The sequence below is a fragment of the Acomys minous genome (assembly GCF_964271855.1).
Source record: "Acomys minous genome assembly, chromosome: 14".
NCBI lineage: Eukaryota > Metazoa > Chordata > Mammalia > Rodentia > Muridae > Acomys > Acomys minous.
Genome location: NC_140496.1, coordinates 106,029,460 through 106,606,175, shown reverse-complemented (window position 1 = coordinate 106,606,175; position 576,716 = coordinate 106,029,460). Strand labels below are relative to the sequence as shown.

Sequence of the window (576,716 nt, the reverse complement as noted above, 5' to 3'; positions counted from 1 at the left end):
CTGACAGATGCCAAACATGCTAGACTTGTAGAATCGGGCTTGTCCAGCAACACTCAAGATCACTTAAGGCTAATGAGGCTAATGAAAAGCTGCCTTCTTGTTATTCTAATGAGCACATAGGGTCTTCCTGCAGCCTCCGGGGAGAAATTGCTTGTGTGTGTGTGGGCTCCAGGGAAGACACGTGAGCTCCCAACCACTGTGCAAGCCCCTAGGGCAGAAGCAGGCTCTAGGATGTGACCCACCCTTCAAACCACCACACACATTCATGGAGAAAAAAGGAAAACCATCGATGGCTTACCAAGAAACTAAGGGACCAAGAGAGGAGTTAGTTACTTCTGGTACCTCCTGAACATCTGCTGTAAATTGTGTACCAAGCGAGCTGGGTGCAGTGGCTCACACCTGTAATCCCAGGACTCCGGAGGCAGAGACAGGTGAATCTCTGTGAGTTTGAGGCCAGCCTGGTCTACAAAGTGAGTCCAAGACAGCCAGGGCTACACAGATAAATCCCATCTTGAAAAAAACAAAAAAAGTTGTGCACCAAGCACCAAAGTGAAAAATTCAGTACTTCAGGCGTGTGATAAGGACCGTGAAGAAAATAAGCAGATCCCTGGCAGAGACTCCCAAGGAAGAAGGGTCGACCTGCACTCAGAGACTCAGTGTCAGAGGGTTGGATGCAGAGCTTTTTGGCAGAACACCACAGCAGCAGGAACCTGGGCCAGAGGGGCTTCTTTAGTGGCAGACAGAGGGCAGAACAAGGAAGCACGCCAACCCTCAGCCAGCCTTTTCCTTCCTATTTGATGTGCCACTCAGAGACAGAGCAAGTCTTCCCCATTCAGCTAACCTCTCCAGAAACACCCTCAGGCACCCTGGTGTGCCCCCTGCTGCTCTCTTAACCCAGTCAAGTTGACACTGAAGATCAACACTATGCTCAGGCTACACAGAAAAATAAATAAATAAATAATAAAATAAAATAAAATAAAGAGGACCCCAGTTGTCAAATAGGAAATGGGCAGGGCCTATAAAGTTACCTGAATGCGTCACCAGGCTTTGTACTGTACACCACTTAAGAGGTGGGGGCAAGATCAGAAGTTCAAAGTCATCTCTGGTTACATAGTGAGTTTGAGGCCAGCCTGTGCTACTTGAGACCCTATATCAAAAATGGTAATAAAATAAAATGGGTAAATTTTATGGCATACAAATTATATCTTAATAAGACCGAATGTTAAAAGCTCATTAAAAGGCAATTAAATTAAAAGGAAATTATGGGCTTTCCCAGGCCTCCCCTTGAAGTTAATTCAGTGCTAGTTATGGTTATGAAACACACACAAAATACAATGTTGCACTTTAGAAAAGAAAATCAACTTCCCAAGTCAGAAGCCTCTGGAACTGGCTTTCTGCTGAACAGTGATGCTCAAATGCAGCAAGCATCCATGTGTGTTGACACTTGGTTTTAAACTCGATTATATTTGGGGTGTTTATTGCTTCCCTTCCACCAATCCCTTCCAATACCCCAACACTAAGTATGAGAGAAGTAAGGTCAGCAGAGAAAGGAGATGTAGGCCTCTTCTCCTGGCTGTTTAGGGTCCACTGAAGTGTCAGTCAGTCAGTCTCTCTCTCTCTCTCTCTCTCTCTCTCTCTCTCTCTCTCTCTCTCTCTCCCTCTCCCTCCCTCCCTCACCCTCCTCTCTCTCCCTTTCTCCCTCCCTCCTCCCTCCCTCCCCTGTCTCTCTCTCCTTTTCCCTGTTTCTGTCTCTCTCCCTCCCTCTTCCCCACCCCATCCCTCTCTCTCCCCGCATGTCTCCCTGTCTGTCTTTCTCTCTCCCTGTCTCTCTTGCTCTCCCTCTCCCCAGCCCCTCTCTCAGAGCCACCTTTTCTCTCTCTGCCCATCCTCTCTAAAGCATCACACACACACACACACACACACACGCTCTGAGTTCTCCTACTTATATCCCTCAGAATTAAACTAACTGCAGCTGGCAAAGCCCACAGCGCCCTGGGGCTGGAGAGATGCCTCAGAGGTTAAGAACACTGACTATTCCTCCAGAGGGCCTGAGTTTAATTCCTAGCAACCATATGGTGGGTCACACCATCTATAACGTAATCTGATGCCCTCTTCTGGCCTGCAAGTATATGTGCAGGCAGAGCACTATATACATAATAATAAATTAAAAAAATTTTTTAAATGACCATACTTAGCCGGACGTGGTGGTGCACGTCTGTAATCCCAGCACTCAGGAGGCAGAGGCAGGCGGATCTCTGTGAGTTCGAGGCCAGCCTGTTCTACAAAGTGAGTCCAGGACAGCCAAGGTTACACAGAGAAACCCTGTCTGGAAAAACAAAACAAAACAAAACAAAAAAACGACCATACCCCTCTCTGTGATTCATGAGGCAGGCTGTGGCAGGCGGCTCCCAACTGGCAAAGACTACACCCCCGGTAAGCAATTATCAGCCTTAGACAAACTAAAAATTGCACACTTGGGATAAAACAAAAACATGTTTACATAACATAACTGAGTTTTAAAGAAACCAAAACTCCTATTACACATGTGGCATTCTCCATGCCACGCCCCATGCAAGTGCTGTGCATGCCTATTGTTCAAACACATGTGGTGGACACCTCTGTGTGGACACCTTTCGTGATGCTACAAAAACTGTGTAAGCAAGATGGTGTCTCCATTTTACATCCCAGAACATGGGAAAGACAGTAACCTGTTGGCACCCAAAACAATAATTAGGATTATCTTAGAGTGACACATGAATTTATAAAAATAAAATAAAGCCTGGGTCAAAGGAGAGTGACAAGAGGTGAGATGGAAAAGGTGGCCTGTGAAGTTTCTCCTGAAGGACTTGAAGGAGTGACACACGGGAAGAGAAAGAGCCGACACAGCACACATCAGACTGCCAGCCGTGGAGAGGTGGCAGCGTGACGGCTCTACAGAGGCTGCTGGAGGGGCGGGTGACGAGCATGCGGCAGGGGGTGGGGCCGAGGCAGAGCTTGAAGGAGTCTGGGGTTTCATTAGCTCAACAGACGCCACTGAGAGGCCCTGCAGATGCAGACGGAGATAGAGATGCGTGCTGAAGAGGACTCTGGGGACTTGTACAAGGCGGGCATACAGGTGAGGGAGTGAATGAGATGCCAGCTCAGAGCCAAGAGTACGGCTGGCACTAAGGTGAGATGGGGTAGCTTCTGGTGAGGCAGGAGGCAGGAGACGGAGGTGGGAGGTAGCAGACGGAGCCAACAGGACCACATGGCCTGTAGCATACAGGAGCCGCATCAGCAGTGAGCCCTGAGCTGGGAGATGAGTAGCTGGGGGCAAGCTGCACTGTAGACGGAGATGCCAAGCCTCCTGTTTGAGCTCAGCTTCCCCATGATCATGTTATGGGTGAAAAATGGACCTGAAAAAGCTATGTACCTCACTCAGTGATATTTACTCATCTGAGAAGTACAAGCAGGCTCGAGGCCAATGACAAGACACAGATTTTTGTTTTTGTTTTTGTTTTTCGAGACAGAGTTTCTCTGTGTAGCCTTGACTGTCCTGGACTCGCTTTGTAGACCAGGCTGGTCTTGAACTCAGATACACCTGCCTCTGCCTCCCGAGTGCTAGGAGTAAAGGTGTGCACCACCAACCCACCTCCAAACAGATTTTTTTTTTTTTTTGGTCAGGGCTCAGTCTTGCCTTCTGCCATGGATCGTGACTACCCTTGTGCAGATAAAGTGTGGAAACAATACAGGTAGCCGTAGGTGGAGAGAAACGCTGAGTGGAGAGACCGCTGGTGATCTGTGGCCACTGAGGCTGGTGGGCGGGCCTGTCACTGAACATCAGGGGAAGCAACTTCTTAGGAGAGTAACATTTTCCTGTCGACTCTCATTAAATAATCAGTGTGGCTTTCACCGGGGCACCTGAACTGAGATTGACAGCCAATAACAGCCTGGTAATTACAAGAAAACATCCGATTGCAAGGCCAGAGTGTCTCAAAATACCTGAAGCCATTTAATATATCTGTTTGCTCCAGACCAATGCGCTGCCCCCAGAGCAAGGCCAGTGTCATTACTGAGCTAATGGGCATCGCATTCCAAGGTATCTTTCTTCCTGCCAAATGAATCAGTGTTTTAAGATGTGAAGCCATGGTGTTGCCGGCTGCAGGTATGGACAAGGACACCAGCAGGCATTTTAGGTGTCAGCTTTAATTTGACTTGGCTTGGTCTGTTCTCTTAAGAAAGGCTCAGGAGGCATCAGCTGGGTCGGAGAGAATTCTGCCTTCTTCTTGCTCCTCCGGCTGTGACAAAAATCAGACCTTGATTTCTTACCTTGCTTCCTCAAATAAGAATTGCTCCTCTCACCACAGTGCGAAGGGGTTAGGCATGATGGAAGTTGTCAGGTTTCCCAGTGTGTGTGTGTGTGTGTGTGTGAGACCCACTGAAGGGTGCGTCGTGCCCTGCCCTGGGTTCTAGGATGGTGGAAAATGCTTGCAGATTGGCAAAGTGTAGGAGGGACAGCAGCAGCAGTAAAACTAGAGTCCCATGTGTAAGCACACATACACACACACACACACACACACACACACACACACATTCCTTTGGACCACTTCTGCCAGCCTGCCTTCCACAGGTCCTAAGCAGCTTGCTTATCCCTTGCATGGGGCAGGGGCTGGGGGTGGGGGGGAGGGGTGGCCTGCAGCTCCAGGCCTCCAAAGAGTCTCAGTCTGGGGAACGCTTCGTGGCTCCAATGTGCTGCAGGCTTTTTTCTGGGCATTTTTCACCTCATACCAGCTCTAATGACCTTGGCATCAAGCTCTTCCTGGGATTAATAACTGGTTGGGCTTAATGGGCCTTACTGTGTCCTGGGACATTTTCCCAGCCAGCCATTAATTTCAGGCAGTGCCCTGAGCTTCAGCCACGGTGCTTCCACTGCCCTCTCCTCTGAAGACAGGTGTCCACATTTACACCTTCTGCCCAGGTGTGCCCAGAAGACAGAGGAAATGGGCGGTGGGGGCTGGGTGTTGCTCACTTAGCCACTGCTCCCTCTAGTCAGCATTCAATGTTTAAAAAATAAAGTAGGGTCTCATACAGCCCAGGTTGACCTCGTCCTCACTATGTAGCCAAGGAGGACCTTGAACTTGTGACCCTGCAGAGTCTGCTTCCCATGAGATGACGTCACTGGCATGGGTGCTGGCGGTCACTTTACTATCTGGACTGCATTCCCAGACCAACTCAACCCTTTTCATAGATCAGGACAGAGGAGACTAACAAGACTGGAGTGACCAGTATGGGTGGCCATATTTTCTACCAAACCACAGAACTGCTGAGCAAGTGAGACTATAAAGAGAGAAAGAGTCTGGGAGGCTGAGTGCTATGAGGAAGAATCCAGCCAAGCCATCTTCCTAGGTAAAAACTCCCTTCGGTGCTACTTAGGCCACCTTCCTCCTCTGCAGCCACCTGCCACCCCCTCCCGCACCCCTCCTATCACTCAATGGAGGAGCACACAGATGCTGCACCAGGAACCAGCTTACCATCTGTGAATGCTCCTCCCAGGTCGTCAAGTGTGTGTGCCTGCGGGCGGGCGTGCATGCGTGCACGTGTGTGTGTTCCTTTTAAGATTCCATAACATTCCCTCTGCTGACTAGCCCTCTTAATGCCAGAAGGTGCAGGCCACCAGGGAGAATCGTCATCAATAGTCTTGGCTCAGCTCTAGCCCCCAGCACTCTCTTAGTGGCCATCCAGACAGGAAGTGCTAATGGTGTAGTAATGGCAGGACTGTTATGGGTAATAACCAACCACTTTCTGATCAGATTTGGGGTCCACACCAGAGGCAGGGGAGGATCAAGAGTGTTGTGGATCCCTGTCCACCATCCATGCTGTGGGGCTGTTGCACCTGTGAGCTAACAGAAGCTCTGACAAGATGAGCAGTCAATGAGCGAGAGGGTAGAGATGCCCACAAGGCCCCTGCTCTCTTGAGGAAACAGCGAGCTGGGAAAGTGCCCAGGACCCTGGAAGCAGCCCCAAAGAAACTCATTGCTGTCATTCTCTCTCTCCCCTCCCCTCCCTCCTTCTCTCTCTCCCCTCCCCTCCCTCTTTCTCTCTATCCTCTATCCCTCCCCCTCCTTCCCTCTCTCTCCCCTCCCCTCCCTCCCCTCCCCTCCCTCCTCTCTATCCTCTATCCCTCCCCCTCCCCTCCCTCCTCTCTATCCTCTATCCCTCCCCCTCCCCTCCCTCCTCTCTAACCTCTATCCCTCCCCCTCCCCTCCCTCCCCCTCCCTCCCCTCCCCTCCCCCCTCTCTATCCTCTATCCCTCCCCCTCCCCTCCCTCCTCTCTAACCTCTATCCCTCCCCCTCCCCTCCCTCCCCCTCCCTCCCCTCCCCTCCCCCCTCTCTATCCTCTATCCCTCCCCCTCCCTCCCCTCCCCCTCCCTCCCTCCCCCTCCCTCCCCTCCCCTCCCCCCTCTCTATCCTCTATCCCTCCCCCTCCTCCTCTCTCTCCCTCCCCCTCCCTCCCCTCCCCCTCCTCCTCTCTCTCCCTCCCCCTCCCTCCCCTCCCCCTCCCTCCCTCCCCCTCCCTCCCCTCCCCTCCCCCCTCTCTATCCTCTGTCCCTCCCCCTCCTCCTCTCTCTCCCTCCCACACCCCATCTCTCACACAAACACACACATAAGTAGAAAGAACATTCGTTAGGAAGAGTGAAAAAAATCAGTGGGCTAATTAGGGTTTTTTTTTTATTAAAAATATATTATATACATGTATGAAAATTTCATAATGAGGCCTACTATTACACATGATTAATACACACTAATAAAAAACATAAAAGTTTTTTTTAATAAGTAACTTAATGAAGAAAGTGTTCTTAGTTGTACGCTTCTATGATACCTCAGGGCATATTAATTATTCTGAAAGGTCTTCAAATGAAAGTGAGGATGAGTAAATGGTGAAGGAATGGGCATCAACGGCTGCCAGTATCTAGCCAGTCTCTTTTGTTTTAAAAAGGAAAGAGGGTAGGAGAACGTGCAGACCGGGTCTCCTGGCCCTCCATGTCTGAGCTCTGAGCAGCTGCCACTTGCAGAAGCTTCTCGTCATCACAAGACATTTTAGTGGACTTCCCCTGAGTGGCAGGCAATCCAGTGATGGAGGATACTTGTTCTCTCGGGACTGAAGGGTTCTCAGGAAGCAGGACTTTCAACCCTAACCAGACAACCTGATGCACTGCATCAGTCACTGAGGAACCTTTAGTCAGTTCTGAGAATCTTCCTTCTCCACTGTCAAGTGTCTATCAGCCCTTAGAAGTCCTTTTAAACATGAACTCTGGTGCCCCATATTTGACCACTTCCCCATGGTAGGGAGGCTCAGTGGCACTCAGAGAAAGAATAAGCAGGCTACCAAGATGAGACTTCATAGCCTGTGACTGTATAGTGGGGGAGGAGGCCCCCCTCAGTCAGAGACTAGGGGAGGGGAATGGGTGAAAGCGGGAGGGAGGGAGGAACCAGGAGGATACAAGTGATGGGATAACAATTGAGATGTAATCTGAATAAATTAATAAAAAAATTAATTAAAAAAGAAGTCCTTTTACATTTTTGTAGTCTTATTATTACGGAACAGACTGAAGACCTGCTGTAAGAGTGTAAGAGTGTAACACTTATAAAGGTTTGCATTAATGACAATCACACAGAAAACCTTTGTTAAGAATTTGTGTAGCTCTGGTAACTGGCAAATTTTTATGTTTCTAAATATTCTTAGAGAAGAGACCCATTTAAGAATGTTCACTTAAAAAAAAAAAGGAATGTTCACTTATAGGACCAAAATGCAAATAAAAACTTTCAAACATTTAAAAATTTGTATTAAAAAAAAAAATCCCGCTTCTCTGGCACTGCCCCAACCTCACCCCTATCCCCGCCCCCACGCCCCCATCCCACCGCCCCATCCCACCCCCCACCCCCCCGTCCCACCGCCCATCCCACCGCCCCCCATCCCAGCCTGCTGATGTCCTCTTTGTTCAATAGTCCTAGTTAGTCACCAACTGCAACTGTGTAACTTCCTCCTTCTAGAAGACCCTCCTCTGCTGGTTTCCACAGCACAATCCCTTGCTGACTGTCCCCCTGCCCTTCTGGCTTTCCCAGGCAAGCTCCACAGTCCCCTGTTTTGGGTCCCAGGGCCCTTGTGCACTTCCTGTGGATCCTTAGTTGTCCTGAAGGCACCTTCCCCGGACTCAAGCTCCTTTGGATGGAACAGCACTGTGTTCTATCTATACATAAAATGATGCTAAGTTGCCCATTAGCTGTAGACGGCGCCTTGGGAGGTGGGGTCTATCTGGAGGAGGTGGAGTTCCTGAGGGTTACAGCCCAGCCTGCTTCCTGATTGGCCCAGATTGGAACAAGCTGCTGCCTCGCTCCACTGCCACATCTGAATGGTCCTCACCGGAAGTAGGGTACTGGCTATCGTTTTACCACAGCCGTCCAGGTCAGAGTCCTAAGAGTTGGAACACTCAGGACTAAGAAATAGATGACTGGGTTGGGGTGGGGGGGGGGGGGGCAAGGGGAGGGAGCGGCCCAGGGAAGTGAATGAAGCTAAAACCCACGGCATGCTAGCTGCTGGCCTAAGGGCTATAGCCAATCCTGTCGGCTCCAGAGCCAGCTCTCCTACCTTCCTAGCCCAACTCTCCTTTCTTAACTGTATGGTCTTGGGTAAAATTACTTTATCTTTTTTTAATCCTTCAAACTTGTAATTTGTAAAGTAGCAACAATAACACTTTACAGGATTATTCGAAAGATAAACGTGATTTCACAGTAAGCGCAGAGCTATTCCTAACCATGCAGAGCACTCAATAAGCTGCTACTTGAGCACTCTTGTTTGTTTGTTTCGAGACAGGGTTTCTCTACGTAGCCTCGGCTGTCCTGGAATCACTCTGTAGACCAGGCTGGCCTCGAACTCATGGAGATTAAAGGCATGCACCACCACCACCTGGCTTGACCACTCTTTTTAATACCCCCAGCCTTGCAGTGGCCTAACTAATCCCCATCAGGTTCTGGCTCAGTCCTCCAAAAACCCTGCCAGACCTTGATGTATTTCTTGACCCACAGTCCCTCACCAAGGTGGCAAGCTTTGGAGAGCTCGGTTTCCCTCTTTTTTGCGTCTGAGTACCAACTCCATGTACTAGTTTGCTTTCTTTTGCTATGTTAAAACATACAGAGACATATACATACAAGTAACATTGCATGAACTCAGTTGTATCCATTTAGGAACACACACACACTTTTATGTAAAAGAGGCCATGAGTTTGAAAAAGAGCAAGGAGGCACATATGGGAAGACTTGGATGGAGGGGAGAGAAGAGTAAAATAATATATCATCATCTCAAAACAACAATTTAAAACCAACTCACCAGGGCTTACTTGACTTACAGGCCATACTCCACCTCCAAGGGAAGCCAGGGCAGGAGCCGGGGCTGAAACACAGAGTCAGGAAGTGAAGCAGAGACCCAGAGATGATCATCGACGTCTGCTCGGCCAGCTTCTGTAGATAACCCAGGACCACGTGGCCGGGAGAGGCACCGCCCACAGTGGGGTGGGCACCCTCATTAGTGTGCAATTACGAAAATGCCCCACAGACATGCCCTAGGGCCAATCTGATGGAGGCGTCTCCTCAGCTGTGCTCCCCTCTTCCCTGATGTGTCAAGTTGACAAGGACAGCCATCACACCCAGCTAGTGTCACCCAAGAACGAGCAAATATTGCCACTCACAGTGATAACTGAGAGTGGTCCAGCCTTTGCTCTCCCAAGCCAACGTGTCAGTCATTAGCTCAAAGGCCTCAGTCCTGAGTTCCTGGGAACTTACCAGATGCTCCATATTAAGTGATAATTGTTTTGGAAATACAATTTCCCTAGCTGGGCTTACACTGGCTATGTCAACATGCTGGCCTCAGAATCTCAGAGCTGCTACTTCAAAGTCCTTACAGGAGTGCACCACCACTTAGGTGATGGACTTGAGAGCACATGTCGTTTACTGGCTAATTCTTCTGCAGAGTCCCATGCCACAGCTGGGCTCAGCTACCTGCAATGACTATTTTCACAGGTCAGATAGTACTAATTTCAATGACTTATTCAAAACTACCCATATTTTAGGGTTCCACCCCCCACCCCCACTTCCACCAAGGTAGAAAGGGCTGTTTTCCTCTGTCAGAGTTGGAGAAACCAAGGCTTGTGGAAGCCGGTGTCTTAGAGAGTTTCTATAGCCGAACAGATGCTGCAGTCAAAGCTGGACTCACCCTGCATTGAGAAGAGGAGGTCATGGGGAACACTCGGTCAGGCCATGAGGGCACACCTATGGTTCAGGGAACTCTCCAGTAAATATAAGGCTGAGTGCTTCAGAGATAAGATGGATCCATTTCCTGAGACCAGGGAGCCAGATGCCTGATTCACAGTTGAGAGAAAGCGCTCCAGGGACATCACTGAGGCAACTGTCCTTCAGAGTGTTTTGTTTTTGTTTTTTTCAAAGATTTATGTGTTTATTATGTATACAATATTTTGCCTGAATGCACGCCTGCACACCAGAAGAGGGCATCAGATCACATTATAGATGGCTGTGAGCCACCATGTGGTTGCTGGGAATTGAACTCAGGACCTTTGGAAGAGCAGGCAGTGCTCTTAACCTTTGAGCCATCTCTCCAGCCCTTTCGGAGTGTTTTGTAAGGGCTGGCCTGTGGCTCAGTTGGCACAGCGCTTTCTGAGAATGCATGAGGCCTTGGTTTAATCTCCAGCACTGCTCAAACTGTGTGGTGGAGTGCACCTGGGATCCCAGCACTTGGAGGTGGAGGCACGAGGGTCAGGAGTTCAAAGTATCTCTTGGCTACATAGTGAATTTGAGGTCATCGGGGCTAAGTCAAACCCTGTCTCAAAACAAAACATTCCAGTTGTCTTTGTTTTTTTTTTTAAATCTTTTGAGCTTTCTGGCTTTGGCCTCAGGTTCTAATCTTAATATCTTCTCAGGACAAGGAAGAGATATTTCCCATTAAACATAAACAGAAGATGTTGACTTTGTTAGCTCTTAGGTGTTTGTTGGCTCAGGGTGCTGAACATGTTGACGGCATTGTCCCCTGTTGGCTTTCCAGGCAGGGCATCATGGGGACATGTTTTCAGGAAGGAGCCCAGGCACTCCAGTTCCAGACTCTGTGGCAGTGAGCTTGAGGCTTTCTTTACATTAATGAACACGGACTACTGCAGTTTCTGCCATACCCTACACCTTAAAATCAGAAAAACAGTCTTATTGCTTCATTTAAAAATCACACACACAAAAAAACCCACAGCATTGAATCTGCATGTAACTGCTCATGCACCTCTTGAATGGCTTTTGTTGAGGGTCAGTACACATCCCCAGCATCCAAGCGCCTTGACAAATGCTTAGCCTTTCAATAAGACACATACAAGCTCCAAAGCCAGAGTCACAGCAATCCGCAGAAGAGACTTTGCTTTGACTCTGGGCCAGCTTTGTATTCAGAAAGACCTAGTGTTGAAAGTAAGCCCTCATGACTGCCCACCGCTGAGCTAGCTAGGCATGACAATAGTGTCCACCTTGCTGGCTTCCCGTGCCCACACAGGTAAGGCCTAGCCAGTGGCAGACAGGTCAACACCAGCCCCTTCTCCCTAGTCTAACAGCCTCTGTCTGCACTGCAGAGGAAAAAACAAGGCTTCATGCAGTTGCACACATTGGCCGGTAGGGGGTGGGAGGCAGAGTGTGATAAAAGGAGAGAGGAGACACCCTTATCTGAAGGCAGGGGTGTGACTTGATGCCAAGGGAGGTCAATCCTGCCTGACACCATCTTTCTCCTCCCCTTGACTTGCAGCCCTTGAAAATGCATTGCAAAGACTGCGCCCTGGTGACCAGCTCAGGGCATCTGTTGCGTAGTCAGCAGGGCCCCCAGATTGACCGGACTGAGTGCGTTATCCGCATGAACGACGCCCCCACCCGAGGCTATGGGCTCGATGTGGGCAACCGCACGAGCCTGCGGGTCATCGCACATTCTAGCATCCAGAGGATTCTCCGCAACCGCCACGACCTGCTCAATGTGAGCCAGGGCACCGTGTTCATCTTCTGGGGCCCGAGCAGCTACATGCGGCGGGATGGCAAGGGCCAGGTGTACAACAACTTGCAGCTGCTCAGCCAGGTGCTGCCGCGGCTGAAGGCCTTCATGATCACGCGCCACAAGATGCTGCACTTTGATGAGCTCTTCAAGCAGGAGACTGGCAAAGACAGGTACCAGCTCGCGCCACCAACACCAATGCAGCTGACATGCTGGGTCGCCCTGGTAACAGACTGCTCAAGCTGAGTGTGTCAGACAAAGCGACAGGGAGCACAGCAACCATTACTGGAGTAGTTCGTGGCCACGTCCTCATTTTAGAAAACAGGGCTAAATGGTGACTTGGCCTACATTACGAAAAAGTGGGACACAGGAGCTTCAGTTCTAGAAGAAGGGTGTGAGGCAATGGCTCAGTTGACTAAGCGCTTGCTGCGCTAGGATGAGGAACTGTGTTACCCTTGGCTCCCATGAGGGAGAGTGTGCGTGGTGGTGCATACTTAGACACAGTGCTAGGGAAACAGACAGGCTGATGCCTGGGGCTTGCTGTCAGGAAGCACTGCCTACCTGATGAATTCCAGACCAGGGAGAGGCACTGTCTCAAAAGACACACACACACACACACACACACACACACACACACACACACACTCACACACTCACACAAGGTCCAGGGAGATTATTTTCCCTTTCTTTTTTTTTTTTTTTAAAGATTTACTTATTTTTTATTTATTGCATATGAGTGCTTTATCTGCAGAAGAGGGTATCAGATTACATTATAGATGGTTGTGAGCCACCATGTGGTTGCTCGGAATTGAACTCAGGACCCCTGGAAGAGTAGGCGGCGCTCTTAACCACTGAGCCATCTCTCCAGCCCCTATTTTCCCTTTCAAAGACACATCCAGTCATGCAGTCAACTGCTGTTCACTGAAAACCTACTACTTGCTCAGCTCTGTACCTTGCGTCTGCCTCTGGGGACAGTGAAAAGCGAGGGGCGACCCTCCAAAGCCTCCAGACACGTAGCCTTAGCCCCTCACCAAGTGATGATGGGAAGAAAATGGAGCTGTACCTTGTATGGCAGGAGACAAACAGTACTCTAGGGAGATGACTACGACGAGCTGGAGGGCTGGAAAGGCTGCTCCGTGGTCCAGAGCACCGGCTGCTCTTGCAGAGGGCCAGAGTTCAGTTTCCAGCATCCACACAGTGGCTTACAGCCATCTGTAACTCCAGTCTGAGGGGATCTAACGCTCTTTTCTGGGTCTTTGGGCTCCAGGTATGCATGTGGTATGCACAAATGCCTGTAAGCAAAGCACACATGCACATTAAACATCTTTAGAGACTTGTTAATTGTGCATGAAGTCAGTGTATTCAGGCCGATTGACTTAAGTGTTCTACATAAGTCATGGCACCTGTCTGAGAATAAGTCCAAATACCATGTCAGGACATTTCAGGGGCACATGATGACACTGGTGGATGCACGCATGTGTGGATGGCCCAATAGCTGGTGATTTTTGAGATACAAAAATGTTCTAAACTTAGTGGTGATCATTGCATCTGTGGATACACTAAAATTCATTCAATTGCATACTTTAAAAATGAAATGAAAACCAAACACATATATACCCACATCTAAATGTCCTTATAGTCCTGACGTCAAATGGGTTTCTCACTATAAGTTGTGCTTTTGTGAAAACTTAGGGTGATCAAAAGGCTTTCTAAAAAAAAAAAAAATGTGTGTGTGTGTGCGTGTGTGTGTGTGCGCGCGCGCGCGCGCGCGTGTGTGTATGCTTCAGGCTGAGACCCAGGGCAGTATTTCTACAAGTATGGAAAGATCTGGGCAGGGAGAGAAGTCTCCCCAAGGGACCATAGGACCAGGGCGAGAACGTGCAGGGGAGCCACAGGAAGGCCCCCCTGAGGATGCATCCAGAACATCTGGGCAAGTGGCACATGATAAGAGCAAAGGACAGAAGAGTCGTGAGCTGGACAGAGGCAGGGAGTGAGGAGTGCGGACACTGAGGGACACCTCACACGGGCGGCTGGACACACAGCTCTGGGCAGGAACTTCAGCCACCCACCTAGAGATACAGTGCCGTCACTTCCCTGAGAAAAAGGGACAGGGACAGCCAGTCCTCAGGCTGATTGAAGAGTCAACCTCTGTGGGTTCCCCCTAGTTCTAAAACACATACTGTTATCATTTCTGCTTGCTCAGTGGCCTAACACCCTTCTTATAAAAACTATTGCTCAGTCAGTTTTTCATCTTAAATCTAAAGAGATTTGTTAAGTAAAATAAAGACAGAAAGCACTGAATCCATTATTTGGCCAGCTTAAGATCACATGATGGAAAACAAAATCCAGGATTCCCAAATTCTTTGGACAAAAGAGCTGTATTTTTAAACCTCAGGCACTTTACAGCGGTGGTTCAGGGCTGGACCTATCAATAGTGGATCTGTGTGAGAGAGCATTAGTGCTGTCCACACTTGCAGCCTCCTTCCTGGCAAGACACAACAGACCTGTGTCTAGCCAGGCCAGACCCATGGCTAGCTTAACAGGTCTACAGCTTGACCAGGAGAGCTACAGTTAAGCTAACACACCTGTGACTAGTCCATCAGCCCCATGGCTAGCATTTACAGCTAGCTACCAGACGCAAGGCTAGCCCAGAGGCCCTACAGTATCTAGCAAAGTCCAGACCCGTGGCTAACCTCGTCAGCCTTTAAGCCACCCACAGATTACATGGATGCTCCTGATCAAGGATACGAGCTGATACAAATTCCCATCCCAATGGCTCCATGACACAGCAACAGGAGAGACCTCCCTGCATGTTAACAAGGTTTTCCACCAAGTACCCATTTTATAAGGAATGGACAAGCAAGGAAATATTTACAACTAAATGTTGCAGATTAGAAAATTCACAATAAGATGAAGTTGTCTCTGTCACAGAAAACACATTTTCTCTCTTTTTTCTTTAATAATTGTTCATTAAATGTAAGTCTCCCCAAAATCCCTGTCACAAAGACAACTGCACACTGCTGTGTCACTGTAAGGGATCACATGATGTAGGCAGCCTGGAGGCTTGCTCACCGCACCCTTTGGCCACTTGAGATCGCTAAGGAACAGTAGCATATGAAAGCACATCCTACCCCTCCCTGCAGCCTGACTGGTGCAAACCTGCTCAATGCATCTGCCTTTGTTAGTCCCAGCTGTAAGGAGGAGCCAAGTCTTCGGAGCTGAGTTCCCAGGCCTCTTCCTGCGGATCCACCTCACTTAGCACCCACACTGCCCTGCTTGGGGAGCCTCACCTATGACCTTGTAGCACACCAAGGCTTATCAATCCTTCCCCGGAAGCTTTGCGCCCCTTACCTTAGGGGATTGCCTTTAAAAACCTAGCATTAAAAAAAAAAACAAAAACAAAAAAACCTAGCATTATATTGACTCGCTGTTCATATTATCTTATCTTAGGGGACTGCCTTTAAAAAGCTAGCATTATATTGACTCGCTGTTCATATTATTTTATCTTAGGGGACTGCCTTTAAAAAGCTAGCATTATATTGACTCACTGTTCTTATATGTCCTTATTCTTAAGCTGAGAAACAGAAAGAACCTTCCAGAAAAGATTTCCATGACTGAGACCCTGGCACATCTGGGTTAAAACTGTTCCTTCTACAGAAGCAGAGAAATCCAATGAAACAAGACCCTGTGTTGAAGATACATAAGGAGTTTTGTCTCTAACCAAACCAAACTTGTAACTAGGACATTCTGTTCAGGCTAATTTTTTTTTTAAAGAAATGGTCCAAATCAGTAGATTTTGATGTATAGGAAATTTTACCCTAAAAAGTGGAGATGAAAATGGCTCATGAACAGTCTGCAATTAAGAAGCACGGCAGATGACAGAGATGGCCAAGTCATGTTCTTTGATATTAGAAAGTAACTATACTTGAAAATAACTTTATAATTGAATAAGGGCACATTAGGAAAATACGATTCAGAACCAATATTATAGTAATTACATAAAGGAAGCATAAATGAAATAACTGCAGGAAGAATATTCCATTGAGATTATAAATGAGAGTCTGGTGGAGCAGAAAGGCCTTTAATTGTAATTTAGTGTGCACTATAGCATTATCAGCTCAGTGTGTTACTTCATCATATAAAAGAATATCTGCTAATTTTCTCTAATAAGCACATGACAGCTCTTCATATTCTTTCATTACAGCTGATTAACTGTAAAAACAGTAGATATTCCTTTGTTGGAGGAAAAAAGAGTTCCGATCCTTTCAGGAACACAGTACAAAGCAGTTGCGTTTCTATGGTGCGTGATCCCACGCCTATTATTTCGGAAGTCTGGGGAATTTTAAGTGGCACTTAAAAGAACGCCTCACTTCAGTTCCTCTGGCCCCACTTTGTATTCTTCCCACTTGTACCCGCAGAGCCATCTCCCGGGGTGTTACATCCTCCTGGATGGTAGGCAGTGGCTGCTGCTCTGTCCTGTGTCACAGGAAAACTTCCAGAGTTTCTGCTCCTGGGAAAGCCCTGGCTGCGCTTGGCTGGGGATGGAAAAGCGGGAGATCGGGTGGGACCGTCTGGGTCCCAGATCTCTCAGGGATCTCTGGGAACATGAGTGAGGGCTGCTGTTCTCCTGGCTCCACATTTCCTGGTTCTGACTCCCTCAGGCTGGTCCAGGAAGAACAGCCCACTACGTTGCCACAGCCGGGATGTCTAAATGAAGGCGCTTCCTCCTCTTCCCGCCACTGCTCCTTCCCGACTCTCCGCCCTAGTGAGCGGCAAGGGCATGTTAATACCTACAGAAGCTGAGGGCTCCTGTCCTTTATACATACTGCCCTGGCTATGGAGTACCTCCACCCCTCCCCCCTCAGCCGACCCCAGCACCAGGGGTTGGCAGGGCTTTCTTCGTGGATACTAAACAGCACTGAAGAGACTGAATTATTTACCTTGTTCACTCAACCCCGCAGCCAGGAGAGAAGGGAGGGATCTCCATGTCAGCACACCCCTCTCAGACCCCTTAGTGGACATTTTCTAGTGTCCTCAAATGGCCCGAGGACCAAGTGTCTCGTACATGCTTTGTAGATAAGAGACTGTCAGACCAGCGGCAACCTGCCTCAGGTGGTCAAGCTGCCCATGACAGAAGCAGGAGAGAGTCAGGCTCACCTTACCCTCAGCTGTAGGGGCTTTGACAGGCTTGGTCAGGAAGCAGTGACGCAGAGGAAAACACGTTAAAGGCTTAAGAACTCAGAGTCAAGCCGGGCATGGTGGCGCACACTTTTAACTATTCCAGCACTGGGGAGGCCAAGGCAGGTGGATCATTGTGAGTTCGAGGCCAGCCTGGTCTACAAAACAAGTCAGGACAGCCAAGGCTACACAGAGAAACCTTGTCTTGAAAAACCAAAACCAAAAACAAACAAACAAACAAACAAACAAACCTCGGAATGGAAGCTGAAACCCTCCCATGTCTTGACTGAGCAAAAGGCTCCTTCAAGGTATTTTCCTATTCCAGCATAAAGGAAAACAAAGCGAAGGGTTAAACAGCCTTCCTCCTCCTCAAAGCGTGGAGCTCCACAGTGCAGCCAGCAAGTCTTTCGGCAGCTCTGTCATTCAGCTCACATACTGCTCTGAGCTGGGCAGACAGTCTGACCTTGGGGATAAGGTGTGTGGAGCTGGCTAATGAGCCATGCCATGGCACTGAGAAAAGAAAGGCAGCAATCCCAGAAGAACTGAAATTAACACCCAGCAGTGAGGCATGGAGGCCGGTGAGTCATTCTCAGGACTCAAATTAGACCTTGCTGCGGTGGCTCCACAGGTCTCCTGAGGCCCAGAGGCCCGGTGTGGCGTTCAGCCTCCACGCAGACGTCTGCACGGACATGTTAATTAATGGCGAATGCACAGATTTACTCCCTTACACTTGTCCGTTTGGGCCTTAGACACTTTCGAAGGCCCCCTCTGAGTGCCCTGAGGTGGAGTAGACGCAGTTGCTCCCTTAGATGTGAGCACCCTCTGGCTCTCTTCCTCTGCCCTTTCCCAAACGCACGTGATCCTCCTAAGACGAGACATCCAGTCACGACACTGGTGCTCTTACTGTGCCTGGGGACAACCACTCGCCTATGGAGGGATGGACGGACAGATACCTATATACATACATGATATGGGTGGATAGATGGATGATAGATGATAATGGACAGATGACAGACAGACAGACAGACAGACTGATGATAAGTAAGGAATAGATAATAGTGACAAATATAAGGTACATGTTGGATACATCCTGACACACGTGGATGATAAGCAATAAGTGGATGAACAGATAGCTGGAGAGAGAGGTAGCGAGACCTACGTGTTTCCTCAAATTTATATTGTTCACTATCCAGCTGGTTTAGGGGAACCGGGAGAGTTTCTAGCCAAGTGTTCTAATTAATAACAAAGTGCCACAAGAATATTGTCACCTTATAGTTGAGTTATGGCAGCACACACCTAGACATTCAAACAGTGATTATTATCTTTAATGATGCACAAATCCCTTAAGCATCAACATCAGTTATGATTGCACTATGAGAGATTTCAGTTCAGCAAAATGCTAGTGTTTATCAAATGGGGGGGGGGGCAGAGAGAGAGAGAGAGAGAGAGAGAGAGAGAGAGAGAGAGAGAGAGAGAGAGAGCGAGAGCGCATGTGTGTATGCACGTGTGTTGGGGTTGGAGCCTTTTTTATAGTCAGCCTTTCTCCAGAAAGGATGCAGCATGATTTAGACCTTGGGGCTCCTTGACCAGAGTGCAGACTTCGCCATTGTCCCTTCCAGGAAGATCTCCAACACTTGGCTGAGCACTGGCTGGTTCACCATGACAATCGCTCTGGAGCTGTGCGACAGGATCGATGTTTACGGCATGGTGCCCCCAGACTTCTGCAGGTAGGATTGATTCTGTGAGCGCGCTCCATCAGCAGAGCCGTGCAGGCCTTAGATATAATCTGATTCTGAACGTCAACCTCAAAACATGCCAGCCAGCACACCTTCTCAGAGCAGTTCATTAGCATGTCCCAAGCCCTGGTTCTCCAGACACCAGGCAGCATTTAATTATGCGATATAAAATATTGAAAGTTTTTGTTTGTACTCCTGGAGAATTAATCCATCGTGTGGGCTTCATTTATTCTCCGAATGTTTATCAGCAGCAGTGATGCAGTAATTGGCACAGTATTAATGATGTGCAGGCATTAAGAAACACGAGCTTCCTTTTCACTGGGAAGAAACGCAGTAATTCCTAGGTGAATTCATGAGGGGACTGCTCAGATGGAGAGACGTGATTTCTGAAATTAAAATATTGCTCCGAGTCTCTTTCTCCTACCACATTCTGGCCTTGGTTCTCATTGCTAGAGACAAACAGCACGGGCCCGGTTATTTGGCTCTGTCACTTTAAGGGCAGTGTGCACACTTTGCTGTGCCCAGGCAAAGTGTGTGTGCTGTGTATCCGCAAGAGGCTCTGAGCACCATCCAAGGGCTGGACGTGTGGAAGGCTTGAAAACACAGGTGCAGCGTGAGCGCTGCAGCCAATCGATTCTGAAAGCGCCTTGATTTTCAGCAATGCCCAGGGCCTCCTCACGATTTCACCCCTAATCTTCAAGCGGCCAAACCTGTGGCGGGAGTTATTTACATCTTGCTGGCTAAAATGTGTGCGTGTCTATCCTTTCACGCATTTCAAACCTAATGGTGCCTCAAAGGTCACCAGTTTCCAGGCACAGATTATGCTTTAAACACATCCAGCAAGAATGAGGAGTGCAGGAAAGGACTTCATCTCTCTGTCAGTCACCTGGGCGCTGCTAGCTGAAGGCCACATGCTGGGGAGCTCAGGCATCCAGAGGCTGGCCAGTACAAGGAGGAGGGGCCGTGGGGGGTGCTGGCCAGGGCATAACATGGTAGGAGGGTTAATCTCAGCCAGGTTGACCCAAGAGACTGAGGTGCATCTCTGAGTGTGTCTGGGGGTGTTTCCTTGTGAGGTCTGATGAGGAGGCAGTACAGTCCCATGGGCTGCAATCCAGGTAGATGAAAGGAAGTTTCGGGGGTCCGAGTGTGCTTTCTCTCTGCTTCCTGACCCCCAGGACATGAGCTGCCCTTCTCTGACACACCTTCCATACCATGATGGCTGAACCTTCTGTATCCAGGAGCCGAAATAAGTCTTTCCCCGTTTAAGTTGTTTCACTCAGGTGCTGTGGGCATGGTGACGCAAAACCAGTTAAGATACATTGTGACAGGGTGTAAACTAGGGATAGAAACTGGCTTTTGTAAAAGACTCCAGTCCCCTTCAAGACCATCCATGCACCCACAAACCCATTATTATGTTGTAAAGGACAGAGTCCTTATAACCAGACAGCCTCTTTTTTCCCCCCCAGACAGGGTTTCTCTGTGTAGCCTTGGCTATCCTGGACTCACTTTGTAGACCAGGCTGGCCTCGAACCCACAGCGATCTGCCTGCCTCTGCCTCCGGAGTGCCAGACAGCCTCTTTTAAAGGGCCTGCCTGGTTTTCCCTCTTGCTTTCCAAAAGAGGGTTCAGGGCCTTCCTATGTAGCCCACACTGGTCTCAACCCCACCATCCTCCTGCTTGACCTCCTGAGTGCTGGCATTATAGTTATGCACCCCCATGCCTGGCCGGCCTCCCCCTCGTCCCTTAAACATGAGGATTAAATTCCAAGGTTAACTCTGGCAGGTGACTGAAGCCACACCTACTGCCACTGTGTCACTGTGTGACCCAGCACAATGGGATTCCTGTTGCTATGTAAGATTCAGCCACAGAAGAGAAAGAAAAGCACAGAGGAAGCTGGCACATAAAGGTGTCCTGCACAGGTCCGAGCCCAGCATCCTAAAGCCGCATGATCTCGTGACCTCAGTTCTCCATCTCAGCCTCCTCATCTGTGAATGTGTTGATAATAGAACCCACCGCAGAGTGAGGTGGGTGGATTAAGTAAGCTAATGCAGGCGAGGTGTTTGGAACAGTGCCCTGTACGTAGCAAGCACAAGGCATGTTAGACTGGGTCCTTACCGAGTCCCAGATCGCTTCCGTCACTGGCATTGTTCCCTTGTTTAACAACTAAGGTAGAAGAAGTAGGTAGAATGACATTTAAAAAAAAAAAAAAGCGAGCTGCCTCCTCCAGTCAACAGTCTAACAAAAGATATGCAATGTGCCTCAGTCAAAGCTGATGGCTATGGAGCAGATGTAATTATGTAATATTGCCATTAGGATGCCACGAAGAAAAAAAGCATGAATAAATTGAAATGTTAATGGCTGCGAGTGTTCAAGGAAATATTCCATTTATTATGGAAAACATATGAAAGCCGAGTTAACCTGTCATTTCTCCTATTTGCAGTTAGTTCCTCACAACTTCATATATGGTAGAGTGGAGGCGATCTGTGGAGTGATGCTAACAAGGAAATTAGGATGATGTCAACATGCCATATGTTGCCTCCAGCTCTGGGGCTTCTCAGTTGCCACTGAAAAGGTTCAGCAGTTGCCCACCCAAGATGCTGCTAAGGTTGTACCTCACAAAGTGAGATGCCAGGAGCCACTAGAGGGAAGGCTTGGGGCTTCTGGGGGCATCTTCTCTAAGAAGTCATGGCTGCTCAGGGAAGGGTAGGAAGGTGTCTGTAAGCTTCTCATTGCTGAGGCAAAATATCCATCTTCAACAGCCTAAGGAAGGAAGGTTTATCTCAGCTCACAGTGTGAGGGTACAGTTCACAGGGGCAGGGGCAGAGAAGTCACTATGGAGTAGGCCCAGGCATCTGGTCACATTGTGTCCCATCAGGAAGCAGAGGAGCCCCTCCCCCACCCCCAGGCATCTGGTCACATTGTGTCCCATCAGGAAGCAGAGGTGGAGGAGCCCCTCCCCCACCCCAGGCATCTGGTCACATTGTGTCCAGTCAGGATGCAGGTGCTCAGTTCACTCCTTTTCTTGCAGTTCAAGGACCCAACCCATAGTGTGCGTCTTCCAACACAATTAAAGTCTCAAAATTCCCTCCTAGATGTGCCGGGAGGTTTGCCTCCTAGTCAGTCTAGTCCCTGTGAAGTTAATAATCGATGTTAACATTAATGACCACAGAGAGAAGACAAAGAGAGACCCAGGCCCGTACCTACACTCACCTCTTATTTCCAAGCTGTGTTGACTGAACTACAAGGAGGCAGTTTCCACCTACGCACATGACCTTGAGCCTGGTTTCCCCATCTGTAAAGTGGATAAAAATAAAAACAAGCTGTCTGTGGAGCGTATGAAGAGATAGTGAGTACAGTACTCGCTCTGCATACAGTGACAAGATGACTACAGCATGTCACTAATCTTACTGGTAAGATTATAATGTAAGATACACAAAGTAGCTACTATTCTCCCGTGTGGTTTTGCAGTTACCTTGAAAAGTGTCTGGATGCTTAGTGGCAGATTCAAAGAATAGGACTCAGCTCTGTCATATCAGACGACCACAACAAGCCTTGCCCATGTCAAACCACCAGTGACCGTGGAACCATCCCTCATCATGGAACTATTAAATACACTTTCTATAATCATTATCTAAGTAGCAAATGCCTTTTGACAGTAATACTCTCCTGAGAGAATGAAGAACAGGCATGTTAGTTTGTTCCTCTCCAACAGGACAAGGCGGCCTTCGGCTTCACTTTGAAAGCAGCTGAGTGGTAGTAGGGACCCCAATACCACACCTACACCCTAAGCTGTAGGAGTCAGGACATATGCTATTACAGGGGTCAGTAAGGGTTTGGCGTGGTTTCTGTGCTGGCGGCCCTGAGCTGGTTGAGTGTCCCAGAGCGTGACCTCTGTACGGGCAGTTTTGTATGTTTGATTGCATGATTGGAGCCCTAGGCACAGGCAGTGGGTACACACACTGCCCTTCATACAGCAGGTCCTGTTAAAGATCAGGGAGGTGGCTCTCCCTCACTGTCTTTTTAATGGTCAAAAAAAAAAGTTGTCTATGGATAAAACAAACCATTTCTGCCTGTAATAAAGTTGTGACCTTGAGAAAGTTCTTTGACCTTCACGGGTCCTTAGTGACCTTGGTCAGGCTACACAGTGACTGTACCTCAGAACCTCTGCTCTCAGGTCTGTAAAATATTAGTGGCATCAGCACAGGTCTTGAAAGTTTATGATAATCCTGCTAGACTGAAAATAGGGGATCTACCATGGGCACACTCTATAAAGATGCCCCAAGGGGCAGAGGGCAGCTGGGCCCTGGAGAGGAAGGACAGATGTGGTCTTCAGGATGAGGTGGGTCTCTCCTGCCCTGTTGAGAACTGGTCCCACGCGGCTGCCGGCTGCGTGAGGACTAACTATCACAAGGCGACCTTTGGAGCACCAGCCGTTCTTCGGCTTCTCCAGGTTTCCCAACTTCTCACTGGGGTACCAGACTTTAGCAGCTGCTCCAGGGTTCCCAGCTTCTCACTGGGGCACCAGACTTCAGCAGCTGCTCCAGGGTTCCCAGCTTCTCACTGGGGCACCGGACCTCAGCAGCTGCTCCAGGGTTCCCAGCTTCTCACTGGGGCACCGGACCTCAGCAGCTGCTCCAGGGTTCCCAGCTTCTCACTGAGGCACCAGACTTCAGCAGCTGCTCCAGGGTTCCCAGCTTCTCACTGGGGCACCAGACTTCAGCAGCTGCTCCAGGGTTCCCAGCTTCTCACTGGGGCACCAGACTTCAGCAGCTGCTCGTGTTCACAAATTGGTACCTTCAAAAGAAGCCAGTCTTTGCATTAATCATGGAGACCTTGTTCATTTCATAACCCATGTGGGGAGCTGGGGAGGTGATGGAAGATGAATGAGGCAGGCGCTGACTTCAGTTCCCAGAGTCCCCCTTGATCAGAGTTTAGTCACAAAGGCCAGGAGTTAGGAGAGTGGCGCCTTTGGGGGAAAATGCTCACTACTTTTATCAGAGCATCTGTCCCCCTGAGCTTTTCTGAAAGACCCATCCTTGGTTTTCAACTGAATTTAGGGGAGGCTTTGCAATCCCAGGTAAGAATGCTCGCTCCCCATGTGACCGAAGACAGACCCTCCCATTCCTGTGTGTCACTGCGCCCTTGCAACCAGAGAGCTCCTGGCAAATAAGAGCTTTGATGGCCTCTCAGCTCTGAGCCACAATCCTGCTGCTTTCTAGTCTAAACAGTGTCTGTCGGCTTTCAGGAGGGTGCAATTGTCATTTCCTTGTTGTCAGGAAAACTAACAGCAGAGTGACAAAGGATTGCACTGACTCCCATAGTTAGAAGAGCAGCCAGCATGGTTGTGGCTCTATGAGTGGATCACCCTTCAGCATGGTGACAGGGGGTTTGAGGGGCGGATTAAATTCTTTGAGAGGAAAACAGCTGAGCATCCCATGAATCCCCAAGCGCCAGGTGTAAAGTGGAGGACTACGTAGGGTAGCACCTTCCATCCAGCCTTCCTGGGAGTCTGGCTGTCCCATGGGCCTTGGTTACCTTGAATAGGAACAAGAAAATTCTGGTAGCCCCTAGATGTGTGGGGTGTGCAAGACCTGGGAGAATTAACACTGGAGCAGCAAGCAGCTCTCTCCTCCTGCGCCTGTTGAGGTGATGGCAGCATCACCTCAAACCACTCTTGCCAGCCCCAGTTGTTTCCCTGCACTGATAGATCTTGCTGGAGTCAGATCTTATCATTTGACACAGCTCAGGGCCTTCCCAAAGCTTTGAAAACAGAATCCGCTCTCCCTAGCGTCAGCCTCCCAGCCCTTCAGACTGTGCCGTTTGCACACTGTTCTGGTCCTGACTTCTGCATCCACACCGAATTTCTTCAGCCCCACTAAAAAATCTTGTCAGAGAACGAACCCTGCAGACACCCTTCCGGCCCTCAGCATGGAAGTCCTGTCTCTCTCATCCTGCATTTAACTGGACACCACTGGCTCTTTCATGACTAAATAATGGCTTCCACTCCCTACACACACACTGAAGCCGGCCCTGTGCTTAGAATAAACACATGGATTAGTTCATCAACTCTGGTGATAACAGGAAGTGTAATGCTGGCTCCATTGGTTTTACAAACGAGTCCACAGACCTGAAACGTATGGCTAGTCAATGTCTCAGAGCTGATAAGGGACAGCAATCTGCAAACCTGAAGGGCACATAGCCCTTCACCTTGCTGCTTTAGGCATCCCAGCCCCTTGCAGTCCTGAGGCAGCCTGGCGAGGGGAGGGGCGGGGCGGCAGGGCGGCTCCCTAGCTCTCTGTAACTCTCCTCTGCCGCAGCTCACTAAGGGCTAGAAGCTCCTTCATTTGCCCATCTGTTCCTTGAGAAGGGTGGTGATGTCTCAGTCCCCATTTGCATCTTCAGATCTTGGAGCCACACCCAGAACATGGTGCGTACTCAGTGTAAATCAGTTCACTGACAGGAGACTTCCTCTTGGGGGATTATAGTTTGATTTGCTGGCTCTGCAGGTGAGGGACTCACTTTGCTCTTTCAGAGGAGCTGAGTGTGGTTCCCAGCACCCACGTTAGGTGGCTCACACCCTCCTGTAACTCCAGCTCCGGGGCACCAACACCTCAGGCCTCCGTGGGCACCGTCACACACAAGGCACACATTCTGACACACATACACTTTAACAAATCTAGGGAACAAAAGGATTTGATCCAAAACCTACATTGCAAATCAAATAAAAGGGTATGAGTGAGTGGAAGGCATAATGAGCAAACGCTAAGCTCCTACTCTGTTTGGTTGTCAGTGGGGGCCAGCATTGGACCCGAGAGAGGAGCTGCCATGCCAGCCCCACCCTTCCTCCCTCACCGAACTTCATACCCATCAGCGTTCAGAAAGCTGAGAGAATTAATGGTGTGCTGCCCCGGTGACAGCATCAAAATGTATTATAGTAGATACGGTGGGCCCTTAAATCATGCCATCTCCAGATAGGGAGCCAAATTCATTCTTGGAATGGACTATAAATTGTAGGAAAGCTGTTATCATTGCTTTCTAAACTAAGTTATGGTGAGTATTCTTAATCTCGTTTTCCTTTGTAAATTATTTGCGATAATAATAGGGCAAGCATTTAAATTCTACCTAATAGTCTTATTTCCAGTCATACTTTGCACATTACCAAGTTTACAAGTCTCTGTTAGCCGTCATTTCTTATTAATTAGCGGAGTAATGATTCAGAGTGATTGCTGTCATGGAACTAAATTAATATCTCATCCATAATGTGAAGGACATCTCAAAGGTGTCGTGAGTGGCGGAGAGTTGGTTCTGCCGGAATTATTAGCTAGTGAACACTGATAAAGCTGCCATCAGCGGTGCCAGGGACAGCTCCTATTTGGCACCAGTCCGACACTCACAGCGGGCAGGGGTAGAGCGGTGACGGCACCTGTGCGGGACACTCACAGAGGGCAGGGGTAGAGTGATGACGGCACCTGTGCGGGACACTCACAGAGGGCTGGGGTAGAGTGGTGACGGCACCTGTGCGGGACACTCACAGAGGGCAGGGGTAGAGCAGTGACGGCACCTGTGTGGGACACTCACAGAGGGCAGGGGTAGAGCGGTGACAACACCCGTGTGGGACACTCACAGAGGGCAGGGGTAGAGCGGTGACGGCACCTGTGCGGGACACTCACAGCGGGCAGGGGTAGAGCGGTGACGGCACCTGTGCGGGACACTCACAGAGGGCAGGGGTAGAGTGGTGACGGCACCTGTGCGGGACACTCACAGAGGGCAGGGGTAGAGCGGTGACGGCACCTGTGCGGGACACTCACAGAGGGCTGGGGTAGAGTGGTGACGGCACCTGTGCGGGACACTCACAGAGGGCAGGGGTAGAGCGGTGATGGCACCTGTGCGGGACACTCACAGAGGGCAGGGGTAGAGCAGTGACAACACCCGTGTGGCTAACGTTCTCTGAAGCACGGGACTAGATTGTGCTCCTTCCTGCGAGCTCCTTTGCCACCGTTCAGCTAACTCTTCCCTGACACAGGCAGATTCCATGACCTGCTGGTTCTTAGGGGCCGGTCTTTCTGAAACATTATGGTGCCATCTGGGAGTGAGGGTGGAGGCTCAGGAGAGCACTGGGGCTCACTCTCCCATGAAGGAGAAGCGACTGGACTCTGGTGCTCCATAGTCCCCGGACACAGGCTTCTGAGGTAAGGAGCTAATTTCTTGCTAGAGGCTCCACAGAAAAGAAATCCTGGTGACAGCTCCCTGTGCCTCAGTGGGTCCCTCCCACAGGAAGAGGCAAGGCCAATGACAGGCCAATGGCAGAGTAACTCAGGCACATGGCCACTGCAAACTCCACTTCGTTCTTCAAATATTTCCTGAGTATCAGACACTCTGGCTACTACACCACACACAGAAGCATATACAGGGAAAGACACACAGCATTCCTTATAGGGCTATTGGGAAGATTAAATATGCTAGTATATGGAGGTTGGTGATGCCTCTGGACTGACGTGGTCAAGTCTGGCAACTTGGGTGGTCCCTGAGCAGATCTGTGTGCCTAAATCCAGGCACTGAGTCCACTTGGGGGCCACACACTTATCTGTTCAGTGGAAGCTTCAATATTACCTGAGAGAGCAGATAAAGATGGAAAGAGAGCATGTAAACTAGGAGCTGAGGTCCTCGCAATGTCAGTCCTCATAGGATGAGGTGGACAGCCAGCCAGTGTCCCCATGGGCTGAGGTGGACAGCCAGCCAGTGTCCCCGTGGGCTGAGGTGGACAGCCAGCCAGTGTCCCCATGGGCTGAGGTGGACAGCCAGCCAGTGTCCCCATGGGCTGAGGTGGACAGCCAGCCAGTGTCCCCGTGGGCTGAGGTGGATAGCCCAGCCAGTGTCCCCGTGGGCTGAGGTGGATAGCCCAGCCAGTGTCCCCAGGAGCTGAGGTTGGCAGCCCAGCCAGTAAAGAACTTACCTCGTAAGCTTAAGGATCTGTGTTGGAGCCTCAGAACCCATAGAGGAAAATTAGTCAGGTGTGCCAGCACCAGCTTAAAATCCCAGGACTGAGGAGGCAGAGACAGCAGGAGCCAGGTACATTAGTCCTCTGAGCCCGCAAAACATGGCTGCACTTGTGTGAGCATGAACATACACACCTGGACAGACAGACAAACACACACACACACACATATGCCTACATGTCTTCTCTATACTGACTGTATGGATAGAAGTTTTTGTTTGTTTTAAAGTACATAGATAATAAAATAAAACATATGTCTAAAGTGGTTTTAGATTTGCACAAATGGATGCATAAAGAGTCCATTGCTCTTCGTCTCACTATTTTGTGCTGAGATTTTTCACCCTGTAGGCTGGTTACTAAAATGGAGACATTAACGTCAGCATGGTCCTCAGTTAAGCCACGGACCTCACTGAACCCTTGTGTGGCTCTGCTAACAGCCTTCATCTGCCCCAAGGCCACTTCAGGATGCCAGTGCCCCTACCCACCGCACCCTCGGTCTCCTCAGATCGCTCTTGTCTTTTGCGACCTTGTCACCTTCGAAGAGCTCTGCTCTCTGCCCCGGCTCTGTGGAAGTTCCCACACATCTCATCTGTCTGGTATTTCCCTGTGATTAGACTGATGCTATTTTCCTAGGAAAGGGACCAGAGATGTGACAAGGTGAGCAACTCCTATCAAACTGTACATGATACCACTGTGCCTTTTTACTAGTGATGCTAAGGCAGGGTTCTCAGGGGAAATCCTAGGGACATGCGAAGGGGCAAGAAGTCTTCTGCCATGAAATCTGGTTGAAGATCGAAGCCTTGTCAGCATCTCGGAGCTGCCTCATCTAGAGAGAAGAGGGGAAACGGCTTCTTAACAACCCTTTGGGAGGTAACTTGAGAGCCACCGAATGGGATAAGTGGCTAATTCTGGGATAATTAATTGCTGCTCTCCCTTGAGATGCCTGTATCCATGCTTGGCTATGCCTTACTCTTTCTCTGTGCTCTCTTGTCGAGCACAGACCCTTCTTGAGCATGTTGCTTTCTTCCGAGTGCCTCTCTTTCCTTTAATCCTCCTGCTGAAGATAAAAATACCATTAATAACATCACCAATTTTACTGTCCTAAACTGATCGTTCCTAAAACTACTTTCAGCATCACAGCCACAAATCCTGATTTGGCCTGACCTAAGGTGTCTATTAGTTACCAGGGAAACTCCTCAAGCTAGAGAGGGTGGAATGCGGATGTGTGTTTCTGTCCTTTCACTGCCGGCAATCATTGGAGTGATTGCTGCTGAACTGGTCCATTGTACAGGGACTATTTTTTCATGTGGTCATCAACACATATCGTGAGGGAGATGCATGAAGACCATGCAAATAGCATATTTCTCCCATCTCTTTCCCACCCATGGTTTGCTGGCACATCTTGCTTCCAACAGTTACTGCACTGTCCTAAGGGTGACTTTATATCTCCTCACTTTTTCATATTTATTCATTGGAATTCTTTCGCAATGGCACGCCACTCCTCCGTTTGTTAACTATTTATTCAGCTCGTTATTGAAATCCTCACAGGACTGTAGATGTTTATTTCACCTCATGAGTTTGATTATCCAATCCTGCTGCTGTTTGTTTTGATGCTCAACTTAAAGGCACTTCAAAAGCCACTTGAGCGGGGACCTCTCCATATGACTTAACCAGAACCCACGGGAGCAGTGTGCTAGCAGCAAGATTTCCTCAGAGCACCTGTGTACATTAAATGCTAATTCCTCTCTCTCCTCACCTGAGTTCTTTAAGAAGAAAGAGCAAATCAGCCCTCCTTCAGTTGTTATGCAGAACTCACTGTTGGCTTTGGGGAGTCCAGGCTGCCAGGGAGAACTTGCTGGCCCAGCCCAGCCCCTTTCTGCTTCCCTGGACCCAGACATCCTTTTGAGTGCAGCCTTTGCATTGGGAATTCAGACATGGATGGTTTTCATGGGGAGGAAACATAGGAGGAAAGAGCGCATAGACTTTCGAAAGGCAGGTTGCAGAGGCAACACAAGGGTGAGGCAAGAAGCGGGTGGTGCTTCTGCAGCTGAGAGCGGACTCCCATCCTACAGGCAGTTCCCACCTTGCCTCAGTTCTGCATTTCCTGTCCCAGCAAAGGGCTCGTTAATTCTCTGGACAAAGTATTAAAAGACAAAAACAATGTTCACTTCCATAAATGGCCACTTGGACAGCTCTGAAACCGTGGCACCCAAATACATAAATCTAGTCTCCCTGTAGGTGATCAATACCGAGCCCAATAAGCTTTCATTCAAAGAGATGGTCCTCTTGGATGAGGAAATTGATCCCGAGCATCCTGGAGCTGACTTCCAATTACCTTCTACTCCTAGGTGCTGCATCAATCGCACGATATTTTTAGAAACCTAATTGTTTCTTTAGTAGATTGATGTCAATAAGATGCCTAAAACCTAGGTGAATCACATTTAAAACCTGAATTGATATGAAGGAAAAGGTCAACCCCTGTAATCGCATTGCAGAGTGAATTTGGCAGCCTTCCCCAAATCTCGCTCTATGAACCTACAGAAATGGATTTCACACATGCCTACTCCTTGGTTTTTGTTTATTTATTTGAGTTACAATTTACTGCTGTTGTTGCCTTATGTTTTGATATTTGTTTCCTTTAGACAAAGTCGCACTCAAGAACCCAGGCTAGCCCGGGAACTCACGGTGATCCTCCTGCTTCAGCCTCTTTAAGTGCCGGGATGACAAGCCTGATTTATTCTGACAGTTCTTCCATCTTTCCGTTTGATGTTTATAAGGAGTGGACATGATTGTTCTGTATTGGGAATGCTTTCTGCTCACTTTACCCGATTTCCAGGCTGGGATAGGCAGAAATGCAAGAAGACGGACAGGGTAGGTGAGCGGCCCCTGATCTGAGACAGACTCATTAGAGATCCGAAGGATGAGCTCAGCATAGCATGCAGGCAGCCACGACAAAAATAAATCTCTCTTCCTGGAACAACTTTAGCCTAAGAGGAGAAGGTGCCAGGGGTTTATTGTTGTCGGACCCACAGGCTTGACACCTTTCCTGATAAAAGACTTCGATCTCTGACCCTGGGAAGGCTGCTACTTTAAAACTCATTTGAGTATTGATCTCTTCCAAAGAGAAAGAATAGGAGAGCTGCTAGCAGGAGGAACATCTTGGGGACAGCAGCTCCTGCTCCTAGAGGAGGCCCCGAGGCATCAGCTTTGAAAGGCAAGATGCTCAGCATCTTGGGCCTTTGTGAGTCTCTAGCAGGAGTGTCCGAACCCTTGGCCTTGTGATGTGACATTGTGGCCTACATACGTGTTAGGCTGCATTCATAGCTATCTTGGGATACATATGGCAGCAGACCAGACATGCCTCATGGCTCACAACAGTCAAGGTTGTTGGTTGAAAGCCTTGATGGAGCTTATTGTCCACTGTTCAAGCCCAGAACAAACAGGAACACTATTCTAGAGTGGAGTCTAGCCTGATGTCAGAGCACATTTGGGGTCCCCTCCCCCACATATGATAGAACTGGGTCTACCACCCTGGAGAAGTTGATCGAGTATTTTTATCTGAGGCATAAATGGGGGATATAGTTTTAAAAAATCCCAGGATTGTCGGTCTCCCACAAGGGACTGGAGAGTTGCGAGTTTCTACAACAATGGGAATACAACACCAGCTGTCCACTCTCTTTCTTCCTTTTTACCTCATGAAATCAGACTTAGAATCATTGGGGAAGAAAATGTCTGTAGAGGCATGGTGTTCAGCTGCTCCCTCCGAGGACAGAAATTCAAACACTGTTTATTGCCTCTGTACTAGGCACAGTCCCAGATACGAGATAAATCCCTGTCTTCTGGCAGACATTAAGTAGGAAAACAACAGCAGTGTCAAGGAGATTAATGTTGTAAGGAAGCTGACAGGTGGGAGGGAGGGACGGTCCTCAAGAACTGTCTTGTCCCTGTTCTGCTGCTGTAATGAGACACCATGACCAAAGCCACTTATGACAGCAAGCCTTTAATTGGGGCTTGCTCACAGTTTCGGAGGCTAGTCCTGATCGTCATGGTGGATAGACATGGTGCTGGAGCAGTGGCTAAGAGCTCACATCCTGATCCACAAACAGGAAGCAGTGAGAGAAAACCAGGCCTGTTATGGGCTTTAGCCGCCCCCCCCCCCTCCTCCACCAAGTAAACCACTTTCTCCAACAAGATCACACTTCCTAATCCTTCCCGAACAGTCTACCAACCGAAATCTATGAGCCCAAGTACCACAAGAGGATCTGATTGTAATCTGGAGCAGGAAGACTCCACGAGGTGGTCATCCTTAAGGGCAGAGCCTCTGAGGAACGGTCAGGGCTGACCACAGCTGACAATCAGAAAGTTCCAGGTGGCTGAAACAGAGTGAGAAAGGTTGCAGGGCCTGAGGGCAGGACTCCAGAGAGGACCCATGCCTCACCGTGGCAGGCCCCGAGGGAACAGAGAGCTGCATCAAGGAAGCGGGGAGTAAGGGGGGGAAACAAACAAACAAACAACAACAACAACAGTTTCATTTTGCTTTTGGAAGTGTAGTAACGGGTGGCAGCTAGAGCTATGGGTGTGGCTATGCGGATGTTGTGCCCAGAACCTGGACACTGACAGCGCACGCCTGAGCTCTCTGTGTGACACTGTACTCCATGTTACTGAACACTGACAGCGCACGCCTGAGCTCTCCGTGTGACACTGTACTCCATGTTACTGACCCCTGACAGCGCATGCCTAAGCTCTCCGTGTGACGCTGCACTCCAGGTTACTGAACACTGACAGCGCACGCCTGAGCCCTCTGTGTGACACTACACTCCATGTTACTGAACACTGACAGTGCACGCCTGAACCCTCTGTGTGACACTGCACTCCATGTTACTGACCCCTGACAGCGCACGCCTGAGCCCTCTGTGTGACACTGCACTCCATGTTACTGAACACTGACAGTGCACGCCTAAGCTCTCCGTGTGACGCTGCACTCCATGTTACTGAACACTGACAGTGCACGCCTGAACCCTCTGTGTGACACTGCACTCCATGTTACTGAACACTGACAGTGCACGCCTGAGCCCTCTGTGTGACACTGCACTCCATGTTACTGAACACTGACAGTGCACGCCTAAGCTCTCCGTGTGACACTGCACTCCATGTTACTGACCCCTGACAGCGCACGCCTAAGCTCTCCGTGTGACACTGCACTCCATGTTACTGAACACTGACAGTGCACGCCTGAACCCTCTGTGTGACACTGCACTCCATGTTACTGAACACTGACAGCGCACGCCTGAGCCCTCTGTGTGTGTGACGCTGCACTCCATGTTACTGAACACTGACAGCACACGCCTGAGCCCTCTGTGTGTGTGACGCTGCAATCCATGAACCTGGACACTGACAGCGCACGCCTAAGCTCCTTGTGTGACGCTGCACTCCATGTTAAGGCCCCAAACCTTGTTCATGTTGCTTCAGTCCCAGAAAAACCATCTGCTGAAGCTCTTTTGATGAGAAAATATGATTTGTGTTTATTGGCTTTTTACAATGACAATAAAAAAGCACATTTGATGCTGTGTGTGGTTTGGGTGTTGGTGTTGTTTTGCTCTGTTCTCCTTTAACGGTTGCCCTCTTTCGTCCCACAGGGACCCCCAGCACCCTTCGGTACCTTATCATTACTACGAGCCTTCTGGACCCGATGAATGTACAATGTATCTCTCTCACGAGCGAGGACGCAAGGGCAGTCACCACCGTTTTATTACAGAGAAAAGGGTGTTTAAGAACTGGGCACGGACATTCAACATTCACTTTTTTCAACCAGACTGGAAACCAGAATCGCCTGCCGTGAATCATGCTGAAGACAAGCCTGCGTTCTGAGGGCTGACCATGCCAGAGAGTAAGGCGTGGGGTGTCCCTGCCCTCTGGCTGGTGAGGAAGGACTTGACCTGTAGGTCGGCAGGGAAATGGGAACTGAAAGGTGGCTGAGAGCTGTGGCAGCCTTCAGCACCATGGACAGAACCCAAAGGCCAGAGAACATTCCAGAATGCATCCATTCTAATGAGTACTGTCTCTTTGAAAGAGACACTGAACCCTTGATTCCGTGACACTGCCGTGGCTAGGAACACTCCAGGTCTCTGGAGCTATTGCCTTCAAAACATTAACAGGAGCAGCCCAACACCTTGACTTGCATTTCTTTACTGACATCCACGTCAAAAGACTTTTCTATTAGGCTCTAGCCTAACTGACCTATAATCTTTGTCATTTGTCAGACTCTGTGATTTGTAAGAAGCCTGAAAAAAAAATGGACATGTTTCTGAAGAGCACATTGCCAATGATTTTCATAAAGCAAATGTCTGCCATTTATTTATTGAGAGTTTTTTAGTGTACTCTAGGCAGTATTTTTATAGATTATGATTATGTGGCAATTTATCCTTTCTGACTCTTTAATCCTGAATGGTGATGGGAACGGCCTAGAATCGGGCTGATGAGTTACTGCATTCACAGTGCTCATTATTAGCTCGAAATCAGTAGTTGATGTGGAAATGTGTGGCATTGTTTGAACCCCTCAGCTTCAGGCAAATTGCTCTTTCATAACAAAAACAGCTATAACACTTTCTAATGTACATAAATGTTCAAAAGAACAAAATTGAAAACAAAAATCTGTGTTATTAAAACAAAAAGATGCTAATGAGAGAAATTTAAAGTTACAATAGCTTTTTTTTTTGTAGCAACTGATAATACAGGCATTTCCCTTTCACTTCCCTCTTCTTTTGAATGTTCCAGAAGAACTCTTGAGTTCTTCTTGCAACTAACATCATGTGAGCCTCTCTGACTTGTATGAGGATGAGACACTTGATGAGGTCCTGACAATAGCAAGGACTTCAAGTCAGGGTGGAGATGTCCAGGCCCTCTGGGTAGAAATCATGTTTCCTGGGTCTCTGCTGTCTAACATCTATCCCTTGCTTCTCTAAGAAGGGGAGAGAGGGAGAGAGGGAGAGAGGGAGAGAGGGAGGAATAGAGGCAGCACCCAGAGCTGCCCTTTTGTAAGACCACAGAACTATTCTGACCCACTGGCTGCAAGTCTTAGAAGTCCTGTGAAGGGCTCCTCCCTCAATTCAAACCCACAATCACACAGTATTATAGACTTTCATTTAAAAAAGTTATATTGCTCAGAAAAATAAGAATATATTAGACTCCTCTTTACGTACTGTTGGAAGAGCATTAGTGTCTGTGATGACACACTTGAAGGCAGCAGCTAATGTCGTGAGAGAGCAGCCATGGCTCTACCAACAGGGCAGGGCTTGTGACTAAAGGTGTCTCATGCCACCATTTCTTTCCCCTCTTCTTAATTAGTGATAATTTCCCATCCCCTTTCATTAAGCAGAGCTATTAATTATGCAGAGTAACATTGTGGAGATGCAAATGTGTTCCAAGTATTTGGTAAGTGAAAACAACGTGTTACTGTGGTATAGCTTTAGTTATTAAAGTCAGTAAAAAAAAAAAAATTGAAATTGCTATCCAAGACTTAATGGAATTCATCCTTCAAGTGTCTTCTGAGATTTTTGCGGGAAAGTGAGTTTTATCAGACCTCAGCATGGCCACTGAACACAGGAAGAGGGGTGTGAATAGCACACAATTGATTGACAGGTCATCTTCACAGTCCCTTGAAGAGATTATTTGTTAAAATGTAAGTGGTTCCTTTGACAATTACTATACTTAAGAGGGTTTGGAAAACATAGCTGCCAGGCTATAACTTTGCCACCTGACCTTCTGTCTCAAAAGCCTGAGTATCTTTAGGTTTGTGTTGTTGTTGTTGTTGTTTTCATTTTTTTTTAAAGGGAAAAAAAGCCCACAAAGAATATCAAGATAAGCTCCTAGGGTTTTTGTTTCGTTTTGTAATTTTCTCCTCTCAAATACTCAAAAGAATGAAAAGTAAGCAAATGCCCAACATTTTGGCTCTTTCACAGGAAAATATCTTAAATTCAAGTGTAGCTATTATATGTGACTTCACATTCCCCCCGCCAAAACATGAAGTAGCTAAGTGTAAGAAATTATCACTTGGGCCACAGTTTTAGTGCAGCACTAAAGAAAGCGCCGGGAGCTCTGGTGACTTGTGCTGATGGACCTGGTTGTGGGCAATTGAACCCATGTCTTACCACAATCATTCCACAGCTGCCAGACTTAATGCCATTCAACACCATTAACCACAAACCCTGATATAAAAGACGCAAAACCCTGCTTACAGACATCAGTGATTTCAGGATATTGAAGCCTCAGTCATACTTGGTATGTTACATACCTTTTTCTTCTCTCCCCAGTGATATCGCCAGCCTCCTCCTAGCTTTTAAGACCACAGTAATACGATGCCACAGCTGGCCGATCCATGGCTTCTGTTATTTCAACACAGGAACATTTGGCAGAGGCCATTACAATAGATAGCCATTATGGGCAAAGATACAGGAATTCACAAACAAAATCAATCACTTCAAATGGCCCATAAAAAGAGGAATCTCACATTTAATATTCCACAGTAAATATTCACCCAAGAAAGCGCACATTAAAAGAACATTAGGAGGTAAATATTCAGCGTGCTGCGCGGGGACTTGGCCCTGTGAGCCCCATTCCCATAAGTGTGTGTTAGGGAGCTCAGGCCTTGTGCTTTGCTCAGCCTGTTCTGCACACCCCAGGGCTAGGCACAGAGACTGACTGAGTCAGGGGCACAGGTCCCAAGAGCACAGAGCACAGGGCTTCATAAAACCAAATGAAAGCAAATGGCAAAGTCTTGTGCCTAAAGGGCAAGATTGTGTGGCGTCTTGGATTCTCTAGGTCACTACCAGATTCGTGTGACAAAGGCAGGGCACCTCTGAACCACCTGAGCCACATTAGAGTGGAGACACATAATCGCACATTGATACAAACACTAGAGTTTACATTTCAAAGAACTTTCAGAAGGTGAGTGAGTGGTAGGAAGTGAAAGAAAAAGTAGATTCTGTTAGGGCAGAGTGCTGTTTAATACCATGTGCCCATGCTGCACCTCCCCAGATGTTCAGTACCATGTGCCCACGCTGCACCTCCCCAGATGTTCAGTACCATGTGCCCACGCTGCACCTCCCCAGATGTTCAGTACCATGTACCCACGCTGCACCTCCCCAGATGTTCAGTACCATGTGCCCACGCTGCACCTCCCCAGATGTTCAGTACCATGTGCCCACGCTGCACCTCCCCAGATGTTTGCCATGGGTCAGTGGCCCTGGGTCTCCCCGAGGGAGTCCTACCCTGACAGAAGGTCTGAGCTTCACTCGGGTCTGAACATTTCACCCCGACTAGTCTTCTTCTTTCTTCTCCGGCTTCTCTTGAACCCCCACATCTTTGCCATCTTCAGACCCTTCTGTCTTCAGTGTTCTAAAGCCCCCAGTGCTGGGTTGGTCAGGTCTCCCTGGTGGGCTGTTACCTTGAGACCTGTCTAGGGAACGGGTTTGGTGTAGGGCCTCCTGGCACAGTGGCGCAGTGCCTCCAGAAGTCCTTCCTACTCTATGACCCAGGACTGTAGACATGGCTGCCGGCCAGCCTAGACTGGGGGAAGACTGGTCTACATCCTAAAAGTAAGGCTGCCTTGGATAAAGCAGGACAAAACTAAACTAAAATGCAAAGCCTGAGGAGGTGGGGCCAGAGGAGAGTCACAGACAGCCTGGGTTTTAGCACAGACCTGAACACATGCTGAGGTGGAAAGAGGAGAAACTATCCGGAAGGCTTAGAGCCCCATGGAGTAACTTGGTTATAGCTTGGTTGCAGCTCACTCCCCCACTTACTCAGGGCATTGAAATGTAAATGCAAAAAAGGCTGAGATCCTGTTTTCTACTTGTGCCCCAATATGACATGCTACCTTGGATTGTCCTGTGTCTTTCTGTGTATGAGTCTGTTAGACTAGACTGTAAGCCCCTGGAGGGCAGGGGCTGTCTCCCCTTGTCTTTGTAGCCCCATACCTAGTACAGTGCCTTGCACACAATAGGCGCTCAATAAATGTCTGTTGTTGATGTTCACCTCTTTAACGTTGACCTGTTGGATTGATGCTTGGACGCAAACACATTCTACTGTAAAAGAAGGAGCGATTCATTGGGTTGTGGGTAGATAAATTTCAAGTGGGTTTTACAGGGTCACTTTCTAAACGCACACGGTGTTCAGTCAACAGGACCGGCTTACATTCGGGCAGGACAACCTTGTAGAGTTCATTAGGTTTGCTAATGCTGGCTGGACCGAACACACAGGAAAGGTAAAGTTCAGTGAGCTTTGTGTTTTCACCGTTAGTGAAGTGCGCTGAGCACAAATTAAATTTAATATTGACAAATGCTACAGCATGTACAGACAGGGGGGAAAAATCAAGGACTCTGACTCCAGTAGCCAGAATACAAAAGAAAGGCTAAAAAGAGGCAAGAAGCAGATCACCTCCAGCTTAGCTGAAAGGCTTGTAAAGGTACTAGGGAAAGCCATATCAAAATTAAGGATGCATTTACTTTAAAATAAAAATGAAAAAAAAAAAGTAAAAAAGGCAACACAGAGGCACTTTGGTTTCCATGACCCAGATCCAGAGTTTTATCCCTACCAGGAAGAGAGCACGAAGGGTGCCTCAGCCTCTGTGGCCACTTCTGCCAGCTGTGGTGTCTGGTACCCTAGGCAGCAGTGCAGACAGTAAAGGTCAGCTAGCTGCCACAGGGCTTCTCTCAGAGGGACAGTGGCATCTTCCTGAGCTCTGGGGCGTTCCTCACTCTCGGTGGCTGCCCCGCCCCTTCAGTGGTCTCAATTTCGTCCACTGGAGCTGAGGAGGAGGCCTGGAGACTGCATGGAAGGAGACAGTGCCTGTTCCTGGACACGACTGGTACACAGCATGCAAACGAAGTCATGCTAACAGGACTTCAGTCTCAACAGGGCTGGTATGCGTCTCTCTGTCCTAGGAAGCATGCCTGCTCGCCAGGAAGCAATTTTTGCATTTCTGGTTCTTTACCATGAAATTAGTTCTCTTCAGTTTCCAAATTAGGAAATCCATGAAGAAAATCTATTTATGATTTTAGGACATAGGAAATAAATTTAGGAAATCCATAGCCTCCTAAAATTAAAATGTTACATTATACTATTAAATGTCCAGTGTGCTTTACATATAATTTACAACACATACCCTGTTCTGCCACAATCCCAGCTTTCTCCACTGTTTTGGATATGAGAAACCTGAGACTAAGAGGTGGTAAGTTCCGGGCCCTGCAAGCTGCTGTCATTGTAAGCTGGTCCTCTGCAAGGCTCGTCATGCAGCTTTGCTATGAGCTTTTCCTCTATAAGTGCATTTAGCAATCAAAATAACAGCTATATTACTGTTCCCATCTTACAGATGTAAATACCGAGGTACAAGACACTTAGGTACCTTCCCAAAGCCATAATACCGCTCACTGGGGAAAGCAGATTAGCAGCCAGACAGCCTGTTTCTGGAGTTTCTGCCCATTTTCATCAATTGTTCTTGACAAAAATTTAATATAGATAAAAATTTATATCAGAATATTCTATGTGTAATATTTGATACTCACCAAATATGCGAGGTTTCGAGCAGGCAAACCACCCTGGAAGTCACCCACACTCCCCTTGATGTCACAGGTTTTCTGCTCACCACTGTTGCTTTCTAACTCATCTTATTAGGCATAGATGCATCTATGAATACTATGCTGCTTGGCTTTGCATATTCATAAATATGACACAAGTGCTATGATACTTCATATAGTTTTCTGAAATTCACTTTTTTTCCCTAGGCGTATTTATTTCTTTTCATGTAACTGGTTTATTTTCCCTGTTGGGCAATCCCGCTCTGTGGCACACTCAGATATTGGGGAGATAGAGCTCTGGGTACACAGAGATAGAGAGATAAAGGGAGCCCGGCTGTGACTGAGCCAGTGACCAGAACCTTTCTGAGGTAGGAGCATGGAAACTGACTCCCTCCACCCTCCAGGTGGTGAGACAGGCTCCCTTCCCAACACCAGCTGTGGGAGCAGAGCTGTCAAGCTGCCTGAGCAGCTTCTCAGTTCCCAGCCCTCTCCTGATTGGTCTTTACCTCTCACCTAATTTGCATATACCAACCCAATCCGAGCCCACCTAAGTCTATAAACCTCAAGGGGCAGCCTCTTTGTCAGCTGTTGGGTCCCCTCTCTGCTACCAAGAGCTTCCTCTATCACTTAGTAAACACTTGTCACTTCCTCCTCTCTCCAAAGTCACTGCACCTCATTCTTGATGGTCACAACTCAGCAACCACACAGAGAAGAGAGTTGGCAGCCCACTACATAGCTTCCTTTCACCTGCTCTTTCCAGTTATCAGTTGTTACTAATATCTACAATTTATACTGTTCATGGCATTATGCAAATCCTTGAAAGTTCTAACCATATGTATAATAATTTCTTAGAGTATATACCTAGGAATGAAAACGCTGGGCTATACATGAGGCAAAGCTCTTCCCAGTGGTGGCTGGGCTCTGTATGTGAGGCAAAGCTCTTCCCAGTAGTGGCTGGGCTCTGTATGTGAGGCAAAGCTCTTCCCAGTAGTGGCTGGGCTCTGTATGTGAGGCAAAGCTCTTCCCAGTGGTGGCTGGGCTCTGTATGTGAGGCAAAGCTCTTCCCAGTAGTGGCTGGGCTCTGTATGTGAGGCAAAGCTCTTCCCAGTGGTGGCTGGGCTCTGTATGTGAGGCAAAGCTCTTCCCAGTGGTGGCTGGGCTCTGTATGTGAGGCAAAGCTCTTCCTTGCAGTGGCTGGGCTCTGTATGTGAGGCAAAGCTCTTCCCAGTAGTGGCTGGGCTCTGTATGTGAGGCAAAGCTGTTCCCAGTGGTGGCTGGGCTCTGTATGTGAGGCAAAGCTCTTCCCAGTGGTGGCTGGGCTCTGTATGTGAGGCAAAGCTGTTCCCTGCAGTGGCTGGGCTTTGTATGTGAGGCAAAGCTCTTCCCTGCAGTGGCTGGGCTCTGTCCTCACAGCAGTCTTGCGCACATTCTTACCAACACTTAGTATTTGCAGCTAAGTTTCTCCCCAACCAGTGGGTACAAATCCTATCTCACCATGAGATTTGCCCATGCCCAGTTCCTTGCAAGGGTTTTTCTGTCCCCTTTCAGTAGTTCAAGCCATGTGCCAAAGACTGTCACCACTGACCACTTTTCCACTCATCTCCTGCATTTCCTTTTGCTTTTTAAAGAATTCTTTCTTCTTGTGCAGCCTAACTGAAACGCTCCATCCTGGAGCAAAGTGAGAGGTTCCAGGGACCCAGGAAACAGGCAAAAAAACATACAAGGTGCAAGTAAAGAAACTTACAAGGTTCAGAAAATCCTGAAAGCTACAGGATTCAAAACCTCTCTGCCCTAGGTTACATAAGCAGTTACAATGGCAGGAGAGAGAGACTGTCCCTTGACCAAGCTGCCTTCAAGCCCTGCAGGGAGGTCAGTGAGTCACCTGAGCTGAGGGGGAGGGGCTTTCTGGTGACAGGGCTACCCCGGAGAGACCTGGACTGATGTAGTAACCATAGTAAACTTGACTCACTGAGCTAGACTTGGCTGGAATTGTTTCCCTGGAAGTGTCTTTTCTGGGGTGAATGTCTCTCCAACAGTATACCCCCTGCCCTTGGCCTATAATCTTGCTGATTATATGTGTTGCCAGTATCTTCCAGGGGGTGGCTTCTCTTCTCCTCTGTGGTGTCTCTTGAAAAGCCTGTCTTCCATCTTATGTGGCTAGCACCATCCCCTCTTTTGATAAGCCCCACTTCCCTGCTCCTGATTAGTATTTTCCTGCATTTTTATCATGAGCCTTTCAGAATTTCTGCCATTCACACGGTGGCCCAGGATTTCGTTTTTGTATAATGTGACAAACTTTTTATACAGACACTGACTGCCTGGAAGTTTCATCCTCCCCCATGACCTGTGATCACATGTCCATAAACATGGGTGTTCATTTCTGCTCTCTGTCTTATGGTCAAGGCCAACCCAGCTGTCTGTCCCTGTACAGATGTTACCCAGCCTTACTGCAGCTTAGTCATAAGTCTTGAGTCTTTAGGGCACTTACCCAAACTGCTTTCCTTCTTTCTGAGAAACATCCTGCTTGCTCCTTAAAAAAAAAAAAAGTCCTTTTTAAAAGGGCTGCTAAAGCTTACACTTATCAATCAGTAGGCTCACAAATGCATGCAAACTGGTGAGCATTACAGACCCAAGGCCAAGCACAGTGCGCCCGAGGGCACCGCCACGTCACTGCTTCTCTGCAGCGAGCCTCCTCATCCAGGGTGACCACTTTGTCACAAAGTTTTGTTTTGACCATTTTAAAATTACATCCAAATGTAATCCAATGCCACATTCATTTTAATATCTAGATTATTTTCATCCAAATTATGTTCATAAGATTTATCCCTGGGGCTGAGGGTGTAGCTCAGTGATGGGGGTTTACCTGGGACACACGAGGGCTTGGCCTCAGTACTCGATGTCTCATCCCCAAAAGATCTATCTCCACCACTGCACGTGGTAACAGCACTTTGTCTCACTTCCGCGCAGTGCTACATTGCTTCAGGATTAGCGATTCTAAGCTGGGTGTTTCCCACTTGGTATAAGTGCAATTGTTAGGAGCATTTGATGAACTATGTCCACTTGGGTGGCTGTAACAAAATACCATGAGGTGGGCGGCTCACAAATAATGTGAATGTGTCTCTCATGCGTCTGCAAGTAGGAGATCCGAGATGAGTGCGGCCGCAGCATCAAATTCTGGTGGGGACCCCCCTTTTGCTTTGTGGATGCTCTCTTATTCCCAGGTGAAAAGAAGGCAAGCGAGTCCTTTAGGGGCCACTTTTATGTATGTAATAATCCCACTCACTAGAGCTCCAGCCTTCAGCTAAAGATTCCCCAAAGCTTCCAACTCTCCCAGGACCACCTTGCAGTTAGGACTTCAGCATGTGCCATATTCCATTTATAGCAGCGGACACACATTTACTCTTAATGGACGCATTGCTGCCACAGGACACACTTTAGGTCTCAACATAGGACGCCGAACAATTTTCCAGAGAGGTTGGACCAATTTACACTCCCACCAGCGATAACCAAGAGCTCTGGCTGCTTCACTTACTAACATTTCAAACTGTCATTCCCATACATTTAACCCTTCCAAGGCTGTGTGGAGCTGTCTTACTGTGACAAGCTTTTCAGACTTGTCTCTTTGATGCACAACTGAATTGAGCATCCTTTAGTGCCTTCACTGAGCCATTTGCACAGCATTTTCTGTGGCATTCCTATTCAAGGCTATTGTCTAAACTTTTACTAAGAGGTCATGCATTTTTCACCTTATTTATAGGAGTTTTTTGTTTGTTTGTTTTGTTTTGTTTGTTTGTTTGTTTGTTTGTTTTGGTTTTTCGAGACAGGGTCTCTCTGTGTTAGCCTTGGCTGTCCTGGACTCACTTTGTAGACCAGGCTGGCCTTGAACTCACAGCGATCCGCCCGCCTCTGCCTCCCAAGTGCTGGGATTAAAAGCGTGCACCACCACGCCCAGCTTTTTGTTTGTTTGTTTGTTTTTTGTTTTTAGGTTTTTCGAGACAGGGTCTCTCTGTGTAGCCTTGGCTGTCCTGGAGTCGCTTTGTAGACCAGGCTGGCCTCGAACTCGCAGCGATCTGCCTACCTCTGCCTCCCAAGTGCTGGGATTAAAGGCATGTGCCACCACGCCCGGCTTTATAGGAGTTGTTTATGAGGCATTGACTCATGTCTTTGATTAGACAGGCTTGACAGTGTGTTGCTTGCTTATTTTTTGTTTTAATAGAGTATTTTGTGATTAAAAGTTCTTAATTTGAATAAAGTCTGTTACCTAATTTTATATACAATATAATTTGTGTCCTGCTTAAGGACACTAAGACTGGTCCAAGGTCATAAAGCTAATCTTTGTTTCTTCTAGAAGTGTTATTTCTTTTCCCTTTTCAAATTTGATTTAAGAGCCATCTCAAATTGACTTGAGGCTCAGGGTGAAGAGTAGGTCAAGTTGTTTTGTTTCCTCACTTGGGTCCTCCACCAGACATAGCCATTCGCCGTGTCACACTTTGTCCGCTGACTTGGGATGTCACTGTGGTGGTAAGACATTAGACATGTGTTGGATAATCTCTTGATTCTGAAATGTGCCCATTGTTTTAGCCTTTCCACGTGGCGCAGAGGTATGATATAACTATAGGTCTCAGCATCTGGAAGAAATACGTTAGCTTATTATTGCTAATACTGTTTTAGCCTTTCCACGTGGCGCAGAGGTATGCTGTAACTATAGGTCTCAGCATCTAGAAGAAATACATTAGCTTATTATTGCTAATACTGCTTTAGCTATTCTCTTTTGTTTGTTTGTCTGTTTTCAAGACAGCATTTCTCTGTGTAGCCTGGATGTCCTGGACTTGCTTTGTAGACCAGGCTGGAACTCACAGAGATCCACCTGCCTCTGCCTCCTGAGTGCTGGGATTAAAGATGTGTGCGCCACCATGCCTGCTTTGGCTATTCTTGTCACACCTTATTTCCACATATGATTTTACAAGGAGAAAAGCTTTGGTGTTTAGTGAAACTACATAGATTTTTCATTGGGGCTACATTGATTATATGGATCTGTTTGAGGGCAACTTATACCTGTTGATATCAGGTCTTTTAAATTTGGATGCTTTCTTTCTCTTTCTTTCCTCCTCCTCCTCCTTCTTCTTCTTTTTTGAGACAAGATTTCTCTGTGTAGCCTTGGCTGCCCTGGCCTCACCTTGTAGACTAGGCTGGCCTTGGATGCACAGCGATCTGCCAGCTTCTGCCACCTAAGTGCTGGGATTAAAGGCATGCCCCACCATGCCTGGCTAATTTGGAAGTTTTCTATAGAGAAGGTGTAATAGTTTGAATGAGAAATGTTCCCCCGAGGGTTCGGGTATTGAACATTCGGTCCTCAGTTCATGATGCTGTTTTAAAAAGCTATGGAGTCTTCAGGTGGCATCTCGCTAGAGGAAGTAGGTCATTAAGGGCAGACTTGAGCCTTGAGCCACTTCAAGTTCACTCTCTGCTTCTTATGTGAGGAGAGATGTGCTCTCTCAGCCCCTGGTGCAGACACTTGTGCCAGGTCTCCCAGCTCTCTCACAGTCATGGTATTTATCACATACCACAGAAAAGTAACTAATACAGAGCCTACCACATCTTTATCACACACCACAGAAAAGTAACTAATCCAGAGGCCAACCACATCTTTTGTCTGTCTTTTCCTATGACTTTTTTGGTCATTCTGCATTATAATATTTATTTCTGACTTCTAATCTTCCTATGACTAATATATCAATACTTTGAAGAAACTGTGAAAATATCAGAGCAGCAACTTTATTATTAACTCCTTCACAGTGCTGTGTTGCTATTAGTCATTTTACCTTTCTGTAGTGACAGCTCCAAGCGTTATTCTCCATTGATGCTGCACATCTCTCTCTGCCCCCCGCCCCCCTGTCTATTTCCAAAGTTTGCTCCTCTGAGATGGAGTCCAGAGATTCCGCTTGTCACTCACATCTTTATTTCCATTTCTGAGTGACATCTTCTCCTGAACACTGCAGTAGTTCCCTACTGCCCTGTTGCATTAGTTTGCTTCTGGCCCATTTTTGAGGTGTCGTTGTTCTGCCTTGAATGGCACAAGTTTCAGAGATTTCTGTGTGCTTCTTGTGCGGTCCTCGTGGGCTTTGTAAGGACTGGACTCTGCTCCCCACCGACGTTATTCAATGTCAGATTTCATTAATTTTTTTTAAATAGGCTTAAAAAAACTAATTGATTGTGCATTTTGTTTTCAACTTGATTAAATGTGTTCCTTGTCATTCTGTTTCTTTCTTTCTTTTTATTTGAATTCTGTTTTTTGTTTTCTGATTGCTTACCTTAAATACATCCTGGTAGTGATTACTTTTTAACCTCTTTTCTACTGAGAATCTCATGGTTCTGTTATATTCTCATTCATCCTTTCTCTTCTTCACATGCTGGCTTGGTTTTTCTGGAAGGCCCTGGCTACAAGACCTGTGTGAGGTCTTTTCTCTGTAAAGTTATAATTATTGAGATTCCTCCATGGTGGTGTTTTGAGAACATGCAAATATCCTTGCTGATTATTTCCTATCAGTCCTGGCATCCACTAATAACTCTTATTAGAGTGATTATGACTATTCTGTTTGTTAAATATTGACTTTTTGCTATTTTCATCACTTAGTCTATATTTCCGCCATTTTGGGAAGTATGCTGTAAAAAACAACCGTCTCTTTCCTCAACTTATTCACATGGTTTGGATCTCCTAATGCATCAGGCATGTAGGCCCCATGTCCCTCCCTGGGACCAAGTCACCTCCCAGAGGCCTGCTTCCTCACCAGGAAGCAAGCCTCAGCATGGGGGGAGGGGTGGAGCAAAGGCTGAGTACCTAGCAGCTGGCTCTCCTATGATCCTTTACACAGCACCCCAGGGAGAGACTCTAGAGAACGCACAGTTAGACAGACAGAAAGCTTGACACTAACCTCTGTTCCGTGTGTCCTGTTGGTCTCAGTCTGTCAACACAGAGGCCTGTCATCTCAGGTGAGCAGAGCATCACTGGAGATGGTGCTTGGGCAGGAGCATCCCTTAGACTATGGAGCGCTGACAGCTCACCTGCGCCTGAGCCACCAGGCATTTGCTGCCTGATCCCCAGTACTCTTTAAGGGATGCCACGAGGATGCCACAGACACCTCAAATACAAACCATGACCAAAGCTGGGCTAAAAGGAGAAAGGCATTCTCCTTCTTTTGGTTTTTGTTTGAAACACATTGTTTACAAAGCCCTTAGTGGGCTTATTCACAGCATGGCTGTCTCAGTTTGGGTTTTATTGCTGTGAAGAGGCACCATGGTCAAGGCAATTCTTTGTTTGCTTGCTTGTTTGTTTGTTTGTTTGTTTGTTTTTTGAGACAGAGTTTCTCTGAGTAATAGCCCTGACTGTCCTTGAACTCTTTGTAGACCAGGCTGACCTCGAACTCACATGGATCTGCCTGCCTCTACCTCCTGAGAGCTGGTATTACAGGAGTGCGCCACCACACCTGGCCTGATGGAGGCAATTCTTATAAACGACATTTAACTGGAGCTGGCTTATATTTTCAGAGGCTCAGTCCATTATCATCATGGCAGGAAGCAAGGAAGCATCCAGGCCGACAAGGTGGCAGCCAGGAAGAGACTGTTCCACATTGGGCAGAGCTTGAGTATTAGGAGATCTCAAAGCCCACTCCCACAGTGACGCACTTCCTCCAACAAGGCCACACCTAGCCCAATAAGGCACACCTCCTAATATTGCTCCTCCCTGTGGGCCAAGCATTCAAACACAGGAGTGCACGGGGGCCAAACCTATTCAAACCACCACAGTGGCCCTTCGCTGTCACATTCTGCCATGATTATCATCTTCCCCCTCACCCTCTTAACCACCATGACCTTCCCCTTGGGGACATACAGATGTCACCTCATTCCTGGACTTCGAGAGATATTGAATACTCTGGCACTTTTAGTAAGGGTAAGTTCAGACAAAGTGCTTGCGTGGCGTCCTGATTTGTTTTGTGTCTTCCCTGTGCGCTTCCAGCAGGTGCAGGTTTGATTGTTGCCCTGGTCTATTGGCTAAGAGGCCTCTTGTGAGAGCGAGGCAGTGGCTCAGCCTCCCTAGTGCTGCAACCCTTAACCAGCTCCTCATGTTGTGGTGACCCCCACCATAGAATTAGTCCATTGCTACCCATAACTGCAAGTTTGATACTGTCATGAGCTACAACACAAATATACAAAATGACTCCAAAGGGGTCACCACCCAAAAAAGTAGAGCTATCTTTCCACACCAGAGTAAAAGTCTGGGTGGAAGTGAGATTCTCAGGGCGAGAGAAGACCACGGACGTCTGTCTTACCAGGAAAACATTCTCAATCGTGATGTGCCAACGTGGAGATTTGGTCCTCAGAATTTCTGCCAGTGTCCTTTTGTTTGTTTGGTTGGTTTTGCTTTGTGGGCCTAAACAAACTGTGGAGGAGAGCTGTAGGTTCCACTGGAGTCAGTCAGGGCTTAGCTGAGTGTTAGCGGTGCACTTGGAGAGAGACTGGAGGAAGCGCCAGGTGAGAGTCCCACAGCTAGTCAAAGACAAGCAGACAAGAGAGTGGGCGGTAGAAAAGGCATTGAAAAGGGGTTCTCTCAAGGGGTGTGGGCAGCATGGGGGGGGTGCTAGAGCAATGCTGACCCTGTGGCTCTCTGCTGACTAGGCATCTGCAGGACAGGCTAAGGAACTCTGATTTGGAGGGTGTGGCCCTGAGGATGTTGGTGGCTTCACGGAAGCCCAGGTATGGAAGTCACAAGGATAAAGCAAATCTCTGTGAGATTCTAAGACTACTAACACCTTCTCTCTGTCATGGAGATGGTGTCAAAGCCGCACTGAGACTAACGCTTCCATTTCTACCAGAGATTTTCCTCCATTGTGACTATAAACTAATGCAGAGAAACAACCCTCACTTGATTTCCTTTCATAAAAATAAACCCTCACTGGGTGTGGTAGTACACATCTTTAATCCCAGCCAGGAGGCAGAGATGGGCAGATCTCTGTGAGTTCAAGGCCAGTCTGACCTACAAAAAGAGTCTAGGACAGTTAAGGCTACACAGAGAAACCCTGTCTCGAAAAACCAAACCAAACCAACCAAACAAACAAAAAACCACCCCCAAACAAAAAACCCTCCTTAAACGAGCCACCACGTGTGCATGTGTGTCTACATATGTACATAATGTGTGCCCACATTCTGTCTCTCCACAATGGGCCTCCTCATTAAACAGTTGTCAAAGCTGCTAGGCTGATTCTGACATATAAAACAGGCATAGCTGAGGGTGTGAGTGTCACCCCAGGTCTCCTGTAACCTGATTCAGCCCCAAACACAGCAACTGCCCACAGAAGCATGGCAGCAGCTGCATCCCACAGAGGAGCCACAGGCCTGTGAGCTGCTGCCCTCCAAACTCGGCCCGTCTCCCCTGCCTCTCTGGCTATGGGTTATGTGTATCTAGGGCTCCAGCTATCACAAGACATCGGCATGCAGCCCAGGAAAGCCTGGAACTCACTGTGTGGTCTAGGCTGGCCTTGAGCTTGTGGAGATCTTCCTGGTTCAGCTTCCTGGGTGCTGTGATCACGGACCCCAGGATCCGTGGATCCTTTATGCTGTTCAGCATGACAGTGAGAATGCACTAGAAGCACACGAGAGGCTTCTGTGAGCTATGGATTTGAGTATGCTTCTCCTCGGTCACTGAGCTCCATCATGGACAGAGACAGAGTCAGCTGTGTTAAGCCTCAGTGCGCCCTCTCATGGTGATGCCTAGTCAGCAGCCGGCCACGGGGTCAGCATTGCTCTAGCCCTCCCACACTCCCCACACCCCTGCAGAGAACCCCCTTTCAATGCCTTGTCTACTACCGCCCACTCTCTCTTGTCTACTTGTCCTTAAGACTACCTTTGAAGTGTCACCTCCTCCAGTGACGTTCCCTGTGCCCACCCACTGTTGTGCATCGATGCCTTGCTCCACACTGACTGAAATCTCAACCGACCACCAGACCAAAGCCAGCCCCAGCTGGGTGCACACTGCAGCTCCAGGGCGTGCTACAAGTGCTTGAGACATGAAGGGGGGACGTGCCACTCATCCCGATCCCACCCCCACCTCCCACAAAGCACTCATATGAAATCTTAAAGCATTTCAGTTGGGACTAGGGTCCTAGGGTCGGGGGAGTGCAGACGCTCTGACCACAGGGGCCTGTACAGTGGCTTGGAAACGGCTGCGGCATCTCATTTGCTGCGAGTAGTGTAGCCACCTACCTGATGGAACAGACCTGTGGGGTAAGCAACACAATCACTAGTTAACTTGTGGATGGCATCTTTCTTCAGAAAGGAAAGCTTTCAGGAATTATTTATCTTTGTGTGAAGCCAACTAACTAGTAAAGAACCTCTCCCTCCCGTGCTACGTCCTGGGGTTATGAGCTAAAGAGGCCCAGAGGACCTAAGCCCCCAGTCTCCAGGTGCTCTCCTTGGCTCCCATCTTAAGGCCTGCCCAGCCTACCGTGGACTCCCAGACTGGTTTTCTCCTGCCACTCGCCACAGCCACCCTAAGTCTCCTCGTCAGTTTTGACTGGCAGCTGCACTGACCATCATCCTTGGGGTTCAGGTGGCTTCATCTGCTGCCTCAGCCTCACTGCTCCCAAGTCGTCACGAAGTTTCAGTCCTACCAAAGATGGCTTGGGTGGCCCTATGCTTGGCACCCCCTGGTCACCCCCACCCCCTTGTCCCTTCCAACTGGAGAGCCCCTCCCATGCCCCGGCCAGCCAACAGAACTCAGCAGCGCCTCCCTGTCTCCACCCAGAAGGCACCAGCTGTCCATCCTCTAGTCTGTAGACCACAGCTCCCATAGTTTCCTTGGAAAACCTGTGTAGAGTGATGTGTGGCGCATCACTCTATACACAGCCATCGGCATAGTCTCTGACAGGCTGAGACCCGCTGCCACATCCCTTTCCCCCAGACACAGTGGCTGACCCTCTGGAACTCTTTGTTCCAGCTTATAATGCCTTAGGGTCAAGTGTGTTACAGTTGCTAGCACAGAGGGCCAGGATCAGGACAGGACAGAAGCACCTCAAGGGCAGCTGGGCTCAGAGATGGAGTCTATGGCTCCAAGTGAGTGCCAGGTGGGGCTGGGCTCAGAGATAGATTTCTCCTGGACATTCACAAGTAACAATACAATCTATATCATGTTTAATGTATTGGTACTGGGTTTTCTCAGTTTAAAAGAACATCACGCCAAAAGATACTTCCAGCTCAGTGAATCTTCTAGAGCCTCTCCTAGAGCCCTCTGCCCCAGGCCCCAGTTCCCTGCCTCCTACTGTGAGCACCTTCGACACAGCCTGTGTCCCTCACCTAAGAGGTGCTGGCTCTTCACCATCATGGGGAAGCAGTGTCTGTAGATGTGCTGTACCTGAGGCCCTTGGCAGCTCTTTCCCTGGCTGTGCTTCTCCAAGCTCTCGCTGATTCGACTCCACAGGAAGTCTGACAATAACAGTAAGAAGTTGCTGGGAAGTCAGACACACAATCACGATTACTGTGCCGGGAGAGAGACAGCAGCGTTTTTCTTATTTTCCTTCAGCTATACATATGCATATGTGTATATACCTATGTATATGTACACACACACACACACACACACACACACACACACACACACACACACACACAGGTTTTGGTTGTAAGCCTAGCCTTTAATGGCTGAGCTATGTCTCCAGCCCCATACATAGGTTTTGGAATACAGCAAAAGTATATTTCAAAATATTTTTAGAAACGATTGCTCTTCCTCCCATCAGAGATAATTTTCACATAGAATACAGAACAGGAAATAACATGGCATTAAAGACAGTCTTATTTTATACAACTTCCTCTGTCGTTATATAGATGTATACACACACACATACACACACACACAGGTTGAGTCACAACATATAACACATTTTTACTGTGGTGATAGCCAGAGTGTGGAAAACACCAGCCTGTCTACCTGGGGCTGGATGTACTGCAAACACAACAGAGATGATGTCTGAGCTGTGGATGAAGGAGAAAGACAGTCCCAAAGAACTGACCGCGAGGTCACATGAGTGGGTGGGATGCTACCCCTGGATGTCAGGGCACCAGTGAGGCAAGTGACTGCCCAGCCAGGCAGGCCCTCCAGAGGCAATAAACACCAAGCACACACACAGGAGACACAGCCTTTGGGGAACTGCTCGCCACCTTTGCCTTTGACTGGAAGGAATTGTGAGGGGTGCTTGGCAGAGAACCTGAACTAGGAAATGAAAGGCGCAGACGGAATCTTCTAGAATTCCCACTACCTTGAGAACAGTAGTAATAGAAGCCAGATGACCTGACTTAAAAGATGCTTGCACTCACCCCTTCGTCTCTTATCTTCTGTATTTATTTTGCATGCATGTACGTATGTATGTATGTATGCATGTATGTATGTATTCTGTATTCAGTTTGTTTTGCTCCTTAATGTTTAGCTTATAGAGAATGTTATATTCCTGGAGTTCACATTGAAATTTTTCCTTCAAGTTCTTTCAGCTACCTGGCTTGCTCTTTCCATTTCACTTCATTTTCCTTCTACTGTTCTCTTTCATTTAGTTCTCTTCACAACCACGTCCTTGCGATTCCTAGGCTCAGATGGTAACCTCTACCCATTTAATGCCTTGGTCGCACTTGCTAGTGAGGCCCTTTTATTTCTGAGTTGTGGTTTTGCTTTCGACCTGTTGCAAATGCTATTTTTATTCCTTTCGACTGTTTTCTTATGTGGCCTTCACTTTTCTCCCCCCACCTTCACTTTTATTAGTTTTTCAGCATTATTTCTTTAGCTGTGATTTAATTACGCTGTTCCCATATAGGGTACATTCATCAGGCTGCCAAACCCAGAAGTGAAATCGCAGGCTGTCACCCTGTGCCCTCCTCAAATACCCACATCAGTAGGCAGACAACTGAACAAGACTGTCACTATACTGAGGAGTTGCTCTTACTACCTCAAGATTCTTAGCAGATGTGGAGGTATATTTGTGATGCAAATCTATCAGTTTCCTTCTACTCAGAGGGAGAAATGTGGCGCTGTGAAGAGCCAGGGGGAGATGCAGGGTTTCAAAAGCCCATGAGCTCTCAATGGTTGGCCTCTTTCTGAATTCAAAGGAGGTAGTGAGGGATAGTCTCCAGTGTTTGCGTTCTCTCTCTCTCTCTCCTTTATCTCTTAAAGGAGCAAGATTTTTCCTGGAACCACTGGAACCCCAAGACTGAGGGTTGAGAATCTCACCACTTCATGACACGGGGTTTCTGAGAGGCTGTGCATGTACCTAGGTCCAACCTGGCGCAATACCTACGCTGTCAGTGAGCAAAGACCTCATGAGTAAGGAGGACACATCTGCTGGCAAGAGATTAAGAGTCAAGGGCTCGCAGGGCATGGTGGCCTTTAATCCCAGCAGTTTGGAGGCAGAGGCAGGTGGATCACTGTGAGTTGAGTCCAGATAGACTAGGCTACACAGAGAATCCGTCTTGAAAAACCAAAAAAACCAAAAAAAAAAAAAAAAAGGATAAAGGGCTCAGAAGAAAAGAAGGCATCAAGAACAGCCCAGAGCTCTAGGACTGCCAAGGAAGAGGCTACCTCCTCTGAAGTCTGAGACTGTCACAAGGCTGGAGAAGACATAGCATGGCAGGATGGATGGCAGCAAAGGGCACTGCAGCCTCCTGTTAGGAACTTGCTTTCCAAGAAGTCCTGGAGTGCTAGGGAAAGCCATCCCCTAGAATGGACCACATCTCACGCAGTCCGGAACAGTGCCTCACGGAATGTGCTATTCACAGACACACTTCCTGGTGGAGCTGCGCAGGTCAGCTCGCCTGACCAAGCCATTTACAGGTGTTTTGCAGCACAGCTGCTCACTGGAAGGTGCTCTGTGCTGTCTGCCACTGGCCACTGCAGAAAACACACTCATCTGCACACACTGTACAGTGGACCTCAAACACCAGAAACGAGAACACAAGCAGTGTTCCTGAGCAACTATCCCAACAAGGCTTAATGAGCACTCCCTGGAAGAGAGAGACGGAAAGAGACACTTGAAGGGACCGCTCCATCACCACTGACCGATGAATGGGATCCAGAGGGGAGAAGACGGAAGCTGGTAACCGCAGCAACGCAGCTCTGACTGTGTGGCTCCCGCTGTCACCCTTCTTCAGACACCTGCATTCAGTACAGCAGCACTTCAGATCTTCACTCTGAAGGGGGAACTCCTCACCTGGCCCGACCGTCTTTGCCTCGTTGGTTTGGGATAGCTTTTCGCAAACCATTACTGTTCATCATGGGACTACATGAGGCTTCCGGAGAGACTGCCCAGTGTGCAGGAGTGACTCAATTTCCGTTTGGTGGTTTCCAATCACTTCAGCCTGTAGAATAAGTCTTTATTTGGGGCCTGTAGGTTCAGCAATAATAACACACTCATGTGACCAGGTGGCAAGCTCTGAAAACCCAGTGACAGTGACTCATGCCTGCGGTCCCCAGAGAGCATGCTCCTTTTGTCAAGGTCACACATAGTCTCACCCCTGCCACCATAACTGCTGTTTTCACAAGCCCATGGAGCAAGCACCAGGACAACTGGGATGTAAAATAAACTCACGACGCATGCCACTGTCATCTGGTAATGCCCTCACACAGGGCCTGAATCCTCACAAGCCAAGGCCGTCCAGGAGCACTGGAAGGGAAAATAAAGAGGGCCGGGTAATGAGAGAAAAGATGGTGGGTTCAGTTAGGGATGCACTGAGGGAGGCAGGGGGCCAAGTAGAAAGGGACACTTCACCTGGCACTTAAGAAAGATACCTAGACACAGACATCCTGCTGCCAACGAGGCAGAGAAAGCCTGAAGCACAGATGGGAATGTGCACATATGGGGACAGTAAGCAGCACGTGGTTTAAGAGAGATGTGCAGCTCCTCTGGAGCATGTGGCCAGGGAGAAGCGCTGAGAAAAGACATGAAGGAACAGCGGAGAGCAGGAATTCCTTGAAGGGACAGTGCCATGAAGGCAGGGGAGACATTCCTAAGCGTGGTTATAAAGGAGATGGTAAAGAGGTCACACACGTGTGTGCACACACATGCACACACTCACACACACTCACATGTGCGCATGTGCACACACGCATACATGGAGCAGACCACTGTGGGAAGCCAGATGAGACAGCGTGATGAAGCATTTACAGGAGAGCATATTGGGTTGCGAACTTTAAGGTGTTGAAGGCATGAACACACTATAAGGAAAGGAATTTACAAGAAAGGAAATGGGATGGACGAGAGATGACGATGTTGGCAAACAGGAGCTCCACGAAGGGATGCGACCAACACCAGGGGCAGGGACACAGGCCTCAGCATCAGGGGCAGGGACAAAGGCCTCAGCCTCAGGGGCAGGGACACAGACCTCAGCCTCAGGGGCAGGGACACAGACCTCAGCCTCAGGGGCAGGGACACAGGCCTCAGCCTCAGGGGCAGGGACACAGGCCTCAGCCTCAGGGGCAGGGACACAGACCTCAGCCTCAGGGGCAGGGACACAGGCCTCAGCCTCAGGGGCAGGGACAAAGGCCTCAGCGTCAGGGGCAGGGACAAAGGCCTCAGCCTCAGGGGCAGGGACACAGGCCTCAGCGTCAGGGGCAGGGACACAGGCCTCAGCCTCAGGGGCAGGGACACAGGCCTCAGCCTCAGGGGCAGGGACACAGACCTCAGCCTCAGGGGCAGGGACACAGGCCTCAGCCTCAGGGGCAGGGACACAGACCTCAGCCTCAGGGGCAGGGACACAGGCCTCAGCCTCAGGGGCAGGGACACAGGCCTCAGCCTCAGGGGCAGGGACACAGGCCTCAGCCTCAGGGGCAGGGACACAGGCCTCAGCATCAGGGGCAGGGACACAGGCCTCAGCCTCAGGTGCAGGGACACAGGCCTCAGCCTCAGGGGCAGGGACACAGGCCTCAGCCTCAGGGGCAGGGACACAGGCCTCAGCACCAGGGGCAGGGACACAGACCTCAGCCTCAGGTGCAGGGACACAGGCCTCAGCGTCAGGGGCAGGGACACAGGCCTCAGCCTCAGGGGCAGGGACAAAGGCCTCAGCGTCAGGGGCAGGGACACAGGCCTCAGCGTCAGGGGCAGGGACACAGGCCTCAGCCTCAGGGGCAGGGACACAGGCCTCAGCGTCAGGGGCAGGGACACAGGCCTCAGCATCAGGGGCAGGGACACAGGCCTCAGCCTCAGGGGCAGGGACACAGGCCTCAGCCTCAGGGGCAGGGACACAGGCCTCAGCGTCAGGGGCAGGGACACAGGCCTCAGCGTCAGGGGCAGGGACACAGGCCTCAGCGTCAGGGGCAGGGACACAGGCCTCAGCCTCAGGGGCAGGGACACAGGCCTCAGCATCAGGGGCAGGGACACAGGCCTCAGCCTCAGGGGTAGGGACACAGGCCTCAGCGTCAGGGGCAGGGACACAGACCTCAGCATCAGGGGCAGGGACACAGGCCTCAGCCTCAGGGGCAGGGACACAGGCCTCAGCATCAGGGGCAGGGACACAGGCCTCAGCCTCAGGGGCAGGGACACAGGCCTCAGCACCAGGGGCAGGGACACAGGCCTCAGCCTCAGGGGCAGGGACACAGGCCTCAGCCTCAGAGGCAGGGACACAGGCCTCAGCCTCAGGGGCAGGGACACAGGCCTCAGCCTCAGGGGCAGGGACACAGGCCTCAGCCTCAGGGGCAGGGACACAGGCCTCAGCCTCAGGGGCAGGGACACAGGCCTCAGCATCAGGGGCAGGGACACAGGCCTCAGCCTCAGGGGCAGGGACACAGGCCTCAGCATCAGGGGCAGGGACACAGGCCTCAGCCTCAGGGGCAGGGACACAGGCCTCAGCATCAGGGGCAGGGACACAGGCCTCAGCCTCAGGGGCAGGGACACAGGCCTCAGCATCAGGGGCAGGGACACAGGCCTCAGCCTCAGGGGCAGGGACACAGGCCTCAGCCTCAGGGGCAGGGACACAGGCCTCAGCCTCAGGGGCAGGGACACAGGCCTCAGCATCAGGGGCAGGGACACAGGCCTCAGCCTCAGGGGCAGGGACACAGACCTCAGCATCAGGGGCAGGGACACAGGCCTCAGCCTCAGGGGCAGGGACACAGGCCTCAGCATCAGGGGCAGGGACACAGGCCTCAGCCTCAGGGGCAGGGACACAGGCCTCAGCATCAGGGGCAGGGACACAGGCCTCAGCCTCAGGGGCAGGGACACAGGCCTCAGCATCAGGGGCAGGGACACAGGCCTCAGCATCAGAGGCAGGGACACAGGCCTCAGCACCAGGGGCAGGGACACAGGCCTCAGCATCAGGGGCAGGGACACAGGCCTCAGCCTCAGGGGCAGGGACACAGGCCTCAGCCTCAGGGGCAGGGACACAGGCCTCAGCCTCAGGGGCAGGGACACAGGCCTCAGCATCAGGGGCAGGGACACAGGCCTCAGCCTCAGGGGCAGGGACACAGGCCTCAGCATCAGGGGCAGGGACACAGGCCTCAGCCTCAGGGGCAGGGACACAGGCCTCAGCATCAGGGGCAGGGACACAGGCCTCAGCCTCAGGGGCAGGGACACAGGCCTCAGCATCAGGGGCAGGGACACAGGCCTCAGCCTCAGGGGCAGGGACACAGGCCTCAGCCTCAGGGGCAGGGACACAGGCCTCAGCCTCAGGGGCAGGGACACAGGCCTCAGCCTCAGGGGCAGGGACACAGGCCTCAGTGTCAGGGGCAGGGACACAGACCTCAGCATCAGGGGCAGGGACACAGGCCTCAGCCTCAGGGGCAGGGACACAGGCCTCAGCATCAGGGGCAGGGACACAGGCCTCAGCCTCAGGGGCAGGGACACAGGCCTCAGCACCAGGGGCAGGGACACAGGCCTCAGCCTCAGGGGCAGGGACACAGGCCTCAGCCTCAGGGGCAGGGACAAAGGCCTCAGCCTCAGGGGCAGGGACACAGGCCTCAGCGTCAGGGGCAGGGACACAGGCCTCAGCGTCAGGGGCAGGGACACAGGCCTCAGCGTCAGGGGCAGGGACACAGGCCTCAGCGTCAGGGGCAGGGACACAGGCCTCAGCATCAGGGGCAGGGACACAGACCTCAGCGTCAGGGGCAGGGACACAGGCCTCAGCGTCAGGGGCAGGGACACAGGCCTCAGCCTCAGGGGCAGGGACACAGGCCTCAGCGTCAGGGGCAGGGACACAGGCCTCAGCGTCAGGGGCAGGGACACAGGCCTCAGCGTCAGGGGCAGGGACACAGGCCTCAGCGTCAGGGGCAGGGACACAGGCCTCAGCGCCAGGGGCAGGGACACAGGCCTCAGCGTCAGGGGCAGGGACACAGGCCTCAGCCTCAGGGGCAGGGACACAGGCCTCAGCCTCAGGGGCAGGGACACAGGCCTCAGCACCAGGGGCAGGGACACAGGCCTCAGCGTCAGGGGCAGGGACACAGGCCTCAGCCTCAGGGGCAGGGACACAGGCCTCAGCCTCAGGGGCAGGGACACAGGCCTCAGCCTCAGGGGCAGGGACACAGGCCTCAGCCTCAGGGGCAGGGACACAGGCCTCAGCACCAGGGGCAGGGACACAGGCCTCAGCCTCAGGGGTAGGGACACAGGCCTCAGCGTCAGGGGCAGGGACACAGGCCTCAGCCTCAGGGGCAGGGACACAGGCCTCAGCCTCAGGGGCAGGGACACAGGCCTCAGCACCAGGGGCAGGGACACAGGCCTCAGCCTCAGGGGTAGGGACACAGGCCTCAGCATCAGGGGCAGGGACACAGGCCTCAGCATCAGGGGCAGGGACACAGGCCTCAGCCTCAGGGGCAGGGACACAGGCCTCAGCCTCAGGGGCAGGGACACAGGCCTCAGCCTCAGGGGCAGGGACACAGGCCTCAGCACCAGGGGCAGGGACACAGGCCTCAGCGTCAGGGGCAGGGACACAGGCCTCAGCCTCAGGGGCAGGGACACAGGCCTCAGCCTCAGGGGCAGGGACACAGGCCTCAGCCTCAGGGGCAGGGACACAGGCCTCAGCCTCAGGGGCAGGGACACAGGACTCAGCACCAGGGGCAGGGACACAGGCCTCAGCCTCAGGGGTAGGGACACAGGCCTCAGTGTCAGGGGCAGGGACACAGGCCTCAGCCTCAGGGGCAGGGACACAGGCCTCAGCCTCAGGGGCAGGGACACAGGCCTCAGCCTCAGGGGCAGGGACACAGGCCTCAGCCTCAGGGGCAGGGACACAGGCCTCAGCACCAGGGGCAGGGACACAGGCCTCAGCCTCAGGGGTAGGGACACAGGCCTCAGCGTCAGGGGCAGGGACACAGGCCTCAGCCTCAGGGGCAGGGACACAGGCCTCAGCCTCAGGGGCAGGGACACAGGCCTCAGCACCAGGGGCAGGGACACAGGCCTCAGCCTCAGGGGTAGGGACACAGGCCTCAGCATCAGGGGCAGGGACACAGGCCTCAGCCTCAGGGGCAGGGACACAGGCCTCAGCCTCAGGGGCAGGGACACAGGCCTCAGCACCAGGGGCAGGGACACAGGCCTCAGCCTCAGGGGCAGGGACACAGGCCTCAGCCTCAGGGGCAGGGACACAGGCCTCAGCCTCAGGGGCAGGGACACAGGCCTCAGCCTCAGGGGCAGGGACACAGGCCTCAGCCTCAGGGGCAGGGACACAGGCCTCAGCACCAGGGGCAGGGACACAGGCCTCAGCCTCAGGGGTAGGGACACAGGCCTCAGCGTCAGGGGCAGGGACACAGGCCTCAGCCTCAGGGGCAGGGACACAGGCCTCAGCCTCAGGGGCAGGGACACAGGCCTCAGCGTCAGGGGCAGGGACACAGGCCTCAGCCTCAGGGGCAGGGACACAGGCCTCAGCCTCAGGGGCAGGGACACAGGCCTCAGCCTCAGGGGCAGGGACACAGGCCTCAGCCTCAGGGGCAGGGACACAGGCCTCAGCACCAGGGGCAGGGACACAGGCCTCAGCCTCAGGGGCAGGGACACAGGCCTCAGCGTCAGGGGCAGGGACACAGGCCTCAGCCTCAGGGGCAGGGACACAGGCCTCAGCCTCAGGGGCAGGGACACAGGCCTCAGCACCAGGGGTAGGGACACAGGCCTCAGTGTCAGGGGCAGGGACACAGGCCTCAGCCTCAGGGGCAGGGACACAGGCCTCAGCATCAGGGGCAGGGACACAGGCCTCAGCCTCAGGGGCAGGGACACAGGCCTCAGCCTCAGGGGCAGGGACACAGGCCTCAGCCTCAGGGGCAGGGACACAGGCCTCAGCACCAGGGGCAGGGACACAGGCCTCAGCGTCAGGGGCAGGGACACAGGCCTCAGCCTCAGGGGCAGGGACACAGGCCTCAGCCTCAGGGGCAGGGACACAGGCCTCAGCCTCAGGGGCAGGGACACAGGCCTCAGCCTCAGGGGCAGGGACACAGGACTCAGCACCAGGGGCAGGGACACAGGCCTCAGCCTCAGGGGTAGGGACACAGGCCTCAGCGTCAGGGGCAGGGACACAGGCCTCAGCCTCAGGGGCAGGGACACAGGCCTCAGCCTCAGGGGCAGGGACACAGGCCTCAGCCTCAGGGGCAGGGACACAGGCCTCAGCCTCAGGGGCAGGGACACAGGCCTCAGCACCAGGGGCAGGGACACAGGCCTCAGCCTCAGGGGTAGGGACACAGGCCTCAGCGTCAGGGGCAGGGACACAGGCCTCAGCCTCAGGGGCAGGGACACAGGCCTCAGCCTCAGGGGCAGGGACACAGGCCTCAGCACCAGGGGCAGGGACACAGGCCTCAGCCTCAGGGGTAGGGACACAGGCCTCAGCATCAGGGGCAGGGACACAGGCCTCAGCCTCAGGGGCAGGGACACAGGCCTCAGCCTCAGGGGCAGGGACACAGGCCTCAGCACCAGGGGCAGGGACACAGGCCTCAGCGTCAGGGGCAGGGACACAGGCCTCAGCCTCAGGGGCAGGGACACAGGCCTCAGCCTCAGGGGCAGGGACACAGGCCTCAGCCTCAGGGGCAGGGACACAGGCCTCAGCCTCAGGGGCAGGGACACAGGCCTCAGCACCAGGGGCAGGGACACAGGCCTCAGCCTCAGGGGTAGGGACACAGGCCTCAGCGTCAGGGGCAGGGACACAGGCCTCAGCCTCAGGGGCAGGGACACAGGCCTCAGCCTCAGGGGCAGGGACACAGGCCTCAGCACCAGGGGCAGGGACACAGGCCTCAGCCTCAGGGGTAGGGACACAGGCCTCAGTGTCAGGGGCAGGGACACAGGCCTCAGCCTCAGGGGCAGGGACACAGGCCTCAGCCTCAGGGGCAGGGACACAGACCTCAGCACCAGGGGCAGGGACACAGGCCTCAGCCTCAGGGGCAGGGACACAGACCTCAGCGTCAGGGGCAGGGACACAGACCTCAGCGTCAGGGGCAGGGACACAGGCCTCAGCGTCAGGGGCAGGGACACAGGCCTCAGCACCAGGGGCAGGGACACAGGCCTCAGCCTCAGGGGCAGGGACACAGGCCTCAGCACCAGGGGCAGGGACACAGGCCTCAGCGTCAGGGGCAGGGACACAGGCCTCAGCCTCAGGGGCAGGGACACAGGCCTCAGCGTCAGGGGCAGGGACACAGGCCTCAGCCTCAGGGGCAGGGACACAGGCCTCAGCGTCAGGGGCAGGGACACAGGCCTCAGCCTCAGGGGCAGGGACACAGGCCTCAGCCTCAGGGGCAGGGACACAGGCCTCAGCACCAGGGGCAGGGACACAGGCCTCAGCCTCAGGGGCAGGGACACAGGCCTCAGCCTCAGGGGCAGGGACACAGGCCTCAGCCTCAGGGGCAGGGACACAGGCCTCAGCACCAGGGGCAGGGACACAGGCCTCAGCCTCAGGGGCAGGGACACAGGCCTCAGCCTCAGGGGCAGGGACACAGGCCTCAGCCTCAGGGGCAGGGACACAGGCCTCAGCCTCAGGGGCAGGGACACAGGCCTCAGCACCAGGGGCAGGGACACAGGCCTCAGCCTCAGGGGCAGGGACACAGGCCTCAGCACCAGGGGCAGGGACACAGGCCTCAGCACCAGGGGCAGGGACACAGGCCTCAGCATCAGGGGCAGGGACACAGGCCTCAGCATCAGGGGCAGGGACACAGGCCTCAGCCTCAGGGGCAGGGACACAGGCCTCAGCGTCAGGGGCAGGGACACAGGCCTCAGCACCAGGGGCAGGGACACAGGCCTCAGCGTCAGGGGCAGGGACACAGGCCTCAGTGTCAGGGGCAGGGACACAGGCCTCAGCCTCAGGGGCAGGGACACAGGCCTCAGCATCAGGGGCAGGGACACAGGCCTCAGCGTCAGGGGCAGGGACACAGGCCTCAGCGTCAGGGGCAGGGACACAGGCCTCAGCACCAGGGGCAGGGACACAGGCCTCAGCACCAGGGGCAGGGACACAGGCCTCAGCACCAGGGGCAGGGACACAGGCCTCAGCCTCAGGTGCAGGGACACAGGCCTCAGCACCAGGGGCAGGGACACAGGCCTCAGCACCAGGGGCAGGGACACAGGCCTCAGCATCAGGGGTAGGGACACAGGCCTCAGCACCAGGGGCAGGGACACAGGCCTCAGCACCAGGGGCAGGGACACAGGCCTCAGCACCAGGGGCAGGGACACAGGCCTCAGCCTCAGGTGCAGGGACACAGGCCTCAGCACCAGGGGCAGGGACACAGGCTTCAGCACCAGGGGCAGGGACACAGGCCTCAGCATCAGGGGTAGGGACACAGACCTCAGCATCAGGGGCAGGGACACAGGCCTCAGTGTCAGGGGCAGGGACACAGGCCTCAGCACCAGGGGCAGGGACACAGGCCTCAGCACCAGGGGCAGGGACACAGGCCTCAGCATCGGGTACAGGGACACAGACCTCAGCATCAGGGGCAGGGACACAGACCTCAGCATCAGGGGCAGGGACACAGGCCTCAGCGTCAGGGGCAGGGACACAGGCCTCAGCATCAGGGGCAGGGACACAGGCCTCAGCATCAGGGGCAGGGACACAGACCTCAGCGTCAGGGGCAGGGACACAGGCCTCAGCGTCAGGGGCAGGGACACAGGCCTCAGCGTCAGGGGCAGGGACACAGGCCTCAGCGTCAGGGGCAGGGACACAGGCCTCAGCGTCAGGGGCAGGGACACAGGCCTCAGTGTCAGGGGCAGGGACACAGGCCTCAGCGCCAGGGGCAGGGACACAGGCCTCAGCGTCAGGGGCAGGGACACAGGCCTCAGCATCAGGGGCAGGGACACAGGCCTCAGCGTCAGGGGCAGGGACACAGGCCTCAGCGTCAGGGGCAGGGACACAGGCCTCAGTGTCAGGGGCAGGGACACAGGCCTCAGCCTGGGCCTAGAGGGGTGAAAGGCAAAAGCCGGCAAGTGACAGGAGGTAAAGCAGCAAGGTGCAGGAGCTCCAGAGCCTGTTTCACTACCAGACCACAAAGCCAACTCCTAAGGAAACAGAGGGGAACTGGCAGACAAATAAATGGAAGAAAATGTACAGTTCTCACAGAAGAGCAGACTCTCTTCAAATCTTGGCTTCATTGTGTGCACCCTCCTCTTAGGAGTGCTCTCCTTGCTTTTAGCTGCTAGCAAACAAAAGATTTAGGTCTCATTTATGTAGTAACTAAAAACAAACATTTCTGTGTAAAGTTGGTATCATTGCTCTTTTTTTATTTGGTTTTTTTTCGAGACAGAGTCTCTCTGTGTAGCCTTGGCTGTCCTGGACTCACTTTGTAGACCAGGCTGGCCTCGAACTCACAGCGATCTGCCTGCTTCTGCCTCCCGAGTGCTGGGATTAAAGGCATGCGCCACCATACCCAGCCCGGTATCATTGCTCTTAAGTGGGACTCGCTCTGTTCTTCCCTGGTAGAAGTCACTCTGAGTAGGAAGTCTGTCACTGCACTCCCAGGAGCCCCTCCAGGGGTGGCGCGTGAAGGTTCTCTTAGCCACTGTTCTAAAGCAACAGTCTTTCTCTAACCCTGGTACTCCCCTGGGTCTGGGCAGTGATGGGGTGGTGTCACTTGGGAACCTGCTCCCTGCACTTCTGAAAGTGATGCTAGGGATGGCAGGTCCCAGACTGGAGGTCCAGAACACATATACACAGCTTCTCTATAGGGGTCGGGTTTCCTCAGGGCATGGTGGCTTAGGTCTGGAGGCCCTGAGACAACAAGTCATAAATACTGTCACCTTTCACAGCCTCTCTGGAATGGGCAGCACTATTCTTCTGAGTAGAACTAAGTGTCTGTCTAGTCCAGATGCAGGGGGGTGGGGAGGGCGAAGGGGGTGGGGAGGGCGAAGGGGGCTGGGGAGGGAGAAGGGGGTGGGGAGGGAGAAGGGGGTGGGGAGGGAGAAGGGGGTGGGGAGGGAGAAGGGGGTGGGGAGGGAGAAAGAGGGTGCGGAGGGAGGGGGGGTGGGGAGGGAGAAGGGGGTGGGGAGGGAGAGGGGGGTGGGGAGGGAGAAGGGGGTGGGGAGGGAGAGGGGGGTGGGGAGGGAGAAGGGGGTGGGGAGGGAGAAGGGGGTGGGGAGGGAGAGGGGGTGGGGAGGGAGAGGGGGGTGGGGAGGGAGAAGGCGGGGTGGTATCATAGACTCCACCTCCTGATGAGAACAGCTCAGAGAACTTACAGCATCGCCCAAAGTAAACACCCCAGAGATGTCTATTTCTAGCACTTATATGTTGTAAAAGCAAAGAAAAAAGAGAGTGGTGTGCAGTCTTAAAAGGTCTAAAGGAAGTCAGAAATAATGCTGTTAAGTTGATCAACCTATAAAATACACTCCCCAGAGCTGAGAAAAAGAAATGGTGCTCATCCTGTTCTCTCTATAGGGGATGAACTGCACTCACGTTTACTGTAGCAGACCCACGTGATCTTGTTCTCTCTATAGGGGATGAACTGCGCTCACGTCTACTGTAACAGACACACGTGATCTTGTTCTCTCTATAGGGGATGAACTGCACTCATGTTTACTGTAGCAGACCCACGTGATCTTGTTCTCTCTATAGGGGATGAACTGCGCTCACGTCTACTATAGCAGACACACGTGATCTTGTTCTCTCTATAGGGGATGAACTGCACTCACGTTTACTGTAGCAGACCCACGTGATCTTGTTCTCTCTATAGAGGATGAACTGCACTCACGTTTACTGTAGCAGACCCACGTGATCTTGTTCTCTCTATAGGGGATGAACTGCGCTCACGTCTACTGTAGCAGACCCACGTGATCGTGTTCACTCTATAGGGGATGAACTGCACTCACGTTTACTATAGCAGACCCACGTGATCTTGTTCTCTCTATAGGGGATGAACTGCGCTCACGTCTACTCTAGCAGACACACGTGATCTTGTTCTCTCTATAGGGGATGAACTGCACTCACGTTTACTGTAGCAGACCCACGTGATCTTGTTCTTTCTACAGAGGATGAACTGCGCTCACGTTTACTGTAGCAGACCCACGTGATCTTGTTCTTTCTACAGAGGATGAACTGCGCTCACGTTTACTGTAGCAGACCCACGTGATCTTGTTCTCTCTATAGGGGATGAACTGCACTCACGTTTACTGTAGCAGACCCACATGATCTTGTTCACTCTATAGGGGATGAACTGCGCTCACGTTTACTGTAGCAGACCCACGTGATCTTGTTCACTCTATAGGGGATGAACTGCACTCACGTTTACTATAGCAGACCCACGTGATCTTGTTCTCTCTATAGAGGATGAACTGCGCTCACGTTTACTGTAGCAGACCCACGTGATCTTGTTCTCTCTATAGGGGATGAACTGCGCTCACGTTTACTGTAGCAGACCCACGTGATCTTGTTCTCTCTATAGAGGATGAACTGCGCTCACGTTTACTGTAGCAGACCCACGTGATCTTGTTCTCTCTATAGGGGATGAACTGCACTCACGTTTACTGTAGCAGACCCACGTGATCTTGTTCTCTCTATAGAGGATGAACTGCGCTCACGTTTACTGTAGCAGACCCACGTGATCTTGTTCTCTCTATAGGGGATGAACTGCACTCACGTTTACTGTAGCAGACCCACGTGATCTTGTTCTCTCTATAGGGGACGAACTGCACTCACGTTTACTGTAGCCGACCCATGACAGCCAAGATACAGCGCCAGTGAATGGACACAGAAACTATGCTGCTGGGTGCAAATGAACCTGACCCTGGCTGTAATGAAGCAAACTACACTGTCTGAAGGGAAAGGAATAGAATTGGAGACCCACACAGAAAGCCAAAGACTACACTTTCTCTCATATGCGGATTATAAACTTAAATATATAAACAAAAATATATGGGTGACAGCAAAGTAGGAATATGAGGGAGAGAAGATGTCTGGCTGGGACACACTGTGCAAAGACAAAGAGTTAAATGTTTTCTCATATTTAGAATTAGACGTACCTGTATGTACATATCTCCTCCACATATGTAGCCTGTTAGCCAAGGCCACACCATTTTGGTAAGGCTCCTCCATTTTGCTTGAATTCTGATGATTCCAGAATCCAAGGGAATCTGGCCAAGGTAACTTTGTCTCCAGAACCAGAGACCTGTTTCTCTATAGACTTGTCTCCTCATCACCAGCCGCAGCAATGGCCGGCCAGGAGCGATGTCTACCGATGACCTAACACGCTTTGACTGACTACTGGTTACCCTAGTGACAGCCAAGAGGGGCCAAAATGGCTAACCTGTCCATTTAGTTCCTCCCTCTAACATGCATGAAGGACTTACTCCTCTGCCATGTCGGCCTGAACTCTCCTTGGAGCTCCTGTAGGTTACTGTCGGTCTGTCTGTCTGCGGCTTTGGTCTCTTTTCTAGTACATAAATATATATAATATAAAGGTGTAAGTATAAATAAATATATATACACATGTATATAATATACAAGCCAACCGGCCTCAGTGTCACCTGGAATCCCAAACCTGAAACCCTGTCAAGTGTATGTATGTGGCACAGAGTGAGGCTGTCTGGGGTGAGGAGAGGAGCCACAGGGAAGCAATGACGTCACAGGAGGAGTGACGCACAGTAGCATGTACTCATGCACATAACTAAACAAAGCCAGGTGTTTTACAGCGCACTTTTTGTACCAAAGGGAAGGACCTGGTTAGCTCCAAGTGTGCTGCCCAGCAGCCGGCGTGCAGGCAGCACACAGCAGCAAAGGCCCAGAGGCTTACAGTGAAACAACAGCAACGAGGCTGGGGCCATAAAGCCGAGCTGGACACCCATCTCACTGTTCTACAGTGGTCTCTTACAGTACATTTACAAAATATTTCTTTCACAAGTTAAAACAGCGTCTACCACCAACGGGCTTAATTTTGGTAAAAAGAAATGGAAAAGGATAATATGTTAATTCAACGTTTGTTGTAGAGATTCCAGGAATCCATGCATCAAAATTTTGGGTGATGATTCCCATAGTAACTGTAGCTCTGCTACACAACATACATAATGGAGGAGCTGTCAGCGGCTGGCACCAGGCGGGAGAGCCCTGGGAGCGTAGGGAGTGGCTGAGTTATGCTTGCCCTGGGGCACATCACTTTCAAGCAGTGGAGAATATATACAGATTGAAGCCATAAATGCATGCATTGTTTTGGGGTTTACTTCTAATTTTTGATTCAATTTTATCACCTTTGCATCCAAACCACACTTTCCTTTTATAAGCTGTAAATAACTGCCTTGTGAGGCAGAATCACAACATTCGGTCTGGGTCTCCGTTTCTCACTCAGGCTGCCTTCCGGGGACTGCATCACTATGCCCTGCACTCTCCGAAATGTCAGGACATGTCTATGGGGATCCATTTGTCTACCTCCCTTTTCTCCCTCAAGGACACCATGGGGGAGGACAGAAAAACCCCAGCAAACCCAGGACTATCACAGAGCAGCGTAAAAAGGCGCTGAAGTGCAGCACAGGAAGGGCCCTGTCACCGTCCCCTAAGCAGAAATGAGAACAACAGTACTGCTTATTTACAACTTCCGAAATGTTTAGTCACGCCATGATCTCATCTGTCCTCAGCACACTGAGAAAGGCGAACACTTCTGTTCAGCTCTTCAGGACTCTGAGAATGTATTTCAGGATAAGCATTATTTCCTGCCTATACACACACACACACACACACACACACACACACACACACACACACACACAATGATTTACTTACTGAAGGCAGAACAGTTTTATGTAAGAAGATTATGGCTGTGAGCAGACTTTTAAAGTTTTTTACTTCAACTGTATGCGGAAAATTGAAGAAGCGAAAGAGAAACAAACCAAACCAAACAACAACAACAACAAGACCACGTGCCCTCTGAAAGCGTGCCTGGGTCAAATCCCCCGTGTGCTACTCTCAGCCTCACTTAGGAAAGGCCCCTTCCCCAAGCTCCGAGGCCGAGTTCTGCTTCCCAGGGGCCTCCACATCAGGACATGTTTCATTACATTCCAAGTAAATGACTTTGGCTCAAGAGCAGTCCTCAGCCCTTCCCTCCTCTAACTTCCCCCCACCACGCTCTCCCTCCGTGACCTTGGGTGTGTGACGCAGGAGGAGACATGGTCAGACTGTCTCTTCCTACTACTACATCTGGCAGGGCCATTGCTCCTGCTCTAATGGCCCTGGGACCAGCTCTCCTGACTGCCTCAGGTGTTGAAGGGTGAAGGGGCGGAGGCACCTCCCCTCTGCCTAGACCCGCTCTCCCCCACTCACATCCTTGGGGCGGCTCACCTGTGCCTTTGCTACCATGGGCGGCTTTACGTGCTGCTTAGGCAAGGCGCAGGGCCCACTCTCTGGAGTTGTAACGCTGGGGAGGGGCAGGGATAGCTCTCTCACACTCACGACCCTGTGGGCTGCTTTCCTGACTGTCAAATGTGGTGAGGGACAAGTGAGAGGGCATCACCTCTGCACGCATGCCACCCCATGGCAGGCAGATGAGTGGCAGGGTCAGCTTTCCTACACTCACATCCTTGCCACCTGGCTCACCCACAAGCTGGCCACCAGGGCCACCTCCACTGCGCTGTTGGGTGATGTCAGGGCCGGCTCTCCTAAGTGCTGCCACCAGTGAGTGGCACTTTCCAATGCTGGCCACTTTCCAGAGTGCTGCAGCCACAAGCCACAAGCTCAGCCCCCTTCCATCATACAAAAGATGCAGAGGTGAGTGGCATTCTAGAAGAGTCGGTGTTACATCTTGTAGAACACAAAGCAATGTGCAGTGTCTTACGGTTCCATCAGACATGAAGGTAAGGCCACTGGGGTGTGCTCCATGAATGCCATCAATTTATGGGACTCTCCGCAGGGAAAGTATAGGTCCAGCTGGTCCACAATCTCTTTCTTTCAGGACAAAAACTGAAGAGATAGAATCACTTCTAGAAGTTCACAGAATACTTAAAAATAAAAAATACTAGAGCATGTTTTTCTGAGCAGTTAACACAAGAAACTCTCAAAGGCATACATTTCCTATATAGACAACTACCACAGTCTTTGTTTTCATCTTCACCTGCAATCAAAACCGCAGAATCTCAAGAATGACTGAGAGTCATTAATACAGAACAAGGTCAGGATGCAGCAGAGGACCGCCATGTGACATCACACACGCACAGGAGGCCGCCATGTGACACCACACATGCACAGGAGGCCGCCATGTGACCCCACACACGCACAGGAGACCGTCATGTGACCCCACACACGCACAGGAGGCCGACATGTGACCCCACACACGCACAGGAGACCGACATGTGACCCCACACACGCACAGGAGGCCGACATGTGACACCACACAGGCACAGGAGACCGACATGTGACACCACACAGGCACAGGAGGCCGCCATGTGACACCACACAGGCACAGGAGGCCGCCATGTGACACCACACACGCACAGGAGGCCGCCATGTGATACCACACAGGCACAGGAGGCCGTCATGTGACACCACACACGCACAGGAGACCGTCATGTGATACCACAAAGGCACAGGAGGCCGCCATGTGATACCACACAGGCACAGGAGGCCGCCATGTGACACCACACACGCACAGGAGGCCGCCATGTGATACCACACAGGCACAGGAGGCCGTCATGTGACACCACACACGCACAGGAGACCGTCATGTGACACCACACACGCACAGGAGACTGACATGTGACACCACACAGGCACAGGAGACCATCATGTGACACCACACACGCACAGGAGGCCGCCATGTGACACCACACAGGCACAGGAGGCCGCCATGTGAATACCACACACGCACAGGAGGCCGACATGTGACACCACACACGCACAGGAGGCCGCCATGTGACACCACACACGCACAGGAGGCCGCCATGTGACCCCACACACGCACAGGAGACCGTCATGTGACACCACACACGCACAGGAGGCCGCCATGTGACACCACACACGCACAGGAGGCAGACCATGGTGTTTCTCTGTTGCCCAGGCTGATCCTCAACCCCCAGGGCTCAAGTGGGCTTCTCTCAGTTTCCCGACCATCTTGGACTTGGACTTCAGGTAAGCATAGGACGTTGAATATCCAAGGAGGGGGAAAGGTTAATAATATGTTGTACACACAATGATTATGAGATAGCATATTCTGTATGACCTGGGCTTTGGGAACATATGCACACAGATAAACAGACCAAGAGAACACACACAAAACTAATAATGGGAGTTAGCTCTTTTAGTGGGAATTAACACCTTCAAATTCATATCTTTACAATGCAAGCAGAATAAATGTTCCAATGTCATTTCCCCCAGCTTCTATAACACACACATACACAAGCTCAATGAAAGACACACTTTGTGGCCAATAAACAATTGCATTAAAAATATTAAGTTATAAATTCAAAGTTCATTAAAATTCAATTTTCCTCCCAAATTTACACAAAAGCAACATATTTAAAAACATATAAAAACCTAAGCTTTTATCAAGGTTGCAATCTTCCTTCCCTCTTCTTCATCCACCCTCGAGTCTAGAAAACATGCTTCATGTGCTTAATTCCGTAGGTCTTGAAGAACACCATGATGATGAGCGCCCACAGCCCCAGGATGAAGCCGCCAGGAGGGTGCCAGTCTTTCGGCTTTGGTTTCTGAAAAACAAGGAAACATGGCCAACTTCACAGCAGGTGAAACATTCAGCAGAGGATGACGTAAACGCTGATGGGAGAGGACGGCTCGTGGTGGTGTTCTGAGAGGGCATCGCTGGGGCAGCGTCGTGGGAAGGACTTCAGTCGGGGCGGCTGTCCCCTTCAACGCCCATCACTGCCTCAGAGCGCCCGCCCTGGCCACCAGTGCCCCCACTTGCCCTCGTTCACCTTACTCAGCAGGGGAGGATTCCTGCTGCTGTTTCCTGAACTCAGTTCTGTATGCCTCATCTGTCCTATGAAGCTATGGCTTATGAGGGTCCTGCTGCGGACCCTCACACATCACTCTAGAGGTTGAAGACTTGGTACCCATCTCCAGCCGGCCTGCAGGCACAGGCACTTGGTGCGGTTCCCTGGTGTGCCTCTTCAAAACTCACTGACTCAAATGATGCTAGCTCCCAGACCGTTCCCAGCTGAAACACTCTTTTCTTTGAATTGGCAAAAAGCCGGCTCCTCCTTCCACCGTTCCTCCTACCCACTCCTCAGCTGCCCTCACTGCTGCTCTCCACACCAGCATGCTGAGGTCCAAGCCTGTCTTGGTGTCATGTGGGCCTCGCCTAGGGAAGACCACGCTCTCACCTTGCTGTGTCCTCAGCGGTTGCACTATGGCGCTGTAACTGGAGGTGTGTGACTACTGCTTCTGTATGTGTCAACTTCCTGTAGTGTCCACCAGGATGGTAACAGTTACTAAATGAGAGCCAACTGCTATTAGTTCAAAATTAATTAATCAAACTGAAATAGCAAAAGCCCTAGTAATTTAACTTGGACCATAGTAAGTTCTAAGCACTGTAATCACATCTATAGTATGAAGTAAACTGATCACTGAGTGGTACTCTCCTATTCTCTTCCAGAATGGTCCCCAAGATCTGACTCAAGATTTAAATCCAAAGTTTGCAGTAGTGGCAAATAGCTGTCCTAGCACTCGGGAAGCAAAGGCGGGGATCTGAGGCTGACCTGGCCTACATAGCAAATTCCAGAGAGACCCGGGCTGCATATTAAGATCTTGCCTCAGAAACAAATGTACAGAATAAATGAGACTAAAAATTTTCAAAAGGCAACTTTCCCAGTGAATTTCTACTCAAAGTCTGCAATGGGGTTTTGAGTGGTAGCAGTGTTTAAAGCCCTGCCTGATGAGGACAAGGCCCTGGGCTCAGTCCCCGCCACACATACATGCATGTGGCCTTGTGTGCACATGCCTACACCTGCACGCACTGGTGCACAGATCCTTTGATGGATCTGACCGTCCATATGATGATGGTGATGACAACAGTCCCTCTAGTATCACATGAAACTCTAAGTGCAGCAGTTTTCAGATCATTCAAAGGTTAGAATTCTTAGAAGTCATGGTCTCTTTACACCATGGAAAATTATTTTTTTTTCTGTCAAAAATCTAGAATGATTAATATAAAGCAGCTATGTTAAACCTGGGTAATATCAATGTCACAGAAAACCTAGCTTGTTAAGTAGGCATGATGGTTGCTCGCCCGTCATATCCCTTCACTTCCAGTCAAACACTTGGTAAGGCCAATGACCCCCGGCAAGGCTGGGGAACAGCATACTCTGCCACACCCGGAGCAGGTTACAGCTCCCGGGACAGCAGAACACCTCACACAGGCTGGGGTGAGCTGGAGCCTGGCGTGAGAGCTAATTGGGAAGACCAGAGTCTGCTTTTCCTAACTAGGCGTCTCTGAATCCACACGGCATTTGAAAGCACATGCACGTACACACATACATATTACTCTTCTAAAAAAGTAAACTAGGGGGCAACAGGGCCCAGAGAACCCTTCTGTAACTCAGATGCCAGCTCTGGTGCTGAAAGGGTCCAGGTGTTTGCAGCAGGCAGTTAAGTTCCACCTGAGCCTAGAGAAGCAGCAGCAGTTCCCGGCGAGCTACGTCTGCCACCGCATGCTGCTTCCCCATGACACGCTTTCCCGGCCCCCAGCTCACCATGACAAGCTTTCCCGGCCCCCAGCTCACCATGACAAGCTTTCCTGGCCCCCAGCTCACCATGACATGCTTTCCCGGCCCCCAGCTCACTATGACATGCTTTCCCGGCCCCCAGCTCACCATGACATGCTTTCCCGGCCCCCAGCTCACCACCAAACCTTAAGCTCCGAGGGAGGCCAAGACAGCTGCCAAAGCTAAGCCAATTTATGAGAAAGCAGCATCTTTGCATGTAACTATCATTTTTCCAAAGACTCAACAACTAGCCCTGACAGTGGCTGTGACATGAGCCCAGACGGCTGCAGTGCCCAAGAGGAAGCTTTGGAAGTCACAACAAAAGACGGAGGAGGGGGGAGGATTTGTGTGTGGCCGCACTTATATAAGAATCATAAAACACTGCACAAATCAACAAAAGCAGCAGATCTCAGCTTTCAAACACCACCATTTGTAATGACTTTTTATTTTTTTAAACTTAGTATGCATTCAGTACATCTCTTTGATAAAAAGTGGAAAATGTGTTCCTTAAATGCCCCTTGGCTGAGTTGAAGTCAGGCTTTCTTGCCTCCTCACAGCAACCCTATACAAAGGCACAAAACAATACACATCCTACCAAAAATCCAGTTAACTTCTCCAAGAAACCTAGATACCATCACTGTCTGCGAGTCTTAAATACCAGGCCTGGAAGGGGATGGTGGTCCCAGTTTTCAAACTGCTGAACTCTCAGCTAAAGACTGCTTGGCAGTGAGAGGGCGCAACTGCTGAGAAGGGTGAAGTCTGCTGTCTGCCTGCTCTTTCTGTGGTGGAGAGATGGGGCTATGAGGCAGCTCCCGTTGGCACTGCACCCCGGCCTCCCTGGGGGCGCTGCCATATTTGCATTTACACACAATCCCCCAGAATCCATCCGAACTGCAAAGAGCACTGAAATGGGTCACCACATCCTGGACTACTGAGAATGTCTACTTTATCTAGACAGAAGAGTAGACATCCGTGTGATATGCTATCACACAGGGGAAATTCAGAGTGAGCCCTGTCAGGAGTACATGCTAGGAAATGGGGTTTTTCTATATGCTTCATCTTCTTTAAGGGACTCAAACCAGGCATAAGTGGCAATACAGCATATGGTTTAGGTTTGCTGCTACCTGTCAGACCCTGAGAACAGCAAACAGCCCATTGGGTAGATATAAGAGGACATCTATACACAGGGCACAGGGAACATGCACACGCTGCTGAAGGCCAGAACATGAGCACCAGCTGCAAGTGGAGACAGGAGCACCAACTGCAAGTCTGCGGGCTAGTTACCCTGGATTGTGCACACAGCAACAGAAACAATAGAAGGGACACATACCAGACAAGGCAGAGGAGGAGAATGGAACCTTGAAAGTTGTCCTCAGAGCTCAACATGTCACACACACACACACACACACACACACACACACACACACACACACACACATCATTATCACCACCACCATCATCATCATCACCATCATCATCAAAAAGAAAACCAGGAAGAAAAATGCTCCCGCCACTGAAAAAAGATGCATCTTAAGGATGCAGGAAAGATACTTCTAAATAAAAATTAACAAGGAACAATAGGAAAATATAAGAATTATCTAAAACAGCAGTTCTCAAGCTTTTTTTTAATGGGTTGCAACCCTTCAGGGGTCTAATGACCCTTTCATAGATGTCACCCAAGACCATCGCAAAACAGACACATCTGCATTACAATTCATAGGAGTTAGCACAATTAGTTATGAAGCAGCAACAAAAATAATTTTTTGTTTGTTTTTTGAGACAGGGTCTCTCTGTGTAGCCTTGGCTGTTCTAGACTCCCTCTGTAGACCAGGCGGGCCTCGAACTCACAGAGATCCACCTGCCTCTGCCTCCCGAGTGCTGGGATTAGAGGTGTATGGCACCACCACGCCTGGCTAACAGAAATATCTGTATGGTTGGGGGCCACCACAACATGAGGTCATATCATTAGGAAGGTTGAGAGCCACAGCTCTAGGGGAAAAAGAAAACCTCAAAACAAAAACCAAAAACAATGGCCTGAGATGAAAAGGAAGCTGGCAGCATGGTTTTGGAATATCTACAAGGGTTAGGGAGGAATGCTGCGTTTATCTGGGTCCTTCACTCACTGCCTGTGTTAGCATCAGAAAGAATCTGTGGGGATGTAGGTCGCTGGTAGAACACTGGCCCACATGTAAGGAAGGCCTCGGGTTTGACTGTCAGGCTGTGGGCAGTGGTGATGTTTCTACACCCCGCTTCTAGAATCAGCTGATCTAGAGACTGCTTTGGCTAAAGGCAGGTAGCCTGAGTATAAGCTCAGGAGAGCCTGCGTGCATCTGCTCTGTCTCAGACACTTGCTCCGTCATGAGAAAGCCTGAGCCTTTGGAAAGAAGTTGAGAACCAACACCTTTCCAGCCAGGCCTTGCTCACCACAATACCCCAGGGAGAGCAAAGGAACTACCCAGCTACAGTCACCCCACACGGCCAACCTGCACAACCATCAACCCACAGAGGTTTGAAGTCACTAGTTTGTGGAGTGGCTTATTATACATCAGAAGCTATGAAATATAACCACTGAGTTGCCAGGTAATGGAAAATCTTGATTCTTGACATCACAATAAAAAGACTCCTACTGATCCACTTATAGCATCAGGTTTCTGCAATGATGCATATGTAACAGAGACCTGAGGGAACTGGCTGGCTTCACTCCACCATGATTTCACTGGGATGGGTGAGGTCACAAAGCCAAGACCTCAGTGTGTCCTGCCGCACAGTGTTTACTTCAGTCCTAGAATGGCATAAAATACCTGTTCTGCTGTCTTCTGGGTACCCTTCCTAAAGCTTCCCTAAGGCGGCTAAAGGCAAGGGGACCCATTAGTGATGGTCGGATGCTGCCCCCTGCTGGACAGAGAAATACCTCACAGACCTCTGCTCACAGGACCCTCAGTGGTTAATCTAATCAGATAATTATGGATGGCTGTTCTCCACTGTCACTTCCATTTTGATAGAGCACTAATTATAGTTTTTCCTTACGACGAATCTACTTTTATGTGATGAGAATACCTACTGTTACAGACTTTATAGTACACTCTGGTCTCACTGGCCAATCCAGAGACAACTCTTGGGAAAGAAAACTACATTTTCATTTGAGGCTATTATACAAAGAACAAAGTATGTAAGCTAATCTGTAGTGACGCTTGAGAAGAGTCCACACTTGAAATAAGTATCCTTTTAAAAACCAGTAGTCATCAATCATGTCACTAAAAGTAAGAGAAGAGATTTTTCTCTTTCATTTACAATAGCAATTAAAAACATAAGTAGGGATGGATATAGCATAAGATGTCAGGCAAATGATTGTATTAGTCTACAGAGAGGGATAAGCCCTGAAAAGAGAGAGAGAGAGAAAGGCTAATGCTAGCCAATAATGCGGTACCAATACAAAAAAGAAAGATGAGCATAAGAGAATAAGAAAGGCAAGCAGGAATTTATAGGTGAGTTGGGAGGATGGCGTAGCAGGTGGCTATAATCTAGATGCATTGTATTTATGCATGAAATACCAAGTAATAAATTTTACAAATCTCAATGGCTTACAATAATAAAGTTTACTATAGTTCCATCACTCCTAGCTATGAAAGGCAAGCTCCAAGAATCCAACAGCCACCTGAGACCATAGACAGTACTGACCTCATGTTTCTACACGCACATTCTTAGCAAAAAGTTAGCTTATAAACTGTACAGTAAAAGATTACTGATTTAATAGGATATGGTAATATTATAACAACTTCCTATCGTAAATGCTATATGACTGTAAAGGAGAGGACTTATAGAGGACAGTACCCTCCGAGACCATTGGCAAGGGGGCACTGTTTCCACACACTCAGCACTGGGTTGTGTCAAAGCCAGCTTCACCTCAACCCTGGGAACAGCAAAGTATACTTTATGTGAGGAAAAGTTAGATACAAAGTTCAAAAGAGACACAATGTAGGAGACATGCACAGTAAAAGGATTTATAAGCGCACATGCAAGGAATGAAAACAAGAAAGCAAAGGTGGAGAATGGGGATAAATGTCTCAAGTACGCACATTTTAATAAGCATAGAAATAAATTTAAAAAGACAATGTGACAAACAGCATTAAATTCACCAAGCTTTCCTCCAAATTCACATGTTTTAATCTCTATCTCATTTATCAATAAAATTTACTATAGTTCATTTCTCAATAACTGAGATGGGGATAAAATGTTCACAAATCTATAAAGGGCTAATTTACATTTGAAAACTGTCCCTGTCATAAAAACAATATGTAAACGTAAAATTTAACTAACAAGGTCAAGTCTAGTTTTAGGTCTTTAAAACTCCATGTAATATTCTTCCTCCAGGCCCCACAGTAAAGGAACTCAGAAGGGCTGACAAAGGTTACACAGTTTCCACTTTCACCCCCCAAGACACATCAGGAAGAAGCTAAGCAGATGCATGCACGTTGTACACAGTTGCCAACATGCTTGTAAACAGCTGTAAGGATCTGAGAGCGCCCGACCCCGTGATAAGGAAGTTAAAACAAAATGAGCATATGAGTTATGGCTTAATCATTCTATAAGAAAATATTGAAAGGAGAGAAATATACTAGTCCCTCGGCTGTGTTTCTCTGGAGGAAGTAGAATGGACACAGCTCGCCTCGTGCTTGTCTGTAGCGTACAAAAGTAGATGTACGATGCATGCGGGTTTTATGGAGGGGTGGTAAGAGGAATACACAGAAGAAAAAAACCTGCATTAAAAGATTCTCTTGGCTGGGCAAAGGGCTCAGTGTTAAAACACCTGATATCCAACTGTGAGGCCTGGAGGCTAGGTCCCCAGACACCCACGAGACGCTGGGCGTGCCGCCTACAATTCCACCTCTGAAGGTGCAGACAGGAAGGCTCAGCGCAAGCCGGTTGGCTAGACTTGCCCTGCCTGGGGCTCTGGACTTGACCGAGACAGCTGCCTTAATACATAAGGTAGAAAAGCGATAGAGGCTGCTTCCTGCATCAGCCTTCAACGTCCACCCACACACATACGAAAGTGTACACACACGAAAAGGGTACAAAGGAAAACAGAAGGTCCACCGAGGAGAAGCTCCGTGTCCTCTTTTCCACAGCACCCACATGAGATATGCTATGTAAGTAACATGGGTACCACGACAGCAGCATGCGTGCTCTGAGAACACACGTATTCCAGTGTGTGTTCAATGCTATTCCTGCCATTACAACATTGCTATTTTAATACAGCTCCATGTAATATTTTAGACACCCTCCAATGATTTTGTTCCTTACAGACAATTGACAAATCAGTATAATTATTGCATTTTGTAGTATAGCTGTATTTGAAACAAGCTCATAATATAAAAGAAGTATTTTTTATAATTCCATTCGTGTCCATTAAAGCATTTCCTAAAATGACTGATTTTATATAGTTAAGGTACTCCACAGACTGCTGTTAGATACACTTCTCTTTTATTTAACCTCTCACAAAAACATCTACAATACAAAGGTGAATAGCTTACATAAAACCAGTATGTCAGGAACCAATCCAGAAGCTTAAGGGCTACCAATTACCAAAATGCCTAATATTTCAAATTAAAGGGCTTGGTAGCTAAGCAACACTACACTTAGAATTGTGAACAGCCTTCACTCCCCCTTTCACGTTGCTAGAAAATTACCATATAACTTCAAAACACTCAAGAGTACAAATCTAAGTATTAAATTTATGTAAAGAAGAAACAGAATTTTTGAAATTATACATATTTATTGCTAAGCAAAGGAAAAGTTACCAAATTTTCACCGAGATTCTTTTCTGAGAATGAAAGTTAATTATACTATACTCTAGAGAAACAAAATTATAAAACAATCTACAAAGATTACAGTTACAATTACTTCAGAAAATAACTGGTTTCCACTATGTATTTAATATAGTTCATCAGTATTCCAACCTCTACATAAAACAACATATTTTTACATGAGTGCTCTGCCTGCCGCTATCTCGGCACAGCACGTACAGACAGTGCCCACGGGGCAGAAGAGGCTGTTGGATCCCCTGGGACTGACTTCCAGACGTCTGTGAGTCACTATGAGGGTCCTAGGAACAGAACCAGAATCCTCCATAGAAGCAGCCTGTGCTCTTAACTTCTGAGCTATCTCTCCACAGCCATGATGTAAAGGCTTCGGATTATATAAGTAAGAAAAACCTGGGTGGGCAGTCTTGCAAGGCAAGGCCATGATTCCTACTCCATGTAGAGCAGTTGCTCCTAGGGCTGGGTGGGCCTGTGGCTGGGATCCTGGGAGCAGCTGCACTACAAGGCAAGGCAGGATGCCCAGGGTGCACTAGTCACAAGGAGGGTCACTGGGACAGAGCCAAGCCAATGGGAGGGATGGGCCCACATAGAAGTCAAAGATAGCTTTATGTTGGAAGCAGCCAAGATGACTCCTGGGAACTGGAGAATCACAGCTATGATGCAGAGTGCACAGAACAGGGGCAGCAGAAAAAGCAGACAACCTCCAGATACCGAGCAAGGCCTGAGTCCTACACCACGGACAACTATTTCGTCAGCAGGGGAGAGGAGCCAGGCTCTCGGCACATCACTGGTTTCTGTCCTGACTGAAGCTTCTGAGACCTGAGCAGAAGACTCAGTTAAGCCATGACCAGACCCCTGGCAAATGTGAGGTAATGATCATTTTAAATCACAAAATTAAATGAACATATTTGGGAGAAGAAATTATATTGACAGGCAATACAAACATCAAATTTGATATCTGTTCCAAGACAATAATTCATAATAACTACTCTGTTTTTAAAAATTACGTAACAATACGATAAAATACTCCATTGTGACTCTTTGTATTTTCCATACCTTTATACTCTCTGAGACCTTGCTCAAATACCATGTTCAAGTGTCCTGGTCGGTGTTCGTTATGAAGAGCTATCATGACCATAGCAACTCTTACAAAGGAAAGCATTTAACTGGGGCTGGCTTAGTTTTAGAGGTTAGCCCATTATCCTCGTGGTGAGGGGCATGGTGGCACAGAGGCAGACATGGTAGCTGAAAGTTCTACATCCAGATCCACTGGCAGCAGGAAGCCCAGCCCCAATGACGCAGTTCCTTCAACAAGGCCACACCTACTCCCAAGGCCACACCTCCTAATCCCTCCCAGCAGATGCTTCCTGATGATGAAGCATTTAAATACAGCCTCTGGGGCTACTGTTACTCAAACCACCATACCAAGAGAAGCAAAGGTGTACATGAAGAAAGGAGGGATTTAGTGGTATACAGGATGACATGAACATCTGGGGGGAAAAAACAGAATACACACATAAGACCCAAGCATGATTTTCTAAGGTTAAAAATCGGATCTATGGCACCGTGGCCCGGGAAGCAGCCTCACTCCAGCCAGCACTCCCTGGGAACCCACAGGCCACGCCAAGCAGGGAAGCACATCAGCGCCTTGCTCAGTCATCATCAGAGAAGCTTCCTCCTGCAGCAGATGGGAAGGAATACAGAACACATACAGCCAGACAGTGCGCACAAGAGTGAGAGACCTTAGACACCCAGACTTAAATGGGATGTCTCCATTACATGCCTCAGGGATCAGGGGATCTGCAGAAGTGGAAGTGGAAAGAGTGTGAGAGCCAGAGGGGATGTAGAACAAGGCCCTCGAAATCAACGGGACCTACGCACACATGAGCTCACAGAGACCGAGGCAGCACATGTGAGGCAGCATGCACAGGCCTGCAGAGGCCTGCACCAGACGGGACGCCTCAGCTGAACTGAGTGCACCAAATAAAAATAGTTCCCTTGTTTTAATTACTTAAAATACATAGCTGACTATTTAGAAGCAAAAGTCATGAAATGTTGTGGACTCAGAACAGCACGAAGAACAAGGAGGTGGGCACACAGGCTTCCCGTGGCACATGTGAACAGTGTTATTTAAGATAGACTGTGGGGCCGGGGGCAGGGCAGTGGGTGACGTGCTTGTCTTGCCAGTGCATGAACCTCAGTCCAAGATCCAGAAAGCAGGTCTGCTGTGACTCATATGGAGCTACTATGTATTCAGGTGTGAACTGCCTGTCCCCCAAAATCTTTACAAAGGAATGCTCACATGCACCAAGCAATGCTGTGTAACCTTGCCTTCCAAATTATCCCTGATTGGCCAATAAACGCTATTCCTGGGCTGAGCCGAAGAGAGGTAGGCAGAGCTAAGGTTCGTGGGCTTGGAAGGGCAGAAGGACCAGGAGGAGAGGGAGGAGGCTGCCATCAGTGAGCATGAGCAAGAAGCACATGGCCAGGAGGAGCCTGCTGAGGATGGGCGTGATGGAGAGCAGCGGCCCAAATGGAGCATGTGCAAGTTCTTCAGGGACTTTTGGAGGGGATGTGTGGCTCGGACAACAAGGTAGCTTAGGGGATTAAGATCTGCCCAGCCCCACTGTTTTAAGAGATATTAAAAGTACAACAGATTTCTATATCATTTATTCAATAATAGTGGGTTAAATAATAACTGCTGCATTTAGTAACCATGTGAATCAATGTTAAATAATAAGTATTTTTACAACACAGATCACAAAGCTTCTGTTTACAAGCCAGCACTGGCTCACGGCTGGCCAGCCTAGCCTAATCAGTAAGATCCAGCAAATGAGAAAGCCTGTCCAGAGGAGGTGGATGGCTTAGCTGAAGATGCCATCTGAGGCTGTCCTCTGGTCTCCAGCCTCCACCGCCCGCCCCATCTCTCTCTCTCTCACACACAAAGAAAATAAAGTAGATTGTGGTAAAATCAAGGTGTACAGCATAGTCCCCAGAGCAACGGGGTGGATTCACTGATAAAGCACTAGTGGAGATTCAGTGGAATTTTGCAAATTGTACAATCCAAAATAATGTACAAAAATAAGAGTAAATGGGGCAAATAGAGAATACACAGCAATCTGGCAAGTTCACATCCAGACATAGTAACTGACTGAAAGGGTCTAAAAAGTGACTAAAATGCATAAAACTCGGGGGGTAGAGAGATGGCTCAGAGGTTAAGAGCACTGACTGCTCTTCCAGAGGTCCTGAGTTCAATTCCCAGCATCCACATGCTGGCTCACAACCATCTATAATGTGATCTGACACCCTCTTCAGACCTGCAGGTATACATGCAGGTAAGGCACTGTGTGTGTGTGTGTGTGTGTGTGTGTGTGTGTGTGTGTGTGTGTGTGTGTACACATATATATGTATATATATGTATATATATGCATAAAACTTGATATTGTAGATATAAGACTTGTGCTCTGAGGCACAGGGAAGCAGATAAGTGAGTACACATGACAACACATTCTCTTTATGCATTTTGTGAGATGAATGTAATTACACCCAGTTTAGCAATCAGATACATAGACCAATGGCTTATTATTTCAACCATCCATTCGCTACATCTGGTCAGGTACCTACCACACACCAGGTGTTGGTTAGGCACCAGGCATAACCATGGGGAAGGACAGACAGGATCCATGAAGCTACCAATGCATGGAACAGACAAGTAGTAAACGCAGGCATGCAAAAACGCCTGCAGGCAGAAGGGGCAGTCCCTAGCAGAGACCACAGCTACCTGAGCAGCGCTGTGCTCCCCCAGCACTCTGCAGAATGCCCTCCTCCCTCCCTCTGAGCTCTAGCAGGCATAGCAACTTCCTGCCTGTCACAATGGGCTCAGGGCTCAGAGCTGGCCTAGGCTGGCCACTCAGTAACTAGCAGTTGCTCCATGTGCTGAGAGCGCCCTCCTGTGCTCAGCATGCAGCCTAGCAGTAGAGCGCTCTGTAAGAGTCAGGTCAGTCCAGACGGTGCTGCTGCGTGGGGTGTGCAAGGTGCTCCCCTGCTCCAGTTCTCAAGTCAGGAATGCATTTTACAGATGGAAGTCACTCAACGTGACAACATGATCCATCAGCACATTGTCATTTGCACCTAGGCCTGGCTCACTCCAAAGGCCATGTTCCTTGAACACCACAGCTGTGCTTCCCCCTAGAAGGGATTGTCCATGAGCTGAGGGCGGCGACCCGTCAAAGCGCTGCAGACAGGACGGAGCCAGGCTTGGCCCCTGTGCTACACCTAAAGTGAAGGACAGAAAGTACGAGAGGCAATTTCTGACTAAATAGAAGAATGCTTTCCCAACAAGGCCAGAACAGACGACAACTGAAGAGCAGGCTGCTTGAGGGAAGGAGAGGACAGTCCAAGGCAGTCATGGAGGGGCGGGCCTTAACAGATGGGAGTGGCCAACAGGGATGAACGACCCTGCAGGAGAGTGAGAGCCAGTGTGGTGACATGTTCTCACGTGGTTACCTAAGTCATTCCCCTGAATTAAAACAAGAACTTTATGTATACCCAACAACACCCAGCACCCAGCACAAGTAAGGAAGCCTGCTGCTAGCGGGAGCTCTTCTGAGGCTTCAACTACTTGAGTTATTCTAGATATAAGACGCTGTGACAGCTTCTGCTACTTTCTTGTTTAAATACAGTTGAGTTCTAACTTCTTAGTTTTGGGCAGAATTTTTATAACTTATTCACTATGGGTTTCCCAGGAGAATCCTTGCAAAGCTTTTAAGTTTTAATGTCTGAATCCTGGTGTATTGTCTTTTGAGATACACCGTCTGAAGAACAAATCACAAAGCCTCCCTCTGTGCTTAAATGAATGCATTCATGGGAGAAACAATTTAATTTCAGTCAAATTAATTTTTTGGAACTCTATTTTCTTGCATCAAAAAATGGTCAGAGACTAAATGTGTTTTCAAATAAAGTTCAACAGAGCATTTTTAATAAAAGTGGTAACTGTTAGTCACAGCAGTCATTATGGAAGTGTTTAGCATATCTTCACAATAAAAACAAATATTATAATTATTTTACCATATACAAGATGATTCTTCCCATGGACCAAGATCTTCTGTGTGGGTAATAATCTGTGACAATGCTCTTGGGCAGTCCTTCCTACTTTAGCAGTAGCTGAACACACAGGATAAGACTCACAGCAGACCACAGCTATTAATTTATTATACGTCAGACAAAGCGAGCAGGAAAGACATAAACTACAAAGCCTGCGAGTTCTAATATCTCAACTGCTCCACCACAAGCTTTATAAGCTTTCATTACGGTACATGGGTGCTATTTAGCAGAAAAGGAAAAAGTAATTAGTACCTAGCCTATTCATCTATAATTACGACATATCTTTAGCAGTGTTATAGACTGAATAACTACCTAAAACCAGATGTATTTCATAAGATTAATATGTCTGTAGTCACATCTTAAACCATAAACCCACCAGTTACATGAAACGAAACAACGTGGGCATAATTTTGTCTTAATAAACTTAGCGCACTCACAGATTTAAAAACACAGATACACAAAATGGGAAAATTAAAAAACCCTGATCAGATAAAGCATTGGAATGTAATGCTGAATGGTCCTATGAGTGAGTGAGCGAGTGAGCGAGTGAGTGAGTAGGGCTTCCAATATAGTGACATGCTAACCCAAAATGTGGTTGGTACAGTGAAATGTAAGTAAACACTGACGGCAAAATCTGTAACTAAAGACACTAATGCTTTCCCTAGAAAACGGGACTTCTCTGGCAGCACGTGTCAGTTTTACTGTAAGTGATAACCTCAGGTCTTATTCCATCTCAGGTGCTCATTCTGTCTCAGGCCATCTAGGGGACAGAGAAATGCTCCAGCTACACTCCCTCAGTATGTGGCAAGTCAGTGACACCGCCAACACAGGGCATGGAGCTAAGGGAACTACCTGTATCTTACTGTACCTAAGGACTTAGGTCCCGCACACACAAGAGGGGAGGCTTGGTGACTTAGTGGCCTCTTTTCTAATACTTCAGGAACAAATTTTGGTGAAGTTGGTGGGTGTCAATTTCCTTGAGATCAGCGTGTAACAATGAAAGTAACTACTAAAAGCAGCAGTGTATGCGTGTGTCGTTGGTGACGATGTAAACTTCCTAATTGGACTGCAGATTCACATCTTCCCCTGGAAACACAAGACGGAGGGAAGCTGTGCTTTGTGTCCATTTTCTCTACATTTCTCTCCAGGTCCATTTCTCTGTACCTGGAGAAGCACCAAGAGAGCGCCATCTCTGCATCTGCTCAGGTAGAGAACAGTCCTCTCTGTGCTGTGCACACAGAGAGCCGAGCCCTCTGCCATATCACACATGCACCTCAGCACTGGATTTCTGTGCTAAAAAGAAGACATTCCTTCTACTTGGCATATTTATAAGCTTATAATGACTGATAAAAAAAAAATAGAAAGTCACGCCAAGCACCGTGTTGCACGCCTTTAATCTCAGCACCCAGGAGGCAGAGGCAGGTACATCGCTGGGAGTTTGAGGCCAGCCTGGTCTACAAAGTGAGTCTAGGACAGCCAAGGCTACACAGAGAAACCCTGTCTTGAAAAAACAAAAAGAAAGACAAAGAAAAAAAGTTGGGGCTGGAGAGATGGCTCAGAGGTTAAGACCACTGGCTGCTCTTCCAAAGGACCTGAGTTCAATTCCCAGAAACCACATGGTGGCTCACAACCATCTATAATGAGATCTGGTGCCCTCTTCTGGCCTGTAGGCATACATACAGGCAGAACACTAAAAAATAAATCCTAAAAAAAAAAAAAAAAAAAAAAATCAAAAGTCAATGTACAACTACCATCATGATTGCACCATGGTTTCTATTAATTAATAAAAATGCATTATGGAACATTTTAATAAGCCTTTAGTATATCTGAATGTGTTCTAAAATTATACTCTCTGAGAAATAGCAGAAAAAATTATGAGAGCCTTTTGTCTTGTGACTATGATGGAACCATAACATAAACGAGTGAAGTAATTATGACTGAGTGGATCATATCTGAAGCAATGCATAGGGTCAAGGAGCTGATGCTCATTAAAGATGTTTCCTTTCTAAATGTGACAAACGTTAAGTGACCTGTGGGAAAACGTGCATGTCTCTAGATGTTTTTCCTTACTTAATGTTTCAGCTGTGTGTTGCTAATTCTCAAATATCTAAGGCCCACTTAAGCAGGCTAATGACGCAAGCTCTTTGACATTCATTTTTCTGACAACTTGCCATGAACCTGACCCACAGTAGGAACAGACAGTCAGTACAGGTCCTCTGTAGTGAGCCGTGGAGTCACACCTTAAACATTCTCCTTATGGTCAGCTGTGTGGAAAGAGACTGGGTGTTCTAGGAAAACAGGATATGCACAGTAGGTGCATTGCCTTCATGGCTCACAAAAGCCCATGAAATCCTGATAACCACTCAACTAACTACCGTAACTGAGCAATGGTTCTTGGATCAGGGGATAAATAACCCAGACATCCATCACCTAAAACTAAGCCCTGAATAAGCAGGGCTCTTCTAGTACCACCCCTTGTCAGCGCCATGACGCCTTCCTCTGTTTCCACCACACTCTTCAGATTCTATTTGTCTCCGCTTCTCTGGAGAAAACTGCCATTAAGATAAACATGGAAGTCAGGCATAGATAGGTCTTCTACAGCAACTCTGTTCAAATCCTCATCTGCTGCAGAATACAGGGCGAAGTCTAAGAGTTAGTTCTTCCAAAACATGCCTTCAGTTAACCAGCATAGGAATTACCTGCGTACAGTTCACAATTGCCAACTTTTCTAAGGTAAAAACTTCTTGGAAAGCAATCGTAAGTGTTGACAGGTAGAGAGCACTGAATGGTAGTCAAGAATATTGACTCTGGAGCCAAATGACCCAGACCCAAGCTCCCACTTTTGTCAAGCAGCTTTCCACATGACGCTGGCCTCAGCTCATTTGTGCAAAGGACATTTCTGCAGCAGGAATTTCTGATGGCGATGGTGACAAGAAGGAAGAAGAGAAGAAGGGGCAGCGGGAGGGGGAAGAGGGTGAGAAGCAGGAGGGCGAGGAACAAGACAAGGAACAGGAGAAGGAGTGAAGAATGAGAGCCCGGAGGAGGAGCAGAGGAAGGAAGGCAGGAGGAGCAGGAGCATCAGGAGGAGGAGGAGGAGCAGAGGAAGGAAGGCAGGAAGAGCAGGAGCAGGACCATCAGAAGGAGGAGGAGGAGGAGCAGGAGGAGGAGCAGAAGGAGGAGGAGCAGGAGGAGGAGCAGGAGGAGGAGGAGGAGGAGGAGCAGGAGGAGGAGGAGCAGGAGGAGGTGATGTGGTCGTCCGTCATACTCATCTATTACACAAAAGGCAGAAGATGTAAATGAGACATTTCCAGGCAGAATAAGGGGGAATTAAAAACTAATTGTAGATGAATGTGGGAGGAAGAGAAAAGGGTGGTAGGGGAAGAAAAAAAAAGAAACCTACTCTTTTTTTCATTAATATAAACTATTTTTACTTTTTAAATCTTTACAAATTGAGTGAAAACAGGAAACAGGAATATCTTTTGCTCTAGAAAACTTATAAGTAGGTGAGGCTCCAAATTTTAATTTTCATTAAAAAAACATATCAAATAGATATGACAAATTCATATATGAACTAAGAATTTTTAAAAACTTCACCAGGCTGATTAGACACCACCATTGAAATTGAATTACTATTTCCCAAATTGTCTAGGGTCTATTCATTCCTGGGGAAGTGATACTGCTTAAAGTGAGCCTCAAGCTCTGACATAAAAGCGTCGGCTTTTCACCTAAAAACTCCAGCTTGGCATCCAAGACCAGCACATGCTCATCACGTCTGTAACTTCATCCCTCTCCTTACAGTTTCAATGAGAACAAATGGCTAGTGTATGACTCTGCACTCTACTTCAGTGTGTAGGCTGCTATGGCTGGGAAGAGCCTGAAAGATCACAGAGCAATCCACACCCGTCCCAGACGGCATCGGTGATATAGACTCAGATCCCTTTCGATGAGGAGATTCTAGATGCCAATAACTCAACAGACACACTTTAAAAGAAGGCGAGAGTGGCCTGTGATTGGGAAGCATTTCAGTCAATCTTTAGCAGAATTAGTTACAGTGTGGGAGGCCTCACTGGATAGAAGAAAACAGTAAAATGCCAAGAGAGCTGTAGCAGAATAAAATAAGGGACAAACATGAAGAGGAAATCTGAAATTTTGCCCTTATCTATGTCATGTAATGGCAGGAGCTGGAACTGCAGAGTTCATCGTATTGCACAATACAGACAGAGAAGAGATTTTTAACTACACATTTAAAAATTTAAACTTTATTTATTATTTCTGTGTGCGTGTGTTTATATACATGTATGTGTACATGCATGTGCATGCATGCGCACACACGCGCACATGCGCGGGCACACACACACACACAGCAGAGATCACACAGCAGAGATCAGAGAATAACTTTTGCAAGCTAGTTCTCTCTTTCTCCCATGGGCCTGGGAAGGAAACAGATCACCAAACTTCGGTGGCAGTAGCTTTTGTCTACTGAGCCCCCTGCTGACCATATTTTAGAATCATAAGATTGAGAAGCTAGATTATACAAATCAAAGGTTCTTGGCAGACACTGCAAAGGATTCCCTGCAGCAGCCCTAGACCTTCAGTGGCTCTGCCCTCTGCTGAGCAGCGCCATTTGGAGAAGTGGAGGGGGGGGCGAGGGGGGCGGCATTCTTGGTGTCCAAACTTAGCAGTGCTACCAACAGCCAGTGTTAAACACCCTGTGGCGTCAGGAGCAGTTCTATTCATAAAAGAGCAAAGTGCTTCCCACAGGCTGACGGCAGGTGTTCAGGATACTATCTGAGGCCCCCAGAGTGTCACTGCGGTTCACAGGGACATTACCTGAGTGGGTGCTCTGGAGAGAAACCCTAGTCTGAGGAGGACTAACATACACTAATCTTACCAAAGCACAACACTTGTAAAAGGCCTGTGATTACGACAGAGGGCCTGGAGGAAGCCTGGAGTTTTCCACAACAGGAGAGGGTCCCCTGACATATAGCAGTTGGATGTGCTGACGTTCTTTAAACTTCCGCACGGTCCTCGATCACTGCAGCACAGAAGTACAGGAGGACTCGCCTGTGTACTGTATGGATGGAACATATGACAATTAAACCCTACGGCCTACGGCTGAGGCAAAAAATGGGTGGGGCATCCGGCCGGCAGGAGGATTCTAGAGCCAGTGCATGAGATTCAGCCTGCACAATGTGAGGAAGAGCGATGCATGGTGCCCGAGCGCAGGTCACCAGCCACATGTAAAATGTCAGTTAGTATAGCGGGTTATTTTAACTTATAAGCTAGACAGAGGAAGGCTTAGCTGTATGGCCTGGATATTTGTATAATATTTAGGGAGTCTCATGAGACATTCCTCCAGGAGCTTAGGGACAGGAGGAAGAAACCTCATACAACATATGGTGCTCCATATGTGGAGCGTAGGATCCAAACTCACCTGAGAAAAGTCCTGAGTAGAGGCACAAAGCCTGCCCCAAAACAGAACAGCTTCAAAGCTCTGTCTCTTTACACTAAATCTGACAGAAGAGAAAGTGGGGAAGAGCCTTGAGCTCATCGGCACAGGGGACAACTTCCTGAACCGAACACCAACAGCTCAGACTCTAAGGTCAACAATTAATAAGTGGGGCCTCATGAAACTGAAAAGCTTCTGTAAGCCAAAGGACATTGTCAACAGAACAAAACGACAGACTACAGACTGGGAAAAGATTGTCACCAACCCTATATCCAACAAAGAGCTAATATTCAAAATATATAAGGAACTTAAAAAATTAAACATCATAGGGGAGAGGAGTAAGGGGAAAACATGAGGTAGGGAGGAATGGGAGGATACAAGGGATGGGATAACCACTGAGTTGTAATATGAATAAATTAATAATATATATAAAAAAGAAATTAAACACCAACAAAACATATAACCCAATTAAAAATGGAGTACAGAGTGAAACAGAGAATTCTCAATAGAAGAATATCAAATGGCTGAGAAGCACTTAAAGAATAGTCATCGGGGAAACGCAGATTCCATCTTACATCAGTCAGAATGGTTAAGATCGAAAACTCAAGGGACAGCACATGCTGTGGAGGATGTGGAGAAAGGAGAACACTCCTCCATTGCTGGTGGGAGTGCAAACTTGTACAACCACTTTGGAAATGAATCTGGCGCGTTCTCAGAAAGTTTGGGAATAGTTCTACCTCAAGCCCCAGGCATACCACTCTTGTGTATATACCCGAAAGATGCTCCACCATACAGCAAGGACATTTGCTCAACCATGTTCATAGCAGCGTTATTTTAATAGCCAGAATCTGGAAACAACCTAGATGTTCCTCAACTATAGAATGGATAAAGAAACTACATTTACACAACAGAATACTACTCAATTTTTAAAGACAAGGAAACCTTGAAATTTGCAGGCAAATGGATGGAACTAGAAAAGATCATCCTGAGTGAGGTAACCCAGATCCAGAAAGACAGTCATGGCATGTACTCACTTATAAGCAGATATTAGTACAGGAGATAGTACAAGCCATACAGTACAGGACAGCCATACTACAATTCATAGACCCAACGAAGCTAAGTAACAAGGAGGGCCCAAGGGAGGACGGATGAATCTCACTCTGAAGGGGAAGCAGAATAGACAGTGGGAGTGGTGGACAGGAGAAGGAGTGCTGAGAGCAATGCGGGTGGGGTCACATGTGAGGAGAGGTGTGGTGGGGTCGAAGGACAGAGGGCTTGCAGAGAGAAGAGAAACTGAAGGCAGGGGCACCTCTGAGATAACAGGGTAGGCTCCTGGGCGGATACAGGGGTGACTCTGGCTGAGACTCCTAGTAGCACTTAAAGAATAGTCATCAAGGATGACATCTTACACCAGTCAGAATGGCTAAGATAGAAAATCAAGCGACAGCACACGCTGGTGAGGATGTGGAGACTGAAGAGGACGCCTTCCAACCAGACAGGACTCCTGGGTGAGAGAGGGAGACACCAACCTGCCAACGAAAACTCTGACCCAGGCTTTACCCTGCCTCCACGATGTGCAGAGATAAGCACAGCAGAGACTGAGGGAATGTCCAACTAGTGCTTGGCCGTACCATGTAAGGGAGCCAGCCCCTGACACTGTTAAGACACTCTGCTATGCTTGCAGATGGGAGCCTAGCACAGCTGTCCTCCGAGAGGCTCCACACAGCAGCAGATTTAAACAGATGCTGAAACTCACAAACACTGGGCAGAGCACAGGGAACCTCGTGGAAAAGTCGGGGGAAGGACAGAAGGACCTGGAGGGGACCAGGACTCCACAAGGAGACAAACAGAGCCAACTAGGGGCTTATGGAGACTGAAGCACTAACCACGGACCATGCATGGACTGGACCTGGGCCACCTACACAGATGTACCCAATGGGCAGACTGGTCTTCATGTGGGTCCCTAGTAAGGGAGCAGGGGCTGTCTCTGACAAGGACTCTGTTGCATCCTTTTTGATCACTTCCCTCTGGGCTGCCTCGCCAGGACCCAGAGGAAGAGAATGCTTTCAGTCCTGATGAGACTTGATGTGCTGGGCGGGTTGGCTGCAGAGCTCTCCTTTTCTGAGGGGTAGGGGCAGGGGAAGGGGGAAGGGGGAGGAGGGAGGAGGGAGGGGTCTACGACTGGGATGTGAAGTAAATAAATAAATTAATTAATTAATTAATTAAAAAGAAGAGGAGCAGGGAAGCAGTGTTTTAAAATCACTACTTTACAAAAACATTAGCTGTGGCTCTGTCAAGCACTGCACGGTTCCATGGAGTCAAAGCACTAGCTGGGATTCAGCTGCAGCAGGAGCAGGGTGCACGCTACCTTGCTGAGTCTGCCCAGAGAGGAACCAGTGGGTGGTGGGAACACCCTAGGGAGACAGAGCGGTGGCAAGGGGATGGGAGGGGTCAGGCATCCAGTGAGTACAGCCCCAGGACCAGGCAAACTCAAGGCTGGTGGGGACCATAGATGCCAAGTCAGAGGCCTGGCTTGACCTGGTGAGCAATGGCCCAACCCAGGTTGGCACTGGGGTCCGGGCAAACCATGAAAACACGGCCAGCGCAAGGCAGCCTAGACACCTCTCCCTACGGGTTTCCATGTCTCCTGAAGGGACTGGGGCATGCCCAAGCAGCACAGCACAGGAAGCAGGAACCAAAGAAACAGAGAATAAATCCAAACTCAGTCAAACTTCTAATCAAGTAAAACTGCTTAAAAAAATCATAAATGTTTTAAGTTAATAAATAAATAAACTGAACTTAAACAGTCAAAAATACAGTTCAAATAATAATTAATAGATTAATAAAATATTTTCCATGTTAAAAAAAAGAAAAATCCTGTAGAGGAGGCAATTTGGACCCCATATAGGTTTGTTTTGACTGTAAACATACAAATAAGTATAATAATATGGATTGCTGGGTTGGAAACCATAGAATAAAGATTAGAAAAAATAGTTCCAGATGAGAAAACTTCACAGGGCTTGAGGAATTAGAACGGCATCCCATAGACATACAATACATTGAATTAAAAATTCAGATTTTACTTATAGTCACATATTCAGGATTTTAATGGGCACCTGCTCTAAGTTCTGAAATGGCTGATAAATTACACATTTACTAGCAGTTATGCCAATTATGGATATACTTATATAAATTAAGACTGACAATGCTCCAGTATGTCTCTAATAAAATGAAACAAATTTTTGCATATTACAATATAAAACATATTACAGGTATACCACAAATCTTACAGCACAAGCAGTCAATTAAAGACCCAACCATACTTTAAAAGAGATACTTAGCAAACAGAAAGGGGTATCAAAGACCCCCAAAGATAGATTATATAATATTTTATTGACTTTAAATTTCTTAAATACTAATGAACAAAAAATAATGACAGCCGAGAGACATTGGTTTATAGAAAAAAAATGCTGAATTATACAGCCTGCCTACTTGAAAGACATCCAAACCTAAGAATGGAGAAAAAAAATGTGTTATGCTGGGGAAAGGGTTTTGTGTATGTTCATACAGGAGAAGAAAAATTATGGATTTCATCCAAAGTGATAAAAATCAGAGAGAAGGGAGAACCCTCCCCCAACCCCGAAGATCTTGGCCACCCACAAGAAGAAACAAGTCAAGACAAAGCAGGCCATGCATACGCTGGCCCCTCTACGGGAACAACTCTAAGACTGGCTGAGATGCAAGTGTCTATGTAGCCAAAAGAATACTGCTGGCCACATTTCCCTCGGGACTTCTCATGTCATTCTTTTAAATGGCACAGATTTTTTAAAAAATGGTATTACAGTTTGGAATACCATCCAGACTGGCTTAAAGAAAGATGGATGTCTTTTTTCTGTTTGAACAGCAAAAATAAATAAAGTAAAATCTTTAATTCATTCATGCAACTTGCACATCCCATGCAAATGTAATTACAGAACTGTACATTACTTGTAAAAGTTTATATGTTTACAGAACGAAAGGACCAAACACGAATGTAATGAAGACTGTCTTGACAAGACGCATCCTCAGGGATGCTGAGATGCTTTGTCCCAGCATCCTGACGACAGTGCCTCAGGCTGCTGAGTTGCTATATCATTAAAATAGCTTCCAGGACAACTTCAAAGCAGCCAGCTCAGACCATCCAGAATCATAGACTGTTCTAAACAGGACTTCATTTAAGCCTGCATTTTTACAGCATTCAGAGACTGTACATCAAATGTTACTGCCAGCTTGCTTAACTATTTTTCCCAATTTCTTTTGGGCCCCCCAAAATTTACCCTGTGCTCCAAATCTGCAAAAAGCAATTCAAAGAACAACAACGTCCCATTGTCTTAGGTTGGGGTAGGTAGGGTTTGGTTGTTCTACTGGGTAATGGGCACTTGTTGTTAAAAGGGGTTGGTTACAAGTTATTAATAGTCCTGATCAGGAAAAAAAAACAACAAGGTACAGGGTGGATTTCAGGGAATTTCTCTCTCCTTTCCTCTATCCTCATATCTTTCTTAGGTAAGGGGAAAGGGATTGAGAAGGGGGAATACAGGAATATATAGAAATAATTGGGGGAAAAAGAGTAGATTGAATCAACTCTTAAACCAAAGAACACTTTTATTAAACAATTATGTCACATTGATATAGAATTTTGTGTATTGACACACATTTAAGGTTTTTACTGATATAAAAACCTTTGCATATTGATACCAAAAGTATGGTTATTGTTGTTAAAACATAATTATGTTCTAACTCTTGTATAAGGCATTGGACCTTTGCAACTCATTTAAAAATGCAATGTTTACTTCCAGTTCTTTTTATAGCTGCTATTACAAATATAAGTTAATAGTCAATCAAACTCATGGTCATGTCAAATACTAGTTTAGTTTATCACAAAAATATGTTTCCTAGGTTAAACAGATAGTGAATAGCTAGAAACAAGCAATGTCTACTTATTCATATTGACTATATTTGGGTAGATGATGATTAAATACAATATAAATGTTGATAGATAAATAGATAGATAGATAGATAGATAGATAGATAGATAGACAGACAGACAGACAGATAGACAGACTGCCTTCTAAAACCTCAGAGACACACAGAACACGGCATTTAAATTAAAAATGTTTTTATTATGTAAGGCTTTTCTGGCAATGAGACATGTCACCTCCTGGTACCACCCCATTTTAACTTGAAAGAAGATGATGAGCCTCCAAGAATCTCCATTAGGAGATAGCTTCAAATGTGGCAAGCTAGCCACTGCTTCTGCCTCCACCCCCACCAATGCCCTCACTGCACTGCAGACAGAATCCTATCCAAATGGGCAAACCATGAATGTAGGGAGGTCGATTGCCAAGCTCTGACAAGACAGGGTAAGCAAGTCCTTTAAAGTTCCAGCTTCACAAATATGTCTGTCAGTTACACTGGGCCAGAAGACTGAAGATGATGATGCTCCAATGTTATAGAGGAGTATGGGGGCCTGTCCAGGCAGCCAGATGTCTGTCAATTCTTAGTATTGGAAGCTGCTTGTCTGTACTTCCTACATATTTAGGTAATATTTATTTCCTTCTCAAGTCTTTGATGGGGTTGAAGACTAGTCTTAGAATTAAGCATAAGTTGTTTAGGATTTAAGATTTTTAAGTCTAAGAAGATGTTTTTAGACTGGTAATAAGTATAGAAAATTATGTAGGTACAGAACTCTGAACTCATCAAGATAACATAAATAGCAGAATACTTTCTAAGTTTCCAAATGCATATGAACTAGACATTCACAGTGTAAATCTTACCTAATAGTTTTTACAACTGTTTCGTAATTGTTATTGTATGCTAGTTTATTATTAAAAGAAAAAGAGCCTTTTATTGGACTAAAAGGGGGAATTGTAGAAGCAATCTCTTGTGTATTATATGGATGCAACACTTGCTAATTAAAAAACCTATGTCCTATGGCTAAGGCAGAAAACAGGTGGGACATTTGGCAGGCAGAAGAGATTTTGGGATGGAACCAGGCACATAAGACTCAGCCAGCAAGATGTGAGGAAGACGGATGCATGGTGCCTGAGCTCAGGTAGCCAACCACATGGCAAAATACACATTAGTATAATAGGTTAATTTAAGTAATGATCTAGTCAGAGAAGAGCCTAATGATAACTAGGTATTTGTATTATATTTAATGAGTCTCATGAGTCATTATTCCAGGAGCTAACGGATGGGAAGAAAAATCTTATATAGCACAGAACCCAATACTTTGGTAATAGGACCCGAATCAAAGGGAATGCCACCTCAACACTTCGAGTCTTAGCCTAAGCTCTTGTACAACAACCCTGTTACAGAAGCATCGGACTTTTAATCAGGCTGCTGCAACCATGTGGGGCACATGCTTGGTTAATACAGGGCATGCTGGGTAGAAACAGTGAGCTACAGCTCTCAAGTGGAATGAACAATCCCCAGGACCAAGGTTTTAACCCAGTACTCAGCAGTTACTGATTTACACCATGCCTTTTCAGCATTTACAGCACAATGTACCAAGTCACTGCCACGGACTTAGATCATAGACATTTGTTAAACAAGCAACTGAAACATTACTACTACAGCTCTGTAACTATTACATGAACTGAACTGCAAAATAAACTTTGATGAAGATTTTACTCCTGAAATCATTACTTACTATCCTGTTAGCAGAATTTCCCATGTAGAGAGAAGACAATTTATTGTTGACAAAATCATTCGATAACTATCATCCCACAGGTCTTGGCCTCTTGCATGTGACCTCTAGTTTATAGGGTCATCTGTGTCAGCAGGTAACTGACCCATTCCAGCCACATGTGTTCTGCTCATAAGGGCACCAGAGTCCATCTCTAGAGAACACTGGGCTAAGTACCTTAGCATGAGTGAGGAGTAATTACAGCTGTTCTTAGTACAACTAAAAGGGCAACCCTCACTGGGTGGAGGAGAAGCTCTCCTGAGAGAAGGTTTGCACGCCCACTAAGCATGGACTTGTCATTTCTGGAACATTTTACTCCAAAGAAGTTTAAGAAAAGGTTGCATTTGAGATGAGGAGATTTTCCTAATTACATAGATGGCTCTCTTTTTAAAAGACTTTTGTGTCTGATTAATTTTCAAATCACTAATTATCATTATTTAACAATTAATAAGCTCTACACAGTGCTAATCAACTTTTATGCTCACAAATTAAAGTGAAATGAACCTATTAATTGACCAAAATGTTACCTAACTCATTTGTAAGTGATTGCATTTACAAAGAAAACTGCATTAGCTTTCAATAAAAATATCATATTATATTCACAAATTTTACATATTTTTTGTTTGTTTGTTTTTCAAGACAGGGTTTCTCTATGTAACAGTTCTGGCTGTCCTGGTTGGCCTCAAACTCAGAGATCCTCCTGCCTCTGTCTCCCAAGTGCTGGGATTAAAGGCGTGTGCTACCACCACCCGGCCCAAATTTTACATCTTAATTCAAAATCCACACTTTGTTTTTAAAAATGGTTTGATTTTCAGGTCAGCACCTGTGGGGTAACTATGAAGTTTACTCTCACATGAGAAAGCACGCATTTCTCCCTCTAGTGTCCCGACAGTAGACCGCACTGCTGTATACAGAACAGAGACTATGGACACGCGACGCAGGGTCGCAGACCGCGTTCTCTGTATGCACCTTTCTGCTATTTCTCTTAATGTCCTACAGGCCCTTACAGAGCAAAGTCCCCACACTCTTAGCACATGAGTGCTACCACTTGCAAGCCCTCTTACAAACCTTGGTAAACACCACCACTGTTGGCTGGTACCACAAGTTTGGCAGTAAGGCCCTTGGAGGCCTTGAGAGATGCCTGCACTCCTCAGGCAGCGGGAAGAAGTCTCAAGCCAACAAGCACTGGGGACCATGTGCACGCAGCCTTACTATGCACTAGACACAGTTTAGTTCATTCTTCAACAAAACTACTCACAGAACTTGCCAACATTTAGAAGAAAGGACAGCGTGTTAGGGGCTCAAACAGAGGGAAATGTAGGAGAGGAAAGAAAAGGAAGAGAGAAACCCTGAGGACAGGGCGGCCATACAGACCAACGGCGGCAAAGGCACTCTTCTCTCCCTGTCGCCACTGCTTTTCTCAAAAGCAGCTGCAGGAAGGAGGGCATCGTGCTGGCTCAGAGTTCCAAGTGGCAAGTGTCACTGTGGAGAGGTCACAGCCGGGGAGCTGCGGGCAGCTGGTCACATGGCATCTACAGTAGGGTTTCTACTCTTTCTCATTTCTCTACGATAGAGCCTAGGATCCCACCTAGAGAATGCCAGTGAGGTGACCCACAGACACGCCAGAAGCCCAGCTCCCACGTGATTCCTGAACCCACTGTGACACCCCAATTACCTGCACTGCTCACTGCCAGCTAGGCAACCACAGACAGAGGAATGACAAGTATTTCCAGACCTGCTGTGCACCTGCATCTGTGCATTTCAGCAGGAGTGACAGTGAGCGTCACATGCTATGAACCCATGTCAGCCACACTTTATTACCTACACTATGACCTGTCATCCTAGAGAGAGCAAAAAACAGACAGAGAAGATTCTGGGTTTGAGTGTCTTTATCTGCAATCAGGTAGATTAAATTTTCTGCTGTTAGGCAGAGACAGGGAGAAAGAAAAGAGCATTTAACTGATAAAATAAAATTCAATTATTTAAAATAAAGAGAGGAGAAAAACACATTTGTTCTACTGAGTTCTGGATGTCAAAGTACTGCTTCCCGTGTCTGCTATTGCGTGTTAGTGCGTGTTCCCAGTGTGCTACGGAAGCTGTGCGTGTTAGTGCATGTTCCCAGTGTGCTACGGACACTGTGCGTGTTAGTGCGTGTTCCCAGTGTGCTACGGACACTGTGCGTGTTAGTGTGTGTTCCCAGTGTGCTGTGGACACTGTGCATGTTAGTGTGTGTTTCCAGTGTGCTGTGGACACTGTGCGTGTTAGTGTGTGTTCCCAGTGTGCTGCGGACACTGTGCGTGTTAGTGTGTGTTCCCAGTGTGCTACGGACACTGTGCGTGTTAGTGTGTGTTCCCAGTGCGCTACAGACACTGTTAGTGTTAGTGCATGTTCCTAGTGTACCGTGGACATAGTGAGTGTGGTAGTGTATGTTCCCAGTGTGCTACAGACATGATGAGGTAGTGTGTGTCCCCAGTGTGCTATGGACACAGTGAGTGTTGTAGTGTTTGTTCCCACTGTGCTACAGACATGGTGAGTGTTCTAATCTGTGTCCCCAGTGTGCTACGGACATGGTGAGTGTTGTAGTGTGTGTTCCCAGTGTGCTACGGACATGGCGAGTGTTGTAATGTGTGTCCTCAGTGTGCTACAGACACTGTGAGTGTTGTAATCTAAGTGTTCCCAGTGTGCCATGGACACAGTGAATGTTGTAGTGTGTGTTCCCAGTGTGCCGTGGAAACTGTGAGTGTTGTATTGTGTGTTCCCAGTGTGCCATGGACACTGTGAGGGTTGTATTGTGTGTTCCCAGTGTGCGGTGGACACTGTGAGGGTTGTAGTGTGTGTTCCCAGTGTGCCACTGTAGTGTGTGTTCCCAGTGTGCCATGGACACTGTGAGTGTTGTATTGTGTGTTCCCAGTGTGCCGTGGACACTGTAAGTGTTGTATTGTGTGTTCCCAGTGTGCCGTGGACACTGTGAGTGTTGTATTGTGTGTTCCCAGTGTGCCGTGGACACTGTGAGTGTTGTATTGTGTGTTCCCAGTGTGCCGTGGACACTGTGAGTGTTGTATTGTGTGTTCCCAGTGTGCCGTGGACACTGTGAGTGTTGTATTGTGTGTTCCCAGTGTGCCGTGGACACTGTGAGTGTTGTATTGTGTGTTCCCAGTGTGCCGTGGACACTGTGAGTGTTGTATTGTGTGTTCCCAGTGTGCCGTGGACACTGTGAGTGTTGTATTGTGTGTTCCCAGTGTGCCGTGGACACTGTGAGTGTTGTATTGTGTGTTCCCAGTGTGCCGTGGACACTGTGAGTGTTGTAGTGTGTGTTCCCAGTGTGCCGTGGACACAGTGAGTGTTGTAGTGTGTGTTCCCAGTGTGCCGTGGACACAGTGAGTGTTGTAGTGTGTGTTCCCAGTGTGCCGTGGACACAGTGAGTGTTGTAGTGTGTGTTCCCAGTGTGCCGTGGACACAGTGAGTGTTGTAGTGTGTGTTCCCAGTGTGCCGTGGACTTGGTGAGTGTTGTGTGTGTTCCCAGTGTGCCGTGGACTTGGTGAGTGTTGTGTGTGTTCTCAGTGTGCTGTGGACTTGGTGAGTGTTGTGTGTGTTCTCAGTGTGCCGTGGACTTGGTGAGTGTTGTGTGTGTTCTCAGTGTGCCGTGGACTTGGTGAGTGTTGTGTGTGTTCTCAGTGTGCCGTGGACTTGGTGAGTCTGCCACATGTCATTGCACTGGCTCTCATAGGCTTCTTCATTCTTTAGCTGGGCTCCCTTGAGTACAGCCACTGTCCACTACACCACGTGCAAGGCTACCCTGTGGCATTCAAGAAGGGCGGCAGAGGGTCATAGGCCTTGTTTCCTGGCTCTCTTCTCGAAATAGGTGCTTTTAAGTTCCCAAACATCTTTATTAAATACTGGCACACCATAGCATATACCTTTTTAAGTTCAGTGCTTGCAGAGCTGTGCAATAATCATCATTACGTTTAGAATATTTCTATTACTAAACAAACAAACAAACAAACAAAGACCCTGTGTCCTTGGCAGGGGACATTGTATCCCCTTTCCTTCAGATCTGGCCAACCTTAATCTACAGATGTGGTACTATACTTGCATTTTATGTCTGACCTCGCTCACAGTACAAGGCTTACAGCTGATGAGGCGGATCCATGCATCAGGTGATATGCACCTTCGCCCTTTTGCTCAGTACTACTGTGCTGTCTGGATGTACTTGCTGTCTCCTGCTTACCTGCTACCAGCGGGTCAGTGTTGGGCAGCGTCCACTTGTCCATAGGCTGCCGCAGTGAGCATCTGTCTTTAGATCTCTTGGGCATACAACCATGTTGGCATGACTGGGTCAGGTGAGAACTCTGTTTAACCTTCTCAGAGACTCCCAAACTAAGTTCAAAACTGTAGTTTTACTTTATTTTATTTGTATATGTGTGTGTGTGGGGGGGGGCTGTGCTCATGGGACATTCACAGAGGCCAGAAGAGGACACCATGTGTCTTGCTCCCTGCAGCTATGCTATGCAAACCCCTGTAGTGCCCGCTCCTCACAGCTACAGCACTGAGAACTGAAATTGGATCCTCGTGCTTGTGCAGAGCGCAACTCTGCAGCCCTCCTCCCGAGACAGAGTTCACCTGGCAGCTTGATAGGCAGTAACTAATCTCAATGAATGTATAAAGTGAACTCCCTGCCCACCTGCGCTCAATGCATCCAGCCTCTGAGAAACTCTCAGAGTTCCTGTATACTGCTCAACTGACTCTCCTCCCTCTCCATAGCTGCGGGTGGGGTGCGTGCATGCAGCGCAGCCATCCCTCTCTACGGCATTGCATCCCCTCAGCTCTCTGAGACCCTCCTACAAGCACCTGTCCTCTAAGCTGGTGGTTGCTATGACATGGAAAATATTCTCCCTTTATGGCTCAGGGTTGCTGGACACTAGAGGTCTGTTCCACCCTAGTGTTTCCTCATAGTCACAGGCTGGTAGATCAGACACACACAGGCAATGAATGGCTAGGAAGGGAGCCAAAGGCAGCCACGGTAACCTGACTCCAGCTCCACAACATTCCAACCTTCCCGCAATCACCTCAGTCCTAGCCAGTCAAGAGGCTTTGCAGAACATTCCATGTAGGGTGCAAGTTCTTCAGCACAGGTGACCACTAGCTCATAAGGTCATCTGGCTCACCAGGTAACTGACCTATTCTGGCCACATGTGTTCTGCTCATAAAGGCACCCTCACCCTTGCATTTCTGCCACCTTTCCTATCTACACTAGCTCCAAGGGATCTGACACCCTCTTCTCGCCTCTGGGGACACCCATACTTATGTGCACATACTTACACAGACATGCAGGGACATAGATAATATATATGAACCTGCTGGGAGAGGGCAAAGGCAGCCATGTCTATCACAGACTGCCACAAAGGAGAACAACCGAGGAGGGATGACACACCTGCTGTTAAAGGTGGTGTTTCCTGCCTATGTCTTAATTTTGTTTAATAAAAATAAGTTCCTACCACGTAGAATTTCTTAAAGATTGGGATTTTTAAAAAATGATTGATCATTCAGTTTTTGTTTTTGTTTTTGGTTTGTTTGTATTTTTGAGACAAGATTTCTCTGTGTAGCCTTTGTAGACCAGGCTGGCCTCGAACTCACATCTGTCTCTGCCTCCCTGAGTGCAGAGATTAAAGGCGCACACTACCATGCCCAACTGATCATTCAGAATTTTAATTATATTTTTTATAATTTCGTGTTAAATTAATACCATTTCTTATACTAGGAAAAAAACCCAAATCTAACACTTTTACCAGGGTCAAATGTTTTACCTTGAATTGTTAGGGAAAGAGGCAGTTGGCTGGCCCCTGTGCATCACAGCAGCGTTCCTGACACCTCCTGTGGTCAGCTGTCTTAGAGGTTAACTCCTGCTCTGTGCCCAGGTCTTATGCTAGGTGCCAGCTCTGGGCAGATCCCACTTACCTATTCTGAGCAAAGCACTGTCTCAGTGCTCTCTCGCTGTTAAGAGCATATTGACTTGCCGCCTGCTCTGCTGTTTAATTCATTTATGCTGAGAGTCAGGCATGAAGACAGAATTTTAAATGTGACATTTGCAGACTGTTAGGTCATTTAGGCTCCGACAACCTAGGAATTCCTGACATATAAACTGGCCTTGATTACCATACACAGATGAGCCCCCAGAGGGGCAGGTTTCCAACCACTTTTAAAATTTGTGCAGAATTTTAAAATTGAATTTTTATCTATATAGTGAAATGTTCAATTAAAGCCTCTTTCTTTTAATAAATGTGAACTAGCACTACTAACAAACCACAGATGTTAAACCAAAATTCTTCTGACTAAAACAAAACAAAAAAACAAAGAAAAACACAGGAAAAATTCTAGTACTAATATCAACACCAACTCTGCGGTGTTTGGACACATGAAGATGCTTAATGTTTCCAACGTCTGAGAAGCTGAAGATGCTTCTAGGCCCACGGGCCAGCCAACAAGCTGAAGAGATTTGATTCCTGCTGAGCAGGGCAGAACGTCCGTGCTGTGGCAGTCACAGCACAGAATCCATGTTCAGTGCTCACAGCACAGCTGTTCTCAGAGGATCACTGCACAGAAGGGTGACAGAGTCCTCATAACTGAAAATGAACAAAGCGCCCAGTGACCTTAGAGTGATGCTCCATAGCAGCTGACGATGAGGAAGGTGGAGAGGAGCCACAGGATGGCTTCCTCTCCTCAGCTACTCTAAAAAGCGACACTGATGATTCATTTTCAGCCTCCTCAGCGGGAACCACATACAGTGGTTAAAACTAAACTTTTCTGATATGCAATAATGCACAAGAGGTTTTATTACCTGGCGTTTCACTGGGAGTTCTAACGCTACACTGCAAACTGCCTTCAACACTGAGCTGCCAATGGGAATGCTCACCTAAGGGGAACAGGCAAGTAGGAAGAATGTGCGAGCCCACAGCACCGTTAGCCAGAAAACCCTGATTCTGAAAAGCCTAACTAAAGCAATTACCTTCTGTGATTAAAAATTCGTTTCTTTCAAAAGAATCAAATGGGAAGCAAACCTGGTGTATTATTTGAGCCACCGGCAGCTGCTCGGCATACTTGAGAGGTTCCGTGAGCTCCTCAGCCGTCACGTCTTCCTTAAGACTGGAAAGCAGTAAGAAGACACATTCAGGTAAAGGCCACTGGCACACGGCAGGCATCACACACGCAGCGCTGGCATGTGCTTACCATGTATCTAATGCAACTGTCAGAAATAATGTTTATTGGTAAAAAGCTGCCAAGTGAAATGACAAGGATTTAAATGACACCACCAGAAAAGTGAAGTGCTCAGACTACATGTGATCCTGTGATGAAATTAGCTGGTGCCACCTACTGTCCTGCCCACCCAGGCCCACCCTGTTTACTAGAGACTTTTAGCACTTTAGAGCCCGGTGCTCCTGAAGGGCTGGTTTCTCAGCAAGTGTAAAGCCAGCTTTAAGGTCTAAACTTAAAATGATAAGCAAAATTCACATAATGCATACTAAAGCGATATGAAATACAAGGTGCAATCGAGTGGACCCTTTACCTTTCAGCTTGTTTTACTGGGGTCTTTTGTTAGCATACAAAGTACTGGCCTTTCCTGTGACATCTTCACATGCGCATCGTCATTTTGCTGCTGTTTTCACTCCTTACTGCACTCACCCACACCCCTCCTTGTCCGCCCCTCTCTCCTACGTAGCCCTTTTGCTTTTGGTTGTATATTCCACCGCTCTCCCTTGTCACTTCCTGAAAATAAAAAATTAAAAACCTCCATGTATGTTTAAAAAAAAAATTACTGACCATCTTAAAAAGAAAGAAACCCTGGATATAGTGAGACCTAACTGCACTGAAACATTCTTTGACCCCTTTTCCTACGCATCTGTGTAACAATATTACATTTTAAAAGCCTAAACTTTGACTTTTCCTGAAAAATCATACAGAATAAGCTTGGCCTAAGACTCAAGACCTGCAATCACAAAGACCATGAAGTCTCTCCTAAAAGGGGAGATTGTGCAAACCAACACACATGTCTGTCCAAGACCGAAAAGTCCCTGGAGTCATGAGACCCCTCCAGAGCTCGGGGAACACTGAGGAAGATGGAGCAGAAAGAAGGGAAGAGTCAGAGGAAGTGGGATAGAGTGTGGGAAGCTGACTTCCACCATGACACAGCCACTGCATCCCAACCGCAAGGCTGCGCTGTCAGCACCCTGCCTGGGAAAAGCCAGGCACTCGTGGAGCCCCACCCTCACTAGGCCGCATGGGGAGCTAGAATTTGATGGGGAAGTTGTCTACAGTTGTGTAGCTGTAAGGTGCACACACTCTGTAAACAAATCCCCACTCATGTTCAGCAAACTTCCATGAGGAAACCCACTAGATCACCAGAACAAACAAACAACAAAGGTGACACCATGCACGTGTATAAACTGCCATAATGCAACCTTGCTGCGTACAATTACTATACCAACAACGCTAATTAAGACATTTAGTCCCAACACTTGGGAAATGATGTCAGGAGGATCAGGGTTCAAGGCCAATCTCGGGGACACAGAGAACTTCTAATGCATGAGAACCTGTCAAACAGAGAAATGTTTTAAAAGAAAAGAAGCTTGTACAAGATTTTAGTAATTTCCTAATTTTTAATTTTTTGTTGAACTATTTGAAAGTTGAGACATCATGACAGCCCACGTTTAAATATCCCAGCACTTATCCATCAATTATATATTTGAATCCTTCTTTCTCAGTGTCACCACCTTTCCAAGGACAGTGCGTAGTTCACGCTGGAGCTCAGTAGCACAGGACAGGAACTTCCTATCAGCGGTCTCACAGCCGCTCTTGGGTTCCCCGGACAGACCTGTCCTCTTCCACATGTGGCACACTGCTTCCAGGAGCTGAGCTGGAGCCTCGGCCCAGCTGGACAGCTTTCACTGTAACGCACCTTTAACTTCTATTGCTTCTGTATTATCATGTCTTACTCGGCGGCGCAGGCCATTTCCGCCCTCTTTACGCTGAGGTGGAGGCCGAGGAGGTGTGGCGAGGGCTGCGGTCTCCACCAGTTCTCTCAGCACTCTCAACGCAGAGATTCCGTCTGAGCTCTGAGGAGAGCTCCACGGTGGTTTTAATGCTATTTCTGTTTATTTTCCATTTGCTTTTCTAGTCTCAGCATTGAGCTGGACATAATGGGCCTTCTCCACATTGCCTCTCTGGTCTTTTTCCTCCCTCTTATTCCAGTGTTATTTTCCTGACTCTTTCTAGTCTCTATTCCTTTCAGCTAACTTTTGGTAATGCGTACCTCCCTTGGCTGCCTTGTAATTTAGCTTTTGCTTCTGAGTTGATTTTGTGTCAGTTTCTTTCCTGAGTCCAGTCGGGTTCTACCTCAGACGTCCCTGTTGCTCATCTCTCAGTCGTGACTTTCCAGCGGGCTGGCCAGGGTGTTCTCGCATAGGACAGATGCTCCTTTAATACACTGCTCATATTCCATCCATCCTCACCCCCCAAGAGTCCACTGTGTCTGCCTCCCCAGGGCTGGATTCCAGCTTCGTTATGAGGGTCCTGGGGATTGAACTCGGTTCCTTACACTTGCATAACTTTAGTGACTAAGTCATCTCCTCAACTCTTCTATTTTTGCTTTCATTCACTGAAGGTGTCTGTTTTATTCGCGTATTAACTCTGTACGTTGGCTGGAGTCTTTTTCTGTTGAGGATTATTTATGTTGGCTTTCCTGGGATTAGCAGTGGCCATTTATCTGGAGTTGGAGGACAGAGGAGACAAACTAGCTAGCTTGCAAGGGAACGCTCTCAGCTCACGGGCACCCTCTGCTGTAGCTACAATGAACTGCAGCGTATTTAATAACGTACAGCATGTAGCAGCAGAGGGGCACAGTGGTATTTTAAATACTCCCTTGCTTTCATAAAGCCCCTCATTGTCGTCATCTACTTTCCTGTTTTCCTCCACGTCCTCAAGGGCACCACCTCCTCCTCATCATGGTTTCTGTTCTCACAGAATCACTGCTTTTGATGTCACCAAACTCTCTAATCACTAGTTTAACTCTGAGAAAACTGGTACTCATTTCAACTTACACATGGCTGAAACCCCCAAAAGAACTAAATTTTGTCTCTTACAAATCATTTAAGTTCGCTTTCTTAAAGTCATTCCTTTTACTTAACGTTCTGGGAGCTCTCATACACTCATGGCCTCCAAAGGTGATGCCTTCCATTTTCACTTTCCCAGACCCTCCACTAAGATCTGCTGACACGATTTCAGGAGCAGTTCTGACGGAGGGCCATGCAGTTCTTATGTCACTCTGTCGTAGACATCACGTTTCACAGATACAAGTCAAGCCTGTTTACTGTGAAAGGATCTTGAATCCAACACAGCAATGCTACAACCTGTGACGAAGCTGATTAAAATACTGAGCAAACCCTCTGTGTAGATAGAGAAAACAGAGCAGGAGAAGCTCACAGAATCACTTTATAATCCCCTTCTTCTGTGTCCCCATTTTCTCCTTCATACATGCCTAGTCACCTCAAACATTTTCCTTACAGTGCTACTCAAGCCCTCCTAAAGCAACACTCAAAAATCACTCACAGTGCCCGCACCTGAGGCCGTCTCTGACAAGAGTGCACTTCCTCCCATAAGGCCGTGCTGAACTCAGATCATTCCTGTATAAAATGGCATAGCTTACTGGGGACTAAAGGCCAAAGCATTCTTCTAAGAATTGAAAATAACTGTAGGAACAGGAAAGATGAGATGTGGTTCCCTGCTGCTAAAAATGAAATCAATAAATAATTCAAAACACTTTATCTAGGACAGTAGGAAGAAATTCCATAAGCAGTTCCTAACCCAACATTTGGTACAACTATTAAACAAGACCACACAAAATAATTACTTGAAACTAAAATATGTATTAGAGAAGCAAAGTAAGGTATATATAGTAAATTAATTAAATTATATATGAGTAATATATGTTAAAGGCACAGAAAATTTTCTATCCCATCCTCTACTGTATTTTCAACATATTCAAGTAATTACAACTGGATGGGAAACACTTTTAAAGGTGTGCAGCATCCTCAGCCACTAGGGAAATGCAGATTAAAACCACTTTAAGAATCCATTTCATGTCCAGGACGGCCAAGGCTACACAGAGAGACCCTGTCTCGAAAAACCAAAAAAAAAAAAAAAAAAAAAAAAAAAGAATCCATTTCATGGGCTGGAGAGATGGCTCAGAAGTTAAGAGCACTGAGCCGGGCGTGATGGCGCACGCCTTTAATCCCAGCACTCGGGAGGCAGAGGCGGGCGGATCGCTGTGAGTTCGAGGCCAGCCTGGTCTACAAAGTGAGTCCAGGACAGCCAAGGCTACACAGAGAAACCTTGTCTCGAAAAACCAAACAAACAAACAAACAAACAAACAAACAAACAAAAAAAGAAGTTAAGAGCACTGTATACTCTTCCAAAGGTCCTGAGTTCAATTCCCAGCAACCACATGGTGGCTCACAACCATCTATAATGAGATCTAGTGCTCTCTTTTGGTGTGCAGGTGTACATGCAGGCAAAAACACTGTATGCATAATAATAAATAAATAAAATAAAATAAAAGAGAATCCATTTCACAACAGTCAAAATGGCCATTGTCAAGAAGAATTCAAGTGAGAAAAATGCTGGCATGATGTGGGGAAAGAGGACCACTTCTACATTGTTGGTGGATGTGTAAACTACAGTCGCCATTTGCAAATGCCTGAAGGTTTCACCCCCTGGAAACCAGAAAGAGAACCGTGAGAAGACTCAGTTATCCTGCTCACAGCTCTAGACCCAAAGGACCCGAAATCCTACTGTAAGACACTTGCACACCTCTCTCCACTGCTCAATGCCCATCAATAAATGCACACACAAGGAAACCGTGTGCAGGGCGGAAGCACTGAGTCGGTGGTAAGAGCATATATTGCTCTTGCATAGGAACCAAGTTCACAGCGATCTGAAACTCCAGCTCCAGGGACCCTGATGGCCTCTCCTCAACTCTGTGGGCACCTACACTCATGCGCACACGCACACACGCGCGTGTGCACACACACAGATACACACAACAAATAACAACAAATTAAATCTTTTAAAAACTGTGGTACATATATGTCGTGTATGGAAAAAGAAATCATGAACTCTTCCAGTAAATGGAGTGAGGCCCTCAGGTGTGGAAAGACAAACTCTACACGCTCACACGAACATGGTGATTCAGCCTGAAGTGAGCTTAACTTTAGCACAAGTAGAAGCCAGGAGTCTAGAAAGGAGCCTCTAGGAGGGGACATGTTAAGGAGGGGACATGGTAGATTGTACATAAAGTGGAGAGGCAGAACACCGGGCGTGGAAAGACTTTAGTGGGAAGGATACAGAGTCCAGGGAACATCTGGGAGGATGCTAAGCCAAAGGAAGGGGGGCATACATGAAAGTCTATGAGACCCTGCTAGCTAGTAAGCTAATTTCAAAATATAATTTAAAAACAAAGAGTTTATGTGGAACTACCGTGCCTGGGTGGACAAGGTGTAGGACACCTTCCTCAAGTTACTGGTCACAGAGCTGCACGTGTCTCCAACACAGAGAAGCTGTTGTCATTGCCCGTGGTTGACAGGAAGACCCTGCTGCTGAAGGCAATACATACATGTCCAAAGGACAGAGAGGATGAACCTCAAGGTGACTGGGATAGCTTTCACACTCAGAAGGTGCCACACAGGCTGCTGGGGAAGAGCTGATGCCGCATGCCACAGGAGCAACCTGAGGGGCAGGATGCTCCGCAGAGGCAGCAGTGGCATGACAGTTGTAGGGGAACCAAGTGCTCTCTGACTGGTGTGAGGCCTGCTCCACAGGAGGGATTTCATGCCTGACACTATAAGCTAGGGAGGTCAAGGGCCCTAGGGGAGAGCCCCTATTGTCATTTATTAAGTGGTCCTGATGTCAACCTGCCTTTTGAATACTAGGCTTCTACCCATACACAGGGGCTGCTCCCAGCCCTGAGCAGAGAAGTTTCTTTTTGCAGAGGTGGAGAGACAGACAGCTGATCAGACTGCTGAGTAAAAGACTGAGTGCTCAGTCCTAAGTGAGCATCCATATCCACCCAGCACCATCACGGCTCAGAGAGTAACACACACTGTACTGAGTGTGCATCTGTATCCACCCAGCACCATCACGGCTCAGAGAGTAACACACACTGTCCTAAGTGTGCATCTGTATCCACCCAGCACCACCACGGCTCAGAGAGTAACACACACTGTCCTAAGTGTGCATCCGTATCCACCCAGCACCACCACGGCTCAGAGAGTAACACACACTGTCCTAAGTGTGCATCCGTATCCACCCAGCACCACCACGGCTCAGAGAGTAACACACACTGTCCTAAGTGTGCATCTGTATCCACCTAGCACCATCACGGCTCAGGAAATAACATGAAAGTGAAGGTGGCAACAATAAAAGGGATGGAGAATAAGATGCTGCGAAATGCTGTCTTCTGGACATGACATGGCCACCTCACTCATGACCGTAGGGCAGCTGTGCTAGCTGCACAAGAGCAAGCCAGCCAAAGTTCCAGCATAGAGGGGGTGCTCTCCAGCCGCACCTCTCACTGAGGAGGTACTGGGAGGATTACCCCAAACCAGCAAGTTGGGAGGGGGACGTGTTGTTACGGACAATGTGAGGGAGCAGGAAGGGTAAATTGAGGTAGATGTGGTTATGTTTATTGTATAAATGTAGGAAATCCTTAAGAATAGAGACAAAGTTGTTTCTAAGAGTCAACAGAAGTTATCTCCATGATCTAGAGAGAGATGCCTAGGCATGCACGCTCAAGTCCTTGGCCCTGACACTCTCCTAGGATTTTGTTTGTTTGTTTGTTTGGGGTTTTTTTGTTTTGACTATATATATTTAAAGTTGTTTGGGTAAGCCAGCATTTTTTTCCCTTGTTAGCTATGCTTTAGGTAGAAGTGATGTCTTTTCCTTCTAAATCAGAAAGGCATTCTCTAGCTTGCTGATGTTTTTGTTTTTGTTTTTGTTTTTGGTTTTTTTTTTTTTAGACAGGGTTCCTTTGCGTAGCCCTGGGTGTCCTACACTCACTTTGTAGACCAGGCTGGCTTCGAACTCACAGAGATCCACCTGCCTCTGCCTCCTGAGTGCTGGGATTAAAGGTGTGCGCCACCACCGTGCAGTGTACATTCACATCTTTATTCCGTACTTTCAAGAGCAGTGTGATGAAAAGTTCCATCTTACTACTTTGCTGAGCAAAGCAGCTGCTTGCTTCAGCCTTTTGACATCTTTGTTCCCTGCGCTGTTTTCCCGAGTCCCACCTACCACCACTGTTACTCATGGATCTCCTCACAGCTGACAACTGCCTCTTATTTCTTCAGTGAACTCAGGGAACGTCTCATTATTTGCACCACCACAGCCTTGATGGAGAACATCTCAGCATGAGACACAGTATCTTTCTTCTACCTCCACTGCTTCCCATGGTCCTCAGTCCACTCAACGGCCTTGGCTATTGCTGCGCCTATACCAATCCATGGAATGTGACCGCAAGCTCCATGGTGTCCTAGAAGGACAGAGCACAGTCATGGCTAAGAGCTGAGAGCTAGTGCCTCCCGTTACTAACCCTTCACTGGAGTGCCCGTAAAACACCTCCAAACCCTGCAGCCGTCCTGAGGATTAAACAAGAGGATGGTTTCAGAGCTCCCGGAACAGTGCTGGGCATTTACTAAACACCAGGAATCTGAGAGAAGTTATATATACAACAGGCTACGTTATGTGACTTTAGCACATGCGTGTCTCTGAACACGACCCACCCTCCATGACTTGCATGGCTCTATGTTCTACAAGTAATCTTATAGTAGTTAATAATCTCCATAAAGATGATGGACATCTTTGAAGATATATCCAGGTGGATAACAGCTAATGTTGCCTATGCTTTCTAGTAAATAACACTATATGTAATATATAAAACATACTCAAGAAGAGACTCGACATTCTAAGAGCATATATAGGGGAGGAGGTCTCCCTCAATCACAGACGCCGGGGAGGGGAGAAGGGGGGAAGTGGGATGGAGGGAAGAATGGGAGGAAACAGGGGAAGGGCTAACAATTGAGATGTAATATGAATAAATTAATTTTAAAAATTTAAAAAACCATACTCCCTGGCCCTCATATGGAATCATTCTGCCGTAGTCCTGCAGTGACACTACTTAGACGCTTTCACAGAACACTCCTTAGCTATCTTCCAGGGAGGTGAGGATCTCTGATGGCTTCTCTTCAAAGCTACTTTTAAGCAATTGGTTCGTGCAGATATTTTCTGTCCACAAATGCGCCAAGAGCAGGATGAGGGACGAGGACTCCCCTGGAGGCACATGTGGATAAAGTGCATTTGGACACAGCAAGAGTTGGACCAAGAAGGAAATGGCACTCTGGAAGCTCCTCTGCCATCTGGAGACAGCCTTGCCCACTGATGCCCTCTCTCAAAGAAATCCAAAAAGCTTTACAAAAACAGACTGAAGTTGAGTTTTGTGTCAATATCATGACGGAGAACTGGAGGAAGCCACGCTCCTTCCATTAAAGGGAGGCAGAACAGAAAGGCCTGCCATGTTCTCCACGGAGCATGTGCTTTCTTGGCAGTTCAACTTTGTAAAAAATAAAAAATAAATAAAGGACATGTTTACTAGTTGCATCTCTAAGTATTTTACATGAATTCAAAAACATCTGGTCAGCAAAAGCCCTGATGGCAAGCCAGCGGAGTAGTCGTCACATTAACTCAAACAGCCTTTCGACCTCACCTACAGTAGCAGAGTCCTCTCACTGGGAAATGTTCCCTTCAGAGGGAACTGGAAGCTCAATGCCAAAAGCTCGGAGAGTTGGCTGTGCTTTCATATCTGAGGTAAAGTGGGATGACTTATAGAAACTCACTGGTGGCGTTCATGCACTCATAACCAAAAGGCACCTGATTTCTGGGATGTCATGGTTTTACTATGGCTAATTTTCAAAGAAAAAAAAAACTTTAATAGCAAAGCTATACAAGATGAATTCCAGTCATTTTCTGTAGCTTAGAAAATCTGTATTACAGTGTGGACTTCACTTACTTTTAGCATAAGTTAGAACTCTCCCTTTAGGTAAATGTGACTTGAAATCTATACATCATGTTTACGCAAAGCAGCTATAGCAGTTACAACTCCATGTATCCCACACTCATGCCTGAAGCATGCATCAGCAGCCGCTCAGAGACACACAGTAGGTGACAGACCGACACATGCTGGGTTCCCATGACACTCTAATGGGACACACTCTGAATGCACACAGTTTTGGTATGAGGAAAGAAAACTTTTAAACTTTACAAGAGTTGCAGGTAATGTGCCAAATTAAAAACTGCCTGTCCATTATATGGTTAAGGAAAGTCCCTGTAAGATCAGACTATTCTAGGGAGACAAAGAACTTAAGAAACCAAGGAAGGTGGTAAGAGAACAGGGAACAAATGCTAAGAATGCAGGCAACAGACAGAACAGCCAGGCTCGGCCCTCCTGGTCCCCAGGTGAGCGGGGAGGGGCAGGAAGGGGACAGAAGCTCTGCTCAGAAGGTAAGTCCAGCGGGCCTTGTGATAAGGGAGAGCCACCTCAGCAGGCCAAACCACAGCCGATACACCCACAGACCAGCTGCCGATCTTGGTGAGATATCAGTTCCAATGGGAGCTGAGCCAACTTAGACAAGATTCCATTTTGTTACTATGTATGAGGGTGGTGTCCAGACATGACTGTCACTCCACATGAGGACAGTGTCCAGACATGACTGTCACTCCACATGAGGACAGTGTCCAGACATGACTGTCACTCTACATGAGGGCAGTGTCCAGACATGACTGTCACTCTCCATGAGGGCAGTGTCCAGACATGACTGTCACTCTCGAGTACAGTGTCCAGACATGACTGTCACTCTCCATGAGGGCAGTGTCCAGACATGACTGTCACTCTCCATGAAGGCAGTGTCCAGACATGATTGTCACTGTCGAGGACAGTGTCCAGACATGACTGTCACTGTCGAGGACAGTGTCCAGACATGACTGTCACTCCCCATGAGGACAGCGTCCAGACATGACTGTCACTCCACATGAGGACAGTGTCCAGACATGACTGTCACTCCACATGAGGACAGTGTCCAGACATGACTGTCACTCCACATGAGGACAGTGTCCAGACATGACTGTCACTCCACATGAGGACAGTGTCCAGACATGACTGTCACTCCCCATGAGGACAGTGTTCAGACATGACTGTCACTCTACATGAGGGCAGTGTGCAGACATGACTGTCACTCTCCATGAGGGCAGTGTCCAGACATGATTGTCATTGTCGAGGACAGTGTCCAGACATGACTGTCACTGTCGAGGACAGTGTCCAGACATGACTGTCACTCTCCATGAGGGCAGTGTCCAGACATGACTGTCACTCTTGAGGACAGTGTCCAGACATGACTGTCACTCTCCATGAGGACAGTGTCCAGACATGACTGTCACTCTCCATGAGGACAGTGTCCAGACATGACTGTCACTCTCCATGAGGACAGTGTCCAGACATGACTGTCACTCCACATGAGGGCAGTGTCCAGACATGACTGTCACTCCCCATGAGGACAGTGTCCAGACATGACTGTCACTCTCGAGGACAGTGTCCAGACATGACTGTCACTCTACATGAGGACAGTGTCCAGACATGACTGTCACTCTTGAGGACAGTGTCCAGACATGACTGTCACTCTCCATGAGGACAGTGTCCAGACATGACTGTCACTCTCCATGAGGGCAGTGTCCAGACATGACTGTCACTCTTGAGGACAGTGTCCAGACATGACTGTCACTCTCCATGAGGACAGTGTCCAGACATGACTGTCACTCTCCATGAGGACAGTGTCCAGACATGACTGTCACTCCACATGAGGGCAGTGTCCAGACATGACTGTCACTCCCCATGAGGACAGTGTCCAGACATGACTGTCACTCTCGAGGACAGTGTCCAGACATGACTGTCACTCTACATGAGGACAGTGTCCAGACATGACTGTCACTCTCCATGAGGACAGTGTGCAGGTGCAGTTGTCACTCTACATAAGGGCATTATGTAGGCGCCGTTGTCACTCTGTGTGTCCAGGCACTGTCTTGGGAGGATTTTACTGCATCCACTAAACATTCCTAAAATTTAAATGGAAACCAAAAGCCCCCGAGTAGCCCAAGCCATCCTGAGGAGAATGAACTATGCTAGAGGTGTCTCAACAGCTGGCCTCAAATTGTTCTAGAGGGACAACGCACGGACCAGCAGGAAAGCAGACATACATCGGTGGAGCAGAATGGAGTACCCAGAAATACACCGACACAGGCATGGTCACCAGGCTATGACAAAGGTGTCAAAACACTGGGGAAAGCAGCTGGAGAGATGACTCACTAGTTAAGAGCACTGGCGCTCTTCCAGAGGACCTGGGTTCAATTCCCAGCATCTACATGGCAGCTCAAACTTGCCTGTAACTCCAGTTACAGGGAATCTGACACCTTCACACCCACACACAGATATGCAGGGAGGCAAACACCAACACACATTAAAAACAAACAAACAAAACCCCCACCAACAACACCACCGGAAAAAGGGTAGTCCCCAGAAAAGTCCTGGGGAAATAGACCATCTACCTGTGGGAAAATGAAACAGGAACCATCATTCTCAACCTTGCACAATTCTTTACTCAAAATGGAACAAAGGCCTTGGTGTAGGATCTGTAGGATCTGAGACTCTGAAACCAACAGAAGAAAGTACAAAGAAAACACATCAAGATGCAGGCAGAGATAACAACATGAGGAGAGCTCCAAACAGCGCAAGCACCGGTGCCAGAGTCAGACTCATTGACTTTCCTGACTTTAAAATAAAAGCTCCCCCTGGCCCCCATAAGCTTGATATACTAATTTAATAAAACCCAGTTTAAACTGCTCACAACTCACTCTCAGCCTCTGGTTGGCAACACAGTTTAAGCAAGTAAATGAGGCCCATCACTGCAGGCAGTGCAGAAGCATCATCAGCCTCACTCCTACTTAGTCCCCATGCGGCCACAGCTGGCCTGGGACCACAGCCTGCATTAGCTGGGTTTGCTGTTCACCTCTTGAGAAAGCAGAGTAGAACATATAAACATCAGAAGCTGAGGCTGTTGGATTTCAGAGGTTAGAACAAAGCCAATCGGCCTGTTTTAAAGCACTCCCTAACAATGTTCCCTGAGGTGAAGTCTCAACGGATTAGGTCCTCACTTCATCCAGCTAAACAGGTACATTAGGTGCTGTGACGGATGCCATGACTAAGGCAGTTTAAAGAAAGAAGGGCTTATTAGAGTTCAGGGTCCCACAGAGACAAGAGTCCATCAAGGCAGAGAAACGTGGCAGTAAGAAGTGGGTGTGGTGTTAGGGCCAAGAAGAATACCACCCCTGTGGCCAGGCGCCTTCTTTCTTCCACAATGCAGCTTGCAGGCAGTTAGTCATGACTATTACAACCAACACTCTCAACAGCTGACAATGCTCTAAACTGTGACTTGGATGAAGTAAAACAGATGCAGGCAAAACCCTGATGAGAAACTGCTCTGCTCCTGCTTTCTGTGCTGTGGACAGCACTGTGCACACTGGACCTGTGTGTGTGTGCGTTGTACACATGTGTGCAGGCGTGGGGGTGTGCACCCCTTAGGAGACATGGGGTCTCCTGCTGTGTAACTCTCTGCAGTATCCTCTTGAGATAGTCTCTCACTGAATGTGGAGTGAGTGTTGTTGGTTTGTTTGCTTGCTGTTAGGGTGGCTGACCAACAAGCGCCAGCAATGCTCCTGTCTCCAGCCCCACACTCCCCAAGCACCGGGGTACAGCTATGCTCAGCCACGTGTGCCTTTTACTAGTGCTGGGCATGTAAGCTCAGGGCCGCATGCTTGCACAGTGAGCACTCACCACTAAGCCCTCGCTCCTAAGATAGCTTTACCCATCGTCCACCGTGTATAAGAGCACACTAGCAGGGACTCCTGTTGGGCAGTAAGAGGCATGGCTGATGGAAATGCACATGACGCTATAGAGTCACTGTTTGAGGGGCCACAGAACGCAGCTACCCTCACACTGCCCCCACACTGAAGGAAGAGCGGCCAGGGCAGCAGAGTGTTAGACTGCAAGTATGTTCACTGTACGCGTTCCCTTCAGTCCTCATGATACTGAACAGGCACAAAGTAAACCACCATTTCCCAGATAAAACACCCAAGTTTAAGGAAGACTAAAGAATGTGTCTGAAGATGGAAAGCAAACAAGTGTAAAAATGCTTCAAGTCAATTCCTGCCATGACTTTCCTACTGTGCCATGCTGCCTTGGGTGGCTTCTAGGAGACTTGGCAGTCACCAGCCTGGAGAACAGCTGAGACCCAGGCGAAGGCATACTATGGTCTCAATTTCTAAACTGGGTTTACAGACTGATATTACTATTATCAATTATATATTCTGCCTCTTGTATCACCTAAAAACTGCACTCCTAGTGTTTATTTAATAAAGTGAATCTTTAAAAAACCCAATCTACTTTCCCCCATTAAGTTAAAGATTGTACATTATTAAATAATAACAAATAGTCCTCAAACAAACATGATTTTTGACCTTCAATTTCTTGTTTAAGCAATTACCAAACTAATATGAAAACTAACATATTAAAAGATTCTAAAGTGTGGTGATTGCAATATACCCTATAGCTTTAGCTTTCTTACAAGTAAAATTACGTATTGTTTTTTATTGCAAAAAATTATACACAGAGAAATCCCTACCACTCTTTACTGAACTGACAACTCAGTATTAAAGGTCCCAGCAGGGTGGAGACAGGAGCATCACGGTGTATTTAAAGCCTACCTCATCACTTGCATTTGAGAAAGGTCTGCTGCACATGTACAAACATGAAATACTGCTGCCATCTTCTGGTGCAAAGAGCCCAGTTCTACAAAGAGGGACCCTGCAAACATGAAATGACTAGTTGGTGTTAGTAACAGCAGAACAGATAATTAAGCAAACTGTGGAGTGGGGAACAGGCAGCGTTCTGTCAATGCCTGTGACCAGCTTTCTCCGTGCCCACATGACCAAGCCCTTAGCTGCATGTGAAGCATGGAGTCTTGCTTTTTACTTGATAAGCCCAGGCAAAGCTAATTCCTTAGGACCCCATGAGACAGGGCCACTGAGCCTGGGAAAAGCAAGTGGTCTTCCCTGCTTGTGCGGCTGGTGAATGCACAGGGTTTGAATCCAGGGACTTGGGGTGGCTACTACACTGTAATACTCCCCACATAATGAAGCAGTGCCACACTTAATATGACAACCAGGGGTGTGGGGGGCAGAGGCAAATAGCTGAGGGAAGCCTTAGAGACTAGTGATGAAACCCAGCACTTCCCTGAGAGCCTCCCCAGGGACAGACGCCAGAGAATCACACCATTTCTATACTGAACACAATTTCAACTTTTAAATTCTAACATTTAGTGTTTTAAGAAAAGCCAGCTTGCTCTGATATGTTCTGCAACGTGAGCAAACGTTAGCTGGAGTCTGTAATGCTGGCATACAGGATATCTGCCACGCCTCTTGAGCATGCTGAATTTCCATGACGAGAAGCAGCAACTTAGAGCTGCACTGATCACACACTGCCTTCTCAGAAGTCCCAAAGCAATGTCATGTATGCTAACGGTCTCCATAGGTGGCAAAATAAATTACTATAACATTTATGAAATGATAAGTGCATTTTGAAGCTATAATAAGAATTTTATGTTTGCACAATAACAAAATTGTTCACTTCCTTATTAGTTCTGTGTCTTTGTAAATCAAATGAATCACCTAATTTCCCCAGTTTCATTTTAATAGAATCTGAGATAACAAGAGTGACAGACTGTCATACGATGATAAACAGATGGCCAAGGACGATGCTGAGGGAAATATAGGGACACAGGGATGCAGATCTATTACCCTCTTTGCAATACAGTAGTGCGCAGAGGTCAGAGAGACACCTTCTATGACAGCATCCCCTCGCTCACCCTGTGACGGCATCCCCTCGCTCACCCTGTGGCGGCATCCCCTCGCTCACCCTGTGAAAGCACCCCCTCGCTCACCCTGTGGCGGCATCCCCTCGCTCACCCTGTGAAAGCATCCCCTCGCTCACCCTGTGGCGGCATCCCCTCGCTCACCCTGTGAAAGCATCCCCTCGCTCACCCTGTGGCGGCATCCCCACGCTCACCCTGTGACGGCATCCCCACGCTCACCCTGTGATAGCATCCCCTCACTCACCCTGTGATAGCATCCCCTCGCTCACTCAGTGGTCAAGCTACACTCAGATATGTTCCATGAAACACATACCTAACTTCTGATTTAATTCATAGTAGATACACATTTGTTGGAATGCATATAGTAATTTATGTGGAACCAAGCTGTCAGTGCCTGGTCAAAGGAGACTCTGCTGGCGTTTCTAATAGGGTTTGGTTCAGTAACACCAAGCCAATACGATTCCCCTAGAAAGGGATAGTTAGAAAAATAAACTGTAAACACACAGATGATAATTACCCAAATAACTGTTGGGAAGTGTGCACAGACTGTAAAAGCCATTGTTGCTAGCCATTTTTCCCAAACTAACAGAGTCAAGCAAATCTCAATCAAAATCCCAGTGGGATTTCCTTAAGAAACTAGCGAGCTGACTCATAAGCAAAATGAATTTCAGCCACAACCTCACATCATACTCAAAAATCAACTGAAAGTGGATCAGATGCTCAATTATTGAAGCTATAAAGTTCTAGAGTCTCTGTGACTCCCAGAAGGCACTAAACATAGAGCAAGTTGATAAGCCAACCAACAGTGAGCCTCTAAAATGAACCATGAGCCAAAGGCTGAAGACAGCCCTTTGTGACTCAAGTATCTGAAAAAGAGCTTGTGTCCAGAACACAAGGAGAACTGTCATCATTTAATGGTGGAGACAAACCAATATTTTTGAAAATGAGCAAACGACTTCAAAAGATTTTTTTATGAAAGATGTATGGATGACCAGTAAATAAAATTATGCCCAGTACTTTTAGTCATTAAATATTCAAATTAAACCACTATGGGCTATTTATTACTCCTCAGAATTGCTAAAAGAAAACAAGAGAGAAAGGATATGGAGTGATTATCTGTGGGATACAAAGTAACAATCACATTGAAAAACAGTTGGATCCTGTAATCCCAGCAGCAGGGAGGCAGAGGCAGGCAGGTATCTGTGAGTTTGAGGCCAGCCTGTCTGAAAAGGCAAAAACAAAAAACAAAAACAAAAACAAAAAAGAAAAGAAAAATAGTTTACAAGTTTCATACCAGGTTAAACCTGCACTTCCACTCAGATATTTACTCATCTTAAAAGAAATCTTAACATTTGTATGTAAATGCTTACAGCATTTTTTTTCCAAATAATTTCCAAAATCTGGGATGGGAAGAAAAGGCCTTTAGTTAGTAAATGGACAATTTGTGGGACAACCATCAAGTCTACTTCTAAGGTGTAAAAGGCATTAGTGACACAACACACACACAGAATATTACACTCAGGACAGAGGCCAGATTCAGCACTATGTGGCTTCGTGTGCATGGTGCACGGAAGGTAAACCACAGGCTCTGGACACAAGCAGGTGTCTCTGAGCACCGGCGAGAGGTCAGTCACAAAGTGCCCAGCATGACAGACAGAAAGGCTGTACATATCAGTGTTCAGGTGGCTAAGTGGGAGTGAATAGGCTTTCACAGACCTGAAGTCAAGAGAAATTATAAAACTAATCTGGTAAGAGATATAAATTGTGTGTGTGTGTATGTGTGTGTGTGTATTTGTCAGAATTTTGAAATGTACATTAATTTCTTTAGGTAAATTATCCTTTGTTTAAAAATATTTTCATTTTTCATACAATGTATCCTTGTATTTTTTTGTGTTATCTTTGTTCTTGTTTTTTCAAGACAGGGTTTCTCTGTATAGGCCTTGCTGCCCTGGCACTCACTCCATAGACCTGGCTGACCTTACACAGATATTTTCTTGCTCCGTCTCCTGAGTGCTGGGGTTAAAGGCGTGTGCCACCACTGCCCAGCTACAATGTGTCTTTTTAAATGAAAAACTATAGCTATGGTCAACATACATGAATTTCACAAATAAAATACTAGCACAGGCAAAACACAATTATCTGAAGGAAATACACTAAGTCAAAGAGCAATCTGTACTCTTCCGCTCACTGAAGCTCTAGGCATGCCTAAATTTCAGAAAGCACATAAGAAATCTTTTTCAGAGCTGGAGAGATGGCTCAGCAGTTGAGAGCTCTGTCTGCTCTTCCAGAGGTCCTGAGTTCAAATCCTGGCAAGCACATGGTGGCTCACAGCCATCTGTACTGGGATCTGACTGTCCTCTTCCGGAATGCAGGTGTACATGCAGACAAAGCACTCATATACATAAAAGAAATAAATCTTTAAAATTAGAGCTGTTTATTACAGCTATTCCAGTTAGCTTGACACAGCAATGGGCTTGTTCTACACGACTGAGGGTGTGTGCTAAGGTATGTGCTGCATTGTTCCCATCACCTGGGAATGGCTTTAAAATGGCGCTAGCACCTCAGCACCACTGCATTACTATTGCTGGTCTCAAAGTTGAAAACGTAAGTAACTGTGTGACCCAAAATTTTCTTCACCAAATGGGTTTTTGGGATATCTACTTTCTGGTGGATGGACTTTTCTCTACATAAACTGTCCTTCATACCTGCGTGTGAACAGCACCTGCACACATGAGATAACACCTGTTCACGTGTAAAAGTTCCTGGAGCGAAACGAGAAGGGAAGTCTCACGTTAGCTAAAGAAGCGAGCAAGGTTTTGGAGAGAGTCTCACTGTGCTGCACAGAATATCTAATTCCTGGGTGTGGCCTTCCTGGCTGGGCCTGTTCACAGGTGGAGGACACCAGGGCACCCCATTATATTCTGTTTACACTAGTTACTATAAAATCTCCAGGTAAACAGCACCTCCTTAAATAAAATGTATTTGCAAACACTAGAGGGCACCCTAAAACAACAGACCTTGGTGTGCGGCTGTACAATTTAATTCTAGCCTCAAATGTAACTGAGAGACAGTTGTCAGCACTAAGAAGTCGGCTTTCAAACAAATACACAGAGAAAAACTGAAGAGGAAAAAAATCCATCCTCCCAGAATATATAATAGAACTTATTACAGTGGCACCGCAACCCTCTTCAGTGTCCAGGTATAATACATATAGCCAGGTTGGGAGAAAAGAAGTAAAGTATAAAGACGCCCTTGTCTCTAAGGAGATTACACCAGGGTTCAGGTGGCTAAATGGGAGTAAATAGCCTCTCACAGACCTGAAGCCAAGGGAAGTTATAAAACTAATCTGCTAAGAGATATGATACTAAATGTATTAAATTATAATATAGTTTGTTAAAGTATTAAAGTGTAGCTTGGCAATTTTTACAAAGGTAATTTTAAGGCAATTATTTTGTTTATTTGGGGTTTTTTTGTTTGTTTGTTTTTTCAAGACAGTTTCTCTGTGTAGTCTTGCCTGTCCTGGACTCACTTTGTAGACCAGGCTCGCTTCAGATTCACAGAGATCTGCCTGCCTCTGCCTTCCCGAGTGTTATAAGGACATTATTTTAAAAAGAAATGAAACTGTTATTTCTGTTGCTCTTATCTGCTGCCTTTACAGTTTTATAGGCCAACAGCCATGAGAAATTGGAAAAGGAAAAAAAAAAATTCAGGCTTTGAATTCTAGAACAAGAATGAGATCCTGCCTAAATATTCACAGGAAAAATCTTCTCTAGCATTTTAATTTATTTCTATTACATTCAGTACTGCAGCTATAAATCCCCAAAATAGCCCATGCTGCCATTGGGGACCCAGGAGGATACTCTAGGGTATGAGCTGCCCAGGCTTCAGGCAGCTCTGGACAAGGCAGCGCTGCGGGTCCATATTAATTCTGTTAAGTAAACCATCATTTAATCTGAATGAAGCACTTCGCCTTTCAAAATAATCACAGAAAAAAAAAATGAGCATTATAAATATTTCAAACCCCCCAACTTCAGCAAGGTTTTGGAGTGAGTCTCACTGTGCTGCACAGAATATCTAATTCTTGGGTGTGGCCTTCCTGGCTGAGCCTGTTAACAGATGGAGGACACCAGGGCACACCATAATATTCTGTTTACACTAGTTACTATAAAATCTCCAGGTAAACAGCACCTCCCTCCCTCTCTCTCTCTCTCTCTCTCTCTCTCTCTCTCTCTCTCTGTCTCTCTCTCTCTCTCTCTCTCTCTGTCTCTCTCTCTGTCTCTCTCTCTCTCTCTCTCTCTCTCTCTCTCACACACACACACACACACACACACACACGCACGCACGCACACACACACGCACACACACACCACGGCGGCCTCTGGCTTATGACTCTCTCCCACTGTCCTTAATCTTCGAAAGCTTCAACTGCAGAAGATGACTGAGTGAGAGACTGTTGTGGGGAGTGACATCTTACTACATCTCAAATTGCAGCACAACCAATACTATATTTTAAAAAACATTAAAATCCAATCAGGACCACAGTTTCTAAGCCATGTTTATAGCTTCTACTCATGACCTGAAAAGCATACTGCTTGTGAAGACTGAAGACTGCAGAGAAACTCGAAATTCCTTACGAACAGCACCTTCATCCCTTAGTGCATTTTAGACAAATTCACAAAGCTCCCTACCCAAATAATAACAAAGACGGTACCTGCTCTCCAGGACTCGTGGATCCCGCTGCAAACTGATAGTCTCTGTTGTGATTTCCACTTTCCTCACACTTCCGAAGAAATCAGTTATCAGAACATTTTTAGGATCTCGCTGAAAAAGGTCAGTGCGATGTCCAGGGGTAGACACACAGAGACTCTTGGGACATACTTGAAACTGAAAATGACAACAACAATAGCAGTAATAGTGACAAACTCATATGCAAGCAACTTTATTAAATCAGGCAAAACAATGCCATAGACTATAGTGTATTTTAAAGCCTGTCAACCTAAAAATAAGGCACTGGTTCTGGAGACTAGCATTTCATTTCCTGTTGTTGTATCTGACACCCCGAGAAAGCCACACAGACATTAGAAGTGTGATATAAGGAAAGTGGCCAGACCCCATCACAGTAGAGCTTGACTCTAACTTGACAGTCAAGTAAGATGTGCCACAGCAGCCCGATATGTAAAAGAGGCCAGCTGGACTCCAGGGAGGGGAAGCATGGCTGTCTGCAACACACCTCCTGCTATTTCTGTGAAACTACCTGAGTTTAACCACAGTGGAAATGAACCCAGGGGACCTCCAAGGCATGCTAGTGTCCCAAGATGGAGCTGAAAGCCATGACTTCTGCACTCAAAGATGTCACAGTAAGTTCTGCGTCAGTCTTACCTGTGACATTGCGCATTAGTGAATTACCAAGGACAGACAAACTCTGATTCACTGTGAAAGCAAAAGGAATGCTCACTAGAGTTCATGCAGTCACCTTCTAAAGGTGACCTGAGGCACAGAGACTTTTGTAAAACAGGAAGCAACTGTCACCAGTGGCACAGTGTACATCTAGGGGGACAGATCTTCTAACTCTGCCCCTACAGCACCCGACACAGGCCTATTCAGCAAACTTTACTCTAATCTCTAGCCAATAAAAAACAAGTATATAATGACTTAGAGATACATCAAATGGCTATCCTACACTTATTGATCATTTTACAGCCATTTTTTCCCTGTTTTGGTGTTATTTAAATGCCTTTCTATATAGCCCTGGCTGTCCTGGCACTCACTATGTAGACCAGGCTGATTTCAAACTCCTAGTGATCCATCCACCTCTGTTTCACTAGACCTGGAATTAAAGACATGTTCTACCATGCACATATAGATTATTCTTAGTGAAAGACATTAAGATAATCATCAATGAATTGTCAAATGGAAGCAAGAAACCAGGGTAAGATATCAGTAAGACATGTAAATAGGTAGATAAATAGATAGATAGATAGATAGATAGATAGATAGATAGATAGATAGATAAACAGATGATAGATATGTAGATCAGGTGTTAAATAGATACTTGATGGATAGATTATATATATACATATAGTGTAATCAATTAAAATCTCATTACTTCTCATATAATTTCAATGGGAAAAGTACTTTTAAATTCACTAGACATAAAAGAACAATTCATATTTTAAACTTTTGAGGTGGCATGCCATGAATTCCAAAAACTGAGAATCAACTTTGAAAATTAAGCACTGTAACCCAGGTGATGCACTTGATTCTCAGAGTCACCGTGTGCCACATTCCCATGAGATAAACAGCACAGGCCAAACACCCTGCCTCCCTCTCCAGCTCTGTGATCGCTCAGGTTCTGAGGGAAAAACATGTTTTCATAAGAGAGAAAATAAGGTGGTGTCTTTGTCTACTGAAAAAATAAAATTAGCATTATAAAAAGCTTGTTTTAATATTCAAGTCCCTATCAGGATTTAACAGACATCAAAATACATAATCTTCAGGTTGGTGTTAGTGAGCACTCCTGGTGAGCACTTGAAGCCAACAGAAGCAGCTTTCAGAATTTGGCAGGACTCCTTCCACACTGAAAACCCACTCAGGAAGGCTCTGCTCAGTTACAGCCTGCAGAGCTGCTGAGGTGAAGGGAACAGACAGAGCCAGCTGCCGGTCACTCTCCACTCCTAACCCTAGGTGTTGGGCACACACGGACACTGACGGACTGCCCTGAGCCAGCCGTCACAGTGCAAGCAGCACACTGGCACTGGGAGGGTAGGACAAGAGGACCAGCCAGCGTGTGTGGATGAATGAACACAGTGTAAACCGGTGGCAAGAGTGACGTCATCACACAACCACCGTCTGCTGGTCCTCGCTGTGCCAACTAAAGCAACTTCAAGCTGCTGTGACTGAAATGACACAATCAGCAAAAGAAAAACAGGAACTTTTAATTAAATTCAAGTTATACCAAGAAATTATAAGCCATACAAACTATGTAATGTAAGGTCCCTCTCTTCTGAGAGCTTCACATTAAATGACTTCACTCAACACCTGAGGTCAACAAAAGACCAACTGTGGTAAATGTTAACAAAGGAGAAATTAAGTTCTGTGGAAGCTCTGAAAAGGTAAAATAAATGCCAAGAGAAACAACTCAGGCGGCTTTTCCTGGAAGAGCAGCACCTGACTTAACCCACTCAGAGTGGGCAGAACTTCAAACTGTGAAGAGATCACTCCAAAAAGATACCTAGTAGGTAAAAGAGAGTAAGCAAGTGAAAAGAAACAGTCAAGTACCTCAGGGAGAGGCTGACGGGGCTAAAGCCTGTGCCCTGTGTGCTAGGTGGCCCAGCAGGCAGCGGACACGCCACACCAAACCTGACACCGTGACTTCCGTTCCCAGGCCGCACGGCAGGACACAGCCTACTGACTCCCACCTCTGCCCATCCACCCACACAACCACATAAGAGTAATTCTGAAGTTTGTTTTTAAAAAGAAGATACTAATAAAAAGGTGAGTTCAAAGCAATTTAAAAGGCCACACCATGATGCCAAGGGAATCCTGGGAAGAACAGACCTCATGCATCCCATTAAAGCTCACTCACCCATCTGCTGTAATCAAATCAGTAGATACTTACAAGGTCATTCATGTTAGTTTGGCTAGCTGGATTAATCTCTTCCAAAAATTCCAAGACATAAAATGTGTACCTGTCCATAAGATGTACACCAATCGCAGGGTCTGGTTGATGCTATCAAAATGGGAGAAAGTAGGTGTCAAATAGGATCAGCTTGACAAACTGTTAAAACAGCAACATCTCCTGGTTACAAAGCCCAAGAATAGCACATATATTCATAAAACATACCAAGTGATTGGAGAAGCAGCAAAGGGAAAACACTTACTGACAGTGAGTCTTCTCCCACTTGGCTACTGGCCAAGGCCATGATGTTAGGAGAATAAAACCGCTCATACATGGATGCGCCTTGGCAGGTATCAATAATAAATAGCAGTTCATTGTAGCTGAAAGAAAAGTGACAAGACCTGACATGAGCACGCTGTTGACTGTACATTGATACCTTCCAATAGTCCAGTGATGCAAGTCTGAGCCTTCTCACTAGCTAAACCTTGAAAGAAGACTGCTCATGAAAACACTTCAAAAGGGAACAGTCGTGGCTCCACTGGTTCTCCATCTGCTCTTCGCCACATGACTCAGAACTCACAGACATTCACACAGGTTTTCTGGTATATTTCACACATCCGCGCACAGAGATGTACGTCACAAGCATGTCTGTGTATGTCTTCTGTTGATGGTCATATACCATACATACGCATGTGTGCTCAGCCACCATACTCAAACAATGTAAAGCACAACTGGCAGGAAAACAAACAAATAACTCGAGGAACGAGGCAAGAACTGCAGGTTGGGACAGGCCTGGTGCCGTGCTACTGCTGCCACCAGGGACAGAGCGCCCAACAGAAACAACTTACAGTGTCTGTTCTGACTCGGTGCACAGTCCACCAGAGGGGAAAGCACAGCAGCTGACCAGCTCCATCCACGGTGGCAGGAGTGGGTGACATAGTCACAGCTCTGTGCTTCAGAATCTGAAAGCTCTGGCCAAATCAAAATCCTGCCATTACAGTCACAGTCTGCCCCAGAGAGCTGTTTGTTAGCTCGGCCATAGTCCAAAGGGCGCCATAGCCTCTCAATACCAGTTAGAACCAAGTGTTTCAACAAATGAGCCTTGAGGTGACATTTCACCCTCACAGGCCTATGGCTCTGGCTTCCTGGCTCTGCTTTTTCATCCTCCAAGATGTGAACAAGTCAACCTCAAGGTCCTCCCACTAACAGCAGAATCGCCCCAGCTACTGTGCCTACCTTACAAAGATGGACTGGCTCTTCCAGAACTGCAGGCCAAAGTCAGTCTCCCCTCCCCAGGTATGCTTGGCAAGCAGCTGTATCCGAGCAACAAGAAAACCACCTAAAGCAGAGACTGTCACTGAGAGGTGGAGTCACTGCTAAACTACACCTGGCCTGGAACAGCGGAAGAGTTTGGAGCTGCGGGCCAGAGAAGTCCCACAGCGCTGTGGGCAGAGCTTAGTAGGTTGACAGACACATGAGCAGGAAAGTCTGCACTCATCAGGTCTCAGAGGAGAACTCCAGGCACTAGTCTAGAGACATTCCATTCGTATTCTGGCAGAGAATTCAGCTACATTTTGCCTGTGCTCTGAAATTTAGCATAAAGCTGAATTCAGACATAACGAAGTAATTCAGTGCCACACATCTGCAACTCCTGCACTCGGGCTGAAGGAGGAAAATCATGAATTTAAGGGCAGCCTGGGTCACACAGTGAGTCTCGGTTTCAAGCACATGTGCACTGGGAAGTGGGAGTGGCAGCAACACAGCTACATGACATGAGATGCGACCTTAAAAGTCAGTCCAGAGCCACTGGAGGGCCCATGGGAAAAGGCTCGAAAGAGCAGGATGAACAACCTGAGTTCAGTGCCACGACCCATGTGGTAGAAGGACGGACGCACATCCCACAAGCTTTCCTCTGAGCTCTGCATGTGCAATATGGTGTGTACACACACACACACACACACACACACACACACACACACACACACGCACGCACGCACACGTGCATAAATGCACATAAGACGCACAGATGCACACAACACTAAATAAATTAAAAAATGGTTCAGGTCAACTAACTTATGCTAATAATCAGATTTTCCTTTCATAAAACTCTGTTCAATGAAATAAAAAATATACATTTCAGAAAGTACAAAAATGATCAGGGTAAGTTAAAATCATATAAAATAACTATAAATCTCCCACAGGAAATTTGATATTAGTTTATCTTGCAAAGAGAAGTCCTCTGTTTGGGGCTAGTGTGTATCCCATGGTAGAGCATGCCCAGCGTGCGCACGTCCTGGATCAACCCTCACACAGCTGGAGAAGTAAAGGGTGAAGGTTAAAGACAAAGTGAAGTGTTAGTTGGTAGTTACCGTCTTTTCTGCCACATCTGTTCAAAAGCATCTGCAAGCTCTATGTTGGTGATTTCCTCAGAATCCTGGAATTTCAAGAAACCATTTCCCCCGTGACCTTAGAGAAAGCCAAAAAGACAACACTGACATGTTTCCTAATGCACACAGTAACAAACACGCCCAGATATTCACACTTACACTATTTGCTGCAATACTTTAATATTACTTTCTTACCTAAGATATGGACTGGAAAACAAATTTAATTTTCATATCAACTGAAAAAAAGAATACTAGCCTGCATAAAAACAGTACATATAATTTCTTTAAGAGTTTTTCTATATAAATATAGTTTAACAGCAATTTCTAAGCTTATAGTAGAAACACAGAAACTATTCTGAAGATTTGATGTCAAACAATCAATAAATGTTTTATTATTTACTGGGAAAAAGAAGAGTCTTTCTATCATTTAATTGCATAAATCCACTGACCCCACTAGTATGTCTGAAATTAATTTTACTCATAAAAAATGTTTCACATTTTGGTGAGAAAGAAACTAAAACGGCAACTAGTCCCTGGTGCTCCTCATTCAGTGTACACTCTGAATGCTATTATTACTATTATTACTGGGAAGTGTGGCTCTCACTAAAGGCTGATGTTTTCATCCCTGACCACTGAACACAATCCATTAGAGCTGGCCAGGGGGTGGTGACATGAAAGAGCCAGTCTGTCTGGCCTTAGACACTAGCTGTGCCACTTAGAGGCTGTGCTATTTTAGGTCAATAACTTAATCTCTGCCTCATTTTCCTCAGCCATAAAGTGAGACCATTACCAGCTCGCGCAGCTGCTTTGTGCAGATTTAAAAGGCAGCCTCCTCTGGGCGACGAAGGAAGCAAAGGCCTATTTTAGTTCCAGCCCTGTGATATAAGAGTGGTTGGTGACTAAGCCTTTGTGGGGAAAGAGTATTTCTCCTACTCATGAGACATGCCTGCAACACGGCACACAAGTTTCTCAAAACACACTAGCCTTCAGCCCACTTAACACCAGGCCAAGTGCTCCCTGCACTCTAAGACCCTCAGAAGCAACACCAAAATCGCCAGGCTGCCTAAGGCTCAAACGTGTTGGCAGAGGCCTCAACTTAAGACAGTTGATGGTGCACAAAAGCCTCAAAATATCAGCTCACCATTTTATTATCACAACTGTCAGCTGTTCCACTCGGCTGCAGACCTGAGCAACGTTTCCCTGCAAAGAACTGGACAGAAAGCCAGACGTGGTGATGCACGCCAGTAATCCCAGCACTCGGCGAGGTAGAAGCAGGTGGACCTCTGTGAGTTCGAGGCCAGCCTGCTCTACAAATGTCCAGGATAGCCAGGGCTACACAGAGAAATCTTGTCTCAGAAAACCAAAAAAAAAAAAAAAAGTTTTAGGCTGTGAGCTGGCTTACCCCTGCCACAACTACTAGACTCTGCCATTGTAGCAGAAAGCAGGTAGAGTAAGCTGCCAGACTCAGTGTTAGAACTATTGTAATTTCCTTCATGTCTGGAGCCTTTTTCAAGGAATGGCAACAAATTAAAAAAAAAAAGAAATGTAAAATACATAAATCCTGTAGTTTAGTATATTAACTGGAGCTAAGCTTCAAATCATAACATCTGAGAAATAAGCTCACTGTGCAGTACCATGAGTCCCACCCCAGACCAAAACAAAGACTTCTAGCCTACATCTGAGGTCACCTACAGCAGTGAAGTCTGGGGCGTGAAGTGTTCGGCAGAAGGGACAGGTTTGCAGCTCCTATTTAGTGCTGGAGTAGGACGAGCAGCAGGGGAGTAAGAGCAAAAGCAGCACAGCAGCAGCACTCGGGCAAGGTGCAAACCCGGAGAGCTTTGTGAGGAGCAAGGGAGGGACCAGGAGGGCTGCACACTGTGCGTTACCCTTTCCACACAGACTCTGTGTGACTAGGACCCAGGGTAAACATAACATCAATGTATGGTTCTTATTCAGAGTGTGAAAGCCTGCTGTATTTTGACTACCACCTGTCACGTGGGCTCAGATGGAACTGTACCCACGTGTGAGGTCTGCACAGGCTGGCACACCCTCAGCTGTGCCCCTCAGCCACACCCCTGCGAACTATCACAAGAATGAACAACTGCACAGCGTCTCCTTTAACCAAAGGCCGTCGTGGCACTGCAGCACTGTGCACAGGGTTCCGTGTGTCACCACAGCCTATTCAGACTCACTGAAGTCTCAAGTACCTGTCATGTAAATGAGGATGTTGCTTCTGTCATCAGAAAGAAGACGCTTTGACCGAGGGGTGCTGGGTGGAACCCTCCCGGTTAATGTCCTTAAAAAGTTCTCCACGGTTACCTGAAAAATAATTTAAAAAAAAAAGAATCAGATGAAATTGAACCTGAAGAAACTCAAAACATTCTTCCTATCTATATATTATTCAGGATAAACTGGAAATAAGACAAAAAACAAATTTTGGTGCAGTTAAAAGTAGATCATTAAAGCTAAACATGCACCTCCGAGTGACTCCACCTAATGTAGGAGTGTGTGCCTGTGACCCTGGAGTGGGTGTGTGTGCCTGTGACCCTGGAGTGGGTGTGTGTGCCTGTGACCCTGGAGTGGGTGTGTGTGCCTGTGACCCTGGAGTGGGAGTGTGTGCCTGTGACCCTGGAGTGGGAGTGTGTGTCTGTGACCCTGGAGTGGGAGTGTGTGTCTGTGACCCTGGAGTGGGAGTGTGTGCCTGTGACCCTGGAGTGGGAGTGTGTGCCTGTGACCCTGGAGTGGGTGTGTGTGCCTGTGACCCTGGAGTAGGTGTGTGTGCCTGTGACCCTGGAGTGGGAGTGTGTGTCTGTGACCCTGGAGTGGGTGTGTGTGCCTGTGACCCTGGAGTAGGTGTGTGTGCCTGTGACCCTGGAGTGGGTGTGTGTGCCTGTGACCCTGGAGTAGGTGTGTGTGCCTGTGACTCTGATGGGGGAGGGTGTCTGTGACCCTGGAGTGGGTGTGTGTGCCTGTGACCCTGGAGTGGGAGTGTGTGCCTGTGACCCTGGAGTGGGTGTGTGTGCCTGTGACCCTGGAGTGGGTGTGTGTGCCTGTGACCCTGGAGTGGGTGTGTGTGCCTGTGACCCTGGAGTGGGAGTGTGTGCCTGTGACCCTGGAGTGGGAGTGTGTGCCTGTGACCCTGGAGTGGGTGTGTGTGCCTGTGACCCTGGAGTGGGTGTGTGTGTCTGTGACCCTGGAGTAGGTGTGTGTGCCTGTGACCCTGGAGTAGGTGTGTGCCTGTGACCCTGGAGTGGGTGTGTGTGCCTGTGACCCTGGAGTGGGTGTGTGTGCCTGTGACCCTGGAGTGGGTGTGTGTGCCTGTGACCCTGGAGTAGGTGTGTGCCTGTGACCCTGGAGTGGGAGTGTGTGCCTGTGACCCTGGAGTGGGTGTGTGTGCCTGTGACCCTGGAGTGGGTGTGTGTGCCTGTGACCCTGGAGTGGGAGTGTGTGCCTGTGACCCTGGAGTAGGTGTGTGTGCCTGTGACCCTGGAGTGGGTGTGTGTGCCTGTGACCCTGGAGTGGGTGTGTGTGCCTGTGACCCTGGAGTGGGTGTGTGTGCCTGTGACCCTGGAGTGGGAGTGTGTGCCTGTGACCCTGGAGTGGGTGTGTGTGCCTGTGACCCTGGAGTGGGTGTGTGTGCCTGTGACCCTGGAGTGGGTGTGTGTGCCTGTGACCCTGGAGTAGGTGTGTGTGCCTGTGACTCTGATGGGGGAGGGTGTCTGTGACCTGGCATGGGGGAGGGGACTTGAGGCAAGAGATGTGTAACTTCAAGGCCAGACTGGGTTACACAGCAAAACACAAGCTAAATAAAAGCCTTAGAGCGGGTGGTATTGGCACATGCCTTTAATTCCAGCAGTTGGGTGGCAGAGGCAGGTGGATCACTGTGAGTTCAAAGCCAGCCTGGTCAACAAAGTGAGTCAAAGATAGTCAAGGCTACACAGAGAAACCCTGTCACGAAAAAACAAAAACAAAACAACAACAACAACAACAAAAAAAGAAAAGGCTTAGAACTAAAAACAAGGAAAAGCTATGTTGGAGCAAAAGAATTTAATTCTCAATTTAGAATTTTAAATAATATGTGTTTAAAATTGACCCCAAAGTTTACTAACTTATTTATACAAGCAATTCATTGGTAGGACACAAGGTACAATCATTTGTAAATAACTAGTCACATCATGCAGATAATTTGTGCCTATACTCAGTCAACTGCAAGTTAATAACAGAAGAGGACAGTGCCACAACCACCACCTCCCCTCCCCCACATTCTGTGTCTTTCACTGTGGATGCACTGTGTCACCTCGATCTCTATCAGCTGAACAGCACACTTTAACAGGTCTGCCCAATTCGGAATTCCTCAGCTTCTGGAATTCTTCAAAGGCATGCTTAAAGTTGTAGGGAAAAATATTAATTTAAAGTTAACAGCTGAGCCATACATCATCCACAACGAATTTAAAAGGCAGAAAATCCACTCGGCTTTTTCAAGGGACTTCCACCTAGATCATGAGTGGGAAACATGTATGAACATATGTGCACAAGCTGTTTAGCTTACAACTGCTCCCAATACACCAAAATGCTCATGGTTTTGATAGCATCTCTTACTGGCTCACAAGGTGGGGAATGTTTTTCCATTTTCAAATGGCCAAATAAATGAGAAGTCAAACACTGATGCATGAACCTTTCTGAGCTGCGAGATGTAAGCCACACAGACTTATACGCTGTATGTGTTGAACTTCGGGCTTTAAGTAAAGATTGGTTTTCTGGAATTCTCTTGCTAGTCACATGTCCTTAAGGGGCTCACAGCTTGGGACAGGTATGCTCTAACAAGTGAGGTGAGGGAGCTCTGCAGACAGGAGAGGGTCTCCCCCTCTCCGTGGGCTTGGAGCAAAGGAAGGACTGTCTAGAAGGGCTTCAATTTTCAAACAGTCTTGAACTGTTAAAAACTAAGTTTCTAAGAAGGAGACATAGCTAATGCCACTCTTAGCCTGCATGTTACTTCTAATTGGAAGGGTGTAGAACAGTGGAAGCTTATTCAAGGTGGCTTCGTGTCAAACAGCTGTGCCTAACCTCTGCCCACGGCACAGCTTGTCATCTACAAATGCCTGAGGATCATGCAACTGAGTTAAAAAATATCACAAAAGAAAAAAGTCTCATGATGCTTCACTAAGGCTAGTCTTGTGTCGCGCCATATCCCTGCCTGCCCTGGGCACACAAGGCCCACAGCCCCTGACTGGACAATGTCTAGGTGCGGGCTGAGGAGGAGTCCTTGTTAGCCATGGCATTTATCCACAGCTAATATAACCTAATAAAACACTGAACCTGAAACGTTAGATCAAGTATGAAAAGCAAAGATTTCCTGTTAAGAAATCCACACAACTGTCAAGATTTATACACGAAGTGCTGTGAACTCCAAAAGCAGATTAAATCCCACCAAAGCTCAGTGCCAACTGATTAGAGCTTGAAGATGGCTACCGCATTTCCGAAGCTTCTGGCAACAAACCTCGTAGCTTCTGTAGTCCACCTCCACGTCATCCCCGTACACGTTGAGCTCCATGTTCTTGTGGCTGAACACAGTGGCTGGCTTGGGGTTCCGAGCATTGCACGCCATATCATCAGCAAGCATCAGGACAATGTGACTAGCAAGAGAATTCCAGAAAACCAATCTTTACTTAAAGCCCGAAGTTCAATACATACAGCATACAAGAAAAAAAAAGTGTGTAAGAAGTACTTAAAAAGTGTATGAAAGCAGCAATTCTATCCAACCGTTTCCTCACTGAGGAAATGCTGACTTTTCGCTGACGCAGTCACGAGCATTGACTAGTTCTTATAGTGAGACATATTAGTGTTCGGCTAATTGGTGCAGGCTCGCCCGGCACACGCTGGGCAACCCCATCCACCTGGGGAGCCTCCAAGCCTAAGTGCTCTTGGCCATCTTTGGGCTTATGGCTGAGAGGTCATCACCCTTCACCTACAGTCTATAAAATCTCCCTCTCCTGCGCCTCAATCGCCCTGCCTCCTTCCTTGGGTCAAGTAAACTCACATAACAGCAGCGCCTAAGAAACCTGCATTTATCTGCTTTGAATCTGGTCTCATATGGCCTATATTTGAGTGGGGGTGGGGAGGGAGCAACCTGACATGAACTCACCCACAGAATTTGGAGTAAGTTACCATTTTTCATATAACTAAGCGAAGCTAACCCAGATAAACATTTTAACTTTTTGGGATATCTAACATCCTCGAGACTGGAAGAGTCCACAGTAATCTATGATCTTCCAACGAACTTAAGTTACGTGTAAGCATGAAGCGTGCAATCCGTGAGCCTGTGCGAGCAGTGTGGTCAGGCACAGAGCGCACTCAAACTGCATCACAGCAGGCCACGCCCCTCCAGAATGCTCGCCAGCAGCGCAACTGCACAGATGCTGCGCCATGTCTGGGGCTCTGCCTTCCTGGCTCCTGCAGAACTCTGGGCCTGTTCTGCTCTCCAGCTCCCACTTAAAAACTCCTAGCTGTGGTTACAGTGGAGGCTCTTCATAAGGCACAGGATCCACTCATGACACTGGCCTGACCTCCCACGCCACTGGCCAGTCTGACTTCAAAGTGTCCTGGTCATCACCACGATCGGGCCTGGAATTACAGTTGGTACTTTATAATTTGAATGAGTCAAGAATTTTCATTTTTGAAAACCTGAAGAGGAAATTGGTCCCATGGAGACTTGGGGCCATGAGTCGGGAGAATTCTCTTTTCTACATATACTTGAGCTCCCCAGCACAGGAGAAACCAACATGGTGGTGGTGTACGTAATTAAGTTAGCAGGAGACGGCAGTAAGAAAATGTTCTGCTGCATATGTTCCAAATCCATTGAGGTTCAAGACTGGAACATTGTGATTTTTCTTGAAAATTGGCTGGGTTTCTACTGTGGAAGTGGCCCAACCCTGCACACTCAACTACCAGATCCTTAGCGGTTATTCCTCTAAAATGGAGACCATGTTCTCTCATTACAGTTTAGGGAGGTCATTAGTTTCTGACTGAAATAACAGATGAGCTAATTGCAAGACGAACTTCTATATAAACACAGGTTTATTGGAAGCAGCAGGGAAGGGGGACGGGGAGAGAGGGCAGTGAGAGAAGAGAGGAGGGAGAGGAGAGAGGAACCATAGTGAAGAGCCTCTGGGAGCCTCTGGGAGCAGGGAAGCCCCGCCCCTGGGCTAGGGAATTCAGAGAGGAGGGTGGGGCCTGCCAGCCACAGCCTGCCAAGTAGGGACCTAACAATTCACTTTGCTATTAGTAAGTCATATAATTTTTGTTAAACAAGACAGAATTGGCACACAAATGTATAAAAGTGGGTCTACCTTTATGCCATGCTTTGTTTAGAGTTAATGTCTACGAACCAAAATGCTTACCATATCAATCACAGTATATGTAACCCACGTTTTTCTTAGAGGTAATTTGGAGCCTTAGTGTAAGTACTATGACCTTTGATTAAATATCATCAATATATCATAAAATAATTTTACCATTAAACAATTTTACTAGTAATAATGTGGATACATGAGTAACAAGTTGAAAAACAATGAATTACATAGGTTTAGGAGTATAAGGACACATTCTAATTCACTGTTTCCTAGAGCCTAGAAAATGTTCAAATTGGTTTTCTGATGAAATAAAAATCCTCCTTGGTCCAGGTGTTTAATCTTTTGAATAACAATACTTAAATACAGATGCACAAATAGACTACTGGGATTTACAATTCTTATAAAATGGCAGGCAAAAGATGGGAATTGTAAACTAAATCCCAACAAATGAGCAAGCTAACACTGCTGTAAAACTATTAATCCCATTTGGAGGCTGAGGATGACACTACTTTGCTAAAACAAAATGGCTGCTGACCTGTACAGCAGAGGTGTTTCAGCTCCAGCTCCACAGTTAATGTTTTCTCTATTCTGACAGCTACTCTGCAACATAACGGTGAGATAGACAATGTTCTCCATACGATTATGTTGTACAATATGTGATCAATATAGCCCTCCACGCCTGTAGTTCAGGACAGTCAATTGTGAGCTTAGACAAGTTTGCCCATCAGAGTCCTTGAGTGACAGCTGTAACCCTCACAGTATTTGTTGGCTCCTTTCAGTGTCTTCCCTGGGACACTGCATCACAGCAGGAATTTAAACTTGCAATTACTGGATCAATAAGATCAACCACTGTGGGTCCAAGAGACAACAGGTATTTACACTGAAGACCAGCTTCTGTGAAGAGCTAGGCACTTTATGTCTTATTAAAATGAATACAAGACCCATCGAATGCGAGCAACCTCCAGGAGAACGCACCTCACAGCTTGGAAGCCCTGCTGCCACACGTGACAACTCAGCTGCCACACGTGGTTCTGTCCAAGCCCCAGCAAACACTTCCTCACAAAACAAAGCCTATGTGATGTGCACGATGTCAAGAGCAGGTGAACGCTCAAACTGGGGGCAGTCAGCTACACAGAGATTACTTAGGGAAAGAGCTGTCCTGCGGTTACAGCCATGTTCTCTAGTCAGTAAAATCAGAATTATGAGAGACCTTCATAAAACCTGGTGACCTGAGGATGTTCTGACTGCTTTACATGGCCAACACTCACCCAGCAAGACTTTGGTTATTCAGATAAATATGGAAACTGCTGAGGCTTTTTATCTGGCCATATTTGGTCTCAGCTAAACTGAATAGCCTGATTGAAACTATGTAGACTTTTTAGTAGTCAGGATCAATATAAAAATTAACTTTAAAATTTTTTTTTAAAAAGGAGAGATTCAACTTTAGAAATACGTCTGGTGGGATGATGAGCTGACATAACGGCTTTCCCAGCTCTTATACTGGCAAACCCTGAGACCCACTGCAGCTGCTGCCGTGGGTGCCTATTCCTCGGCCCCAGTGGAACCAGTAACTAATGGGTATAAATGACGTTTTAAATACATGAATCTCTCAAAATCCTGGAATATGAGTATGAAATTTCAAAAAACAAAATTTTATTTACAATGGACTGGTATTGCCTTATTAAAATGTTTTCGTTGAATGAAACAAATAATTGATGCTGTATAAAATATTTTTTAAGTTTTTGTTTAAAATGTTTTAACTTTTATAGGCATGGTACAATCAAGTGATCCTTCATTGAAGAGAATCTGTACCCACTGGTTCTAGTCAACACCACCATGTGAAGCTGCAGTAGCAGCTGAAATGAGCTCGTGGGTCCTTAGATCCTTCTTTTCTGCCCCCAAGAGGATGTCTTTTCCCCACAGGCAAACCACTCAGGCTCTCTGCTTCAGCTCTAGGTAAACACAGTGAGACCAATAAAGCAGCATCCCAGTAGCCTGAAACCAAGGGACCTATTTGTATGCTTCCTCTTCCTCATCTATACTTACCACCAGACGAATAGCCCCGCCCCCAGTGTGACACGGCACTAAACACAGCAAGGCCGCTAACAACAGAGGGCATGCATTCCGAGGACTTGCCTTCCTAGACTACAGAATGCCAGTTATTGTGCACTTACAGTAGGAGAAGCAAAAATGTAAAGCCAGAAATGGGAGCACATGCAAATATCAGCACTTGGGAGGCAGAGGCCAATCAAGAATCAGTGTTATCCTCAGATACATATATCAAGTTAGCGGACAATCTGAAGTACAAGAGACACTGTGGAAGAAAAAGTAAGAGGAACAGAGAGAATGAGAGGGGAAGGAAGGAAAGGAGAGTCTCAAAATGCACTGTAGATGGAATTAATTAGTGGCAAAAGGAAAGCAAGCTGCTATCTATCATGAAGGTAAAGGCGGCCTTGTAACAGGCTCATATATAATCAAGTCATAATGCAGTTTAGCTTAATAAGACAACAGCGAGCATATATGAAGTGCTTGGTATGGCTCAGGCACTGCGCTAATGCCGTGAGCTCATTTCCTACAGTGCTGTCCACGTTCCTCCTCTGACATCTGTGCTGTCATCTGCTCTGAAGCTACAGCACTGACTGCTAAGTACCATGCCCTGCGCCACGTGGCTGGAAAGCAGTGGAGTTTGAATTTAATCATCAATTCTATTAAAGTGAGCACATGCTTTTAACAACTCTGCAATATCTTGAAATTCTATTAACTGAATTTAAAAAGATTTCATAAGTGTCTCATTTTCTATTGATAACCTAATTGACCGAGATGACTATGTTAGATGCAGGAACTCATTATTAGTGTTAATATTCTCGACCCATAATGAAAGTAAAGTAGGCCCTTGAGATTCTAAACGAAACTATCCACAGGTCTTAAGAAAATTCTCAAGTCTGTGACTGGGGCTGGGCATAGTGGCACACACCGGCTGTTCTGCACTCGGGAGCTGGCCATGGGAGTCCAGGGTCACTGTTTTTACTCTCAAACACCAAGAAAACCCCGAGTTGGCCTCTAAGTTGTCCACTTAGATGGCTGGGTGTCCTTAACAGCTGCTTCTCATGTCACATGTTTTTCCTTTCTCCTTTTTATGTGTATTTGGGTGTGACATGCATGTTTGTACAGAGCCATGTTCTCATGAACAGGAGCACCTGTGTGTAGTATATAAGCAGGCATGTCAGTGACAAGTGGGCCCCTGCGCCCCTCCCACATTTATGTGGGTCCTGGGGAACTGGAGCTCCAGTCCCATGGCAAGTGCTTGAACCACTGAGTCATGCTTCCAGCTACATTTGTTAATCTTTAAGTAATACCAAGCCACTGACCTGCTGCTTTTTAATGTGTCAAATAGAAAAAACTTCAGCAGGAACAATACAAAATGGGAACTGCCACAGACTAATCCAATTAAATATAAGTCAATCTAATGTTTTTAAGTGATATGGCTATGTTCACAGACAAGAATTTGACATATACATTCCATAGTATTTGTCCCAGCACTGATACAAAATTTTACCCTAATTATCAATTTTATACTCCCCATTTTAATAAGATCATAGAAAGATTAGGTTACATGTGGCACAAAAATGGAAGTAAGATTATACAACTAACGATTGTACTTTATTTCCAGGCAGTAAAAGAGAAAACTGATTTAGGTTGAGAAATGAATATTATCTTGGATGTTCTAATAAGATCCTGAACAGTGAGTGTAATAAACAAATTAAAAATAAAAGAGACAAAAAAATAAATAAAATAAAATAAATAAAAGAGACGGTGGAGAAGAGGGTGAACAACTGAGTAAGCCTTGTGACTGCAGTGCTTAGAACACACTAATTAGGTCACACACTTAGACACACTCACAGCATGGCCACAGGAAAGCAGAGGTACTGGCAGAGAGCAGACGCCGGAAGCAAAGAGCTAAGGGTACCCACTGTCAGTCACCACTGGATCCTTTCATACACTGAGCTCTCATAGGGTCTTAAAGGGCTTTGTACGTGTGTACCACACACTACACGGAAGTCATGATCAATCAGAGCAGCGTGTGACTATCTCCACTTGGCACAGTAAGAGCAGAGGACTGCTGACTGACATAGACATCTGATGGTCCCACATATCAGTGAGCCATGGTATTCCATGCTCCCAAGGCTCACCGTGTTCACCTGGTGTGCAGAGCACAGCAGGAAGCCAGAAGTAGGAGTGCAGGGGCAGGAGAGTCAGCAGTCAGCTAACCGCACGGTGAGATCCCGTCTTAAAAAAAGACAGTTTTAAGTGAATGAAGTTTGATAATATGGAGTTTTCCACAATAGTATCTCTGCACATCTGACCTAAAGGGGGTCAAAGACATCATTATAAATGTGAGTTAATGGATGAGTATGAGGCTTTAACATAGAGGGCATCTGTATGATTAATAACCTTCATGCACACTCACACAAACTCTCAGAGACTATTAACATAAAATTTTGCGAACGATCTTTCCTCCAACGAGATCAAATTACATTCACATGTTAATTCCACTGACCTCTAAATGCTCCAAGGGTCAGACGCAACATGCTAGAGAGAGAACATTCCATTAGTTCTCCAGAAAAAAATCCTCACAAGTGTCTTAGAAATAATTAGCTCTTTCATTGGTGACATGCTGGCTGAAGATGTTGTGAGGAAGAAGAGGCTCTGTAGCAGGCGCAGCAAGGAACTGCCCTGAGTGACAGGTGAGCTCTTTCCCTGTGACAGATTGGGACTCTTCTGACCCATCTGACTTCTGTGTACTAACTGTCACATCCGAGTGCACCACAGTGAGAGAGAAGGGAAGATTTGTGAGCCTCGGTGAGAGAGCAGAGAAGAGCTGTGAGCTACAATGAGAGAAAAGAAAAGAGCTGTGAGCCACAATGAGAGAAGAGAAAAGAGCTGTGAGCCACAGTGAGAGAGAAGAGCTGTGAGCCACGGTGAGAGAGAAGAGCTGTGAGCCACAGTGAGAGAGAAGAGCTGTGAGCCACGGTGAGAGAGAAGAGCTGTGAGCCACGGTGAGAGAGGAGAGCTGTGAGCCACGGTGAGAGAGGAGAGCTGTGAGCCACGGTGAGAGAGGAGAGCTGTGAGCCACGGTGAGAGAAGAGCTGTGAGCCACGGTGAGAGAGAAGAGCTGTGAGCCACGGTGAGAGAGAAGAGCTGTGAGCCACGGTGAGAGAGGAGAGCTGTGAGCCACGGTGAGAGAGAAGAGCTGTGAGCCATGGTGAGAGAGGAGAGCTGTGAGCCACGGTGAGAGAAGAGCTGTGAGCCACGGTGAGAGAGAAGAGCTGTGAGCCACGGTGAGAGAGGAGAGCTGTGAGCCACGGTGAGAGAGGAGAGCTGTGAGCCACGGTGAGAGAGGAGAGCTGTGAGCCACAGTGAGAGAGAAGAGCTGTGAGCCACGGTGAGAGAAGAGCTGTGAGCCACGGTGAGAGAGAAGAGCTGTGAGCCACAGTGAGAGAAGAGCTGTGAGCCACGGTGAGAGAGAAGAGAAGAGTTGTGAGCCACAGTGAGAGAGGAGAGCTGTGAGCCACAGTGAGAGAGAAGAGCTGTGAGCCACAGTGAGAGAGAAGAGCTGTGAGCCACAGTGAGAGAGAAGAGCTGTGAGCCACAGTGAGAGAGAAGAGCTGTGAGCCACAGTGAGAGAGAAGAGCTGTGAGCCACAGTGAGAGAGAAGAGCTGTGAGCCACAGTGAGAGAGGAGAGCTGTGAGCCACAGTGAGAGAGAAGAGCTGTGAGCCACAGTGAGAGAGAAGAGCTGTGAGCCACAGTGAGAGAGGAGAGCTGTGAGCCACAGTGAGAGAAGAGCTGTGAGCCACAGTGAGAGAGAAGAGAAGAGCTGTGAGCCACAGTGAGAGAGGAGAGCTGTGAGCCACAGTGAGAGAGAAGAGCTGTGAGCCACGGTGAGAGAGAAGAGAAGAGTTGTGAGCCACGGTGAGAGAGAAGAGAAGAGTTGTGAGCCACAGTGAGAGAGGAGAGCTGTGAGCCACAGTGAGAGAGAAGAGCTGTGAGCCACAGTGAGAGAGAAGAGCTGTGAGCCACGGTGAGAGAGAAGAGCTGTGAGCCACAGTGAGAGAGAAGAGCTGTGAGCCACAGTGAGAGAGAAGAGCTGTGAGCCACAGTGAGAGAGAAGAGCTGTGAGCCACAGTGAGAGAGAAGAGCTGTGAGCCACAGTGAGAGAGAAGAGCTGTGAGCCACGGTGAGAGAGAAGAGAAGAGTTGTGAGCCACAGTGAGAGAGGAGAGCTGTGAGCCACAGTGAGAGAGGAGAGCTGTGAGCCACGGTGAGAGAGAAGAGAAGAGCTGTGAGCCACAGTGAGAGAGGAGAGCTGTGAGCCACGGTGAGAGAAGAGCTGTGAGCCACAGTGAGAGAAGAGCTGTGAGCCACGGTGAGAGAGAAGAGAAGAGTTGTGAGCCACAGTGAGAGAGAAGAGCTGTGAGCCACAGTGAGAGAGAAGAGCTGTGAGCCACGGTGAGAGAGAAGAGAAGAGTTGTGAGCCACAGTGAGAGAGAAGAGCTGTGAGCCACAGTGAGAGAGAAGAGCTGTGAGCCACAGTGAGAGAGAAGAGCTGTGAGCCACGGTGAGAGAAGAGCTGTGAGCCACGGTGAGAGAGAAGAGAAGAGCTGTGAGCCACAGTGAGAGAGGAGAGCTGTGAGCCACGGTGAGAGAGAAGAGAAGAGCTGTGAGCCACAGTGAGAGAGGAGAGCTGTGAGCCACAGTGAGAGAAGAGCTGTGAGCCACAGTGAGAGAGAAGAGAAGAGTTGTGAGCCACAGTGAGAGAGAAGAGAAGAGTTGTGAGCCACAGTGAGAGAGGAGAGCTGTGAGCCACGGTGAGAGAGAAGAGCTGTGAGCCACGGTGAGAGAGAAGAGAAGAGTTGTGAGCCACGGTGAGAGAGAAGAGAAGAGTTGTGAGCCACAGTGAGAGAGGAGAGCTGTGAGCCACAGTGAGAGAGGAGAGCTGTGAGCCACAGTGAGAGAGGAGAGCTGTGAGCCACAGTGAGAGAAGAGCTGTGAGCCACAGTGAGAGAGAAGAGCTGTGAGCCACGGTGAGAGAAGAGCTGTGAGCCACGGTGAGAGAGAAGAGAAGAGCTGTGAGCCACGGTGAGAGAGAAGAGCTGTGAGCCACTCCCTCGCATCCTTGGCACACATACTCTGCATCATTTCTTTGTTTGATTGGTACCAACCTGAAGCAAAGGCCACCGAGTTGTCACCCTTGACGGTCACTTTGCAATCTGGCCTATCTCACTAACAGAGAAGCATCTGAAACAAGTCACTGAACACCAGGGCCTACACCCCAAGCACTGCTAACTGCCTCCTGGCTGAGCCATACCACCTTACCTTTACACAGTTGGACTTGCTGGGCTTAAGTTCATTGCAAAAACAATCAATAAATAGACATTATAAGGCTACTTAATAGGACCATTTAAAAAAAATATCAAAAGCATTCTACAAAGAGAAAAATAATTGAAAATTAGAAGACTTAACTGAACACTTGTAAAACCAAGTTAGATCACTGATACCCAAACACCAGGAGAGTACCAGAGTGAAAATTAAAACAACCTGTTGAGTTGTTCTCAATGAAATCAGCAGCCAGCCATGCAGAAAGTGCATTACAGAGCAAAGCTCTGAAGCCTGAGGCCACAGTCTTAGGACAGTAGGTCAAGCTGCAGGGCTGTGCCCACATGAACTTCCTAAGCCTCAGCACGTATCTCGCATTAATTAAGGATGCTCAGCTGGCTTTCATCTTCGCTCCTTCATGCATCTGTACCAGGGAACAGTAAAGATACTTGACTCACACCACTATTACATCCACCACATGCAGTTTGTCGACCTGAAAAATCACTTTCCTCTCAAGAATACATCTTCTCAGAATAAAAACGTTGTACTGGACTATTAATTCTGAGGGCTTCAGAGACAATTTTTACCCTAGAATTTCAATTCTGGGAAAAAAATATATATAACTTATAGGTACAAATATACCTTTTAAAGGAAGAAGCTGCGTGTAGCTCTTTCTTTAAGCTGTGGATGATTTATCAGTCAAGTTGCTGGCACAAGGCACGAAAGCCAAATGGTGAACACGGCAATCACAGCTAGAAAGTCTTTTTTCGAGGACGGTATTATTTATAATATGAAAAAAAAGAAAGATAACTAGGGATGTGTACTCTAAGTTATTAAGTAGAGATAAGTCTGTTCATATGGAAGGGTAGATATTCAGAAATCCATCTAAAATGCAAGGCAAATGAACACCAACAAGGTGTGTCCTTCCTTCCTCATCCACATTTTATGTGTTACTGAGTAAATATGGAGCAGAGCCTGTCAGGGACAGAAGGAAGACAAAGCAGTTGACAGGGCAAGGTCAGACTTGCTCTCGGTTTAAATTACTACAAAAAGAGATTTCAGTCTTCAATGTGGCACCACACACAGTCATGAACACAATGTGGTATTGAAGGAATAAGCGCGCCCAGACCTCTCCACCTAGCTACAAATTAAGACAGAATGTTCCCCCGCGCTCCGCGAGCCCTGGAAGGCCTTCTGAGGCTTGCAAACTGATCCTTTTCATTTTCTAAACACAGCAGCACGAAGGTTACCTGGGTCACTATTCTCCTTAAAGCACATTTCATTTCCTAACCCCACTAAGTGCTCCCTCCCACACACATACACATGGGTTCTTACACACGGTTCCACCAGGAATATCACATCAAGTGTGAGGCACATGAGCTGCCAAAGTGAGAATGAAGAGGACAGGTTGCTCGGAAGGCCTAAGTATCTATATCCAAACATCACTTTTTATATGTCTAAGGACTACACGAGGAAAAGCCTGAAACAAAGTGACAGGAGACAAAGAGAAAGAACATTCAAGGCACGAGCTAAATTTATCCTGTTTGTAACTATGGCAGCATATTGGAAACCGTTTACAAAACATATTTATATAATCCCACTACTTTTGATCATTACAAATTATAAAAGGATGATTTTCTAAATAATAAAAAAGCATAAACTCATAAAACAAAAATGTAATGCTATAAACACATTGACTTTATTTTGTGTTAAGTAATAAGAATGCTTTAGTATATCAGTTGACTAAGAAAAACCAGAGTAAACTTCCTATTGAAAGTATTCTACACAATGAAAAAATATAAAATATATGAGTAGGGAAGTGAACTCCGGGCATTCCTAGTATGTATGCGCCATACATATGTGCCATAGATGATCAAAAATAGAGTGAATGACCAAATATTAGGCCAGGGAAAGCAAAACAAGTTAACAAACTGAACCCAGTGAGTCAGAACTAACAAAGCAACTGTTGGAGCTAGAATGTTCTGGTCTGTTGGACAGCAGAGAGTCACCACAGTGCTTGTGGGAGTGGCGTGATGAAAGCAGTGTCTGAGGAAGCTTGTGCTAACAGCTGTGTGTAGGCTGCGCTGGAACGGGAAGAGATGGTTCAGGTTGCAGAGCACAGACTCAAGCACTGTGCAGACGTGCCCAGATCTGCACAGGAAATCTGTTGATGCTTCCCAGACACTCGTCCTAGCACACCTGCGTTTCCTCTCAGTCGATCACACAAGGTCAAATGCAGGCATTTCCTCTGGAAATATGTGAACGCATCAGCTTTTGGGAGATTTCAGGTTGGGGTCAGAGAACAGCAGGTGGTACATCTACAGAGCCTGCTGAGACTCCGCACCAGGAAGGCCGCGGCATGGGGGAGAAGCACACCAGAGTCCAAGGCCGCAGCAGGAAGGCAGGGGCATGAGGGAGAAGCACACCAGAGGCGGAGGCTGCAGCAGGAAGGCCGCAGCATGAGGAGGAAGCACACCAGAGGCGGAGGCTGCAGCAGGAAGGCAGGGGCATGACGGAGAAGCACACCAGAGTCCGAGGCTGCAGCAGGAAGGCCGCGGCATGAGGGAGAAGCACACCAGAGGCGGAGGCTGCAGCAGGAAGGCAGGGGCATGAGGGAGAAGCACACCAGAGGCGGAGGCTGCAGCAGGAAGGCAGGGGCATGAGGGAGAAGCACACCAGAGGCGGAGGCTGCAGCAGGAAGGCAGGGGCATGAGGGAGAAGCACACCAGAGGCGGAGGCTGCAGCAGGAAGGCAGGGGCATGAGGGAGAAGCACACCAGAGGCGGAGGCTGCAGCAGGAAGGCAGGGGCATGGGGGAGAAGCACACCAGAGGCGGAGGCTGCAGCAGGAAGGCCGCGGCATGAGGGAGAAGCACACCAGAGGCGGAGGCTGCAGCAGGAAGGCAGGGGCATGAGGGAGAAGCACACCAGAGGCGGAGGCTGCAGCAGGAAGGCCGCGGCATGAGGGAGAAGCACACCAGAGGCGGAGGCTGCAGCAGGAAGGCAGGGGCATGAGGGAGAAGCACACCAGAGGCGGAGGCTGCAGCAGGAAGGCCGCAGCATGAGGAGGAAGCACACCAGAGGCGGAGGCTGCAGCAGGAAGGCAGGGGCATGGGGGAGAAGCACACCAGAGGCGGAGGCTGCAGCAGGAAGGCAGGGGCATGGGGGAGAAGCACACCAGAGGCGGAGGCTGCAGCAGGAAGGCCGCGGCATGAGGGAGAAGCACACCAGAGGCGGAGGCTGCAGCAGGAAGGCAGGGGCATGGGGGAGAAGCACACCAGAGGCGGAGGCTGCAGCAGGAAGGCAGGGGCATGAGGGAGAAGCACACCAGAGGCAGAGGCTGCAGCAGGAAGGCAGGGGCATGAGGGAGAAGCACACCAGAGGCGGAGGCTGCAGCAGGAAGGCCGCGGCATGAGGGAGAAGCACACCAGAGGCGGAGGCTGCAGCAGGAAGGCAGGGGCATGAGGGAGAAGCACACCAGAGGCGGAGGCTGCAGCAGGAAGGCCGCAGCATGAGGAGGAAGCACACCAGAGGCGGAGGCTGCAGCAGGAAGGCAGGGGCATGACGGAGAAGCACACCAGAGTCCGAGGCTGCAGCAGGAAGGCCGCGGCATGAGGGAGAAGCACACCAGAGGCGGAGGCTGCAGCAGGAAGGCAGGGGCATGAGGGAGAAGCACACCAGAGGCGGAGGCTGCAGCAGGAAGGCCGCAGCATGAGGAGGAAGCACACCAGAGGCGGAGGCTGCAGCAGGAAGGCAGGGGCATGACGGAGAAGCACACCAGAGTCCGAGGCTGCAGCAGGAAGGCCGCAGCATGAGGGAGAAGCACACCAGAGGCGGAGGCTGCAGCAGGAAGGCAGGGGTATGGGGGAGAAGCACACCAGAGGCGGAGGCTGCAGCAGGAAGGCCGCGGCATGAGGGAGAAGCACACCAGAGGCGGAGGCTGCAGCAGGAAGGCAGGGGCATGAGGGAGAAGCACACCAGAGGCGGAGGCTGCAGCAGGAAGGCCGCGGCATGAGGGAGAAGCACACCAGAGGCGGAGGCTGCAGCAGGAAGGCAGGGGCATGAGGGAGAAGCACACCAGAGGCGGAGGCTGCAGCAGGAAGGCCGCAGCATGAGGAGGAAGCACACCAGAGGCGGAGGCTGCAGCAGGAAGGCAGGGGCATGGGGGAGAAGCACACCAGAGGCGGAGGCTGCAGCAGGAAGGCAGGGGCATGGGGGAGAAGCACACCAGAGGCGGAGGCTGCAGCAGGAAGGCCGCGGCATGAGGGAGAAGCACACCAGAGGCGGAGGCTGCAGCAGGAAGGCAGGGGCATGGGGGAGAAGCACACCAGAGGCGGAGGCTGCAGCAGGAAGGCAGGGGCATGAGGGAGAAGCACACCAGAGGCGGAGGCTGCAGCAGGAAGGCAGGGGCATGAGGGAGAAGCACACCAGAGGCGGAGGCTGCAGCAGGAAGGCCGCGGCATGAGGGAGAAGCACACCAGAGGCGGAGGCTGCAGCAGGAAGGCAGGGGCATGAGGGAGAAGCACACCAGAGGCGGAGGCTGCAGCAGGAAGGCCGCGGCATGAGGAGGAAGCACACCAGAGGCGGAGGCTGCAGCAGGAAGGCAGGGGCATGACGGAGAAGCACACCAGAGTCCGAGGCTGCAGCAGGAAGGCCGCAGCATGAGGAGGAAGCACACCAGAGGCGGAGGCTGCAGCAGGAAGGCAGGGGCATGACGGAGAAGCACACCAGAGTCCGAGGCTGCAGCAGGAAGGCCGCGGCATGAGGGAGAAGCACACCAGAGGCGGAGGCTGCAGCAGGAAGGCAGGGGCATGAGGGAGAAGCACACCAGAGGCGGAGGCTGCAGCAGGAAGGCCGCAGCATGAGGAGGAAGCACACCAGAGGCGGAGGCTGCAGCAGGAAGGCAGGGGCATGACGGAGAAGCACACCAGAGTCCGAGGCTGCAGCAGGAAGGCCGCAGCATGAGGGAGAAGCACACCAGAGGCGGAGGCTGCAGCAGGAAGGCAGGGGTATGGGGGAGAAGCACACCAGAGGCGGAGGCTGCAGCAGGAAGGCAGGGGCATGAGGGAGAAGCACACCAGAGGCGGAGGCTGCAGCAGGAAGGCAGGGGTATGGGGGAGAAGCACACCAGAGGCGGAGGCTGCAGCAGGAAGGCAGGGGTATGGGGGAGAAGCACACCAGAGGCGGAGGCTGCAGCAGGAAGGCAGGGGCATGGGGGAGAAGCACACCAGAGGCGGAGCCTGCAGCAGGAAGGCAGGGGCATGGGGGAGAAGCACACCAGAGGCGGAGGCTGCAGCAGGAAGGCAGGGGCATGAGGGAGAAGCACACCAGAGGCGGAGGCTGCAGCAGGAAGGCCGCAGCATGAGGAGGAAGCACACCAGAGGCGGAGGCTGCAGCAGGAAGGCAGGGGCATGACGGAGAAGCACACCAGAGTCCGAGGCTGCAGCAGGAAGGCCGCGGCATGAGGGAGAAGCACACCAGAGGCGGAGGCTGCAGCAGGAAGGCAGGGGCATGAGGGAGAAGCACACCAGAGGCGGAGGCTGCAGCAGGAAGGCCGCAGCATGAGGAGGAAGCACACCAGAGGCGGAGGCTGCAGCAGGAAGGCAGGGGCATGACGGAGAAGCACACCAGAGTCCGAGGCTGCAGCAGGAAGGCCGCGGCATGAGGGAGAAGCACACCAGAGGCGGAGGCTGCAGCAGGAAGGCAGGGGCATGAGGGAGAAGCACACCAGAGGCGGAGGCTGCAGCAGGAAGGCCGCAGCATGAGGAGGAAGCACACCAGAGGCGGAGGCTGCAGCAGGAAGGCAGGGGCATGACGGAGAAGCACACCAGAGTCCGAGGCTGCAGCAGGAAGGCCGCAGCATGAGGGAGAAGCACACCAGAGGCGGAGGCTGCAGCAGGAAGGCAGGGGTATGGGGGAGAAGCACACCAGAGGCGGAGGCTGCAGCAGGAAGGCAGGGGCATGAGGGAGAAGCACACCAGAGGCGGAGGCTGCAGCAGGAAGGCAGGGGTATGGGGGAGAAGCACACCAGAGGCGGAGGCTGCAGCAGGAAGGCAGGGGTATGGGGGAGAAGCACACCAGAGGCGGAGGCTGCAGCAGGAAGGCAGGGGCATGGGGGAGAAGCACACCAGAGGCGGAGCCTGCAGCAGGAAGGCAGGGGCATGGGGGAGAAGCACACCAGAGGCGGAGGCTGCAGCAGGAAGGCCGCAGCATGAGGAGGAAGCACACCAGAGGCGGAGGCCGCAGCAGGAAGGCAGGGGCATGGGGGAGAAGCACACCAGAGGCGGAGGCTGCAGCAGGAAGGCAGGGGCATGAGGGAGAAGCACACCAGAGGCGGAGGCCGCAGCAGGAAGGCAGGGGCATGAGGGAGAAGCACACCAGAGGCGGAGGCATTCCTTAGGGCTATTTCACGTTTCCATGACCACCTAGTCACTTCCATCAAGGTGTACATATGCCTTTTAAGATTCAAGTAGGTATTTAAATCATATGTATAATTATACCAATCTCTAAAGAGCACTGTAAGATAAAATGAGATGGTGTATATTAAAAGAATTCTCTAACTATAAATGCTGTAACTATAAAGGAACATTTACCATACTAAGCTAAAGACGAAAACATCTTTTTTGTTAATTTCTCTTTGTTAAAAAAAAATAAGCAGTATGAAATCACCATTGTCTGAATCCCCCAATTCATGTCTAGAACAAAGGCTGCATAAACAGAGCTACAAACAAGCACCTGAAACAGAAATAACCTCAAAAGAAATCCTTCAGGAACTCAAGGACAAACTCACCAAGTCAACACACAGATTAATTTTGCCATTGCTAGCTTTGACTGCTGCAAGGACTCTCCAATCTTACTCAGCAACATGTCCTAATGACTGACTGACTCGTACAACATGATGACTTCTTTTCCAAAGTACTAGAAAACTATACACACTGAGACTGGACAGAGGGGCCCAGCTACCAACCAAACAACAACCTGGAACCACCCACTGACAGCAACAAAGAATTACACCCACACACTTGACACAGACCTAATTTAAGTTAAAAGCAGGAATTCACCTGCTTGCTTTGACTTGTAGGCGGGATGGAATACAGGCAAATATTGAGCGGTGGTTTTATGGGATTTTTTCAGACTAAATGACCTGTCTATGTGAAGATGGTTGCTTGTCCCCCCAGCACGCAGTGTCCTGTCCGCCTTTGCTGCATTGCATCCGATCAGCTTTTGCTTGGACCCTGCAACAGCCCCATTAGGTTAGCGCCATGTCAGAGATGCTTACTCTAGTGAAGTCACAGTGAACTTCAGCACAAAGCCAGACTCCAGACTCCTGTCTCAGTACAAAGCTCCCGGCACACTCCCCTCCCTGAGGGCACTTGAACGTATCAACCTTAAACCAGTCTTCTGTGGTACCTCCTCTGGTAGCAGCAAAACCAAACGCACCTTAATAAGTCAAAGTCCATAGTCTAGGTAAAGGTACCTGACTCCCTCCAAGTAGGCAACACCTGGCTCTGGGGACAGTCACAAAGGCAGAGCCCATCTTTCGACTCAGCGAACACAGTGCCATACACGCGTCCTTCCAGTCACCCTGCAGCTGGACGCGGGGACCTAAGCTCTACTGCTGGCCCGGCACTCCCAACCAGAAGGAACAGGAAGAGGCCCAGAGTGCCCAGGCTGGCTCTGTGCAGCAGGAGGCAGCAGCAGCAGCAGCCAGGGCCCCCATACTTCTGCCCTGTGCAGCACAGAGCCAGCTTCAGCAGCCGGCAGCCTCCATCTCTCACAGGCTGCTTTCATGTCATGGCTTCTAGCTCCCTTTTCAACCATCTGCTTTTCCTGTTCCTGATTAGCTAAGGCTACAGTTCGACTCTGGTGAATACATCAACATGTTTTCAACCAGTCCTTTTCTGCTTAAAATAGTAACCTGTAAAAGCCCAAGGAAAGCACATAATAAATAGCACTAAATACCCACGCTTTACCAAATCCTTTACATCTGCGTTCCATTGCTCTCGTGTGCACTGCGCCAATGTGGTCCTAAGTTAACATCTACGAGACACATGATGGGGTGTCCAGCAACAAAAATTGAAAATTGGGTTTTTTACCTCCTCCAAAAGCAACTCACCTAAGAGTTGCTGGCACAGGGCTTCAATTAAACTGAGTTGAGATGGCTCACCTGTCAGGAATACCGAGCCTCTTAACACTTCTATAAACGGAAAGAGTATTTGCAACATGTCGGTAATTGAACCAGAATCGAGATGTGCACACCTAGAAGGAAAACAAAAACATGATTTTTGTGAGTCAAAGCATGGGTTACAGAATTATTTCCCCTGAAGTCTATAAAGAAAAGCCGGAAGAAAGCACTACAGGCTTAGAAACATCAAAGAGGGCAAAAGCCTTCAGTAAAACCAATCTCCCTAGAGAGGCTCATGCAACTGATAGTAATAAGATTACACAGCTGAAAAGAAAACAGTCTGTGTAGAATTTAGCCAAATACCAAACCAACACAGTTCATCTCCACTTCTGTGCGTCTGTGACGTCCCTATTTCTAAAAGATTCAGTTGGACACCAGAGGCATTAATACACAACTCATGAATAGCGTCATACACAAGAGAAGAATTATGTTACAAAGTCACTGAACCAAAGGCTACAAGCAAGAGCTGTAAGAGTTCCTACTGCTAAGAGTTCCTACTGCTCTTGCAGAGCAGTTCCCAGGTCCCAGGGAACGTAAGTTCACAACCTCTGTAACTCTAGATCCAAGAGAACCATCACTCTCTTCTGGCTCCATGAGGACTGTACTCACATGCACAAAACTAGATGCACATACATGAACACAAAATTAAAAAGAAAATTATTTTAAAAGTTACTAGGGAAATGTAACTATAGCACAAAAACTACTTTTTTTTTTTTTTTTTTTTTTTTTTTTTTGGAAATCTAACCCCAAGGAGACAGTTGTGAAGACTGCGTATCTCCCCACACACTCCTGCCTCCTGTCACATGCCTGTGGCCACAGCAGGAGAGGTGACAAAACTGAGGGCAGCACAGGGGCTCAGCACAGGGGAAATCTAACCCCAAGGAGACAGTTGTGAAGACAGTTGTATCTCCCCACACACTCCTGCCTCCTGTCACATGCCTGTGGCCACAGCAGGAGAGGTGACAAAACTGAGGGCAGCACAGGGGCTCTTGCCCCTACATAGTTCCTGTGGCTTCTTCAGTGTGTAAAGTGAATTTCATCCTAGAATGGATCAGAAAAGACTGGAACTTCTAACCATAGTAAAACTTGTATGGTTCAGCGCGTCTGAAAACGTACATATCTGTGTTTTCCAACTGAACCTTGGCCGGCAAAAGGAAACCAGATAGATACCAATCACTGCCAAATGTCCAGCTTCCCTAACTTGGAAAAACGTACAGAACAATTTACCAGATGGTCTAGTGCGCTTACGCGAAGTGAAGGCCTTGTGTTAGCTGCCTCTCTAATAGCATAAGGGACTGCCCTCGCTTTCAATAGCAAATTACCAGCCAGAGAGTTATTAACAAGGAATAAAAAGAATATCAACAGGAAAAACAGAGAGACTGGGAAATACCAACTTCATATACGTTATTAAAGATTCACCAAATGGGGTGAATACATTCGGTGTGCATGAGGACGCAAAGGGCGCAGGTATAAACCATATGTTTTTAAAAAGAGGAAGTGGAGACACAACTGTGACGGCACCTGCTGAGGATTTCTAAAAGGACACAAAGAAACTAAAAGTGACACTGTGGGACAATGGTGATGAGGGCGAAGGTGCACCTTCAGCTTACATCCTCCAGGACTGTGTTTTCCCTTCCTATGAGGAGGAGGTGCCTTCATTGTTGTTTGTTTGTTTGTTTGTTTGTTTGTTTTACTTAAGGGGCCAAAAAATGTTTATATCAAATAGATCAGAGCCAAAATTGAACCATCCCTTCCTTCTGCCTCCCTCCCTCACTTCTCATCCTCTACTTAAGATTAAAAGCAAATTAACTCAAACTGGGAAACAGACTTGGACTTGTGAAAATCTGAGGAGCATCAGTAACACGATGATGCCTAAGGTTTTTGGTAGGGGAGGGGTGTGGGAGTAGCCGGGTGGGGAGGGGTGTGGGAGTTGCCGGGTGGGGAGGGGTGTGGGAGTAGCCGGGTGGGGAGGGGTGTGGGAGTTGCCGGGTGGGGAGGGGTGTGGGAGTTGCCGGGTGGGGAGGGGTGTGGGAGTTGCCGGGTGGGGAGGGGTGTGGGAGTTGCCGGGTGGGGAGGGGTGTGGGAGTTGCCGGGTGGGGAGGGGTGTGGGAGTTGCCGGGTGGGGAGGGGTGTGGGAGTAGCCGGGTGGGGAGGGGTGTGGGAGTAGCCGGGTGGGGAGGGGGTGTGGGAGTTGCCGGGTGGGGAGGGGTGTGGGAGTTGCCGGGTGGGGAGGGGTGTGGGAGTAGCCGGGTGGGGAGGGGTGTGGGAGTTGCCGGGTGGGGAGGGGTGTGGGAGTTGCCGGGTGGGGAGGGGTGTGGGAGTAGCCGGGTGGGGAGGGGTGTGGGAGTAGCCGGGTGGGGAGGGGTGTGGGAGTTGCCGGGTGGGGAGGGGTGTGGGAGTAGCCGGGTGGGGAGGGGTGTGGGAGTAGCCGGGTGGGGAGGGGTGTGGGAGTAGCCGGGTGGGGAGGGGTGTGGGAGCTACGGGGTGGGGAAGGGGTGTGGGAGTTACATCTTATTTGTTATCCCTTCACTTGTATCTTCCGTTCCCCCTCCCTCCCTCCCTTTCATCCCATTCCCCTCCCCTAGGTCTGTGACAGAAGGGGACCTTGTCCCCCACTATAAGATCACAGCCTATCAGGTCTCTTTCTGGTAGCCTGCTTACTCTTCCTCTGGATGTCACCAGGTCTCCCCACCAAGGGGAAGTGGTCAAATAGTGGGCACCAGAGTTCATGTCAGAGTCAGTCCCCGCTCTCCACACAGTTGTGGAGAATGTGGTGTCCATTGGCTAGATCTGGATAGGGGTTCACTGCATGCACTGTCCTTGGTTGGTTGGTTCCATAGTTTGAGCTAACCTTTTCTATCAAAATTTTTATTTTCAAAATTTTAACTCACAATTCACAAAGGTTTTGAGATATAATCTAATGTGAGCAGCAAGATACATCTTTAAAGAGCTTACTTACCAAGACAGCCCAGTTGTTTGTGTGTCCACTTCGAAAGAACTGTTCTGCTTGATCCTACAGGTCAGATAAAGGCAAAATGATTCACACATACACACATTAAAAAAGAAACATACACTTTCCAAGAATAAAGAGTGGTAATATTGAGGACTCAGGGACCTTTGTATTTGAATTTTTAGACTTATTTATGTGAATGAGCTTTGCTTGTATGTATGTATGCATGTGTGTATGTATGTGCACTGAGTGCATGTCTAGTGTCCACAGAGGTCAGAGGGAGGCATTGGATGCCCTGGAACTGGTAGGATAGATGGCTGTGAACCCCCGACGAGGTGCTGGACACCACACCTGGGTCCTCTGGAAAAGCCTGCAGTGCTCTTAACCACCGAGTCATCTCTTTAGCCCCTCACGGCTTTACTATAACAGCAGTCATATTCAGTTTATGAAGATACTGTATTTGATCTTATGAACAAAATAATCAAGCATGAACTACTTTAGGCTCAGCAGGTAAAGGCACTTGCTGCCAAGTCTGAGGACCTGGATTCAAACCATGAACCCACACGGTAGAGAGAACTGACTCCCATATGCTGTCCTATGACCCCACAAGCAACCCAAGGCAGGTACACACCCACACATATGCACAAATATTAATTAATTAATTAAGTGGAGGAGAAAATGGATTAGTTAATTAACTAATTAGTTAATTAGTTAGTGTTAATGTAACTTCTAAAAGATACTATTTTGGTGCAACCCCCTCCCCCAAAAACCAACCTAGTTTAAGATGCTAACTGGAAAAAAAAGGGGGGGGCTTAACATAGAAATCTGGAGATCAAAGCTGCAGTCTTGCTTGAGACACTAAACAAAGTAATTTTAAGTCAGTCGTTTGACTCCTGGGCTGAGGGCCTACATTAACAGTAGAGCATTTGGCTAGCATGCAGCGCCCCAGGTTTTAATCTCTAGCACAGATAAGTAAGTAAATAAGTCCACTTAGCCCCCTCCACACACTCTGAACAAATGCACTGCAGTCACACCTTACAGTGTCAGGACAGAACACAGACACGATGCACGCACGGCCCCACTTTAAAGCTATAAAGCATTAAGCAAATGCGACGCCACATTTTACTCTTATCCATTTAAAACATTTACCTAGGTCATCATTTAAATCTGCAGGCACACGCCCCCATTTTCTCCTCCGCTGTGCTCCCCCATCTTCCTGTCCGCACTGACCCACTGCTTGCATTACCATCCTCTCTTCCTACAGTTCTAAGCTCTATTGAGATCAGGCCTCCCATCGGGTGACGCACTAATATAGACCAACGTCGACACATATTTGATTTAGTATTTCTGAACAGATGAATCTATAGTCCACATGAGTTGGTGCCAGTGAGAATAGAGTATCTCACAGGAAACTGAAGCCTTGTGATGAGTTCATAATTTAAAAAAAAAAAAAGAAGCATCACATACAAAACTGCGATATACATTATTAAACTTCAAAACTTTTTAGGTTATAGTGATAATCCCTGTACTCAAATGGACTCTCTATGCAATGAGAATATAAGGTAAAAACAGTTATGCCAAGAACTTCCTAACATTTAACTCCACTCTGAAGATGGCTGTGATCCCAGGGATGAGATGCCACAGCATCTCTCTGCCTCCTCAACCAAAACAGAAGACCCCACCCCTGCGCTTCCGACGCACCCTGCTGTGGATTCTCTGAGACGTCTGCAGTTACTATCCCTTCCTAATGCTGGTCACACACTAAACACAAGGTGTCATAAAGTGTGCTGAAGCATCCACAAAAACCGCTGAGCTTTCGCTTTGAGTTTTCTGTTTCTGTAGCTATTCTTGCAGGAGACAGTTATTGTAAGGCTGTTTGCTTTTAAACACTTTACCTCAAACAAAAACCATTTCTTCTTCATGTGTTCCTAATTGTCCACTCAGTCTCTATGCTGTAAATGACTTACATCTAGATTATATATATATACATACATACATATCTTTCCTGTTAAAATGCCATTCAATATTCATAATTATTATATGCTAAATACTTCCATTTGGACTCGAAAATGTATTTGAGTATATCCTCTACCTTAGTGTCATCCACCACTTCATACTCCTGCAATAAGTGTGAGTTAATTCACTATTTCTACACATAAAAAACTTCAGCATATGCCAGGTGTGGTGGCACATGCCTCTAATGCCAGCACTCAGGGAGGCAGAGGCAGGTGGATCTCTGTGAGTTAGAGGCCAGCCTGGTTTACAAAGCTGGTCCAGGCTACACAGGGAAACCCTGTGCAACGTGGGGAGGAGAGGGTTTATTTGACTTATAAATCACAGGCCATCGTGAAGGAAAGGAACTCAAGGCAGAAAACCGGAGGCAGGAACTCAAAGAGAACACTGCTTACTGGCTTGCACGTGGGGGGGCGGGGGGGGGCGTGTTGTGCCAACGCAGAGCTGGGCCTCCCACGACACTCACTAACCACGAAAATGCCCCCGAAGACTTGCCTACAGGGCGATCTTATGCGAGAGTTTTCTCAATTGAGGTCCCCTCTTTCCAGACGACTCCAAGCTTGTGTCGAAGTGACAAAACAAACAAGCAAATCAGCCAGCGCACACATTAAATAACGATGGACATTCACAACAAACCCCAATCTGCTTCCACACAGCACGTAATCACCAGGACAGCCAGCATGCGTGACCGAGAAGCCTTGGGGACGCCGCCTGCCTTCCCCGGCCTCATTCCCCGCACTACAGAGCTGGGATCAGACTCACTGAAAGTAGGAGCAGGGACTACAGCCAAGTGATTGCAATCCGGGTGAGAGAGAAACCGTCGCACAGTGCTTTTCAAGTCTACTGAGTCCCCAGGTGCCTGAGCAGGCAGGGCAAGAAGATCTAAAAATAATGCTAGAAATCCAAATCACTTTGTTGGAGGATCAATGGAAAAAGCCTCGGAAAGAAGAAGCCAGACCTCCCGTGCCCTCAGGAAGGAGGAGGGCAGGACCGAGGGACAAAACACCACAGCCATGACCGCCCTTAAGCCTGCCCTGTCTGTCAGCCCGAGGGCTGCGCACAGCAGGAGCGAGGATCCGCTCCTCCCCCGTCACTGAGGGCTCCGCACTCGGAACTGGACACTATAAAGGGCTGAACCGGGTCACTGTCGCATCCACCAGTCGCCAGGACTGCCCGCAGCCCAGCCCGGGGAGGCTAGATGCTTCCCTCAACCGCTCTCCATCCCACATCTGAGCCGCTCACAGCCACGACACACGGTCCTCCCAGGGGTCAGTCCCCCACACAGTCCGATACCTACCTCGATGTGACTAGAGGAGGAGCTGCCGAGAGACGAGAGCGCCAAGACGGCCAGAGTAGCCACAGGTACGGTGAGGAAGCAGGGGGCAGCCATGTTTGCCGGCTTCTCACGTCCCGTACTTTCAGAGGGGGCGGGGCGAGTGCCGTAAAGCAGGGCGCTGCCGTGCACGGGGTTTTCTTCAGTGGTGGTGACAGAGGTTTGGGTTTTTGGGTTTTTTTTTTTTGCGACAGCATGTACCATCGTTCTGGTTCCAGAGTGGCCGGGGCAATTGAATTAGAGAATATTTGCTTAGCTGTGAGTCTAAGTTTGTTCTGTAAAGTAGGCACTGTTTAAAGAGAACGTTTTTAAAAGTTAGGAGGCGGACCTGTACATTCACAAATTTTGCTATTACCCTTTTGTATGGTGTTGTCAATTCTTTGGATTATATGAAGCAAACTTTTAATCTAAGGGTGATAAAGTGGAAATGTGATCACTGGGATTTGTTGACTGCCGGCCTAGCAGGAAAAAAAAAATCTAGACTCAGTGAGAGATGAAGGCAGAAAGAGCTAGATGTCACCCAACTCTGCCTCTAGTGGGCCCATAACACACACACATACACACACATGTACACACGCTCATGCATACGCAGACACACACGCACGCACACACATCTCACAGATGGGAAATAGTACAGTATTTCTGGCCATTCTGTTCTCTATAAAAATACATGTTTTGTTGTAAGACTAATGCTATGCTATTTTAATTATTTTTACTTTGAATATAGTTTTCGTTTTGTTGGTAGTGGGTGGTGCTTTTGTTTGTTTGTTTGTTTTATGAGACCGGTCTTATTATGTAGTCCTGCTTGACCTAAAAAATTAGAGCAGACTGTCCTTGAATTCACAGAGATCTGTCTGTCTCTGTCTCCTGAGTACTGAAATTAAAGACATGCACCAGCATGGCCAGTTTTAACTGAATATACGTTAATAGTTCACCATCAGAGCTAAGTGTTTTGGTGTCTTCTTTATTTTACATACATACACACACATACACACACACATACACACATATACACACACATACACACACATACACACACACACACACATACACTCACACACAAACACCATTTGTTTTTAGGTTTTATGTGTGTGGATATTTTCTCTACATATATGCATATGCACAACGTGCATGAATTGCCTGCAGAGGTCAGAAATTAAATCAGATCCTGTAGAACAGAAGTTACAGATGGTTGTGAGCCACCATGGGGGTTCTGGAAACTAATCCCAGGTTCCTTTAAAAAAAATTTTTTTACATAGACATTTATATTATTACACATATATACAATAAACTACCTACAGCAAGAAGAACCAGGAAACAATCAGGAATTATATAAATGTTACATTCATAGTGTTTTGGCTATTTGTGTTTAGCAACTTTGAAGAAAACATCTTTCCTATCTTGGTGTGTCTGAAATTCTGAATTTAAATCAATAGCGATCATATCTCATCTTTATCAACTTAAAAACATCTATCTAGACCTAAAAAATATCTTTACCCCTAAAAACTAAGCTTAATTGGAAAACTAAACTATCAGGTACTTTGCAAGAGCAGTCAGTACTCCAAACCGCTGGACCATCTCTTCACTCCTCACAAAAACTTTTTTTTAATTAATGCTTTTACCATCAAATTGTACAATTTTTCCAAGCTATCAGAAAATAAAAACTAGCAGGAGTTGTACTGGTGTCATTAAAAAGCTATTAATTAATTTGAGAAAAACTGACATTGTTTAAAATATATTCCTCCTCTGTGAAACTATGTTTTATTTATTTGTATTTCCTAATCAGTTGTTAAAATTTTAATAGTCACGAAACTATCAGAAAAAATCAGCTATAATTATCAACAACTAGGTATTTTCAACAACTGTTAAAATCCTTATTAGGTATCAGTTTTCATTATGTAAAAATATGTATGTACGCACATCATCTATAATATTCATTATGCATTCAGATGTGCAAGTTCTCTTTGTGTCCAACTATCCTTTTGTTATCTTAATAATATAGTTATCTAAGCTTTATTTTTTGTTTTTGTTTTTGAGACTGGGTCTCTCTGTGTAGCCGTGGCTGTCCTGGACTCAGTTTGTAGACCAGGCTGGCCTCGAACTGATAGCGATCTGCCTGCCTCTGCCTCCTGAGTGCTGGGATTAAAGGCGTGCACCACCACGCCCAGCTAAAAACTTTCAATTTTTAAATGTTGTTGTTGTTTGAAGATAGTGTTTCTCTGTGTAGCCCTAGCTGTCCTGGAACTTACTCTGTAGCCCAGGCTAGGCTTGAACCAGAAGATCCACCTGTTCTGCCTCCTGAGTGCTGGGATTAAAGGTGTGTGCCACCACTGTCTGGCTTGTTTTTACTTTTCCAGTCCTAACTAAAATCTCTGAGTTGCCTATTTTGACTCTACAATGTATTTTATCCTATTTCTATTCCATGCTTTATGTTATGGCTCAATATTCATTAGCAATGCTGGTAGGAAGTAGTATCTTTTATTTTGTTTTTTTGTTGTTGTTGTTGTTTAAAAATTAGTGGTTTTATGGCTTTCCACTAAAATCTATCAGTAGTTCTGGTTTAGAATATCCACTGTCGTGTTAAAGAAGTCAGTCTTCACTTTGTTTGTTTGTTTGTTCATCAAAAACCTCTGCTTTCCAAGAACAGGCTAAAGCTAGTTTCACACCTAAAGAAGGACTAGGAGCAGTTTTAAGCATCATACAGTATTGAAAATAATTTCATTTAATCTGTTATCATATCAGAGAGCATGGCTCATAATTTATTTACCACCTATTTCATTAACTTGATTGGCTCTTCAGTAAATCAAATCATTGAGGCTTAAATTGGTAATGAAAAAAAAAAGAAAACACACATTTGACTGACTAGAATCACACATGCACAGGCAAGCACACCCCAAGGTGAGTCACACCACAGCTTTCTACACGGTTTCACTGTCTGTCAATACGGTGAGATAAAGACTGAGCTCACAGACCCTGAAGTGTGTTGGCTGGCTCACAGTATCCCTGCCTCCCTTCTTACCTGCCCTCACTCCATGTCCTGTTTTCTTCTCTAGCTCTCTCTCTCTAGGCATCAAAACCGTGACTGTGGGGTTGGGGAGAAGGCTCAGCAGGTAAGAGCACTTACTGTGGAAGCCCGAGGACCTGAGGCGGCACACCAGCACCCAGGCAAAATGCTGGGCGTGGCCTCCTGCACCTGTAACCCCAGCCCTGGGGAAGAGGTGGGGAGAGAAGAGGATTCAGGCCTTCAGTCGCCATGGGCCTAGCCCCAAACAGCGAGTCCCAGATTCAGTGAAAGACTCTGTCTCAAGGGAATAAGATGGAGAGCAATAGAAGGCTTGCAATGCCCTCCTCCACAGTGTGCACACACCTGCACAGGCATGTACAAAGACACATGCGTGCAACATATATATACCAGATAGGTAGTGTAGGTAGGAAGATCATAGATAGGTAGTAGGTAGGTAGGTAGATAGATAGATAGATAGATGATAGATAGATAGATAGATAGATAGATAGATAGATAGATAGATAGATGATAGATAGAGATACACATGTATTATATAATGAACATGGCTGAAACATTCCTTCCAGCAACATGTATTTAATGAGCATCAGCCATGTACCACACATTATGCCAGAGATGGGCAACACAAGAAAGAACAGAAATATTGAGCAAGTCCATCACCTCACAACCTAGAGGAGGTAGATGTTGGTACCAGAGGTGTTTACCAGGTGTAGAAGGCTAACCAGAGAGCTTCTAGGGGAAGGTCTAACCACGGAAGAAAAGCCAGGATGCACTTCCCAGGGGGAAGTATTAAGCTGAAGTTAATGAATTAATTAAGGAGATGATATGCAAACAGAAATTAAGCAGATATCCAAACAGAAAAGCTGTCTGGACAAACACAATAGCCTGTGTGCACACGCCAGTGTAGAATAAGTTTATCTTAACAGAGGAACTGTTAGAGTGGCCTCAAACTTGCAGCTCAGAGAACAAGACACAGCAGGCTGTTGCTGAGGACGCTGCATCGCTACTAAGTAGGAACTTCCTGTCCTCGGGGCCTTAAGGGTCCAGGGATGAGTTTTCATGTGTGTGCTGTAGACCTAGAAAGCCTCCAAATGGGAGTGACCACACCAGTCCAATAAAGAGAATGGGCTGACTTTGGGAGACCGTTACTACAGTCCAGATAACTGTAGCTTAGACCAGAGTGCTGAGAGTAGAGGCAATGAAAAAAAAAAATCAAGAGGGGCTTTAGACTACATTGCAACCAAAAGAACATAGTGATGGCTTATGTGTTGGGACAAGAGACAGGCCAGTTCTAGAAGGGCACACATGCGTGCAACCATTTGTATGTGGGCCAGTGTATGTATGTGGGTCCATGACAAGAAGTACATGTACACACTTATGTGCATGTGTACAGAGACAAGAAGGCAGCCTCAGGTGTCATCTCCTAGGAGCCACCTTGCTCTTTGGGACAGGGTCTCTCAGTGGCTTGAAGCTCAGTGGTTTTGCGAGGCTGACTGTCTGGTGAGCCCCAGAAGCCTGCCTGACTCTGCATCCCCAGCACTGGAATTGCAAGTGTGCCGCCACACTACTCGGCTTTCTAATATAAGTTCTGGGGACTTAGCTCAGTTCAAGAGAAGACTGAGTGTCTCTGGGTTATCTGGCCTCTCCACATGAACACACCATGCTATCATTCCTTCAAACACTGAAGCCACAGGAAGTAGGGTGGGTAAAGTCTGGGTTAAATATTTACCTGAAGCAATTTGGATGACAAATGCACACACATCTACTAAAAGCACTTTTGTGGCTATTTCATAAATGTCACAAAATACCAAGTGTGGAAGGAATAAATTTAATGAGGACCAATCACAGTCTCTGAGATTTCCCAATATAGTGGATGTAAACATGTTTTTGTTTTGATCCCAAGTGTGGGATGTGAAACGGACTTGTGTGAGGGTGTGCAGTGTTTGTCCATTGGAAACAGACTTTTGAAAGAACACGTGGTGTTTGTTCACTAGAGGAGGAACTGCCTTTCGCAGGGGCATATGGTCTTTGTTAACCGATAAACATCCTAGTACAGACTCTCAGAGGAGATATGTACGTGAGCCTAAAACTAGAGGCGGGGCTTTTTGGTCTTGGCATCATTTCCCATTGTTTTGCTGTTCATCACGCCACTTCAAGATGCTTCTAGAGAGAAATGCTCCAGAGAACACTTTGAGGTTCTGGGTTGCAGCTGCTGCCCGGCTGCTGTGTTGTAGTCACCTTTGCTGAATTGCTGCTTTGCTGTTTAACGGGTCTGCTGAAATCCTGACCACAAAGAGTGGAATCGCTCCAAGGAACTGAGTCTAAAAAGGTCTACTTCTCCTGTTCCCATTAACCCCTCTTCTTTTCTATCTAGAGTAAGTGGGTTGGAAGAGAGATATAAACATTAAGGAACCCCAAATAAAGTAGGTTTGAAAAGTTCAAAGCCTACATCCCAATGTGCTTTGCAGCATGTAGTTTAATTGCCACAAGCAATGCTGTTTGCCCGTAACAATCAGAATCCAAAGTATTTTACAAAAGGGTGTCATATATAACAGCCAAAATATTTCTTGGAACAGGACTAAATTTACTAAAAGGCAATTGTAAGTATACAATAAAACGAAAACAGAAAAAAAAATGATTAAAGGAGGTTTGGGCTCCAGTGTCAGTCTGATTTTGGTACCAAGTCACCTTCAGTTCCATTTTGGCTTGTCCTGAAATGCTTTTCTTCCCTTTTTTCAATGAACTACTAAACAATGGTTTGCTATTTTGTCACAGTGCACTTCCATCTATGACCTTCTAATTAGCAGGAGACTGACCCCTAACGAAAAAGGACAGCAACTGCCCTTCAGTGTCTCCTGTTTTGAAACCTTGTGCTGTTGTTAAAATGCCATAATGACCTGGATGGAAAGTCATGTCAAACTCTTTAACAACTGGAAGATTGTTAAAATCCTCCCACGTCAACCAAGCAGCCACTAGTTCCCTGGACACAAGGCTGATTGATGGAAAATTCAGAGTTCAGAATTCCCTACAAGTGCAATTGGTTTTTTTCTTAATTGGTTTTTATTTGGTTGTACATTTTTTTTAATTTATTAAATGTCTTTGCAAGTCTCAGAAATCTCAGGAACATTTAGGAGTTATTTTTAACTATGCTGTGTCTGGTAAAGTATAGGATACCCTAAATGACTCTGGTGCTTTAAATGAGAAATGTCCTCCAAAGTCTCAGGTATTTGAGTATTTGCCCTCCAGTTGCTTGTGCTGTTTGGGAAGGATTAGGAACCTTTGGGAGGTTCAGCCTTGCTGGGGGAAGCGTGTCCTTGAGAATTTACTGCCTGGCCCACTTCTACTTGCTCTCTTTTTTTTCCCCCTCTGCTTTTGTTTGTGGTTGGTTCTAGCTGCCTCCTGCCATGCCTTCCCTGACATCCCAGACTCTCTGCACCATATGCCACCTATTTTCTTTAAGTTACCTTGGTCATAGTGTTTTTATAACAGCACTGAAAAGTAACAATAACCAACCCCCCACCCCCATCCATAGGAGGACACTGGGGAGAAGAGACACAGGAATGTGCAGTCTTTGTAGAAAATTGTTGTAAGGATGTCATAGCGAGCAGAACCATGGCTCCGTATGTACTGATCCTATAAACCTGACAACATGTTACTTTACATGAGAAAAGAGACTTTGAGATGTGTTTGAAGTTACCATGTTGAGACGGGGAGGGTCTACGAATTTTTGAGAGAAGGCACATGATAGGGGCCCTTACAGATGGGGAAATGGGCTGCAGATGAGTTGCAAAAACCGAAGCAGTGGCCAGAGTGAAGGGCCAAGAGCCAGGCTTTGGAGAAGACCCTGGGAGATGGAAATGGATTCCCCAAAGCCTCCAGAAGTAAGGCAGCTGGCCTACCTAATTTAGACTTCTAACCTGCAGAAATTTAGAACAGTACATTTGTTTTAGGCCGCCTGGTCTGTGGTTATTTGTCTAAGTGACAATAGGAAACTTCTCCAGAACTTACACCCTGACTACTTACTTGGTCATTTTTGTTTTCACGGCATGATAAGTATTAATAGGCCTATGTTGCAGAAACTAAAAAGACTATTGATGTTTGCTCTTAATAGCCCATAATTATTACAACACTTATTTTCTAGGCCGCTGCCATATCAATAAAAGACACAGACACCTGATATATGTTTAATATGCCTTAACCCTGGGGCTGGGCAGATATAATCCCCCCACCCCCTGAGCTACCTTGTTACATCCTGCCTCACATCTCGAGCCATCTGCCTTAACCATTCCTATCTGGGCTACTTCCCATCCATAATTCCATAGACGGCTGCACGTGCTTTCCATCCTGGCTGCTTCTCTCCAACACCGATCCTCAGAGTAAACCGCTCCTGGCCACGTGCTTCGTCTTTACACTAATCCATAGGTCCTTGCTTCTTCCCTTCTCCTACCTGTCTCTCCCCTTCCCATGATCCCTCTGTCCCCCAAGCCCTCAAACCCTGGCTGCGCCTACCTCACTTCTGCCCTGCCCAGGTGTACGCCTTTTATTTAGCCAATGGGGCTAGTTGGGGCACACAGCATTACTTGAGGTATATGACAGTCTACTCATAAAAGACAGGAAGCAGACTTCAGGGAGCAAAATGATTAACAATTAGTACAAAGCAGCAGACCATACAGTAACAGACCTTTTGGGGTTTTCCTAGAGGTGATAGTAACTAACTATAAGACTCACAGATGTGGCTGATGAAATGACTTTGTCAAGCCAACCTGATGACCTGACTTCATGCTGTGGAACTCACGGTGAAAGGAGAGACCTGACACCTGACAGTGCTACCTAACTTCCATGTGTACGTCATGGCAGGCACGCACCAGAACACACACACACACACACACACACACACACACACACACACACACACACACACTACCACCACTACCATCACCATGAACAACAATAATAAATAATATTAATAAATGAAAAAAATTTTAAATGAATCGTTGCTGCACATTTATTGTGGAGGTGGTTTTCCTCCCATCTTCACCAGAGAATTTGCACACTCTCTTTCACACCCATCACATCCTACTTGTATTTCTATTGGAGCACCTGTTGGCATGGCTTTGAGGCCAAGGGCACCAAACAACTTGTTTGCCTTGTATCCTTGGTGCCCAGAAAAATGCTGAATGCAAACATGTGTTGAATTAATTAATTTTGAATGTGTTCCAAAGAGATAAAATACTAATCTCCTGAGAATTATAACAGGGGAGTCTAAGGGGGAGGTATGTAGAGTACTTTCTCTTTAGCATCCTATGAATGCTGTTCATGAAATTTGAGGAAAATTCCATTACCGATCCCTGTTATGTGGACTTCAAAATAGTTCTTGTCCTTCATCCTTTGTTCATTTTTTGTGGTCCTTAATTTTGAGCTTATTTTAAAAAACAGAATTTCAGCAGCACAGACATTAGCTCTTTTTCTCCTCAAGGTCAATGGCAAGACTATTTTGGAAACTTTTTTGGTGGATTGATTATCAAAGGTTGAAAATCTGTTCCCTAATGTAAGCCACAGGCAAGGGGACTCTTTAATCATTATTTCATTTTACAGCATTTGTCCTGCAGTCTGAATTTATTATGTTAACTTTTTCTGTGTCATTCAGCTGATGTATTAGAATGTGGGAGGAAAATGTCTGATCATTGAACTAGATTTGCCTCAATCCAGCAGAGAGCAGAGTCTCTGGTGCCGTACAGCTGTGGGGCTCAGGTACAAAGGGAGGGAGGGATGTAAGTTATTTCTTTCTAAAAAGTTCAAAAGGCCGTTTTCTGATGAAAATTATAGATGCTCTTTGTAGGCATTTTCTGTCCTGTCTTATCCCTTCAAGTCCCACTCGTCCTCTGGCTCTGTGCTGCAGTCCAGGTTAGGCTGCCCCAGCTCATGGCGATGTCACCCTGTGCCATCTTTCTTCAACTTGGCATTACATAATTAATTAATAATGTGTGCAATCGTCTGTTTAATATCTACATTCTCTGCTGTGCATAGCAGTCCCGTGAGGGCAGACAGCTTGTCTGTTACTCCCTGTGTTCTTAGCTCCCAGACATCCTTTGCCCAGAGTACATGATTCATGAGTAACGTGAGTGGACGACAACAGAGTGTTCACACTCTTAGTGTGCAAATAGAAGGCAGCACATTTGCCAAATTGCTTTCTAACAGGAAGCCTCTGTCCTGTGCACAGCGGGGGCAGAAGGGTGAGTCCCACCCAGGTGGGTACAGCCTTCTAAGACTGTCCCCCTCCTAGGGGTTCCAGTGCCTTCCCAGGTATCGCCATCTGCTGGGAAACAAGCTTCAGATTGTAGACCTACCTACGGGGCTTTAATGCCTAACTAACATTCGTGATCACATTTACTGGCAGATAGTTGCAAAAAAGCAAAACAATTACATGGAGGACAGAGTCAGAGGGCATGAAGAATCCCAAAGGCATAATCTGAACTGAAGTCCTTAGAGTTGGCTTTTCATTAACGTTTGGAAGATTCATCAACTTCTATAGGCTAAAGAATTTGTCATTAGCTACTCTGATTAATTAATTAACTGCCCAGATGTCACCATTTCCTTGCAGAGTTACACTGAGCATTTCTTGAACACACATAAATCATTTATAATTAAGGAAATTGGATAGATTTAGGTTTAAACGTTGGAAACTTCCATGACCACAATGTTGCCATGGAAACTGTAAACTACCCTTTCTGAAGATTTTGACACTAGTGCTAAGATTCTGTCTTCTCGACTATCTTATCATCACGGCTTCCGCCATCATGACAAACTCTTTATGGTTTTTCATTTAGATCTTGATACTTGTCTAAAAGGCATACCTAAAGACGTGCAGCCCTTTGAAGACCAACAGCGGCCAACCGTGATCAGAAACACTTTCCTTCATGTCCAGTTTGAATGTGCTAAGTCGAAGGCCAGAGCTCTGAGTTACCGTCCTGAATGTCGACCTGCAGATCAGAGTTAAGTTTCTAATTATTAGTGGTTGGTGTTAGATATAGATTCCCCAGAACCTCGCAGGTGCTCGATGGTGGATGTTGTCTTTGTTTCATTCTCCATCGTCACTCCTATTGCACACTCTCGCTGATCGCTGCCATGCAGATACCATAAGGAAGCTCATGGGCATGAAGGCTACCCTGGTGGCCTAACTAATTAATAACTGTGCTATGAAATTCACTTCACTGCTCTCCTGAGTTTTATTAGACTCACAAAGAATCTTTTGTTTTTAAATTGTTCCTACTTTCCCAATAGGTTCAAGAAAATCTAAAATTCAAATCAATGTTGTAATATTTCTATGCATAGAAATAGTAAAATCAAGTTGTTATAATTTCCACTGTCTGACATCCTTCTCTTTAGAGGCATATTCTGGCAAGAAAACAAACTGAAATTTTCCACAGAGCTACATTTTTTAAAAATAGAATTTCTAATTTTATCTATCAGTGTTGATAATTTTTTCATGTGTTGTTATAGAAACATTTTTTGCCAATTTAAAACAAAAAATAAGGCTATTTGAATAGAGAAGGGCCCATCAGTCGAAGAGATGTCGGGTCATTATGTTAGTAAATGCCAATAGCTGTGGCTCACTGTTTCAAATAAATACAAAATAAAATGTACTTCAGTTCTTAGGGGAATCATTAGGTAAAGAGGTCTCAGAGAAAATTTAAAAATAAAATGCATTTTAACTCCCTTGTTTTATGTCATTGTCATAGAATGAATATAAATTTGTTTATACTTTGTCTATTTTTATAGTAGGAGCTTTTACTATTTCATATTAAAGTTGATTTTTCAAGTAGCTAAAGGAAAGCTTAACACCATACACCATTATTTTCTTTATAGTTTCTTTAAAAGGAACTTAAAATTATTTATTTCCAAATACAGAAAAGCAACTAAAACAAGAGCCAAGGCTCCTAGATGAATGTTCAACATGATTAGAAAAGTTATGTCGTTACACCTTCTCAGTGCCGCATGGTGGCTTCCAGGACCTCCGCACATTGCCTGGCCTCAGCAGTGTTCTAGAACCTTGGGGAAGCTTCCATGATCCCATGACTCCTACATTTTGCAAAGCCACCACATGGATGATGTTGCCAAGTACTCCTGTTGTTGTAAGATGTACTCGGGGGCCTTTGGCCACAGCTGTAGCTCCCTCTGTGCATCTTAGCTACTGAGCCTGGGAGGCAGTTGCCTGGGCAGCTGCTTCTGAAGCACTGAATCCCTTCAGCAGCATTCTGTTTACCCTCTCGCTAGTCAATTGGAGTTGAAAATCTACAAGATGGAGCCTTTGATGGGTGGGGTCTTGCCCTAAAGCCAGTGTTCCTAGTGGCTCAGTTTTAAGTGTGAGGTTTTTCCTTAATGAAACTGATTCTTTAATAATTATAGCCCCCTCCACTGGTTTTTCAAGACAGGGTTTCTCTGTGTATCCCTGGCTGTCCTGGACTCACTTTGTAGACCAGGCTGGCTTTGAACTCACAGAGATCTGCCTGCCTCTGCCTCCCCAAGTGCAGGGATTGCAGATGTGTACCAGGGCACCAGCTGTAGCTGCTTTCTCTTTGCCCACCTTGTCAGCACCTTTAAACTCACACACTCCTTTCCTCACCAAACTTCAAAGTTTTGTATCTTTCTTGTCCCTGTCTATTGCTCTCTTTCACTGTTAATTTGCATAAACATAGTAGAAATTGTCACTCTGAGTGTTATCTTGTCGTCAAGTTTCCTCTACCATGCAAATGATCACTTTTGAATTCAGCGTCAGTTACTCAGGACATGAGAGCCAAGTCCTTCATTGAGAGCGTAGCATCAACGACTTCTGCTGTCATTTCCAATGAGTCCTGTTCCCTTTAAAACATCATAGGCCAGGCTTCCATAGTTTTCGTTTTTCACAGTCTTCTGCACCTATGCTGGGCCATCCCACTGGTCTGTCCCTACACATTCTGAGGCTTCTTCTCTCGCAGCCCCAAACTCTTCCACCCACCCTTCCTACATCAGCTCCAATAGTCTAAGAACCAACTCGTCAGGCTGACCACGACCATAGCCTTGCTCCTCAGTACAAATTTTCTGAGTTAATTACTCCGCTAGTGCCATGACAACGGCAACGTAAACAAAGGGTTTGCTTGCCTTGGTTTGCTGGTGCAGTTCATTGTGGTGGTAAGAAAGACAGCAAGACCACGAGAGACTGCTCACGCGTGACCCAGTTAGCAAGCAGAGGGTGATGGTTGGTGCTCCTCCTCTTCATTTGTCCTTTTGGTTCCGTCCAGGGCTCCAGCCCACTTTCTGGGTGGGTTTTCTCACCTCAGTTAAACTTCTCTGAAACACCCTCACAAACATGCCAAGAGATTTGTCACCTGGGCAGGTCTAAGCCCCATTAGTTGACTGTTAAGATTAATTACCGAACTTCCGAGGCTCTGTTACAAAAATGTTGTTTTCCAGGTTGGTGAGATGGCTCAGTGGTAAAGGAGCTGTCTGCCATGGCTGGCCACTTCAGTCCGCTCTCCAGGACCCACACAGTGGAAAGAGAAAACTGACTCCTACAAGTTGTTCTTTGACCTCCACACGTGTGCTGGAGAAAACAAATGCCCATACACAGACAGCACGTACATGCTAAATTAACTAGTTGGTTAAGTTTAATTGTATAAAGTTAAGATCATCGCTTCCCTTATAGTACAGGGGAAGTGTCATCCATAGTGGAGTTTATCTCCGGCCTTTGGGAAGAGTCAAGGATAAGTCAGACAAGCCTTATACCTGCATTTTTTTCAGGTGCTGTTGGCTTAGAACTATACTCATTCCAAAGTAGCAATTCTACCACTGTTCACTAGAAAAGAGCAAGAAATAATGCATATGCGGCAAACAATAGAAAATAACCAAGGGGAAGCTACTGTAATTAGGTAAATTGTGACAGTGATGGGTGATCATTAAACCAAGCTGTGAAGAATCTCAATTAAGCTAACATTAAAATGTCTGAGACAAAATGGGCTATTAGAAATGTAGAGGAGAATGCTGGCATAAAAGGAGGCTAGAGAGTGAAGTGGAGGTCAGTTTGGAGGACTTTAACAGCATGGGCAAGACCTTTGAGATTACTCTAAGTAGAAGGAGACTTTCTACAGTACTGGGAAGGGGAGGACTGGGTGTTGAGAGAATGGAGAAGCCAAGGATCAAGTGCTGAATTCAGAAGAGGAAAACACTGGTGGTCCGTGGGGACTAGCAGTGAACTCACTTTGGGACATTTGAAACCCAACTTACGTACAGAGTCTCCAAGCTACAAACATAAGTTGCCAGGGTGTGCCCGGCCCCTGAACATTGTAAAACAGTGTTGTCATCTGTAGGTGAGCTAAAGAAATGTAAAATCAAGTTAATTTTTTTCAAAGCAATGCTTTAAGTCACTGTTGAGTTGCACTCATAGATATCCTTGGCTGCACGAAGCACACAGACCTTGGGTTGGACATGCTTGCAAATGAACTAGCTAGCAGAATAATTAAAAGTACAAAGCACTGTTGTGAAACATAAGTGAGTGGCCAATCACTGAGGAAGCACCTGCACACCAGGTTTACATGAGGAAAATAGAAAGCCAGGCTTAGCGGGAGCGTGCTGTGAGGGAAGACCCTCAAGGATGGCTGCTGGAGCCACTAAGCACGAAACTGCAAGGTTCATAGGTCAGAGAGAAAGCAGACTAGCAACAGGCTTGAGAAAAGGGAGACCGAGGACAAAGGAATAGATTAAGGGAGTCAGAGGTCAACATAACCTTTGCTATATAATTCAAAAATATCTTTCCTTTTTCCATGGAAACATCTCAGGACCTGACACTGATTGCTGTACCAAGTAAGAAAATTACTTATATGCAGCTAGTATATATATGGATGTTGTACTGTTTCATGTTCCTGTTTATGATTGTAACAAGCCATTACTTTACTTCCTATTATTGTTTTGTTAGCCAGGGAGAAATCTTCAGAAACTAATTTAAGCTCAAATTTGAACAAGGGTATATGTTTCCAAGAGTGAACGTGCAAGCAGGTGTAGGCTGTTTCGGATGTCTTAGAAGATATCAAAAAACAAGAAGTGCTAGAGAGACAATAATTAGACAAATTAGCTGGGCTATCTGAGGGTTCTGCGGTATGGTGGTGGTGGTGGTAGTGCTGGTGGTGGTGGTGGTGGTGGTGGTGGTGGTGTGTGTGTGTGTGTGTGTGTGTGTGTGTATGTGTGTGTGTGTGTGTGTGTTTATATGTGTTCATGAGGTGGGACAGAGGTGAACATCAGGTGTCTTCCTTTACCTCTGTCCACCTTATTTTTGAATAGGTCTCTCACTGAACCTGGAGCTCGCTGACATGGCTGGAGTAAGAGGCCAGGAAGTTCTAGACGCTGCACTCTCTGCCTCTCCAGCACTGTGAGTCCAGATGCATGCTGCCACATATGATCCTGGAGCAAGCATTTTACCAACTGAGCCAATTTCCTTACTCTTTTAGGACTGTCGTTAGCGGTACAGCCAGAGTGATGGAATGACAGAGTGCAAATAGGCCTAAATAGGATCCAGGTATTTAAATCTGCTCTTGTAGACAGTGAGAAATCCCTGAAGACCAGAAAGTGGGAAATAAATTGAATAAAATTATCATTAATTTCGAGATTGTATGCAAAGGCTTGCAAGCAGCAAGGCAAGTCAATCGAGTTCCTTCCCCAGTTACATGCAGGTTAGATGGGAACCGTGGCAAGCAGGCCCCAGGTCACAGGATGAACGGCAGAATTCCATGGGACGCTCAGAGTCAGAGGGAGGCTACCACATCCAAAATCTACTTATCCAATTAAGAAGCAGGATGGGATCTCAGAGCTAAAGCAGGAAGCTAAGTCAGGATAAATGTAAGCTAGAGATCAGAGGGGATGGACAGAGCAGGGGAAGAGAAAGCTCAAGAGATGCAGACACCAGAGGGAACGCGCTCAGAACACAGGCTACCTCCATCCATGCAGGCATCAGGGTTCAAATACAAGACATGGCCAAAGTAATAAGGTCAGGGTCCAGACAGACTAAGAAGTGAAACTGGAGAAGGGTGCTGAGCTCAATGACTAGGAAATGGAGGACACCTCACCAGAGCACTGAGGTACAGAGACACCTCAACGGAGCACTGAGGTACGGAGACACCTCAACAGAGCACTGAGGTACAGAGACACCTCAACGGAGCACTGAGGTACAGAGACACCTCAACGGAGCACTGAGGTACGGAGACACCTCAACAGAGCACTGAGGTACAGAGACAACTCAACAGAGCACTGAAGTACAGAGACACCTCAACGGAGCACTGAGGTACAGAGCACTGAGGTACAGAGACACCTCAACAGAGCACTGAGGTACAGAGACACCTCAATAGAGCACTGAGGTACAGAGGCAGAAGGGAGAGTTAGAGCAGTCACTGTCTACACACACCCCAGGCGAAGGGATAAAGACTCACAGTTTCAGAGAAGCAGAGACCCTCAAGAAAGAAAAGATAGTATCCAAAACTAATGCTTCTCTGCTTGGTGCAAAAGTTGGGTAGGAGAGGAAAAAGGAGAGTTGAGGTAGGCGGGTGGAACACACAACAGGCTTTATCACAAAATTCCAAAAGGAATCAAGGAACAACTATGCCTCCCACCTCAGAGTGGTGGCAGTGAATAAAGGCTTCAGATACTGCCAAACTTTCTTCCAGTCTTCTCTTCAGACTCCTGGATCCTCTACTTGGTCAAAGCATCCCTTGACTTCATGGGTAGCAGGCTATAAAAAGAAATAGTCAAACAGGGCCAGATAGATGGCTCATCGATTAAGAACACTTTCTATTGCAAAAAACCCAAGCTTGATTCCCAATACCCATACTGGGCAGTCCACAACTATCTGTAACTCTGGACCTAGGGGATACAATGCATTCTTCAACTGTCATTGGGCATTGCACACAAGTGGTACATACACAGACAAGAGGTACACACAAACATTAAAAAGAGAAGCAATCAATGCTCATATTTTAGATTTTGCTGTAGATTCCTGAAGTAGTTGGTTTTGAGTTTTAAAATGTTGAGCTTTAAATGAATCAACACTTGAGTTTCCTTCCCCAAACTACCAGAGACTCTGGTGCCCTATGAGATTCTGAAGATGAGTCAGGGCCTTAAGAAAGTCTTTGCAACTAAGAGCTGGTCCCTCAGAGTGTCAGACTATCATGTAAACTGCAGTGAGCCCTAGAGAGATTTCTGTCTATCCTACTCTGGAGCTCTGGAAATGAAGCACAAGCAAGTGGCCCCAGAGAAGTATCTTGTGCCTCTCTGAGAGGAAGATGTGGAGCAGAGTTCAGTAGCAAAGTCTTGTTACTTAAAGAAAAAGAAGATAAGGGACAACGGCCAGCCCCTCCACCGACTTACTTTAGAGATTACACAAAGGTCTCCTCATTCTTCAAAGACCATCTCTGGAAGTGCTAGTGTCCACCTCCAAACCAATGCCATGTGGATGTGGTAGATCTGAACACAAACATGTGCCACCACCTCAAAAAATCACAGCACTGAACCCTCAGCCTGTCCAAAGCCACCACACCAAGTGTGACTCCTCCACATTCACATGGCATTCTGTCCTGGGGAGAGGGGAGCAGGAGAGCACACACACTGAACTCAGAATTTCTCCTCGTTTTCCTGCCTTTATCTCAAGCAAAAAGACAGCTTTCTACCAAAGGTTAGCTAGAGATACAAGTAATTCTGGGTGGGAAAAGGATTGCCAGTTTTCACATATGAGGTTTTAGATTTTGTTAAGGGGAAGTTTTTAGACAGAGTTTCATATAACTTAGGCTAGCCTCAAATTCATTGTGTATCTAAGGATGACCTTGACTTTCTCATCCTCCTGTTTCCCATCTCAAGTGCTGGGATCACAGGTGTGTGCCTCTGAGTGGGTTCTGGGGGATGGAGTGCAGGGCTTGCTTTCACGTATGCTAGGAGGGTGCTGTGCAAACTGTGTGTAGCTCCAGCCCTGCTGAGGCTCCTGCCTCTGATGACCCTGATGCTAACCCTGCTCCTGCCCACAGAGTTTTGGTTCCTGAACAATCACAATATTTTTCCTTTGATATAAGCCAATAAAAGCACCAAAAGTCTTTAAAAATTAAAGATAAAATTGTGCCTAAGTAACAAGTAATAGCCTCATAGGTTTATACATGAGGTTATGGGTGCCAAAAGAAAAGAATAGATGCATTTTATTGCATATGCTAGATCTTCATTACTGCCTTCTGGGTAATGGATATGAAAGATATTAAATATAATATACACCGCTTAAGTGAGCTAGATACCATTTATTTCTTTTCTAAGAATATAAAAATCTTTCCTGAAACAAGTCAATAAAATGCTTTTGAAATTGCTTGGACAGGAGATCAGTTTTTACCCCAAAAACATAACATCAAGGATGAGAACTATTTTAAAAATCTATTACATTATTCCAGCAGAGGAAGGTAAGTGGAGTGATGATTTAGTCTAATATTTTAAAAAAAATCATCATGAAGAACTCTAACTCCATTTGCCAGTCTGAATTGATGCCATAGATGAGTTATTGAGCAAAAAGAGAGTGATGTGGTGCTTATGGCCAAGAGCTATAGACTTAATCAATGGAGAAGTATCAACTCTGGTTTTCTCAGAAAACCAGGTACTTGGAGGTGAGAATAGCAGAACTAGCTAAAACAACTAACTAACTAAATAAGCTATCTTTGACCTCGCCCTTTCACTTAGCCAGATGGCTGAAGTTGACCACCTTGCCCTTTCACTCAGCCGGATGGCTGAAGTTGACCAGTGCTGCATCACAAAATGTTTCAAGAACCTACACTCCCAGCCATCTATCCCATCCTTATTTCCTTTCTAGACTCGGGGCTGAAGGAGACGTTGCTAAATAGTCCTGATTGAAGAGCATCCCTGCCCATCTAAATGGGCCTTGTCTCTGTGTTTGGTTATCCCCGCTTCATTACAGAAAGCCTCTCACACATGTGGGAATTAGTTCTGTCTGCTTCCTATAGCAGGTGAAGCATGTTAGCCTTGAGATGCAGAGGTATTTTACAGAAATCTGCTAACCCAGGTTCATGAAACTTGGAACCTGTCAGCCCAGTGAAAGGGCTTTTGGAATAAGGTTGCCTTGCCCTGTGCTGGTTTGAATAAGAATGGCCCTCATAGGCTCACATACTTGGATGCTTAGTCATCAGGGAGTGGCACTACTTGAGAAGGATTAGGAGGTGTGGCCTTGGTGGTGGAAGTGCATCACTGAAGGTAGACTTTGAGGTTTCAAAAGCCTGTGCCAGCCCCAGCCTCTCTCTTCCTGTTGCCTGCAGATCTGGGCGCAGAACTCTCAGCTCCTTCTCCAGCACCATATCTGCCTCACCCCGCCATGCACCCCACCATCATGATAATGGGCTACACCTCCAGCCCCAATGGAATGTGTTTTTTTAAATAGGAATTGCCATGGACATGTTTCATCACAGCAGTAGTAACTGTAGCTAAGACACCTCTATGCAGCCAGAGGCAGGGGTGAGGAAGGAGGTGCTGCCTTTTAACCTGCAGGTTGCAACCCCTCTGAGAGGTCGCTATCAGATAGCTTGCATATTAGATATGATATTACAATTCATAACAGTAACAAAATTACTGTTATGAAGTAGCAACCAATTTTATGGTTGGGGTCACCACAACATGAGGATTGTATCAAGGGGTCACAGCATTAGGAAGATTGAGTACCACTGGTTTAGACAATAGCCACCTGATTCTCTGCGATGTTCACTGAGACTCTTCAAAGTGGATTTTGTCTCTACTGTGCAGCCCATACTTAAGGTCAAACCATCCTCAGTAGATTCTTTTTGGGCGTGATAAACTCTCACCAAGGTGTCCTTGTATGATAGTGGGACAAAGTGACTTTCATTTTATTTATACAAAAGAAGACTTATAAGTGGCTGAGGAGTCAGCTTAGCCACAGTGTTTGCCTTGCAAGCCTGCAGTCCTGGGTTCTGTCCTCAGAACCAAAACCAAAAATGTCATTAATTACAAATTAAGACTATCCACGCATCTGTATTTACCAATGACTACTTCCCAGAAGGAAATGTACCACACTTAGTAAGTCATCTCAGGAAGTAGGATCATGGAGGGAGAAAAGTTTAATTGTCCTTTTAACTTTTGCACATTTCAAGAATGTTAAGTCTTGAATTACTGTTCTTACTTGTCAGTATTTCATTCAAAAACTTCAGAACAGGTAATGTGGATACGTGCTTGCTGCTCAACCAAAACCTGACCAACATCCAGTCGAACGTCAGTTCCAAGTGCATCAACCATTAACGCTTCTTGGCAAGCCCTATTGGAATGGATGGGAGATTGGAATGGAAAAATAAGAGATCTTAGGAGGAGGTTCAGTCCCTGGAGAGAGAGAGAGAGAGAGAGAGAGAGAGAGAGAGAGAGAGAGAGAGAGAGAGAGAAGCCCTCGGTGTTTAGTGGGGTTCCCAATGAACAATGGCATTAGTGACCCCTGCTCCCATGCTAATACGTGTGGGACCATGATCTGAGTGTCTTTCTTCACTCCTCACTCATACTGACTGGGGATGGCTAACTTCTAAGCTACACTATATCATTTGCTGGCATCTTCTTTGGACCAGACCTAATTACAGCTAAAATGTCATTTGCTGTTCCGCAGAGGCAGTACACTCATCTTCCTAGTGCACCTTGCAGCCTGGCTGGGAGTGTCCACACCTGCACACAGCTGGATTTGCACTAGCAGATGTCCACAGATGACACACACAGGCGTGGGGAAATCTGGCTCCTCCTCGGTGACTTACTCCTCCTATTAAATGCACAAGCAGAACCTTGTACGCTTCCTCTCAGCGACACAGCGGTGTTCCTCTTCCCAGAATTCATGTCCTTACCTGAGCCTCTTGTTTTCTTTCCTTTGGGAAGTAAGCTGCTATTCATTCATACTTTTTGAAAATAGCTTAAGGAAGAAGCAATATTCATCTTTGAGTAAATGTTATGTCTTTGTTTCTTTCCTAGAGCATCCATTTAAGCCACTGTACAATATTAAAGATTCACCAAGCCATGGAACATATTTAACACATGCTAACTCACCACTCAGGCCTCTGGAGTGATGTAATTTCAGCCTGTTGTTCAGATGAGAAAAATAAGCATTGTACTTGCAGGGAGTTTTTACCCTTTTAGCTACTAAATTATGCTATCTTTTTTCATCAAAGCATGAAAAATTTTTATATGAGTAAGAACGAAATAAATTTTAATATAGTTCATTGTGAGTGTCTTGAAGTAAGATTTTTGGCACAGTAATTTTTATTACATACTGGTTACAAGCAATATGCACAGTGGTGCATGAATTGTCAAGAAATTTTTAATAAAAACCGATCTCACTATATTTATAATGGGCATTGTAAATATGGCACTCACTGAGTTGGGAACGAGCTGAGGAGCAGAAATGAAGGACAGAAAGGGAACCACGTTGCTACCTTTGCTGTTCCTAATGGGCCATCTAATTCTCTGAGCTTTCTGCAAAGCTCTGGAGGCCAACAATGGGAGGTTCTGCCTATCCCTGGCCAGAACCCTGCTCAGGAGCACAGCCATAGAAATAAGACGATCACTTTATTGAAATATGATAAGCACCTCTGTTTCCACTTCACTATATAAGAACTCAGACAAATTCTCAGAAGGCCTTTCTGTTGGAAAAAGCAAACAAAAATATTACCTGTACATAACTCTGGGTCGATGGTTCCAAAACTCCAAGGGACTCAACAAAGTCATGAGCCATGAAGCTACAGTGCGCACATCAAAGAAAAGATAACATCTTCCCATGTCCCAGAGCCCAGCACCTTGCTGCATCTCCATCGCACAGGCCACAGAAGCTGCCCCGGCACACTTGACACTCCGAGGCAGCAGCTAGCCTGGGGACGTAAGTTCACCAGGAGAGGAGCGGTCATTATCTCCTCTACCTCACCCCGCCCCCCTCCACCCAAGGGAAGTTTATCAGTTTCAGTGTATTGAAGTGTATGCTATTTTATTCTGCTTCTTAATTTTTCTACTTTTATTATTAGGGGCTATTTTTATTTGGGACAGACCTGTATGTTGGTTATTAAATATACTATTATTGGGACTGTTGGCTTGAGTAGGAACTCTAAGGCATCCTTTTACTTTCCTTTTCAGATGCTTAAGTTAGACTTCAGTAACCCAATGCCATTGGAAGCCTTCTACAACCTTCAGAAACCCATGAGAACGTTACCAAATGCTCTAGCTTCAGGGCTCATCTGGTGTGAGCTTGTTCTGACTCCATCCCTTTGTGGCCACTCATGTTCTTCCCTTTGAGCTCAGAGTTCAAGCCTACCATAGTTTCTGTGAAAATAAAGCAAAGCGGACAAGCACTAAATTTACTGATTCTTTAGACAGATCTCAGGGGAGCAATCTTGAAACACACAGTGCAATCCAGTGTCAGCGGCTGGAGCCAGCCAGGGGCCAGAAGCTAAAACAGGGCAGCAAGGGCAGGCAGGGAGGTAAGGGAGACAGAGGAGGCAGGGGAGACAGAGGAGGCAGGGGAGGCAAGGGAGGCAGGGGAGGCAGGGGAGGCAGGGGAGGCAGGGGAGGCAGGGGAGGCAGGGGAGGCAAGGGAGGCAGGGGAGGCAGGGGAGGCAGGGGAGGCAGGGGAGGCAGGGGAGGCAGGAGAGGGAGGGGAGGCAGGGGAGGCAGGGGAGGCAAGGGAGGCAGGGGAGGCAGGGGAGGCAAGGGAGGCAGGGGAGGCAAGGGAGGCAGGGGAGGCAGGGGAGGCAGGAGAGGGAGGGGAGGCAGAAGAGGCAGGGGAGGCAGGGGAGGCAGGGGAGGCAGGGGAGGCAGGGGAGGCAGGGAGGCAGGGGAGGCAGGAGAGGGAGGGGAGGCAGGGGAGGCAGGGGAGGCAGGGGAGGCATGAGAAGAAGGGTGAGAAAATGAGAAGCTGACATTAGAAATTCTTGGTCTTTTTCCAAATGTGACATAAAAATATCCTCACTGAATAACAAGCATGATATATAGAGATAAGACTTCAATTGGCTCAAAAGCTATTTTTTTTGTTTTGTTTTGTTTGGGGCCAGAAAAACTAAAAAGCATTCCCGAAATGACACAGACTATGACCTCATCAGTAACTCTGACAACTTTGAGTTAGCAGCAAGCTGTGAAGAAATAGCATTTATTGTTCTAGATGACTGTGTGTTTTCTAATGAGAGAGAGAAAAACCAAAGGTGTGAATCTGGGTGGGTGGGGACATGAGGATCTGAGAGGGCTAGGGAGGAGAATGTGTAATTAGAATATAGCGTATGAAAAAGATCAATTTTCAACTCAAAAATGTATCTTAAGGAAATTCCTAAACTCAACTACAAATACCTTGGCAGACAGCATTTCAGAAAACAAACTACTGAGAGGCTGGTGAGACGGCTCAGAAGCTAAGAACCCTTGCTGCTTTTGCAGAGGGCAGGAGCTCAGTTCTGGCTGTTCATGAAGGGCACCTCACAACCGGCTGTCTGTAACTTGTGCTTCAAGGGATCTCACGTCCCCTTCTGCTCTCTGCAGGCACCCCAATAAACATGACACACACTCATACATACACACAACTAAAAATAAAATCTTTAAAAACAATCTTTCGGTTTTGTATGCCAAGCAAATCCAACCAAGTTTTGTAACTGATTATCTTGCCAATTGTCTTAGTCAAGACTTTGAATATTTTCCAGGAATTAAGTCCTATCAAATTAAGCACTTATTGTTTTTCCTTGGGATGATAAATTACCTTTCAAAAATATCTTTCCAGCAAAGTAGATTAGAACTGCTAATCCTTTATATTTAATATTAATAATCGCAGACGTGAAATAAATATTAGAAGAAGCAAACTCCTCTGTGGCAGAGGGTTTGACCTGGACTTTCTGTACAACTCTGTTTCATTTCAACTTGTCATATGGATTGTACAATGACAATATTCTTTTGGCAAGATCGGGGAGCCATTTCTTGCTGGTAGAGCCTCAGGGTCATACAAGAGGTCACACACCAAAAGACAGTGATGAACTGGATGAGAAAGAAATTAGGGAAACAACACCCTTCATAATAGCCACAAATAATATAATATGTCTTGGTGTAACTCTAACCACGTAAGTGAAATCCTGTACAACAAGAACTTCAAGTCACTGAAGAAAGAAGTTGGAGAAGATGTCAGAAGATGGAACGATCTCCCATGCTCATGGATTAAGTGGCCATCTTACCAAAAAGCAATCTACAGATTTAATGCAACCCCCATCAAAATACCTACACAATTCTTTATAGACCTTAAAAGATCAATTATCACCTTCATATAGAAAAATAAAAAACCCAGAATACCCAAAACAACCCTGTATAATAAAAGATCTTCTGGGGGGTATCACCATCCCTGGTCTCAAGCTGTACTACAGAGCAATAATAATGAAAACCTCATGGTACTGGCATAAAAACAGACATGTTGATCAATGGAACCAAATCAAAGATCCCAAAATAAACCCCCAAGCCAAGAAACCAAAACCATACAATGGGAAAAAGCATCTTCAACAAAGGGTGCAGGTCCAGCTGGATGTGTCTACATGTAGAAGAAGGCAAATAGATCCTCATTTATTGTCGGGAGCCGCTCCGCCATTACAAGATGGCGCTGGTTTCCTGTTTCCTGGTTCTTCACGGAAGCCCTTGCGGCCAGTGCGCATGCGCAATTACGTCATCTGCTTACGCAGACGATATGCTAATTGGGTATTCTCTAGAGCGCCAATGATAAGAGGACACGTCCCTATACGCCCCTGAATTCCCTATATAAGCCTCAGGTTTTTTGGGGAAGAGGTCCTTCGCATCTGCCATCAAAAAGAGCTGTACAATAAAATCGCTGTCGGAAGAATCCTGAGTTGCCGCGTCTCCTTTATCGGCGAAGGCTGCGCGCGACAATTTATCACCCCAAACAATACCAAGTCCAAAGGGACCGAAGACCTTAATATAAAACATGATACACTAAATTTAACAGAAAAGACAGTGGAGAACAACCTTGAATGCATTGGTTCAGGAGACAACTTCCTGACCAGGACACCAATGACTCAGGCACTGAGATAAAAAATTAATAAACAGGACCTCATAAAACTGAAAAGCTTCTAAAAGGCAAAAGGCACCATCATATAACAAAATGGTAGCCTACATAATGGGAAAAGATCTTCACCAATCCTACATCCAACCAAGGGCTGATAACCAAAATATATAAAGCACCTAAGAAGGTAAACACCAAAAAACTCAAATAACCCAATTAAAAATGGAGTACAGAGATAAACAAAGAATTCTCAACAGGGGAATCTCTAGTGGCCAGAAGCACTTAAAGAAATGTTCAATGTCCTTTGTCACCAGCGAAATGCAAATCAAAACGAGACTGAAATTCCATCTTACACCCATCAGAATGGCCAAGATCAAAAACTCAAGTGACAGCAAATGCTGGCGAGAATGTGGAGCAAGGGGAACACTCCTCCTTTGCTGGTAGGAGTGCAAACCTGTACAACCACTCTGGAAATCAACCTGGTGCTTTCGTAGACAATTGGGAATAGCTCTTCCTCAAGACCCAGCCACACCACTTCTGGGTATACACCCCAAAAGATGCTCCACCATACAACAAGGACACTTGCTCCAACTACATACATATCAACTTTAATCATAATAGCCATAAACTGGAACCCTCCCCTGCATGTTCCTCAACTGAAGAATGGATAAAGAAAATGTGGTTCATTTGTACAGTGGAATACTACTCAGCTATTAAAAACAAAGACATCACCCAATTTGCAGACAAATGGATGGAACTAGTTGTTACCATCCTGAGTGGGGTAACCCAGACCCAGAAAGACACACACGGTATGTACTCACTTGTAAGTGGGTATCAGCCATAAAGTACAGGATAAACAAAATATAATCCACAGACCCAAAGAAGCTAAGTAACAAGGAGGGTCCAATGGAGGATGCTTGAATTTCACTCAAAGGGGAAATAGAATAGTCATAGGAAGTGGGTGAAAGAGGGAACTGGGGGGAAGGGAAATGAGGGTGGGTTTTAGGTATGAGGAGAGTGGGGAGTGGGAGGTGAGAGGGCCGGGAGTCGAGGGAAGTGGATGGGGGTGGTATACCTGAGACAAGCTGGACACCTGTGGAAGAGCAGGCTCCTGGGAGGCCATGGGGACGGCTCCAGCTGAGACTCAGCAGTGGGCGACAGGGAGACTGAAGAGGGCACTGCCTAGCCAGGCAGGACTTCCAGTGGAGAGAGGGCAACACCAACCTACCCATAAAACCTTCAACCCAAAATTTACCCTGCCTACAGGATGTAGAGGGATAAAGAGGGAGCAGAGATTGAGGGAATGGCCAACCAATAACTGGCCCAACTTCAGACCCATCCCATGGGAAAGAGCCAACCCCTGACACTGTTAATGATACTCTGCTATGCTTGCAGAGAGGAACCCACCCAGCAGTGGATTGAAACAGATGCTGAGACCCACAGACAAACATTAGGCAGAGCTTGGGGAGTCTTGTGGATAGAGGGACGCAGAGGGGACAAGACCTCCATAAGAAGACCAACAGAGTCAACTAACTGAAGACGATGGGGTCTTACAGAGAGCGAAGCACCAACCAAGGAGCATGCATGGACTGGACCTAGGTCCCTACTGTTGTAGAAAATATTAATGCTATTAAATTAATTAATTATAAGGCTATTAATATTAATAGCCTACAATTTTGTGATAGTTATTATTAATCTGCTACTATATCAATAAAAGACACAGACACATGAAAGATTTTTAATGTCTTATTTCACCTGGGTCTGGGCAGATATTAACCCCTAAAATACCTTGTTATCTCCCAGCCCCTCATCCTACGCCATGTGGGTTAACCATTCCTATCTGGGCTACTTCCCATGCAAAATAATATAAACCCTTGCACTTGCTTTCCATCTGGGCTGCTTCTCTCCAGCCACGCCTATCCTCAGAGTAAATCCCTCCCAGGCATGTGGTTCTTCTTTACAATAACTCATGGAGGTTTCCTCCTCCTGTTTCCTGCTCTCTCCCCTTCCCATGATCCTTCATCCTCCAAGTCTTTGAACCTTGCCCCACTCTCTACCCTCCAACACCCGCCAACCTCACTTCTGCCCTGCCCAGGTGTAGACATTTTAGTAGTCAAACGGATAGTTTGGCAACAAAGTTACACTGCAACATTTGGGTATGTTATAGTCTACTCATAAAACAGTAAGAGTCTGGGGGAGTAGGCAAGCAATTAACATCGGAACACAGGGCACCCTACGCATATGTACCACATGGGCAGCTTAGTCTTCATACGAGTCCCCTAATAAGTGGAGGTGAGCTGTCTCTGACATGGACTCTGTTGGTTGCCTGTTTTTCAATCACTTTTCCCTAGCTGGGTTGCCTTATCTGGACTGGAATAGGATGTGTTTAGTCCTGGTGTGACTTGATGTGCAGGGGCTTGTATGACTTGCATGGGGGGGGGGGTCCCTTTTCCTGAGGAAAAGGAAAGGCAGGAGGGGAAAGAGGGTGATAGTGTGGGGCCAGGAAGGGGGAAGGAGGGGCCTGCAATTGGGATGTAAAGAGAATAAATAAATAAATAAATAAATAAATAATAAATAAAAATTTTTAATTAAAAAAGACCACGTTCTGCAAACAAAGTACAATTGGTAGCATTGGAAAAATTTAAAACTAGAAATAGCTGTCCACTGCTTTCGTCTCTGCACCTTCTAGGTAGGCCCTGCCTGTTGCTGACCATGGATGTGAAGACGGTAAGAGGTCAGCACCCAGTCAAACCTAACACTCAGAGAATGTGGACATTTTCAGAGGTCAGAAAACCACTGAATTTGTACAAACACAAACATGGAGCCATATTGTTTGGTAATGAATAATTTAATTCCTTGTGCATTCTCAGACTCCTCAGAAGCAAACCTTACAATGGGACCAAATTGTTGTCTCAGAACGTATTCCTTGTTTATGAATATTTAACATTTCCATTGCTTGAGTGGTCTAATGGCATATGAAGCAAACGACATTGCCAGGGAAACCCATTCTTTCTTCAATAATTAAAACATTTCGAAGCCCTGAAGATACACTTCTTTTCTGGTGCTCAGTTCTTTTGAGAGATGGTTTAAAGACAAAGCATCAAGCAAAGCCGTGCCTACCAAGAGCAGGGATGACAAGTGCAGATCAAAAATGGCCACCTTCAAATTATTCATGAGATCTCAAGGCATGAAGTTTTCGTGACTAGTAAATTGTTAATGTTTCTAATTGGCTTTAAAAACACACTCAGCTTCCTGAGTGAGAAGAGAGTAAGTGCAAGGACTAGAACACCTACTGTGTGCAGCTTCCTGAGTGAGAAGAGAGTAAGTGCAAGGACTAGAACACCTACTGTATGCAGCTTCCCGAGTGAGAAGAGAGTAAGTGCAAGGACTAGAACACCTACTGTATGCAGCTTCCCGAGTGAGAAGAGAGTAAGTGCAAGGACTAGAACACCTACTGTATGCAGCTTCCTGAGTGAGAAGAGAGTAAGTGCAAGGACTAGAACACCTACTGTGTGCAGCTTCCTGAGTGAGAAGAGAGTAAGTGCAAGGACTAGAACACCTACTGTGTGCAGCTTCCTGAGTGAGAAGAGAGTAAGTGCAAGGACTAGAACACCTACTGTGTGCCTTGGGGCGATGCCGTATCCTGGCCACTCCAGCTTCCCCTCTCTGTGCTTTCCAACTGTCAGGGAGCAGACAGCCTCTTCCACAGGCTGGCATGGTGTCTCCCTAACACACAGGGCCAGACAGCCCTCTCAAACTGTGACACACATTGACTCTTTTCTTCATGAAGTTGTTCCTTTTGGGCCTTTTGTCACAGTGACATGAAAGCTGACTAAGACAGCCAACCATCTCGTCTTCATACTCCATGAGTTTCCTTTCGTTTCGGTGTTAAAATTATGCCACCATGGTTTCCCCAAGTTCAAAATGCAAACTGTTGCCACAGTTCAAGTTCTCCATGCACGGATTTTTAATTACTCTGATTCTAGAACCCAATGCATCATGTCTTATAAAAAGCAATATTTTTACGACTTGGAATGAAATGCTGGGGGCTTTGTGGAAGACAGTTATTTCACGCTGAAGGGAACATTAGGGGGAAGGATGTGCTTATCAAGGCTGTCGATGCAGGAAGAATATAGCTGTGTGTGGTGGAGAATGTGATACAGGCAGGAAAGATCGCCTCAGCAGAGACAAGGAGGCATCAGGTCCCTGTGTCCATGGTAACGGATTACCTAATTTGAGTTTATTATGTGGGGGAAGGAGGAGGGGATGTTAGAATCAGGATCTTATCAATGTTAAGGATTAGGAATTCACCCAGGCGCCGTGATGCACACCTGTACTCGGGGAGACAGAGTCAGGCGGATCTCTTTGAGTTCCAGCCAGCCAAGGCTACACAGAGAAATCCTGTCTTAAAAAACAAAAACAATACCAAAAACAAACCAAAGAATTGGGAATTCAGGAAGCAATGAACTATAATTTGGAGGTGAGGAATTGTATTAAATTTCAACTCTGCAGCCAGGTGTGGTGGTGCACGCCTCTGATCCCAGCACTGGAGAGATAGAGACAGGTGATCTGTGTGAGTCTGAGGCCAGCCTGGTCTACATACTGAATTCCAGGATAGCCAGAACTACTGTCTTGGTAAATCCAAGAAATTAAAACAAAAACAGAAATAAGAAAATCCCAGCTCTGCACGTATCAGCTCACTCCCTCACAGGAGCTCAGTGGGACAGGGGTCACCATGAACTGTTGTCTTATATTTTGTGGGTTTGAGTTTTTAAGGCAGGGTCTCATGTACCCAAACTCACTAAGTAATCAAAGGTGAGTGTGAACTTTTACTCCGCATCCCTGTACTGCTCAGGTCCTGTAGCTGCAGGAGAAATTCGTGGTTTAGTTAATAACTGTGGACACAAATAGCTGAGTAAGGAAGAGGCAGGCAAGGCAGCTCCATAGTTCGGCTCCTTTTATTCTACTACATTGCCCTGTGGTGTATGGATGTCTTGGCCAAGGACTCTTTTCTACTGTGGAGATGGCGGGCATTTTACCACATGAGTGTGACTTTACTTCCTCAAAGCATATCACATGCTTGGCATACAGCCGGTGGTCAATAATGCGAGGTAAATGCGAGAAAGGACTAGCCAGTCCATTGTCCCAGGGGACAGGAACACGAGACAGGGCAGATGAAGGTATTCAGTCAAGCCATAAGCAGAAGTGTCAGTGGTGCGGTCACCAGACAGATGGGTGGCAAGGTATTCGGAATAAGTTTAAAGAGGATTTACTGAATACTTGGCGTCTAGTATGAGCACTGGGTGATGTCGTTGCCCACTCTCATTGAGTGACAGTGATCAAGATGTAGGTGATTGTCAAGAAGCCACCAGGGCCACATTAGGGAACGTTCTCTCTTGAAAGGGTTTCTTCAGGGTAGCAGAGATATAGAAACACTTCATCCCCCTGGTGGTAATTCCATCACTAGGACATTCAACATTTGCCAGTATGAAGTTATTTTCACAAATAATCATGCCAATTTCCAAAAGGTGTAGAAGTTGTAGAAGAGCAATACTATTCAAAATATCCTTAAAAGCGGCACACTTCAGCCTGTGCTGAGTCTCCCAGGCTCAGACTACAGGGGATCTCTGTTTGTCTATTTGAAACTTACATTTGAAAACAGATTAGTTGATATCAGACTTTCTTTGGTTCTAAATGGTGGAAGTGTAGTGATGGGTAAGTGTCTTAGGAGAGCAAACACACAGTTTCAAACCATCCTTTTCTGCCTTGTGGATTATAGTCTGTAAAACCATTGACCAGAGACAGCTGGAAGGGAAGACTGTCAAACACCTAGCACCTAGCACCTAGAACCAGTTATCAGGGATTATAAACACATTTCATGTGCTTGAATGATTTAAATTGCATCTCATTTGCTACCTGCTGGCAGGAGAGAGCATGGCAAAGGTAACTCAAACACTCCAGCCTCAACTCCAGTCTGCAAAAGAGAAACTTTTATTGTGACATGATGTAATTAGTTGGCCTAACTGCCCTAATGCTGATGATATTTGACAATTATAACCCTGGAAGTATGACATTGTGTTACTTAATCCCAGTACTCAGAAGAAAGAGGCAGGGTGATCTCTGTGGCTTAAAGGCTAGCTGGGTCTACATAGCAAGTGTCACAATATCCAGGGCTACATAGTGAGACTCTGTTTCAAAATAACAATGACAAAAATAATCATAAAATAATGGATCAAGTAAATTTTAATATTCAGTGCACATTAAGCAATGGGTCTATAGACACACATAAGATAGAGCTAACATTTGAAATGCCTGAAGTTGCTTTGCAGTGTGCATTATATATAAGCACAGTGACAAGCTGCATAGGGGCACAGCCATGGGGACACGTGATGATCAAAAAGGTTCGTAGATAAGGTTCAAGGCAAGAAGAGAGAGGGCTGAAAACTAAGCCCATTAGGTGTCATTGGCTTTTATGGACACTTTCTTTAAATGGGCTTCAATGGTTCATGAATATTTCACTGAGTATAAAAAAAAAAGAATTGAATTATAGCTGAGAGAATCAACTTGAGGCTCAGAAACACACAAAGAAATTCAGGGCACACAGCTGGTGTGTGACCAGTATAGTGGAAGATATAGCTAAAGAGTAAGCTAGAACGCAACTGTGGGGTGCCTAGAGCTCTATGCTACGAATTCGGCAATTTGTTCTCTATACAGACCCAGTGGGTAGGTCTTGGTACAGCAATGGAATGTTCTACACCTTTGCAGTGTGGTAGCCACTAGGCATCTGTGGCTATTGAGCACTTGCAATGTGGCTCATTCAATAAAGAAATTAAAATTCCTATTGGATTTAAATTTAACATCTAATTAAATTGACCCTGTTAAGTTTTAAAACAGGAAGAGGATGTCCATGTTCAACATGCATACATTTTTACACAGGGGCTGAAGAGATGACTTGGTAGTTAAGAGCCCTTGCTGTTCTTCTAGAGGACCAGACTTCAGTTCCCAGGATCCACACAAGTCAGAGCCAGCTCCACCTCCAGGGGACCTGACACCATTTTCCGGCCTCTTTGGGTACCTACACTCACATACACACACACACACACACACACACACACACACACACACACACACACAGTAGCAGAGCAGCCTTACCTGGCAAGAGTTCTCTTTAAATTGATCACTGATTTGCAGAGCTCTCCTCCATCTTTAGTTTTGTAGTTTCATCCATCTTAAGCGGCATGGAAATTAATTAATTATATGGTAGGACAACAGTTAACAGAAGAAATGTGGCTGAACAGATCAGATAAAAACAGCAGCAGATGGTAGATTCTGGTAATTAAAAAAAAAATTCTAGCACACCAACGTGACTGACTGGTGACTGCTGAGAAACATCACATTTTATTCCTTAGATGAAAGGTTGTGTATTGCTCATCCTAGGTGATTAACATATGCGTTACTAATGCATTGTTCATAAGCCACAAGGTAAAGACATAAAAATAAGACAATATCGACACTCAGAAGAGTGTGATGTTTCTGACACAGATGTGCGGTATAGCACTTCCGGCCTGCAGGCTTATAGAAACGCCATTTATCAATAATGATATAAAAAAAAGAACGGAAATGTAATGTGTCATTTGCATTCTGTAAAAACAAACTTATTTAGCCCCTAGGTCAGGGTTTCATTCAGCTCATTTACGGCTGAGCCACCGAGCTGGTCCAGATGTGCATCCTACTCAGCTTGGCTCCTGCCGTTGGTGCCTGGTTTACATCAGGTCCTCAAGAAACATCTGCTGACTGAAGGAATCATCCTGTATTACTTTCTGTGGTTTGTGTGGCTCAATTGTGTACTTATAAAGTATTGCATTTCTAGATATTGTAAAGACACTGTTAGAGCTAAATTTTCTTAGCACCTAAAGATATTCCTGTAAGGTAAAATTGGAAATCCGTATAAGGGGTTAACTCAAGCCAGCATGCTGAAATTTAAAAGGCTTCAATGTGTTTGCTTTTAAATGTATTAAAATGCTTAATTTTTCCCTTATAAACTATTTTGGCTGACTCTTTTTTTTGTTTGTTTCTTTTTTGTTTGTTTGTTTTTTTGTTTTTTTTCCTTTATTAATTTATTCTTGTTACATCTCAATGGTTATCCCATCCCTTGTATCCTCCCATTCTTCCCTCCCTCCTCTTTTCCCCTTATTCCCCTCCCCTATGACTGTTCCTGAGGGGGATTACCTCCCCCTGTATATGCTCATAGAGTATCAAGTCTCTTCTTGGTAACCTGCTGTCCTTCCTCTGAGTGCCACCAGGTCTCCCCTTCCAGGGGACATGGTCAAAGGTGAGGTACCAGAGTATGTGTGAAAGTCATATCCCACTCTCCACTCTACTGTGGAGAGTGTTCTGTCCATTGGCTAGATCTGGGTAGGGGTTTAAGGTTTACCGTCTGTATTGTCCTTGGTTGGTTTGGCTGACTCTTAAGCATTTATTATGGCTCATTCTTCTACCCATGTGTGCCTATTTTGGCATAGGCATTGTCTAAAACACAGAAAGGCAAAGAATTATAGGACATGGTCCCTCCCTTCGAGGAGTCCAGAACTAGTGAGGAAATAAACCGGAAACAGATTATGGCCTACAATGTAAAACATAGTGTTGACTCTAAATGCACTACTGAAGGCCAGAGCAAATGGCTGTGGATTGCAGATTTCTCTTGAGGTTCAATCACTCAATGACAAAACTGCATGGAGTAGTTTTGAAGCCAGGGATTTAAGAATGATCTTGGGTTTTCACGGTCTGTCACCTTTTACTTTTACTAAGTCTCTGTAGAAGTGTGATACATGCAGGAAAATCCTTGTCCCCTTTTGCAGCTGAATGGGCATCCACATAGTGAACACAGCCGAGCAAACCTGCTCCCAAATCTAGGAACAGAATGTAAGCAGCCGTCCCCCCAGGACCGCCCAGCCGTCCCCCCAGGACCGCCCAGCCGTCCCCCCAGGACCGCCCAGCCGTCCCCCCCAGGACCGCCCAGCCGTCCCCCGAGGACCGCCCAGCCGTCCCCCCAGGACCGCCCAGCCGTCCCCCCAGGACCGCCCAAGCTCCCGGCCACTCCGTCTCCTGTGGGCAAACACCTCAGCGGGTTCTAAGGTGACTAGTTTACGTGTGACTATTTTGTACTTCATATAAATAGAATTACAGAGTGAATACTTCTTATCTGACACGCACTCAAAGTATTTGTGAGCTTATCCATTTCAACAAGTATGTGGAGACCAGCAACATGTGCTGCTGGGGACGGCTGCTGTGGCTTCCAGCTTGGGGCTGTTTCAGACAGTGAAGAACACACTATATAAAGAGTGGCCGACAAGTTTACACTTCCCCCAAAGCACCGCAGGCTCTCACAGCTCCACAGGCTCACGAGCTGATAATTGCCATCTTTTATTTTATTTCAATTTAAGCGCTCCAGTGGGTATATAGTGGTATCGTCTTGTGATATTAGTTTGCATTTTGTCCCAGTTTCATTTCAGTTCCTGCGATAAAAAAACACCCTGACCAAAAAACGACTTAGGGAAGAAAGTTACTTATCTCACAGTTCCTGGTTCCCGCCCATCATCCTGGGGAAGTCAAGGCAGGAACGTCAAGCAGCTGTCACATCACAGCTGTAATTAAGAGCAGAAAAAAATGAATGGTCACATACTTCCTGCTTGTGCATATCTCAGTTTCTCACTGTTAAACGGTCATGGGCCTCCTTACATAGGTAATGGCACCACCTACAATGAACGGGATCTCCCCACATTGATGGCCTTAATTAAGACATTCCTTCTTCCCACAGACATGGTCATGGGCCAGCCAATGATACAATCCTTCACTGAGACTCTTCCAAGGTGATTCTAGGCTTTATCGATTTAACAGCTAAAGCTAGCCATCATATTTTCTCCATCACGAGAAAAGCTATGGACAATGACAGTGTCTTTGGTGAAGTCTCTGCTTAACTCCTTTGACCAGTTTTACATTGGATTGCCTTTTTCTTATTGATTTGTAGAAGTTATTTATGTATTTGAGTCACTAATTGATATATACATTTAAAAAATATACCTCCTGCTTGATCGGGTGCATTTTCACTCTCTTAATTTTATCTTTTGATGACCGATGTTCTTACTCTTGTTACTGGCATTTTTTTTTCTTCATTTCACTCCAACAACTTCACCAGCCTGTTCAGAACTTTATCAGTCTACATCTCAGTAACACACCTTTCTCCTCCATGTCCTGCTAGAAGCCATGTGGTTTTAACATTTGGATCTGAAGCACGTATGGAACTGATTTTCGTTGCACTGTTTAATCTCTCTCTACTCGTGAGATCTGAGAGTCAGCTTCATTTTCTTCTTGGCCAAGAAGGGGAACTAGTGCCTCCGTGAAGTTATGTGCCAATAAAGGAGACAACGTGCTCAGTGTTTCGCTCATTGGCCTCATGATGTGTAAGATGCTGCACTGTGTTGTGCCAATACAAAGCTAACTTCCTTCCAAAGGGTGCTGATGGCCAATTAAAAACACAATTTGGGGATTAATTGGACTATAATGCGGAATACCATAATAAATATTTAATCAAGTCATAAATAAAGGTATCATCATGAGAAAGCAGTGAAAAGGTAAACAATGAAAGAAAGGATGAAAATGGTCAAACATCAGAAGACAGGAACCAGCAAAAGTTCTGATGGAATTGTCTCAATTTTCAACTTTTATCCATTTTGATTAAAATGAGTGATGAATACAGAATTCCTTATTATGGAAAGTGCAACAAAACTAGATCTTTTATCTGCTCAAAACATGACTTATGGCACTACAAATAGATCAGTTCTTTCTGGAAACTTAAGTAAGAACCACAAAATGATTTTTCCATTTCATCTAGCAATCTCACTTTGGGAAGTTTATACTCAGGGATAATTTAAAATGTGAAAAAAATATGCATGGAGTTTGTACCAGAATTGCTTAGAGTAGCATAATAGTAGAAGTAAACCAAAATGTGCATCTTTGGGAGAAGACGGGGGCATTGTTTTTTGGGGGAGGGGCTTTCGAGACAGGGTTTCTCTGTGTGGCCTTGGCTGTCCTGGACTTGCTTTGCAGACCAGGCTGGCCTCAAACTCAGTGATCCGCCTGCCTCTGCCTCCCGAGTGCTGGGATTAAAGGTGTGGCCACCACGCCTGGCCCTGTTCAGTGTTTTTATTATGTATGTTTATGTGGTGCCTACTCTGGCCCTGTTCAGTGTTTTTATTATATATGTTTATGTGGTGCCTACTCGTTTTGTCCCTACTGTGAATCTGTTCTGCGTATCCACACAATCGCTGAAATACAGCATTTATCTAAACCTCGTTGGTACACATTTCTCTCTTTCTACTAGACACTGAACTCCTTCTGTCTTGTGCTTTGTGGTTCTAGCTCCAGGAATGGGTTGGAAACATAGACGGTTTTCATAAACATTGAATCATGGGATGCACTTTGCTTTAACAATCAATTAATAAAATAAAAATGTAAGGTTCTCCCAAACCACAGTCCTTTTTTGGTGTCAAATTGAAACTATTCAACTTGGAATTTTCCTTAATTCTTTCAGACACTGTGAAACCTTTCAGTCTTTTAAATCCTAACCAAGAATTGCTGGTGATCTAGGACTGTAAGTGCCCAGGCTGCGTGTGGTGGAAAGAGAACATGGCGGAATTTCTCTTTGGTGGAAGATTTGTGTCACGCACTGTTATGTTGTCCTGTGTTTGTCCCAGATTTAAGAAACTAATACATATATCTTAAGTACCACAAAACTCAAAGCTTCAGGAAGACTTCCTAAAAATGACTGCTTGTAAACCAGAGGCACAGTTATCAAAACACTGTATTCAAATACGTGGAAGCAGGTCTTACATGTTTAGTACTTTTTCTAAGCCAAAACAAAAAACCAAAAACCAAAAACCAAAAAAAACTTTCCAAATTTCTTATAGATGTACATGGTCCAACAGATTATAAATTAGTGAAGAAGATAGAATAATTAAAAAACAGATATTTTCTGTGTTAGACATCAGAAATCCAACACTCAAAAGTGTAATGATTTGAAGTGATGTACATCCTACACAACCTCTGGAAGCACAGGTCTTTCAAGCAGGAAAGAACATTCAACATTTGGAAAATCCACAGTGTAAGTTTGTTACTATATTGCTGCTGACTTAAATGATGCATTAACCCCAAAGCAAATTAATATCAGCTGAAAAACAGAAGGGAACGATGGAAGGCCCCCCAAAAAAACAGTAATAGTGTGGCTGAGGAGAGAGCTTAGGGGTGAAATACTTGCCATGTAGGCATGAGGCTCTGAATTCAATTCAATTCCCAGTGCCTATGGAGAGTGGGGGAAAGCTGCCGTGACTGTGGCCTAAGCCTGCCATACCAGGGTTGGACAGGCACAGCCAGGAGCATCCTGGGTGTGTCAGGCCTACCTCTCTAAGCCGATGATGGGCTCCAGGTACGGTGGGTGATGCTGCCTCAGTAAAGAGGGTACATAGTGAGTAAGAAAGACACCTGAAGTCAGTTTCTATCCTCCACACAAATGTGCATGAGCACCCAAGTACACACACACACACACACACACACACACACACACACACACACACACACACGGGGGCATTATGCTGCTGGTGTGCTAAGAGAAGGCTTGTGTGGCACTGGGCTCTAATCAAACTGGTGCTGCTGTTCCATAACCTCGGAATTAGGCTCTGATTTTTTATATACCTTACGTGTTGTTTTAACTTTTAAGATGACATGTGCACAAATATGTAGCATTGTATACTTTGTAAAGTTCTTAGCACAATGCAGACACATAACAAATAATAAATTGTTACACTTTCTGGCCAAAGTTGTCATAATACAGGTATGGTAAACCAGCCTGGTCCCTGCCGTTGACTCCATGAGGGAGAAGGGCAATTTCAGCATGAGAAATGTTTCCTTTTTATTCATTTAAATGTTACCAATAAAGATTTTCTATTCTTTTACAAATGCTTTTCAAAATTTCATACCTAGTGTATTTTGATCATACCCTCATTGCCTTTTCTTACCACGCCCCCCCTCCTGCACCCCGCCGCTCCCCGTTTGCAAAGCCTTTTATTCTGTAAGAAATGAGAGACTTGCTTGCCGGCCTCACTGAGGGACTGAGGCTCCTGCTAGCTGTCTGGGCCGGTGACTCTCAACCTATGGGTCACGGCCCTCTTTGGAATAAAGACTCTTTGGCGGGGTTTGCCCAAAATCATTGGAAAACACAGAGATTTACATTATAATCCACAACAGTAGGAAAATTACAGTTGTGAAGCAGCAACAAAACTAATGTTATGGTTGGGGGAGGGTCACATGAGGAACTGGATTAAAGGGTCGAAGCATCAGGAAGGCTGAGAACCACTAGTCTAGAGTCTAGTGGGGTACCAGAGAGCCCTCATGCCTTCCTTGTGTGGGTGGGCATGTGGCCCTCCGCCTCAGCCCAGAGGGTCTGGCCCTTTGCTGAGACACTGTGTGTCATCTGGTTCCTTATGGATGACTCAGGGGACACTCCATCCCAAGGCTCCTTCCTCTTCCAACACCTCTGTCATCATCCTGTGATTATCTGCACTTCCATTTCCTCTGCCCCTTCCACGGGGCAGGTCAGACCCAGGCGCCACATTTCCAATCAATGGAGTCAGCTTTGATTTTCCCATCGCACTTGCCATGGGCAGATGGGTTCCTGCCTTTGTGCCTGTGTTTCTTCTATCCCTGTGGTTTATCTGTGTTTTGCTCATCACATCTGATGTTGTTTGTCCATTTTATTTGCTTTTTTTCTCACTGTATTAAACTATTTATTACATTGTAGTTGTGTGTGTGTGTGTGTGTGTGTGTGTGAGAGAGAGAGAGAGAGAGAGAGAGAGAGACAGAGAGAGAGAGAGAGAGAGAACTGACACACCTGGACCACAACACCACAGCATGTGTACGGAGGCCAGAGAGTGTGTCTTGGGAGTTGAGTCTCTCCTTCCAAGCATGTGTGCACTGGGGAACAAACTCAGGTCATCAGGCTGGTCAGCACCGAGCCCCCATCGCACTTATTACACACACTCGCCGATGGAAACTAGGCTCCTTGCCAGCAAGGAGTGGCATATGTCTTAGTTACTGCCATAGCTCAGAAACTGGCAAAATCTCCCAGAATGTGACCACAGAAAAGACAAATTTAATTAATTTTCCTCCAACGTCCAAACTCCTTAATCTTCAAAACATTAACCATTCTCAGAAACTGTACTACAAAAAGAGCTATGCCAAAAGGTTTTGAAGAGGATTGGGGCAATTTGTATTAAATGTAGAGGGGAGAAAAGCCCTCCCCAAAATCTTTGTCTTTTTAAACTTATTTGGTCATGACCTGCTTGTATTTTTATCTGAATATAATGTGGGGGAAACGTCATGATGTGTTAGTTGTTAAGAAACAAGCAGACTTGGGAGTAAAGCACAGTTTGTTGGAGCTCTTAAGAGTGTGTCTCCACGTTGCAAAGGGCTTCAAGTTCTTTCTACGTCCAGCCTTAGAATCACATTAACCAGCTGGTAAGACGGCTGAGATTCGGCAAGGATGGACTCGTGTTCTGGTGCCTGCCCTACCCGGCATCTTCCAAACCATCAGGCCAGCCTTTAAGCACTGTGCTTTCTGCATGAGGCCCCTGTAAGTGTTGCAGTCTGCTCCGAAAGGTATCCTGGCAACTGGGAGCCCAGGAGTACCACAGAGTCACGATGTACAACAAACCTCACACAAGACATCTATCGGAAGGGGAAAAGCCAGGAGGATGGCTGCCTGGGCTAGTGTGAGAAGCTGCAGGCAATGGAGCAGAAGGCAGGCCTTAGATAGGATGTCTTAGGGGGTGGAGCCAGCCAGGGTGTAGATTTTTTAGGGCGAGGATTAGCGTGATTTCAAGTCCTGAGCTTGGGTGAGCTCAGGGATTGGTGGGATTTTTTTTTCTTGTAAGGCAGGGCTTGGCTACTCTCCCACCTCAGGGCTGGAAATGACTATTAGAGGCCATTAGAAACCCTTAGGGCCTTCTGGGAAGGCTGTGGGTGGGGCCTGGCCTCTTCCTTGCCTTGACGGTTTACCAAGTATACCGAGGTATGACAGCCCTTCCCTGTGAGGCCACAGCCTGCAGTAATGATGGTGAGTGTCTTGCTCTTGATTCAACTCTCTCTCTCTCTCTCTCTCTCTCTCTCTCTCTCTCTCTCTCTCTCTCTCACACACACACACACACACACACACACACACACACACACCAGAGAGCAGCACTATCACTCTCTGAGGCTGGTGAAAACGTGCTTCTTTCCTCAAGCTAGCTAGTGTTTCTTTTTACCTGACCTCCTTTTCCAGGGGCCTTGCTGGTCGCTTGCTGGCTTTACCAAAGACACTGAGAACCACACATCACTTCAAAACAAAACAAACCAGAACAAGGGCGACAGGACCAAGGAAACGCCGACGTGGATGGAGAAGACCTACAGGAACTGACCCCTTCAGTCCTTTGTGCTTCAAGGTCCACTAAGTCCCCAAGCCCTGGGGTTTTCCAAGGGTGGTGGCGAAGCTTGCGTAGGGCAGAGATGGCTTTGGCTCCTTTCCAAAGAAGGCTGTCAAACAAGCTAAAGAAACGTAAGCAGAGACGTGCTCTGCCAGAGGACCCCAATGTCCTCAGAGCTTACTCAGCTCTGCTTCCATCAAGACTGCCACATGACGCACTGGTATGGCACGTGGCTCCACAAGTGTTCACCGATTTAATTTAATTCACAAATTGGACTAATTAAATTTTGAACTCCCTCGCTCTGGTCAAGTAAAGCTGCTGCCATCCCCACGCTCCAGCAGCAGTGGCTCGTGTGGTAAGAAACAGGACTAGAAAAGATCTTTCAAGATAAACTTGAAACAGGCATTCAAACAGTGAGCTTTTGAATTTGAAGTATTTACGGCAGTGTTGCTTTCCATCAGGCCCCAGAGGCCAGTCCTCCGCACCCTTTGCTTTCTTGCTTTCTTTCCGCCACATACCCGCCCGCAGAGTGGGCCCTTAAAGATCATATTCGCAGGAGACCTGGAGCATCTCTCAGAGAGGCAGTAAAAAGACATCTTATGTGGGAAATGAGTCATCTTGGTAGCTGTGGGGAGGATGGGCACACCTTGGTGGTGATCTGCGACCGGAGGACTACTTACCACCCTTGGGTAGGCACCAGCAGGACTTATTAGCCTTAGGCTAATAGAGGGTTCTGATGGCCACATGATGCTCTAATCTAACTGGCCACCTCTCCAGCCCTTTCTATTTTAAAGCGACTCCAGCTCCTCAGGACTCACACTCCTTTCTTCCTCCTTCAGCTTTTCCTGGTTAAAAGGATTCTTTGACTACTCACTAATTCTTCCGCTAACCATTTCAGGCCTTCTACTCAAGTGTTTAAGGAAATGAGAAACCAGCTAGCCAAACTTTGCTTAAAGGACTGGTACTCAAACGTAAAAAAACGACGCCAAATACAGAAACCCTTCCTCCTCCTTCCCTAACTCCCAACTCCCATAACTTGACAAATATATGAATTCTCTGACTTGGGTTTTTCCCCCTGGGAAGAGCTCCTGGGGGACTCAGGGTAGTGTGTGTGTGTGTGTGTGTGTGTGTGTGTGTGTGTGTGTGTGTGTGTGTGTGTGTGTGTGTGTATGTGTGTGTAAAGGAGTCCCGTGCCAATTGCTGGGTCCTTGGCTCCCAGGTGCCCTGGCCGTGTTGCGGACTGGGGAGTGACTGCAGCCAGCGCGTCCCCACCCCCGCGCCCCGCGCCTGCCCGCACAGCGTGACTGGCGGCCGCTGCAGCGGGCTCCTGAGGCGCGGGCCGAGCGCGCAGAGCCGGGAGGCGTCGGCTGGTGGCGTCGGCCGCGTGGTCCTCCTCCGCGCCCCTCCCCTGGCGTTCCCCTGCGCCCGGGAAGCCGAGGCTGCTCGCTGCAGGCGGGGGAACCAGCGCGGGCGCGGGGGCGACGGGAGAGCGAACCGCACAGCTGCCCGGGAGTCGCCGAGGGGACCCTGGCCTGCGCTCATCCAAGTGAGGGCTGTGCCCTGTCAGCCCCAGCCTCGGGAGCTTCCCTGCCTGCGCCCCACGGCACGCGCGGTACAGCCATGAACACCAACGACGCCAAGGAGTACCTGGCCCGCAGGGACATCCCTCAGCTTTTCGAGGTAAGAGGCAGGGGTGGCCGAAGGGTCCCCAGTGGTCATCCCCGGTGCTCAGAGGGCCAGCTCCTGGCCGCACCTTCCGGTGCGGGGTACCTAATGAAGACGCTTGCAGAAGCTCTCTGTTCCCTCTCCCTAGACAAGTCGCCTTTCCCGCGGGTTGCTAGGGTCCCTTCCAAATGCGGGCATCGAAACCCATATCTTAGGATCAAGTTTCCCTCCTCAGGCCGGGTTCCGGATGCAGGTTGCCCCCAGCGTATCCCTCAGACATGGGCACCCGGAGTGGCCTGGCAGCACTCTCTGGGGCTGAGGGTCAAGCCAGGTGAGAGCACTGTCGCCCACACTGAACCAGGACAGGAAACTGTAGGTTCCAGAGCAGCAGGCACTCCAGGTGCCAAGCTTTGGGTCTCTTGCAGGGAAGAGAAAGCATGGACTAAGGAATTCTTGGGGCGGGTGGGCGGGGGGGGGGGGACAATGGCTTGAGAGGGATTAAGATGGAGAGGGAGAAAACACACACACACACACACACACACACACACACACACACACACACACACACACACCACAACCGATCAAGTGCAGCTACCTCCGGGGTCGGTGAAGCTTTGAGCGGCCAGTCAATGAACTCCTGAGCGCCTTTGCTGGTCCCTTGGAAGGTTCTCCAGGCTCTCCTCCCAGCTGCAGCCTTCAGCCCCAGCCTCCCGCCCACCTACACAGGCTGGGTACGGACTGGGAGCGGCCAGACAGGCGTGACTCCTGTTGCTGGTCTCTGCTAGCATGTAGCAGCAGCTTCCGCAGCAGCGACCTAGGGATGCGGTAACATTCAAAAAATGTGAGAAAGGAGGCTCCAGATATGAGCTAAAGGTACCTGGCGCAAACCGCAGCCGCCCTCCCAGAGAGAAGTCCTGATTCTCAGTCTTGTCTCACATTGAGTTTAAAATACCCCTAAGTTTGAAGCGCTTTTGCTTAGGTCATAAAGAAAAATGAAAACTTAAAAAGAATGACACCAACCCAAGCTTCATAGGATGAGCTCTGGGAAGCCTGCCCTCCCATTTAAAAGGAAATGATAGACTAATAAAATAAACTAAAGGCCACGCGTTGTTCTTTTTTCCTATTTAGGGGATTTGTTCTGCTCAAAGCGAAGCGTGTCTCTTAAGAAAATAATTTTTACAATAATCTCTCCCAATAAAACTACGTTTAACACGGGGTGCCATAATTACAGCTTGAGAGTTTTTTTGGTGTTTGTTTTCTGTCTTGTAAACATGGAAATGAAGAGCTTTAAAAAAATATCATAAATGTTAAGACTGAAATCAACTTTGTTTTACGCTTCTAAAAGGATAGGAGAACAACCTTGCAAACCATGGGGATTGTTTCTCCTCTTTGGTGCCAGGTAACTTACAGAGACCCTGGGTGGCCTGTTCGCAAAATTCTATACTGTGTATGCAAATAAGCCACGGCAGGTAGTTGTTAGGGCTTAGAGCTTTTCATTGGCGCCTTTTCTGCATATGAATGGGATGTCTCAAAATAGCATCCACACTCAAAAGGCCGCTCGCTCACCTGAGAGGCACTAATGCCATATACTGAGATTGAGTTCTGGACAGCAAAGAGAAGACCCCAAGGTTCCATGCCAACAGGAGTCTGTAGTGCACAGCCCAGAGGGAAGCAGGGCCTGCCGGTCCATGTGATGAGTATAGACCACAACAATCAAACACCTCAGGTTTCTAAAGTACAGTTTCTGTGCCTAATCCACGCTGATCTAAGTAGATAAAGTTTAACCAGGTGCCTGCCAAAACCCCAGACAGACAGACAGACAGACCAAAATCAACCAACCAACCAAACAAACAAAAACCTACATATTTTTTGGGTGGTACAGGATATCTGCTAGGTTCGTAGTTGACAAGTACTTCCACTTTAAAATTAAACTTAAAAACAAAACAAAACACTTTCGTGTGGTTCTGTTGCATTCCTACAGCGTTGTAACATGAGTATTGATCTTGGACCTTAGAGCGAAGACTTGGCAATTCATTTGAGCACTATCAAAAGTCCGACCAGATTATTCACATTTTCAGAGAAGTAATATCAAAACTAAAACATATCATCTACTGCTTATCTTCAGTCCTGGGGTACTGGCTACTAAGAAAAGGCTTAAGTTACTAATGAAAGAGTGGAGCTGCTCACTGTCCCCTTTAAAAATCAATGCCCTTCAAGGAATCAGTTTTATTAGGGAGACTTGAAATGTTGGTCTCCCAGGCAACTCCCATTGCAAACAGCCACCCAACTTACGCTTTAGAAAAAGACACAATTAAGAGACCTGGATTTTAAGTATTAATATTGTGGCTGGAATATATATGGGGTACAGAGAATGGGCTTTTTTAACCCCATTACATGTTTTTATAAGACGTATGAGGATGATTATATGAGTTTACTATGAGAAACTAGCTTAGAGTCCTAAACCTAAGACCATATTGGTAAATAAGCTTGAGAAAGCCACTAATATCTCTGAAACATGATTTCCTAGTCCCCAAAATAAGAAGTAGTGATGCCCACAGGGCTGAGTGCACACCTTAGTGAGCACACCTAAGTGAGCACACCTAAGTGAGCACACACACAGAGTTCATGTGAGACACCAAGAACCTCGTGAGTGGCTGCGGTTGGTCCTGGCCCAGAGAATAATAGGTCGTGGGAAGCTAACCTGCTTCTCAGAAATTGCATGACACTTCCTCTGCCCCTCAGCAGCTGACCTCGTCTGAGGAGCTGCACACCCAAACCCACACCTATTGGAATTTCCTGCCATTTGGGGAAAATGGAACAATACTAATTTAAAAATTAAAAGCTATGTTCATTTTTGTCAACTTTCCCAAGGATGTGTACGTTATACGTTAGTAATGTATAGGTGAGAATAATTTATGCTTCTTTCCATGAAACTTCCTAAGAAAAGTATTTTGCACTTCAGACCAATTCCCAGGAGTCACCATTTTTGAAGATGTAGAAATTTTGGGAACTAGTGTGTACTGGTCTCCACTAGTTACCACCACCAGGCTCTGTGACTGGCAAGGACACAACTGAGTGAGACATTCGGCATAAAGTAGCCAGTGCTGGCTCGAACTGCACAAGTCTGATGAAAAGTGGTTTATTTATTTTACATATTTAAATACAATAAAACCTTGAGGAAACTTTTCCTCATGACAATTGTCACAACAAAGCTTTAGGCGTGGTGGCGTGGTTCCATCCAGACGCTTCATTAAGTCTCTTTTGCAAAGCATTTGTGACTTTTCCCACAGGAGTGAGTTCTGGGGACTGTGCTCAGGGCAGGGGCCTAGGGAGAGGGAGGCCTTGTGAGAAGCAGAGGAATGGGTTCTGTTGACTGAGAAGCAAAGCTTAGGAATCTGGGGGGGGATGGGGGATGGGGGGGTTGGGGGGCTCAGGGGTGGTGATTCTGGGGAAGGCTGGCTCCAAAGACTAGCAGAAGATCACCACATTATCAACTTCTTCCACTGAGGAAGGCTGTGTGTTTAAGAGCTCCGGCTTCTCTAGGGCTTATCCGTGAGCTCAATAGACCTCCTGCCCATGGTGCTACAAGGCACCATGAATTAAAAACAAACAACAGCACACGTCTGTAATCATAATAGATGCTGTAGAGCTGTGTTGCATAAAAATTAGCATTTAAAAAATCTCTGACATCAAAATTTTTAATGTTTTTATTATTTTAAAGTGTGTGTATGTGTGAGGGTGTGTGTCTCTCTGTGTGTTTATGTGTGTGTTTCTGTTTATGCACATGAGTGTAGAGGCCAAAGGTGTCAGATGCCCTGGAGCTGGAATAAACAGTTGTAAACTGCTTGATATAGGTGCTGGAAACCAAACTTTGGTCTCCTACAAAGGCAATGGAGACATCCTAGCCACTGAGCCATCTTTTCAGCAACATTTAATTTTAAGTCTCACTTAAATGTGAGTTTGGAATTATCCTTTAGTCCTTGTCATAAAACTCCAACATGTATATATTTTTATACACTAGGGAAGAAAGTATCAGATGCTTGAGACTAAAAAGCAAATGGGGCCTACGCTGTTTTGATGAAATCTTATAGTTTAGGAGGCAGGATCATAAATCAGTGTTTCAGCATAAGTGACAAGTGTGGTGTTTCATCCCGACTCTGAAAGGAACGGAAAGGAAAGGGTCCACAGGCCAGCCTAGGCACGCAGAGAAGGCTTTGTGATAATTACCATGGTGGTGAGAACTAAAGCCAATATTTGTTCAGCATATGTTACATGTGAAACACTTAATAGGCAACTTATAAATAAAAATTTTTAAATCTTTAAAATAAAGCCCACTCTGAGCTCAGGTTTAGAGACTTAAAAAGACAAAATAAAACTTTAAAGATGTAAATAAATGACAACAAAAACATTTCTCATGATGCACTTCATCTTGCTTTGATGGGACTCTTCTGTATTAAAGTGCACAGTGGCCTTGCTATTTGAAAGGCAGAGAACGCCGAGCTGAAAATTCACTGGTACTGGGCATGTTGCTTTGAACCTTTAATCTCAGCACTCAGGAGGCAGAAGCAGGCGGAACTCTATGAGTTCAAGAACAGCCTGGACTACATAGTGAGTTCAAGGTTAGCCAAAGCTGCATAGAGAGGCCCTGTCTCAAAAAACTAAAACCAACAAAACGCAAGTGATTGGTCAAGAAGTTAAGGGATTATTTTAAATCCTCAATAAAATCTTAGTTGTAGAGGGATTTTAATCCAGCGATGTGGCTACTCTGGCTGGAATACAGATACGCCCTTAGCACACACCTTTAATCTCAAACAATGAAGGTAAAGTTAGTTTGTAGAAGAAAGCACCAAGGTTTGCAAGTGATGTCTAATTGAATGACAGATAAGACGTCGAATCAGACAAATATTTGACAGAATAGGATATGTCCAACTCTCACAAGAACAGGGAGGAAAGAGAAGCTATTTGAGGGAACAAGAGAGAGAGAGAGAGAGAGGAGGCAGCTTTATCAGGACAGTTTAACAGAGATGGGTTTCAGAGAATGAACTAGCCAGATACATAGGTGACGTCAGAGTGAGTCAGAGAATGAGGAGGAGCCAGAAGATTGGAACAGATGGCTAGAGTTAGTTAGAGTTAGAGTTTGAGGCCAAGCAGAGCAATTCAGTCAGAGGCTGAGGGAGAAGCCAGATTGAACCAATCAGCTAGGAGAGGAGATTGAGCCAGAACAGCTGAGTTGAACCAGCCAACAAGAGTTCAGAAAGAACAGGAAAGCGTGAGCTGTGAGCTGTCTCAGAGTCTGAAAACATTCTAGGTCTAGATTAGATTGTACCGAGGCTAGGAGCTTCCAAGATTAGGCCTAGGTTAGCAGAGGGAGGCAGTAAGCTTTGTAAACAACAATTGACACAGGCGAATAAAAGTTACTTTCACACACACAGTTTCAATTCAAATTGTTCACTAGAGGAAGTGCAAGAACAGAAGGATCGATGCCGGGGTACCACTCACGATGCCGGGGTACTACTCAGAACAGAAGGATCGATGCCGGGGTACCACTCACGATGCCGGGGTACCACTCAGAACAGAAGGATCGATGCCGGGGTACCACTCACACCTGGTTGTTTAAAACTATACTATACAGCCATAGCAACAAACAGCAGCATGGCAAAGGCATAGAAACAGACATGTAGACCAAGGTAACACTATGCATGGCAAAAGAAAGTAAAGGAAATGTGGTCAATGCCCTTAGTCATTAGGGAAATGCAAATAAATCCTGATCACTTAGCTTCCACTTCCCCTGATCAGAAGGGCTGTTGTGAAGAAATCGATCAAGTGCTGGACAAGACGCAGGGAGACGCGGCCAGATCGCCTGACGCGCTGATCAGGGGGTGTAGCCACTGTGGAGACCTGTATGGAGCTGGCTCAAAATGGGCTGAAGATCCAGCTTAGCTGGTAGAGTGCCGGCCCAAATCCAGGTTCAAGTCAGGCACAAGATGTACCGGTGCACATGGAATCCTGTCACCTGAGAGGCAGTGTCACGAGAATCAGATGTTAAAGGTCACCCTCAACCAATATAGCAAGTTCAAAGCCAGCTTAGGTTACACGAGACCCTGGCTCAAAAGAAACAATATTCAAAATATAACCACCACATTACCTCAACCTACTCCTGGGCAACGGCATGTAAGCACACCACACAAATGCCCACACAGCCATTTTTATTGTGGCGCTATTCATTGTAGCCAAGATACAGAACCAGCTTAGATGATAAACAAAAGCGACTTCAAAAAGGAAATGAGTAGTTTTAATATTAAACTTCCGGGTAGCAATCCACCACCAAGGGCAGTCAGGACAGTAGCTCAGGCAGAAACGGAAGCAGGAAGCAAATACCGTGGATGAAAGCTGCTTCCTGGCTCTGCTTATCCGTCTTCCTCATACGGCCCAGGCTTACCTGCCTAGGGATGGTTCTGCCCACAGTGGGGTGCCCTCCCACACCGGTCATCAATTGAGTCTCCCACTCACAATCCCACTAACACGCCTCAGGCCAATCTGATCCAGGCGAAGATTCTGGACTCTGTCACACTGACAGCCAAAGATCTGAGACTGATGTCGATCAACAAATGGACGGATAAAAATAAATGTGGCATATATACACAACGGAGTTTTAACTAGTCATACATAAAAACAAAATTAAGTCACCTTCAGGGACACGGGAGATGTGAGTGGAACTGGAAATCATGTTAAGTGAAATAAGCCAGACCAAAAAGACACATATCACAGGATTTGTCTAATGTAAACAAAACAAAACAAAACAAAAAACCCAAAAAAACTAGATTTAAACAAACAAACAAATAAATGGCATCAAAATAGGAGGGAGTTGTTTGTGGGGAGGAAGGAGACTAAAGGGAAGAGAAGGAACGGGAGGGGATGACCAACATTACATATTTTGTCTTGTGGATGGAATCTAGACTTAGCTATACATAAAAGCATAGATGGCATGCAAGTGGAGTAGGGACCTCTTGGAAGGTAAGAGGGGAGGGAAACGAGAGAGGAAGATAAACCGTAAACATGAGCAAACACATGCAGGTATGAAAACATCATTACGACATCAACTATTTCCTATAATAAAAAAAATGAAAAGGCTGAAAGCAAGCCAGACTTTAGAGCTAAGGCGTAACAACATTCTAACAAAGATCATACGTACTGGTGGGTATGTCAACTTGATGCAAGCTTGGGTCATCCAGGAAGAACGAACCTTCAGCTGAGAAAAGCCTTTGTCTGGTGGGTCTGTAAGCCATCTGCAGGGGCTCAGCTCACTGTGTGTGTGTGTGTGTGTGTGTGTGTGTGTGTGTGTGTGTGTGTGTGTGTACCACCCCTGAGGAGGTTATCCCACACTATATAAGAAAGCGGAATGAACAAGCCATGAGGGCAAGCCAGCACTCTTCCATGGCTCCTGCTGGAGGCCCGCCCTGACTTCTCTGAGCGAAGGACTGTGGTGTGGGAGCCCCATAAACCCATTCCTCCCCACGCTGCTGGTCATGATTTTCACTACAGCAATAGAAAGAAAACCAGGACAAACATACTAGGTTTTATTTGTACTTCCATGTATATATTTCAGAGCCTTTTGAATGGCTTGATGTGTTCCAAGCCAGAAGACCCTGTGGAGTACTTGGAGAGTTGTTTACAGAAAGTCAAGGAGCTCGGAGGCTGTGACAAGGTCAAGTGGGACACATTCGTCAGCCAGGAAAAGAAGACGTTACCACCGCTAAATGGAGGACAATCACGGAGATCCTTCCTCCGAAATGGTAATGTGTGCACGGCATGACAGGCATCTCACTGGAGAGCCCATCTCTCTAGAACACAAGGCAAAGAATGCTTTTAGTGATTGCATTTGATAAGTGCTTTGGAAAATTTATCTTGTTCTGCTACTAATTCTAATCATTCATGATGAGGGAAGAAAGCAACACAGCATTGTCTGGCAATTTTCTGTAAATTTAATGAAAGTTTATATTACCAAATTCATTATTTCGCAACATAAATTACATTTAAGAACCACAGTTTTATTTTTAAAACTGCAAATAGGCTTTTCCCAAATACACAAGTAGAATGCAGATAAAATTACTGGTTATTATATAACAACCCAACTTTTTTTATTAGTTAGAAAGAGTCTTGGCTTGCTAGTATTTATTGCAAGTACAGGGTACATGTTAGTGTGTTTTCCTAAGTGCATGGATGGTTTGTTTATAATGGTTAACTCAATAAAGATTCACTAAGTGACTGTTGAATATAATAGACTTTTCATTTGTCATTCTGTGTCAATGACACAGAAATAAATTTGTTGCCTGTGCCAGTAACAGTTGAGGAGTGAAAACTGTCAAAGTCATGGGCCCTCTTGGCTGAAAGAACTTGTGAATATAATAGTATACAAGTGCAGAATTAGTTCCAATCAGGGGAAGCTAAACTGATTTCTTTTTTCAATGGCTACAATGACTGCATTTAAAAATTTAAAGCTATGTTCAAAAGTTGTTCTACAGTGAGGTTGGAAAAAATGGCTCAGTGGTTGACACTGCTGCCTAGTTTTCCAGAAGATCTGGCTTTAGTTCCTAGCACTCACAATTGGCTGCTCACAATTGCCTGTATTTCCAGTTCCAGGGGGTCTACTGCCATCTTCTGGCCTCTTCAGGCACCTGCACTCACATGTGCATAACACACACACACACATACACACACACACACACACACACACACAGAGAGAGAGAGAGAGAGAGAGAGAGAGAGAGAGAAATAAAAGTAAAAAATATTGTCCCTCAAAAGTTTCAGGCACAGCAAGAGGTTGAAACAAACATCCTTTGCAGTAAACATAAGGTGGAAACAACACTTAGTCTATGTGGCTTCATCAGTCATGGCCCAGTTAGATTTTATTTGAATATGGTGTGGGAAAAAGTCATGATGTGCTAATCTAAATAAGCTCAATAAGAGAAAGTAGAAATATCACTCCCTCAAAGACATCTCCAGACAGAGAAGCATCTTTTCTTGTTCACAAAGGAGCCATTGTAATGATAATTATACTTTTATTAATCCTTACTATGTTCTGTGCTCAAGAAAATATTATGCCTTGCTGTCCTGTGCCTGGAGTATATGCTAGCAAGATACAAAATATTTTCCTAAATTCATTTTTCTTAAAATTACAAACTTTAGTTTTATAATGTGATTTATACTTTTATCCCTTGTATTTTTTGTTGTTTTTTTGTTTGTTCGTTTTTTTTTTTAAATGTTGAGGATTTGGACTCAGGACCTCAATCAAGAAAAGAAAGGAAAGCGTTCTGGTAACTGAGCTGTAGGCCCGCTCCTCCCTAGATGTAACCCGTACTTGGTGGGATAGGTTGTTACATTCAAGACAATTGCTAACTGCAATGAACTTGATATTTCTAAAGACAGAATGGCTCATAAATTTCTGCAAACATATTGCCAGTATTATACTAACATACAACTATCTTGAGAAATCATTCTATGACATGAAATAGTTTCACCATCTAAGTAAATTACTTTGCTAAATGAAAACAGCATAAAGCAAAGGCAGACATATCTTTAAATGATTTCATTTTAAGGCAGAACAAACAGGTTGCCATGGTTCTACCTTTCTTTTTGCCATTTTCGGAAGACTGCCTACTGCCATCTGAAGACTCCTTGATAGCAAACAGACCCAGTAAGTCAGAGGTCAAATGATCCCACGTGTTAGGTCAATGGAGTAGGAAGTTCCGGCTGATGAGCACCTTGGGGGATGTGGCACTGTGCTCGCAGACTTTACCACCTGTTGAGATCCCTCAGCGGAGGCCAGGTGGGTGCCTGTCTCCCTCCTGCAGGGGTTGTTTGGAAGTTAGGGTTCACTTGGTTCCTGGGTGACATAACAGCACCTGGGATGAGAAGGGAAGAGGCCATGAGCTGTACACGGACAGTGGCAGACGCCATCTGTCTGTCTGGAGCGTGCCAGGTCTGTCTTTTGGACCACTGGCACATGTGTGGTTTCTTTTTCCACTCCTCGTTTTACTGTTGCGAGTGCCAGCTGGGATGTACCGTCTGTGTCCCATCACCTGGGTTTGTTTTCTAAGTTCTGACTCTTCCTCTTCTGTAAATCCTGTCTTATGTCCCCAGGCCAGATAGATTTACCCATCCCTTGATCTCCTGCAGAGTTTACCAGGGGACACTTGAACCACAGCCTTTCTGCCTGGTGCGTGTGTGGCTGTCTGATTAAAACACACATGCTCTAGAACACTGCAAGAGCCAAGGAAACAGTTGCAGCTCAGCCTCCCGCTAAAATCCCCCTCCACATACAGACACACCTGGAAGCAAAGGGCAAATGCTTCTTGCCAGTGCAGATATAAAGTTAAACCTTTGTGTGTACATGTAAGTCAACAAAATTAAAGACACTCATCTTAGTTGCTGTTCTACTGCTGTGAAGAGGCCAACCAAGGCAACTCTTCAACAAGGCAATCCTTTCTGAGCAGTTCATCAACTGGGGACTAAGCGTGCATGCCCCTGTGGGGGTGTTCTCTCTCAAACCACCACAATACTAAACACTGAGAACCTAGAGTGTAATCATGTCAGAAGGTTCTACAAGTTAGACATTTCATCTTTATGCCACTAAACGCTCCACTGGACCTCCAGAGTGAGGACACGGTTCTGTTTGTAGAGCAAACAGACATTCCACACAGGCACTGAGTCCCTGGGCAGCTGGGTGAGATTATGTTCTCAGATTCCAGAATATCGTGGCAGAGGCTGTAAAGTAAAGTGAAGCCATGCCCGAGAAAGTCATTCCTTTTCAATCCATGTGGCCCAATCTAGGCATCTATCGGTATCAATAAAGTTTTATTAGAACACTGGCCCCTCACTCACTTATGTACTGCCAATGACCATGTCCATACTATCATGAGTGTTGAGTATGCGATCATGTGGCTCTAAAAAGTCCAAAATATTGGTTTTCTGCCCCATTAAGAAAATGTTTGAAAAAAAAAAAAGAAAATGTTTGCTAGTGCCCAATTATAAGTGAGTATATACCGTGTGCGTCTTTCTCCTTCTGGGTTAACTCACTCAGTATGATCATTTCTAGTTCCATCCATTTGTCCACAAATTTCGGGAATTCCTTGTTTTTAATATCTGAGCAGTATTCCATAGTGTAAATGTACCACAGTTTCTTTTTTTTCCCTTTTTTAAAATGAATTTATTCTTGTTACATCTCAATGGTTATCCCATCCCTTGTATCCTCCCATTCCTCCCTCCCTCCCATTTCCCCCTTACTCCCGTCCCCTAGTTTCTTTATCCATTCTTCTACTGAAGGACGCTTAGGTTGTTTCCATGTTCTGGCTGTTATGAATAAGGCTGCTATGAACACGGTTGAGCCTATGTCCTTGTGTGCTGGAGCATCTTCTGGGTATATTCCAAGGAGTGGAATAGCTGGGTCTTGAGGTAGCCCTATTCCCAGTTTTCTGAGAAAGCACCAGATTGATTTCCAAAGTGGTTGTACAAGTTTGCACTCCCACCAGCAATGAAGGAGTGTTGACCTTTCTCTACATCCTCGCCAGCTTGTGCTGTCACTTCACTTATCAGGAGACTGGGATGATGTGGGGACCTCCTATTGGGACTCTAGGTGAGAGAAGCAAGGGAGAATAGGGAAATAGAAGGACCCAGAGGGTCCTAGAAACCTACAAAAAGAACATCATGATGGGCAGATCTGGACCCAGGGGGCTCTGTTCAAACTACTGCACCAACCATGGACAATACATGCAGTAAACATTGAACCCCTATTCAGATCTAGCCAATGGACAGGACATCCTCCACAGTTGTGTGGAGAGCGGAAACTGACTCTGACATAAACTCTGGTGCCCCATATTTCACCACTTCCCCTTGCTGGGGAGGCCTGGTGGCACTCAGAAAGGATAAGCATGCTACCAAGATGAGACTTGATAGGCTGTGACCATATGGTGGGGGAGGAGGTCCTTTTTTGTCACAAACCTAGCAGAGAGGAATAGGGTGAAAGACAGAGGGAGGGAGAGAGGGAGGAATAGAAGGATATAAGTGAAGGGATAACAATGATATGTAATCTGAATAAAGTAATTAAAATTTAAAAATATTTTTTAAAAAAGAAAATGTTTGCTGACCACTAAGGAAGGCTTCTTCCAGAGATCAGCTAATTTATATAATTTCTTGTACTAATTGGTCAGCTGTGAAAAGTGTTTCACTGCGTTTCCTTTTTTTTCAAAATTATCTTTCTCTTTTGCAGTAATACCCGAAAACTCAAACTTTCCGTATCGCCGGTATGACCGGCTTCCTCCAATCCACCAGTTCTCCATAGAGAGTGACACGGACCTGTCAGAGACCGCAGAGCTGATCGAAGAGTACGAGGTCTTTGACCCAACTAGACCTCGACCCAAGATCATCCTTGTCATAGGTATGACAGCAAGCATCGAGGTTCTCCACTGTTGCTAACTTTTTTTGTAAGTTTATGTTTCCGAAATAATAATTAGGTAGCGTATCTGCAAATGTTGAGCTGGATAATGACAACCAACCAGAAACAAAGATTCAAGGGATAATACATGCAAATAGTTTAGAACAGTTTCCAATAAAGCAGAGCTATACTTCTATTCAGCACCTCCTTCATGTTCTTAGATCCCCATTGCAACATCCCAGTGATTCTCTACAATGAATTGAAAATAATATCTTCAAGGTTTACAAATCTGTGGTTTTCTTCGCTTAAACTTTAATGTAGCTAATTAATCAACTAGATATTTTCTTTTTAAGTAAGGATTTAATTCTCTTTAATTGGCATATCAAAATTTTATTCCCTAGTAACCACAGAAGGAAAATAAACAACAGCGTATTGGAAGCATTTGTATGAGTGCAAACTAGTACCTATAGTAAAGTAAGTTTCCCTCTTATTAACAAGGACGTGGAAGAGAATGGTGCTTTATGCCACCAATAACTTCTGATCAGTATGCAAAAAACAAAGATAAAAGCACTGTGAATCTTGTTTTGAATACAAAGATACAAGCCCAATTCTATGCCACAAGAAATAGATACTGAATATTTCTGAAGTAGTTTAGGCAAGGAAAGTATGTTTTTTAAAAAGTCTGTGTCTATGCTGTGTATGGGAGCATGTCTGTGTACACAGATGACTGTGCATGTCTGTGTGTGCATGCGTATATATGTGTACTGTAAATGGGAACATGTGTGTGTGCACAGATGATTGTGTGTGTGTGTGTGTGTGTGTGTGTGTGTGTGTGTGCGAACGCTGTGTATGAGCGCATCTGTCTGTGTACACAGATGATGGTGTATGTGTGTGGAGGGCAGAAATCAAACTCAGATGTCATTCCCAGAAGCTGTTCACCCTGTTTTCTGAGACAGAATCTCTCACTGGTGTCACCACACCCAGCTTTTTACTTGGGGTCCAAAATCAAGCCTTGCGTAGCAGCACATTACTGGCTCAACCATCTCCCTAGCCACACAGTGTACCTTTTGATCACTTGCAAATTCTAACTTTCTCAAAAATCTATGAGCTCACGGAGAGACGTGAGTGTGCAGTGGTCTTTGTCTCAGAGCTGTCCTCTCAGCAGGGAACAGGAGTGTCAGGGAGGAGTGGCTTTTTGTATAAGGTCATAGTTTTGCCTATTTTGCATGCCAGGTGGTCCGGGAAGCGGAAAGGGCACTCAGAGTTTGAAAATTGCAGAGCGGTATGGATTCCAGTACATTTCAGTGGGCGAGCTATTGAGGAAGAAAATCCACAGTGCCAGCAGCAACCGAAAATGGAGCCTGATCGCCAAGATAATCACCAACGGGGAGCTGGCCCCACAGGTACTGCGCATGCCCGTCCTCGCTCGTGCAAACAATGATTGCTTCTGCCTGGAGTACACTGTGGGGTTTCATCTTTGTGTTAAAGGAAACAACAATTACTGAGATAAAGCAAAAGTTGATGCAAATACCTGACGAAGAAGGCATTGTTATTGATGGGTTCCCCAGAGACGTGGCCCAGGCTCTGTCGTTTGAAGACCAGGTAAGATTAGCGTCTTGTGTTTTATTAGCCTCTCTCTTCTCTCATCATCTATCTATCTATCCATATATATGTGTATGTGTATATATATGTATATCTGTGTCACCTATCCATCTTTCTATCTATCTATCATCTATCCATCCATAGCTCTATCTCTATTTGTACCTGTACCTATACCTATATTTGTATCTGTATCTGTATCTGTATCTGTATCTGTATCTGTATCTGTATCTGTATCTGTATCTGTATCTACCTGTGTGGACACAGTTTCTGGAAATAGAACAAGGACCCTGCATATGTCAGGCAAGCACTCTACCACTAAGTGTTAGCCTAGCCTTATCACTCATTGATTTTTTTTTAAAGTCCTGCTTTTTACTTAAAATTTTTAGATCAAACAACAACAACAACAACAACAAAGACAAACAATGATTTCTTGGCAGCATTTCTGAGTTCTGGTTTGAAACAGGCAAATCCATGAGCGTGTCTTGGCAAAAGATGTTTTCTCTTGGCAAATGTTTAAAAATTGAAGGCAGCATCTGCCAATAAGAAAGATGAAAACTGATAATAGAATTCATTGATTGTGTTAAAAAGTGTAGATCTTTCTAAACTTTATTTCAAAATGCTTTCTCTAAGATCCCGTTTTGTGGTTAATTTAATTTAAAATAAGTCTCAGTCAGTGCTGTCCGGGGAAGGGACTGGGATCTCCCTACACCACCATCGTCGCCAGCTGCGGAGCTCCTCCCTACTGGCCATGCTACGTCAAGATGCAGTGGTTCAGCTCCCAAAATGTACTGAAATGGAGTACATTATGCTTCATTAGCATCTACTGTATCTGTCGTAAATGAACACAAAAATTAAAATACTGTGTCCATTAATCTTTAAAAAGATTCATAATCCAGAGTGCTGTCTTTGTAGCTCAGAATTCTGACATCATTCTCCTGGAACACGCAGTGCAGCTAGAGCAGAGAGAAGAGGGGCGCGCAAAGACAGCCCCCTCCCATACAGGGGAGCCGCACACAGCTCTCCTAATGGTCCCCATCCTCACAGGGCAAGGACTGTCAGGAGAGGACAGAGCTTCTCTGAGTGTGCACCAACTCTACAAGTCCCTGAGATGCCAAGAAAGTTCTGGTAGCCCTATAGCCAACCTCCCTCTCCTTCCTGGTATCATGGGGCAGGCCTGAAAGTTGCCACCACTCTGTAGTGCCGAGTCTACCCAGGGCCATGTCCATGGTCACTTCATTAGCACACATTGCCTTCTGAAGGAGACACAGGAAGAACTAAAGACACACCCATCACTCAAGAAATTTCAGTGATCTGTGCCAGGAACAAAGACCGTATGTTTTTATTAAGCCACGCTTGATGTTTTTCTTTAGTATCTTTTTTAAAAAAGAAATTGTTTATTTATTATTTATACAGCATTCTGGCCCCATGTGTGCCTGCATGCCGGAAGAGGGCACCAGGTCTCATTATAGATGGTTGTGAACCACCATGTGGTTGCTGGGAATTGAACTCAGGACCTTTGGAAGAACAGACAGTGCTCTTAACCTCTGAGCCATCTCTCCAGCCCCTCTTTAGTATCTTTAAACTTTGATTTCTTTAATTCAGCTCATGTTAGTGGAAACACACACACACACACACACACACACACACACACACACACACGAGAGAGAGAGAGAGAGAGAGAGAGAGAGAGAGAGAGAGAGAGAGAGAGAAACACTTTCATTTCCCCCAAGTTTTTCACATCGTAGATCCAAGTGTAAGAAGGGTTAGATTTCTGATGCCAGCCATACATGGTGCCAGCACAGCCGTTCTGATAAAATGCCCAACACCTGCCTGGTTCATAGAACAAAGAAGTGTGATTTTGTTTCTTCCCTTTAAGGAAATGCCAACACTGGAATGGGCCAGGCAGCTTCTCTCCTTGAAGGGACCATAGCCCCCTCCAGTTGTTATTCTCCCATGTAGGCGGCTGCCATCACCAACTGTGCGGTTGAAATGAGGGTTGTCATCACAAACGAGTTCCAGCTGGTCTGCTGGAAAGAGAACAGGGAAGCTCTGAAGTCCCAGGTCAGAAAATGACATGCCACACATGTGCTCACCAGCACTGTTAACACCAGCACATGTGCTTCTCACCAGCACTGTTGACACCAGCATGTGTGCTTACTGGTGTTGAGAATTTGGCCAAGGTATCTTCGTGGAGAAGTCTGGGAAATGTAGTCCACCAGGGCAGATAGGGGCCTGCAACAACTTCATGGCTGTGGAGAGTTTGCAGCCTGTACCAATTTGCCTGTTTGACCAAGCAGACATGGATCTGCTTTCTTCCTCCCACACACAGCACACAATCACTCAGCTTGGCGAGCACCCCGAGTGTGATCCCAAAGCCCAGCACCTCAGGTGCACGGGCAGTTCTCTTCACTCGTTCGCTCTCATGCTTGGCTAACTACAACCTTGAAGTCAAGTTCTCGTCCCTTCCTGCCACTAAAGAACTGCAGGCGCAGGACTAGGCAAGGTGAAATAAAGCCGCCTTTAAGAGGGGAGAAGTTTGGGCACGTGGGCTCAAGTCCCGGAATCAACTGCAGCTGGTAAATAGTAAGTAACCCCTAACCCCATGGGAGTGGATTACAGGGTTTCCTGCCCAGCACAAGAGGGGCTTCCGGGTCTGGTCATTCACTCGCATCGGCTGATCCCCTTGGTTGTAATTACTGTCTTTTGAGGCTTGAGCCCCTGAGGTCTTCCCTGTTCGTTACCAGCATAGAAGAGGTTGGGAGCAGGAGTGTGTTTACCTTGGAACGCCACTGAAATGACTGTATCGATGTGTAGACAAGGGCCTGCTCCCGCTTTCACTATTCAGTTATTTTGTTTGGTTATGCATTTCCAACACTGTGGTTTCTGTGCGGGGCGGGGGGCAGGGATCTAAACGATATCCTGATCGTGGAAGGGCACCTCTGTCTTGCTATTGTTTGAATGTGGGTGACGCCCTCTGCAGGTCGATTTAAATATCTGGTCCCCCGTAGGGAGATGTTAGGTTCTGCAAAATGTTGAGGAATAGATCTTTATGGGCGATCTTCAAATCCTTGGATTCCGGGTCCTGTAAGGGATGGTGAGGGCCCTGCCAGCTCCCTCTCTTCCTGGTTGTGACGTGAGCATTCATTCTGATGTGCTCCCGTAAGGATATGTCACCCTTGCCAGAGGCCAAACCGGCAGTGCCACTCACTCTTAGCCTTCAGCTTTCGGCAAGCACCTTTCTGCTTGATACTTAGCCTGTCTGTCGGGTAATCCCGTATAGCGATGAAAACCTGACAGACATACTTCACGTTCTTTTCCAAGTTGACTAGTCTCTATAGTTAACTCTTCATAAAGTTAGTATCAATCTTGGTTTTAATACTAAATACAGTTGTATAGATAAGTGTGTGTAGACTAATTTTCAGAAAGCCATGCCTTTCTATCTACATATCCCAGTTTGTTGTTGTTGTTGTTGTTGCTGTTGTTGTTGTTGTTGTTGTTGTTGTTGTTGTGCCCCAACAAAAAGCAACTTAGGGGGAAGGGTCTGTTCAGCTTATAGTTCCAAGTTGTAGGCCATCCTTTTGAGGACGTCAAGACAGGAACTCACCCGAACTTCCATGCACTCTACCTATGCTTGCCTTCTTGTTTTGCTAAGTGGTTCCTCCTCCTCCTCCTGCTCCTCTACCTCCTCCTCCTCCACCACCTCCTCCTCCTTCTCCTCTTACTCATCCTCTACCTCCTCCATCTCCTCTTCCTCCTTCTCCTTCTCTTCTTCCTCCTCCTCCTCCTCCTTCTATTTTCACACAGACCATGCCCCAGCCCATGAAGTGGTGTTGTCCACATTTGGGTGGATCTTTCCATCTCAATGAAGCCAGTTAGGATAACTCCTTCACAAGCTTGCCCACAGAGCTAACAGTCTACATGGCCCCTCACTGAGAACACCTGCCTAGGGGATTCTAGATTGAGTCAGGCTGACAGAACTGACCAACACAGGTGACCATCACCACGTCGCGGTGTGCACTAGGCCTGGTTGTGTCTTGTTAAATAAAGTTTTCCTTGTAAAAATTGTGTGCCATGTATGTTAGCCATGTTCGCTTGCAGCTTATAGCATTATGGACAAATTGCCTGCTTTGTAACCTGTTCTTGGTGTTCAGCTGACTTTGATAGAATTACTGTGTGATGCAGTTTTTCTCCTGGCATGGGCTTCTCTTCTGCGCTATTTGAGGCAGAGTTGATTTGTGCGGAAGGTTGGCTTCCTTCTCTCTTTCTTGAGACCTTCACACCTGTCTCATCAACTCATTACACTCCTTTGCTATAGAGGGTTCGAGCAGACAGGATGGCTTGGATGCCACACAAAGGAACAAATCAAATCACTACACAGGAGGTCATTTTGAGTCATTTGTCAGACCTTCATGTGAACTGTGCGGTAGGTTCTCAGTCAGTGGAGACGGTGAGTGTTGAGTCTGATCATCTGTATACACTTGATTAATTTAGAGCTTCCTGAGGCCTCGGTGTTCTCCAAGGAATGGGGATGACCATGCCTCACAAGACTGCTCTAAGAGGAACTGAGTCAGTCCTCTAGTTCTCTGCACGACCATGGCTCATAAGGGTGTGATGATTACTAATAGGCTGTGGTAAAAACAACACCCCTTTGATTTATAGCAGGGGAGGCCAGTTCTTCCCTCCTCTTGTCAGAGACTATGAAGGCAAAGACTCTATTCCTTCTACAGTCTATTTTTCAAACTAACTGATTAAACCATCAGAGACATCCTTGATGCCTTAAGGCAGCCCACAATAGCTCTCCTTTTAGCTTTCCTTCTGAGTTTGGCCTTAAGCCTCTGTGTGAAGGTCTTCGTGCTTCCACAAATGGCTGGAGGCCACCCCAGAGTGCTGGCACCTGGAGTCCAGGCCATGCAAAACTGCTGAGAGGGATGCACTTGGAAGCCCATCAATTAGCACATCCTCGCTCCATCTTCCTCCACCTCCTCCTCTTCCTCCTCTTCCTTCCTGCTCCAGAAGAAGGAGAAGGAGAAGGAGAAGGAGAAGAAATACTTGATTAGTTGAAACTAACCCAGAGGTAAAAACAACCCAGAGTTCCAAACTTAGGCATGGAAGGGCTCCTCCTAAGAATGTAGGACCTGAGCTCCAGGCCCAAGTGATGTCATGATGTCATTAGCCTCCTGCTGAGGCTGAGCAGCACCGTTTCTCTACCTTAGCACTGGCAGCCTCACTCTTTTGAGCTGTGTAGTTGCAGAGTCACTGTCCCGTCACTGCAATCTTCTTTCACACAGTCCCCGCAACAGTCTGATTCCCCCACGTAGCCAGGCATACAAACAACCACAAACTGAAAGGGACTCTCAATCATCTTCATGAAAAAAGAAAGAAAGAAAGAAAGAAAGAAAGAAAGAAAGAAAACCCACCTCATTCTGTTTACTATCTGTGTTGGGATATTTGGTGAGGGAATTCATCCACTGTACTAGTGTAGAAAAGGGGGGTACATTTACTTAGTACATTGCAGGGAGCAAACCCGTGGACAGCAGTGAGCTATAGGGTCTCCACTTTGGAGGACTCCTCATTTCATTGAGCCAAGCTGCTTTGTCTGCAATATCCCAGCATCCTACTGTTTTACTGCCTTGTTTGGAGATGTCCTCTGGACCAGGTTTTCACGGAGGACCTGTTCACTTTCTGGTCCCTCTCAGTCTTGACCCCTTCCCGAATGTCCCGCTCACCTCTGATAGAGCAACAATTTCAGGCTTGAGAGATTTTCTTTATTTTGAATGACCAGGTGCAGCACTCTTTCCCACCCCCCCCCCCCAGGAAGGATTTTGCAATGCACCACAGAAAGATAACCACCCTCAGGATCAGGCTTAGTGGAAAGTCCACACTGCTTGCTCCGAGGGCTAAAAGGAAGTATTACTTATGGTGATCGGGGGCTGAGGGCTTTCCCTAAATGTCATCTTGAGTCAGAATTATTGAACTGAGAAGAAAGAAACTTGACAAGAAGGTTGAGAATGTAGGGGTATGCTTTCCTGAGCAAGTATGGGATAGGGAGGATGGCCGTTAAGGCAACAACCCTATGCAGTTGCTGAGAAGCAGTGGTAAGCGGGACCCACACAGAAAGGCTCAACTGTAGAACGCCTATTGCCAGGGGTCTGCGATGCACTGGAGGAGCTAGAGGGAACGTGGTAGAGTCTGGCTCAAGCCTGAGGACGAGGATCACAGAGCCAGCTGTGGTGAAGATGTTTCTAGTAGCAGTGGAGGGGACATTATTTAATTTGCTTTGATAGAGTAGACAAATTTATTTTGATAGAAGAATAAAGCACCCTAAAGAGATATTTGTTAAGACTGCATTTTTTCTGGGATGCTACAAGGAGGAGTAAGAATGTCATCAGGTCACATCCCCTGAGGAAAATCCCAAGAGCAGGAGCAGCAGCTGTGGTCGCAGGTCTCTAGGTGAATTTACCTGCGCTGGGCCTTGGGGTCCACTTTTCCAGGAGCAGCATTGAGTCTGTGGTAGTTTTACTGTTCCAGTGCAGCTCTCTCATTCTTCTTGACTATTCGTTAGAAAAGCTGGTTTTATATCAGACAGGTACACGACATTGGTAACCTTCTGGTGTTTGACTGCAAGACACACTAGGTCCCTTCAGAACAGGCTGCTGGGTGTCAGGATGATGTACTGTGTATGCCTTCAGGATGATGTACTGTGTATGCTTTCAGGAGCACCAGGTTCCCCAGCTGAACCAGGTCAGGATGACAGCCTGGTCAGGGATGCTAAAATATTATTTTTAAATACTACTAATTAATATTTTTCTCTAGTTATATTCCCTTGCTGGGTCTTTAGGACCATGTAAGTGGCCAAGACTCACCTTTTTGTGTGGTTGGTTAGAGCTCGGTCAGAGACCCTTGGCTGCAGGGGAAGAGGTTCTCCACTGAAATGCGGTTTAAGAAGCCAGGCTCTTCATCTCCAAGGACTAGACACATCCACAGCAACAGAGAAGCCTTTGGGGAGGAGGGGGGATCCCAGAAAATGCTGAGTCCCTTACCCTTCAAGGTAGTAAGTGTGGGCAAGAGCCAAGAGGCTTTTGGATACAACAGTGAGGGCTTCAGGTAAGGTTAACTGGAAGATGGAAGGTGAAGTCCTCATTGCCTGTACCAGCCACTGGGGTGTTCATGTGTGTACATGTGTGTGCATGTGTGCGCGTGTGTGTACGTGTGTGTGTGTGTGTGTGTGTGTGTGTGTGTGTGTGTGTGTGTGTTGGAGATGGGTGGGATTTGGATGGGCTGCTGAACTTGACCTTTATATCAGAATAGGAAAAAGAGATTTATCTAGTTAAACAAACTTACTTATTTGGCAAAGAGAGCAGTGGGTATGATAGTAACAGAAAAGCCACCTGAGTACAGCAACAAGCTGCAACTCCATTTGGAGAAATTCTTAGTAGGTTCGGGTGAGTTACTTTGCATCTGACTGCAGTTTCTCGTCATGCGATTCCTGCTGTGCAAACCAGGCAGCTCTATGGCATCTGGCTAAGGCTCATTCTGCTCAGCTGCGCCATCTCACGCACTGTTAGGTTAGGTTAGTTTTTTGAGTATGGTCTCACTAGATAGCCCAGGATGGCCTTGAACTCTTGATCCTCCTGCCTACTGCGTGCATAGACTTTAGGTTTGTGTTGCTATGCTTGGGTATATTTGTATTCTATTTTTGGTCCAAGAAAAATATTTCTGGAATATTATTTATTTGAGAGGGTTTATTATAATTTATTAATTTTATATCCCTATTGTTACTCCGTCACTTTTAACTTAATGGAGAGAGAGAGAGAGAGAGAGAGAGAGAGAGAGAGAGAGAGAGAGAGAGAGAGAGAGAGTATTGTATTTGTGTGTGTGATCACTTCTCTCCCCAAGCAGGTGTCTCCATTGTGCTCTACAGAGAAAGAAACCAAGGCTCAGAAAGCTGAGTGACGCCCTCTCAGCCACTGTCCGGCAAGGGCACAGCTGGAATCCCCATCTTGGTGATGCTATGGAATGAAGACCACTAGCTTCCCCTAGTCTGGAGAGTTTGAGCCAGCAGCCTCCAGGCTGGGTGTGGGCTGCAGACAACATTTAAAAAGAAATGTGTGCCAGAGTTTAAAATTGGAAGGTTATGAAATAGAAATAGTTTTCTGGAGACTTGGTGGCTCCACTACACACTGCTGGGTCTCAGCATTGGTCAGATAAGGAGATGCTCACTCTTCAGATCATGGCCATCCCCACCCAGCCCAGACTCTACCACTATCTGCACTTACACAGCCTTGGGCCTCACGTCCACATCCCACTCTGCCTCCCCTGGTCCTAGCTATGAGCTTTGATAGCAGAGCCCAATCCAGGGCTGATCTCCACCCCCATGATCCTGTGAGTCCACATTGTTCTCCATGTCAGATGTGGCTGCTACTTTCTCAGTATAGCCTGTGGCCCCTTCTACCAGGCTGCTCCCAGCAATCTTCCAGCTGTTCTGGATTCTCAGCCTGTTGGGAGCTGGAGTCCTGGAGTCCTGGGGTCCTGAGGCCTGGGGGCCTGGGGTCTTGGCATCCTGGAGTCCTGGGGCCCTGGGGTCCTGGGGTCTTGAGATCCTGGCTTCTCTCCTGCACACGGTGAAGCATTGGAGGGCAGAGCCTGCTATTTGATTGATTGGTGTGGGAAAAGAGAAGTGAATTAGCAACATTGGTAGACACATCACACCGAGCACACACGGAGGAGTTGCTGTGGGACAGGCGTTCTGAACCCATCTGTGTTCTTACACGGACACATGCTGATTCTGCAAACGATGTGAAGCTACTTTACGCGTGAGCAGTGGACAGTCTACACGTGGATCTGTGCCGAGTCACAGCACTTCCTGAGGCAGAGATATGAATTGAGCCCAGGGGTGGGGGTTAGTCTTAAGCATGCACTCCTACTACCACCGTGTTTTAAGAAACATAGATATGCTGTGGCGTTCCCACTTGCAAATGATGCAATATTGCCCTTATGTCCTAGTTCACTTTATAATGCTGTGATAAATAGTACCACCAAAGGCAACTTGGGGAAGGAGGAGTTTATGTCTGCTTATAGCTTGTAGTTTATTATGAAAGGACATAAAGGCCAGAACTCAAGGCAGGAACCCGAAGACAGTTCCTGAAGCAGAGGCCCTGGACTAAAGCTCCTTACTGGATTGCTCTCCAGGCTCACACTCAAATACAACACACACACACACACACACACACACACACACACACACACACACACACACACAATCTTCCAAGATCACCTGCACAGGGGTGGTAACACCCACAATGGAATGGCCTGGGTCTGCTCACATCAATCATTAATCAAGACGATGCTTCCACAGACTTGTGTACAGATTCCTGCCCACCCCGCCCCCTCTCTCTCTCTGTCTCTCTGTCGCTCTTTCCCTCCCTCCCCCGCTCTCAATCCTCCCTGTGTTGTCCTTGATTTGCTTTCTAGACCAGTCTGGCCTGGAGTTCACTGGATCTGCCTTCCTGAAAACTGGCTTTACAGGTGTGCAGCACCACAGCCGAGGCATTTTGTCAATTGCAGATGTTGTCTAAATTTGTGTCAAATTGGCAAAAAGAAATCAGCGCATTTGATAACTTAAAATCAGGCTAGGGATGTGGCTGTATGGTAAAGGGTTTACCTAGCATAGGCAAAACCTGGGCTCGATTTTAGCACCACGAAAAATGAAAATAAAAATTTAAAAAAGATAATCAAAAAATGCAGACAACTGTGGTGGCTTGAGCGAGAACGGTCCTTTTGAATGCACCGTCCTTAGTTGGAACTATGTGGGAAGGATTAGAAGATGTGACCTTGTGTGTAGGTGTGTCACCCACACCAGTCCCAGTTAGTTAGCGCTCTCTCTCTCTCTCTCTCTCTCTCTCTCTCTCTCTCTCTCTCTCTCTCTCTCTCTCTCTCTCCCACCCCCTCCCTCCCTCCTCCTCTTCCCCCAATTTGCAGATCAGCATATGAGTTCTTAGCTACTGCTCCAGAGCTCTGCCTGCCTTCAGGCTGCCATACTCCACACCATAATAGTCATTGACTCTAGCCTTCAGGAACCATGAGCCACTAAATTAAAAGCCTTGGTGTCTTCACAGCAGTAGAACAGTAACTGAGGCAACAACCAAGAAGACCTGGACAGTAGAATAGGAAGCTCGGATGGCAAACGTATTTAAGGATATTATTCAACTCTAGTCAGAGAGTAACACAAGCAGCTGGGAGGTCCCTGGCAGCCCAGTGAAGAGTCCTCATGGGTAGCTCAGGGCCTTGCCTGATACAGTGGCTCACACCTGCGATCTCAGACCATGGAGGCTGAAGATGGCTGTGAGCGTGAGGCTAACCTGGGCTACCTAGCCTGGGGTATAAGAAGAAGACACTGTATCAAAACAAAAAAATCAGCAATAAATATCCATTAACCTTCTTCCAGGCTGACACCTCATTCTGTAAGTACAGAGATGAATGAATCTGTAAACTCATGGTGCAAGTATGTGTAAAGAGAGCATGCGTACATTATTTAGCATGCCATCTTGCTCTCATCTCTCATTAGCTTAAGCTGTAATTTGCAATAGAGAACACTTTCCAAAGATATAAAACTACCGGGGCACGTGTCCTATCCTTACCTGGGTTACTCTCCCAGGGGCATGCAGGCAATGTGCTCTTCGAGGTACAGTGCAGTGCACATGAGGGAAATAGGTTTCCCTAACTCTGTCTCTGTGGTGTGTGTGTGTGTGTGTGTGTGTGTGTGTGTGTGTGTGTGTGTGTGTGTGTGCACGCACATGAGTGCAAGTGCAATTGGGTATGGAGGTGAGAGGTCAACTCTGAGTGTGTTTCCCAGGCACCATCCACCTGGGCTGGTTTGTTTGTTTGCTTGTTTGCAAGTTGTAAAACATGCCCAGAACACTTAAGAGAGTGGGGCATAGGGGAAACGATTTATTACTACATCAATTTGTGTTTTCGTGAGAGAACTGTCTTTCTATTAAGTAACCTATTTTAAACTTGTTATGATTTCAAGTGAAAGAAAAACAGTTAAACCTTTGCGAGTTTCACAGAGTGATTTCATCTGACGTGGTTTTTATAGTGGTGCTACATATTGGTAATTATTGTACCACAAGAAAGTTTTTAAAAATGTGTAAGTCCTTTGTAGGTGGCAAGTGACATTCTGACAGTTCGAGCTGTGATGCTGGTTCATGCGTGGAAGATTTCGGGAGTTTCATCTCTCCTATTTAGAAAATTTTAATAATAAACTTAAAACAAGATGTGCTCCCCCTTCCCACACCCAATTTTCCCATCCCAAGCCACCCCCACACCAGTGCACACACCTTACAAAATCATGGGATGGAAGACTAGGCATTTCAAAGACAGCTGGTGGTGGAAGTGACACCTCCTTTAACACAGTTTCCAGCTCTGTTTAAGGCAGTGGTTGCCATGGTGTTTTCTTCTCCAAAATGTGATCAGTGTTTGGCAGTGGAATGCAGGTGCTTAGCCATAGCCAACGCCAAGCACATTGACTTGGATTGTGCTGCGCTGGCCATGGCTGCAGAGGTCATGGGGAAGGGACCTAAAGTTCTCCCAAGGCATCTTAATCACCCTGCTCAGCCATTTGTATCCCTTTACAGTTCTGCCTCTTGTTTGTTTATGCATTCTGAGTCAGGGTCTTGCTATGTAGTCAAGGTTAGCTTGGCACTGGCTGTGTTAGCCTCGGCTATCTTGGTACTGGCTGTGCTAGCCCAGGCTGGCTTCGTACTAGCTGTGTAGCCCAAGCTGGCTTGGTATTGGCTGTGCTAGCCCAGGCTGGTTTGGTACTGGCTGTGTTAGACCAGGCTGGCTTGCTATTTCCTTGTAGCCCAGGCTGGCTTGGTACTGGCTGTGTAGCATGTTAAGCATGAGCTTGACCACCCCCTCCCCCATCACATCCTTTACGATTCTTGAGTAACTGTACTTAGGAGGCCGTGGGCCCTGAACTCACATGCCATTCATCATGGGATGTAGGTTAAAAGAGTGAGAGCTGCCAGGGCAGCTGGATGTGATGATCTGGGTGTTTCCCCTTTCATAGTGGTTTCCTGTAGTGCCTAATCATTTAGCCTCAGTGTTGCCATTAAAGGGGAGGCTAAAAGAAGATTCAGTTCTCAGTCTGAGTGACTGAGAATATATACATAGACATATGAAAAATCTCAACTAGATAACTACGTTTTTCTAAAACTTGGAGACAGAGGAAAACCAACCCCAGAAGGTGCCACTGTCCTATGTGCATTGTGAATTGACTCGACTGACTTGTAATTAGATTTGCGGTTCCTAAGGGGGACAAATCTGATTTGCCTTAAAGGGAGAGTGGTTTCATTTTAATTACACAATATTTTCTCAAAGCATTAGCACCTCCATGCAAAATAGTAGATACAATTTTGATTCTTTCCCTAGAACTAATGGCTTAGAAGCTTGTTTATAATTATTTAATAATTAGACTTTGAGATTGAAATTATATTAGAAGATAATTATTCATTTATTTTTATTGCAATGTGTTGTGATACAATATCAGTCCATAAAATTGAAAGGCTGGTGGGATTTTTAGAATCAGCCTATATGGAGTAAAAGGTAGCTTTCCAACTTTGTACAGCCATGAGCCTGAATCATCCTCGACCTCTGCTGTGCATCTTCAGTATGGCTGCTGTATCCCCCAAGGACCGCAGTGTACAAGCACTAGACGTAACTTCTCAGACATCAGTTACCTGGAACAGTAATCCAAGAAGTAGTTAGCTGGTTTGTTTTGACTGTGAGTCTCTCGGGAGCCTGCTTTTCAGTAGTTGTTGGGGTTAGGAGCACCCCAGTGTTGTCACTGCTCACGTTGAGCTCCAAAGGTCTTAACCTGTTCTCATCTACCTTTAGACAATGGTGCTTCTGTTTTGTAGGTGCATTTGGGTATGTGCACGTGTGTGTGTGTGTGTGTGTGTGTGTGTGTGTGTGTGTGTGTGTGTGAGATAAATGAGTCATCAAGACTAACTCATACTCAAGGGGAGGAAAGTCAGAATTTTTTTTAGAGTACAGTGACTGTACTCACTGTTACAGGGGGTCTACAGCTGTAACACCGCCACACACACACACAACCCAGGTGGAGGCACGCAAGATCTAGAGTGAGAGGCTAAGCCGGGCCGAGGAGCAAGGTCTTGCTTCTTTCTCAGGTCTGTCTTTCCTTTCATCCCTTTCTTCTTCCTGTTCATGCCAAGAACTTGGTCCCATTCAGTCTGCCTTCCTTGTCTGTTTCTACTGCAGTGCACTTTGGGCTCATGGCATATACATTGTTCACCTGTCTCTTAACCCTTGTGCTTAAAACCTATATTACAAGTTCTCTTAAAAAACTCAAACTCCTCCCCCAGGAAAACTAATAAATCCTTTTCCCAGTTGGAATGCCTGGATGACTTTTGTCCACAAATGTGTTTCTCCCAAATGTTTTGTATCACAAGCGGGTGAATAACTTGCTTGGTTTTTTATTTTATTTATTTCAGTCTCTGAGGCACACTCTTGCTATATCCTAGGCTAGCCTGGAATTCACTTGGTAGCTGAGGCTGACCTCAAACTCATTACCTGTGCTGCCACACCCAACATGCACATCCTGTTGGAAAATGAAGTGGGCATAGGGACAGACGGCTGTTATCCCAGCACCTGAGGGATGGAGGAAGGAGATTCAGGAATTCAAGGTCATCATCAGCTAAATAACATATTGGAGGTCAGCCTGAGTTACATGAGGCCTTGTCTCAAGACAAACCACAAAGAAAGCATATTGTCCTTGTTACTTCACAGACAGTGGTAGCATTGCCGGTGAGTGGAGCCTGAGAACCTGCAAGTTTATACATCCTTTAGCAAAGTTTAACAAAGTTTCTGTACAAAAAAAAAGCACCAACTTGAACTTAGCATCTGGCAGCACACCACAGCGATGCTCAGGGGCGTGCTGACAGTAGTAACAGAGCAGGTGACCTGGTGGTAACAGTAGTGAAGTTGGCAATCAAAGCACGGTCACACACACACACACACGTGCATGCACACACAGTTATCTCAACATCTATACCTGCACTCATCTTCTCATTTATTTGCTTGAGTGGGAAAACTTCCTCACAGTAAAGGAGTCCAGCAAGAGACGTGTTCCCAGTAAAATGTCTTTGAGTGACACATGCAATCTCCAAGGACTCTGCCCAGTGCAGTCTGATCCGAGCTAGACATGTCTGGTCTTAGCGCTGTCTTTATTTTTCTCTACCAATCTTTGAGGATCTTTCTTCCTTTTCTCTTTCCTCTTTAAACAAGCCTCTGGCCAGCCTCCTTCGGGACCCCAAGCCTTGCTGACTGTACTTTACTCATCAGAAAGTTGTGCTACAGCTCAGAACATGCCAGTGGCTTTTAGTACAGTAGTGCATATCGTTCAGCAGATGGCTGCCTTGCTGAGGTCCTCAGGAAAGCAAGGGCACACTCGCAGGCTAAGCAGAAGGGTGGTTAGCAGGGTATGCGTAAAACACCTCTGAAAATGGCACATGGAACATGAGAAAGTGAAAGCTCCATACCAGATGGCTGATGGAAGAGAGAGCATTCTCCATCCCAAGGCCTGTAGGTTCAAGAAGCAGACACTGTTTGAACAGAACCCAGAACAAACAGATGACCTAGGAGGTGACAGGCAGGAGCCTTGACCTTCCCAAGAGAGAGAGGCAGCCTCTGATTAGAGCAAAGGGAATAAGCATCTACCTCCCTCTGCCACCTCCCCATGACCGGCTTGCCCTTGTTGCAAACCGTGAGGAAGCCAGAGGTCAGGCAAGCCTATGGTTGCAATAAGTCAGAGCAGTGGAGAGAGGACGGTGTGCAGCACTGCAGACTTGCTGACGGCAGCAGGACCCTCACCTGCCTGTTGCCTCACAGCTCCTCTGTGTACAGGAATTCCTCAGTAAGCACCTCATCTTTCCCACAGAACATACATTTCTTTGTTTCCACAGAATGCATCATAAGGCCCAGTTACAGAAGGCTGTCCGTGGTCACCACCTGATACTTCTTATGTGATCCACTCTGACATAAATGACTATTCCCTTAATTACCCAGCCCTGTCCCCTGACTGGCCTCAGCAGATGACAGTTTCTGGAGAGAATGCTATCATTTGAGTATCTTAAATTAGCAAAAAAAATAAAGTCAAATTAAGTTGGCTGTTATAGATTTGGGAAACCCAAAATACTGTTCTCATATCATGCCAATTTAGCTTTGAGTATAAGCGTATTGCAGTCTGTAAACAGTGAAGATGAGGGTGCCCCGTATGATGAGGGGGAAAATGAAGTGCAGAATTTACCAAAGGAATTAACAGGATGCCTGCTTATGCTAGGAAGGATTCCCATTTGTGCTGGGATATTCATATGAGATCTTCATTGCTTGAATATAAGTGATAGACTTCATTTTTACAATACATAAGTTAAAAATGAAGATCAAGAATAAAGGACAGAAAAGATACCATGCAAACACCAACAGAAGAAAGCTGTGGTAGCTTTGATGATGCTACCATTGACCAAGACAGGAGAGAGAGGGACGTTTCCTAATGTAAACCAATTAGCTCAACAGATCCTTAGAATACATACAGTTGTATTTTCTCACTGTGATGCCCTGCCTTGCCAAAAATTGCTAAGTAGACCAGGCTAGCCTCAAACTCACATAGATGGGCCGTCTCTGTCTCTGAGTGTTGGAATTAAACGCAGGATTCACAATACCTGGCCTTATAGTTGCATTTTTATATGTTCAATGATGTATAAATTATAAAAGTCTATATACCTAATAAAATGTTTTAGACTATATACAAGTATTTTTAGTTTATAAATAAGTAAATGACAAAATAAAACAGACACACAGAGTTGGAAACTTCATGTCTGTTTTCATTGCCTAATATAGCAACTAGATAGAATATTAGCAGTGAGATAATTTGAACAATACAACAACCATGTAAAGCAGTGTCCTCAAATACACGTGCACATTCACCAGAGCGAATTAGGCCAAAAACCAAATCTTAGTGCAGAATAGACTATGTTCCTTGGCAATGGCAAAAGGAAAAAAAAACCATTAACAACACAGTGATTTATTGGAGCAGGGGTGGGCGCAGAGCCTAGCATATTGGAATTATTTCAGTCTGACAAAAGATGTATTTTATAAGCCCCAGTTAGCCTTATATTTAATGGTGAAATGTTGTGTGTTTTCCTCCCAATTGTGAACTGCAAATACATATCCTCTTTCTATTTTGCTTAGCTTTGTGCTAGAAGCTCCAAATAACTGTCTGAGAGGAGAAAACTAAATGAACGGTGTAAATGTGGGGCAGAAGGCGGTGATCTGCACTTGTAGGTTACGTGATGCTTTGGAGAGAAAATCCTAAAATAATCTACAATATGAACGTCAACAATTGTCCATTGAGTGTAGCAAGGTCCTGGCGCCCAGAGCCCCTTTGTGGTCCAAGTTTACCATTCAGCTTGCAGGGCTTCTCTCTTCCATCCTTAGCTTCTCTACTTCTTGATGATGGTTCCTCTACAAAGCCTTGATTTAGAAACGTCTTCCTCCTTAGCGGCATTGTTCAAATGTGTGGTCATGGGACTGGATCTAACTATGGGGGGTTGGATGGCAGACACACTGGCCATCAAGGTGGACACTGCCTAGCTTGCTAATGGGCTGAGCAGCTCTTGAGTGTCTGACTTAATATGTTCGTCCTTGGCTCTTTCTCTTCTCTGTGTGCCACAGCCTAGACAGGTGCTCACTCATGAAAGAACTCTTCCTAACCCATAATGACGTCTACTGCTGATGTGTCCTTGTGTCTCACTGCAGAGACAGTCTGTAGTTGATCTGTACGTGTGGACTACATGATGATCTAGAAAGTAAAGCCTAAGAATAATCTACAAAACACAAGTCAACAATTATTCATTGATCTTAGCAAGGCCAGGGTGCTCAGAGTCCCTGCATGGCTTACTTGTACCTGTTAAGTTTGCAGTTATTACACTCTGTTGCAAGGGACTAGGTGGCCTCTGTCTCTGAGAGTTGCTAAGTCACTGAAGAGACAAACAAGCCCAAGAGAACATTATCAGTTTCTCTAGCAACTAATACAAAAGCCCATCTTTTGTCTGATGGAGGTTCTTGGGGTTATCAACACAACTTTAAAAGCCTTTAAATTAAAAGAAAGCCAATAGCTGTGGAGCTCATGCTGTGCATGAGAGAATCATTCATGGAGGGTAAGGTGATTGACTGGGGTTTGCGGACTGGAAGGGTGTGACCTATGTACTCCATGCTCTTTCCTCTAGTTATTCCATCAGAGAGAGAGAGAGAGAGAGAGAGAGAGAGAGAGAGACAGAGAAAGAAGAAGAAGAAGAAGAGGAAGAAGAGGAAGAAGAGGAAAGGAGAGAGAGAGAGAGAGAGAGAGAGAGAGAGAGAGAGAGAGAGAGAAATAGATGGTAGATAGACAGACAGACAGACAGGTAGGTGATATATAAAACCAGCAGCAACAATGAAGCACGTAACAGTTGAGTCTAGACTCAAAAGACAAGAATTTGCCAGCCACAATATATCCTAGTTAGATCCAAGAACATAGTCCCAGGTGGACATCATATTACAGTAAATTTTATCTTTCCTAAGATGCCTATTATGAAGACAGAAGCATATTCAGCATTTTAAAGTTCTCTGCTTCAAGTTTGTCTTTGTTTTTTGAGTCATAGTTTCACTACATAGCCCTAGCTGGCCTGCCACTGTGTAGACCATATAGCCTTGAACATGTGCAAATCTAACAATACAGGCATTTATCATCATATGCATCCCATAGTAATCTCTTCATGAATATTCTCATTATTTTAAATAATAGTGCATTGTTTGATTCTTGCCTCCTGAGTGCATGTATTTGTATTTAAGGAAATAAGTTGGAATTACATATGAGAAAAATACTTAAAGGATCAGTTGTTAAACATTAGAACAAATTATTGGAGCTATCCACCAGTTCTTTCTATCTGGAATTTTTTTTTGGAAGTCTGCTGGAAGTGGTGGTGAGAATTGAACCCAGGGCCTGACACATACTGGGCAAGTGATCCGTCACTGAAATATATTCCCAGTCCAAAGTTCTAGGGATTTTTAAATTAAAAAAAGCCTATCACACGTATTAGACACTTAATATTTATAGAATGACCTAATAAATAGAAAAATGACAGATTAAAATCCCTGGTAGACCTTTCTATATTTGTGGATCTCTGTTAAAATTTAACAACAGGCCTTTCTGGAATTTTATCCAAAAATGTTCTGCTTGAACTTTCAAATATTCTAACAAATGCTATCCTTTAGGCAACATGTGTCTATATAAATGCCCAGTGTAGAGAAATGCATAGACACAAACAGTGAGGGACCGAGCCAGGCATGGCGGCACACACCTGTAATCCCAGAACTCTGGGAGTTAGAGGCAAGTAGATGCCTGTGAGGCCAGCCTGGTCTGCAAAGCCAGGGCAACACAGAGAAAGCCTGTAGTGAAAAACAAACAAAACCAAAAAACATGAGAGAAAGGGTTTGAGGGAGATGAGAGCAGAAGAGGAGACAGCAGAGGGGAAGCAAGAGGGTGGGAAACAAAGGGAGGGAAGTGGTGGAGAAAAAAGAAGGGAGGGGGAAGGAAGGGAAGGAGGGCAGAGAGGGCAGGACCGAGGAGAAACATTGGAAAGGTTGTGTTTTCCCCCAAGCCACTCACATTTCCCAACAACAAGAAAACAAAAACGCACAAAGTTAATGAAGGAAATGCCCTGCTAGAGTGAGTGGTCGTGCCTCTGAGCTCGGCTCTCTTAGGGCAGATGCCAAGGTCACAGCAGCTGCTGCCACAGCCCACACTGGAGAGTCTCCGTTCTGTTCAGTGGCACCAGCACCATTTGAAAGACCCATTCTTAGAATAGCTGTTGGCTGACAGAGCCTTGGAAAATTACCCATTTATTAATGAGATAGCAACCAAGGATTAGCTTGCCAAAATTGCTAGGAATGCGTTGAAAATGGGCATCAAGAATGTTCAGAAATAATTGCTTTGATTTTCATAAAAATAGCATATTTTTTGTTCACCAGTGCTAAACATTAAAAATTCAACTAGCATGAAACATGTTAGGAAAATGTGTGTTGCTGATGGTGGCTACACTATGACATTTCAGCTAATTTTCATGTGTGCTTCACAGGGACATCTCTTTTAGGTATACAGGCCAGCGGTGGCAGAAATATTTCTTCTTAGTAGGACAGCTAACTGTCCATGGTTCCCGTGGTGCTCTGCTGAGGATCCTGAGCTGCACTGTGAGGGCTGCAATCACTAAGTGACAGTGATTCTCTGGCCTTCCACAGACGTAAAGGCTCTGAGGAGCCAGTCCCTCCTGTGCACACAGCAGAGCTAAAGATTTGAATTCCCATCCTGTGCTCCAAAAACAAATCAGTCTCACCCTATGTTCTAACAAATGATGTTGTGTGTGTGTGTGTGTGTGTGTGTGTGTGTGTGTGTGTGCATATGTGTGTGTGTATCTGTTTGTATGTGTATGAGTGTGTATATGTGTGTGCATGTGTGGCTGTTCCTGAACCCGAACAAAAGAAGAATTCATGAGCCCCACTCCTCAGCATGGGGTTTGACCTCTGCTTCGAGTGACAAGAACTTAGGTATGGCAATGAGAGGTCAGCCCAGGAGCTCAGGGAAGACACAGCGTCACTGAATGTAGAGCCATCGCTATGACCAAGTATAAAAGCAAAAGGCAAATGCTTTGTCGTGTTTTAGGATGTGAGACCTTATTGTTTATAGTTTGGGTGTTGTCTGTGGAGAAACTGTTTCCTATCCCTTCTATGACTCTGCCATGTTCCTGTTCTTCCCCAAGTGTACATAAATTGTTTTTGCTGCATTAGAGGGAACAGTTATCTAGAGCACCCTGTCCCTTCCACAGCTGGTCATAAGCCAAGTAAGTCAAGTCTCTGTGTAGAGTGCGTCATTAATGGTTTTAAAATATAATCATCAATGTTGACTTATGAAAAATACTTATCTGTGTTCTAAGGTGCCGGGCTTCATTCAATAGAAGCAGCTAGGGCACCTTAGGGTGCCAACATGTAGGAATTTAATAAAGAGACAATTAAAAGTATTGTTTGATTGAGGTATATATCAGATTGACAGCAAGAAAGTAATGCATACTTATGAGGCGATTTTTCCCAGATATCTTCTTCCACCATCACTTTATTTAGATATCTAGTGTATTCACTTTAGTTATTCATCAGTATTTACTAATATCTTACTATTATGACCTAACAGTTGGGGCTCTAGGAAGGCAGTAGAAGGAGAGCAACAGTGCAGGAGGCAGACAGGGGAGATTAATAGAACATTCTGGAAAGCCGGCAAGCCTGGGCCGCCCCTGCTATGGAGAGTTCCAACACAGCACAATGAGAAACAGTCATTATATGTTTCATTTTCGTCGTCAGCCGAGAGCTGCAGGCAAACGGTAGCAGCATCAGGCAGTCAGCCTGAATCGCACCTACTGGCCAAAGGGCCTTCCAGGCATGGTGGTTCATGAGTGGGTCCTACCTGCTGGGGTGGCTGAGGCAAGATGGCTGCGGGCCTGGGGAAGCTTAGGCTATGCCACGAGACCTTGTCTCAAAACACGGCAATGGATACAGAGAAGCAGGACTGTCACACTGAAGGAGAGAGAAAGCCAGGGCGGAGATCAGCTCTTTCTGCCTCTGTGGGCTAAGCCTCACCTTCCTGGGTCACAGTGGCCAGGTTAGGGACTACTTGATACTGAGGCAAGTGACACATAACCTATCAGACCAAAGACAAAAGAAAATACTATTAAGAAATGATACAAGAATTGAATGCCAGTGTCAGGTGATGCTGCTATTGCCATAGAAATTTTCCTCAGCAGATTTGGCAGTAGCACTTAGCCAGTTGGACATTTATTTGTATGACTCGTTGGTTAAGGTTTGTCTCCTCTACCTGATTAACCTCCATCAGACTCAGGACATATTTGACTGTGCTTATTTGTAATCAAAGCAGAATCTTTCCAAGAGGTACAGAAGCTACAAGGGAGCGAGTGGACAAATGACCAGGAACTTCCTCTAGTCACTCCATCCTAGCCAACATGGGGTCTTACTTATCTCTGTTGCATCCACCATTTTGGTGGTTGTGTGGTTTCCATTGAATTTTCTGAATTACAAAGATTTCATGAAGCCCTTTGTTGTTGCTTTATGTTGAGATATTTCCCAATGGGTAGCCGACACTTTTCTTTTCTAACCATAAGAGTCAGATTAACTTAAGATAAACTCACCCATGTATTTGCGTGTGTTACACACACAGTATGATGGTGGGTTTTCACAGTGGCTTTGCTCATTTTGTCTGTATATTGCTCACTGAATTTCAGGCATGATTTTGGTATCCTTAAAAAAAAACTGTTAAGATTAAGAGACTACATTGAATTTATGTAATCATTTTGGGAAGACTTGACATATTTTATGATCTACATGTTTGCAGCTATGTCATGATGTGTCTAATTTTATTTAAATCTTTGATGTCTGCCAAGATCAGTGTAGTATTCTTTTAAATTACATTTTACTTATTCCATGTGCATGTATGCATGTGTGCCACAGTGCACACATGGAGGCCAGAGGACAAGAGTCTCCTTCTGCCATGTTGACTCCCAAGGATCAAACTCAAACTCAGGTCCTTAGGCTTGGCAGCACCAGGGGCCTTTGTGCACTGAGCCATCTCAGCCATCCCAGGATGGTATCTTGCACCACCCTTCACCTGGGTAATACCATGACCTTGTTGCAGCTGATCTTAACTGATGTGGGTGATGCATGTTCCATGTTGATTCCTGGCCCTGTAGTCGATTGAAAACTGTTGGAAACGATCTCCAAGTTAAAAGACGATGAAGTACTGGGGAGAAGGCTCCCTGGGTAATAGTTATTGCTATACGAGATGAGGACTGAGTTCGGATGCCCCGTACCCACTTAAAAATTGGACATGGATGTTCACCACCAGCACTGGGAGGGAAGCTGAGACAAGAGGATCCACTGGGGTTTGCTGGCCACTATCTTAGCTGAAAAGTAGCAAAGGGTTCAATGAGAGACCCTGCCTGAAAAGGAATAAGGCAGGAAGTGACAAAGGGGGACACCCAGCATCCTCCTGGCCTCTGTACCATATCCTATATGTACAACACACATATGTGCACATGCACATTCACACATGTACACACATGTGTGCTCATGCATGCTCTCTCTCTGTCTCTGTCTCTGTGTCTCTGTCTCTCTCTGTGTGTCTCTCTGTCCCTGTCTCTGTCTCTGTCTCTGTCTCTTTCTCTCTGTCTCTCTCTGTCTCTCTCTGTCTCAAATTACATGCTGAAGAGATGACATAAGGACCAAGGGTATTTGCTTCTCTTACACAGGACATTTCCTTTTAACATGCCCAAACCCACATTCAGAGATAAACATACTTATCTTAAAATAACTTATAAATAAAATAAATCTTTTTTTAGAAAGACAGTAAAATTCAGCTAGCTACCCACCAGCATCCCTTTCACAGCGGCCTGGCTCCATGGAGCACCACAAAGGTGTTCATTCAATGAGTGTTTATTGTGTGAATGAAGCCACTTGGTAGAATGGGGAGGCGAACAGAAGCACATCCTTGGGGAGAGGCCCCCGCCCCGCCCCGCCCCCGGTCCTCTGTTTAGTCATCAGCACCCGGGACAGGCAGTGCTCAGGGCAGAGTACTGGATGTTCCAGCCTTAAAGCCATTTGTCACCAGAGTGCAGATGTTTGCAGGTTTGGGGTTAACTTGGGTTGTGTGGCTTCCCTGCCTGTTCCATCTTTTAGCTTATGTGACTCGGTGTTTTTATTTCAATGCTAATCATCCTGTCACTTTAGTGTTTTGCTTCCTGGTTTCTGGCCGTGTAGCTGGTCCAGTTTAGGAGTGTAAGCTCTCCTAATATAGTGTCATAAAGAACAGGGTACAGAGTGAGGCTGTCAGGCAGGAACAGGGTACTAAAAATGAATTCCCTTTGAGCCTGATGTCATGAGAGTATTCTTGCTCATACAAACGCTGATGCCTTTGAACAGAATTAAGGGCTTAAATGGATAGAGAGAGACTAACTTATCCATGTGACACAGTGGAGAGGACTCACTGACTTAATTCAAGGAGAGAGACAGTATCAACCACCTCAAATATCACTCCGTGTAGACAAAGGTGGGGCCTCTGATTTCGTTGCCATGTGTTTCTGCATCCAGCTGCTCAGTCAACCGGCTCGTATTCCCTGAGAGTGAGGGTGAGCCAAGGACAGTATGGCTCCTTCTGTCTGCTGATTCTGTCCTCCCGTCTCTGTCTCAAGTCAACTTCGTGAGCGCTTCCTAAGGGTTTCGTGTCTTCTGAAATCCAGATGCTATCAGAGACTCTGAGGTTCCCTTTGGGGTTCTTAGTGTCACTAAGCAGAGAAGTCAGGCGTGGGCTCAAAGAGATGCCTAAGCACCACTTTAGTAGCTGTTGGGAAGATGTAATACAGATTCCATGACAATCCCAGCAGTGACTGGGAAGGTAATCGAGCGAGAGTCGCCTCTTTTAGGTTTGGGACAGAAACACACAGCTTGTAAGACAGGGAAACTCCCTAGAATGACAGTGTCAACCAAGCTGAGCCCAAGGCGTGCGTGCCACCCGAGGCGTGCGTGCATGCCACCTGGTGTCAGGTCTGCTGTTGTCCTCACCCACGCCTGTTTGCCTTTGAGGGTGTCCAATCTTCCTTTGCAAATGGTTTTCTTTCACATAGTCATGTCTGTTTTTTTATTTTTGTTTTTGTTTTTTAAGTTTTAGGAGAAAAGCACAGCAAGCTAAATATTTTTTTTTCTCTTTAAAATGGAGTGCTGTAGGAGATCATGAGGTCCAGGCAAGTGAAGCACTAGGCATAGCCAGGCCGCCAGCAGCTGGGGTCGTGGTACTGACTACCTTGGCCTCTGTCCTGGTCTCACCTCTTTATGCTTTAATTTTTTTTATTTTGTTTTGAATTCACAGTCATGAGCTTTTCTGTTTGTACTGAGGACAGCAGAGTAATCACAGTCATAAAATTAAGTAATTTTGCAATTTCACATCAAAGCCATTCATTTTTCTTCACAGTGACCTTCCATTAATGAGAAGAAATTTCATATATATCACTCCATTTCTTGATAAGTCTAAAACAACTATTTTAAAACTCTACTAGTTAAATACTAACTTAACAAACTCAATTCAAAGTGTAAAAGATGAATTTGAGGTTGTCTCTAGTATCTAGAAACCAATCAAAAGACAAAAATGAATTATGTAAAATTGCTTATGACCTCACTGTGTTACACAGAGGGAGGCTTCTGCATTACACTTGGACCAAGATACAGAACATAGAAGCATCAAACAGCTGATTTGCATAGGTGTACAGTTGATTTACATAGGTGTACAGTTGATTTACATAGGTGTACAGTTGATTTACACAGGTGCACAGTTGATTTACATAGGTGTACAGTTGATTTACATAGGTGTACAGCTGATTTGCATAGGTGTACAGCTGATTTGCATAGGTGTACAGTTGATTTACGTAGGTGCGCAGTTGATTTACATAAGTGTACAGTTGATTTGCTTAGGTGTACAGTTGATTTGCATAGGTGTACAGCTGATTTGCATAGGTGTACAGTGCCAGAGTTTTAAACTACATAATGTTTTTACTTGTATCCAATACAACCTCATAGTTCAAGGTTCAAGGATGTTTTCTCCCCCCCTCATTTTAATATGTAGTGTTATCAAAACAAACAGTGTAGTTTAATTTGTTTGTCAATAACTGCCCTCTTACTGTGAGGTGATGGTGTGTCATGTTTTTAATTCCAGCACTCAAGAGACAGAGGCAAATGGATCTCTGAGCTCAAGGCCAGCATAGGCTACAGAGGAAGTTCCAGGATAGCCAAGGCTACACAGAGAAATCATGTATCAAAAACCCCAAAAGAAACTTACCTTCTTCCTTACATAATTTATTTAAAGTAATTTTAAATGTGTCCTTTATTATGCCTTACAAGGATGAATGTTACATATTATAAGTACAAACTTTATAGTACTGTATTTGAGAAAATAAAGTTTTAGCTTTAAGTAATGTCCTGATTATATGCCACTTCTAAATGTTTAAAGTTATTCAAAAGCAGTTTAAATTTAGGTAACTTATCTGTGTATGTTTACGGTATGTGTGTGTACATGTTTTGTATGTGTGCATGTGGAGGTGCTGTGCATGCACATGAGTGCATGTGTATGTGGAAGCCGAGGTCTGCGTTATCAGGAGTCTTCTTTGGTTCTCCCCAGCTCTTTGTTTTTGAGGCAGAATCTCTCACTGGCCCTGGCCTTGCTGACTCAGCTGGGCTGACTGGCTAGCGAGCTCCTCCATCAGTGTCTTCTCAACACCAACATTACAGATACCTGTTCAGTGCCTGGTTCTACACATGGGCTCTGTGGATGTGGACTCAGGTCCTCACGCTTGCACGGAAAGCACTTTACTGACCAAGCTGCCATCTCAGCCACATGTGTTTTTAATTTTTATTTCTTTCTTTTGTTTTTAAAGGGGGATACTAAATGACATTATTTAAGAAAATGTGTTCAGGACTGAAGTTTGTCAAAGGACAAACACCTGCCAAGGGACAAATTCTAGATCAGTGGTTCTCAACCTGTGGGTTGTGACCCCTGAAAGGGTGTCAAGTGAACTTTTCACCAGGGTCACATTTCAGGTACCCTGCGTATCGGATATTTACATTACAACTTACAACAGTAGCAAAGTTACAGTTGTGAAGTAACAATGAAGTAACAACTTTATGGTTGGGGTCGTCACAGGTGAGGAACTGTATTAAAGGGTCACAGCATCAGGAAGGTTAAGAACCCTGATTTAGATGGAAGCCAAGGACAATGTCAAGGCTGGGGCACTGCAGGGGGGGTGGTGAAGGGCCTTCAAGGACAAACCAGTAGGTGTGGTGCTCCATGGGATGGGCTGGAGTCTAATAAGAGTGTCTGTTAAAGCTTCTAATTCCGAGATTTAAGAAAGGAGCACTGCTACCAGAAGAAGGAAGGGAAGGGGGAGGGGAAGGGAGGGGAAGGGGGAGGGGGAAGGGAAGAGGGAGACAGGGAGATAGGGAGAGAGAGGAGTGAAAGAGTTTCACTGTGACATGATTCAGGTAGAAAGGTGCTAATATCAGTTTTGACCTGGCAGAGTCACAAGTAACATTAAGACTTCTGAAAAGAACTGTCACAAAGACACTTGAAAACACAGGACCGAGGGCTGTTGAAAGTCAGTAGAGAAAGTGTATTTGGAATCAATCCAGGGTGCAGATGAAAGCCAAACAGGAAAGCCACTGGAAAGCAAGCCCAGAGAGGGGAAAATATGATTGAAGACTTGGAAAACAACCTACTTGGGGTTGAAGAGGAAAAACTATTACAGAGGGGGAAACAACAGAATAAGAAAGTCATGTCAAAGGAGACCTAGAATCACACAGAGCCAGCAAGCATGGCTAAGATGTCCTGAGTTTGTTCTGCATCCTTCCTTCTACTCTGTCTTCAGGATAACACAGGGACGTTGTTCACACGAGGACACAAATGCTTGGGGGTTCGGCTTCTTGCCCTCTGCTCAGCTGTTGGTCATAACACAATACTTCTGGCCTCCCAAGTCAAGTTTCTTTTTCTTCCTTAAAAATTTTATGTTGTCTGTGTGTGCTTGTGTGCATATGTGCATATGTGCATATGTGCGTGTCTGCTTGTGTGCATATGTGCTTGCATGCATGTGTGCTTGTGTGCATTTATGTGTATATGAGTGTGTGCATGAATGCACTCGTGTGTGTGTGTGTGTGTGTGTGTGTGTGTGTGTGTGTGCTTCAGTGCCATAGCATGTGTGAGGAGATCAGAGAACAGTTCTGTTGGAGGTGCTTTGTCTCATGTGGGTTCCAGGGGTCAAATTTAGATTGTTGGCCTTGGTGGTAAATGTCGTTACTCACAGAGCCATCTCACAGGACACAGAAGCAATTGTTTCTTTTCCATTAGAGGCTGTTCCTTTAAGCTGCTGTGCCTTTAGCCTCTTCCCAGGCTCACCAGTAAATTCATTCACTTCCTGGTCAACTTACCTTTTAAATACACCAGTTCTCAGTTACAAAAAAACTATGTTTCCCAAGCTGTTGCCAGATAACTCCTTGGTATTTCACGGAAGGCTCTGGACTGTCTGATCTGGGTGACAGTGAAAGGAACAGAAGTCACAGGTCAAACAGACCCAAATTCAACTTTGACCTTAGTGACTGTGTGAACTCATGTGAGCTCTGGAATCTCGAAGCGAGGTCTAAGCAGAGCTGATGTTTATCGTCTTGAAGAATGCTGTGAAGTTAGTAATATCATAAGGAAATAGCCCAGCATAAGGCCTTTAGCACACAGTAGGCAACTCTAAATTACCGCAGCTAGTGCTGGTGGGGGAGCATGGGTCTGCTGAGACAGCTCTGGCCCAGTGATCATCTCTCCTCTAAAATCAGGTTATGTATGCTCTAGCAAAGTTCAACCTGAAAATTTATGTCATCTTAGGCAGAAAATATGCTTTCTGAAGTACAAAGGGCTGCCACATACTGCCACATGGAGTGGGCTGTCATTTACAGGGACTTCAACAAGACTAGGTAGTCCTGGTCTTGGGTAGATAGAAGCTTGAGAAATAACACTGGAAAAGACAGAATGAGCCAGGGATATGGCCCCCATAACATAACCATCGAAGAGCCATGTCCCTGTCCATGCATGCGTTGCTGAGCATCACAAACACCTGTCTATGTCCACTTCCCACAGATCTGCACCCCTGACCTGGTGGTGTTCCTGGCTTGTGCCAACCAGAGGCTCAAGGAGAGATTACAGAAGCGTGCGGAGCAACAGGGGCGCCCTGATGACAATCTGAAAGCCACCCAGCGGAGACTAGTAAACTTCAAGCAGAATGCTGCCTCACTGGTGAAATACTTCCAGGAGAAAGGGCTCATCGTTACTGTAAGTTGGCCTCACTGGGCATAACTGCACAAGAGTGACCGTTCAGACCTCTAACCAGCCATGGTCTTACTTAGAAATTCTCTTGAGTTTAGGAAGTGGCTTTGGGGATGATGTGCAGTATCAACCATCTCCCTTAATTTAGCCATAATGATTGTTTAAAAGCTTTCATTTTAGTTTGATTTTTATCAGAGGGTGAGTTAATTTTGTCTATAGTTCCATCCCAGTCTAAATTGCTTTGAAAGAAGAGTCTGGGTAGTTTTAAGCAATGTTTGCCCATTTCTCTGTTTACTAAAACCTCGCAATGTCAGCAATTGGTGTGGTGTGGGAGGACATTTGGTTTTTTAGTTGGACTTTGTTGTGTGCTATATGAGGTAATGGATCCTGACTCCACTATAATAATGTTTCCGGATGTTTGGCTTGTTAAACGAGAGCTAGTATTAAAATGGGTCCGTCTTTCTGCTTCTTTACTGCAGTGCAGTGTGTGCACACATGTGTCAATACAAACATTTTCCTCCATAGTTGGTCCTATGGTCACTGATATTCAGTGTTCCAATGAGGGATGATACTGGGTCTTCAGACCCCTCAGGTTTGAATGTGCACCTGCAGTGTGAAGACCAGCCTGATTAACAATTTCCCACATCTGATTCCAATATTGAGTCACAGCAAAGACAGAGGTCACGGGACACAAAAAAATTCCCTCATGCCACAAAGGCCACAGCAGCTCCCGGCAGCTGCAGTAAGGTAGGCAGCATCAGACCTCTTTTCCCTACCCTTTGCCACTTTGCTCAGACTTAGAGTTCTTGCCTAGGGGCTGGCGGACTCCACTGTGGATCTGCTGAGAAGGATGCAGACCCTTCCTGCTTTTCAGTTTTTCCACAAATGAAGCACAGGCCTCCCGTGACTTGATGATGCCTGGGGCAAATCATCTCTTGCTTGGACTAAGATGCCCTTAGCTGTGGCTAAAAGAGTAATCTCTTGGCAGTCTTCAAGTTGTGATTTGTGCTTTGAGTCAGAATTGTAAATCTTGTCTGGAGATGACTTCCCATGCCAGAAGTCTTTTTTTTTTTTTTTTTTTTTTTTTTTTTTTTTTTTTTTTTTTGGCTTAAAATGGACACTGAGTTCTAGGAAAGATCTGAGAACATTGGGATGGGTATTCTGTGTGTGTGTGTGTATGTGTGTGTGTGTGTGTGTGTGTGTGTGTGTATTGCTTCTCACCAACTACCAGTACTGATTTTTCCTTGTACCATGAAAAAAAAAAAAAGAAGACTAAATCATTTGCAGACTGAATCCCAACTGCAAGAAGCAAAGCCAGGGTTTTAATTAATATGTACAAGGCTTAGGTACTGCCAGCGTGCCGCGATGACTCCCTGCCTCGGCAGCTCCTCACAAGCTGAGCAGATTTCCCAGATGAATGCAGAGTGAGGAGCGTTAATTTACTAATATTTTGCATGGAGGTGAAATGTCATTGCTTGTAATTGAAAGAGTCAGTAACAATAGGGCTGGCAGCTGTGACCTCACTGCTGCAGTCAAATGAGTTCTAAGATAAATGCCTCTAATTACTGGGAGAAAACTTGCCTTGCAAAGGCACCTTTTGGAAACCAAGGAACACAGGATGAGTTCCCCAGAGTATAATTTGAAAGAAACAGCCTGACAAAGTCATAAATACTATTTCCTGCGACATGTGTCCTCATTCAGTGCTGAGTTCACAGGTGTCCTATGACCGCCACATTCATGCCATGGTATACATGTATACACAGACACAGACACACACACACACACACACACACACACACACACACACACACACACACAAACATATACACACACACAAACATATACACACACACATACACACACACACACACACAAACATATACACACACATACACACACACAGAGAATAAAATATAATTTTAAAGGGTTTTATTTTTTTTAATATGTGACAACCGGTGACTCTGTACAGTCTTCTTTAGTCGGTGAAGCAATCACACAGCCATTTTTCCTGTGGGCATTTTATAGGAGGAGATAAGAGAATACAAGAATTTGAAATGAGAAGTCATCTGTGGTTGTAAAATGTATGAAGAAGTCTCTTAATTTATATCAAAATTTATCAGTTGGATTTCCTCTGGTAATGAACACATAGGCTGAGAAATATTAAAATCAGGATTATTTCTTGTTCACCAACACTAGCTTTTCTAAGAAGATGGACAAGTTATTATAGCAAGACTCTACATTCCCTCATTTCTGTAATTATCTCATGAGTGGGAGTAATAAGGAGAAAAAGAGCTAGCTATTCTTGGCATTCTTTGGAGTGAATTTATTTATTTATTTATTTGTTTGTTTGTTTTTGAGACAAGGTCTCATGTACCCCAGGCTGAACTCAGACTTGCTATACAGCTAAAGATGTCCATGAATTTCTGATCCTCCTGCCTCCACCTCCCTCGTGCTGGTATTATAGGCGTGTACCACCATGCTCTCCTGAGTATACAGTGTAGGCTGTGGAACCCAAGGCCTGTGGAATGCAGGGAAAGCACTCTCCCAATTGAGCTACATCCTCACTCCTGAAAGAAAGATACTTTCAACATGTACAGCTCCTACTCTCTCTCTCTCTCTCTCTCTCTCTCTCTCTCTCTCTCACACACACACACACACACACACACACACACGCACTTTAGAAATGATTCCGCAAATAAAGTCTTTAAATAAACATTTGACTTCTGAGAAAAATAAAAAAGAAAGCCCCTAACCTCTGCCTGCCTTTTCTCACTTCTCGGTGGCTTTGAGAACATTCCATGGCCATGCATCACATGGAGGACACATCCATGTCAAAGCCACACTACTTGTTAAGTAAGGGTGTGTCTGGGTGGTAGAGCATTTAGCTCACATGGGAGGTGTGATACAGAGTACAACAAAATACCTCCCCTGATGCACTGGCACTCACCCTGAACCCGGAAAGCTCCACTGGCACTGCGCTTTACATCCCCCCTTTTCAGTCAGGCGAGCTCTGTACTGCACATTTCCCATTTACCACTGAGACTCTGATTCCCATCCCTCCAGATACTGCTACCCTGAGAAAAGCAAACAGGGAGAGTAACCAAATTTAGACTGAGACAATGAGTAATTATGTTTTAATTAACTTTGAGTTTCATGGGAACCAGCACTAACATTCAAAATGCAAGCACACTGATGTGGTTTGAACGCTAAATGTGCCCCCATAGGCTCATCCATTTGAACATGTGTTCCCTCCATGGTGCTACTGTTTGGGAAGGTTAGTGAACCTTTAAGACATGGGGTCTTCCTGGAGAAAGTATGTCACTGGGGCCAGGCCTTGAGCTTTTATAGCCTAGTTCCACTTTCTCTCTCTCCTTCATGGCTGCCAGGTCAGCCTCCTGATCACACAGCCATCCTTCCCTGCCATACTGGACTGAACCCCCTCTGGAACTGAAAGCCAAAATATGCCCTCCTCCCCTCCCTTGAGAGGGAATTCTATCACAACAGAAAAGAAAAACTAATATTCTTATCCAAAAGCTGTCAGCACAAAGCCTCTGGTGGACAGCAGCATCTCCACTGGAGATGCTGTAACTGAGATGAAAACCGAGTGCTTATGAAGAAATAAAGCTAAGCAGCATACATCTACACACCATTAGGAGACTCAGCAGCTGCCTCATCTCAGCCAAGGCAAAGAAAACGCTCGCCAGAACCTTCCCCAAACAAACCAGTTCTCCCAAAATTACCAGGAGGAAGTTTTTGTCATGCTTCTCAGTAGGTGGACGTTGATGGATTTGCAACATGTAAGACGGTGAGCAGTGTTTCTTTTTCAGTACCATGGCTTATTTTCTCCTGTTTAAGTATCACTGTCATGTAACCAAAGAGCGCCTTCTCGTTCCTATTTGTCGATTTGGTAGCTGAGAGATGTATCTCAGTGGACTTTTAATGGTGGGTCACCCAGGCTGTGGAGGGAGTGTGACGGGATGTTGAAGAGCGGCCGCTGTGCTGGTTCATCTCTACTGTGAACATGCCTGGGTTTAGACTCACTGAGGAGATACAGCTCTGGGCACATCTGTGAGCATGTTTCCAGAAACGTTTAACTAAGGAGGGAAGACCCATCCGGCATGTGGTGTTATCGTTCTATGGGCTGGGGTCCTGGGAAGAATGAAAGAGGAAAAGGAGCCAGCTGAGCGTCAGAATTCTAAGTCCTGCTTCCTGGTTGCTCCACTGTGAGGGGTCACAGCCACCTACTCCTGCACCAGGGCTTTGCCACCAGAATGCTTGAGACCTCTCAAGCCATAAGCCAAAATAAAGTGCTTTCTGTTATGTATTTCTTCATTGCAACAAGAAATACATCTTTTTAAACTGTATTTCAGCCAGGTATGCTATGCACACCTGTAATCCCAGCACTCAGTAGGCAGAGGCAGGTGGATCACTGTGAGCTTGAGGCCAGCCTGGTCTAGGATAGCCAGGGCTACATAGAGAAACCCTGTCTCAAAAAGCAAAACAAAACAAGCAAACAAAAAATAAATAAAAACCCTGTACATCAGATGCTCAAAACATTTTTAAATTAATAAATGGTTCTTTCTGGCATGAAATGTAGTAATACTAGAACCTCAAAATCAAGAGGCCAGAAGTAACATGAAAATATACTTATTTTTTTAACACAATAAACACAAGATTCTAAGGATATTGCTGTCTGGACAATGAGAATTTGTCAAAGCCTACAGGGTGTGTGTGGGTGAGTGTCAGTCTGGTTAGAGAGTGCTACCTCAGGGAAGTACTTCTGTTCCTTCAAGGGGCCACACCTGTGTGTTGCTCGGGGTTATCCTTTCCATTGACAAAATTACACAGTCTTCATAAAAATGACATTAAAAGAGCCAGAACATAACTGAAGCGTGAATCTGATTACTTTCCTGAATTGTTAATATTGTGCAAGCCAAAAGGTAAAGTATCATTTAGTTTCATTTTTTTGCTCCTTTACATTAAAAAGTAAAACAAAAGCACCAGACATTGTGCTATTTGGTCACAATGTTGCACTGGACAGTGAAGCCATTTATGCACAATGCTGCACCGGACAATTAAGCCATTTGGTCACAATGTTGCGTTACACACAGCAAAGCAAAAGCCCCAGTCCTGGGGTGTAAATTATGGCTGCTCCTAAACAGCATCAAAACGAGGAAAGCAAGCAGAGACTGTTTTTATAGTCCTGGCATTCTGTCTCCGCAAGCAGCATGTGTGCTGAAGCTCACACATCATCAGCCATCTTCACACTCCACAGGCCAAGAGCAAGCCAAGTGACTCAGTGAACCGGTTTCCTCTCAACGCTAGACACTGGAGTTGGAAGTCGATGGCACCCTATTGCTAGTTCCCAGTGAGAAGGTTCTTGCATTGAGTTCAGTATTCTCAGTGTGTTGGGTTGCACAGGTGATGTAAGGTGGGCTTTAAGAATGAACACTTTTCTGCTGATTTTATTGGTACAGACATTAGAAAAATCTAATCCAAAAGCCCTGCTGATGTTTTTTCAGTTACCTTAAATACAAAAGAAGGCCTTAGTATGATAATTATGAAGCAAATGATTTGGTACAATTAAGATAATATTCAAGGGGCTGGAGAGATGACTCCACAGCTAAGAGTGCTTACTGTCACGTGGGGTAGCTGACAAATGTCTGTAAGTCCAGCTCCAGGGGACACAGTGTCTTCTTCCGGCCTGCTCAAGTGCCCACCTCCCACTCCCACACATAAATATAATTTTTTAAAGATAATATTCCAGGGACACATTGGAAAAATTCTTCCTAAGAAAATCCTATCTCTAAACTCTAAGTGCTGTTGAGAAGTCAATTTAACAGTCTTTCATTAAGGTTTATGTATTTCTGTAGAACTGACTTTGAGAAGAGTTTGTCTTTGAAATTTTCGTTATAGTAAAACCGATTAATAAAGAGTTAGTAGATATATGCTACGGCATGCCAATGGTTTCATATAAACTGTTTAGGCCACACAATTCCTGGCATGAAACACACACACACACACACACACACACACACACACACACACACACACACACCACCTGGTTATGTCTCTAGATGAGACATAAAACTCAAAACAAGAACTCTGACAATTATCTAAACAAACATTTCAAACTTCAAGAATTAAGTCTAGGTTTCCTTTTAGTGCTACAATAAGCCTGGCTAGACAGCTCGCTTTGTAAAGCTCGAGCCACCCAAGCATAAGGATCCGGGTTCAGAGTCTCAGAGCCACGTGAAACCGGGCATGACAGGGAACACCTGTGGAGGCTTAAGTGGGCGATGCAGCCCCTGCCCCCAGTTGTGGCTGCTGTAGAATCTTAGGAGATGTACCCTTGCTGGAAGAAGTACGCCACTGGGGACAGGCTTGGAGGGTTTATAGCATCACTACTTTTCATATTCTTCTTTACTCCCCCTGCATCAATCAACATGTGATCAGCCGGCTTTCCGCTCTTGCTGCCATGCCATGCTTTCTCCTACCATGACTCTATCCCTTAGAACTGTAGGCCAGAATAAACCCTTTCTTCTTAAGCTGCATTTGGTCATGGTATTTCATTCATTACAGCAGCAGAGAAGTACCTGATACAGCCCCTGAGCTCACTAGGCAGCCGCCTGGCCAACTGGTCACGCCAGGTTTAGTGAGAGACCTGTCTTAGAGACTAACATGGAGACTGGCAAAGAAGACACCTGACAATGCCCCTTGGCCTCCTTCCTCCACCCCCTCTGTCTGTGTCCCTCTCTATCTCTCATACACTCATAGAGAGACAGGCACACATTTTTAAAGTCTTATTGAAAACACTTATGGGGAAAACATGGAATATATATATATATATATGGAGAGAGAGAGAGAGAGAGAGAGAGAGAGAGAGAGAATGAGTTAAGTGTCTCCCCTGAAAGAAGACAGAGCAGGCAAAATGCATAGCAATCAAGAGATTGCCAAACACTCTTATGACCATATTAATGACCAGAAAGTGCCTTTACAAACGACAGCCATCAGTTTGGAGCTCTTAATGTGTCCCTGATACTAATCAACATGTGTCACAGTAGCCCGTTACCTTGCACTAGCTCTCAGTGAGGGCAGGCTTTGTCATCGGCTGCCTTCTGTAAATTAAGCTCAAGAATCTATCGCTTGTCCAGGATCAACCACAGCAGCAATAAGTCCTGCCAGCTTCGGCCTTGGGCCCCAGAGGAAGCACTCAATTATTTGTTCTCTTGTTTTCAGGAGACACAGATGAATTTGGATTTGCTTTCTTCAAGCACTTTATCATTTGTTATGCATCTCAGCTGCAATCTCTACACTTGTGTTTTTCAAAAAAGAATCAATGAGAAAAATTATTCTATTGCTGTGTTTATTTGAAAATGTATTATAAAAAGTATTGTTGCCAGGTAATGGCTGTAGAATAATTAAGAGAATTTATAAGATTTCTTGCTCTAAGAACACATAACAAACAAGGAGATTTCACCACAAATAGTCAATTGTCAGGCCTCATGTCCTTGTTTCTCAGTGCTGCACTTCTCCCCTCACCCAAGCCAACCAGGCAGATGTAAGTCAGACTATCAGCTACTCTCCTGTTGATCTGATAAAACACAATGACTAAAAGCAACTTATTTATGGTGTTATTTGTGCTTATGGTTCCCAAAGGATGAGTCCTTTATGGCTGGAAGCATGGTGGCAAGCGGCAGCCATGGTGGCAGGAACAGGAAGCTGAGAGATCACATCTTAACTGCAAACAGAAAGCCCGCTGGAAGTAATATGAGGCTAAATAATCTCAAAGCCAGCTCCCAGTGGTGTACTTCCTCCAGCTAGGCCATATCTCCTAAATCTCCCCAAACAGCACCATTAGCTGGGGACCAATTGTTCAAACACTTGAGCTTATGGGGGACATTTGTCACTGAGACTCCCACACAGAGGTCTGCTCCTGTTGTGGGAAACATGTTCTCCTCTGCTTGGGATGTGCCTTTCCTGCCCACCCCTTCCATGCCCCCCATAATGTCCATCTGTCCAGAGTCATTTTTTAGCACAATTAAGGACCTGTGTTATCCTGGCACCCTCCTCGATAACAATGGTTGACAACTATTCACTGACAAGCCTACTGCTAACATGTTCCCTAGTCAGGACTATGAGAATGGCAAAGATGGTGTGGAAGGGCCAGAACTGTAGCTCTGTGAAATGGCATTTGTACAATACATACAGGGCCTGGTCGGTCTACTATTCAGAAAACACCTGTGAAACTCAAAGACGGTGGGAGGCCATGAGTTGTCCTCATAAAGTATGTGTCGCAGATGATGTGCCTACAACTCGAAGCCAGCCCCCACACACAACACAGAAGGAGGGCCAGCCGAGTGGAGGGCTAGAATGGAAGTCCTCCAGGAGAGGCAGGGAAGGGCTGGAAGTCAGAATGAGGAGTGGATGCTACGCAGGCATGGGGTGTGAGCTATGTAGGACAGAGTGAAAGTTAGGAACTAAAGGGTTAGGGAGTAAATGTGCTGGGACCAATGAGGGAAGCACTGAGTGATTGTTAGGTTGAGGTGGAAGGTCATCTCTGGAGGACCAGCTTTGAGACCTGAGTAAGAGTGTGTCAGAACCAGATGTCTTAAACTGCGAACTGTATGTATGTGTGACAGGGAGTAAGGAAGATTCCAGGTGGCTTTGGGAAGGCCCCACCTGGCATGGTGGCTGTGTGACCCAAGGCTTACCTCTCTGTAAGCAGAGGGAGCTACAGTCCTCTGTGTCTAACAGCTTTTAATGTTTTTTTCCATTATATATTTTCATATCTCTCCTATGTTGTGTCATGGAGAAGTTTCTGGATAATGTCTTTTGGGATCCTAAATGCCTTTCTGTGCTTTGATGTTTATCTCCATCCTTGGATTTGATTTTCTCTAGATTGTAGCAGTCTAAACGGTGAGAGTCCCTATGCCTTTACTATTGTCTCAGACCCTTCTATTCCTGCGGGGCTTTGTTTTGTTTTGTTTTGCACTCTTTGTTTTCAGGAGCTTGAAAAAAATCAAATATTTGTTCTCTTAGGAACATTGTGCTAGGAGTTGGAGATGAAGACTAAGACTTTCTTAAAATATTTCTTAACTCAATGCTCACTGAACACATATTATTTAAGTAAGTAGAAAAAACAAGAATCACAACAAACACTTATCTGTTAAATCCATTACATATGCTTAACTAGGAAACTGGCAGGAAAAAAAAACTCTGAGAATGTGACATTCACGTGACCCAAGATGACAATGAGTGAGAAGCACTGATGGTATTTAAAAGGTTAAAGAAAGGTGTAGTTAAAAAAAAAGTGAGTTCACATGCTCAAACATTAATGTATGAGTTGGACACTGTAGTCGTCCTTTTTAGAGCTACTTTATTGAGTTCTTATATTAACTACCCATTCAACCTTTATTGCTCCCAAATACCTTCCAACTCCTGAACACTAGGTAGAAGAGAAAGAAGGTTTGAGGGAAAAGGGGACAGAGACCTCTTCAGACTACTTTCTGCTCGTTAGGGTCACTGGGCTCCTAGGGGTAAATCTAACCACCATCATCAGAATATCTAGCAAAGTAGCAATAAAAAAGGCAGCAGCAGGAGCAGCAGCAGGAGAAGCAGACACCTCCCTCTCCAGGCTCTGCCATTTATACCCTCCCCAGAGTGCCCGGAATTAAACTATCTGCATCTGACAGAAATCATGCCCCTCCCGGAGAATAAGACAAACCATAGTTAATAGTGATAGATAAACTAAACAGCCCCATATCTCTCACTTGGGATGAAAACAAAAACAAGTTGGCATATCTGGGTCTTTAAAGAAACCAAAACTCATTACAGACATCTCCAAACAGGAAATGCTTTGGAGCTTCCGGTGAGGAAGCTGAAGACAAGGGCTTTCCAGGGCACAGACAGCAATGCACTGATGGAAACATTCAATCAGTCATGGTTGTTCAGTTGGGTGGTCTGGCCTGGCCTGCAGGAAAGGCCCTGGTTATGTAAGCTGGTGGACTGTTTGCCATGAGTTTCCTTCTCATTTACCGTTTCCATTTATAACAACAACACACACACACAGACACACAAACACACACACAAAACCTATGGTTCAAATAAGGTTTTCTTGTGCATCCATATTTATTACCCCTTAGGAAGCTTACCTGGCTTTGTCTGTTCATGGACTCTTCAGCCCTAGTCTCTATTTTAAGTTACTTTGAAGTATCTATTATCACCACAAAATAAATGTAATTCTTGAAGAAGCAGGGAAGAGCTGGCATACTGTCTCAAGTGTTGCAGCTGTCTTATGAAGCTTTGCTCTTTTAGCCACTTAGCCCTGTAAGGTGCTTATTCCTGAGTGCTTTATATGTGCCTAGTGTTCCTACTAAAGTGGCTACAGTAAGCTGAGAGGACAGGAGCTTGCTGGAGTTTCTCAGATAAACCCCGATGTGTACAGGATACCCACCTAACCTATTCCATGTGTTGTTCACCCTGATGGTGCTTCACCCTGCCTTCACCCTTCAGCACACCTACTGCCATCTTCTTCCTGACTGGCTTCTTCATCAGCCACCCTGATTCTCATCCAGCTGTCCCCCAGATATTTCTTTCTTAGACACAATCCAAAGGATAGTGATGCCTCCCCTGCTTAAACCTGCCCTACTAGGGGAATCTGTGCAGGCGTATCCCCAGAAGCCCACATAGCATATGGGGGAGAGGAATTCAATGAGTTGGCCTTGGGGTATCTGTCCTTATTATGATGGAAGAGTAGCCAAAGTTCTCTGAGATGGCATGAACTACACCTGCCACATCCATGACAACCTCGTTGACTGAATGGACCCAAACACACCACAATAATATTCCTCTAGGCATTGTAAGGAGTAGCCAAGTACCTGTGGTTTCATAATGAAGATTCCTAGTCACTACCAAGCTCAGGGCTAGAAGTGATCATGAGGGAGATGATGAAAGGGCTGAGTTATCAAAATGCTTACTTCATGAGCATAAAGATCTGAATTTGGATCCCCAACATGCACATCAAAAAAATGTGTCACACTGGCATAGCAACATGAAAATGTTGACCTTCCTACTCAAATGGAGGGGTATCCTGGGAGTTGGAAGATCAGAAACCACACAGCTCTCAGGCAGAACAGTGTCTCAATGGAAAGGCATCCTGAGACACAGGAGCCTAGGATTCACACAGCTCTGAGAGAAGGCGTCCTCAGCAGAAGCACTGTAGTTCCCAGGGGAGGGTATCCACAGCTGGGCTGAGGAGCTCAGGAGCCTCAGCCCCGCTCCACTTCTTCCCTTCACTTCATTACTTCTCTGCTTCTTCCAATGAGAGGGTCACACCATGCAGCAGATCTCTTAAAAGAGATTTATGGGAGGGAAAAATCCAGGAGAAGGATGAATCCAGGAGTGGCTGCCTCTGCTCCTGGGAAATGGCAGCAGGACACATAGGATTGCTTAGGAAGAGAGCTTTCTAGGGCAGAGATTTCCAGAGTGGGAATTGGTAGGATTTCAAGTCTTAAGCTTGGGGAACTCAGAGATTGGTGGGTTTTCCTGTTCAGGGATTGGTGGTGGCATTTCTTACTCAAGGATTTGTGGCTTTTCACCTAAAATTAGCATAATCTGGCATGGGTCCTATTGTGGGGCCAGCGATGACCTTTGTGATTGTTACAGAGGCTGGAAATGCTGTTTCCACAGTTAGGGAGGTCTGGGGGAGGGACCTGGATGCTGGAGCTTCTCAGACATTGGCCTGCCTTGAGGGTTTACAAAGTTTACAAATGGAGTCCAGGGCAGGTGCAGACACCACGGACAGCTCATGAATGGCATCCAATAATAGCCACACTGAGGCAGAAAAGAAGCTGCGGCTCTGACACCAGCTGCCACATTGACAGGAGCCACCATTTTGACTGCTCCTGTGGCTGTATCCCAGGCTAGCGTGGGAAGGAAAGCCTCTGACAGCTCTTGCAGTGCACCACTTCAAGCTTTTGTGGAGCATTTCTCAGGTACTACAACATGTCTGTAACCCAGGCACTGGGGAGGAGGTCACAAAAGGAGCCCTGAGGCTTGCCATTTCCATGCCAAATTAATGAGCTCCAGGTTCAGTAAGAAGACTGTCTCAAGATATAAGGTGGAGAGTGGTCAAGGAAGGCGCTTGATGTTGATCATTGACTAATCACAACCATTGATCCTGGGAGGGGAAACAAGGTAAAACATCCTGGGGATGGAGACCTCGGGTGGTGGAGAGTGCATGAGAAACAGACTTTTTGGGAGGCAGCTTCAATGAGAGCTCATTTTATTGGGAAGAACAAAGGCTATTTAAACCTTCAGAGGGAGGGTAGAGGCTTTGGGGCATGAGTGTATGTACATCATTGGCCAGGGCCAAGGTGCTAGGAATGCCTTATTTGCAAGATGCAGAATTCCAGGTGCTTGCTGGACATGACCTGATAAGGAGAGAGGAAGTTTAACCTGTAACCTGGCAGCTAGGCTACGTGTCTGCCTCAAGGGGTGCAGAGGTGGGGGTTGTAAGTACATGTGTATGGGACAGGCGGTCCCAGGGCAGGGTTGGAGCAGTCCTACTCCTATCAGTCTCAAGATGAGATTTTTGTGGTTTAAACACACCAAGACCTCACTCTTACTCCAGGCTGACTTTCCCAGTTGTATAGAATACTGTACACACACACACACAGACACACAGACACACACACAGGGAATAAGTGAACAGAAAGGACAAAAAGAGAGATAGTCAAGGAAGGAATGGGTTGTATATTAATCTTTCTAATTTCTCATTGATTCTCTCCCCTCCTTAATTCATGCATCTCATTTACCACAGTGTAAAAACACCTTAAGAATTCACACATTTATTTTTGAGACTTCTAGATACTATGGAAGATTGATGGAAATATTGATCTTTGACTCTGTATCTCCCATATAAAATAACAAAACGACTCTGGATTTGAGAAGATATCCATAAAAAAAGAAGCCCGAGTAGACACCAATCTTAGAAGGATGTAGACTGCCATCTGCAGCTGCTTGCTCACTGGTGTGGCCAGTACAGTGGAACTGCATAGTGAGGACTGTAAAATAACTGTTGAGTCAATGTGAAATTAACAAGTGGGATGACATGAGCACATTCTCAGTGCGAGCAAGAATTGTTTAAACTCCATTCATGTGGATGGAATGGGGTTTTGTTTTGTGTTATTGGTAATGTTTTAAACATGGAGCTCAAAAAATTCATGTTTTTCCTCATGGTCTGACCTCTAACCATTACCAATTCACAAGTTATTTGAAGGTGTTGGACACCGTGAGAGATTTCTCAGAAAATACCAGAGTGTGGCTTCAAACAATTTCCACAGTTGCTGTCAAATTTAGAAACAAGGAGAAAAAAATAATGGATTTTTGTTTCCTGCCTGAGAATTTAATCTGAAAACATAAAGAATGTTGTGCACTGTGAGATCACATCTCTTCTGCTCCAAAACTACAGGCTAAAAACCTAAAAGCAGACAGCACCATTGCTGGGCACACACGACAATGTTTGCTTTTAGTTTTCCCACAAGTCATTAGACTTCACATATTCAGAACAAATTAGTTCTGGCTTAAGTACAAACAGTGGTGTGATCCCTTAAACTGAATTACTAGCATGTGGTGTGATCCTTTATAACCAAATGACTAGCATGTAGTGTGATCACTTACAACCAGATGACTAGCATGTGGTGTGATCTCTTACAACTGAATGACTAGTGTGTGGTGTGATCCCGTACAACCGAATGACTAGCATGGGATGTGATCCCTTATAACTGAATGACTAATGTGTGGTGTGATCCCTTACAACTGAATGACTAGCATGTGGTGTGATCCCTTACAACTGAATGACTAGCATGTGGTGTGATCCCTTATAACTGAATGACTAGCGTGTGGTGTGATCCCTTATAACTGAATGACTAGTGTGTGGTGTGATCCTTTATAACCGAATGACTAGCATGTGGTGTGATCTCTTACAACCAGATGACTAGCATGTGGTGTGACCCCTTATAACTGAATGACTAGTGTGTGGTGTGATCCCTTATAACTGAATGACTAGCATGTGGTGTGATCTCTTACAACCAGATGACTAGCATGGGGTGTGATCTCTTACAACCAGATGACTAGCATGTGGTGTGACCCCTTATAACTGAATTACTAGCATGTGGTGTGATCCTTTATAACCAAATGACTAGCATGTAGTGTGATCACTTACAACCAGATGACTAGCATGGGGTGTGACCCCTTATAACTGAATGACTAGTGTGTGGTGTGATCCCTTATAACTGAATGACTAGCATGTGGTGTGATCCTTTATAACCAAATGACTAGCATGTGGTGTGATCTCTTACAACCAGATGACTAGCATGTGGTGTGATCTCTTACAACCAGATGACTAGCATGTGGTGTGATCCCTTACAACTGAATGACTAGCATGTGGTGTGATCCCTTATAACTGAGTGACTAGTGTGTGGTGTGATCCCTTATAACTGAATGACTAGCATGTGGTGTGATCTCTTACAACCAGATGACTAGCATGTAGTGTGATCACTTACAACCAGATGACTAGCATGTGGTGTGATCCCTTACAACTGAATGACTAGCATGTGGTGTGATCCCTTATAACTGAGTGACTAGTGTGTGGTGTGATCCCTTATAACTGAATGACTAGCATGGGGTGTGACCCCTTATAACTGAATGACTAGTGTGTGGTGTGATCCCTTATAACCGAATGACTAGCATGTGGTGTGATCACTTACAACCAGATGACTAGCATGGGGTGTGATCCCTTATAACTGAATGACTAGTGTGCGGTGTTTCCTACTAAGCTCCATCTAGCTCAGAAGGCAGAATAAAGTGAAATTCTTTAGGTCATATGATCAGGGTTGGGTGGCTGTAGTTTCTTTGCTTTATCTTTCAGTCAGATTTATGAAATACTCAGTTTGATATCAGTAGTATCAAGTGACTAATTTCTTAAAATGAGTAGGTGACTTAATACAGTATCTCAAATTATGGTGAAACTTTAAATTGTAAGAGAAAAAGCATAAGAACATGTGTAGCTACATAATGTAGTTTATGAATATAATCATAAACTGTGTTAAAGGGTTACAATCATATGAAGACCCCAGTGAGTGCTGTTGGTGCTAGGTAACACAGAGTCACATTGTCACTGCTACATTGTGTAAACCTATCTTGTTTTCTTTTCAATCCTTACATCTCTTGTTCCATTTGTATGTCCTAAATTTCACATCAATTTGGTTTTGGTTTTAATTTGCATTTTCTTTTTTTTAAATTTTATTAAATATTTTGTACATATACATTTATATTATTACACATGTGTACAATAAACTACCTACAGCAAGGAGAACCATGAAACAATCAGGAATTTTGTGTGTGTGTGTGTGTGTGTGTGTGTGTGTGTGTGTGTGTGTGTGTGTGTTACATTCATGGTGTTTTGGTTATTTGTATTTGGCAGCCTGAAGAAAACATCTTTCCCGTCTTGGTGAGTCTAAAATTCTGAATGTAAATCAATATCTATCATATCTCATCATTATCAACTTAAAACATCTATCTAGACCTAAAAACATCTTACCCCCTCAACAACTAGGCTTAATTGTAAAACTAATCTTTTTGGTCTTCAACCCCATCTGAGAGACTTGAGAAGGAATAAAACTAATTACCCGAGTATACAGGGAGTGCAGGTTAGCAGCTTTCCAAATAAGAAAATAACAGAGACAGTTTGCTGCCTGAACAGTCACCCAAAATTCTCTATAACATTGGAGCATCATCTTCAGCCTTCCTGCCCACTATATCTGACAGAATTATCTGTGAGTCAGGAACTATTGAGGACTTACTGTCAGAGTTTGGTCATCAACTCTGCCTGCAGCAATTCTTGTCAATTTTTAGGCAGAATTCTGTCTGTGGTGGAAATACAGACATTTTCCCCAGTGACTTGTTTGCCACATTTGAAGCTATCTCCATAGGAGATTCTTTGATGCTCACCATCTTCTTTGAGGTCGGCTGGGTGTTGCCAGGAGTTAACCTGTCTCGTTGTAAATGTATCTTTGAAATAATAAAAACCTCTTTTAAAACCATATTCTGTATGCCTGAGGTTTTTGAAGACCTTATCTAACTTTTATCTTATCTATCTATAGAACCATATCTATTTGTTACACCTAGGATGTATATTCTTGTGATAAAAATAGACTACTAATTGATATGACCACAGTTTTATCAACGACCAGTTAACTTGTTTAACTTATTTATCCTTAACAGCCTTCAATAGCACTTTCAAAGTATTGGAAGTAAACCTTGTATTATAATTGAGCTGTATGGGTATAATACTGCATATTAGAGTAGAAATATATATAATGTGTGTAAAGAATAATCTTAAATTTGAATTCTGTGACAAATTAAACTTATTTTGCATCTGTATACAAAATTCTATACCTGTGAGTTAAAAATATGAAATTTCTAGCATGGGATCTCTCAAGGTTCATTATAAAGGTACTTAGTGCTATGGACTTTCCTCTTAGTGTTCCTTTCATTGTGTCCCATTAGTTTGGGTATGTTGTGTCATCATTTTCATTGAACTCTATGAAGTTTTTAATTTCTTTTTATTTTGTCTCTTACCCAGAGGTCATTGAATAGGGAGTTGTTGAGTTGCCATGAGTTTCTAGGCTTTCCGTTGTTTCTTTTGTTGTTGAGTTCCAGCTTTAATCCATGGTGGTCTGATAAAATGCAAGGGATTGTTTCAATTTTCTTTTATCTGTTAAAGTTTGCTTTGTGACCAAGTATGTGGTCAATTTTGGAGAAGGTTCCACAAAGTGCTGAAAAGAAGGTGTATTATTTTGTGTTTGGGTGAAATGTTCGGTAGATATCAGCTAGGTCCATTTGCTTCATGATGTCTATTAGTTTTACTGTTTCTCCATTTAGTTTCTGTCTTGATGATCTGTGTGCTGGTGACTGTGGGGGTGTTGAAGTCTCCATTCTTAATGTGGGGGTTCAATATGCGATTTAATCTTTAATATTGTTTCTTTTACAAATGTGGGTACTCCTGCATTTGGAGCATAGATATTCAGAATTGAGACATCATCTTGGCATATTTTTCCTTTGATGAGTATAAAGTGTCCTTCTCCATCTCTTTTGATTATTTTTGGTTCAAAGTCTATTTTATTAGATATTAGAGTTGCCACTGAAACTTGCTTCTTGGGTCCATTTGCTTGGAATACAGTTTTCAGCCCTTTACTCTAAGGTAATGTCTAGCTGTATTGCTGAGGTGTGTTTCTTATATCCAGCAGAATGATAGGTCCTGTTTTCACATCCGTTCTGCCAGCCTGTGTCTTTACTGCATAGATGAGGCCATTGATGTTGAGAGATATTAATGACCAGTGGTTGTTAGTTCCTTTTATTTTGATATTGGTGGTTGTAGTGTGTGTGTGTGTGTGTGTGTGTGTTTCCTTTCTTTTGGATTTGTGGATGTGGAGTTATTTATTTCCTGTGTTTTCCTGGGTGTAAGTTTGATTCCTTGAGTTGGAGTTTTCCTTCTAGTACCTTCTGTAGGGATGGATTTGTGGCTAGGTACTGATTAAACTTGGTTTTGTCATGGAATATCTTGCTTTCTCCATCTATAGTTATTGAAAGTTTTGCTGGGTATTGTAGTCTGCATAGGCATCTGTGGTCTATTAATGTTTGCGTGACATCTGTCCAGGGCTGTCTAGCTTTCATAGGCTCTGTTGAGAAGTCAGTTGTAATTCTTATGGGTTTGTCTTTACATGTGACTTGACCTTTTTCTCTTGAAGCTTTTAATATTCTTTCTTTGTTCTGTACATTTAATGTTTTGATTGTTATGTGACTAGAGGATTTTCTTTTTCTGGTTGAATTTATTTGGAGCTCTGTATGCTTCTTGTATGTTTATAGACATTTCTTTTTTTGGGTTAGGGAAGTTTTCTTCTATGATTTTGTGTAAAATGTTTTCTGGGCCTTGGAGCTTGGAATCTTCTTCTTCTATTCCTAATATTCTTAGATTTGGTCTTGTTATAGTGTCTCATATTTCTTGGGTGCTTTGTGTCAGGAACTTTTTGGTTTTAATCTTTTCATTGATTGATGTATCGATAACTTCAGTCGTATCCTCCCTATTGAGATTCTCTCTTCCATCTCTTGTATTCAGTGGGTGTGGTTTGTGTCCATCATTCCTGTTCTCTTCCATACGTTTTCCAACTCTAAGATTGCCTCAGATTGTGTTTTCTTTGTTGCTTCCAATTCCCTCTTTAGCTCTTGAATAGTTTTATTCATTTCTTTCTCCCGTTTTATTGAATTTTCCTGTAACTCTTTATAGGATTTATTCAATTTCTTCATCTGTTTGGATGTATTTTCCTGTAGTTCCTTATGGGATTTATTAAATTCCTTCATCTGTTTGAATGTATTTTCCTGTGTTTCTCTGAGTGATTTATTTCCTCTTTCAAGGCTTCTATCATTTTAATCACCTCAGTTTTAAAGTCTTTTTCTTGCACTTTGTGTGTGTTCATATTCCCAGGGCTTGCTGTGGTAGGACCACTGGTTTCTGGTGGTGATATATGTCTCTGAGTTTTGTTGCTAGTCTTCTTGTGATGACCTCTAGGCATCTGGTTGTCTTTGGTGTTGTCAGGCCTAGAGGTTCCTCCAATGAGGTTGTTGCCTGTGTCCCATGTGGTCCATGCTGTTTGAGAGCAAGCAACGAGAGCTGCAAGCTGCAGGTTGTTTGCTATGGCTCCCCAGAGGCTTCCTCAGCAAGGTGGACAGTGGGTGTTGGAGCCTGCACCCAGCTCAGCTCAGCTAAGGTCCCTGTCTGTATCCCAGTTGGGTCAGGCAGGGAGGAGTAAGCTGATAGAGTTCCAAGGCCAAAGCTTCTCAGGTGCCCTATACTCTTTTTCAAGATGGCAAGGCTCTGCCTATCTGCTCTGTGTCCCAGATGGGCTAGGCCAGTAAATAGCTGGGGGGCTGCGAGAGATCTGAGCCCAAAGTGTTTAGGTACCCCACAGACCTTCTTGAAATGTCAGTAAATGTGAGCTGTGGTCCATGCCAGACTCAGCTCTGCCTATCTGCTCTGTGTCCCAGCTGTGCTAGGCTGGTAAGTAGCTGGTAGGCAGAGAGAGATCCAAGCCTAAAGCTGCTCAAGGAATGGCAACTAATGTGAAGTGTGGCCCGTGCAGGTCTCTGCTGTGCCTGCCTGCTACGTGACCTAGATGTGCTAGGCCAATAAGTTGCAGGTGGGCAGAGAGAGATCTGAGCCCAAAACTGCTCATGGGGTGGCATCTAATGTAGATTGTGGCCCTTGAAGGTCTCTACTCAGCATGTCTGCTCTATGTCATAGCTGTGTCAGGCAAGTAAGCTTCACGTGGGTGCAGAGAGATCTGAGCCCAAAGCTGCTTGCAGGATGGCAGCTAATGTGGATTGTGGCTGGTGCCAGGACTCAGCCATGCCTGTCTGCTCTGTGTCCCAGATCCAGTAAGCAGCAGATGGTCTAAGAGAGCCCAAAGCTGCACTGGTGACTCACAGTCTTTCTCAAGACAGCACCATCTTGGATCTCTCTTAATCTCTGTTTTCATAAAGTGTATTGTAATTCTTCAAACAATGGATGTTTCAGAAATATTGCAGTGTCAGTGAAGCAAAATCTCTAGGAGGGAAAACATTTTAATTGATTTTTTTCTCATTCTTTCTAAATTTCTGGAGTACTGCTTGGTACATCACACACTAGGTGCTTCGGAACAAATGGATTTATTGTACTAATACCTTGTATTAGTTTAATACCTCATTATGGTTTTAGAGACCTAAAGAGGTGAATGTAAAAAAAGAAAAGACCATGCTCAAATAAAAATTGCAGCATCTGTCAAAGGACAAAGTGTCAGACCACTGGAACCTCAGAGAGCAAAGGCAGAAAGATGGAGTCCCCAGGTCCTCACGTAGCACAAGTTACTGAAGCCCTTCAGGCCTCTGTCCTCTTGGCTGAAAACTCCTCTCATGAGACCCACCTCACAGGAAGATGAGACAGGTTAAGGGAGGGCAATTAGAACCTGTGGCCGGGCACCTGGATCAGACAAGTATGTCCCAGACTACTCCACTCGTTCTAATTATGCAGATTGTGTTGTCCCCATACCTGTTATCTCTATGGCAACCACATGTGCCATGCACTTTCTCATCCCAGTCCTTTCACTGCACTGGATTTCTGATGAAAGATCGATAACTGTCTTCTGGTGACATTCTTCCACTCACAGGAAGATGGTTTATGCAGTTCCTACGAAACGAACTGAGAAAACTGAACATAGCTCAACTCAAAAGAACTGTCACCAAACCTGTCACCAGCTGTAAAAGCCTCTCAGAAGCTATTTTAGAGGCTTGTGGAACTGAGTTTTCTCCTCCTCCTCTTCCTCCTCCTCCTCCTCCTCCTCCTCCTCCTCCTCCCCCCCCCTCCCAGTCTTCCTTTCACTGGGCTCATTGGCTCCCCCTTCCTTCCTCCCTGGGGAGGTTCAATGGATGACAATGACGGGGATGGGAAGTCTCCACCTCCACTGCTCACGACTCGGTTGCTATGAACCCGCTTGATTTTCTAACATGCTAGATGAACTTGCATGCTAGAGAAAGGCTACAGGGACGGATTGGGGCTTATGCCATGAAGTAGGATGAAATGTGGTGTGAGAGACTAGGTACCAACAGGGACGAGATAAGATGTGCTGAGTCCCAGAACCTCTTTGAACAGAATCCCTAGAGTGTAAGGATGATGGAATGACCAAAGACGACAGTTATTCAATGTAAAGCACCCACATTTCATTAATGGCTCAGTGAGTCCATTCAGTGTTAGTGTACGGAATCTGTATCCCACGCTCCTGAACACTTTGAAATGAGTCTAGGTGAGCTAGGAGTGCAATGTGTTAAGTGAGAGCTATGTTTGTGGAGTGACTCATGATGGGCATCACATACGAGTGTGTTGTAGGAAGCTGACAAGTGGCTGCTTAGCAAATCTCATGTTTCGTATGCTTGATCCTCCATCTTTGTGGGGTCTCCAATCAAGGTGCTGGATTCCATGTGAGACTTGCACATCCACTTCTGAGAGCTGCTTACTCGGTTCTTTTCAAAGCCACTCAATCAGGAGACAATGCCAACGGCTACTTATTTCAATGGAGGCGTTTCTCAGAAGAAATGTCAACCGAAAATCTGTCTTGGCAGGTGCATGGCATGCTATTTTCTGTCTTCTCGCTTCTTAACATTGGCAACCAGGCACTGCCTGTGGGATGTGCAGCTTTCAAGGTAATACCAAAAAGAGGGGGGAAACAGAGTGTTTACTTCTGTTTTTAATTTGTTTTTATGTGAAATATTTATGCATCCTTTTAAACATAAGTGGTGTGTGTGTCTGTGTGTGTGTGTGTGTGTGTGTGTGTGTGTGTGTGTACTCATGTATGGGTGGATGTCTTACTTTTTTGTTGCTATGAAAACACATCAAGTGCCAAAGCAACGTATAAAAGAAAATGTTTATTTGGAGCAACAGTTTGGTGGGAGCACAGCAGCAGGCAGGCAGGCATGGTGCTGGAGCAGTATCTGAGAGTTCACATCTTGAGACACAACTTTGGGGCAAAGAGGGGAAATTTTAACTAGAAATACCATGGGCTTTTGAAACCTCAAAGCCCATCTGCAATGACACACCTCCTCCAAGAAGGCCACACCTCCTAATCCTCCCCAAATATTCTACCTAATGGGAGGCAAGCATTCAGATACATGAGTGTATGGGGACCATTTTCACTCAAACCATCATAGTGGGTGTTGTGAGCAAAGAATGCAGATGACTAAGAGAAAACAAACAAACAAACAAACAAACAAGCATTGTGGTTCTACAAACCAGAAATAACCTCTTTACCATTTAACCAGTTTTTGTGCTATATTTTCTCATATTTTGATAATATGATTGTTTGTATTATACTTTGTTTTCAATATTTTTATCTTCAGATTTTATTGTGATTATGTCTTCGAGGGTCGGCTGGGCCCCTCGTTTTCCCCCGTAGAAGCCTCTTGAGTAAAGGCTTGGAGTTCTACTTCACAACATGTGTGTGAGACACTCGTCAGGAAAGCTGGCTCTTTTGTCTGTCTCTTGTTGGGTACAGGATAAGGTTCCTGTTTGCTGTGACCCTCAAGTCGTGGGACCTGAAAAGCCTGTGCTTGTTAGGCATCATATCACCCTGCCCTCAGGGGGTCACTCTATAGAGCCAGAAAATGGCTGACACAATTTCTGACCGCAGCCAGAGCTGATGCCAGAGCTGATGCCAGAGCTGATGCTAGAGCTGATGCCAGAGCTGATTCCAGAAGTGATGCTAGAGCTGATGCCAAAGCTGATGCTAGAGCTGATGCCAGAGCTGATGCTAGAACTGATGCCAGAGCTGATGCCAGAGCACAAGAGAAGGCGGAAGGTGAGCCCTCCTGGTTGCAGGTACAGTTTTGCTTAACTGTTGAAAAAGTTCTCAGATCTTGAATCCCTTTCTCTTCACTTTACAATGAGTGACGCTTCAAAGAATTGTGTTCTCTTACCTCAGACACAATTATCATTTCAACCACTGTAATGTGATTTGCTAGTTGAATAGTATATTTCTTAATCCTACTGAAAAAAGAAAAAGTGAATCAGTTTATTTTTGAAAACTCAGATCATTTGTAATGATTGGCCAAAGTGAAACCAGTGATGGAAAAACAAAGAACAAGAAATAAAGCTCCATTCCCTTCAAAACAAAAACAAATAGATTCCCCAAACTCAAAAGAATTGCACAAAGAGGCCTTTCAGATTCTAATAATTTAGATTATATAAAAAAGTTTTATTTTTGCCAAAAGCATGTACAGTGGGGGGTATTTTCTATAATTAATATGCTACTGTGAGAAGGTCTTGTGTTCACTCATCTGTAAGGTGGAATTAAGAATACATTTTTAAAGTCAGGCATAGTGGTACATACCTTTGAATCCAGCACTCAAGGGGTAGAGGTAAATGGATCTCTGTAAGTGTATGGCCAGCCTGGTCTACATAGAAAGTTCCAGGCCAACCAGGGCTACATAGTGAGACACTGTCTCAAAAGAAAAAAAGATGATTTAAAAATCATTTTTCTTATTATTTTCTATAAAAATTTCTGGTGTATCATAATATTGCTAATGCAAATGAAGTAAATTGCTTTAAAACTACGTACGGTAGCTGGGCATTGAAGGTGCACACCTTTATTTGTTGTTCTTTATTCCCTTTACATCCTGATTCCCTTTACATCCTCCTCTCCTTCTGGTCCCACTCTCCCTCCCTCTTTCCCTTATCCCCACCCCCTACTCCTCAGATAAGGGGAGCCCCCTCCCTGCCCACCCATATACACATATCAAGTACCATCAGGACTGAGCTCATATTCTTCTCCTGTGGCCTGGTGAGGCTGCAAAACCAAGCAGAAGTGATAGAAAAGCATGCAGCAGAGTCCATGTCAGAGGCAGTCCCCCCTCCCCTTTCTAGGGACCCATATGATGGCCAAGCTACCCATTGAGTGTGCATGTGTAAGGGGCTTAGGTTCATGCATGGTCCTTGAGTGGTGCATCAGTTCCTTCTATGATCCTCCCGGGGGCCCAGGTTAGTTGGCTCTGTTGGTCTTCTTGTGAAACTCCTGTCACCTCTGGGCACTTCTGTTCTTCCCTTGACTCTTCCACAAGACTCCCTGAGCTCTGCCCAATGTTTGGCTGTGAGTCTCAGCATCTGTTTCTATCCACTGCTGGGTGGAGCCTCTTAGAGGACAGGTATGCTAGGCTCCCATCTACACGCATATCGGAGTATCATTAATAGTGTCAGGGTTGGATCTCTCCAATGGCATGGGTCTCAGGTTGGACTAGGCATTGGTTGGCCATTCCTTCAATCTCTACTTTATCTTTATCCCTGCACATCTTCCTCCCTCCACTAGGAGTTCTGTGTAGTTAAAGGGTGGCCTCTTCAGTCTCCATGACCCCCACTACTGGGGTTCTCAGCTAGAGTCACCCCCATATCCTCCTAGGAACCTATCCTGTCTTGTCACAGAGATTTACCCACCATGGTTTATCTTCTCTTTGGAAGCTCTCTGTCCTCCCACCCCCTCTCCCCACATCTGATCTCCGACCTCATTTCTCTCCAGTTTAGCTCTCCTACCCTGTTCCCTCTCTTCAGCTGCTTCTGCTGCCCCATTCTATTTCCCTCTTTGAGTGAGATGTAAATATTCTCCCTAGAGTCCTTCTTGTTACTTATCTTCTTTGGGTCAGTACATTGTAGTATAGTTATCCTGTACTATATGACTAATCTCCACTTCTAAGTGAGTATATACCATGTGTGTCTTTCTGGGTCTGGGTTAACTCACTTGGTGTGCTCTTTTCTAGTTTCATCCATTTGCCTGCAAATTTTATGATTTCTTTGTTTTTAATAGTTGAACAGTATTCCATAATGTAAATGTACCACATTTTATTTATCCATTCTTTGAGGGGCATCTGGCTTGTTTCCACTTTCTAACTATTATGAATAAAGCTGCTATGAACATAGTTGGAGCAAATATCCTTGTTGTATGGTGGAGCATCTTTTGGTTACATGCCTAGGAGTGGTGTAGCTGGGTCTTGAGAAGGAGCTATCCCAGTTTTCTGGGATAACACTAGATTGATTTCTAAAGTAGTTGTACAAGTGTTCACTCTCATCAACAATGGGGGAGTCAAGTCTCTGAAGAAAAAAATTGAAGAAGATATCAGAGAATGGGAAGATGTGCCATGCTCATGGATCAGTAGGATTAACATAGTAAAAATGGCCAAAACCATCTTACCAAAAGCAATCTACAGATTCAATACAATTCCCATCAAAATTCCAACACAATTTTTTACAGACCTGGAAAGAGCAATTCTCAACTTCACATGGAAAAATAAAAAACCCAGGATAGCAAAAGCAATCCTGTACAACAAAAGAACTTCTGGAGGTATCGCCATCCCTGATTTCAGGTGTGCTACAAAACAATTGTAATAAAAATTGCATGGTATTGGCATAAACCTAGACAAGTTAGTCAATAGAATCAAATCGAAGAACCAGAAATAAACTCAAACACTTATGTACACTTGATTTTTGACAAAGAAGCCGAAACCATACAGTGGAAAAAAGATAGCATCTTCAACAAATGGTGCTGGTATAACTGGATGTCTGCATGCAGAAGAATGAAAATAGATCTGTATTTGCCACCCTGCACAAAACTAAGGTCCAAGTGGATCAAAGACTTCAACATAAAACCAGACACACTAAATCCATTAGAAGAAAAAGCTGGGAAGAGCCTTGACCTCATCGACACAGGAGACTTCCTGAACAGAACGCCAATAGCTCAGGCTCTAAGATCAACAGTTAATAAATGGGACAACATGAAATTGAAAAGCTTCTAGAAGGCAAAGGACACTATAAACATAACAAAATGACAGCCTACAGATTGGGAAAAGATCTTCACCAATCCTACATCCAACAAAGGGCTAATATCCAAAATATATAAAGAACTCAAGAAATTAAACACCAACAAATCAAATAATCCAGTTTAAAAATGGGGTACAGAGATAAACAGAGGATTCTTAACAGAGAAATCTCAAATGGCCAAGAAGCACTTAAAGAATTATTTAACATCCCTACTCATCAGGGAAATGCAAATCAAAATGACTCTGAGATTCCATCTTACACTCATCAGAATGACTAAGATCAAAAACTCAAGTGACAGCACGTGCTGGCAAGGATGTGGGGAAAGAGTGCACACCTTTAATCCCACCACTTAGGAGGTGGAAGCAGGTGAATCTCTGTAAGTTAGAGGCCAGCCTGCTCTACAAAGGGAGTTCTAGAACAGACAGGGCTACAAAGAGAAATCCTGTCTCAACAAAAAAACAAAAACAAATCAAAAACATTGCACATGGTAAAAATAAAAGAAAAATAAAATCAGTAAGTCAGCCAGTACAAATAAATGAAAAATGGGAGAATTTGGTTCCAATAAGGCAAAGAGAGCAACATAACTACAGAGAAGAAATGCTCTCCTAGCTTTGCTGAACTCTTTGAGAGCCTCTTGCCAGATCACTCACCAGCTTCAATCCCCACCATTTATTTGCTCTCATTGTTATGTCAAACTGTCAAATTCAGTATCAGTATTTTTCTCCCTCCATGAAACCTGCCAAGAATTAACCACATCAAAACTTTCCACAGCTGAGTAAGTTTGTCAGTGGCGGGGCCATGGATGAACCTTGAGTAAGTGAGGAGCATGTGTAGTTTGGAAACAACACCAAGTCAGGCTTATCGGAGTTTAGAAATTATAACTATTTGTAGCACAAGAGGGTTAAAGAAGCAATCAGCAGAGTGAAGAGTGGTGAATTTCCCGTGGAAGGTTCTAGGTTGTCTCTCCACTTACTAATGCTAAAGGTCCGTAGTCACAGGAGAGCAAGTTGCAGCTGAACGCACTTGCCTGGAGAGGTTCTAAGGAAGAGCAACATCTCAGGCTTGGCAAATGGAGGTGAATGAGGAGGAGACAGCCAAGGGGAGAGAAAGGGCGACCAGGGGTTTCGAGATTCTAGCTTACAGAAGTAATGGAGGCACATAGTGAGGGCTGCTTGTCTGAGACGTCAGGAGGATGCGAACTGCAAAAAGCCTGCTCCTTTCCACAGTTGTAGGGAAGCGCGTGAATTTTATAGTGCATTTCTTGTTTGGTTCATAGACAGACACAGAAGCCAGATTGGAGTGGGCAGACGCATGGGTGGTGAGAAAGCGGGGTTGGTGGGAAGTGTGGAAAACTCAAGATGTCTGACTGGGAAAGAAAAAAGAAATATCAGACAGAGTGATTGAGACAGGCAAGTGGAATTGAGAAGAGAATTTGGGGTTCCTGGATATGTTGGTTTGTTTGAGGTTTTTGTTTTCGTTTTGTGTTTTGGGCAAGGTCTTGCTATGTATGTAGCTCAGGCTAGCCTTTTTATTTTATTTTATTTAGTTAATTAATTCAGATTACATCTCAGTTGTTATCCCATCCCTTGTATCCTCCCAATCTTCCCTCCATCCCACTTTCATCCTATTTCACTCCCCTATGTCTGTGATGGGGCCCTAGGTGAGAGAAGTATGGGAAGACAGGGAAATAGAAGGATTCAGGGTCCTAGAAACCTACAAGAACATCAGGATGAGCGGATCTGGACCCAGGTGTTCTGCTCAAACTACTGCACCAACCAAAGACAATACATGTAGTAAACATCAAACCTCTACTCGGATCTAGCCAGTGGACAGGACATTCTCCACAGTTGAGTGGAGAGTGGGGACTGACTCTGCCACAACTCTGGTGCCCCATATTTGACCACTTCCCCTTGGTGGGGGGGGGCCTGGTGGCATTCAGGCTAGCCTTAAACTCACAGTGACCCTCATAATTCAGTGTCCCAAGGGTACGATTCAGTCCAAGAGACACATTTAAGAGGGAAGTGCTAACTGTGAATGAATTGAAGCAAATCCGACCAGCACTTCGACACGTATATGTCATACTTAGGGGTGGGGCCCTGAAGTGAGTGAGGTAAGCGCCCTGCCTTTAGAAGCTGCAGATCACCGGAAACAACTCATAAGAAGGATGCGCACCTGAGAAGGAAGCGCACAACCACTTGCTTGACAGAAACTAGGAAAAGACAGGAAGAAAGTCCAAGAAAAGTAAGAAGACAAGACCGTGCAAGCCCATGACCAGTCCAACGTCCTCCTTGCCAGGCCTCTGACGTCTGCTGGTGTGGAGCACCCCACATTAAGGGTCAGCTTCATGCTCTTGGGGGACAAACCTTATCAACTCACCCCTTTTCCTTTTTAAGCATCCTGTCTTGATTTTGCTTACTTTCACACATCTTTTCCAGGAGAGGTTCTCCCAGTCTCCTGTCTTAGAATTTCTTGTGCCAATGTTTGGGTCCCACATCTTTTCTAGGTGGTCCTGTGGTAGGGAGGGAAGGGAAGTCTCAGCATGGTCCAGGTCAAACCCAGCTCCCCATGGCTTATCTACTCAAGGATTTCCACACCCCTAGGATGTAGGGATTAATTTAACTCCGAAGGTTACTACCAAGAGCAGATAAAACAGTGTGTGCAATCAGGGCTTTAAACCCAGGATGTACAGGATCCCAGCTCTTCTGCAGTGTCTTGGGCAAATGACTTAATCTCCACGTACCTCAGACTCCTCCTCTCTGGAAATGGGTTCTAATAGGTATCTACCCCCTCGCCACACACATACACAGTTGCTGAAAAGAACAGGGGAGCACAAAAAAATGAGAGGACATGACCATCACTACTGCCGTGTATTATAGCAGAAGATAATATATGTCTTTTAGTTTTCATATAATTCACTTAAGTGAACACAATGTTTAACTTTTTAAAAACATCCTTTGCTCTCTTCCGGGTTTTCTGATGTGGCTTAGCAAACATGAACAGAACATCATAAATTCCTCAAAACGATTTTGTTTCCCAAGCATGTACAATAGCCCAGATCATCACACAGGTTATCACTGTGGCATCCTTAGCTTACACATAAGAAAAAAAATCAGTGATGACAGCTTTGGTAGAGTCCTGGCCTACGATGGTCAAGGCCCTGAGTTCTATTGCTAACACCAGAAAATGGACTGAACATAATTAATTGAATAACTAAGCTATTAATTATGTAAGCTTTAATTTTTCTAAGTGGCTCAGTGGGGAATTTATTGAAATCCAGTCAGTAAGAGTCAATGCAAAGAAGGAATGAAAATTATCAAGAAGCACAATGGGAATCTTTTTGCTGGTCATCATAACAGTCAGTCACACCAACAATAAGAGGCCATTTGTGTATGTATTAAACGAAGAGATCATTCTAAAGCATAGTGCTCAAGTGTAAACTACTGCCATTTTGAAATTCTGTAGTAGGAATCAAAGCTTTATGCCACAAGCCTGACCTTTGACTCATTGTCTTGAATCCTATAAACACATCTGGATGTGGTGACCACAGATGAGGACAAGAGCCGATATGAAAGTTGGCCATCAAGCAGAAAACAGAAGTGTCATACCAGAAATAAAACCACCACACCACTGTGGGACTGAGGCAGAGTGACTGAACGTTCAAGATCAGCCTGAGCTCCATAGTGATATCACTGGGTCTCTACTTTTATACCTATCTTTTGCCAAAATGTATATCTGCTGGGGACCAGCCATGCTGGTTGACAAGGAGGCCCAAGAGGAGATAAAGAAGTCTGCAAGGGAGGAGGGAGTCAGGGGAGTCTTGCGGCTCTGACTGACTAGCAATCAGTTTCTTCTTTATTTATATAGGCTGCACAGAGCAAAGACAGACTAATGCTTATCCAAGAAGTACAGATTATATCATTTTATCTCCAGACATGTGTTTGATATTTTTTAATTACGTATCCAGGGTTACAAGTTCAGTCACAATTAGAAAGTACAAACAGAGTTGGTCTTACTTTTATTTATTTATTTATTTTTTATTATTAATTTATTCTTGTTACATCTCAATGGTTATCCCGTCCCTTGTATCCTCCCATTCTTCCCTCCCTCCCATTTTCCCCTTATTCCCCTCCCCTATGACAGTTCCTGAGGGGGATTACCTCCCCCTCTATATGATCATAGGGTATCAAGTCTCTTCTTGGTAACCTGCTGTCCTTCCTCTGAGTGCCATCAGGTCTCCCCATCCAGGGGACATGGTCAGAGGTGTGGCACCAGAGTGTGTGAGAACGTAATATCCCACTCTCCACTTTACTGTGGAGAGTGTTCTGTCCATTGTCTAGATCTGGGTAGGGGTTTAAGGTTTACCGCCTGTATTGTCCTTGTCTGGTGCCTAGTTTGAGTGGGACCCCTGTGCCCAAATCTGCCTATCATAATGTTCTACTTGTAGGCTCCTAGGACCCTCTGGGTCCTTCTACTTTGCCTTTCTCTCATGAATCTCACATCTAGAGTCCCACTAGAATGTCCTCTCCTCTGTCTCTGTTTCCTGGTAAGTGAAGGCTTTCGTGGGACATGCCCGTTGGGCTAATATGCAGATATAAGTGAGTATATACCATTTGAGTCTTTCTGCTTCTGAGTTAACTCACTCATTATGATCATTTCTAGCTCAATCCAAAGGAATATCAAATGGCTGAGAAACACTTAAAGAAATGCTCAACCTCCTTAATCATCAGGGAAATGCAAATCAAAACAACGCTGAGATTCCATCTTACACCCATCAGAATGGCTAAGATCAAAAATTCAAGCGACACCACATGCTGGCGAGGATGTGGGGAGAGAGGAACACTCCTTCATTGCTGGTGGGAATGCAAACTAGTACAACCACTTTGGAAATCTATCTGGTGCTATCTCAGAAAAATGGGAATAGGGCTTCCTCAGGACCCAGCTATTCCACTCCTTGGAATATACCCAGAAGATGCTCCAGCACACAGCAAGAAAATTTGCTCAACCATGTTCATAGCAGCCCTATTCATAATAGCCAGAACATGGAAACAGCCTAAGTGTCCCTCAGTAGAAGAATGGATAAAGAAACTGTGGTACATATACACTATGGAATACTATTCAGCTATTAAAAACAAGGAATTCCCAAAATTTGTGGAGTTGGTCTTACTTTTATAATCAGCACTATAACTCCTATTCAAAGAATCTAAAAAGTATCTCCGCCAAAGCTAACACTTATTCTATGACAGCACGTTTTTTTGGCTGGCAGTGTTTGCAGTTTTAATGCACTCCAGACAAACAGAAAATACCTAAACTGGTCTTCTTATGAGTAGCAAATATTTATACCTACCTCCTTTTACTATATATTTAATCATCTATGCTATACAGCAGGGAGTTGTATTAGTCGGTCTATCCTCCAGGGGTGTGCCTTGTACAATCCCCTCTCTTTAAACTGCATTTTCAGAGAACTCCCAGTGTGCTGTAAAAAGAGGCCTTGAATCTGTTACCTCTTGGCCAGTCAGTGTTTGTCAACTATCACTGTGCTTACCCTGTTCCAATCACACAGTTTGTGTTTGCGTAGGCCCCATAAAGACATCCTTAGTGTCTGAGTGCTTATCTGTGCTCATCACTATCTCCAGGGCATAAAGATGGTCCAGATGCGACCAGATAGAGTTATTTATTTAAAAGCAGAAGGGACAGTAACTTTAGGACTTTCCTAAAAAGACTCAAGCATAATTTTCTCAGAAAAAAAGACATAAAATGGATCATAATGCAGAAAGTCCTCAAGAATGCAATACACAGAGACCAAAACTTAAAAAGCGAGAGACAAAATGACAGTGATTGCAGCATTCAGCTTAGCTTTGCTGGAACTGTGTCAAACAGCTGTTCTGGCCTCGTGACTTTCCAGTGGATATGGCTGTGCCTTGTATTCCTTTGAGTAATTTGAGGCGACCACAGTTTGCTTTCCAGAACCCAAGTCAGGTGGCTCACAGCTGGCTGTAACTTCAGCTCTCTGGGTCCCTTAGGCATTCCCACTCTCACACACACATGCACACACAGGCACTGCACCACACTGAGTACCAGACTCCTAACATGGGGACATCTGAGAGACACACTCAAGCCACAGGACCTAGCAATAATGACTACTGCCAAGTTTGATTCTTGCTATACTTCTGACACTCTGTGAACACCAACCACATGTCTGAGACCAAATGGTCAAGAAGGAATATGCACTTTTAGCTTACAGACAATTCTCTCTCTGTTGGGCACAAACATCTCTCTACTCTACAACAGGCCTTGGTGGCCAACTTGTCTATGTAAATCAGTGCACTGAAGCTCAGTGAAAGACCTCTGTCCCCCACTACATATACACATACATACATGAACATATATACACACAGGCACAACTAAAATAATTAATGGGGGAAAAACCTTTACTGTCCTTACTATTAAAAGATAGTAGACATTTATGTAGCTGAAAAGGATATCTTCATAAATGCATTGAAGATAAATTTATCCTGGCTTATTCAAGGACAACGGAGAGGTTGAGGAGTTGAGAGCGCGGCCAGACCCTTCCAAACCCACCAAGGAAGCTAGTTCCTGTTAATGAGCTGTGGTTTTCCTGCTGGGAGGAGCCAGGAGGCTTCTCCATGTTGCTTGTCTCAGGCTTCAGTGCTTCTGGGACCTTCTCTCAGCAGCTCCTCTTTGAAGCTGCCCAGGATGGAGGCAGAGACTACAGACTGAACCAAAGCCCTCCTGAGGCTTCCAATGCCTGCCTGCTGGTTCGCAACTGCTCATGAGCCGCAGCTTTCAGCTCCCGTGTTCTCACCTCACTGGCAGCCTCGTGGAGACTCCAACAGAGAGCTTGGTCGTGTGAGTTCTTACTGTTGGCTTCAAACAATCAGGAAAACGTGAGATCTCACTACCCTCTCAGGCAGCCTTAGTTAGCACCTTGGAGGCTACCTTAAAGTCTGCTTCCATCTGACAACAAGGAAACTGAAGACACCTGTGAAGGAATTTCCTGTTGGAAACCATAAATTGAGTTTAATGGTTGGCCTTTGAAAATGTTAAGCTGCACAAAGACGTGCAGGAGGCGGGGGATGTCATGGTTGTCCGTCCTTTGGGGCAGTCTCTCACCGAGTCCAGTCTTACATAGTGGGAAACCACGGAACGTGAAAGTAAAAGAATCCTTGCGACATCTCGGCCTTCCTCAGCCCAACTCACCAGGCTGCCAAGGCAGTGTGGACCAGCAGCCCCCGCGGGTCTCCTCCTCCCACTCCCAAGGGGTTGGGCGCTGCTTCAGAGCAGCCCATTTCACCCGCTGTCTCCTGCAGTGTTGCTGGAATCTCTCCGGCCATGCCCCTGTCTCCTAAGGTAATGAATGAAGAGTTTCCTGTACTTTGTTCCACAGCTCCTCAGTCAAGGCTTTGGTTTTCAGTTCTGCTTCCCTCTACATGAGGCTGCATGTCACATTTCATTACCCACTGGCTCCGCCCCCTACTGACAGGGAGGGCGTAGGCGTGGGCACCTATAAATATCTTCCTCTTTCCATTCACGTGTCTCACGCGCCGTGTCGAAGCTTCTCTCTTCCAGTCAGGGCTCTGCTCTGGCTCTGATTCATGGCAATGTGCTTTTATCCTCACTGCACTCCTCACGTGACCAGAAGCCCTTCTTGGCTTCAGTTAGAGCCTTCCAAGAACACATTTGTGTGGTATTTTAAAGGAACTCTCCTGTTTCCGTGGAACCTGGTTGGTAGTTTCTGGGTAAAGGGGGGCAGGGATAGAACATTTATACCTTCCCTGAAGCCCTTGGAAAGGTGGCTTTAAATCAGGTAATAAAAGCAATTTGGTGGGCTGGGGAGATACCTCAGTCAGACCTAGGCTCAGATCCCAGCACGCACATAAAATGCTGGGTGTGTGAGAGAGAGAGCACAGACTCTGTGACTCTAGTCAAGTCAGTGAGCTCCGGGTTGAATGAACCTGTCTCAACAATCAAGGTGGATAGCAACAGAGGGAGACACTCAGTATCATTGACCTCTGGCCTCGTGTGTGTGTGTGTGTGTGTGTGTGTTTGTGTGTTGTCTCAACAACCAAGGTGGATAACAACAGAGGGAGACACTCAGTATCATTGACCTCTGGCCTCGTGTGTGTGTGTGTGTGTGTGTGTGTGTGTGTGTGTGTTGTCTCAACAATCAAGGTGGATAGCAACAGAGGGAGACACCCAGTATCATTGACCTCTGGCCTCGTGTGTGTGTGTGTGTGTGTGTGTGTGTGTGTGTGTGTGTGTCTGTATGTGTGTGTGTGTATGTGTGTGTGTGTGTATTGTCTCAACAATCAAGGTGGATAGCAACAGAGGGAGACACTCAGTATCATTGACCTCTGGTCTCGTGTGTGTGTGTGTGTGTGTGTGTGTGTGTGTGTGTGTGTGTGTACACACGTATACATTATCTCAGTTAGAGTTTCTATTGCTGTGATAAAATACCACAGCCAAAAGTGACTTGGGGAGGAAAGAGTATGTTTCATATTGCAGCTTGTAGTCCACCATCCAGGCCAGGAACCTGGAGGCAGGGACTGGAGCAGAGGCCATGGCAGAGTGTTGCTCACTGGGTTGCCCACTTATGGCTCGCTCACCCTTCTTTCTTATAAAGCCCAAAACCGCCTGACCAGGGATGCCATTGCCCACAGGGAGCTGGGCTCTCCCACATTAATCAATCAAGAAAAAGCCCTATTTACATACTTGTCTACAAGCCAATCCTATGGTGGCATTTGCTCAGTTAAGATTCCTTCTCCCAGATGACCATAGCTTGTGCCACGTTAACATTAAAACTAACACACACACACACACACACACACACACACACACACACACACACGTATGGAAGTGACCTTAGAGGCACTTTCAATCCTGTTTGCAAGCCTTTCCTTTCCTGCCTGAAGTTGCCTTAGCTGATTCTTTTGATCCACTCAGTGACTCACCCACATCATTTGATAAGCCGCCAGAGGAGTACAAACAACATGGACTCTAAGTCAGGTTGTCCTCAGTAAGGATGTAGCATCTGCTCTCTGTCATGGGTCACTGTCACATTTAGCTTCCTGTTGGTGTCAGAGTGCCCCCTACAAAGCAGACATGGCTAATATCTACTCCACAGGGCTATTAATGTGGCTTACTAAGAGGGTAGAGAGGGTGGCACTTGCTAACTGTCTAGGAGGCATTCCGCTCTTTCCCTACTCCACATTAGCGTGCAAACTAGAGGGCAAGAGAGAGAGGAGTCAAGCCTGTAGTTTGCTCAGCTCTGATTCTTACCAACCCTCCTTGGAAAGATCCGCTGCTGGACAGTGAAGAGGTTTTGACAGGACTACAACATTTAGTTAGTTCTGTCCTGGCTACTTGGCCCCTCAGAAATGAGCTGATGGAGACTTGCACGCTGCGTGTGCCAGTACCTCGTGTGCACCTTCATGCGTTGGGTCTATTCTGATTTGCTGTTCTCAGCTACGATCCTGCCCACATAGCTCAGGCTGAGACCTCTGGCCCTTACCAGACCCTGAACATTCTAATGAGCACATTTTTCTTAAAAAAAAATGTACAGTGAATTTCAAAAAAGTTTCTCACAAAAGTCTAAAGATAGACTTGCACAATGCAGGGAGATGTGTGTGCTGTTTCTCTTTCATGGCCACAGTCGGGGAAAATTTAGGGTGTAACAGAGTCATGATTGCCCCTTTGTTGAACACTTACAGGTTGGAATTTAGGCATCCAAAGACTTCCACATGCTAGTATGCTATTTATGGGAAGAAATTATTATGAAATTTCAATGTTCTGGGAGATGTTTAAAGGTTATTTTAACAAACAGATTGTGGCTAAATCTTTGTATAATATTCTGAAACAGATAGACTGTGGCTAAATCTCTGTTTAATTTTCTGAAACAAATAGATTGTGGTTAAATCTGTTTGAAATTTTGTTTGGTTCCGAGTCTTTCTTGTACAGTTGGATCACTGATGTCATTCATAGACCAAGGCTTCACAATGAGTCTCCTAACCTTGTCCTCGGGAGGACCAGGAAAACCTATCAAGATAATTTTCAATAAATAAGGCCTTAAAGTTATTTACCGAAAAATGTGGCCCAGAGCAAAAGAGGCTTAGTGATGTCTTGTGACACTTGAATGTTACTAAATCAAAATCTTTAAAGATGTATTTTGTGTACACATGCAATTGTGTGTGCAGGCATGCCTGTGTGCACACATGGAGGACAGAAAAGACACTGTACATCCCCCTCTGTTACTCTCTCTATAATCCTTTGAGGCAGGGTCTCTCCCTGAACCTGGGGCTCATGTTGTCTCAGCTAGGCTGGGAGTCAGCGAGCCCCAGCAATCCTGTCTCCATCCACCCCTCTTGAATCTGGGTTATATGCAAGTAACCCACCTTGTCACATAGGTGCTGGGAACCAAACTGTAGTCCTTACATTTTCAAAGTGAGCACTTAGACTGTGATCAAAATCTTTACCTTCAATTTCCAAGCCTTGTTTATTTGTTTGTTTGTTTCCAAATAAAATGGAAGTACTGTCGTGCTGGATACATTGCGGGTGAACATTTCTTTTGATTATAATTGAGTTTCTGTTCTTAGAGTCTTAGCATAAGCATTGACTGATTAAAAGTTCTACATATAAACTTGGATCCAACAGCTGCCTTATCTTCTGTTGTGGGGATCAGTCTATGTTTAGGCCTCTGAGCCTTTATCATTATAAAGATAAGACAGGAATGTTTGATTATCTGTGTCATAACTTTGTCTTTCAAAACTGTTTACAAAAACAATGAAATTCATAACTTTTTAGATTCTTGAAATGTGTGGCAAAATGACTGTCAAGGGAAAGCTTGTCAGTTGACACCTGCCCCGGGGGCACAGGAAAGTCCCCCCTTCACAGCACGCAGCCAGCAGGGGCCCGGACAGCTAAATCAGTTATGTATGTGGCTCTTTTCTTATTGCTATGACCAAATGTCACCAAGAGAAGAAGGGTTTGCTTTACTTAGTGGTTTCAGCAGGGGACTGCCCGCTCACAGTTCAGGATGAGGAAGCAGAGCGGATGGGAAGCCAGCACCCAGTTACCTACGTCCTGTTCCCCCTTTGTATTTAGTTTGGGCCACAGCCCGTGGGCTGGTGCCTCGTACACTCAGTTAAACCTCTCTGGAAACAGCCTCCCAGACAGGCCCAGGAAGGGATGTGCTGGGTGAGTGCTAATGCCGTTGACTATGAACACAGCCCAGCACAGACACAGAGCTCAGAGATGATCAAGATCCTAGGCGCCATTCGGTGTGGCCCTTCATTCAGCAGAAGATTGTTTTCCAGAGGATGTGGCTGACAGTTCCCTGAAGACAGACCGCCCCATCCTCCATTGCAATCCCTCGCCTAACACACACACAGACACAGGATGTATAAATAACCACATGGCTGCATGTGTAATCAATGCCAGGTAGCTATCTAATTGTCACAGTGGATTAATTTACAATTTAATTATACTTTTCCAAGTCACAAATGATTTTGAGCTAAATGTATTCTATGTTTTCAAAAAATCTAAATATGACTTTGTAACACTATTAGAAAAATCAAATATTATTCTAACATAAAAATTGTACCCCAAAGCTTTATGTATGTTTTCCATCCCACAAAATACATAATACATTGGGTAAATATGTTTCTGAGATTTCCACTCAAGACATCATTTTTTCCCCAGCTGAATGAATCCTAGCTGAGAGGCTGGTATCTTGCATATGAAATTATTTTGGTGTCTCAGTTACTTTTTCAGAGCATGTGCCAAAAATATAGAATTTAGTTTTAGCCTCGTTTTTGTTTTGCTGACATTTTCAGCATCCTCTTGTCATCATTCAAAACATATTTATAATTCACTTTTAAAACCCCCAAACCATCTAGGACATGGTGGCCCATGCCTTTAATCCCAGCACTTGGGAGGCAGAGGTAGGGAAATCTCTGAGTTCAAGGCCAGCCTGGTCTATAGAGTGAGTTCCAGAGCAGCCAAGGCTACATAGAGAAACTGTGTCTCAATAAAACTAAAAAGAAAGGAAAGCAGGAAGAAAAAAGAAAGAAAGAAAGAAAGAAAGAAAGAAAGAAAGAAAAGAACAGAACACCCCAGAAAGGCTCATCCTTGGGAAGATTCCTCTTTTGTTTTCTCAGGCAAATAAAGTGCCCTTGGGGCTTTCTTTCTTTCTTTTTTTACTCTGCTTGATAGTAAAGTGACTAGTTAATTCACATGTAGCTATTGTGCAATCTTCCCAGATAAGACTCCCCTTTTAGGCTGAAGGCCTCTATTGCATTTTCAGTTCAACAATTTTATGACAGTTGAGCTAATACATTTTTTTAAATTATGAAAACTACAAGTTGAGAATTTTTTTCTCCCAGTATGTCTTATTCCTTTTAAAGTTATTTTTTATTATTATGTGTAGGTGTGTGCATCTGTGTGTACCTGCATGTGGGTATATGCATGTGAGTGCAGGCACCACTAGAGCCCCGAGCTGTCAGATGCTCGGGAGCTGGTGTTACAGATGGTTATGAGCCCAGACAGGAGTGCTGCTGGGAACAGAACCCGGATCCTCTGGAAGAACAGCCAGTGTTCTTAACCGCTGAGCCACCTCTCCAGACTCCTAGTAGATGTTAGGTTTGAGAACAGCTTTTTCTCTCATTTTTGATAAGTAAAGGTTCATTTGAAAAAGTGAGTACATAATAGACTAGATAAAGCAGTAAATGTGTTGTTTTTATTAACTTTGATTGTATTAGTAACTGCATTATTTGACTTTATTCAGCCCCCACCAACAAGGGTACAGTTATTTACTGTGTGCCAGACACCAAGCACAGGGACTGTGTGCCAGACACCAAGCACAGGGACTGGTGCCTTGATTCTCATTTTCTCAGTAACACTGGACTGCAAGGTTGTGTTTCACTTTATGCAGCAAATGAGGAAACTGAGGCACTGTGGGGGAGGGGGAAGTCAGATAAGTACACCTGGAAGGCAGATGCTCCGGTTCAAGCTTGGTTGGATTTAATGTCCTTGATTCCTCAAGACAACACAGCATGGCTCGTATCACTGAGCTCCAGCAGGGACGCCAGCGGCCTTCACCTGGTGCTGCCATGATCAGCAGCACACAGAGAGGCTGTGTGGAGGCAGACAAGCTACTTGAGCTTTTGCAGTCACTGAGTGACATCAGCAGGGAAGGCAGAAGGAGGTGATAGCATGTGTGAGGGAGATTTGACACCTGGACCTAAAAGAACTAATACTGAAGCAAGTGGGAACGCGGTCACGGCTGGACACCCTCTCCTGGGTGGCCATGCCCACACCCCTCTTGTGGTTGGGATGTGTGGGAAAATGTTTTCTTTTTATCATATTTTAGCCACAGATTTTTTCAGTTGCTCTCCCAACTGGCCTCCACACTTGGTCTTAGGCCCTTATGCAGTGTGGCCAGGGGTAGAGTGGATCATTTTTATGCTGCACAGGCCACTTTTCTCAGCATCTGCATCATAGAATATGACTCTCCAGGGAGGCTGGGAGGAGCGGGACTGAAGTGTTGCCTCTATGTGAGAGGCAGGGTAGTGCAGGGGAGAGGTGAAGGAGATTAACTCCCCATGCATGGCTAAACGTCTGAACCCCCACCTTGCCTTCTTTGTAAATCAACAAACTGTGTTAATATTCACGTCATAAACTGCTGGGACACTCAGTAAAAGAACGGCTGGAAATGTATTGATCAAGAGTTAAGTGTTTTCCTGATTAGAAGACAGTTGCAACAGCTCATGGCTTTTTGTTTGTTTGCTCGCTTTTTAATGTTTCTGTATGAAAAACAAACATAGCGGCCAAATCACAGCCCCTCTGGTGAGCATTCCACACAGCTTCAGATTCCTGGAGCCACGTGAAAACACAGAGGATGCCACGGGTTTGTGTCACTCACAGCTCCAAGCATAGGCCGGTGATTACAGAGCACCCGGTGTTTAAAGTCTACGATGACAAGGTTTAGGCTGGATCTGTGCACATCCTCACTGGCTCCTGCGGAAAGGGAGCTACGAAGCCTACAGCTGATACAAAAGCAAGCTAAAAAGCAAAACCTTCACTGTACTCCACGTCAGGAAGTTTTATTTTAAAATGTTTCTTCTTATTTGCTTCTTTGTTTCTTGATGGCTGGTGCATGTAACCATTGCCGGAACCCTCCTCTTTGATCGTTCTTTGTATTTGACTTCTGAAAAGAGCTATTGGCATTTTGATGTTATATTTACCAGGAAGGTCGTACAGTGTCAGACAAGATAAAAGAGATGGAAGGTGGGATGGCACAAGGCCTGGTATGGCAACTGACAGCATGAAATAGTGTTGCTTTGTTGTAAACCGGAAGTAATCAATAGCATCCCTCCACTCGAGTTCTTCGAGCGAGGTAACAGTCACTTCCCCCAAGGTATGAAGCCTGACCTGTCCGCACCACTGGTGTGGAGCTCCCCATCTTAGAGCTGCCCTCCCTGATGTCTTTTGGGAGCTCCTGTTTGTCCTGCACTCGCCATGAAGGCACCGAAGCCATGTGCCAGGCTCCCTGGGGTACCTCCTCTCTGTACTCCATTATCCTAGGACAGGTTAGCAAGCCTGGCCAAAGTTACAGCTTCTGCTCCACCACGCCCTACATCTCTTCCTCAATAAATGTCAGCACCATCTCCCGAGATCCCAGAGCATAGCCGAGACCCGCCGCCTCTCTCACTTCCTGCTTCCCGTGTCCAGTCAGTACCTACAGTCTCAGTACCCCTACTTTTAGGCATCTCTTCAAGTTGACTCCTCCTCTTCTTCAACCCTGCTACCTCGGCTGTGATTGCTCCACCATGCGGGCGCTGGCCCCAGCCGTGCCTCCGCTATTGCAACAGTTGCTGCCCCGCCCCCACTCCCCTTTTAGCCTCTTCTCTCCCATCCATTATCTCATACTTTGTGAAGGATGCTGCACTCTGGTCATTCAGCTGCTCGCTGTCCTTCAGGGCCTTTTTTCCCCCCAGTCTGTTGAATACTGTGGTTATTTTGTTGTTGCTATTGTTGTTCTTGTTTTTTCAGTCTGTTGAATACTGTGGATTTTTGTTTTGTTTGTTTGTTTGTTTGTATTAAGACTTCGCTGAGGCCTCAACGGCTTCCCTCCGTGGGTGACCAGTTCATTTTTCCTGTGTGTTTATAAAGATTCCCCTCTGAGTGTTCTGCCTTTGGAGGAGGCCTGTTCTCTCGGATCGCGAGGAGATCTTCTGCTTTGTGTTCCTATAGCAACCTGAAAGTATCATGCCATTTCATTAAGAATGTATCTCTAAACACCACGGAGCTACTTTATTCACACATTTTATATGTATCTTTAACATCAAGGTGCTTTCCCTCACCAAATCCACCCTATTAAGCTCTTCAGCTTGGGAATCCAGCACGTATCAAGTTCACATCTATGCAAGCTGTTTGAGACATAGCATTTTACAGTCCATGTAGATACTACCAATGAAATTAATGGCATTTCTGAAATGCCCATTCGAATGACATTCACCTTTTCTCACCTTCCTTCTATGGGACCTCTTACAGTATTGATTTAAGGGCTTGATTATGAAGCTTGCTGGAAAAAAGATTTACATAATCTTAATAGTAATAACGACAAAACTATCATCATCTGCCCACCCTTAGCCCAAGAATTAAAATGTGACCAGTGCATCTGAAACTCTGGCAATGTCTGTCTCTGGTCTCACAGCCCTCACTCCACCGTGACAACCATTTCAGACATGTCCTTTGTATATCTGTCCCAGCTCTGTGACAACCGACGCCTTTTGATTTGTCTCTCCTGGTACATAAATTCTCAATGCACTGAAGGCACAGGAAAAGGTGTGGTATGTAAAAGCAAATCGCGTTGGGGGCTGGTCTGAAGAAGTTTCCTTTAACAGGGAGATTATGAACTGTGTCTTCAAGGAAGACTATAGAATCTACCTGTGCTGTTCAGAGTGTAGAGCTCGGGACAGAACTTCACTCCCACCCTTAAAAACACAACCAAAATAGCTAGAGGAACTGCAGGAAACTGGGGCTCCAAGGCAGCCAACTTAGCTAGAAATGTGCATAGAGACAAGCATTGGCAAGGAGGGGTTTTCTGGTAGAGAGAGACGAATGGAAGGAGATCCCTGCTGGAAACGTTAACTGACTCAGGAGAGTCAGCTGTGGCCTCCAAGGGACTGTGAAGCCTCCGGGTGGCTGCTCAAGAGTGGGCTTATCCTCCACGTGGCGTGACCAGCACTCCCGACAGAGGGGGCCTGGCAGGAGAGTTCCGCAGATGTGGGCACAGATTCTAATGCACGCACAAAACAACGTTTAGGAACAGTCCCCAGAGAGCCACCCCGAATATATGATTTCCCTAGAGAAGCCTGACGTCTCAGAGCCCTGCAAGTAACTCAAACCCAGCAGTGCATGGACTAAATGACCCACACACCATAGAAGACTGAGATGAAGGGCGAGCAAGCTTGGTCCAAACATAAAAAGGATTCACCTCAGTCCCCGCTTTCTGCGGTGTCTGGGTTTCAACAAATACTATGGGCCATACTAAATGTCAGGAGGAAGCAGCGGGCTGCCAGAGGACAAGCAAGTTAGTAGAACTAGGTATGGGATGCAGGATCAGCCTGAGAGGGAACCTTACTCCCAGGTCACGTGTTCACAATACTGACAGTGAGTATACAGGATCAGATGGGCAAGCTTAGCAGAGAGAGAGAGAGAGAGAGAGAGAGAGAGAGAGAGAGAGAGAGAGAGAGAGATATGAGTGGTCTCATATGTGCCACAATCCATGCAACTTTTGGAAGTCTGTTCTCTCCTTCCACTATGAACTCTGGGGATTGAACTCAAGCTGCTGAGCTTGCATGGCTGGCAATTTTACCCACTGATCCATCTCACTGGCCCATTTTTTCCCCCTTTGAATGATTCAGAAAGAAACCTGAACCAAAATTGATCGGCCTGGATTAATATGCTTATAGCTTCTACAAAAGCAGAATTGTGACTATGAATTATAAAATATAGGAAACCCAACACAAAACCGTGCGAGCATAAAGGATCCGGGAGGAAACAAGAATGCCCTGTGATCTCTTGGCTTGTAGGAAGCAGTGTGACAGAATTCGAAGGTGAGCCCTGGTTAGCTAAAGCTGGATGTTAGAGCCAGGTTAGCGTTGTGAGGAAGCTGGAGAGAGACCGCTGGGTCAGCAGAGGTCAGGCCGGTGTGCGTGTGGAACCGAGAGCGCCCCAGTGAACATGGCGGAGCTGGGGTCTAGAGAAAATAGAGCTGAAGTGTTACCATCTTTAGGCTGAGGTGTCTCTCAGAGAAGCAGACTGCTGTGGATTTGAATAGACAACATGGCTCGGCTCATAAGCAGTGTCTGGGCTTGGGTGGGTTATGCCTCCAGGCATTGTTTATGTGGTCAGCGTCCCTCACAGTCTCAGAAAATCTGGACAAAAATACCCCACAGCAGGCCAAGAAGGGAGCATGTGAGCTATTCTGTGAACACTATTCTGAATTTTTCTCTTCAATCCCATCACCCATTTCACAATGCTCCACAGTATTGTGATCTATATATTTTACATGCCCTTTGACCTTTGTGGCCTGGAGTGCACTAGCATGACAATGACCTCAGGTGGAACAGAAAGGAAGTGAGTGTCTTGTGGCAGATAATCCTTGCCTTGGATGGGCCATGGTAGAAGGCTTTAGCTAGCTGCCCACCTCACAGAGGCAGGCGCCCTGGGAATGGCTGCAGTTGGCATCTTCAGCTCTCCCTGCCCACCCCCCCAACCCTAATCCCCCACCCCCTACCCCCCCCACCCCCCATGCCTGGAGACTTGCCCTCTGTCACTTACAGATCACACTAATCATGGTCATTATTACAGACCAGGAGGCAGAGGCTTTGGATATGTGGTCTCCTTTTTTTGCTGGCAGCATCTGACATTAGAATTCCAGCACAGTGGATTCAGGTCACTGCAGACGACCATCGGAGACTTCAAGAGATACCTCTACCCAGACTTAGAGAGCCACTGATGGTCACATCGGGGTCCTCTGTGTCTTATGAGCTGGGAAACCATCATGGTGCCATCAAGAGACACTTCACTTAAATTCGCTCCCAAGGCAGTGAATTTAAGGACAGAGGAGCACTGTCTAAGTCGTGTGTTTTGTTTGTTTTACTGTTTACTTCATGGCTTCTTTAACTCCATACCTAGGGGTCCAACTATCTTACCTGGGTCCTACCTTGAAAGAAGAAGCAGGGTATCCATGTAGAAACTGGAAAACAAACTTGACATGTTAGGGACAGAAGCAAGAGGCCCACGGTGCTTCTGGGCGTGCCTCAGAAGATAACTCGTAGGAGACGTGAGCCCAAATTAGTACCGAATCTGGGTCATTGCTCAGAGCATGCCTTTCATACAGGCGTATCTTAAAAGCCAATGGAATCTAAACTGTGTTTGATTATTCCTTGTGGGGAAATGGGCTTTCAGTATGCTTCAGTAGCCTGCCAACAGCTTGCGGGGCTGCACGGAAGTGCTAATTATTAGTGACAGCCTCCTGAGTGTCCCCCACTGAGCAGGGAGAGTGGTGTGTTTCCATTGAGAAGGCTGCTGCTGAATGAGCCAGCTGACATGTGAGGGTCACGAGGGTGTGGACACACTCTGGCATCCTCCTCAGTGGGGCTGGGACGGTGGAAGGAATCGCTAACTGCTTTGTCATCTCTGGCCCCCAAATCTGGAGGAAAGTGCACTGCTGTGCCAACCTCAAGGTCTGGCTCCCATGCGTCTTCGCTTCTGGTAATAATCGCTCTTCTAAGTGCTTTCCCAGCACCGAATGCCAGGGTGAGCACTCTGCCATCCCACCTGAAGGGCTCAGCGTTACTGTGACCCGTGTTCCTAGACCAGGAGTTGTACTTCCAAGAAACACCCAAGTAATAAGTGAGAGAGTTCTACCAGCGTGACTAGTCCAGAGCCTGTGCTACCTGCCTCATGCTTTCCAACTGTCTATCTCTCAAGACTTACCAACCATTCCCTCCCTCCCCCCCACCCCCTGCCTCTCTCTCCCTCCCTCCCTCCCTCTCTCCGTGTGTGTGTGTGTGTGTGTGTGTGTGTGTGTGTGTGTGTGTGTATGCACTGCTGTGGGCCTTGGGCCGAAACTATAAGTATGTTATGTTCATCATTAGTGAGCATTGCCTGAATGCCCAGGCACTGTGCTAAGTAGAGAGCTGCAGATATATACGGGTCATGGTCTCTTCCCTCAGTGTCAGCTGATCTGTGTACCATGTGTTATCAAGATTGAGGTGTGCTGGAGAGATGAAGCTATGTCACAGGTCAGAGAACACTTCAGGAGATCTTGGCCTGAGCTGTCTTGGGTAGGGAAATGTGGGGAGCTAAGGCTGTGTAGACAGAGCACAAAAATGGGAAGAACAGGGCATGGTCTAGAGCATGCCGCTCAAACTGCGCACTGTTGCCTGGGAGCTGGTCATTGATTGTGGGCGTCGTGGGACATACAAACAGCAGCTGTAAGAGGTTTCTGAGTACACAGTGACCACACTCCCGCAACCGCTGCCCACGACCACAGCTCAGATTTGTGAGGAGTTGCAGTGTAGTGACTTCACTGCACAGAAAACACATTGCAGCTTGGCGATGGAAAACAAGAACTTTACAACTTTCCTACCACCGATTTAGTACATCTTTGGGTTATATTATATTGAAATGCTTGGTTTTTAAAAATTGATCTTTAAATTCCTCGCTGGAGTTTCATAAAATATTTTTCAGTGAATTTTTGGCTTGGGGTTGGAACAGAATTTTCAACAATTCTGAAATGCCTTAAGCAGACTTTTGACACCTTATACAACATGTTTATGTAGAGCAACACTCTCAGGACTGACAAATATAAAATAAAAATATTGCTCAACTGAAAGCCAGTAAAAGTGCCCTAATCCAACACTGTCAAATATCCAGCCAAAATTTAACTTTTATCTAAAAATAAACAATATCCATCTCATTAATATGTAAGATGCTTCCAGCTTTAATAAATAATAAAATTTATGTATAACAAAGGTTTTTAAATATAAGATATCCTATGACAAAACCAAGTTTAAACAGTACCTAGCCACAAATACAGCCCTACAGAAGATACTAGAAGGAAAGCTCCAACCGAAGGAGGCTAACTACACACAGGAAGTAAATAGCCCTACATCTGCAAAATCAAAAGCACACACACACACACACACACACACACACACACACACACACACACACAACACACACCATACCACCACCGACATCAAAACCAAAACAAAACCTATGAACTAACAACCACTGGTCATTAATATCTCTCCACATCAGTGACCTCATTTCCCCAATAAAAAGACACAGGCTAACAGAAAAGATGCAAAAACAGGACCCATCATTCTGCTGCATATAAGAAACACACCTCAGCAATAAAGATGGGCATTACCTTAGAGTAAATGGTTGGAAAAAGGTTTTTCAAGCAAACAAAACTAAGAAACAAGCTGGAGTAGCTGTTCTAGTGTCTAATAAAACAGACTTTCAACAAAAACTATTCAAAAGAGATGGGAAATGACACTTCATTCTCATCAAAGGAAAAATACACCAAGAAGACGTCTAAATCCTGAACATTTATGCCCTAAATGCAGGGCAACCCACATTTGTAAAAGAAACAGTACTAAATCTTGAATCACACATCCATCCCCACAAGTTAATAGTGGGAGACTTCGACACCCCACTTTCACCAATAAACAGATCATCAAGACAGAAACTAATGGAGAAATAATGAAACTAATAGATGTCATGAATCAAATAGACCTAACCAATATATACAGAACTTGTCACCCAAACACAAAAGAATATACCTTTTTCTCAGTACCTCATGGAACCTTCTCCAAAACTGATCATATGCTTGGTCACAAAGCAACCCTTAACAGATACAAGAAGATTGAAATAACCCTTAGCATCTTGTCAGATCATCATGGATTAAAACTGAAAACAACAACAAAAACAACAGAAAGCCTACAAACTCATGGAAACTGAACAGTTCCCTACTCAATGACTTCTGGGTCAGGGATGAAATAAAAAAGAAATTAAAGACTTCATATAATTCAATGAAAATGAAGGCACAAAATACCCAAACATATGGAACACAATGAAAACAGTGCTAAGAAGAAAGTTCATAGCAGTAAGTGCCTTTATAAAGAAACTGGAGAGAACTCATACTACCAACTTAACAGCACACCTGAAATATCTAGAATAAAAAGAAGCAGACACACCCAAGAGATGCAGACAGCTGGAAATCATCAAACTCAGGGCGGAAGTCAATAAAGTAGACAAAGAGAACATTTCAAAGAATCAATGAAAACAAGAGCTGATTCTTTGAGAAAATCAACAAGATGACAAACCCTTAGATAAACTAACTAAAAGGCAAAGAGAGAGTATTCAAATCAACTAAATCAGAAATGAAGAGGGAGACATAAGGACAGACACCAAGGAAATCTGAAAAGTCAAAAGCCTCTATTCCACAAAATTTGAAAATCTAAATAAAATGGACAATTTTCTTGATAGCTACCAATTACCAAAATTAAATCAAGACTAGATAAACAAATTAAATATTCCTATGTCTCCTAAAGAAATAGAAGGAGTCATCAAAAGTTTTTCAACAACAACAACAATAGCTCAGGGATGGATGGATTCCGAGCAGACCTTCAAAGAAGAGATAATACCAATTTCTTTAAACTATTCCACAAAATAGGAACAGAAGTAATATTACCAAACATCCTTTGAGGCTATTGTCACCTTGATACCTAAACCACACAAAGACCCAACAAAGAAAGAGAATTTCAGACCAATTTCCCTTATGAATATTGATGCAAAAATACTCAAAAAATACTTGTAAACAAAATCCAATAACACATCAAAAACATCATCCACCATGACCATGTAGGCTTCATCCCAGGCATGCAGGGATGGTTCAATATACAGAAATCCGTCAATGTAATCCATCATATAAACAAACTGAAAGGAAAAAACACATGATACTCTCCTTAGATTCTGGAAAAGCATTTGGCAAAATCCAACAACCATTCATGTTAACAGTCTTGGAGAGGTCGGGGATACAAGGCACATACCTAAACATAGTAAAAGCTATATACAGCAAGCCTATAGCCAACATCAAACTAAATGGAGATAAACTTAAATCAATTCCACTGAAAACAGGGACTGTCCACTCTTTCTGTATCTCTTCAATATAGTACTTGAAGTCCTAGTTAAAGGAATAAGACAAGTAAAGGAGATCAAAGAGATACAAATTGGAAAGGAAGAAGTCAAAGTATCACTATTTGCAGATGATATGATAGTATATATAAGTGACCCCAAGAACTCCTACAGCTGATAAACACATTCGGCAAAGTGGCTAGATTCAAAATCAAGTTTTAAAAATCAGTAGCCTTCCTTTATACAAAAGACAAACAGGCTGAGAAAGAAATTAGGGAAACAACACCCTTACAATAGCCACAAAACCATAAAGTATCTTGGTGTAACTCTAATCAAGCAAGTCAAAGACCTGTATGACAATAACTTCAAGTCTCTGAAGAAAGAAATTGAAGAAGATATCAGAAAAATGGAAAGATCTCCCATGCTCATGAATCAGTACAATTAACATAGTGAAAATGGCCATCTTACAAAAACCAATCTACAGATTCGATATAATTTAAATTAAAATGCCAACACAGTTCTTTACAGACCTTGAAAGAACAATTCCCAATTTCATTTGGAAAAACAAAAAACCAAACCAAACCAAACCAAAAAACAAACAAACAAACAAACAAACAAACACAGAATAGCTAAGACAATCCTATACAAAAAAAGATCTTCTGAAGGTATCTCCATCTCAGATCTCAACTGTACAATAGAGTAACAGTAATAAAAATGGCATGATGCTACTATAGAAACAGGTTTTGAACCAAAGGCCCAGAAATAAACCCACACACCTACGGATAGTTGATTTTTGGTAAAGAAGCCAAATCCATACAATGGAAAAAAAGACAGCATCTTCAACAAGTGGCATTGGTCTAACTGGATATCTACTTGTAGAAAATGCAAATGTACCCTTATTTATCACCCTGCACAAAACTAAAGTCCAAATGGATTAAAGATCTCAATAGAAAACCAGACACATTAAATCTGTTAGAAGGAAAAGGGGGTAAGATCCTTGAACTCATTGACACAGGAGACGACTTCCTGAACAGAACTCCACCAGCTGAGGCACTGAGATCAACAGTTAATAAATGGGACCTCATGAAACTGAAAAGCTTCTGTAAGGCAAAGGACACTGTCAGGGGAACAAAATGGCAGCCTATAGATTGGGAAAAGATCTTCACCAACCCTACATCTGACCAAGGGCTAGTATCCAAAATGTATAAAGAACTCAAGAAATTAAACACCAACAAACTAAATCATCCAATTTAAAAATGGGGTACAGAACTAAACAGAGAATTCTCAACAGAGAAATATCAAATGGTTGGGAAACACTTAAAGAAATGCTCAACATCCCTAGTTGCGAATGCAAATCAAAATGACTCTGAGATTCCATCTTACACCATTCAGAATGGCTAAGATCAAAAGCTCAAGTGACAGCACATGCTGGTGAGGATGTGGAGAGAGGGGAACACTCCTCCATTGCTGGTGAGAGTACAAACTTGTACAAACACTTTGGAAATCAGTTTGGCACTTACTCGGAAAATCTGGAATAAATAGTTCTACTTCAGGACCCAGCCGTATCACTCCTGGACATACACCCGAAAGATGCGCCCTCAAACAACAAGTACATTTGCTCAACTATGTTCATAGCTACTTTGTTTATAATAGCCAGAATCTGGGAACAACCTAGACATCCCTCAACTGAAGAATGGATAAAGAAACTGTGGTACATTTACACAATGGAATACTACACTCAGCTATTACAAACAAGGAAATCTTGAAATTTGCAGGCAAATGGATGGAAATAGAAATGATCAGCCTGAGTGAGGGAACCCAGACCCAGATAGACACTCATGGTATATACTCACTCATAAACAGATATCAGCCACATAGTACAGGATAATCATACTACAATACACAGACCTAAGAAACTAAGTAACAAAGAGGTCCCCGGGGAGAAAGCTTAATTATCATTCAGAAAGACAAATAGAATAGAGCCTGGAAGAAGTTGAAGAGAAGGAACAGGATGGGAGCCTACCGTAGAGGTCCTCTGAAAGACTTCACCCAGCAGGAGATCCAAGCAGATGCTGACTCTCACAGCCAAACCTTGGGAGGGAGTGCAGGGAGTCTTATGGAAAAGTTGAGGAATAGAAGAACCTGGAGGGACTAAGAGCTCCACAAGGAGACCAAAGGAGCCAACAAATCCAGGCAGAGGAGGGAGGTTGCTGCAGAGAGTGATGCAGCAACCAGGGACCATGCATGGTGAGGACCTAGACCCTCTGCTCAGATGTAGTAGATAGACAGCACAGTCTCCATGTGGGTCCCACAATATGGGGAGTAGGGTCTACCTCTGACATAGACTCTGGCCCCCACACCTTGGTCACTTCCCCTTGGTGGGGCGGCCTTGGCAGGCCACAGAGGAAGAGGGTGCAGGCAGTCCAAATTAGACTTAGAAGGCTTAGGTCAGATGATAGGGGAGGAGGGCTCCCCTTTCTGATGACTAGGGCATAGTGGAGATGGTGTGAGGGAGGGAGAGTGGGATCAGGAGGCCATGAGGGTTTGGGGCTACAATCAGGATGTAAAGTGAACAAATTAAAATTTTTAAGAAGTAAAAATAAATAATAAAGTACATGTGTATTTTAGTATCAGTAACCAATTGTTTTGTGTACCTGTCTTATATTCCCTTAGGCCTGAGGTCACATACAATGTCACCATTAAAGGGGTCACCAATAGAAAAGTTTAGCAAGCGTTACTGTAGAAATGGCTGGTGTGTTGTGGCTGGAGTTGAGACTGAAGGCAGAACTCCTTAGAGCTGACACTGAAATACTGTTTTATAAAATTATCTGTATTACCTGTAGGCCCGGCTAGCAATCAGTCAAGACACAGACAGATACTTGTTATATTTTAAAATAGCCTCAGTTAACCTGGGGCAGGCAGATATCAATCCTCTAAACTACTTTCCTAGTGGAGCAGGCATGAGATCCTGCCTCAATCCCATGCCATCTGCTTCCAATAACTTCTATCAAGCTACCTCCCATCCATAATCCCAAATACTCGCTAATGTTCTTCATCTGGGCTGGATTCTCCATCCACGCCGGCCATGTGCTTCTCCTCCAGCTAACCCACGGTAGGTAGCCTTCCTCTCTTCCCTTCAGGTCTCTCTCCTTTCTCTTGGTGGCAGTCCTTCTTCTTCCCAGAATTCCTCTCTCTCTCTCCTAGCCCCACCTATCTCCTTTGCCTTGCCCAGGTGGGATGGCTTTTTATTAAGCAAAAGTTGGGTAATACAGACAGCAAGCAATAATTAGCATCAAAATACATCAGACCATCCCCCAAGACTGGAAACACAGACTCTTGGCTGCTTAGAGGCTCCGTGGGTAAAGGTGCTTGTACTGTGCAATCCTGGCGACCTGAGTTTGACTCCCAGACCCTATAGAAATAAATAAAATTGTCCTCTGACCACCAGATGCACAGGGGGATGTGTGTGTCAACACACACACACACACACACACACACACACACACACACACACACAAATAATTTTATTTTTAAAAAGCTGAAAAGACAAAACGCAATGCTTGCAATTCAGTTCCAGCAAGGCTTGATGTGTCTCTTTTCTGGGCACGAAGTTCAGTTTAGTTCGTGCTAAAACTCATAACAATGTACATATTCACACATTAAACATAACCTTCCACCTACCCTTTCCCAGAGAGCTTGCATCTCCTACACCACATGACACTGTGGTAAGAAAATGGCTCCGTGAACAAGACAGCGGGCCTCCACCAAACTTGACCTTGAAATTTCCAGTTTCTGGAACTGTAAGAAATAAAATTCTGTTGTTTGCTATAGTAACAAGAAAGAACGGATCCCAGCTACAATCATCCAGGCAGCTCTTCAAGATACTTAAAGCAGGCCAGTTGTGAGTTCGACACTGCTCAGCATGAGAAACTTGCAGGAGTGAGCAAGACCTGCTTTGAAAGACTCCTGTACAGGCAGCAGGATGGCAGTTTCCACAGCAGGCTGGCGGTAGCTTACCAAGTCAGCAACAAACGTGTGGCGCTTTGCCTAACAGAACTCTGAGCACTCTTCAGCTCATAAATCTGAGGAACACCCAAGTAACTATCTGATCATTACCACTGTTATTACCAGCAGGACTCAGTGTTCTCTACTGTGTATATTTAGCTAAACTCTAGAAATACACTGTTATGCAAAAGTAACATCTTATTAAGCAAAATAAATCCCACACTGATGTGCAAACAGCCTTCATGAGAACAGTAGGTAACTCTGAAGCCCAGCATTAAACTTCAGAGATTGCTCACCAGGCCTCCCCACCACACATCCCGCCTCTCCATATACCTTCTGCACAGAGATACTGGTGGGCTGGGCAGTAGGTTCCATTACCTTTCAGGGTACTTCTTCACCTGTCAGGGTACTCCATCACCTGGCCAGGTGCCCCATCATCAGGCAGCTCACTCCATCAGCTGGCAGGGCACTCCATCACCTGACAGGAAACTCCATCAAGCCTATTTTCAGCAGTTCCTGGAAAATTTTCATAGCACACATTTTCTTTTCTTTAGGATTTTTTTTTTCAAAACAAGATGATAAGAAGAAGTCCTTTCAACCTTTCCATCTTTGAAAACTAGATGACCCCAGTTTCTTTCACATTTTTCATAAGACCCATTTTTTTTTCTTCTTTTTTGGTCTATTTAAATGATGCCTAAATTATCAATGGATCCAAATGATAGTAGGCGATTTCAATGAACTAATGACATTTAGTAGTACTATATTTGTGTGTGTGTGTGTGTGTGTGTGTGTGTGTGTGTGTGTGTGCGTGTGTGTGTGCACGCACACACAGGAGTGTCTCCTTGTGTATAGCCAGTACACTTTTCTCACTGAGCCATCTTGCCAGACCCTGTTGCTATGTCTTCTAAGGATATGGAACACATTTTCTATTTATTTAGTTGTATTATGCCACTAATCCCCTATGGACTTGTGAACAAGTCACCAACATCTAGAGAGCTCTATTTCCTTGGATATTAACTAAGAATTAACATGGTCACTAGTCTCACACACAGCATTAAATACTGAAATGCTATGATGTTATTATTAATAAGAAAAGTAATACCCCTTTAGCCAGCATCCCAGGATTCTTGGGGCTTCTATTACATTGAGCATTAACACGACCACATTTATTGCTTTGAAATAAATTCCCAAACAGATGGCCCATTTATGAGCCTAAATGAGAGAATAAATGAATACATTTGTCAATTCATTCCCATAACTAAATAAATTTATATGTAGAACATGATTTAGTGCCACATGAGAAAAATCATTGTACAAACATCAACAGAATGATTAACAAAAAGATGAACATATAAACAGATTTCTCTAAGAGACATTTGATAAAATTACACTTTGCTCTTGAGGTTCAAAAGTAAAGTTTAAGCATAAAATGATCCTTTTGAATAATAGTAAGAGCTAACCAAAGGCACAAATGCACACATTTCCATGTAAACCAAGGGTACATTTTGTTCTACTCAAATTTATCATATTGTAAAAGGCTGCTGCTATTGTGATATCATTAAAAACAACATATTATTAGAAAAGACAGAAAATATAACTTTCAAATGATTTATAGTTGGGAATCCAGTACAACACTTAAAGGTATTTGTCATAATTTAGAAAATTCAGTAAAGTGGTCATTAAATGAAAAAATCTCATTTTCAGCATCAGCAACAATAAGAAATATCTGCTTCTTATGCTAATGTGGTATTCTCAACCACTGGACAGATAAAATTACCAAGCCTTAATAGGAGAAATAAAAAACAATTTAAAGAAAAACCCATTCTAGCTCCAATGCTTAAAGGCATTCAAGGCTGCTACAATTTCAATCAAAACATCGAAATGTAACAGCAAATGTTTAAAGAAGTTAATAAAAATAAAATTATATGATGCAAAATGTAGGTGTGTGTTGAATCAAATATTTTTAAATGATGCAAACACTTTGAATGATTGGCTGTCATTCAAAGAGAAAACAGCTCAATTTTATGTTATACCACAAACTGCATGAATTCCAGCAGCATGAGACTGTTTAAAATGTGGGTTTGGGGGGCAGTTAGGAGCACTGGCTGTTCTTACAGAGCACCTAAATACATCTTGCATGTTGGGCGGCTCACAGCCACTATAAATCCAGCTTTGGATATCCAATGCCCTCTACTGGCCTCCCTGGGCACCCCCACACACATATACACAAAATATACTCATATAGACACATATATAACAGAAACAAAAACTAAGTGAAAATAAATCTTCAAAAATGTGTGTTTTCAAAAATGAACATAATGGTATAGTTGCTACACCACTCTTTTATTATTTATATATATATGTGTGTGTGTTGCGTACATGTACATCTGTGCACCACACGTGATCGGTGCCTCCAGAGGCCTTCAAAGGCTGTCAGATTCCTGGGAAGTGGAGCTTTTGGTGTTTGTGGCCCACCATGTACGTGCTAGAACCCAAACCCATATCCCCTGAAGAGCGGCCTGTGGTCTTACCACCAAGTCATCTCTCAAGCCCACAGTTGCTACAGTTCTTAGGAAAAAAAGAAATGATGAGCTCATGAGCTTTGCTATTGAAATATTAAGTATGTTGTGGCAGGGCTGTGATCAAACTGTCACCAGCATGATGTGTAGTAACTCCACATCTACAGCTCAGATTCCAACAATGTGTACGCACGGTGACAGCTCCCACCGTGCAGGTGGACACCACTGAGACAAGATACAGTCCCGCTTGCCTGCTAATTCAGAGTCATTCAAAACTAATGAAGTATCAAAAGTGGGGCTTTATATGGACAACCGTGTGGTATCCTCATGAACTGCAGTCAGCAATATACATGTCATACTTTTTGTGTGAAAGATAACGGGAAGTCCACAATGGGACCATTCAAACTGCCCTTGCCTCTCTGCAGCTTCAGGGCTCTGCGATGATAAGGAAAAGAGATGCCACAGCTACAGGGGGACAGATCACCTGAGCAGACACTGCACAGGCCTAGAACAGGGTCCACAGCTACAGGGGGACAGATCACCTGAGCAGACACTGCACAGGCCTAGAACAGGGTCCACAGCTACAAGGGGACAGATCACCTGAGCAGACACTGCACAGGCCTAGAACAGGGTCCACAGCTACAGGGGGACAGATCACCTGAGCAGACACTGCACAGGCCTAGAACAGGGTCCACAGCTACAGGGGGACAGATCACCTGAGCAGACACTGCACAGGCCTAGAACAGGGTCCACAGCTACAAGGGGACAGATCACCTGAGCAGACACTGCACAGGCCTAGAACAGGGTCCACAGCTACAGGGGGACAGATCACCTGAGCAAACACTGCACAGGCCTAGAACAGGGTCCACAGCTACAGGGGGACAGATCACCTGAGCAGACACTGCACGGGCCTAGAGCAGGGTGCACAGCTACAGGGGGACAGATCACCTGAGTAAACACTGCACGGGCCTAGAACAGGGTCCACAGCTACAGGGGGACAGATCACCTGAGCAAACACCGCACGGGCCTACAACAGGGTCCACAGCTACAGGGAGACAGATCGCCTGAGCAGACACCGCACGGGCCTACAACAGGGTCCACAGCTACAGGGAGACAGATCACCTGAGCAAACACCGCACGGGCCTAGAACAGGGTCCACAGCTACAGGGAGACAGATCACCTAAGCAAACACTGCATGGGCCTAGAATGGGGTCGGTTGCAAACGCTTCACTCTGCAGGAGCGGAGTGCAGACTGCAGAATGAAGAAGCTGAGATTCGGCAAGGTGAGAAGAAATGACTTGAATTCCGTTTTACCTACAGTCACTACTTCTGAAAGGCCGTGCCAAGGAAATGGGGAAATGGATAAAGAACCGCTAAAAACATCAAGGAGCAGAAAACAAAGGAGAATAGAAACAGGAAAAGTACTGGACGTGTCTCTTTATCTCAGAAAGGAAATTAGAGATAATCCAGTGTTGAGTGCCACTGTGAAAATTAATTAAGACCTGAAGAATGTCTGTCTAACAAGCATCTTCCTGGAGTCCAGGAACCCTTCTGGTGATGGAGACAGCACCATGCACATCACAGCAGAGAAGTAGACAGGGCTGTGGGTGCTTTGCTGGACACAAAATAAAAGTGTGGTGGTTGTGGCCAGCCTGGCTTCACTTCCTGTAGCACAGGGAGGCTAGACTTCTCAATACTCTCCTCCCTAGATTCCGGTCTTTAAAATGCTGTCAAAGGAAGGGAAATAGTAAGTACTTCATAGGGCCATTGGTGGACCAAGGCACAGGCCGGTGTGGCTGTGAATTGAATATGACTTGTTTCTGTCAGCACTCATGTTGAAGTGACAGTGTGGGGAGGTGGTAAAACCTTTACAAAGTGTGGCCTAGTGCAACCTCTTATGCCACGGTCACCCTGGTGACGGGATCTAAGAGGTCGTGTGGAAGGAGGCTGGCTTTGCAGGACTGGGTTAGGACTGTGCTGTCAGACAAGAGCCAGTCCGGCTTCACCAGGGTTTCTTGCTCCCTCTCTGGCCACATGGCTTTGGATCCACACCCTCCACCCTGTGATACCATCTGTGATGTCAGGATGTCACCGGAGAACTCTTGCTGGAGACCCTATGCAAGCGCGTGCTGCATGAAACGCTTCTCTGTAAAACACCCGGTGAGGGTGCTCTGTAATAGCAGCACAAAACAAAGAAAGACACCAGACACTGGAAACAATTCCTGACCACACAAGTTCACACAAAAACTCGGCACGTCATCAGTGATATGTTTGAAATATGCAGAAGTGATGTAAATGCGTTCAAAATGAGCTAGCATTAGACTGAAAATTTCCCTTCACATCTTTATGTAGCAAAGGCGATATTGTGCCAAGGAAGTTGCACAGCATATGAAAATGAAGTCAAACAGTGACTTCTTAGAGCTGGTCTGTTTGCTTTAGTTATGAAGCTCTAGTGACTGTTGCTGCGCTCCAAGCCCTTCCAGGAAAAATAATTTACATTCCACATATTCACATAAAGGCAGCCAGCTCAGAAGCAAAACTCGGAATCTCTTTGGTACCTATTTAGTGTTGCATAACTCAGAAAAGAAAGCAAATCCGAGATGCTGCTCAGTACGTGAGTTATGGGTTTGATGCCCAGTGCCAGCAGCTGGCCAAAATAGTATGATAATGCACAGCAATAAAATGATACAGTGCAGGCCACTTTCTACTAAGGTAAAACATAACGTTAGATAACTTCTAATACATTTATTGTTGTGGAGGTCCCTGCAGGCTTTACAGCAGTCAGGGAAGTTGTCCACAAGAGACCAGAATGAAACTCAGTTCAGCCCAACTCAGGTAGCCATGCCGGGCCGAGATGTCGAGAGTCTGACCAACAGTTAGTTTTATTTAGCCATATTTAATCACAGCACAGTTGGGGGGTGGGAGTTTTCTGATAACAATTAACTCAGTCCCAATGGCACAACAAATTTAAGACATGTTTACATAGGAATTCTTTATAAAGTATATCTGGCTTCTTGCACAAATATGAATACTGTTGACCAAGAGATAATATCCAAGATTTAGGGTCTAGGGAGAATGACTAAGGTAAATGGAAAGTTTGTGGTGTCGGTATTGGCCTGACCCTGAGATAACTCAGCATCACTTAGGCTGCTGTAAATCACAAGTGACATCACTCACAAGGATGGGTTTTGTGGTCTATTTAGGGGAAGGGCTTGGTATAAGTAAAGCATAGCCAGCAATTTAGGAGATTTGGGTGGAGCCTGGCTCATCAGGAAATGGAGGACCATCAAGTTGAAGCCCGATCCGTCCCAAGCACCCCAGGAGGAGCAGCTAAGCACCCCCATTCTTTAAGAGATACACTGTGCATTCAGCTTTTCCTGACGTTTCCTGTGCTCCTCTGTGCACACAAAGATTTTTGCCCCCTGCAGACTATGTTACTTATAAACGAGATCAAATTTAGTTCAGATTTATGCCCATTTTATATGATACAACACTAAATCTTCAACTAAACTGTTTTTGTACACACAATGAAATGGTAAAAGTCAGTGTGTATGGGACAGCGCCTCAGCTTAGTGTGGAAAGGGGCTTGCTGACAGGCTGGTTACCTGACTTTAATTTCTAGAACAGTGGACAGAAGAAGAAAACCGACTCCTGAAAACTGACTCCCATAAACGCTGTACTCGTGTACATACACACACACACACACACACTTTAAAAAATTAACACATAATTTTGTATGATATTTTTAATCCTAAGTGGGGCCTAATGAGCCATACAATTAATCTTGCTTTTTAAAAGCTTATTGAGAATTTTTTATTTTATAATTTTTAACATTAAGTAAAGTTCTATTAGATGCATGTAGATTCCCTTTCCTTCCCTGATTTCACTAGCATAATATCTTTTTTTTTTTCAAGACAGGGTTTCTCTGTGTACTCTTGGCTGTCCTGGACTCAGTTTGTAGACCAGGCTGGCTTCGAACTCACAGCAATCCACCTGCCCCTGCCTCCCAAGTGCTAGGATTAAAGGTGTGTGCCACCACGCCCAGCCTGCATAATATCTTTTTTAAAGGAGGGATTTTAAATTGTATTCATTTATTCACTTTGCATCCTGGTGGTAGCCCCGTCCCTCCTCACCCTCCCTCCCTTTTCCCTCTTCCCCTCACCTCCTCCTCAGAAAAGAGGAGCCCCCTTCCCATCCACCCCAGCTCATCAAGCTATATCAGGCCTGAGTGTGTCCTCTTCCTCTGTGGCCTGGCAAGGCAGGCCTGACAGGAGGAAGTAATGAAAACGCTGGCAAGAGAGTCCATGTCAGAGAGAGCCCTGGCTTTTCTTACTAGAGGAGCCACGTGAAGCCAGCGCTACATCTGTGTAGGGGGCCTAGTCCATGCAAGGCCCTTGGTTGCTGCTTCAGTCTCAGCAGGCCCCTCCTGGCCCTAGTTAGCTGGTTCCTCTGGTCCTCTTGTGACGTTCCTGTCACACTCCAGGTCCCCTTCTTCTTCCCACTTTCCCACAAGGCTCCCTACCCATTGCCCAAGGTTTGGCTGTGATTTTTTAGCATCCGTTTTGAACCGCTGCTGGGTGGAGCCTCTCAGAGGACAGCTATGCTAGGCTCCTGTCTGCAAGCTTAGCAGAGTGTCTTAATAGTGTCAGGGGTTGGCTGTCTCTCATGGCATGAGTCTCAGGTTAGTCCAGGCATTGGTTGGACATTGCCTTAATCTCTGCTCTCTTTATCCCTGCACATCTTGTAGGTAGAGTGAGGTTTGAGTCTATGTTTTAGTGGGTGGGCTGGTGTTCCCATGCCTCTACTAGGAGCCTTATTTAGTTAGAGGGTGTCTTCAGTCTCTATGGTGCCTGTTACTAGGAGTCTCTGCTGGAGTCCCTTTCATATTCCTCTGTTCTATTTCCCCTTCTGAGTGAGATTTAAGCAGCCTCTCTTTGATCCTCCTTGTTATTTATCTTCATTGGGTATGAACTATATGGCTAAAATCCCCTTATGGGTGCATTCCATATGTGTCTTTCTGTGTCTGGGTTACCTCACTCAGGATGATCTTTTCTAGTTCTAGCCACTTGCCTGCAAATTTCAAGATTTCTTTGTTTTTAATAGCTGAGTAGTATTCCGTTGTGTAAATGTGCCAGTTTCTCTATTCATTTTTTGTTTGAGGGACATCTGGGGGTTGTTTCTAGATTCTGGCTATTATTAATAAAGCTGTTATGAACTAGTTGAGCAAATGTTCTTGTTGTGTGGTGGAGCACCTTTTGGGTATATACCCAGAAGTGGAATAGCTGGGTCTTGAGGTAGAGCTATTCCCAATTTTCTGAGAAAATGCCAGATTGATTTCCAAGGTAGTTGTACAAGTTTGTACTCCCGCCAGCACTGGAGGAGTGTTCCCCTTTCTCCACATTCTCACCCACATGTGCAGTCACCCGAGTTTTTTATCTTAGCCATTCTAATAGGTGTAAGATGGAATCTCAGAGTAGTTTCGATTTGCATTTCCCTGATGACTAAGGACATTGAGCATTTCTTTGTTTCTTAATCATTTGATGTTCCTCTGTTGAGAATTATCTGTTTATCTCTGTACCCCATTTTTTAGTTGGGTTATTTGGTTTGTTGGTGTTTAATTTCTTGCGTTCTTTATACATTTTGGATATTAGACCTTTGTCAGATGTAGGTTTGGTGAAGATCTTTCCCAGTCTGTAGGCTGTCGCTTTGTTCTGTTGACAGTGTCTCCTGCCTTACAGAAGCCTCTCAGCCTCATGAGGTCCCATTTATTAATTGTTGACCTTAAAGCCTGGGCTGTTGGTGTTCTGTTCAGGAAGTTGTCTCCTGTGCCAATGAGTTCAAGGCTCTTTCCCACTTTTTCTTCTAATAGATTTGGTGTATCCTGTGCTATGTTGATGTTTTTTTTATCCACTTGGACTTGAGTTTTGTGCAGGGTGATAAAAATAGATATATTTGTATTTTTCTACATGTAGACATCCAGTCGGTGCAGCATCATTTGTTTAATATGCTGCCTTTTTCCCACTCTATGGTTTTAGCTCCTTTGTCAAAACTGAAGTGTCCATAGTGTGTGGGTTTATTTCTGGGTCTTTGATTCAACTACATTGATCAACCAGTTTATTTCTATGCCAGTACCATTGAGTTTTTTTTTTTTTATATTGATCTGTAGTATAGCTTGAAGTCAAGGATGGAGATTCCGCCAGAACTTTGTTTGGTTGGTTTTTTTATTGTATAGGAATTTTTTAGCTATTCTGTTTTTTGTTTTATTTTGTTTTGTTTGTTTTTGGTTTTCTGGTTTTGATTTTGATTTTTCACATGAAGTTTAGAATTATTCTTTCAAGGTCTATAAAAGATTGTGTTGGTAATTTGATAGGGGTTGCATTGAATCTGAAGATTGCTTTTGGTGAAATGTTCATTTTTACTACGTTAATCCATGAGCATGGGAGATCTTTCCAACTACCGAAACCTTCTTCAATTTCTTTCTCCTGAGACTGGAAGTCATTATCATACAGGTCTTTCACTTGCTTTGTAAGAGGTACACCAAGATACTTGATACTTGATATTATTTATGGCTATTGTGAAGGGTATAGTTTCCCTAATTTTTTTCTCAGCCAGTTTGCTGTTTGTACACAGGAGAGGTACTGATTTTTTAAAACTTAATCTTGTGTCCAGCCACTTTGCTGAAGGTGTTTTGTTTGTTTGTTTGTTTGTTTGTTTTGCTTTTTGGTATTTTGTGTTTTTGTTTTGTTTTGTTTTGTTTTTTGGCTATAGAAGTTCCCTGTGGAATTTTGGGGGTCACTTAAGTATACTATCATATCATCTGTGAATAGTGATACTTTGACATCTTCCTTTCTGATTTGTGTCCCTTTGGTCTCCTTTAGTCACTTTATTGCTCTAGCTAGAGCTTCAACTCCTATATTGAAGAGCTATAGAGAGAGTATGCAGCTTTGGCTAGTCCCTGATTTTAGTGGATTGCTTTCAGTTTCTCTCCATTTAATTTGATGTTGGCTATCCACTTGCTGTATATAACCCTTATTATGTTTAGGCATGGCCTTGTATCCCTGATCTCTCTGAGACTTTTTTCTTGAAGGGGTGTTGGATTTTGTCAAAGGCTTTTTTTGCATCTTATGAGATGATCAGATGATTTTTTTCTTTCAGCTTGTTTATATGGTGGATTACATTGGTGGATTTTCCTATATAGGTTGAACCATTCCTACATCCCAGGGATGGAGCCTACTTGATCATTGTGGATGATGCTTTTGATGAGTTCCTGGATTGTTTGCAAATATTTTATTTAGTACGTTTGCATCAGTGTTCATGAATGAAATTGGCCTGAAATTCTCTTTTGTTGTTGAGTCTTTGTGTGGTTTAGTTATCAGAGTTACTATGGCCTCATAGAATGAGTTTGGTATTGTTCTTTTTGTGTTGATTTTGTGGAATAAGTTTGAGGAGTGTTGATATTAGCTCTTCTTTGAATGTCTGGTAGAATTCTGCACTGGCCCTGGGCCTTTTTTGGGTTGGGAAACTTTTGATGACTGCTTCTATTTCCTTGCAGGTTAAAGAACTGTTTAAACTGTTTGCCTGATCTTGATTTAACTTTGGTAAGTGGAATCTATTGAGAAAATCTCCCATTTCTTTAGATTTTTCCAATTTTGTGGAATACGTATTTTTGAAGAAGTAAGACATAATGATTTTTGGATTTCCTTAGTGTCTGTTGTTATGTCCCCCCTTTAATTTCTGATTTTGTTAATTTGGATATTGTCTCTTTGCCTTTTAGTTATTTTGGCTACAGGTTTGTCTATCTTGCTGATTTTCTCAAATAACCAGCTCCTGGTTTCATTGATTCTTTGTGTTGTTCTCTTTGTTTCTAATTTATTGATTTTTGTCCCCGAGTTTGATGATCTCCAGCCATCTACTCTTCTTGGGTGTGTCTGTTTATTTTGTTCTAAAGATTTCAGGTAAGCTGTTAGTTGCTAGTATGGGATCTCTCCAATTTATTTATGAAGACAGTTACTACTGTGAAATTTCCTCTTAGCACTGCTTTCATTGTATTCCATAAGTTTTGGTACATTGTGCCTTCATTTTCACTGAATTCTAGAAAGTCTTTCATTTCTTTATTTCATCCCTGACAGAGTGGTCATTTGGGTGGAAAGTTGTTCAGTTTCAATGAGTTTGTAGGCTTTCTGTAGTTTCTCTTATTGTTGAGTTCCAGCTTTAATCCACTGTGGTCTGATAAGATACAAGGGATTATTTTGATTTCCTTGTATCTGTTGAGGTTTGCTTTATGACTGAGTATATGGTCAATTTTGGAGAAGGGTCTGTGAGGTGCTGAAAAGAACATGTATTCTTTTGTGTTTGAGTAAAATGTTCTGTAGATATATGTTAGGTCCATTTGGTTCATGACATCTATTAATTTCATTATTTCTCTATTTAGTTTCTGTCTCAATGCTCTGTCCATTGGTGAGAGCAGGATGTTGAAGTCTCCCACCATCAATGTGTGAGGTTATATGAGTGAGTTAAGCTTTAGTAATATTTTTTATAAATGTGGGTGCCCTTGCATTTGAGGCATAGATGTTCACAATTGAAATATAATCTTTTGATTAGTTTCTGTTGAAAGTCTATTTTATTAGATACTAGAATGGCTACTCCAGCTTGCTTCTTGGTTCTGTTTTCTTGAAACACCTTTTCCCAGCTCTTTACTTGGAGGTAATGTCTATCTTTATTGCTGAGGTATGTTCCTTATAATGCAGCAGAATGATGGGTCATGTTTTCACATCCATTCTGATAGCCTGTGTCTATTTATTGAGGAGTTGAGCCAATTGATGTTGAGAGATATTAATGATCAATGGTTGTTAATTCCTATTATTTTGATGGTGGTGGTAGTGTGTGTGTGTGTGTGTGTGTGTGTGTGTGTGTGTGTGTGTGTTTGCTTTCTCTTGGTTTTGTGGATGTAGGGTTCCTTATTTTCTGTGTTTTCCTGGGTGTAGTTTGCCTCCTTGGGTTGGAGTTTTCCTTCTAGTATCTTCTGTATGTCTGGATTTGTGAATAGGTGCTGTTTAACCTTAGTTTTGTTGTGGAATAGCTTGTTTTCTCCATCTATGTTGAGAAGTTAGGTGTAATTCTGATGAGTGTGCCTTTATATGTGATTTGGCCTTTTCCTCTTACAGCTTTTAATATTCTTTCTTTGTTCTGTACATTTAGTGTTTTGATTATTATGTGGCAGGAATATTTTCTTTTCTGGTCCAAACCATTTGGAGTTCTGTAAGCTTCTTGTATGTTTATAGGCATCTCTTTCTTTAGGTTGTGGAAATTTTCTTCTATGATTTTGTTGAAAATATTTTTGGGCCTTGGAGCTGAGAGTCTTCTCTTTCTTCTATTCCTATTATTCTTAGATTTGGTCTTTCCATAGTGTCTCAGATTTCTTGGATGATTTGTATCAGGAATTTTTTAGTTTTAACATTTTCTTTGACTGATGTATCAATTTCTTCAAGCCCACTGGCATTCTCTCTTCCATCTCTTATGTTCTGTCAGTGATGATTGTGTCTGTAATTCCTGTTCTCATTCCTAAGTTTTCCATCTCCAGGACTTGTTTCTAATTCCGTTTTTACATCTTGAACAATTTTATTCATTTCTTTCTCCTGTGTGATTATATTTTCCTGCAGTTTTTGAGGGTTTTGTTTTCCTCTTTCAAGGCCTCTATAACTTTCATAACCTCAGATTTAAGATCATTCTTTTGTGTTTCAGGCATGTTAGTATCTCCAGAGCTTGCTGTGGTAGGATAGCTTATTTCTGGTGGTGTGATATGGCCCTGGGTTTTGTTGTTTGTGTGCTTATGCTGACCTCTAGACATCTGGTTTTCTCTGGTGATTGCAGGCCGGGTGGTCTCTGATGTCCAGGCATTTCAGAGGTAGACAGAGAATGCTCTAAGCTGAATGTTGCTTGGGCCCTGCAGAGGCCTCCTTGGATTGGCAGATATTAGTTGGAGCCCAAGTACCACTCACCTCTACTGGCCTTTTCCCATGTGAGACAGGCAAGTCCGGAGTCAGCAGGGAGAGGTCTCTAAGCTGAATATTACATGGGCCACCTCACTGGCCTTCTGGAGGGGTGGATAATGGGGGTTGTGTCCCACGTACAGCTCACCTCTCTGCTTGCTTTGTCCCAGGTAGGCCTGGCTTTAATGAAGTCAGCCCCATGATGAATGGGTACTTGATTTATAGAATCAGATTAAGCCATGCAATCATTTGATGATCAAGTGGACAAAGTACTCCCAGCACTCAGATTTGGCTAGGCTCTGCCATTTTGCCCCCATGCTCTGTACACTTGTATTGTCCAGCTTGTCTCCACAAGGGGACCAGTAGACCCATGGATTGGGATTGGGATGCTGACCCCAGGCATCAAGGCACTGCCCTTCAGGAAGTGGGAGGGATCTTCTGTCTGGTTACTGGAGCAGAGTGGCCCAGAACAGAGGCCCTGTGCGACCTTCAGGCAGAATGCACTAGATGCTGTTGGATCTTATGCTACTCCTGGGCTCTGTAGACAGCTGCTGGGGGAGACCTGGAACTGTGTACCCCAGCTCCTGGCATGTTCCTTTCCATCTGGGAAACACGGATGTCAGTGTCTTGGGATCAGCCGTTAGGTTACTCACCATAACCGCAGTGTTTGGTCTTCTCCCACTCAGATGCAATACATGCTGGCTCCCGCCATCTTGGAAATCCTGTAAAAAATAAATTTTAGAAGCATATGACAAATATCGTGTTGACAAGAGCAGCCAGGCTCAAACAAGGGGGTGCCAACACATGTCTCAAAGACAGAAATCAGATGGGACACAAAGCAGTCATCTAAAAAAAAGGAAAGAAAAGAAAAAAGAAAAATTCTCTTTAAAAGTGTGTGGAGGGAGGTTATGAACAACAAAATAAAGCTGAGCCTTGGTGAGGGCTGGAATCCCAGGGCACCTGCTGGCATGGGTTGAATACCAGCCCGAGTGTGTTGTGCTAGTGTTGGGACAGCCAGCTCCTCTGCGTGTGCCATTGGTTCTCCATATCCGTTCTCTGAAAGACTTTTAAAGACTTTTTTCTTTAAAAATCTAAACCAAAAATTCAAGATGTAAAACATCATCCTGTTTACTTAAGAACACCATAAAATATTCCACGAAGCAGGTGATTTAAACAGAAAGAAACTATAACTTTTCTCCCAGTTCTTGAGGCCAAAACTTCAAGATGAAATTCAGTGCTGTTGGTTCCTCTGCAGCCATCCCCACTGTGTTCCCCACCCTACCCCTGTGTTGCCCAGGCTGTCCCTCTGTGAGTCACGCCCCACTGCCCCTGTGTTGCCCAGGGTGTCCCTCTGTGAGTCACATCCTGCTGCCCCTGTGTTGCCCAGGGTATCCCTCTGTGAGTCACACCCCACTACCCCAGTGTTGCCCAGGCTGTCCCTCTGTGAGTCACATCCCGACATCCCGCTGCCCCTGTGTTGCCCAGGGTGTCCCTCTGTGAGTCACACCCCACTGCCCCTGTGTTGCCCAGGGTGTCCCTCTGTGAGTCACACCCCACTGCCCCTGTGTTGCCCAGGCTGTCCCTCTGTGAGTCACGCCCGACTGCCCCTGTATTACCCAGGGTGTCCCTCTGTGAGTCACATCCCACTGGCCCTGTGTTGCCCAGGGTGTCCCTCTGTGAGTCACGCCCCGCTGCCCCTGTGTTGCCCAGGGTGTCCCTCTGTGAGTCACATCCCACTGGCCCTGTGTTGCCCAGGGTGTCCCTCTGTGAGTCACACCCTGCTGCCCCTGTGTTGCCCAGGGTATCCCTCTGTGAGTCACGCCCCGCTACCCCTGTGTTGCCCAGGCTGTCCCTCTGTGAGTAACACCCCGTTGCCCCTGTGTTGCCCAGGCTGTCCCTCTGTGAGTCACACCCCCGCTGCCCCTGTGTTGCCCAGGCTGTCCCTCTGTGAGTCACATCCCACTGCCCCTGTGTTGCCCAGGCTGTCCCTCTGTGAGTCACATCCCACTGCCCCTGTGTTGCCCAGGCTGTCCCTTTGTGAGTCGCGTCCCACTGCCCCTGTGTTGCCCAGGGTGTCCCTCTGTGAGTATTTAGTTCTAATCGTCTCTGTCTCCTGTGTATCTTCCCAGGGCGTCTCTCTCAAGTGTTTATCCCAGTCTCCTCATACTGCAACTTCAACAGTCATACTGGGTTAGGCCCACCACCATGCCACAAAATTTTACCTTAATTGCTCCCTAAAAGCCTTTATTCTTACACACAGACACATGTTGAGGGACCAGAGAGGATGACTCAATATGGGGATTTATAGGGAAAACTTCTGCCGATAGCCACTGGTGCACAGCAAATATAAAATAGCAGCTAAGTGTGAGTCGGAAGCCTGTCCACAGGCTGTCAGGCCCTACCCTGCCCTTCCCTGTGAGTGGCTCTACTGCCAAGGGATGCTCCCCTAATTAGAGATAGGAGCATGCCTCTCTGTGGGGACACCCTGCACTGGGGTCAACCACAGCAGATACACTCAGATCCTGACCCTCATCAAAGCTTTTGTGATGATATTTGTTTCCATTTTTGTTTTCCTTGACCATAATCTCCTTTTGTACATTATAAATAGAACCCCTCCTCTCCCATACACTACTGGCATGTTACATCTGCCTATGATTCTCAGAACTTTCTTGGCATCTCTTCTTTGTGCCTGACAGCTCTTGTTAACATCATCTTTGTGCTTATGTTTAAAAATATAATAATTTCCTTTGTCATGCCAGTGGGTTCTTGTGAAGGAAATAAAGTGAAACATATCCTGGTATGTATATCTTCCTGAGTGATGGCTTCATTCATAAATGTGCAACAAGGAAGAATATAACCACAGGCAGAGAAGGGATAGATAAGGGGAAACTAAGAAGGGCAGAATATGAGAGAAAACACTACCACCAACCAGTGCCTCTTGGTAGAAACATGAGAAATAGTGTCTCCACAGGGCATTCTCAGGACAGCGGCAAGAGAATTGACAGTGTACCGCAAAATGGAGGTGCACTACTGGAGGCCTCTGTGAGTGGCAGAAAATGGTATCAGAAATTATCTCTAAAATTAAGTCATCAAAAAATACCATATTTTTCAGACCATAAAACACACTTTTCCCCCCAAAAGTGGGGGGCGAAATTAGGGTGCACCTTATGGTTCGATTGCTGTTTTTCTTGTTTTACTGCTCTAAAAACTGGGTGTGTCTTATGGTCAGGTGCGTCTTATGGTCCAAAAAATATGGTAACATGGGAGCGAGAGAGATGGCCCAGGAGTTATGAGTGCCCTCAGCTCTTACAGAGGATTAGGGTTCCATTCCTAGCACCCACATGGTAGCTCCCAACCATCTGTAGCTCCAGTCCCAGGGGATCCAATGCCTCTTCTGTCCCTACAGGCATCAGATGCTCAGGTAGGCAAAACACTCATACACATAAAATAAAAACACAATAAATCTTCTTTAAAAGATTTTATTTATTATTTATGCAGTATTCTGCCTACATGTGAGTCAGCATGCTGGAAGAGGGCACCAGATCTCATTATAGATGGTTATGAGCCACCATGTGGTTGCTGGGAATTGAACTCAGGACCTTTTGAAGAACAGCCAGTGCTCTTAACCTCTGAGCCATCTCTCCAGCCCAATAAATCTTTAAGGAAAGAATTAGCAGTAAAGGCATGTTATTAATAATGACAAAAGCAAACAAATAAATGCATATTTGCCTGCCCTCACAGGGCTGCTAGGTCTCTTTAAGTGTTTTGATAGCATATTCTCTTTTAACCCTGGAAATATTGCCTTGATTTAACTAATTTAAATTAAAAATAATGTAATAACCATAACATTGCCTCATATAATAGCTATGCTTCTGGCAATCTATGTAGATTAGGTTTTATAAATCAATAATTTCTTTAAACTCTTAGCCAAACAGAGATTTAAGGCTCTGTGAAGGACTATAGTGGGTCACCAGAAGCCAGGCCCTTCCAAGAGTCTGTGTTTTTAAAATTCCAGGAAGACAATATTTCAAGGCAGTATAATCCAAAAACTGACGAACAATGACAGCCGGCAATGACTCAGCACTCAAGAGGAAATGGCGTGGGCTTCAACTGATGGGGAAAAGGAGTGTGGAGGTCAGCATGGATGGCTTAGCAAGCTGCTGAGGACAAGGAAGGGAGGGGAATGCAGAGAAAAAGAAGAGAAGGGAAGAAGGGAGTAAGGATGCGTGCTGGAATGGAGAGCTGAAATAGCCTAGCAGGGGCAGTGAGACGGCTCCGCACGGGAAGGCCGCCCATCTCCAGGGGCAGTGAGACGGCTCCGCACGGAAAGGCCGCCCATCTCCAGGGGCAGTGAGACGGCTCCGCACGGGAAGGCCGCCCATCTCCATCAAGCCTGAGGACCTGAGTGTGCTCCTTGGAAGGAGAAAACTGACTCCCAGAGCTGTCCTCCGACCTCCATGTGCATTTCCCTACACACGTGCGCACGCACACACATACACACGTGCGCACGCATACATGCACACACACGCGAACGCATACACAAACACAAACACATGTTAATGTTTTAAACAACAAACTTAGAAATCCACAATCTTTTCATCCTTAAAAACATTAGCAATTTCATGCTGACTGCCCCCTGGAAATTTCTAGGCTGTGTCATAACTAGTCATCACTAACTTTCCTACACTGAGAAACTCAGGGCCTGCTTGGTATTTAGAATATGTGCATGGAGAGATACACTTTCTTATTGCTGTTAGTTTATTGTTTATTATTATTATTGTTGTTATTATTATTATTATTATTATTATTATTATTATTATCACTATCATTATTATTATTTGTCTGGGTATGTATGATGGAGGTATGGGAGTATGGTATGTATGTGTGAGGTGTCGGGGGATGTGTGTGTATAGTATATGTGTTTGTGTGTGTGGTGTGTGTGATATGTCTTTGTGTGGTATGGTATGTGTGTGTATGTGTAGTGTGGTGTATGTGGTATGTTTGTGTATGTGTGTGGTATGTGTGATGTGTGACTGTTTGTGAGCAGCATGTGTGTGATATATGTATATGTGTGTTTGTGTGTGAGTGGTGTGTATGTGTGTTTGTGTGTGTGTGGTATGTGAATGGTGTATGTGTTTGTGCATGATGTGCATTTGTGTGTGTGTGCATAGTATGCATGTGAGTATGAGTATGTGTGGTATGTGTATTTGTGTGTGTATGTGGTGTGTACATGCATGTGCATGTGTGTGTGTGTGTGCGTGTGTGTGTGTGTGTGTGTGTGTGTGTGTGTGTGTGTGTGTGTACAGGACAGAAGACATCCTTCCCTCCCACCTTGCTAGAACTCTTGTTTCTACCATGTTGACTCTCAGGCTACTGTGGCAAGTGTTTTACTGGCTAAGCCATATTGTAGGCTCAAAAGGAACTGTTTCTATGAAGCACTTTTATATGAACACGCTAGGAAAGTACCTACTTGTGCTGGTCACTGATTTCCTAAACCCCAGGAGAGTTCCGAGCTGTAACGTGCCCAGCAGGACTCACTCACAGAGGAAGAGGCTGAGCGGAGATCAGGTTACGGCAGGCTGGGTGAGAGCTGCCTGTACCGAATTCCCGGTTCCTTCTCTAAAGACTACCATGGCTTGGTATATGCCTTGTAGCATTTATAAAATGTTGAAGTCATTTGAAAAGCAAATAACAATCCTCTTGTTTATCTTTTGTCTAAACCAAGTTTTCCGTCAGTAATGTGCTGCTCAAGGCAAGAAAGCTGTTATTTCTGAGTTAAAAATTTGTCTGCTGAAGCCACAACCTGGATACATTTTTTTGTTTGTTTATATCATGGCTTTCTCAGTTATTTGTTTTCTTGCTATCCTGCTGTGGCATGACACACTGGCTATTATATTGTTTAGAAACTAGGTGGCTATGCACGTATATAAAAGTGATCATGAGAGGCCAGGAAATTGCCTGTGCAATTAAAAACACTTGGTTGCTTTTGCAGAAGACCCAGGTTCAATTTCTAGTACCCACACAGAGGCACACTACCATCTGTAACTCTAGCCCCAGGGCATCTGATGCTACCTCCTGACCTCTGTGAGTACCAGGCACACACAGGGTGCACATGCACAAATACATTAAATAATAAAATATTACTTTTCTTTTTTTTAAAGTGGCTTTGCAGGCTCAAGGCTTCAGCCTCTCTTACTCCATTCTATGGTGTTATTTTTGCTCTATAAGCCTGAAAATGGAATACTGCAAAGTGGAGCTGAGGTAAAGGGCCTGCCACCCAAGCTGAGCACCTGAGTTCAGAAGCTCAGCACTCACGTACAAGCCAGATGTGTCACACACATCTGTAACTCTACAGCTCAGCAGGGAGGAGACAGACATAACTAGCCAGTCATCCTGGACAATCTTTGAGCTCTGAAAATACAATGTGTCTCAAAATAGAACATGTGGTGGGGGGAGACACCTGACATCAGCCTATGGCCACCACACATATGTGTACATATGTACACATGCATACACATAACTACACACACAGAGGAAGAAGGAGGAGGAGGAGGAGGAGAAGAAGGAGAAGAAAAGTTTTAGGAACTTACTCTGTGTTCACAGCAGCCCCACTGTCTCCAAAGTGACATTTGTATTTTATAGTGTAAGTCAGGTTAGGGGATGTTTGTCATTGGAAGAAGGGAAAGTGGAACTGCAGTCATACCTGTTCTGTCGTGTTCTGGGGTAACTGTTCTGTCTGTTCAGGGGTAACTGCTGCATTAGTGACATTAGTGACAGACGTTCTGCTCACTGTCTGTCAGGGAGCTTTCTCAGGGTCCAGGTAGAACCATGCCACCAGGGAAAAGATCTGGCTAGCCCAAAGCCACACAGAGATCCTGGACCTTTGCTCCCGCCTCCCACCCATGCCCAACCCCCACCCCGCCTCCCATAGTAAGTCTTCCTTCTGTTTGGAAACAATGGCTGTTTAGAATGAAGTGTGTGAGGAATGCTTTTTTAAATCTTGTGAGTTAGATCCTAGAAGCAGTTGAGCCGTCCACAACAGAAGGTTCTTAGCATGTTTGTCTATGACAGATTAACTACTGTGTACAAATATAATTACACATTCTAAATTGGTTGTTTATGTTTAGGCCTGGCTGAGCTTGAGCGTGTGTTGTGGAAGTTACTGAGTTTACTGAAAGGCATGAGACAGAAAGTAGATGTTAATTTCTCAGTATTCCTCTGATGGACAAGTTTCCAAACCCAAAACCACATGAGTCTAATGGGGAGAGCCTCTAATGCATTGGGGGCCTTCCTAATAAGTTGCTAAACTCTGGCTGCTGGTTAATTACTGGTGTGTTCCATGCCATGGAGGTGACTGGCTTAAAACGTAGCCAAATCCCTCTGTTGCTCACCAGATATACTAAAGAAAAACTAAAAATGCACATTGGAAGCCAACGCTCACATGATCTTATGGTAAGGTGACATTGTGGTTGATTGTGAATCTTTAACAACCATCTATCTGAATTTTAAAAAGAAAAAACCTACATTGATCTCTCTGCGTTTGATTAGGCGCTTGTGTTCCCCTCAGTTGCTCAGCTGTGCTAATTGTGAAGCCAGTCTCTGCACTCCTAATAATGGCTCTGAATTGCCTGACAAGACGGCTAAGTAGGTCATGGGTTTATGCCAGAAGGAAATGGCTTTTGAGTGGCCATAGGAACAACTGGCTTTATTGTGAGGCGTGTGTGTGAGTGTGCGTGTGTGCGATCCATGGACACCTGGCCTAGTGACCTGGCATTAGTGCTATTGCTATCATTTCCCCATCAAAATCACTCTGCCCTCAATCTTCCCTTTTGACGTTTCAATCAGGAAATAGCAGCAGTATTCTCTTTCACCAGATTTTTAAGTTCAAGAAAGCATTTTATAATAGCACAGGTACCACCACCATTCAGGGTAAATACAGAAGTCTCACCTAGCTCCTAGGACATATCTTGTGTGGGGCCAATGGTTCATTTACCAATCCTGTATCCCTTACATAATGCATCCTTCCGGGAAACAGAACAGACCATGGCAGAGGGGAGCCTAGTGAGGCCGGGTGGGTGGTGGCTGGGGGGGCTCATCAGCTCTTCCTCAGGCTCTTCTTATCCTTATCAATGCTCTCATGGTGTCTACTACACAACTGCAAGCAAGGAACTTCTAAACAGAAGAACCAATATTGGAAGCAGTCATCCAAAGGAGATGTAAGCCATTTGGGACTTTAAAAAACTTATCTTACTTACACAGCTGGATTTTTGTAAATGGTATTACCTTGGCTGTGCACTCTCTGATTCTCTTTATCTTCTGCCAGATAAAGAATGCCATTACACGGGGCAGAATGGGTCAGCAGTCAAGAGAACTGGCTACTCCTCCAGAGGATCAGGGTTCAATTCCCAGCACCCACACTGCAGTTCACAACAGTCTGTAACTCAGTTCTAGTGGATCCAGTGCCCTCCCATGGGCTCCACAGACATACACATAGACAAAATATTCACACATATAAAGTAAAAATATTGTTTAAAAGAATATCTTTAGCCCCAAGCCCAGATAAGGATCTTAATAAACCCTTTTATCTAGACTACAAACTCAATAAGGCAAAAATCTTGTTTCCCTAACACCAAACCTCTGGTTTATATGCAGTCAGCATTTATGTTTCCACACACTCTTCCTGGGCATTCTTACTCAGACAAGAGGATGTGCACAGGAAGGTAAGTGGAGCATAGCCCTGCATGGTGACGCTGGAGGAGACCATCTATGAATAATACCCATGACAAAAACCACACTCCGCAAACACGTGTTATTGAGTTAGGCTTAGCTGTTAGAAACTTGCAAAGAGACTGAAAATTTAAGAACTATCTGGAAAGTATATTAAGAAATTGATTGTGATTCACCCACTTTTTAAGAGACAGAGGACCTAAAAACACTCAAGGACAAAACTCTTATGAGAGTTCCTCACTAAGATCCTCAGTGATATTCACACCTGGGAGCATTAGGTGCAAGGGCTTGGGAGTCTCCTGCAGCGCTCTTTCAATGAAGGCAGAAATTAAGGATCAGAAAGGAGGACCAGAACTGTCTGGGGAAAGGTCTCACCTTAGTGCCAGTCCGATATGCCACCCAAGGGTAAAGTGGGTTTCTTGGACTAAGAGTGGAGCTTTGTTTGGAAGGAAGGGGTCCTGCAAAGCGTGACAAATGTTATTTTACAAGATTGCTTTGCTGCATTATAAGTGCTGATAGGTCGCTTGTTTTGTGTGATCAGGTTTGCCTTATTCTAGAAAGCCTGAATGCTGCATTTGAAATTAGCATTTATTTTTCTCAGAACTCCTGGCATCTTCCAGTGGGCATCAGTACCCAGTTGAACCTGTCTACCAAGTAGGATGCTTCTTCTGAAAATGTGAAGAAGCCTATTGCGTTCCAGTTTTGAGATACCCTGTATTCGCTAGGGAAGCCTGTCCATTCTAGTCTCCTGGACATCCTGGCTTCAGCAGTGAACAGTTGGAGACAAACAGGCAGCAGGGAAGCTAAGTGCTCCTCCAGCACAGTGCTCCCTTTGGCTTTGAGTGAAGTCACACCTCTCCAGAACAGAATCAGATGTTGCTGGTCTTTGGGGTAGGAAGAATTTCTTCCAGGGGCTCAGGCTTATCACACAACACAGTGGACTGAGGCCTGCCTTACAGAAAATTAACTATAGGGAGCCAGATCAAACAGGCGAAGCAGACAGAGCTAGGATGCAGTGAGCATGCTGGTTTAGATACTGTGTGTCTTTCTACAGTATCAGAACTCATTAAACAGCGGTAAGTTAATAAACAATGCCAGCTTTGCTGACTACGGTTGAGCCGGTAGTCCCAGTTCCCTTTGATATCTGGCCATTGGCAAACACAAGTTCTCTATTAAAATCTTAATTACTGATGTTAACTCTCGGATCACACATTACATATCTCACAAGACAGAGAAAGAAAAGAGAGAGAATGTAAGAATAGCTGCAAAGGGTTATAGAAGCCCCAGGAGTGTTCAAGGAGCTCAAGCCTCACTGGAGGCAGAAGACAGCTGATAAAGATACAAAGGGAGTCACTGCTACAATGGGCCATCGGGACATCTGACCAGTCTGGCTGGTCAGTTATTGGGGGGCCGAGGAGGGTCGCAACCTGTGGGTAAAGAACGGGTGAGAGAAACGGCAGGGCTCAAGGAAACCGTAGCTTGTCAAGAGCCGTTTATTGAAGGTGAGGGCAGGCTTTTTAAAACCTGCTTTAGGGAAGGCGGGGGTAGGTGAAGAGGGTAGTGGAAAAGTACAAAATCTTCTGGGGTTGAGCCCCCGGGGACATCTGCAGGAAGAGGAGGGGGGAGGAAGTCTTGGGGGAGCTCGGGTGCACACGATGTTCTTAGCTCAGGGCCAAGCCGGATGCCTTGCTGGCCTAGTGGGCGGCCAAGCAGGATGTTCACTGCAGGTGCTGAATGGGTGGGGGTTGGCCACGGGCTGTTTGGTTCCTGGCATCTCCCCCTACTTTATTTACTTTGGCCTGAGGGAGACCCTACAGCCCAGCGAGTGACCTTTAGGAGGTCACCAATCATTATTACAGGATGGTGGTATGTTTGAGAATCACTAATGTCCAAGTGTTTCAGGACAAGAGTTATTCTGGACCGGCCAAATTTTCAAGGAAAGGGGGCCTCGAGATGGCCTGAGCCTGCTAGAGGATCGATGCTCAATCTTACCACGCATATGGTCTGTCCTCACACCAAGGACCGACTGACGTCTGATAACTGAGACTTATCCGATCGCTCCGTCTCTGACTTACCAGGCACTATCGGCAAGGAAGACTCCCTTTTCCATAAAATTTAAGAAGGAGTCGGGGTCATGGATCGTAAATCGGGGGAGAAGAATGATAAAGATGCACCATTGGTGTTGAGGAAGGTGGGAATGTGAACCACCAGGGTTAAGCCAGATGAACAGGCAAAGTTGGTAGTATTGGGTGCAAGGACGTAGGGAAAGGTTAGATTGGGGACGATGGACTTATTGCAAACCTCGCTTAAGGGGAGTGGGGGGAGCATGTGAGGGCCCAAAAGGCAAGTACCTATCCCAGAGACGGACTGAATGGTGATTCGATTGTCAGGGTCTGAGCCAGAAAAGGCTGGAGTAACGTTGGTAAAGAGTAGGTCGGAGAGGAGGGCAATTCCTTCATAAAACGGGGGGAATGGGGAAAAACACATCCAGCATTCAGGAACTGAAAGGGAAGTATCATTCTTTAAGGCCCAAATGGAAGCATTAGCCATCTGAAGGATGACCTCAGCTGGGGAGACCCATGGGAAGGGTAGGTCTGAAGGGGAGAGGTGAAGGGGAACTGACAAGGTCATCTGAGGAGGTGAGTAGAGAAGGAGGCATGGGGGTGGTGGGCTTAGGTGGGGGGCCAGGAACAGGGTGATGGAAAATGAGGTTTGGCCCAACAACTGCAGCATCTCTGTTGGGGATCTCTTTAAGGAGTTTTATCCTGAATATAAGTCCCATATTATACTCTGATTTGTAGAGATGGAGGCCCCAATCATACCCCCGGCCCATCCAAGTAACTTGTTTGCCGGGTTGGGTGAAGCAAATAGTAAGGGTTGCACCATCCATTAGTAACAGAGCAGGCCGAATTGCAGAGGTCTTTTACATCTGGCCCCGAGGGGGAAGGATGGACCCAGGAACTGACTGTAATGTAATCCCAAGAAGAGGATGGTTTCCATTATGTAGCACCCGTGGTCTCACACCCCCAGGAGGCGCAGTAATAGTCATGGGCGCCACCACAGCGGTAATTAATGGAGAGGGGCCAATGAGATGATCCTGGGCAAACGTAAAGACCCCCAGCTTAAGCAACCCCATCCTGAAAAAGGACTTTGTGGAGGTGGACGTGCTCTAAATCATTATGGCAGCCAGGATCAGGGCCACCGGCAGAACGGGAAAAGGGGGAAGTAAGCTCAGGAGCTTTAGATTGTTTGGTGGGCCAAAAAAACATCCTCCACGCCCCAGTGGGAGGCAGCTCCCAAAGCAAGCGCACATAAGTCCACCTTCAGAACGGGCCAGTGGGGTTCGGTACCCAGTGACGAGGAGGAATTAACAATATCACCAGCCTGGTTAATAATGACCCAAGTAAAATTATAAATCGCGTAAGGATGATGGTGGCATAGGGAGACAGCAAAGACCAGCGTAGGGAGGCAGAGGCAAAGCGAAATGGTGAACAGCATGTTGGACAGCACTTTCCTAAAAAAGAGCACAATTACATTTTTCCTCAGGGGCGTTCCCTGGGGGAGAGAGGTTAGAAGGTTTGATTAGGCGCTCAGGTAACCAGAGCACATTTTGTTCTTTCTGATCATAAATGCAGGCATGACCCTTGCCCCAAATAAGGACTGGGTTGGGTCCATGCCATTGGTGGGTCAGTGGGTCTTTCCATAAGGCCTTGGCGTAGGTGGAGGAGGTGGAAGAGTGCCAGAGGCGATCGGCCGCCGAGTGACCAAGGTCATCTCTTTGTAGAAAAGTTAGGACGAACAATGCATGATTGAGAAGTAGGCAGGGTCCCACTGTGGAGGGATATAGGATTCCTTTGGAGGATTGTAACTTATTAATCATTGCTTTGAGTGTTTGGTGGGCCCTTTCAACAATTCCTTGTCCTTGGGGATTGTAAGGTATCCCTGTAACATGTTTAATCTGTAGTTGGGCACAGAAGGACTTAAAGGCAGAGCTCGTATATCCAGGGCCATTATCAGTCTTTAAAGTAGAGGGTTTAGGGGCAACAGTAAGGCAGTACAGAACATGATCAATGACGTTTTTAGTAGCCTCGCCAGCATGTGGAAAGGCACAGATGAATCCACTAAAAGTGTCAATAGACACATGAATATACCTGAGTTTCTTGAAGGAGGAGAAATGAGTAACATCCATTTGCCAGACCTGTCCAGGCATGAGGCCACGAGGGTTGATGCCCGTATGTGGTTCGGGAAGATAGGTGACACAGGCCTGGCATTTTTTAACAATAGCCCGGGCCTGTTCTCAAGTAATGGAGAACATGTGACGAAGGGTTTTTGAGTTAAGGTGGTGGAGGGCGTGAGCCTCTTTGGCCATAGTAACGGGGTCGTTGGTGGATGGGACGATCAGCCCAGAAAGCACAGGGTGCGTGGCCGAGTCTACCTGGGCGTTAAGTTTAGCCAGGGGCCCGGGTAGGGTGGAATGAGCACGAATATGGCCAATGTAAAAGGGCTGAAAGCACAAAAGAATAAACTGTTGTATACGGGAGAAGAGAGGAGAGGCATTAGTAGCAGGCTTAATGTGAGGGACTGTCTCTAGGAGTGGAATAGAGGACGCAATATAGGCACTATCAGTATATAGATTAAAGGGAGTATGGGGAAGCAATGTAAAGGCGTGTGCGACAGCTTCGAGTTCAAAAAGCTGAGCAGAAGTATGGGGGGGTTTGTTTTTGTAGGATAGTTCCGTCTATAGAGAGGGCAGCGACCCCGGTAGAGGAGCCATCAGTAAAAACCAGGGAGGCTTGGGGGAGAGGTCTGGAGCTGGTAACCTTTGGGAAGATGACAGGTTGTCGCTGTAGACATTGAATTAGCTTGTCTGGGGGGTAATGATTATCTAGTAGGTCATAAAAAGAAATACAGGAGATTGCCCAATCATCTGAGTTTTGAAAAAGCCACCTTATTTGTGTGGCCGAGTAAAGCGTGATAATAGAGTGAGGGTCCCTTCTGAAGAGCCTGGTGGCCACTTCTCGTCCCTGCTGAATGAGGGACGCAACCAGAGTGGGATAAGTAGGAAGGACCTTAGTGGAGGAGGAGGGGAGATGAAGCCAAAAAAGAGAGGCCCGTTGCCAGAGCAGTCCCGTGGGGGGAAAGGGGGAGGGAAAAATTGTGGCTAGCGTTACCGTCTCGTCAGCAAGAACGACGCTGCACACACAAACAGGATCCTTCTGCAGTAAAGCTTTAATGCCTCTTGAGAGGAAGAGCATAAGCTTACAACACAAAAAACGGAGACAGAGAGAGCAAACAGCAGAAACCCCTCCCTTATATAGGAAACTGTCCTCCGCTTAGGACGTGTCAGTCCCTGATTGGCTGTTGCTCATCGGGAGAGATGATGCCACGGGAGAGGCAGAGCACAACGAGTGGAAAATCCCTTCGCACATGCGCAGATTAGTCGTTTGTCAGCATGGGACACAGGGGGTCAGCGCCATCTTGTAATGGCGAATGTGGGCGCGGCTTCCCACAAAAAATTATCAGCGCAAAGGGTTGGCTGGGGTCATAATAGGAGATGGACTGGTGGAAGATGGCGTCTTCGACCTTTTGTAGGGCTATGGAAGCCTCCGCAATGAGACCGCGTGGTGAAGAAGGGTCAGAGTTGCCTTTTAAAATATCAAAAAGGGGTTTAAGCTCTCCAGTAGTGAGCTTAAGGTAGGGACGCAGCCAGTTAATATCCCCTAAAAGCTTTTGAAAATCATTAAGGGTATTAAGGGTGTCTCGGCAGAGCTGGACCTGTTGGGTTTTGATCGAAGAGGTCCCGAGTTCATAGCCCAGAAAAAGAAAGGGGGGTGTTGTTGTATTTTATCTGGGGCAATTGTAAGTCCCAGATGACCCAAACTCTTAACAAGTTCCTGGGTGACTGGAGAGAGCTCAGCCTTGTTAGGGCCAGCAAGTAAGATGTCACCCATGTAATGAATAATATATAAATGTGGGTATCAGGTCGATGGCCTGAGCTACATATTTTTGACAAAGGGTGGGACTGTTGGCCATGCCCTGGGGAAGCACCCGCCATTGAAATCAGGGGCAAGGTCCTACATGATTGACAACAGGGAGGCTAAAGGCGAATCGTTTAGCATCTTCGGGATGTAGGGGAATACAAAAGAAGCAGTCCTTAAGATCAAGGACGAGTTTTTGGTACCCCTTAGCGATGGCCACAGGTGAAGGGAGGCCAGGCTGTAGGGCCCCCATAGGCATCATGGTTTTTTAATTTCTCTTAGGTCCTGGAGGAGTCACCAGGCACCATTCCTTTTTTGGATGACAAAAATGGGGGTGTTCCAGGGTGAGGTAGAGGGCTCAACATGGCCTGCATCAAGTTGCTCCTGCACCAGCCTTGAAGCTGCGGCCAGTTTACGGGAAGGAAGGGGCCACTGATTGATCCAGACAGGGGAATCATTTTTCCAAGTAATTTTATCAGCCTGGAGTGCAGGGGGAGAAGTGGCCCTTATGAAAAATTTTGTTTATATCCCAGCCCCTGGCGACCAGTCCTAAGAGTAGGGACGATGGGCTCGAGACGCCCCTACCCCAGTTTGCCGAGGCCTTGGCCTGGCAGGTATCCCTGATCTAAAAGTTGATGTGTGACAGAGGAGGAGGGGCTGTAAATGAAGACTCCCATTTGGGAAAGAATATCTCGGCCCCACAGGTTGAGGGGGAGGTTAGGGACAATAAAAGGCTGTAACAATCCGGAGTGGTCATCGGGGTCTTCCCAGCGAAGGATTCGTGAGCTTTGAAGGGTGTTAGTGGAGATCCCAATGCCCTGGAGGTGGGTAAGGGATTGTTGGCAAGGCCAAGTGGAGGGCCAAAAGGTCTGAGACAGTACAGTAGAATCTGCTCCAGAGTCGATAATACCGTCAAAAGGGCGGCCATCAAGTTTTAGTGTAAGGTGTGGTCTATCTGAGGTTATACGTTGGACCCAAAAGACGGAGGAGGCGGGGGGAGAGACGGGGGTGTCTTTAGAGCATGTGTCAGTATCAGCTATGGGTAGGGGAAGAGCCCAGGCCAAAACTTGTCCGGGGGAAATGGAGAGAGGACCCTGAGTGGTGGTAGCGAAGAGAAGCACAGGAGAAGGGAGCGGGTGTTTGAGGACAAGAGGGTAAATGAGTAATCCAATGAGGGCAGAAGAGGCACAGCCGAGGGCCAAGAGAGAAAGAGGGGAGGGGGTTTCCAAAGAGGGCGACGGGCAAGGACAAGGTCCCATCCTCGGGTGTCAGTATTGTGGAGGAGGTGGCACGGAAGTCCAATCCTGTGGGGGAGGGCGAGGGGCCGCCACTGGAGTGGGAGGAGGTTGGGTTTGAGAGGGGGGATAGGGGTCTGTGGATGGAGGCGGGTCTGTGGATTGGGGGGAGCCTGTGACACTGGTCCTGACGCAGGCTGGAATTGGATAGGGCAAGGGGCCTGGGACTGGTCCCCAGAGGAGTTTCCTGGACGCAGAGGGAGAGGATTGCCCATGGCATCTGTCAAGGAGCAGCAGGTGTTAGCCCAATGGCAGCCCCTACGGCAGCGGGGGCAAAGGGTATTGGGAGGGGGCCTACTTAGGGGTCCTCGGAGCCCCTCAATGGTCATAGGAGTTGTCTGACTTGTTTGTGGTGAAGGACAAGCGGGCCCATTGGGGCAGGCTCGAGCAAAGTGGCCAGGTTGTCCGCACCGAAAACAGGCGGTATTGTTGGAGAGAGCGCCAATGGCCATGATAGCTTTAGTAAACTTATCAGTAACAGGGTCGACCTCACGACATAGTTGAATCATCTCATCAAGGTCTTTACCCTTATATTTATGTCTAAGAACTGACTTGTAAGCGGTGTTAGCGTTTTCAAATGCCAATTGTGTCAGGAATTTATTATCAGTTTGGCCAGGTCCCAAGGATCGCTCGGATGCCTCTAGAAGGCGTGCAGCGAAGTCGCTGAATGGTTCCTGGGGTCCCTGGAGTATTTTAGTAATGGGCGACAGGGCAGTACTTGAGGAGGCGATGGTCCTCCAGGCTGCAAGGGCGGCAGTATTGGAGTGGGATAATAGACTAAAAGGGAGCGCACGCTGTTTTTCATCAGTGGCATATTTGCCCTGGCCGAGGAGTTTATCGAGTGACCATTTGCGCGTTTCTCGGCGGCCCTGTTGAAAATTTTTTCTGATAAGGTCGCGACAACGGTCAGCCCAATCAGCTCTCCATGAGAGGAATTGTCCACGGGTGAGGACGGATTGAGCAGTAGTAATCCACTCATTGGGCGTTAGGTGCCCACCATTGGCCAAATCATCAAGAAGTGACAAGGTAAATGGGGCATTAGGTCCATAGCTATGGACTGCCATGTTTAACTTCTCTAATTTTTTAAATTTAAGTTTATGAAAAACTGTAGCAGTGGCCTCAGTGTCATCTTTATGTTCCTCCTCTGAATCGGAAGTGTGCGGGCCCCGTGGTCACTATCCGAGTCTGCGGGAGCGGAGTGGGCACGGGGGGTGGGGGGGAGGCGGGATGATCAGCAGAGTCGCTAGCTGAAAGGGCGCTCATATCCCCAGACTCCCCCTGGGGATCAGGCTGAGTTTGAGAGCAGGTGACGGGAAAGCAAGGGGGGCAGAGAGCGTGAAGCACGCTGTTAAAAGTGAAGGCTGTTTTTGAAGCCGAAGAATTTGAGTTGCGTGAGATATTTGATGTTGGAGATGGGCCTCAGTCTGGCAGAAGCAATTAGGGAGGGTGCAAGAGCTGGGCTGAGGCTGTATTGTAGGGGAAGAGAGGTTTGGCAGTGGCGGGGGGAGGGAGAGAAACGAGGGGGTAGGGGGTGACGGTGCAGACTCGCGAAAGAGGTCACCATCATGATGATAGCGAGTTGCCTCTTCTTCTAAAGTAGCGGCAGCGCCAGGATCTAGAGGCTCATCTGCAGTTTTAGAAAGTAGATTGGCGGGGAGTTCCTTGGGTTGAGTTGGGGTAGGTAACGACGGAGCAGAGGACGGAGGTTTAAAGGATGAGGGTTTAGACAGGGGAACGACAGGGGCACAGAATAGTGAGCACCCGTGCTCCATGGTTGAGACGGGGTCTTCATAAGCAGGGGGAAGCGAGGGGTAAAGGCAGCGGGGGGCCCTTGAGGAGCCAGAGACAGGCGCAGGGGGAGGTTTTTTTGGAGATTCTGAGGATGTAGGAGGAACAGAATCGGGGGGCATGTCAATGAGTGTAAAAGAGGAACCTTGCAGGGAAGAACAAGAGGGTGCACGAGAAGGAGGGAGAGACTCGCGCAGGCAGAGTTCAGCCACGGATAGGAGTTGCCTTTGTCTGCTTTTATTTTCACCGGACTCAATTATATCCCGTATAAGACCCCAATAAGAAAAAATACTGTCTGCCACCGCTCCATTACCATCTTTCTGAATGATTGTATTGAGTTCACGGCCCACTTTTTGCCACTTTTTGGAGTGAATGGTAGGTCCATCAATCATGAACCAGGGACAGGTCTGGTCAATAAAAACAAAAAATTCAATCAAGTGTTTCTTTTTAACCTTAATACCCCTCCCTCTGAATATGTCTTTCAAGCCCTTAATGAACTGAGCTTCCTTAGACAGCGAATGGCCCATTCTTGAGACTGCGAACGGATGACTTACCTAATGACAAGGCCGGCCAGGCGAGCTCGGCTGGTCATGAAGTGTCCAGTGAACCGGTCCCTTAATCCATCCCGGGAGCTACTCGTGCCTCGGGCCCCACGTTTGGGCGCCACTTGACCAGTCCGGCTGGTCAGTTATTGGGGGGGCCGAGGAGGGTCACAACCTGTGGGTAAAGAACAGGCGAGAGAAATGGCAGGGCTCAAGGAAACTGTAGCTTGTCAAGAGCTGTTTATTGAAGGTGAGGACAGGCTTTTTAAAACATGCTTTAGGGAGGGCGAGGGTAGGTGAGGAGGGTAGTGGAAAAGTACAAAATCTTCTGGGGTTGAGCCCCCGGGGACATCTGCAGGAAGAGGAGGGGGGAGGAAGTCTTGGGGGAGCTCAGGTGCACACGATGTTCTTTCCTCAGAGCCAAGCTGGATGCCTTGCAGGCCTAGTGGGCAGCCAAGCAGGATGTTCGCTGCAGGTGCTGAATGGGTGGGGGTTGGCCACGGGCCGTTTGGTTCCTGGCAGACATCAATAAACCTCACTAGGTGTTTGCAACTAGCACCTCCAATGCAGAGCCAAGCCACAGGGGTACCCAGCTGCAAACCTAAGGGCCAAGCCAAGCTAAAGAAGTTCAATGTGGGGCGATGGGGGCCACAGGGGCAAAGTATAGGACCCAGTACAAACAGATGAATGGACAGACAGGTGACAATTAAAGTAAACCGAATCAACAATGGGACTCAGGTGACTTGAAGCCCCCAGGGGCAGTTAGGAATCAGTGTTTGAGCCCTTGATGCTCACTCTGGTGGTCAGCGACAGCCTTTACCACTGCAATATCTGGCATCTTCCTCTCTGTAGGGTCCTGGTGAGGATGTTGCATCCTGCTGTAGTCTGGTTTTCCTGATATATTTTGAATACATCCATACATCTGTGTTCCCAATAGACTTAGATGCATTTACAGCAGCGCTTTGGGTACTGGTCAGCCTGCATCTCTGGTTTGGGTACTGGTCAACCTGCATCTCTGGTTTGGGTAGTGCTCAGCCTGCATCTCTGGTTTGGGTAGTGCTCAGCCTGCATCTCTGGTTTGGGTACTGGTCAGCCTGCATCTCTGGTTTGGGTAGTGCTCAGCCTGCATCTCTGGTTTGGGTACTTCTCAGCCTGCATCTCTGGTGGTGCTGGGCAGACACTGGTATCTACATGCACAACAAGGCACCAAGTCTTCCTGCCTCTGCATCTGCACTCGACATGGTGCCAAGTGCTGATTCTAAGATGGAGTGATCCAAGGCAAGACACATCCTGAAAGCCATTATGTTACCCGATATGGTGTAACCTGGGGCAAGTACAGGCTGATCTCAGAAAAAGCACACGCATGGGTGTTTCCCTGGGATGTAACTGGTGTGTTTTCTTCTTCAGGATACCCCCACTTCTCTTGTTTCTCAAGTCAACCACTCCCTGGCTGAGAAGTCTCTCACATTCCCTGACCCTCAACAGGTCAGCCCTGTCCCCACATGTGGCTGAATCAGCTAAGAGTGTGATTGGTTGAGTGACAGACAGCCACCAAAATTGCTTTTCTATGGAATCAAAATTCAACAAGTACAACGTAGCTGTTCCTTTTAGACAGCAACCAATCTCTCTTTCCACTTGCTGCTTGCCAAAGCCCTACACCAGGGGTATCCAGCTTCTTTATATTGGTGTTAATTCCGAGCCTCATTCATAGGCATCCTAGACACATGCCACCCGTGGGCCACAGGCCCACGTTAGCAGACCAGTAGGGTAATTAATTACCTACCCTGCTGGGTGAGGCATCCACATTCACACCAGGTCTTAGCCTCAGAAGCATCTACAGGATTGCCAAGCCCGTTACTTTCCCCCATTGTTACAAGGTGGATTCCTGCTGTGCTGCTCTTCTCTTCTTCCTCATGTACCTATGGTTTTTCCTGAAATGGGGCAAAATTGCTCAATTAACCAAAGAGTCAGTGAGTAAATTTTTCAACAGCCTCCATTCTGTATTTATTTTCTATTGTTGGGCCGGGTTGCTGAGCAGTTAACTGCTCTAACAGAGCATTAGAACTGGGGAGAGCAGTCAGGAACAGTGAGGATGGGCCCTGGGACCCCTCCAGATAAAAAGAGGAAGGAAAGAGAAACAAAACAATTAAGAACATGGGTTGGCTCTTCCCAGAACTAAAATAATGTAGCTTTTAAGAACATAAGTAGTGTAGCAAGAACCTCAGGTCTCTTCCCACCCGTTTTCGCCACTGGGCCTGTCAGCTTCCAAAGTATCTATTTTCTAGGCCAATTGTTTCTTGTGGCAATTAACACTTCACATTGTTCTGGAACTCCAAAGGGATGCTCTGCAGTGACGCTGTTACCCAGCTTACTAATAAATAGTAAGAAGTGCACATACACGGTACCCATTCACTTCAAAGTCATGGCCAGAGGTTTCGGGAGAGTAGTAAGCACTCTCCCAATCCAGGTGAGGCCTTGAAATGCCTCCAGGAAGAAAGACAGCACGCAGCCCAGAGGCACCCTCGCCTCAACAGCTCCCTCTACGGCCCGCCGGCTCCTGCCCCTGGAAATCCCTTCCTTTCTCCACTTTGCTCCTCTTGCCCGTACAAAGGCATGCTAAAGCCATACACGCTCTGACCGTACTGCCCCCCACTCTCCTACTGTCCCTTGGCCACAGTACCCCAGAAGCGCACTCCGTCCCAGCCCTTCTCACACTGAACTCTAGCTAATGACCTACATTATAAGCAATTCATCAAGCCGGGTGTGGTGGCGCACACCTTTAATCCCAGCACTCAGGAGGCAGAGGCAGGTGGATCAATGTGAGTTCGAGGCCAGCCTGGTCTACAAAGCGAGTCCAGCACAGCCAAGGCTACACAGAGAAACCATGTCTCAGAAAACCAAAAGAAAAAAAAGAAAAGAAAGGAAAAAAGAGAAAAGATTTGCAAGAAGGATAATCTCTTAGTGTTAACAGCAGTATGCACTGGCTGAAAATCTGATTCTGTTTCCTTATGATTGGCGATGCCTTTCTTAGCTTCTCCTGTGTTCCCGTCAGACACATTTCCCTCGGTTTCCCATTTTCTAAGCTCATCTCTTTGATTCTACTTGACTTCCATTGGCTCTTCCACACAATTATGAACTGACCATATTTGGTCATCACAGATAGTTAAGAGGACAGAAACATTTATTTGTTTGCACTGGTAATTAAGCCCAACATGCTTGGTGCTCAGGAAGCATTGGAGGGGCCAGCTATTGCAGCCGAGGGCCCTCCTGTGGCGGAGGAGGAAACCACTGGGGAGATTGCTTGGTTGAAATTCCTCGCCTGAGACAAAGGGGAAGGGAACATTTTTAGAGCCTGGTTTGATGGATCGAGAATAACACTCAGGGGAAACACGAACTGAAGCGATGCTAATAACAGCCCGTTCACCTCTCTCCAACTCACTGTTTAATTAAAGGTGGGATCTTGAAGGAGGGTTGAATTGGTACCTTCCCATTGAAGATGGTGCATCTGGGATACATGATAGTAACGGGAGAAAGCTGGGGAAGGCCGATCTCTTCGGAGGTTCATGCAGCCTGTTGATTGCAGAGAACATGGTCAGACAAAGGCAAAGAAGGGTGTGCTTCCATCCCTGGACGTGTGGATCATTGTTATTCTCCCTGGATGATACCCAGTCTGCCCTCACTGCTGTGATTTCCTCTGCTAATAGAGATGGTTCCTGTGTGTTTTTAAAGCTCTAGGTTTTGTTGGTTTGTTTGTTTTATTTATGCAAAAAAAATCCCATGCTGTGATCAGACTAGGCAATGTGGTGAGCACTTCATTTTGACATTTCTGGTTGGCCACTTAAGTCCTCTCATGTTAAACGACATACAACAGGTTGTCCTACGTCCTTTGTGAGGCATGACCCTCTGGCTAAGAAAGGGTGTGCAAAGCATGGGAACTTGAACGTGGAGCCCCAGAACCCGAATAAAGCCTGACATGTGTGTGTATCTGGAGTCCAGCACTTCAGTGGTGAGAGGGAGCTCATGACTGGGGAATTACTGAAAGCTCACAGGACAGCTAACCTGCTGTATGCGAACAGGAGGGCTCGTCTCACAAAAGGTAGAAGATGAGGGTTTACATCTGATGTTGTCCTCTGACTTCTACACATATGAATACCACACACACACACACACACACAAACACACACACACACACACACACACACACACACACACACACCGAATAAGTATAGTAGAAACTTCAAAGAAATCCTAGACACCAAACATCAACTTCCAACCCCCAATAAGCATGTGCACATATGCATACACACCTACATATACTTAAGCACACTCACCTACATCATACACACATGAATGCTAGGTAGGTAGATAGATGATAGATACATAGATAGATAGATAGATAGATAGATAGATAGATAGATAGATAGATGATAGATAGATAGATAGATAGATAGCAGGAAATCTTTATCCCTGTTGTTTATAACTATATATTTTTCTTTTTTATTAGAAAAACTAAATCAGAAAGCCATAAGTAAATTTCAAATATCTTTTCAGAACTTGCTGTATATATTGAGAAAATGCTGCCCATTTCTTTTTTTTTTCTCTTTTTTTTTCTTTTTTTTTAAATTTTTTTTCATCCTTTATTAATTTATTCTTGTTACATCTCAATGGTTATCCCATCCCTTGTATCCTCCCATTCTTCCCTCCCTCCCAATTTCCCCTTATTCCCCTCCCCTATGACTGTTCCTGAGGGGGATTACCTCCCCCTCTATATGATCATAGGGTATCAAGTCTCTTCTTGGTAACCTGCTGTCCTTCCTCTGATTGCCACCAGGTCTCCCCGTCCAGGGGATATGGTCAAAGGTGAGGCACTAGAGTATGTGAGAAAGTAATATCCCACTCTCCACTCTACTGTGGAGAGTGTTCTGTCCATTGGCTAGATCTGGGTAGGGGCTTAAGGTTTACCGCCTGTATTGTCCTTGGCTGGTGCCTTAGTTTGAGCGGGACCCCTGTGCCCAGATCTGCCTATCATAATGTTCTTATCCATAGTGACTAAACGTTTCCCCACTGCCCTTTGCTATCTGGCCAGAGATCTCAATTTAAAGACTCTCTAAAGGGCTGCTTAAAACGCAGCTGTTTTGACTCCTGACTCCTGAAAGACACAACTGAACGGTGTGTGCGCGTTGTATTTCAGATTCAACTCAGTTATGTGTCTCATGCTGCAAACTTGTCTGTCCCTGTTTCCCTCAGTTTGATGCTGACCGAGATGAGGATGCGGTGTTCTGTGACATCAGCATGGCTGTGGACAACAAGTTATTTCCAAACAAAGAGGCTGGGACAGGTAAGTCTCCACCCCCTTAGGCATCAGAACACCAGGGACAACTCCCAGATGACCCAGGCTTTTGTCTGTGCCTAGTGCTCTGATAGTGACCATAACCTTAGCCTCGGTCTTTTGGGTTCACAAAAAAAGATAAAAAAAAAAAACTTAAATAGAAAGGGAAAGGCTAAAAATCCATCCCTGAGCACTTGCTGATGTTTTTCTTGTCATAGTAAATACAAATCTTTGGTCATCGTGATATAACGTATCTCCATAGTAGAAAAAAAATCCAGCCTACACCATACTTAGTGCAACTATATCAGATTATAGTGCCCTAATTCACACAGCTTTGTCTTGTTCTGCCCGGAGAGAGCACCCTCCTTCCTCTGGTGGCTGCAACCATCCCATCACACATTTTTCTCCTTCTTTTCTAAGCCCTCACCCCTGGAGCTTGGGACACTTGAAAGAGGATCCATACTTGACATGGCTACATTCCCCATGTTACTTTGTCTGTCTCTGTCTATCTGTCTGTCCACCCCTCTCTTTTTCTGAACTCATCATTTTCTATGAATCATCCTAGATTTTATTTTACTTTAGAGCCTAGAGCTTTGGATTTTACTTTACGAGATCAATTTTAGTATATGTGCTGCCGAAGCAAGCACAACTTTATGAGATAAAATTCAACAGAACTGAGAACAAGATAATTAGGCTTAAAAATAAAGATTTGGGATCTGGGAACGTAGTTCCATGGCCTAGCACTTGTCTAGTGTGCATGGCCCGAGGTTAAACTTCCCACACTGCAAAATAATCAGGTACATAGGTGCATAGATAGTCACATAGACAGATGATAGATAACAGTGACATCAGGTACATAGATGCATAGATGGACACATAGATGATAGATAACAGTGACATCAGGTACATAGATGCATAGATGGACACATAGACAGATGATAGATAACAGTGACATCAGGTACATAGATGCATAAATGGACACATAGACAGATGATAGATAACAGTGACATCAGGTACATAGATGCATAGATAGTCACATAGATAGATGATAGATAACAGTGACAGAGATGCAGAGAGAGATACAATAGAAAATAGATAATAGATGAAAGATGATAGAAAATAGGTGATAAATACATAGATGAGTGATATAGATGATTGATTGATTGATTGGTGTATTATGTAGATGAGAGATGAGAAGTGTTATAGATAGATATTGGATGATAATATATAGATGATTGATGTAGATAGATGATTGACTGATTGATTGATTGATTGACTGATTGGTGTATTGTCTATGTTCACACTATATTCAGGTTCTGGCTTTTCTTTGAGCCCCCTGAAACCAAAACAAAACAAATGTAAAATTCTGGCTCCATCTCTAATGGTCCAGAAGGAAACCTCAGCCTAGGATAGGTGTAAACATATTTTACCTATTTTCCAGAAAGTTAGCCAAAAGTGTTCTTGCTCTCATACCTGCATCAGTTGTCACTCTTCAAGGGCACCATGGAAACCCACAATTTCTCCTCTGCTTGATGTCTCTCATTTGGGGGCCCTCCTGCCTCTCAATAGCCCTGCTGCAAGGGGATCCTCAGAGAATGCTGCTCTAACCACCCTGTGGATTTTCCTTCTTATATCAAAGCACCCAGAATCCTCAGCTTCCCCATGCACAGTGTAACATCACCTCCACCCCTCAACCACACCAACCCTGGAGTTCTCTGGTTGGCTTAGCTCCTGCTTCTGGCCTTGGTACCAGCTCTTCCAGTCACGCTGAATGCATGTCTCCACCCATGTCCAGCTCCAAGGCCTCATCCTACATGGACCAGATTGTGTGCCTCTATTTAAGAGTGATGTCTTTCAAGACTCTGTGAGGATCTCTCCTCTCTCTCTCTCTCTCTCTCTCTCTCTCTCTCTCTCTCTCTCTCTCTCTCTCCTCATGTGTGTACGTGTGTGTGTGTGTGTGTGTGTGTGTGTGTGTGTGTGTGTGTGTGTTACTCAGTATGAGTCCCACAGGAGATAGTATATAAAGCCTTTCTCTTCTAGCTGCCCACCTCAGTTGAGCCACTGGTCCAAGCTCACAGCACACAGGTTCACCAGATTTTTACCTTGAGCCCCAGTCCGCATTTGGGGCTCTCTTGCCTTTCCCCTGCACGGCAGCCTCACGGCCTCTGCACCATTCCACAGTGTCCCTCCTCTGTGGAGCCCATTATTATTTGCAGCAGAGACATCTCTACTTATCAATGTGTCACTCTATCTCTAGGGGCTCATATTTCCTTATCGAGAAAGAGGAGACAGGAGTGCCTGCCTTGGAGCAGCATTGAAATGAGGGTTTTAGTAAAGAGTTTGTGGGTAAAGTTTCTCTGTCGTACTGGAAAGACTGCATATGAGCTTGTGTCTCTGCAAATGACTTGAAGACTCACAGGGAGAGACCTTTCCTCAGATTCATCTCTCCGATCTTTTTCCTCCTTCTTGCCCTCTCCCTATTCTAGAGTCACTGAGGGAGCTTGCCTTCACCCAGAAACATACAGTGCCATTCCTCAAAGGAGTTCTGACACAAAGTGTGATGAACCTCCCATGCCCGTGGCATTAGAGTGGGATTCTCAAACTTAACGTGGACAGGACACTGACAGGAAGTACTCAGTCTGCACACAGAGTACCGAGGAGCAGCATCTGTTGAAAGAAAATGAACAAGTCCTTTGATTCACCTGCAAACATGCAGTGCCTGTGAACAGAATGTCCATAATTTCTAAATAATGTGGGGGGGCTTCATTTATTATTTATTTCCTTCCTTCCTTCTTCCTGCCTTACTTCTTGCCTTCCTGCCTTCCTTCCTGCCTTCCTGCCTGCCTTCCTTCCTTCCTTACTGTCTTACTTCCTTCCTTACTTGTGTGCACTGATGCTTTGCCTGTGAGTCTGTGTGTGTATGAGGTCGTCAGATCCCCAGGAAGTGGAGTTACAGACAGTTGTGAGTTGCCGTGTAAGTGCCTGGACTTGAATCCAGTTCTTTGGAAGAGAAGCCCCTGAGCCATCTTTCTATCCCTTTAAACTGTGCTTTTATGTATTCTGTCTTGAAACAGAATCCTAACAGTTTAATAGAAGTAGGAACAAGATATCGCTTCCCTTACGCGGAGCAGATGGAGGGCAGAAGAGTCCCACTCACTGCTGCTCTTCAGGGCTCCGGAAGCCCCACTGCTGGGACCTCTGGCTCACCAAGTGCCAAGCGTGTTTTCCTGCAAGCTTGGATTGACACCTATGACACTGTCCCATAGAGCAATATGCTTCCTCTCACTTACGCGGCCCTTTAAGGCCCTTTGTCTCTGGCTCCCACTTAATGACAACCTGAAGAAAATATTTCTGTATCAGGTAGCATCGGGTGCTCTGGGTGGGGAGTCATTTCAGCTTAGACGTTTCTTTGTTGTCTAAAAAAGAGGGTATCTTTATGTCTAAATCTGAAAATAAATTGAAAAACTCAAAATAGGGATATATGAAAGCCATGCCACCATTTTTTCCAAATGTCGGAATTCTGTGGTTATTTCTGAGAAAAAAAATATATATGTATATATCATGTGCCTGTGTGTTGATTGAGAGGCAGCCCGAACGAGCACATCAATATGCACCTATCTCCCAGTTCACGCACCAAACAATGGGCCATTAGTAAAGCCCTCGTTAGAAAACCGAGCAACAGTCTTTTAAAATGCAAACCATTCAGTCATTATCTGAGCTGCAATGACACCCTTTGTCTATCATCTGAGATATACTAATACTACAGTTGCCAGTGGCAACAGAGTGTCAGGAAATGCCACGCCTTGGTGAAACAATAAGATTCTGTCAAAGCCCCTGATTGGGAAGATAACATTGTCTCCTCCTCCTCCTCCTCCTCCTCCTCCTCCTCCTGAGCAGGAAGTTCGTTTTAATCAAGTCTTTTCGTTATGACGTTACTGAAAATTACTTTATAATGAATCTGCTGCTGTTTCAAGAGCTAGCACGTGGTTCCCACTCAATGGGTTGTTTAAGGGCCCTTTAGGTTGTACTTCAGAAAACAATTGGAAGAGAGGTTTCCAATTCAACAAAATAAGTAGGACAGGGGGCTCCTGGCCGCTGTGTGCATAACAAGACGTTGTGTTCCGCCCCTGTGGATGCCACAGGAGTCATTCGGGGAGAGTCAGAGACTAGGAAAGCACTGGTGTTTCACAACCCTTATAATGTGCTTCATCAGAACACATCCATAGGCTCTCCTTGTCTCGGAATGTTGAAGGGGCAGCCACGCCCTCCAGGTCCTCACCTGTGTATCACGCTGTGCTGAAAGGCAGCGTTGGTAGAACGCTTTGGGTTGCTTTTCTTGAGTGCACTTGTTAGCAGGGTGCGGGAGAGTGAAGAGAAACGCAAGCTTCCGGTTCCATCATCGCTGTCACACAGTGACACCTGCTCCAAGTTTGAGGTCGCCCTGGGATACCCAATCAAACTCTGTCCCAGAAGAATAGAAAAGAAGACCACAAACATTGGTCTAATGAGGAGTTCTTTGTCAGTTTGGCAGAGAGTTAGCACTGATCAGAGAGGAACAGTTGGGTATAATGGCACACACCTGCAAAGCCGTTAGAGCCTGAGGCTGCAGCTTCATGATTTCAAAGCCAGCCTGAACTAAAAAGTGAGGCCTATCATAAAAATAAAAAATGAAGGAAGAGGAGGAGGAGGGAGGGAGCGGGTGAGAATGGAAACACTGGGTGAGAACACACCTTGGCTCTAGTCTTAGAAGGAATATGAAGCGATACTTCTGGGGCTGCTTTGTTTCTGAGAAGTGTATGCAGTACTTACTGTTATTTGAAAATCTACCTTCATTAAACAGCCCTCATTCATATGCTATGCCAAGGCCCAGGTATAGCGACACATGAGCTGGTTTGTTATTTCAGACTCCACGAGCCTTTGATAGGCAGCATCCTTCCTGGCCAGCGAGGTGTGTGCACCCGTAGGGGCCATGTCTCCCCATAGGAAAGAGTCATTCAGAGAGAGCCACAAGTCAGCTGTGCTGTGAGAATCCCATGGTGGAAATTAACGGCTTAAATCCCAGCCTTGAGGATTAATGACAAGTGATTTAATGCAGCATGCACTTCCAAGAGGAGACAGTCCCCCTGTTAGAAAGCCTGATTTTTTTTTTCCTCACCTTTGAGGAACGTGAGGACTAGTTTCAACTGTCAATTTGACACAACCTAAAATCATCAGTGAGTGGAGTCTCAGCTGAGGGACTGTGTAGACCCGGCAGGCCTGTGAGCGTGTCTGCAGAGTTTGTCTTGATTCTTAATTGAAGGGGAAACACCTCCCCACCCCACCCCATGCCTGTATATGGAGCACCATTTCCTGGGCTGGGCCCTGGACTCTGTAGGACTAGAGAACGTGTGAGTAGCCAGCAGACAATGGTGTGTGTCCATCTGCTCTTGACTGTGGATGCTAATGACTGGCCGTTTGACTTCTTCTCAGTTGTGGGGTGAAACCTGGCACTGAATGGCCAACAATTCCTTTCCTCCCTATATCTCCTTCTGTCAAGGTATTTGTCACAGCAAGTGAAATGAAACTAGAGCTGAGGTGACCCCACAGGCTTGAGACAAAAGCCACATCTTAGAATGGGAAATCAGCCCTTGTTTCTAGAAGCACCTTGCTCTTCTTCTCTCGGTTCCTTGTGCTCCTGTATCTCACTTACTCCACGATGCCCTCAAGCTGCTTATTTTCACTCCCAGAGCTCAAATCCCCGAATCAGTTCCCTGTGCAGCAGAATCTCAGTCTCCCTGTCGCCCTGCCTGAGTAAGGTTTAGAACCTCACATTTGCCGGTTTCTGAACCTTGCTGTTGACAGATTAGCCTCCTCCAGAGGCCGATATTCTGAGGGCTGGGACCAGGTGTGTCTGCGTCCTGTACCAGCAGCCCAGACACGGGGGATGGCAGATGGAGCCCCATGTAAATGTGCTGTAGAAACACACACAGTCTCCAGCAGCTAACTGGGCCTTTCTTAAACTTAGATTCAAGTGACCTTGACCCTTCGATGCTGTTTGATGCTGGAGACATTGTTGACACAGGATCAGACTACGATAACCAGGTAACTAAACCTAAAAGTGTTCTTCATTTTAGTCTCTATGTTTTATGAATATTAAAAACAAACTAAATTTTTCAGTTGGGTAGTGGTCACACTTGATCTCTTTGAGTTCGAGGCCAACCTGGTCTACAAGGTGAGTTCCAGGGCAGCCAAAGCTACACAGAGAAACCATGCCTCAAAACAAACAAACACAAAATCCTGAAATTTTCACTTGTGAGTTCTTGACAGAGCATTTCATGTTAACCCTCGGTCACCTGCAGCTTACGTTAGCTCCACCTTGCTCTCCCACCTCCTCCCACTCACAGACCCAAAGCACATACTTAAGGAAGGGACTTATAAGGAAAATTCCTTGAGACACAAATGAGTTCCTCTTGCCCACGAAGTTGTCTCTTTTTGTGATGGTTCATCTTGTCTAGTTGAGTGGATTGATAAATGCTGAGGACATGAGTGAGTCATACCTCTGGGAAAAGGGCTCAACTGACAGCGAGATCCAAGTAGGAGACGCACTGTATTATGGTCTGGGGTCCCAGCTGGAGTAAAAAGAAAAAAGAGAGCCAATGAGCAGCAGCTTCCTTCCCCCACTGTGTCTGTCTGTCTGTCTGTCTGTCTGTCTGTCTGTCTGTCTGTCTTTCTCTCCTCTCTGTCCCTGTCTGTCTCTCTTTGTGCCTCTGTCTCTCTGTGTGTCTCTCTTTGTCTGTCTCTCTCTGTCTTTGTCTCTGTCTCTCTCAGTCTCTTTCTGTCTCTCCTTTGTTCTCTCTCTCTCTCTCTCTCTCTCTCTCTCTCTCTCTCTCTCTCTCTCTCTCTCTCCCTCCCCCCACTCTCTCTTTCTGTAATCACACCCACCCTTCTGTTGTGCTTCCCCTCCCTGTGATAGACTCAAACCCTGGGTCAAAATAACCCTCTCCTCCTTTAGTTACTTCTCTTGAAATTTATCAGAGCAACAAGAAAGGTAAGGAGTGCACGCTACCTTCCCGGTCAAAAGCGAGGAATGTGGCTGGGTATTAGCCATGGACTCAAGGTCTGCTCTTCTGTATTTAACTCTTTGGATGGAATGATGCCCAAGGAGTTAAAATATGTAAAACTGAGGAAATTTATCTAGGTCACTTTCCTCTCAGAAGGAACTTTCTCTACTGCTATATTTTAATGAACTAAAATAGTTGGCAAATGATCTAACTCCCTGATTAGGCTTTAGGGCTTTTTTTTTTTAATTTGTTTTTTTAAGGTCTTAGACTCAGTGCCCACTGCAGTCAATGTTCTCAGAAGTGATGGAGACTCAAGTATGTTCTCATGATGGCTTCTGCTCTAATTTCCAAATAAGTTATGTCAGAGAAGCAATTGAATTTGACTCTCTCCACATGACTGGTTTTGTGTTCATGTGTGTGTGTGTGTGTGTGTGTGTGTGTGTGTGTGTGTGTGTGTGTGTGTGTGCTCATAAACTAAGATCCTTCCATCACAAAACATGGAAGTATTGACAGATGTATAAACATGTAATGGTCACCATGCATTTATGGAACCTGGTAACAGCTACTGAGGATTTACTACATGGAAAACTAAGCTATCGGCCCTGAGCTGACCACTGCGCTGACTCTGCACAGCATCTCTACAAGTAGAATTAGGATTCTACTTCACAGACAGGAAAGTGAAGGCAGATAAAGCCATTTGCCCATGGTCACATGAACAGTTTCACAATGGGGATGTGAACATAGGATGTGCTTTCTTGTTCATAGTATCTTCATTAGCATACATTAAGTATACATGTTAGCAACTTTCACTGTGTTGTTTGCATACATGTACACAATGAATTTTGGTCATACCCATGCCCATTACTCTCTCTCAATCTCCTCCCACGTTGGTTGATTATCCAACTAGTTGGTCCCTCTTTTACTTTCATGTTTTGTTGGTTTATTTTGATGACTCAGTAAGTTTCATTACGGTTGCTTACATAAGGGTTGGGGAACATTTACAATAGCATTGCACTTACCACTTACAACACCGAAGAAAGTGTCTTATCTTTGGCAATGTTTAACTGCCTACACCTCCTCAGGAGGGAGCAGGGTCTTATAGACTGTCTCCTGCTCCATGACAGGATACTGACCCATCCAGTCTTTTTCAAGTAATCACAGCTGCTTAGTTCAGGGGTACCAAGACCATGCCATGCATGGAAGAGTGTGTAGTCTCAATTTTCTTAACAAATATATTCTATTATGAACTTATTAACTGAGCATACATCACTTATAACCCAACTAACCAAAACAATAGGAAAAAAGGATTAAAGAATACAATAACGAAACTGTAAGGATATGCGTTCTGAGGAACGATTCTCCTGGCGTATTTAGCAGGATTTCTTCTGCTGTAACCTGGAGCAACCAGAACCTGGAACTTCAGCAGGAGCCCAGGGCCCCAAAGCCTTTCCCTCGAGCAGTTCTCTCTAGGAGCATCTCGAAGTGGAGCGGTGAACAGACAAAACTATGCCCAGTCTCCAAAGGCCCCACCTTCAGTTCTCTGCTCATTTATATATCTCCTCCCAGAGTCTGTTCACAGATCTTTTCAGCTGGCAACAATCAAGCTCCCACATGAGGTGGTTTGTCTTCTAGTGGATTAACCTCACCTGTTCTCTCACAAGACCGTTCCCCATCCCACACTAGGAATCATAACAAAAACAGGTTTATCTCTCCTTCAAGAGTGGTCTCCCGCACCCCCTACTCTTGCTCTTACATTCTCTCTGCCCTGATGTTCTTACATTCATTCTTTCTTCCATAATGTTCCTGGGGCCTTGGAAAGGGAGATAGAGATGTCTGACTGTGGCACAGTCAGACCTACATCCTACCCTAGAAAGACAAGCTAGAGGACAGTGTTGGGACCTTTTCAGTTGTTCACCCTTAAGGCCTTTTCTTAGGCCCCCACGCATAGTGTGCACCTAAAGTTATAGACTACATGAAGAAATGAACGACAACAAGAAAGCCAGCAACAGGTGGGAGGCTGCACATCCCCCAAGAGCTCGTGATAATGGGAAACACTGAAAAGAAGTCTTACATAGAAATATTTTAAATATCCAAAGAAATAAACAGAAGAGTGGAACAAACCATGGAGCAACTCTAAGAGAGAATGGAAAGAGGAAGGATTGGGAAATAAGTGAATGTGATAGGTGGGATGGTTGATTGTCACCTTGTCAGAATCTGGAGTTACCAAGGAGACGAGCCTCCAGGCACACCGTGAGAGACTAAGCTAGGCCTGGGGTGTGCCTGCGAGGGATTCTCTTGAGTAGGTTAATTGAGCAGGTAAGACCCACCATGAAGAAGGGTGGCATTATCCCCTGACCTTGGATCCTAGGCTGCATGGAATGGAGGAAGCTGACTGAGCACAAGCATCCATCTCCTTCCTTCTACATCTTGGCTGTGGACGCATTGCTATCAGGTCCTCGCCACTCTGACTCCCATGCTCTGATGGGCAGTACCCTCGAACTGTGAGCCAAGATAAACCAGTCCTTCCTTGAGTTGCTTTTGTTAGATATTATTGCTGCAGTGCCAAGAAAAGTAACCAAAACACTTGATTCAAAATATCATTGTTATTGAAATGAATATCCCATTAATGGTTTGAGAAGCTGCCTGAACACAACTAAAAAAGAATGATGGAGCAGATGAAATTGCCTTAAAATAAAGCAGAAAGCTGAGCAGTTGTCTAGTATGAGGAAGAACCCAGTAGACACCAATGATAGAATTAATGAACTAACATGTGTATTATGAACAATCCAGAAGAAAAGATGAAGATGGAGCAGAGGCTGTACTTTAGCAGACAGTGGTTGAGAATTTCATAGACATGAAAAAGACAAATCCTCAGGTTGGGAGAGCACACACAGTCCAAAGAAGACTCTCAAGAACAGTCTCCATTAGTCTTTTTCCATGTAGTCATAGGGCAAAGCTTGAGTTGTACTTCCAGGTTCAGTTTAGGTACTTGTGATATAACCCACTGATGAGGACGATTATCGCAGGAGCTTGCATCCTAGCCAGGAAGACACATGGTGGGATACACGTGAGCGTAGTGTGTTAGGAAATTCTCCAGGTTGTCAGCTGTGATACGCAAAGGGAACATATATCAGGGGAAAGGGGAGCTGAGAGCTGAGCGTGGGGCTGAGCACAGCATTCGATAGAACACTCAACTAAATGGATGACCGCAACTAAGAGATGAGATTTAGTGAAGGTGACGCACGACACACGGGGTCAAGTACAAGAGAGGAAAGCCAGACCTTCAAAGAGATGAGGCACTACAGAAGGAATTGAACAGGGCACTTGGGCTTGCTGTCTGGAGTACTCTATGAAGCAGAAACCATGTTCTATGGTTTACAGTGGTTATCGCTCACCTTGCCATGTAGCAGCTCTGCCCATCCCCAGCCTACAGCTGCGGACAGTGGAGGTGTGTGGTTCCGGGGACCACACAGGTGACAGTTGAGAGTCAGAAATCACTAAAATATGCTGCTCCACTCTAAAGAAGCCAACGTCAAGGTTCCTGAAGTCTACTGAAGTTCCAGGCACCAAAATCTGCTTCTCTACTCTAAGGAAGCCATGGCCAAGGTTCCTGGAGTCTATTAGCAGTTCCAGGTGACACTTTTTAGTTATTATCCTTGACTTTTGTGCATTTGACACTGTAAAACTCAGCAAGTTGTCTTTTTGAAAACCAGGTAACAAATATCTTGGGTCCTACAAGCCATCTGGTCTCTGCTGCAGTGACTCAGACTAAGAGTCATAACAAATCAACATGGCGGAGGACCAATATGACAATAGTTGTGGGGAATGAAATCTGAACTCCAAATAAGTCTCATGTGGTGTATTTAACCCTTTAAAAACCAAGCCAAACTGAAGGTAGAGATACAACTTGTGTTTTACCCCTGTCTTTGTTTCTTTGGCTAAAGGATCTGAGGGAAAACAAAAACCCAACAAATGTAAATACAGTAAGACTGCTCTCAGCAGAGAGGCTGAGCAGAGGTAGGCAGCCAGATGGATCTGGTTGGGGGCCATGCTTGGCTGATCTCTACTACAAACTGTTACAATCCAAGAATAGCCACACAAACCATCCAGTCACCAATCTCAGTCAGATATGGATGTTTTATTGATGCACACCCCAAGACTGATCATGATCAGGGACACAGTGGACTCGGGAGCCAAGCTGTGACCCTGGTCTACCCTTACAGCAGGATTTTTATAGGAAAACCAGGGGTAAAAGGCAGGAGGAGGGCAGTGCTACATTTTGCTAACTAGAGACAAAGTATTATCAGCTGACCTTTAAGCTGATTGGCTGGGATGCAGGATTGGGGAACTTGAGGACTTTCCAGCTCCTTACGATTCCCATGAGAAAGGAACATAGTAGGGTACTGTAGTTCAGCTTAGGCAGAACATATATTCATCATCGCTGTCATTCTTCCGAGAGAAGACAAAATGGTGTTCTTACATTAGGTAGCAAGGCCTAGGCATGTCTGGGCATGTCTCAGTCTTGGTGACCTTCAAGAGAACTACTCCTTGGTTCTTGATATTGGCCTCTATATTAGTTTCTAACATCCCTAGAATCTTCGTTACTTGGCTTCTTTTAGGTGGTTTTGCTCTTAGGAAACATGTGATAGATGTGACTATTTCTATGCCTTGCTTTACTGATGTGGAAACTGAGGCACCAAAAAATTGGGTAGTCAACAAGAGGCAAATCTGGACATTCAAGAGGTAGAAACGGAATTCAAATCCAGAGAGAGCTGACTCTCTCCAGAGAGGAGGGTCAGCAAATATAGGCTAGGCTGTACTGGGACAGTGAATCAAAATCCAGGGGCCTTCTTCTCAGAGGGCCTTTTATGGGTGATTTCCAAAGAGATCATGGAAGGCTGGGGGTTTCAGGAGGACTGAACCTGTTTTTGAGGAATGAACTAGGTCTTAAATGAGCATTGCCTCACCTCATGTTTGGTACCATTGGACCCTAACCCCTAACCCTAACCCTATGGCGGTTACCCCATGTTTGGTAGCATAGGGACCCTAACCCCTAACCCCAACCCTATGAGGGTCACCCCATGTTTGGTATCATAGGACCCTAACACCTAACCTTAACCTTATGGGAGTCACCCCATGGCCCATAGAGCCGCTGGCTCTACCAAAATGGAGCATCCTGTATGTCCGGGGAGGCCTTAGCCTCAGCCAGCCCGGACTGCAAAGCTCCTGGTCTTAGCCTGAGGCTCCAGCCCCACCGTCTGCATGCTCTCTCCATTCCACCTCTCTTCTCCATTCTCTCTCTTCTCTCCATTCCACCTTTCATTTCCTTGCCAAGCTCTTCACTGATTCATTAGTCAAACACATGTCCAGCATCACGACTGTGGCCACTTTACACGTGGATGCAGACACTCTCCTCTGAAAGCCTTAGCCCCAGTCCTGGCTTGGCTTCTCCCCGAGCTCCTTGCCAAGCTCCTGTTGTATGTATCTACCCACAAAATAGCGCTGGTTGGCTTTCCCATGAGCATCTCTAGCTCAACATGTCCAAAGCCATCCTCCCCCACAAAATCTGCCTTCCCTTCTGTTGTCTCTATTTCTGTGGATGATACCACCACCTCCCCAACTGCCCAGGCCCGAAGTAAAGGTGCCTTGCTAGTCTCTCTCCTTTCTCTCTTGCCCACATAGGTTCAGCCGGGAGGGTAATCAGGTCTCCGTGCAGGAGTGGCTCTGGTCCCCTCCAGTCCCGCTGTCCTCCCTTGAGCCCCTTCTCTCCCCACCTGCCTGGGACAGCTAACTAGTCTTTCTGCTCCAGTCTTCTCACCACTCAAAATTATTATTATGGAAGCAAACTCTTTCACGGAAGTCTACTGCTTAGAACCCGCCCCCCTCCCCAACTCTCTGCTGCTCTCAGAGTCTCTTAATGCAACACACGGGAACCTAGGAATCAGAATTTGAGCACTGTGTTGCTCTCCAGCTCGCCCCTGTGGCTGGTCCAGCCATACGATATTTGCAGCCATCTGAAATAGGGCTGTGCCTCCTCTCCATAGAGAAGCTGCCACAGCCCCGTCGCCTCCATCCCAGATAGCCCTGATGTGCACCACCAGGGCCAAGCTTCTCCAGGGGGAAGCCCTTCTCTTACTCACATGCTTGGTTAGCAGGGTGTAGTGGTGCCCACCCTTAATCCCAGCACTGGTGGGGCAGAGGTAGGCAAGAGCTCTGTTGGTTCAAAGCCAGCCCAGTCTACAAAGTGAGTTCTGTTGGACAACAGATCAAGACTCTTTGTCAAAAGGAAAAACTAACACAATACTTGGTTCATCTTTTACAGGGGGCCTATGACACCTTAAGTCATAATATTTGTTTGCCTGTCATAGAACATGTGGTGCCTTGTGTCACCAGTGCCTGCCACACAACATGGGCTTGACAGAAGGGAACATGGATGCCCTGAGGGACTCTAGGGCCTTGTGTCTGTTGTTAAGCCTGATCCAGTTCTGTGCTCCACAACTCAGGGTATAAAATGAACAGAATGCCAGAACATCTGCCACCCACGGGGTGCTAAGCTTCTGTTCTGACACCCCATCATGGTCAGATGAGGCCAAGTGGAGCCTACACCCTTCCAGAGAGAGTAGCAGGACATCATGTCATTCCCAAGCACACACTGCTTTCTTAAGTGCAGCTTGTCCCCAAAGACCTCCATTACCAATCTTCCTGTGACCTCAGTGTTGTCTGTGGGAGGGAGGTGAGTTTTTATTGAACAAGAGAAAATTGTACAAGCAAAACCAGGGAACAAAAGTAAATCAGTTTTCATTAGGTTTCAGAAGGCTAAGAACCGCAGAGAGTGAAACTGGAGACGAGATGTATCCACTTCCAGAAATAGAACTGTGGGGCTGGAGAAATGGCTCAACATTTAAGAGCACTGACTGCTCTTCCAGAGGACCCGGGTTCAACTCCCACCACCCACATGACAGCTCACAACTGTCTGTAACTCCAAGATCCATCACCCACAGACATATATGCAGGCAAAACACCAACACATATAAAATAATTAAATTATTTTTTTTAAAAGAAATAAAGCTTCAAATACTTGGAAGGCCACTGTGAATGCCACTGTACCGCCAACACTGCACTGCCCAGACAAAGCTCAAATGACAGACAGCTTTTGTGTGTCACTTTCTGCTCACGCCCTCTGGCCTCCCAGAAGCTTTTACTGCTCTGAGTGCACCGTTTGGCTTTTACTGCTCTGAGTGCACTGTTTATCAATCCTCCATCTGTCCTCCTATTTCCACTGTCTCTAGCATGCCAGGACCAGGAGTTCAGGCGCTCCATCTCTTCATCACTCGCACATAAAACGACTGGGATGTGGCAGATGTCACTTATTTGCTCTTAAGCAATGTGTTCCTACATGACATCAGAGTTGTTTCTCATTACATTTTCAGCCTTATAAACGCCTGTGCTGTCCGGATCTGCATGAAGCTTGATGTTTTTGTTCAGCCTATGTTGACGGTTCAGACTGCTCAGTGCATTTTGCCTGTGTGATGGCATAACTACACACAAAGTTATCACACAGCTTAGTAATTATGTCTTCCCGTGGTGGGTAACATCCGAGCTTGGTACGGCCATGGACACATTCACAGAGACCAGTGAAATTGAGTAAAAGACTCAAAAGATAAACCCACAAAGCTACACCACCTAATCTTTGACAAAAACATCACAAACACACACGTGGGGAGAAGGCAGTTTCACTGACAAGCCATGGCGGGGAAACTGGCTGCGCATGTGCAGAAGAATGAAGTTAACCACGGCCCTTACGCACAAAAATCCATTCCGATGGGCTCGAAAATCTTCATATAAAATCTGAAACTCTAAAATTGCTAGCGAAAACGGGGAGATTATGTCAAGATAGAGACAGACAGAGCTTTCAGGGAAGACTCTGACGGCACAAGGACACAAGGACGGACAAGAGGGCTTACCTGTAACAAAAAACAGTTACTAAAGTGAAGAGATAGCTAACGACTGGGCAAACTGTGTTTGCTAAGCATGCATCAGATAGATACAGGGCTAATATTTCAAATATATAAAAACTTGTAAAGAAAAGTTAAACACCAGAAAAACCAATCTTCCACTCAAATATAGGTTAATGAACTGAATAGGCAATCCTCAAAAGAAGAAAATACATTGTCAGTGACTAGCTGGGAAAGCATTTAAGATGTGTATACATGAGGAAAATGCAAGTGAAAATGGCTGACATCAAGAAAACACACCACAACAGCTTCCACTTCGCTCACTGCTGCTGAGAGTGTAAAGCACGTGCAGCCACCATGGAAATCAGCGTGGGGTTTCCTCAGAAACATTAAGAACAGAGCTAATGCATTGCCTCAGCTATACTGCCCTTGGGCAGATAGACCTGTGAAGGACTCTAAGTCACCAGGCCAAAGAGACACGTGCATATCCATGTTTATTTCCAGATTATTCTCAATAGGCAAACGTAGAATCAGAATAGATGCCTATCAATAGGTATATGGATAAATGAGTAGGGAATACAGTGGAATTTATTCAGCTGTTAAAAAAAATGACATTTTACCAAAAAGTGATGAGCCTGGAAAGCATTGTGTTAGACAAAATGAGTTATCTCAGAAAGACACAAATGCGATATTTTTCTCACATGTAGATCTTAGATTTTAATTTGTGTATTTACATATGTGAGTTGGAGGTGGGTCATGAAGCTAGAAGAAAGATCAAGAAAGGTTTAAAAAAGGAGGCGGGTACTGGAGAGATGGCTCAGTGGTTAAGAGCACCACCTGTTTTTCCAAAGACCCTGAGTTCAATTCCCAGCAACCACATGGAGGTTGACAACCATCTGTAATGTGATCTGATGCCTTCTTCTGGCCTGCAGGTGTACATGTAGGAAGAACACTATATACATAAATACATACATACATACATACATACATACATACATACATACATACATATTTTTTAAAAGGTGTGGTGGTGCACACCTTTAATCCCAGCACTCAGAGGCAGGCAGATCTCTCTGAGTTCAACACCAGCATTGGTCTACAGGGAGAGTCCAGGACAGCCAGGGGCTGGTGGGGAGAAAGCAGTGGTGATGTGTGACATGAAAGCAGAAGAGGAAAAACTATCAAGGGTGGCACAGGAGACAAGGAAGGATTCAATAAGTATATATGAAAAAGCCAATAACTCTGTAAGATGACTTACAAAGGGAAATAAGTAACTAAAATGAGATCACAATCTATCTGCTACTTTGTTACCTCTTTATACCCACAATATGTCATAAATCTCTTTCAGTATTAATAAACATGCTACTTCAGCATCTGTTTCAATCCACTGCTGGGTGGAGCCTCTCAGAGGACAGCTGTGCTCGGCTCCTGTCTGCAAGCATAGCAGAATATCCTTAATAGTGTCGGGGTTGCTCTCTCGACAGGGTGGGTCTCAGGTTGGGCCAGGCATTGGTTGGACATTCGCTCAATCTCTGCTCTATCTTTATCCCTGCACGTCTTGTAGGCAGGGTACATTTTGGGTTGAAGTTTGTGTGGGTGGCTTGGTGTTCCCCTCTCTCCACTGTTCCTTAACCTCCCATGTCCATGCCTCACAGAATGGTCTCTGTAAAATCCCCACACTGGCCTTGTCACTTCTGTTTGCTGTCTACCCTTGGGCTCTTTCTTTCTGTTGATGATGTCCAGTAACCCTGCTCTTCAGGGCCCCTCATGTATCCCTTTGAGTCCACATCCCAGCTCTGAGCCCCAGGCACCCAGCAGGTTCCTTTGTCTTTCCAGAGGGCTTTTCCTAGGATATCCGTGTTTCTACCCTCTTGCCCTTCTCTTCCGTATTTGGCCAACTGAGTTCACTCTCCAACCCCAGTTCAGATCAGAGCTTTCAATGTCATATTCCTAGAGATCTGCATCTAACATGCATTCATTTGAACATACACTCACTTATGTATCAAGTGGTGTCACTCTTCAAATCCCATGAGGATGCGAGTCGTGAGGACATGACTGCATGGCTGCAGTTGTTCCCCCAAACCTGGCCAGGATTGACAAACAGCTCTTCAGCATTGGATGGAGGTTCTTTCACCTTGACAGAGTTTGGACCCAAACCCAGCATTTTTCCTAAAATACCACAGTGTTGCAGACCATAGAAATGAAACTACAGCTGGGCGTGGTAGCACACACCATTAATTCCAGCACTCAGGGAGGCAGAGGCTGGCTGTGAGTTCGAGGCCAGCGTGGTCTACAAAGCAAGTCCAGGACAGCCAAAGCTACACAGAGAAACATTATCTTGAAACTTCCCACAAAAATAAAAAGAAAAGAAACAATTCTCCATGGTGTGAAGACCTAAAACACAAAACACACAAATTTATGTAGAAAAAGGAACAGTTTCTGTCAACCACACCAATTTAGCTGTTGGCATACAGCAAACAACAGCCTTTTGGGTACAGAGTTACACACTCCAGCCTGGAAAATAACACCCAGCTTCCTCAGTTACCAGTTCATTCATACACAAAGTATGTTGAATCTCAGGAGTCCAAACCCTGGCTGACGGCAGCCTTGCAGCTATCACTGGTGTAGCCACAGATGGGGTCCCATCTGCACCACGACCATCCCACCTACCTCTGGAACCTCTGTTCCCTGCCTTGTTTCTGGCCCCTGTTTCACTTTCATAGAAACAAGGAGCCTCTCACACTCTGCAATCTGCACGCTGCTCAGAAGTGAGTGGAGCAGGACAGGGAAGGCACCCTGGGAGCCCAAGGCTGGTGATGTAGTTATTGGAGCTTGTAGAGCCCATGTTCAGGAGCAAAACTTGGAGCCTAAGGAGTAAAGTGTTTGCCACTCACATATGAGATCTGAGTTCAGTCTCCAGAACTCATGTAAAAAACAAACAAACAAATAGAAACAGGGTATAATGATACAGACCTATAGGTCTGGGGAGGTGGAGGCAGGCCACCTTGGGGCTCTTTAGCTAGCTAGAAAGCCTAACTGGCAAATTCCAGGCAGTGAAAGACTCTCAAAAAAGAAGGTAGATGGCTGACTTCTGGCTTCCTTATGTTCACATGCAGAAATGTGCACATGCACACACACACAAACACACACACACACACACACACACACACACACACACACCTGAATACATACATACATACATACATACATACATACATATATGTATACAAAAAGTAAAAACTACTTTCAGAAAAAAACCATTTCCTATACTATCTAGTTTCCATATGGCAATTCTATTCTTGATATTTTTCCTAAAATAAATACTGCTGTGTGGAATTCAAGCATAATCCCCTCCATGTTTGCGCCTGTCCAGGCCTCTTAATTCTCTCATTTTAGTACCTTGAGGGGAAAGTCATGAAACGGCATTGAGGGATTGATTCCAGCCGTGTGGACGGTCCACTGTCTTATTTTTAATATATTTTATTAATTTATTCTTATTACATCTCAGTTGTTATCCCATCCCTTCTATCTTCCCATTCCTCCCTCCCTCCCATTTTTCCCTTACTCCCTTCCCCTATGACTCTGCCTGAGGGGGACTTCCTCCCCCTGTATGTGCTCATAGGGTATCAAGTCTCTTCTTGGTAGTCTGCTGTCCTTCCTCTGAGTGCCACCAGGCCTCCCCATCCAGGGGACATGGTCAAATATGGGGCATCAAAGTTCGTGTGAAGGTCAGACCCCCACTCTCCACTCAGCTGTGGAGAATGTTCTGTCCATTGGTTAGATCTGGGTAGGGGTTCGAAGTTTACTGCACGTATTGTCCTTGGCTGGTGCCATAGTTTGAGTAGGACCCCTAAGCCCAGCTCTGCCCATCATAATGTTCTACTTGTAGGTTTCTAAGACCCTCTGGATCCTTCTATTTCCTCATTCTCCCATGCTTCTCTCACCTAGAGTCCCAATAGGAAGTCTTTCCTCTCTGTCCCAATTTCCTGGTAAGTGAAGACTTTCATGGGACATGCCTCTTGGGCTAGTGTCCAGATATAAGTGAGTATACACCATTTGACTCTTTCTACTTCTGGGTTAACTCACTCATTATGATCATTTCTAGTTCAATCTATTTGTCCACAAATTTCGGGAATTCCTTGTTTTTAATAGCTGAGTAGTATTTCATAGTGTAAATGTACCACAGTTTCTTTATCCATTCTTCTACTGAGGGACACTTAGGCTGTTTCCATGTTCTGGCTATTATGAATAAGGCTGCTATGAACATGGTTGAGCAATTGTTCTTGTTGTGTGCTGGAGCATCTTCTGGGTATATTCCAAGGAGTGGAATAGCTGGTCTTGAGGAAGCTTTATTCCCAGTTTTCTGAGATAGTGCCAGATAGATTTCCAAAGTGGCTGTACTAGTTTGCATTCCTACCAGCAATGAAGGAGTGTTTCTCTCCACATCCTCACCAGCATGTGGTGTCACTTACTTTTTGATCTTAGCCATTCTGATGGGTGTAAGGTGGAATCTCAGAGTTGTTTTGATTTGCATTTCCCTGATGATTAAAGACATTGAGCATTTCTTTAAGTGTTTCTCAGCCATTCGATATTCCTCTCTTGAGAAATTTCTGTTTAATTCTGAGCCCCATTTCTCAATTGGGTTATTTGGTTTGGTGATGTTTAATTTCTTGAACATCTTCAGAGTAAGTGGTATAGAGCGGCCATGCCTGAAAGGCCGGCCTCTGGCTGCTTTCTCCTCACAGCAGGGACCCAGCCTTCTCCTCCTCACAACAGGGACCCAGCCTGCCTTCCACTGGCCCCACCAGCTCTGAATTCACCGGGCACTCCTAGAAGACCACCTTACCTTCTCCAATCCTTCCTCGCGCCGTCCTTTTCCTCACACCTCAGTAGACCCACACCACAGCCATCATGGGAGTGGGGGTGGGGGTGGGAGGTGGGTGATGGTTCTTCTGTTAACCATCAGCAGAGAAGGCAGCGAGCAGCAGCTGCCACTCTAGAATATGTTCGGGGAAGCAGGGTCAGCAAAGGCAGGAGCTGGCCGTGGTGTCACATGCCTGTACAGTTGCAATTCCAGCACTCAGGAGGCAGGCAGAGGGAGAAGGATCAAGAGTTCAAGGTCAGCCTAGGCTGTCCAGCAAGACCTTGTTCTCACAAAAGAAGGAACAGCTTAGAGAGTCGATCTGAGCCATGCTGGCCAGCAAGTCCTCAGCTGGGAAAGGAAGTGCACTTTCAGACTCTGACTGGGACAGATGAGTCCCGCAGCATTGACAGGTAGCATGCCTGTGTGCTTGCAGAATCTGTAAACTTTCATTTACTCTCATTCTCATATTTTCCTCATGTTATAGTCTGAATATTTAAAATTAAAAGCATTGATACATCCATCCTTACGCCAACTAGGAACCAACACGCATTGGTTCATGCAGTCAACTGCCACCCAGCCCTTTAGCCATGAATGTCTGTGCAGTAGTGCACAGCTGTGGGCACGTGTGGGCAGCCATGCCGGAGGGCAGGCCTCTGGTTTCTAGTCACAGAAAAGGGAGGTCTCCCCTCTTCCTTAGGGAGCCTGCTTCCCATTGGCAATGTCCTGACTGCTAAGGGGTCACTCCAGCCCAGGCTCCGCCTTGTCTGAGCATTTCTCCCTTCTCCCCTTCACAGTGGGTCTTTGTTGTGTTCGGTGCTGTCTGGGAAGGGCTTGTAGAAGTGGAAAGGGCAGGCCAGTTTCCTGGGTTTCTGCATCTGTAGTGGTTAAATGTGCACAGCTCCTGGTGATGTCATTGTGCCTTTTAAATATTCCCAAAAATACTCTTCCCCAAAAGCTTTTCAAAAAAAAAAAAAGCCAACAGTGACTGTCTCTTCTTTCTGCCTGCGGAGTTTTGTGCTAACCTCTTAAGAGAAAGAGGCACTGTAAAGGCTGGCATCCCAGCCCAGCTCGTGGCCAGGAGCACACAACTAGGCGAGGCGATGCTGCAAACCATGCTGAGAGATGATTTCTATGTTGTCCTGGGGGGAGGGGAACGAGCAGTTGTCCTTGGGCTGAGGGATTTTCAAATATTTCAAAAGAGGAAGCTGGGATTCTGTCAACTGTTGCTGTACCGCTGCCGAGGACTTGGGGACTTCAGCTGGCATCTTGTGATGATTTTTCCAGATGTGGGCTGGACACTAAGCTTGGCTGAGCAGGTCCTCTGGTTTGGCTGATCTCCACTGGCTCCTGCATTTACAATGTGGGGCGGTCAGATCCATGTGTGAGCCTCGCTAAAGTGCTGCACTGCTGAGTGACTTTTCCAGGGGGAAATGTGAACAAGTCCAAAGAGAGCAACTGACAACAGAGCACAGAAACAATCCCAGCCAAAGCTGGTGGGGTGGTGCACGCCTTTAATCCCAGCACTGGGGAAGCAGAGACAGGCAGATCGCTGTGAGTTCAAGGCCAGCCTGGTCTACAAAGTGAGTCCAGGACAGCCAAGGCTAACACAGAGAGACTCTCTCAAAAAAACCAAAACAAAACAAAACAAAACAAACCAACAACAACAACAAAACAATTCTAGTCAAGTCGAGTTTCATGAACCATGAAATGTGAAAGGTGCCTTAAAAGAGTATGGGGACTCCACTCAGGAGGCCAAGGTAGACAGATCACTGAGTTCAAGGCCAGCCTGGTCTACAAAGTGAGTCCAGGATGATGCTCACTAAAGAGATTGTGCTCTAGGACCTGGTGGCCTTCTCCAGAGAAGAAGCTCATGGACCATGTCTGATGCCACCTCCAACCTGTAGACTCACAGCTGCCTGTGAATGTCAGGCCAGTGTCTTACATGAACTCCAGGAAAAGACGTGGACGAGGGCATGAGAGCAAATAAGTGTCTCTGCTTGTGTCTGACTGGTGTGGGTGGCCAGAAGCTGGTGAGGCAGGGACCAGCTATGAGATGGCCGCCAGTGCTGTGACTCAGACTTCCTTCCGTGTGTCCTCCTGTGCTCATGCAGGCCAGCCCAGGTCTGTTCCTGTAGTACTGGCGAGAGACGAGGGAGGAAACAGCACAGAGGCTCTTGAAAACTGCCTAAGAGTTAGCCCAACCTCTCCCCAGATTCCTGTTGGCTGAGCACTGAGTCACAGAATTGACAACGAGTCAAGGGTGGAGACAAAGTTCTCCTTGGCTAGGATGTGAGGCTCTGTGGCAAGGGATAAAAATGGGCAGCCATGGGTGCCCCTGTGGTGCCGTGAGGAGTCTGGTACTAGGGGACAGCAAAACACAGACACCAGAATTTTTAAAAGTCAGACATGGTAGCACATGACTCTAATTCCGCCACTCAGGAGGCAAGGCAGGAGGCGCACCAGTGTGAGGCCAACTTGGGCTGTGCAACGAGTTCCCAGCCAGTCTCAGCTATATAGGAAGATCCTATGTCCCAAAACACAAGAGTTGGGTATATAACTTAGTGGTAGAATACTTGCTGAGCATCAAGTCTGGTTTTGATCACCAGATACCATACAACACACACAATATACACATAGACTATATACATGCACACATTAATACACACTATACACACACATATACACAATACATAAACACACTCTATACATACACCACTCACACACATACACACAGATACACACACTACACATACACACTACACATACACACTTTGTACACACACACTATACATACATATACACTATACACACTACACACACACACACACACACACACACACACACACACACACATTCCACCTCCCAAATTCTGAGATTGAGAATGTGTGGCTCTCTTTTTCTCATTGATCAATACTACTACTAAAGTTTAGGCATTCTCTTGGCTAATCTAGAAAATATCTCTTTCAGAAAGAACTCTTCTTGTTATCTCACCTCAACAGCAGGTTGGCCTGAGATTAACCTTCAGGATGAGCCTTATTGGAGAGAGCCTCGGGACTGTGAAGGGCCATGCTCGGGTATTGAAGTGAATAGCCACCATGTTCAGCATGCAGGGGCCCTGAAGGGAGGAGCAGACCCTGTAGTCCCAGAGGGAAAAGGAGGGGTCTGACTCCTGACTCGCAGGGTTTGGGGGTGAGGGAAGTAGGAGGTGCTTCACACCTTGTGACAGCCTGGCTTAGGCTACATGTCAAGGGACAGGTAGTACATGGGAAACCATAGACTTATCCTACAGCTGAATGCGGCAGGCGGCTGCTTTCTTATCAATTCTCTGTCCTAGAGAGATAAAGCTGCAAAGGAGCCCAGTCTGATTTCTGGAAAAGAGAGAGGGAGGGAGGGAAGAGAGAGAAGAAGGAGGGAGGGAGGGAGGGAGAGAGAGAGAGAGAGAGAGAGAGAGAGAGAGAGAGAGAGAGAGAGATCTAATACTCTGACCTGTCCCTTTGATGCTGTCTTCCACATTTCCACTGTTCCACAGTCTCTGTCTCTGTGCCATTCTCTACCTGACCTTACTCGGACTCTCAGGGAACTGAAACTACATTGCAGTAGAAGGATATTGAAGGGGGGATGTTGGTGCATGGTGGCAGCTGGACTGTAGGTGGCTTCGGATGGTCTTTGGAAGCTGTGCACGATGGTGATAATTGAGAGGTTCCCTGGACTACAGTGCCTTGGGTTTACCATGTTCAGCAAAGGACCCAAAGAAAAGGATACTGAGGAGGGCGTGTCCAAGGCCCTGGACTGTCCATGTGTGCTGCCCGGAGGCCGGAGATCAACATACAATGTTTTCTCCTCAGTAGTGCTCCACGTTATTTTTTAGAGAGGGTCTCTTACTGAATCAGGAAATCACCAGTTCGCCAAGACTAGCTGGCCAGCAACCCCAGGACCCCTCCTGTCCCTCTGTCCCTTCCTAACCAGCATTAGGGTTACAGGTCCATGTGGCTTCACCGGGCTTGTTATGTGGGTGTTACGGATCAAACTCAGAACCTCCCACACAGCAAACATTTAACAAACTCAGCTGTTTCCCCAAATCCAAACCTCAATTCAAAGTCAAAGTGGAAACGTGACGGGTTGGAGACATGGCTCAGCCATTTAGAACATCCACTGCTCTTGTAGAGGCCCAAGTCCAGTTCCTAGCACCCACGTCAGGCACCTCACAGCGCACCCACCTTCACATGGCAAGCATTCCAACAGACACCATAGACAAAATGAAAATCACATAAATTCTTAAAAAGAACCCTTTCCCTTAGCCAGCCTCATAGCGCCCTTCTTCACGGAAGGGCCGCCGCACACGGTGTGTGAGGGCGACAGGTGAGTTGACATAACCACGCGGCTATGAAACCAGGAACCTATAGGCTACCAAGGAAGTGTTTTCCTTAAAATTACTGACTAGAAAAGTCAGCATTTCAATCCATTCATTAAAAAAATGAAAGTGCCACTCCTAGAGATGGAGGCCTGTAAAACTCTAAAAGCTGCTCGCACGGGGAGCCTGCAATTCAGGACAACTGGGGAAGGGCCAACCAGGCACACACCGTGTTGTGCCATCTGTTTACTCAGTTATGCAAGCACTTTCCGGCAAGCAGTCCTCTAATCACGACTTGCTGCAGACAACTAAATTGTATACCATTTCCCATACATTAGGGGGTTTTCTTCTCCTGCTGGAGGGAAGAGAGATTTCAAAAACTTCCTTCTCAGCATTCTTACTGCAGCTCCACCATTAGATGGCTTGATGGGGGCAAGTGTGGTGGCCTGTGCCTTGGATCCCTGCACTCCAGAGGCAGAGGCAGGGGCAGAGGCAGGGACAGGGGCAGAGGCAGAGGCAGGGGCAGGGGCAGGGGCAGGGGCAGGGGCAGAGGCAGAGGCAGAGGCAGAGGCAGGGGCAGAGGCAGGGGCAGGGGCAGAGGCAGGGGCAGAGGCAGAGGCAGAGGGCAGGGGCAGGGGCAGAGGCAGGGGCAGAGGCAGGGTCAGAGGCAGAGGCAGAGGCAGGGGCAGGGGCAGAGGCAGAGGCAGGGGCAGGGGCAGGGGCAGGGGCAGGCAAATCCCTGTGAGTTCAAAGGTCTACATAGTAAGTTACAGGTCAGCTAGGACCACACAGTGTGACCCTGTGTCAAAAAGCAAACAAAGCCGGAGAGATTGCTCAGGAATTAAGAGCACTTGCCACGTTTGCATGGGACCTGGGTTCAGTTCCCAGCCCCTACATGATGGCTGACAACCATCCAAAACTGCAGCTCCAGAGGACATGCCCTCTTCTGGCCTCCACAGACACTGCATGTGGTGCACAGACATGTATGCAGGCAAAACACACAGTCACATAAAAATAAATAAATAAATAAATCTTTTTTTTTTCTGGTGAATGCGATCCATCTTGAGTTCGTTTACCAGCAAGCCATCCATGAATCCATCCTCACTTCCACGCTGATGCCACAGACTTCTGTGACTTCTCCATGTTGGCTAAACCGGGTCCTCAGTACTTCACAGATCTATATGTTGCCTCCCTCTGTGTGGGACGGTGGGAGAGAAACAGCACACAGGCCTAGTGCTCAGAACACTGACGCCAACCTACTGCCTCCCACTTCCTGTCTAAGGTCGTGCTTCCTCATCTATCAGTCAGACAGAAACCCTGAGCTTGCCTGCCACCTACTGACTGGTGCTGAGGTCAGATGAGCTCATGTGCTGAAAGCCCCTGGGAATATAAAGTGCCCATCATCGTTGTTATTTTGTGTGTGAGTGTGTGTCATATTTAAAAGTGCATGAGCAGGCACACATGCCTGTGCCTGTGCCTGTGCCTGTGCCTGTGCCTGTGCCTGTGCCTGTGCCTGTGCCTGTGCCTGTGCCTGTGCCTGTGCCTGTGCCTGTGCCTGTGAGGCTGCAGAATGTTGGCGCGGTCCTGTAAACAACAGGAGTAGCAGCCTCTCCCCGAAGCTGGAGTCAGTCTGGTAGCTTGGAAGGACAGGAGTGTGTCACACTGTGACACCAGGGAAGCAGAGGCTGGCATCAGGAAGTCGAATTCAGTGCCCTGACCCCTCCTGAAATACAGATACCCAGGCACATTCCACTCAGGGGCTCCCCACCCCTTCAGTCACTCCATTCTTACTCATGGGGCCGCAGTAACGATCAGGTGAGTTCACAGCTGCAAATGCCTTCTCTGAATTATGGGGATCTGCATCAGCTCCCTCCCCTGATAGCTCCGTAAGAACTGGCCCTTCAGCCTTAAGTGCATGCTGTGCTGCCGTTAGAGTGGGACGGTGATTAAATCACAGAAGCATCTGTGCTGCTAAGTTGTTCAGTTTTGTCCTCTCTCAGTCATTCAGGGAACTAACCATGATAAGGCTTTGCTTTGTTGAATTGGTGCTGACAGACACCGTGATAGTGAGTGCTCGCTCAGTCAGTGTGATGGGAGTCACTTAGGAGACGCACCCGTGGGGTGTCGGTGAAGAGATGTTAAAGAGAGAAGACACACTCTGAACATGGGTGGCAGCACTGTGTGGTTGAACAGAAGAGGAGAAGGAAAGAGCCTGATGAACGCTGCCCCACACATCTTTCTCTGCTTCTTGGTCTGCCATGTGGACTCTGTTACCCCAGAGGAAGGCAGGATAGGAAATGCAGTCAGTGCTGGTTGGCTGGAGAAGGGCAACCAGAGACCCGTCAACCTCAGCGTGCACATCAGGTGCTGATGTGTGAGCCACAAATGTTGAGTTATGGATGCTTCCCCACCAGTTAGCAACACCACACATAGAGAGACAAAAGCATGCAGCAAGCAGAGCCGTGTCCATGACTTTACAGCCTCACACGCGGGCCACCACCGACGCCCTTCAGTGGCATTAGGTAGCTTCTAGACTCCATGTTTGTGAGTCACAAATGACATTGACATAAACTTTGCATAAACAGGTATGCTGTCTTTGTCGGTTCACAAAACTGGCTGTCCCACAGCCTGTCCCCTTAAACTTTAGTTTAAGGCTATAGGAAGTCACGTATAAATAAGTCCTCAGTGTAGACTCAGAGTGACAAACAGCTGCCTGTGTGCAGTCTACACAGCAAAAAGCTATGACACAAAGAAGTGTCCACAGCAGTTGGTGGTTACAGCGTTGGAATTTCTTAAGTCTCCTCTCAGATGAAACCTCAGTGCAGCTGAGCAAAAGCAGAGCATCAGGTGGTCCAGAGTGATCCTACAGCGCCCCTACTTGTCCATCAGGTAGCCCTAAACCAGCACCATTCGTGTAGAACATACTCGGCATTGGGAGAGATGAGATGCAGCTCCAGAGGCCTCTAGCATCTTGTTCACCAAAACAAACACTGTGTGTGGCATGCACGCATGTGTGTGTGTGTGTGCCAGCGCATGTGAGTGTGTGTGAACATGCATGTGTGTGTATGAGTGCATGCGTGTCTGCCCTTCCTTCTGCCCTTCTCATTTCTTCTTTTTCAGTAGAAAAACTAGAAAAGAACTCCACCATAGAACTATATCCACAACCCAAATAAATATTATTTTTGCAATGCTCAAACTCTAAGCCATCTGCATGCCAGGAAGGGACTGTACCGCCGAGCTACAGTCCGAGCCCTTGATCTCGGTTGGTTAGTCAGCTGGCTGGCTGGTTTTGCTGTGAATGGAACCTGTGGCTTCACACATTCTAGGCAAGAGGTTGGTTTTTATTTCACACCACTGAGAATAAAACCCAGAGCCTTGGGTGTTCTAGGCAAGCATTCTGCCACTGAGCCTATAATTTGACTTACAGAAGATGTGCCCTGGAAGTGTGAGGTATTCTGGGAGTTTCTGGAGAACAGTACCCTCAATCAAACATTACCTTCATCTAGGTTTCCATGCCTGTGCCTGGCATTCCTAAGAACACATTAGAGTTCCTTCTATGCCCAGAAACCTATTTACTACCAGTGAGCTAAGAGAAATAAAGTGAGGTTCAGTCGAAGCCTTGAAGTGATCAGAATAGATGGCTGCGAATAAGAGCAAGAGATAAAAACAGATCAGACTCCAGAAGCCAGAGAGAGGTGGGGAAGGCCCCTCTGCAATGTGGCCCATTGTTTTAGGAACTCAGTGTAACTTTGTTCAAACTCCCAAGACATGCTACCATGAGCAGGAAAGGTAAGGCCATCTCAGCCTGTCGGTATCTCATCCTGAGGTCGAACAATACTGAAAAGTGAGGATGTGCACTCAGTTTCCTCTTGACATCACCTAGATGTATTTACCAACGGACAGGTGGAGAGCAGAGTCTGATTGGCAGCCATCCTCCAACCAGTGTTCGAATCCTCCTGCTGAGTGTGCACTCTGGGCAAGCACAGTCATTCCTCCAGATGTGTCCATAGCTGGCTGCCCTGGAAGCTGCCCCGAGTTGGGGAGTCTTATGCCTGGGTGTAAGTGGGCTTACTCTCAGGACGGTGCGGGGGTAAAAGCGCACAAGAACTATGGTCCCAGGCTCCATCCAAGCTCTCTTGATCCTGGAGGGAACTCTAGAGCGCCACCTGGAGGGAACTCTAGAGCGCCACCTGTACTATAGAGTCATCCCTGCTCACGGGCACAGACTGATAGGAGGGCAATGGGAGACTACCAACCCCCACCATGGTTGCTCTGCTGGTGGGACTAAATCTTTGGAGCTGCTCAAGGTAGTGAAAAGCGTGGCTCTCATTCTGCCGCTGGCGTCACCAAGGGCATGGTGGCACAGCCAGAAGCCTCTTAGTATCTTCCTCTTCAGACTGGGGAGGAGGAATGGCAGGAATGCGGGGGAACAGGCCCGTTCTCCACACTGTCAACATGGCAGTTTCTATAAGGGAAGTAACAGGAGCAAGTGTCCCCGAGGAGCCCTGAGGCTGTTTCCATTCGCAGAGGAGATTAATTAGTGTGAATTTGTCCCCGAGTGACCACTGCACCAAGCGTCCTGTCTTACTGCAGCATCTCCAGAGATAGGGCAACTGTAAGCAGTAAAGATGCCCAGAAGGCTCTCATTCCAACAAGGTGGCAAGGTGCTGAACTTCCACAAAGCGCTTTCCATGCAGGTTGCCTACGCGAGTCCATGTAACCAGCCGGCCTCATTTAATAGACTCTATGGTCCAAGGGAAATAAGGCACAAGCCTAGGGAGAGTGCCAGAGACACTGTCCTTGCACAACACTGCAACCTCTATTGAGACTCACTTGGCAAAATCTATCAAAATTATAAATACATATAATGTGTGCCCACAAAGCTGCCATCCTAGAATTTACCTTGCGGGAATATATGTGTGAAGCGGTATTTATGTGAATGTATTCACTGAGCCACTTTCTCTAAAATAGTACAGTGCGAGAACAGCTCAGCTCATCAATAAAGAGCAGGTTAAAGATTAACAGCGGTACCAACAGTACAATAGAAGACCGAGCAACCAAGAACACTCTACTGAGAACATTCAGTAGTGACAGACATTTCTCCAGAATATACTGAAAGGTACAAAACTAGCAGAACATCACACACACACACACACACACACACACACACACACACACACACACTTAAAGTGTATCCTTGGATATCTGGAAGTCACTTTTTCATCTACCTGGAAAGAAACTTCTATATGTGGTGTCCTAGATTCGTTTCTATTGCTGTGGTAAAATAGCCAGCTTTGGAAGGAACGTGTTCCCTCAGCTTACAGTTCCCGGGCTCCTGTCCACCACTGAGGAGACATCAAACATCTAGTGACATCACATCCCCAGTCAAGAACAGAGAGAAACAAATGCCACATACGTGCTCGCTGGCTTGCTAGCTAGCCTTCTTCATTCTTGTATAGTTCAGGGTTCGGCCTAGGAAATGGTGCCACCCACAGTGGACTAAACCTTACTGATCAATTAAGAGTCAAGACAATTCAACACAGATATGTCCAGAGGCCAACCCCATCTGGATACATTCATTAAGACCCTTTCCAGAGATGAGTCCAGGCTGTGTCAAGTAGAGAGTTACAACTAGCTTGCACATGTGTCAGCCTGTGGGTAAGGATGTGGGGAAATAAAGCGCATGACGATGGTGTAGGTGGTGATGAGAGTTTCCAACAGATGAATCTTTATAAACATGTTCACCCTAAATATGATAGGCTACTTACTCTGTAACAAAAATGGTCACCTAGCTAAAGGCAAAATAAGAGTTTTAAAGATAAAGATGGCAGGGGCTGGAGAGATGGCTCAGAGGTTAAGAGCACTGGCTGATCTTCCAGTGGTCTTGAGTTCAATTCCCAGGAACCACATGGTGGTTCACAACCATCTATAATGAGATCTGGTGCCCTCTTCTGGAGTTCAGGTAGATAAATAAATAAATCTTTAAAACAAAACAAAACAAAACAAAAAAACATGGCAGGAAAGATCAAGTGACCTTTCCTCAGTTTATGCTTAAGAACTAACAAAGTGTACCTATGGCCAAAGACACAGAGGCTCACGGCTGAGCCACTACCTGTCCTTTTACTGAAAAATTTGCCAACTTCGTAAAATAGCTGTGACCATTCCTATCCGTTAGCTTCTAACAGTGAAGGCGTCTGTGCTCTAGAAGCAGGCTTTTCTGACCACAGGTAATTCAAACTCCAAAAGGATGAGACTGAATCCTGTACCTCTCACCCACTGACTCTGAGGGCAGATGGTCCGTGTCGACCTTTGAACTTTGTCCCTTACCACTGCGTGGCTTTCAACAACCTAACTCCTGATACTCACCTCTACAAGAGTTTAGGAGTTCTTCCCTTAACGGAATTGTTTCAACTGTCAAGCATTAAATGTCAGCAAGGACCCTAACCTCACCTGCTAATGCTACCGTCTAATGTTTTCATTATTTTTAAAACAGGGTGATGATCAGCTAAATCTATTTGGAGAGGAAACCGCAGGAGGTAAGATTCCTTTGCTAATCAGACCACGTGGCTTCTGATACGCTCTCTTAATTTAACACCAAGAAGGTTACAAGCACCAACAACAGCAACAGGGTGCCTTCCCCAGCCCAGCAGCCCTGCGGCATCCTGGAACTCTGTGGCTCACTGACTTCTTTGTCCACAGGAGGAAAAGGGGATCATCACTAAGATATGTTTCTCAGCCAGGTGTGGCGGCGCACACCTTTAATCCCAGCTCTCAGGAGGCAGAGGCATGTAGATAGATCTCTGTGAGTTCGACGCCAGCCTGGTCTACAAAGCGAGTCCAGAGCAGCCATGGCTACACAGAGAAACCCTGTCTCGGAAAACGAACAAACAATCAAAGGGTTTCTAACTGCCCAGAGAACATGACTCCTAAGATGTTCAGGGAGAAGTGATGCTCTGGGAAAGATGTGTGGGATACATTGCTGCCCCATCCCCACTGGAAGTCATTTGTAGTACAGTGTAGTAAGGCCCCACCGTAAAAGGAATGATTTCCCTCCTCAATATTTTTCAAATTTAATTGGAACATAAAAGCTTCATAGTGCTGGTAACAGAGCCAATGGACTCATCTGAGATGCAATTGTTGTTAATTGTGTTGGAAAACAGAATTCTTTGTCACAAATAGTAGTGCTGAAATAGTGTTCCACTGGGAGCCAAAGCAAAACCCATCCTATTTTGTCAGTTTGATCATGTTAGAAGTTTCTCAAGGGACGAGAGCATGCTTGCCTAACATGCTCATAGCCCTGGGTTCAATATCTAGACTTTGGTAACCTCAGTGTGATGGTGCACACCGGCAATCCCAATACTCAGCAGGTGGAAACACAAGAATTAGGAGTTCTGGATTATCCTTAGCTACATAGTAAGTTTGAGGTTAGCCTGGGGTACATAAGACCCTGTCTTAAAAACAGTCACTTAAAAACTGAAAGATTTGTTCCATGCTAGCTATATGTAGAACTGAAAATAGATCAAATGCTGTGAATTTAATAGTGTTTATAAAAGATGAGTTTCATAATTGCCTAGATTAATACATTATGTCCTGTCTACTTGGTTAAAAGAAAAAAAAAAAGCTGACAAGATTTGTGGAAGTAGGTCTGTAGTGTTGGCTGTAACTTACACGTGATTGGGCCTTTTAAAGAGCCCCTGCTCTTAATTCCCCATTCATCCACGAAGGGCCCCACGACATGATATTCAGTGAAAGTAGAAACATCAGTATGTGATAACGGCAGTCGCCAAAGACTGTGGCGAGCCACCGGGAGGGCACAGAACCCTGAGCTGTAATACAGCTGTTACTCAGCCCCCGGCCATAACCGGCTGTCTCAGTAGGATGTGGGAAGGTCGGCTGGTGCACTTTGTCCTGCCTGTAAAAATCAGTGTGCTCACTCGGAAGTATGTGACGGTAGAAAACTAGAACCTTCTAAGCTTTGCAACCGACATACACTCGTGGCTGGCATTCTCACTTCAGTATGTGGTCTCTATCCTGTTTTTACCCAGAGTCTGTGTGTGTACAAAGATCATCGCTCTTTCTTACCTATTGGTACTTCAGCTTTTTCCCAAGCCACCAAAAACTATTTATACACCTTACTGATTACTACATTGTCTGAAAATGACTAGCAACTAAAAAAATAATTGGTTTTTAAGCTGAAACCAATTGGGTATAATCTGACCTCTCCTGAAAACAAGAAAATAACCACAAAAATGTGGCCACCTTCCCAAACCGCAAATACAAAGTTGCTCAAAAAAGCTGAAAAACATGTGAGAAACTCGGTGTCTCCAGCTTTAGTAGAAAATTCCAGACACCACCTGGACCAATAGCACAGGCCTGTGATTCCAGCTGTTCAGGGGACACATCAGAAATATCCAAATGCAGAGTGAGCTCAAGGCTAACCTACACCACTTAGTTCCACCCTACCCCAAATTAAAAGGTTAAAAACAAAAGGACTCAGCTAAGCTGGAGAAACAGTTCCTCGGTTAAGACCACTGGATGCTCTTCCAGAGAATTTGGGTTCAGCACTCAGCATGCTCATGGAGGCTCACAGCACCAGGGAAGCTGACACTGTTTTCTGGCCTCTGTGGGTACCAACCACACATGTGGTACACAAACATGCAAGCAGGAAAAACACATAAAGTGAAAAATGATAATAATAAATTTTAAAGATTTGGAATATATTTCAGTGGTTAAGTAAGCCCTTGCTTGACATGTATGGAAAAAAACGTGAGTTCCATGCCCCAGTAAAAACATAATCTCAATGTCACTCCCCCCCCCCCACACACACACACCCTGTTTAGGTCAAGCCTGTTGCCTATAGGACTAGAGACACCCACTTGTCTACTGCCCTGTGTTTTCCGTTTCAGCACTTGGCAGTCCAAAACCCTTTAGGATCCACTGGCTCCAGATGCTTTCAGACTTTTTCCTTCCCTTACTCATTTCACCGTAAAGCAGTGGCTCCCCAAATTTGGACCTTGTTTTCACCGTCATGATCATCGCTGTGCACTGATGATTCTGTTTGCTACTCATTTGGTCTTGTTCCGCAAACTGACTCGTGATTATTAAATAAATAGATATGCTTTTAAAGGAAATGTTTACATCACACCTTAGAAAGTGGCATTGTCTGCTGCAGCTATAAATTATTTTTGTCTTGTAGACATCTTACTTGTGTATCAGTTTCTTCTTTATTAAACACGATGGCTGGCAAATGCAAATTCCTGGGCCAGGGTGGGGTGGACCTAGGAGGATAAGGAGAGGAACAGGAGTGCACACCTCTGCACACTTTGCGTGCATATATCAAATCCTTAACAAATAAAAGTGCCACATTTTAAAAGTGAAAAAAAAACCAAACATATATAAGAAAACTTAAACATAAATGTTAAGATTGGCTGTCTAGCCAGCCATGGTGTGTACACCTGTGATCCCAGCGCTCGCTCGCGGAGCTGAGGCAAAGGAGCGGAGAGTTTGAAGTCCAGCTGCGTTTGAAGCCAGCCTGGGACACACAGTGGGACTCTGTCTCAAATTAAAAAATAATAAAACGTAATTTTTTAAAAACCCACTAAGGAGTTGGCTTTCTTTGTGAGTCCCACTATTTGATGGTATCAGTTTTACACTTGAAATTGGTGTCAACATTAAATAAAACTATGCTGCCTGGGTCTCGGAAAAAGACCAAAGCAGTCATTACCGCCTGCTTAGCACACTTGTTTGTTCCCAGTGGCCTCACCTGATCTTAATAAAAAAGCTGTTTACAGAACAGGAGCAGAGCCGGGACTTTGCTGCAGCATTTCTTGCTAATAATTTAAATTATTCTTGTTTTAAAGGCTCCATGGAGGATTTGAGGAAGTGTAAAATCATTTTCCTAATGGGTGAGTAACAGCTCTTAACTTTTCTAATATAGTTGCTAATAATATTGTAATAGAAAAAAACTATATTCATCTTTCATCTCTCATTCTGTCCTGCTTTGAAATCATGTTTCTCTCTCTCTCTCTCTCTCTCTCTCTCTCTCTCTCTCTCTCTCTCTCTCTCTCTCTCTCTCTCTCTCTCTCTCTCTCCCCCCCTCTGGTTTTGAGACAGGGTTTCTCTGTGTAGCAAGTCCAGGCTGGCCTCAAACTCAAAGATATTCACCTGCCTCTGCTTCCTGAGTGCTGGGGCTACAGGTGTGCGCCACCACGCCCGGCTCTTCTTTCTCTTTTTGATCAAGGTAACACCCCTGAGGTTTCCAGATGGTTGTGTGCATAAATATGCAATTTAGCTTTTTTTTTTTTTTTTTTTTTTTGCCTTGTTGCGTTTCAGCATAGAAAAGGCAGGCCTGTAGGAGGCTCAGCTCTATAGTTGTGGAGTGCATTGCAAAGCCAAAGAGTAAAGGGATGCTGTGTGTTAGCGTCTAACCTTTGCTATTTGACTGCCAGCCCTATACTTAAATTAAATGTGAGGACCACATACGAAAATACACTGTATTCTGCACAGCTCACAGGAAAAGCAGTCTAGTTTGGGGCTGGGTGTGCAGATCAAGACTAGAGCACTTGCCTAGTGTGTGAGAGGCCTTGGATTTGATCCCCAACACACACACACACACACACACACACACCCCTCATTTCTTTGATGTCCTAGTAGAATGAGGTTTTCTAACCACTCGTGGGTTAGGATGCCGTGAGGCTAACACCTTCTGAGGCCCGCCATGCTCCAGCTTGCCTCAGACAATCCTTAAGCAATGCCATAGGTTAGAGGCCCAGGCCCACTCCATCTCTCTTAGATAAACAAGAACACTAACACTCAGAATGTTCAGGGACTTAGGCAAGATCATGCTGTGGAGAGCTGGGTGTGGCTTTGTGGCAAGGGCTCTTGCCAAGGACCTGGGTCCAGTCACCAGCCCTCTCCAAACCACGGAGCCGTCAGAATGCCTCCCAAAAGTTAGACTTTCCTGTCATTGTTCAATATATAGTCGACAAGTCCCCACACCACGCCCACTTTCCATAAAAGTATCCATTTACAATCAGAAACAGTGAGAGCGCCCCACCTCTTCGTGAATGGGGAAACAGCAGTTTCATCCCCAGAGAATCACAACCAGATTAACTTCTAATCGTGTGTCACGATTTTAGGACACGCCCCTGGGGACTTCTAGGTAAATCCCCATCACAGTCAGCCTGGAAGCCCAGAGAAGGTGAGAGGCTGGTCAAAGCCATTCGGTTACCTGGAGGCAGTCTGGAGACAAAGGTCGCTCCTTGTGCCAGGTTCTCAGCCTCCAGCAGGCAGCTTCTGGAGCTGTCACCCCACACGTTAACTGAGAAGTGTTGCTAAAGAGTTAAAGGTCATCAAAGAGCAGTCTGGGTAATGACTATAGGAAAGCTCCTTGGGCCTTGTTAAAGCCGAGAACTAGGAGCGGGTGAAGGGCATCATGGGAGGTGACAGAGGGAAACCTCTAGCTGAGAACAGCATGTTCCACAAGGATTCAGAGGCATCCTTGCTTGCCTCTGGCAGCACAATCAACTCTTCCCACACTTGTTTTGCTTTTTTTTTTCTTCCAGGAAGTGAAAGTGTATTTCTTAGCCTTTTACTGGATATCATAATTTCAAAGGAAAACTGGCCCTACTGATGGCTTACTAAAAATTCTAATAATCTGTTTTCTAGGCATGAAAGCATCCTTGTACATATAAATTCTGGTCTCTGTTCAGACTTTCTATTAGAGGCTGCATTAGGGAGAGGAGAGCGCCTTTTGGGTTGATATCTGGAATGTTTTAATAATGTGGTCCTCAGAAGCTTCTAACGACAATACAGCAGTCTCTGCTAATATTATTTCCAATTTCCCCACCTCAATGACTCACAGCTGGGAAATACATTGTTAAATGTCACTTCTGTGGCATGACTATAGCTTAAGGCCTTAGCTCACCTGTTGCAAAGCCCCGTGTCCTTTAGGGAATCATAGAGCACCGTATGTAATCGCAGGCAGCTAGACAAAGCACTAGACCCGCAGAGGTCCGCAGAACAACTCACACCTGCCTTCTCTGAGCAGAAGAATTTTTTTGGATATGAACAGATCCTGTCTTTTTGTTTGTTTTTGTTTTGTTTTGTTGTTTTGTTTTGTTTGTTGTTTGTTTTGTTGTTTTGTTTTCGAGACAGGGTTTCTTTGTTCAGCCTTGGCTATCCTGCACTCACTTTGTAGACCAGGCTGGCTTGGAACTCACAGTAATCCTCCTGCCTCTGCCTCCCGAGTGCTGAGATTAAAGGCCTGTGCCACCATGCCTGGCTGATTCTGTGCTTTTTTAACTTATTGGTCAGCCACTGTTCTGCTTGGAAAAATAAAATAAAACAATTTGCTGTCTAGACAGAAGGGACAAAGCCACTGTGCTTCGGGGAACTGACTTCTCGTTTTCTAGGGCATTTATGAACATTTAGGCCTGGGTTCTAAACACTCCTGTGACAAACAGCAGAATGGCTACATTATCACAGGGCAATCCGGGTACGTTTTAACAAGAGCCACCAGATTTCAATGGTACAAATTTGGTTCTGTCTATAGACGATTGGTGGCCTAGAGATTTGGCTCAGTCAGTAGAATGCTTGCCTAGCACACGTGAGGCCCTGGGTTCCATCCCCAACACTGAAGGCACATGTAAAGGACCAGGAAGCTAAGGTCATCCTTGGCTACAAAAGGACTTTTGTGGATAGCCTGGGCTACATGAAACCCTATCACAAGAAAAAGAACATTCCTGGATTGTGCAGTTTGCATTTAGTGTCTTAGCTCTATCTGGAGCGGCCGTAAAACTGCAGAATTGGTGGTACCCAGGTTCACGTGTTCACTGCTGCGCTTCAGACAACATTAATATTCCAAACACTCTTGCTCGTACCCAAGCACCGTCAGCCCCTGAAGAATTGGACAGGCCTGTAGACTGTCCTCATTACTGTCTGCTGGGAAGTCCCAGTGTGTTCTTCTTGCTTCCTGTGACACTCCCAGGTCGGTCTTAGGCTCCAACTCTGTCTACACCCTGTCATCTCTTGAGCTGCCCTCCTTCTCAGTCTTTTCACAGGAGATGTCTTCTCTCCTGTAACTCAAGGTCAGGCTCAACTTTCTGCTCCTGGAGGAAGTCTTTGCTAATCACCATCTCTGCTCCTTGGGGCTCCTCATCCCTCGTGTATCAACCCCTCATTTGGATGGCCTATAACTAGTGAAAAAATAGATTTGTTGGAATAATGAATTCTTCAGGAAGTACTGTGGTCCGTTTCCATAACAACCGATACAGCATCAATCAGGATTCCTGGACTGGAACCAGCAGGCAGGTTGCTGATGCTGTAGCTGTGTCTTGAGAAGAGTATTCAGGTTAACTATGAGTCTATATGATGCCCCTTCCTTGTTGTCACAGGACCCTCTCACTGAGAGCAGCAACTTCGCCCTAGCTGATGTGGGGCAAGCGGGAACGCTCCCCACCGTCCCTGTGGGAGGGATGTTCAAGGCAGATGCAAGGATATGCTTAGCTGCCTTCCAATGCTTCCACGAATATCACTGTTCTGTTTGAGGAGAGAAGTCCAGAGTCTTTCCAAGAACACAGAAGTGGTCCCCGCAGGTTATGCCTGCAGCCACGAGGCTCTGTAGAGGCTACACAGGCTTTGGATGGCCCCACACAAAACACAGGGAGCTGTGCTCATACAACATGGGCCCAGCTACTGCAACATTTGAGAACATTCCAACAAGCTTCTCTGGGTCCCACCAGGGGCACCTACCATTTTTCATAACCTCCTCTACTACCTCCCTTTTTTTCTCCTCCTCCCTTCCCTTAAAACTATCTTGTTGTCTAATCTACTTGGACCTCGGTTTCCCTTCTCCACTTTTCACTGCTGTCTGTGTCCAAAACATCACGTAACCTGAGCTCACACTGATCCACCCAAAGCAGTGAGAGGAGTTCTTCCACTTCAAAACCACATCTGGCTAATGGAGTGAGAGGCGATGCTAATGACTCCATGATGGAGTTGTCATTCAACACTAGAGCTCCCAGGCTGTCAGGACACAGATGGCCTTGTTGACATTGGCGCTGGTGCTGGGGGAAACTGTCTCTAAGTATTGTGATGACAGCCTTGATTGCCAACTTGATTGGGTCAATAAACACCTCTAGATATGTACAGAAGGGGCTCCCAGAAGAGGATTGGTAGACTGGAATTATTAATCCGCTGATGGCTTCACAGTAGGGTGACAGTATTGGGAGGGAGGGAAAGGTGTAGAAAGTGGGACCTTGTTGGAGCAACGGGGTCATGGGGACCTTCTTTGGGGCCTATCCCATGACCTACCGCTTCCTGACCCCCTTTTTCTCTGCTTCTTGGTTGTCACGATGAGAAATGTTCGGCTCCACCAAACCCTCATAGCCATGATGGAGTGAGCCCTCAGAAACCATGAGCCACAAGAGTCAGTCTCCCATCCTTTAAGCTGTTTTGTTCCACAGGCAATTCTCATAGCGATACAAAAGCCCAACTAGCACACGCCATGAGCTTTAGAGGTACTCAGATAATATTCTGTGTCACTGTGTGCACTTTAGCCGCCACATATAGTCCTATTCATTTTACTAGAGAAATGAGTTTTTCCTAAAATTCAATATTAAATGATTGTTATGCCTTCATTATAACCCCTGTTGTCTTTCATTGTTTCCTGTTATAAAGAGTCATGAATTACCTTTTAGAAGAATCTACTTGGGGATCTGCATGAGTATGTTGGCTCATTGACTTTTATCTTTGATCAACCTTATTTGATAGAAACCAGCTTCAGTTTAGCACTTGACACAGGCCACGCATAAGAGAAAGCACTTCAGTCTTATTTTATGGGGCACTTATGCCCAGACAAAGGACAGAGCCCCATTGCCAGCCTTCATGTCCCAGGGAGACAGAAAGATAAATGGTGTTTTAGAAATAGCGCACCTTGGAACTGAGGGGGCAGGGACACTTGAAACACTCTCATGTTGTCAACAAACACTACCAGTTGTTTCTCTTGAAATGACAGGCTTTAGTAACTTTCAGGGGGAAAAAATGTCTGCCAGATATTGGAGCCTGACAAGTCATAGTTGGTTCCTCAGAAAGTAAAGACGGATGTACAGCCCTCCCACCATGAATGCATCTAATCTTACCTGATCTCGGAAGCCAAGGAGGGTCTGGGCCTCGAAAGCACTTGAACAGGAGGGAGCAGGGATGACATTCGGTATGAAAGAGCAGTGAGTCCCGAGGTTACACACACACCCTTCGTCCTGAGGCAGCATTTCCCCGGCTTTCCCTCCCAAGGGCTTTCTGCACATGTCCCATGTTGCTGCACAAACTATTAAAACAAGCCAGGCAAGGTGATGTGTGCCCTTAGTCCCTGCACTCTGGAGGTGGGGACGGGAGGGTCTCTGTATATTTGAGGCCAGCCTGGTCTATAGCAAATTTGAGGCCAGCCAAGGCTCTAAAATGAGATTCTATCTCAAGAGAACTAAAGGAATGCAAGCTTATGGGTTGTTGTTTATAAGTAAATTTCCTTCTGTTTCACTAAAGTGTCCTTGAGTGACATCGGTTCAGGTACACCATGGTGAGAATGTGTGAGCCAGTGAGATGGCTCGGGGGAAAGGATTTGAGTTCCATCTCTGGAGCCTACACGTGCAAGAGAGAACTGACTCTTACAGGTTGTCCTCTGACCTCCAAACGCATGTTGTTGGCAAGTGTACACACTAAATAAGTAAATGTGAAGAAATTAAAGCTCGCAATGGCTGGCACAGCTGGGTGCGGATGCTTTGCGTCAGCAGTTTTAATCTTTGCCTCTTCCCTCCATGGGAAGTGAGTAGCTTTGTAGCATTGTAGTACAAGTGGGGACTCCCAGGGTCTGTGGGCCACACTCAGGACCAGCAGCTGCCGTGACGTGAGAGTGGAGGGCGAGGCCCTGTGTTTGCTGTCATCGATCTTTGAAAAAGAACAATCATGAGGAAGCCATCAGAGGACGGTAGCATTGCCAGAGAGGCTCTGCTTCTCTGGCTCCTCAGGTCTGGACTACTCTGAAAGCCTCTCTTTACTAAGGGACACAGGGCGCATGTCAGAGGAGCCAGAAGGAGAGTCTGTGAGAGCACCAGCTTCACATCAGTAGGATGGGAAGAGCAGGGCCACAGGGAGGGCAAAGACACCGCTGAGGGGGAACAGCAGCCCGAATGTGAGGGCAGAAGGCAACAAACAGAACCAAGAGCATCAAAACAGCCACGCGGAGCTGAGGAATCCCATGCCAGGCTCTGGCTTCGGCTGTGAGATGAGGCAGGCAGCTGGAGAGCGAGGCGAAGGGTAATTCTGTATCAGCCTGGCTGGGTTCCAGGCCACCCAGTCAGCAGGTAAACCGTGAATTCTCGGTGTGCCTTGAGGGTTTTTTCTACCTGAGACCACCATTTGAATCCAGGGACCAAGTAAGGAAGACTGGCCCTCACCAATATGGGTGATCGCCATTCAGTTTGTGGGGCCCAGAAGCAAGTGGAACACGCAGAAGAAGAAAGAGGAGGCTCTCTGTCACTTTGGGAGTTGGAATCCATTTCTCCTGCCCTTGGACATCACAGTTCCAAGTTCTTCAACCTTTGGACTCTAGAACTTATACCCTCGTCAACCTAGTTTACCAAATTGCCAGAAACCCAAGAGGACCCTGGTTTGTTTGGACTCAGCTTGAACATAATCAATTTCCCTCATTCTCTGATTTGAGATAGCCACAATGGGACTTCTTGGCCTCCAAGGTCAAGTTGTCCAACTCCCACAAATCTCTTTTCTTGTTGTTACTTTGGCTTGTGAGACATTGTTTCATAGCCCAGGCTGGCCTTAGACCTGAACCAATTCTCCTGCCACAGTTTCCAGGACGCCAGAATTGTAGGTGTGTGCTGTCACAGGCAGCACTAGGCTGTGAATCCCCTGGCCAATGAAGCTGGGTTGCCATAGAGAAATGAGTTTCTATCTGACTCCCCAGCTTTAGCCAGGCCTAGCTGAAGCTGTGATCCCATGCACTTGCACACACACACACACACCGACTCTTCACTCCATGAAAGTGTGCAGACACTAGGACTCTGCCACATTGTCTTGGACCCAACACCTGTATTTTCAAACACCTGGTCTATCCTGAGGGCAGAGAAAAGGAAATGGACATCAAAGCCCTTGCCAAGAGAGCCCTGAATGCATCACAAAAGGAGACATCTCCCAACAGAAAAACGAGGGTGTTGTGTCCTGGGAGCGAAGTCACTTAGTCACATGCAAACATGTCTAGTGCACATAGCATGAGCCCTTGCTCCATTTACTCTAGAAAAGTTAATAATAACCTCTGAAAACGAAAACAAAAACAGCTGAGATTCAAAAGGACAGAACACCACCCTTGGAAGGCTGTATAACGGAATCAAGTTTCTTTCTTTCTTTCTCTCTTTCTTTCTTTCTTTTTTCTTCTTCTTCTTCTTCTTCTTCTTCTTCTTCTTCTTCTTCTTCTTCTTCTTCTTCTTCTTCTTCCACATTTTTAAATGATTTGCTCCAGGAAATCCTCACGGTCATTTGGAATCCCAGATTACTGTGAGAAAGAAAAGAATCCAAGTCACGCGCTTGCCAGGACTGACCTCACACTTGCCACCTCCTTCTGCACGAGCTGAAATCCCTCTGGAAGCACACTGTCACACTGGCTGGGGTGCCGGTCTGGTTTCACCTGAGCCTGGCCTAACAGCTGAGCAGACACGACAACATGATGACCCTACCCTGTGCGCTGAGCGGAGAGTCTACCACACTCACCACAACAAGTGCCTCAATTTCAGGGCTTTGTTTGGTTTTTGTGTGTTCATGTGTGGGTGTGTTTTGTGTGTGTGTGCCCCTCCCCTTCCAGGTTCTGTCTTAATGAGATGTGTCGTGTCTATGTCTGTGGCCTTGGTCAGTTTGGGCTGTATGGCACAATCTCAGACTTGTCAGAAGAGACATGAAATGGAGTTTAAAAAGTCTTTCTGCTAACAAACATTCAGGCCAGATTGCATGACCCAGTTTAACAAGTAAAACTGTGAGACCCTACATTAAATGTGAGTTTTAATTGGTGACTCACATTTGGTATCACGACATGCATCTTCCCTGGATGTGTTTCTTATGACACATCTGTGGGGCTATGGTGAAAGCCTGGCTCCTGGTGACCACACCAGCTGAGAGAGGGTTGTGTGATGTGTGTACGAACTCCAAGTCTGCCTGACTCCAGAAAGGCGAGCCAGAGGGCCTTACAGGTAGGGGGTCCTAGTGGTACCAGGGTACCTGTGACTCTTGGCATAGTGTTCTCTACGATAGGGTTGCAGAGAGCACCTGTTTCAAATGCTGTTTAAAAAAATCATCTGGCCTATTGCAAACAAAGTGGATATATATTAGATAACACAGCAAGCTAAAAAGCAGGGTGACGTGAAGCCTTTCTTCTGGGGGGCATCCAGGGACTCTCAGGCACATTGGGTCTCTGAACCCCCAGTCTTACTACCTTCCCACTAGCTTGACAGAGAACGCCAGCAGTTCCTCCCATCATCCCTCAGAGGAATACCCCAGTATTTAGGAAGGGAATGTGGACTTTATTAGCTGTCATAACAACTACTCATTCACCATGGAGTCATTATCACAGCATTATTACACTGTAAATATGGAAAGCAAGCTCAGCACAGACTTCCCAGCAGCCCCCGGGGCACCCGTGGCAAACTGCATCTCCTGGCTCAGCTCCTCTAGAAGCTCCCAGTCAAGCCTGCCATGCCCAGAATCACCTGGGGAATAAGTCTGGAGGATTATTATTATTTTTTTTTAAATAACGACACATTTCAAGCTTCCAACAGAGCTAGAAGCAGCCTATAGTGAGCACTGCGTGCCTGTCAACTGCACTCTACTGTCAGCGTCTTGCTAGATCAGTTTCTGTGCAGATCTATCTTCTTCCCAGTACATCTTTATTTCTTATACATTTCAAAGTAAACTGTAGATTCCTGGCCCCCTTTTCCTGTGGAATCTTCTACCCCTGTGAGTCTCCAGGAGGCAGCACTGCAGTTGTTCATAGATATTTCTCCTGGTCGGGGATTTATTTTTCCTAGGTGTCTTGGTTCATTGCAGTAACCATGCTGCAAACAAGACTCTGCCAGTTCCATAGCAAAGAGACATGAGCAGCCACGTCCTGGCTGAACAGAGCTCCAGAAGCAAGTCAAGGCTGTGACTCGGTACTGGGATGCCTGCCTAGCACGCTGTGGTGCGATCACATGACAGAGCAGATCTTCTCACCTCATTGCCAGGCCATGAAACAGAAAATGAATGAGCCAGCCTCACAGCCACCTTCAGGGAACATCCCTGAAGACCTAAAGTCTCCCACTAGGTCCCACCTCCTGCCTTCCATGGTGCCAAGCTGAGGAGTCAAGCCTTTACCACAAACAGAGGCCTTTAGAGAATACTCCAGACCTCACTGTAGCAGATGAGGATGATCGTCCTTCCAGAACCCCGTGAAAGGAGGCGAGGATACGATGGAGTAGTGCAGTCCAAAGTAGGGACCCTTCCTGGAATCTGGTGAAGAAGCCAGGCCATGGAGGCAGAGTGGCTCTTGACATGTCATGAAGGTCAGGGCTGTCTAACTTACTTAGCTGTATAATCCCATCAACAACTCTTAATTAAAGCCAGGATGCAGGGAGTCTGTGGCCCCAGAAAAGAGACAAATCAATGCTTTCCCAGCCACTCAGAAGGTCTAAAGCAAGGCCTAGAATCGGGGTCCTATTAACTCCTATTGAGCTGGGGTCATAGAGAGCTCATCATCCAGTCATTGGTCCAACAATTGCCAAGTACCTCCTAGATTCCAGACCATTATAATAAGGATGCCTGTCTGCTATTCTCGGAATCCCATATAAAGCTCTTATATGACCCAAAGCTGGCCTGTCACTGGCATGGGTCAGCACATCCACCAAAATACCTGCCCAAGGCTTTCAGAACTTACAGAAATGTGGGCCAGTTAAAGATATAGTTTTCTTAGTCACACCAGGCACAGGGCTTCGGCTCCCAGCAACAACACATTGCAACTCAGCTTGTGTTAGCTATAGAAGGTCTCATGTGGCTTGTGGGTCCCAGCTGGCTCAGGGTCATTCCTGGGCAGTAAGGTCACAGTTAAGCAGCAAGATAGCTTTCCTCTGAAAGCAACTATTTAGTCACAGTGAGCTGGGGCTTGAGGTCACTGTCATTTAAAGAGAAAGGTTTCAATGGCAGGAATGGATAGATTTTGGAGAAAAAAAAAAGAGAGAGAGAGAGATGACCTAGAAATGGGGTACATTTATTTGCAGAAGATATGTAATTGTCTCAGAGCTATAATTGCAGACTATTCACCTTTGAAGAGTGGAAAATAGCACCACAACCTAAAGATGTGTCTAACCATTGTACAGGATGCAATGTTAGAGCTAAGATGACTACTGTGTGTGTGTGTGTGTGTGTGTGTGTGTGTGTGTGTGTGTGTGTATTCATGTGTGTGCACATGTAGGCATTGTGCTTGTGCAGTGTGTGTGTGTGTGTGTGTGTGTGTGTGTGTGTGTGTGTGTATAGACAACCTTGGCTACTGGTCCTCAGGCACCTTCTACCTTTTGTTTGAGACAGAATCTCACTGTCCTGGAGCTTTAACAAGTAGGCTAAGAGCCAGGTGTGGTGGTGCACGCCTTTAATCCCAGCACTCGGGAGGCAGAGGCAGGCAGATTGCTGTGAGTTTGAGGCCAGCCTGGTCTACAAAGTTAGTCCAGGACAGCCAAGGCTACACAGAGAAACCTGTCTCAAAAAACCAAACAAAAACAAACAAACAAACAAACAAAATAAACCAAGTAGGCTAAGATAGCTGGCCCACCAGCTCTCAGGGATTCATCTGTCTCTGCCTCCCATCTCATGATCACTAACAACTTTGGAGAAATATTCAAATCCAACCAGGAGCATCTCACATCAGCAGAAGAGGAAGAGAGTCACCAAGAGGTGTTAAGGCTGTGGTGACGTTAGATCACATGGCCCGACCGGTTCTGTTTTCTGAGTCTTTCAAGGAATATTTGCAGCTCAGAGTGGCTGCAAATAAAGTGAAGAACTGGCTGTCTATACAGAGTGGGCAGCGCTTGTCACCGCAGACACCATAGTTTCAGACAGACAAAGTGTTTTTCATTACAGTCAGGGCCTGCTGTCCAGCTGTGGGGGAGGGGGCTTGGGGGGAGTAGAGAGTCAAGGAAACAGATCAGCTTGGTGAGGTCATGATGAGGACAAACAGCAAGCTGGAAAATGAGGGGACGTGAAGACACCACTAGAGAGAAGGGTAGGGTGGAGTGGAGTGGTGAACACTGGCTCAAGCAGACATCCGGCTGGCTGAGGCTGGACGGTGGGAAGGAAGGGTGCAGGCTAGTGTGGAAATACAGGCCGGGAGCTCTTCGCTCACAGCAATCGGAGCCCAACAAACACTGTCCGCTGCTTTGTTGTAGAGAAATGCAATCCTGTGAGCTCTCTAAATCCAGTGTATGTAACTGACCTATCAAGTACACGTGCAGAAATTCATAGATACTGGTAGAGCTCACATGTCTGCACATGCTCTAAGTGATTCTGTACCCATTCACTTCTGACTTTGGATTGGGTTTGTATAACTCAGGACAGAGCTGAGGAATGGAGTCAGGAACCAAGCATCATGGGTTTTCCTGAGAGAAAAGATGAGAAGCATTTATAGCGTGATTATAGACAGCAGACAGATTTTTGAAGATTTTTTCAAAAGCAGACCCAGAGCTTGAACAACTGGCCAAGAACTACAACCGTGGAGAAAAAAAAAAGTCACAGACAAGATGCAGGAGGTTGACTGTCTCCCCAAGTAGAAGGCAAAGGTCAGGAACATTAAAGGGCCAGTGCTTAGCTCCATAGCCACAGAGGTTCAGAGAAGGGGTTAATTGGTAGATCTCTCTCCCTCTCTCTCTCTCTCTCTCTCTCTCTCTCTCTCTCTCTGGCCCTTTACAACATATGTCATGAAGGGAGACTCAGCTCCAAGACTGTTTGCACAGTCAGTGCCACACTAGTGACAGCGCCCAGCAAGATCCCCAATGGAAGAGCTTCGTGGGTAGGCCTCAGGCTAAACCAAGGTTACCACCAAAGACTGGACAGTGTCAGCAGAGGGCATTGTGGACTGGGCTACATTCCCTTGGCGGTACTAACCCCCAGGGCATTGTGGGCTGGGGCTACAGTTCCTTTGGCAGTACTAACACTCTGGGCACGGAGCCCGGTGTTTAATCCTCAGCACTAAATAAACTGGGTGCTACGGCAAATACTTGAATACTTGTAATCACATCACTTAGCAAGTGGAGGCAAGAGGGCCAGAAGTTCAAAATCATCCTTGGCTACATCAAGTTCAAGGCTAGCCTGGGCTACATGATCTCTACATGCTCAAAATCTAAAATAGCCACCCGAGCCGGCTATCTATGTGACTGTAAATATATAAAAGTGTGAATTTAAAGTTCTTCCTAAAAGATGAACTTTGTAACAGCCCCAGGTTCAACACCTATCATTCGCACTTAGTGGGGGGCGAAAAGTTACCATGGTTTGTGGAAATTTGTTTATAATATTGACTGTGACCTCACACAAATACATGATTCGGCTTTTTAAATCACGCCAGCGCACTTCCTCAGTGATCTGTGAGGTGGTAGATGAAGTATCGGGTAGTGAGAACAGAAACAGCAGTGCGTGCCCAGCGCAGCACCATTACTGTGGAAAGCACTCAGCATTAAGTGTCATCCAAACTCAAGTGCCTGCACTCGCTGGTGTCTGGGATGTGGCTGCTTGCGTGCCATCTTCATCTGCCTGCGCTGGTCCGGAGTGTGCTATACCTCTTAGCCTTTCTTCCCAAAGCCCTGCAACTGCTTAGGATACCGGTTCTCACCCTGAAGGGCCCGGGCTGAGAATCCAAGAGCTGCATTTAAGGCCAGGTTATGAAAACTGATAAAAGTCTGGTCCAAAGAACACCAGGTCAGGAAGAACAGCATTCACTCAGCCGGACAGGCCGAGTGGAAAGCCAGGCCAATTGTTCATCCTATTCTTGCAGTGTGATTCGGGTTCACTTGGAAAATTCAATAGACCAATTTTTGTTGTTGTTATTGTTTTGTTTTTTTCCGAGACAAGGTCTCTCTGTGTTCGCCTTGGCTGTCCTGGACTTGCTTTGTAGACCAGGCTGGCCTCAAGCTCACAGCAATCCATCTGCCTCTGCCTCTGGAGTGCTGGGAGTAAAGGCCCATTTACCTTTTTAATTTCAATTTATTTACATCATATCCTGATTATCATCCTCTTGACCTTATCTTCTGGTCCCCATCCTCCCTCCCTCTTCCCCCTCTGTTCCCCCCCTCCCTAGACCTCTGACACGGGGGCCTCCTCCCTCACCATATGACCACAGCCTACTAGAGCTCATCAGGATAGCCTGCATACCTTTCTCTGTGTGCCTGCAGGGCCTCCCTGCCAAAGGAACATGATCAAATCTTGGGCACCAGTGTTCATAATAGACCAATTTTTTAAAATTCCATTTGATATTGGAAAATAAGGATTTTCATCCAGGTATAGTGGTGCATATTTTTAATCCTAGCACTGTGGGTTGGAGGCCAGCCTGGCCTATGAAGTGAGTTCTAGGGCAGCCAGGCCTGTTCCACAGAGAAACTCTGTTTTGAAAAACAAAGAAAAAAAAAAAGACAATAAAGATTTCCCACTTTTTCCCATGAAGACTTCGGCAGATCCCCTTCAAAGTGGAGCGTCATGGAGACTCTGAGTCACACCATGTGGGGCTGTGTGTGGGTGTGCTGAGGGGTACAAGCCTACAGTAAGGACACACTACAGTGAGGTGGCAGCTGTGTGACAGCCTCCATCTTCATCCGTCACCTGGCCCTGGAGAGCACAGACTCTTCCGTCTGAGATGGGGTTCTTCAAAAGAGCTTTGTCCCATGTATCAAATTATCTTAGAGGAATATCAAGCCCCCTCCCCCTTTATTTAAAAGTGCTAACTTAGCGCTTTGATGATGTATCAGGGACAGGGGGAAACACTGTGTGGTTGCGGGCAGGTTTTATGCCTTTTACAGTAAGGAAACCACACTTGCTCCCCAATTCAGAGCCAGGGGAGAAGCATGCCATTGTACAGGTTGCTTAAAATTCCAGCCTTCCCACACCATTTGGCCCAAGAATGCTAAGAATTTGCAGCTGTTGCTCCACAGAAGGCTTCTAACTGGGGCAGCAGCGCCGCTCCACACAGCTGCAGTCAATTTGAGATGGAGAGTTTTAATTGCCTTTGTGTCCAGATTTATTAAGTAACGTTTCAGAGGAGCAAACCTGTAATAGTCATATTAGTAGGAGGCTGAAGGAAAGAAATATTTGGAGCACAGCATCTTGGCCTTGGAAGCCAAGTTGGAAAATATCTTTTTCACATGACCAGCCACCAGCCATCCTGGGAAAAGAGTTTCCAGGTAATCAGAGGCCATGGAAGTCCCATGGCATCCCAGGGCTCAGCTGTGACCCCTCTCCCCCACTTAGTCATTTACCTGGAAGCACATCTTCCTCTGAGTGTCCTTCTCTTGTCCCAGTCCTCCTGCTTCCTGTTTTAGCTGGAAGCAACGGTCACTGCTTGGAGCAAGCGTGGCCTTAGGGGGCAGGCTGCTGCTGTGGCGGCCTGCCCTGTTTCTGCTAGCCTCTGTAATTGCTGTTTTCCTATTCTGTTTGGCCCGTCTGTGCAATGCTGTGGAGAGTCTGAACCTCCCCATTTGGCTTAAAGCAGCTACGTGGATGAGCAGACAGCAGAACGCGTGTACCCTTACTGGCTTGTCTGCCGCAGCAGCCTGAGAGGCCCTTCTGCTAAACTTCCTTAATAGCAAGTTCCCACTGCCCAAGAGAGTTGTGACTCAGGCTAGAAGCTCAATTGTGTTTTGCATTTTATTTCAAATATCCCCTTTACAGGAAGCTATGATTAGGAGGCATGAGCAAGCTCCAACTATGCGTGTGCACACATACACACACCCATGCACAGATACACATGTGCATACACAGACATATACATGTACACAGCGTACACACGTGCATACACACACATACACACACTCTCGCACATACCCACATACATGATCAGGCACTCACACACACAATACATAAAATAAGTATAGTTTACTTTTGTCCCCTAAAAGCTGGGGAATAAAAAGAGGAGGAAGGACCTGGCATTTGACGCTGAGAGCCAGGAAGAGCAGATGCTCTAAGTCCTCCTGAAGGAACCGGGGTGTCCCTGCCAGGTTCCCGCCACCGTCAGTCCACTCTCCACTTCTGTCAGCACAACTTCCCAGAGCTGCATGTAAGTGAGAGCCCGGGTGGCTTTCTGCTGTGCCTTATTGACTTGCTTATCACAAAGGGCAGGGCGGGTTTCCGGAAGGAACGGAATGGGAGGATGATGTTTGAGGAAATGGAAGCGCTTGCTCATCTGCTTTGACCACTGGGTGAAAACATGTATGTGGAACAATCCCACAGCCTCAAGCATGTACAGATCTCAGCAGCTTAAAGTTGGCACAAACTTGCAGAAGAATTTTAGGTGAGGCGTGACGCACGTGTGAAGCATGAGGGTGACTGTGGACGGCAGGTGTCTCGTCGCTGTAGAGCATCTCAGCATGGCTTCCTACATTCAGGGGACCAGAGGTTCCTCCCCTCCCACAGTTACATCTGTAGGCCATCTTTGGCTTTCAGTGGAAGCAGCGGACTGACCCACCAGTGCCCCGTGAAGCTGGCAAACTAACTCAGAGTCCCATGTGGCCATTAGTGGTTCCCCGGGGCCCCCTTCAATCTGGAATAGTCCCTCTGGGTTTCTTTGACACTTTGGAAGGTTACTTTTGTTTTATTATTTTTTTTAATCAGTTTTAAAAAAGAAAAGGTGGGGGAGGGTAAATAAGATGAGACGCTCAAGGGCTGAAATACCACTGCTCAGACTTTGCACTTTGCTGTGCAAGGCCTGGGACACCTCTGGCCACTTGGGAGCTGGAGAGCGGTGTGGTCTCAGGTAGATCGTCACAGCAGCAGGGTCTATGGACTCCCGAGCCTCTCTCAGCATTGCGGGGGTGGGGTGGGGGGCAGAGTAAGTGGGCCCGAGCACCGAGCAGAGCACATCGTAAACACACATGAGACACCATCAGGACACCCGTTATTTTACACAATTAGTATCCACTAGAAGAAGCAATTGTGTCCCCCAAAGGGAGGTGGTAGACTTGAGGTGCATGTCTGATGTGTCTCCTTCCTAAGGTGGCCCTGGCTCTGGCAAAGGCACCCAGTGTGAGAAACTGGTGGAAAAATACGGATTCACCCATCTTTCTACTGGTGAGCTCCTGCGCCAGGAACTGGCCTCGGAGTCAGAAAGAAGCAAACTGATCCGCGACATCATGGAGCGTGGAGACCTGGTGCCCTCGGTAAGCAGAGACACAGCCACCCCCTTCCTCCCTGGCACCAAGCCCTTGAACAGAACTTTTCCTTCCTCTTCACTATATAATTTGGACATTTTGTTGCTATTGCTTTTTTCTATCTCTTTTCTCCATTCCCTACATTTATATACTTTAACTTACCTTCCATAAAAATAATCCAATGTTCCTTCTTTTTTTTTTTTTTTTTGTGTGTGTGTGTGTGGTTTTTCGAGTCCGCCTGCCCCTGCCTCCAAAGTGCTGGGGTTAAAGGCGTGCGCCACCACCTCCCAGCCCTCATTTTTAAATATAGGAAAAAGTAGGAATGTTAGGATTCTGCTATAGTCCGCCTACCTGTGATGTCACTGCTTACCTGCCACGGGGGCGTGGCCCTGCCCAGGGCGATATAAAAGAACAGACCCTCCAGGTGGCTCTCTCTCTCTATCTTTCTACCTCTCTACCCCTTTGTCTATCTATCTATCTCTCTCTCTCCCCCACGTGTGTCTCTGGAGACAGTTCCTGTGTCTCCTTATTAAACCTCCTAAGCGGATCTGTTGCGTGGCGTGATTCCATCCCTCTGTACAGCTCCGCCCTTCACCTCTAACCTCTGCCGCCCACTTTTTACAGTGGGGCAGATCTCATGGAGGTTGGCCCAGCTGTCGTTAATCCTCCCCTCACAGAAGAACCTGGTGGGTGTTAGGGGGGTTGCCGCTGGGCCCCACGCTGACCACTCTCTCTGCTGTAGGGTGTCGTCCTGGAGCTGCTGAAGGAGGCCATGGTGGCCAGCCTGGCCAACACCAAGGGATTCCTGATTGACGGCTACCCCCGGGAGGTGAAGCAAGGGCAAGAATTTGGACGAAGGGTGAGCTGACGTTAGCAGTGTCCACCCAGAAGCGGGAAAGGGCATCACTCGGCTTAGGGGATACATTCAAAGCCTTCTCTTGCCCAGTAACACGGATCAGATCTTCCCATTACCAACACTGGAAACTTACACATTTCTAAAAGAGATGCAGTATAAGATAGGGCAGGAATGGCCTGGTGAGTAAGTGCTGGTCAGGCTTGCTGGGTTTTTGGGGTGCTTCGTTCATCTCTGGATTTCCCCGCTTTGCGTTGGTCTCTTCTTTTTCTATTCCAGGCTTATCCTCTTCCCATTTCAGCAGCCTCACAGAAAACTAATTCTGTTTGGGGCAGCAGGAAGTCCCACAAAAGACCCAAGGCTTCCTTCTCACTGAAGAGAAAGGAGCCTACTGGTAGACAACCTCCCAACTCCTGCCCCCCCCCCCCATCCCTGGAGAAGCCAGTAGGGGGCAGGGGCAGTCAGTCCTGGGGGAGGACAGATGTATAGTCACAGGAGTTAGGGATCCACAATGCACGCCACTCCTATCCCAGCCCTGTGTCATCCCCAGCTTTGTGCCCGCCTAGCGAGGGAAGTAGCACAGGGCTGCTGGCCATCACAGGAACACCAACCTCTGTCCCAGCTGCCAGAGGGTGACCTGCGTGGGCCAGGCCCTATGGCACATACTGTTCACCTTGCCTGCAATTCCTGAAGTCCAGGCAAGTGACCATACTTGTTATACTAAGACTGACTCTGGACTCTGCAAGATGGTCAGGCAGACGTGACCACTGTTACATCCTACAGGACTCCCATCGGAAGTCTTTCGGTTGATGTTTTTAAAAGTGAAATGACTTTTGTAGGTGGACAGGGGGAGGAAAGGTCTAGTGAAAAGCAACAACACATTATAATCTTGAGTCCTCCATTTGGAGTTTTTAAAGCTAGACCTGATGGCAGATCCCAGAGTGAATGCCCATGGAGTTAGTTACAAACCATGAGAGGCACCACTGGGAGTTGGAGAAGATACAGACATATCCAACGAACAGCCCACCAGCCACATGCATCCCAGGACTGCTGTGGGTGTGGCCCAGTCACATGGTGACATCATCCTTACAGCCTGGTGTCAGCTGCTGGTGAGGACCATGGTTGAGGCAGAGTGCTCCCTCGCTTTCCCACACAACTCTAGCCTTCCTGCCCCACCATTTCTTTCTCCTCTGCCCAGAGCCCAGGCAGTGTAGGGTCAAAGCCTCTGTCAGATTTCCCTCCCACTGTGGACCCCATTGATGCAGGTTTTAGATGTGGCCTGAATTCCATCGGTCCTCAGTAGCTGGAAGCATCTCACTGGTGCCCATCACTCCTGAGCCAGTAACCTCTAAGGGAGATGTCTACTTCTTTCCAAAGTCAGTCTTTTACATACTCTAGAAGTGTAGCGTCACCAGATCCTAATGTCAACTAAGCAGGTGTGCGTGAACCACACAAGAAGTCCCCAAAGTGAGCTCCCGCCTTGAATTTAAACAGAACAAAAACACTGGCCACATAGGAAGATGTTTGACATAAGTGCCATGAAAAAACAATTTCCTCCAATATTACCAAGAAAACAAACAAACAACAACAACAAAATGCTGGGTGTGGTGGGACACACTTTTAATCCTAGCACTCAGGAGGGAGAGGCTGGTGGATCTCTATGAGTTCAAGGACAGCCTGGTCTATAGAGTGAGTCCAGGACAAGCAAGAGGAGAGGCCGCTCAAGAGTGAAGGGGCTGGTTATTATTCTTCCATAGGTCACAGTTCAGCTAGCAGCACTCACATTAGACATCTCACAACTGCTGGTAACTGCTGCTCCGGGATATCTGACGCCCTTTTCTGGCCTCTGAGAGCACCCACACTACCTGTGGCGTGCACATGCTGACACATAAATAAAAATGAAATCTTTAAAGATGTTTAGGTATTAATTAAAATGTTATTATATAATCAAAAACTGTTGTTTAAAATTCTCAAAAAACTATTAGATTTTAAAGAAAAAATATATGTAAATTGATTCATGTCACTTCCAGATGTAATTACTGTGTGCCAGCTGTGTTCGTGGATTCACGAGCGTGAGATCAAGCCTTGTGGTTTGAGCTCAAGGAACCAGCTTGGCAGGGAAGTCTCTCAGATAGTTGGGGTGTGAGGAATGCCCCCTGAATGCTGGAAACATACAGACACTGGCTCAAAGTCAGGTGCTATGCCTGAGACCCCATTCCCATGGAGCCCCAAACTGTGGACTGGTCATCACGGCCAAGCTCTGAGTGTTGGAGCAACCTCTCTGCTTGATCTTATGTTGATCCAGTTGGTGTTTCAGGGCCAGCTCCAGCTTAGATACAAATAACCTCTGTTTATGACTAAACCCCTGAGCTCTTTTCTGTTCCCTGAAGTGGCCTGGAAATGAGCCCTGCAGGCCAGGCAGACACTGTTTCTGAGGGAGCTATCCAGAGTACCAACTGCCTCCCAAGCTCGCCCTCTGCTGGTGAACAGGGTTGTTTACAAACACTCCTCTGAAAAGCCAGAGGCCAGTCTTTTGAGGATTTCCCCACTCTGGTCCTTAGGTCCTGTGCTTCTACTGTTCTCTCTGTTTGAGGCTGTCACCAGGGACCTCACAGAATGGAGTAGTGTCTCTTTTCCTCGTGGTCCCACTCACTGACCATGAAAAGTAGCAGAACTGAGTGAACCAAGGTTTCTGTGTCCTCTGCTGTGAGACATAGGTGCATGTGAAGTCACTTATTCTGTAGGCCTGGGGGGCTCAGGTCCTTTGGAGGGTACCCAGGCTGCCTTCATAAGTCTTTCCCTATCTTACAGCTGAGGGTCAGAGGAGAGGCAGGCAGGTGAGACTACTAGTATACATGATTGTGTGTGTGTGTGTGTGTGTGTGTGTGTGTGTGTGTGTGTGTGTGTGAAAAAGACACGATCACCCCCTCTCATTCAGGGAGCGCAGCTCAGCGTCTGATCAGCACTCCCTAGAGAAGCAGGCTTCTGAGTGTGGCATGAGCCCCAGCACGGCTCTCAACCCCTCAGGCAGTTTCCTCAGAGGGCAGACATGCTCTCTTTCACCCGTGCCCTGAACATGACATGATGGTGGAGTGCAGGGTAAGGGGACGGCTTCTGGTGACCAGGAATGGGGAAGTACAGTTGGTACATTCCAGTGATACTAGGGACAAAGGACATTTTAGGAGACTCCTGGGGAGATGGAGAGCTTGATCTCACCATGGTCACCATCATCCATTTGTTGGGACATTTGTTAATTTCCTTCCGTATCTAAGACTTAGGACCAGTAGTAGGCCTGTAACCCCTGCACGCTGAGGTGGGAGTCCAAAGCAGGAAGGAAGCTACTGCATGCCAAACAGCATGCCTACACTGGCCTGCTCAACCATCCTGGGATCGCCTCATGTGCTCGTGGAACTTAAGATGCAGAGATGCGAGGTGGGAGTTCTAGGAAGTGGTCCAGTCAGGCAGTGTTAAAGAGAATTTGTTTTCGTCTCTTACAGTTATGCAGTTGGATGGGCTCAACTGGTGGGTTCTCCCGTGAGGTCCCCAATATTGTAGTACAATATTGTAGTAGTTGGATACTGGCTAAATCCGGACACGTATCTGCGGAGCATGGCTCGGGGCTAGCCAGCCTGGCATTTCCACTCTCATGGCCTCTCCCCGGGGATAGCTGAGACTCTCACTACTTGGCAATGGCAGAGGAGTTGAACATTATGGAAAGAAGCTGGTTTTCCCTAGAGTAAATATTAGACAAGACCAGGCAGAAAATGCAGTTTCTTCTGGCAAAATTGTATGTATACCAAATGTTTAAGAGTTAGTTTCTTTGTAGTTTATTATCGGCAAATGTTTAATTTGTATGGCCATTTTTATACATTTGCCCACCTGGGGTAGTGTAAATATTACCCAGGCAAAAGAGAGGGTCTCATGAGTGGAAAAAGCTTAAGAGGTCTTTACCTCGTCTCTGAGAGCCTGTAGCCTCATTCCTGCTGTTGTCAACTGCTCCACAATTACAGGGCAGCTCAGGCTGAGCTCAGTGTCTCAGTGGAAGAATGAACAGGGTCCAAGTGAAAGGTGGCTACACCAGACTCCTGTCCTCATAGCCTGACTCCAGTCTGTATGTGCCTGGCCTCTGTGCGCCCCCAACTCCACGTAATCCACACCCACAACAGGGTGTTTTGCAGCTGGAATAAGACACACCAGCGGCATGAAGGAGGAAATTATCAGCTTTGCTTCAGTAGGTCAGGGACAACTTTACATAGGGGACAACATACATACACATGCGCACACTTGTGTGCACATACACACCACCCACACATGCATGTGTGCTCACACACATACATATATACACACAGGCATGCACATGCACACATGTATACACACACCCTTCTTCTCAGAGTGAAGGACAGACTGGCTTCCTAGGTAGCTTATAATTGCCGCATTGTGTGCATTGACCAGAAAGCTGAGCAAGACAGCTGTGAGGCAGCAGGTGGTGAGCATCACCACGAAGTCCAGTCTCAACTCGACCGCAGGGTAGTGTAGGGCACTTGAGAGGGACCAACAGCCCCAGGAACAGATGGGCTCCCAGACCTTTTCAGGAACTCTGCATGCTGACCTGCTATGCTCCTTTACCCCAGATTAGAGACCCACACTTGGTGGTCTGCATGGACTGCTCGGCAGACACCATGACCAATCGCCTTCTGCAGAGAAACCAGAGCAGCCAGCGTGGGGAGGACACTGCCAAGACCATTGCCAAGCGCCTGGAGGCCTACCACCGAGCGTCTATCCCTGTCATCGCCTACTATGAGACAAAAACACAGCTACAGAAGGTGAGTGTCGTCTCCTTGAAATGAGCTGCTTGCTCGCGTCTTTCTCAGAGAAAAAGTAGAGGCAAGCTTTCTTTCTTTTTTTTTAGGTTTTTTCAAGACAGGGTTTCTCTGTGTAGCCTTGACTATCCTGGACTTGCTTTGTAGACCAGGCTGGCCTCAAACTCACAGCAATCTGCCTGACTCTGCCTCCCAAGTGCTGGGATTAAAAGCATGCACCACCACTACCCAGCTGAGGCAAGCTTTCCTATGAGATCTGGGAAGCTAAAGGCAGTTCCAGTATTGAGGCCAAATTACGAATTGCTTTCTTCTCTTGCTATTTTCTCAATCAAAGTTGAATATATAAACGTGTGTGTGTGTGTGTGTGTGTGTGTGTGTGTGTGTGTGTGTGTGACCATAGTGATGTACAACTGTAATCCTAGCAGTCAGGAGACAGAAGCAGATCTCTATAAATACAAGGCCAGCCTTGTCTACATAGCAAGTTCCAGGCCAATCAGGGCTACATAGTGAGATCTTGTCTTGTTTGTTTGTTTGTTTGTTTTTGGTATTTTGAAACTGGGTTTCTCTGTGTAACAGCTCTGACTGTCCCAGAACTTGCCCTGTAGACCAGGCTGGCCTCGAACTCACACAGATCCACCTGCCTCTGCCTCCCAAATGCTCGGATTAAAGGCATGTGCCACCACTGCCCAGCCGAGATCCCTTCTTAAAAAAAAAAAAAAAAAAAAAAAAAGAATGGCCATAAGAACATGGACACTAATTTGTAGCTGGTGCCACCATATTTGCTTGAACCTCTTTTTCCAAAAGACAGACAAGTTCAGCGCCTGAAACACAAACCTGAAGTCCCAGATGGTGGGGAGGCTGAGGCAGGAAAATCTCATGTTCAAGTCCTGGCTGGGCAATGTATTGAGGCTCTGTCTCAAGATAAGCAGCCTGAGGAGCTTGGGGTACAGTTCAGTGGCAGAGTGCTCACCTAACAAGCAGGAGGCAGGAAGTCAGGAGGTAGGGCACTCACTTGTCTATGGCACTAAATGCCAGAGGGAGGGGGGCTTAATGAAATGTATGGAGAGGCTTCCAGGAACACATCAAAATGGAGCCAACAAGTCCAGGCCGAGGTAGCCTGGAATTCACCCCGTTGTCTGCTGGAGAGAGTACCCCAGAAGGTAAGGTGAAGGGAAGCTGCTGGGAGCCTGGGAAGTTACTAGGGCCAAAGCTGAGGAAACAGGAGGAAGAGGTACATGGGTACAGACTATTTCCTGCTGTCCCCAGGACGGCAGGCACCAGTCAGCCATAAGAAACTGATCTCTAAGGCTACAGTATTCATTCCTTGGGTTAAACTATGGAGAGTGAATTCCCAGCCTCCTAAACATGTCCATGTCCCCTTTTTCAGAATCCCAAGCCTTGCTAAGAGACTTCTAACAGGTGTCTCTTGATATAATCCCAGGATGTTGAACTTTTTCTGGAGTGTTTCCTGTGATCACTTTTTGCCATTTATAAACAAAACAAAACAAAAAATCCCACAAAGATGTATACCTTAAAAACAAAACAGGCTGGCAAGATGGCTGAGTGGGTAAAGGCACCTGAGCTCAAGGCCCAAGACCCACTCAGTATAAGGAACACACCAGGAACACAGACAACTCCCGTGAGTTGTCCCTCTGTGCTCTGCACACTGGCATGCACGCACCCACCCCCTGAATAAGATAAAAAAGGCCACCATGTGCATGCTGAGGCCAGAGGCTAGTACCTACTTAAGAGCACAGGCTGCTCTTCCAGAGGCCGTGGGTCCAGTTTCTAGCACTCACATGGTGATCTGACGCCCTCTTCTGTCCTCCATGGGTACTGCATGCGTACGGTGCACAGATACACAGCCAGGCAATGCAACCATACACCTAAAAATAAAAATAAACTCAGGGCAGCAAGAACCTCTGTAATGTTAAATCATCCTGGAAGTTGTCCAGCCTGTGCTGCCTGGAGCAGCCGAGGGAACCTCCAGGTAGAAGGGAGCTTCTATTTCCATCCTGAGACTGGGTAAGCCAGAGTTTATCCCATGTCAGAATCAGGAAAAAACCCTCTCTCTCTTGAATTATCTGAACCTAAGCCTATAGACTCACGGGTCAATGGCTCGTTGACCCTAAACTGATGGAGTCTCAGAGAAATCTGACGTCTGCAGTTCTTACAACACTTTGTCACTCCCCAAGAAATCAAGTCCCCAGGCCTCTCTGGCTCACCTCTCAGGCTTCCCCTTTACTGGGGAAGCTGGCAGCTGGATCCACAGGGAAGGGACATTTATGATCTATTTTGTCAGTATTGAAAATGGATACCATTTTCAAAGAACAGAGGGGAGATGCTGCTTGGTCCCACTGCCTCACCAGGTCTGCCGTATATACAACGTGCTCCAAGCCTAGATGTATGGGTGACCCAGAAACAGTGCATGGCTTTTACCTCCCTGCTCAGAAAGCAGAGGAGGGAACCACACAGCAGGTTCCCGCTCCTGTCCCGTCCTGCAGGCAGCTGCCAGCAATGCTCACCCTCTTCTCCTTGAGATGTACAGGCCTCAGGGCAGAGCCCTGAAGATATAGGTGAACTAGCCCAGGGAGTCGGAGTTTGTCCACTGTGGGTGAACTGACTACTACAACAGTAGCTGGGAACGGAGCCCTTGGGGGGTGAAACGTGCCAACACCGACCAGATCTTGCTGGAACTCTGCTCTGGGTGTTGGAAAGTCCCAGGCCAGTCTTGGGAGCCTTGGTGAATCATCTTGCTTAGGGCTCTTCCTGATATAAAGTGGGCTGACAGTGGCAGCTAGAATTCTTGCAGGTCCGTTAGTCTGTGATTCTCAGAGGGAGGAAAAGCATCCCCCACAAGATTTAAAGGAATACATGCTTGCTCCTTAAAATATAGAGACCCATTTCTGAGTCCTACCACCCACGCAGGGTGAACACTGTAGAGCACTGACTGGGCAGAATACAGCCTGGGCAGAGCGGTGGGTGTCGTCACCCATGGCTACCTGCCGAAGCACACAGCACAGAAGGCGGTGGTGCAGACACTAACGTTAGTCCACTCCAACAGTTGGGTTGGTTCCAGAAGGCCACATCACCAAAGATGCAGCTCAGGAAACCACCAGCTTCACGATCGCACATCCACAGACAAGAAAGAAGATGAGCAGCCACCAGGCGGGCCCCCTGCCTCGCTTCCCAGTGCCGGTTCCTGTGGGCTCGTTTATGGCTGTTTGATTAAGAACAAATGACAGCAAGTCTAACGTTCTCAGTACTGATGAGGACATTCCCTCACTGCAGGGATCTGCTCAAGTTTCAGACACACGAAGGCAAATCTTTGTCAGAAGCAAACTCTCTCACCTAGTTTTCTAGTGAACACACAAAGATAGCGTGGTTAACTGCAGCTTCAGGAGTGGAGTCTTTGAGGGTGAAGTACATCATGAAATTCCTTTGGACTGAGAAGGCTGCTGCAGTAACCGGACTGTGCTCACTGCGGTGCAGGCCAGCTCACCCTTACATCTGCTTACAGGAGCCTTGCTCTCACTTGGCTAATCCCGGGAACTATTTTCTGCTCCAGCATCTTCTTAGCTCACTGCTTTAAGAGTACTAAGCCTGGAAGCACCAAAAATGGATCTTAGAATTGGACTAGAATGCTGGGCTTGGTGATTCATGCCTGTAGCCAGCACTCAGGAGGTGTAGTTCAAGGCCAGCACTCAGGAGGTGGAGTTCAAGGCCAGCACTCAGGAGGTGTAGTTCAAGGCCAGCACTCAGGAGGTGGAGTTCAAGGCCAGCCAGGGCTGCATAGCAAGCTCAAGGCTAACCTAGGCTATATGACTCTTTGTCTCACAACAAAACTTAGCTCTGTGCATGGAAACTGGTTCTGTCTCATTCCTTTGCAGCTATAACCAGAACTGCAAGAGGCACTTATTTTTCTATTAAAATCCTCTATGGTGACTGAGATGAACAGGGACATCTTTGGGACAGAGGAAGTATTAAGAAGAACCGAGGAGAAATTCCGAGAGGGCACAGCATGAGTGTTTGGGGAACAGTTTTCTTCAACTAAAAACAAAAACAATCTCTGTATTTAGGTCATGATGCAAAATGAAGGCGTTATTCCATGAAACCTGAACTGGGCAGGGAAACTGTGAAAGCTCTAAGGTCCAGTGGCAGCCAGCTCCCCACCCTGACACACACACACACACACACACACACACACACACACACTCAACTCACTCACTCACACCAGCTTGAATCTAGTTGATCAGAAAATCCCAAGCATTGCCCTTCCGAGCTGGCACTCAGTGGCTTTCCGTGTGGTTTTCCTGAGAGACCCTGTATCCTCAAGCGAAGCCCAGGATACCCCACCATTAACGGGCTTCCCTGCAGTAGTCCCTGTAGACAGGAAGAGAGCATGCCAGTCGGCCCGTCTTTCCAACCAACTGTTGTGTTGTGTTTTGAGTCTCTCTGCCGGACTTTGGGAATGCAATGCTGGGAAATGACCTTGTCTTCAAGAGCAGTTGTCCAAATAACTAGATAAGGGTGAAGACCTTCTGTTCTGTTTGGCAAGCTCTAGAACCTTCCAAGCCTCAGTGAGCTTCCTATACAAATCAGTTTTAGCAAAGACTCTGCTGGGTCAGCACTCCCCCATCTCCACCATGAGTAACTCCTCACCCCCAGCATCTCCCAGGGAAAGTCTCATCATCCCAGCTTGTCCTATTTGTGACAGGATAAAGGTTGACCTTAAATTTCCTGTCAGGGGGAAACTGGCCTTGAACTCCTGATCTTTTTGTTTCTGCCTCCCAAGTGCTTAGATTATAGGCATAGGCCACCACATCTTTTGCAGAAATTGTTAGGTGTGGTTAGCTAGCAAACATCCTCTGCCAGTATTTGCTACCTCTTAGTAATACTGTACTTGCTGGCCTCCACTCTGCTTCCTGACTATACATTCCTACTTGCGTATGCTGTGCTCAGAATTGACCTACATCCTTTTGTCAAATACTGGGGGGTGCCATGACGATCTTACTGGCTCTGAATAAAGATGGGCATAGGGGTACACAGCAGTACTTGGTTTCTGCAGCAACACAGGGGCAACACACACACACACACACACACACACACACACACACACACACACACACACACACCCCTTAAAAAGACAATTTGCCTAGTGGTAAACTTTTAACCCCACCACTCAGGAGGCACAGGAGTTCAAGGCTGGTCTTGTTTACATAGAGTTCCAGGATACCAAGTTGGCATGGTGAGACTGTCTCAAGAAGGAAATGGAGTCAGACGTGACTAGCATAAAGCACCAAAGCAGAAGGCATGCCTGTGTTTGCTTGGCTCTAGCTCATGTAACATTAGAAGCAGGTCCAAGAGCGCAGGGCAAAGCCCTGAGGTGCGCTGGGGACAACAGGCTTGGGTGTGTGACTACCGGGCACTACTGCGAGCGCAGACTCTGCTTCTCCTCTACTGCTGGCAGCTCTTTGTACAATCTTTTCACCTCGGGAACCTTGCCATGTCTCGTTTTTCATAGAACAGGCACACACCTCCAAACAGTGTGAACTCCAGCTGAACTTGTGTGTCAGTGAGCCCCATGCTTGTACTCTGTGTAAGATCAGTGTGGGATCTCAGCATGGAATATGCCAGCACTCAGCAAATCCTGCGTTTCCCATGAGGATAAAGAAAAGGAGACAAGGAGGAAGCCAGCTGCTGAGGGACCTAAACACAGGAGAGGCAAGCCCTGGTCCCCAGGCAGAGCCTCTGGCTCAGAGGATGAGCGCTGAGTACAGGGTACTTCAAGGGAGGCTCCGGGAGAGAGAAGTATGGTCCGTTCGAGGGACTTCTGAGACGTGTACACTTCGCACAGTAAGATGAACCCTCACATACCCACCCAACAGGCCAAGGAGCAGACGCAGAAGACCCACCACTGTGCCCGCTCGCCTTAGACACTATTCTTCTCCATGAGAACCAACCACAACCCCTGACTCTTACGAGTCACATCTTAGATGATCTTCATGGTTTAATCACCTATGTACGGATCAATATAATCTAGCTTTGTTTCTGATCATGAATATGCAGTATAAACCCCAGTACTGTATAAACCTATAGTGGATCTCTTATTCCAGCACTTGGCGGGTGGAGGCAGGCCAAGTCCACGTTACCCTGTCACACGAGGCCAGCCTGCCATACTTGAGACTGTCTCAAAAAGGAGGAAGAAAACAAAAGTTCATAAACATATTGTTATAGTTCTTGGGACTTTAAATATGTAAAAACTGGATTTCTGCTTGCAAAATTGAAACTAATGTAGGTAGCTAACAGAAGTTGAAAAAACAAAAAACAAAGAACAAAACCATGAAGTGTTTCTGCAAGTTTCCCCAAATAGCCCTCAAGAAAATTGTCCCCTGCACACCCATGTTTGCAGTACTGTCCACATATTCAAGTTATGGAACCGGCTCGGGAGCCCGTCAAAGGCTGGATGCAGACAACGTGGCTTATTCAAGCATCAGGAAGTTAGTATCACTTGTGTTAGGCACCCGGCACCTGCAGGGACCCGTGATCACCAGGCCTCTTCCTTCTCGTTACTTTTCCACCCTTTAGCATTTGACGAACCTCTATCCACATGGCAGACATCAGGTTGCACTGCTCTCTAGCCACAATCCTCCCCGAATTTGGCCACAAGCCGTCTTTGGAAACCTTCCCTTTCTTAGAGGGCCACAGCCCACTCACCAGATATGAGTGGTGGCTCCCGCTCCAGTTAGCTGCCTGCTCACTGACCAACACGCAGGCTCGTCAGGGATGGCAGCTGGACAGGAGCTCAGTTCCCCTGATGCCCCCACATCAACTCTCCTGCAGTAAGCAGGGCCATGTCTAGGCCATGCACCAGCCCGCAGTACTTATGGCAGTCAGGCCTCGGCTTTCTCAACAGGGGCTGTGGAGAAATCCCCAGTGGCTGTCTGTCTGTCCAGGGAAACCACTGCCATCTGTTGCTGGCTTTCTCTACTTGGTGCATCCTCTGTCTTTACTGACTCTGCCCCTAGCACATCTGCACATCTCGAGCCTAGGTTTGCTTTCTTCCCTGCACCCCTGCTCCTGCCCCTCTTAGCCAGGTTACTCTCACCCTGACCTAAGTGTTCCAGTGCATTCAGAACTGTCAGGGTAACGCCCAAGTGTCTGTTATTTCTACAATACTTTGAGCACAGCCCTCCCTTTGCTGTTTAAAGGCTTTAGAGGCACTTTTAGGTTCACAGGAAAATGGAAGAGCTCCCAGACACCCCACCCCCCAAATACAACCACCTCAACTATCAATGTCCATTTGTCAACAGATGCACCTCTACTTATCACACAAAGGCAGCAGTTGACATCAGTGCCTTAGTGTTGTACACTGTGTTCCAGCAACTACACGCAGATTCCTCCCACTTAACCCCGTCAGTGCTCCTCTCGTCATGGCTGAACTGTATATGCAGTGTGCACCTTCCAGACTGGCTTAATACACATTTAAGTCTCTTCATCTTTATTACAGCTCATGTCATTTCAATGCTGAGTGACCCAGATCACTTACCTACTTAACTTGGAAGCGTTCTCTTTGTCAATCATGAAGAAAGCGGTCATAAACGTGCACGTGCAGGTCTAAAGCTGCTGGAGCGGTATCTGAAGGAGCTGCAGTGCCTTCCAAGTGACCGTACCAGTTTTTCTCTTCTGTCAGCAACCACGACTGCCTAGTCAGCATTTGGTGACATCAGCCTTGGGGTTTGGACCATTTTAATAAATGGGTAGCAATGCTCTCATTATAATCTAGGGCTTTTTATTTACTTTGGAGACAGGATCCTATTGTGCAGCATTGGCTGGCTTAGAGCTAATTCTATTTGTCCAGGCTGGGGTCAAACTCAGAGATCCGCCCTCCTCTGCCTCCTGAGTGCTATGACTAAAGGCCTGTAACACCAACCACACAGGCACTCGTTTTGTTGTTTTGTTTATTAAAGATTTATATGTATACAGCGTTCTGCTTGCATGTGGCATCAGATCACATTATAGATGGTTGTGAGCCACCATGTGGTTGCTGGGAATTGAACTCTGGACAAGCGGAAGAGCAGATAGTGCTCTTAACCACTGAGCCACCTCTCCAGCCCCAGGCATCCACTTTTTAAGCAATCATTTCTTACTCTGGTCTCTGTGGGTCCAGGGGATGAACACTATGTTTTAAATTTGCTGAGCAAAAGCAGGTAATCTTGTTTCATTACTTTAAAAAAAAAAAAAAGATCGTATCTAAAAGAAAGCCAGAAGGTTAATAACTCTCCTTTCCTTTCAAATACAGGTAAACGCAGAGGGGACACCAGATCAAGTTTTTCTTCAGCTCTGCACAGCTATCGAGTCTGTTTTCTGAAGGAGAAGATGCACAGCTGTTAAGTGGACACAGAGAACCATGGACTTCACCCCTTCATGTCTCCCTTTGTGCCCATGCCCACCCATCCTGCTGGCTGTTTCCTGTGCAGTGCACGCATGTGAGGGTTAATCTGGAAGTCATGCATGGCAGACTTGGGACTGTCCCCCTTTTCCTCCTCCAGACAACCATCTCCATGCTGGTACACTTGTTTTTCTGTCCCCAGGCCACACCTCAGCGCAAAGTCAGGGCGGGAAACGCAGTGTGAGATCTGTCTGGGCCCAGGGCTAGCTGAAGTCTGATCCACCACACAGGGAGAACTTATCCCGAGTTTTCCATCCCAGCTTCTTCTCCTCACCAGTTTACTTGTTCCTCCTGGATATGGGTCATTAGCATGGGGACAAGCTTGGACACCTCATCAGGTACCAGCTCTGCTTCTCCAGTTTCCACCCACGAGAGGGCCCAGAGCCCTGGGAGGACTTTTAAATGCCCTGTGGAGCACTTACAAGGCATAAAGCCAGCATTACCCTTGACCAATGTTGCAAAATCTGACACTGTCCCAAGGCTAACTATCTGTACAAGCAGCTCTCCACGTGGCAGAGTGGCTCAGCAATTATGTAAATTGTAGCAAATATGTAAATGTAGCAGAGACCAGAAGTAATTTAAAAGTATGAGAGACGATTTGTTACTTCACACACTGGGCAGAACCATCTTGCAGTTTTCATCTGAGATGATTACTCCCTGACATAGTGCCAAGTAAAAAGAAAGGCACAACATCACAACTGACGCTGGGGAGGGCACATGAGTGCATGGCTCCCAGCAGCTCCTGCACCGTGTCCGTGTCCCGGGCCACTCCATGAGTCAGTGCTGCCATCACACCAGTGAAGCGTGGGCACTGTGTGCAGAGTTGAAGTGTCTGCTGAAATGCCTGCATCTTGTGCTCAATCACCATTTGACCCACAGTTCAGTGTGCATGATTCTTTTCCTCAGTGAGTGAGTAAATACAGATTATGTTTCCAGGACAGAACTGTACTTTTAAAATAATTTCCCCCACAAAACAGCTATGTACAAATGAAATACATGGACGCCAGGATAACTCTTTCTCTATTTATTTGTAACTCACATCATTCTGGAAAGCAGTTAAAAGCTCTCATTCCAAACAGAAGCAAACACAGCAATAGTTAAGATTATGATCCACTCTTATGATCTGAACTTTGGCCACAGACCAGATCTGAGCTATTACAGAGAAACTGTTAATGTATTTGTGATACATGGTCATTTTGCTATTTCCTTTTCCCTAGCACTGGTTCCTAAACAGAAATATCAGCGTGTGCTAGACAAGAAAGTAAGTTTCTTTGGTTACAATTAGGTCTCTATTACCAGAAAGGGCGCGTCGTGTTCCCAAACACACACAGCTGTCAAATGCTTACACTACCTCAAGCTGTCACACTTGACAGGGGAGCGTGAGTATCTGAGCAAAGCTGAGAGGGCTGCTACAGGATGAAACCTTAAAACAAGTGACTCTGTAGGGACTAAGTTGCCACTGCACCCACAGCTCTGGATGAGAACATGGGGCAGCAGACATGCAGCGAAGCCAGCCTGGAGTTCCAAAGCTAGTGGGCAGCTACTTTGGAAAGCTTCAACAGAAACCAGGAGCTGGGAATGGAAATTCGTTTTGCGCACATTGCTCATGTCAGCAGCTCCAAGTGACATCCCAAAGTCAGGGGATCATAAAAATGAATGGACCTTAGCAGTTTCTGCCTAGCAGAAAGCTCTGTGTGGACAGCCTCAGAACCCAAATGTACACTCCCTGGCTATGACCCATTTTCAAAGCTGTACCTGAACTGCTCGTGTGCCCGCCGTGACGCCATCAACTGGACCCTTCCTCTCGGCCATCTGGCTGTCTTCCAAGCTCTTCCCTGGCTCCAGGCCTTCGCCACTGGCATCCTCCTCCCGCCAGCTGATCCACAGAGCTACTTCTCATAGTCCAAGCTAATCACCCCTGCCACTGAGGGTTGCTCAGCTCATTCCATCTGTATTGTTTTACTTAACTAGGGGATTTTTAGGTTTATTTGCACATCACTGTCTTCTGTGTTAGTTTATAAGCTTACAGAAACCCGGGTTTTCTACTGCAGGAGTTCCCACACATCTGCCACTACTGAGAACTTACATGTTTTAATTCTTGGTGCCTCCATGTTTCCCACACATACAATTACAATGCTACAAATTAGTAACACCCACGACAGATGGTCTGACTGACTGACTACATCCTAAAGGTAAAGTTGGATGCAAAGGCTGTCCTCCAGGGCAGGTCAAGGGGCCTCCTGTGTCCAAGAGTCACTGGCAACTCATATCCTGGGCCCCACTCCCCTCTAAAGAAAAGGTATAACTTACCAAACACTGGGTCACAGAACCAAGAAATATTTGTAGAGTGTGTTAAAAAGTCAGAGCCTAGAGACACAGACATACACTGTGCACATGAAGCTTAACGTGACACAACTCTCAGAAATCAATCCATTTAACAGCACATAAACTGTGGGCATGGGTTTTCTTTCTCTGGGATCATATGAATAGTAGTAACCTTTCCACTGAAGACTAAAATCCTACAGGTCTAAAAAGAGCAATGCCCAGGGAATGCCCGGTTTTCTCCCATGCACGCAGACTAGTGTTTAGACCTAGCTATCCACAGGTGGAAAGCCTGCACAGCACATCTCACATGCTGCTTCAGGGAAATCATACAAACAAGACTTATCTATTACAGCACAGTGTCATTGTCTGTTAGCCTTTAAACACTCTCCCAACACCTCAGGAAACAGTGTTCTGTGATTTACTGTAAGCAAAGAGGAAGAGTCGAGGGATGCCATGGGGACCGGTGAAAGGCAACGGAGATGCACATGTGCTCCCATGAGTCACAACGGTGGGCTGCCTGGCAGTTTCCCCAGCCACACACAGGCTCCTCTCTTGTGTTACAAAAATGTGGACATGGGCCCAGATTTTTACTCTAGCAATGCATGAGAAAAAAAGGCATGAAAACCACACTGACCACTGGCAGCGAGGAGTGTCATTCCTTGGGAAACCAAGCGCGACAAAGGCCTCGACCTTGGTTAAAGACAAGTCTCATCACTTCACTAACAAAATGCCCCTGGGTAAGTCATTAATTTCTTTCTCATGAAAACAGGGTAATACATGAACCTGCTTCACTGGCCTGAGAATCCAAGGAGCCGCCACATACTTGCTGTGCACAAAAGGTGCTGTATCAGGATTTGCTAGTGGTGATCACATGAAAGGAGACGTCCTCTCCCTAGCCTCAAAACAATTGCTTTTAATGTGACTAAATGTTCCTTCAAATAGTAGCAAACAACTGGAGCATCACAGGCACGAAGTAAGTCTGACTTAAGAGACTTGACAACACTGCTTCTTGAGCTCAGCTGTCAGCAACCAGGATTCCAATAGACAGATGGAAGGCCTATTTGCAAAGGACAACCCTGCCCACTTCCGCAACCCTAAAAACAAAAAAACAAGAAAACAACATTCCCAATAAGCCATGGGGATCATGTGTTCAAAGCTGAAAACCCCAAAATACACATGTCTTCTGCTCAAACAGGGAAAACCCACATTTCCACATCAGTCTTAAAATCTTTGCCTTTAAAAATGTGTTCAAGTGTGTCTGTCTGCTCTGCTGACATCACAGCCCATGCCCTTCCAGAGTGTACTTCAGCCTTTATGGGATGTTTGGATGGATCTGACTGCACTCCAGAACTACCTAGTACTGCCTCTATACAGACAGGTGCAAACTGTCCTGCATACGGCAGTGGGAGGAGCCCTCTGGCATGCGCACTCAACATTTAGTATAAGACACCTAGTTTAACTGCCTCTCCTTCACCAGTAACCCAGAGATAAAAGCCTGTCAACTTTTCTTTCTGGGTACAATAGACTGTATCAATATGACCAGCGATACATAATCAATATATTATTTAAACTTTTCTTTTTCATATTTAAAATTTTATATTTTTCTTAATTAAAAAATTCAGGGTAGATTTTAATACCTTGCTGAGTACTGAAGAGAATTAGTAAATAATGTTCCCTGAACTTAAAAACAATGTTAAAAACCAGACTCGTATTAATACTCAATCTACCATAGAATATACTATCTTTTCTTTGTTGATAATTTTTGGAACTCACCTGCTTGAATACACAGGAATTTAATTTTATTAAGGAAAAACTACTAGAATAAAACATATATTTAGGCTGCACATGTGGATATCAGTCGGCACCCGTCCTATGCAGTGCCTCAACACGCTAACCCTCTAGCAGGTCTCAAGCTCACGCTCCCTTCCACAAGAAATCGGCACCCTTATGAAGAACAGGAAGCAGATACAGAAGAGAAACAGACTTAAATAATAAATCCTACTTTAACACTTGAAAAAAAATCAAAATTTGACCCAAAGGAAGCCACAACAAGCATTCTATAATATAAACAAACATATCCACATAGTTTATTTCTCACAGTTCTCCTGACAAATGAACATTATTCAAGAACATACTGTATACACAGATAAGAAACATACAAAAGGTTTTAAGTGATGCACAACAAAATCCAGCAGTATAAAAGAATGCTCGTGAACTCTTGCTCACTGTGCAGACTACATTTAATCACTCGTTAAATAGTAATAAAAATACAATCTTTTATGGATCTTGTGCAGACTACAAAAGAGGGGGAAATTATCACCATATATATGATTTTTATATTAGGCAGTTTTCTTTGATGAGCTGTACTGACAACTCCAAATACAGAGGCAGAAGGCTGTGTATTTTAAAGGGATTAATGTTGTGAATCAGAGACTTTACACAGTTACTACCACTGGCACTTTTCACCATAGTCTGTACACATCACATGATCATCTTATATAACATGACGTTTAAAAATATATCTGCATGACAACTTTATGACATTCACACCCCATGAGCTGGCTATGGAAGCAAAGTCACAGCTACCTCGCGCTTTGCTCTTGGTAAGGACAGTTCATCGTGATTCAAAGTTAGGTATCAAACCGTTAAGCAGCTCCAGTCTACTAAAGGCCATCAGTGACCACCGGACAGTGAGTTCTTTTACAGTACACATCCTAGAAGCAAACACCATCATTGGTTAAAACTTTGTCTGTAAGTCTGTTTCTGTGCTGATAACTATCTCCACAAAACTGAAAGCTACTAAACTGGTTTAATATAAATACTTTGTCTTTCCTTATCATATTTATGACCGACGTCTTTAAAACCTTTGGAATTTACTCTGGCATTAATGCGGGCTTTCATTTCCATCTCACTCACTTAAGATCACCACCTACAAGGCTTTAAACGTGGTGGTGACAATTTCACCAGGGAAACTCTCAGCTCACCAGGAATGTTCAGCTGCTGCTGTGCAGCCACACGGTGCAGAGCTGCACTTACGAGAACACTCGGGGAGCTCTCAGGCCGTGAGTGTCCAGACTGTGCACACCATCAACACCGATGCCACTGCTGCATGTTGACGAGGACTAGTGCCGACGCGCTCTTCCATGTCATCTGTTAGCCGGGAAGTAGTTGGGGTCAAGGTAACTATAACTGGTGCCCTGGGACACACAGTAGTCTCTGTCTAAGAATGTCTCTGACTTATACACAGGTTCTAACTGGTGATCTTCCTTGTGAATATCTGTTTCATGTGGGCTGCAAATAGAAAACACACAGACAGCCTCATCAGTCCTTGACTCCAGATGCATTTTGATTTAACCATCACAAAAATCTTCTCAGTTAAATTAATGCCTCAGAAAGCTTTAATAGAAATCTACTTGAGATCTGATGTGACTCAGGGAAGACTTTAACTGCTCAGAATGAAATCCAATGCGTAGAAGTGTAGTTTCACTTTAAACACTGCGTGAAGTTCTTGTCTCCAAAATAAAACACTTACCAGTCTGAACAAGAGTCACAGAAATCCAAAGACATTTCTGGAGGACAATCCTGGCAGTGCCACCGGACACCCTGGATCGGTTCTACGCCACAGTTATCACACTGCAACAGACAGGTGCAAAGTGTACAGGCATACTTGGCTACATTTCTTTTCTACTAGGAAGCACACAATAGAACAAGCACTTACCCCTCCCCCAAGCTGTACAGTTATATAACATAGCGGTGTTAACTTGACAAAATTCCCAGAGAAATAGATGGTCCATCCACTCCAGGAAAGACTACTGGTGGGTGAGAAACAACCTTTGTATGTATCAATCATTTCAAATTTGGGTACTCTGCTATTAGTCAATATCCACCTGAAACCAGGGTATGATTGTGCCTCATACCAGAGCTAGAGCTGCTCTGGCATGTACTGCCAGACACCCAGACAGCGTCACACTCCTCTTTGGACAGTCACCAGACTGACCACTAAGAACAGAGTCTGTAATGACCAGGCAGGCACAGCTCATCTTCCTCCCTCAAGCGTAGGATGTTGGTAACTCAAGTGTGCTGATTTGAATGAGAACAGCCCCTGTCAGTTCATAGATTGGAACGCTCGATCCCTGATGGTTGAACTCTTTGGGAAGGATTAGAAGATGTGTCACTGAGGTGGGTCTTGATGCCCTAGTCTTGCCCACTGCCTGTTTCCCACCATGATGGTCACAGACTTACACTCACATGGATTCAAACTGTAAGGAAGCCTCCAAGTAAATGTTTTCTAAGAGTTTCCTTATGGTGTCTTTTCACAGCAACAGAGCAGCGGCTAAGACACAAAGCAAACCTCACTCCTACGTTCTCTGGGAACACACTGCCCAGTAACATGGCTGAGATCTATAACCCAGGTATAAGAAGACTCAGTTTCCTCTCAAAAAACTAGAAGCCAGCTAGGAAAATTCTTAAGGAGGAGTAAGGTCACTGAAGAGTCAGGAGAATATGGCTACTCCGAAGGACCAGCAATCAGTTAGCACGCATCAACATTTTTATGCACATGAACAGCAACATCACATTATGGTCTTACTGCAACTTTCTACAGCCTCTTCTTTACAGTATGTACTTTTATTTTAGGTGTACTCAACTATTACTCAGCTTTTTTACTTGTTTAACATCTCTAGGATTTTGCTTTATTTTATTTAAGACAGAGAGGCTCACTACACAGCCCTGGCTGGCCTCAAAAGCCCATGACTCACAACTGCATGTGCTCTTCTCCATAAAGAACATTAGAATGCACAACACACATCTGTGGGCACATGTATGTGTATGTATGTAGAAAAGAACTACAGAGAAACTTGCTACTCTTTCCCTGAATACTTAGAGATTTCAGAGTAATCTAGAAGCCACTTACAGTGCCTCTTCTCACCTTTAAAAATTAAATGGGAGCTGCTTACCTTAAAGCCCACATGGTGCACAAACCCGCTCTCTGCTTGCATTTGTTGAAGTTTCTGCTTTTTTAACTTTTTAAACTGCAATAGTTCTTTATATTCGGGTAAACTCCTATACATCATAGGAATGCTTTCTTCGTCCTGTTAAAAAGAACAAAATGTGAACGTGTTACTTTAATAATAAAAATGGACTAAAAAAGAAAATCTTCATTTCTTTACTAGCATTTCTCACTTTTAAAAACTCAGAAAATAGTGCTATTGTTTTGTGGTATGTGCCTGCCTCCCTAGCGCTGTCGTACAGATGTACCCCATGCCCACTTCTGCACGTGCTGCTTAGGGCCCACGTTCAAGAACTCATGCTTGTGCACCACGCACTTTACACTGATTCACCTCTCTAGCCCACTTTCCAACTTCCCATGACTTTAAGTGATCTCTGAGGGGCAGATGAACTACGCTGTGTTACAATGTAGAGGAATGTGGAACGACTCTGCACTTGCCAAACAGTAACGAAACCTACTGTCACCAGGGCTACTTCAGAAGTCTCACACCTCACCTCTCCGTGCCCTGCAGTAATTTCTTTTTCTAGTCTGCTTTCAAACTTCCCTCTGTAAAGATGGTGTTTTTGTTTTTTAAAACAAGCAAACTCTGTTCTATATTCTGTACTTGCAGTGACTGATCAAACAGTACATTTTTCACCCAAGGGGATGAAGTGAATCACACTGGCTATTTAGAAAAGATGTGGACTATTCTAATACTTCATGAAGTTAATAAAACTGAACTACAAGATGTACAACCCAGTAATGATTCATCCTAAAAAACTGACCAGAAATTTCATTAAAAAGTGACATGCAAAAATCTGTGTCCTCACATCACTATGCTGGGCAATACAGTGATGTCCCTGCAATCTTTCTCTGGTTCCCATCCTAACCCCTGGACCTTGCCTTCAGCTGCATCGTCTGCTCCAAACAGCATGCAAGCCTCTCATAGTGGTGTTGCCTTTTCTCTTGAGCTCTCACCTCAAATTAGTTTTTGAAAGCCTACTGAGAGTTCTAATCGCTATCCTGGTTTTCTATCTTCGCAATATTGCCCTGCTACCCAGGATCTTTTGCAACCTAAGGACTGATCCCACGGTCATTTTTCAATGTGATGATCAATAAACAAATCCAAGATTTAGAAGAACAAAAGCATGTATTTTTTTTCCTACAACTCCTTATCAAACTCCTGTTGCATGTTTAGGTTAAGTATTACCCAATCATAAAGTACAAAATTACACGCAAAAGCCGTATCTTGTATTATCTTTTTCTGTTTACATTTGTCCTCTGGAAATGCTCATACTATCACTACATGGTTATTTAAGAGACAAAGGTTACTTGTCTTGTTAACCTTTCCCTGAAATCTCCTGCTCGAATTCTATAATTAGAGCATTAGTATACACTCTTCAAGCAAGGAATTAATCACTTTACAGGAAATTCCAAGCGGAAGAACAAGTTACATAGCAATAAAAGGATGCAGTGGAGCCAGTCCATACTGTAGCAAGTCTGTGGACAAACAACCCAGTTTTCATGCAAGCAGGATGGGTGAGAAAAATGAAGGGGTTTCACCCATAATTTTTGCCTTTCTTTGGATCCAAACAAGTCAAGAATAACTGAGTTTTTGAGTACAGTTCAGCAAGTAGACTGCTTGCCTCATGTGCCTAGGGCCCCAGTAAACACATGCACGCACGCAACCTTGAAAACTCACCTTCTCAGAAACCTGAGTTTGGTGTCTGGAACTCCCTTTAAAATAATTTAACGCGGAGCTGGGTTAGAAAACCACTGACAGGTGACAATTACTGAAGCTAAGTGACAAAATGCGGTTTTACTGGGTTGTTTCTCACTGTGTGCGCATGGTGAATTTCTCATGAAAAACACTTAAAGCACATTAACTCTAGTTTTGTTTGACTTGTTAGTTAAAGGGGACCTGTCAGCATCCTCTGAACAGGGATAATCAGAAAACCACGCACTCTCATACTGTACAGTCATCTGTATGAAAACAGGTAATGAACTTACTGACGCCTCCTCAACAGCAGAGCTCATGTGGCTATGGAAACAGGACCGGTCATCATCTTCATCCATATACACGGGTGGCTCATGTGAAGTCATAAAAGTGGAAGGTTTAAAGAGGTGCTTATTAAGGGGGTGCTGTCGTCTGCTTGTTGAGGACTACGTGAGAAAACGAGTATTTTACTGGGACAGTAGAAATCATTTAACACAGCCAAAGAACAAAACCACATATGCACCCCAGCAGTAAATGCATTCAATGCTGGCTGCACTCAACTTCTATGATCAACTTAAAGTCAAAGAGAATAAAATGCCCTAAGCTAGACAGGCAACTACTCACAGAGAGCTATTTCCATAATATCTAAGTGTCTAAAAACATCGCCCAACACTGAGGAGCTATGTGCCCTGTATCACCTGACCCACACACTCCTACACAGCAGCCATCACCTATCACCCAGAGATGAAGAAGCACAGGCATGAGGAGGCAGGTAGCCAGACGATGGCAGGGCTGGGAGTAGATCTGTGTGGCGGCACAGCCCACGCAGTAGCCACTCATGACCAGTACACACCACAGACACAAGAAGAACCCCTGAGAAGCTACCATTTCACCCACTTCAAAATTCAAGCCCTCACCGAGGCCAGGATCCATTATAGCTATAACCATACTAGGTCATCGCAGCCAGCGTCTATAAACTTACACACATAATGGAACAAATTTAAGGCTTTGCCAGTATTCCTTCTTGGTCACTGTGAACTCTTAATCGTAAAAAAATTAAGGTGTAAAACAACACATTAGTAAAAGTAAAGGGTTGTGGAAATAGTTCAGTGGCTAAGCATTTGCTGAGCATAAAGTCCTGAGTTTGAACCACAACACAGAAAAATGGGCGGGGGGAGCGGGGGAGGAAGAAGAAATAAGAATCCTGAAAAGTATAGCTGTTGTTAGTCTCAACATTGGTATACAAGGTTGGTATACAACATTGGCATTCTAAGGCTATAAACACTCTAGACAATTAGCACTTAATTAGCAAATTAAAACAGGCTTGAAAAGCAGAGTAGTGAAGGCGCACTCCTGTAATGCCAGCACTTAGGGAGGCAGAGGCGATTTCTGTAAGTTCAAGGACAGCCTAGTCTACAGAATGAGTTCCAGACAGCCAGGGCTATTGAGAGAAACCCTGTCTTTAAAAAACCAGAAAAACGAGAAGAACAAAACAAAAACCAGCCCCCACAAAATAACAACAACAAAACTTCAACGACTCATGGGGCTGGAGAGAGGGTTCAGGTTTTAAGTGCAGTTACTTGCTCCAGTGTGATTCTCAGAACCCACATAGGTAGCCCACAACCTCCTTTAACTCCATCTACATGTAGGGAAGGCAATGGCCCTGGGCTCTGTGGGGACCAGCATTCACATACACATACCCATACAGAGACATATAATTTAAAAAATAAAATAAATCTTTAAAATAACTGTAAGATATGAACTATATAAACTGTTTCCTTAATGAAAAATTACATAAAATAGCATCCATGAGGAAGGTAACACTTGAGAGTGGTGGAAGGAAGGAGGTGTCATAAGAATCTATCAAGTTAACTGTGCCCTTACTTTTACCATTACAAACCCAAAACATGGCTGCAAAGTTAATGCAGTGTTGTGTATATCAGAGACAGAAGCTTTTTCCACTACAGGGTAGTGGGGAAGATATGAGATCACAACAGAGAGTGCACTGGTGAGGTAACTCTGTGGTGGGCCCCTTACGTTGCATGCTAGAGGCCCTAGGTTCAATCCCTGGCACCCTAAGGGGGCAGGGGTAGAGTGGGGTGCAAACAGCTGCCTGGCACTATTACGAAACAAGCTCAGTAGCAGCAGCCATCTGTCATCCAGGTACTTGTTCCCCAGCAGAGGCAGGAGGACCACCACAAACCATCCACACAGCAAGGTCTGGGTCAGCTAGGGCTACACAGTGAGAGTCTGTCTCCAAAAGCAACAGTTCTGAGCTTACTAGCTTGTGACTAGACAGTTTACACATCATTGTGGCCTAGTATGATACAGTGCATGGTTCATAAATGACAGCCACCTGTCAATATTCTCTCCATAAAATAGAAGGGAGAGAACAGTACTTACAGCTCTGGAGCTGCAGTGAGGGTTAAGATACTCAGTAGCATTTCCAGTCTATGCATCAGAGCAGAGAGAGAGCTGGCCTACATTTGAAAGACTCCACACCTCACAAGTTTAACACCACTAAGATATTCCTAACATGAAATGTTGAAACAAATCCTGCAGGAGTGTTCATTCACATTACCCTCAAGAAAACAATGAAGAATTGTTAAAACTCAGTGCACTTTTCTAATTTGCAACAATGGAATCTTCTATATTTATATTCAACATAGTGAAATGCCAAAATGAAGGAGTGCAAAGCTCACACCCACACAACAGTTCTGTAATTCAATGAACTTGAACTGAGCCTTACCTTTCTGGAGTATATATATAAGTTAGGTGTTCTGCCTGGAACTGGAATGCCGGCTTTAGTTAGCTTTATGAAATACTTCTGTACACGACTGGCAACCTAAGGAAGCATGGCAGCTTTTTTAACATAATGAAATGTGGTATTTGAGAAGTTTTAAATGGTACCAATTAAATCAAGAAGCATTTATATTTTATGCTAGACAAAACCAACTCAAGTACATTTAAGCCTGTTTGACTCCCAAGTTAAACGGTCTTCTTCAGAGGAAGCACTGGAGAGTGTAACACGCAGCCATCTATCAGCCACACAGATGGGGCAGAAGGGAGACAACCAGGGATGGCATTAATGAAATGCCACAAAATCAACTAGCACAGTCTAGCCAAAAAGGACATTGGTCAGCACACTCACTAAGCACTCAGAAGATGCGAGGTCCACTATATATTTTTTAATGTTTTGCATTGATGCAAAGCAAGGTTACTTACGCTGTTTCTGCAATCAACATAAAAATAAGCAATGCTAGTCAGGCAAGGTGGCACTCAGGGAGGCAGAGGCAGGCAGACCTCTGTGAGTTCGAGGCCAGCCTGGTCTACAGAGTCAGTCCAGGAGACCAAAGCTACATGGGGTGGGAAGCAATCCTAATCCATTTAAAACTACCACACAGTAAAGCTAGCCATCTACCATACACAGCCCGCAGCCGTTTCCGTCACCTGTTTGGCTGTCCGGTTCCCCAGTTCATCTGCAATCTTCTGCCAGCGCCGAGATTCTACTTCTTCAGGAGGGTATTTCAGGAGCAGTTGTTCAAGTTTTTTCTGCACCGAACCCAAGACCAAATTTTAAGGGGGGAAAAACCATTCTATTTAAACTACTGGATTTCTGAATAGATACACTCACATTTCATTAAAAGCACAGTGCTGCTTTGCCAACTCAGAATGTTATTTTACTAGAGAATCTCAAGGTAGAGAACAGTTCCAGTGAGGAACTTAAGATGCCACAGGCAAAATGAGATTAGAGGAAGCACCCATGAAAGCCCTAATAAAGGCTATTTTATTCACTTTAGTGACAAAACAAGAGAAATGTGGCTCCCCTACAGCTTTAACCAAAACATGTGAATTCACTGGATTTAGAATATAAGAGAGTCTTTGCTCTGTTGTGTGATCTGGTCCTTCAGCATCCAAGTTAATATTAAAACTCTGCTTCTAATATTCATGTGAGCACTAGACACACAAGCACTTAATACATAACACCAAGCTTTTCTAAGGCTTTTTATACAGTAATCAATTACAGCCAAGGGCAACACCAGATTCCCGCAGACAATCCAAACAGAAACGTCACAAGCACGTCAGTGTGACCTCTCAGCTCCCCAATAGCAGAAATTAAAATGCAGCAGGAAACAGCGTTGCTCGTCTTGAGGCTTTTCTCTGTCACAGCTACTTTAACAACACCCGCCACGTCTAGCTCCTTCCCAAACCCATGTTTTCTTTTGTTTTTTTAAAGAATTATTTTCAAACAGTTTGTACATCTTCAAAATCCAAAATTCATAGAATATGCAGTAAGGTGTACAAAAGTTAAGTCTAAATATTTTAAACTCATGATTAAAAGGGATTAAATGTAACAGTTAACACTTGCCTGGTAGTGTTAATTCTACTATTAACAGTTTAGATTTTTTCTTTAACCCAAAGAAGCTAGAAGTATGTGTCACCTGTTCTTCAACAGTCCACAGCTGGTTGAATGTTTCAGGTTTGGTGTCATCACACAGGCGACCTCTTATCATCTACATATAAAAAAAAGGCTTTTTATAAATGGAAAGCATCAAGGGTTTAGCCAAATGGCACACAAGGAATATTTTAGAATTTTGAAAATTCCTTTGCATAATTTTAATACATACATCAGCTAGTTACTGACTATAAATTGTTTCCATACTCTTGTATTTCATTTTGTTTTAAAGTAATTCCTCTCTACAAACAAGAAGTTTCAAAATTGAAAACTAGCAAGTCCAATAGAGACAAGGCCACATCTGAAACCCTGGCCACACTCCACAGTGCACTAGCTCTACGTGTAACACCCACAGTGCCCACTTGAAATACATGAAAACCCTACAGTTACATGTTTTTGACTATTCTTTTCATTGACGTTTTATTTAATCACTTCGTGGCCTAATCACAGCCCCCCTCCCAATGCTGTCTTCCCCCCCCATCCCCCCCCACCCCCCCAATGTTGCCCTCACACCCCCCATCCCCCCCAATGCTGTCCTCACACCCCCCATCCCCCCCAATGCTGCCCTCATACCCCCACCCCCCCAATGTTGCCCTCACACCCCCCATCCCCCCCAATGCTGTCCTCACACCCCCCATCCCCCCCAATGCTGCCCTCATACCCCCACCCCCCCAATGTTGCCCTCACACCCCCATCCCCCCCAATGCTGTCCTCACACCCCCCCAATGCTGCCCTCACACCCCCATTCCCCCCAATGCTGTCCTCACACCCCCCCCAATGCTGCCCTCACACCCCCATCCCCCCCAATGCTGTCCTCACACCCCCCCCAATGCTGCCCTCACACCCCCATCCCCCCCAATGCTGTCCTCACACCCCCCACCCCCCCAATGCTGTCCTCACACCCCCACCCCCCAATGCTGCCCTCACACCCCCCATCCCCCCCAATGCTGCCCTCATACCCCCACCCCCCCAATGCTGTCCTCACACCCCCATCCCCCCCAATGCTGCCCTCATACCCCCATTCCCCCCATCCTCCCAATGCTGTCCTTACACTCCCTATTCCCATTTATTTTATAAGAAGCTGCAACCTGAAGACCGGGGCATAAACAACAAGAAAGCTCTCCATGACTCACAGTTGGAGGCAGACTTGGGTGTCCTCTTAACTTGAAAGTTCATGTTCCCATTATTTTTCAGTAAACAATTCTTCGTTTTAAGAACACGAATCGGCCAAATGTCCAATTTTACACTACAGACACCTCAGAGAGCTTACCTGAGGACGACTATGGGAGCCTTCTGGACCATCACTCAAAGGCAACATGGAGTAGGAAAGGGACTCTCCATCCTTCTTAGGATCTAAAGGACTTTTTGGTCTAGCAGGCAAGCCCACTAAAAATAAAATCATACACAGGATTATTCCAGCCAGACACTGCAAGACATTTCCCTTGTTAATTCTATCTTGTGAGGTCTTACCTTTATCAAAGACTAACTTAACTCTCCTACTGTGTCTTTTGCGATTTTTAAATTCTCTTTCAAAGTTCCCGAGGCTATTGGTATACTGGTCCCACACAATCTCAGGCAACTGAACAACTCTCTGTGGGTACGGAAGCCCTATATCAGCCTGGGAAAACACACAACAAAACAAAAATGTCAGCGACTATGCACATTGAACTCAGGATAATAGATACAGCGCAGCTTGTAGGGTGCTAACAAGAACACACTAATCTGCTAAAGGAAACACTGCACGGCATCACTAGCAGCTTTGCACATCAACACCACACCAAACACCTATCAGCTCTGAGAACGAGCACAGTGAGTGCGACATACAGAACCTGGCATTTAGGTGGTGGCTTATCTGTAACATAGTAATTAATACAATTCATTCAGAGTCTAGAAACCCTTGCCACATATAAAAATTATGGCATCTTATTCTTCCCTGTAGTGCTGGGGATCAAACTTGGACACAAAGTGCACATGTACTGCACCACAGCTACACCCCCTGCTCAAACCATGACATTTTAAAAATGAGGCTTCTAAATTAAATCTAGGACAAAGAATTCTTCCTAGGCAACATAAATCTTGCCTGTCTACTAATATCTGGATTTAATTCACATCTGTTTATCTTTATTAAGTTAAGATGTTCAATAACACATTTCAGAATTTTTAAAAATTTCTAAATTAAACCTAGAAATGAAAAACAAGCAAATAGCCAACTGCATATAAACCTAGTTAAGTATGCCTAAATGCATATTTCTGCTGAACACAAATAAAGTGAAATTAAAGTTAATACATTGTTTCCCTAACAGTTTTAAACTGCCCAGACTTGCCATTTTAAGAATGCCTTTGTGCTTAAGCAAACCGTTAAATAGTGATTTTAAAAAAGGAGTGTTGTTTTGTTTTTCATTTATTTATTATTGAATTTTAGGTTTGTTGTATTTGTTGTTGTTGTTTAGTCTTTTGTTTCTTGAGTGTCTCTTGTAGCCCAGAATGACCTCAAGTCTGATGACCGGTAGGTGAGGGTGACCTTCAACTCCAGATCCTCTTGATTCAGCAAAGGGTCTGGGGTCTACATTTACACCAACATATTGGACCAAGGGGAGCCCAATTTTAATGAAGAAGGTACAATACAGCTCTAAAAGCCAGTTTTCAATTAGTCAATATATAGGTTATGTAAGTATTATGAAAGGCAGAGTTTTCTGAAACCAGGGAAAGGTCCAGTGCGTTACCAATGCCAGCTCACAGCTGCCCCGTACAGAGCTACTCATAGATCTTGCTTTAAACGTTTTTACACACTGCTGATACTGAGCAAAATTCAGTATACTTGTACAGGTCCTGGTTCCATCCCAAGTACCAGAGAACAACACCCCCTCACGCCCTACATAATGTATGTGTACATATACATATTGATCAATTGGGGCTCCCTAATTTGGGGCATTCATGAATGAATCACTGTTAAATATTAGTTTCAACAAAAGCAAAAACTTGTTTCACACGAAGGGAAAAAAGCCTTTTCAAAATTAAATAAAGTGGTTTCTCTTCATGGAGTTGGTTATCATAACCTTAAACATGTTTAAAATAAGCGTGGGTTATCTCTATAAACATTTGCTTTTTCACTCAGTAGCAAACACAACCCAAACAAAGCAAATAATAATTAACAGTCCTCTATACTAGGCCTCAGATCACCACTCTTCTGGTGCTGAAGGCAGTAATAGGTAGAGGTAACAGGCTGGCACACAGGGAGAATGAGCCACAGTGCTCTAGCCATGAGAGTGTTGGCTCCGCATTCCAGCAACCATCACTGTTAAGTAGAAAAAAGACAATGCTGCCTTCAGTAAGATGGTTAAATTCAAAGGGGGATGTGGAATTAAATACTTTTAAAAATCTAACTTAGTTTTATTTTATGTGCATTGGTGTTTTATGTACGTCTGTGTGAGGATGTCGGATCCACTGGAAAAGGAGTTATAGACAGTTGTGAGCTGCCATATGGGTGCTAGGAATTGAACCTGGATCTTCTGAAGAGCAGCCAGTGCTCTTAACCACTAAACCATCTCTTCAGGCCAGAATTAAATATTTTTAAAGCACAGACTCATAGAAAAAGAGAAAACAAACCATAACTATCTTAAATTACCAAGTACAGTGTAATTTTCAAAGTATTAAAATGCATCTTTTTTATACCTTCTTCTGAAGTTTCTCCACAAATCCAATAGGATTTTTTAGTGCTTCTCTCTGGTGTTTGCCTAAACTTTCCAGGTCTTGCACTGCTTGAGAGCGCTGAGCTTCAAGGACAGCGATGGTCTGCAGCAGTCTCTGGTAACTAGAGACAAAGAGAGGTCTCTCATTTCACGTTTCTACTAACAACAATAAAAACTGAGTTCAAGTCATCATCTACTATGTATTAAGTCACACAGTCTTTGTAAAGTTACCTGAAAGAGTTTAGTAAAACATATTACTGGGAATAAATGAGGTCTTCCTGAGTTACGAAGTACCTAGTCAGAAAACATCAGTTAGAGAAAGCAAAGCCTTCTTTCCCATCTTAAAGATTCTAATTCTTGAACCGTGAACGCATTCAGAAAACAAGAAAGCATTTGGTTGTGCCAGCAATCAAAGTCTTAAGAAACTTCTCAATGAAAGAACTAAGATCACGTAATTTCACAGATAGAGGAGTCATCAAATCCAGCTATTCTCTGTGGGAACATAACATCTAAGGCATTTTCTCCCCAAAGCCACAAGACAGTGTGCAGAGTCTGATATGGCAGCAGGCCACACAACAGTTCTCAACTGTTCTATAATCCACCTCACCCACATTTGAGAGATTGCATTTTTCTATCAACAAAACTCACTATTTTTTGCAGCATTTAAGGGCAAATGTTCAGTTCATAAGTACTGAACATATACAAAGAAAAAAGCTGAAGGCATTTTAATTTCCCGACCTGCACACATAGTTTCACCTACACCAATCTACTTACTTGTCACCATCCTGGAATCTTACTATAGGAGAGATATACTAATTACCCCATTCTCATGCAGTGTCTTTTGGCTAACACTGTCCTGAGTGCAAAAATACCTGGTTTCACGTATAAATACACATAGACATGCAGTAACCCCAAAGCCTTGAATGCTCACACACTTTTCACAGAAATGAAAAGTCACTTGAAATTCACTACAATGTAAGAAGCTATGTCCTTCAAATATCAACATCCAAATACTTTTGCTTCTCAATAGACTATGACTCCATAATGGAAGGTGTCTGTTTTGTTTGCACTTTAAAAAAAATTTTTTTTAGTTAAGGTATAACACACTTCCCAGCATACAGATGTTCAATAAGTATTCTTGAATAAATGATTGTCTGGTGTTTTGTAATCAGAAGCGTAGAAATTTTGTTAAGTTAGAAGCCAGCAAAGCAGCAGAAAAACCTAAGGTGAAGCAATGCAATGACACTCGTCACCAACGAGATGCTTAAACCATTTTATTTCTGTTGTCAATCTCTGTAAACTAAAGCTGATGCCATACTGAATATTATCTATCATAAAACTGTATGGGCTATATATACAGTCAACTAGAGGCCAGACTAGGATAGAAGATTCTGTCTCAAAGCTTGTATGCCCAGTGGTGGGGCAATGAAAGCAAACTCTTCAACTCTAATTTTGCTTAAATTCAGACAAAATGACTAAAAGGTGTAAGAGAAACACTTAAAAGTCCAGACTAATGAAAGCCTGTAGAACAGTGCATTCAAGTCTTCTACCCCAATTTAAGTTATTTCCTAGGTTAGTCAAGAGATTTTTGCCAGTAGGGACCACCACATCTACCCCTGGGTAGCTAAGAAAAAAAAAATCATTAAAAACTGAAATGATATCCAAATGGTCTGAAATATACATATCTATTTTCAGTCACACCTTCAGCTTTCTCCACATTCACTCACCAATGAATCCAAGGTAAGACTCAGTTGTTCATTAATCTGGCCTTTATTTGCGAAGAAAACAAGGTAATCTCTTAAAAGCTCTAACAATTTCCAAAGTAAACCAGACATGAAGATTAGGTTTAACAAGGGAGCTACCATAATGGGAGAGTGAGAAACAGAACTGGATTTGCGTAAGTAAACAGCATTGGCCATCATCCTGGAGATGGGGGCCAACCTGGTCTACATAGTGAGTTCAAGGACAACTGGAGCTACCTAGCAAAAGCCCATCTCACAAAAACAAAACAAAACAAAACAGGAAGCAAGAGTGCCTTTGATCTAGAGTAAGAGCAACACAGTAAGCGACACCATACTCCTCTTACTCAGATTACACTGGCCAATGTTTTCAGCTGGATGTTTTCAGGGGATGACAAGGCTGTGACCAGACTAGATGAGCAACTGTGTAGTGAGAGGCAACAATAAAGGCCAAACGTGATAGATGCAAGCTAAGTCAAGCACTCAGGGGCTATGGCAGAAGGATAGGAAATCTGAGGGCACTCTAGCCTACAGAGTAAGACCTTGTGTGAAAACACAGCAAAAATGTAAGGTCTAACATTTGTTTTGCATACTACACATTTGACACTGCTGAATTTTACATTTCATAAACTTGAAGCAGGTATCCTTCATTATTCAAGGCATCTACAATGAAAACCCTTGCCTCCAAAAGAAGACGGTAGAACAGTATCCACTCTCAACAGATAGTCATCCAAATTAAAGAATCCTAAAGCCCCACAGAACCAATAAAATACTTTCCCTTTGGCCATCCTCCTGAAGTCCTAAGTAAACAGTGTAACTCGTGAAGATGACACCCTTCTTGTGTGATGAACAGTTATAGCTTTCCAACAGGACAGCTGTGCACTGAGTCTGTAAGAACTAGCTGTAGATCTGATCCTTGACAGTGGGCTGAGATGCAGCAGAGTGCTCTCCTTTCACTTTATCTATGAGCTTGACACGGAAACATTAAGCTTTCAGGCTAGGGGATGGTGCTGTAGCTACTACGGTACCTATACCCAAGTTATTTTCACTACTCTTCCTGGCCAAGCTTTACTGACTGTATGGACACAAACATTTATGGAAAACAGTCTACAGGTAAAAATCCTTATGTCATTTTCTAGGCAGAAATACTGCATGTACAGCCATCAGTGGAGAGGGGAGGAGAAACGGGACAGGAGGATGGAAGATGTTACTTTCAGTGCACAGCATCTTTTTCTAGGGGCCAGGTTTCCATTTTTTACTGTGTTAAGAATTCTTAAGAGCTCACTGGAACATTTTTAACCTTAAAAAAATAATGTGGATACTTTTTTTTTTTAATCTAGCTTTAAGACATTCTGACAAGAAGGTTGGTCTGATTCTTCAAAATAATAGGTGTTAGCAGGAAAGTCCCTGGTTTGATTCCTGGTTTCAGCACCAGATGAACTAAAAAAGAAATAAAAAGGAGGGCATGACTGCTCCCAGATATAGTGGAGAAGGGTTGCTATAGATACAAAGCACAGCCAGTGGCACACCTGGACGTGTGAGGAGTTAGACAGGGAAGGAAAGCAAGGAAAGCTGTAAGAGTAAAGGTAGACAGAAGGGGTGGGTAGCCAAAGTGGCTGCATTATAAAAGGAAGGGCAACTACAGGAAGAGCAGCCCAATCCCTGGGCTGGTGAGGGTTAGGGAAGGGAGCTGGGCATATTAGCCACACTCTGTAACAGGTAGGGACTGAGGGATGCTGGGAAAACCTGACAACCTCAGCCATTTGTCCTAGGTTAGAGACTTAACTATAATAACGGGGTGGGGGTCTAGTCTAGATCAGCAATCTACACAACCACAGTACCCCACACAGCCCCACGCATGTTTACCTACAGAGTAGCAGTGGTCCTCAGCCTTCCTAATGCTGTGACCCCTTTAATACAGCTCCTAATGGTATAGTGACCCACTAATCATGAAATTATTTTTGTTACTACTTTATAACTCTTAATTTTGCAACTGTTATGAATCATGACAAAAGTACCTGTGTTTTCTGATGGTCTTAGGTGACCCATGTGAAAGTGTCTTTCAACAGCCCCAAAGGGGTTATGACCCAGAAGCTGAGAACCACTGGAGTAGAGTGGCTGCACCAGAAAGCACATCATGCACAAAGCATACTTACTAAAGGTTCCCACTCTCTCCCTGCTCTATCTATATGCCTGTAAGGATACAAAGGCAGGTGTAACACACCACATTAGATTAGACTCCAATGGGGAGAACAGCTGTTAAAGAGAGTTGAGGAGATAATTAAAATGTTTAAATACAGACTGTGATAGAATGTAGATTATATTAAGCCTTGTGGTTCAATCTTCCCCAAGGGGGGGAAAAAAAAAAGAGAAAACACAGAACTCAAGCAAGTGATGAATTGCTAAGTTATTTTCCCCCAGGTTGGAGGCACTGTATTTAGAGCTTTGAGCACACAAGCACTCTATGCTTACCAATAAATAAATAACTAAATAAATTGAAACATGTGTGCACACATGCACACACACACATGCGCGCACGCACGCACACACGAGGGCACTAACAAAAGAAACAAGCTTGTAAGTGGTGGATCTGGGTAAAAGGCACACAGATGCTCAGCACACCTACCCACCCACATGCCCCTGCGTAATAGTGAAATAGTGAGAAGCACTTTGCTATCTTCAGCTGCTGGGAAACAGAACAATGAGTCCGAACAAACATACTATGACACCACAGAAAGACACAAGTTAATGAAGCCCTGACACTGGCAACAAAGCTTTGTTTGGCAGGCAGCCCTCAGCATGCACAAACCAGTGCAATACTGTGCAGTAAGAACAGAGCGCAGACAGAGACTATCCCAGCCCAGCCCAGCCCAGCCCTGCCCAGCCCAGCCCCTACAGGGCAAACTCCCAACATCAGAGAATCAGACAGATCAGCTGTAGCTGGGCATGGCCTCTGCCACTTGTATGTTCCCCAGGCTAGCTCTAAACTCTTGAAGCTGCTACTCCAGGTCTGTGAACACAGGTCTGGTCACTATAATCAGATCTGTGTTTATATTCTGAGTACTGCCTTTTAGTAATGACTTTATTTGTAAAATGTTTTAATTCCTGTTTTATCTACATTTGGTTTTCTAACTGGATTTCAACCAATTTTCCCCTCCCTAAAATTCTCTATTATTTTTCTTACTCCTGCTTTTCTCTCCCTTTCTCTGTTTCTTTCTGTATTTTATCACTTTTATCTCACAAGGCTTACACTTGCGTATTCTACATTATGTTTGCCTCTGCTTCTCTACAATTATTGTTGGTGTGTCAGCACTGTTCTTGACTGATTTTCACCATAGCCATACTTGGTTTGTGCTGCTGCTATTTTTGTTTTTTGTTTTTTTAACCCTTCCTAAGCATTAACGTACTAACTAAAACCCCAAGAAAAGGCTGTTCACTAAATCCACGCCACCAGGTACACATTTCCTAGTTAAAAACCACAAAAACAGGAAAAAGCAAAGCAAAACTACTTTTACCAAATTGATCCTTAATCAATAACAGAATTAAAAGGATGCTGACATGTCAATTCCAAAATCTAATGTAATACAAGATTAATAACCTGAAAAATGAGAAATTAAGGAAATGAAAGTCTAGCAGGGACGGCGTCTGGTAAATGAGAAGCTTAGTGAGTCAAACTCAACAGGAAATATCCAAAGGCTGAGGAAATAGTAGGTCTAAGACAGCGAAGGCAGTGTTACACCAAGCTGGCAACTTGAAAACCGCAATCACAACCACAACATTCATGACGCTGCCACTCATGTGACCACAAATTGTGCTACAGCTGAAGGCAAGCAAGATCTAGACTAAAGGTACATACAACTTATTAAAATTATCATTCAAAACTTCCCAAATTTAGGGAAAGAAATGTTCGTCCAATTACATTCAAGCAGCAGTTACAACTCAACAGAGGAAATCAGGCAAGAACTTTTCTCTACTTTATTATAATTAATAAATGCATGGCACAAGAAAAAAGCTGTAAGAAAAGCTGGGTGGGGCTGGAGAGTTGGCTCAGAGGTTAAGAGCACTGGCTGTTCTTCCAGAGGTCCTGAGTTCAATTCCCAGCAAGCACACAGTGGCTCACAACCATCTGTAATAATGAGATCTGGTGCCCTCTTCTGGCCTGCGGCACCCATGCAGGCAAGCCCTGTATTGTAGAAAGAAAAGAGAGGGGGAGGGAGAGGGAAAGGGAGGGAGCTATCTTTAAAAAAAGAAAAGCTGGGTGGTGGTGGCACACACCTTTAATCCCAGCACCCAAGGAGCAAAAGCAGGCGAGGCCAGCTTGGTCTACAGACTGAATTCCAGGACAGCCAGGGCTACACAGAGAAAGCCTGTTTTTTGTTTTGTTTCTGTTTTGTTCTGTTTTTTAAAGAGCTGCAAGAGGAGAGTGTCAAGTCACTCACAAATGAAAACGCTGAGCTGGAGAGATGGCTCAGAGGTTAAGAGCCTAACCCTAACCCTAACCCTGCTCTTCCGTAAGTCCTGAATTCAATTCCCAGGAACCACATGGAGCTCACAACTACCTCTGTATCATATGATCTGAGGCCCTCCTCTGGCCTGCAGGTGTACATGGAGGCAGAACACTGTATTCGTAGTAATAAATACATTTTTTAAAAAGGAAAAAGGAAAAGCTGTCAGGCCAACAACAGAGCTCTTAGCAGACCCTAAGAGCCAAGACAGCACAGACTGGCACATCTCAAGCACTGAGATAGAGTAAGCGTAATCAAAAGAACCACAGCCAGCGAAGCTATAAACTTGGGGAAGAGTGAAGAACCTATGGTCAGCATAAACTAAAGCAAGTCATGATCACCAACTGTAGGCAAGAGACACTCAAACAGGAAAAAAATACAAAAATTATTTCAAAGTGGGAAAGACTAAATCTCACTCTAAGAAAACACATGAAGGCAAGGAACTTAAGGGAGATGGCTCAGTAGATAACGTGTCTTCTGCATAATCTGAGGATTGGAATGTGGATCTTCAGAACTCATGCTGGGTGTGGTAGCACACATCTGTAAACTGGAGTTGGGGACAAGGTAACCCACACACCGGCTGTGTGTCAGCGCTGGCATTAAGAAATAGTGACCAAGAGATCCTGCCTTAAGCAATGTGGACGGCAGACATCAACTCTCAAAAGATAACCTCTGACCTCCATACGAACGTGTGCGTGCTGTCCTCTCTCCTCCCTCTCCCGCCTCCTCTCAAAACAAGTGAGAATTAGAAAACAATCAAACATTATCAGTAAAATGAACAAGAACAATAAGAAGGAAAATAACAAAATTAAAAGAATTAACATACACTTCTCAATAATAATCCTAAATACAAATGATGTTTATTCTCTTGGAAGAGGCAGACCGGGTGGCTCAGGAAGCTGAGGCAGGAGGATTGCTATGAATGAGGTCACCCAGGGCTAAAAGCAGCACTCTGCCAACAACAAAAACCCAACAGGATGCAAGCAGGTTAGCTGCACTTAGCGGGGAGGGCTGGAACAGCACCACCCACCAACCCCCTTTTGCTGTCTCCAAGAAACACATTAGTCGAAAGACAGGGATTGAAAATAAAGGAACGGAAAACAACACTGCTAATAAATAAACTGGAGGCAAGACGAAGCAGGGGTGTGTACTAATGCCTGAGAAAGGCAACACCAATGCATTGTTCTTTACACACACACACACACACACACACACACACACACACACACACACCTGTAAACATTTAAAATTCTGGAAATAAAGTTAACAAAGATGATGAAAACACACTGAAAACTATAAATGATTAAATTCCCTCAAGATGTGAAAGCAGCTTTAGTGTGCACACTACTTGTGAACTCCAGAGTCCACACAATTTTTATGAAACAGAAGCAGCCTGTTGTAAATAATCAAAACACAACAGTACTGATATAAAAAGTTGCACAGGCAAATGGGACAGAACAGAACGCCAAAAGCAAATCCAAAGACGCAAGGCTGATTGGTCTTCGACGAAGGTGCCAACACCACCAATCAGAAAGGTGACGGCGGCTTTAAACAGATAAGAGCCTGCAGAACTAAAGTACCTTATGCTATCTCATCATACAAGTCAAAAAGGATTAAACACACAAATATAAGACCTGAAACCTTCTATACAGCAAAGAATAAGTATTAAAAAAAAAAAAAAAACAGCAAAAAGGAAGAAAATTTCTCACTACACACATTATGATTAGTAGCGAAGACATGGAAAAGATTTAAACAGCTCAGTTATAAGAAACCATATATAAATATGCAAATGATCAGACTGCATATATGTTCCTAAAGAAAAGCATACAAATAGCCAACCAGTAATTAGAACAAAAATTCAACAGCAACTAATTATTAGAGCTATGTAAGTCATAACTATAATGAACACTCCATCCCACTAAGAACGGCTGTTACTCCATACCTGACCTGTGAGACAGGCCAGACACAAAACATGACTTCTGAAAGTATCATACCAAATTACCTTCAGGCAGTGTGCATAATCTATACATGAAACATATAAAACTAATTTACATTTAGATTTGACTGCACACATCTTCACCCTGTCCCATTATCTACGTGCAGGTATCACCCAATCTGAACTCCTGCAATTCCAGCAGAGTACTCAGGCTGTAGAACTCAGGAAGAAGATCTTACGGAGGCAATGGTTCCAGGAGTAGGTAGACAAGAGTGGTAAGGAATTGTCAGAAGATTAATAACTTGAATTACACAGAGAAAATGAGATCAAAAGATATTTTTGCATAACATGATATATTGTGAAGGACATACTTAAAAATACCATGCTGCAAAAAAATAAAAGTGTGTATGTATGTATGTATGTATGTGTCAGTTAAAAATAAAAATAAACTTGAAGAGCTGGAGAGATGGCTCAACAGTTTAGAGCACCTGTTATTCTTGCTGAGGATCAGACAGGATTCCCAGCACCCACACGGTGGTTCACAATCACCTGTAACTCCAGTTCCAAGGAATCTGAAACCCTGTCTGGCCTCTGCGGGCACCAAGCATGCATGTAAAACACCCAATACACATAAAACAAAATCTGAAGAAAAAAAAAAAACTTTAAAAGTCTTGGTTTCCTTTTTCTCTATGTATGCCAAAGGACAAAACAAAAACCCCTCAACAACTGTTTTAAGTGTGCCCTTATATAAATCACTTAAAAGGGTCTGATGATCTCTCATCAATTCTGAGTTACAGTTAACAAATTTTGCCTTCAGTGAATTGTTACGACACTTAGCTGCTTTATAACCATTAAACACAGGATTCCTCTCCCATTTCCAGAAAGCTGAGTGGTCTTTGAAAGAGAAAGCTGTTTTCAACTTGCTCAGCTGTACTTTCAAATCGTAACCACAGAACAGGCTGGTCAACACTTGGTCTTGCAGGATGTACTGAGCACCGTAAGTTTATTAGATCCAAAAGAACTAACGCTCAACACGCTCCATACGCCAGTGCCATTCCACTTCCACTAAAATGGGGGTGGCGAGGGCATGACTGCTACTAAGCTTGAGGAAGTAAGTTTTATCTCCTGGGCCCACATGGTGGAAGGGGAGAATCTACCTCCACAGGCTGGCCTCTGCCCTCCACACCTATACCAAGGCAAGCACATCTCCAAACATATAGACACATACACAAGAAATGTAATTAAATACTTTTTAAGCAGCAAGATGTTTAAGGACATCCTAGCACTTGGAAGACAGAAGCATGACCAGATTTGGAGGCCAGCCTGGGTGAGATTCTGTCTCCAAAGGCCAAAAGGAAGTAGAGGAAAACAAAACAAAATCAACTAGGATGTTTCCCAGCAGAGTTTATAACCCATTTTAATATCCTGAAAATTTCAAAAGTATCTCAGTCAGAATATCAGTCAAAACGAACAGTTAAAGCACTAAAGTCTAACTACCAACTATACGACAAATTTTTAACCAGCTCTAAAAGTTGCTCTAACAGCAAATTATGTTGTGTACACCTCTCAACTAAGCTCTTCCACCAATACCTATTTACCAATGGTAGCAGTAATAGATAGAATTCTGCAAAAGGCTCACAAGTCTGAGGCTAGCCCAGGCTACAAGCAAATACGAGGCCGGCCTGGTGATAAAGCAAGATCCTGGGAGACAAGTCAAGCTGCCTTCAAACATATGATCATCAAGACTTAATCATACCTCAATTTATCCACTGCATGCTTCTGGAATTAATTTGCCAACACACATACAATGCTGTGAAAGGAGATGCACTATGCACTGTAAGAGAAAACTGTTAGGTAAATGTAACAAAGCAACCACCACAGCCACCACATAACCACAATTGAGCTAGATAGACGTTGCCTTCAATTTCCAATGTCACAAGAAGTGCATAGACTTCTGTTACAGTATCACAACGTTTTCTGGTAACAGAATACAAACTTAGAGCAGAAGCGTGAAACATGAAAACAAAATCCTCATAGTTCCCACATCATGAAATAAAGCTGTCACATCTTAACCTAGTGAGAAAAAAATATTTTAATGATTTTACAAAATATAGGGGAATATGAACTGCTAAATTAATTTTTACAAAGTAAGTTACAAAATAGGGTTTTATTCAAAGTACAGAGGAATAATAATCTCTGCTAAATAAATTTGTGCTTTAGAAATTACCAACAGTATTCTTAAGTATTTGCAAATACTGGCCAAATTAAAGATTAGGCCTAAACACTAAGAAAGGTGTAGAAAGGAATACACATTACCAATAATGTAGCATCAGTTCAAAACTGTAACAAATGTCCCATCCTAACACAAAATGCTCAACAGAGCTGCAGGGCATCTGGGGACTGTGTAGGACACCTAATTCATCTGCAAACCAAACACTACAAATTCTCACTAACCGGTCAGGCATGGTCTCCTTTACTACCCTAGTAGAAGTCATGGCTTCTATTTTTACTCCCCCAAACACTCATTTTTCTTTTAAACACCCAATGTTTGCTTTTTAACATTAAAATTATAATACTTTTACAATATAAAGAACACCCACAAGCCCGTAATTACCAAGACCACTTTGGTGTTCTATTCTTGTAAGAAAACAAAAATCGTATTTAAGGTATCTTAGTATATTACATAATTTGGCTAAAGACAACTCAAGTGGCTTTCAAGTCTGCTGGTAGGCTATTTCAACATAAAAATCTCAAAAAAAATCTGCTATTATCTTTAGAAATTTCTCCTATTAAGTACAAAAAAATTATTATTAACAACTGGCTTTTCCTTGTTAAAAAGAATATTCTGTCTCTTTTGCTCTAAGCACTGCCGTTCATAAACAGGAAGTACGCTCCTAACATGTTGTACTGTAAACCACTCTACTACATTTACACATGTTATCAGCAGAATAATATTCAACACAAAAAATAAGAAAAATATAATTATTTCTTCCTATTTCCCAGGAGATTATCTTAAACATGCCATGATATGACTGTAACTTCCTATAATACTTTGGGCATTTTTACAGTAACACTAACCACCCTTTAACAACTCCACTGACTTTACACTAGCCCATCATGCCGACCCGGGTCCCCCAACAATCAGTTCTCATTGCCCCTGAAGCGACCTGCTTTAAGCTCTCAAAGTTGCCTGTTCTAGCTAACACATGCAAATGGAGCTGTATGGCTGTGTTCACCTTTCTTAACATTTTCAGGATTCATAGTACCTCACTGCTTTTTAAAATGTTTGGGTTTTGGTATGTGTGAGTGTGTTTACTTGCATGTTTCATGGCTGGCAGTCAAGTCTGGGTCTGCAAGAGCAGCAAGTGCCCTCAACTGCCGAGCCTTTTCTCCAGCCACTCCTCCTTGCTTTTTATGGCCAAGTAGTAATATTCCATTGTAGAATCATCCATCAACTGCTGGCTACATGGGTAGTTGCTACCTTTTGGCTATTGTGAGTTGTACACATCTGCATCTAAGTTCTTGTTTGAACATCAACTTTTAATTTAATATTTGGCCTATAAGGGCATTTTATTTTTATGTATATGGTATACTTAAGATGTTTCATGTGTGGGTGTACATGTTGTACAGTCATGCATACATATGGAGGCCAGTAGGGTGCCTTCCTTCAACACTTCCCACCTTATATATGAAGACAGGGCCTAGGCCAGAGAAACCAACGTGAGAGAGACTAGGCAAGCACATGATGACAAGGCCTTCAGGCATGCCCTTCCTTCCCATGTAGTAACATGATGTCGACATCGACAAAGTTCAGCTGCAGAAGTGAGGGGGGGGTTACAAAAATCACAAAGGGAAAAGAAACTAAGAATATTTTCAATTAAGTTTACAATTTTGTGTTGGGCTGCATTCATAGCTACCCTTGGGCATATGATAAACAGGAGCCAGGGTTAACACACTTGGTTGATGGGGGCAGGGGCACACTTAGTAAAGGAATTTGGGGCTGGGTGGTGGTGGCACACACCTTTAATCCCAGTACTGAGGAGGCAGAGGCAGAGGCAGACAGGCTTCTGTGAATTTGAGGCCAGCCTGGCCTACAGAGCGAGTTCCAGGACAGCCAGGGCTACACACAGAGAAACCCTGTCTTTGAAAAAAAAAAAACCAGAAAGAACTTGGGGAATTGGGAAGAAGAGATAACTTTAGCAGGTAAGGCCTCTGCCACCCAACCTGACACTGTGGGAGATCAACCAACAACACCTCTAAGTTGTCTTCCAGCCTCTCCAGTCTGCTGCCCTTCTCTCACTAAATAAAATGTTAAAAGCAGCTGCCTTTTTCCTAGACACTGCCAAGGTAACTGGAAGATGCTCAAAATGAGTTTGGAAAGTAATAGTAAATTCATTCTCATACATGGTCTGCTCTGTTTTCTGTGTGACAGAACAGTCTGAGCTTAGGCTTCACAATTTCTAAGCCACAGCAGCTAATGAGAACCCCAGTGAAGGGCATGAAGCAGAGAGCCAGTGGCGGAGACGTGAGTAGGGTCAGGAGCAAGGCGAAACTCCAGAGAGAAGCACACTCAGCGTCAAGAGTACAGTACCCTGGCTGCGATTACAGAAGGATGTTCAGCACTTTTGGTGTCTGCTTGGCCTTGCACCAGGATGGAGATGACCACGCTCTCCGCGTCAGGTACAATCAATCACACTGCCTGTGTAAGAGCTTAAAAATAAATTCAAGAATTTGAGTCTAGACTTAAGTGAGACAGCATTTCAAACCTGCAATTATCATCTAGTTGTAAGGTCAACACAATACTTAGGAAAGGCATGCCGTATTTGCTTACCGTGGCTCCTCATATACCTGCGTCTGCTCTAGGGTTCATTCGGCTACTTCAATAGAGGCTGGGAACGTACATGTGAGGAAGGAGAGCACTAATGAATGACACAGGGAGGTAACTGCTCACGCTCTAGAGAATGGCAGCTGATTATAGCGGACCAAATCATAGTGTGCTTCAAAACAGGAGACATATTTCCCTTACACAGGGGACACAACTGAGCTGATGTCAGTTTTCCTAATCTGACCTTTTTATCATGTATACACACGCGCACGAGCATGCACTCACACATACACTTTTTGGTTTTTTGAGACAGGGTTTCTCTGTGTAGCCTTGGCTTTCCTGGACTCAGTTTGTAGACCATGCTACCCTCAAACTCCAGCCATCCGCCTGCCTCAGCCTCCTGAGTGCTGGGATTAAAGGCGTGCACCACCACACCAGCATGTATAAATATTTTTAATATGACACTACATTTATAAACTGTACAATTATGTGTTAATAAGAAGAAAAAAGACACTTCATTTTAACTATAATCAGTTCTGACTCTCACTCCATCCCTTTATTACCAATAAACTACGACCAGGAAACTTTCCTTCTAAGAATTCAAATAAATATATGCTATGTATCTTAAGGATCTGAGCACACACTACAAAAAATAACGAGGAACAATAATGCAAGAAATGTCAAAAAATAAATAAATAAAAGGTAAATTTTAAAATCCTACCTTAAATGGCAAAAAAAAAAAGTATAGTATTAGAGAAAACAACTTTCTGTGAAATATTCTTCAGTTAGTTGTTCTAAATTGTATTTTGCAACACAGGGTCTCACTCTGTGGCTCTGGTTGTCCTGGAAATATATAACCTGGCCACAAATTCAAGAGATCTGTCTTTGCCCCTCAAGTGCTAGGATTAAAGGGGTGTGCTAATTTTATTTAAAAAAAGAAAAAAGAAAGCAGGAGGGGGCTAGAGAGATAGCTCAGTGGCTAAGAGCACTGCCTGCTCTTCCAAAGGTCCTGAGTTCAAGTCCCAAAACCACACAGTGATCACAACCATTTGTAATGTGATCTGATGCCCTCTTCTGGCCTATAAGGTGTACATGCAGGCAGAATACTGTACACATAATAATAAATAAATAAATCGTTTTTTTAAAAAAGGAAAGAAAGCTGGAGTTGGACAAATGGCTCAGTGAAAGAACACTGTTCCTTCAGAGAACAAAGTTTGGTTCCTAGTACCAACATGGTGGGTCATAGCCGTCTAACTCGAGTCTCAGGGGAACCTGAAGCCCTCTTACTACCCCCACCTGCACTGGACATACATGAGGCAAAGATATACACAAAGTATCCATACACATAAAAAATTTAAAATAATTAAAGGTTATTTATTAGAAATCAAGGTAAATTGGTACTGATGTAAATGAGTGCATTCCGCATCCTATGCCTTTCTAAACACAGTAGATAGTAGACATTGCCCAGCCAAGGTCCTGAGGAATAACAAAACGGACCAAAATCCCAGAGGTTTCACACCACTTCGTCTTTCAGCATTACTTTTTCAAACCCTTACACCGTTTTAAGTCTTCTTGTATACTACTTTCTCTTGTTTATCCTCATGAACTTTATCTCACAGTGATCTAATTGTAACTTCTGCTCTAGCCAACGCAACAGCTAACCAATATAACATATTTCAAATACTAGCTAGCCTAATCCATCAATTAGAATTCCTATTACTCCAATTTTTCAATTCAGTGTCTTTATTTAAAATATGCTTAAGTTGATTTTTAAGCTATAAAGAAAGGCCAATCCTCCTTGTCACAGAGCATCAATTCTAAAAAATAATTTCCAGGACTAGAGGGAGAAGTTCAATAGTAGAGTACTAAGTTCAACCCTCAGTACTTGAAATAGTGATAATTACTATTTCCAAATAGTCAACCAGCAGATGAGAGAAGAGGTGTTATTAAAAATGAAATACCCAAAAAACAAAACAAAGCACCCCCTGTGAACATTAAAATTAAATCAAGCTGGATACGAAAGCACGTGCCTTTAATCTCAGCAGAGACTGGTGGATTTCTGTGAGTTGAAGGCCAGCCTGATCTACAAAGTGAATTGCAAGACAGCTAGGGCTACATAGTGACCCTGTCTTTAAAGAAAAGAAAAAGAGGAAAGGAAAAAAGGGGGGAAAGGAAGGAAGAAAGAAACAAGATCAAAACAAGGGGGGAGGGAGGAACAAAACAAGGAAGAGACTGCATTACTGCACAAGGCTGGGGGGACTGCATTACTGCACGAGGCCGGGGGACTGCATTACTGCAGGATGCCGGGGGACTGCATTACTGCAGGAGGCGGGGAGACGGCTCTGCAGCTTGAAGCACATGATGCTCGTGCAGAGGATCCACACAGTGACTGCAAGCATCCATTCCACGAGACACGACTCCTTCTAATGCACAAACAAAACATGCAGGCAAAACACTCATATATAAATTAAAATAAAAATACAAAACAGAGTGAAGCCACATGAAAGGCTGGAAAGACACCTCAGCAGTTGAGATCACTCACTGCTCCTGCAGAGGACCTGGCTCAGTTCCTAGCACCCACATGAGCAATCTCACAACTGCCTGTGAACATAACCTCACGCAGGCTCACACAAATTAATACATCTGCAACGTCAGATGCACCTACTTACAGCTACAGCAGAACAACTGACCCCGAGTGACGCTTGCGATGGGAGAAAAAGTGGCCTTTTTCAAATCCTAGGTAACAGACAACGGGAAACCTTGATGTGTGAGAGGACAAACCAATGGGGAAGAACCAGCAGTATACGAAACAAGGAAGTGTCCTGAACGGAGAGACACTAAGAAAATAGCTTGAGGAAGCCAGGGAGTGAGAATGTGTAGGACACCACACCAAAGAGAAAGAAATCATAGAAAAGGGCCAAATCTATATGGAGTCTCTAGTCGAATACAAAGCCACACAAACCTAACATGCAAGCAAACTAACTAAGCCAAGGCGCTATACACAAAACAATTAAGTGTTCACAAAGCTAAAATTACATATATTCCAACCAAGCCTTTCTCCAACCTTGCCATATGGTGGCACACGCCTTTAATCCCAGCAGCAGGGGAGGCAGAGGGCAGACAGACCGTGAGCTCACAAAGGAAGTCCAAGACAGCCAAAGTCACATAGGGAAACCCTGTCCAGAAAAACCAAAAGCAAAACGGGGGGTGGGGGCGGGGTGGGGGTGGAGGGTTGCTTTGTTTACTTTTTTGGAGACAGGGTCTCTTGCAGCCCAGGCTGACCTCCAGCTTGTGATAATGCTGAAGGTGACATTGACCTTCTGACCCCCTCCCTTTCCCCCTCTCTGGGATTGCAAGAGTGCTATACACAACTCAGTTCAAACTTCTGTCTTCTAATTGGTAATCTGAGCCACGCCTAGTTACCTCACGGTTGTAGGTTGAGAACCTTACAGCCCAGATCTTTGGTATTTGTTTTAAATCTGACTATAGTTATAATGTTTTGTTTTTATCTCTCGAATCAGTGGTTGAACACTTGCCAAACATGTGCAAGCCCTTGGTTTTGGTCCCTAGCAATGCAAGCAGAAAACAAAAATAAATAAAGCCTAAAATTAATTGTCATCTTCAAAGATCTGGAATGAAACAAAAGGTAAGTGGGTGGATGATGCAACAGAATTGAGCGCTGTCCTTACAAAGCACACATCCTCCCAACTCCCAAGGGCACCATGCCCACACCGTTCTCAGCCTCTGCTGGGCAGGGAGCACTATCTTTTTAGAGGTAGGGCCACTATCTAGATAATTATTTTATGGTAGTATCATCTTCCTTAACCACTCTGAGACCTCATTTTAAAAAATAACAAGGCAGTGAATTACTGTTTCCCAGTCAAAAACTTAAGAACTTAAAAACTTAAAAACTTAAGAGAATATCCTGTAACAAAAACAACAAAAATCAAAGGGAAAATTATCATTTCCTAGGACAGAATGTATGGCCCAGAGGCTGACTGTATGTCTGACACTTGCCAGGCTCTCGGTTCAGAAGAAACAAGTTCTAGAGAAATTTACTATTAAATTCACTTTCGTTAAGCTAGAGCTGGCCATGGTGACACAAGCTCAAAGTCATACACTGTCAGGAGGCTAAAGCAGGAGAGTCACTTGAGTTTACAATTCAACACCAACCTGGACAACACAGAAAGACACCCCCATTCCAAAATAAGCGAACAAGATGTCACGGTATCATATTTTCTGAGGCTTTAGCTATTTCACTAAAACATACTTCTTTGTACCTGCAAATAATGCCACCCCAACATTATGTATAAATAGAAAACATTTATGGATTTGTTTTGGTTTGGTTTTGAGAAAGAGTTCCCTTATATGGCCAGGCTCCCCTCCTGCCTTTGATTTCTCATGCTGGGACAATGTGGCTGTGCCACTATGCACCAGTTCATCTTTCTAACTAAAATTGTTTTCCTTTATGCAATGTTTTTCTGCCTCAAATCTATTTCAAGTATATTAGACTCCTAACCTACTAAAATTGTAAAACATTCAGGGAAACAAAATCTTTCTTAAGTCCAGTAACATAAAGAATTTAACAACAACAATAAAACCTCACAGGTAAGAGACTTATGCTAAAATGTCACAGTATTAGCAAACTAAAGTCCTGAACAATCTAATAAACGTGGCAAAAAGATCATATCTCACAGCCTTGATATAATACTTTTTGTTTGTTTGGTTGGTTTTGGTTTTTTTGAGACAGGGTTTCTCTGTGTAGCCTTGGCAGTGCTGGATTCACTTTGTAGACCGGGCTGGCCTCAAACTCATATGATACTTGATCAGGCATCTGTTACAAAAACCATTAGAAATATTCCTTAGATCTATTTTTGCACAACCAATATAACCCGACTCTGTGACAGTGCCTCAAAAACCTACGTATGAGAGGAATTAATTTACATGTTTGTCACTGTTACCCATTAAAACACTTTTGATGAACCAAGTGGTAGAGGTGCACGCCTTTGATCCCAGAACCTGGGAGGCTGAAGCAGTTGGATTTCTCTAAGATCGAAGGCAGCCTGGTCTACAGACTGAGTTCCAGGAAAGCCAGGGCTACACAGAGAAACCGCGTCTTGAAAATCCAGAAAAAGAAAAAATTTGATGAACACTTTATAGTTCCTTCCAGGAGGATTTTTGACAGTTCTGGTTCCTTTGTGTTACTTTACAGAATAAAGTAAGAAAAAGTGTGAATTTTTAGATACGGAATTATTTGTAAAAGCACCTTTGTAATAACAGTTTGGGAAATGATACTCGCTGTTAGCTATGGTTATGTCAAGTATTCCCGTCACAATGTTAAAAGCACTATCTATTTCTCTAAGCTGCAAAGATGATGGATCAAGCACATTCTTAAATAAAAAATTTTAATGGGGAATTAAATGTAAATATTTTCTAGTTCGCCAGGTTTCTAGTACCTGGATGATAGCTACATACTCATTTATTTCATGCACATTGGAAAGACAGACATTACAAATCTCTACAAGTATAAGCCAAAGTGGACTGGGATAACAGCATCACACGCAAGGCCACTCACGGTCCCACTGATCTTCTGTGACACCACACACGGAATCATTTGTCCCTTCTTATTCAGACATGTGGGATACCAACACTAGGAAATATGCACTACCACAGAGACGAGTGATGCAGTTCAACGTTGTCTCTTAGTTTTTTTTTTTTTTGAATTAAAAATTTATGATAAATCTAAACTTATTGCTAAAGGGTTGACTTCACCTGTAATTAAAACATTAAGAGACATTTATGAACAAATACTGAAACCTGGGAAGGGATAGACAAAGCAGAACTCATGGTTACCATATTTACACATACTCTTTGTTGTGTTTCAGTGCCACATGATCTGATTCAAAGTAATAAACATCGGGGTCATCATCTTCCTCTTCGGCAGTGTGCTGACCGGCACTCTCCCTGGCAGACGGCAAATGTCCAGTGCTCGGCCTGGCCTCTGACGGTGGCTTACTTACTCCTTCACTTGCACAGTCCTGTGAGTCACGACATAGAGCCTTCTCACCTTGAGAAATGTCAACAGCATCTGCGGGAGACTCACTTACATTATCACTAACAGATGTATTTGTTTCATTGGGACTGAGATTATTCTCCTCAAATTGTCCGTTTTCTCTGTAAGGAGACGTGTTTTTAGTGGGACTACCTCTGGCTGGGGCCGCCCTTCGAGGTGAAGTTCTCAGGGTATATCGATGTTCTTGAGGTTCTGATAAAGACGTCATTTGAGCTGAAACACAGTCTAGCACAGAGGACGGTTCTGGCTCTCCAGAGACTGGCATACCTTCAGAGTCTGTGTCCAGACGGTTACTGCTGTTTTCATTACACTGCTCTGTTGAGGCACTGCTATCTCCCACCACATCTACTTCCTCCTCGGAATCTCTTAAGGATGACTGAATTTCAGAAACAGGGCCTGAAGCTGGCTCGGCAGTCAGCTGATTCCGACGTTCCACTGGCTGGCAGGCAGTTACTAGTTTGTGGTCCTCCAACTTGACCTGCACGTCTGACTTTGTGCAAGGCACGATATGGTCTATACAACTGTCCTCCTTCCTACTACCAAAGAATATTGAAGTCTGGGTTTCCGAATCCCCATTTCCAGCTACTGATTTCTCCTGCAACACATAGGAACCAGTGCTATTTTGTTTAGTGTTCCTGTCAGGCTGATACTCATCACAGTTTATAATAGTTGAGTCACTGTCATCAACACCATTGACAGTCAAATAGCCTGTCATTTCTTCTACTACTGCAGCATTAAGTGGCCCTTCCTCACTGACATTCACCTTTTTAACTTCCCTTTTCTCACAATCATCCAATATAAGACATCGACAAGCTCGTTTAGTCCCTTGAAACTCTGCATCATGGTCCACTACTGTCCTCCTGTGTTCTACTGGCTCCTTGTCTGGTTTTATAGGCGACTCTTCTTCTGAACTGTTTGCGGCTTCACCTCTGAGACAGCGTTTAGTGCTCTTTAGGACTGGTGGCGCTGGCTCTGTCTGCCTTCTCTCACAGCTCTCTAGGGCCTGCCTCTCTAGGTCATCCTTCTCTGAAGAAGAAAGTCTTCTTTTCCTAGGGCTTACCCATGGTTCTCGAGCACTCTGCTGTTTTACATCAGAAGTTCTTCCGTTATTGTTTCCTTTCTGAACTGGCACAGGCTCTGGCCTCTTCTTTGGTGATCTTGATCGTACTTGAGAATGAGAAGAGATTTCTTCTGGGTGAGCAATGCTACGATTCCTTAAAGTTCTACCACAAAAAGATTCATCCAAGCCGTTTAACCCCACTGTTGATCTTGTAACACGAGTAGATCGGGAAGCAGCCATACTATGGCAAGTCCCTACCATACGGTCATCATGATCCACTCATTGGGAAACCTTCAAAAATGTAAACAAAATAATGAGAAAAAGGTAATAGTTAATATATCTAAAGCAAAATCACAAAGCTATAACGTTTATCCAAGTATAGCCATTATCAATAAGTCAAGGGACAGAGGTTATTTTATTAACATTTCCAATAATGACATTAATAACAGCTAACAATTAAAGACTATTTAATATGTTCTAGGGCTCCACATTTATGTTTAACATACCTTTACTCCGACAGGTCTACTGTACCTACTTTACAACTGAGAAAAATGAGGCACAGACAGCCTTAACAACCTATTGACAGTCATACAGCCAGCTCAGACAGACCCCTAAACACCATGTTCATTGTTTCTTTGCCTCTCAGAACAGCACAAAGCACCCAGAAGAGATCAACCTAAACATTCAATTTCATTTTTATTATTAAAGTAATCCTTGTGAAGTTATAGACCAGCTATTTTAGAGATCCTGTTCCAACCAGTCTGAAGTTTTTACTAAAACCATCTCAGGTTAGTTAAGTCCCTTGATAACAAGCTCTTTGGGATATTGGTATGGATTTTTTTAAAACTGTATATATAGTGGGAACAGCAAAGCAAAGCTTCAGTCTCTGGAGAAAGTATGTCACTACTTTAAAGTACTCTGAGGAAGAAAGAAAACAGTCACTTCAAAACTAAGGATTATTTCATAATGTGTGTGTTTTTACAGACACACACACCCTTTCTTTAAAGTTCTGTGTGCAATGCAGGACAGCTTTAACTCATTCTTTGGAAGATAAGTGGGTTTTCTGGTAAGGATGCTTGAACTTTCTAAGAGAGAAACAAGAAGCCTATTGGAATGTCCGCACTGATCCATCTGGTAAAACTCTGAAAGAGCTAATGATGTTCCCCAGGACTCCCATGCTATCAAGAAGGACAAAGGCACTATTAATATTCCAAGTCTCTATCACCCTCTCTTCACTTCCATTTGGTTTTCTTAGATATTTTGCCACTTCATTGCTTAATTTTATGTGGGATATAGAATGGTTAAAGAAAGACCAATAATGCAACTTCACCATACTGCCTTTGTCAGCCTCCAACAACCTCCCTCACACAGAACCCTTGTAATGGCGTCATCTCTTCCCCGTGCAAATCAAGCACACTCCCTTCTAAACCTCAACTGCAGTCACCTAACATTGGAGAATAACTACTACAGCAGACCCCAGCAACACGCTACACAGAAACACTTAAGGAGAAGTGGTTCCCTGTGCCTGGGGGCTGACAATGAGTTAAGGAAGAAACAGACTCTGCAATGCATTAAACTGGTTGAGTTTAGCTTCATTTCAAAGCAGAGCATACTATAAAACTCTGTAACTAAAGCACAACTACTTGTTCTAGAGAATCTGTGGACACCAGGCTAATAGTAAGAACGGAACATACCATCTGAAAAGAGACAACGTCTCACGTGAACGTCACTTGCTGAACACCCAGACTGGCAATCTGACTGTAATGTATCTTTCTACATCAAGGACAGACAGTCTGCTTTACTTACAGGTGATAAATACTGATGGTCCCATCAATCTCCTCTTTCTTTCTTTCTTTCAATTTCCACTTTCAATTACAATAAATCTAAGTTAAACTTCAAATGTGTTAAAGGAACACAAACTGCCAGGTGTGGTAGAGCACACCTTTAATCCCAGCACCTGGGGAGGCAGAGACAGGTGGATCTCTGTGAGTTCCAAGGCTAGCTTGGTTTACAAAGTCCAAGATAGCCAAGGCAACACAGAGAAACCCTGTCTCAAAAAACAAAACAAAACAAAAAAACAAAAAACAAAAACTGAAAAAAAATTTTAAAGCAATTATTTGATGTACCAAAATCTGGAGTTCTCACACTTGAAGGCTGTATACTAAATATACGTGTAAATATGAATATAAAACTAAAGTTAAGGCCAGATGCAGTGGCACACACCTGTAATCGTAGCACTCAGCGAGGCCGAGGCAGGCAGATCTCTGTGAGTTCGAGGCCAGCCTAGTCTACAAATCGAGTCCAAGACAGCCAAAGCTACACAAAGAAACTCTGTCTTGAAAAACCAAAACAAAATTGAAATGAAGTTAATTTTCTAAACTATTAAGTAAAATGCAAATTAAATCTTCATACCTTGTGGTTGAAAAATAATACTGGAAACTCATTAAACTTTATTTTTTAATGAGTGATGCCCATTAAAGGCACCTATCTCTTCTCTTATGTGATTTCCATTAACTGGCTTTCCTTAATCATGCTTTTCTTTCGATATCAATCTGTGTGGAAATCTGAAAAAAACCTCTTTCTCTGTAATTCAACTTCCATAAAAGAGAATACTGAACCAGACATCTGTCATTAATACTGGGAATTACTTTCAAAGTATGTGTATATATGATATATGTACACACAAATATATAAATGAAAATCACTATCAAATACCACCCATGTATGCCTATACTTTTCTTCTTGATTCCAGTTCTGAATTAAAACACTAATAAGTATGAAAGGTTAAGCCTTTTTCTGTCTTTTGTTACCTAAAAAGGTTCTATCCAACAATTGTAATAAAGCCCAACTACTGGGCTGTAATTAAGAAGCTGTCTTGGGAGAGGACCAATAACTGGGAAAATGCTGGAATAAATAAATAACCACTTTTGGAAACCCAAAAGGCTCATTTTATAGCGTGTATGTCTGGTACTTCAAACTGTTGTTAACTCGAGTCTAGTTTGAGAGTCCATATTAGAAGCTTGCTAGAAACAGACCTGGGTTTGATACTTAGAACAGAAAGGGGAAAAGGAACAAAAAAAGAAAGAACTGTAAAATGTCAGGCCCTATCCAGCCAGTTCAAACATGCTGAAGTTTGAGAAACTGCATTCAGGCAGTATTCTAACAGTATAGTTCAATTACCACGTTGAAAGCCAAAGTAGTACAAAATTCTCTTTAATATTTTATGAGATCATAATGATTAAAACAAAACATTAAAATAAGGCTAGGCTCACTTTGGCTAAAGAAGCATCAAATGACAGATTGTAAAATTATCTTGGATTGAATTAACATTATATACATGTAAAACAAAAAAACTAATCAAATAATGAAGACTAGAATAAAACAAATCTATCTGCTACTTTCTTCCTTCCTCTCTTCTATTTCTGGATAAGCATTCATGAAGTATACAAATTTTTTGTAATTACATGATAAAGTGAATATAAAAGCCATCTATCAATAAGGGACCTTTATTTAAGTATGTCTTCATTATTCCAACCCAATTTCAGCATTGTTTTGCCAAGCTTATTTATCTACCAAAGCAGTATAGACTAAAGCTATAATTTTCCTTATTTTAGCTAAATACAAAGTCATGAAAGAATCCAGTGGAGAGGTTTGGGCATATAATTATATTCTTGCCAAATATGAAGTTGTTAAGAGACTAGAAATGAATCATTTGCCAACTCGCTCAGGAACACCCTTATTAATAAACTAAAATAAGAGACAGCTGGTGAAAGCCTTAACCATACACACTTAATAACAGAAACTGTATTAGTATAGTTTTAGAATTAAGGGAAACCGTGAGTTAACATTTTCATATGGGCATGAGACCAAAATCAATCCCTTTACCCACCAACTAATGAGCAGCAGCACTTTGTAGAAAACAGGAAGAATATGATTCCTCTCTAGAACTAAGCACTTTGTATTCCCCATTCTCCTAAGTCCTCACAGTACTGAAGACACTGAAAAGTGCCAGCCAGCCAAACTGTTCTAGCCAGGCCACACCAAGTCCAAAACCTGCCCTACATGTACACATGCTCTTATCTGACTTCCACTGAACCACTTTCCCCTTAAAAAAAAAAAAGCCTACAAAATTCTAAAACATCATTAGCTCTTTCAGATCTTACGTTTCTAGTCCCCATGACCACAACCACAAAACTGCCATCAGGACCAGCAGAAGCAAGACAAACTAACACAAAAGACCCACCCACTAGAAATATGCTGCAGTACACTTTTACTCAAAACTATTTCTTGTACCTGTAATCTCTGGGCCCTGCTTTACTCACCAAATATCCCAGTTTAGAGGAGTTGGCAATTAACACTACCACCATAATTACTTTAGTTTTTGAGACAGGGTCTCACTACGGAGCACCGGCTGTCCTGGAACTCACTGTGTAGAAGAGGCTGGCCTCAAGCTCACAGATGCCTGCCTCTGCATCCCCCAAGACCTGGGAGGTATGCAGCATCATACACAGCCAACATCAATATTAGTATCATTATCATTTAGTTATATTAAGTAAACAACTTCTGAATATGACTTTCCTGCCTGCCTACTGCATAAGCTATGCACAGGCTTTGCTTATTACACAAGTCTGTGTTGTAGTTTCTGAGACAGGATCTTGCCATTCAACTGTGGATGGCCTGGAATATACTATGTTGTCCAGAGTGGCCTTAAGCTCCTGGATCCCTGGTGGAGGGATTACAGGCACGCACTATCAAACATGCACCTAGCCACACAACTCTTTTAAAAGACAACTATTTCAGCTGCACACATCTCACTCTGCTGCTGTAGCAGAACACCTGTGACCCCCCCAGCCACTCAATTTTTATTTAAGGTTAACAGTAACCACTTTGAAGTCTAGAAATTCTATTATGCAGTTATATAAATGGATCTCTTCTTTGTCTTCAAGAGAGAAACAATAGATGATTGACAAGACAGACACACAGATATATAGGCAGGCAGGCAGAATATACACTTTTGACAACTGAGAAGTCAAAGAATTTCACACTGCTCCTTAAATATGTACATCTCAAAGACAGGCTTAATGGTCTAGTGTCAAGATTTCAACAGCCATTTCACTTATCCCTTTGTTGAGAAATAAAAAAGGGAAAATATTTCATCTCAGTCCATTCCCTACAGCTCAAGATTGCCATAGAACAGCAAAGGAGGGAGAGAACGATGAAAATAACAGACCTCCTCCCACCAACATAAAATCAAACCATCGCGCTCTACTACAAAACTCGTTAACTTACCTGTACAGCCAAAGATCTATCATTGTGGAAATATTATTTCTTTTCCTTATATCCTCAAGGAGATGGAGCTATGATCTACAATAGAGCTTAAGGTTCAGGCTTTCAGGGTCTCAGCTTCAGCCTCGGAGAATACTAGGACCTCTTAAAACGCCTCTGTTTAAAATAAAATGATAAAAAAGGTACTAAGTAAGGAAATTAATGTATGCTAACAGTTTACTCTAACTATAAAAGCACACCACAGTAATGGCTTGGTGCTTCCTGGTAAGCAGCCCCAGGGGCACCAAGGAACTGGGGTAGAACTGGAGAAATCAACCAAAGCCAATGCTAACACATACTTACAAATAACTATTAATTTGAGTAAAAATGACTCAGCCTTTGCTCTAAGGCTTTTTCCCCTCCTCCGCGTAAAGATGACCTAAAGGATTTCTAAGGTTTAGGACTGAGTACAAGAACTAGGGCCTAAAGCAGTGCTCTTCAACCTTCCTGTGGCTATGACCCTTTAATACAGTTCATCTTGTTGTGACCCAAATAACAGAATTGTTTTTGCTATTATTTCCAAACTATAATTTTGCTACTGTTGTGAAATGCAGCACAGATACCTGATATGCGACCCCTGTAAAAGGGGTCAAGACCTACAGGTTGGGAACCACTGGAAAACAACAAAAACCTACCCAGCACCTAATACTCTGTATCGTGCATAGCTAACACTCACACATCGCCCTCCATAGCCCTGGGGTCCCGGAGCTAACTGTGTAGATCAAACTGGCCTCAAACTCAAGAGATTCTTCTAATTTTGCCTCTGCCTTCCAAGTGCTAGGTCTACAGGTGTGTGCCACCATCCCAGGCCTTTTTTTCTGGGGGGGGGGGGGCGCCAGGGGGGTAGTTTCGAGGGAGGGTTTCTCTGTGTGGCCTTGGCTGTCCTGGACTTTGTAGAGCAGGCTGGCTCATGCCCAGCCATCAGTCTGATATTTTAATGAAACCAATAACACTGCAATTCTTGGCATATTATATTTATTGCAGATTTACTAGTGTGCTATGCTATCTTTCTCAGAGATTATACACTCTAGCTAACTAGGCTATCAGGAGCACCCATCTGCAAATAACTGTACTATATAAAACGACAAGCACATGTTCATGACTGACCTTGCCACCTTAAGCTTAAACTAGGTATTTTTAAATGAATGCTATTTTAAATGAAGTACAATAATTAAGGACTGATACAATTATCAAACATTGTAAGCCAAGGTTCTAGCTAGTAAAGATGAACAGATTACTGTTAAAGGTGATGTACTGGTCTATTTAACTATAGCCAAAAGACTAATAAGTATTGCAATGATTCAATGTCTGCTATACTTATTTTAATGCACATAATATGATGACAGAGTCATTATGTAGCCCAGGCTAACCTATCTCACAGAAATCTACCTGCTCTGACTCCAGAGTGTTAGGATTAATGGTGGAGCCAGCATACCCGGCCTGTTGCTTTTTGAGATAAGGTTTCCCAGACAGACCTCAAACCTTCCTATGTTGCTGAACATTGAGTCCCAAGCACTTCAGTTACAGGTGCACACAAATAACCATGCCTGCTGTCTCTGTGTTGGTTTTTAGACAGGCTTTCCTCACTATGTGACTTATAATGTAGACTAAACTGGCCTCCAGCTCACAAAGGTCCACGTCATTCTGCCTTTCCAATGCTAAAATTAAAGGCATGCACCACTAAGTACAGCACTTCTGTAAATATTTAAAGGTACATTTTTTTTTAATCTTTTCTTCTAAAAATTGCATTCTCACAGTCTAATGTCCTATAGAATTGTACTCTGATATACATCTTTACCCCTTAAAATCCTTATTAATTTTCCTAGTTACATTAATAAAAGGAATTAAGTAGAAAGAAATTGCTTCTCAGAGAGGAACAGGGCTACAATCTTAACAACTATAAATGCTACCTCTCCTTGTAAATTCTTACAGTATACACAAAGTAAAAACCTGCCTTAATACAATCATTTCCCTCTATTTTTTTAAAGCTCTAAATTAAAATGAAGAAGGGGAACACAGGGAAAACATGATCCTACAAAGACTTGAAAAGTCAGCCTTATAATGAAGACTCACCAACCCGTTCTAGAATGTGGCTCCATGCAGATATGGAACACAGACTGTGAAATTCCAGCCACACCGCTAGACATTTCTCAGGAGGGTTCCCTACAGAGCATCACCCACTGTACTTGCCAAATAAGAATATCTGTCACTGCTACTTTCACAAAAGAACTGGTTCTTAAAGCTGAGTTCTAGTAGTACCCACCCACACAGGCTCCACTGGACACATTTCTTAAAAGCCTCATACACTGAAAAACATACCAGCCAATGACTTCTGTCTCACTTGGCTTAGAGAAAATCACATTCTTTTCTTACCTTTTGAAGTGTTTCGCCTAGTACTTAATTCCCAAGCATCTGTATTTATATGTCATCACTGTTAATGTCCATGTTACACTGAGACTTCAGGAATTATTTATACGGCTGTACTAGCACAACTTGTTATCTGTGAAGGAAAATCACAATATGGTCACTATTACTATATTATAGATTGTTTACAGATTGGTGGCTAAGAAAAATATTTCAAGAACCACATAGCACACTTCACTGAACTCGGTTTTATAACTTATTTTATGACATAATGTGTTTCCATGATACATGTTATCTTCAACAGAATGAGATAATTTGTTAACATTCTTTCATGAACACGTACTCTCTATATAAAATTTCTGCACAGCAGAAGGTCTTACATTGAAGGCGTGTCTCATTTACTAAGTCTGTGATCAACCAGACACTAACAAGAAAGCAGCTTTAGGCGTTTTATGATACTACTAAGGAATCAACATGATACTTAAAGCCTGACAGCAAGATGGCTGCACAGATGACAGAGTGAACACACACACACACACACACACACACACACACACACACACTGTGAGAAGGAAAAAGATTAAGTGATGGAGGTTGAGAAGATGGCTCTGTTGGTAAAATGCTTGGCACACAGAGGACCACAGCTCAGATTCCCCAAGGGTACATGCCTTTAATGCAGGGGGATTAGCGGGTCTTGGTGGCCTGCCAGCCTAACACTGATGAGTCTCTAGGTTCTGTGAGTGGCTCTATCAAGCAACAGATGAAAACACTTAACGCTGACCCACACAGGAGTGGTGGGGTGTGAAATAGTTATCATGAGTTCTTGATGGGGCAGTCCAGGGTCAGGCCGTAAGTACAGCACGTGTCTATCATGCATAGGGTACAAGGTCTGATCTCCAGCCTCACACACATGTGTACAAATTGTTCTTTTACAGTCACTTTACCATAGGCAATATCCTCTACAGGATTAACCTATCAGGAAAAGAAAAAAAAAACTTAATGACTCAAAATAAAGTAAAGCTCCTACCTATACCCCCAATGCTCCTGAGGCTAATTAGGCAAAAGTATGCATAGACATCACTATCCTGAACACAGTGAAATCCTGTCTCAATAAGAAACGGGCTTAACTTAACAAGACATGGACTTGGCATGTGTGGATCCCTGAGGTCAAACCCCAGTACCCAAAACCCCCAAAGCAGCCCTGAACCACAGCTGTGCAAGCATGTCTTAAAAATAAAGTCCTTAATTCTGGGCAGTGGTGGCACATGCCTTTAATCACAGAGGCAGAGACAGAGAGAGGGGCAGGCAGATCTCTGAGTTTGAAACCAGGCTGGACTACAGAATGAGTTCCAGGACAGCCAGGGCTACACAGAGAAACCTTGCCTTGAAAAACCAACCAACCAACCAAATTCCTCAAAATTATAGTTGTTGCTAATCACATAACTAAGAGATACATTCCTGTGATCACAAGGATAACAAAAAGAACATAAACTAAGTCACCAAGTTCAGTAGTGAGCACCTGCACTCTCTGCTGCTTAGGAGGCAGAACAGGATTCTTGAGTCCTGGGAAACAGTGTTTCAAAAGCCAAGTCTTAAGTTATTTCACTCACCTGAGTGTGTTGTGTCTGTATGTAACTTACGTTTATCTCATATATATCACAGAAAGATGCTACAATGCCACTCCAAATTCCTACATGCTACTAAAGTAAAAAGCTATATAGGAAAACATAGGTAATCACATACCCTGTTTTGTGGATAAAAGAACTGTCAAACCAGGCATAGTGGCACACTACTGTAATCTCAGCACTTGAGAGACAGAGAGGAGGATAAGACGTTCAAGGTCACCCTTAGCTATAGATAGGTCAGATATAGATAGCCTGAACTACATGAGACCTTGTCTTTAAAATAAAAAGAAAATTTTAACACAAATTTAAGTAGGCCAAATTACCTCCTAAAAAGCAAACAAATTCAACTAACACAAATGTTCATAACACATTTCGAATGCTCTTCGTTTATTTTCTGAAGCAGATAAAGGACAACATTTTTCATTTGAAAATTTATTTTAGTAACTACAATTTCTAGGCGCTTAAGTAGCTATTTGTCTTTTAAATGCACAAAACAGAAACAAGCTATGTAAGCCCTGTTCTTAAAGCCTTATTTTATTCAATCCTTGCTACAAAGCTTCAGTTGTTTTCTTGTACTATAAAATTCATGGGCTGTTCAAGCATTCAACAGCAAATCTAAAAACCAATCTTCACTGCAAAGAATTCTCTTCTCTACTACTTGCTACTGAACACTAGACTACTGTGTTCACTGGATTACAGCGCCTTAGATTCATGACACACAACAGCCCTTCAAGGAGACTACAGCAACTTGCCCTACAAAATATCAGCTCTGGTCATAAAACAAAGGATATAAACACAAACACTATTAAAAAACAAACTGCAAAATCCAGCCTGAACTAACTTGAGTTGCAAGATACTGCAATATTTTGTGTTGTTAAAGGCTTGGGAAAGAAAAACCAAATAGAAGGCTATACTACAGACTCATCTTTAATAACCTGGTTCTCTAGTCTAAGCAGAAACACTAAGTATGTGTTCTATAGTATGATTTTTAAATAGTCACTGGTAAAAAACATTAAAATAATGATCAAAGCTATAAGAAGTGTCTTTCCTAGGCGCCCTTTCATGGTCACTAGGCATTTACAAATAAGACAATTAGTATGTGGTATACATAAAGCAAGGCAACAAACAAACAAACCCTTAAAATTAACCAAAGCCACAAAATTCTACTCTGCACGTTCCCTGGAATGCTCAGAGACATAAGTTATGCTAGCTGCCTTCTACAGGTCCAGAAATATGAATCAACAGAGAGAGGCATAACAGATCTGGTAGCAAACAGATGTTTGATTTTCCGTCACTGATAGTTACTTTGCCTACATTCATTCCTTCAACAATAAAATTGCACATAACCACTTGTCTCCACCTCAGGGAGCTATTTTAAAGTTCAGAAGAAACAGTATCTGTGGAGGGCTTTTGTGTATGTGCTTCTATTCCAGATCCAATCCATCAAGTAACACAGACATTAGTATATAAAGCTTCCTTCCACTTCTGGACATCTCAATGCAGGGATGCTTACAGGATGATGGCCATACTTTACATCAGCTTCTTCTAAAGCTTTATAGTGTTCATAAGCATCCAACTAAGCATGTTATAAAGACTATTTCTAAAACACAACCACAGAAATTCATAGAAGGGGGAAGCCTTCACTTTATTAAATGCACAGGAATTCAAACATAAAACGTCACAATCCGTTTTTTGTTTTTCAAGACAGAGTTTCTCTGTGTAGTCTTGGTTGTTCAGGATTCGCTTTGTAGACCAGGCTGGCCTCAAACTCACAGCGATCCACTGGGATTAAAGGCATATGCCAACCACACCTGGCTCACAATACAATTTTTTAAAAGATTGTACAGTACTCTCTTCCTCCTACAGCTCTCAAATTGTTCCCTTCTGTAATACAGTCATTCATGTTGTTTTAAATGAAAATCCCAAACTTTTTATTTTACCAATAAAGAGACAGGAGCCACACACACTGGGGTAAAAACTTGCTAGCTCAGAGGCAGAAAAATATCAGCCAGCTCACGTCAAAATGGAAAAGGCCCAAAAGGTTCACTTGTTTAGCTGACAGTCTAGGAGGAAAGGGCCAAAAAACCCAAGGCAAAGGCTTGCTAGCTCAAAGGCCAAAAAGCCAAAGGCCAAGGAGGTGAAGAGCTCAACAGCTAGAGCTAGAGCTAGAGCTAAAGAGCCCACGAGCGCCCTCTACTTCACTGTCTGTCTTAATTACTACACCTCAGCTCACAGAGTCCCTCCTACTGTGTACTTTCTGTCAGCCTGTTTCTTGCTCCGCTTCTTGACCTTGGGTTAACTTTATTTTCCTGTGTTCTGAAAACTCTTGGATTAAAGGTGTGTGTGTCAGGGCTCACACACACACACACACACACCAAAAAAAAAAAGGACAGGTTTGTGCAGTTCACAATCTGAGGGATCACAATGGGATCAAATAGCCTACAACACACCCATGGCCACGTTCATCTGTGGCGTTCATCAGCAAGCATGCGGATTACTAAGTGTGGTGGTTAGTGTTTCTTATGGTTTGGTAAGTTCTAAAGTCACCTGAGATAGGGCCGAGGTGTCTGTGGAGGTCACCTTTTACTGAATGAAGCAGGGAACTCGCTTACCATAGGGGACCACACCTTGGGCACAGGCTGTATAAAGTGGAGAGGGCAAGCTGAGCATCGGCATCCATTGTTCTCTGTGTGAATGGGGACATGTCACCAGCTGCATCAAGCTCCTGATGCCTAACTTCCCTACTATGATGGATTTTTAACCTAGAATTGTGACTTAAATAAACCACTTCTCCCTGAAGTTGCTTTAGTCAGTCTTTTATCACAGCAACAGGAAAGAAATTAAGACAACTGCTTTAAATCTTGTCCTTTTAAGTGCAGTCTACAGAAACAGAACCCTTATGATACATACATTTGACTACTTCACTGTCCTAAAACTGTTTTCAATTTTATTTTATTTTATCATGTCTATTGTGTGTAAGCATGGATATGAGCATGTAAGTTCCGGTGCCCATGTAGGAAAGAAGTGTGAGAGCCCCCTAACACTGGAGCTGCAGTCTTTAAAAACAAACAAACAAACAAACAAAAAAAAAACCAGACAACTTCTGAGCCATGTCTCTTCCAAGGACTCTGACCCAGCTCTGGTCACAGAGGAAATGAGCTAAAATTTGGCTCTTACCTTAAACAACTAAAATTTTTCTTTAACATGTATGGAAACTATTTTACAGCTTAAACGAGACACAGTGTTGAGCCTACAGCTGCCCTGCCACGCTGCTTGAAGGGACCTACACACAGAACAGGGACGCAATCAGGGACAACAAGTACAATGGCTTTCCAGAGTTAAGATCACGAAGAAGAGTTTGGGGAGGTCTTGGTGGCTGGAGCCCCCAAAACAAAGCACTAGAGCAGAGAGCAACACAAAATGGGGAACAAGACTGTAGAAAACCTACAAAGGTACTCTTTCAGCCCTGAGCCAAGAATGGCGCTAACTAGAAACTTCCACGTGCAAGGCCCTCACCTACTGAAAATGCTTCTTGGGCCAAGGTATGCATAATGAAGGAACACTTTCCTGAGCCATGTCAAAGGCTAGACAGGGAGGGGAGAGCATGTGAGAGACTGATGCCTCATCTATGCAACAAGTCCAGGCTCTTCTCCCAAATTATACTCCATGCTTTTACATGAAGAATTGGACATGGAAGTCATAGACCCAAATTATGATCTTCACTCTACATCTTACTGCTCTGCATCTGGACCACAAATAGCAGGACACTCATCTTTCATCCCTTTGCTTGTGGCAGAAAGTGGCACATGCCAAGCATCGACCAACAAACTTTGACCTCTAAGAGGAAAATGAAATACCACAAGAGTTGAGCAGGTCGTGAGAGATGACAATATTCTCAACTTGTAGTACGTCAACTTTATTTCTAAGCTTCTGGTAACCCTATATTTTTCATCTGTGGAATAAAGATTAGTTTCTTAAACACACTTTTAAAATATATTAAGAAAACAAACAAACCACATAATGAATACTGTTGGACCCTCTTGAATCCATCTTGTTTTCTTCCATTTCTACTCCCTAAAGGGAATCACTAATTAGACATTCGACATCAAATTGTTTTTTTGTTTGTTTATTATTATTTTGTTTTTTCGAGACAAGGTTTCCCTGTATAGCCTTGGCTGTCCTGGACTCAATCTGTAGACCAAGCTGACCTAGAACTCACAGAAATCTGCCTGCCTCTAACTCCTCAGTGCTGGGATTACAGGTGTGTGCCACCACGCTTGGTTCAACTTTTGAATTTTATATAATATATCATAATATTATATAAATACCTACATATTTTAATAGGGATACAGACTGTAGACTGTACCTGACCTTTCATTCTCCACCTAGTTTTCAGCCCAAATCTCTCTAGTATTTAACTGACAGTTGAACAAACTTGGGGGAGGAAGGGTCCCAGTATGTCACAGTGGGGAGTCAGATCCAGCCTGCTTATGTCAGCTCAAGTTCTCTACCTAGGCCTACAGGAGCTGACATTAACTCAAGACAATCCCAACAGTCACGTCTACGAGACCACCTGATCAAAATGAACTCCCAGAACACTCTTCTAGTTGACTCCAGATTGTGCCAAGTTGAAAATTAAAACTAAACCACAGTAACTAAATCTACATTACACAACACAAACCAGGTTTTCAAGCACAGCCAAGTGTGAGAATCATCTAATGGAGAGGAAAAAAAAGTTTGTGGGTCCACATCTGTGGAATTTAATCGAGTGTAATATATTGTTGTAATTTTTATAATTTCTATTTTTATATGTACAGATGTGAATATAAAAAGTTGCTCAAAGCCAAGTACAGTGCCCACAATCCCAGTATTCAGGAGTCTGAGGCAGGAGAATTAGGAGTTCAAGGACAGCATAAATTATATAACAAGATCTTAAAAGCTGTTTGGGGTAGTGAACATTGTGAACAGAAACGTGAAATGGGAAAAGGCACTTAAGAATGATGCCAATAAGGCTGAGACCTAGTGGGCAAAGAGTAAAATATCACAAAATAAAGGTTCCTTGTCAGGCAGCAAACTAGGAAGGGCTTGCTGGGCTGTGGTGGAAATGCACTCCATGCTTGACGTGTTTTACTTCTCGAACGTTGTTTTGGGGGCTTATTTATTCTATTACAGAATTTTAAAGAGCACAATCTAATAAATATTTTTCAAAGATTATACTGGCTGCTGTAGTAATTTGAGCTTAACAGGAAATAACACACGATTGAAGAAATAAATTGAGGTAGAAAAATGTCATGATACAGTTATTTTTTTGGTCATCATTCAATTTGTCACTCATTTATATCCACTCAACAATTATTGACTGTGACAAACTGTGCTCAACAGGGTTTTGGTCTTTGTGAATACAAAGGCAAAAATCTCATGCTTTCATAAAGTTTACACTTCCTATAAGCAATCAAGATATATATTACCAGATATTTCTGGTAGATACTGTGTATGTTATCATGTCATAAACTGAATTTTAAAAAAACAAACATGTTGTTCTGGTTTGAGACAGGGTCTCTCTACAAATAGCAACAACAAAGCACGGAGTGACTGAAGAGTAACAATGAGCAGGAGGTTCCCTCTAATGACTGACCCCAGGCAGTCTGCTGGGCCAGAGTAAGGACTGGAGATTTCCTGAGTAAGCTAGAGGCCACTGGGAGATTCTGATCAAGACAAGTGTAACAGGAGTCAACATTTAAAACGATCATTCAGACTGTGATCTGGAAAACAAACTGTACACATCGAAGAAGTAAAAGCCAAGTTTTCGGTGAGAGAGGCAAGAAATTGTACACTTTGATTTAGATTTCAAAGGCAATCCTAGTAGAACCACTGATGTACTGGGTGTGTTGAGAGCAAATCCAAGACTGGAAACTAACTCTCCTGCCTGGCAAATGCTCTCTCTTCTAGCGCCTGCTCTCGCAACTATATCATGACTTCATTTGCTAAAGGTTCCTCTGAGACTAAATGACAGCTTTATATTTCCCTCCTGAACTTCAGGTCCATGTAGCAACAGTAAAGTCTATTATAACTTCAAGTCCCACCTTCACAACTATGTCAATGTTTGGCATTACAAAGCACGCTCTATCACAAACTAAAACCCTAGGAAGTAACCATTAAAAGAAGAATGATTGACTTTGTGTACACATATGGGTTCTAACATACCATAATGCCTTCTTCCACATGGGTTCCAGAGATTGAACTAAAATGTCACGCTTGGCAGCAGATGCCTTTTCTGGCTAACCTATCTTGCCAGCCCAAAGTAACCTTCTTAATTCCTTTTTCCTGTCACCTAATCTACTCAACAGCATACATATACCCAATTCCTCAAGCTAACTTTACTCTTGTTATAGTGTACACTTTATTATGACATCTGTCACAAAGTGAACTACTGCTCTAGTCTGAGGGTCTGCTCAGGTAAACCAGCTGGCCTCTAGCTCACTCTTCTTCCCTCGTCTCCTGATTGGTAGGATTACAGGCACGTGTCACCATGCCCAGCTTCTGAAGGAAATAATCGAATCTGCTTTCTTTCAGAGATCAGTTCTCCTGAGATAAACATTCAGTGTCTTAAACACAATTAGACTATGTTAGCGGGATGTGAAGAGTCACGTTCTTTTAATTCTATTAGAGGGACTTGTGGCTGTTTCTAATATTAACGAGAGCCTATACTGATACAACATCTTCAACTCTCTTCTCCCCAGTGATAAGAATCTGTGTATTTAATCACATCAGTACTTTATTGGGTAACTGAGACAACAGTTTTTTTATTTTCTTGTTTTTGAGTCAGGATCTAATTATGCAGTCCTGGCTGACCTGGAAATCAGATCTACCTGTTCAAAGTCATGTGCCACCATGCCTAACTTGACAAAGCCCTTTCTAAGTGGTAACCTTTCCAGTTCACCACTGCCAAGGTCTTCACCCTCACGCAAATTATCCTCAGCTCTCTAGACTACTCCTCCCTCCTCGGTGGTTTATTTAAGCAGTCTTCTCTACATAAAATGCCTTAACATCCCACACACAGCCTATGTATCTAAGCAAATCTCATCCTACTTTTCTATTATGTAACTACAAATATTACTGTTTCCTGGTGTGTGTGTGTGTGTGTGTGTGTGTGTGTGTGTGTGTGTGTATAATGTGTGTATAATGTATGTATAATGTGTGTATATACCTATGTTTTCTGATGGACTTAGGTGACCCCTGTGAAAGGGTCTTTTGACCTCCCAAAGATGCCAGACACACAGGTTGAGAATCACTGGTTAAATGGAAGAAAAGCACTACTATATACAATTGTCCTGAGTATTAAATGAAACAAATTATATCAAGTTGCCAAAGTACTACAGCACAAATCACTAAGTGTAGGTAATAATTACTAGTATGAATTATATATGACAGCTAGACACTACATTCATTCTCCTTAAAGCTGTCAAAAAACTTATGGTTGGCTGGGCATTGTGGCACATGCATTTGAATGTAGCACTTGTGAGGCAGAGACCAGCGTATCGCAGATACACCCTCAGTCACTTTAAAACTCACCCAGAAAATGGCAGTCAATAATGGCAAAGAGACATCAAACCCAGCTAAAGGGGCCTTAAAGTTGTAGTTGCCCTGTTACAGGAAATCAAGAGTGCACTGCCCAATGACATTTAAAAAGCAAAACAACTCAGAAGTATCCTAAGTTATAGTAGGCACTCAGGAGGCTGAGAAGGCTAGTCAGTAAAGTGCTAAGCACACATGAGGATCTCAGTTCAATTCCAGCACCCACACAGAAGGCAGGCAGACTGGTATAAGCCTGTAATCCCAGACCTAAGGAAACCGAGACAGGAGGAGGACCCTTGATGTTTTCTGGCCAGCCAATCTAGGTTAACAGATGAGCTTCAGGTTCACAGATAAGGACTAATCTCAAGCAATTTAGTGAGGTAGAGAGTGACTATGGACAACTGATGTTAACCTCTGGCTTCCAAGCACATTACATTCTCACACACACACACACACACACACACACACACACACACACACACACACTCATGAAACAGGCACTCAAATTTCTGCTGTCCATTTTTCAGACATTTCTTAACTTGCTTCATGTTTTGGGTAACTGCCAATGATTTTTAAAATTTTAAACTATGAAGCCAAAAATAATAGCAAATATGAAGTTAGAAAATCTGAATATACACTGCAGTGACCAGAACTGAAAATATTGGTATAGTTAGCCTGAATGATAAGTAAAGCTGACAAACACAAATTAAAGGAAGTCAAATCGAACTCGTCAAAAATGTCAGGGCTAAGAAATCTAAGAGTAGAGCTGGGTGTGGTGGAGCACACCTTTAATCCCAGTAGAGGCAGGTGGATCTACAAAGAGTTTCAGGACAGCCAGGACTATAAAAAGAGAAACCCTGCCTCAAAAAACAAACAACAACAAAAAGGAAACCTAAGAGATGGTGCTGCACACCTTTCATCTCTGCACTTAGGAGGCAGAAGGAGACTTCGGATCTCTTAAATTCAAGGACAGCCTACTCTACAGAGTGAGTTCTAGCACAGGCAAGGCTACATAGAGAAACCCTGTCTCAAAAAAAAAAACAAACAACAAAAACCAAAAGAAAGAAAACAGAAAAGGGCATCTAAGGATAGACTGGGCATAGTGGTGCATATCTTTAATCCCTGCACTACTAAGGCAAAGTAGGCAGATTTTTTTCTGAATCTGAGGTTAGCCTGGCTACATAGCGAGTTCCAGGATAGCCAGGATAACATAGAGATCCTGTCCCAAAGACAGAGCCTGTCTGCCTTAAGTATGTGCACATGAGTCCAGATGCCTGAAGACCAAAGAGGTCAAAGGCATCATATTTCCTAATATTACAGACAACTTTGAGTCACCTGACTCAGTGTTGGGAACTAAAGTTGGATCAGTAAGGTTTTTTAAAGGATTTTTTAAAATTTATTTATTTTACACATGAGTGCTCTATCTGCATGTACTCCTGAATGCCAGAAGAGGGCATCAGACCCCAGTATAGATGGTTGTGAGCCACCATGTGATTGCTGGGAACAGAACTCAGAACTTCTGAAGAGCAGACAGTTCTCAACTGCTGAGCCATCGCCCCAGCTTCTTGATTTTGCTCATTTTAATGGGATTTAAAAATGATATTGCTTAGGGCAAACAGCTAGCCATATCCTGGATCTGCTCTATGCTAACGGTTGTTTCTTATTAGTTCTTACCCTTCTCCCCACTGAGCACACTCAGGTCCCTCAATAGTTCTCAGACTCTCCTTTTGACACATCAACCCCCCTCCTTACTAAAACAAAATAACATAAACAAGCATGCTAATAAAAGGAAAAAAACTGTTTGTTGTTACAAAGACACGCTCTTAAGTCTTTTGTGAGTCTGTGACACCATATGGAGTTACCTGTGGATGGGAAATGATTGGTGCTGATCCTGGAAACCAAATTAGGATCCTCTCAAGAGACAGGAAGTGCTGCGGTCACCTCTCTAGCTCTCCCCCAGCCTCACCTTCCTAAAACAGCTTCCACAAGCAAGGCCCAACACTGAAAATGGACACCAGCCAACATGCAATCCTAGTGCTACAGCCTGGTAGTTATTTATCTGTTTGGGTTGGGAAGTGCTAGTGTTGTTTGGTTTTTTTTGGTTGTTTGTTTGTTTTGGTTTTTTTTTTTTTTTTTTTTTTTTTTTTTTTTTGGTTTTTCGAGACAGAATCTGTCTCTCTCTGAGTATCAGCCTTGACTGTCCTGGACTCGCTTTGTAGACCAGGCTGGCCTTGAACTCACACCGACCCACCTGTCCCTGCCTCCCAACTGTTGGGATTAAAGGCGCGTGCCACCACCAGCCAGCTTGTTTTCTTTTTGTAGGTCACTCTGTAATCCTGGCTTCCCTGGAACTAGTTCCTTATGTAGATGAGGCTGGCCTCCAACTCCAGAGATTTGCCTCCCAAGAGCTGGGAACAAAGGCAGGCAGCACTACATCTAACCAAGTTATAATTTCTTTAGATTACTGACACATTTTCCTAAACTCAATAGAAATTTGCTGTCATTTCAGTAACACTGCACTGCTGAGGTTATCTATCAGTACTGGCTGCTTATACGATTCACCAGCAGTGCCTTTCTTTTTTATCTGCTTTCTGAAACCAATTTTTCTGAGACCTCCTACTAAAACTCCAAGCTGACATGGCCACTATATTAACTGAAACATTCAGTTTATAGCTCAAGTCATGGAAAACATGGGCTTGGGAGTAACACATGTCACTGCCTGACAAACTTCAAGCACCCATTTCTACATCAGTAAAAAGAACTAGCAGTAAGAAGCACCAGCCTTTGTTGTAGTACAGACTGCAAATAGAATGTACTACATTCATTTATAACACACCTTATAGATATATGAATTTGCTTAATTTGCTAGAGTCAGAATTTAGTTACAAATCTACGTTCTTTATACTATACCACCCTAAGCCGTGACTATAGGAAGGGCTCAGCTGCCCACAAGCAGGTGTTCAACCACGACCGATTCCAAATCACCATCCTTCAGTGGTCAGAACCCACACCACACCAGCAACCCTTTAAACTTAAACACAAACACAAAACCCTTTATTTGGGACCAAAGAGAAGCCTTAGCATTATAAAAGCACTAGCTGTTCTTCCAGAACACCCACATAGTACCTCACAACCATCTGTGACTCCAGACCCAGAAGGCTCTGATGCCTTCTTCTGGCCTCTGCAAGCATTGCATGCTCATGCTGCACAGATGCACATATGGGGAAAACACACACACACACACACACACACACACACACACACATACACACGCGCGCGCGCGCGCGCGCGGAAAATAATTTTTACAAAAGCTTTATTTATGTGCATGAGCGTTTTGCCTGACTCCCGCAGGGGTCAGAAGGCGGTCCAGACCCCCTGCAACTGTAGTTCTGGATGACTGAGAGGCACCATGTGGATGCTAGGAATTTAACCCAGGTCCTCTGCAAGAGCAGCAGCTCTTACCCTCAAAGCCATCCTCCAGTCTCATTCTTTTCAACTTTTAAATTACCAGGAAAAACAAAAAGTCAGCAAAAGCTATGATAATTTTTATTAGTAGTGCATTGCTGTTGATTTAATCCACAAACTAAAATCTCAAAATTATGCAAAACAGTCTTCAAATACTTTAGTGTTAAGAAGCCCCTTTGCACTGAAGCAAGACAGAACACTTGAAAATTATGGGAGCAGAGGAGGAAAAGGAGGCCACCATTCCCGAGTCTGCCTGGAGTCCTGCAATAGCTGAGAAGCAGCTCCAGCACAGGTGGCATTTGCAATAAAGGCTTGCCGACACATCGCTCACATAGCTATTTTACGGCTGGACGCACAGGACCTTGAGCGAGGCCTCGTTCCTTTCTCCCAGAAAGGGCCAGAGAACCTCAACAAGGGGCCGGAAAGATCATCAGTTAAAGAGTACTGGACGTTCTTCCAGAGGACTTGGGTTCAACTCCCAGCACCAACATGCTATCTCATGTAGCTCCAGTTCCTAGGGATCTCACACCCTCTTTGGCCTGCAAGGACAGCAAGTACTCAATACACATAAAATAAAAGTAATAATTAAGAAAACTATTATAATCCTAGTAGATGCTTTCAAAGACAAACCAGTGATAAGACAGTAACTTTCAACTGAACTGCAATCCTACAAAAAGCACACCATGTCTCCTCTCTTGGGTGACTTACATTCTTCTGAGTGCCTCTTTTTGGCCTATTTCTCATGTTGAAGCCACCTATAATCAAACTTACAACTTGTTCCATTAGCTGGCTAGTCCTGAAATTCTTTTCGGTGTCAAAGCCACACACCCTTGTTCAGCATGAGTCAAGGCCCTGAAATTCTAGGGGAACTCCTCGGGCTGCTGAGGATAAATAGTGGGGGATTGTGCTTGCCTCTCTACTCGCAAACACTGACAGCACAGCCATAAAACCAAGGAGTCAGACGATGTAAGAAGTCAGGTATGGCGGAGGTTCGCAGCACAGCAGTCACTGAGCATGGTGCAGCCATGGGAGGCCGACACAAGACCCTGAAGCTTGAGCCTAGACCAGGAGCCTAAAGACACCTTGTCCCAAAAAGCAAAACAACAAAAACTCAAACCAAGCAGGGTGCAGTGGTACACACCATGATACAGCATTTGGTAGACTGGGGAAGAAAAATTTACTGTTCAGAACCATCCAGGACTATCTAATGAAACCCTGCCTCAAAAACAAAACAAAACAGCCTTTTAAATAAATTATGAAGCACTATAAGAACTTGTGCCTTATAGTTACAAATTAATCAAAAATTTCCTTGTCAAAAATCAGCTAACAGAAAGTATGCAAGTAACTATGGTCAAGCTGGGAAATGCTCAGACTAGTTTGACAACACTAGCATTTGTGGCCCAAGCATGATAGTATGCATGTGGAATCCCAACAGCTGGGAGTGGAGACAGGAGGATCAGGAATCATCCTCCACTACACAGCGAGTTTGAGGCCAGCCTGGGCTACATGAGCTCCCCCCTCCCCCACTAAAAGGTATTTAATGAGTGAGGACAGCTGAACAGAAGAGTATTTGCTCAAGGCCCAGGGTTTCATCACTAGCAACACACACACACACACACACACACACACACACTGATAATAACTAGCAATCACAAGTCACTCTGTCCTCCATATGGTTGGCGTAGTACTTTCCTACATGTTCATCCAAATCAGACAGAACTAAAATGTTCCAGATCAAAAATTGCTGGAGAGCTCACAGTTAAGAGTGCTTAAATTATGTGCAGAAGCACAGTCCTGAGCCTTTCACAGTGACAGGAAGTAGTTTTTCTAAGACAGTTAGTTACACTTCCATCAGGCAGCCTGAAAGCGACACCAACTAGGTAAGGTCTCATAACTATGAGTTTATAATCTGTACACTCTATGTACATAAATATTTAAGGCAAACAGCTTTCATTTAAATTAGGACTTTTTCTCAGTAGACTTTCAATAGTCTTTATAATAACTGAAGATTCTACAAGCAACCCATAAAATTGGCAGAGAAGTCACTACTACCTGAGGAATTCCAAGAATGTAAAGCAAGCTACCAAGTCAGGAAAGGCCCTAACTGCTCAGGAACACTGTACTCAAGTCTTCAAAACAAAATTAAGTTGGGGGAGTAACTGAGGTACTGCTGTGTTAATGACCAAATGTGACACACAGCTTACTTAACGCACCATAGAACAAATACATTCTACCAGTGCAGATGTACAGACAGCTTTTCTTTGACAGGCCCTTGTACTTCCTGAAACTATGACTGTGATTAAGAAAAATGTGTAAGTGTTGAGATTCCCTACTCTTTCTCTGCCTATAAGACGAAATGATGGCTAAAAAAAAATCTCAAACAGCGTTGAGCAAAAACAAACAAACACAATCAATACAGTACATGTTATACGATTCTCTGCTGAGAAGCAAACAAGAAGTCAACTGTCCAGGACCTCCCTGAGGGAAGGGAAGGATGACAAAGCCCAGAGGAGTGATGGCTTCCAGATACTCTCAGTGACCTACCATTGTGCTCCTTCTGTGCAAAACCACTCAGCTGTGTATTTGTGAAAATGGTCTGTATGTATTACACTTTCATAGTATTTACACATTTAGAAAAAACAGGACAGGAAAACCCAAACTTTTTCCCCAAGAAAAGAAACATTACTGTAAAATCAACACAAAAGTTTTTATTTGGTGGGAATAGTTCAGGTTAGAATTTTAAGTTTGTAGGGAAAGGGCAGAGCACTTGCCTAGCATGTGGGAGGCCTGGTGGGTGAGGAGATGACAAGTCTGGAGTACAGGCTGGAGAGTTAGTAAAGAAAAGTGTTACAGCTAATTGTGAAAGCACAGGCTTGTAAACCCTAGCACTTGGGGGAGAAGGCGGAAGGTTCAAGAATTTAAAACCAACCTTAGGCTATGTAGCAAGTTCGAGGCCAGCCTGTAGTACAAGAGATACTGTCTGGAAAGAGAAGGGGGGGGGGGGGGAGGAAAGTGTGATGATCTATACTGATGCTGTGGCGAGGTGGGCTCATGCCAAGGGGTACCCCTTGAGGAATTCTGTGCCACGCAACTGATCTGATCTAAGGAAGCTTATTAGGAGGGCCTAGAGAAAAGAGTACAGACAGCAAGTGTGAGCCATGAAGCGGGGAGAGGCCAGGCAGGGCGTGAAAACGGGTACCTAGAACACACAGAGAGAAACAAACAGTAGGAACAGAGAGAAGCTGCAACACAGAGAGGGCTGGGGTGACGGGGTCCTCACAGCCGGCGCACACCTAGTGGCACCTGGAGGTGGCAAGTGATGACATAAGCAATTGCTAGGACAATGAATCGCCTGGAGTAAGGCAAAGTGCATAAGTGTGTGTTGGAGGTGGGGTGAATGAAAATGATGATGATGACGATGACGATGATGACGATGTTAAGAACGTGACTGCTCCCAGGCATGGTGGAGGAGAAAGTTTACTATAGATAAAAGGTAAAAGGTAGCCAGAGGCAGAGACATCTAGGAGAGTCCAGAGTGAACCTGACCCTGAGGCAGGCCAGTAAGGAGTTGGGAGGGAGAAGGAAAAGCCAGGAGACCAAAAGGGTAAAGGACAGACATAGGACTAGCAACCAAAATGACTGGATTATATAGGGAAGGGCAGCTAGGAGTTAAGGGATGGAGAGGTTTGGGGCAGGGGGATGGCATGACAGCCATACCCTGTGACAGATAAGGACAGAGGGATGGGGGTTGGGATGACCTGGAGGCCAAGTCAGCTTTGATGTGACACAGGCACCTCAGCTAGGCATGTGTCCTGGGTTTCTGAGGTGTAACAAGGAGGGAATGATAAAGTTTTTTGTTTGTTTGATTTTTCAAGACAAGGTTTCTCCGTGGAGCCTTGGCTGTCCTAGATCTTAGAATCTGACTGCCTCTGTCTCCCAGAGTACTGAGATCAAGCCTGCACCAACAGCGCCTGCCTACAAAGTTCTTGAAGAGATGTTAGTAAGGTAATTTCACAAAATACACATCTTGTCTATGAAAATAATCCTGACAACTAACACAGCCATATGAGTGAACCCAAAGCATTTCTTCACTTCATTTATCAAGTCCATAAACTTGATTTAACTGGCAAGTTAGAAGTAAGAAAAAAGGAGCAGGATGGCTCAGTGGTTATGGGTACTGACTGTTCTTCCAGAGGACTCCAGTTCAAATCCCAGCATCCACATGGCAGTCACTGTCTACAACTCCAAGATCTGACACTCTCACATAGACACACATGCAGGCAAGCCACCAATAAACATAAAGGTAAATAAATTTAAAAAACAAAAGAAAAACAAAATCAGGCTAGGGAATTTAGCTGAATGGTAGGTCGCGCATTAGCATATACAAAGTCAAAAGTATGCTCTACAGCACAAAAGGAAGAGGAGGGAAGAGGCTGTCACAGGACCTCTAGCTAACCAACTGGAGGACAGCTAGCTGGGCCGTCAGCTGAAACCACTTGCCAGAGCCTGACCAGCTGAAGCCACTCTGAGACCCCCAAGCTGTCCTCTAACTTCCGCACAGACTCCTGGGGTTACCAAGGATTTGAAGGTATATATTACAACTGACTGAGTTCACTGTTGCTCAAAAGATGGGAAGGATCCTAACGTTTAAGAACATCAAGCTTAAAAAAGAAAAGACATACGTCTAGAGACACCTGACTCAAAAAGCCAAAATAAAATGTAAAAAGACACAAAACATAGTGGGGCACCCCATCACTTGGGCAGTAAGGGAAAAACACCTCCAGGCCAGCCTCTACTGGAGGCCCGGCCTCAGAACAGTACGGGGTGGGAAGGGAAGGATAGAACCCTGAGATTATAGCCATGCACTGTAAGGTTTACCCAGCATGCCTGAGGTACTAGATTCAACTCCCAGCGCTGAAAAAGGGGGAGGAGGGCATAGGTGACCAGCTTGACCTGTCATGCAACAATCCTGTCTGAGGGAAAGTTACAGAACTCATCTGACAAGACAGAAGCTATTATACAATAATACACAAAGAACGAGTTTTGAGTAGAAAACAACAGGGAGGTAAGAAGCACAGCATCAAACAGAAATACCAACTTCATTCCAGCCAGTTTCAAAGCTACACATACCTCTGGGACTTTGTAATGTAGACTGATCACACACACACACACACACACACACACACACACACACACAGACTTTTTCTAGTATAACAATGGTTGTCAGTCTACTAATGACAGAAAAAAAATTTTAATTTATCACAATTATATTAAATGCTGCCAAAACACTATCATAACTCTCAACTGTTACTTAATACCAAACTGAATTTTTACTTGAAATTATTTTCTTTAGCAGAAGACTGTGGCACACGCCTTTAATCCCAGTATTCAGGAGGCAGAGGCAGGCGGATCTGTTAGTTCGAGGCCTGCCTGGTCTACAAAGTGAGTCCAGGACAGCCAAGGCTACACAGAGAGACCCTGTCTAAAACAAAAACAAGAAAGAAACTAGTTTTCTTTTTAAAGCACCTGCAACACACTTTCATCACTGACATTTCTGGCCATGTACTTTAATCTGCATGAACAATGATTCCATGCAAAATACTTTTTCCTATTCCTTTAATTTTTCTCAACCTCAAAATAAATTATCTTTAAAAGATTGGTAATTTACAAAGTTCACTACCAAAAACAGTTTGTATAACAGATTTTTTTTTCTCAAAGAATGGTTTCTCTGAGCAGCTCTGGCTGTTCTGGAACTCACTCTGTAGACCTGGCTGACCTCAACTGCAGATTCACCTTCCCCCACCCCATCTCTGCCTCCCAAATGCTGGGATGAAAGCCTTGCACCACCAAGTCTGCAGATTTCTTATTCAACCCACACACTAGACCAATCACTATGTTAAACTCAGGTGGACAGCTTTGCAAAAGCAATGGCACAGTGTGACTTCCAAATGCACTGCTGCTTTCTTTTTCCTCGAAGTATTTATGAAATAGGGTTTCTCTGTCATCCAGAATGGCCTTAAACTTACTATGTAGTCCTTCAAGCTGGTCTCAAACTCAGTGGTCCTCCCTCCTCACCCTCTTGAGAGATGGGTTTACAAGCATGAGCCACCATGTCCAGCTTTCAATAGTCTATCTAAATACTTCACAATTTTTCAATTAAATATCTAACTTCATCTGCTGACCTTCATTACAAATGATACCTAGTATAATTCTGAAGGTGACTTGTAGAGCTAAGAGACATTTTTATGAGCTGGGAATAGTGGTACACCCTGTGTTCACAACCCTTTAAAGGCAGATGTGGAAATATTGCCGGGAGTTCAAAGCCAGCAGTCTGCACATAAATGCCAAGCTAGCCAGAACTGCACAGTGAGAACCTGCCCCAAAATAAACAATCAATCCTCATCCCCCACTGAAAAAAGAACTAGTCTTTAGTGCTCTTTTCAAGTTTCAGTTCAAGGCCATGCATGGGCTTGCCTTCTGGGGTTCTTTCTGGCTCTTGCCTCGCTACATCGCCCCCTTTCTCTACAACTTTTACAATTCTATTTCATTGCCAACCTCTACTTCTTTCATCTTTTCCATATTTTAACTCTCAACAAGTCTATTCCTCAATATTCCCAACTGCACTAGACTGACTTAAAAACAAACAAGAACACCACTCAAGTCACGTACAATTACTTTTTATTGTGACCTGTTTGGTAAATAGAGGAGAAGTAGTGACTGTCTGCTTCCTCAGAATTCTAGAGGCTGGGGCAAGAGGTTCATTAAGTACAGCCTGAGCTACATTACCTAGATTTAAAATTTTTTTAAAACAGCTCTGTATCACTGCTAAGTTTTTTCAGAAGAGTAATGACAAAAATGACTTAGCACTTCTTGTATGAATGATGTCTGCATTAACTACTGAGGTCTGTCACTGACTATACTGCGTGGTCAGAGAAGAGACGGTCAGCAGTTAAGGGCACTTACTGCTTCCCAGAGGATCCTTTGGTTGAAAGCACCTACATGGCAGCTCACAGACACCTCTAACTCTAGGGACTGTGACACCCTTGTCTGACCTTCATGGTTCCTTCACACACCCGGTGCAGACTGAGGCATGTACACATTAGATAAGCATCATCTTTTTTGGGTGGGTGGGGGTGGGATTTTTGAGATAGTGTTTCTCTGTATAACCTTGGATGTTCTGGACTCTGTAGAACAGGCTGACCTAGAACATAAGAGATCCACCTGCCTCTGCCTCCCGGATGCTGGGATTACAGGCATGCCCCACTACTCCTCCCTAAACAAACATCTAACCTTAAAAAAGGGAAATTAAAGCCGGGCGTGGTGGCACACGCCTTTCTTTAATCCCAGCACTCAGGAGGCGGAGGTATGTGGATCAATATGAGTTCAAGGCCAGCCTGGTCTACAAAGTGACTCCAGGACAGCCAAACAAACAAAAAATAAATGCATTGACATGTTTTCAGTTTAAAATATGTAATTAATTTCAACATAAAAATTACACAAAATTATAAAACATGTTTCCTTAAATCTTTATTTTACAAGGGCTTTGTGTGTAAAGCTCCCAGCACTAGAACATTTGTACTGCAAAACAAAAAAGTTCTATTCTTGGTGATATTTTCAGTACATACCACCAAGACATCTACACATAAGGTTTGACAACAGGTTATGCACTAAATAACCCATCTAGTAGATAATTTGCTGTTTGCTAATGTTGTGATAACAGCAATCTAACTTCCTAAAAAGACAAAGCATGAGCCACAAAATGATCAGGTACAGAGAAAGCTGAGGGAAACTGGTAAAATATAACAGGAGCACTTTACTCTTTCTTTCAGTAAAAGTGCAGTAACTACACTTTAGTAGTTTAAAAGAGACAGACGGCTTAATGGTTGAGAATGCTTGCTGCTCTATTTTGAGGTTCAAAGTTAAAATCCATCTATTTTGAGCAGATCACAAATTTCTGTAATAATAGATCCTAGGGACCATTCGCGCTCTTCTGAGCGTCACAGGGAACTATGCACATGTGCACATAATATAACCAAGATACACAGAAAGACAATTAAGTAATATTTTTTTGAATGGTACATACTAGGTGTGACGGCAAATACCATTAATCTCACCACTAGGCAAGCTGAGGCAGGAGGATGCTGTAAGTTCTGGGCCTACCTAGTCAGCTCTAGACTATCCTGGGATACAGATTAGCCCATCTCAAAAGAAAAACGGGAGTGGGGGGAGGTGGAGAGGAGTTAAATTTGTAATGATTTGGTTTCCCGACTGTGTAATTTCCACATTTCTGAATACAAACAAATGAAAATGAATATGGTAAACTCACTTATGAGTTGCTATTGTAAGTGGAGAAAAGTGATTCACTTATGAAAACATTATCTCAAACTTAAGGAGCAAAAGTAGCAGGATTTTATTTAGTTAAAAAACAAAAATCCACTTCTAGTTTAGGCAACCTAAGGCGACCACTTCAGAATACCAAAATGGTAGCCTCAATAACACTAAAACCCCAAACGCTACTGCTGTAAGCTAATTAAGCGTGTACATAACAAAGAATTTATTCTGACCTCGGATACTGTCAGGGATGACGGGGCTCCCAAACACTGCCAAAAGTTACTGTCAACAGCCAGGGTACTGAGGAACTTCTCAATGGCCAGGCACAAGAAGAGATGCTTGGCGTTGTTAGGCGACAGGAAAGTGAAGACGTCTGGAATGTTTTAGAAAGGGCTAACGGGGCAAACACTGTCTGGGACCTCGGCAGCGGGGGCGACGGGGGCGGCCGGGGGCGTGCTGGCCGCGGGGCGGGCGAGCTTTCGGCAGGTTGCCGGCGCCTGGGGGCCGGAGGAGCCCGGAGCCCCCGACGACCCGTCCGCACCGCTGCCTTCCGCAGGCAGGTGCGCGCCGAAAGCCTCCCGGCGGCGGGCACGCGCCGCGGCCCCTCCCTGACAACTTGTCTGCTGGGGAAAAAAAAAAAAAGAGCTGCTGGTCCCAGGCCCCCGGAACCCGGGGCTCCGCCATCCAGCACAACCGCTCTGCCAACAAGGTCCCGCGAGAACCGCGACATCTCGCGATACAGACCCACTGGCATCTCGCGGGCGTGCTCCGGAGCCAACATGGCGGCCGGCGGGTGGAGGGGTGGAGATAATCACTACTGCGGAACTTTCAAAGTGTACTTTCGGTCTCGCACTGGGGAGCCGCGGACAAACGGAAAGAGGGCCGAGCCGTCCCCGCCCTGCTCGCCGCCTCCGAGTCCGCGGCGGGACGACAAGGGCAGGAAGCCAAGCCGTGCCCTCCGCCGGCCGCGGGACGCCACACGGCTCGACCTCGGCCGGCCTCGCGGCGGGTCACGTGTCCCGTCACGTGGGCCACCGAGCGCGCGCCCGGCGACTCCGTAGGCCTCCCCGCCCCCTCAGCCGCGCACGCACGCGCGCGCTCGGCCCACGTGGGGTCGCCGCCGCCGCCGCCTCAGCCACCCCCCTCCCGGGCGCTCGGTCCGAGGGGCTCCGGCCCCGCGCCTTCCCTCCGCGCTCTCCTCCCGCCGCCCCCTGCGCCGGCCCCGCCACGCGCCCCGAGATCCCGCTCACCTCTCGCGCGGGGCCGGCCGCAGCGGGCCACTCGGGGAGGCGCCGCCCGCGTGGCCGCCGTCGGGCCCCCGCCACCGCACTGGCTGGAGCGCCCTCCGCCGCAGGAAGCTCCACAGCGGCGCCGCCGCCGCGCTTCCAGGTGGGTCCCCGCCTCCCGCTCCTCCACTTCCCGCAGCAGCGGCGGCTCCTTCCGGTCCCCTCCTTCCCCGGGGTTGAAGACGCCCGGCGCTCGCCGCGCCACCTGCTGGCCGCCGCGGCCGCTGCAGCGCTCCCCGCCCCTGCTGGCGAGCGGAGGGCACACGGCGTGGCGTGGCGTGGCGTGGCGTGTTGTGCCCTACCTTTCAGGAGCCGCTGCTCGCCCGCTCCCGGGCCCGCTCCACGATGCTCTCGGCACAGACGCTCCCGCCCGCCTCTCCAGCCGTTCGCTCCGGGCGCCCCTCTCCAGCCTTTGCTCATCCCGGCCCCGCCCCCCGCCTCCCGGACAGAACAGTTGGAGTTCCAGTTGGACCACATCTTGTCAGAAGTCCCCGTCATGGGGCGGTCCAGCCGTCTCCACTGCCTTTACTCTCGCTACCTTAAATCAAACAGTACTTTACCCATTATTTGTAAGTGTTCTCGCCACCAAGAATCTCTAACTTTCCCCCTTGCCTTCTGCCCACCGTTGAGTCCAGCACCCACATATGGCTCAACCCGTGTGAAAATAAAAAAGTTAGTGGAGCTGGGCTGTAGTTAAATAGGTCAGCGTGTGCTCCCCCTGCGCAAAGCTCCGAGTTCCATCCATAACACCTGCCCTTCAAATACACTGTATTGGGAATGCAGCAGAGTGATGCCTGCCTTCAATAAGGGAGTTAGTTGAGTGTTTCTTCTGTGTTGATAGCACCACAGACCACCAGCTGTGGAAACGCTGACGTAAACCTCTAGCTAGTAGATTGTGTTCCAAAAATACCAAGTTCATTTGGAGAATCCGTTAACTGGGGCTCTTCACAACTGTGGAGGCTTCAGTGCCTTTGTTTTCTTTAGCTGGAGCAGTTGTTCTGTTTCTCCGAGCAAGTGGATATGTGACTTATTTTCACTTGCTGTCAAATTATTAAATCATTGAAGTGGTCTTGTCTTAGTTTCCAATTCAACCCAAAATAACACCTGCTCCAAAATAAAGGGTATCAATTATATTGTTATACTAATAATCACATCTGGAGTCTTTTTTTGTTTTTTAAAAAGAGGCAGCTCTCGGGGCTGGAGAGATGGCTCAGAGGTTAAGAGCACTGTCTGCTCTTCCAAAGGTCCTGAGTTCAGTTCCCAGGAACTACATGGTGGCTCACAGCCATCTATAATGTGATCTAATGCCCTCTTCTGGTGTGCAGGTATGCAGGCAGAGCACTGTATACATAATCAATATACTTTTTAAAAAGAGGCCGCTCTCCCTTGCCTTAGTTCTCTGAGTAGCTGGGCCAAAAGGCCTAACCACAGCACAGTCCTCTATGTATTATTGAACTCAGTGTTGGACATGGCAATAGGCATAGATATGAAAATAACAGCTTCCCTACCAAATTCTGTCCATACTAACCTTATGTGCCGGGCAGTATGCTACCTGCCTAGGCTAGCTGTTCTTGAGGATGGTCAAAACTTAGCTGTTGCTGGGAGCATTGTCCACAGCCAGTCACCAGTTGTCAGCACCCCCGCCCCCAACACACACGTCATCATAGAGTGTCATCTGTTTCCAAGAGAACTGATCATTTAATGATAAAGTTCCTGTCGTTTATCCTAACTTGCATCCTTCCTGAAGGAGCATCCATTTGCAAAACTGGATGGACTAGACAAAGCATTCCATACAGACTTAAGTCAGCCTGTGTTCTCTTCCATGTGAATGATACCAAGAGCATCCCCCTGTCAGTCCTGGGCTGATTGATACGTAAACATCCACTGCCAGAGAAACCCAAAGCGAGACCTTGCTACCATTTGTTGGCAAAACAGGTATTATGAGATTTGCGGCTTGTTTTCATTGATATAGGGGTTTTTACAGTCCACTCACTCACTATATACAGCCTGGAACTCATCATTTCCTGCCTCTGCCTCACAGTGTTGCCATTACAGGCTACCAAGCACGACACTCAACTGGCCCCGAAAGCACTGAGTGTTGTTGGCTTGCTGTTGCTTGGGGACAGTCTTGTTTCACAGCCCACTCTGCCTCCTCTCAGACTCCTCCGGCATGAGCCTGCCGGGCTCAGATGCCAACATACCATGCAACCCAGCCCAAAACGGTGTTATAAACTGTACTATGACAGAGAACTTATTAGCTACACATTTTCAAATAAGATATAATGAAAGGCATTAGTATTAACAAACCTTATGCCCTCTGCTTTTCAAGTCTATCAAATAAATTCAACATCCAATTTAGAGATTTGAGAATTATTTTTATTGAATAAGTTTAACAACATTGCAAAGCCACCACGAATGCTGTTCCACACCTTCAGTGTCACCTGCATGTTTGTACTTGGAATATAGTTAAGCTTTTGACATCACAGACTCAAGCAAACAGCAGTGCATACTCTATTATTCAAAAGACTATGCATTTCATTTAAAAAATCATTTTGCAAGTGGTTTCAGCTTTATCAACAATCTCATTTGACACATTCCATACTTCATGCTCTCAAAATAAAAAGTGGCCTAAAACTAAGGTTTTTAGTTACTAACATTAATGAATACCATTTAGGTCTATAGAACTAAAGTTTTAACATTTTACATTATAAGCGGCAATAATTTACTGATATCTGGTAACAAATTCCACTCAAACTAAATACATCCAGTTACATTAAAAAAAAACATTTTGTAAATTTTAATATGCAATTTTATATGCTGCAGTGCAAAAAAAGTAACACCCTAATGTTTCCTGAGCTTTAGGAAATTAACAAATGTTCTGACCACTACTTTCAATTTAAATAGGCTCCTTATTGTGCAAAGCCATGTCAAAAGTATACAATTAAATTAGGTTTTTGAGAACTGAAAAGATTAGCCAGGTATGATGGCCCAGAGTAATGAAAAAGTTTTCAAACCCGAAGTATTTACAGAGCTACAAAGGGTCTGCCAGATCTGCCCGAAACAGGTCAGGGAGCTCAACTGTCCCCTCTCTTTCAAAACAGCATACTGAAAGATAACTAGGTTAAGTTACTCAACATTAAATATACCAACTTATATTACACATTTTAACATACCCTTCTGTAATGCCCAGTACAAAGGGATACATGTGATAAAAGAAGAAAATCAAGAAAATAAACATGCTTTAAGGAATGCTTTGAATGCGTGTACGTCAAGTGAGGCGTCCTCATTGGAGCTCTGCACCCTCAGAACTACAAAGAGCGGGTCTCTACTTCAATCTTTTCCTCTGCTTGTAGTGGGTCAGGGTCAACATGGACCACAGGAGGTCGGAGGATGACTTCAGGCCCTCCACCGTATATAGACTGCAGGAAATTCCATGTTTCTTCTGAAATCTGACCAGAGTCTGCTCCTAAGATTGTGTGTATGCAGAAAGAATATGCTTACAATCAACCCTTATATTGCACAGCTCTTACAGTAAACCCAGCAGTGTACACCCTGTAGGGATGATCTACCCTTTGTTCTACTGTAAGCCTGAACATTTCTGAACTAGTTAATTTTTAAAAATTACGTATTGGCTAGTTATTATTTTTCAGTGAGAAATGATTAACAGGAAAGTTTTACTTTTAACTAAAGCACGACGGTGCACGCTTATAACCCAGCCCTTGCGAGGATGACAAGGTAGAGCCCTCAGCTGCAGCCAGGGCCAGCCTGGAGCACGTGCCACCTCGTCTCAGAGACAAGACTGTGTTTAGTAACAGGCGTACCTTGCTTGAGCATCACGCTTCCACATTTAGTGACTGCGATCTTAGTGTTGTCAATGGGACCTGGAGGATCTAAGTCAAAAGGACACAAGAATTATACATGCACACCTCCAAGGAAATGCAACAGAACGACATAATGTTATTCCTGAAGTAATTGAGAACTATAAATATAATCAACTTTTTTTTTTAACCAAATACTATTGATTCCTAGTATCTCCTTAGCTTTGGAGGTTTCATTTGACCCAAAACAACCAAAGAAGGTGAGCATTTGCTCAGCACCCAAGTCTAACAGAAACAATTTAACTGCTCACTTGAGAACTGCAGATCAATATATCATTTAATGCTACAAAAGAACATCCTCTTTATAAGTTAAAAGAAAAATCAGTTCCAAATTTGTTATTTAAACCAAAATCACTTATAAAATGAAATATTAAGATACATCTTCCTTTTAGGGGAAAAAGCCTTTTTCCTTTGAACATGAAAGTACAGTACTTGTCCATTCTCAAAAGCTCCCAACAGGCACGAAGAAGAAAAATTACTAAAATCTTACAGAAAAATAGGCATATGGCTTCAATATCTGTGTGGTCTTTGTTTTCCCACAATACATTGTTTAAAAAAAATAGTTGAAGGGAAGATTAATAAAAACAAAGTATAATACCATATATATTTGAAAATATAGTTAAGTCCACCATTTTGTATGCTGGCTTGAAAATTTTTTTAAAAGGAATTCAAACAATACATGCTTTCTTTGCAATCAACACATCAAGAACAGCTTATTTTTAATATTATGATTAATAGCAATAGTAGTATTAAAATAGGTTCTCACTATATAGTTCTGGGTGGCCTGAAACTGCCTATGTAGGAAAGGCTGGCCTTGAACTTACAGAGATCTGCTTGCCTCTGCCTCTCTGCTGTACCATCAAGCCTCCCATTCAAATTGCTACACATAATTATTTTTAAAAGCCCACATTATATTAGATAAACTATAATTTACCCACCATCCTGTTGTATAGAATTTTATTGACTGACTGACTGATTGATTGATTGATTGGTCTTTTGAGACAATGTCTCTATTATGCTATGTAGACCAGGCTGGCCTTGAACTCATAGAAATCCACCTGCCTCTAAAGTTTTTCAGCATTAAGATTTAATTTATTTTAATTTATGTATGGGATGTATATGCCAGTGCCAGTGGAGACTGGAGAGTATCTGATTCCCCTGGAGCTAGGGTTACAGGTGTTTGTGCTGGCTCCCTGGTGTATATGCTGAAAATGGAACTCGGGTCCCCAGAAGGACAAGGGCTCTTAACTGCTAAAACATCTCTCTAGTCCCTGTTATTAACACTAAAGGCAAATTGTGTTCAGTTTTTTTAGTCTTTTCATGAATAATATAAGTTTAAAGCAATAAAACTATAAACTAAAATTTGAGTTCCATTAAGGACTGGGTCTTTTCTTGTGTACTAGTATATTCTCCAATATTCATAAACTTAATAAACAAAAAAAAATTGGCATAGAAACGTTCAGCGAACCACTCACCTCCATCCTTGCCCTTTACAAAGCTCTCCCACTCTCTAAACCACTGCATACTGATACAATAAAAAGTAGCCGGAGAGTCCTCCTCTTGAAATGCTCGGTTGAGCTAGAGAGGAAAAAGTCAGTCATCTAGTGCCCAGGACTTCAGCATTCTCCTTCAGCATCTAACGAGATCATGCACACACGAGGTATACATACATACACTCATACACACACGAGGCCCCACTAAGACTGGGGCTTATCTTAGTTCTCAGATACACAGTAGCATCTATCAATAAATGATCTTAGAGTATGTCTCAAAATAGAACAAGCATATACCAAAGAGAAGCATAAAAAAAACATTAAAAAGAAGATGGTTGAGGCAAAGTATTCAATAAATATTTCATAGGTTTATTAAAAATCTTCTAGCACAGCCAACTTAAAAAAAAAAACAGTAGGCCAGATGTGGTGGTACACATATTTAATCCAGCACTCGGGAGGCAGAGGCAGGCAGATCTCTGAGTTCGAGGCCAGCCTGGTCTACAAAGCGAGTTCAGGACAGCCAGGGCTGTTACACAGAGAAACCTTGTCTCAAAAAACAAAACATCAAATGGTTAGCACTATTATGAAAAAGGGGTGCAAGTAACTGGGCCTCAAAAGAATAAAGGGTATTTGGAATTTGTCTAATTCCATTTCTTGTTTGGCAACAAAATGCCCATAATGTATACTAGATAAAGACAGACAGCCAAATTCAGAGTCAGGTGAGCTGCTTGGCTGGCACCAAGTGCCAGCGCCCACAGCCATCTAAGTGGCTCTGTTTCTTTAAGTCTAGTCAGTACCTTGTAGCCCAAGGAGAGGGAAGTCAAGATGGAGTTGGAGAGACAGTGGGAAGGGTGGGTATGATGTAAAATTGTACTCATGTATGAAGGTACAAAAACAAACTGGTCACCCAAGGGTAGTCACACTCTTTCTGTGGCTAGAGAAGCACTTTTCCACTGAGCTGTATCGTCTCTGCCAAAGGGTTTTGTTTTTTTAAGACAGTTTGATGTGAGTTTGACTGTTGAAGGAAGACCCCAAGTGCTAGGGTGACACACAGGTAGACGGAGCCTTGTGCATGCTTTGTGCATGCTAAGTAAGCACTGTACTGCCTGAGCTACTTACCTAGCGCTGAAGGGTCTCAGGACTGCCTCAGACGCACCCCACAATCTGACTTCATCTAGTTCCTTTCTCCCATATGTGATCAGTGACCGTTAGTTATTCCCAGAAGCCACCCCGATCGCATTCCTGATTCTTGGGCTTCTGCAACAACCACCCCACACACACTTTACAACTATCTGTGTGACTGTGCTCCCACACATCCTACAAGTCTTTTTTTTTTTTTTTTTTTTTTTGGTTTTTCGAGACAGGGTCTCTCTGTGTAGCCTTGGCTGTCCTGGACTCACTTTGTAGACCAGGCTGGCCTCGAACTCACAACGATCCGCCTGCCTCTGCCTCCCGAGTGCTGGGACTAAAGGCGTGCGCCACCACGCCCGGCTCCTACAAGTCTTAACACCCCCTCAGCAGACCTATCCTGACTACTTAACTCCTCACACTACTCTCCAACCCTTGCTCAACAGTTTGCTTGCTAAGGCTTTGCTAAGGGAGGGGCTGAGGCAGTGTATCATGTAGCCCAAGTGGCCTCAACCCCACACGCTTGTGCTTCTCCTCCCAAACGCTAGGCTGTGCCGCCGTGACCAGCTGCTCACGACCCTTTGATATTTACTGAATGTAAGCACTTTGGGGGCCCCTCTTCCTGGGACGGTCAGAAGCTGCTGACACAGGAGCCATAAACAGGTCTGAGGAGTTCTGTGTCTGTGTGTGATGGCTCTAAAGAAATCAAGAGCTGCCGTAGTGATGTATAATCCCAGCACTTTGGGGGGTAAATGCAGGAAGATCAAAAGTTCAAGACCATGGCAAATCCATAGAAACAGCAAAGCACCCACAGGGAGCAGGGTGGGTCCTGGCTGTGCAGGCAGGACCTCCTGTCCAGTCAGCTCTCACCTATCTTCACTAACCACGGCCAGACCGACATCTTTATCTTACATCATTTACAGTGTGAAAACATTACTTATTTTACCCGAATAAAAATTTCCAATTCAGTCTTTCTTCGTTTTTCAATCTTTTCTGCCTCGATTTGGCAAGTGTGGCAAATGTACAGATGGTTAACAGCAGGTCCTCCTCCATACCTAAGCATAAAGTTAGAACAAGTGTCACAATGTCAAGGCCCATTTTCAATCAGTGCTTAAATTCCCAGTTACAAATCAATCCTGGGGTTGGCAAGATGGCTCCGTGGGTCTTAAAATAAGTTCTAAGTTTGGATCTCAAGTTGGAATCCCTCAGGCTGTCCTCTAAGCTCCACCCACACTCCACAGCACAAAGGCACATGCACACTTAATAGTTTTTAAAAAATAATAAAAAACTTAGAGAATAAATCCTATAGGGGAAAAGAGTCATATAAGAACTCAGTTTTATGTTTACCAGGGTGCACAGCGTTGTCAGTGTGTTCTCTAGCCTGCTCTATCTGTGTTTCTACTTTCCCTTAGAGCTATAACTCTCTTCTGCTATTAGAAATGATGACAAAGTGAAAGGGGTTCAAAAACTAGTACAAAATAGTCTGTTATACAAGCAAAGTCCCAATCAAATTTTAATAAAATGAAAACGTGCATGTTCAGGTAAAAAGCACTTAGGGAGTGCAATTTTAATATTTACAGTGCTTAATAGGGAAATAACATTGTAAAATGATTTAAAATTTAGGAGTAAGAACATCCAATTTTAGTAGTATACAACTATGTAAACTTTCAGTATTGAGCTGTAACATCCTTTAAATAGGTTACGAACAGCTAAATACCTCAGTGTTTCTTACAGATAATTATAAAAATTCGCATTACTTGGAGTAATGGCTTCACACCCACACTGTAGGATGAATAAATTAAAGAAAAAAGATATGTTTCATGGGCATCAGGTAACACACTGAGTATTTTATGCATAACCCAACACTTCTGTAGCTACTTTCAGTTTGTTGGACTGTACTGTTGGCTTTCAGAACACACCTGCTATAGAGGTTATCCCAGATGTTCTGAGGCAGCATCAAAACCAAGTCTTCAACATAGCTAGCCTTCCGTGGAGGAATACCTAAAAGACATATGTAACAGGTCTACTTAATTTTTCAGTTTAATTTCTTTATATAACTTTCAGGTAACTTTTAGAGTGCTAAAATTTAAACCAAGAGCTTGCTCACATTAGGCAAGCACCCTCCCACACATAAAGTCATTTTTAATGGCAAATGGCCAAACCTTTGTCTTTCTCTTGTTTTGTTTTTGAGACATGGTCTTACTCTGTAGCTCAGGCTGGCCTCCAACCCAGCAATTCTCCTACCTGAGACTCTCAAATACTGGGATTACAGGAGTGGACCATCATGCCTGGCTTATAATCGCTATTCTTAAATCTGTCCTTAAGGAAAGGTAAGGCAGAAGCATTTTTGGTGACTGCTTCTTACAGATGAGCAGACATGAAGTCCATATTCAGGGCTGTTTGTTTGATAGTACTAGGGTTTGAATCTAGGACCATGTGGCAAACCAACCATGCAGTCAATCACAAAATGGCTCTGAATACTCAGAAATATCTACCTTTAGGTTTCTATATACAACACAGGGTATTCCCGTGCCCAATAATTAATTCATAGCAAGTCTCCAACCACAAAGGTCAAAGTGCCCACACAGTTCTTACTTATTACTACAGGGACAGACAATAATAGCCCATCAATCACAGAGGCACAAGTCACCTTTAACAAATCCCAATATGCTTCCATACTTTAAAAAAGCTAGCTATTTGTGAGAGACCGGTAAGAACAACAGATAGAGGAGTCGGCTAAACACCGCACAGGAACGGCCCTCCCAGGAAAATACGCAGAAGCGCACTCAACCATGAGCCATCCGTATGTGTGACTGGGGCGTGACACTAAAGCTTTCCCAGCACTGAAGAGGGCTTTGGTATTCTTGGGCCCTAGCACTGGATTTCACAACGGGCCAGTTTGGGAAACCATAAGGAGTTAAGTGCACTTCGGTCCAGGTGGGGGTGGGCAATAAGCAGAGGAAATTCTCGGCTCCTGACTAATTTGCAAATTATTTAGCAGCCACCTCCTAGCAGTGCTTTATGTATCAGCACTCCTTACCTCCATGTATACAGAGGAAGTCATTGTTTGAAATAGGGCCAGGCTCAGCAAAGGTCTTAAATTTATTCAGCCACGGCCGGGATATGTAGAACTGCAGGAGGCTGGGCTCCGTTATGTTGAGCAAGTTTGATACCCGGCGCCTCTCCTTCTGTGCCTCTTCACTGCTCTTCCTGTTGAGGACAACGACTCGTTCGATTTAATGCACATGTCACTACATTAAACAACACGACTCTCCATCAGTACACTTAACATGTACACTGTTACTATGGATCTTATCAGCCCTAACCAGTTTCAAGAGACTGTTTGATTATACACCACCGTGGGCGTAATGTGTGGTACCCATGTAACCCTGCGCAACACAGGCGTTCGGGGTCAGTCAGGTCAGGTTGCTAAGCTGCCCTCTCAGTTCCTCTTTCAGTATCTAGCATTTTCTAAGATACTGCAAGGTATCAAGGGTTTCTACAGTAACACATTCTTTACTATTGGATATTTTAGGGAAGAAATTTGGTAATTAATTCCAATTCTATCTACTTTTTTTTTTTTATAATCAAAACTAATCCTAGGCCAGTGAGAAGCTCAGCAGGTAAGGGTTCTTGCTACCTAATCAGAGGACCTGAGTTCAATCCCCAGGACCCGTGTGGTGGAGGGAAAGACCCAACTCCCAGCAGTTGTTCTTTGAGCAAAGGCACTTTGGTGCCTGCAGGCAGGCACATTCATGCAAACACATAAATGAATTTGAAAGAAACTAGGGGCTGGAGAGATGGCTCAGCGGTTAAGAATACTTGCTGTTCTTGTGGAGGATCTGGGTTAGATTCCCAGAACCCGCATGGTGGCTCACAACCATCACGCCAGTTGCAGGGGCTCTGATGCCCTCTTCTGACTTCTGGCACCAGGTACACATGTGGCAAACAGACATACATGCAAAATACCTATACACGGGAAACTTTTAAAAACAAGTACTTTTTTTTTTTTCGAGACAGGGTTTCTTTATGTTATCTTGGCTGTCCTGCCTCCTGAGTGCTGGGATTAAAGGCGTGCACCACCACGCCCAGCTAAAAGTAAGTACTTAAGAATAATCTAAAAGAAAATATATCCCTTTGCCTGTCTATAAACTCTTAATTTTCTGTAAACAGCTGTCTTACTCATGAGAGTACAGCATTTCTAATCTTCACTCATAAACCCGCAGGTCTCAGAAGCGAATCCCTATGGAGAGGGTCAGTGTTCACACTGTCATGGCCCCCACGGGTCAGTGTTCACACTGTCAGGCCCCCATGGGTCAGTGTTCACACTGTCAGGCCCCCATGGGTCAGTGTTCACACTGCCATGGCCCCCATGGGTCAGTGTTCACACTGCCATGGCCCCCATGGGTCAGTGTTCACACTGTCATGGCCCCCATGGGTCAGTGTTCACACTGTCAGGGCCCCCATGGGTCAGTGTTCACACTGTCATGGCCCCATGGGTCAGTGTTCACACTGTCAGGGCCCCCATGGGTCAGTGTTCACACTGTCATGGCCCCCATGGGTCAGTGTTCACACTGTCAAGGCCCCCATCACCTGTAAAACAGGACGTAGGCTTCAGCACTCTGCACGGTGGACTCTGAAACTTCAGTGACACTCTGGTCGTCAAACTCATACCACAGGTTATTTAGGTTGTTGCGGCAGTAGGCGATGTAGTGCCCACCTGTAGTGCAGGAAAAGCGCCTGTTACGGTGCTGTAAGTGAGACCTCCACAGCAGCCGAAACTCAGCCACAGCAGTGTCTGCACCCGCAGCACCACCACAAGACACGAAGCACAAGAAATGTAATGATTTGTTTTTGTTTTGAGATAAGACCTCACTAGGATAGCCCTGGTTAGTCCTGAGCTGACAATCCTCCCACCTCAGCTTCTCAAGAGCGGAGAGTGTGAGGATGTCCCACCACACCCACTTTAGACCCCGCAGCCCTGAGGAGCCTTGTATAAAACCAACCCTGTGAAAGTTAGCATTTGCCCTTGTAACTCAAAGCTTCTATTATTCCAAATAGTCTAGAGGCAAATATTTAGTGCCTTAGAGTTTAACATCTGAAATGCTGCCTCTAACACTTAATAATTGTACAAATTTATGGGCTAGAAAATCCTAATCCATTTATACACTGTTACACAACTAGGGCAACTAACGTCTATACTATTGTAGAGCTGGGGAGGCTCTGTCTGACAGTCTCAGCTACCCAGGCTCCCTGAACTCGGGAGGCATCCAGTGTCTGCCAGTAAGATCAAATTGGATAGCTAATCTGTATTCCTGGCACCTGTTTTAACTAGCATAGTTTTTTGGTTTTGGATTCATAATCCTCCTGCCTCAAGCACGTGACAGGCATGTGCCCCTACACCTAGCTATTTTCCTAAATGTTTATTTATTATTATGTTGTGTTGTCTGTCATTTTTCTAATAAGCAATAAAATCTGTCTTTAAGGTTTTCTCCTCTTGGTCAAGTGGGGCTTACTTAAGCAATAGACTTGGATGCGTGTTTTTAATTAAAGACAAGTGTGCAGCCCTGTACTTACTGCTTGCAGTCCCATGATGGCAAATGACTGACAGGAGGTCATACGTCACAATCTGAGCTGGGCTGTCCTTTGCAAGAAATGGCTGAAGGTCCAGGCCTTCCAGGGGGAAGGAGACATGAGTGCTGATTTTGGTGGAAAACATCAGTTCGTGTCGAAATCTTTTAAGGTGGATACACAAAATCTAAAAGAAGTGTAATTCAACATCCAAATTAATTATTAGAAAAGATTTCAAGTGGTTAAAAAAAAGTACACTAAAGTTTCATTCTGTAAACAAGAAAATGAAGCATTCAATCAAATAAAATTATAGTAATTTAAATGTTTATTTTTAAATAGTATATTTCAGGTTTTGAGTTTGTTTTTTGTTTTTTTGGTATTTTTCCTTTTTATGAGACAAGGTTTCACTACGTAGAGCTGGCTAGCCTGAAACTCAGACATTTGTACAGCCACCACGCCAGGCTCAGTTTATGCTCTCAATAAAGAGTCTATGAAGTATTTATGTTACTTAAGTAGAAATGTTAAATATCAACCTGAATTCTAACCTGAGTCCAGATTTAAAAAAAAAAAAGTGGCAGAGTGAGCATGGCTTTTCCAAAGCTCAGTGCATGGTTTTCAGGTTGTAAACTTCAGACTTGCAAGACAATGATACGTTCAACAGCACTGTTGCGGTGTTCATATATTCAACAGCACTGCTGCGGTGTTCATACATTCAACAGCACTGCTGCGGTGTTCATACATTCAACAGCACTGCTGCGGTGTTCATACATTCAACAGCACTGCTGCGGTGTTCATACATTCAACTCAGCATCCAGAAGTGAACGCTGAAGCTACGCATGGCAAGTCCACACTTCAGCCATGAGCTGACTACACCATGTGACGTTAACGCATTACCACATTTTATAAAGAGGGACAATGAAGTCATACCTCAGGAAACTTCTGTACTTTACAAAACTTTACTCCATTCCTCAACCTAAGGATAAAAAAGAAAAACTAATAAATCTACAGGTTACAAAACTCAGCCACTGGTCTTGGTTTTGCACTATGCAATTTGACTTAAAGTCTAGACAACGGCACACTTATTTAATGCTATTTGTGTTTGTTTGTTTGCTTGCTTGCTTTGCTTTGCTTTGCTTTTCAAGACAGGATTCTCTGTGTAGTCCTGGATGTCTTAGAACTCACTCCTAGACCAAGCTGGCTTTGAACTCTTAGAGATCTGCCCACCTCTGCCTCCTGAGTGCAGGGAGTCATACATTGCACACCCCAACAATACAATAGCCCTTATAAAAAAATAACATACCAAGATATCAGTAACGAAAAGTTAAGTCACTAAGTCCTGTGAAGAGTAGAAGGATAGAAAGACCCGGAGGGGACAGGAGCCCCACATGAGGACCAGCAGGGACAGAGGGGGACAGGAGCCCCACATGAGGACCAGCAGGGACGGGGGTGGGGGGACAGGAGCACCACATGAGGACCAGCAGGGACGGGGGGGGGGGACAGGAGCCCCACATGAGGACCAGCAGGGACGGGGGGGGGGGGACAGGAGCCCCACATGAGGACCAGCAGGGACGGGGGGGGGGGACAGGAGCCCCACATGAGGACCAGCAGGGACGGGGGGGGGGACAGGAGCCCCACATGAGGACCAGCAGGGATGGGGGGGGGACAGGAGCCCCACATGAGGACCAGCAGGGATGGGGGGGGGGGACAGGAGCCCCACATGAGGACCAGCAGGGACGGGGGGGGGACAGGAGCCCCACATGAGGACCAGCAGGGATGGGGGGGGGGGACAGGAGCCCCACATGAGGACCAGCAGGGATGGGGGGGGGGGACAGGAGCCCCACATGAGGACCAGCAGGGACGGGGGGGGACAGGAGCCCCACATGAGGACCAGCAGGGACAGGGGGGGGGACAGGAGCCCCACATGAGGACCAGCAGGGACGGGGGGGGACAGGAGCCCCACATGAGGACCAGCAGGGACGGGGGGGACAGGAGCCCCACATGAGGACCAGCAGGGATGGGGGGGGGGACAGGAGCCCCACATGAGGACCAGCAGAGCCAGGGGGGGGGACAGGAGCCCCACATGAGGACCAGCAGGGATGGGGGGGGGACAGGAGCCCCACATGAGGACCAGCAGGGACGGGGGGGACAGGAGCCCCACATGAGGACCAGCAGAGCCAGGGGGGGGGACAGGAGCCCCACATGAGGACCAGCAGGGATGGGGGGGGGACAGGAGCCCCACATGAGGACCAGCAGGGACAGGGGGGGGGACAGGAGCCCCACATGAGGACCAGCAGAGCCAGGGGGGGGGACAGGAGCCCCACATGAGGACCAGCAGGGATGGGGGGGGGACAGGAGCCCCACATGAGGACCAGCAGGGACAGGGGGGGGGACAGGAGCCCCACATGAGGACCAGCAGAGCCAGGGGGGACAGGAGCCCCACATGAGGACCAGCAGGGACGGGTGGGGGGGGACAGGAGCCCCACATGAGGACCAGCAGGGACGGGGGGACAGGAGCCCCACATGAGGACCAGCAGAGCCAGGGGCCACTGCTATACCAAACAAGGACCATGCAGAGAAGGAACACAAGCCCCCTCCCCACTCAGATGTGGCTGATAGGCAGCTCAGTCTCCACAGGGGTCCCCTAGTAAGGGGAGCAGGGGCTGTCCTGCCATGGACCCTGCTGCCTGTTCTTTGATCACTTCCCCTAGGCAGGGTACCTTCCCAGGCCACAGAGGAAGAGGATGCAGGCAGTCCTGATGAGACTTGGTAGGCTGGGGTCAGTTGGGAGGGGAGAAGAGCTGCCGCTCTCTGAGGACGAGAAGATAGAGGGTGGAACTGGGAGGAGACAAGGGAGGGAGCTACAATTGGGATGTCAAGTGAATAAATTTTTACCATGAATTTTAATTTAAAAAAAAGTGAAGTCACTGTACAATGCTTTGATTAAAGAAAACATAGGGACTAGCTACGTGGTACAGTGCCTGCCTACCTTAGGGTCCATCCCCAGCTACGTGGTACAGTGCCCGCCTACCTTAGGGTCCATCCCCAGCTAGTGGTACAGTGCCCACCTACCTTAGGGTCCATCCCCAGCTACGTGGTACAGTGCCCGCCTACCTTAGGGTTCATCCCCAGCTACGTGGTACAGTGCCTACCTACCTTAGGGTCCATCCCCAGCTACGTGGTACAGTGCCCGCCTACCTTAGGGTCCATCCCCAGCTACGTGGTACAGTGCCTGCCTACCTTAGGGTCCATCCCCAGCTACGTGGTACAGTGCCCGCCTACCTTAGGGTCCATCCCCAGCTAGTGGTACAGTGCCCGCCTACCTTAGGGTCCATCCCCAGCTAGTGGTACAGTGCCTACCTACCTTAGGGTCCATCCCCAGCTACGTGGTACAGTGCCCACCTACCTTAGGGTCCATCCCCAGCTACGTGGTACAGTGCCCACCTACCTTAGGGTCCATCCCCAGCACTACAGAGATGAAGCACGGTAGCACGTGCTTACAGTCTCAGTACTCAGGAGGTGGAAGCAGGACAAGGACATCCTCACTACATGACAGTTCAAGGTCACCCTGAGACACATGAGATCTAGCTTTTAAAAATTAGCACTAGGATTAAAGGTGCACTTGACCACACCCAGCCAAAAAAGATGTTTTAAAAGTCTACAAGACAGAAAAGGAGCTGGGAGTAGGTATAAACAAAACGAAGCTTGGCCATCCTGTTCTGCACTCGTAACAGCAGAGACTATGAACATGGGGCAACCTCTCTGAATATCCCACACACCTGCATCTTTCACTTCCTGAATGCCACTGGTTGCCATGGCAATCCAAAAGAGTCACTTCATGTTATAGTAGAGTCAGTACAAACTGACACTCTTCATTCCTCCGAATCTACACATTTATTAACATCTTGCATCAAGACATTAAACATTTACTTTAAACATGTTTTACAAATTAACCAATCTCGTTATTATTGGAGGAAGGCTTCCTGGCCTTGGTTTTTCCAGACATAGCATCAAGTATGCCCCCGACACAAGACCTTGTCTCAAGCATAAATTGGAATTGTCAATAAAAAACATTTATCAATAAAAAACACCAACTTATCAATAAAAAACATCAAGGCACAGTACATGTGCCCAGTTACAATAAACGAGAAAAACACAAAATATGAAAATGAAAGCATTGTCAGTGTTACTTACTTTTTGCATTTTTCACAACTGTACATATTGTCACCTGCAAATAGAGCAGATCTAGTCATTCATCTTGTTACCAGCAAATTCTTCTGCAATTCCCAGATGTGCCCAGTGCTGACATCACAGCACAGGGACAGTGAGCGGCTCACACTCCCATCCTTCCAGTCTGATGGACTAACTCACAAGGAGGTGTTATTTAACCACTGAGTGGAATTGTTACATCCCTTCGTGTGCCCAAGCATGATGCTGGCGCACACGAGACGTGTAGGACCGACTCCCGTGAAGAAGCAAACGTGAGCTCAGACACACCCTAACATACATTAACTTCTTTGAGCTCCCCCTTTTCTGAATCACAGAACTTCAAAATGTGTCATTTTGTATTATTGAAATCTATATAAATTTCTTCAAAACATAATTTTTCTAATTGTATTTCAACTGCCATGGAAGGTGCCTCCACCGTGCAAATACAAGTAAGTACTATTTAGGCTGTCCAAAAATTCACCCTTAGATTCACCTTCCAAAGCCAGTCATAAATATAGTCACATTTCTTACCTTTAAGTTCATCTCTGGCGAAGAAAGCAGCAAGACAGTCTTGCAAGGTTACTACTGGACCCCAGAACCAGCTAGGGACACAGGAGACAACAAACCTGAAACATCATTGACAGAAGAGACAGGAAGTACTCTGCTAGTAGAGCAGAAGCAGCCGGGCCAACAACCGGAGAAAGCAAAGCGAGTGGACACGCACCTCTTGACGTACTCCACGAAGAACGCTATCCACCCCTGCGGCGCGTAGGCTTCGCCGCATGAGCCTGCTCTGACTACCGTTGGGTGACTGGAGGAGTGCAGCTTAGCCAGGTCTTCCTTGCCGGGGATGGGCAAGGACAGATCCTGAAAGGTCTCGAGGGTCACAGATACCTGCAAGTGGTCGGTTTCACAGGATAAAAGAATCCAGCATAGTAATTTACAAGATTAGATTTCTTCTGAAGATGAAAGCAAATTATTATAATAAGCACATATATAAAACAAGCAAGCTGCTTTTAGAATACCACAAAGAAAAAAGAGCCAGGTGTGCTTCCTACCAGGTGCTGTTGCAAATGCCATCCTCCCTGAGGCCACTAGCATCCTACGGCTCATGGGTGTTACAGTGCGAAGAAGCACAATCAACCCAGCCACCTGGCAGGGACATCGCCATTCACACTCTGTGGGGACTGGCGGGGATGGGTCTGTTACATGCTCTATCATCCAGGCTGTCCTCAAACTCCGGGGCTGAAGCCATTCCCTCCCTTAGCCTCCCAGTACTTTAAACTGCAGACAGAATACCATGTAAGTAATAAATCTTTAAAAATACAAGACTCACACTGCGTGACAGTCACATGCAGTCTGTTTTAACTGCAGTGTTATCCACATACTACAGGTAAAAACGTTTCTGGGTAATGTGCCGCCTATGTGAAAATGACCCTACCGAATGTCTTATTACTTAACACTATAATACACTAATTGAAGCTTACTTCTCTCTTGTTTGAGACAGTAACTCACATTGATTAACTATACTCATTACTGCACTGAAGTGAAAAATAAAATTCTGAAGGACTGGGTGTTAGTCAAACCCTCACGATAGTTTAAGACAAGGTTTTATGTAGTTTTTCCTTGTTTGTGTTTATGAATTTGGCATGATTATTGCAGCACCTCTGTCATTTACAAGCTGCCTGCAAAGCCAAGTGTAAGAAATACACTCAGTGCCCTTTGCTGTGCACACAGCAGTTCTGGGCCGACCTAACTGCATCAGCCTTGGGGCAACAAAGAAGCACTGGTAACAATTCTTGTTGCCTAGCAACCTCTCACCTTTATCTGTAACCAAAAGAGACAGAGGACCCATGAGCCTTTACAAAGGATGTGTGTTGTACTTCTCACTCTACATCTAAAAATCAATGTACAGTAGATATAAACACAAGAAGTGTATGCAGCATCTGCAATAGCAACAAGCACTTTAGTTCGACAAACCTTTCCAGGTTTTTAAAAATCCTATTTGACAGAAATTTTGTGTGTCGCGGTCCCTCATACTCACCCTGTCACACGTCAGACACTGCACTGAACTAATGATTGTCCCATCAAATATGTCAGAAATGACACTTCTGTATTTCTTATGTTGCTTTTTTCTCTTTGGAGATGCAGACTGAGCTAGGATTGAAAGATAGAACATTAGAAAGAATCAAATTAGTTCCTTGAATATTTTTCTCTAAAATATTTTTGAATTGTTTGGAGATGCTGCTTTTGAGACAGGGTCTCCTGTGGTTCAGCCAGGCCTCAAGTCCATGGTGAAAGCGACACTGCCTCTCACCTCCCTGTGAAACCAGATGAAAAGAGTGCTACCGTGCCTGCACTTCCCTAGAGTCTTTTCCTTTTTAGACTTATTTATTTATGAATATGTATATGATTGTGTCTGTTGCATGTGCGTGTGGTACCCATGGCAGCCAGAAGAGGTGCTGGATTCCCTGGAGCTGGAGTGGGAAGCAGCTGAGAGCCACTCAGTGCACTGCGGGGCACTGAGCTCCGCACACAATCTACCACCCGCCTTGTTAGTCCTTTAACAGGAAATTACTATACTCAGCCGGCAAGATGCTCAGCAGGCAGAAGTGTTTCCTGCCCAGCCTCAGACCTTAGCTTGACCCCCAAGATCCATATAATGGAGGGAAAAAGCCAACATGTTGTCCTCTGACCTCTAGAAGTATGCTGTGGCATGTGCACCCACATACATACACATGTACACCAACACATAAGTCAATAAACATAACAAAAAATGTCTGTACTATAGAAAAAATTCACAATGCCCTTCAAGATCACTACATTAGGGCTGGAGAGATGGCTCACTTGCTGCTCTTCCAGAGGACCAGGCTTTGCTTCTCAGCACATACATAAGGCATCTCATAACTGCCCGCACAATGAGGACTTAGCTCCTCACTGGGGTATTTATGGTCATCAAGTCAAAGGAAGAATATTACATATGTGCCCTGGACACAGGCTTTGTCAGTGATGTGTGTTGCGTATGTGCCCTGGACACAGGCTTTGTCAGTGATGTGTGTTGCATATTGCTCTGGACACAGGCTTTGTCAATGAGGTGTATTGTGTATGTGCCCTGGACACAGGTTTTGTCAGTGATGTGTGTTGCGTATGTGCCCTGGACACAGGCTTTGTCAGCGAGGTGTACTGCGTATGTGCCCCGGATACAGGCTTTGTCAGCGAGGTGCATTGCGTATGTGCTCTGGACATAGGCTTTGTCAACCTACAAATACTTCTTCCCAATCTTACACCTTTTAAAAAAAATCTTAATAAGGTCCTTTGCCAAAACTTTTTACATCTTTTATAGATGGTGTCTTTGTTTTGTGTGTAAGAGTGAAAAGTCTACACCTATGAAGTGTGGCAGTCAGGAGAAATACCACATGGGGCCCTAAGTCTTATAGTTTTACATTTCATTATGCTACCATTGTGATATAAAGCTGGTGACAATGCAGAATGGTACAGGCACTCTGTGAGACGGGCAGCTTTGTATAGTGTTGAGCATAAAATGAACATTAAACCCAGGAAATACAATTCTAGGACTTTATCTTTGGTGAAAGAAAATTTTAAGATCATACAAAAACTATACATAAATGATGGCAGCACTATTATTCGTAACTGCCAAAAACAGTAAACAATTCAAAAATCCTTTGAGGAGGGAGTGAACAGTGGGTTGGTGACACAATTGAAACAGCTTAGTAAGGAAAAGAAACAGCATTCAGACATGCAATAACTACATGAAAGGCTGTTTCCTAAGCCTATATCCTATGTGCCGTCATATACAGGGCACTCTGGAGAAAGGAAAATCAGTGGGAGCATTAGGCCTTAGGGGTTGGGAACACAGTGGGAACGTTAGGCCTTAGGGGATAGGAAAACAGTGGGAGCATTAGGCCTTAGGGGTCAGGAACAGGCGTCAGAGTGGCAGGCATCAGGAGCAGGGCGAGAGTCTGATAACGGAATTGTAGGACAGAATGGGCTAAACGGCGCAGAACTTTTAAAAGGCTCATACTTGCTCTTACAGGTTTGGTCCCCGGGACCCAGACAGTGGCTCCCAACCATCTGCTTCAGTTCCAGGTGGTCTGATACCCTCTTCTAACCTCTGTGTGCTCCAGGAACACATGTGATGCACATACATACACATGCTGGCCAGACACTCATACATATAAAATATTATTTTAAAGTGAACTATAAAAAACTTTAAAGTAGCCGAGTGGCGGTGGCACACGCCTTTAATCCCAGCACTTAGGGAGGCAAAGGTAGAGGCAGAGGCAAGTGAGTTCGAGACCAGCCTGGACTACAGAGTGAGTTCCAGGACAGCCAGAGCTGTTACACAGAGAAACCCTGTCCCAAAAAACAAAAAAGAACAAAACAACAACAACAAAATTTTAAAGTAGAGGACCACAGACAAAAATTTCTAATCATAAGCTGGCTGTGGTGGCACACACTTTTAATCCCAGCACTTAGGGAGGCAAAAGCAAGTGGATCTCTGAGTTTGAGGCCAGATTGGTCTAGAAAGAGAGTCCAGGACAGATAGAGAAACCCTGTCTTGAAAAACAAACAAACAAACCACTTCTAATTATGGCTGTATAGTTCCCGCAACTTCTAATCCCTCAGACGTTGGCCATGCCGCCGGCACCAGAGTCTAAGCTGAGGTTTAAGCTGCAGAACCGAGTGAAGAGTTCCGTTACCTTTTTTGTTTGGAGGTGTCAATCCTGACCACACACTGGCTGACTTAGGAGGGCTTGCTGATAGACGTGGAGTAGCACTTTCATTTGATGGAAGGATCTGTGATGTAGATAGGTCATTCAAATGGACATCAGTGATATATTCTGCAATATTTAAATTTTTATTATTACCTTCAATTAAATTTATAAATGAAACTACTAAGTAAAGTTGTAATCCATGTGATCAGTAATGTCAATTAACATAAAAATTCCTTAATCGTTAACAAATGCCAAGTGAAATATTTGGCAAAGTGCTAGCTAAGCAGAGTAACAGTGATTTCCACCCAAGAACCCGCTTCCTTTCAGGAACACATTCTGCTGACGTCAGCTCAGGAAGGGAGCAGAGGTAACCCAAAATGAACGATGGTCTCAGCTCCCAGACTTAGAACTTCTAAAAAGCCACCCGGAAGCTACAAGAAGCGTTTGGTTTCTTGATCCATGTTCTCATCCAGCTCAGCCTGACCTCAGACTCTGTGCAGATAAGCTGCCATCCTTCACCTGGTCCCCAGCCCTCACTTCCCAAGAGCGGCTACCAAAGGCGTAGGCCACGTGCTTGGGGCCTGCATTTCTGTTAGACATCTTTTCCAGGTGTGTGTGTGTGTGTGTGTGTGTGTGTGTGTGTGTGTGTGTGTATGGATGCGTGAGTGTGTGTGTATGGTGTGCGCACACACACACACACACACACACATGCGTTACTATAGACATGTCAGTGCAGATGCCACCAGAGACCAGGAGAGCTGAAGACAGACAGTTGTGAGCTACCCAATATGGGTGCTGGGAAACAAAGTGGGGTCCTCTATAAATGCAATATAGGCTCTTAACTGCCAGCCCATCTCTCTAGCCCCACCCAGTCTTTTAAATTCAACTTCTTTTCATTGTGCTGGGGAGGGAGCCCAAAGCCTCAAAAATACCACACGAGCGTTCTATCATTGAGCCATGCTCCCTCAGCCCAGGAATTTTTTTAAGTGAGAGAAAGTATTATTGTCCCAAATAAGCTTAGTAATTAAAACCAAACAAGAAATCTAGGCAGCAGGAGCTGGAGAGATGGCTAAGAGGTTACAAGGGCTTACAGCTCTTACAGAGGACAGAGGTTCCCAGCTCAACTGCCTGTCACTCCAGTTCTGGCCTCTGTGGGCTCATACATACGTGTGGTGCACAAGGGGACAACAGGTACCACAACTCATGCATGCAAACACATAAGACACATACATATATTAAATCTATTTTTTTAAGAAATAAATTCATAGCTGTATGGTGGTGGTGGTGATGCACGCCTTTAATCCGAGCACTTGGAAGGCAGAGGCAGGCAAATCTCTGAGTGCGAGACCGCCTGGTCTACAGAGTGAGTTCCAAAACAGGAAGATATATATATATATAAATACTGTCTCGAAAAAAAAATTGCAGGTATATATTAATCATATTTATTGTTGCTACACTAAAAATAATACATATCTCTTAGGAAAATAACTCTTCAGAGCTAACTGTAAAACAAAGCCAGCTAGAGACCATGAGTGTTACCAGCAGCGAGTGGCTAGTCTTAGTGTCTGGCTTATCTTCTGAGGCAAGAAGTGTGCTGAACTACTGCCAATGGAATGTCGGAGGGAAAAGTGTTGGTAAAGATACCAGCCGAGGGTGGGGCAAGGCTCAGGGTCAGGGGCGTGTGCTGCTCTTGCAGAGGGGCAGGGTCAGTGTGCTGCTCTTGCAGAGGGTCAGGGTCAGGGGCATGTGCTGCTCTTGCAGAGGCTCAGGGTCAGGGTCAGTGTGCTGCTCTTGCAGAGGCTCAGGGTCAGGGGCGTGTGCTGCTCTTGCAGAGGGTCAGGGTCAGGGTCAGTGTGCTGCTCTTGCAGAGGGGCAGGGTCAGGGGCGTGTGCTGCTCTTGCAGAGGGTCAGGGTCAGTGTGCTGCTCTTGCAGAGGGGCAGGGGCAGGGGCATGTGCTGCTCTTGCAGAAGGTCAGGGTCAAGGGCATGTGCTGCTCTTGCAGAGGACCCAGATTCAGTTCCCAGCACTCATGTGGTGGTGGTTTACACGTCCATTACTCCAGGTCCAGGGCATATGACCCCCTCTCTGGCTCCACTGAGCACCAGGCACACACGCCGAGCACATACATATATCCAGCCAAAACACTCATACACAAAAGTAAACATACGAAACGAAATAAGAACCTAGCAACCATGACTAAAGAAGACAGCAAAATATTGTGGACAAAGCCTCACTCCAGGATTTCTAAAGAAAAGCAGCTAAAGGCCTTGGAGGCTGGTGAGGATTTACTGTGGGCGGAGATGGCAAGTATTTTAGGTTTTGCACACTACATGATCTTTGTTATGGTTTTCACTCAAGATTTAAAAGATTAAACACTCAGACTATTTTAGTTCATTGTCTTGTTAGTATGTGAAGTACAAACCCCACAGGCAAGTAACAAAGGGCCAGTGTCCTGCCTCACGCTTCCTTTGGCTTTTCACAAGGAAGGCTGGTTATCAGAACCAGGCATTTAGTGACCACCGCAGAGCCACGGAAAAGGAAGAACCGTCAAGGCAACAGAGGCTTGCAGTGCAGTGTGTGTGTGTGTGTGTGTGTGTGTGTGTGTGTGTGTGTGTGTGTGTGTGCGCGCCAAGTGCCTTCCTCCCTCACCCTCCATCCTTCCCCTGGGAAGACATGACACAGCCTCACAGTAGGGCCTCCAATCTTCCTAAGCTAAGAAAGAACTGTGATCCACCCACACTTAGCACTTAGGCTCCAACAGATCTCTTCGGTTATCACAGAGATAAACTTGCTGTTATTTCTTGGCCAGTGAGCCTCATAACCTGATTTTCTGATCATCTAATTTTACAGAATTTAGAGCAGTCAGTAGCACATCAAGGAACATTAACTCTAAAAGATAAATATGATATGTAAAGCTAAATTTAGCTCATGTCTTTCATTCAGGTATTTGGCTTTCTTCAAAGAACCACTGTCCAATATTATAACGTATCCAAACAAAGTTCATTTATATATTAGCTATGTCTACAGTGAGAACCATTGGAATGTCATAACATACATGATTAGAAAATTTGGGTTGTGTTTTTGTCAGAATCTCAACAGAACTTGCTTGAAATAAAGAGGAAAATTCCAAGGAGACTAATTTTGTAGACTACTATGCAACCATAAAGGAATCCTGATGTGCTCATGCTTTAAAAAAAAAATCCTAGGCAAATGATCCTCAAAATTATCTGACTTTTAGTTTCATAATTTTATGATTTTGATTTTAACTTAACACTTCAAGCAGATAGCAAGTCTACCCAGGACAGCCAAGGCTACACAGAGAAACCCTGCCTCAAAAAACAAACAAACAAAAGTGTCAGGCGTAGTGGCACACACCTTTAATCCCAGCACTCAGGAGGCAGAGGTTTGCAAGTTCAAGGCCAGCCTAGTCTACAAAGCGAGTCCTGGACAGCCAAGGCTACTACACAGAGAAACCCTGTCTTGGAAAACCAAACAAAAAACAAAACCAACAAAACAACAACAAAAAACCTAACCCTGCAAGTCTATTAATTAATTAATTAATTAATTAATTAAAAGTAAGGCAAGTGTGGTAGCACACGCCTTTAATCTCAGGGGTCAGGAGGCAGGGGCAGGCAGATATGTTTATGAATAGCCTGGTCTACATAGTAAGTTCCAGGCCAGCCAGGGTACACACTGAGATCCTGCCTCAAAAATAAACAAACAAAAAAGTAAGTAAGTTGTTTCAAAAGTAACAGTTAAGTGTTCACTGTTGGCACACAACATGCTATCATCTCCCAATACGATTATTAAACTGTCACCTGAGGCTCTGCCATGTATTTGCACTTTGACGGTCTCCTGGCTGTTCAGGTCAACTGTTTCACATGCAGTGTCTCTATCTTTATCCAGTTCTAGGTCAGCACTGGCTTTGCTGATCTTACTGCACATCTTCTCTTTCTGCCAGTCTTTGGCCATCTCTAAGTCGTCCTCATCCTGAATAAGCATTGTGGTCTCATTACTGTCTTCAGGAAAGCCTTTGGAGCCGCTCTCATTTTCTGCTTTCTCACTGCTGCTACACGACTCGCAGGACTGAAAGTCCACGTCTGACTGGCTCCTGTCTTCTTCCGCGGTCTCCTCGGAGGCCAGGGTGTGAGGGTCTTCCTCTAGTTCCATGACCTGCTCCTTTAACTCTTCATGAAGCAGGTCCATTAAGCAGCGAAGGAACTCTTGGGCATCCTAGCACATCAACAGAAGCACGTTACCAGCCTAGTGCCAAGGCTCCTAGGAATAAGGTATGGACGAACAGGCTGCGCACGGCATCGCACTGAGCGTGTCTGCGCACACCTGGGCAGGATGAGGCACAGCCGCAGCACAGTACGCTCCAAACTAGGCAAGCAAAGCAGTTTTCCTCATGTGACAATCACAACTCACAAATATGGCCTAAAATGAAACACTATGTAAGTTGGGTTTAAGTGAGAGTTTTTCCCACTCGTGGGCTGCATCTTAAAGAAGACTTCTCGATGGACCGCAAGAGCTTATTTGGTAATATAAACTCCTGAGCTGCAAATGCTCAGGAAGAGCACTGGCCAGCCTGGCAGCCCGAGTTCAGTCTGTGTGGAAGGACAACGCGCTTCAGTGCTTCACACAAGTGCTGTGGCATGTGCAAACCATCCCTCCTCATACAAACAACATCTAAAAAAATTAAAATTACAAATTCCTGAGCTCCAACCTATAGGTCTAAATTATAACCCCTGGAGATCCAGAAATTTATATGGAAAAAGTTAATAGTTAAGTAATAGTTTGAGAAAAGAGAAAAGTATGAGGACCAGCTATAAATACTCAAGGGACAATAGAAAACTAAAATAGCTGAAACTGCCCCACAACAGTAAGAAAGCTCGCAGAAATTAGAAGGTTCAGTGCAGTGGTAGGACACATGCCTGGCATCCAACAAACACTGCATTCACTCACTGGATCCACACAAATGCAAAAATAAACAAAGAGCCAGGTGTGGCCCCAGCACATGAGAGGGGGAAGGAGGAAGATCAGGAAGGTGAGGCCACCGCAGCTACACAGAGGCCAGACCAGCCAGGCTACAAGAAACCCTGCCCCCAGACCAAACACTAAAGACACAAAGGAGCAATGATGGAAAAGGTAAACTGGGCAAACAGAAGTATGATAACGTTTTCTGCTTACTAAAGATTACTAAAGTGGAGGTGGGGACAGCTCAGCGGTCAGGATTTGCTCTGACAGACCCAGGCTGTTGCCAGCACCCACACAGCGTAACTCAGTCATCAGGAGCTTCAGGTCAGGATCTGATGCCTCCCTCTGACCTCCGTGGCACCAGGCACACACCGTGCACACACACACACACAGACAAACACTCATACAAACAAAGTAAATAAATTCAAAAAACTTAAGGATGTTTATAGAAATAACTAACCTGCTGAGAATAGCCTCGAAAAGTTGGGTTTACAGTTTTAATTCCTTGGAACAGATTAGCAGGCACAACAGATCCTGGCCTGAAAAGAAACATTTTCAAACAGATGTTCTGCAGGTCAGATTTTTGTTTTTAGAATTTTATTATTCTCAAGCTGCACAGTATTCTTCAAAACTGCAACTTCATGAGCAGCTCTAGGACAGAACTAACGTGGTCCACAAATAACTGCCAACCTGCTGAGACTCGGCACCGGCAGCCAACACGCTGAGACTCGGCACGGGCAGCTGACTGGGCCTATGCTGCCTAGCCTGGGGTGACTCTGCCACACCGAAGCGCAGTGAGAGGCACCCAAGGTGCCAATGGAACTGCTTGACCCTGATAATGACAACAGCTCAGTCATCTGCACTCCAGTGTCATGTGGCCTCACTCAAATCTCCCTTCTACAATTGGTTTTCAACCCTCCAAACAGATCTGCATTCTTTCCATACTTTTAATATTGAATTTTAAACAATTATATTAAGTACATACCTGCTCTTGTGCCACAATTCTGTCATTAGTTTGAGGTAACTTTTACAAATTGCTGGTTTCTTATCTGTTCTAGCCAGTCCTCCACAATCAAGAAAGAAGTACGTCAAAGGTGGGCTAGTGTGAAGAGAGAGCAGTGTCAGAGCAGAGTCCAGCCTGAGTTCTTAGTAGTGTCCAGCTGTTCAGTGAGCCAACAGCACACAGCAACCTCTCCCTGCCAGGCCTTTGTTCCCTTTTACAGTCCGATATTCAACCCTTTATATCACAAAGTTCAACCAGTCATTTTCTTCCAGGTTCTCAGTGTCAAACTCTTTCCCAAAGATGCTATCGATGTCACGTCATGCTCTGACAATGCCACAGTCAGGGCTCTGAATTCTGTTCTGCCTCAATGCCTCTACCTGAAAAGTAATGACCACTCAAGCTATATGTCACAAATAAGGGGGAAATACAGTGCTGTGTTCAAGGACTCCACCTACAGAACCATATAGACTTTCATAAGATTTCTAACCTAAGAATGTTCTTCGTATTTAGCAAGTTTAAGCTTTCATTTTCTGTACATAAATGTACTTGCCCAGATACTGTTCAACAGAGCAGTGTGCTTAAGGACCTAAGTTTGAGGTCCAGAACTGTAAAAAACAAAAACAAATACTTTCCCCAAGGACATACTACAGGACATCTAAGCCAGGATCATCGATCTTAAGAAACTGCAGGAGGCAGTAACTGGGTGTGCTGCTAAGAGCCTGCAATCCCAGCACGGCAGAGTCCAAGGTCATCCCAACTACACAGCTCCAGGCTAGCCTGGGTTAGAAAAACAAAGTAATAAAGTTAGAGGCAGGCACAGAAATCCCACTGGGCCCACAGGTGTCCTCGCCCAGGCTCTTGCCTCTCTGCTCTGGGAGTTACTCACCTACCGTAACAACAAGCTCCTTAAGCAAAGCCTGGACTGGAGCTGGAGCAGTGGCTCCCACCTTAATCCCAGCACTCTGAAGGCAGAGCCAGGTACATCTCTTGAGTTCAAGGGCAGCCTGGTCTACAGAGTAAGCTCCAGGACAGCCAGAGCTACACAGAGAAACCCTGTCTCGGGGGGAAAAAAGAAAAAAGAAAGAAAAGAAAAGAAAGAAAGGAAGGACGGGTGGACAGACAGGCAGACAGATCAACCGACCGACCTGTACTGATCTTGCTACTTACCAGTTAGAAAGAGCCTGCAAAGCTGCATTCATATAGCAAGTATTTCCAATGTTTTTCAAACCTGTAAGGCCTATGAAGAACAAATATAAGTCATCATTCAATAAAACATAAATGATTCAATTTTCTGGTTGTTTATTGAGAACAACAATTTCAAAAGTTAAAGCTATGGAAATGGGCTGAAAACAGTTCACTGGTAGAGTATGTGCAAACTGTACACACAGCCCTGAATTCAATGTCCAATGGGTGAACATACACACACACACATGCACACACGCATACAAGAAACAACATTAACAAAACAAAAACACGGAAATGCAAGGCAACAGCCTGAACAACTCAGGCCATGCTTTTGGAAATCTTTTACTTTCCAAATTTTTAGCTGTAGATAAATTCAAGGATTTCCTAATATAACCTAAAAAAAAAAAAACTACATTAAACAAACAAACAAACAACCCTTTTACTGTTATGTAATAAAGAGGACATTTTGGGGGGAGAGAAGAGGGAGATGACCAGGGTCTCACTGTGTAGTCCTGGCTGTTCTGGAACTCACTATAGGCCAGGCTGGCCTTGAGTCCACAGAGACCTGCTTGTCTCTGACTCCTGAGTGCTGGGATTAAAATTATGTGCCAATACACACAGTTTAAGAACACATTTTTTAAAATAATTTGAGTTAAGATTACAATTCCCAAAACCCAAGTGGAAATTGGCCTGATGTTGATGCCTGTCCTCACGCTGTGACAATATGGATCACAGCGCCTCCTTTTCCACGGGTTACATTTTTTTCCCATCTGCATTCTATTTTTCTCACTTTATCCCATCATTAAAAGAGAAAACAGGGACTGGCTGACCTCAGAAGCAAAGCATACACTCAGCATTCCTGAGCCCCTGATATTAATTCCCAACATAACAACAACAAAGTACAGTAACAAATACTTCAAAAGTAGAATTATAAGCCGGGCATGGTGGTGCACACTTTCAATCCCAGCACTCAGGAGGCAGAGGGAAGTGCATCTCTGTGAGTTCAAGGTCTATATAGCAAGTTCCAGGGCAGCCAGAACTAAATAATAGAGAGGCCCTGTTTCAAAAGAAACAAGCAAAAAAAACAACAACAACAACAATCATAAAAATAAATAAATAAACACTTCTAGGGCTGCTGGGCGTGGTGGTGCACGCCTTTAATTCCAGCCCTTGAGAGGCAGAGCAGGCAGATCTCTGTGAGTTCAAGGCCAGCCTGGTCTACAGTGAGAATCTAGGGTAGCCAGGGCTACACAGAAACCCAGTCTTAAAAAACAAAAAACAAAACAAAACAAAAACTCTAGGGCTAAGGATGTAGCTGACTAGAAGAGTGTTTGTCTAATATGCACTCAGGTCCTATGTTCCAAGAACTAGCAGAAAATTCAAAGTTTATATTAAATACTGTGAACCTTTAAAATATGGGAAACCCTGACAGACTGTGTCACAAATGTAGGAAAACTGAGTGAACACAGCAGGAGGTCCCCGGACCCTCATGATTGTTTTCCAAATAAATGCTGCCCCTTTAAAAGAATTCTTTTCCAAGACAGTCAGCTAAGGTAATAAATACTCTCACACCTCCCCAGCACCCCTTATCATGGGCAGTGAGAATCCAAACTCACGTTGAAAGCAAAAGACTCCCAAAAGGCAAGGCTGGCGAAGCTGAGTCAGCTGTCACACGCTGACACCAGACAAACCAAGTCTGCATTACCTGAAAAAATGGGTTCACGAGGGCGAACGCCTCGGTCCTGTTCTTACCCTCTCCAGTCTCTGCTAGTAAAGCTTTAGACTTTGAACTTGTCACCTCGCACTTCGCTAACGAAAGGGGCAGTGCCACCCAGGCGTGCTGAGGAAGAGCCTTTACCTCTCGCCTTCAGCTCGTCTTCTTCCTCCACTTCTATACCCAGATCTTCAAATACCACAGCCAGAGGAGTTTTCAACGCGGTGTTACTGGGCATTTTAAAGTCCTTAACAACAAAGAGACACAGCACACTTGTTCAAGTCTTTGTACTAGCGAAACCCACTTTAGTTTCAACCTACATAACACGTACACTTCAAAACTAGTAAAGGTGTCGTCACTGGGACAGAAACTGGCCAGCATGGTGGAACGTGCCTGTAGCCCCAGCACTCAGGAGGCAGAGGAAAAAAGACCACTTCAAGGCCAGTCCTGGCTGGCAACAAAGTTAGAGGCCAGCCTGGGCTACACGCTGAAACCCTGTTCCAAAACAACCACAACAACAGGGCTGGAAAGATGGCTTCGTGCCGAGAGCATCACAAGGCCTTAATTTGATTCCAGCACCTACATCAGGTGGTTCGCAGCTGCCTGCAGCTCCAGCTCCAGGGCACTGGATGCCTCTGCTGCACCCCTATGGCTCCTGCACTTATTCGTGCACATACCCACACGCTGCCGTGATTTTAAAAATTAAAAAATGAAATAAACATAACAACAACAATAGAGATAGGACCCTAAGACTCTGCGCCATTAACAATTACTATAAAGCTAACATTTATATTTTATAGAAAAGGTGCCTATAAAAATGGGCTTTTTTATTTCCAACTATGCATTTGTGAAGCTATGCGAGAGTATTTACATGTGAGTACAGGTACAGAAGGCTAGAGGCACAGGGTCCCCAAAGCTGCGGTTACAGGCAGTTTAAAGTCACCTAGTAGGGCTGGAGAGATGGCTCAGAGGTTAAGAGGCCTGCCTGTTCTTGCAAAGGTCCTGAGTTCAGTTCCCAGCAACCAAATGGTGGCTCACGGCCATCTATAATGAGATCTGGTGCCCTCTTCTGGCATGTGGGCAGAATACTGTATAAATAATAAATAAATCTTAATAAAGTCATCCAGTATGGGGCTGGGAACCAAGCTTAAGCCCTCTCTACAAAACCAGTATGAGCTCCTAGCCACTGAGCCTCCTTTTCCAGCCCCCCACCCCCCACCCCATTCCCACCCCACCCCACCCCACCCCAACCCCCCCACCAACAAAACAAAAACCAAACCACATTTTCTAAGTGATGTTTCTAAATTTAGGCTCAAGAACTAACTTTATCTAAATTAGTGACATGCCTTATCTGTTCTGATCTCTGTAACTTCTACAGCAACAAAGGGTGCATCAGATAAGCTTAACCACAGGTGCCCACGGCTTCTCTGTAGCGCCCTGTGCTTGTTTTATACATGCACACACACAACAAAAAGACTCTGTAAATGAGAATCAGCCATCTTTGCAAACTTGGCTTTTGAGCCTCCTGATCCACAGGGGAACGTGGCTCCTGATGCTAAGTTTCGGGGTGTGTACTGGTTTTCAGGGATAAAGCAGCAGGCTGCCGAGGAGAGAGGACAGAAGGGGAGGGAAGGGGCTGTGTCCGCACCAGTTGCATAAGTCCGACCACCTTCCTTCACTTAGGTTTCAGAAAGACAGAAGTATTTACAAAAAGCCTTCTGGACACTACTTTGTAAGCTATTTTTAACTCTTTTTTCTAAGGAGCTTGAACACAGGCGCTCTGTGTGAGTAAACAGGGGTCACTAATGAGAACCTCAGCCCTGGCTTGGGATGTCCCTTCCAACCTTATCCTCAAGAGCTTTGACGCTGCACAGGTGTTTCCCCTCTAACCCGCCCTCCCCTCCTGCTCATTCTGTGCAGAGACAAAGCAAGGCTCCCGTGCCGCCCTGGGCACAGAGACGGGCTTCCTAAAGTACAGGCGAGGCACTTGTAAATCCCAACTGTATGACAAACTCTGAAATTATTTCCGGAACATTTATAATCTAAAATTAGATTACCTGGACACTGCTTTCTTGTGTTTGCTGAGGTTGTCTTACATGAGGTAATGAAGGAGGAGTTCCTAATTTTCTATCCAAAAATACTTCTTTGCTGCAAGCATAACACCACACTCGGAGAGTGGTGAGGTTCACAGTTAGATAATGCTTTGTCTCCTACACAGTTTCACAGGAGGGAAAAGGGAGGCACCGTTAGATATACTTGAAATGTCCCTGCAAAGGACCTGCAGCCTTTGACAGACAGTGTTTACTCAGAAGAGCTAACGTGGAGCACACATAAACATGTCACAATTCTTTTTTTCTTTTTTTCTTTTCCGAAACAGGGTTTTGGCTCGCTTTGTAGACCAAGCTGGCCTCGAACTCACAGCGATCCACCTGCCTCTGCCTCCTGAGTGCTGGGATTAAAAGTGTGCACCACCATGCCAGGCTTCATGTCACAATTCTTTAGATTAATTCTAAAATCCTATATAGTAACAACACCTAACCTATTCTACAAGTTATGCTAGGGTCTGTTTTCCCTCATTCATAGGACAAAGGTAATTTCAACAGTGTAAAATTCCTCGGTTCTGCAATCAGCAAACAAGAATACACGAAAATGGTGAGTAGCCAGTACAAGGCGTTCCCGTAATCCTAGCGGGGCAAAAGCATCATGTGTCCAAGACCAACATCTACTACACAGCAAATCTAAGCCCAGCCTGGGCTACGTGAGACTTTTTCAGGGGGCTGGGGAGTGTTTGCTTGTTTGTTAGCTTGCTAGGAAAACAGAACTGCAAAAGAGCATACATCATTTAAATGGAAGCAAACACAACTTGAGCAACAGTAAAAATAAGCTCTCAGATAAAGTGATAGTCGTGTGCACGAGGGCTTAGCCCTACAGGATATAGGATATAGATATGCTGGCTAGCTGCTTGGTGCTTTAAAGATGGTCACACAAAGTTCCCTTTCAGATACACAGGGATGGAGACTGTACAGCGCTGCCTTGAGACTTGAAATATCTGGACTTAAGAAATTCTCATGAGAAGACCCGGCTGACACTAGCTGCTGCAGGTTATCAACAGGCACTTTACTATCAGTCCAGCTTAGGGTGGAAATAGAGTCACACAGGAAGTGCCACAGAGTACAGCAAAGACAGATGGCACTGCAGCCAGAGTGGTGTGCAGGGCCAGGGCCAGGGCCAGCGCTGGAGCACCCGGGGGTTAGTCCTAAGCCTAACCCTAGCAAGATGGCTCAGCAGGAAAAACACACTTGGTACAAGCTTGACAACCCGAGTTCACACCTACATCTCACAATGGAAGGTCCTCTGACCTCCACGCATGCTGTGGGACATGCGTGCCTTCCACACACAAATAAGAAATATTTAAAATCTTAAAATAAACAAACACCTACTCATCTAACTTCAACTCCATAACCTGATACTACACCTGAACCCTCCACCGGAAGTATGCTTCCTCATCAATACTCAGTTATATAATGATTTTCTTAGCAATTCCCTCCCCACCTTTCATGGAGAATAAACAAAGTTTTACCTTATGTATTTTCTAAAAAATCAATAATTCTAGGTTGGTGTGGTGTCACACATCTGTAATGTAACATGTAAGACACACGGGGAGGAGGATTCCAAATTCTAAGCCACACAGCTAGACCAGGTCACAAGCACCTCACAATTCCACTCACAACTTAAATGTTTGTATCATTTCTCCTTTCCTCCAGGTTGTAGTGGTTTCCCACGGCCAGGACTGCAGCACAGTGACACAGCATGGCCCTGGATCCTGTCCCCATCTCCAATTGCTGTGTACCCAACAGCCACACACATACCTGCGAGTGCATGGTGCTGTGGTCCACTTGTGACTCCCCACAGCCAACATAGGAACACCTGTTCTGTAGCAAGTACGCAAGACAGGAAGTATGTTACCACGGGCACATTAAGTTTACAAATAGCATCACAATAGGACTTACACTTAATTTTTGACTTCATGTTTTAATTAAATGACCAATTTACTTTCCATAGATAGATAACATAACTAAAAGGCATAAGAACAAAGACCAGGTTAAGTGTTTCAAAGCTGGAGGTGAAAAGTTATCTCACCTCCAATGAGAGGTACGCATAGAACTGAGTCATTTACTAAAAGCTCTACAAGCATACTTAAATTACTAGTTATGTTTTAAAAGTATACTCACATAAAGTTCTTTTATACATCAAAAGTGGTATTAATAAATATAAATTTACAATAACAAACTTTTCAGGAAAGAAAGCATATATATGTGCATATACCTCCAGGCATGCCCACAGATTTGGTCCTCTGACTTTACAGTCCTGACAAGCCCCCTAGGAAAGTAAGCACAAGAGATCTCTGTTGTGTCGGCACAGTCAAACATACATAATTCACCATATCAATGTGCATGTTTAAATATGACGCAGAATGCTTTATTAGTTTACTTAAATGTGCACTTAAGAGGAAAGTGAGCATGCACTGTCAGGGTGATTACTATGTAACTTACATGAGATTTTTCTATCAAATCCTCTTTTGTTATTTCACCAACTGAATCCAAATGTGAACAATGATTTCGAAAAGTCGTCATTTTCTTATAATTTGTTTTTTTCTGTTTCTCAAAGCTTTCCAAATCAGGCAAAACCTACAGGAAAAATGACCTAAAAGTTAATTACAAAATCTTATCAAGTTAAAAATGATTAAAGCAAACAATGAAATAAGGAATATACACACTCTCCCTGCAGAGAATGACCTGATACACCTGTGGCTAGTACAATAAAAAGCTCTGCAGTGCCCGCCCGCCCGCCCGCCCGCCCGCCTGAGACCAAGTTTCACTATGTAGTCTTGTTTGCCCTGGGATGCGCTGTGCAGACCAGACAGGCCTTGAACTCGGAAAAGATCTTTCCACAGTCTCCCATTCTCTATCCCGGGATCAGCTGTGGGTCTACTAGAGAAAAGCTTCTCTGAGAAGGACTAAGAGACGGATCAACCAGCCTGGCGGTGGGGAGGCTCCCTTTAGTCCAGCACTCAGGAGCAGAACAACTCTGTGAGTTCGAGGCCAGCCTCGTCTACAGTGTGAGTTCCAGGACAGCCTGGTCTACAGTATGAGTTCCAGGACAGCCAGGGCTACACAGAGAAACCTTTCTAGAAAAACCAGCACCAACCAAACCCACAAACAAAAACAAAACAGAAAGAGGTGTGTTAATCTATGATTATAGCGGTAAGTTATTAGGAGCCAGTTTAACACTACATCCATTAGCACACGGCAGGTTCCCCCAGGACCAGGGCCTACCTAGCAACAGGCTCTTTGTCCCAGTAATGGTACCAATGTGAGTTTCAGCTTGTGGAATGAGCTCTAAATCAACCAGAAAGTAGTTGGTGCTCCCAGAGTGCTCACGATGCTACCTCACCAGTGGGCATGCACATCAGGCCAGCGGCTGTGATAGCTCTCAGGGTTCAGAGCTGGGTAAGTGATGACTCCCCTTCTCCTTCAACAGCTTGCATTGGAAGCTCCAGCACTGTGAAAGCTAGCCAGTGAGGACGGGCATCCACACGAGTGCTAGCCTTACAGCACTGATCACAGAACAGAAGAAGAGACAGCACTTACAGCTCGAGGTCCACCGCTCAAGGTCATGTGTTGTCTGAGCAGTCGGGTCTGATCAACCAGAGGACTGTCTCAATGAGGAGGAGCGGAGGACTGACTCAGAAAGGTGTAGACTCACACACGTACACTGTGGGACATGGGTGCCTGTACTCACATATGCAGGCAGACAATAATCACATAAAAATAATAACAATTTTTAACATTTGAAAAATATTATGAGCCGGGCGTGGTGGCGCATGCCTATAATCCCAGCACTCGGGAGGCAGAGGCAGGTGGATCGCTGTGAGTTCAAAGCCAACCTGGTCTACAAAGCGGGTCCAGGACAGGCAAGGCTACACAGAGAAACCCTGTCTCGAAAAACCAAAAAAAAAAAAAAAAATATTATGTAGACAGCGCTACACAGGGAAGCCCTGTCTCAAAAAAAAAATTATGTAAATCACACTGTGGACTCATCGTGACGTTCAATTTAAACACTTGCTAATGTTCTTATTCATGTTTTTAAGAGAATGTTGGGCAGCCTTCGTCAGCTGTTTCCTATCTCTTCTCTCGATTCTGTACCCAAGCACGTGTCCTGCCGCCAGGAGAGAAGAGCTGGGTCATTTACCCTCTTGCTTTGAGTCAGAGGATACACAGAACAAACACACAGAGCGATGGTTTTTAGCTACTGGGCAGCATAAAGCACCACGCCCGGCTCCACCGAGCCTGAAGAGAAGTACAGAGCAGTCTGGGTGAAACGCTAACAGGACTGGGCGGTCTCAAAGCCGAAGGGACAACAGAATTTAGGAAGGTCGAGGTAAGCAGAGATAACAAGGCTCATTATCCCAGAGGAAAAACCAGAGACAACCGCCAGTCTCTGGAGACGACAGGGACCGCCATCACACAGGCATCACACACAGCTGAGACAAAGACAAGAGCCAGCAAGGCCCCACTGGCTGGAGTGGGAACAGCACTCGGTGCCTAACAAGGCCGCTCATGTTGCCATCAGCCACAGCTACGAGACTGATACACAGAGGTGACAAATCATTCACATGCCCGTGCCTCGGCAACATGGAATAAAAATCTCCCCTGTACTAACTAAAAGCTTTGTTGGTACTGCCTTTAAAAAGCTCAAAGGCAAGTCTGAAAGAAAAAAAAAAGACACCAGTGGGGTGGGAGGGGCGCTGGCGCAATGGCTCAGCATTTAGGAACACGGCTGCTTGTCGTGGGACTCCAGTTCAGTTCTCAGCGTCCACACGGCTGCTCCCACCCACCCATCACTCCACTTCCAGGAGATACTGTACCCTCTTCTGGCTGCTTCACACACCAGGGACACATATGGTACATATACATACAAGCAAGCAAACACATAATCATAAAGCAGGTTTTCCTATAAAGCACTGGCTGACCGGGAGTCCGATGTGTAAGCCAGGCTGGCCTTGACTCAGAGAATCCTCCTGCCTCTGTCTCCAGCTTACCACCCCAGCCAGTTCAATCTTTAAAAAAATAAATAAATGAAGTAGAAACACTCAACCTCGAACTCTGACCCCGACATGTACCCACAGATGTAACGGAGCCCTTGTAGCTGTAACTGTCAGGGCTCGGTTTTGTTGCTTGGGTTGTCTTTGGAGAGGCTGAAACCCAGGGCCTGGCAGGTGCTCGTCAGTGCCCCAGCTGCGCTGCACCCCAGCCTGCATGGGCTGGTTCTTAGGAAGATTTTCCAAGATGCTTTCCTAACACTAGCAAGTAGGGGAAGACCTCTTTCTGTACCACAACACTATTTTCTCTACACACAAAGGGTATTGTTTCACTCAAGGTATGGCGCACACAAGAAACTGGGGCAGAGGACAGGGCCAGCTCAGCCTTCTCCTACACTGTCAACCCACGTAATTAAAAGCCCAGGAACTTCTTTTACCTTGCCAATAAGCACACAACAGAGCATCTACCAAATGAAGGAGCCTGGCAAATGTGGCTTTAGCTGAAACCCATCTCAAGGTTTATACATCCTATAAAGCCCAGATTCTACATAAAACGGCAACTATGGTGGTTGTCTTTCTGAGTCTGGCTTGTTTAATATGAGTTTTAGTTCCATCCATTTTTCTACAGATGACATGATTTTATCCCTTTTTCAGGTGAACACAACTCTACTGTACATATATGCCACATTTTCTTTATGCACTCATTTCTTGATGGGCATCAAGGCTGCTTCCAAACTGGCTTCTGTGACTCCAGCTCCATAGTCCTGGAGTGCAAGTCCCTGTCCGACGCAGAGCACATCTGACTGCTGAGGAGCCTCCACACTGACTGCCACGGTGGCCACAGCAGCTTCCACCCTGACCAGCAGCACCTTCTCTACTTCCTCCCTAGCATTTGTTCCTTATTCTCTTGAGACAGGCATTCAGACTGGTAGGAATCGGAGAGCTGTTTTAATTGGCATTTCGGGGTGCTCAGCATGTTTGTGTTGACCATTTCCTTCAAATATTTATTGGGTATCGGGTATTTCTTCTTTTGAGAACTGTCTGTTCATTTGTCCATTAGTTTTTTTGGATGACTGGGGGAATATTTAATTTTGGAGTTTATAAGTGCTAATCCTCAGATGCACAGCTGACAACAGACTTTCTCTCATTGTGTAGTCCTGTCTCTTCACCCTTCAAGTTCCTACTATGAACACTTTTGACATCTATTAGCTGCCATTTCCCTCCCCTCCCCCCAGACAGGGTTTCTCTGTGTAATAGCACAGTGAGTCTTGGACTCACATTGTAGACCAGGCTGGCCTCGAACTCACAGCGATCCCCCTGCCTCTGCCTCCCAAGTGCAGGGCTTAAGGCATGCACCACCACGCCCAGCTTGCCTTAGATGGTCTTGATGAGCTTTATCAAGTACCTATCAGGGTACTAATGGCTTGCCATAGTTCTCGCTTCTCTTGTTGATATAAGCTATTATCAAATCTAGTAAGTAATGGCCGTTATGTTGGGGCAACGTACCCCACCTGGCCAATCAATGTTGACAGCCCGTTGCTTGATATTTACACCCTCTGGGTAACACTGCGTTTATTTCTGAATTCCCGCTTTAGCAGCATTGTTCAGAGATAGACGCACGTGCTAGGATCACACAGCAGCACCTTCAGTGTGGAGTGGAGCTTTCCGCATGCTGAGGCGCTGTGTAAGTTAAAACCAGCTGCTGCGCCACTTTTTCAAACACATTCTTTTTGCCATTGATGGTTTGGGTTGGCTTGGGTTTGGGTTTGGGTTTCTGAGACAGGATCTCACTGGGCTGCCTTTCCTGGCCTGGAACTCACTCTGTAGACAAGGCTGGCCTTGTCCTCAGACATACCTTTTTGAGACAGGGTTTTGCTGTGTGATAGCCCTGGTTGTCCTGGACTCACTTTGTAGACCAGGCTGGGATTAAAGGCACCACCACTCCTGATCAAAAACCAATTTCTTTTCTTTCCTTTTTTTTTTTTTTTTTTGGTTTTCCCGAGACAGGGTTTCTCTGTGTAGTCTTGATTTTCCTGGACTCACTTTGTAGACCAGACTGGCCTTGAACTCACTGGGATCCATCCTGGAGTCCTGCAATTACAGATGTACCACCATGCCCAGCCAAAGACAATTTTTAAGTCTTTTCAGTCCTTTCAAGGAGGCATGTTAATTCAAGTGTTTAGCCCATGGGTCAGTTTACTCATTTTGGCACTCACCTGCAGTAGCACCACACAAAAGACTGAGGCAGGGTGAGTACTTGAACCAGCCTAGGCCACATTTAGCCATGAGAAAAAAATTAAAATACAGGGCTAGAGAGATGGCGTAGATGTTGAGGGCACTTGGTGGTCCTGCAGAGGACCTGCATTCAGTTTCCAGCACCTACGTGGCAGCACAAAACCAAGTCTAAACTCCAGTTTCAGGGGATCTGACACCCTCTTCTGGTGTCCTCAGGCACCAGGTACGCATGTGTTACATTCATGCATGCAGGTATAGCAATAATACGAATAACAATTTTTAATTAAAACCTGCTGGGCATGGTGCTGCACGGCCATAATCCAGTTCTCCAGAGGTGGAAGGAGGCGCATTAGAAGTTGAAGGCTAGCGTGGCCAACACAGCAGAACCCTGTCGTATACAGGAAACAGATAGGAAAAACGAGCTGCCCACTTCCCCCCTGTACCAGGCTTGTTGTTGGCTAGTGGAATGGAAATATCCTCATGGCTTCCTCAATAGTACTGGAAGGTTGCCTCAGAGACAGAGAGGAGGCGGGAACAGAAAAGGAACTTCTAAGATGGGTTTCCCCCTTTAGGTCTTAAAGAAAAAAAAAATCCAAAAAACAAACAAACAAAACAGACTAGGTTAAGTGCTGTCTGTTCTGTTCTGTGATCAGTTTACTAGTATCTAAGATATTTAATGCTGATCAATGTGTGTAAACACGCACTCGCACACTGCACTACAACTACACAGTCTTCCCTGTAATTAGATATCCCACCCCCACACAGACGGCCTTTGGTAGTCTTGTTAACTAGTTTCAGTAGGGCTAGAAAATGGTCCTTTTATTTACGAAGCTGTGTTGACCTTACAGCAGTCAGATACAGTTAAAACAACTAAATCCTTCAGTCCCCTTCTTCCCTAAGAGCACACCAAGAGAAGAGCAGACTGTGTACTGCCAAGACTGACGACCCGAGTTCAAACCCAGGGACCCACATGGTGAAAGGAAAGCACCAACTGCACAAGCTGCCCTTTGACTTCCACAGAGGTCCCATAGCATAAGTGTGTGTGTGTGTGTGTGTGTGTGTGTGTGTGTGTGTGTGTGTGTAAGAGTCTCAGTCTAGTAAGAACATGGTCTCCTGTTCCTACATCTGGTCTGAAATCGATTCCTAACACTGCCGAAAATCAGAGCAAAGCCCAGCTCTGAAACACCAACCCTCAATGACTTCACACAAAACCGCTCAAGACTTGTCAATATAAAGTAGTTTTTCCTACAAAGAAGGAAAAAAATATATCCAAAAAGCCTGCCAGCTATGACAGCTATGAACCACAAATGACCAGCCCAGCGCAATAACCCGATGGGTGCAATGCTGGCACACATACCTTGGCGGTAACCAACAGCTCTAGTTGGACTTAAGCTCCACTTAAGAAGGAAACCATGCCTGGTACCGGCAATCTAGTCCAATTACTTGGGTCTAGTAAAGTCATGGATCTTGGAGGACCTACAACCACCACTTTACTAAGTCAGCACAACCCCCCACTACGTTGTACATATTTGTCCTTATCCCCACAGATACCTAGTCCTCACCCTCTTCAAGGAAATGTCTCCTTGCAACAGACACAGTTGCAACAGAAAACTACAGCCAATCAAAACGCACAGCTGTGGAGCCCAGCCCCAAAGGATGTGCTACAAAACACCTCCCGCACCTAAGGTTCAGGGAGCACTGCAGAAGATGGGTGGGCGGACTGTAAGAGCAAGGGGGCCAGAGAGTTTACTGTGAGGCTGTGTCTCCTAGTGACATCAGACACTACCTGCATAAAGCCCCACCAGGGTGCCTGCCCAAACAAGAGCCGAAGAAGCAGTGACTACAGACATCCCAGAGTGGACTAGGGAACACCCACAAGGCCCCAACACTGCAAAAACAACTGCAGGCAGCTAAGGAGAAATAGTCTGCCCAAGCGATGAGCACGCCAACTGGTTATTCAATACCAAACGGTCAGCTCTGAAAACATACATATAGGTAACATTATATCAATTTGGCAGGTTAGATTTAGGAATTTATGTGTGTGTAGGCATGTAAAAACAAGTAATGGAAAACCTAACCATGAAGCCAGGCCTGGTGGTGCACTCCTTTAATCCCAGTCCTGGGAGGCAGAGGCTGATGATCTCTGTGAGTTTGAGGCCAGTCTGGTCTACAGAGCGAGTTCTAGGACAGCCACGGCCACACAGAGAAACCCCATCTCATAAAACCAAAAGATAAAATGAAAACCTGGCCATAAATTTGAAAGAGATCCATGAGAGGTCTATGGGAAGGTTTGGTGGAAAGAAATGAAAAAGAAAAATGATGTAATTAATGATAATCTTTAAAATAAAAAAATCCAGCCAGGCATAGTGGGGCACGCCTTTAATCCCAGCACTCGGGAGGCAGAGGCAGGCAGATCACTGTGAGTTCGAGGCCAGCCTGATCTACAAAGTGAATCCAGGACAGCCAAGGCTACACAGAGAAACCCTGTCTCGAAAAACCAAATAAATAAATAAATAAATAAATAAATAAATAAATAAATCTGCCCAGTAAGTGGCAAGTTTATCTAACTTAACTAATCATGGCAAAAAAATGGGGGAGGGAACATGAAAAGGTTGACAAATTTGACAGAGGTCTAATAAAGCCTCAAGTCATCTAGCTTTACGTCTTACAACAAACAAGACCAAGTACAGCCAGCCACTGGCCCAGAACCCGTCATCCACCACTAGGGAGGCAGAGGCAGGAGAATTGCCACCATTTTGAGAATAGTCTGGTTTACACAGTGAGTTCCAGGCCAGCCAGAGCTACACAGAAACAAAGAGAAGAGTGCAGCTCCGAGGTTCTGTGTCTTCCCAGCACACATGAGACTCCAGGCCCCTTCCTCAGCATCACCACAAACAGACAGGTACACAGAAAAACAAATTCAGCCACCATATTCCAGTGACGGCCACTATAAAGAAAAATGGCTGAGCACTCAGAAGGCCTTGAAAAACCAAAGGGAAAGAGAGAGAGAGAGAGAGAGAGAGAGAGAGAGAGAGAGAAAGTTCCCTCACTGACTGATAACTTCAGTGATCATACCCTGCCTAGTGTCGGCACACACCTGCAGCCTCTGCCTTGGAGGTGGATGCCAGAAGACTGTTAGTTCAAGGCCACTCTGAGCTACTCAGAAATACCTTGTCTCAAAACAAAAGAGCAAATTAAAAGTTTAAGTCATCTGAGTAATGCTTCCACCAAATTAAAAATTCCTTCTTTGGGATTTCATAATCAACTGACAACTTGCAGCAAGTCCCGTCTGTTTCCTACTCAGGCCCACAGCTTCACCGCATCACAGTGTCTCAGGGTTGTTACAAGCCCTGAAAAACACACTAATTGCTAATGCGGGTTTGCAGCGGCATCTGGACCAGATGTCACTGATCAGGCGGACTGACAGCTGTCTCTGAATCGCCATTCATCTACCCAGTCACCGACACTGCCGCTCCTGTACTCTCCTGAAATAACTAACTTGAAAGCCTGTGACAGGTGGCTTTCCAACCTCCTGTCATTCACCCTCTTAGCATCCTCTCCTTACCTTCAGGTGCCAAATTTCTGCTTTTTTTTTCACCACTTGTAACCCAGTCCTAAGTCACATCAAGCTTACTGAATGAGAACACCGGCTGCCACCACTGCCACAGTGTCACCCTGCCACCACTGCCACAGTGTCACACTGCCACCACTGCCACAGTGTCACCCTGCCATCACTGCCACAGTGTCACACTGCCACCACTGCCACAGTGTCACCCTGCCATCACTGCCACAGTGTCACCCTGCCACCACTGCCACAGTGTCACACTGCCACCACTGCCACAGTGTCACACTGCCACCACTGCCACAGTGTCACACTGCCCTTTGAACCTACAACAGCTCCTACTGGGAGCTGTGGCACAGCCTCTGGGCACACTCAGAATCCCAGCCCAACACTGCGCTGCTCTCCTGCCTCTTCAGGAGCTTGCCTGTCCCTGACAGGCAGACATTTCTGAAGCTGTCAGCAAGTACAAGGGTACATAGATAACACCACGCCCCAGCTGCACTGGGGACATTTCTCTACACTCTCTACAGCACTAAACCCTTGGTTGGTCATCCCTCACCGGGTACTCACTTCCTCAAGTCTTCAGGAATAGCGTTCGCACCCACACTGTTAACAAGCTCTGAGTTCAGGAGACACTGCAGAGAAGCCTCAAAAACAATGCCGGTCCCGATGTGCGCACTGAAATCACATGGAACCCCACTAATACCTATGTACAATCAATTCACATTCATTTAAAGAAGTCCACACTGTCAAAATTTAGTTTAAGCTAAAGCTACCCAAGTTAATCTTCCCGTCTCTGTCACCCCACTAAGAAATACCTCTGCATAGGGGTGGGAGGCAGTATAAAATGTCTCCCTCATTTAACTTCCAAAGACCTTTTCTGTTATTTACTTATTGTGAAGCAAGGTTGGAGGTTTCGTTTTGTTTTAAGAAAGAATTTTAATGCACTTTAAGTATGAGCATTAAGAAAGGAAAAGGCAGCAGGGCACAGTGGCACACAGTGTAATGCCAGCACTCGGGAGGCAGAGACAGGCAGATCTCTGTGAGAACAGCCTGGTCTACAAAGTGAATCCAGGACAGCCAAGGCTAGACAGAGAAATCCTGTCTTGAAAAAAAAAAGAGGGTGGGGGGGGGGCGGCTGGAGAGATGGCTCAGAGGTCAAGAGCACTGTCTGTTCTTCCAAATGTCCTGAGTTCAATTCCCAGCAACCACATGGTGGCTCACAACCATCAATCATGAGATCTGGTGCCCCCTTCTGGAGGGCAGGAGTACATGCAAGCAAAATACTGTATATGTAATAAATAAATCTTTTTTTTAAAAGGAGGGGAGGGGAGGGGAGGGGAGGGGAGGGAAGGGAAGGGAAGGGAAGGGAAGAGAAGGGAAGGGAAGGGAAGGGAAGGGAAGGGAAGGGAAGGGAAGGGGCAAAGTGGGGAGTAGTGATGCACGCCTTTAACTTGGGAGGCAGGAACAAGCAGATCTCTGAGTTCGAAGTCACCCGGTCTAGGACAGCTATATAGTGAGTCTCAGTCTGGAAGGAGGGGTTCTTGAGGCTTCTCAAGAGTTAAGTCTGAGGGATTTTATAATAGCCATCAGATACTTACTGTATATACTTCTGTTAAAAAAAAAAAAAGATTCCATCTGCCGGAACTGGTGGCCCAAGCCAATAATCCCAGCTATGCAGCAGTCCCAGGCTATCCCAGACCACAGTGCAGCTTTTTGCCTGGGCTACATGTGATCCCATCCAAACAACCAAAGAGAAAAAGCAAAATGAAAAACAAAGTGAAAAGTTCAAGGCTACAAAGTGGGTTCAAGATCAGTCTCGGTACCTTAGTGTGATGAGTTTCACAATAAAAAGCAAACAAGCAGCTGGGGAGCTAAGGGTCCTTCCCGGCACGCACAGGCCCTGGGTTTTATTCCTCAGCAAAGCTCCTACTCAACTTTACAGTTTTAGAAAACATGATGGCCAGGCGTAGTAGCGCACACCTTTAATCCAAGCAGTCAGAGGCAGAGGCAGGCGGATCTCTGTGAGGCCAGCGTGGCCTACAAAGTGAGTCTAGGATAGCCACGGCTACACAGAGAAACCCTGTCTCAAAAAACCAAAATAAATAAATAAATACATAAATAAATAAATCATGATGTGCCAGGTGTGGTGGCGCACATCTTTAAACTCAACACTCTGGGAGGTGGAGGGAAGTGGATCTCTGTGAGTTCGAGGCCAGCCTGATCTATGAATCAAGTCCAGGACAGCCAGGGCTATGTTACAAAAAGAAACTCTGTCTTGGAAAACTTAAAAAAGAAAGAAAGAAAGAGAGAAAGGAAAAGGAAAGAAAAGGAGGAAGGAAGAAAGAAAGAAAATACGACCCACTCCCCTCATTTCCTGCTCAGTTCTCGGGACTGGAGTGCAGAGCCCGTGCGCACTATTGAGAGCTCCCCCTCTGGCTCAGCCCCAGCTCCGTTCCTCCTACTTGGGGAACCTGCCTCCAACAGACTCAAACTTCTGACCTATTTCTTTTGATGCATAAGCTGTTTGATAAATAACAGTTCTCATTATGAACACAGACACCACACTGCACATAATTCATGTGCCCTCTATGTGTGGTTTGTTTTTATTACTTATTGTGTGTGTGTGTGTTTACTGGTGCCCACGGAAACTAGAAGAAGGTGTTCACCTTACCCACCCGAGCTGGGAACTTAACTCGGGACGTCAGCCCTGGTCACCCTGTCAGCCTCTGCAGCTCCACACACTGTCTTACCGAGAGACATGCTTAGGAGCTTCCCACTGTCAAAATGCTCCTGAAATCCCATGTAGACTTCTAGCAGTTTGTTGTTTGTTTGTTTGTTTGTTTTAAGATTTTATTTACTTTATTTTATGAGTGCTCTAACAGCATGTGCACCTGCAGGCCAGAAGAGGGCATCAGACTCCAGAATAGATGGTTCTGAGCCTCCAAGTGGTTGCTGGGACTTGAACTCAGGACCTCTGGAACAGCACACAGTGCTCTTATCTGCTAAGCATCTCTCCGACCCATCTCCCCACCTCACCCCCGCCCTGACTTCTAGCAGTTTTAAAACTACACTGCTGGAATAGATCTGCAGCTGGGTGTGGTTATATGCGCCTCCTGTCCTCCTCACTGGGGAGGCTGGGATAAGAAAAAAATAAATGAAGGCTGGTCATGGTGGCGCACACATTTACCCAGCCCTAGGGGAGGCAGAGGCAGGAGGATCTCTATGTGTTTGAGGCCAGCCTAGTCTACAAAGTGAGTCCAGGACAGCCAAGGCTATACAGAGAAACTCTGTCTCAAAAAAGAAAAAAAAAAAAGAAAGAAAAAAGAAAAGAAAGAAAGAAAGAGGAAAAAAGAAAAGAAAATGAGGTTCCAGGCCAATCTGAGTGACATTAATTATCTCATTTTTATTTTTTTTAAAAAATAATTCACATTTCCTCTCTTTTAAAAAAAAAAACAAAAAACAAAACAAAACAAAACAAAAACCTTAGGTTTTTAAAACACTGTAACTGGGTGTGGTGGCGCACACCTTTAATCCCAGCACTCAGGAGGCAGAGGCAGATGGATCACTGTGAGTTCAAAGCCAGCCTGGTCTACAAAGTGAGTCCAGGACAGCCAGGGCTACACAGAGAAACCCTGTCTCGAAAAACAAAACAAACAAATATAAATAAATAAAAACACTGTAGTCTATTCTGTTATGTAGTAAGTCACAATTTTATAATCTTTATTTTTTAATATTTTTTTGAAGCAGGATTTCTCTGTAGCACTGGCTGTCCTGGAACTCCCTGTGTAGAACCAGGCTGGCCTCGAACTCAGAGATCCACCTGCTTCTGTGTCACCATGCTGGTTCAGTCTTCTAATCTTAGTCTACCCGAATCCCAATTTTTGTCACAGGCTGGTTTGGCAATATTATTTCAGAAGGAAATGCTGACCCTTACGCAATCTTGAGACTCCTTCTGACTTGGGGAAAGGCTACTGGCATTCTTAGGATCAAACAAGATTCCTAAGTGAAAGGTCCCTAAAAACAGCAAGTCACTCATTTACTGCAAGTATGTAAAAAGACTGGCTTATTCATGTTATAAGAACCGAAAGAGACCATTACAACTAGAAGCTGGTAATGAATTAGATTTTTAAAAAATGCAATCATAAGTATCCCCAGTGTGTTTTTGTAGTGTTTTCCCCAATCTTGCCAAAGTAAACGAAATAACAAACTGTCGCCATAGTGTAAGTTATTTAAAAAGTTAACACTGTCTCTCAGTACGATTCTCATTTTTCCCCCTACTTATATTAACAGTATGGCCTCACTACCACTGTTTGTAGGATCTTAAAGTCAAGCAGCCTGTTGAAATCATCGGATTTGCTGTGACCTTTCCCAATGATACAACTATGCCCTCGCAACCACAGAGGGCACTAGGAGGAACAGCTTCTTCTGTTCTGGTTAGTTTGCTCTTTTGCTTTGAGATGGGGGCTCCTACAGCCCAGGTTGGCCTTGAAGTCCTTCTCTTCCTCCCAAGTGCTGGCACCTCTAGGCTTGCGCTATCTAACCTGGCTCTCATTATCTTTCGTAACAGGTTTTTCTTAAAGTAATACTGATCAAATCAAACGAAAAATATTTTACTAGACCTGGTAGCAAAAACATTTAGAAACCCAGCAACTTGGGAGGTGGAGGCAGGAGGATCAGGAGCTGGAGGCCAGACATAGGACTGTCTGGGGCGCGGGGGGGGGGGGGGGGGTAAAAGAACATTCTAGAATTCTACACTGAGCACTAAGTCTAGAGACCTTTGGTAAAAATGCATCCTCAGTTTAGACTCAGCTCCAGCCAGGGTGACAGCCCCTGGCTCCGTTTTACAGGCCTGATACTGATTCCGAGAGACTGTAAACCTAACAACCTTTAGGTTGAGTGCAAAAGACCTAAAACAATCAATCTCGCTGCCTAACAGGTCAACATTACGAATTTTCCAGCGAAGATTATTTTGCATTTGAGAAATACTTAAGCGCTTAAGGAAAAGCACACATACGGTGGAAATGTGACCCAAACAAAAGCTACGGACCGACAGGCGCTAGGACTGGACGCGACCCAAACGCAGCGTCGGCCGAAGACACGCCGCCGGAACGATGACACCTCGGTTTTCCCGTTCGCGGCAATGAATAACGGGGGCGGCACGCCCGGGTCGCGCCCCCGGACCCCGATCGCTGCCCGGGCCGCGCGCGGGAGCGAGCCACACAGCCCGGCCGCGCCCGGCCGCCCGCTCGCCCGGCCGCCCGCGCGCGCGCGCTCACCTCCGCCGCCGGCCCCGCCCGGGCGCTCCTCCCCGCAGCCCCGAGCGCTCGGCTCCGCAGGGGCACGGATCGGCTCCGCAGCGCGGCCCGCGGGGTCCCGACCGCAGCCCGACGCTTCCCTCGGCAGCCGCCGCTCCTTCCGGTGTCTCCGCGGCCGCTGCGGGCGTCTGGGGGCGGGATCTTGGAGGGACACGCCCCGGGGCGGGGCCCCCAGCCTGGCCCTGGCGCCCTCCTAGGCCTGCGCTTGCCCAGGGCCTTCCTTGATAGGGAACCGCAGCTGACGTGTCCACTACTTAGGCTGCATTTCTCGGTTTTACTCCTGTTCTCCCACCCTCTGCAGTCACAAGACTTCCCAAGGTCTCGTCGCGGCGCCTTACAGGCTCTGCAGTACAGAAAGCCACTGAAAGGTCTCAGGTTTGCAAATCTGACGTGGCTAACTCCTATAAATTCTGCATGTCATATGCTGGGGCAGGAGGACTGCCATGACTTCGAGACCAGCCTGGGCTACAGTGTGAGATTTAGTCAAAAGAGGGAAGGAAAGGAGAGAGAGAGAGAGAGACAGGGAGAGAGACAGACAGACAGACAGACAGACAGAGAATAAAGAAATAGTAGACCTACCTCAATTCAACTCCAGTCCTAATCCTTATTTTTCTTCTAACTTCTATAAGACCTACATTCTCTGTAAGCAATTGCACTTCTCTTTTCCACATATACAAAGAAGAAATTAATCTCTACCTTTTTCCACTAGGTCAAAATCAAGATCAAATGAAATATTTATTGAAACCTTGGCATCTTCTTGGTGCTTAGAACACTGGGGGGAAAAGACCTTCTAGTCATGTCACTGTTACAATTCACTGGGTTGAGTTTTAAAGATGTGAATTTTAAAATGTGAAAAAAAATTGCGAAGCTGAAGAGGTTTGTCAGCTAGGCACAGTGGTGTGTACGCCTATGTAACCCCAGCACTTGGGAGGTTGTGGCAGAGTGGTGAGTTCAAGCCTGATTACAGAGTAAGACATGTCTATCTGATCACCCCAAAAGTTGGTCTCTGTGTGGGAGCATGCATTGAAATGCTGTGCAAATGCCAGTCTCCCTTAGAAGCAGGTGGCTAGTATGGGGGTTGCTACTTGGTCCCCTAGTGGAACTGGAGGCTATTGATCCTACTAGGTGTTCTGTGGGGCTTGGCACGGTGGCCATGGAAGCTTCCCACCCTGGAGGGACCCCGTGCTTTCAGCCTAGTTCAAATTTGCTTATTTTCATTTTTTTTTTTTTAATTTATTATGTACGTATACAGTGTTCTGCCTACATGTACCAGAAGAGGGCACCAGATCTCATTATAAATGGCTGAGAGCCACCATGTGGTTGCTGGGAATTGAACTCAGGACCTTTGGAAGAGCAGCCAGTGCTCTTAACCGCTGAGCCATCTCTCCAGCCCCTTATTTTCAATTTTTATCGAATGGATTTTCCCCCAGGGAATCCATTTTAATTTACCCAGATAGGAAAACAACAGCCCCAATGAGTTTTACTGGGGTCACTCAAGCATGGACCACTGTTGGTATAGGGCAGCTATGAGTCTCTCCTGGGCTTCCAGCGGTTGCTGACCACACATGTAGCCCCAGGGATGCCTGAGTGCTCCCCTGCTTCCCTGGGGAGATGCTAATGGGTCTAATCAGATGCTGGGCTCATGCTGCTAACCGCAGTTTCTCTCACTTCAAGACGGCAACAGCCATGATCTGCCCCAGGGCAGTTTCACACCATGCACTTTGACTATATACAAGGGGTTTTTGTTGAGGGGAGGAGGTAATTTTTAAATTAATTTTATTTATGTTTGTGCGTGTTTTGTCTACATATATGTCTGTGCATAATCTACATACCTGCTCCCCCAGGAGGCCAGAAGAAAGTGTTGAATCCCCTGGGATTAGAGTTATTGCTGGCTGTGAGTGGCCCTGTGGGTGCTGGCAATTGAACCCAATTCCTCTGGAAAAGGAGCCAGTGCTTTTTCATCTCCAGCCCTGGTATTTTGTTTTTAAGACACATTCTTGTTACATAGCCCAGGTTAACCTTGAACTCTTGATCCTCTCACCTCTCTTTTCTGATTTGTGAGATGGCTGGTATGAATCACCATGCCCAACTCAAGAGAAATATTTTCCCCCATGGAGGAAGGATTTACTTTGGCCCTTGTAAGAAAGGTATGATGGCGAGAGCGTAATTTGCCTAGTTATACAATAGTAGCAGAGAAAACATAGTTCTCAATTTTATTCATCAATATTACATCTGTACACAGCCTGTGTGTGTGTGTTCTAGCAGACGGCGCAAGTCTAGTTCCCATAATGAACAGCTTACAAACCCGTTTAACTGCAGCCCAGGAAAGCTGACAGCCTTCGGTACCCAGGCCTCCAAGGGTACTTCCACTTAAATGCATAAACCTCAACACACACACACACAGAGAAAGAGAGAGAGAGAGAGAGAGAGAGAGAGAGAGAGAGAGAGAGAGAGAGAGATTTAATAATAATAATTTTTAAATAAGACGGGAGAGGCTGCAGAGATGCCTCAACAATTAAGAGCACTTGAGGAGAACCTCAGTTAGTTTCCAGCACCCACATGGCCGCTCACAACCACCTGTAATTCCAGTTCTCAGAGACCTCATGCCCTTTCCCGCCTTCCTGGAGTTCCTGCAGGCACGTGGTACACGCACACGCGCACGCGCACGCACACACACACACACACACACACTATTCCTCAGAAGTCTTTGGTATTTGAACATTTGATGCCCAGTTGGTGGCTATCTGAAGAGGCTGAGGAGGTATGAGCTTCCTGAAGTAGGGGGTGCCTCTGGGGGCCATGTGCCCTTTCCACTACACTGTTTGCTGTTCAGACAGCTACCTGCTACCCCCTGTCTCCCGCCATCATGGACTATTACCCATCTGGGAGCGTAAACCCCAAAGAAATGTCTTCTTTTATAAGTCTTTGATCGTAATCTTTCATCAGAACAATAGAAAAATAGTTAATACACACATGGATGTAAAAATGAAATAAAGACTTTGAGTGAGCTGGGATGCAACGCGGCTGTAGAGACCTTGCTTGGTGTGCAGGATGTCCTACAGTCGGCCTTGGACACTAGGTGCCCACTGGACGCCAAGTCATGGCTTCTTTACCGGGCATGGTAGCACAGGCCAGTAATTCCAGCACTCCATAGTTGGAGACAGGAGGATCAGAAGTTCAGAGTCATCCTTGGCTAAGCAGAGTTCAAGGACGTACCTCAAAATAAATAAACAGAGGTCAAGCTCACAAATAGAAAATATTTCAACTATATAAATATGGAAAGCTAATAAAAGACATGCAGGTATGTATTTATATAAAATATATATTTCTAAAAACCACTACACACACATATACACACACGTACACACACGAGTGCACGAACACCCCCCCATACACATACACGTGTGCGCACACGCACATACACACACACCCCAAGGCAAATCTCATCTACAGAAACTCTTGCCTTGAGATTGTTGCAGTGTTCTAAGAGGACTCCACCATGCTCCAAGTCCCCTAACCACCTTGCTCGGTACCCGAGGTCCTCTTTGGATTTACCTTTGGGCGGGAAGGCATGTCAGGACGCTGTCAGCACAGGCAAGCAACTGGTGCAGCTATTTAAACAGGTGTGACGGCTGCGTTGATGAGAGACAATTTTACGTGTTTGTATGTGTACCACGTGTGTGCAGGTGCCCACCGAAGCCGGAAAAGAGCATCATATCCTCATGAAACCGGAGTTACAAGCTGTTGTAAGCTTCTTGGTGTGGATAGTGGGACTCTAACCCGAGGCCAGTAGGAGAGGCCAAGTGTTCTTAACCACTGAGCCAATCCCACAGCGAATTTTAACTCTCAGTGTAGAACACTTAACTCTTAACTTCATTGCTAGACTTAGGTTGTCTAATTAGAAAAAAAAACCTAAAGAATTGATATAATAACAAATGCTTCATTTATATAGGTCCATTTGTCATGCCTGTTAACCTTACCAGAGGACTAAGGATCTATGGCAGAGGTTGCTCTGTTGCTTGGTGGGGGGGATTAACTGGAGAGCCTCACACATGTTCAGCACAAATCCCACCAGAGACCTACATTTCCAGCCCAAAAGTTCTTAATTGGGATCTACGATGGGTTTCAGAGGTTCGAAAAAGTGTGCATGTGTGTCCGTGCACACGCGTGCTGTGCGTGTTTATTATATTTACTTTAATAATGTATGGCTCAGGTCGTTTTTTGATAGAGAAAAGCTCCACAGTTTTAACTAGATTCGCTGAATGGTGCTATACTCCTAAAAGTTGGCAAACACCCCCCGCCGCCCCCCGCTGACAGGTGTATAAAGAGCTGCAATTCTAGATTGAGCACCGCTGTAGCTAAAACAGAGCCCACTGCCCGAAACAAATATGGCAGGAGAGGCCTCTCACGTAGCCCCTCACGCAGTCCGCCCGCCCGTAGCCCCTCCATTTTCCCAACCTTTGCGTCATGACCCCGGAAGGACTCCGCCTCCCGCAGCCAGAGGCTGCTCAGTGTGGGCTGCGGCTGGGAGGAGGCGGAGGCGCTGGTGCGGCCAGGCGGGCCGGCAATGGGCAGGTGCGGGCAAGGGGACGCGGGGCGGGGGCGGGGGCGGAGGCGGGGACGTGTGGGGAGACGCGGGGTGGGGAGGGGCGCGGGGCAGGTGTGTGCGGGCTGGGGGACACGGGGGCGCAAGTGTGAGCGGAGGGGGACGGCTGGCCGGCGGCGCCGCCGAAGCGGTGAGGAGAGAGCGGACCGGGAGAGAGCGGGCGCGGGGACCTTGAGCATCTGCCTGGGTGCCAGCTAGAAGACAGACGCGTGTCGCCGGGCGTCTGCAGAGAAGCCGTGGCCCGCTAACCAAAATCCAAAATCGCTGAGCACCTGTTCTATTGGGAGACGCCCCAAACAGCTCGTTGTTATTATGATTACTTTTATTCGGACAGCGTCTCTTTAGCCCAACAGACTGGTCTGGAACTCACTTTGAAGACCACACCCGGGTCCAGCTAGTGGTAATCCTCCTGCCTCAGCCTCCTAAGTGATGGGATTATGGGCGTGACCACTAGCCATCTTGTTTTCATACCGACCTAATAGACCATTACTGTTGTCAGCTACGTTTTCTGTTGCATTGAAAATATTTCCTCAGATGACAAGGGGGTGTTACACACGAGTAATTTCAGCACTGGGAAGGTGGAGGCCGGTGGATCTGAGACTCAAGGTCATTATGGGCTACATAGTGAATCTAAGGCAAGCCTGGCCTACGTGGGGCCCTACTTCTCAAGGTGTGTGTGTGTGTGTGTGTGTGTGTGTGTGTGTGTGTGTGTGTGTGTGTGTGTGTCTGTCTGTCTGTCTGTCTGTCTGTCTATGTCTGTGCATCCTCAGACTTAAGTTGTGTAGATTCACTCTTCATGCCAAATTGGCTCCGTAGCTCAGTTTTACCTCTTGCTCATAGAGTCAGTGTTGTAGAATAGAATTTTAGGATGTTAAAATGAAAACTCGGTTGATGACACTTCTCACAGGACCAGTGCTTGGAATGGAAAGAATGAAGTAGTTTTTCGTCATGTCTCAAGATTTCTTTTATAAATTTGAATAGTCATAGAAGTGCTTTCGTGTTAATCTTAATTATACTTCTGTAAGCAACTAAAATACCTACTTTTGAAGTTTTTCAGTTAGTAATGATCAGGTTTGAATTCAGCTTAGTTGGTGATTTTTCAGTGAAATGAAACAAAACATAGAATTCAAAAATAAAAGTTTGTCAAGCTTCTTTGAGCAAAGTACTGTAGCAAGTTCAGACAGTGTTTGGGGTTTTTGGGTTTTTTGTTTTTTCTTTTTGTTTTTGATTCTCTTCAGTGTATGGGTTGGGTTGCTTGCATGTATATCTGTGCACCAGGTATGTGGAGACTTGAAGAGGGGGTGGGATTCACTGTGCCTGGAATTAGAGATGGTTGTGAGCCACCAAGTCGGTGCTGAGAGGCAGCCCAGGGCCCACTGGAAGAGCAGCCAGTGCTGTTAGCTGCTGACCCACCTTGCTATCCCAGAGGAGTTCTTAATTAGGAACGAATATAATTGTAAGCTGATTTGTACTTTATGAATGTATTCACTGCATGCAACTGGATGCACTAACAACAGTGAGCTTCTAACCCTGCAAACACCCAGACTCTAAAGCAGTGGTTCTCAGCCTGGGGGTTTGACCCTTCTGTGGGGTCCAGTGACCCTTTCACAGATGTCACCTAAGACCACCGAAAAACACAAATGTTTACCCTATAATTCACAACAGTAGAAAAATTACAGTTATGAGTTAGCAATGGCAGTTTTATGGTTGGGGGTCAGCACACATGAGGAGCTGCGTTATCAGCCGTGTTGGGAGCCGTTGCTGTGGAGCATGCAGTTCGTCTCTTCTCCCTCTCCTTTCCCCGTGACTTCTTTTTAGTTACAAAGTTACAAAGTTTAGTTACAAAGTTGCGGTTTTTCCTCATTGAATCTTCATACGTATGTGTACTTACAGCTTGTTCTTATTCACTCTGCTCACTGGTAGAACCTGTAGTTTTCTTTCTTTTTTTAAAGATTTGTTTATTATTATGTATACAGTGCACATCAGATCACATTCTAGATGGTTGTGAGCCCCCATGTCCTGAATTGAACTCAGGACCTTTGGAAGAGCAGTCAGTGCTCTTAACCTCTGAGCCATCTCTCCAGCCCTGAACCTGTAGTTTTCTAAAGAAAGTTTGGCTTGGATTTGCATATTAAACCCTCCCTATTTCCATCACTGTCAGCCTTTTGGTCAAGACTGAGTATAAACGCAGGTCATGGCCTCCTTTGCTGCGTTGGTAACTGGCAGACGCAGTTTTAGCTCCATTGCAGTATCATGCATGCATCGTTAACTACAAAACTGATGCAGTTCCGATGTTTTTATCATATTTATTTATTCGGTGCTCTTGTGGGAGTCAGAGGAGTCAATTCTCCTTCAGGTATCAGTTCTCTCATTTTCCCAGAGCTTGGTTGAGCTTGGTCGGTTTGTTGTTGAGACAGGATCTCAATATGTATCTCTGCCTGGCCTGGAACTCGCCATGTAGACCAGGCTGGCCCAGAACTCGCCGTGTAGACCAGGCCAGCCTCAAACTCACAGCGCTCTGCTTGCCTCTGCCTCCCTAGAACTGGAACCAAAGGCATGAGTCACCGCACCTGGCAAGAAGCGAGCTTTTCGTCTCTCATGGATAAAGCGACCAGAAATCCCCGTGGCTCGTTAATCTCTGTCTCACTGGATTAAGATCGAACAGAGGCGTCATGTCAGAAGAGACAGTCGGGGAATCACAGCTCTCCTTGAAGACATCCGCAATAAGCGTGTTCGGTCTCCCTGTGTCGTGGTACTACTCCCTCGCCCGGGTGAGCATCGAAGCGAGTAATCCCTGTGTGTGCTTCGTTGATCCTTGTTTCTTTTCAGGCCATTTTGCTTTGTGCTGCTAGGACTTAAACCCAGAGTTTGCTGCCATTCAGCAATACTCCCAGTCACACACGCACACACACACACACACACACACCATATATACATACACATTTGATTTTACCAATAAAGACTCAGGAGCCAGATACTGGGGTGAAAATCTACTAGCTCAGAGAGCCAGATAAAGCACCCAGCTGAGCTTCCTACTCAGCTCATGTCCTGGGGGGAAGAAACCCAACGCCCCTCTTCTTCTCCACACTGTCCTAAACCCCCTTCTCTCACTGTCCCTCCGTTCTGTTCAGTCCCTGTCAGCTGCTTTCCTGCTCTGCCTCATGATCTAGGGTTGGCTTTATTTAGCTCTCGGATTAAAGGTGTGTGCTAGGGCTGAGCCACAGCACAAGTACTTGTTTACAGTAAACATAATACTCTAAGACTATAATTAAAAACAGGTTTTTACAGTTTTCAATCTTGGGGCTCACAATGGGACCAAATATCCTGCAACAATATAAAAGGGGGACTGTATTACCTTGAAAGCTTTCCTTTCTTATCCAGGCGTGGGTAATGTACACCTGCTTTTCATCATATTTTTATATCTGGCGTACTTTACTGAGTGTAATAATCTTCAAGATTTATCTGCACTGTAGCACATATTGTAATTTCCTTTTCAATATGGAATTAATATTTTTGTCTGTATCTCCATCCATCTGTTAGACACTTGAGTTGTTTGCATGCTTCGCCATTTTGAGCATGGAAGTCTAAGAATCTCTGTGTTTAGCCATCATGGTGCTGCACTCCACCAGTCTCAGCATTCCAGAGGCAAGGGCGCCACAAAGACAATAAATTTCAGGACATCCTGAGCTATATAGGGAACTCCTGTTCAAAAATAAATAAATAAATAAATAAATAAATAAATGGGAAAATGGGGTTAGGAAGCAAGCAAAAAAGCCAGGGGCAGTAGAGCTTTTGTTATCTAGGCAATGGGGCGGGGCAAGGACAGGCAGAGCCTTGATGCTCCCCTTAAATCCTGGCTTGTGCACCTGCCAGTCTGACCAGATTAATGAGCTCCAGGTTGAGTGGTGAACAGTGGTTTGGGAAGACACCTGATGTTGATCCCGTCTCTCGCGCGCTCTCTCTCTCTCTCTCTCTCTCTCTCTCTCTCTCTCTCTCTCTCTTTCTTACACATACACACCATGCATACACACACAAATTTTGATTCTTTTTAGGATTATTTTCAGAAGTAGAGTTTCTGAATCACATGTTAATTCCTTTCTTTTTCTTTTCTTTTGTTTTTGTTTGTTTGAGCTGCTCACTGGCAGCAGGTGCACTGTTTTGTATTCCCACAGCCAGTGCCTGTGGGCACTGTAGGGCCATCCTACCTATAGATACATGCTCTCCAGATCTTTTTTCTCACTCTGGGTTGCCAAATATTCTGTTGGTCGTGTCCCTGGGCACTGTGTGCATGCCTTGGTCCAAGTAGACCAGAAGAGGGCATGGCTCTTAAGTTCTGTAATTGTCCAGAGAGTAGGGTTCTAAAACTATTTTTTGATTAATTTATGAATAAAAGTACTTATTCATTTACAAATGAATGTGGGATTTGGAAATAAGTTAACTTAGGTTTGCTTAAAATTCCAGACGTGTTTTAAAAAACTGAGCTGAGTTTTAAGAGTCTGATTTAATCATTTCTAAAGTTCAACATTTTACTCACTGGTGAGATAAAAGACTCAGTTGCATGAATGAATCATCACTTGATGAAGAAATGTTGAGTTATTTTATGTATCTATTGACTTTTGGAATACTAATGTTGATCTTAAGCTGAGATAACTTCAGAGCAGTGAGTACTAGACTGTTAATGCAGACCAGCTGGCACGGAACGAATACTCTCACGATGGCCGCAGATAGGTCAGCTCCAGTGTTGGTTCTTATGCTTTCGCTTTTAGTGAGCAGATCTGAGCTGCTTTTGGTTTTGCTTTTATATCTATCTTTTCCAGATCAAGTTCTCACCAGTAGCCAAAAAGTTGTTCGTGGTAACTGCTGTGGGTGCTGTATCTGTAATTTTTCTGGCCCGTCACTTTAAAAGAAGACGAGGAAAAAAGAAAGGAAAACTACCGCCGTGGGAGCCAGAGCACCTCATACTTGAACAGACTAAAAGAGCAGCATCAGACAAAGGTATGTGGAAACTCCCAGGTTAACCGCGTGGAGCGTGAGACGCTGTGTCATGAGTAGAGCAGCGGTCGGAGAGATTGCACTGACCAGGGGAGAAGAGGCAAACGTATTGAAGGCACTTAGGGTCCTGCACGGAAGTAGCTACCGCCAACCCTCTGCTGTAGTCAGCACGTACATTGATATGCGTCCATAAGTTACATAGGAAGATGAGCTCTTGGAGGCCGGAGAGATGTCTCAGCCGTCCGTGTGAGAACTGCTCTAGCCGTGGGACTGGCTAAGCGTCCACATCTGCCAGGGTCAGGGCTCTGGTGCTGAGGCCTCTGAGCACCTCACCCACGAACCTCCCACACACAGGGACATCACATAACATCCTTTCTTAAAAACTGCAAAACCACGATTCTACACCACAGCCTGCTTTTGAAGTATCTAACAATGTCTGAGAATATTATTCTTAGTCAATAGTGTGTGCTAACATTTGTAAAACACAGTGTTATTAAATTTATACAAATACGCTGTAACTGATTGGATTCTACCTCTGTTACCTTTATGTTGTTTGTGACTTTCCTGTTTATGAGATTTTTTTTTTTAAACAGAGTCTTAAGTAGTTCCAGCTGGCCTCAAATTCACTATGTACTGAGGCTGGCTTTGAACTTTGATCGTCATGGCTGCACCTTCTGAGGCGTGCCGTACCATGTGCAGCTTGTTTTGCATACATTTGTCTGTTTCCTTATCAAACTTTCTAGAAGACTTGCTGATCTTTAAAGGATTCGTATCTTTTATAAGGGATAGGGTACCTAGTGCTGAATTGTATCTATAAAAATACTACCCTGGGGCAGATGAGATGGCTTAGCAGGCAACGGTGCTGATGCAAGCCCGACAGCCCAGGTTTCACCCCCAGGATCCCTATGGTGGAAGAAAGCGAGACTCCAGTGTCCTCTGACCTCCACATGAGCCTGCACACACAAAATAAATAAAAGTGTAGTGCTGCAACAGCAGTTCCCTGAGCGAGCTACATTTCTTACTGTTTTACTGTTCTGTGTAGTTTATGGTTTTGTTGTTTATTCATCCGGCACATAGTGAGTCGCTGTCTGTGACTTACTGAGACTTTATCAGGTCTCAGACAAGTACTGTATTTTATATTACTCCTGCGAATGACAGCTGCAGTTCTGTGTTCTTCTTGTTTATGCATTTAAAATACTAACATCAACAAATTGTCCAAGGTCATATAACTTATGTGCACTGGGGTTTGACACCAGAGGGTCTGAACTGCTGTGCTTAGAGAAACCAGACCTGACGTCTGCCCCGACAATAAGTGCACAGCAGTGGGGGCTCAGAAGGACAAAACTAAGCACAGGTAAGGTGGAGATGCTGTCCTTGTCATTCAGGGAAAGTAGTGCAAACCGACAATTTGGAGGTAGTTGCTAATATTGTACTGATTATAGCATTCTGGGGCTGGAGAGATGGCTCAGTGGTGAAGAGCACTGGCTGCTCTTCCAGAGGACCCGGGTTCAATCCCCAGCACCCACATGGCAGCTCACAACTGTCTGTAACTCCTGTTGCAGGGGATCCGCCATCCTCACAGACAGATGTGCAATCAAAACACCAGTGCACATAAAATAAAAATGAATAAATCTTTTTAAAAACAAAGATGTATATTTGATAACTTGAAATCTTGCCTGTAAGTTGTTGTTGGGGGTGCTGATGCTTTTGATGTCGCTGTTTGCTTACCAGGTTCCAGCTGTTCCAGTAGTCGGCAGAACTTGACCTTGTCATTAAGTTCCACCAAAGACAAAGGGTCTCAGTGTTGTAACTACATCAATGGAGGACTTTTCAGCAAATGCTCAGGGTCTGCCCAGAGCCTAGCCTCTGTAAGCAAAACACACTAATTATTATGACTACTATTGCTGCTGCTGCTGTGTCTGCGTGCGTATCTCTTCCTAGCTTAAGTGTCACACACCTGCTGCTCTTAGCACACGCTTAGGAGACAGTCTGGTTGCTTTGGCCAGTGGCTCCCAGTGTCACGGAATAAGTGCTGCGGCCCAGTTGGTCCCGTGAGGACAGTGTTGACGTGCTAGCTTCAGAAGGAGATACAGGCACAGCCCTCCCTGGGCCGGATGTGATGGATCCCACCTGCCGGTCCACCTGGCAGGAAAACGGGTCTCCTCAAGTTGTCGTGCTCGCCCTGTGCCTTTTGGGTGCAGGTCACTCTGCTGCTTTAGCCTCCTGAGTAGTCAGGACTGCTGAGTCACAGAGCATCACTAGGCCCAGCGGGAAGATGCTGAAGTAGGAAGCCTTGAGCACCTGGATTGGAGGCCTGCGGATGTGCAGGTCCGGGAAGCCAAGCAGGATAGCACCCTGTCTGTAGCGCTGGCCCTCGGCTTCAGCGGCATTTTCTTCAGTGCATGTTAAAGCTGTTTTTCTTAGCAGAAGTAGCGCAGGGAACTCGAGTCACACCTTTGCTCTTGCTCAGCCAGCCTTGCCGTCCTTCCACCACGGCTGTAACTCCAGCTCTAGGGGATGCAACGGTCTCCTGGCCTCCACAGGAAACTGCACTTATGTGCAAATAGCCCCACACAGACACACATGCATACTCATAGTTAGAAATAAAAAATAAATTGCCGGGTGTGGTGGCACATGCCTTTAATCCCAGCACTCGGAAGGTAGGGACAGGTGGATTGCTGTAAGTTCAAGGCCAGCCTGGTCTACAGAGTGAGTCCAGGACAGCCAAGGCTACACAGAGAAACCCTGTCTCGAAAAACAAACAAAACAAAAGAGGACAAAACAAAAATAGAAAATAAATTTAAAAAATGAAACGTAGAAGTGTGATAAGAGATGTTTTAAAAGTGACTTCTTTTTTAAAAAATGGAGACTTTATAGACATGCAGGTCCTGGTGAACATGAGGAGGAGGTTTCGCTGTGGAGAGATGCTGAACTCACTATGCTCCCAGCAGAAAGGCAGGCGCTGCCGCCAGCAGCACACAGAGATCCGAGTTTATGTTTCTCTCCAGAGGACAGAGCTAGGATGAGGGCCTGGGCTCATGTGCTGGGAGTGACCGGTATGCTGGGCACAGTAGGTTTGACTAGAGAAGGGACAGTAGTGATGCACATCTGCGTGTCGTTCAGCAATGTCCACAACCCCAAGAGGGTTTGTGAATACTAACACAACAAAGATCATTTGTGTTCAAAATATCCTCCTACTTGTATATTTTTAAATAGCGGGACTAGAATAGTTAAAAGTCATGTAAGTACTACATTTGAATATAATCGGAATTATTTCTTCAAGTAGAATTTATCGGGACTATAATTATAGGACATATGTAAATAATTGGTAAAAATTCAATGCAAAACCAGGCTTAGCATGTGGCTCAGGATAATGATTCCCTAGCAGTGTGAAACCCTGGCTTCCAGCTGCATAGAAAGCAGCTGTGGTGGCATACAGCTACAATCCCGGGGCTTGGGGGGCAGAGGCAGAAAGATAAGAAGCTCAAGTTCATCCTTGGTAATGTAGGTGTGTGCATGCTGGTGTGCGTGTGTATGTGTGTGTGTGTGTGTGTGTGTGTGTGTGTGCATGCATGTGTGAGAGGTTTTAAACTGCTTTCCATTGGTCTTCATTTCAGGTCCAGAGTGTCAACTCCTGTCATAGCTGTGCTTGTGGAAATTCTAATTCCTGGGACAAAGCAGATGAGGATGACATCAAACTTGCTACCATTCCTGTGACCACTCCCGAGAACTTGTACCTGATGGGTAGGCAGAGCACGTGAGAGTTCTGCCGCTGGCCGCAGGGTTAATTTGAAGGGGAAGGGGAAGTGAGCTGGGCTGGGCAGGCACTGAGTGGCAGACGCTTGCCTGGCACGGTCAGTGCCCTGGGTTTGACCTCCAGCACTGGGGAGGGAGAAAACCCAAACCAAAGCCAGGGATTTCTGAGAGAATCAACTGTAGACTTTAAATGGTCTGTGTCCATTGAGTCTATCCTGTACTAGTTTCTCAAGAAATTACCATAAACATAGAGGCCTAAGAAAACTGCAATTTGTTCTGGAGCCAGAAGTCTGAAATCGTTAGTACTGAGCAGAAGTCAAGGTGTCAGTTTAGCCACATTTCTTCTGGAGGCCTATGAGAGAATACAGTCCTCTCCTCTTCCCAGCATTCCTTGGGCTCGTGGCCATATCACTGTTACCTCTCTCTTATCTTCATATCACATTCTCTTCTGCGTGTACCATCTGCACAAATATCTCCACTATATCTGTATTTCAATTTACCAGTACAGAATTTGATTTACTTGGTCTCTTTTGTCTAGATATCATTTGTGTTCTATATCTAGAAAAATCATGAAGTAAGGAGAACACCCATGTTTCATACCTGAGTTCTTCTCCTCTCGGCCTCAGGAGCTGAGTGGAGTGCACCTGAGTGAGTCAGGTCACTTGGCATGCCTCTCTCTCAGGTCAAGCTGCATTCCCTTCAGAATAAAATTAATTACGTGCGTATACAGGGGGTGCGGGTTAGCAACTTCCCAAATGAGAAGTCTTAATTGAGCCTGGCAAAAGCTCTCATTACATTTCCAGAGAGCAGGCAGATTCATTGGTCAGACTGTAAGCTTGCTCTCCCTTTGCACAGTCCCCAGTGGGGTCCCTCCTCCTTTCTGAAGTCTCAGGAGGCTTCCATTAGCTACGTTTCTTTCTTGGTCCTCCACACTGGCTCCAGAAGGCCCAGTGAGCTCTGCTTACAGCATTCTAGGGCATCTTTCCGCTGTGGCAGTAAACGCGTTCCTCCTGCCAGCCTACAGAGGGCAGCCTCTTCATCACAGCCTTGGCCCTTCTGCATGCAGCTTTCCTTCCTCCTTCTGTTTTTGTTATCTTACATGCTGTACAAACATGGTTTTGCTCATTTACAGTCATTCTGCTCTTAATTTTTAGGTATGGAGTTATTTGAAGAAGCGCTGCGTCGGTGGGAACAAGCTCTGACCTTTCGCAGTAGACAGGCTGAGGATGAAGCCTGCAGCTCTGTTAAGCTGGGAGCCGGCGATGCCATTGCAGAAGAGAGTGTGGATGTAAGGACGATGTGCTCAGGAGGGGCCGTCGGCATATCGCAAGAGCCTCTTTTCTGCGGCAGTTAATACACGTTGTTTGTTTCCCCGGCTTGGGACTGTGTGAGATACTTGTGAGGTTCTTGGTTTGTTTTGATTTGAGAGAGGCTCTCACTATGTAGCTCCAGCTGGCTTGGGACTCTTATGTGACCAGGCTGGTCTGAAACACTCAGATATTGTGTGCCTTTGCTTCCCCAGTGCTGGGATCCTGCACACATGAGGTACTTCCTTCTGGGCAGTTCCTATTCAAGCTTTTAAGCATTTTTTAAAAATTATTTTATTATTTTATGTGGATACGTGCTTTGCCTGCATGCATATATGCGTACCACGACTGTGCTGGCTGCCTGCAGAGGTCAGAAGAGGCTCTTGGGTCCTCTGGGCTAGAGTTGCGAACAGTTGAGAGCCGCCATGCAGGTGCTGGGAATCAAACCTATGCTTTTTGTAAAAGCAGCAAGTGTAGCACTCAGGAGGCAGAGGCAGGAGGATCGCTGTGAGTTTGAGGCCAGCCTGGTCTACAAAGTGAGTCCAGGACAGCCAAGGCTACACAAAGAAACCCTGTCTTGAAAACAAACAAACAAACAAAAAACAAAACAAAACAAAAAACCCAAAAAGCAACAAGTGCTCGTAACTGCTGAGCCTTCTCTCCAACTCCTAGCCGCCACGGTCTCTGACTTTCCGAGGACGTGGAGGAGCAGCAGATTAGTTAATTGCTACTGTTTTTGTAATACAGAGGTAGAACTGGGTCTTTATTGATCCTTTCAAAGTCGGAGAGCACTGCTAATTCAGAAGCCCAGGTCAAGGAGCCCTAAATCTATTGTAGCCAATCCTCTAGGCTGTTCTTCCACACGCTCAACTCTTACTTTACTTAACTGATCAGTCAGGACCCAGTTCTTCCTCACTATCACAAAAGCAATAGGTACGGCTGGAATTTTATGGCTAGCTAAAGCTGCCCGCACCCATTATCCAAGTGCAAGCCTTGTCTATATAGGAGTTTCTCTTTCTTTCTTTTTTTTTTTTTAAGATTTATTTGTTTAATATTTATACAGTATTCTGCCTGCATGTATGCATACGTGCCAGAACAGTGCACCAGATTTCATTATAGATGGTTAGGAGCCACCAAGTGGTTGCTGGGAATTGAACTCAGGACCTTTGGAAGAACAGACAGTGCTCTTAACCTCTGAGCCATCCCTCCAGCCTGAGTTTCTCTTTCAAAGTCAGCATTTCTCTGTGTAGAGTGTTAACATTGAGTGTAACAGTCTCTCTCTGTGTGTTACTGTTATGTTAGCGTTGAGTGTAACAGTCTCTGTGTGTTAATGTTATGTTGACATTGAGTGTAATAGTCACTGTGTATTATGTTGACATTGAATGTAACAGTTGCTGTATGTTACCATTATGTTGACATTGAATGTAATAGTCACTGTGTGTGTTACTATTATGTTAACATTGAGTGTAACAGTTGCTGTGTGTTACTGTTATGTTAACATTGAATGTAATAGTCACTGTGTGCTAAGTTGCCATTGAGTATAACAGTCTCTGTGTGTTACTGCTATGTTGACATTGAGTGTAACAGTTGCTGTGTGTTACAGTTACTTTTCCTTCTTTGTAGGATATTATTAGTTCGGAATTCATCCATAAACTTGAAGCTCTGCTGCAAAGAGCATACCGTCTCCAAGAGGAGTTTGAAGCAACCCTTGGGGGATCTGACCCTAACTCCCTGGCAAACGACACTGGTAAGGTGGACGCTTTGTTTGGTTTCCTGAAGTGTATATTTTCCTTTTATATTTACAAGTCTTTTGCTTACATGTCTTCTGTATTGTTAGAAATACCTTATGAAATGTCCAAGGGAAAGTGTCTTCTGTAGCCCTGGCTGGCCAGGCTGGCCTGGAACTCAGGTGTGCCTGCATCAGTCACCCAAGCACTGAGGTTAAAGGCCTGAGAAGATTTCTTGAGGTTTGGAAGGAAAGGTGATTTAACATTGTTTCTTTATGTAGCTCCCTCTTAAGATGGAAATGATGGGTTGAGGGCTAGAGCTGCAGGTCTCAGTCATTAACAGCCTTGTTACTCTTGCAAAGAACTTAGGTGTCATTTCAAGCACCAACTCACAGCCTCCTGTCTCAGGGGATCCCATAGCCTTCTCTGACTCTTTTTTTTTTTTTTTTAGAGGGTTTTGTTTTGTTTTTCGAGACAGGGTTTCTCTGTATAGTCCTAGCTGTCCTGCAAATCACTCTGTAGACCTGGCTGGTCACAAACTCACAGAGACCCACCTGCCTCTGCCTCCTGAGTGCAAGAGTCCTTTTTTTTTTTTTTGGTTGGTTTTTTTTGCGAGACAGGTTTTCTCTGTAGCCTTGGCTGTCCTGAACTTGCTTTGTAGACCAGTCTGGCCTTGAACTCACAGCAATCCACCTGCCTCTGCCTCCCAAGTGCTGGGATTAAAGGGGTGCGCCACCACACCTGGCCCCATATTCTTAATCCATGTACTTCGTCGCTGAGCACTCACAAGACTGAGCACTGTCTCTGCATAGGAAGGCTAACTGTGAGCTCTCTGTGGGCAGAGCGTCTGTGCTCTGCATCACCATAGCCGTGCACAGTTTGGCACAGGTAGCCCCTGAAAACCACACTGCAAAAGGAAGGAGCCGTGTCTGTGGGGTGTGGATATCTTGTGAGTGTTGGCTTTCTGTGTCTTCTGTTTTCCAACACTGAGATCCAACCCAGGCCTTGTGCGTGCTGTTTAGACGCTCTACCGCTGGCTCATGCCTGTGAGGACAGGGGTCAGCACTGCATCTTCCTGGATTGCTTTCCACTTTACTTTTTGAGACAAGGTCCCTGGCTGAGCCTGGAGTGCACCCACAGGCTATGCTGGCTTCCAGTGAGCTCTGGAGAGTTGCCTGTCTCCTTACCCCTTGTGCTGGGGTTACAGACACACATCACCACACCTGGCTGCTGTGTGGGTGCTGGGATCCAAACCCAAGTCTTCATGTTTGCATGGCATCACTTTACTCACTGAGCTATCTCCCAGACACTCTGTTTTTTTTTTGTCAAAGATTTTCTTCCTCCATATGTGTGTGGTGATCTGGTTAACTTGAGTGTATGTGTATATGTGTACACATAACACGCATATACATGTACATTATTCATTTTGACTTTATGTGCATTGGTTGCCTGCATGTATGTCAGTGTAGGGTGTCGGATTCCTTGGATCTAGAGTTACAGATGGTTATAGTGCCATGTGGGGGCTAGGAATTGAACCCGGGTCCTCTGGAAGAGCAGCCGGTGATCTCAACCACTGAGGCATGTCTCCAAGCCCTTGAGTGTCTTTCTTATCTCAAGGCTCCATTTGTTTTGTGGAAATAATTTTTTAAATCTTTTCTATTTTGTCTTTTTTTTTTAATGTTATGGGAATTTTACCTGCATATATGTTTGTGCACCATATGCGTGCCTGGTACCCCATATGCATGCCTGGTACCCCTGGAGGCACAAGAGGTGCCAGATGCCGTAGAACAGAGCCACAAAGGCTATGAGCCTCCGTGTGGGTGCAGGGAATAGAACCTGGGTCCTCTAAGAGCTGCAAGTGCTTACCAGCTCACCAGCCCCAGTCTGTCTTTTGAGGCAGGCTTTCCCCTTAGAGCTCTGGGTGGGCTGAAACCCACCACATAGGCCCGTCTAGCCGCAAACTCTCCGTGATGCTCTGTCTGTCTCCTGAGTGCTTAGAGCAGAGGTTGTAGAAAGACCTCATCCTATCATGCTTGAGCCTGGAATGAAGGAGGGAGGCTGATCTGTTTGCCTGAGGTAGGCTGCGCCAGACTTTGTGCTTTTAAGACTTCGTCTGATGCGTTTACTTTTGGTCTTTGTCTGTGTAATAACTGAAAGCGCACACGGTGGATTCGCACTATGCGGACCCATGTGCCATCACTGTCATTTATTAACTGCATGGTTGGATCACTTATCCAAGCCTCAGGATTCTCATCTGCAAAATGGGCACATAATGTATATATTATATAAACTTTAAGGCTGTATTTAAGGTTCTAGGACATGGTGACATTGATTGGGTTGGAATTTGGAACATATGGGCTCTTGGGATGATCACCGTTCACCTTTAGAATCTTCGCCTAAAGACAAGTCTAATGTATCCCAGGCTGTGTAGCTGAGGATGGTCTTGAACTTCCGATCCTCCTGCCTATGTCTGCTAAGTGGTTTACACTACTGTGCCTGGCTTATGTGGTGTGGGGACTTGAAGGAACGATAAACCTGTTTTTGTTATGATCCCAAGTGTGGGATCGGAACGGTCTTGTGAGAGAACAGGTGAGGTTAATCCACTAGAAGACCAACCATCTCATGCGGGAGCTTGATTGTTGCCATCTGAAAAGATCCGTGAACAGACTCTGGGAGGAGATATAAAAGTGAGCTAGAAACAAGAGGCAGGGCCTTTGGAGACTTGGGGTAGTTTTGGCTGTTCATTGCTCCACTTCGAGACGCTCCTAGAGAGAACCGCTCGAGGGAAGGCTTTGGGGCTCCGGCTCCTGCTGAGGTTCTGGGTTCTGGTTATTCCAGGTTCCAGCAGAAGAAATCCTGCTGATTACACCAGGAGAATCGGTCCTCAGAACTGATATCCTTACAGTTTTGTTATTGTATGCTTTAATCCTTTTTTCCTATTGTTTCAGTTAATTGGGTTATAAGTGACGTACGCTCAGTTAATAAGTTTGTAATAAAATATATTGGTTAAGAAAACTGAACCTACAGGGACTGAACATGGGACATTATGCATACTAAGCAAACACTACCCACTGAGCTGTATGCTCATCTGTTTTTGTTTGTTTGTTTTTAGATTTTCAAGATAGGGTTTCTCTGTGTAGCCTCAGCTGTCCTGGACTCGCTTTGTAGACCAGGCTGGCCTCAAATTCACAGAGATTCACCTGCCTCTGCCTTCCAAGTCCTGGGATTACAGGCATGCTCCATATCACCTGGCCTTTTAGCACAAATTTTAGCATGTTTATTAACTTATGTTTATGTGTGTGTATATGTGCCTGAGTGTCTGTCTGTCTGTCCGTGTATTGGATCCCTGTGACAGGAGTTACAGATGGTTACAGCCGCGATGTAAGTGCTGGCAACTGAATGCAGGTCCTCGTCCCTGCGAGAGCAGCACGGGCCACCACTCATGCCTCGTATTTCTTTTTAGATAACAGTGTTTATTGAGAAGCAGCACCCGTGCTAAGCACTCACCGCTCAGCTACATCCCAGGCTCAGGAGACCTGAGCATCCTAGGCAAGTGCTCCACCTGCTGAGCTGCACCTCAGCCCGTTATTCTGTGTTTCAAAAAATATACTTAAGGGCTGGAGAGAGATGTTTGTGGCCAAGAGCACTGACTGCTCTTCCAGAGGACCCACGTTCTCCTCCCAGCAGCCACACGATGCCTCATAACTGTCTGTAACTCCATTTCTAAGAGATCCAGTGTCCTCTTTTGGTTATGCATGTGGTGCACAGATATACATGCAGGCAAGAACACTCATACATAAAATAAAATTACAAATGAATAAATAAAACATACTTAAGCCAGATGTGGTGGTGTATACCTTTAATCTTAGTTTTCAGGGAGGCAGAAAAGGCAGATGTCTGATTTTTGAGGCCACCCTAATCTACATAGCAAGTTCTAGATCAGCTAGGACTACATAATAAAACCCTATCTCCAAAAAACGAAACCAAAACAAAAACCCAGCAACAAACCTTTACACCAGGTTTTATTATAATAATTTGTTGTGCATTAAAAATATGCTTGAAGGACTTAAGAATTGGTTCAGGCTTTGCCTTTAATCCCAGCATTTGGGAGGCAGAGGCAGGTGGATCACTGTGAGTTCAAGGCCAGCCTGGTCTACAAAATGAGTCCAGGACAGCCAAGGCTACACAGAAAAATCCTGTCTCCAAAAAACCACAAAGAAGAAGAAAGAAGGAGGGAGAAGGAAGAAGGAAGAAAAAGAAAACTGAGTGCGCAGGCGTGTCTTTCAGGAGCCCAGGTCCTGCTTCCTCCCTTGGGGCATCCAGGCACCAATTCGTGCAGATGTTGGACTTGAAAAGGAATGAAATTTGGTGAAGCCGGCGGGCGGGTTGGCAGGGTCTCTGGTGGGGAGTGACAGAGCCTTGTCCGGCACAGCGCTTTCGGTGACACCACTCTGCCAGGGATACAGCGCTCTTTACTGGGGGAGCAAGGCTTAGGTGAACCTTGGGGAAGCAGGCAGGGGTTTTGGGTGAGTGTACATCGTCGGCTGGGGCTAGGTCCTAGGAATGCTTCCTTTGCGTGGAGAGGAATTCTAAGTGGTCGCTGGACATGTCCTTATAAGGAGACCTGAAACCTGGTCACCAGGCTACATGATTGCCTCGACGGTGGTAGAGGCGGGGTCGCAAGACTGCGAGCACTGGGACATGCAGGCCAGGACAGGGAGGTCACGAGATGAGCTCTTCCACCATTGGACACATCTCCACCTCACTCTTGCTCCAGGCTGGTGCCCCACACAGGTTTAATTCCCAGCATCCAGTGGCAACTCACAACCCTCTGTAATTCCAGTCCCAGGGCATCTGATGTCCTCTTTTGGTCTGCAAGGTACCAAGCATGCAAATAGTGCATAGACGTGCTTTCAGGCAAAACACCCATGCACATAGAATAAATGTTCACACAGAATGTGTGAGGGCCTGGGAAGATGCCTCATCAGTTAAAAGCAGTTGCTGCTATCAGAAAGGCCCCTGGGTTTGTTTCTGGCACCCACGTAGAGGTGGGCAGCCGTCTGTAACCCCAATTGCAGATCTAACAGTCTTCTGGCCTGCAGGCCCTGCATGCATGTGCTGCACAGACATGTAGGCATGCAAAACCCATACACATCACATATAAATAAATCTTAGAAACATGCATATGTGTGACTGGCAAATGGCTTAGTCTAAAGCACCTGCCAGGCAAGAGTGAGGCCCTGAATGTGGGTCCCCTGCATCTACTTAAAGCTGGGCATCACGGTGTGCAGATGTCATCCCAGCTCTGGGGACATGGACACAGGTGGAACTCTGGAGCTCACTGGCCAGGAAGCTTATCTGAATCTGTGAGCTCCTGGTCCAGTGAGAGACCCTGACTGAAAACGACTCAGGAAATAACTGACACCAACCTTGGCCTCCATATACAAGCACTCACCTATGCTTACAGGCCTACACATAAACACACAAACATACACATATAACAGACACGGTGGAGGTTGGGGGAGCTTGAAAAAGCAGTATAGTAGAATAGTTATAATGTATTTCAACTTCTCATTTATTCTTATGATGAGAAATAGCTTTGAATTAGGCAGCATTTGGATTAGGTATTAAGAAGCTGGGTTCCTCCCGTGAATATAACCGAGTCATATCCTATGATCCATCTTTTCTGTTCTGTGCTGGCATTTCCTGTCTGAATTAGCAAGTCATCATTAGATAGGCTCCTGAGCTCCTTTTTTTTTTTTTTTTTTTTAGTGTTTATGGGTGTTTTGCTTGCATATATGTCTGTATGTCTGTCTGTGTACCACGGCAGCTCCAGAGGTCAGAAGAGGATGTCCGGTCCCCTGGAGCTGGAGTTACAAAGGTTGTGAGCACCGTGGGTGCTTTTTAACCACTGATCCGTCTCTCCAGCCTCCCATACTTGTAAACTTGTACGTCCCAACATCTTATTCTGGACTTACACAGTAGGTGTGTGGTCTCCCCGCTGCCACAGATGTTACAGTTCACAGAAGGTTCCCGTTAGGTCTCTATCAGCAAAGTCAAAGGTTCTCACTGCTAAACTTAGCTGTGAAGTGCTGTTATCATCGCTAGAGGGCAGCACATCGTAAATGCCGTTCTGTGCTGCTCGCTGGACTGAGAATTAATGTTAAGCCAACACTTCTGGCACATTTGGCCACTGTAACTCAGAATGAAAAAGACCCTGAAAGGTTATTCGCAAACACTTGGAGTACGGTACTCCATTTCTGTAAAGGTTATTCACAGAACACTTTAGACAGTATGAACATCTCTGTGATTGTGTAAGTTCTTCTGCCTCATAGCCTCCAGATACTGGGTGCTGTTTGTTTATAGTTTTTGTTTTTCAGATGATTAACAATGATTTTATAATGGTTTTTTTTCTAATTTTTGTTTTTCGGATCAGGTCTCCCTGCGTATCCAGGGCTGGGTTTGAGCTCCTTCTTTAGCTCAGGCTGGCTTCCAGTTCAATGCCCTTCTCCTGCCCCAGTCTTCCAAATGCCACAATTACAGATGTGTGCCACCTGCTTGTTTTGTTTTTTAAGACAGGGTTTCTCTTTGTAGCCTGAAATTCGTTCTGTACACACCAGGCTGGCCTTGAACTCAGAGATCTGCCTGCCTCTGCCTTTAGAGTGCTGAGATCAAAGACATTAGCTATTATAGTTTTAAAAAATCTAGCCGGGCAGTGGTGGCTCACGCTTTTAATCCCAGCACTTGGGAGGCAGAGGCAGGCAGATCTTTGTAAGTTTGGGGCTGGCCTGGTCTACAAAGTGAGTCCAAGACAGCCAAGACTACACAGAGAGAAACCCTGTCTTGAAAAAAACCAATAAATAAATATTTACCTATATGTATGTGTGTATATGTTGCGGGTGCACATGTGAATGTGGGTGCCTGTGCAGGCCAGAAGAGGGATCCGATCTGCAGCTGGAGTTACAGGGAGCTGTGAGCCACCTGATTGTGCAGCTGGGAGCCGGGTTTGGGCCTCTGTCGGAGCAGGGGCCTTTAGCTGCTGAGACAGTTCTCCAGCTCTGTTATGTATTTTTAAAACTTTATTATAGAAAATATTGCAAAAAAACTATTTCTGATGTGCAACCAGCCAAACCCTTCCACTGTGATTTTAGTTCTAGGTGGACAGAGCTAGTGTAGTTTCGTAGTTATTTAGGAACATGAGCTTTGAAGCTGAACACACACCGGCCAATGTCCTGCCTCACCCCTCTCCTTACCCATGAGGCCTTTCCAGAAACTTAGTTTATCTGTGAGATGTACGATTAACCAGGCCTGGGTGGCCAGGGCAGGAAGACCACAGCTTCATGGCCTGCTTAGGCTTCCAGAATAAGTTCAAGGACAGATGGGTCAACTTTGTGAGGCCTTGTCTCAAAAAGTAAAAGGAGTGCTAACACTGTATCTCACTGAAGGAGTGCTTAGCCAGCAGGACACCTTCACTCTGCAGCGCCGAGAGCAAGCCTGAGAGCCAGATTGCATTCATGTTATAGAGTGATTGCAGCCATGGACACAGGCAAGTACTGCCACTTGCTTTTGTTCATTCTTGTGCTCTTATTCCAGCTCTAAAAAAGGCTTAGTCTAAGATGATTTTTCACATTGCATGCTTAGGGGTGGGTATATGGATGTACTATGTTTACAACTTGCTTTACAATAATATTGTTCAGTCATATTTTCTAGACAATCGCAACTTTTTCTGTAAATTTTATTTTTCACATAATAATATTTACATTTTATGAAAGAAGATACTTCTCTCTCTCTCTCTCTCTCTCTCTCTCTCTCTGTGTGTGTGTGTGTGTGTGTGTGTGTGTGTGTGTGTATGAGTGTGCATTTGAAGTTTTGTGTGGGTGCACAAGGTAAATCTCAGTGTCCTCCTGATTCGCTCTACACGTATTTTTAGAGACAGGATCTGTTACTGAATGTGGAGCTGGCTTGTCTGGTTGCCACCAAAGCCTCTGGCTTCTGTTCTGTCTATGTGATGCTCTCACCTTCTCAACTCCCAGGCTCCAACTTTTCCAAACCTACTCTATTTGGGGTTCTTAAAATGCTTATACCTCCCTCCCAACTCACCTACACTAGATAGGAGAGAAAAGAGGTTAATGAGAACAGGAGAAGTAGACCTTGTTGGACTCAGTTCCTGGGAACAATTCCCCTGGCATAGTGGGCAGGATTTCAGCAGACCAGCAATTCCACCAAAGTTGCTGCTGGAGCCTAGAGCAGCAGCTGGAGCCTGGAGCAGCAGCTGGAGCCTGGAGCGGTTCTTTCTAGGAGCATCTTGGAGTAGAGCAATGAACAGCCAACCAATACCTCGTCCCAAAAAGCCCCCTCGTCCTGTTCTGGGCTCATATATGTATATATATGTGTATGTGTGTATGTATACATATATATACATATACAGACTCTCAGAGTCTGTACTGGGATGTTTTTCAGCTGGTAAAAACCAAGCCCTCACACGAGGTGGTTCCACCTTCAAGTGGATAACCATCACCTGTTCTCTCACAAGTCTGTTCCCCATCCCACACTTGGGATCAAAACAAAAACTTGTATACCTCCACTGCACCCAGGTTCTCTGTCTTCTTTCCCCTCTGTTCTGTGGCTGCTCCCACTGTACTGCGTAGGACCGAGCAGTCTTCTCAGAACGGTTCTTTTGTTTTATTCTCCTTTGTGGTGGAATTAAGGTGTGAACCACCATAGCAGGCTCCAGAGCGGAACATTTTCACTAAGATTTTTAAAGCAACTCTGTATTTTAGCGTATTTCCTTGCTTTTGTCTTTTGAGTGTCTTGCTGATGCTGTCCCTGTACACAGGTCAAGATGCCTTCTGACCTTCCCTCTTCTGGGGTTTGCATATAGAGCATAAAGCTGCTTTGCAGAGACCTTGGGTCCCCTGCTCTGTACTTCAAGCTGACATTTGTTGGTCTTTGGGGCACCATTCAGAGGTTTACTCATTTTTTAATAAATAGATAACACAAAAAATTTAAACTTTTTTCTTTGTTTTTAAAAATTATAGGATGATTTTAGGTCTATTTGATGTTTGTGTGGGTGTGCATGTGGAAACCGGAGGTTGGTGTTAAGTGACTCCTCTGTCAATCTCTATCTTGTTTTTTTTTATGTGTGTTAAGTATATGTGTTTACTCAGAGGCATGCCTTAATGTGGGCGTGTGTGTGTGTGTGTGTGTGTGTGTGTGTGTGTGTGTGTGTTAGACCATTGTGATGTACTGGTGCCTGTGCAGGCCTGTGTATAGACAGGTCTCTCTGACCCTACAGTGTATTACACTAGCTAAGCTAAGCTGACCAGTAAGCTTCAGACACAGGCTCTCCTGCCCCCACCTGTCAGGCCCTGAGGGCGTGGATGCACGTCACTGCATGTGGCTTTTTAAATTCATGTACCATGCTAAGGTTCTCATGCCTGCATAGCAAGCATGTTGTTGACTTACATTTTATTCTTTTTATTACTTTTTTTTTCTGACCCTGGGGTTTGGGGGGAACCCCCTAAAAGTCCTAATTTCCTGTGTCCCAGAACAAGGAACACAGAGACATAAGGATGGCACATCCTGTCACTATTATTAGAAAACAATACATGCAAGTGAAAGTGCACTAGCAGGAAGATAGCTAAGTGGGTTGTGGCAAGTTCTGTAGAAGGCGAGATTTCCCATGCCGCGTCATGGAGATTCGCATAATCTGGGCTCAGACGTCCTGTGACATTTGTCCTGTGTACAGCTTCATGGACCACGTCGTCCAAACATTTGAAAGCTGCCTCGGGGTGCAGGGCGGACCTCCCCCATCCCGGCTGTCCCTCCTTAGAACCCGAAACTCTGTGCAGCGAGGGAGGACTCCTCACTACCCAGCCCCTGCTTTAGGGCTGACATGCCGCCTGAAGCGGAAGAGGCTGGACATGACATGCTTCATGTGGAGACTAGTTACGGCCTTAAGAGGAAGAAGTGTCCCTGAAGTATTTATACACTGCAGACACCCGTCCCTCGGTGCAGAGCTCTCACTGCTTACTGGGTTATACACTGCAGACACCCGTCCCTCAGTGCAGAGCTGTCACTGCTCACTGGGTTATACACTGCAGACACCTGTCCCTCGGTGCAGAGCTCTCACTGCTCACTGGGTTATACACTGCAGACACCCGTCCCTCGGTGCAGAGCTCTTACTGGGTTATACACTGCAGACACCCGTCCCTCAGTGCAGAGCTCTCACTGGGTTATACACTGCAGACACCCGTCCCTCAGTGCAGAGCTCTTACTGGGTTATACACTGCAGACACCCGTCCCTCAGTGCAGAGCTCTTACTGGGTTATACACTGCAGACACCCGTCCCTCAGTGCAGAGCTCTCACTGCTCACTGGGTTATACACTGCAGACACCCGTCCCTCAGTGCAGAGCTCTTACTGGGTTATACACTGCAGACACCCGTCCCTCAGTGCAGAGCTCTTACTGGGTTATACACTGCAGACAACCGTCCCTCAGTGCAGAGCTCTCACTGGGTTATACACTGCAGACACCCGTCCCTCAGTGCAGAGCTCTCACTGGGTTATACACTGCAGACACCCGTCCCTCAGTGCAGAGCTCTTACTGGGTTATACACTGCAGACACCCGTCCCTCAGTGCAGAGCTCTCACTGCTCACTGGGTTATACACTGCAGACACCCGTCCCTCAGTGTAGAGCTCTCACTGCTCACTGGGTTATACACTGCAGACACCCGTCCCTCAGTGCAGAGCTCTTACTGGGTTATACACTGCAGACACCCGTCCCTCAGTGCAGAGCTCTCACTGGGTTATACACTGCAGACACCCGTCCCTCAGTGCAGAGCTCTCACTGGGTTATACACTGCAGACACCCGTCCCTCAGTGCAGAGCTCTCACTGGGTTATACACTGCAGACACCCGTCCCTTGGTGCAGAGCTCTCACTGGGTTATACACTGCAGACACCCGTCCCTCGGTGCAGAGCTCTTACTGGGTTATACACTGCAGACACCCGTCCCTCAGTGCAGAGCTCTTACTGGGTTATACACTGCAGACACCCGTCCCTCAGTGCAGAGCTCTCACTGGGTTATACACTGCAGACACCCGTCCCTCAGTGCAGAGCTCTCACTGCTCACTGGGTTATACACTGCAGACACCCGTCCCTCAGTGCAGAGCTGTCACTGCTCACTGGGTTATACACTGCAGACACCCGTCCCTCAGTGCAGAGCTCTCACTGGGTTATACACTGCAGACACCCGTCCCTCAGTGCAGAGCTCTTACTGGGTTATACACTGCAGACACCCGTCCCTCAGTGCAGAGCTCTTACTGGGTTATACACTGCAGACACCCGTCCCTCAGTGCAGAGCTCTTACTGGGTTATACACTGCAGACACCCGTCCCTCAGTGCAGAGCTCTCACTGCTCACTGGGTTATACAATGCAGACACCCGTCCCTCAGTGCAGAGCTCTCACTGGGTTATACACTGCAGACACCCGTCCCTCAGTGCAGAGCTCTTACTGGGTTATACACTGCAGACACCCGTCCCTCGGTGCAGAGCTCTTACTGGGTTATACACTGCAGACACCCGTCCCTCAGTGCAGAGCTCTCACTGGGTTATACACTGCAGACACCCGTCCCTCAGTGCAGAGCTCTCACTGGGTTATACACTGCAGACACCCGTCCCTCGGTGCAGAGCTCTCACTGGGTTATACACTGCAGACACCCGTCCCTCGGTGCAGAGCTCTTACTGGGTTATACACTGCAGACACCCGTCCCTCAGTGCAGAGCTCTTACTGGGTTATACACTGCAGACACCCGTCCCTCAGTGCAGAGCTCTCACTGGGTTATACACTGCAGACACCCGTCCCTCAGTGCAGAGCTCTCACTGCTCACTGGGTTATACACTGCAGACACCCGTCCCTCAGTGCAGAGCTGTCACTGCTCACTGGGTTATACACTGCAGACACCCGTCCCTCAGTGCAGAGCTCTCACTGGGTTATACACTGCAGACACCCGTCCCTCAGTGCAGAGCTCTTACTGGGTTATACACTGCAGACACCCGTCCCTCAGTGCAGAGCTCTTACTGGGTTATACACTGCAGACACCCGTCCCTCAGTGCAGAGCTCTTACTGGGTTATACACTGCAGACACCCGTCCCTCAGTGCAGAGCTCTCACTGCTCACTGGGTTATACAATGCAGACACCCGTCCCTCAGTGCAGAGCTCTCACTGGGTTATACACTGCAGACACCCGTCCCTCAGTGCAGAGCTCTTACTGGGTTATACACTGCAGACACCCGTCCCTCAGTGCAGAGCTCTCACTGGGTTATACACTGCAGACACCGTCCCTCGGTGCAGAGCTCTCACTGCTCACTGGGTTATACACTGCAGACACCCGTCCCTCAGTGCAGAGCCCTCACTGCTCACTGGGTTATACACTGCAGACACCCGTCCCTCAGTGCAGAGCTCTCACCGCTCACTGGGTTATACACTGCAGACACCCGTCCCTCGGTGCAGAGCTGTCACTGCTCACTGGGTTATACACTGCAGACACCCATCCCTCGGTGCAGAGCTCTCACTGCTCACTGGCCGGTTCCCAGCTCTGGACTGGCGCTCTTTCCTTCTCCGTTTTAGTGTAGCTATTGGCTGGCCTCTTAAACCTCCTCTCTGTATGTTACTCTGCACATTCTCCCTCCTTCCTTCCACCCCTTCCTCCCCCACCCCTGCCTGCTCACAGGCCTCCCTTGCAGAGCCTACCTGCTGTTTGACTTCTAACTCAGTCTGTAACTCAGACAACAGGCCTGTGCTCCTTGTACTTCAACTCCCCGCTGCTGGGCGGCCCAGCTTGCGGGCCTTGCTCTTTTTTTCTCAAAATGGCAAATTTGTCCTTTTCTTTCTTTCTTTAGAAAAAAAAAAGATTGAGTCATACTTTATGAACTGATTCATTTCCCTTGGCTCTTGAGTGGTATTAATGTTTTTAAACCTTTTCTTAAAAGCTGGATTAGACAATGCGGTGAGGTTTCCTATAACTTCTTCCCTGAGGGGAGGTCAGAAGAGAGAAAATTCCCCAGCCTTAGACCCCTGCCTCTGCCCAGGAGAGTGAGCTCAGGCTCTGTGTGGCAGTGACGAGCTCGCAGGCCAGGCTTGCTGCAAGGCCTGCAGCACAGGCAGAGCTGTGCACTGAGTAGTTAGTTACAGTTACCTTGTGTTTCCTAGATGCACAGTACGGTCCAGTTCTTGGTGGTAGCCACTGTGCACTCTCACAGGGAGAAACAGCTACAGCACAAGAGAGAGGCTGCTCTGTAGGACGGGCTTCAATTTGGATCCTTGGCGCCCCTGTAGAAGCCTCAGCTCTGGGGTGGTGGAGACAGACGAGTGGGCCCCTGAAGCTCATTGGCTAGCCTTCCTAGCTGGATCTGGGAACTTCAGGTTCAGGGAGACACCGGCCCCGCCCCGCCCCGCCCCCCCCCCCATCAAAAATAAGGTGCCCTAAACAGGATGCTTAGGCCACTTCCTCTAAGACTCAGGGACCATACAGCGGAGAGAGCAGAAGGACTGTAAGAGAAGAGCTGTGAGAAGCTATTGTCAGGGCATGACACAGCTGTCGCAAACATGACCCACGGCAGCTGTGGTTGCCTGCACTGAGCCTGCAGAGCCTGGGCCAGTCAACCATCGGTCATGGGTGGGGGCGGGGCTCAGGACCCCCTCCCTCCCCACTGACTTGTTGGCAGCCAGGTGATTCTGGGTAAGGGAGAGTTACTGCCTCCCATTATGTACTCAGTGTTGAATTCACACGGCTCCAACACATGCTACAAAGATGGTCCTGGTTAGATTCAGTGGGTGACAAAACCACAGGAGGGAAGGGAGCTGTGGAGAGGACGGCAGGTAAGAGAAGGGAGGTAAGAACAAACAGAACACACTAGACACGCGGACGAAATTGTCAAGAACAAAGTCATGGAGGAGGAGGGCAAGGAGGAGGAGGAGGAGGAGGGTAAAGATGATAAAGATACCTGCCACCAACTTCCAGCCTCTGCATATACATGCACACCTGCAAACACACATGCTTAGGAACACACACACACACTCACACACACATACACACACACACACACACACACACACATACACACACACACTCACACACACACACACATTCACACACACAGACACTACTTGCAAAAGAAATGCAGCAGAACAGTTAAATAGATTTATTTATACCCATCATCAGTCCTGTGATAAGGAAACGGCTTTGCACTAGGCAGGGAAGGGAAGGTGCTTTCTGTACTTCGGGTTCCTTTCAAAGCCTGACTATACCAGCATTTGCAGGGCAGGGGTGGGAGGCCAAGGCTGAAGCCGGTCTGGACTATTAAGGCAAACTTGTTACAAGAAAGAAAGAACCAAACAAGCCCCCTTCTGCCTTCATATAAAACGGGCTTCCTGGGCCTGATGTAGAGCAGCTACAGGAGATTTGTGTGGAGACTGTGAAACTGGCATCTCAGCAGATGGTTTTTCTTTAACGCAGATAATTTTTACATGCACTTGGATCAATAGATAAGAAGGTGACATTAAGATTTTCTGGTCTGGGCTGGAGAGATGGCTCAGCAGTTAAGAGTACTCCCTGCTCTTCCAGAGGTCCTGAGTTCAATCCCCGGCAACCACATGGTGGCTCACAACCATCTGTACTGGGATCTGATGCATGTAGGTAGAGCACTTGTATATATAAATAAATCTTTAAAAAAAAAAAAGATTTTATGGTTTGTATGCCTTTAATCCCAGAATTCAGGAGGCAGAGACCAGCTTGGTCTACAAAATGAGTCCAGGACAGCCAGGGCTACATAGAGAAACCCTGTCTCGAAAAACCAAAAACCAACCAAACAAAAACAAAACACCAATAAAAAAATTAAAAAAGAAAAGTAAAAGATTTTATGGTCTGTGCTGGACATGGTGACACGTAGTCTTAATGCAGTGATTGGAAGGCAGATGAGTTTGAGACCAGCCTGGTTGGTCTACACAGCGAGTGCTGGGCCAGCTCGGGATACACAGTAAACCTATCTCAAACAAACAAGGTGATTTGCTGGCTTCCAGGATGGCTCAGAGAACATGGGTGCTTGCTGCCAGGGCTAATACCTGAATTCAGTCCCTGGGGCCCCCATACTGTGAAGAGAGAATTAAAATCCCACAAAGTTGTCCTCCGAACCCACACGCACAAATCCACAGCCCATAAATAAACATAAGAAAAGTAAATGAATGAATTTGCAAGTGTTTCTTGATCTGTTTACCATGTACCTTTTGTGTTGCCTACAATCTGATTGGCCAGCTAAGCCTTCTTTCTGTGAAACAACTGGAGAGTAACACCATGTGCTTTCAGTATTGACTCTGAGCCAAAGCACCCTGGGAGCAGACCCCCAGCCCCCTCCCTGCCCGCTCTTCTCAGCACTGTGACTGAAGCTTGCCTGTTGAAGAGCCCAAGATAAAGAGCTTGACAGTAAACAGATCTGGTTGGGGGCATTTGGGATGTGAGTTAATTCCTGGCTTATCTGCTCCTGTTTCTGACGATTTGTGAGGCTCATTTATAGACTCAAATACCACAGATATCAAGCAGTAGATACACAGCAGTAGTCTACATAATTTTCTTTTTTACTTAATAAGTAAATAATTTTTAAAGTTTGAAATAAGTAGTATAAGTAGATGGTAGATTCAGAAATATTCTTTTTAGTCTCTATATATGTATATATGTTAAGTATGACAATTTTCATATATACCAAATCTACAATAAAAGTATGTTTATATCTTATAATATTAGACATTTTTGTTATCTTCATTATTTTGTTACCTTTCATAAATTTTGATTGAAACTTTTTAGTTGGTCTCAAAAACTGTGTGACTGGTAGAATATGGGATTGAAACCTGATGCCAAGGAATGACAGCTACGTTAGAAAGGAGCCTTCTGTTAGCATCGCATACTTGAGTGTGTCGCACAGTCACACTGGGATGTGCCAGTTCTAGCTTTGTAGTGTGTTGTGTGTCGTTAATAGCAAGTTGTTTTAGTAGTCATTTATTTTTAGGGAGTGAGATGAGCCACAGGCTTTAGTTGTGTCCTCATCTCTAAATATTCAGACTGAGAGTCACATAAAACACTCAGGAGTTAGTACTGGTTTCTTTTTCCATTCCTGTGGTACCAAGGATCAATGTACCCTGTCTACTTGACATTCCGGCCCTATAAGACCTTTGCTTCCACTGGTCAAAGTGTTTGTGTAGGATTTAATGCCAGCTAAAAAATAAACATGATTTATGATATATGGAGCTTGCTAATAGTTTGTGGACATTGTTTAATTGATAGTGCTTACATGAGTAAAGTTCTAGCCTATTAATCTATAGTTTCCTTTTGCAATTAATTAGGCTTTCAATGTTATATGCTTATTTTTTATAAAAGGATATATTGGAACATCAGTCTTAGAAGTAACTCTACAACCATGAGTGTGACCAGTGGTGGTGGTGGGTGTTTGGCTTGCGTTTTTTGTTGTTGGCGGTGGTGGGATTTTGTTGGTTTTTGTTTTGTTTTGTTTTGGCTAATGCAAAGGATTTTGAGATTCTTTTACACTGATGTGCAGAAACAAATTTAGACCTTAAAAGCAAACCAGGAAATTTTACAGTTCAGAAGAATTGCTGTGAAATATGCGTACTTTAGGTGTTAGGCCTCCATATGATCTAATGTTTGAATAGAATAAACTAAATAGCTTAGACCTAGAATATGTATTTTAAAAAACTTTTTTCTCCTGTGTGGTTTTTGTTATTGTTGTTTAGGTTGGTTTGTTTGTTTGTTGGGGGGGGGGGGGGTTGAGCTGGCCAAACAGCTCAGAGGGTAAAGTGTTGAGCCTAGCCACTTGGGATCACTAGAGCCCACATGGTGGAGAGGGAAAACTGAATCCCACATGTTGTCCTCTGACTTCCACTCACATGCCATGGCATACGTGCCCGTATACATACATACACTTAATAAATAAATGTAAAAAACATGTCTTGTGCATTCTGGCATTACAGGACTAGACCAGCACACATGGCCCAAACATACAATTTCTTTGTGTGTAGAAAGCGTGGCATAAAGGTGTCAGAGGAAAAAAATGCATCTCTTACTACAGTAGAACTTCAACTAGAGTCTAGTGTTTAACAACCAACACAGAAAACAGCATGCTGGAGTAAGCCTTACTCCATGTTTATTAAGTTCTGTGCAAACACTACAGGAAAAGCATGTGAATATTCTTTGGGCCACTCAAGAGAAGGCTTCATGGAAAGAATAAGTTGAAAACAGACAGTAGGTCTGTCAGGAAGAGCGCTGAGAAAAGGACATTGCTAGCAGAGAGAGCCACAGAATCAAGCTACAGAGGAGACCAGTTGGGGCAACAAGTGTTTTGTGGACACCATGTGCACACAGCAGTAAGCCTAAAAGGGCGGGCTACAGAAGTCTATCATGTGCACACAGCAGTAAGCCTAGATGGGCGGGCTACAGAAGTCTACCATGTGCACACAGCAGTAAGCCTAGAAGGGCGGGCTACAGAAGTCTATCATGTGCACACAGCAGTAAGCCTAGATGGGCAGGCCACAGAAGGCGTGAACTTTGTTTCTTCAGGCAAAAATGAGCTGTAGAAAATTATTTAGATGTCAAGTCAAATGCAAGTATTTGAGGAGCTTGTGGAAAGTTAGCTGGTACAATTTCAATATTTTATCTTTTCTTGTAGCTTCTTTTTTGTAGAGGTGCTTGTGTCTCTTTGAGTTTTGTATTTTGAGTTGATAAGAGTTCCTCTATGGGAAAATAAATATTTTTCTACTCTGATACTGAGTACGCAAATCTCTCTGGTAGTAAACAAAAAAAAAAAAAAAAAACTTTAAAATGGGCCCTCCTGCCCAGGGAGAGATAATTCTCTGGGACACTGCAGGAGCTTGGGTGCAAACAGAAAGACCTCTGACTTCCCCGAGCAGAGCTGATGCCGTGAGACTGGTATCAGTCTATTGCTGCAGCATCACCACGGCAGGCAGATAGCTTCCCCGAGGCTGTATTTTTAGGGAGTGGTCTGAACTTCAGGCTTCAGTTATGTACTCAGGTCGCTAAATATACAGAGCACAAATTACACAGCACTTGAGAAATGTGGTTAGTAATTCCCCTGCAGGGTTATGCCTGATGGTTTCAATTTCAGGGGCATAATAATACCACAAGATGAAGCCGAACTGGTGTCATTTCTGCAGGTCAAAACAGGTTCAGAGATGACCAATACAGTCACAGTTGCTGTGAGTTCCAGAAACAAACGGGGTGCCTGATGCTTGCCTTTGTCTCTTAATCCAAATTACATTTCCATAGCTGTGATTAATCTGTCAAGGGCTTCACCCAGCCATATAAGGCCTTTGTAGTGTTAGGAAAAGGCCCACATAAGGCTAAGCATCACCTTTCTCCAGGAAGAAGTTGGTCTGACATTTGGACCACTTTTCTGTCCTCCCATGTCCCTTTGGTGAGGGCCTTTATAGTATAAAGACCAGGTGAACCTATTGGCCCTGTTAAATCTGTAACTCCTTAACTACAAACTCATTCTTTTTTTCAATAATTTATTTTTGTTTTATGTGCATTTGTGTTTTGCCTGCATGCGTGTCTGTGTGAGAGTGTCAGATCTGGAACTGGAGTTACAGACAGTTGTGGGCTACCATGTGGGTGCTGGGAACCGAACTTAAGTCCTTTGGAAGAGCAGCCAGCACTCTTAACCTCTGAGCCATCCCTCCAGCTCCCGCAAACTCATTCTTAATTATATTTCAAGTCATTTTCTTTTTTTTTTTCCCAAGTCATTTTCTTAAAGAAAGAGAGAGAATGCTACTACCTAAACAGTGGGTGTCCCCTTTTCCCTATGTCACCCAGTTTGTATTGGCAGCTGTATTTCCTAGTTAGGAAGCACAATTGTTCTGTTGGGTCTTTGCTGTGTATGGACGTTTTGATGAATAGGGACAGCCAGACACAACTGCTGTGACAATCTGTTCTTGTGCTGTGCCATAGTGGCAAGCTGTTCGTGCCATCATCTCGTGTAAAGTAAAGCCATAGAGGGCAGAACATCCAGGCTGGTGGGTCTCAGGGCTACTCTTTCCAGTAGAGACCCATTGAAGGGTAAATCAGGAAAGTATTTCATAACTCAGTCTTAACCTTTCTGAAATTGTGTTTGGCTTGTGAATTTAACTCTGTTCTTTCTCTCAAACTATATATTTAGCATCTTACCACTATATATTTAGCATCTTACCACTATATATTTAGCATCTTACCACCAGGGTGCAGCATGGGGAAGGGGTTACAATATGGGTGGCAGATTGTCAGGAATAAGAGGATGGGTGTGGTAGCAGAGGCTGGCCTTGTCTATACAGTGAGTTCTATGCCAGCCTACGCCAACCAGGGCTACATAGTGAGACCCTGTCTCAAAACAAACAACAAACCCTCACACACACACACAACCTTCCGCAAAAGAGCTACAGGAGTTTCCTAGACTCTTGATAATTCAAACTAAAGACTACAAAATAGCTGTTGGCAGCAGGAACTTGTCCATTTTCAGTAAAACTGTAAAAGGGACGAGGTTCCAAGTTGTAGATAAGCCTGTAAAACTCCTCTGAGACCAGCAGTGGTCACATGACAAGGAGACACTAGGCAGGCTCCGTCTTCTCACTGCATTATAAAGCCTACGTGGACAGCGTGGGGTTATAAAAGAAGAGAGGCACGCCTGGAATCCCCACTAGAGTATGCAGAGGCTAAAATAGACCCAGTGCCTTCTCAGCAACAGAAATAGAATGTGTCTGGAGACAGCAGGCCCGAGACACCAAACCCGCTTGGCTGGATCTAAGGAAATAAAGCAAGGCCTGGGGCCAGGGACAAGGCTGAACTGGCTTCTAGTTTTCTTTTCCTTTTCTCCCAAAAAAAAAAAAAAAAAAAAAAAAAAGCAAAAGCAAATCCTTTGGAAAAATCTTAAGTAACACATTAATGATTAGTGAGTTACGAAGCTGTGAAAGGAGAAGGCTTGAATGCAGTCACATTTTTGGCCCACAGCATGATAATTAAGCTAAAGTTACACATCGCAGTGTCATTGCTGTCCAAAGAACATTGTCAGGGTCTCGGTGTGAACCTTTCAAGTTCCAGGTGACAAGAAGGCAGAAAACATTTTAAGACATGTTTAGATTTTTTTTTTTTTAAAGATTACTAATCAACTAACCCAACAAAAACAGAGAGCCAATGTAGCGACTGGGTAGACTGTCATTAACATGTATTCATCACTTGTGGGCAGCTGTGAGGACTCCTGAGTGTGTTTACACTCATGAAAGGGCAAAAGCTGTATATTTCAGGCTTATATATTAGTTTCTTGTGGTTAATTTCTCAGTATTGGAAACATCAGAGATGTAACAGGCTCTGAAACACATTAAAGTCTTTTTTTTTAAAACTATATTAACTATATTCCCATCTATTTATGTTAAAGTTTTATTATAGACAAAATGACCCAAGTGAGATTAATGCTAGGCCTGTTAGCCATGGCTCTCATGCCTTGGTGATTACCAGCTCGCAACAACAAATAAGGAATAGTAGTTTACATGAGCCAATATTGTTGCTTTTAATGTCCGTGGCACCCTTGAGAACTGTGTGAGTTGTTGGAGGGACAAAGAGGAAAGTGTTCCCCGCTAATGTTAGTGCTTCCAGCACACAGATTAGTTTATTCTTCTATTGCTTAGGCAGTAGTTGCTGAAAAGTAGTTTAATAAATAGTACGCAATTGTGGATTGCTAACTTTGGGTATTTATATGCATTAACATTTAATTCTTGTGCTTTTAGAGGTAGATTTTACTCCTGTGTTTATGTGAGCTCTCTGAGAAACCCTCCCAAAGTTACATGGCTAATGAGTAACAGGGTCCTGACATTAATGCAAGCTGTCTGGCTTCAACTCAGAATCTTCACCCCTCAACACTACCTCAGTAAAGACGATTTGGGCCGGGCGTGGTGCCCACGCCTTTAATCCCAGCATTCGGGAGATCAATGTGAGGGTCGAGGCCAGCCTGGTCTACAAAGTGAGTCTAGGACAGCCAAGGCTATACAGAGAAACCCTGTCTCAAAAAACAAAACAAAACAAAACAAAAACAAAAAAAGACAATTTGGGAGGACATTTGAAGGCAGTGGCACTTGAGTGGATCAATAAGACTGTGTTTTCCAGGTGTGGGCAGGGGAGCAGGGAGCAGTACTTGTGTAGAACCACTGCAGAGGAAACCGGAGGCTTTTGAAGGAATGCAGATGCCCACGTGGAAGACACAGTGGCAAATGCACCCGCGCTCACGATGTGCTATGCACTGGACCTCTACAGATCTCATGTAAGCCTTAGCATGAGTCTGAAGTTTGTGTTGCTGCTTCACCTGGTCTGGATTCTAAGTAGCAAGCTGAGGCTCGCCAGAGGGCCTGCGCTGCTGCCTCCAAAGCTCAAGCTTCGCCACTGAGGCTGCTGTGCGGGGCTGCCAACTCATGCTGAGGGAGCTGTGCTTGCTTTTAGTAATTAGTGGAAAGTAATGGCAAATCGGTGGGACACAGGTGACTGTGGAAGGTTTTGAAAGCCAGAGAGGTATTTGGTTAGAAATGGCTCCAACTCAATATGAGAACAGTAATAGCACCCACCTCAGAGTAAGTGTGGAATGAAATGGGATAACGTGTTGAAGCATGTAACTCGGTGTCTGGAGAACAGTGAGCACAAAATAAATATTTATTTTAATTTCACACTTTTGTTATCTTTTGTTCTGTGATTCTCCTTAATAATATTTCCTTTGCTTTCTCTAAGTAGTCCCACTTAAAGTCGGTGTGAGTGCCTGCATCTGCAAATCATAGCAAATGGTACTGTCCTAGCTACACGGGAGACTGTGACTGCACCTCACAATGAGTAAATAGATAACACATACCCTTCCCACTTACAGCCCTTGGCGCATCACTGACAGGTGCTTCTGGGTTTGTGCCGTCACCCCTGCTGTTAGGTCAAGCGTGCAGGAAAGGTATTCTCGGTTTGCTTTCACACTTACTTAGGTCATCTGGTGCTTTAATGCTTTTGTCTTCACTCTTTCTAGATACTTCCTCAGTCACACAGTGCAGTTCATGTTCAGTGTTGGTCGGCTTTATGGGCAGCACTAGAACACAGACACATTCTTTATCTTGTCCCTTCTCTGAAACATCTTTCTGCTCGCAGGCATTTGAAGCCAAAGTATTTTCTTTTCTTTACTAATAAATAACCCTAACGGGTATTTAACTTTTTGAGATTATGATACGACATTGTCACCTACAAATGGGTAGGGCCACACTTATAACGATTCCGGGATGCATGTGGCCTGCAGGCAGCGTATTAAACAGCCCTCCAGAGGAAAGTGCAAACCAACAATGTACATTGATTTATCATAGATTCTGAGAATCATGCAGATCAAAACAAAACATCACCACCTCCTCATCCGTTTTACCCCCAGTCGTTTCGCTCTACTCACCTACAGACCTCACCACTGTCCTGATGGTGTTCATGCAGGTGGCTTGGAGCTTGCAGCATAGGTTAACAACTGTAGCAGGAAGCCCTGCCGTCGTCGTTGTTTCTTTTGTCTGTTTTTGAGCTGTTTCTGTTGTGTGCTGCTATTGTTACAACACGTTTCTATGTAGGTCAGGCTGGCTGCAATGTGCTGTGTAGCCGAGGATGACCCTGACTCCTGATTCTGGTACCTCTGCCTCCCAGATGACAGACAGTTGTGTTTCATGTGCGTGAGGTCATGCATATGATTCTTCCCTTAGTGTGTTGTGATGCTTGTCTGATTCTCTGCATAAAGCAACACTTCATCTTTGCTGTATAATATTTTGTCATGTCAAGTGCTAGTTGCTATGTTCCTGAGAGACAGCTTTCCCCACACTGTCTACTAGGAACAGTGTTGTATAAACATCCTTAAGCCTATAAGCGTGCATTTATATAAAACACATCTGCTTTCAACCTGCTAGGTCAGAGAGGAGGTCGTGTCAAACTTTATTTTTTTAACAATGTCTCTCTGTATAGCTTTGGCTGTTCAGAACTCGTCTGTAGACCAGGCTGGCCTTGAACTTACAGAGCTCCACCTGCCTCTGCCTATGCCTCTGCCTCCAGAGGCTGGGACTAAAGCCGCCACCCCAGCTTAATTTTTTCTTGATATTTATATTTATTTTTATTTTATGTGTCTGAGTGTTCTGCCTGTATGTATGTGTATGTGTACCACATGTGTGCGGCGCTCTCAGAGGCCAGAAGAGGGCTTTAGATCCTGTGATGGATACTTTTATGCCAACTTAACACAAGCTAAAGTCACCTAAGAGGAGAGAACTTCTGCTAAGACAATGTCTTCATAAGATCAGGCCCTAGGGAAGCCTGTAGGCCATTTTCTTAGTCAGTGATTGATGGGGGAGGGCCCAGCACATTGTGGCTGGTGCTATCCCTGGCTGGTGGTCCTGGGTTCTATAAGAAAGCAGGCTGAAGCCAGGAGTGGTGGTGCATGCCTTTAATCCCAGCACTTGGGAGGCAGAGGCAGGCAGATCTCTGTAAGTTCAAGACCAGCCTGGCCTACAGAGAGTTCCAGAATAGCCACGGATATTATACTGAGAAACCCTGTCTTGAAAAACAGAAACAAAACAAAACCAAGAAAGCAGGCTGAACAAGCCATGATGAGCAAGCCAGGGAGCTGCGCCCCTCCATGGCCTCTGCCCCGGCTCCTGCCTCCTGGTTCCTGCCCTGTTCGAGTTCCTGTCCTGGCTTCCTTCAGTGATGACGAGTGCTGGGGAAGTGTAAGCCCATAAGCCCTTTCTTCTCCAAGTTGCTTTGGTCATGGGTTTTGATCAAAGCAGTAAAAAGCCTACCATCTTCTAAGGAAAATTTAGCAGTTTCTGAAAGATGAAAGCTTTAGTTTTCAAGTTCTCAAGCTATCCTTGTGTCTTGGTAGAACAATCAAGAGTTGAGACTCCAGGGCTAGAGAGGTGGCTTATTGGCTAAGAGTACTGGCTGCTCTTCCAGAGATCTGGGGTTCAGTTCCCAGCAACCACATGGCAGGTCGCAGCTCTCTAGAGGATCCTACATCCTCATACAGACATATATTCAGGCAAAACACCAGTACACATAAAGTAAAAATAACTAACTAGATAAATAAAGAGTTGAGACTCTTTTGGAACAAGTTGTCCGTTTTAATTGAGTGAGATGGGGCGTTGCCCAGCTTTCCTCTTTATACTTTTTATTGGCTCACCCAAGAAACAGATGTGTTATTTCCCTCCATCATCATTAAAGTGCCATTCAGGAATTACAACAGTCGCTGAAATAAGAGGCATGGTCTGTGCTTTTCTGTTGCATAGAAATACACTAATGATTAAGTCACCAATAATTTGTCAGTATTGCATTAAGGAAAGAAATCAGAGCACTTCCCTGTGGTGTCGTTTAACCAAGAGCAAGGCCAGATCTGAATCCTCAACTTCATCCTCCCCTGTCTTCCATCCTGTGCCTGCTCTACAGGCTGAATGTGTGCCTGCCTGAAGGCTGACTTGTCAGTCACTGTGTCTGTGTGTCTATGTCTGTGTGTCTGTCCCTAAAAGGGGCCTTTGTTCTGTATCTGTTGAACAGCACAGAAAACACCACATGAGGAAGGACTGAGAGAGATAGCTTATAGAGATCCTCGTCACAGTTTTACAAGGGCCCCATTTGTCGTGGGTCCTTTATCAGGCTGCTTTCAGCCTGTTTGCTGTTTCCAGCAGATGACTGTCACAAAGCTCATGGTTGCTCTGGGTCAGGGGCAGGGAGAGTCATGGTGTAGGATTGCAGCTCTGTGTTAGCCTAAGTTTAAAAGTCACTTACATGGGGGTCCAAGTCAGGTCCACTTGATTGTTACGTGTTCTCTGCAAAGCAGGTTAAACACATAGGCCGGGCACACAGTTGGACAGCAGTTTTAAGTCTTAAGTGGCCCTCTGGCCATGAGGTCTAGCCAAGGCTCCCGTCTGTTAGAATGTAAGAGATAGTTTCATCATATTGCATTGCCACAGCAGGGCTGGATGCAATGAGTAAGTAATTACTGTCCCTCTGGAATTAAGTCACTTTTGTTAGTTTTTCTCTTTTTTTAAATAAAGAACAACCATAGTAGTTGGTCTAGATGATACTGAATGGCTAGTTACTCCCAACTGAAGCCAAACAGACTTAAGAGCTCCTGTGTGACATGTGCGGTAAAGGAATTCTAGATAAACGGGACAGACTGAGAATGACAACAGGCATATGGGGCTTAGTTAACAGGCTGCATTTAACCCCGCTTAAAGCTGCCGCGGCATAGCATTGTCTCAAGGTGTGCGTGCGTGCGTGCGTGCGTGCGTGCGTGCGTGCGTGCGTGTGTCAGTAGGCATGTATGCATGTGTTTGTGTGTACATTTTTAAATGTCTTATATGTACTGAAATGAAAATTATGGGAATTTCTCACATTACTGAGTGTTCAAAGATACTATTTGCCAGCTATGAAACTATTTATAAAAGTGTAAAGCAGCTGAACTGTGAGGATGGCTCAGCAGTTGTAAGTGCTTACTGCTCTCACAGAGGACATGGGTGTGGCACCCAGCACACACTCAGTGTTCCATTTCCTGGAAATGGACACCATCTGCTAACCTTCGTGGTCACCCACATGTACAGAGTTCACATACATTTATTCAGGCACATACATAAAGGAAAATAAGGGATATAAAATTTTAATTTTAAGGCAATTGGCTTATTTTCTAGTTGGTAGAATACTGTGAACCTCTGAGGTTTTGTTGGTGTGGTGTGGTTTGCTAGCTTGTTTACTGGTTATGCAGAGAATGCAGGCTCTGGGCCCTGTGAGTAGTGCCACACAAGTATTTCACACTGAACTACATCTCCAGTCATATTTTAAAATAGAATAATTTATTCTAGGTTTATAATGGTCATTTATTAGAAGAATTTTCTTTCCTTATTTTTTTGAGATGGGGCCTGGCTGTGTTGCCTGTTTTAGCTTTGAACTTGTGGGTTAACCTAGCATCCTGCCTCCTGATTAACTGGGGCCATGTCATGTACTACAAGGCCTGCCTTGGTAGAATCTCAGGCTGAGAAGTTCAGTGCTTTCAAACGACTGATACAAGCCTAATAGGAAACAATTATCATTTAAATTTTAGAAGGTAAACAGTTAAAGTGTAAAATCTGGTCCCAGCAAGCATGGAGTAAGACCTGATGTGCTGCGCATGTGGGGTTCCCCACGTAGCTGCCCGAGGACTTGGCACTGCATCGTCCCTGCTGTTGTACAGAGCTTAGTACATAACTGGTTGCACAACTTTTGAATTTAAACTAAGTTAATTGGGTGTGGAGTTTCCATCCTGGTGGAGCCACAAAAGGCTGTTCTGACACATAGGGTTCTCAAGAAAATCTGAGAGATCTCTGTAAAGTTAATGGCATTTATTTATGGAAGGATTAAAAAATCTGAATAAGTGAAAATAAGAAAATTTTATTACTTCTTAATAAAGGGGATAAAACGTTTGTCATGTTTAACAGATTGGGGTGTTTTGTTTAGGAGGGGTTTGAGACAGAGTTTCTATGTGTCGCCTTGGCTGTCCTGGACTCGATTTGTAGACCAGGCTGGCCTCGAACTCACAGCGATCCGCCTGCCTCTGCCTCCTGAGTATCTGGATTTTAAGTAAGAAGAATAAACATGAACGTTGATATTTGATCCTCACTGGCTGTTCAGCTTGTTAAAGTCAGTGCTGAGCTTTGAAGAAGACACAAATAACTTCAAAGTTGCTTTCATTGATCACCTTGCAGTCGATGATTAGCCAGAGATTTTGTGTTAATAACTTGAATAAATCCAAGTGTGCTGACACATGCCTTTTTGGTATTTTGAAAGTTTCACTTTGTAGCTGCCTGGTTTTGAAGTAGTGATTCTTCTTCTTTGCCTCTTCAGCATGTCCTAAAGGCACAGGCGACAACCTTCTCGGCGCATGTAATCTTTGCTCAAGAGGAAGAGGCAGGTGGATCTCTGTTAGTAGAGATCCTGGTCCGTATAGTGAGTTCTAGGACCGCTCAGACTACATAGTGAAACCCTGTCTCAAAAAAATGTTTTTTTGCCAGGTGTGGTGGCGCACGCCTTTAATCCCAGCACTCGGAGGCAGAGACAGGCAGATCACTGTGAGTTCAAGGCCAGACTAGTCTACAAAGGGAGTCCAGAGCAGCCAAGCTACACAGAGAAACCCTTTGTTGAAAAGCCAAAATAAAATAAAATAAAAAATAATAAATAAAAAATGTAGTCTGCTTTTTATAGCACTTTCTCCCATATCGTGGCAATATGCCAACAGTAGAAGCATTGCAAGAATTTTGTCCAATCGTAGCCACTATAGTTTGCTACTGTTTTCCCTTGGGCTCAGACTGTCTGACTAAAGAGTTAAGGTAAAATCACCCCATATAGAGTGAACATGGCAGAGACAAAGCATAATAATTTTGGACCCTTGTCACTTTTAAGATAAAGACACAGATGTGGGCATGAAGGAGACTATGGATGACTTTGGCCTGCAAGACACCCTGAACATTGACTCAGCAGATCTCTTGGCTTCAGCAACAGAGGTAAGACAGCTTATGTTCGTGTGATGTAGTTTACCATTGCACTGCAGTCCAGGCCAGCTGCCGTGTGTGTGTGTGTGTGTGTGTGTGTGTGTGTGTGTGTGTGTGTTGCCTGCATGTCTACCTATGCATCACATATGTACCTGGTGCCCACAGAGGACAGCAGAAGAGGGAATCAGGTGCTCTGCAACTGAAGTTAAAATGGTTGTGCACCACCATGTGAGAGCTTGGAACAGACCCCAGGCCCTCCGTATAAGCAGCCAGTGCTCATGAACTGAGCCATCTCTATAACCCTGTCTGCTGTAATTTTATTCCTCACTTTTGCCGGAGGCGGTCTCACTCCAGAGCCTGTGCTGGCCTCACGCTCCAGTTCTCCTTCCTCCCCTCCTGAGGGCTGGCATTACCGGCGGCAGCCTAGCAACACTTTCTTCTAGAGTCTGGAGAGGTGACTGAGCACTTGCAGCCCTGGCTGCTCTCCCTGGAGACTCGGGCTCCATTCCCAACACCGGCATGGACCCACAGCCGTGGAAAGTTTGAGGTCAGCTGGGATAGTGACCTTCTGTCTCCTAGCAACCAAACAAATGCACATCCTCATGGAGATACTATAAAATACACCCCTAAACATGTACAATTTGGTGTTTTTAGTATTTTCATAATTGTGCTAACAATGCTACTTTCTAATTCAATTTTTTACAGAATTGAAAGAGGGTTTCACCACGTAGTCTAGGCTGGCCTTGAACTGAGTCTTCCAGTCTCAGCCTCCTGCATGCTAGTGCTGTGGGGCTGCAGGCATGTACCACCCGACAGCTTCCAAAACATGCTGTTTCTCATTGCTAGGTATTGAACCAAGAAGCTTATTGGGCCTGCTTATTACCGGGTCTGTGTGTGAGGAGTGTGAGACACAACCCCCAACTGAAATATCTCCCCTCAGCATGGATGGTGACTTGATCCCCTCTTTGGTTGACCTTCTTTTTTGTATGCCCTAGAACTCTCTGAGACCACATATAGCTGGTACAGAATAACATCCAGCAGGGAGAGGAGTCCAGGGAGGAATTCCTGGAATCTTCCAGGACGGTTGACTCTTCATTCAGTCCCCTTGAGGGCACATCAACAGGTCTGGTCCTGTTGAGGATCTGTGGTGTGTAATTACACCTTCTCTGATTAAGATGGTAATAGTTTTTACACTCAAAGACGGCAGTCCTCGAGTCCGTTAGAAAGAATTTGCACTACAGGTTCAACATCCCTGCCCTGAAATGTTTGAGACCAGTAATGTTATAGACTTTGTGTGTGTGTGTGTATACATGTATGTACATACATATTTTTACATATGGATTTTTTTCATAATGACATATCTGGGAATGGAGAACAAGTCTAGACACAAAGTTCATTTATATTGGCGCTAGAGAGATGGCCTAGCATTTGTTATTCTTGTAAGAGACCGATGTTTGGTTTCCAGCACCCACATGGCAGTTCACAACCATCCGTAGGCACGTGCGGTGCATATATACACATGTAGGCAAAACATTAATACGTGTAAAATAAATAAATCTGTTTTCATATAGCCTGAAGGTATTATCTTGTACTTTGGCTGCAACCCTTACAAGGTAAGGCATGGAATTTTCCACCCATGAAAACATATCTAGACATAGGTTTCAAATCATGCAGCATTCTGGGTGGAGTTTCCTCAGCTGTGTGGTAAGTGCTAAGTTATGTTAGTGACGGGAGATGCCAACAAGCTGCCATTTCCCAGCCAGTGAGTGCTACAGGCTTGAGGTCAGACCTAACCTGGTTTTTCTCTGTGGCCAGACGTAATGTCCTAACTAATGTTAGTATGACGCTAAGGAAGCCCTAGCCAGTCTTTGCTAAGCTGCTGAGTTTGCAAACGTTTTCTCCCTGCTCGCAGGGCCCCACCCATCAGCCTTCAGCCTTCAGCCTTTTACATTTTGTAATAGTTAGACATTTTGTTTCTTTTTTGCTCTTTCTCTCTGGCTTTAATCATCTTGGCCAGTTTCCAGGGTAGCACCGCCTCTGTTGGAGGCCGGGAGACGATGGCTAAAGCTCTGTGGTGAGGGAGCCATATGCTCCTTTGCAGCTGCCCCACAACATTTGAGTTCCCCTGGCTTCAGACATCTTTACAGCAGCTTGAGGCCTGAGCAGTGACTTCTGCTTCTTTCTCTGAGTTTGTCACAATTTCAGACAGACCTTGGTGGTTATGTTGTCTTATTTATTTATTTATGTCTACTGTAAACTGTTGAGAAGCTTAAACTCCACAATCCCTAGCACAAGAAAACTCACTGGTTTGAGCTACATGCAAAAGTGGGTATCAGAGAACCGCTTGAGGAACTTGGTTCTCTCCTCTGGGTCCCGGGACTTGATCTTAGGTTCTCAGACTCGATGCAGGTACCTTTACCCGCTGGCGATCTCTCTGGCCACATCAGTATTGGCCTAAATGCTAGTGGGGCTATGACAATGGCTGTGGCATTTTAGATAAGGCAGAGAGAGAGTGTAGTCTGATTGAGAGCGTGAGGGCTGAGGCTGAGACTCAGACCGCCCACGACACAAGCATGAGCCCCAACACCTACGTCATAGCGGGGCGCACAGGCTAGCACCTGTTACCCCTGCTCAGCCAGCTCTGCTAACTCAGCAATTCTAGGTTTAGTGAAAGATCCTGTCTTTAACAAATAGGGGGAAATGATCAAGGTAGACAGCAGACGTCAACCTTCAGGGTCCACACACACACTCAGTACAAAGAGCCTCAGCTCTGGGATATCACGTCTGGATTTGAGTTTAATACTTTGCTCGTAGGACTTACAGCACATTTCCTGTTAGTATTTGTCTGCTCTTCGCCTCTGCCTGTATGTTGCATTAGTAGTCTCACTGAACTTACGGTCTGATATAAGGAGCAAACGGGATCATTTACGTTAAAGCATCTAACACAGCGCCGGCTGCGTGTAACACACAAAAGCTACAGCCTGCAGACGCATGAAAAACTGAAAAGCTCCTCCAGAAAACAATGAGGATATTTTGGCATAAATTGTCAAAGACAAAAATTCAAGAACTCTGAGAGGACTTTGAAAAGTCCATATAGCATTTACTCAGACAGTAGCAGAGTCTCAAGAGCAGCACTGAGCTGTGTAGTTTTTCATTTGTTCAGTTCTCTCTCTACGGGAGTTTGAAAAGCCAAGTCATGTAGTGTAGTCGCTGCACCATCTTTTTGGCCACCACAGGAAAGAAGTTAATAGTGCCAGCACTTCCCAAAAGGTCTGTCCCTCAACAGTTGTAAGAATTTGACCTGTGTGGCAGCTTCCACAAGCTGGGTTCTCAGCATTTGTCTTTGTTTGGTTTGGAATTTTTGTGGCATGGTCTCATTATATACTTCTGGCTGGCCTGAAACTCCCTATGTAGACCAGGGTGGCCTTGAACTTACCAAGGCCTACTATGCTCAACAACACCAAAAAAAAAAAAAAAAAAAAAAAAGATATTTTGTATCCGATTTTTAAAAGGCTTACATTTCAACTACATACAGTTAAATATTAAATAGGTAAGTGGCCTAATGTAAAAATGGGCAAAGGAAGCAATAGACATTTCTCCAAAGAGAATAGACAAATGGCTAATAAGATTAAAAGTTGCTTTATATCATCAGTCATTTTGGGATACAAATCAATTCTCATCTGCTGTAGTTGTTATAATAAAGGTAGAAAATAGCAGTTGTTATGAAAAGATGTGTGACCATTGCTAGTGGCACTGGAATGTGGGTAGTAGCTTTGCAAAACAGCCCTGCATTTCCTCCAAACGTAAAACACAAGAGTTACCATCTGATTCTTCTTTTTTAAGTATGAAGAAAGTTTTAAACATATATTTATACAAAAATATGTACACAAATATCCATAGCAGCCAGCTCACAATGGCTCAAAAGTGGAAAAATCCAACATCCATCGCTGAAGAGTGGGTAAAAAAAATTATGGTATGTCCACGCACCAGAGTTGTTCTGTCTTAAACAGTTATATACACATTTGCATTCTTTAAATGTGCATATATAAGGAACCTGCATGCATGCTTGTATGTGCATCACATGCTGCATGCTGCCCGTGGAGGCCAGAGGAAGGCAGTGGGTCCCTTGGACTTGGAGTCGCAGGTAGCTGTGAGCACCTGATGTGGCAGCTGAGGACCAAACCCAGGTCCACTGTTGGAGTAGCACGTGCTCTTACCAGAGGTGCCTCTCCAGCCCCCGTGCATTTGAGTTTTATTGATCCATAAAAATGAGTGACCTGCTGATATGTGATGCGTTATGGATGACCATTGAGAGCAGGACAAAACACAAAGGCTACATGCTGGTTAGTCCCGTTTATATGTCATTTTCTCAGTAAGAAACTCTGGCTTCCAGGAACCAGGAGAGAGGAGTTAGAGACTCATAGTAGAATGACAAACATGTTCTTGAAAGGACTGTTGGTTGCAAATTCTGAGTGTATACTTTAACAGGATCAATATTCTGGTGCATGAAATAAGTCTCAGTAATGCTATTTTTAAAAGATTTGAGCTGTGGCTGTAACTGAGAAGATACAGTGCACAGACCCTAGGTTCTCTCCCCAAAGCACCATAAAAAAGAAAAGACAGTGTCCCAGTAAATGGATTATTTGTTATAGAAAATAAGATTAGTTGGACATGGTGGTGTACGCCTTTAATCCTAGCACTTGGGAGGCAGAGGCAGGTGGATTGCTGTGAGTTCAAGCCCAGTCTGGTCTAGAAAGTGAGTCCAGGACAGCCAAGGCTACATAGAAAAACCCACCTCAAACAGCTTAAAAAAAAGAAAAAGAAAGAAAAAAAAAAAGAAAGAAAAGAAAAGATTACTCCAGGGGATTTCTATTTAGCTGACCACCCAATAGTATTTCCAGTTGTTTTTTTCTGTTCTATTTTCTTTATATATATTAAAATTTTTTTATGTGCATTGATGTTTTGCCTGCATGTATGTCTGTGTGTGTCAGATCTTGGAGTTACAGACAGTTGTGAGCTACCATGTGGGTGCTGGGAGGTGAACCTGGGTCCTCTGGAAAAGCAGTCAGTGCTCTTAACCACTGAGCAATGTGTCCAGCCCTCCAGTTGTTTTTTTAATGACTTGTCAGACTGGAATCTTAATTTATAGAGTCAAAAGAGCATTATCTTTCAGTTACATAAAATCTAAGCTAACCAAAGCTACAGATATGACAGAGTTCCTCAGGGTGGCGAGTTGACTTTGTTCCCATGGTTTATATAGGTTTGCCTCATTTGTTTGAAGTGTTCTTTGGACATAAAACTCCTCTTCCTTGTTAGTTATTCTGATTGCTTGTACACCATGTAGATTTAAGTAGTTGGATTCAGAGTAAACTAAGCTTACTAACTTTTATTCTTTTGGGTTATTTGAGACAAAGTCTTACCACATAACTGTAGCTGGCCTGGAGCTTGCTATGTAGCAAGTCTGGCCTCCTGAGTGCTGAGATTAAAGGTGTGTGCCACCATGCCCAGCTGAGTTTATTTACTCTTTTTAACAACTGAATTTTTTGCAAAAGATTTTCTTTTTAATTCTGTGTGAGTGTGTGTGTGTGTGTGTATCTGTGAGTGTATGTATAAATGTGTGTGAGTGTGTGTATTCGTATGTGAGTGTATATATTCGTGTGTGAGTGTGTATATGAGAGTGTACATGTATGTGTGAGTGTGTGTATCTGTGAGTGTATATGTGAGTGTGTGTGCATGTGAGTATGTGTGTCTCTGTATCTGTGAGTATATGTATGAGTGTATGCTTGTGTGCATGAGTGTGTGAGTGTATGTGTGTGTGTGTGTGTGACAGTGTATATCTGTGAGTGTATGTATAAATGTGTGTGAGTGTGTGTGTATTCGTGTGTGAGTATGTATATATTCGTGTGTGAGTGTGTATGTAAGAGTGTACATGTATGTGTGAGTGTGTGTATCTGTGAGTGTATATGTGAGTGTGTGTATGTGTGAGTATGTGTGTCTCTGTATCTGTAAGTATATGTATGAGTGTATGCTTGTGTGCATGAGTGTGTGTGTGTGTGTGTGTGTGTGTGTGTGTGTGTGTGTGTGAGAGTATCTGTATCTGTGAGTAGGTATGTGCATGTAGTGCAAGTGCCCAGGAGGCCGGAACTACCAGATTCCCCATTGGAAACTGACCATGGTACAGTTAAGCATCGAACCATCTCTCTCACCTCCACTGGTCTCCTTGTGGACTCCTTTATTGAGACAGGACCTTGCCTATGTTCGTTCAGGCTGACCTTGAACTTTTTTTTGTTTTGATTTTTGTTTTTTGAGACAAGGTTTCTCTGTGTAGTTTTGGCTGTCCTGGACTCACTTTGTAGACCAGGCTGGCCTCGAACTAGCAGTGATCCACCTGCCTCTACCTCCCGAGTGCTGGGATTAAAGGCGTACACCACCACTCCCGGCTGAACTTTTTTTTAATTATGATTTTTTATTTATTAACTTTACATCCTGGTCTAGCCCCAACCCTCCATCCTCCCAGCCCCACTCTCCTTCACGGTCCCCTTTCCCCACTTACCCCAGCTCCTCACGTCATATCAGGACTAAGCGTGATCTCTTCCCCTGTGGCCGGCAAGGCAGCCCCACCAGGGGGAAGTAACCCAAAGCACGTCAGAGACAGCCCTGCCCGCCTTACTAGCACATGAAGCCGGAGCTGCCCACCGGCTGCGTCTGCAGGGGCCTCGGCCCCGTCCATGCGTGGATCTCGGTTGGTGCCTCAGCTCAGCAGGCTCGTCTGGGTCCTACCTTGAACTGTAACAACTGAATTTTGAAGTAAAATGGATTTAGGTCTTAGTTACATTAACTGTTAGTAATTTTCATGGGTTAGTCACATTTGAGACATTTTGATAATACGAAAATCCTGGTTTTTATAGTTCTTAATACAGTATAAATATTTTGCTGTACTCTTAGCTTTCAGAACGCAGAGAAGTGCGCCATGCCTACAGCCTGGAGTCTTTCTGTCGCTGCCCATGTTACGAAGAAGCCATGCATTTAGTTGAAGAAGGAAAAATTTACTCCAGAGTACTGAGGTATTATTAGCTTATGGCTAATATTTTATTTCAGTGGCTAATATATTTTATAATTATATACTAGGTACTGTTGCTCTTTTTGTTTGACAGTTATTAAATCATGCTTATGAATCTGGGAAAAATACATTTGGTCCAAGTATAATTGTTACATGGTCTGTCAGTATGCGGGGGACACGTGTTCTCTATTCCGGTCCTACGGTTAAGGCCTGTGCCCATCTGCGTCTGTGGAGGGCGTGGTCTCAGAGATGCCAGCAGTTACCCCCACTCTTTACTATATAGGACTGAAACGCTGGAGTGCCTGGGAGACAGTGACTTCCTCGCCAAACTTCACTGCATTCGGCAGGCTTTCCAGGTATTCCCCCGTGAGCCGTGGTGTCTGTCGGTCCTCCCTGCCTCCCGTGAGCCGTGGTGTGGGTCCTCCCTGCCTCCCGTGAGCCGTGGTGTGGGTCCTCCCTGCCTCCCGTGAGCCGTGGTGTGGGTCCTCCCTGCGTGCAGCACGGCTATTGGCATTCTGCTGCTGCTGCTGGCGGACAGGCAGTCCGCTGGCTTATTCTACCCCCCATGCTGCTTTGTGTCCGTCAGGGTTATCCTTCCCCAAACCTGCCCAGCCCATCACACTATGTCTAAGCAGAACATGGTGACAGTGCGAGTGTGTGGATGTAGCTGTTTCACGTGGCCCTTTGCTGTTACAAAGCCATGTAGTTAGGTTTTTAAAGTTTGAGTCAGGGATCAAAAGTACTGATTTCCTAAAAAGAAGTAAGGATATTAATAATAAATCCAGAAGTCCTGGCTCACACCTTTAGTGCCAGCACTGTCAGTGAACTCGAGGCCAGCCTAGTCTACCTAGGGAGCTCCAGGCCAGCCAGAGCTACGCAGTGAGGCCCAGTCTTTAAAAACAAAAACAAAATAATAAAGGGTCTTTATTTTATTAGGTTTGAAAGCTATATAAAACTTACCGTAGATTTTTTTTAATTTTAAGATTTACTTTTATTATTTTATGTACATGCGTGTGTGTGTGTGTGTGTGTGTGTGTGTGTGTGTGTGTGCATGTGTGTGTGTGTAGGTAGGTACACATGAGTTCAGGTGTCCGTGGAAGCAGGAAGTGGTTTCAGAAGCTCCAGCACATCCCATGGAGTTAGCGTTGCAGGTGCTTGTGAGCTGCCACCGTGGGTGCTGGGAACCAAATTTGGGTCCCCTACAAGAACAGTGCATGCTCTTAACCACAGAGCAATCCTTCCATCTCCTCACTGTGGATATTTAATTGTCTAAAACAGAATTTAAATTCAATTTTATCTGCCCTTCATCTTTTTGGATCATTGAGTTTAGGAGCTCTTTTTATTTCCGTGAATGTGGGCTGGCCCTGCTCCTGGTATGGACTGACTGTTGTGGGCATCCCAGCGTGGTTCCATGTCAGTCCTTGGCATCTTGGGGACTGGTGTTTTTCAGCTAATCCTTTCAGAAGCAGACAACAGGACATTCCTTGCAGAAAGTGGAAGGAAGATTTTGTCAGCTTTAATTGTGAAAGCGCGGAAGGTAAATATATTCTTTAACCAAGTTTTGTTCTTACTAGTTTTATCTAACTGAAGACTGGGTCCTAAAGTATAAGTGGCTGCTGAGGTGGTCCAGCGGGTGGAGGTCCCGGCTGCTGAGGTGGTCCAGCGGGTGGAGGTCCCGGCTGCTGAGGTGGTCCAGCGGGTGGAGGTCCCGGCTGCTGAGGTGGTCCAGCGGGTGGAGGTCCCGGCTGCTGAGGTGGTCCAGCGGGTGGAGGTCCCGGCTGCTGAGGTGGTCCTGCGGGTGGAGGTCCCGGCTGCTGAGGTGGTCCAGCGGGTGGAGGTCCCGGCTGCTGAGGTGGTCCAGCGGGTGGAGGTCCCGGCTGCTGAGGTGCTTCAGTGGGTGGAGGTCCCGGCTGCTGAGGTGCTTCAGCGGGTGGAGGTCCCGGCTGCTGAGGTGGTCCAGCGGGTGGAGGTCCCGGCTGCTGAGGTGGTCCAGCAGGTGGAGGTCCTGGCCACCAAGCCTGACAACCTGAGTTTGATCTCCCAGAGCCCATTCCAGCACGTGTTCTCTCACCTCACACCGATGCAGACATGTGCCACACATCCTACCAAATAAAGAAATATTTTAGATGTTTTTATTTTAGATTAAAATAGATACAAATTTTAGTAGTGGAAGAAACCTTTGTAAGAAATTGGAAAAGTCCGCCAAACAGCGTTGATTTCACTGTTGTTGAGACAGAGTTTCTCTGGTTGGCCTGCGCTCACTTTGTAAATCAGGTTAGACTCAAATGTGTGCTGATTCTCCTGCCCTGCGTCCTGGCTGTTGGAATTTCACATGTGCACTGTCCCATCTGGCTCAGAGAGCACTGATTTCCATCTGAGTAGTTATCAGTGTTTAGAGCTTAGGTCCTTTTGAGCATCTGCCCTGGCATCTGGAGACCTGTCAGCAGAGCTGCTGCTGTAACCAGGTGTGGCTGCGTGCGTGCCCAGGAGGAGGCGGGTAGAGGGCAGAACACTGAGACACCTGGAGCTGTGCTGTCTGAGTGAGGCAGGGACTTTGATGAGAAGTGCATTCAAAGTGTAAGGGAACACTTCACTTTATGCAGGCCTGTACAGATAAAAACAAAAACTAACAGGCCTGCTTTAGTATTCAGGTCAAGTTAATTTACTCTCAATTCCCTGTTCTGTACAGTAGAACTGAATTCATTTTACCCTATTTCTGAAGACTTATGATTAAATAAGTGATTTAAACATGCAGTACTAATCTCAGGTGATGTTTTGTCCTTGTAGTTCACGTGCAATCTTAGGTTGTTTTCTTGACCACCCAATTGTAGACAAGCGTGGGGCTTTGAACCAGCACGCCTGTAGAAACAGCCAAGCTGCACAGGAAGGGCCCCGCCTTCTGCGGGAACCCCATTTTCATCGTAAAGTCTGAGCAGCAGTTTGCTGATGCTTTACTAACACCTTCACTCTCACCTCTGTGAACGAGGATGCCAGGTAGTAAGTGAGGGGCTGAGAGTGTAGACCAGTTGCCTGATCTGGCAGGTAGAAGGCTAACAGCAGATAACCAGGTAAGGGGCACACATGTGTAACCCCACACTTGGAAAGCAGAAGCTTGAGGTCATCCCCTGCTACACAGGTCATCTGAGGCCAGCTGGGATGTTGGGCCTCTTGATAAGTAAAAAACTTGGAGTGCTTTGAGAGTGTTTTCCAGAATAATTAAGATCCAACTCACTTTTTTAAAAAGTAACTTATTTTTCAGGCTTATGTCTTGTTATGTTATGTTTAGATTATAATATGTTTTCTTTGCAGAACCCAAAGAAATTTGAAGATGTTTTTGATGAAATGATCTATTTTTTAGAACAGACTGATCACTGGGATAGTACTGAGATGGAACTTGCTGCCAGAGGGGTAAATTCAAATTTTATATAATCTTTATTTCTCCTATCTCCATGTATTTACATGATTGAGGCATTGTTTCTCTGTCATTTTAAGTGATCATACACCCAACTGTGTGGTGGTAGATTTCGTTATATCCAGCTATGTGGTAGTAGGTACTGTCATTTCTGACATTCAAGCCAGGAATGGCACAGGATTTTAATCCCAGCACTCAGGGAGAAAGAAGCAGGCGGATCACTGTGAGTTTGAGGACAACCTGATCTACAAAGCAAGTCCAGAACAGCCAAGGCTACACAGAGAAACCCTGTCTTGAAAAAAAAACCTGACGTTTATAAACAGTGGAAATTATATCCTTTTCTTCATAAACATCTTCCATCTAAAAAGGAAGTGGCAGGCCTTATTTATCACAGCAGCTGTAGTGTCCTGTGCAGGAATAGTTTAAGATGAGCAAGAGACAGGGCACCTTAGGAAAACCAAGGAGGTAGACTTATCATTGGATGGAAGGTGTAAACATAGCGAGAAAAATTGGAGACAGATTCTTACTGTGAGAGAAGGTATAAAACTATAAACTTACATTGCAGCTATACATGTGAATTCATTCTTTATAACATATACATGATAGTATGTAGCCTCTGAACTTTTACAAACCTACTTTATGTGGGGTTCTTTAATGCCTATACCTCCCTCCCAACCCACCTACCCTACATAGGAGAGCAGAGAGGTTAGTGGGGACAGGAGAAGTAGACCTTGTTAGACTCAGTTCCTTGGAGCGGTTCCACTTTGTTGTCAGGATTCCAGCGGACCCGTTAAACAGCAAAGCAGTAATTCAGCAAAAGTGAATTGTCGCTCTCTCTGGAGTGTTTCTCTCTAGGAGCGTCTCGAAGCAGAGTGATGAACAGCCAACTGAGGGAAGCAATGCAGAAACCAAAACCCCACCTCTGGTTTGGGGCTCATACGTGTCTCCTCTCAGAGTCTGTACTAGGATGCTTATCAGCTGGCAAAGACCACGCCCCGGCAAGAGGCAGTTCCCCTTCTAGTGGACAAACACCACATGTCTTCTTACCAGTCTCTTTCTAGAGGACAAACACAGCACACCCTCACAGAAGTGTGTTTCACATCCCACACTTGGGATTAAAAAAAAAACATGTTTACATCTACTACAATAGTAGAGTTTGATACATACATGAAGCTTTGGGTGTGTAAATACTTCTTAGCTCTGGCTATGTTGGCATCTAGCAGCAGCAACAGTACAGAAATATTGAAAGATTATTAATATTTTATATTGGTTTATTGTTTAGTAAATCAGCAGTTATGCCTTAACCAGCTATATAGCCAATATATACACAGAGAGACTATGATCTATTTAATTAACCTATAGCACAATGCTGCGCAATAATTCCTCCATCCTAAGCTTCCAGGCTAGTATAGTTTCCTTCCATTCAGATTTCCCACTTTATACTTGCTCTTTACACATATGCTAGGTCTGGCTCATTCCTGCTGATGCTTTCCAGTCCTCTCCATGTGCAACCTTCCTGCTCTTTCTCCTCCCCTCACTGGACCAGGATGTCCCACCCTACTCTCTGTCTCGCTCAGCATTGGCTAGTTGGCTTTTATTGGCAACACAGAGAACAAATGGTGGCATGTTTACACAAACTTGAGACAGGAGATACTTAGAATAAACAATGTAGTGTCTGGATTGAAACCAGATAACGGGGTAGAGAAATCAGCATTTGGATGAACAAGGGTAAACTGTACACAGTCCACAAGGACATTATGACAACACAGAAATATTATTCCCAGCACACAGTTCTTGGCTTCTAACCAGCATCCACTAAAGCACAGTAGGAGTCCTTGGGAAAATGGCGTTCTAGCCCTGGGCAGGGAGGTTCGGGTTGATCCTGGAGCAGCTCTGTGGCAGAAGCTTACAGAATGAAATTACAGGGAGCTGAGAGAGATCATATCAGAGGGACAGTAGCTATGGGCACAGGGTTCTCTCTCACCTTCCTGCTCTTTCCCCACCTTTCCATATTCATCTTTAATGGGATAAATCTGAACCCCACGCCTATTTTAACTTTCAGTTTTTTTTTCTATTCCTGTTGCCTTTATCTTGGCCTAAACCTGCATTGCCTTTTGCGTAATCTACGTCATATCTTTGTCTCCTGCGACTCCCCACCCACTGCCTTCCTCCCATGCGTTTCTCCTCTCCTGTTCTGTCCACCTACACTGCTGCTGATGTTCTCTTCCTGCTGTTTTGAGACAAGGTCTCATTGTGACCCAGCATTGAACTCTGAGGAGCTGGTGATGAACTTGGGTTCCTGATCCTCCTGCCTCTCCTTCCCAGGGTCTGACATTACAGTGACATGCCACTATGCCTGCCTTGCCAAAACCCTCTTTACAATACGTGATCTGATTATCCTCCCGTGAGAAGAAAGGGAAAGCCATTCAAATAGCCATAAGGCCTTACAGGATCGAGGCCTTGTTTTCTGCCAGGTCTTTGACTGCTTTGCCTTAGTGCACTTTTCCGTATTTTTTTCTGTTCAACACCATGGTATTTCTTCTGACCTTCAGTCTCTGACGGGAATGTCCTGTAAGTGGGGAGGCTCACTCCCTAAGTAAGCCATCTCTAATACCCATCTCCACTGCAGGCTCTGTGAGCGTTGTGTTTACTAGAGGTTATAATTGGATGTATGTGGGATTATTTGCTGTTTTCCACAGTAGACTCCAGGTTTCTAAATTACCTACTGTAGATATCTGAGTTCCTGGGACACCATATGATGAACACACGGCATGTGAGTGAGGGATAAAGCAAGATGGATGATCTGGGGAGGTGAGCACTGCTACCTCTCTGACAGAAGCACAAAGAAAGGAATAGTACGGAGAAACTGCTTTCACCTCATGAGCCAGGAAGGAGCAAACACCCTGGAATTGCAGCTTTGGACTCACATTCTCTGTGGGGAAACATATTCTGAGCAATCAAAAGCCTGGCACTGCAAATCACAGACTTTACTCCAGCTCTCTGTAATACTCATTTCTATCTTGCAATTTAATACAGGTAAAAAATTTAAACTTTTATGATGTAGTTTTGGATTTTATATTACTGGATTCCTTTGAAGACTTGGAAAACCCACCTGCGTCCATACAGAGCGTAGTGAACAATCGCTGGCTCAACTCCTCCTTCAAAGAGACCGTAAGTGGCGCTGGCTTCTCCACCATTCGCGGCCGATGGAAAATGGTCAGCGATGGGCAGTTGGTTAAAAAAGCTACATAGGGATGGGGGTGGTGGCACACGCCGCGAAGCCTAGCACTCCGGAAGCAGAAGCAAGCAGATCTCGGTGACTATACTTCTTTGGGCTACTTTATTACGTATTTACATCTACACCCTTCCAAGCCCCCAACACTAGGTAGGAGAGAAAGAAGGTTTGAGGGGAAAGGGGGCCATAGGCCTCCTTAAACTACTTCCTGCTGGCCTGGTGTGGTGGCGCACACCTATAGTCCCAGCACTCGGGAGGCAGAGGCAGGCAGATCACTGTGAGTTCCAGGCCAGCATGGTCTACAGAGTGAGTTCAGGACAGCCAAGGCTACACAGAGAAACTATGTCTCAAAAAAACAAAACCAAGCAAACAAACAAAATACTTCCTGCTGATTTAGGGGCATTGGATGACAAATCCAATCTTTGTCATCAAAATATCTAGCAAACCAGGGATAACAGGAGTGGCAGGAGGGGAGAAGACACAGGCCCTCTCTGGGCTCTCCCATCTATACCCTCCCAAGTGTCCCTAGAATTAAACTGTCTGCAGCTGGCAAGACCCATGCCCTACCTAGAACACAGCAGCCCCATATCCCACACCTGGGATTAAAACAAAAACATACTGACTTAACAGGATTTTTAAAGAAACCAAAGTTCTCACTGCAGATCTATGTGAGTTCAAGACCAGTCAGAACTAAATAGAGAGACCTTGTCTATAAATAAATAAATAAATAAATAAATAAATAAATAAATAAATAAGAAACTGAGTTCAGCCTTTGACATAGGCGTCACTTCAGATGAAATCCTCCTTTGCAAGCCATGCCTGGGTACTAACAAGTAGCATGGGGTTTCCTGTCTCATGAGAAGTTGCCGTAATGCTTTTGAAAAGTTCCATTGGCAGTCCACAACTCTTTCAGAACTTCCAGATACTGCATTTTAAATATTTTTTTAAAAAATATTTATTTATTATTTATACAGTGTTCTGCCTTCATGTGAGCCAGCAGGCCAGAAGAGGGCACCAGATCTCATTACAGATAGTTGTGAGCCACCATGTGGTTGTTGGGAATTGAACTCAGGTCCACAGTGCTCTTAACCTCTGAGCCATCTCTCCAGCCTCCAGTTTAGAGCTTTTTAAATGTAGCTCTTCCTCCACTAAAGTGTTCTGTAGCCACAGAAAATGCATGTTCTCCATTCAGTCACTGATGTGGTAAAGTTGGGTCAGCTGGGAGTAGAGGCGGCTCTCACCAGGGTCTGCTAAGACATTTCTTTTGCCTCAGCGTGGGTGCAGTTTTTAGTTCATGAGTAAAACTTAACTTTACCCCCACATACTCCATCAGTGCTGTCCTCGCAGAGAAGACAATAACTTACCTTCATTACTCAACAGAGAATATTTGTTTCTGAATATATATTTCTGTATTATCTTCAGGGCTTTTGTATAGGAACAGAATTTAGGACCTCTCTCTTTGTTCATTTGTGAGACAAGGGCTCACTCTGTAGCCCAGGCTGGCCTGCGCTCTGGGACTTGGCTGTGTTAGCCTCTCACATACTGGGATTACAGGCTTGAGTCACTCTCTGTGGCTTCAGAATTTATGAACCTCAAGAACTGTGTTGTACGGGCTAAGCTCTTTCATTCTAGACTTCAGCCTTTTTCTTTTACCATCTTTGTATTTAAATTTTAATTTCATAAAAATGAAGTCCCTCCTCCAGTGTTTGTAAACATACAAGGAACCACGGGTCCTCCTTACTGTTACTCTTTGGGATTTTAGACCAAGAAACTTTGAATTCCAGTAAAAAAAAAATCACTGTTTTTAAATGGAAATATTGCTAACAGATATAAAATTAAACCATGTTTTTCTCCTCTCTCTATACTTAGGCTGTGGCTTCGAGTTGTTGGTCAGTGCTGAAACAGAAAAGGCAACAGATGAAGGTAAAACTAATTATGCCTCAGGGTCCTGCCTTAGTACAGGCAGGACTGTTGCTGTAGAAAACACCTGCAGAACAAAGAGGCCTGTGTGTAGAGAGAGACTCAAGGCAGCCAGAGTAACAGCTCACTCAGGCAGTAAAGCCGCTCAGTAACCCAAGGGGCTTCTACATCTGTGATGAACATGGCTTTCATGCGTGTTGTCGTCTGGCTTACCCACAAAGCACTGCTGTCACCGTGCACTGGGAGTAGTAAAGTGTGCGGACGGTGAAGTGAGACCGCCTGGGGTGAAGTGTCACTTAGGAATAATATGATGTTGGGTAGTTGTTTGACCTCACTGTGCCTTAGTTTTCATCTTTGAGAAAGAGAATAATGGCAGTATTGACTTTACACAGTTTTTAAAAGGCTTAGCGTAGAGTGCTAAGGGCTCAATCATCGCTCAGTGGCCTTCAGTTCAATTCCAGATACAGAAAGTGTAAACCTCCAACAGCGGGAACAAAGCAGCAGGAGCTCAATGGGAAGCTAAGCGTGTGTGCTGCGCAGCCACCGACTGCCGCTGCGTCCTGTGCCCAGTGGCCTGTGTTGCTTTACCATGTCCGTGTTTCGCAGTCTGACCCCTGTGCCGCTGAGCTGTAAGGCTGACCATAGGTGACTCTGCAGCACAGGGTGGGGTGGTGTTAGATTCAACGCTAGAGACTCTGTTTGAATAGTTCTGGTTTACAATTAATCCAGAAACCACCACACTGTATCTGTCCCTCTGTGTCTCTCTCTGGGAGTGGGTATGAGTTTGTGTATATGTATGAAATGATGGGTGGATGAGTGTGTGTGTGTTTGTGTGTGTGTGTGTGTGAGGCGGGGAGAGGGGAAGTTCCTTCATGTGTGTGAGTGCAGGGGTTGCCACAATATACCTATAGAAGTTAGTGGACAACATCTGGGCATCAGACCACACCTTTCCACCTTGTTTAAGACAATGTCTTTTGGCTGCTCTGTCAGCCAGGCCAGCTGCCAGTTCTCCTGTGCCGTCTTCTGGCCTCCCCGCAGGAATATGCTGACATTACAGATCCTTGTGCCACGAGTCTGAATTCAGGTTGTCAGTCGTACATGACAAGCTGTTGACCCACCAGGTCAAAGGACAAAACCCACCTTAGTGCAGAGCCTGGCTGACGGAGTGGATCGAGGGGAGAGTAGCAGGGCAGGGCGGAGGACCTGGGCCAGCACCAAGTCCAGAGTCGACTGGGAGGAGGAGGGCTTGTTTGGCTTACACTTCCACATTGCAGTGCCTCGGGAAGCTGGGTGCTGGCCCTGGGGGCGGGACTGAAGCAGGAGCTATGGAGGGCGGGCAGTGTTCACTGGCTTCTCTCCAAGGCTTACTCTGTCATCCAGGATCATCTATCTGCCCAGAGGTGACACCACCGATAGTGGCCCGGACCAATCGAGAGCATGCCCCTCAGACCTGCCCACGGGCGATCTGATAGAGACAATCCCTCAGTTAAGGCTCCCTCTTCCCAAGTGGCCTTAGTTTATGTCAAGGTGACAAAAAGCCAACCAACACACCAAATAATAGAATATGCATGGATTCTAAGACAATATAAAAAGAACAAACTTTTGAAACATGGAAGAAAGAAAAAAAACCCAGGTCGAAGTCACAGAAAATATGTTCAACAAAATCATAGAAGAAGGGCTGGAGAGATGGCTCAGTGGTTAAGAGCAATGTCTGCTCTTCCTGGGGTTCTGAGTTCAATTCCCAACAACTACATGGTGGCTCACAACCATCTATATTGAGATCTGATGCCCTCTTCTGGAGTACAGGCCTACATGCAGACAGAGCACCATATACATATTAGTAAATAAAATCTTAAAAAATATATCATAGAAAAATCCCCCAAATTTAAGGCAGGAGATGCCTATCAGGATGCAAGAAGCATACAGAACTTCAGGTGCTTGGGACCAGAAAAGCAGCTGCCTGTGACAAGTAGCAGTCAAGACACTAAATGTGCAGGACAAGGACACAAGGATTGAAAGCTACAAGAAAGAAAAGGCCAAGTCACATATAAAGGCAGGCCCACCAGAGTAACAGCTACATCTACTTGTTAGTGGAGATTTAAAAAGCCACAGTGGCTCAAATGGATGCTCTACAAGTTCTGAAAGACCACAGATAACATCCCTGACGACTGTACCCAAAAAAACTATCAGTCATTCTCAGAGGAAAAAGAAAAACTTTCTATGACACAAACAGATTAAAGGAATTTGTGGTACCAAGCTAGCTCTGTTGAAGATACTGGGAAAAATACACACACCTTAGGATAAACAGTGTCAGAACAGCTAATCAAAAGAGCAGTAAGAAAACACCACCAAACAACAATATGTCAGGGACCAGAAATAAAATACACTGCTCAAGAATAACTGGTAAGGGTGGCGCACGCCTATAATCCAGCACTCGGGAGGCAGAGGCAGGCGGATCGCTGTGAGTTCGAGGCCAGCCTGGTCTGCAAAGCAATTCCAGAACAGCCAAGACTACATGGAGCAACCCCGTCTCCAAAAAACAAAATAGAAATTCAGTTATCAGTAAGTTAGAGACTATTTCAAATGCAAATGTATGTACCAGTATTTCATAAGAAGAGTCAGTCACGTGATTATGTTTATGCTTTATATATTTACTTGTTTGTTTATAGGCAGGGTCTCATATCACCAGCTTGCTTGGAACTTTCTGGGTTGCCAGAAATGACCTTGAATCCCTACCCCTCTGTCTTCTGCTTCCCATGTGCTAGGATTACAGTTGCATTCCATCACAGCTGGTGCATAGTGCTGGTATCCAGCCCAGGGCTTTGTGCACGCTAGGCAGGCACGCTGCCAACTGTGCTACACCCCAAGCCCCAACTCTTAAGCCTTGAAAATCCATTTGGGAGAGAGGGGCTTGGTCACTACAGTTAAGTAAGAAGTTTAAATCATGAAAACAGCAGTAGTCAAAATACCCTAAAAATGAGATGGAAGAACGCTGTAGGATTGTTAGTGCTTGCTACAGAAAGTGTTTTTCATCTGAAACTACTGCCTAGAGTATGGAACGTACATAACTCTGATTCTTAGTTGATGTAGGTTTACTGATGTTCCCAATAGGCTGGCTCGTGATGGAACGCTGGTCTGCTGCCCACATAATGGCCAGCAGTTTATGTTTCATTACTAGACAAGGTAGATTTAAGAAGATAAAAATAAGTGGATCCAGCACTCAGGAGGCAGAGGCAGGTGGATCTCTCGGTTTGAGCCCAGCCTGGTCTACAAAGTGAGTCCAGGACAGGCAAGGCAACACAGAGAGACCCTGCCTCAAAACAAAACAAAAAAACAAAAACAAAAAATAAATAAAAATAAAAATAAAAAAATGGATTCCCTTTTTCTTCCCAACAGATCTCAGATGGATTTTTTGCTCACTTTTATGCCATTTGTGAGCATATAAGCCCTGTTTTAGCCTGGGGCTTTCTGGGTCCCAGGAATTCTCTCTATGACTTATGCTGCTTCTTTAAGGTATGTTCAGTCATTGCATCATTGCTTTAAAAAGAAGTTGTTTATATTTGTATAACATATAAAGTTGTGAAAGTCACCTCAGTTCTGTATTTAAATGCCAGTATTAAATTGATGACATTTATAACACCAATGTTAATATAATAGACCAGTGTCTTCAAGAGCCGGTGCCCTACAGCAGAGCCCACTGACTGTGTCCACCTTTTCTGTTAGGGTCTTGACTGTTGCTGTGCTACAGTGACACTTGAGAAACACTACAGAAACGTCCTCTGTGTGTTGAGATGCAGAACTAGGTTCTGTAAAGGATATTTGAATGTTGAAACCCAAGTTGTAAGAAATAATATTATTGTAATATGAATAAATTAATTAAAAAAGAAATAATAGAATTAAAGTTGCATCCTTATGTCAGAAGGTTTTTTTTGCCAAAACAGTTGACAGAATATCTGCAGTGGCAAAGTCCCAAGGAAACCTTCTCCTTTGACAGTATGGAGGTAGACAAATGTCAAGGGACCAGCAATCCTCATGAGTGTGAATTTGGATACCTTGCTGTACTGTGAGATCTTAAAAGTTTTTTTAAAAGATTTATTTATTTTATTCATTGTGTATGAGTGCCTTATCTGCAGAAGGGGGCACCAGATCTCATTACAGATGGTTGTGAGCCACCATGTGGTTGCTTGGAATTGAACTCAGAACCTCTGGAAGAGCAGGCGGTGCTCTTAACCACTGAGCCATCTCTCCAGCCCCGAGATCTTAAAAAGTTTTTGTTTGATTTATTAATATGTTTTTATAAATGAATTAGGGAGCATTCGTCTTGGTGTTGTTTAGAACTCATTAATTTGTTACTTAGCCTTCCAGTTGTAAAGTATGTGTTTCAGTGGACGCTGGAGCTGGAGGTTAACGTGTTCTGCCTCCTCCTCCCACTTACCCTCCCCGTCACCTCCACAGTGGGGCACTGGGTGCCTGCTACCTCGTGACCCTCCAGCAACAGTGTGGTGGCCTTCCTAGTACTTCTTAACTTCCAGTTTCTAGAGGGTTGAAATATAATGTTTTTGGTTTTCTCTTTGCTTCTGTGTATTAACTCATTGAAATGAGACTTTTAAGACCTGCCACTGACTGTAGACAGGAAGCTATTATCACTCATTCATGTCTGTTTTAAACAGAGAAGTATACATTTAAAAATATTATGACTGCTGGGCATGGTGGCGCACGCCTTTAATCCCTGCACTCGGGAGGCAGAGGCGGGTGGATCGCTGTGCCTGGTCTTCAGAGTGAGTCCAGGACAGCCAAGGCTACATAGAGAAGTCCTGTCTTGAAAAAAAAATTATGATTATATGGGCGGTGGTAGTGCACGCCGTTAATCCAGTCACTTGGGAGACACAGGCAGGCAGATCTTTGTGAGTTTGAGGCCACCCTGGTCTACAGAGTGAGTTCCAGGACAGCCAGAGCTATACAGAGAAAACATGTCTCAGAAAAAGAAAAATTATGATTATTGAAGGTGGCTTTTTTTTTCCTATGCTTACCTGGCCTAGCACCCAGAGATGATCTGAGAGAAAAGGGTGGTAAATCGCTCCTCACAGTTATATAGTACTTTGGATGCTTCTCATAGATTACTGTTTTTGATCATTATGCTGTCCCTGTGAAGTAAACAGGACAAGTCAACTGGGCAGTGGTGGCACACAGCGACCTCTGTAAGGTCGAGGCCAGTCTAGTCTGTAAAGCAAGTTCCAGGACAGCCAGAGCTACACAGAGAAACCATGGTTCAAAGAACACACACAGAAGTATTTGCCCAAATTTTACAGGCTTAGAAAACAACAATGCAAAAGGTTAAATAACTTGTTGGAAGTCCTTTGCCCGTGACATGTGACAGCAACTCCAGAACTAAGGTGTCTGACTCCTGCTTTAATGTCTGTCCCAATATTAGCAACTCATGGGGTTAACAAATTGTGGCCTAATAAACGCCAATTTATTTTCCAGAATCAAGTTCTGTTTTTTCTTAAGGACATTTTTGACTTTGAGAAGGTGCGCTATTCAAGCATAGATGCGCTGGCCGAGGACCTCATGCACTTGCTCATCCGCCGCACAGAGCTGCTGGTCGCCTGTCTCGGCGCAGACGCCCTGAGGCACGCCACTACTTGCACAAGTGCGCACTGCCACGCCATGCCCACTGCACTGTTAGAAGCCAAAGTCCAGTAGGTACTAGAAGAGCTCTGAGAATGCTGTCCAGGACTTTGTGAGGTGTGCCTCAGAACCCACAGAACTGATGGTGTGGACTCAGGGAGGAAGGAAGAATGAGTTGACTGCACTGTGCTTATCAGCAATTCTGTCATTGGATCCACGTGATATATACAGAGCAACTGCTTAATAATCTTTAGGTAATAATTTAAGTTGTGCAGTGTTACGTGTGTTGTGCTGTTGCTCAAATAGAAGCCAATGTCATAGGAGTTTATTAATTGTCTTCGCTCTATCCAGAATGTTCAGTATCATCCTCAGAATATGTCTTGATGCTTTGCCCCTTGAAAATACACTAGCCCAGGATGATTGTGGGCCACATGTGTAAGATTTATGACTTCTAGTGTCAGTATACTTAGCCTTGCCTGAAGTGTATCCTTAGCCATAGCTACTTCTTTGTTTAATCCAGGGTAGGCACGAGCACTAGTGCTGTTTCACTGCACTGCTTACCTATTGCTTGTAAATTTGCTTATGTATTTCAATCAAAGAGATTAGAATTGCAAAGGATTGGTGTACAGAGCTAAAATGAAATGAAACGGAGCAGTTTACAGCGCACACCTTGTGGAGGGTCAGCTGTAGTTTACAGCATGCACCTTGTGGAGGGTCAGCTGTAGTTTACAGCATGCACCTTGTGGAGGGTCATCTGTAGTTTACAGCATGCACCTTGTGGAGGGTCAGCTGTAGTTTACAGCATGCACCTTGTGGAGGGTCAGCTGTAGTTTACAGCATGCACCTTGTGGAGGGTCAGCTGTAGTTTACAGCATGCACCTTGTGGAGGGTCAGCTGTAGTTTACAGCACACACCTGTGGAGGGTCAGCTGTAGTTTACAGCACACACCTGTGGAGGGTCAGCTGTAGTTTACAGCATGCACCTTGTGGAGGGTCAGCTGTAGTTTACAGCGCACACCTGTGGAGGGTCAGCTGTAGTTTACAGCATGCACCTTGTGGAGGGTCAGCTGTAGTTTACAGCATGCACCTTGTGGAGGGTCAGCTGTAGTTTACAGCATGCACCTTGTGGAGGGTCAGCTGTAGTTTACAGCACACACCTGTGGAGGGTCAGCTGTAGTTTACAGCACGCACCTTGTGGAGGGTCAGCTGTAGTTTACAGCATGCACCTTGTGGAGGGTCAGCTGTAGTTTACAGCATGCACCTTGTGGAGGGTCATCTGTAGTTTACAGCATGCACCTTGTGGAGGGTCAGCTGTAGTTTACAGCATGCACCTTGTGGAGGGTCAGCTGTAGTTTACAGCATGCACCTTGTGGAGGGTCATCTGTAGTCTCCTGAGTGTATTACTGTTGTCCCGTAAGTTATAACACGCTGAAGTATTTATCTTTTATAAATTGGAACTTTTTCCCTCAGATGAATGTTAAATTTGAAAATATCATTTACCAAGAAAAAGAGTTAAAAAACTTACCCTCTTTTAAATGTAACTTTGAGGCTGGCTTAAGGCATTAAACTTTATGGAATAAGATAGTTTCCTTTTTCTCTCCACAATATAAACTCTTTATTACCCACACAGAGTTCAGCGCACTAGAAGTTTGTCATGTTATGTACAAAATTTTTAAGATATTCATACTTTGAGCTTGGGTTTTAAAGGAATTTTTCTCTCAGATATAGAACACAAATATTTTAGATGGTATGAGTTTATTTTATGTCCTTATGAAAAACATATGAACAAGTGGGTTATCATTGTATGTAGGCTTCAAAGTATACTATACATTGTCAAGGCCTCCTTAGTTCTGCTTGAGGATCATGCACCATGTTTTCACCAGTGGATCAGATTTGCTGACTAGTGACCCTGAAGTGCTGCATTGATTTTAAGAGTGAGTTATAAAGAAGGATTTGAAATGTGGTTTTTTAAAATGCATTTTTAGATTAAAGTGCCTAGATTTTTAAATGCTAATGATGGGAAAATTAAAGAAGTGTGAAGAAGAAGTTTAATTTTTAAAAATATTAAATGTATATGTACATCAAAGTTATATAAATTAAATATAAGCTGTAAAACTTAGCCCTGTGCCGTTGTTATGTATGGGCAAGCGCCTTCCCTTCTCCCTTCTCCCTTTTTCCTGATTCTTACTGACGACAAATACCAAACCGTGTGTCCTACTTCCCTTTCACTTCACATTACATGTTTACCTTCTTCACTGTCCCTGGATGTGACACACGTGTCCCTACACATTCCTGTTGCCACAAAGCATGACAGTTATGGGTTCAGTTGATTTGTTCAATAAGTGTTTTGTGCTGTGGTTTTATAATTAGAGCTGTAAGTGAACTGTCTTTGGGGAAATACTCCTTGAAATAATTTTGGAGAATTGCACTGTTAAGCAGTAATGCTGCAGTGACAGGAGATAATCCTGGTGGGTGGCCTTTCTAAAAGTCTTGGATTTCTCCATGTTTGTAAGTTTCAGTTAGCCAGGCGGTGGTGGCGCACGCCTTTAATCCTAGCACTCAGGAGGCAGAGGCAGGTAGATCTCTGTGAGTTCGAGGCCAGCCTGGTCTACAAAGCAAGTCCAGGACAGCCAAGGCTACACAGAGAGACCCTGTCTAGAAAAAAAAATTTTTTTTTCAGTTAAAAAATTCCCATCTTTAAGAAAGGATTGACTTGTCAGGCTCAGTGCGTAAATTTGGTTAGTTTCTGGTGAGTTAAGTAGCTAGCTACTAACAAGATACTTTTTTTGTGGCCTTTGACAAAAGAGATGAGAATGACCAAATGAAATTTGAGGCGCAAAGAGCCAGGCGTGGTGGCGCACGCCTTTAATCCCAGGACTTGGGAGGCAGAGGCAGGCAGATCGCTGTGAGTTGAGACCAGCCTGGTCTACAAAGTGAGTCTTGGACAGCCAAGAGAGACCGTGTCTTGAAACTCAAATTAAAAAAATTAAAAAATTAAAATTTGGGATCAGTAAATATAGGAGAAAAATTTGGGGGGCGGAGTGAGGCTTACCTTTTTTAAAGGAAGATGTCTTTAAAAAGAACATCTCTGACTGTTGAAAATATTTAAGATTTAAATACCAGTTTTTATT

The 576,716-nt window shown here is 45.6% G+C and overlaps 6 protein-coding genes and 2 long non-coding RNA genes across 17 annotated transcripts in view; 4 read left to right on the top strand and 4 right to left on the bottom strand.

The window, feature by feature from the left end:
- The window catches only part of ST6GALNAC5 (ST6 N-acetylgalactosaminide alpha-2,6-sialyltransferase 5), a 172,814-nt gene extending 134,808 nt beyond the window's left edge, over positions 1 to 38,006 (top strand). The window contains exons 3-6 of one of the 2 annotated variants that reach the window (XR_014774584.1): positions 11,822 to 12,231; positions 18,856 to 18,963; positions 22,141 to 22,381; positions 33,603 to 33,729. Coding sequence is in view for 1 of the 2 variants with exons in the window: in XM_084757306.1 (XP_084613432.1) it covers positions 11,822 to 12,231; positions 18,856 to 18,963; positions 33,603 to 33,834 (750 nt within the window). In the remaining variant the exon portion in view is untranslated. Of the gene's footprint in view, positions 1 to 11,821; positions 12,232 to 18,855; positions 18,964 to 22,140; positions 22,382 to 33,602 lie in introns of both variants that reach the window. The other variant, XM_084757306.1, reaches the window with a different exon arrangement.
- Positions 38,007 to 70,194: 32,188 nt separating this feature from the next.
- On the bottom strand, positions 70,195 to 157,125 carry PIGK (phosphatidylinositol glycan anchor biosynthesis class K). The gene is made up of 11 exons (XM_084755232.1): positions 156,975 to 157,125; positions 153,674 to 153,727; positions 150,697 to 150,788; positions 133,305 to 133,440; positions 130,015 to 130,126; positions 127,790 to 127,886; positions 125,683 to 125,800; positions 125,421 to 125,531; positions 122,514 to 122,686; positions 102,785 to 102,869; positions 70,195 to 70,618 (listed from the first exon to the last, which is right to left on the bottom strand). Exons 1-11 carry the CDS (start codon positions 157,065 to 157,067, stop codon positions 70,502 to 70,504), a joined length of 1,188 nt encoding a protein of 395 aa, XP_084611358.1. The 5' UTR covers positions 157,068 to 157,125; the 3' UTR covers positions 70,195 to 70,501.
- A 40,849-nt stretch (positions 157,126 to 197,974) lies between these two features.
- On the top strand, positions 197,975 to 398,089 carry AK5 (adenylate kinase 5). The gene is made up of 14 exons (XM_084757305.1): positions 197,975 to 198,294; positions 205,886 to 206,072; positions 210,545 to 210,712; positions 211,943 to 212,112; positions 212,198 to 212,311; positions 240,144 to 240,335; positions 328,103 to 328,193; positions 334,189 to 334,265; positions 358,888 to 358,930; positions 362,255 to 362,299; positions 378,666 to 378,829; positions 379,563 to 379,679; positions 384,305 to 384,496; positions 392,796 to 398,089. The coding sequence occupies exons 1-14, from the start codon at positions 198,235 to 198,237 to the stop codon at positions 392,862 to 392,864; spliced, it is 1,689 nt and encodes a 562-aa protein (XP_084613431.1). The 5' UTR covers positions 197,975 to 198,234; the 3' UTR covers positions 392,865 to 398,089.
- LOC311583572 lies at positions 369,659 to 377,280 on the bottom strand. The gene is made up of 2 exons (XR_014774586.1): positions 376,934 to 377,280; positions 369,659 to 369,954 (listed from the first exon to the last, which is right to left on the bottom strand). It is a non-coding gene; the product is annotated as an uncharacterized lncRNA (long non-coding RNA).
- Positions 397,326 to 461,366, bottom strand: ZZZ3 (zinc finger ZZ-type containing 3). Of its 4 annotated transcripts, none has more exons than XM_084757299.1 (14): positions 460,531 to 461,366; positions 437,956 to 438,082; positions 435,547 to 435,699; positions 428,993 to 430,548; positions 410,103 to 410,241; positions 407,901 to 408,048; positions 407,701 to 407,816; positions 406,417 to 406,488; positions 405,425 to 405,526; positions 404,724 to 404,819; positions 402,268 to 402,420; positions 400,226 to 400,360; positions 398,803 to 398,903; positions 397,326 to 398,561 (listed from the first exon to the last, which is right to left on the bottom strand). In XM_084757299.1, the coding sequence occupies exons 4-14, from the start codon at positions 430,516 to 430,518 to the stop codon at positions 398,417 to 398,419; spliced, it is 2,733 nt and encodes a 910-aa protein (XP_084613425.1). In that variant the 5' UTR covers positions 430,519 to 430,548; positions 435,547 to 435,699; positions 437,956 to 438,082; positions 460,531 to 461,366; the 3' UTR covers positions 397,326 to 398,416. The 4 variants fall into 4 exon arrangements, with proteins under 4 accessions (XP_084613425.1, XP_084613423.1, XP_084613424.1 ...); XM_084757297.1 differs by lacking the exon at positions 460,531 to 461,366 and adding an exon at positions 460,193 to 460,482; XM_084757298.1 differs by lacking the exon at positions 460,531 to 461,366 and adding an exon at positions 459,176 to 459,313.
- On the top strand, positions 460,219 to 493,982 carry LOC311583571. The gene is made up of 3 exons (XR_014774585.1): positions 460,219 to 460,331; positions 470,744 to 470,825; positions 492,704 to 493,982. It is a non-coding gene; the product is annotated as an uncharacterized lncRNA (long non-coding RNA).
- On the bottom strand, positions 462,583 to 508,468 carry USP33 (ubiquitin specific peptidase 33). Of its 4 annotated transcripts, none has more exons than XM_084757303.1 (24): positions 508,299 to 508,468; positions 494,674 to 494,808; positions 494,447 to 494,500; positions 493,990 to 494,052; positions 492,178 to 492,330; positions 490,265 to 490,367; positions 488,389 to 488,458; positions 487,204 to 487,317; positions 486,679 to 486,757; positions 485,060 to 485,474; positions 481,226 to 481,366; positions 478,549 to 478,661; positions 477,229 to 477,398; positions 477,036 to 477,130; positions 476,490 to 476,523; positions 473,226 to 473,271; positions 472,305 to 472,485; positions 471,321 to 471,447; positions 469,768 to 469,937; positions 468,647 to 468,728; positions 467,674 to 467,782; positions 465,582 to 465,684; positions 464,050 to 464,118; positions 462,583 to 463,694 (listed from the first exon to the last, which is right to left on the bottom strand). In XM_084757303.1, exons 2-24 carry the CDS (start codon positions 494,752 to 494,754, stop codon positions 463,537 to 463,539), a joined length of 2,730 nt encoding a protein of 909 aa, XP_084613429.1. In that variant the 5' UTR covers positions 494,755 to 494,808; positions 508,299 to 508,468; the 3' UTR covers positions 462,583 to 463,536. The 4 variants fall into 4 exon arrangements, with proteins under 4 accessions (XP_084613429.1, XP_084613428.1, XP_084613427.1 ...); XM_084757302.1 differs by having other exon boundaries at positions 477,036 to 477,106; positions 508,299 to 508,429; XM_084757301.1 differs by lacking the exon at positions 508,299 to 508,468 and adding an exon at positions 508,070 to 508,210.
- A 4,343-nt stretch (positions 508,469 to 512,811) lies between these two features.
- On the top strand, positions 512,812 to 574,464 carry MIGA1 (mitoguardin 1). Of its 3 annotated transcripts, none has more exons than XM_084755773.1 (16): positions 512,812 to 512,912; positions 515,484 to 515,714; positions 517,761 to 517,938; positions 519,667 to 519,803; positions 521,553 to 521,679; positions 522,846 to 522,979; positions 524,622 to 524,745; positions 552,243 to 552,343; positions 559,277 to 559,395; positions 559,675 to 559,747; positions 560,842 to 560,928; positions 562,701 to 562,799; positions 565,840 to 565,974; positions 567,908 to 567,961; positions 571,355 to 571,471; positions 573,443 to 574,464. In XM_084755773.1, exons 2-16 carry the CDS (start codon positions 515,616 to 515,618, stop codon positions 573,659 to 573,661), a joined length of 1,803 nt encoding a protein of 600 aa, XP_084611899.1. In that variant the 5' UTR covers positions 512,812 to 512,912; positions 515,484 to 515,615; the 3' UTR covers positions 573,662 to 574,464. The 3 variants fall into 3 exon arrangements, with proteins under 3 accessions (XP_084611899.1, XP_084611901.1, XP_084611900.1); XM_084755775.1 differs by lacking the exon at positions 573,443 to 574,464 and adding an exon at positions 571,682 to 571,840; XM_084755774.1 differs by having other exon boundaries at positions 512,840 to 512,883.
- Positions 574,465 to 576,716: the final 2,252 nt, after the last annotated feature.

Bases quoted from the DNA above. Each gene is read 5' to 3' on its own strand.
- PIGK (XM_084755232.1), bottom strand. From the start codon at position 157,067: ATGGCTGCCCCCTGCTTCCTCACCGTACCTGTGGCTACTCTGGCCGTC. The intron at 125,801-127,789 runs GTAACTACCAAC...CTTTTCTTTCAG, and splicing joins CAGATGTGGCAGAAAAGACG to CTACAATGAACTGCTATTTA. The intron at 122,687-125,420 runs GTAAGTATCTAC...TGTCATTTTCAG, and splicing joins AAACTAACATGAATGACCTT to TTTCAAGTATGTCCCAAGAG.
- AK5 (XM_084757305.1), top strand. From the start codon at position 198,235: ATGAACACCAACGACGCCAAGGAGTACCTGGCCCGCAGGGACATCCCT. The intron at 198,295-205,885 runs GTAAGAGGCAGG...TATATATTTCAG, and splicing joins ACATCCCTCAGCTTTTCGAG to AGCCTTTTGAATGGCTTGAT. The intron at 334,266-358,887 runs GTAACTAAACCT...TTTTTAAAACAG, and splicing joins GATCAGACTACGATAACCAG to GGTGATGATCAGCTAAATCT.
- ZZZ3 (XM_084757299.1), bottom strand. From the start codon at position 430,518: ATGGTAGGGACTTGCCATAGTATGGCTGCTTCCCGATCTACTCGTGTT. The intron at 408,049-410,102 runs GTATAAAAAAGA...GTGTTTTCCCAG, and splicing joins TGGAGAAACTTCAGAAGAAG to GCTGATATAGGGCTTCCGTA. The intron at 400,361-402,267 runs GTAAGTTCATTA...TCTTTTTAACAG, and splicing joins CTGCTGTTGAGGAGGCGTCA to GACGAAGAAAGCATTCCTAT.
- USP33 (XM_084757303.1), bottom strand. From the start codon at position 494,754: ATGACGACTTTTCGAAATCATTGTTCACATTTGGATTCAGTTGGTGAA. The intron at 494,053-494,446 runs GTATATGCACAT...TACTTGCTACAG, and splicing joins ATCTGTGGGCATGCCTGGAG to AACAGGTGTTCCTATGTTGG. The intron at 478,662-481,225 runs GTAACGGAACTC...TTTCAATCCTAG, and splicing joins GACACCTCCAAACAAAAAAG to CTCAGTCTGCATCTCCAAAG.
- MIGA1 (XM_084755773.1), top strand. From the start codon at position 515,616: ATGTCAGAAGAGACAGTCGGGGAATCACAGCTCTCCTTGAAGACATCC. The intron at 522,980-524,621 runs GTAAGGACGATG...CCTTCTTTGTAG, and splicing joins TTGCAGAAGAGAGTGTGGAT to GATATTATTAGTTCGGAATT. The intron at 552,344-559,276 runs GTAAGACAGCTT...CTGTACTCTTAG, and splicing joins TCTTGGCTTCAGCAACAGAG to CTTTCAGAACGCAGAGAAGT.